The 576,716-nt window shown below is 39.1% G+C and overlaps 5 protein-coding genes across 15 annotated transcripts; 3 read left to right on the forward strand and 2 right to left on the reverse strand.

The window, feature by feature from the left end:
• Nucleotides 1–16,990: 16,990 nt before the first annotated feature.
• On the forward strand, nucleotides 16,991–54,862 carry EDNRA (endothelin receptor type A). Of its 5 annotated transcripts, XR_007889409.1 has the most exons (9): nucleotides 16,991–17,199; nucleotides 20,066–20,544; nucleotides 33,258–33,385; nucleotides 39,423–39,621; nucleotides 43,202–43,354; nucleotides 45,198–45,331; nucleotides 45,725–45,833; nucleotides 46,583–46,734; nucleotides 47,686–47,725. XR_007889409.1 is itself a non-coding variant. In XM_051618621.1 (8 exons), the coding sequence occupies exons 2-8, from the start codon at nucleotides 20,143–20,145 to the stop codon at nucleotides 50,340–50,342; spliced, it is 1,149 nt and encodes a 382-aa protein (XP_051474581.1). In that variant the 5' UTR covers nucleotides 16,991–17,199; nucleotides 20,066–20,142; the 3' UTR covers nucleotides 50,343–54,862. The 5 variants fall into 5 exon arrangements, 3 of the variants coding, with proteins under 3 accessions (XP_051474581.1, XP_051474579.1, XP_051474580.1); XR_007889408.1 differs by having other exon boundaries at nucleotides 45,725–46,734; XM_051618621.1 differs by lacking the exons at nucleotides 46,583–46,734; nucleotides 47,686–47,725 and adding an exon at nucleotides 50,319–54,862.
• Nucleotides 54,863–75,674: 20,812 nt separating this feature from the next.
• On the forward strand, nucleotides 75,675–86,994 carry TMEM184C (transmembrane protein 184C). The gene is made up of 10 exons (XM_051619967.1): nucleotides 75,675–76,018; nucleotides 77,473–77,603; nucleotides 77,701–77,737; nucleotides 79,652–79,857; nucleotides 80,639–80,713; nucleotides 81,330–81,423; nucleotides 83,302–83,414; nucleotides 84,030–84,129; nucleotides 84,643–84,814; nucleotides 85,254–86,994. The coding sequence occupies exons 1-10, from the start codon at nucleotides 75,902–75,904 to the stop codon at nucleotides 85,544–85,546; spliced, it is 1,338 nt and encodes a 445-aa protein (XP_051475927.1). The 5' UTR covers nucleotides 75,675–75,901; the 3' UTR covers nucleotides 85,547–86,994.
• A 979-nt stretch (nucleotides 86,995–87,973) lies between these two features.
• Nucleotides 87,974–107,309, reverse strand: PRMT9 (protein arginine methyltransferase 9). Of its 3 annotated transcripts, none has more exons than XM_051619962.1 (14): nucleotides 107,222–107,309; nucleotides 106,796–106,863; nucleotides 105,211–105,419; nucleotides 104,564–104,712; nucleotides 103,175–103,411; nucleotides 102,444–102,611; nucleotides 100,505–100,607; nucleotides 99,215–99,321; nucleotides 96,662–96,854; nucleotides 92,790–92,973; nucleotides 91,290–92,001; nucleotides 89,026–89,179; nucleotides 88,482–88,604; nucleotides 87,974–88,301 (listed from the first exon to the last, which is right to left on the reverse strand). In XM_051619962.1, exons 3-14 carry the CDS (start codon nucleotides 105,394–105,396, stop codon nucleotides 88,086–88,088), a joined length of 2,532 nt encoding a protein of 843 aa, XP_051475922.1. In that variant the 5' UTR covers nucleotides 105,397–105,419; nucleotides 106,796–106,863; nucleotides 107,222–107,309; the 3' UTR covers nucleotides 87,974–88,085. The 3 variants fall into 3 exon arrangements, with proteins under 3 accessions (XP_051475922.1, XP_051475921.1, XP_051475924.1); XM_051619961.1 differs by having other exon boundaries at nucleotides 106,792–106,863; XM_051619964.1 differs by lacking the exons at nucleotides 96,662–96,854; nucleotides 99,215–99,321; nucleotides 100,505–100,607; ... (4 more) ...; nucleotides 106,796–106,863; nucleotides 107,222–107,309 and adding an exon at nucleotides 93,565–93,862.
• Nucleotides 107,310–112,162: 4,853 nt separating this feature from the next.
• Nucleotides 112,163–257,005, forward strand: ARHGAP10 (Rho GTPase activating protein 10). 2 transcript variants are annotated; one of them, XM_051619965.1, is made up of 23 exons: nucleotides 112,163–112,540; nucleotides 153,683–153,778; nucleotides 153,866–153,927; nucleotides 166,232–166,303; nucleotides 169,613–169,714; nucleotides 172,784–172,894; nucleotides 174,980–175,084; nucleotides 177,556–177,685; nucleotides 179,354–179,460; nucleotides 181,089–181,183; nucleotides 185,061–185,142; nucleotides 186,608–186,650; nucleotides 187,917–187,982; nucleotides 193,375–193,449; nucleotides 198,664–198,751; nucleotides 199,964–200,022; nucleotides 202,632–202,737; nucleotides 203,361–203,520; nucleotides 220,072–220,222; nucleotides 233,525–233,687; nucleotides 245,350–245,481; nucleotides 246,931–247,022; nucleotides 256,197–257,005. In XM_051619965.1, the coding sequence occupies exons 1-23, from the start codon at nucleotides 112,387–112,389 to the stop codon at nucleotides 256,283–256,285; spliced, it is 2,340 nt and encodes a 779-aa protein (XP_051475925.1). In that variant the 5' UTR covers nucleotides 112,163–112,386; the 3' UTR covers nucleotides 256,286–257,005. The 2 variants fall into 2 exon arrangements, with proteins under 2 accessions (XP_051475925.1, XP_051475926.1); XM_051619966.1 differs by lacking the exons at nucleotides 245,350–245,481; nucleotides 246,931–247,022; nucleotides 256,197–257,005 and adding an exon at nucleotides 234,325–234,409.
• A 4,217-nt stretch (nucleotides 257,006–261,222) lies between these two features.
• On the reverse strand, nucleotides 261,223–474,754 carry NR3C2 (nuclear receptor subfamily 3 group C member 2). Of its 4 annotated transcripts, none has more exons than XM_051617248.1 (9): nucleotides 474,594–474,754; nucleotides 467,842–469,603; nucleotides 357,250–357,389; nucleotides 320,195–320,311; nucleotides 299,095–299,433; nucleotides 298,528–298,672; nucleotides 279,383–279,513; nucleotides 275,107–275,264; nucleotides 261,223–264,880 (listed from the first exon to the last, which is right to left on the reverse strand). In XM_051617248.1, exons 2-9 carry the CDS (start codon nucleotides 469,599–469,601, stop codon nucleotides 264,725–264,727), a joined length of 2,946 nt encoding a protein of 981 aa, XP_051473208.1. In that variant the 5' UTR covers nucleotides 469,602–469,603; nucleotides 474,594–474,754; the 3' UTR covers nucleotides 261,223–264,724. The 4 variants fall into 4 exon arrangements, with proteins under 4 accessions (XP_051473208.1, XP_051473210.1, XP_051473211.1 ...); XM_051617250.1 differs by lacking the exon at nucleotides 474,594–474,754 and adding an exon at nucleotides 472,902–472,981; XM_051617251.1 differs by lacking the exon at nucleotides 474,594–474,754 and adding an exon at nucleotides 471,923–471,968.
• Between the last annotated feature and the right edge of the window lie 101,962 nt (nucleotides 474,755–576,716).

A 576,716-nucleotide genomic window follows, 5' to 3' on the forward strand; every position in this document is an offset into this window, starting at 1 on the left:
AAGAAGCAGCAAGAAAGAGGAAGATACATGTTTCAATTTTCTGTTACAGGTTACCCAGAAACGCCATAGGATATCACAGGACCTAAGGAAGAGGTGGAGCAACAAAAGAATTATGACACAAAATTCTGGACAGAAGTTTATTTCTAAGGTTATTTCTGAGATGTTGGTCTTGCATGCTAATTTTAATAAACATCTGAACATGATATCTTAATGACAATACTAACACATGGATTTATAATAAAGAACACATTATCCTTCTTGTATCTGGAAATACAAGTAATTTTTCTTAGCAAGATATATCCAGTGTTTTTCACCCTCTTTCTAGGGGAACCCTGATATCCTTTGTTTTAATATCTGTATTTAGTCCAATATTTTATCCTGTGCACTTTCAAAAGTGCTACAATTTACTTCCATGGTAAGAAAAAAACCTTTTATTTGTAACATTGACATGCCTGGATACCCTTGTATCTGTCCAAGACAATCTACCAGTTCTGTATCCATATTTATGTTCTATGTCAGACACAGGAAGGGGAAAGCGGTTTGGAGCCAAGTAATCTAAAACACATCAAAAGCTCCATGAAAACTGCTGAGTTTTCTAAGTCTTATGGACAGCAGGTCTCTAAAATCATCACCTTGCTGGCTGTGACTTCACTAAGTGTGCTTTCCAACATAGCACTCATTATGTCTGTAGAATTAGTGTAAACCATCACAAAGTTTTAATGCTCTGGGTGATTACCATCAGAAAGCAAGCACAGATATTTCCTAAGTATTTCCTTATTAATTGGTAGCAAATAAGTGGAGGGAAAGAAATCAGCACTGGAAATGCAAATAGAAATCCTCTAAATGTGCCCAATCTCTATTCTCCAATAGGGCTGTAATCAGTAGTGAGAAAGCCTAATGCTTCTAAAGTAATGTCAGTGAAAAAAACAGCGACACTCTAGAAATCATGACTGTTGGACTTGCTGTGTTTCTGTTGATGCAGCCAATGTTCTCAGTTCTTCACACGAACAGTTCTTCTGTATATAGTCTTTACTGTGCAGTCACAGGAATATGGACCCTTATGTGGACTGTTTTTGATATTTGGTATTTGATATTAGCTATCAGGCCTTCATGAGTAGGTAGAGAAGCTAAAGAGAATGATCTGTTCTTTAATGAGTTTGAGCAAGAGGCCGGTTGGAATTTATTTTAAAGTTTAAAACAGCATAATGGCAATCTGACTTCCTCCAAAAAGAGATTGGTCTCTAAAATGGAATTCAGAATAGTGTAAGATTTTAAGGACTTTGGGTGAAATTCTGTCTTCACTGAGAGACAAAAAGAATTTTCCAAGTTACTTCACAGTGGTTTGGATTTCATTCCTTATATGCTTTGGATATTTTTTTCAGAGGAGAAATGAGCTGTTGAAGTTTAAAAAATGCACCATTTACTTAATTTTCAAATGCACCAAGACACTGGAAGTACACCAATTCTTATGTTGTAAATGGGAAAGAAAACCTTTGAAATGTCACTTTAAAGAGAACAAGCAGGCTTCTTATTAAAGGGTCTTATTTGGCAACAACAAATTGTAGCATGCCTTCCTATTCCTCATTCTCCTCTTCTAACTATTATTTATTGCCATTACTGAGATGTGTTCTATAATTGGATTCTGGCACAGATCTGTGGAAAGAGAAAAATCTTTCCAATCTGATTCAAAATAGGTTTTACTTTGTAAACTACACATGCAAAGAGTGAAAGATTATCTCTTTGCTCCCCAGTTCTTATTGAAATCAGTCAGACATCTTAGTCTAGGCAGACTTTAAACCTACAATATCTGAAGTTGGTTTTATAAACTGTGTGATTTGGGGCTGGAGTAATTTTTTTTTCGTATTTGTTGGATAATTTTCTACTAATGGATTTTGACTGAGCAAATAGCATGTTTCTTTCAAGAAATACACTTCGAACAAAAGTTGCTTCTCATCAAAGAGGCACATATTCTGCAGTCATAAATAAAATAAATGTGGTACTTTACAGTCTCAGAGTTGACAGCTGAAAATCAGGCATGTTGATTAAGTATGAATTAGTGATTCTACTTCAATGACTACTCAGAAAGCATATTGAAGGAATTATAAAAAAATATGAAAAGCATTAAAAAAAAAAAAGCATGACATCATAACAAACATAAACTACACAAAATAAAAAATAGTACAAGGACAAACTAAACTTTCTCACTCTATTTAGAATGTGGTCTTCCACTGCTGAAGACCTTTTTCATTCAATTGATTACAATGTCAATGGCCACTGAGAACTGTCAGTGCATTCACATTCTCTTCAGCAAAGTACACACTGTTGGGACTTCAGGCTAATCAGAACAATATTCAGTGAAGGAAACAAGAAAGAAAAATTTAATAAAAAATCAAGCTGTGCAAAGCAGGAAGCGTTTAACTAAAACTTCAGTTTGTTTCAAATTTTTCCCTTTATATAAAGGTTAAGCTATAGCAACTGCCAACACACACTAGTTAATAGTATCTGTGGCTTAACAAACCAGAAGTCCTCTGTAGTCTTGACATACAAATAATTGAAAACTTTCCTGAGCTTTATCACACTATTAGTGACAGCAACTGCTGTCGATTTCCCAAGAAACTGTCTTCAAGGATTACTTTATCCGTACCTGTTAGTCCCTGTCAACTTTTCTCTACAAAGAAGAGATCCTGCCCAAGGATCTCTTTATTTGCTTCAGACCAACTCAGCTGTCCTAGTTTAAAGCATAAGTGCAAGTGGGCATTATTATCAGGTGGTCTTGACATGAGGTGAATTAGAAATAGTAAAATATTTCTTCTCCTAGCAGAGCTTTAGGGGAGTGATCTGTTTGGCTTCTGATAGGTGACAAGCAATGAATGGGCAGCATCTCCTTAAGTTTGTGTGAGTCGGTGGCCTACTATGAACTAGGACAGAAGAGCTATTTTACTTCAAAGCAATCTGAGAGCATATTCTGTATACCAGTTCCTCCTACTGAAAACCCAAAAGAATACCACAAACTTGCAGAAATATTCCAGTTCCTGTGCAAAGCTTTTCTTTTCTAGTGCAAGACCTTTTTATTTTTATAGCTTAGTACCAGCTTGTTTTTATTAAGTCATTGAAAACATTTGACTCAGCCATTTTAAAAGCAAAAAACTCTAAAATATTTTCTTTCTTTAAAACCCACAGCACTACCACTGATTTTCATATGCCTCTATAGTGATGTTACAAAGATTGCATTTTTTTAAATATTGATACTTTTAATTCCTCTAGACACTTGAGAGTTCACAAAGGAGATAAATAAATGTGAGATACATCTGAAAATATAAATGTTTAATGAAAGTCCAATTTAAACTGACAATTCAGTCTTTTGAATGCTTTCCAGGATAAACACAGCCAAGGAGTATTTCTCTCAGTATGGTTTAACATGTATGTATAAATAAAGAAAATGGCAAAGTACCCACAACCCATCAGATAAGTGTACACACATCATGATATGTGTTGTCTTCCAAACAGAGCAGTGGCTTTACTTAGAATTTTGGATCAATCTCAGTCTTGATTCTTCGAAGTTAATCCTAAGAAATAGGTGACTTAAACAAGATACTGTTAATAATACACTGTAATGAATACAGTAACTTTTTTATTCAGAAGTGCATAATCTCTATGAAGCATTGACTTAACCAAAGCAAACAATAATAAACTACAATAGCGCTTTTTGCAGCAATACCTCAGCCAACAGGTTAAAGTGACACATACTTAAGAATAAATCTTAATACAGTGTCTAGCCTGTAGAATACTGTAGGTTATGAAAGGGTATATAATCAAATGAAGTAAGGAAAATATTATAAGCATAAATGTGCACAAGCAAATTAGAGAATAAGAAAGCAGAAGAAAGTTGGTTTAGTTGGAGAAGATCCTTCCTAAGATAGTGAACGACTGATGTGATGACTGGTTCTGCAAGCCAAATGGTGTCAACTTCAGCTAGGGTAAATATTACAATATTAGAATAATTCTCTATGTCACTCCCTCATTTGTCCTGTGTTTACAGCTGTTCCAATCATGCTTTTCATAAAGGAGTGTTATGAATTCTGTAAGAAATTTAAGTCTCCCAATAGGCCCATGGGTTTTCACATAAATGGTTTGGCTGTGGTTAAATAAGAGACCAAAACTCTGTGCTTTGCTAGAGGAAATACAAAACTGATTAGTTAATGTAATTTCGTATCCAAAGTCCTAAGTGAAAAGTAGACTGTTTCTGAAAGTATTATTCATCCATCTTCCTGAGCACTTGAGATGCTCAGTCAAGTATGGTGTTTGTTGACAGAATCTAGGTGACATTGGAGGGCAAGGTGTACTCCCATCATAGAATCACAGAACCACTTAGATTGGAAAAGACCTTTAAGATCATCAAGTCCAACCACTAAGCCTACTCTACCAAGTCCAGCACTAAGTCATATCCCCAAGTGCCACATCTAGATGACTTTTAAACACATTGAGGGATGATGATTCACCCACCTCCCTGGGCAGCATGTTCCAATGTCTGACAACTCTTTCAGTGAAAAAGTTCTTCCTAATGCCTGGTCTAAATCTCCCCTGGTGCAGCTTGAGGCCTTTTCCTCTTGCCCTATCACCAGTTATTTGTAAGGAGAGCCCAGTGCCTACCTCTTTACAAAGTCCTTTCAGGTAGTTGTAGAGGGCAACGAGCTCTCCCCTCAGCCTCCTTTCATTTAGTCTAAACAGCCCCAGTTCCCTCAGCCACTCCTCTTAAGACTTGTTCTCAAAGCCTTTCACCAGCTTTGTTGCACTTCTCTGGACACGCTCCAGCACCTTGATGTCTTTTTTGTAGTGAGGTGCCCAAAACTGGACCCAGTATTCCAGGTGTGGCCTCACCAATGCCAAGTATATAGGCACAATCACCTTCCTGGTCCTGCTGGCTACACTATTTCTAATACAGGCCTGGATGCCATTGGCCTTCTTGACCACCTGGGCACACTGCTGGCTCATATTCAGCCGCTTGTCAACCAGAACCCCCGGGTCCCTTTCTGCGGGAGAGCTTTCCAGCCACTCTTGCCCAAATAGAACAACCTTACACAAGGAAATAGCCTTAATCTAAGTCTCATAATTTTGTTGCCAAACATATCTGTTCAAACTAGCATTTCTTAATATACCAAGTCATAGCAGCCCCCCAGGGCAGAAAGAATTAACTATCAGTTCCTATTCACCACTGAAGAAAACCTTAAATTTTGTTTCATGTTGAGACACCACATTAGGGGTTGGTACCTAAATCTACAGGCAACATTATAAGAAGTAATGATTAATTAAAAAAAATTTAAAACACAACAATTGAGAATTTGAACCCTTTAGAAAATTGCAGAGATTAAGCATGTGACTATCTGGAGGCAGCAATTATTGTTACTATCTCTAGAGTAGTTGGCCCAGACATGTCTATTAATACCAGACTTATTAGGTCTTGACAGCTTATAGGACATCTGTTTGTTTCGTTTCCCTTTAGTCTCGCCAAATGCTAGCAGCAAAAATCATACAGACTTTTTTCCTACTTCTGCATAACTTGAAAGACCTTTTTGCATATATGAATTTTGAAAATAAACAAGATCTTCGAGTGTTCTATATCTGATATATAAGTACAGACATGTGCATTCAAAGAACTGCAAATGTGGGTAAATTTATTTAATCTGAGGACATTTATCTAGGAATAAAGGTGCAGTTAGTGGAGCTAGCAAACAGGCATCAGAGGTAGGACAGTCTTAATGGATTTTTTGTTCAACTTGAAAGGTTACAGATACCAAAATATCTCAGCAGAATTTTTTCACAAGCAACTCCTTCAAATATTTCAGTACATTGCAAAATTCCAAGAGAGCATTGCAAAATTCCAAGAGAGCATTTCAAAATTTCAGAAAATAATACTGAGGCTTTTGTTATGGCTTTCCCCATTTTTCCACTTTTTAACATAAATCAAAGAGGAAAAAGTCAGCACTCAGATCCTGACCCAAATATACTTCAGTTTAAGGTATAAAGTACAGGTTCTGAGCTAAGATGGAAGCAGTTTCTTTAGTCCATCCTGAGTTTTGCTAGACTGTTACAGTATTCTAAATGCAAATCCAAGAGACAATTCTTTCCCATGTTGTCCACAATTCTTGTACAGTTTCTATTGTTCTTGGCCATTATTTCAGAACTAACTGTACAGATAAGATTTAAACAGTGCCAACTGAAAAAAAAAATAGGAGATAACTATTGTATACTAGAAATTAAATACAAGCAGTTACAGATGCTTTGATACAGATTTTTTTTTGTATGAGTACATGCCAGATGAATGCAGATTTCTTTAAATATTTTCTCTCCCAGGAACCTCATTTCCAGTAAGAATGTTTCAGACTACAGATTATTTGAGAATGAAAATTGTATTTTCAACTATTTTTCAAGACTTATTGAAAATGTAATGAGCTAGATTACTATAGTCACTAGTGCATTAGTAATCATAATAAAGTCAGGAAGTACTAAAAAAAAATTATTAAAATTAATCACAATTATTTAAAAGCAGAAATACCTATTCCAGAAAATTGCAACAACTGTCCAGTTTCAGATATATGTTGAGATATATGTACATTATGGCATGATTCCCTCCAAAGTATATTAATATGAGCCAAAAAGAATTACATCACTTACAATCATTTCCTGATGACACAAATAAATGTATTTTCATTTTGAACAAGAGATTTACACTCACTTTTACCAGCTGAGAATCTGATTCAACAATGTTGTAATAGTCCCACAATATATCTGATTTCAGTGGGTCTGAAATAAGTAACATTTGATTACAATATTGATATATTCGTTTTCAGCATCTGTTTCACAACAATACACATGGGTTTTAGCATATGAATAATACACTATTCTAAATTACTAGACTTTTCTCTGTGTAAAAGAGAACATTACATTCCCACCATCTTAAATTAGATCTAGTTAAGATTGAGCACTATACTATTTACTTATGGATCAGAAAATAAGATTTTCATATCCATAAGGAAGTAGAAAGTGTTTTTTTGGATGTTCTTCCCTAAGAAAGTATTATGAAAATTATAAACTTGCTAGTTCAAAGAGTACATAAACTTCTATTTGCATGAATTTATTGGCAGTATTTTTTAACTTACTGCTTAAATAGTTAAATTGAATAGCATATTACATCAATTCAGATTTGATAAAAGTTTGTGACTAAGATAAGTAGCAGTTCATTTTAAAACTGAGCTATACTGGTTCTTGGTACCTAAAATACATACTTTTGTTTATACTAACCACAGTTTGCTTTTGGCTACATTCATAAGAATTATCACAGAATGCTAACATTATTTACTGTACTGTGCCCAGGAACTGCAAAGATCTCAAATTTTAATTTTTTTATCTATAGAAACAGAGTAGTTTTGTGTTACAGTTTGATACAAAGAACTTGTCCTGGGACTTTATTCTGCTTTTATTGCACTGCATATTAACATGACAAAAATCCAATATTATAAAGTGCAAGTCCTTATAACTGTAGTGGAATATCAGACAGGAAAGGGAAACTTGAAAATAATGTCTTGTTCATTTTCATTTCACTTTCTGAAAATCTGAAAGTACTAACTGTGACATGAATACAAATATAATCATGCACATATAGTATTAATAAGCCTGTATATTTTAAAAGCATTATTAACTTATCTTTCTATAATTTCCCTTTATTTCATAGAATTATAGAATTGTTAGGGTTGGAAGGGACCTTAAAGATCATCTAGCTCCAACCCCCTATATGGGCAGGGACACCTCCTGCTAGATCAGGTTGCTCAGAGCCCCAGCCAGCCTGGCCTTGAAAACTCCCGGGAATGGGGCTTCCACCACCTCTCTGGGCAACCTGTTCCAGTGTCTCATCACCCTCAAGAGAACATAGGTTAATTTAGTGGCTTGATACATAGAGACCAGTTCAGTTTCAAGTCACCTTATAAGGCAAAGTAAGATTGCTATCAATAGAGAAAGAAAGATTTGTGTCCAAAGACAGCAGAACTGAATTAAATCTTTCATCTAGGATACTTGGACTAAGAGCCACACAATCACTCCCTGTTTTCTTTCCAGCATGCCCTCCCTCTGTCAGGGAGCAGCAAGGGCTGGCTGCTCCCTCAAAGATGTGGAGCCAGCAGCCAAGGGGGATACCACAGACAGCGAGGCAGGAGCCTCACCAGCCAGGGCTTGGCAATCTTGTGGTCTGCTTGCCTGACTTTCCTCATGACACCAAACCCAAGCACTGTGACTGGGATTAAGGGTAAACTAGAAAGAATTCATCCATTTAGTGTGTAGTGTATGAAGAAATGAGCACACCACCAGCTGTGTGAGAAACTACAGTAGATCATGAACAGTGGGTAAAACAAGGATGGTTAGAAGGAAGATGTCTGAGGAACACTGTTGTCATCATTGGATGCCTACCAGGCATATGCAGAAGGTATGAATAGTTCTCATTAAAAAGAATGCAGAAAAAGAGATAAGGCTCTCCATGAACACACTGGGATGGAAGGGGAATGAAAGGAGCCAGGGTTAGTTGGCTCCCACCTCTCTAAATCCTCAAGACAAATTCAGATTTCTTGACAATTCTGAAACTTAGTATCACTGAGTTGTATTAATACAGCCAAGTACCAGTAAAAGCACTTCTTCCACATAGTGTCTAACTTCAAGAAACACAGAACAATTCCCAATGAAAAAAATGGGTCCCATGGCACTTTCATTGTAAGAGAGATTTTGGAGATCGGATTCTGTTGAACCAATCTGTGGTATATTTATGGAAAATACACAAAATATTATTCTGAATTATGTCTCTGATCAAAACATGGGATTTCATAGTAGGTCCTTAACATCAATATGTTATTATTCATTGGGAATCTGTATATAGCTGTTAAGAATTTCCTGGATTATGGCAGCTCTGTATCAGTCATGCAGAAAATTATGGATTTGGTCTACTAAAAAAAGTTTAGTACGATATTAGCCTGGGCTTTTTCATGAGATTACTGATAACCCATACAACATTTAGGTACCAGCTGTGAGGAACTAACTTGAGGCCTTAGAGTAAGGTCTTTCATTTGTCTCTTGACATAATAACTTGTGCTTGTTTGGTTTTTTTCTCATACAGGTAAAAAAGGCTGAAAGTCAATGCAATGGAAGTCTATGTCGTGGCAAGGTAATAAATGTGACTTGCTTGAAAAAACCTACTGCTGTCTGCTTTAATCAGTTAGAAATACCACAATTCAGGTGCTCATTTGCCTCACACAACAGCCATGACAACACATGGCAACACATCATATCAATCCTATACCCATGAATCCAATCATATCTTAATTCAGCCTCTCTAAACATGGCATTGAGCCAGCAGTACTGTTAAACAAATAGAATATTCCACATGCATAAACATCAAAATAGAAGGATCATGCTTGGGTGGCTGGAAGAGTTTTGTAACCAAAATCTAAAGAACTGTCCAGTCCTTCTTTCTCAAGTATTACAAACCTAAATGCTATTTACAGTCTTAATGCTAACCTAGCTACCTAAATTTGTGCTTTCGTTTCCAATAACTAATGTTTTGCTAGATAGCAGAAAGGAAAGGTGCAATCTTTTCCAGGAACTTTGATAATTTGAAAAGTCTTTATCCTAAAATTGAACTGCAGAGCATTTCTTACATATATAGAAACACATAAAATCTTGTAGATCTATCACTTAATGATAAGTCTGTAAATGGGCCTAAATGTATCACTTATGGTAAGATAATATCATTGAATCATAGAATCATAGAATAGTTTGGATTGGAAGGGACCTTAAAGATTATCTACTTCCAACCCCTCTGCATGAGCAGGGACAACTCCCACTAGACCAAGTTGCTCAAAGCCCCATCCAACCTGGCCTTGAACACTTCCAGGGATGGGGCTCCCACAACTTCCCTGAGCAACCTGTTCCAGTGTCTCACCACCCTCACACTAAAGAACTTCCTTCTAATGTCTAATGTAAATCTGCCCTCTTCCAGTTTTGATCCATTACCTCTTGTCCTCTCCCTAGAAGCCCTTGCTCAAAGTCCCTCCCCAGCTTTCCTATAGGCTCCCTTCAAATATTGAAAGATTGTTATAAGGTCCCCCCAGAGCCTTCTCCTCTCCAGGCTGAACAGCCCCAACTCTCTCTGCCTGTCTTCATAGGAGAGGTGCTCCAGCCCTTTAATCATCTTCATGGCCCTTCTCTGGACTTTCTCCAGGAGCTCCATGTCCTTCTTATGCTGGGGGCTCCAGAACTGGACACAGTGCTCCAGGTGGGGTCTCACAAGAGCTGAGTAAAGGGGGAGAATCACCTCCTTTGACCTGCTGGCCATGATTCTTTTGATGCATCCCAGGATATGGTTGGCTTTCTGGGCTGCAAGTGCACACTGCCAGTTGAGCTTCTTATCCACTATCACCCCTAAGCTTTTCTTCTCCTGACTCTTTTCAATTCATTCTCCACCCAGCCTGTATTTGTGCTTGTGATTGCGCTGACCCAGGTGCAGGACCTTGCACTTGGCCTGGTTGAACTCCATGGAGTTTGCACAAGCCCACTTCTCAAACCTTCAAAGGTCCCTCTGGATGGCAACCTTTTTCTCCAGTGTGCACCCCTCACCACACGCTTTAGTGTCATTGGCAAACTTGCTGAGGGTGCTCTTGATCCCACTGTCTATGTTGCTAACAAAGATGTTAAATAGCACCAGTCTGAGTACCAACCCTTGGGCAATACCAGTTATCAATGGTCTCCATCTGGACATTGAGCCGTTGATCACCAATCCTTGACTGCAACCATCCAGCCAGTTCCTTACTCAGTGAGTGGTCCATCCATCGAATACATGTTATTTCAGTTTCTATACCAAGATGTCTTTGTGGGACAGCATTGAAGGTTTTGCACAGATGACATCAGTTGTTCTTCCTTTGTCCATCAAAGCCAAGACCCCATTGTAGAAGGCCACCAAACTATTCAGCCAGGATTTGCCCTTGGTGAAGCCATGTTGGCTGTCACCAATCACCCCTTTGTTTTCCACATGCCTTAGCAGAGCCTTCAGGAAGATCTGCTCCATGATCTTGCTGGGCACAGAGGTGAGACTGACTGGTCTATAGTTACCTGGGTCTTCCTCTTCCTTTGTTTCTCTTCTTGAAAATGGGAGCTATGTTTCCCCTTTTCCAGTCAGTGAACTCTGCTCTCTTGAAATCGAGGGTAATGAACTTGCTTCGCTCCTTCCTCACTGTCCTTAGGATCCTGAATTCAACCATGTCATAGTTGCTACACCCTAATCTCCCATAAAGTCTTAAATCATCAACAAGCCCATCTCTGTTGGTGAGAACAAGGTCCAGCATAGCACCTTTTCTTATTGGTTCCTCTACCATTTGGAGGAGGAAGTTGTCATCAATGAACTCCAGGAACTTCCTGGATTGCTGGTGCTTTGCTGTGTTGTCCCTCCAACAGATGTCAGGGTGGTTGAAATCCCCCATGAGGACCAGGGCCTGTGAGCACAAAGCTACTCCTATCTGCCTGCTTCATCCGCTTGGCTATCCCGGTCTGGTGGCCTGTAGCAGCCCCCCACTATGATACCTCCTGCCCCTATCTTCCTTTTAATCCTGACCCATAAGGTTTCAGTTGACTCCTCCTCCATCCCCAGGTGGAGCTCCAACAGACTCCAGCTGGTATTTGATGTAGAGGGCAACACTCCTTCCTCTTCTGCTCTGCCTGTCCTCCCTAAAAGGAAGCTTCAATGCAAAGAAGCCAATAGAAATAATGTTTACCTTATTTAGATCTAGATAAAATGGCATTCTGATATCTCACTATCTTATCTAGATAGTTTTATTAATGCTTAAGATAATAAAAGAAGCATCTGACAGCAGAACAACATCTCTATCACAGAACATGAGTTCTGCATTCTCCTATCTGCCAACAGATTGAAACTTACTTTTATGAACTAAGGTGAATTATGGAAGATTTTCTAATCTAATATATTCTCTTCTCCTTAGTGTTCTTTAAACTAAATTTTAATTTGTCTTTATATCTGTTCGCCCTTCTTCCATTTTTTCTTTGGTACGTAATAACCACTGATAGCATATTTTCACTCATTACATGACTATGTAACAGGCATCTTTTGTGACATACCTCTATTTCTTTGTTCTTTATGTATATATTTTTACTATATATTTAGGGGTCTATGTAAAATCTTTTCAGTGGAAACAGTGTGACTCAAAGTATTTTGAATGCTGTAATTCTAAAGCTCAAGTCAAAATACTCTTGACAAAATACTCTTGACAATACTTTTGACAATTTTTTAAAATCTGATTCACAGAAGCCCAGAATTGCAGTGTCTGAGATTGGAAGGGACCTTTGGAAATCAGCTAGTCCACACCCCTTCTCAGAGCAGGGTCACCTAGAACAGGTTCATCAAGAATGCATCCAGTTCAGTTTCGAGTATCTCTGAGGATTCTCTGGGCAACCTCTTTCACTGTTTGATCCTGCTTATAGTGAAAATGTTTTTTTCCTATGTTTAAACTGAAATTCTTGATTTTCAGTTTGAGCACATTGCCCCTTTTTCTGTCACTGCGAAGAGTCTGGTTCTGTCTGCTTTACTGCCTTCCACCATTATTTATACACATCGATAAATCCTGCCTGTGCCTTCTCATCTCAAAGCTGATCAGTCCCAGCTGTCTTGGCCTTTCCTCACATGACAGATGCTCCAGACCCTTAATCATCCTTGTAGCCCCTTGCTCAACTCACTCCAGTAAGTCCATGTATCTATCTTGACACAGCACTCCAGATGTATCTCATCAGTGCTGAGTAGAGCTGCGGGTTCACCTCCCTTGACCTGGCAGGCAACACTCTGCTTAATGCAGCTGCAGATCCCATTGGCCTCCTCTGCTGTGAGAGCACATTGCTGCCTGATGGGCAACTTGTTCCACCCAGAAACCCAGGTCCTTCTCTATCAAACTCCTTTCCATGAATAGCCTTTTCATGAGTAGCTTAAAAATTACATCAGCTAACTCCTTCAGCAGTCATGGATGCATTCTCATCAGGTTCTATGGAACAAGAGCTTGAAAATTATGGTTTCTACCTATGGATATGTATACCAACAACATTAAGTCTCCCAGTAAATCTTTCAAAAAATGTTCTTAGTCTACTGCATTTAACACAGTAGAAAAATCCTCCCAAGAAGATAAAATGCTCAGTAACTGAAGGGAACTAACAATACCTGTTACTACTTCTCCAACCTGTACACAAAAGGTCCAGCAGCCTCACTTACTAAAACTTACATAATCATTCTGCAAAATGTATACACAACCAATCCAAAGTTCCTAATGTTCCCATTTGGGATGCAATAGCCCCTGTAGTTGTTCCTAGATTAATTTTTGTGCATCATGGTCTATTTTGTCCTTTAAACTTCAATCCTTTTACCCTATCGATTCCATCATAGCTTCAGGTTTCAACTTCCCATAGTCCAAGGGAAAGAATATTTCAATTGTTCTAATATGAATTCCATATATTAGAATAAATTAATATAAAAGTATTATCTCCATAACTATCATTGAAATATAAATACACGTTGTAAATTGTAAAAAAATTTCTAGCAGCGTGAAGGAAACAAAAGAGAAAGACAAAGGGGGAAAAAGAGGTGGAGGTAGGAGAAGAGAGAGGAAAGAGGGAGGGATGAGCAGCATACTGTCTCTTGCCCAAAAGAGGATTTATTTGAGCTAAGTGCATAAGGAGAGTTACAGATACACCGTTACTAGAGATACAATCTAAATAAACCAGTTATTGGGAAACAGAAATGTTATGTAATAGAAGCAAATATATAGTTCAACAGTCACTGGAAATACTGGGCCCTGAGTTTCAAAAATGTACATTTTCCAGAAGGTACTCTTGTTAACAACATTGTTCTATAGCTGCTGCATAAGTGCATCTCCTGTTGAAGAACAGAAAACCTATACAAGATACAAATTCTGTCTATGGTTTGGACTCTTCTAATTTATTTATTTTTTTAATGAGGTGCAACTTCTACCTGAACCAGGATTAGTAAAAGTACAGAAACCTATCCACCAAAACTATCAGGTTCTATGAAAAGTATTGGATTTGCTAAGGCTTTTTTTTTTAATTTCAAAAACACAACAGAAAATTATTCACTAGGTCTACATATTGAATTTCAAGTGGAACACTTATCCAGGATTTTAACCAAAGTATCTGGGTTCATTTTTCCAAATCATCAAACTGGCTCCTAATCTAGTATTTTGTACTGTTTCTTGAGGGAACAAATAGTGTATCTGAAATCAGGGGAAGAAAGCAAAATAATTAGGTATTTACCTACTTTGCCATGAATAACTCTTCTGACTTTCTGAAAATGCTATAGATTACAAACACATGAACTGACTGCTTATGTTATAGACAACAGACTGTCAGTTATAGACAATATCAGGCTTTGATTTCGGTCTTTTGAATCTCAGGAGTGCAATTTAGGATTCCATGAGCTGATAAACTTATGTTCCTATTTCACATAAAATCTGAGGAGGTAAGTGGCTTAAAGGGTGTTATGTTTGCTAAGCATTCATTTCCGTGAAATAGAATTGTTTCCTCCAAACACAACTGAAGATCCTCTTTTACTGCCTCTGAGGTAGTTTTATAAAAGGCACTGCAGATTTAGTTTCATTAGGCTAGTAACACTTGCAATAAAGTATTCCTCTCAAGTACCTAAAGGCTTAAGGAAAATGAATAGCTTCACAAAATGTTGAGAGTCTTCTTGAAGTATGACTCCAGCTGTAAAACCTAGTTAGCATTAAAAGTGAAGTTTAATGGGTTATTTTGTTACTTTGAACTTCTGAAGTCATGCAAGACAAGCTAAGTAATTTGTTGAAGACACAACACAGAAGAGGTCAGAGGAAACACTCTCACTGCTCTGAATTTGGAAGACAGAGTTTTCAATCAAGAACTCTTCAATAAAAGAATGCACACAGGAAATTATAGCAGTCCTATGGATAATTCATATATGATAACTTCCTTTTCCATATGACTTTCCTGAACACAGTTAAAAAACAAACAAACAAACAAAAAACTAACAGGAACAATTAAATAGAACTTCTAAATTTCACTTAAAGACAAAAATTCAGCTCAGTTTTAGACACTTAAAATATTAAAGGCAGAACAAAGGTCCATTTAATGAACAAGCAACAATAATAATAACAAAGAACACACAACTGAGCAATTCAGTAATTTCTAATAATTAAGACTACTTATGTGGGCTGGCAATAATAGAAGCATTCACAATAGTTATAAAGTGCTGTCTTTTTTCATCCTTTGAAATAGATCTTGAACAGTATTAGTAAACTTGTTTACTTAATTTAATAGTAATTATAGTTCTGCATGGCATGGTTTGAATGTATGACATACAAACCTTTCAAATTAATGGAATTAGGAACTGTAAGGGCAAATGCGTGTTTGAATGAGATCAGAAATGCAAATTTCATTTCTTTAACAACTCTAGGTGTTTAGACATAAAGGTGAAGTGATCCTAGGAAAGGCAAAGGGCGTTAAGAATGTTCAGATAATATATGAGAGACTTAAGAATTAAGCACTCTATGAAGTGTGCATGATCTTTAAGTACACCCTTTCTTGCTCTTCAATAGTTTTTCCAACAAGTTGTGATACAAATCATTCTTGACAAAGTAAATCATTAATACTACACATCTATGAGCTAACTGTAAAGAATTTAAAATAACTTTTACTTATATAAGGACAATTCAGTGGCTTATTTGCATTTATTCATCTTCAGGGTAATTGTGATTTTGAATTAAACTTTTCTACCTGATTTGCAAATAGCAGGCTTCACATGATTCTCAGCCTGAACACTAACATTTCTTCAAAGATCTTGTGTTTTGAAACATCATTTAACTGAGAACTTTCCAGAAGAAAAAACTATTCCAGTTGACCCAGATGCTAGATTTTCCTGCTCAAGATTTATCAGATCATTTAAAATAATGTCTACAGTAACATTCTTTCAACTATGCAAAACTCATAAAGTTCAAAACAATTTCTTACATGATATAGTGCCAAATATTTTAATTCTGCAGGCCACTGGCATCCAATATTCTATTGTTCTTTTCAGTCTCTTTTCATCCTCTTAGGATCACATATTTTTATATCATATTTAGGAAGACTGCCTATTTGTATTCAAAAGAAGCCCATATATGATTAGAAAATAATTTCTGTGGTACAGCCAGATGGAAACTTGTGCTGAAATGAGCATCCTGAAATAATTCAACAAGGGACAAAAAAATTCTTGAACTTGCTAGCATGAAGGGATTTTTAAACTGTTTCCACTACAAGCTGTTCCCTCTGATACATTGTTGTTCTTTCATAATGAGAAAAGATTATTAGCTATAAGAGATTTTCCCACTTTTTGTGCTCACGTTTTTTTCATACCACTACCTTCACAGAAGTACAATATTAGGAAGCATAGGAATGCTGGAAAGAGCTACACTTTGATAATATTTGTAAATGCATTTTTGGTCTGGAAAACGAAGAGGTATTAGCAAGGTGTGTCTTGGGATGGACAAAGAAATTGGCGCCCAGGGACAGTCACTGTTTACGGATCCAGCGTTTTGAAGCCCTTACGCATCGAGTTTTACTGATTGGGTTGGAAACATAATTCTGGTCAAACCCAGGGACAACGCAAAGCAAAAGCTATGTATTTCATCATCAGATTTTTTTCCCTGCTCTACTCATGGCTTCTTTGGTTCGTTGGTACACAACCTTTCTGAGCCCCCTTGTGCGATTGGTAGGCAGCTGAGTCCAGAAAAGTAATTCAGCTCTATTTCAGCAAGGAAACAGTTAAAGAGCTCACTCAGTGTTCCCCTGTGCCCGGGAGGCAGCCTTTGTGTTTAACATTGGCTGGGGCTCATTTTGGGCTGAAGGTTTGTTTTAATTGGGGGAGGGGGCAGAAAAGACGGGACGCTCCGACTTCTTCGGTCTGTTTTACTGACATTGCGGAGGTGGAGATTTTCAATCCCACCCAGCCAGACGCAGGCAGGAGGATCTAGTAAAACTATCGCAAGAAAAGCTACTCAGAGGAAATTCCCAGCGGCGGCGGAGGCAGTGGCAGCGGCCACAGCATGAGCGTGCGGCTGAGCCCGGCGGAGGATGCCGGCCGGGGTGAGTGAGTGCGCGGCCGCGGGAGCCGCCGCCCCTGCCCAGGGAGAGCCCGGCCCCGGGCCCGGGCCCTTTTCAGCACTTCTCGGTAGAGCTCCAGATAATTATTAGGTGCTCCTCTGTGTGCGTCTGTGTCTGAGTGTGTGTGTGAGTGAGAGAGAGAACGAAAGACAGGCACAAGGCAGCGTGGGATAACTATTATTAAATAAAGTTCAGGAATATATAGATCTCGCCAGATGCTCTATATAGGCTGCAGGGGAGGCAGTAGTGATTGGCCAAGTGCATGTTGGAATCGATCTTTTGACAATGTTACAAGCGGAGAATGTTTTGGTTTGCGTTAGAGAAGGAAACATAAGGCGATTATGCCCAGAGCACGGAGCGCTCGCTGCCTGTGCTGGAGCGGGAGACAGCCACGGGAAGCTGGGCTTGTCGGCAGTATTTCCTTTAGTGCTTTTGTGCCCTGGTTACGTTTATTGGCCCCTGTTTACATTTCAGATGTCTTTTGGGCACATTAATCTCTGTTAAGGTTTTAGCAAGTCTGTAATCCTTTGAACAATTTCATTTCCAATAGTGTGGGTCTCTTCTTGTGAATCCCGGCACGGGAATTTTTCTGGCTTGATACCCCAGGCAAGTTAGAGGAGTTTTGTTCCCTGCATCTGCGGCTACTCCTGCAGTGCTGTAGGAGCACAGGCACAGCACACGCATGTGGCCCCCGCATTAGCACAGCAACCTCACGCACTCCAGGTACTCAGATCACATGTGAAGGAGGGCACTACGTTACGGTATGACAAAAACTTGGTACGGACGCTCGTACCTTACTTGTATGAGGCAGTTTGTATGTATTTTCTGTAACGGAATAAATACTTTGAAAACATCTACAGAGGAATGAAGGACTGTCAGGAATATGTAAGAAAATATCCTTAGAAATTAGTATATTGAAAATTGTCTAGTTTTGTTTCTTCTGGAAATGTTTCTTCCAGGAGATGGAAGAGGCAATAACTGGTAATTTTGCTTTCAGCTTTGTGTGCTGGCTGCATGATTGCCATACTGCCACCGTGGTTACACGAGATATAGATAGAGATATATGAAGTTTTCACAAGAAAACGTCATTAAACAAGGAGGATACTAATACAATCACTAAAACATAGGGCTGTGGGTTCTGCTTGTAGCTGTATCACATTTACTTGGGCAAGTATGAACAGGAAAAATAATCTCAATAATTAGTGATTCAGTTTTTCCATTTGTAAACTGGGGAAATATATTAATAGTAAAGAATAAAATTATTAATACTTGTCTGGAAAGAGTTACAGTTAAATATGTCTGTTGCTTCTGGTATGATTTAGAAACCTAATGTGAAAAAACTTAACTTTGTGCAAACTATTGCTAACTGCTCTGACATACCATCATAACCAGCATTTAATAAAGAAAGATTTACTATTCAGTATATCAAACTTTAAAATCGAGTGCATAGGAACTCACAGTTGGTCAAGTCCTCATCTCAAATACACCAATATAAAAGACTGTAACTGTGGATCCCTGGTCTGTGAGGGACAGCACTCTCTGTGACAGACAGGAATACTCAGGTTATCATTGTTGCTGTGTTTAGGCGCACCCACACCTCTAGGGACTACATACAGCAGAAGAGGGTAATAGTAGTAAATTTCTTCCTTCCTTTCTTCCTTCCTTTCTTCCTTCCTTTCTTCCTTCCTTCCTTTCTTTCTTATAAATTTCTTGCCATAAACTCTGACTTACTAGCCCCAAAGGAGTGAAATTAGGATTCTTTTTTTGTAAAAGAATCCTCCCAAACCCTTCATGTGAGTCTCTAGAAATCAGAAAGTTATAAATACTTTACTTTCTACTCTTCTTCTGGCAACACAGCAATGCTTGTCTTATTTTGTAGATTTGAGTAATGTAAAAAAAACACCTTTCCTTAAATTAAACTGAGGCTTTAAGAAAATGGACTTGAGTGGCCTTCCTCTGTGGCAGAGAGCCAGCTCTTGTGGCAGAGGATAGGCAGTAAGCAGTACCTACGGGGACAGAGTCCTGTGATGCTTCTTTCCTATCTGGAAATGTCATTAGATGTTACTTAAAATACCAAACCAAGTGTTTTTTATCTTTAAAAGAGCTCAGCTTTGCTGTGGCTAAGCACTGAACATGAGTTGCAATGACTTTCAGGAACCAAATTACAATTAAATGTTTGAGGGGATTTTCCTCATCAGAGGTCTGCCCTGAGACTGTAAAAGACTTTCTCCTAATATTTATGGACTCTGGATTTGGTACAAAATTTTATTTGAAATACAGGTATTTTCAGTCTTCATTTGAAACCCAGGTAATTAAAAAGTCATTAAAAAATAATATAACTCCCCATTGTTACAATATATAAAAAATACTCAGAAAATTAACAGATTTGCTAACCTTTAGTTATTAATGCAGTTCTGTTACCTTATTTTTTTATTTGAAAAAATAACAAGTTTTAATGTTAGCTAAATTATCACTCCACAGTCTCCAAGGCCTGTTTGTGTGTACACTTTTCTTGCAAGACTGTATTTTAAATTCAAACTTTATCCACCATATTTTTCCAATCATACATAAATTCTGTCTCAAACGAAAAGGGTTTTCCAGGATCTCACTTGAATAAGCTATCAATTATTTATGGAATTTTTTTGTTTGCTTTTTATCAGACAGTTAATATGGGTAATTTAGATTTCAGATTTGCACAGTGATTATATACAGGTGTTTATATATTATGCTGTAGAGCCTGTACATTCCAATACCCTTCCTAAGTGAGAATTGGGGTGCACTAGTCTACCTGTTGTATTGATTTTGTGTTTCTTCTTTTTTTGTTTTTGCTTATTGTTTCACTCTGCAGGTGACAAAGTGAGCAGTATCGCACTGAAATACTGAAAAAAAAGCTTCTCACTGAATTTGCTCTTTTGGGACTTCAGGATGGAAGCCTTGTGTTCAAGAGTTTCCTTGCTGCTGCTGGTTCCAGGATTTGTCCTCAGTGACAGCTCTGACAGATACACTGTCAATCAGAGTGACTTGGGAAACTACCTTTCCACCTTCTCAGGGATTGAATCCAGCATACTGCTCACCACCAAACAGCCCCTGGTGTCCAACCAAACTGTCAAATGCTCCCAGCAGACTAAGATTGCTGAAACTTTTAAATACATTAACACAGTGGTATCTTGTGCTATTTTCATCGTTGGAATGGTTGGGAATGCAACTCTGCTGAGGATCATTTACCAGAACAAGTGTATGAGGAATGGCCCGAATGCACTGATAGCCAGTCTGGCACTAGGAGACCTTATCTATATTGTCATTGATATTCCTATCATTGTGTACAAGGTAGGATGCACCATGAATTATTTTCTAATTGCCATTTCCTTACATGTACACCATCTGCTCTCTAGGGTTACTTCTTTGTATAAATACTGCTCTTTTGTCTATTAATAGTCCAATTAAGAAAAAAAATACAACTCCTTTTTGTTCTACAACAAAACCTTTGCTTTACATCTCACCTCCATAAAGAAAAAGTGTATCTCCTTTTAAAGATGATGTAACCCTTAGCTCTTAACCAAAGCGTGGCCTCTGGCATTTCACAGGAACCCTTCATTTATTAGAGCTACAATAGCTAGCTAAATAATTGTTGAGGAACAACTTTTTAGAAACTGTTCTCCTTGACAGACATACAGCATTGGACTACTTGCTGGTTTTGGAATATCCCATCCTTAATTTTTATTTTATAGAAAATACTCTTTGCAATCTGCAGGCTTCATGTTATGACTTTGTGGAGAGAGAGAATGTCAGTTCATTTGGGTGATCAGGTTTTAATTTAATCCTCATTAATAGCAGATTCTCAAAATTATTCCAGAGTTAGTAAAATCAATTATATCATAGAATATTTTTTAAATATTAAATCTGGATTTCTCAAAGTATAAAAAAGGTCCTTGGTAATTATTTTATCTGGTATAAAGCTAGTCTGTCCCAGTTTTTTTATTTTCCATTTTCATTACACAGTTTCATTAAACCAGTTTTTTCTGATGCAATATATGTTTATTAATGTAACTTGCATAATTTCAGGACAGGTTTGAATGAACAGAACTGAGTCCTTTACTAATTTATCTTGCTGAAATTAAATCTTAGAAAATCATAAAATAATTTTCTAAGCTTTTATCTATACCTTGTGGGTTGTTTACAGGGGCATAGCTGATATGATACTATACTTTCTTTTCTCAGTGTTTCTCTTAGTAAATAAAACACTAAATAATATAATGAAAAAAACCTCCATCCCTCAGTTTTGGCCCTTAAAGATTCTAAAGACATAATTTATTTACATGTGTTTCAAACAGAACATTTTAATGCAAAACTTTATAACTAGTTTCCTGTGGTTTCAAACTGGATCTTAAAATTAAAGAAACAGTGAATTGAAAAGACATATTTTGTATTTAGATAACTATTGACATTGTAACTATCAACCTGCATTATAACACAGGTATTGATAGGACAAAATCATAACAAAATTAATTCATTCATGGATTAAAGATATGAATATATGCACACATTACATTTATACAGAGGCATATATATACAGTAAGCTGCAGTTCCTGGTTCTGATCTTACAGTAGATAAGTCTTCTAACTTTATCTCATTTTATTGTAATATGAATTGGAAACTAGCATAAAGGCTCTTAATAATGCTTGTGATTTAATGAAAATTCTAGTTTGCACTTTTCGATATTCCACCTGCAAAATTAAATTATCAATTTGCTGATAAGATAGCAGATATTTTGGATTAACAAACTGGTTAACAATCATCTGCCTGATCTGAGATCCACTCACCTTCCATAGCTGTGTGGGTGTTTAATGGGACATGGGATTGGGATTCTGCAGGTTTTCATTATTCTTAGCTAACTGGACTCATAGCCTGGACTGCACCTCCCATAATGCATTACAGTTACCTCCCTGGTAAATTATCCTGACATCTTTATACTTAATTGCTAAGGCAGTGTTTCTAATTCACCTGATGTTTCTAATAAGAAATTTTAAGGAAAACTGTTATGTGCTTTTTCAGAGCTGGGTCAGGAAAAGAACAGGTATTTTTATTACACTTTTTTTTCCTAACCATTCAAGAGCTCTGCTGCTTCTTCACAGAGGAATGGAAACCTGGAATTAATTTTGCCTTTCAAAAGTGCCTTTTGCTGGCCTCCTCAATAATCTTTAGAAGCCTAGTGAAAAGAAAACTATATATTTTATACTGCATTTATTATTTTGCCATACATTTTTCCTATTAATTTTATGATGCTTCTTTGGCATTCCGTAGGTTCACTTGCCTTGCTGTAAGTTGGGGATTGATATCTAGTGTGAGGTGTCCCTGCCCATGCAGGGGAGGTAGAACTCAATGATCTTTAAGGTTCCTTTCAACTCTGACCATTCTATGATTCTATAAGTTACATGATAAGCTGAACTGTGGTCCTGAATACTTCCATACAAATGAAATTACTTTAGCCTATGTGGAAAATTATTTCTGTACTGCAGAGAAATATTTCATAAATAAAGGCTGTAAATGAAAATGCAGCCCCTTGACATCAACATGTGTCAATTCTCACATGTAAGAAGGCAGAATTAAAATGGCATTTAAAAGCATAATTCTAGATTTTAATAAGTTTTTGAATGCTTGAACCTTCAAAATAAATTGTTTTAAAATTTCCATGTAAAACCATCTTGTTTTACAAGGTTAGCTGCATCTATTCTGACACAGAGAAGCATTTATAGCATTCATAGGAGAGCTCTAGTATTTCTAATATGAAATTCTATTATTATTTGTAGTCCATTTTTCATATAAACTATTCAGTAATGTGTCTGCCTACATCAGGAGTTGATTTTAAAGTTTGTTAAACGGCATTCATGTTTGTATCACTAGGGATCCTAAAATCTGTGATACTATTTAGCTCCTCTTGTTGAGTGACAGCATGAAGGGTGGTCACTGGAAATACCACAGATTGAAAGGGGAAATGATGGTCGTTTATGGAAATAAATTAAAGTGGTTTTATTTAAGGTTTAAAGTTTAATATTTAAAGTATTTTAAACACTTAGTTCTGAACTTTATTTTAAAGTCTTTTAGCTTCAGAGTCAGCCTCATGTTGAACAATGTACTAGTATCCTGTATAAACAAATGGTGTCAAACTCTTTATATCTTATAGGCCAGATCTTCATTTTTAGGAGGACAAAACATCTCTGAAATCCTAGTTCAAAAGCATTCCCCTGCATAACAAAACAATTACTAGTATAGTATTAAGATGGTCATATCATACAGAAAAATGTAATACTAAGTAATTATAATGTAATATCAGAAATAGGTATACTCACTTTCCTGAAAAGTAAGGTAGCCTTAACTATTTTAAAATTACTTTTAAGAGAGAAGTGCTGATGTTACTGATACTCAAATCCATTTTACAGATCCTCAGAAAGAAGCATCTGTAAGGTTATATTAATTGAAAATTTAAGGTCCCAGGAAAATTGAGTCTATCATACTGTAACGCATTTACACAATTAACAAAGATGTTGTCGTGAGCCGGTACCGAGGGGCTAAAGAACAGTTTCCCACAGATGTGATGATGAAAAAAAGAAAAGAATGTATGTAGTTTGTCAGCTAAAGACATGATCACAACTGCTTAACATTTTTATTATTCTTCACCAGTAAAGGCTCAAAAATTTCCCCTTTCTTTCTCTGATTACTGTAATTTTATAGGGAATTCCCCTTAGCAATTTGTTAAATGGCTGAGATGTAATATTCACTAGCCTCCTTTGAAGATATTCTAGATGTATTAAAGCGCCATTGCACTTAATTACTGCTAGTATATCCACTTGTATTATCAAATCAATATTAAAAATTGTAACAAATTGAGTTTTACAGGAAATGTGCCAGTTATAAGTCCATCCTTAATAGACCGAATTAAGACAATTTCATCCACAGCAACACTATTGCCTTAGCTGAGCTAGAGTACTGGAAAGCCCTTACAACTGCTGTTGCTGCTGCTGTCACTGCCTAAAGTTTAGTAGAGCAACAGCAAGAGCAACAGGTGCCCTCCACAGAAAAAGCTGTCCAAAGCTCTTTCCTGTGCTCATGGGGCTATAAAGAGCTTAAGCCAAGGCTCTCAACTTTGGAATGGCAAAATTCAATTTGAATTATGTTATTGGGAAGTCCTGAGTTGTCTCTGCGTCCATTTCTATGGAATTTAGAGAAAAATGTTGAAATTAGTTCTATTTATTGAAAACAGACCTGCAAAGATTAACATAAATTATGTTGCCTTACATCTGAATATGCTTAACTCCTTTAACCATTAGTTTATAAAGAAGTAGATGAAGCAAATTAGCCAGCTTTTAATCTGTTTCTTTAAATGAGAATAACAAACACTGTCATAATTATTTTACTGGAATAAAGCGAAAGACATCTACCCAGAAAATCAGCAAGTGTCCACTGCTCAAACAGCTCAAGAAGATGCCATTTTCTTTAATAAAGTAAGCTCCTAGTAAATCAATACTCACGCTTAGCTTAGTTGCAACAACATCTAAATCTTAAGAGTCCACCTAGAACATTATGAGTCTAAACATAAAAAGTAGCTGGTGGTAAGCAAACATCTTCAGCCATTTTGTCTTCAGTAAAGGAAGACATAGCTGAAACATTTCTATTAATGGATGTTTTCAACATTAGAGCAAATGCGTTAGATGAATCCCTTCATAATTACAAGTTATTTGGCATATCTGATCACCTTTATTGACAGAATTAATATTATACATAAGCAGGGATGATAATTAAACACATTTGGACCGATCCTGTTGGCTAACAGAGCAAGTGACACACACAGTAGTTTCAGTTTTGTGCCAAAGGAGTATAAGGCCAATGCCACAAGATGTGTAAGTGAAGTGTACTTAGAGAAGACACACTCCTCCCCTTAAAACCCAAAATTTCTGATATGCAGTGTGTATTTCTCTGTGAGGTACCAGCACCAGCAGTAAATTCTGAGGCCATCAGCTTAACATCCGCATTCTGGTTTTCACTGAATTCTTATCAGTGATTCCAAGAAGCAACATGTTAGTAGCCCAGTGCGACGCAGAAATCAATGGAACTTGCTCAGAACATGACCTGCTATTTGAGTGTATGTCTCCATGTGGTGATCACACATAAAAGAAATCTAGAGATCAGACAGGAATTGATTGCTGAATTATGAAGACAGAAGTTACCTAAAATAGAACAGGGAAGAGATGTCCCTCAGGAATCTGTTCTCTCTATTTACAGGCTACAGCTTCCTAGCACCAAGCGTTTAATGTGCAACCCAAAGTTAAAGAAGAGATTTTATATTCTAGGTCTTAGTTCAAGGTCCCCTCTGCCTTTAACTAGTGGCTGTATTGGGGGGGGCTGGGATACATGTTTCCTTCAATGCCCAGACAGCTCCTCTTATATCTTCAGTTTCACATTTCATGCCTGCCTTGCTGTTCTGTGGACTCATAATATTGTACATTACTTAGATACTCTAGGTTTAACAACATATTTCAGTACATTTGCTCTCTTTATTTTTCAATCAGCTGAAATCTACAGATGACAAACAGTTGTTTTGATTGTGCATATCCAGAGTTTACCAGTTCTGCAGTAATATGTTAGCAATCCTGTCGTTTTCTTTAGCAACAAACAAAAGACAACACAGCTGGAAGAATAACAAAAGCAGTATTTTCCCAGGGATTGAAAAAAATCATCATGCACATAAGCACACCTTGAAGCTCATTGCCCTGAAGAAGAGCAGCACAGCTTGAGAAACAGTCTACCTAAAATGATAGGAAGTTAGCCAACAGCACAGAATAACAAAAAAGAAACTAGTCCTACTTTGTAAACAGAAAAAAAACCACAGGGGAGATGTCTAAAGTTGTCAGGCATAATTTACCACTAAAGAGATTTTTGTAATAAATACTAACATTTAAACAAGAATGTAAAACTTATGATCTTTTTTTACCAGTTAGCTGAGACAGAATGCTCTGTTTCAAAAACAGGGCATTTGTTTTCCTACCTTTCAGGATCTCTTAAGATATATTTTCTTTTGTGTAAAAACTATACATTCCCTTCCCTTTCCACAGGAAAAAATGCCTTTGGAGGTTCTCATGAATCCCCACATAGACTTTCTATACCCCAGAAAAAAATACAGTCCTTGTCCACTTGAAGTGGAAAAAAGAAAGTACTTGGTTGTAGCAAAATCAGGAATATTTCCTGCAAAGAACAGCTGAAGATTTGCAATGTCTTCTCTCCCATGGCAGTATCATAAATCTAAGTATAAGAAAACAATTGAGTGATACCAAAGTTAGCAGAAACCCAAATTATCATGTCACCATGATATACTCACTATGGGTCTTGTACCCTGCATCATAAAGGTTAGCCTTGTTCTCTGTTTTCCTCTACTTTTTCTCTATCCTGTGCTTCCCAAAGTTGTCTTTTCACTCCAGCAGTGGGGAGGAATATCTAGAGACAGGCTGTGTTCTCTCTCCTTCACTCTTACGTCTATCCCTCTTTCCAGCAAAGTGGTGGAGCACAGCTGAGTTACATGGGATGAGCAACAGTCTGTGGGTCCTAAGAAAGAAATGATCCTGCAATGCAGTTCTCTCTTGGATACGTGGGTTGCACGAAGAAGAGAAATGTTTGAGAACTTGCAGTAATTCTTGTTCTATGAAGTTTCATGGGGACAGAGGGGTGCCATTTGAGTCACTGAATCAGAATATCACAATTAAAATATCAAAAGCAGGAAACCCAGTTCACCCTTCTTCCTAACTGACCAGACTTATGGATCAGAGACAGGAGGAACAATTCAGTCAGAATCATCATGTTTTTCACTTAATGCCATCAGCTCAGTGGTACAGACCTTGGAAACTTGTGTTCAGTCAGATTTCATCTGGATTCCAACCAAAACACCACATACTGTATTTGGACCATGCCATGAAGCAAAGACATACATAACTGTAGAACACAATTTAAGACACAGCTTTACTAAGATAATTCAATGTCTCCTAGAGGAAATTAGCTTTAAGAAACAAATCAGAAGTCCCCAAATCTGCTGATCTTAAAAAAACAGAGGAATTGGCTTTTTGTCTTCATTCTGGGATATGTTGCAAGGAAAAGAAATCACCCTGGAATACAGAAGTTTTGTAACTCTTACTCCACAGTTAAGAGATGTTGGTCACTTATGCAACCAGACATTGTCTATACAAACAGAAACATGATGGCTTGGTCCCCTTTTCCTTACTGCACAAGTGTAATAGAAACTATGGAATAAAGAAGGTATTTCTATTTGCCATGCTGAAGACAGAGCAGAAACTCTACCAGGGTTGTGCCAGAGTTGTTTCATCAGTATCACTGAACACCCTAAATGCCAGGACACTCAGCAGAATATCCTGCATGGGGACAGCAGGAGGGAGAAGCACTACTAGGATGAAACACAGCTCGGTTTCAGGGAAACAGATCTTGTGTGTCAGCACAACAGTGATCTCAAATGGATATAGAACGAGGAGCACTAGACTGAGATCAGAGCAGGAAAAGGCAAGTATGAAGTCTTTGCTCTCATCCTCAGTGCCATGTGGCAAAGAAAGAGGGCCTCCTGACACATAGCTGTTGAACTGAAGCACTTTTTATAGAGTAGCTCATAGCTGGTTCCTATCCAGCACCTAACCCAGTTTGTCTATTTTTAGCTGAGCTCCAGGGTCATAATCTGCCTATAAAGATACATTATCAGCCTAGTATTAGATAAACACTCTGGATGCACATAAGCATGTACTGGTGAATACTCATGTGGTTGGATTATAACATTCTCTCTTTAAAACTACATATAAATTGCTTGGGATGCATAGCGGAACTTGATGTTTTGTACATCAGCTAGCATACTAATTAGAAAATAGCAACAGCAGTACAATAAAATCAACTGAGTGACATTTTAAAATCATTGCAAAGGAATGTTCTCAGCACTGCTGTCTTGTTTGTTTCAAGCTGCAGCATCAGGGCAGAGAGGCTATATAAAGCAGCAGAGAAAGGAGGATTCTCAAGGAAGCTGTGGCTGTCTGGTCACTTCGCTGAGGTTTTTTAGGACCAACAGCAGAACCTTAAAATCTTGGTTTCTGATTTCAGCATAAAAATATGCCGTTGACTGTAATCTTTTCTCGCTCAGGAATTGCGCCACTGTTGAACTGTATGAAAACACTCCTAAATTGCAAACTGCTCCAGGGGAAAAGTGCATTTCCTTTGCAACATGTCTTATTTTGAAACCTCAGAGATTTTGTGAGTCGGTTTGCAAATGCACAATCCATTTGACCAACTCATGGAGAACTGGCATACAAATTGGGATAATTAGCCTGATTTCTTCTATCCTCATGCCTTTAGAAAAAATATAATCTGTTAAAATTTTATACTCATTTTGTTTGGATATAAAAACATGCAAGAGGTCTGGCAGAGCAGAGCCAATAGTCCCAGTTCATATGTACCTAAGTAAATCAGGACTAATTCAATTAAATTCCTGGGCCCATTTTTTAATACAAAATAAATATATTATTCCCTTCTGAAGTTTCTGTACCTTGCTGGGGCAGAACTGGGGGCAATAGACTTGTTTTCACGTAAATCTAGTAAAACCAAAGGCAGGATAAGATTTGCCAACTAAAAATATCTACAGAAGAAAAAAATGGCACCAGATCCAATGAATGCATAGTTGATGCAGAATGATAATGGAGTATACACATGGAAATTATTGCAAAGTTAATTTTAAAAATCAAATAACTTCATTCTGAACCCAATGATTTTCATTAAAATCAACTTGAAAAAGAACATCTAATGATTTGGTACTGATGTTTCTTCAATTAGAGAAAAAGTGTGAGAAACAAAAGGAATAAAATATTTTTAATCTTCAAAAAGGAGAGCTTCCTGGAGTGTGGGGAAAATGTGTACATGCTGGAACCATGATAAAGCTTCCCTGTGAGGAGTAATGAGTTAGCGAACCTTTTTCAAGTACACCACTTTTCATTTTGAAGCTAATATTTGCCTTGTAGTAACAAAGTTTCACAGTCACTACAAAGTACATGTTCAGTTCTATTGCTGGGTATACACTGCAGTCACAGTCAGTGAACATTAATGAATAGGTGGCTATCCTTCAGTTGGCTTTTAAAGTGTGATCTACAGTGGTAAATCAGTTTGGGGGCTCTGGTTAGCACAGGGGATTGACAAAAGTCTGCTAGGGCCTCTTTTCCCTGGCACTGCCATTTGTAATCTAACCTTCACCCAGTGGTGCCTGAAAACTATTCTGATTTTACCCAAAAACAGACAAGAGTCTGGAGCTGAAATTCCATGTGACTACTAGTTGTAAATTACCATTGATTCAAATCACCCCTTCTTTTTCCAAGATTTTTTCTCCCTCCTTGATATAATGTTTGGGAATGTTTAGTTTGAGAAAGAGGAAGCTGAAGGGAGACCTCATCAGTCTCTGCAACTACCTGAAAGGTCATTGTAGACAGGTTGGTGCTGGTCTCTTCTCACAGGTAATTAGCAACAGAACAAGAGGGAATGGCTTCAAGCTGCAACAGGGGAGGTTTAGACTGGACATTAGGAAAAAAAACTTCACAGAAAGAGTGGTTAGACACTGGAATAGGCTGCCCAGGGAGATGGTTGAGTCGCCATCCCTGGATGTGTTGAAAGGTGATTTGGATGTGATGTTGGTGGATATGGTTTAGGGGAGAACTTTGTAGAGTAGGGATGATGGTTGGACTCGGTGATCCCAAGGGTCTTTTCCAACCTGAACAGTTCTATGATTCTATAAACTAAAGCCTTATGCAAGAGTTCTAGACAAAAGGCAAAAATTTGCCTTGCAAACATCTGTAATAATATTGAAAATGTATCTAGAAAATAATTCTCCTGGAGCTTTGTGTATTTTGTTCAGTTTATAAGAGAAAATCAGAACTGATCAGCAGCTTGCAAGTATAATCTCATTAATTTTGTTACAGGAGGTACTGACTACTTAAATCACCAATCCTAATTAATACATTCCCTAGCCTTCTGGCACAAGGGGGTTTGCTTTCATCAAATACAATTGTCCTAAATTGGAATACCATTGCAAAGGTGCTCACATTTTCTTTGTTGTGGTCGTGCTGGTAAATATGATATTCAGCTGTTCTTGAAGAAGACAAGAATCCTCAATATGCCAGAAAACACACAGCAACATATACTAACCATATTTATACAATGTTCTAACATTCCCAAGAAACAGGGAGTTGACAGACTTGAATTGATTCTATACCTTTCATCAAGAAATCTCATTTTAATGTTCAGCTGAATTACAAAATAATCCAGTAAAAAAGATACTTAAAGGATAGCAACTTTCCTATTTAAAGAGCAGTCATACACAATTTTTTTCCTAGTATTAACTCCTAGTAGGCTGAAAGCTTTGAATTGCTAAAATCTGTCGTGAAGAACAAGTAATCAAATGACAGTAGGAATGCGATCCTAGAGAGACACAGGCAGCATGTAGTACATAGCTTCTTCCAGCATTTTTGAGGTATAATTAAGGAAAAAAAAAAAGCCCAAGTAGCTTAGAATTGTGGTGAATGGCTATAAAAAAGCTAGATCATAAAGAAAAGATAAATTGCTAAAAATCTGGCATTCAGTGATAAATATCCTCTACTGTACAGTAAAGTGCTCTGGAAAGCTCATGCTGTGAAAAAACTGAATGCCAACCCTTACTTTAGCTGAGACAGACAGATGTGAATTTTAACTCCCTGTAGTTAATATTTCTATTATTAAAGATAATGAGTATTAGTATGTTTCAATTTAACAGTAATATAAATAGAAATGAAATGTTTACTTTGAATACTACAGTCCTGAGCTACAACCACATTTTTAATTCTGCAGACAGAATCCACCTACTCTTGCTAGATGAGTGTGTTCCAGAGCCTTAGCTTCTACTGGAAAAAATTTCTAGTCCTTGTGGTTGCAAAGATAACTCTGAAAATGTGAAATGACTGTAAACAAAGAAGTCTGCCCAAATATGATGGCAGAACAGGTCTGCAAGAAAATAACCTCTGTAGACACCAATTCAAATTTCTATTTATTTACTCATATTCCAAACAGTAAAATCTTTGTTCAGATTTAACTATAAAAATGTTTTAAATATATGATTTATAGGTTGTTTGTCATTGAAAGAACATGACTAATTTTTGCATACAGAATGGAATGGCATCAGGCCCTGCATATTTGTGCAAACAAAAGGATAGTTCCTTTTTCTGCCTTTTCCATTTTGCACTCTTGGCCAGGGACAGCTAGACTGTGGCACATCACACACAGTATTTATTGGAAATTCCCATTGTGTCACCAGTTTATCTCCATCTCATACACTTGAAAATAAAATTGTTGTGAAGTTTAAATATATTTTAGTTCTATTAAACAGTCTGAGGTCTGGACCTGACTGTATTCAAGTATTCAGCAAAATTAGGTTTTAGAAGCTTTCAGAAGCTTGGGTTTGGCTTAGAAGTGTTACTCCATAAAGTATCATTTGCTCTCTTTCTCTGAAGCAAATAAAAACATCTACAAATTCAGATAGTATTAAAACATTCTATGTTCTAGCCTTTGTTCAGTAAAGCTTCATATAAACCCGATGGCTGCACAGTAGCAATAATTAATTATCCAGTAAGATAATTATTACTGCATTTAAAAACATGCCCTTTGTTTATAAAGGGGATACTACATTCACTAGGATATTGACAGGGTTACATATCTGGCTCAAGCACTTGACATTTTCCTTTCAAACCTAATGTTTTCAACTACACAACCACTTTAACAGAAGTTGATAAGAGCGTAATAACTGTTGGGCTGTACGACACAGAATGAGTCTTACCTCTTATTCAGTATCCTACCCCTGACAAAGGCTCAGTAGCAGAGATATAATGAAGATTAAAAAAACAGTAGTACAAGAGTGACTCTTCCCCTTTGGTGAGAAGGCTTAATAACTTGTTTTTTTCAAGAGAACCACTCATGCTGACTGTAAGATCATAGAATCACAGAATGGTTTGTGTTGGAAAGGATCTTACAGATCACTTAGTACCAAACCTCTGACAGGGCTGGAGGGGAGCAGTGTTAATTTAAAGCTCTGTCATTTGTACAGAGTGGATAATCTTTCACTTATTACACTTCCATTACTTGAATATAATCTGCCATTTTATTGCCAGGCACCCAGAAAGGGAGATGATCTGTCACTGTGTAATCAGTTGTAGATTTGACTACCCTGAAAAATGTTGTATCCTGTATTTTTTACATATACTTGTTCAGAGTTTAACAGTCACAGCTACAAAGATAACTGTTTAGATTATTTTTCACAACTATTCACATGAGTCAATGTATACACATTTGTTATGTAAATGCCTCTTTGGCAATACTGATCTACACCCCAGCCACTCATTAACATCTTTCCAAATAGGTAAGTTTATGTTGCCTTGTAGTAACAGCCCACATGTATGTATGATGCAAATCCTTTAAAACACAGTATGGAACGAATTATTTATGTACAATATTTTCTCCACACAGTTCAGAATTTGGCAGTGAATACTGCCATGAGTTACATAGCAGTACATTTACAATTACAAGAATCTTCTTGCATGCAGCATGAGAATTTGGCTCTGAGGTATTTAATTATGAACTGTGAGCTATGCTTTGACTGTGTGGTTCTGGGACATGGTAACTGCCATCACTTATGACAGGGTTGAGCTAGATCCTTATTATTCAGTAAGGGTGGCAGAAGCACATTAATAAAAAAATCTTTTAGCAATACAAGTTAATATTACAATGGTACAAGGTCAGCATCTAAGTTTAAATGTTCACTTTCTGTGCTTCTTTAGTAGCAGTTTCTTCCCAGATTCACTCACTTATCAAGGATATGCTTGAGGTATGGAAAATTCATGACAACTGCTGTGTCTAAGACAAAAAATAATTGCAATTGTTAAATACTTGCTAAGTTACTCTATAAATGTTCTGATTATTTTATATCTTCTCTTTAGCTCCTTGCTCAGAAGTGGCCTTTTGGAGATTCTGAATTTGGACAGTTTCTTTGCAAATTCCTTCCCTTTATACAGAAGGCATCAGTGGGAATCACAGTCCTTAATCTCTGTGCCCTTAGTGTGGACAGGTACAGTATGTTTTACTGTTTTGACAGACTTTGTTCTTGCCCTTACAGTTCTCCCAAAATTGGGAACACTCAGTATGGTCTTCTTAGCAGGCAGACTACAGTATAGATGTAACTTACATTGTGGGTTTTTTTATATCCTGGCTATAACAAACCATCACATCTGTGGCTCAAAGTGTAATATGAAGCCAATGGACTAATTAACTTTACAGGTTTTTTAAAGCTCTAGCAAAGCATTATTTCTGTTTCCTCTGACTTAGTATTCAGACCTCTTTCTCTCATATGATCTCATGTTAATTTTGTATTCAAACAACCATAATCCTTAGGCTTAAACGTATTTTTTCAACTCCCTGCCTACGGACCACAATTATACAATTATTTTGAAAATTTTAGAACTAGTTCCATTTTATTGAAATACATGTTAGCTAAAATTGCTTTGATAGCTTGACATTGGTATTTTTATTAATGCCTCTGCTAAAAGTGATCAGGAAGATAAATAAACTTTTAAATAGAACAACAGACAAGATGCTTCTTCTATTATATTTTTTTCTTCATATATATAAGGCAGTAACAGTCAAAGACTTCATTTCTGTAAAAGCTATTTTTACTGGTCTTGGGTTTACTTCATCATGTTCTAGTCCAAAACATCAGTAATTCTGAGACAGAAAATACTGATAAATAAAATACATTATGTGTATTAGCACAGTGATGCAAATCTAAAAGAGACTTTAAAATTAGTCTTGGTTTGGTTTTGCATGAAAAGTTGATGTACAAGGTTTGCAATGGATACATGACTTCATAGTGTCCATACTGGAAACAGTTCCTTATTCTAATAGTAACTCATCAGCTGAAGCCAGAAACAAAAAAATAACACAAGCAATTATTCTATTTCTATTTTTGAGTCTGAGAACTATAAAAACAATTCAGTTTTTCAAACAGTACCTGCCCAGTTCCAGGGACTGTTCTAAGGAATAAATCCTAGATCAAGCACACATGAGACAGAGTTTGTTTGATCAGTTAGACCAATGTAGTTTCACTAGACTCAGTCTATTACATACATTTTCATAAACTGGAAGTAACTCAGCTGAACCTACCTCTTAATATATATATGTGTGTATGTATATATATATGTTTACAAGCACCAATTTGCTAATCCTCACAACAACCAAATGATGTCCCCATATGAGTATAAGGTCTTGTATAGGATCAGACTCAGACTAGTTAATTTCCTCCCCCAGTCTACATGCTTAGCCAAAGGCATTCTTTATCACCTGGTACTACTCTAGTAAATGGCTGCAGAGAACATGTGTTAGAAAACATTCTGATATTGGCTAAGTACAAGTGAATCTAGGTTAAATCACCAGGTAATCAGGATCTGCAAGCACCTTCAACAAGTTCAGTCAGGCACCGGAAGTAGCATAGTCACATTAATACAACATTCCACAGCAGCTTTTTAGTGTGGAAAATAAGTAAATATGGAATTGTGTGCTGGACTGTTTCTGGTCTACGGGGTGAGGTTTTTTTTATGAAAAAGCCCCTGAAAACGATCTCATTTATAGATATCTTGGGTGTCTATATATGGAATTGCATCCTACAAAACAAAAAAAGATGGGTAGTCAATTGGTATAATGAATTCAGAGCTCCATAACTTTGATAGTTGTTGAGTCTGCCTGCCTTGCAGACTACAGCCTTCATTTAGAACAAGGTTATTTTTTTCCTGCAAGGACTATACTCTGTGCTAACTACAACCTATTGTGAAACTTCACTCATTACAACTGCCCCTTACACAAAGTAACCGTGCAGGCCCAAAAGGAACAATGTCCACTCACATTCAGAGAGGGTTTTAAGAGGCCGACAGAAAACACCACGATAGCTATTCACCCTTCAGCGGAAGTTCAGATTTGTTTCAGATGACTCTCAAGACTTTCTAAACTGTATGTCACGATGGTGACAAAAGCCTGACTCTAAGAGGAAGGATATTTCACTTCCTGAGTTTTTACTCTTGCTTATGTCTCAGGCATAATGATTTTGATGATGAAATCATCAAAATTTTAAGAGATCTCTTTTAAGAGAGTGAGGATATGGATCTCATTGCATATGTCATTTTAGGTATGAAAACTACAGGATGTAATGATCCCTTGTCTTAAATATTGTGCATCTTTAAATATATGTAGGTGGGGAGACTGCAGTGTCCATGAAAAACAAGTTCAAATAAACCGCTAACAATGGGAGAAAAGGAAGTAGAAAATGGAAGGGAGGAGAAAGAGCAACTGAATGGCTCAAATACTAAAGTTGACAGCACAAGCATGAGCAGCAGAAAATTAAAAGGGGAGAGAAAAGAGGAGCAACATTAAAAAAGCGAAAAGGAAATTACCTGGAAAACAATGGAATATTTTAGACAAGGTTGAAGACAAAAGGGAAACAAACAGAAAAATAAAGTAAGGCAAAATACTCACACACACAGATTTTAGATTGGGGAATTAAACATAACTCACGATGCATGTATTTTATGCTATGTTAATTTCCTGGCAGATATCCTATATCTTCTAAGTATAAAGAAAATAAACCCTGCAGTTTTTACCCACTCCTAATTATGGAAGATTTGTGGCTGGACAAAGATCCTATATATTACATAACTCACAGAATAGCCACTTGAAAAATTATTCTACCACTATTTTTCAAATCACTCTTACAGCAGTAAATAGACCAAGCAATTGCAGATTAATATGTATTCAGCAAATTCTGATCTAATTACTGAGCTTCTTATGCTTGAGCTGAAACTATTCATAGAATTCTTCAGCCAGTAATTCCTTCTCTTAGTTATTTCAACTACAAACAGAGAAAAAAATTATAATAAAATACATATAGGACCCAAATCTTTACTGCTGTGCATACTGATCTTCTTATGTGCAAAAAAAAAAAAAGATGTAACTCAAACAGAACAGGTAGAAAAATGCAAGAAAGAAAAGAGCTGGATTCACCATTTACAGCTCATTTGTCAGCACTTACATAGTTACACAAATTTTACATTTTTTACTTGAAAAATATGTACAGTCTACAGGCCCATTTGCTAAGAACACCATTCAGTCATGGACAGGCCAGTATCATGGACCTTGTGCATCTGACAGACTGTAAAACTGCAAATCAGTAGACAGTAAAGTTTAAATTGATTGATAAATTCCCAAAGTTCACAAATATTTGACTATTTGTGTGAACAACTACATGTCTGTGAATACTCAATTTTGTCATTAAAGCAAAAATTTGGTAGTTGGTTTAATGATATGTAATAGAATCACAAATTATTTAAAATTAAATTCGCATTTTAATAGCAATATGTGTGAGAAGATATGATGCTGAATGTTACTTCATCAATTACCTCAGTACAGTTTGTTGTGATGCTTTCAGAATCCCGATCTCATAGCCCTCCTCCCCATGAGTGAAGCATTGCCTCCCTTCTTTCTGATATTCTTTGAATATAAGGATTCCTTTAGATGTTTTATCTTTAATCTGCAGGTCCTAAATGTAGGGGGTTTTAGTACATTCAAAATCTTTATACATACATTTGTGTTAAAATGATGTACTAAGAACCTGTCCATAGCACAGCCGTGACTACATTGTCTATGATATTACTATAGATAAAGAAAAAGTTTCTAGTCTGTTTACTGCAATAACGATGGCATTCAAGGCTCTGACACCTTCCAATGATGTTCTGTAATAATCCTTTCTCAAGTTTTTGTGAAAGGCATTCATGCATCTTCTTTCCTTTAACATCAAGGCTACAGCGAATTTTATACACAGGTCTTCCATTTTGTTAATAAGCATAATTCCAAAGGAAAAAGGGGGTGTGATACAGGAAATCAGAAGAAATTTGCTATGTGTGAATCCCAGATTAGTGTCTTGGTTAGAGAAGAGGTTGAGGATGCCGGTTCATTTTACTGACCTTTGCTCCCTAGGTCCCATATCCCTTAGCTAATGCTTTTACCCATCAGAAGCTCTTCATTCCTTCCATCTCAGAAATTCAAAATCCAGTACATGCCAGTACACTAAAAGCATCATAACACAGAGTTATAAACTACCCTTTCTTATAGCCCTGTTATCCCTGAGCCTTCAAGCCCATACCAAAATTCTGTATTCCTTCCAGTCACATCTCTGCCACCCTACCCTAACCCTTCCATCACTTAATCCTCCAACCTAAAGCTCTCTGATCTAAATGTCCCTGGTTTTCCTTCTCTTGCCAAAGCTCACCCATCCCTGCAAATCAGAGCCTACATACTTAGAAACCATATCTGCCTGATCTGTTGAGGGCATCTCCTTTCCCCTTACCTTTCACCTTCCCTGTGCCTGCTGGTATGCCCTTTTGTACTCCTGTTAGCTGCTGTCATTAGCTAAAATCACCACCCATTCAATTTTCTCTGTAAAGCCTAACCTTGTCTCATGCCTTGGAAAGGTGTTAAAAATTGCAGTGGCAGCTGCACATATCCAAATGTATCTGCCAGGAGTCTAGAGGGCAGAAAATGAGTCTCAGAAAGAAGAATACTTGCCATAGTCAGGACAATAAAATGACACCTCCTTACAATTTATAATTTGCTTCAGTGGCTTCTTCTGACACTTTTTAAAGCAGACAAACGACCTTTCTTGACTTTTTGCTCCTGAACTGAACAAGACTATTTCATCAGTGGATGCCATGATATATACATGTAATATGTATATATGTAATTCCAAATGGGAAGGTGCTATTATTTTGGGGAAGTAAAATAAGCAGTTTAGAAACTTACATCACCAATAACAGAAAGCTCTCCAGTATACATTTCATTATTACAAGATTAAAATATACTTCCTTTTTCCATAATTTTTACATAGCACTGTCTTCGCTAAATTGTTGGAAAAGCTAAGTAACATGTTTACTGCCATTATTGCTAGACAACAGTTAAATCTGCTGCTGAAAATATGGTTTATGGACTGGTTTGTACTCAGTTTTGTATGCCTCCCAGTCTTCTGCAAATAATTTTGGAAACTTTTGACTGGAGTTGACAGAGACATTGAGGACTCTAAGCTAATAAATTTCCACAAATTCCTTGAAAACTGGCACACAAATAGAGAAAAACCCTCTCAGGAGAAAGATCACTCAGTTCCCCAACTGGGAGAAAGGCTGAAGCCCGGTAACAAAACAACCCCTAATACTGGAGGGACAGAGAAGGTGAGAAGAGGATCTAGAAAAGGCAGAAATGCATGGGCTTCATTTGAAACTTCTTTAAGAATTTTTACCTTTTACCAAGATTACAGTTATGAGATGCATACACATAGGAAAGCAGGATGCAATAATTCCACTTCTTACAGAGCAACTTGCTATCTAAGGGATAAAGCTGTGGGAAAATGTTAGTTTGGGCATGTACAGACTTCTTAGCCATGCACTTCAGATTCTCATCAGAAAAGTGATGCAGAGATAGAGATAGCTGCCAGACAATCCTAACTAGCACTCAGTTGCAGTCTACGGCAAATACAGAATATGCTGCACAAACTTGGTCTTTTTAACATTGACTAGTGTAAGTAGAACAAATGCAGTTTCATTTCATGAAGAGTATTTTCACAGTATTTCATTGCTTGGAACCTGACAACTTCAGATAGCACTGCTGTTACAGCTGAGGAAACTGAAGGAGGCAGATCTTTTCAATTAGAATGGCTTGTGTGCATGGAAGCTTTTTTCTTCTGTTATGTCAGTTGATCTAATGAAAGATAAAGTCTGTCCTCACAAACTTTGCCTACTTGAATTAGAAGTCATTAGTGTAGTCCACATAGCAGAATTCCATACAAACTTGTGCTTAAGCAAAACGGTTGGAGCCAGCTCTAAGCAATCCACCCCTCGATGTGCTTTGCTGTGTCCTAGGTGGCTTAAGAGCTGGCAGAGCCCCTGAAACAGGTAGAAATAACAAGCAATAAAAGTCTAAGATGTCAGCTTTGGGATTTTAATATATAAAAGTGAACCAAGATCTTCGAATTTCAAAAAAGCTGAAGGTTAGAAACTAATGCTTGCCTTTTTCAGGTATAGAGCAGTTGCCTCCTGGAGCCGTGTTCAGGGAATTGGAATCCCTATGATCACTGCTATTGAAATTTTCTCCATTTGGCTTCTGTCCTTCATACTGGCTATTCCAGAAGCAATTGGGTTTGCTGTGGTACCTTTCAGATACAAGGATGAAGGTTATGTTACCTGCATGCTCAATCCTACAAATAAGTTTATGTTGGTGAGTAACTTTTCTTCTCTTTTTGGAATCCAGAGTATATAGGTTAGACATTTAAGATACTGGATTATAATACACTTTATTCTTCCATTAAAGTGAAAAATGTATTCTATAGATGCAAAGACGTTCCTTCACTTACAATGACCTATCTGTTTTCAGCCAGAGATATTAAATGGGACTGTCAAAACTCATGTTTTACCACTATTATTCATCAATTTGCATGCAGTAGCCAGCTTTTTTTGCAGCTAAAGAAAAGGGTGGTGCCATGCTCTAACAACTTTTCCTATTTTGAATGCACTTAAATAGTCAAAGTGAGAATAATCCCTTCATTTACAAGAAAACATGACTACAAATTTGACAGACACGTCCAAACTAGGTAGCTTGGGCACTGTTAGCTGTCATCTAGATGCAACAACTCAAGACCTAGAGAAGTGCCTGAGACACTTTCATAGCCTTCATGCTCTGTGCTACTGCAGCTTATCAGTTACCAATACCCACATTAACTTGTTCAAAGCAAGTCAGGTGAGCAGCCCCTACAGAATTCATACAATTTTACTGCATAATGATTTTCCACTTTGCTTTGCACTGAGAAAATGGACAAGTGGTACCTTAATTTTTTCTCTGTGAGGCCAAAGAAGGGCCAGCCACCATTCATCCAGTAACAAAAAAAAGTAATATTCTGTTTTGTCTCAGAGAACACAGATACTGCTAGGTCTTAAATCTTGAGGGAATTTTTTTTTTATTTTTTTTTTTTTACAGACTAAAATTCTTCATCATAGAGTGCAAGCTTCTCTTTTTTGAGCATCTGGTACTTCTCCTTTTACTGGATCAGAACAGCGCTTGGGCTAAAATTTGAAAGGATAGGGCAAAATAGAGTCAGGAAATTTAGAAAATAAAAAGTGTGGATGACAGTGCTTTTCAGAGGAACATCTCCAGCTGTGGTAGGGTTATGGAGAATGCAGGGATGGTAGAAAAAGAAAAAGATAATTGCAAGAGAAGACAAAAGGTATTCCCTAATAAAAATAATTAATACAGGTGAAGACAGAATGGAATTTCCCATACCTTTGTTACTAAACTCAGACTATATGACTGTAGATACTGTCATTATAAGAATATTTAATGCACACTGCAGCAAATTTCCCTTTTGTGATGACTGTTCTTCTCCACAAATATGCCTAGACAATCTTCACTTCCTCTCTCCCTAAGAAAAATAAGTTTCCCCTCCCTCTTCTAAACAACACCACAGTTCAAGTCTTCCATAGGCATGCAAACTTAAATGATTATTGTTCTGTTCTAAATGTGGTAAGTAGAATAGCTTATTTTATTAACAGGAATTATTAACTTTTTCTTGCTCAGCAAAATTCAAAAGCTCCAAACATCCCCACATCAGTTTAATTTTCAAGGAAACAAACCAGCATTTATGTTCAAGCTGAGAGTAAACGTTGGACATGTCTGTCAAAATTGCGCATTTTGTTTCAATGTGTTGCAATCAAGTACAAACATCAGATAAAAATGGAATTACCATTTTAAACTTACAGTATTTACTACCACAACCACCACAATAAACAATTACTAAACTTTGGGAAGGATTTATGATTAACTTTTGTTTTTAATAGGAGCTTTATTCATGTTTAAAGCTATCCTTGAAAGACTTAAGATTCATGCTAGACAACGATTCCCAAGAGGCTGAGTGCACTAGGAAGCTTGTTTAAAATGCACATTTCCTGTAGAAAACCAGTTCCATGTGGGCTTTCAAGACAAACAAAAGAATGTCTACTTCTCTTAAATCATCTCAATTTTGTGCTTTGATGTAAGCTTTGTGAAACTCAAATTCCACAACTAATCACTTACAGACATGTTCATGTAGGTTTTATAACTTCACAAAGCCAGGTCCTCTTTCAGGATAGATGGGGTGGTCAGGATTGTGACACAGAGCTCCATGTCTGTGTCTTCTTGACTGACAGGCAGTGCACACAAAAGCAAATAGACCAATAAGACAACATTTTCCTTGTAAACATAGCATGGATTCACACAATACGCATTTTGTCGTGCTGCCCAACCAGTACGACTCTAGCCAGACTTGAAGAAATTTGCCACAAAAAATATAATTGTCTTAATGCATTTGTAATTCTGTTCTCCACACAAGTGGTAATTTGATTTCCCCTCAGTACAAACTCTTCAAATATGAGGCATATTATTTTCTGTTTTTCTGCTGGCAGCAGCTCTGTTCTCAGTGGGGGAAATTCTGCCCCCAAGGAGAGTGCAACTATGCAGCAGACTGTAGCCCCTCCCCACACAGGGATGAGGCTACCGAGGGGGAGGAAACAAGCTAATAAACAATTAAAAATGTCCTGTGAGATGGGGTTGTGGCCTAAGTATCTGCAGCATATTCTAAATAACAAGCTCTGTAAGCAGCTAACTGTTTTGGGGCAGTGGGAGAAATACCCCTTTTTCTTAGTAAATCAACTTTCTAGTAGATTTTAAAATTAACATTATTAAATACTAGTCTATTGTATATATTTTCATTTTATTGTCATTCAGTTTTAAATGTAAGCAAGATATGACAAGTTTAACTTTTTCAAACAGGATTAATATAATCCTGTTACTAGCATTTTGACATTTGGTGTGGGAACTATGATGTTAAAGCACATCATCTAGGAATAAACAAGCTAAGAGAAATATTATGAGAAAGAAGGTTCTCTTTTACACATATCCATCTTAGTGACTAATAAGAGACAAAGTATTTTAAAGGTCATATTTCAGGGCACACTTTTGGCTGAGCATAAATATTGTATCTTGTTTTTTAACTTCTAAGTCTGAAAATATACTTGTCTACAGAAAAGAGTAATTTAAGTGCTTTTGAAAAAGTAGTATTTCCCATAATACATAAATGTATTAACTTAAGCCACAACTAACAGTTAAAATTACACAGCAAATTACTGCTACTCTATCAAGTCCCTAACTGTCCAGTCACAAAAGGCAAATCATATGAATGGCAGGCAGAGTTAAAATAAACTGTACCACTAGAGCCACCAGTCCTAGGCCTTGCATATATCAGACCAACACTTATGAAGTGGCTCCTATCTGTCTCGTATATAAGCAAACTAACTACCAGTCTTTTAACTGATAACATAAGGTGATTAAACTTAAGACATTTTGAATTTTCCTTTTTTAGAATCAAGATAGAAGTTGTAGAGGTAAATGGCATTTCCTGAGACAGGCTTTTAGTAAAATTTGTTATCTCAAACTGACACTGTCTACATTGTGGCATGTCTTTTTCATGAAACTGGATTCCAGTTTTCATGAATGAGCATAAAAGTTTAGAAAACTAACAAAAAATTCCAACCCAAGACAGATTTCAAAAGTACAGACAGGCTATCCCCAAGATAAAATAAATGTTGATGCTACCACAATTTCCCCTCTTTTATGTTGGTCCAAAACAGATCAACAGTAAGTTTACATAATTTGTTCACAGATAGACAGATACCAGCATACCAACTGTCATGCTTTCCAAGACCTTTCTGTGGTACTTTCTGTTGAATCATAAGAAAATATCTTTTTCTTTTCTTTACCTTATCTACAGTTTTACAAAGATGCAAAGGATTGGTGGCTGTTTGGTTTCTATTTTTGCATGCCCCTGGCATGTACTGCCATCTTCTATACACTAATGACTTGTGAGATGTTAAACAGAAGAAACAGCAACTTGAGAATTGCTCTCAGTGAACACCTTAAGCAGGTAATTACTAGAAACAGCAATGTCTGAAAACACTGTTCTTCTCTCTTTGGCTTAGCTTAGAAATGTTTCAAAGTGTACTAGAATACAGTAAATTACAGACATAGAAAGTGAGAATGTAGCTTATTTATTACATTAATGTATTAATTTAAACCCAGAGCACTGGACTAAATCATAGTATAAGGAGGTTTTGAAAACAACATGCTTCGGAAACTAACCAGTTTCTTTCTATTCTTATGACAGTATGACAGTTGTGCTCTCCTGTTCTTGAACCTCAAATCACTATTGGCTAAATACTTTGAAACTTAACTACAAAGATTTGCCAAATGTTTCTTTTTATTCATAAAGGTATGACTTCACAGGCCCTCTCTACTTCTGACACACAGCAATATACAACTTTAGTTTCATATAAAAAGCAATTGTAGAATAGCCTGGTTTAGAATAGAGTGGAATTCTTTCAGTTATTGCACTATTGCAGTACCACAACTCCTCTGCTGATTCATTCCAGACCAGGGCAGACTGGAAAATCCTCCCCCTTGTGCAGATACTCTGCTTTTTCCCCTCATCAGGCCTCAAGACCTGCAACAGTGTTTTTGTTCTAGGGCCACATGCAAGTATCTCTCCATCCACTAGAACTATAATGGTATGGATAGGATGGGGGAAGCCACCCTCCAAGATTTCCCATTCTGACATGCAGTGCCCAGTAAGCTACTCACACTGGTTGCAGGGGTATGACTATGCCACAGTTTACAAATGTTTCTCTTTAACTATCCCCTGTTGCCTTCTTTGTTCCTTCCTTCTCCACATGAATGTCCAGTCATGATCGTGTTCATATTTTGATAGAAGTGGCTATCATAAGAAAGAAGACACAAGAGTAGTCATATTCAAACCCTAATGACTTACTCTAATCACACATTTAGGTTTTGCAATGACAGAGCTTTGCAATGCTTGTTAGCATTACATTACAGTAGCAGTTTTAGAAGTGGTATCTTTACCCTTTCACAGGCTTCTTTTTATGAAATCCATGCCTACCAAACACCACTGGTACACATTGTCAAAAATCCACTAAAGCATCTGTAAATCTTAGAGCCATATAAAGTGTCCATTAAATGTAAATGTAAATTATTTCCTGACAAAGTATTATGAGATTAAGCTGTAACAGACATTGCAAAATTTGTTTGTAGAGGAACTATTTACTTAAGAGTGTCAGGATCACATAGCAAAATTAATATACTGTGCAGTATCCCTTTATGTAACATGCTGCATGCTAAATATAAAATTATACATCAGAGGGAATTTGACATCCTGAGTGGTTGAGTGAAACTTTTCTTACCAACCAATATAGGTGCCTTGGGATTACAGGCTGCCTCACATCAAGAATTAGGTACAAGTGGTTAATCAAGCAGGTGTGATCCCACTTTCCCTCATACACAAAAATGTTTTCTTGCACATTATGCATGTTTCCGAAGAAGTAAGTTTATCTGCAGAATTGCCAGAAAAATAATCCATTGTAGAGCAATAACAAGGACTGTGAAAGTAGTCAGGTTCAGAAAAGTACAGCAGTGGATTTTCCTTGGCTGTCCTCTTCAATGTCTTGGCAATGACCTGTGTGTTTCAGTTGCTTCAGTTTCCAATGGACAGGTTCTGTCGAGGATTGCCAGAATCAAGAACATGACAAGCCCCATAAAAAAACAGGTCAGGGACGTCAGGTAGTCTGGAAGCTGCACTTCAGGAATCCTTGCATGCCTTAACTACATTACTTTCCTTGCTGCTAACATCACTACATTACAATCACCTACCAGTATGAATCAGGCACTCAGTCAGTTATCGTTACTTCTTTTTCTAGCGTCGAGAAGTTGCGAAGACAGTTTTCTGTTTAGTAGTGATTTTTGCTCTTTGCTGGTTCCCTCTCCATTTGAGCCGAATTTTGAAGAAAATGGTATACAATGAAAGAGATCCCAGCAGATGTGAACTGCTCAGGTACGTGATTTTCTATGTCAATTAATTGTTTATACTGAAAAAATTATAAAACTGCACACTTAAGAGTCTATGAGAAATACCATTGTGCATACAACTGTGGTGTTAGAAGAGCACGCACTTTAAGACCATTCAGCTGCATCCATTTTCAGGGATTTCAGTTTTAATCAGGTAACATAATTTCAGTAAATGTTTGTCACCGTTTCAATCTCTTTCCTCTGGCTTTTATTAACTTCTTTGAGAGGGGTTATTATAGACCTGGTATGGTACAAGACTGAGGGAGTTAAGTAAGAGAATTATTTTCTCCGAGAGAAGAGATTTGTAACCACAAAGAACACAGATGCTTTTTCAGTATATGAACAGTTTAAATGTTTTGCTTTCTCATTTGTTGCCTAGTTTTTTGCTGCCATTGGATTATATCAGTATCAACCTGGCAACCATGAACTCTTGTATAAATCCAATAGCTCTGTATTTTGTGAGCAAGAAGTTTAAAAACTGTTTCCAGGTAAGATCTTCTTGATAAGATTTTATGTCCAGTTAATGAACTGTATTACACCACTAAGTTATTACCTATTATAGCAGTTGGGAGAAGCAGCATGCAAAGGAATGAAAGATTATAGATTGTCTAGTTTACCAGCTAGCAGCTCGCAAAGCACGCATACCAAACAGACTGGAACTATCCACCTCATCTGAAATGCTAAACCAGTAAATAACTTTCACATACTCCTCATACGTAAATGTGCAAACCGAAATAAACATGCTCTTGTAAGTATTATTTATCTGCATGTGACATGTATGTGAAGTATAAATTTGGTTGATAACATTTCCCCCTCGAGATAGAGAAAAAATATCCACAGGACATTGAGCTGACTACAGTTAAACAATCCCATTAACAACTACAATTTTCAGGCTTGCGTACCAAAGCAGGCACCTGAGTTGACTTGGGCAATTAAAATTGCATTATAGCTTTTACCTGCATTTTTCCAGTTCTTATACATGCAAACTTATTTTAAGGCTAAAATAATGTCCTTGTGACACTGCACATCTGCAAGTCCCCTTTCACCTAATAAAGGCAATAAATACATAAAGAAAGAAAATGAGTGGTAAAGAAAGTAATTAAATTGAAAAGGAAGACTGAAATAGCTTCATCTGCAAAGCAAAACAAAAGATGACAGGACTGTACAACTGAACTTTTAACTTTAGCTACTGAAAAAATGTACTACATTATTAAAATAGGGAATTCCTGTTAATCAGTAGCCTGCTCGGACTTCAAAACTATTTAAAAGGAGTATTTTCACATCATAAATAAGAAGTCATCTTTGCTTTTTATGGTCCCCAACTTCATTTGAGAACTATGGAGAGGATAATGTCCTGAACTTATGCTCATGTGAAAGGGAGTAGTAACAGTAAGTACTACCCAAGCTGCTCTTCATATCATTAGCTTGTTCTTCCCGTTTGTCATTCCAAATAAAATTACCATCCAACAGCTCTAATTAAAGAATTTTCACCTATTATTTAATTCTTCTCAGCTCCTCATTTTAGCTCACCATTTCCCTTCTAATATCATGGTCATTAATACAAGCAATCTTTCAATTTTAGAGTTTCTTACCTCTGTTGCTGTTTTACATACCCTCCCATAGACAGTACATATATCTTCAGTCTGGCTTTACCTCTCCGCAACACTCCTTTCTCATAGAGTTCACAGAAGTCATGGATCTACTGCTGTTACAACCATTGCTCCTCTGAAGCAGTAAAATCTTTCCCCTAAAGTACAGAATCCATCTACATTGAATTAGGCACTAGTTTAGTGGAAGGAAGATAACTGAAGGATCCTTTCTGCTCCTTTCAGGAGAGAGAAGTGAACACACAAGCCTAGGAGCATGATCCTGAACGACCTGTTCTTAACTGTGAAAAGTTACACACCTCAATATGTTCACTTTCTCTTTTCCTAAAGAACTTTGAGCAGAGACCTAAGTCACAGACCAGGGAATTTTCTTTTCACTTACATGCTAAGCACCCTGCTGATTCTTAAGTTTGAAAGTGCAGTGATAAAGAGGGGGGAAAAAAACCTCTTACAATATATATTGAGTTCTGATAGCTCTCAATCTATTTACCTTAGTCAAACAAATTTCCCTTTTGGTACTATGAAAGTTTATCTTAAATAAAGAGACACAGGCCTGCTGGGTTTGTGATGTTTAATCACAAGAATTGTTTGCATCCTAGAAAAAAAAATTTGCCTGAGTGCAGCTATCATTTCCTTCAGGTAGAATAGTCTGTTCATTTCTGAATGAAAAATATGGCTAGCAATCTGCATAGAGTTGATAGATTTGTGTTTACCTTTTTGTTTTTATTTTCAGTCATGTCTTTGCTGTTGCTGCTCCCAGTCTAAGAGTCTAGTGACTTCAGTGCCTATGAATGGAACCAGCATTCAGTGGAAAAATCAAGAAATAAACAATCACAATACAGATCGAAGCAGCCATAAAGACAGCATAAACTGAAAATTAAGGACTCTGATACCGCTTCAGAATCAGACAGGAAAAAAGTCACAACAAAGCTATTTGAACAGGAAACCCAGTGACTGTTCCATAATCAATTCACACATGTGCACCCTGGTACCTAATTCTAGAGGTGACTCAGTAGATTGACTATAACTGATGTTCTGTGAACTGAGATCCACTGGATGGTAATTCTGTCCCTGAAAATTATATTGACATGCTTATGACACCAAAAAAATGACTTGAACTACACAGGTGGTTCACTCTTCTGAACCAAGCAGGAACTGTCCAGTATCTGTGACTTGTAAAATAGAAACTTTTTACCTAATTGTCACCTAGAATTAAATAGTCCGGAATTTTTCAGAAGATAAAAAAAAATGGAATCTGTCTGTGACTATATTTTCTCTGCTCATATGTCTTTTAACTTCTATTTGTGTGGAGGATATATTCCAAGCACCAGTATGTTTTGCATGTTGTTGTTTTTCAAGTTTATGTTGGAAAATGTTTTGGTCCACACCAGTATTTTATTTACTTATGTTACAATGGGTCAGGACATTAGCCAGACAGTTCACATTTGTAGCACTTCAGTACTCAAAAATAGGAAGACCATTTAAAGTAGCATCAACATTTGGCACTTAAGCACAGATTAATACAAAAAGCAGTATTAATAATACAGTCCTATACTGTGTTATTTATTCTAAAGCTCTGTACAAAACAAACATAAGAAACAATCTATATCAGGAAAAAGAATGAAAGATGCCCACAGAGGAGCACCTTACAATGTGTTTTTAATTAGTCTGCCATGTTAATTCTTAAACTATATGAATCCATTAATCTATCTAGACTATACCTGTGTTAAATCTATAGCAAAATGAGGGTCAGTAGAACACAATGAAACTGTTTTATTGAATGAAACTTATTAAAGCTGTCTGAAGAGTTTCTAGGAATATGGTTATTATAGCAACTATACACAACACTACTTACACATTGTGAGCATGAGGTTATTGTCATTGTGGATGCAAAACTGTGGAAGTCCACAACAGTGGGATTTGCACACCAATGTTCCGTGCATTATGCTCACAGATTTATTTGTCTTACTCTCACAATGTTCAAAGATTTTGTTAACTGTACAAGTGCTATAATATAGAGAAAATATTGCTTGCATAGATGTAAATTGGTTATTTACTTATTATTTCCACCTATTATGGTTACATGGCAAGAGATTCCTTTGTTGGCTATAAAAAAATTTAATAGGTAGCCTTTCATTAAATAGTGGAATTAAATAGTATGGTGTCATATACAATATGCCTCATGCACAAATCTACCATCATCTATTGTGCCAGGATAAGAAACAGTAATTAAAATCCCATATATTTTTAAACATCCATTACATTTTAAATGAAAGATATAATCCTGTGTATTTTTATTTACAAGGTCAAAAAGCTAGTGCCTACAGTGACTTCTGCTGCATAAGTTTCCCAAATGTTTACAGTCACACAAATCTTCTAAAGTATATTTAAAAAGTTATTTAAATTGGTTTATGTATTTTTGTGTGCTTTTGTCTGTGACATATATGCCTGTACAAATACATACAAGTTTTTGTTCATATGTTATAAACCTAAATACAGTCTTCTGACAGTGGTCTGTAGTAGTGTCTAAGAGCATGGTATTGAATGAGACATGGCTGAATTTAATTCAAAACATTTCATCCTCCAACTGCATAAAAAAATCATAGCAAATTAATAACAATGCTTTTCTTTGAGACAGTTGAATTACTGAGTCTCTTTACATTCTGACACCTTCACTCCTTTAATGAAATGTATTGAGCAGATGATAAACAGAAAACAGAGAAAGCAGACATAAGAAATGGATTTAAGTTGTAAATTGCCCCCTCTTTATTTCAAGACAGGGAAAAGCCTTGTGTGCATTCCCCTCTTCTGTCATTTATCTGATGGTTAGATGAACCAAAAAATTCAGACTATACCAGGAAACCAATAATCTGATTGTTCAGAGGCAATCTTTTCTACCTCTCTATATAAGACAGTGAGCAGTAGAGACAATCCAGGAGAGAAAAACACACCACATGTACCTGCAAGTTTCAGATGTTGAAACAGACCATTTGTAGGCCTTACCAGCACTGATACCAACCACAACTTATGAAAAACTAATGTTTTTCCTTCCACTATTAATACTCAAACACCTATTGCTTTCAAACCAATATCTGGTTCTATTACATGACAAAGATATATGCACATACACACAAAGCACACCTTAATCCAGTTCAGCCTAGATGGAAAATACATGTTCCCACTTCCTAAATAGCTGACTGGCATTAGTGGCAGCATTATAAACTACAAAACTTTTTACCTAAAGAACAGGATAAAGTATCTATGTGAGACATGGTTATTAGAATGCTTTACAATTATTTTTAGAAGTTTACTTAGGGATCAAAGCCTGCAAAAGCTAATTTGTGGTCCTCATTCCATATCCTCCAGCCAGTGGAAGGACAGAGAGCATAAATAACACCTAGAGGAAGGTCTTGGAGGTCACAGACTGTTCTTCCATGCATGCTCCTTTGTGTTTTCAATGGTGGCTGCTGCTCCCACTCAAGAACCAATACGAAGAAAAAAAGTGTTAAAAGATGTGGCAATTATGGTAAGCTGGGGGGAACTAATTCTGCAAAACTTACTAAGGTACTTATTTTTTTCATTCTGTCCTGTTCTTCCCAATGATAATGGTAGGTATTCCTCTTGGTATTGAATCTACCCTAAATTTTAAAACAGCTACCTACCAAAAGAACCAACAAAAAAATTTCACAATTCTGAAATCCAACCATGTTTAATTTTAGCCTTTTCTTTTTCTGCAAAAAAAAAATAAATCACCCTGGCATTTCTCTTTGTGCATCAAAACCAGTGCAGGTTTAGTTGGGATTTTGCTCTGCTGTCTCACAGAAGCTGCTTTCTTTTTTTACATCAGAACAACTTTCCACAAGTCACCTTCCATATTTCTTATTTTCTAGATATTATGTCTGGTGTTTGCATTCCTCTCAGCTGAACCAAGCTTAGCATTTTTCTGCCATTGACAGAATCTCTGTTCCAGAAGTTTCAGATTAGTTCTGACACTTTTCATAACATTTTTTCATCATAACCAAAATCCATTTAACTATCATAGAATCATGGGATTGTCAGAGTTGGAAAGGACTTCTAGACATCATCTAGTCCAGCTCCCCACTAAAGCAGGATGCCCTACAGCACATTAATCAGGACTGCATCCAGGTGGGTCTTGAATATCTTCAGAGAAGGAGACTCCACAACCTCCCTGGGCAGCCTGTTCCAGTGCTCTGTCACCCTCACCGTAAATAAGTTTTTCCTCATATTTAAATGGACTTTCCTGTGTTCTGCTTGTGCCCATTGCCCCTTGTCCTGTCACTGGGAACTGCTGAAAAGAGTCTGGCTCCATTCTCCTTGCACCCACCCCTTAGATACATACAGGCATTAATAAGGTCTACCCTCAGCCTCCTCCTCTGCAAGCTGAAGAGTCCCAGTTCTCTCAGCCTTTCCTCATAAAGGAGATGCTCCAATCCCCCAGTCATCTTTGTTGCCCTCCACTGGACTCTCTAGTAGTTCCCTGTCTCTCTTGAACTGGGGCGCCTAGAACTGGACACAGTATTCCAGATGTGGCCTTACCAGGGCAGAGTAGAGGGGGAGAACAACCTCTCACCTACTGGCCAATATTCTCTTTTGTGGACATTGTAATACTCAACTCTTTTCAATCCAGTCTAAAATTTCATTGACTGTTTTCACTTATACACAGTCCCACATCTCAACCTCAAACTTTGTAGACTTTAATTTTATAATCCAGTTATTCTTGTTTTCAATATGCATTTATTTTCAACTACCTCACTAAAATTTTCCTCTTTGATGTATTTTATACATACTCACTTCAAAGATTCAGCATACATAAGTTTTCATTCATATATGTATTTATTTACATATGAAGCTCTGCGCTCCAGAGCTGACTTAGCCAGCTCCTGTGCTTTGGAAAAAAGTGCCTTTGTAGTAGTTAACCATAAATCTCACTTGAGAGAACTGTTGGCTTGATTTCTTGAAAGGAGGCCATATGTAACATGCATGTCTGAATAGGCTTATTTTTGCTTTTAATACAGTCAGTTTCAGGTGTTTACCTGCCTGTCCCACCATCTTTCAAAAACAACCATTAACTCCCTACCAAATTTCAAGAAATTTAACAGAACAGAGTTAGCATCATTATGAAGTTAGAGAGTTTAATAAAAGTACAGGATGGGTAGAAGAACAAGAACCTACTTGTGCTCAACACTAAAAATATGCTGAAATGGAGCTTATGTGTGCTCAACAAATTCACATGATAGAGAAACAATGAAAATTGTAGATGGAAAAAAGCACTTTGATCAGAGACATCTAAGAATCAAACCACAACACAAACTCCTGGAAAACAGTATTCTTAAGTTCCATTGCTTGTGCAATTACTTGCTTTTTTGCTGTTTCTCATCATTTACATATTTACTGCAATCTTTTTTACTATATCATTTGATTCTGTGAAGCCTTATGGGTTTCATTTTGGGAGAAGACATGGTACAAATTCAAATGCTGTTGCATTTGTATGAACAGATTTCTGCTCAAATGTCCCTGAGGCAAAGCATGCATTTTCATTAAAAGAAACACTTGGATTGCATGCTAACATTGCCTTGCAAAATTTTTTCCATTCAGTTGTGCAAAACTTGGATCAGCAAATTATTCCTAATTTACAGCCCCTGTCCTTTCAAAGACTAAGTAAAGGCAATTATCTCCAGAATCAGGGAAAAGGAAGACATAAGAAGTTCACAGAACAAAAACAATTTCTAAGTTACACTAGAGAAAAACCCAGCAAACAACAAACAAAAATAAAACAAACGAAAACAAACAGGGATGTTTAAAATAATGTCTCTAAAAGAAACACAGCTTATCAAGACTCCAAGTGTGGGAAAGGAAGATAAGAACTAAATTAAAAAATGTAGGTCACCTCTAGTTTCTCTAAAGGAAGATGAAATTAATTGACCTGTAGTATCTCATCCCAGTCAGTTTTGCAGTCTCATTAGTTACAGAAGAAATTACAAGAAAGCTCAAAAGTGAGTGTTATAACTGATAAGAAAAAAGAATTTATTCCAGTCTTCAGCAACACTCCACGCACATTTCTCAGAGTAACTGAGTATCTGCAAACTGCTCTGAAATCCACTATTTGGAAATACTTGGTGCGTCTCAGAATAAGGCCTTGTACTTTAATCTTATGCTGTCTTAGTCCTTGGGAGTAAAAACACTGAGTCTATAAGGTACTGACTCAAGCATCCAAAATGATTAATAAGAAGCATTTCTAAGCCATCCTAGAGAACATGTATCTCAAGTGAACTGCAGTAACTCCAGTAAAAAGGTTCCAAGGAATCCAGAATCAAAAAATGTCAATTTCCTTTTTGTGATCATTTGTATGTGTGAAAAATCGCTTCCACAGAACTGCAAGTGTTTGTTCTTCTGTATAAAGTACATTTATATTTAAAAGAAATCTGATATTCTCTTCTGTTTACTTAAGAAGTGTGGCCCATATACAGAGAAAGTAGAAAAGATACTGTGTAATTCAACTATGAGCACTTCCATATAACATATGATTGTACCTTATGATAACCAAAGTTATGAATAGCCCATTGGGTAATCAAATCCCAAAATGTTTTAATGTTGAAGTGCTTGTTGAGAAATAGAAAATTAATACATTCCTAACAGTTTGTTTCAATATTCTGAGAAAGAGACTATCACAGTATTAAATGGGAAAATCGGGTAAATCACTTGATGGCAAACTAAAAAATTTGCCCTGGACACTCAGATTTAGTTAAGCTTTAGTTAATTTTATTTGAAATACAACCAAGATAAAGGCATGAGGTTAGTTTACCAAGAAAATAAACTTTTCTACAATTTCAGCATAAAATAAAAAAGATAAAGAAAGACCAAAGTCATCAAGTGTTAGTCAGTGTAGCTTTAGTTACCCAAGGTCATTATTTGCTCACAGAAGAACTGAATGCATCTGCACTGATTGAAACAATAAGAAAATAATGAAGGATGTTATTTTATTCTTCAGCTGAAGGTACTACAAAGTTAAAACCAGCCATTAACAGAATTTCAAGTTTCAAGTAGTAACTTGGGAGTAAGTGTTAAATCTGATAAAGTAAATGATAAAGTTTTGACTGACTTCAGTAGAACTGGGACTTCAGTCAGAATGAATGAGGGAGCCCCATCAGCATGGTAACTATGGCAATGTGACTAAGTCCATTACAGCTAAGCAGGACAGAAGAAGTAAAAGACTCAGTGGTGCTTGTATGAATAATTGCAAAATTATCATCATCTCATGCTCAGGTGGGAAAATAAGCTTCAGCACACTCTTCCTCCCATAAAGTCAGCTTAATAAAAGAAGTCAGAGGTAACAGGGTTCTCCTCTCACACCACTCCGCCAGAGACAGGTAGCCAGACCAGGAAAGGAAAATTGTCTGCTTGCAGAGAACAATCCTCATTACAGAATACTGATACTCTGAAAGTCCATAGTGCTCCCCTAATCCTGTCATTACTCCAAGATGTAATTTTTACAGATACAAGTTGTTGCAGAGATGTCAATAGAATTATCTATGTCAATGTACTTATTGCATGTGTCCTCTTCACTGTTCAGACAATTATTGGAAATGTACAGTTTGCTGCAATATCCTAACATTACATATCCCCGAAATGCCTACTGCAATTATGTACACCAGTTTTACTGAAACAATTCTGGTCTATGCTGAAATCAATGTGGATTTATTATAGTGTGAGTACATCTCTCTCAGAAACAGTAATCCTATGTCAGAGGAATCACAGGATCAATATTTATTACAGCAGGTGATGCAGCATGCTGCATTCCTGAAGAAGTTGATGTATAAACAAGAAAAATACCTCTGTGGGGGTTTACCTTGCTGAGTGAAAATAAACACTTAAAACTCTCCTGATATACAGATGGCTGGGATCTGTCTCCTTTCAGAAAACTTCATCTTCTGTAGCTGATCAGATATTTAGCTGTTCTAAAGATGTATTTTCTAGTCTTTGGTAAAATACAGTTTGCACTGCATGAGAACTGTCATGTACAGGCATTCCCACTTTGCAGTTTTCATAAACATTGTTCTGTATACAAATAAATCAAGAATATTGAAAATGTATTACACAAAAAAAAGAATTAGATGTCACAAGAAAAGGAGCTTTCTATAACTAAGCTAACCTGAAGTTTTTTAATCAAGCTACACTTGGAACTTCAGTTACTTGGATATTTTTTTGTTAAACTGTTAGTAAATTTCTATAGTTCCCTTGAATTGAAAATAAGAATGCAACACAATTCTTAATTTATTGGATAATTAGTTAACTTTTGCCCTGTTTAGTCTCAAAATTGAAAATAGATAATTTAATACACTGTTTATATCTTAGTTCTAGCAAGATTACTTTTTAACCCAAATTGCTATGAGCTGCCTAGAACTGGTTAACAGCTCCAGCCACATGAGCAACAATTTGTTACACTGGGTGCCAGGATGGAAAATGGAAAGGATCGACTAACCTAAATGAACAAACAATGCAAATCCAGAACAATTTTGAGCTCATCAGGGAGCTGAAAATCTATTCCAAATGCTGCTTCAACTACATGTCGTGTAAGTACTCTAGTAATTTTTTCCAAAACTATGCTTTGCAAGCTCATGGCAACGTATGGTGGATAAGTTTTATAAAATGTTAGAAAAGAAACTTTATACTGCTTAATACTCAAAGTTTTATTTAGAGTTGTGATCTGAAAAAAATTGTGTTAACTAATTTTCATTGTCTACACTCTGCAGAACTTTGAGAACTCCGCAAATTGAAAAGACAACAGAAATTCTCTTAAATAGCATAAAGACAAGAGAAAAACGGTGCTTACAGCTTGTCTTTGACATCTCTTATTTTGTCCTTCTCCCTGAGATCCTTTCTTATCCTTGTCACTGACTTATCACTGTCAATAAGCAGGATGAATTAATTTCCGTTGAACTCTTCACTGCTTCCACTGTTAATATTATCCAGGCCTAAAGCCAGCCTCAGGTATTACTGCTCTATACCAAAAGTTCTAATGTGAGCACATCTTGAACTGTCAGGGTAGTTCCTCAAGATAACACAATAGAAATGTAACAGTTGTAGGGCAGGCAATTATAGGAAACAGAATAAAATTAGTGGGGGGAAAAAAGCAATTAAGTATTTGCATTGAAATAAGTTTTCCACCTTTACAAAAGGTTTTCTATCAATTTTCCACAACTTTTATCTCAAAGCCTCTTCAGAATCACAATCAATAAAAACATTAATGTTTCTGTCTCATATCAAGGAAGCAAAAGGTTTGATTCAATTCTTAAGCTAAGAGTAATATTTTTTAAAAACTTTCAGATATATATGTAGTATAGAAGATTCTGAAGTCTATTTTGCAATGGATTAATATTTTTTGAGAAATAACCCAACAGCACAGCAAATTATATCATGTGCTACTGCATGGACACCCAAATCGCTTAACTTAAAACTAGAGGGATAAAGGAGTCCAGGAAGACTGGACATACTTCAAGAAAGAAGTTTTAAAGGCACAGGAGCAGGCTGTCCCCATGTGCTGAAAAACCAGTAAGCGGGGTAGGAGACCAGCCTGGCTAAATAGAGACTTTGGCTGGACCTTAGGAACAAAGAGTTTATGACCTTTAGAAGAGGGTACAGGTCACTCATGAAGTCTATAAAGATGAAGTGAACCTATGCAGGGTGAAAACCAGGAGAGCCAGAGCACATCTAGAGCTCAAACTATCTACAGCTGTTACAGACATTTTTTATCTCTAAATTCATTAACAGCAAAATGAGGATTAGGGAGAATCTCCATCCTTTATTGGATGCAAAGGGTACCTTATTAACAAAGGATGAGGAAAGAGCTGAGGTGCTCAACACCTACTTTGCCTCTTTAGCAGTGGAACTAGCTGCTCCATGGATATACAGACATATGAGGTAGAAAACAGGAAGGGGATTCAGAATGAGGTAATCACAATTAAAGAGGAAGTGGTCAGAGACCTAACTGCACCAGTTAGATACACAAATCTATGGGACTGGATGGCCTAGATCCAAGGGTGCTGAAAGAGTTGGCAGACATGATTGCCAAGCCACTTTCCATTATTTACCTGAAGTCCTGGCTAAGTGGGGAGGTCCCAATGGACTGGAGGGAAGCAAATGTAACACTCATCTATAAGAAAGGCAGAAAGGAGGATCCAGGAAACTATAGACCTGTCAGTCTGACCTCGGTACCAGGGAAGGTCATGAAGGACATCATCTTGAGTGTCATTAGAAGACATCTAGAGGATAACCAGGGGATCAGGCCCAGTCAGCATGGGTTTATGAAAGGCAGGTCCTGCCTGACAAACCTGATCACCTTTTATGACCTGATGACCCAACTTTGGACAAGGGAAAGGCTGTGGATATTGTCTGTCTGGACCTCCAAAAAGCATTTGGCACTGTTCCCCATAGAACTCTCAAGAAAACTGGCTGCTCATAGCCTGGATGAGCATACAATCTGTTGGATCAAGCACTGGGTGGACAGTCGGATCCAGAGAGTGGTGGTCAATGGAGTCAAATCCAGCTGGGGCCAGTCACAAGTGGTGTTCCTCAGGGCTCAGTGTTGGGACCCTTTCTGTTTAACATCTTTATTGATGATCTTGATAAGGACATAGAGGGTATTATCAGTAAGTTTGCAGATGACACCAAGCTAGGCTGGAGTGTTGATCTGCATGTGGATAGGGAGGCTCTGCAGAGACTTGGATAGATTGGATCATTGGGCTAATGTCAATGGTCTGGGCTTCAACAAGGCCAAGTGCCAGGTCCTGCACTTGGGCCACAACAACCCCAGGCAACGCTACAGGCTTGGGGAAGTGTGGCTGGAAAGTGTCTGGCAGAAAAGGACCTGGGGGTTCTAATTGACAAGCAGCTGAATATGAGCCAGCAGTGTGCCCAGGTGGCCAAAAAAGCCAATGGCACCCTGGCTTGTATTAGAAATAGTGTGACCAGCAGAAGTAGAGAGGTGATTGTCCCCCTGTACTCAGCACTGGTGAGGTCACACCTGGGGTATTGTGTCCAGTTTTGGGCACCTCAATTCAAGAGAGATATCAAGGTGCTGGAGCGAGTACAGAGGAGGGCAATGAAGCTGGTGAAGGGCCTAGAGAATAAATCTTATGAAGAACACCTGAAGGAGCAGGGAATGTTTAGTTTGAGGAAGAGGAGGCTGAGGGGAGACCTCATCAATTTCTACAATTACCTAAAAGGTCATTGTAGACAGGTTGGTGCTGGTCTCTTCTCACAGGTAATTAGCAACAGAACAAGAGGGAATGGCTTCAAGCTGCAACAGGGGAGGTTTAGACTGGACATTAGGAAAAAAACTTCACAGAAAGAGTGGTTAGACACTGGAATAGGCTGCCCAGGTCGAGTCACCATCCCTGGATGTGTTGAAGGGTGATTTGGATGTGATGTTGGTGGATATGGTTTAGGGGAGAACTTTGTAGAGTAGGGATGATGGCTGGTCTCGGTGATCCCAAGGGTCTTTTTTCCAACCTGAATAGTTCTGCGATTCTATAGATCAAGTGTAGCTTTGGCAATCATTTTTGTTATGGATCTTAGCAACAAAACAAACATCCAGAACCCAAAATCACTCCAGGACTCTTAATTACAGAATTTATCCTTAAAGAGCAATCTAACATAAACTAGCTTCTTGTCTTGAAATTGCATGTTTACAAACAAAACCCAGAAACTACACCCAACCTAAACTACTTGCTTCTATCTATGAAGTTGCAGAACTGCTATATTAGAAATGTCTCCACTGCCTAGGAAAAGCCCTTGCAGGTCCAACTTGAAGTCTATTATCACATTAATGTGTGGGATTTAACAGGGTGGTATTTTACAGCTCTTGCTGTATTGTTTCGGATCCCAGCATAGCTAGAGAATTTATGTTTTACAACACATTTCACAAGTATTACTTTAAAAAAACAATGCTTTAAAAGATTAAGGATTTACTATAAACAAGTTAAAACTTAATTTTATAATATCATAGAATAGATTAAGCTCTAAAAAAAGATAAATATAGACAGAAGATAAATGGTAGCGATTTGTGGAAAAGGAATACATCTAAAAGAGATAATCCCAAACAGGTCTCTTAACTGGAAGATGAAATAATGGAAACAGACCTCCAGGTGACTGATCACCAAGTGAACTATGTGTTTACAGTTGTGATATAATGTTTTAAAAATTATTTTTAAAATAATGCTATAAAAATAGATTAGTTTAGAACTCTCCATGTAAAATTAACACATCCTCATCCAGCACAAGAGTCAGCTCTATTTTGTATATGTATAAGCAGTCTCTTTGTAATAATGATTGTAAGAATTTAAAATCCCATGGGACAGGGTACTAGAAGGTAAAGGGGCCCAAGATAGTTAGTTAACATTCAAGGACCACTTCTTCCAAGCTCAGAGCATCCCAACAGGTAGGAAATCAAGAAAGGGAGCCAAGAGACCTGTATGGTTAAAGAGGGAACTGCTGGGCAAACTCAAGTGAAAGAGTCTACCAATCATGGAAGGAGGGTCTGGCCACTTGGGAGGAATATATAAGACAGCTGTCAGAGGATGCAGGGAGGCAACTTAGAAAGCTAAGGCCTCCTTGGAATTAAACCTTGAAAGAGAGGCCAAGGACAACAGGAAAGGCTTCTTCAAGTATATTGCAAACAAAATTAACACTAGAGGCAATAAAGGCCCACTGCTGAATGAGGCGGGTGCCTTGGTGACAGAGGATACAAAAAAGGTAGAGTTACTGAATGCCTTCTTTGCCTCTTTCTATACTGCTGCAGACTGTCCTCAGGAGGCCCAGACCCCTGAGGCCCCAGAGGAAGTCAGGGCAAAGGAAAAGTTTGCCTTGGTTGATGAGGACTGGGTTAGGGATCAATTACAGAATCACAGTCATCATGGTTGGGAAGGATGTCTGAGATCACCGAGTCTAACCAGCAACACAAAAAACCCCAAATAAACACAACCAACCACACACACTCCACCAAAACTACCCTGTAACCTCAGCCACTACAGTATGCCCTCAAGTGCCAAATATACACATTTCTTGAATACCTCCAAGAATGGTGACTTAACCACCTCTCTGGGCAGGCTGTTCCAATGCCTGACCACTCTTTCAGTATAGAAATTCTTCCTAATACCCAATCTGAACCTCCCCTGCCACAACTTCAGGCCATTTCCTCTGGTCCTGTTATTTACTTGGGAGAAGAGGCCAATACCCACCTCCCTACAACCTCCTTTCAGGTAGTTGTAGAGGGCAATGAGATCTCCCCTCAGCCCCCTTTTCTCCACACTAAACATCCCCAGTTCCCTCAGCCACTCCTCATCTGACTTGTTCTCTAGACTTTTCACCAGCCTGGTAGGTCTCCTCTGGACATGCTCCAGCATCTCAATGTCCTTATTGTGAGGGGCCCAGAACTGAACACAGCACTCAAGGTGCAGCCTCACCCATGCCAAGTACAGGGGCATGATCACTTCTCTACTCCTGCTGGCCACACTATTCCTGATGGCAGGCCAGGATACCATTTGGATTCTTGGCCACCTGGGCACACTGCTGGTTCATGTTCAGCCAGCTGTCAACCAGTATCCCCAGGTCTTTTTCCTCTGGGCAGATCAACACTCCCACTCAATTTGGTGTCATCTGCAAACTTACTGAGAATGCACTCAATCCCCTCATCCCGATCATTTCTAAATATATTGAACAAGACTGGCCCCCAAAACTGAACTATGGGAGACATAACTGGTGACTGGCCACCATCTGGATCCAACACTGTTCAGTACAACTCTCTGGGCTTAGCCTTCCAGCCAGTTTTTTATGCAGTAAAGAGGACACTTGTCTATGCCATGAGCCACCAGCTTCTCCTGGAGATTGCTGTGGGAGGTGGTGTCAAAGGCCTTACCAAAGTCCAGATAGACAATGTCTACAGCCCTCCTTCATCCAATAGGTGGGTCACATGGTCATGAAAAGAGATCAGAGGTTGGTCAAACAAGACCCTTTCATAAACTCATGCTGACTGGCCCTGATCCCCTGGGTGCCTTGCACTTGTGTCCAGCTCTGGGCCTTTCAGTTCAAGAAGAACAGGGAACTGCTTGAAAGAGTCCAGAACAGAGCCACAAAGATGATTAAGGGAGTGAAACATCTTTATGAGGAAAGGCTGAAAGAGCTGGGTCTCTTTAGCTTGGAGAAGGGGAGACCGAGAGACAACCTCATTAATGTTTACAAATATGCAGAGGGTAAGTATCAGGAGGACTAAGCCAGACTCTTCTCAGTGATGTGGAATGATAGGACAAGGGGCAGTGGGCACAAGCTAGAGCACATGAGGTTTTCCAAGCTTCTTCAGGCTTTCCTCATAAGGGAGATGTTTCACTCCCTTAATCATCTTTATGGCCATCTACTCAGGCCAGCCAAGCCCATGTGTAAAAGGAAATTACAAAACTATTCAAACTCTGCCTGCAATCTCCAAAAACAAAGGCACATCACTTAATCACCTCAGAAATTGTTAGCAGTGTCACAGGTGGGGCTGTTCTTCCTGCTTGTTATTTATGATGTTCCCTACATTACAAAATCAGAGGCTCACTGAATGGCTGAAGTTGAAAGGGATCTCTGAACATCATCTTGTCCTACCCGCCTGCTCAAGCAGGCCTACCTAGAGCCGGTTGCCCAGAACCATGTCCAGTTAGGTCTTGAGTATCTCCAAAGACAGAGACTCCACAACCTCCCTGGGCAGCTTCTTCCAGTGCTCTGTTTCCGTCAGAGTAAATAAGTATTTTCTTATGTTTAGGTTAAGCTTCCTGTGTTCCAGTTTGTGACCATCACCCCTTGTTCTGACACTGTAGTGTCACTGGACACTACTGAGAAGAGCCTGGCCCCATCCTCCTTATACCAACCCTTTAGATACTCATAAGCATTAATGAGAACACCCCTGAGCCTCCTTTTCTCTAAGCTAAACAGACCCAGCTTTCTCAGCCATTCATCATAGGGCAGATGCTCCAGTTCCTTAAACATCTTAGTGGCTCTGTGTTGGACTCTCTTCAGTAGTTCCTTCTCCTTGATGACCTGGGGAACCCAGAACTGCACACAGTACTCCAGGTGAGGAGTAAAAGGGGACTTTGCATGAAATGAGCTTATGCCAAACTCCAAGTAGCACAGGCATTAGAGGCAAGTGTAGGAGAAAAAAAACAACTACATAGAGAAGCTTCATTTTAAATGGCAGCCGGTATTCTTGCTTTTAATGGAAGTTAGAGAATGCTAAAATTTGACAAAGTCTAGCAGTGAATAACAATCCAAATAAATGCTACAGACACACTTGGATTCACTTCCTCTAGCCATAGTGACTAAGAGTTGAATTTGGTCAATGACTTTCAGTACATTTCTTCTTCTGGGCAATGTGTGTCTAAATACTTTGTAGTTACATAATATTTTGATGCGGTTCTAGGTAAATGTAATTATGGTTTAATGTCTGGCAAAATCTAAGTATACTTGCAACAGACTTAGAATAAGGACATCTAACCATTCCTTAAACAGAGAAAAGTGAAGTGCTAAACCAGTGTAAGGCACAGAACTGAGTTTCCTGTATTTGCAAGAAAACCAATGAAAAATATATTTGGGTTCATTCAGAGGCTAGTTTGTATATTGTAGGTATTTTGGAATCCTGTAGTGAACACTCTTTGGGAATTGCTCTACTCTTCTGTCCAGCACTCAAAGTTCATTACAGTTTTGTGGGGAAAAAAAAAGCTGCTTGGCAGCAGCCCAGTCCATAAGGGTCTGAGAATGATGTGCCAGAAAGACTCAAGCCACTTTAAAATATGGAAAAGCTTATTTTTCTTTTTTTTTTTTTTTCCCCAGAGGCCCAGTTCAGGGGGTTTCAATCAGCTTCATGGATTTTTCTTAGATGCAGCACAAAAGCAAGCAATTTTTTTACAGGCACCCAAAAAGGCTCCAATATTAACCCATTCAAACAACAGTATTGCTTTAGGAAAGGTTTTGTATTTTTTGGTTTTTTTCATAGTTATTGAAAAACTTATTTTTTTCCCACTAGTAGCTATCTATTTGTAGAAATGTATTTAGTGTGGAGACTATCTTCCATTCACATTACTGTTTACATGTTGGCAAGCATAAAAGTCTATTTTCGTCTTCACAACTCTTCATGTCTCTTCATACCAGCATTCCTCTAAAAGTGAAAACATTGTCTTTATGATTTTGTTCCATGACTGCCTATTCATACACACATGCCGTTACAAATATTTTAGCTAAATATATTTGTGCAAGGCTAAAAGCAAAATCATGTACGTATTACAGAAAGAAAACCCTATTTACTTTTCATTTTCTCCCTTCCAGCATTCCTTTCAGTCAGTTAACAGACCACACCTCAGAACATTTGAATTAAAAAATCAGTACAAATTTCCTTTTAATTAATTTGTTTTAAAGTATTGGGACAGGTATTGACTTGGCAGAAATAGCAGCTTTGACAAATCACAGCAGAAATACATGAGTTTCAGCTATAGGAAGTGCTATATAGGAAACTTCCAAAAAAATTCTTTCTCCATTAATATATGGACCCAAATTCTCATTTCATTAATATCACAGGATTTTTCCCTTTGACTTCTGAAGAAAAAGATCAGGGTCAGACTATGTTTTTTATCTGGTCATTTTAAAAATTGACTGCAGGCATGGAGGGAGGAAGGAAGGGAGAAGAGGAGAAAGACTGTTTTTCTGTTGTACCTGACAGACCCCTATCGCTGAATCTAGGATCTAGAAAAAGACAAGGGACTACACTCCTAAGCATCACACCATCTGATTTTAATCTTCCTGGCCTACTTAGAGTCTTTATACGGTGCATGAGGGAAAGTTTTTGCATTTGCTGTATCCCCAAAAGTCATTGTGTTATATAGGGAGCAGATTAATGCAAGCAGTTATTCACTGAATAACTCTATCCTAGGCTCTAGTTCCACCTCTTACAACTAGTTGTTTACTTATTCAGGACTGAATATTTCACTATTTTCTCCAAAATTTTACAACAGTTCCTCTTTCTCACCAATATGCCATAACTGTAAGACTTCAATGCTGTCAGTGAATAGTCAGTATCTTCTTTGGAAAGTAAAACTGAAGAGAGAATCCTTCCTATATTCTAAGAGGTCTGCTGCCTGCTGACTAAAGCATGGTCCAAAGGAGGGGTTGAGTCCTTTCAGACAGACCAGGGAATTGAACCTGGACATCATCCACTTTTCTATCTGCTAGAAGCACTGAGCTAGTCTGAAGTGAAACATTTTTCTATTGTGTGGCCAGCTGTTGCTGCAGGGACCTGACCTACTAAGAATTTCAGAGCTCACCTACTGGATTGAGCCCCCCAGGGAGACACAGAAGAATGCTTCATTTCTGGACACTTACTGGGCATTAGCCTGAGTTAATTACTAGGCTTCTTAGTCCTATTAAGCCTTAAGTAGCCTTGAGCACACCAATGAGCACTGCTGGAGTACTTTATGCACCTCATAATGAAAAACGCCTGAGCTTCCAAGTAAATTTAGACACCTCCAGGGTTTTGAGGCACACGTGTAAACGTTTTTAGGACTGGAATTTTGACCCAAGGCATCTAAATTCCACCTGACAGGTGTTCATGTCCTTTTCTGGGCCTCATCCCAGATTAGAATCAACTGCTCAGAAATAATCATATCTGCAAAATGCTGATTTTCAGAACTGTTTATAAATGTTAAGTAATTAATATTCATATTGCCCCTGGACAAATATTTCCATTTTACATATATAAAAAATTATGATAAATTGCCATAGGCTACAACTGAGTCAGTATTAGAATGGAGAAATTCCTGACTCTCAGACTAAAACTCAGTTCATGCCTCTCAGAAGAAAGATAAAATCTTACTTTTCAGAAGCATGGGTTATTATGCTGACATTTTAATTGACTAAGGACTTCCTCTTTTAAAGTGGTTTTATTGTGGTTGTTTGTTTTTTTTTAAAGAATACACAAAACTAGGCAGCAGTCTTATGATTCTGGTAGACTATTAGCAATGCTGATAGGTAAATAACTGACAAGGCATGATCAAAACCTATCTTTAAGAAACCTCAGGTTTTGGATGGTGTTAGAAGGAATTATTAGAAATGCTATATATAATACTATGTAAGCTTGGTGCACCAGGCAGACAAACTCTCAAATGTAAGAAAAGGCTTCAGAAATGACAAACATTGAAGTATTTTTGGAATTTAAATGTTATGCTCCTGCTATGTTTAAGACAGAAAATCCTGAAGAAAAACAAAACCAAAACAATCACAAACACACAAAGAAAAAAGACATAAAAAACCCCAAATCAAACCCAAAAGTAGGATGCTTTCTCCCTTTCATACTGAAGGAATTCTGTATTTTTGAACACCTGCAAGACCTATCGCCAGTTTGAAAGGATTGCCAGCCACCAACTCTTTCACATCATATTCTCAGCTTAAGCAGTTAAAACACAACCTTCTGGCATGGCTTATCAAGTGCTGGAAAATCCTACCATTTAAAACAACTTCTAGGCTAAAGTATCAAAACCGACGAAACATGTCAGAATTACTGAAATGACAAATTGCAAACTTAAACCACCATGCTTCAAATGTTTCTATAACAACAATTTTTCAGAACTCTACATCTTGATAAAGGTACAGTTTCACAGCCAGTAATTCAGTATACTGGTTTCAATCCACAAATCTTAGTTGAGCACTGTTTTATGTTTATATTTACAACAAGAAACAGAAGACCAAGAGCACAAGTATTTTGTGATAGAACACATTTAATTTTTTGTGCAAAGATGTTACATGTATTGCACATGATATGCACGAGGTTTTACCACAGATACCACACTTCGCAACAATATTAATTTTCCTGCAATAAAAGTTTTAATCTGAGATATTCAATAAATTGTATATGGCCATGGCTGTGACTACTTTAGTAAACTCTCATTTCAATTATGCGTATTAAGGATATTCGCATGATAGGAAAATTTTTCTATAATTCAAGTACCTGATTCCTGCCCTTACAAAAACCTGTATTTTTTACTTCTTTTCTGAAATCTCCAAATGAGAATATTTGGGGTTTATGTTTATATTGCACTTGAAAATTTTGAAACTCCAGTCTCTTCAATTTTAGGCCAATAGCACATCCTAGTGGTTACTCATACTATTTTATGGTATTCGGTTCACACAATACTTCAAGCATAGCTACACAGATACTCTTCTGGTATTCTTCAGTGCATCTACTTTTCCCCATTCTCTTTATGGAAAAGCTAAAATGGAAGTTGGGATTTTGGAAGGAAGTGTCAATAGCACTAAGATAATTCAGGAACATGGAGGATTTAAAAATTTGTTCTGTGTATCTTTTAAGCAATGACATGCTTCTGAATACGAATAATTTTAGCTATTTTTAGGCAGAACATACAATTCATGGTAGTGCAGCATGTCCTTGTGTTTTAATTTCCCAAAATTTCTAGACATCTGCTGGAACAATAACTCAGCTGCAGGCAGGCTACGAGATTCCTCGAGCACATGGAAGATAACTTCCTAAAACAGCCTATCAGGGAAGTGCCTTACTGGACCTGCTGTTCACTAACAGGGAAGGAATGGTGTGGGATGTGGAGGTCAGAGGCTGTTTCAGGCTTAGCAACCATGAAATAGTTAAATTCTCAATACTTAGTGAAATAAAGAGAGGGGTCACCAAAACCTCCACTATGGACATCCAGAAGGCAGATTTCAGCCTGTTTAGAATGCTAGTTAGGAGAGTCCCTTGGGAGTCAGTTCTGAGGGGCAAAGGGGTTCAAGAAGGCTGGATGCTCTTCAAGAAGGAAGTCTTAAAAGCACAGTAGCAGGCTGTCCCCCATTGTGTCTTAAAACAAATTGTTGGGGAAGGCAACTGGCCTGGCTAAACAGGGCAGGGAACTTTTGCTGGGACTCAGGGAGAAAAAGAGTCTACCACCTTTGGAAGGAAGGGCGGGCAACTCAAAATGAGTACAGGGAGCTCGTGAGGACATACAGAGAGAAAATTAGGCAAAAGCCCAGCTGAAGCTCAATCCAGCCACTACCATAAAAATAAAAACAACAACAACAAAAAAAAAACAACCCCAAAACATTTTAATAATACATCAATAGCAAAAAGAGAACCAGGGAGAATCTCCACCCCCTATTGGATGAGGGGGGGAACATGGCAACTAGGGACGAAGAATCCTGCATAACAGGGGAGGTTCCAGACAACTGGAGGCTTGCCAGCATGATGCCAAAGAAGGATCCTGGGAACTACAGGCCTGTCAGCCTGATCTCGGTACCAGAAAAAATAATGGAGAGGCTCATTTTGAGTGCACTCACATGACAAGTACAGGATAGCCATGGGATCAGGCCCAGCCAGCATGGTTTCAGGAAAGGCAGATCCTGCTTGACTAACCTGATCTCCTTCTATGATCAGGTGATCCACCTGCTGGATGAGGGAAGAGCTATGGATGTTGTCCATCTGGACTTTGGAAAGGTCTTTGACACCATGTCCCACAGCATTCTCCTAGAGAAGCTGGTGGCTCACAGCATAGACAGGTACACTCTCAGCTGGGTAAAAAACTGGCTGGCTGAGCCCAGAGAGTTGTGAATGGGGTTGGATCCAACTGGCAGCCAGGCACCAGTGGTGTCCCCCAGAGCTCAGGTTTGGGTCCAGTTTTGTTCAATATCTCTGAGTGACCTAAATGAGGGGATGGAGTGTTTCCTAAGTAAGTTTGCAGATGACATTAAGCTGGGAGGAACTGCACTTTGGTCGTAACAAACCCATGCAAAGCTACAGGTTTGGAGATGAGAGGCTAGAAAGCTCCATGGTGGAGAAGGACTTGGGGGTACTGGTTGACAGCTGACTTAACATGAGTCAGCAGTGTGCCCAGGTGGCCAAGAAGGCCAACAGCATCCTGGCCTGCCATCAGGAATAGTGTTGCCAGCTGGAGTCAAGAGGGATCATGCCCCTGTACTCAGCATTGGTGAGGCCACACCTCGAGTACTGTGGTCAGTTCTGGGCCCCTCACTACAAGAGGGATGTAGAGTTGCTGGAGTCTGTCCAGAGAAGACCTACCAAGCTAGTGAAAGGTCTGGAGAATAAGCCCTGTAAGGAGAGGCTGAGGGAACTGGGATTGTTTAGTTTGAAGAAGAGGAGGCTGGGGGATGACCTCATTGCTCACTACAACTACCTGAAAGGAGGTTGTAGGGAGGTGGAAGTTGGCCTCTTCTCTCAAGTGAATAATGACAGGATGAGAGGAAAAGGCCTGAAGCTGTGCTAGGGGAGGTTTAGGCTCGAAAAGAATTAGAAAGAATTTCTTTACCAAAAGAGTGATTAGACAGTGGAACATACTTCTCAGACAGGTGGTGGAGTCACCATCCCTGGAAGTGTTTAAAAGAGATACAGATATAGTGCTTAGCAACACGATTTAAGCGCTGAAGGGGTAAATCACGTTATGAGTGGGGGATTTAGGTTATGGTCTTCAAGGTTGCTTCCAACAAGGATGATTCTGTGATCCTGAAGAAAGAACTAATGGCCATTATGAGAATAACATTACTGGGCACAGGGAAGCAAAGTCTATGAAAAGCAGACTTGCAAAGCATCCAGAATAGCAAGCTCAGGAAAGCAAATTGGCAATGTGTTCAATATATTTCATGATGGAAAAGGGGATGACAAGCAAGGAGAAGCAGAGTAACTGCATAATTTGTTGTTGTTTGTTTGGGTTTTTTTAAACAATAAGACACTGGTGTATTAAGAGGCAGAGAAAAAAAGTCAAATTATTAGGGAAAAATCTTAAAGCAAAGTAAAAACAAGGCAGTAGTTTGAACCAGAAATGGACTTAATAGGAGTAGATAGGATCGCAAGGTCCATCTCAAGGAGTAAAAGGTTTGTCAGTGCTAGATACAAAGAAGGTCCATGATGAATGAACAGCTGATGTTTCTCAACATGGTTTTCACACCGTTATTGTTCGTAACAGCAACCACAATACACATTTTTCCTTAATTTTTTTTAAGTGCACAGATAAGCATTGCATACATTCAAAAGTGATGAGATGCCCAATTAGAGGCATATATTTCAGTACCCTTTATTAAATGATCAAAAGAAACATAGATCACATTCTCTCCATTTCATTTTTATGAAAGATGTCTCAATCACCAGTCCAGGCAGGAAAACATGTAAAAGTCCATTGAGAAACCAAAAATCACTTCTGAAAACTTATTATCCAGTCAGAAGTTTACCCTGAAACTCTATTATGGCCCAGTGTTTGATCCCTATTCCTCTGAGTAACTACTTCAATAAGTAATTCCATTCAGCTGGTTAGAATCCCATTTAACTATGCTCCTGACACATCTCTGAGCCTAACTGCTTACTACTGGTAGCAGAGGATTTAGTATTTGATCTCACATTTGGGAAACGGTTCTTCTTCCCCACGTAAGTCTAAACAAAATGCCTTTTAAGTCAGCAAAGGCCTTCTGCTGATTATACCCAGCTACTGGACCAAAACCAGGCCTGCTGCTCAAGGACAAATGAAGGCAAAGCAACAGGTGTGGTACAAGGCAGGAAGGATGGGCAGCAAGTTATGCATTGTGCCTGCTAGTTACTGCCCTAACTTGGGCCTCATGGATGCGAACTGGCTCTGGACAGTGACACTGGCTGGACAGGGGGGTCACTGGGGTATAAAAGGCTGCGAGTTCAGCAGGTAAAACAGGGCGAGGCCCGCTCGGCCGCTTCCTGCCTGGGACACCCCCCTGCTGCGGAGCCTGGCGCTGGGACCCTGCCTGCCTGCCCCGGGATCGAGCCTGAGCGGTGAGCGTGCCGGGGTTCTGAGCCCTGGAGCGCCGGATCCTTCCCGCAGCCATCGGGGTCGGAGCCCCCTCCCCCGTTTTGCTGCCCTTGCCGGGGAAACCAAAACCAAGCCGCTGCCGAGCTGCGAGGGGCCGCCCCCCGAAACCACGGATTTCGAGATTCTGCCGTAGCTGCCGGCCCGGTCCGCCTGCCGCTCTGCCCGGGATTGGAGCCTGCTCGGTCTGCTGGGGGGTCGCCCCTGTTACCGGGAAGCCGGCCCCCTACGGGCCTGCTACCGAGCCCTGGCAGCTGGAAAAGCAGCCGCATCCCAGAAGCCACACGCTACGAAAGGGTAAACACACACAGACACACCCTCTAACTTTCCTGCTTGGCTCAACCCCTCCCTCCCTCTCTCAGAGAGAACGCCTTAGGAGCGCAGCACTTTTTGCGTTACCTGCCTGAAGGGCACAGTACTAGCGCATTACTTCCCTGATATATCCCTAGTAGCCATTTGCCATTTTTACATTTTCCCTAAACCTCATCCCTCAGTTTGCGTTAACCCTTAATAAACCGGTTAATTCGTGAACTAAGCGTTGGTCTCGGCAGCGACCTGTGAGCGTGCTGGGGCTGTATCCAGCTGCCGCTCTGAAACACGGTCCCGCAGCGGCCGCTCCCCTGCGAGAGGCAGCGCCACGTGTGACCCTCGGTCTCATTCCACAGCCCCTCCACGTCGGGGGGGAAAGTCGCAAAAACATCCTGACAGCCGGTAGACCCCCCGGCATCGGCTCACGACGACTTGCCAAGTAGACATTTGACTACTTAACTTTGGTCTTCTTACACATTGCAAAATAAATATAAGAAAAAGTTTCACGTGGTAAAGACACCGGGCAAGAAGTCAAGCACGCAAGATGAATGAAAGTATTCAAGGTCTCTCAAACAAGAGTGTGTGTTTTAAAGATAAATTGAGCAATAATGAAATTGACCTTCAACAAATCATTAAAATTGTATTAAAGCAGCTTAGCTAGAAAAATTTCGGCAGACTAGTAAGCCAGTTCTAACTTGTAAAGAAAGTAATGAGGAAAGGAAGTATGACAGTCATAGGTAAAATGCCACTTTATCAATTTTTAATGAACTAAGGGCTAGCAAAACAAATTTCTATCTAAACTAGGTCTTGAGAATAATTCACCTTAAAAAAAAAATCTGAAAAGTAAAAAAAACAGCTGAAAAACTGAATAAGCAAAAGCTCAAATACCATCATCTGGAAAAAAAAAAGTATGGCAGCATAGACTGTAGTCAGAGTACCTACAAGTCCTAGTTTTCCTTCCCAGAATTCCACCAAATGTACTACAACTCTAACTCTTCCCTAAAATGTCATGAGAGGATCTCCAGGTCTGATGACAAATATACACTCAGGATTCATTAATCCCTAATAGACAACCATTGAATAAATCACCTTTTGTCACTGCTAATACTACTGAATCAGAGGTTTAGGTTGCCGTGCCAAGAAAATAAAAAACCACAAAAGTTAACCTGCTTTTGGCTTAGTAATACTGCACGTGATGCTCTCAGGCAACACCTACAAATCCAGCCCTACACTTCTGTTCCCATGTTACTAATGATGAAAGAAATCTCATGCTGTTTTAGGCAGAGAAAAAGACTCTTCTTACCAGGACTTGCTGCTCTGACCCATGCAGTTGCTGCTTCTTGAGTGTCCAACACATATCCTCCAGGAACTCTTGTTGGGAAGCTGTGACCTCTCCCAGGTCTCTGTTCTCTTTGCCACTAATAGAAGCTTCCCCCCCCTCCTGAGCAGCTTAATAAAGTGTGTTAATCACCTCACCTGCCCTGGCACCTGGGAAAAGCCCAATTACTAATAGCAGCTAAGGTCACAAGCAGGCTTGTGAACCTGACACCCAGGAGGTAAGAAAACAGCTTTGATTAAAAACACAAATCATCTGAGTTGTTGAGTAAATTACAGCTCCTTCATAGCAACTGATACAGAAAACCACAAGTAATTCTAAAAGGTAAGGAGGGTAGAAAGGTAGAGTGAAGACTACATGTGACTATCTTTGGGAAATTTTTCTTTCTTATTTTGCAGATATGCATATTTTTCAGTTCCATGAGAGTTATGTGTGAAGTAATCCTCATTATAAACTCCTCCTTGAATTCCATTACATTTTCCCATTAATCTTAGAGAGTTCCTATGAGAATTTACTCAGAGAAATAATCTCAGAGTTGGATAGGTGTGTTCCTGGAGATGCTGATTAGAATATACTATGGTCAGCAGCAATCAAAGGTTCTTAATGTTCATTTTGTTGTAGTTACTTTTTGCTAAGAAAAAAAAAAAAAAGGTGAGGAAGATTTTGTGAGACTGAAGGCAATACTATTGGAAATAATGTAATTATCTGCTATATTATGTCTATTAATCTCACAAAATATTATGTTTTTTCTGTATGAAAACATACATTGGACCTTTTTTTTTCCCAGAAAATAATCCCTTTTATTAATAAACAGTACACATGCTTGTGGGCACAAGCCAACCTCAAAAAGGGATAAAGAATATCTACAAGTACATTAAAAATAATTCCTTTTCCCACTCTCGCCATTTGGAATTCTTTTGAAACATATAGAGTGGCCTCTCTTAGAGTAAAATTTGGACTTGATGAACCACCAATGAGGGAACTGTTAAGTCCTATTTCTGCTTCCCTTTGGTGATTAATTCTTGCAGCTTGTGTTTTGTTGTTAATCAGTGGAGGAGAGGCCATAGTCCCGTACAGCAGTTAGGGAACAGCAGGGGCAATTATGTACGTGCTAGTGAAATCACACCGTTTACAGATGTTTAAAACTTCCCATTGATGGAACCTTTAACTTCTGTTACGGCTTCAAAAAAGGGAACTAGAGCCAGCAGGTAAAAGCAGACTGAAAGGCAATAGCTATCTGCCTGTCCTGTAAGTAGAAGAGTATCTCATGCCATAATACTGTATCTCAGGCTGAGGAAATAAGACTAAGAAACATTGTGAGAGATACAGACAATAGAAAACCAATGTGATGGATATGGAGATTAGAAAGACATACTGTATTCTTGCTATGTATTTTTAGTTAGTAATAAATATGCATTTTTCTGCTTTTTAATTATACGTATATGTGTTTTGCTCAGACAACATAATTAGCTACATGGAGTTATTGGTGTATTTGTTTATAGGGAACCTTCAGAAATGCTTAGCAGACTTCCAGCCCCTCTCTGGTGGATTCAAGAGAGAGTTTTAACCTTCTAAAACTATAGTAGAAGAATAAAGGATAAGCCCTAAAGGATTCTCTTTCTAGGAACTGCAGTGGAAACGTCTCCCAGACTTTTGACATCTAGATGCTTCTTTCTTCCAGCTTTACAGTGAGTCAGTCCTGGCAACCCTTCCTAAAAAGCTGGCAGCTGTTTTGAGAGGCACTGTAGCAGAATGTTACCTCTTCTGTAAACAGTTTTCAGTTTTGCTACCCTGACATTATGCAGAGAAATTGCAACTGTGCTTTCTTTTAAAGGTGTAACTGAGGTTGTCTTGGGAAGAGAGTAACCATTTGCCATTGCTTCCTTTAAAACTGAAACTAGATTTCCAGTATTATATTCAGTTTCAAAAACTGGAGACTGAACTGAAGAGATAAAACATGTCACAGTCATTGAAAGTCGGCAGAAAAAATAAAGTGAAAGAGGGATTATGTGGGAGTTTAAATACGCTTTATAAACACCAAGAAAAAGACTGAACAAGGAGATAATGGGTACTGTTGCTGCTTACACTGCATTGAATTTGTTTTCCTTTTTTATTTTCTTTTCAAAATTTCCCACTTAGTTTCTGAAGCACAGAAAGCCATGATCGCTTCCCTAAATGCCATCTTAATTTCAATACAGTGAATTTAATTGGAAGTAGAACCCAATGAGTTAAAAAACAAGTACAACCCCAAATCCAGTGCTTGTATCACTGAGGCTTGGTATATGCAGAGAATGCATGAAGCTCAGCAAAGGATCAACACTAAAATTAGTTAGGCTGACTTGAATAATTTGGAAACTGATTCTGCAGAATCCAAATTTTTTATGAAGCCTATCCTGTGAAATTGCACAAAAGTAGGGAGTAAAGTTCTTTGTAAGACTAGACGATTTTTATATTACTGGGCCACTTTAATAAAAAAATATCATCTTTGTGAGAGAATTTGTAAATCCAGTGAAATCACCAATAAGAAAGACCAGAAGATCCTACATAACTATCTTTTAAAATTCTTAAAAGAAAAAAATCACAATTGGTGAAAAACTTAACTCTACAGTAATCAAGAATTCATTTTTTAAAAAATTAATTTAAAATATTTCTGTAAATAGAAATTCCACTAACAAAAAATACTTCAATACATTGTGTTGTATTTTGATCCCGCAAAGAAGGTGCTGTCACTGTGTGAGAAGGCCTGGCAAGAGTTCATAGGATGAAAGAAGGCAGGAATAAAGACGAATATATTCATCTATAGTTGAAAATCATGTTTGATTTTTTTGATAATTCAGATGCTCCCTCCCTGGAATTTTTCAAGGCCAGGTTGGATGGGACTTTGAACAACCTGGTCTAGTAGAGGGGTTGGAAGCAGGTAATATTTAAGGTCCCTACTAACCCAAAACATTTAAAAAAAACCCCCAACAAACACAAAAAAAAAACCCACAACAAAAGAAAAATCAGGAATTTCGCTAGACAGAGAAAATAAAGACCTCAGTCACTGCTCCTTAGTACCTCTTACTCCATGTGGTTTCTTCCAGCATACACTTCTCGGTCACAGCTCAAACTAAAACCTTTATTTTCCTCCTTCCAAGAATTTACAGCTGCAGTTCCTTGGTTATTTGGCAGAGTATCACCAATGGTTCTCATTCAGTTCAGCACCTGAGGTCCTGTGTTTTTTTTTTTCAGTGACTACTAAGGAGTTAGCTGGCATTTTTACCAGTTTTTACAAGGCACTTCTAAAGAAAAGTCCAACAAATTCTTGAAATGTATTATCTATTTCATTATTAATATGTCTGCTGGAGTCTTCGTATCACAACCTCATCCATTCTTGGGACTATTGAGTCCACCTCTACACCAGACCGCTCACTCTGTCCTGCTCTCAGGTGACTGATTATCCATGCAAGCATTTCAGACAGGACCCCATTTACCGAGGCTCTGTCCAGCTCTGAAGTTACAGTAGTTGTCTCTGTTAACTTCAACTCCTGCGATTTCTGCCTGTCCGCACGCTTCCTAAGGTAAATTTCACTCGCTCCGGCCCTCATTAGAATCCAGAGGCCCGGCGCTTCCAGGCTCCTCCGCTGGCACGGGCGCCCACCACGCGTGTAGGGGGCAAGCACGCTGGGCTACCTGAGGAGAGGCCACCTGCCGCCTCCAGGAACGGCTCGTCACTTCAGCACTTCGGCCGCGACAGAGGCAGGGGACCCTCCCTGGGACCCTCCCTGGCTCCCTCCCTCCCTCCCGCCGCCAACCACCGCCCGGCTCAGAACAGCGCTCGAGCTGAAGGGCAGCGGCCGCGCGCGCGCGGAGCCGTTACCGCAGCTGCGGAGCCGTTACCGCAGCTGCGGGCCCGGCCGGCAGGCTCGCGCAGGCGGCTCGCGCCCGGAGCGCCCCCTCGCGCGGGGAGGAGCCGCCCCGCCCCGCCCCGCCCGCGGGACGTGTCGCCGCCGCTACCGGCCGCCGTCCCAGCGGGGGCCCGCACTCCCGGCGGCCCGGGGAGGGTGCGGCAGCCGCGACAGGCAGGGCGGGGAACAAATCAGTTGCGGCTGCTGCGGCCGGGGCGGGCGGCCGGAAGCGCTGCCAGGCGGAAGTGCCGCGGGGGCGTGTGCGGGGGGTGGGGCCGCGCCGAACCGGGCCGCGCCGGACCGGAGCGGGCCGGGGCCGCGCCGGGCAGCCCGCGGCGGGTAGCGGCGGGCTGGGGCTGGCCGGGCTGAGGAGGGCGGCGGCGCGGAGCGGAGCCGAGCTGGCCGCTGATGCGAGGCGGCGGGGGGTGCGGGCGGCCCCGGCGGTGATGCGCGGCCCGCGGGGGCTGCCGGTCCCGGCCCGCTGAGGCGCCGCGGGTGCTGGGTCGGTGCGGGGGGCGTGCCGGTGGGGCCGCGGCCATGCCGTGCACCTGCGGGAACTGGCGGCGGTGGATCCGGCCGCTGGTGGTGCTGCTGTACATCGTGGGGCTGCTGGTGGTGGTGCCGCTCTGCGTCTGGGAGCTGCAGAAGCTGGAGGTGAGCGGCGGGAGCGGCGGGCCCGTCCTTCCCGAGGGGCGGGTCGGCTTTCCCGAGGGAGCTGGCAGCTCCCTGCAGCCCCGGGGCGAGGCCCGGCGAGAGGAGGGAGGCGGGAGAAGGTCCGCCTCGCTGCTGCTGCGGGCGTTCGTCGGGCTGGTCAAGCACAAACGAAGCCAGATGGAACAGGACAGGGTTTCTGTCTCCTTCCGGTTCAATAAAAGGTGATGTTTAAATAGTTGATGCCACTCTGAAGAAATTGGACTCGTTCTTCATAGGAGCGCGGCTGGAGCTGTGCCGCTGCCCTGCCCGGCACTCGCGTTGTGGCCCTTTGTCGCGATAGTGGCTCCGCGTGTGTCGGGCCATCCTGCCTGGTCAGGGAGAACTGGGGCAGTGGGTAGGGAAGCTTCCACGCTGGGGGCCCCGCGGCGCGTCCTAGGAGTAACATACGAGTTACACGCTCATCTGGCAACATTACTTTTATACCGAAAAGTAAAATTTTAACCTTAAAATATATATTGCTCAATTTAATACAGGCTTGTTCCACCGGCAATAAGATTTTTCATTCTATAATTTTTAGCACTTCATGACGTTAAATCTGTCTTGAGTGTAGTTTAATTTCCAGTTTTGAAACCCTGTTCTAATGCCTTTGCACGTTCAGCTTAATGGATGTTTCTATCAAGGTGGTATCTGAAATTTCCAAGTAATTAAATCTGATACTGGTAGAGAAACTACTCTGAGATGATCTTTGACCTGAAAAGCAACAGAAAAGGTGGGAAGTCGATGCACAGTAGGGGATCAGCAAAGAAATTATCAGCGAAAACTACAGTTTCAGAAGAGTCTACTATGTTTCTCAGGTTTTGGTACTCAGGTTTAATAACACAGTTATTTTTCAGAGAGCTTTGGTAAAATTATAGCCATATGTATGTATTTATGTATATATGTGCATGTCTCTTATTATTTGCTAAATTAAACTAGTTGACATTGATTACTAGCTGGAACTTGATTTTAAAGCTAAAATATTTTAAACCCACAAGCTTTCAGAAACGTTATAATGAAGCACCGAACGCGACAAGTTCAGACCTAGAGCAAGGAAATCTATTGTGGCTTTCAGAAAATTAAATAGTGAGCATTACTATGTCTTTGTGTAACATTTTTGTGTTTATTGGTGATGCTTTTATTTGGTTCTGCAAGATTTTTCATCTTTTTTTATTGAGTTTTTATGCTTATTCTAAACCACACAGACAGATAGCAAGGGAGACTTTGAGATTTTGTGTATTTGAAAAGGAGAGTTAGAAAAACTATACTTAGTACTGAGATATGTACTTAATGTCCATCTTAAAACTATTTACAGTAAAAAAAAAAAAGAAGATAAATTACTTTCTTGCTGTACTAGAAAAACTGTAAAAGTATTAATACTGAAACTTTTATCTTGCATTCTTCCTTGTCTTTGCAAGGTTGGAATTCATACCAAGGCATGGTTTATTGCTGGGATATTTCTGCTAATGACTATACCAATATCTCTCTGGGGAATACTACAACACTTAGTCCATTATACTCAGCCAGAGTTACAGAAACCAATAATAAGGTAACATTTCACATTTTACCTGTGCTACAAATGTTGAATTTAATTCAGACTAAAAATACTTCTAGTAATATTAAATGTTCTTTTGTTATTGTAACAGGATTCTATGGATGGTGCCGATTTACAGTTTAGACAGTGTAAGTGTTCTCTTACTGTTAACAGCTCAATAAAATTCTGTTTGCTATGGGAGTGAGGGAAAACAGTGTCACAGTTAGAAACAATGCTGCATGGAGAGCTGTAGTCCTAGAAACTTCTGGGCATTCCTGTTTGTGAAGTGTGTCAGAAGCATAGTCCTAGCAACATTACATTCTTCTTGTGGAGCTTGTGGGATCACTTTTGCTAAGCCTTTTTAACCCTGTCCTTGAGTATCCTTTATGACAGATGCAGAAAGGGGTACAACAAGAGTCTGCTTTTGGTCCTTCCATTTCATTAACAGCTGAATTGGAAACCAGACTGATCCACTTAGAGTCTCAAAATTCAGTGCCTTACCTTTCTTTCCCCAGTTGTGCTTAGTGCTAAAATTCTTGCTTTTTGCTTCAAGGGGCAAAGTGTAAAATCCCACAAAATATCCACTTCTGAATATTTTTAAGCAGTAGATTCTGTTTGCCATACCAGATATGGCTCATGTAAATATGTCACTTGTGGAGATTATTTCAGCCAGAGCTAAGCAACAAACCAAATCTGTGTATGTGCATGTTTTCATCACCTTTTGGTATTACAGATATCTCTGTTTTCCCCATAAACCCAGGAACTTTTCCTTTGGGTTTTCTCCCATCTCTTGAGGGAGGTTTCACCCATAAGTATGTTCTCTTTTTTCCTTGCTATGGGTTTGGGGTTTTTTGTGTGTTGTTTTTTGTTTTATTGTTTTTTGGGTGTGGGGGGGGTTGTTTGTTTTATTTTTTTAAAGATTGGGATTTAGAGTATCTGAGAGTGAAGGAGAGTGGGGAAGACAATTTTATCTGTTTCCTAGGGGGGATATCAATTACCTCAGGTTGATATTTCAGTATCTAGTACAGCATTTTCCTTTGGAAGAAAATTACCTGCTAATTAAATGAGCTCTAGCCAGGCATTCAGAGTGGTTTCTGACATAATAAAATCTTCCCCCAGACTCCTGGATCTTACAGTCTTTGCTGCATATATGGTATCCTCCTAGAGTGCTTAATCTGAGCTGAAAATAAAGTTTTATTCTCAGATTCAAATACTGTATTCTCAGTTTACTAGATGAAGTATTACATCTTCCACAAAGGTGCTGCAGCATCTCCTATCTCTAGTGGTGATGAGGATGGAAGCATCTTCCTGTAGTTCTAATAAGGTCAGAGAAGGCACATTTGCTCTGTCTACTAAAACCTAGGGAAGCAAAGTAAGCTCAGAAGACCTGCCTCTGTTTCAACTCCCTGACAAAAAAAAACAACAAAACAACCCAAAAACCAGTGCAACAGCAGTGTGATACTTAACATTATCAATTGAAAGCTCTGATAGCTGATCCATAATTACAGTTTTGCAAAAAAACCTACTTTTCTGTGTGAAATTCTGATTTAGAGGGATAACTGCCACTTTAAGGTTAATCTGCTGCTTCTATATTTTGCAAACATGCCAGAACAAACATTGACACATTAGATACCAAAATCAATCTATTTTATATTGATGAACTGAAAACTTACTTCTCCCCCTTATTGCCAATGAATATGTGAATTTCAGGAAACGTTTCTGTTTTGTCTCCTCCTAACAGGAGCAGGCTATGTGTAGGGAACCATCTTGTTATTTTTAAATGACTCAGTTGTGTGGTCAGAGATACGGGGCATCTCTTGCTCAGCACCTCAAGCATGCTCCCATTTGAAAGAGAGATGTGATCTGAAGTTCTACTTGTATTTTGACAATCTTATTTTCTAGCTGTAGCCTCACACTCTTATTAGCCAAATGCTTTAAGTCCTGTTTAATTAGTGCCTGCTGTCTAATGAAGTACTGCTTGCTGAATTAGCCAGCCAGTATTGTCATTGGAATCACTTTCGTCTTTCTTGCATGTAACCTTTTGTGTACCTCTCTTCTTACAGTGGATAGCTTTGAAATACCCCAACATTGCAATATATGTGGATACATGTCGAGAATGCTATGAAGCTTATGTCATCTATAATTTTATGGTTTTTCTTTCAAATTATCTAACCAACCGATATCCAAACCTCGTCTTAATAATAGAAGCAAAAGATCAGCAGAGGCATCTGCCACCTCTATGTTGTTGTCCATCATGGGCTATGGGAGAGTGAGTATATGATGACATCTTATAATTTTAAGCTGTGTAATCAGAGATAAACATTTTGGTTTTATGTTGTTGCTTAGTATAGTCAGGTTATGGTTTACACGTATTTTATTTATCAATTACAAGCCCCTATGAAAGAACCTGTGAACATGTTTTCACCTAGCTGTGAAACATCCTAAAAATCACATTTAGCTACTAACGTACATTAATTTGGGTGGTGCTGAAGGAAACTTGCTTATTTTTGAAACATATTGGAAAAAGGTCTCCTTGAATTTGCTTCCTTTGCTGTCACATAATGTTTGTCAAAAACCTCATGTAGACTCACTCCTAGACCAGATAGCTGATTGCTCTTAATTCCACAGGTGAAGGACAAAAGGCTGTATGCCTGTCTGTTTCTGCATACTTAATCTGATAAGCATCTCTCTGAAGAGATTCTGATAAAGCTGTTTAAAATGTTAAAGACAAATTATCAATGTAAGTTATTCTTAAACATCTTCAAACATGGTGAAAATTGCATTCTCTTTATTTAGCCTAGCCAGAAGCTCTCCATGGCTAAAAGAAGTGAATCATTGAGTATTTCCTATTATGTATCTATAAAATAGATACATAATTTTGTGTATTGCTTATATACACATGATATACCCTGTAGAATCTGAAATCCTGAAAGCAGAAGTTGACATTATCATGAAAAAAAAATTCAGTGTAGTGAAACTACTGAGAAGAGGAAACTTCCATGAGTCAATTGTCTTGTTCGTGTACAATTAATTTTTTGTTTCTTTTGCAGAGTTTTATTATTTAGATGTAAACTGGGTGTTTTGCAGTACACAGTTGTCAGACCATTCACTACTATCATTGCTTTGTAAGTATGCTTGTAAACAGTTAATACTGGCCTTCAGGAAGTAATTTTGAGTTATGCTGGAAAGAGTTTGTCCTTTGTATTGAATCAAGGCTTCAATAAATAAATAGTAATTTTTAAAGTCAGGTTTCATGTAACTTTTAAAGATTTTCTTAAACTTTGCATGTGACAAGCCTGACCCTGTGCATGACATACATGTCATGTAACCTGTTGTTGTAATGCAATAACAGGAAGTTACGCATGTTGATGCCAAAGCCTAATTTCAGGAACTTTCATGGTCATTACTGTTAATTCTGTGGGACTGTGGAAGAAGATGCTAATCACAAAGAATATTCATATAAATATTAGCTGTAATGTTCTAACAATTTAAAACAAAACAGCTAAAAAAAGATGTTCAGTTGTTGAATTCAAATAGTGTTTTTTCTATGGAACATGCAATATGAACTCCCTATGCCTTGTGCTGTTGGAAACTTATTCAGACTGATGCAGACCTTCAGCACCCATATTTGAGTACTAAGAGAGATTTTGGATTCTAACAGTTGATGGATGTATTGAGGATTTAGCACTTGAAGAAAGCCATCTTTTACTGCATAGTGATTAACTCTCAAAATTCTTTCAGAATTTGTGAACTAGTGGGAGTGTATGATGAAGGAAACTTCAGCTTTGACAATGCTTGGACTTACTTGGTTATACTTAACAACATGTCACAGCTAGTGAGTATCAAGAGTACATCCTTCTGCTCTTTTAAGTAATTGTCCTAATATTAGGGAATCTTCTTTGTGAACTATTGACAGTAATTGTGTTAACTTCTGGTAATTCTTAAGGGTATAGTTCCCACTGTTAAATGTTGTACGTGCAAAATACTACGAAAAGAGATAATCTAAAACTTCTATTATTTTTACTACAAAGCTCCGTAAAGCAATCAGGTGTCCCACCTCTCTACCCCAAAGTATTTGATGGGTGAAGTGGTGTAGTTTAGGCATGTTTTTGCTGTGGACTTACCCGTCTTTAGAAGAGGTGACTCAGCCTCCCATAGCTTCCTCCCAGCACACATACAAAGAAGCATCAGTGACTATATTAAAAATACTGTGTTACAAAGCTGATGGTGACAACGTTGACATGAATAAATTGAAATGCTGCATGCAGTTCTGAGATTCCGGCCTGCCTAACACCTCTTTTTGTTGGTTCAGCTGCCAGATGATATCAGGGTAAGGGGAAGATGTCAGCCTCTAGACTTTAGTTTTGTTTTGGAGGACAGAGATTGCATTTACTGGCTTGCTGGGAATACAGATGAAGCATTTTCTGCTTCACCCAGGGCACCTTACACATGAGCTACTGCAAGAGGAGAGCTGTAGCAGCTCTGGGTCCTTGCTGCTTAGCCTTCTAGCCAAGGTTCTTACTTGTCTTCGTGACAGCAGCAAGAGTCAAAACTGCATGACATCCCATCTAAAAAGGCTGTCCTCATCCTACTGCCACCACCATGTTTAATGGGTGACTCTTATGGAAGGAGCAACAGTCCCAGCAGCAGCACATACTTCTGCATGTACTGGATTACTGGAAGACATGGTTGCTTGAAGAAACTTAGTATAGAATCATAGAACTATCCAGGTTGGAAAAGACTCTTGGGATCACCGAGTCCAACCATCATCCCTACTCTACAAAGTTCTCCCCTAAACCATATCCACCAACACCACATCCAAAGGACCCTTAAACACATCCAGGGATGGTGGCTCAACCACCTCCGTGGGCAGCCTATTCCAGTGTCTAACTGCTCTTTCTGTGAAAAAAATTTTCCTAATGTCCAGTATAAACCTCCCCTGTTGCAGCTTGAAGCCATTCCCTCTTGTTCTGTTGCTAATTATCTGTGAGAACAGACCAGCACCAGCCTCTCTACAATGACCTTTTAGGTAATTGTAGAAACTGATGAGGTCTCCCCTCAGCCTCCTCTTTCTCAAACTAAACATTTCCAGCTCCTTCAAGCATTCTTCATAAGATTTATTCTCTAGGCCCTTCCCAGCTTCCAGCCCTCCTCTGTACTCGCTCCAGCACCTCGATAGCTCTCTTGAATTGAGGTGCAAGTAAGGGGCTAGGAGAATGTGTGTGAAAAGGGGAGGTCAGTTCCTTACGTCTGACTGTACACCAGTTTGGTTGCTTGCAGTTGTCATTAATTGGAAACTGGTTCAGATTCATTGCCTTATTTCTCGTAAAGAAGCAACATTTGAGGTATTCTTATACAAGAGCCTGAAAGAAGAGAGGCTGTTTATGCCATTTTCCCTAGAGATGTGCTTGGCATTGGAAAGATTTTATGGGACCTTCCTATGCTTTGCTTTAGTGTGTACATAGATCACCTCAGTCTCTGTTTGCCAATACCATGCATTTAAAAAATACAATTTCAGGGAAACAAAAGTCTGCTTTAAAAAGAAGTAAAGCAAAGATTCCATAAATCCAGAATCCCTTTTCTAAAATAGATAGCTTTTGAAGTTTGCATTGTAGTATGATACATTTTTTAACTGAAGATATGCTATAAAACAACTCCCACACAAAACAAACAAGGATTTGAAAGCTTTTCTTCATTTTCTTTTCCTTGTTAGTTTGCTATGTATTGTCTGGTGCTGTTTTATAAAGTACTACGTGAAGAACTGAACCCTATCCAACCTGTTGGCAAGTTCCTTTGTGTGAAGATGGTAGTTTTTGTTTCTTTCTGGTAAGTGAATTATTTACTTATTACTTCTTGCTCTCAGGGTGAATCATGAAAGAGGTAATAAAGGCTGGTTTTGTTACTGAAGGCTAGAGGCCTCAGAAAAATCTACCCATAAGCTTAGTGAAGTGCTGTGAGGGGGAAAAGGGTACTGGTACATTGGGCAGATCAGTCTTGTTCACTTGACATGATTTTTTAGACTTGTTATTTTGTAAAGCAATTCTCAAAGAACGTAATCTATTTCAGAATCTTCACTTGCAGGTATTTAAAAAAAGGTTTTTTTTTTTAATTTGTTAAAATATATGTTAATTTTTTTACTTTAAGTTTTTGAAAATAATTTACTGTAAGTTAACTATAAATTATTATTTAAGCACTTGTCACATTTAGCTACTAACAAGGGCATTTGACTATCTGAGTATTACTCTGTGGTCTGCATTAGTACCCTTAAACAACTGACTCTCTTTTGGTTGTGTTCTCTGTTGGCCTTTAGGACAATGGATGAATGACTTAAGTCTGTTTCTTCCTATGTATACATATACATGTGCACACAGGAACAGGCCTTGTTTACCAGATTTGCTTGCAAGTTTTTAAAAATAATAATAATCATCATCATCTTTATAGGCAAGCTGTGCTTATTGCATTGTTGGTGAAAGTTGGTGTTATTTCTGAGAAACACACCTGGGAATGGCAAAGTGTGGAAGCTGTGGCTACAGGCCTGCAGGTAGGAGCAGAGTTACTTTTTAAAAGGAATGGTTATATGCAAATATGACGTAGCTGATCTCAGGCAAATATTGTCATACTCACTTTAATTAACAGAGGCTAGATTTGTATTGAACTTATAATAAGTTGGGCTAAGTTTCAGCCAGTCACCCCAACTGAGTTTTTATGCTTAACAATTCTATATCCATGTGTTGGGCAGAAGGAACGTGTCCCAGTTAAAACTTCAGTTGGATATCCTTGCATTTATTTCTTGCAAGAATTCATGGTAGATCTGCTGCTTGTTGAATATCCACTTCCAGCAAGTCAGTCCATCAGACAAGGACTGATTGCAGTATGTACAATAGTACATACGGCACTCTGAAGCCTGCCAAGAATATCCTGTCTCTCGTGGTAAAGTAAGGTGATGCCAGTATCCCAAGGCAGTTACAGTCTTTCAAATGTAGAAGAAAACCAGGAACTATTTTTCTGCAGTAATGAACGATGAAGTATTAAGTCAAGATCTCTCTCATTGCAGGATTTTATCATTTGTGTTGAGATGTTCTTAGCTGCAATTGCTCATCACTACAGTTTTTCTTATAAACCTTATGTTCAAGAAGCTGAAGAAGGGTCATGCTTCGACTCCTTTCTTGCCATGTGGGATATTTCTGATATAAGGGCAGATATATCAGAACAGGTTCGAAATGTGGGTAAGTAAGAGAGATTTGTATGATCTGTTAACACAGTATGTATTTCCAGCTTCATTTTACCCCATTACCCATCTCTCTAGTACCTTTAAAACATTCCAAAACAAACAAATGGCAGATGCATCCCTAGTGGATTTAATAGTTTATCTGGCACTTTACTCTTTCCAGTAATCCTGACTGATTTGGAACCTAGTTTTTAATTTTTCTTTTAAATAGATGGATCCCAGGGTAAGTTTCAGGTCTGTTAGGTAGAAGTGCAGGATGTATATAATTTTTTTTTTTAATGTAAAGACATACTTTTATTTATTAAGCCAACAATGCCTGCGTAAAACAACAAAGGCTAATTTTCTAATTTTACATGCCTATTTTAGAGTTGATGTGTTCAAAGACCTTAGTATAGTGCTAAAGTATTAAAAAGTATTTTCATTTGTCATAATTCTAGGAAGGACAGTTTTGGGGCAGCCAAGGAAAATGTTTTTTGCTGAGGATCATGAACATAATGAGCATACAAGTTTATTGTCTTCATCTACTCAAGACCCGATTTCTGATGCTTCTTCAATGCCCTCTTCACCTATGGGTCATTATCAGGGGTTTGGACACACTGTGACGCCTCTCACAACACCAACAACAGTCCCTGCAATTGATGGTATTTATAATACTTCTGCTACTCAAGATGCTGAGGAGTCACCTGAACTAGAGCACAATCTATCAGAGAAAGTTTTGGATAAAAGTTAGACTCAAGATATTATTTGAATGTGTCAGGGAATCTCTTGTATGCTCACCACATATGTACTATTAGTGATGAAAGTTGAAAAGCTTGGAAAAGCTACTGTGCACAGAGGATATGGCTGTAACATCTGGATCTATAATGGATATGAGTATCTGTGAGTACCCCATGAGTATAAAACACGCACACTTTAAAGGTTTCTGCATAAATTTAAGAATTAACTCCTTAAACTGCTAGACACTTACACATCACATCAAGATTACACTGACTTCTATTAATACAAAAGAAACCTTTGAAAAAATACTCTGCTCTTCTAAAGTTGTGTAAGTACTATTAGCAATGGGAAAATTTATTTTCAAGAATGTAATTTAAGGAAGGCAGCAGCAAAAAGTGTTTTTATTAGCTTTTGTTGTCTTCTTAATGATGGTAACTTCCATATCCCAATGCTGAACGGAGTGTCAGCAAAATTGTAACTTCTGTACAGATACCATCTTCTGCCCTTTCTTGCATAGCTAAATAAAACCTCTTCATTAAGATAATTATTACAATGCATCAGTAAAGAATCTAAACAAGGAAAGCATTCCCTCTAGGCCTCACTATAAAATTCCATGCTCACAACACATGGTTGGCATAGCTGTTGTCCTTGTAGCTCTTAATTTTTAAGTCTTTTACATTCAGAAGAGACAGCCAGGATGATAGGTGTTGGTCGACTTAACTTTTTTCCTATCCTTCTAAAATAAGAATAAGGGTTACTACCCTAAAATACATGGAGGGGGAAAAAAGGAGGTCAAAAAGGAAGTAGAAAACAAAACTGATTTATTTTGGGCTGCAATAAATTCTTTAACACTTAAGTTTTTTTAAGCTGTTAAAGCAAGATATCTTGACAATGTGTCTGTAGTAGTTTGTATTCATAACTTTGTGTGTGTGTGATTATTGTATTATGCTTCTAGTATAGCCTGGATTCAAATGTAACAGAAACCCCAGAAACAACCTTAGCTAAGATGTAGCTAGTCTAATACTGGAGTTACTAGCATTAGCTATCAGATCAAAAAGTATACCCCTATCAAATGGTTATTTTGCAAAAACTGACAAAATCAGAAGGGTATTGGTTTTATCCCATGGCATGTTTGCAATCTGAAAAAAAAACAAAACCAAAAAACCTAGAGCACAGACCTTTTAAGTGACATCTGAAGTTTCTTTTTCAGCATTCTTAGCATTTACAAGATAAATGTTTAACTTCTGGCTGTCACAGTAAATCCATCTTAAGTGCTTTTTTTTTTTTTTTGCAGTACTAGTGTGATGTAAATATTGCGCCTTACTCACTAGGCTGCATATTTTATAGTTGACTATGTACTTGCTGTTTCTGACGTTTGTGGGAAAGTGCATAATAATTTTCAATTTGCCAAGTCTTTGCCTTTGTTGTAAATAAGCAATTAAAGATTTTATTTAAACTGTTTACCTTCTTTCCATTTTATTTACTACTACAGTAATTTAAGAGTGAGAATGACACATTAATACAACTGTCCTCCTGGAAGAAGGGGATCTTAAGTACAACTAGTACAAGAGTTTGTGCTTTCCATATTTTAAGGCTTGTGCTGATAAACTCTTGTTTGACATTATGAATAATCAGGATCTACTTATTTATGCTTGATTCTAGGTATCTTCTTGTCCATGTAATAGCCATGTTCTAAAATGAAGCTCATAACACCTTAGCTTTTCAAAAACCTCACAGAATGAGACAGATTGAGCAAGGAGTGAGAGCATCAGCAAGTTTGGCTCAGTTCTTGTAACTCCTCAAGGCTGTTACACAGGCTCCTAGTTTTCCTCAACAGTCTTCCCTTTGTTTCAATTCCTCCCTTTCCAGGAGTTTTGTTTCAGGGAAAAGGTTGTATGGCTATCTGACATGACTGTCATGACAGAATGACATTGTCTCATCACCAAATTTACCCTTTACAGCAAATGGTTATTTGTTTCAGGGGACCATAAGTTGATAGGAGTGTCAGGACCATTGCCTGTCCCTTTATTTGGCCTCCTATGACCTTCCACTATCCAGCTTGAGTTACCTGACTGCAGTCCTTCACAACTTCTTAAAATTGTCTGTGTACAACACTAACTTGTGATACTGCAACTGGAATGGCATTACAGTCCCTGCAGTACACTGCAGTAGGAAGCTTTGTTTGAGAAACAAGGACTCTAACCTGAACAGCCACAGGTGTTTATTTCCAGTACAGGCATCTGGATGCTTTTTCTCTTACTACAGATGAGATGGTAGGAAGGTAAGTGGGTCCTGTTGTTTAGTCACTGCACTAGCTAGTCAGGTTTTTGCTGCAGTGAAGACAATACCTCCCCTCGTGCTTGGCAAGATACCCTTACAATGCAAGTTTTAGTCTTACCCTTGGAGCTTAAGTATCTACTATTAAAGCAACAGAACAGCCTTTGCAATCAGTAGATAAAATTTAGACTTTAATTTACATTAACATCAGTGGTGTCATGAACAGTCAATTTATGCATAGGTAATTAACCACAAATCAGTACACATGACATTCTTCACCGTTTAACTGTAATACTAATATTGCTTTTATGGTGTTGAACATCAAGCACAAGTTCATCTCCAACCTGAACTTGGATGGGCTCATCGAGAACAACTGCAGCTTGCTTCCAGTGCGATGACTCATCAGATGTATTCAAGCTATGGTCTTCATCTAGATGTACATGATACCAAAAGGGAATTGCAGTGACTTGGCCAGACTTACAAATTTGTACCTAAAAATATGTAAAATATTAGTTTAATTAGTTACACCATTTTCAAGGAAGCAAGAAAATAAAGTAGTTCAAACCACGTAAATCCATTTCAGAGATACCAGCAGACAAATTCTGTATTGAAACTGTCAACCCAGGTGAGGAATGCTGCAGAACAGCAAAATTCATGTACACACAACTCACCTTCACTTCTCTGCTGGAGGTGTTCAACAGAGGATTCATGAGATCCAGCCTTAAAAGCTCTGCTGGCTTGCTCAGGGGTACACACAGCAACGTAGAGAGATCCAAATACACACGAACAGGTACCTAAGAGTGTATACCATGATTTCAGGCACCAATAGCCCTTAAGAAGTGAAAACTTAATCATAATACAAAAGTGTCTAGGAATTACTGTAACATCAGTAAGAGGCAGCCAAAAGTACACCCTTCTAATCCTTTCTGAAATGTGATTGTTGGGATATAAGGTGACAAGATAGTAACAGCATGGTCACTCTTTTGTACAGTAATGCTGCATCTTTCATTACTTCTTCCACACCAGTTCTAAAATGTTACCAATTTCAGTTTATCTCAAGGTCCCTATCTGGTCATATAAACCTCTCTTGTAACAATATCAACAATATGAAAAAGTTTCAGCTCTTCACTTTTCTTGCAGTTTACACCAAAACTGAACAGCTAGACAGCAGCAGTCTTTGGAACTGTTCCTGGAAGACAACCATCAACTTCTTACCTTGAACTGGTTGATAAAAGGGGCTATATTAAAACCAAGAGTTGGTTCTGTTCCTTGAACAGCACTCTCCAGTAACAAAGACTCTGATTCTACCAGCATTCCATATACCAAGACATACTGCGGGAAAATCTTGCCTCCACTGTGAAGTAAACATCTGTAAAGTGAGAAAGATTTCACCTCTAAAACACATCATCCAACAGTAATGAAAGACTATTAACTACATTTAAGAAAAGCACACTAGTTCTTCCTCTTATGAACACTTAAGCATTTGAGTTTTATCCCATTTGACCTGACAGCTGTATCATACAAAAAACAAAAACTTGTCACATCATACCAAAACTATGGAATTAAGTAATCTTTTCTCAGTGTCAGTACTGGAAACTGTGATATTTCAACATGAAGACAGTGGGATTTATTCATAGCACCAGCATCCTCATACTGAAGGACTGGCAGAAATGCTTAATAAAACTGGAAGTACATACTGTTGGGGGCACTGGTTAAGGAGGCAGCATACACATAGGGAAACAAGACCTGGTAGGAATTTAAGCCATCCTTAAGTGTTTAACTGAAGCTGATAGGAGTACAGGAGACAGCCTTTTTTCCTGAAAAAAAAGTGACCTGAGCCTTTCTCGGTCTCTTGCTACAGAATATCACTGCTGAGAGCAGCAACATAGAGAAGCTTTCATTCAGCATAATATCAAACATTTCCAATTCAATACAAATTGTTTAAGGTTTCCTTTTCCTATAGCAGGCCTCTTTTTATAGGAATTAGGTAGTTAAGTAGTGCACTCTTGGGTGTATTTTCATACTAACAGATTTGAGTCTACATGACACAAGAGTATTTTCCCCACTTGTTTGTACAATAAAAAAATCTTCAAATCACCTGAAGACATATTCAACACTTCAAAAAGGTAATGAACATAAATAATCTTAAATACTCTGCTATCACTAAGCATGAAGATGAACAGGGAAGATTCCCTAGCACCAAAAAAGGTAATAAACCCGTTTCACATTTACTTTTTTTCCTACCTATTTCCACTTTTTTTTTTTTTCTTGCTCTGCACTCCTTCCCACCCTTCCTGCTCTGGTGTGGAGAACTGGCCTCCACAAAAGATATGTCTCTCAACCAAACTGACTGCAATAGAGAGACCTGAACAGACGAAAAGAAAAAAGTAGAAATGGTGGCAACACTGCGGGGAGGGGGCTGTGGCCAGGGGCTCACACAACTAAGGACATGGACAGCCAGCCCCACCTTGCTGTGTCTGCAGCCAGGACCCAGCCCTTGCAGGAACCCACCTTGGCGCTGGGAGCTGTCACCACCCGCCACAGCTGCACCCCTGAGGCAGCCGTTGCTGTTACTCCTATCAGTGTTTCTGAGCCAGGAACTGTAAGACTAACCAAGAAACCTTTCTTCTCCTGTGTTCTCTTCCCCAGACAAAAGTAATCGGCCACACACACACGCACCTTGTCGACCCTATACAGGAAAGGTGTTGGGCTCTCTCTACCCACAACTAAAATAGTCTTTCTTTCTCTTTACTGACCAGGTACATTTGTATATCGTTTCCCCACACACACACTCTTTGAAAACTGTTACAGTAAAGTGATACTTTAAATACAATCTCCCTGTGCTGGTGCACGCACATCTCGGCACTTTTGTGCTCTAGACATACCTGGTGTAGGCAGTCAGTCGCAAGCTAGGAACAAACCCACTGGGAAAGTAAAACCAGCCAATGTGGGGCTATTGCTCCTCTAATCGAGAAGAGAAGGGGCGATTCGTGATTCAACTCGAGTTTTCTAGCCCGGGTTGAACTTGGACCACAACATGTGGGTAACAGTGAGCTTCACTGTTGCCCCCATGGCTGTTCTAAAACCATGTGTTTGTCTTTTAGCAGCACCAGTTCGTTTGACATGTATGTGAATCAGGGCTTTTCCAACCTTGCACTAAAAGCTACCTCAGTTATTATGAAGATGCTAGCTATCCCAGGAACTTTTGACAGACCAAGCAATAAGATCTTCCATTCATATTCTTGCATACAAAATATAAGTAAGTCTATGATAGTGATACCTTGACACTTAAAAAAAGATGCATGTATAGAATGGTCACGTCAGAAACACTCTGGGAGATTCAATCTGTTCAGTAAACAAGCTTTTTCTGCTCTATAGAACCAATGAGACAGTGACTTTCTAGTTAGATGGAATACTTAAAAATAAGTTTTCAGATAATTACAGAATCCTAGAAAGACTTTCTTCCATATATACTGTACCTGGATATTGCAGCCTTTTCCATCACCTCCTGCTGGATTAAACCTGATGTCTCTATAACATCCAAGATAATAATACTCCACAATTTGTCTGATTTGGGTCTCTGCAGCACCACACTTTCATCTTCCAAGTGGCTGAGCCAAAACTCTAATGTTTCCTTAGGGAAATGGTTAGCTTCTGAAATTATATTAAGGGCTGCCTGATGCTGTTCTTTCTCAACAGAACTATAGGCTCTAACTGGTCCAAGTTTGCCAGCTATAATTGGCAGGATGGAGAAGCCTTCAGATACATCTAAAACATACAAAGGATCAGGAGCCACATCTAGAGAGTTCTTACTTTGACTCTCTTGGGGGTTCATCCCACTGCCAGGTCCATCAACATCCATGGCCTGCAAGTCCTTACTTGGATTCAATGACAACAGCACTTTGCCCATGGCAGCTTTAAAGCATTCATGGTATGGTTCATTGTTCAGTAGGGCTATTTCTGTGGATTCCAACACACATACTTGACTGTTGCCATCCTGTCTGTTAGTTGTCTGAAGACTGGCCAGAGCATTACATAATTCAGCCTCATTGCCCAAACTCAGTGTGTCGTCTATGTCACTGACACCCATCCCACACTCTAAAGTTGACAAAGATATCTTCTGGATCTTCAGGTAGCAGTCTTGGCAGCAAACTTCTATCACCACAGTATCTCCAGTCTTCACTGAATAATCTTGGAAAAACAGCACAAAAAAGTAATTTCAGTTACTTTACAGCAAACATCAGAGAAGCATCCATACAGTGATTAAAAAAAAAAAAAAAGCGCATGATCTCACTTCTTTATTAGTTGTCACTAGTGTGGTATGAAAGAATTGTTCTAGACTGTAGCCAGCAAGCTGAAATCTGCTATTGTGCATTAACATTTGCCTGAAACTATCCCACACTAGGCAACATGTATTTATTCTCAATTGGACTCAATGATCTCTATGAGTCCCTTGCAATTCAAGATATTCTAAGACTCCATGGAACAGGAGAATGGAAAATGCATGAATGGACAAACTGCTGGAAATGACACTGCCATTGTATGTGTGGAGAACAGTATTCAAACTGAATCAAAAAATGGAGATGAGGAGTGATTAGTTTTGTTTTATGGCAGTAGCAGTCAGCATTTCCTACTTCACTTCTTCCACTTCCCTTTCACAAGTCACATCTTGATTAAGTAGAGCCAGTCAGTAACCCCACTTTTTGGAGTTGCTCCACAATGCTTTTAATTCAGTACAGGAAAAAGACTATCTCAATGAAAAGCACTCTCCCAGACCTTAAACAGGTCCCTTATCTGCTCAGCGCAGGGACTGGGCACTACAGTCCAGAAACATGATTAGGAACCACCTCACAGCTAATTCCTATTGAACTCCTACACCTGTGTGCTGCCACTTCCTAATCTCCAAGATAATCAAAATAGCTCAAAGCCACAATGAAATCAAGTTAATGTACTGCAACAAGAAAATCCACAGGACATACCAAGGAGGCCTTGCACAGGATAGACTGCCTGTTCCCAGCAAGTCTCCTCACTGGGGCTTGTAGACAGAGCATGCTCATCATCAAGCTGTAGTACAAACCACATCACAACAGCATCTAGTATTCCTCCTTCCGTGACTGGCAGGCTGAGCTTCCAGGGCTTTCTAGCTGCAAGGCTTTTCAGCTCCTGACCAAAGTAGAAAGAAATAAAAAGCTTGAGAATTTCTTTCCGTAAATAAAAGATGCTTTTTATTACACTCACTAAATCATTCAAATTTCTGCACTAATCCATGAAGGCACCCAACAGAAATCTGAAGTTAACAAGCTGCTACAATACCAATACATATCATTAGTGCCCACTAACACAGGAACTATCTTTCCCACATACAAGTGCAGTTATGTACACAAGCGACCTGCATCCATCAGCCAATAAAGTAAAGATACCTACATCTAAGAACAGGTATATTTAAAAAACACTGAAAAATGCAAGAAAGACTTTAAACTGGCAAGGTTGCATATGAGAATAAAAACAGCCAGTCTTTTGGACTGGATTCAAGCCAATGCACACTTCACTTAAAACCTGTGTTCAGTCAGTTCTAGAAATGCTGCATGTAAGCACTGAATCTGCTTAAACAGGTATTTTCTCTGCTACCTAGGATATAGTCTTTGTGTTAAAGCTCAGGCATGTACAATTTCACTACTGGAAAGAACCAACATCTTCCCTAAAGGGATAAAGTTATAAATTCTCCAATATTCGTAAAAAGTTTTGAATACATACCAGAAGTTAAGTCTTCTTCCATGTACAGTTTATTTTCCTCAGTAACTACCTTCAGCTACCAACATTCACAAACATAAAAGGCCCAGCTCTAATGTAGATAGCGCCTACATAAACCAATTTACAGCAAGTCAATCACAAGGGATTCTCTTAGTCACAATTTAGTGACACTCTTAGTCACACTAAGATTCTCTTACTCACAACCCTTGTACTTAGTAACAGCCTTACATAAACATTTATCTTCTTCCTGATCTGCTTAAGTCAACATTTGTCCTAAGTTTCAATATTAAAATACACACAGAAAAAATAAGAGTCCCACTCTAAAAACAAGAGTAGCTCTTGCACGCTGCGTTTTTTATTTCCCCTTTTTATTCTCATTCTGTGTTCTCCAAGAGCTGGTCTACCTCTTTTCTCTCAATTGAGAGATGGGCAAACAATGCACATGTTAGAATTGCTGATGCTAATGAACTTCATAATGAGATTTCACTGCTCTTCAATAGAGGTGTTTTGCTGCTAGTAATTTTTTTCATAGATCCTCAATTGAAGAAAATAAGAGTAGCAAGTTGAAGCTTTGCTGGTAATAAGCCCCTTGGAAGCAAGACAGCAAGAGCACAAGCATGCATCTGCTTCTCAATTTTAGGGAAGTGTATTTTATATTAAAAATATTATTTCTGATTATTCCTCAAAAGCAGCAGGCCCAAGGTTCTCATCCACTAGTTTTAGTAACTGTAGTGTTACTTCCCTACCTTGTGGCACACAATACTTAAAAATCTACTTGAAGGCAGCTGCATCAGCTTTCTCTGCTCTCTACCATGCTGCTTATCCCATATTTATTCCTCACATTTTTCCACTCCATAACCTTTTTCTTTTCTATTATTTATGAAATTATAGACTCAAACAGGTCTAGCACATCAAGATGGTGATTTATCAAACACTGTAGTTAGACAGCAAAGAAAAGGCAACATTGCAGTGACAGTAAAAAAACCGCCAAAATTATGCTGTGTCACACACATCCTCTGAATGAGAAAGATACCTTGCATTTAAGGAAAGTAAATGGGACTACAGATAAAAGGAAAACTAGAGAAACAATGCAGTTATCACATTTCCTATGTCTTGATCCAGAATTTCTCAAATATTCCACACAGTAACTTCTAATGAAAATCAAAGAGAACCAATATCTGTAATTGTTGGCAATAGCTCAGTTCCTTTAGGGCCTGAAAGTGAGACTGAGCTTTAATTACTGGCTGCTGGGGTAAAGACTCAATTCCCTCCCAGTAGTGCCGATCTGCTGACAGCAAACATGCACAGAGGTAGTACCTGGCTAGGTGCAAGTGTCTGCAGCCTGGAATTATAGCCACATCTTTTTGCCCTTGCTGGAATTAATTGAGCTGCTAATAATAATAGCAGTAATAAAGTAATCAGCATAACTCAGCTGCTTTTTTTAAAAAAATTGACTTATTATTTCTGTGACTGTCAATGACAATCTGTGCTGGTATCTCTGAAGCCACCTGCGACTCAGTTTGAGAAACACTTGTACTTTAAGTCTTTTCCTCAGTTATGTCAATTTAGATTGGGGTAGTCAGTACAAGTGGAATAAATGCAACATCCTTGTAATTCTTTAAAATGTAAGTTTAGGAAATGGGTCTTTGAAATTACCTTACTAGTGCTAAGTGACTTCTCATCTGAATTTTAATCCTTGTAATTCTGCTACTGCTGATAAATAAAGCAGTTGTTGTTTTTTTTTTATTATTACAACAGGAGCACAATTATTTTTTACCTGCACTGACTGAACATCCAGGTGTGACCCAGATAAAACAAACAAACAAACACAAAAAAATAATAAACTCCCCCCCCAACCAAAACCAACCAACCAAAAAAAACCCACTCCAACTTTGAAAGTAACTTACCAGTGTTTGGAACTACTCTATTTGTCAAGTGTCAAGGAAAAGACAAACAATAACCAATGATTCCAAATAAACTAATTGCATTTCTTTCCTTTATCTTTACTTATGACACCTTACTATTTCATGACAAGAAGACTCTATTAGTCTAACTGAAACTTCAAAGGAGCAGCTCTGAAACATGGTTTAAAGAGCAACATTGTTCTTTACTCTTTAAAAGTATCTTTACATGTCTGCCAGCAGGCAGATGAGTAAGCATCTCTCACATGAGAGTAATAGTTTCTTATTGATGTCAGAAGCAGAAATAACATTAGGTTGCAGAGAGACTGCTCCCAGTAGTATACTGAAAAGCTTTGTCTGATCTTATTTTTTATCTCAGGATGTTAGACAAGCCAACTAGGAAAAGCTATTGATTAAGAAACACTGCAATTCCTGGCCAAGCAGTAGCCAAGAATAATTTCATTTATATAACAAAATCTATTATAAGCTCTGACTCAATGCTAACTCGTCACCACAGGTCAATGAGCAAGAAACACACCAGAGATCAGATATGATCATCTATTTAGCATGCTCAGCTGCAAGTGGATGAGGTCCTTGCCTTACAGTTAAGGCTTATTTAGTACATACATACATATTTTGCGCAAAATAAACAAAATAATGCTACCGTATTTTAGAATGTTATATTACAGAAATACTACATGGAACCAAAGGAGCTAAAGGGTGAAATCAAGCTGGTTGAATACAAGATAGTTTTGTCATCTCCCTTCTCCTTTACACTTACAGACATATTTATGTCAGACATACAATATAACCTCTGTTTAAGAGTTTCATGAAGGCTCTAACTTGAGAGGAATAAAAGTCAGCTACGTAACCCCAAAAAATCTTTTAAGATAGAGGTCTATTGCATCCTTCCTCCACCTTCTTGTACTGAGGCTGGCAGCTGCTTGATCCTATAGTGAGATAAACTATTCTCTTAATCATTCCAAACAAACTATTCCAAACAAAAAACTCCACCTTCAAAAACTCAGACTGACATTGGATGAATCATGACACCACATAAACCAGCAGAGGATTTCAGTGCAGCCCTGCCAACTCCGTACTTGTGAACTGTTCCAAAATTGAAATGGGAATGCAAATAATACACAGGGCTCCTGTTATTCATAAATAGATTAATTATAAAGGACATAAAAAAACATTACCTGCAGATTGTTGAAATCTACTGTCATTACTTGACAAGGCTCTGTCAGAGGTATGTAACCTCCAGGAATGCGACTGAGCTTCTCAGTGGTGTAAGGTTCCACAGTTTCTTCTGAACCAGCAGAAACGTACGTTGGGCTAAAGAACTGCACTGAATTTGACAAGTGCACACCAGCAATTTCTTGTTTTCCCACTCTGGGAGCAAAGAGAAAAATGGAAGAAATGAAACTTCAAATAATGAGAAGAAATGAGATTTCAAAACATTTTTTTGACAAAAAACCTGAAGAAAATTCTTCCCATGCTGGCTAAGTATTATTAAATGCACAGAGTGTGAGAACTTCCTACATAGTGGAAGAGGTCAGTAGATTAGTATCATGAGCCCTTCTGGCTTCAATACATAAGCACAGACTAGCACCACTTCATTGCCTCCCTTTCTGAGGCCAAATCAACTAAAAATTAAACACTGAAAAATCCTGAAACCGTTATTCCTTACAGTGACTTTGATTAATATATTAACCCATATTCTAGCATATTTTATTCAAAATTACTAAATGCAGATGCACTAATGTAGCAGACCTACGCTGTCCGAGAATATTGCTTTACTGTTACGTATGACTCTTGAGGGATTTCAAACTTGAAAAGCAATATGTAGGATACTTCGGTATTTAAGAAGTTTTGCAGAATTCTAAATTTATCCTTAGTAGAACTTAAGTCTTCTCACAAGTTTGTCAGTTCCTGTGTTCTTCCAGAAGTAAAACACATTTCAAGTGGATGTGAAACAACCGCTTCAGAGAGAGAGCGATGAGTTAAAAATTAAAATTAAAACTAAACATAAAAAAAAGACAAAATTATACAACACCACAGTTGAGTTTGGTCCTACAGCCATTCTAGGGAACACAAGCAATGAGTACAAGCAGCATCAGCTATAGTAAAGAAACATTACAATTACCACCAAAACATCAAGTAATATAGCTATAATCAGGGGTAAAACATCACAAAACTTTTTCAAAAGTTGGCTTATGTGCACCAAAAACTAGAATTACAAGAAAACTGGTTAAAGTTACAGGACATTAACTTTCATCTTGTTTAAATTTTGTAAGGAACATTTCAAGGTAAAAACCTGTCTTAATTGATGAATAACGCATTAAAAGAGTTCTTTCAACATCAGTCATAGAAGAAAAGTGGTAAGAATTACAAAGATTCCACATTCAACAGACTTGTGTGATTGAGAGAGAAGTATCTGACCTTGGTCACACTGACTCCTTGGAAAGTGCCTAGTCTGGAACAAAGACAGCACAGAGAATCCCAAGATAACAAAGCTGTAAATTTCTGGTTAGTGGTTTTATGGTTGCTTAGAAATGTGTGCATGATTTTGGAATAAAGTCAAGATATAAGTATGTCCTATAGTAAACTTAGGTAATCATAATACTAAATTACATACCAACTTGCGAATACCAAGCATGCTAATCAGGTAAACTCCCTTGATGATTTAAACATGATCTTAGATACATATGTATAGTTAGGAGTGGTGAATGAATCATTATTAACCAATCATGTATTAGGTGTAGTTTCTCCCTTGTTGCTATTTTGTATACAAGACCCTATTTGTTTCCCCAAAAGGTGTGCTGGCTGGTGCTAAATGCCCAGCATCCTACTCTGCTAACTAGATATAAAGACAACTATCTCGACACAGTGTGTAGATTGGCTCTTTTTGCACACTGGGTGAAGTACCCAGATTTGGGACAACATGACCATATAACTATGGGAACTTCTGTCTCTTTCTGGCCATCGTCCAGATCTACTGCATAAAAACAACAAAACAAAACAAAAAAAACACCAATACAGCCTGGCTGTTTTTCATACAGTACACTGAAGCTCATGTAGAAGTTAATGTGTTCTTTCATCTGCAAAAAATATTAATGCTAAACAAATACATCAAGTCCAAGCCTCTCAGACAGAGGCTGTATGCAAACAACAATACTGCTCCAGAACATGAGAATAAAAGTGAATATGAAAGTAACTGATAAATAGTCAGAACTGATCTCAGCAAAGAAACCCTAGTGCATAAGTAGTTCAGAGTTAGGCAAGGCACATATTCAGAGAGATAATGCTAGGTGGGGTTACTAACACTTAGACTTTAAAAAATCCTGCCGTCATCTTCTGAAAGTCAGATGAAGTGGTGAGGTATGGGGTAAAATGAGGAGAAAAGCCAAGTCTTAACCCAAGAATCTTCAACAGAGAAATTGAGAAGTAATTTTACTATTAAGGAATTAAATTTCTTTAGTGTTAAAGGCATGTATTTCAGCATAACTGAAAATCAAGAGTTTCTGATGAAGGGATCCAGAAAGTCTGAATCATGAAGGGAAAAAGAAGGAAAAACAAAGAGAGCCTGGAAAAGAGGTGGGGAGGGTGAGAGCAGAAATCTGTTTAGAGAAACAGATAATCAGCCATTCAAACAATGAAGACAATGGTAAATGCAATATCCTCATAAAAATAATGTCTCTCTTCCCAAATAAGAAGCTTTGGGTTCAAACTGTGCTAGAGTTTAAACATACCTGTGATGTCTACGTATCTCTTTGCATTCCACTGCCATCCCAAATACTGTAGCACTTGCAGGAATAACTCTGCCATATTCTCCAGTACTGACATCTTGATTTTTAGGCTGTAAAAACATGAACAACATGCCCTGAGACAGTGACCTATTTCCACTCTTGCTGCAAAGCATTGGTTACACACCAGTGAGCCATTTAAGCTTCCAATCAAAACACAAGGAAGTTCCTAGTGACTAGTAAAAGTTTCTGGTCTTTGCCATTCCAGTTGATCATTAAAGAACTGTCTTAAATACTGTTTCAATATATTCAGGCATTAGCTTTAATTTTCAGTCTACTACTTCCTCTGTGTAATTCTAAAAGTGTTTTTTAATTTGTATTCTGTTAGGATATACGGAAACACTTGACGACCTCTCCCTTATGCATGATTCCTATACTTAACGCTAGAGGTCATCAGTTTCAGTTCAACACAATACCAAAAAAAAAAAAAAGCTTTCGGCCAAATAAAACTTGTTTCTAAAGTAGTTGGAATCAAGGCAATATCAAAACAAAAGTACTTTTATTCCATAAGACTTAGAAGAGGTTAAGGCATATAACTTTCCTTAATATATTAATTTGCTTAATGTATGCTACCTAAGATGGAAAATACTTAAAGCAAAATTCAAGAGACCAAATCAAATTGTTCAGACCTCCAAAAAATTCAGTTGACAAAAAAAACCTAAGCATAAACTTAGGACATATTTACCCAGTTATAACTGTCTGGTTTCTAGCGCTATGATGAGAAATGATTCTATCATAATTCATATTTTCTGTTTAGACTGACATAATTTCCTGCTACTTGCTGGTATCTCAAAAAGACCAGGTTGCAATCAAATGTGCAGGAAAGTAATGCCTTTAAAACACACACAGATCCCTCTGGTGTTACGTACAAAGGCTGGGTAAAAAACAAGAGGGGAAAAAAACCTCAAAGCAAAAGGTGATCAAGAGTGAACCACCTCTGTGTGCTGGAAGGTCACATTAGGGAAATGTGCATTGCAATTATGCATCTGCTCAGAACATGAGCTCACACAAGTACAATGTATGCAGCTGCCTCGCTGCCTTTCACCAAAACAAAATTCCTAGAACAAACCCAGATTGATAATTTTAAAAATATCAATAAATTTGAAATATTTACAAGACAGTCATTCTTCACTGATGTAAATCTGTGTATGTGTATGCATGTGCACACACACATGCGTGAACATACAGCAAACAAAACAGGAATCCCATTTATACATACACACCCACACCACCTACCTTTGGTTGTAGAAGTAGATGTTCCCAAGCGTGTATCAAGCTCTCCACAATTCCTTCTCCAAATAAACCAGCATCAACTGTTTCTGTGACAACCAAGGAAACCCTACATAAGAAAAAGAACACAATGAAAAATAATGTACAACATGCATTCCTGCTAACAATCATTCTTTTAAAAGAACAAAAACCAACAAACCACCATATTAATGTGATGTCAAAGCAAAACTTCCCCAGTGTTCTTAAGTTTCAATACAAGTGGGCAATTTAACTCTTTCAACAAATGATGTATTTTAAATTCTTATTAGAAGTTATTCAAGATGCAAATAAGAAAGAGTAAATATTGAGGAAGAGTTCACTATAAAGCTTCTTGTTCAGTACTTATAAATAATGTGGGAAGAGTCCAGCCAAAACAGGAAGATGTTTCAGCCTGGGCACACAGGCAATAATATGGCAGAATAGGTATTTTGTCTGAATCTTGTGCAAGGGTATGCATCCATGCATGTGTGTCAAAAAGGAATTTAAAAAAAGAACCCTATAATCCAAGCACAAAGAAATTACTATGCAGACTAATGGACCCTAAAATTCTAAATCCTTCAGATTTAAACCAAAAACCATACAGCATGCTAAGACATTTCCAGAACAGTAAAAATTTACTCCTGATAGACTACATCCAGTAACTCTCATACATTAAAGGGGATACATACAAACAGTTACTGTAGCTCAGCTGACAAGATTAGACACAGCTTGACTGGCATGCTAAGCTATGGAACCTTCATCATTTCAGATCATAAGCCTGTACCACCACCAGATACTTAACTAGATTATTTCCTTGTCATGTTTAATCTGCATCCCTAGTAGTGGTGAGCTAAAGTGATAAATCAGTCCTTTGCATATACCGAACCAAACAAAAATCACCTCAGATTTCTACCTGCTAAAAATTTACAGATCCTCCTGAAGATCCCCTGCTGAATGGGTCAGTGAGCAAGGAGAAGCAGTGTAGCACAAAAAGCCCAGATCACATATACTGAAAGCTGTAGTGTTGATCAAATGCTAATCTGCCAGGAGTGACTGCAAGCTTCTGACTTGTGCCAGTAGCTCTTACTGCTTAGAATATACTACTTAATCTTGGAAAAACAAGCTACTTAATTTTCCAGAGTATATGGCTCTCTGCTGTACAGAAAGGTGTGCAGGTGTGTACAAACAAAAAGCTCAATACCAACCAAAAAACCTATTCTCAGAACTTACAACACTCTTTCAATGAATTTTACTCCAGTATCTACAGTCAGACTGAAAGCCCTATGGATCCCTCCCTTGACAGGTTGCTGACATTTACAGCTAGAGTCAGCCCAGCCACCACTAGCATTCCAGATGCCAACAATCAGGAACCCACCTCGCCTCCCAACAAAGCAGTACTTTCCTTAGGGGACAAAGGGGAGAGGAGGCTTTCCCTCACTCCGTGATGAGAAGAATTTCTGATCTCTGACAAACACGGAAGTTGACATGGAGTTGCAGGGGTGTGTGTGGTATGTCCCAGAAACAAGTCTTCCTTTGCAGGCCCTGTTACACACTTCCATCCTATTCATGGGTTGCACAGGTAAGCCACAAGTTGTTAAGTATAAGAGTGTGTTAAAATGACTTTTATGATGTAGTAATCTGTCTTTTGCTATTGCTGCAATGTAATTGCATATGCTCCAAAGCTCCCACCATCAAAGAAATGGCTTAATTTATGACACTGTTGATCTACAGTGGTTGATATGATCTAAAGAACATTGCAACTTCTGTAGTGCTCTATAAAAACATAAAACATACACACAGAACTTTCTCACATAATGAGTAATACCACAGGCCAAGTTATTTACTATTTAGGTCACAGGGTATTTTCTATTGTCTTCAAATTAAGAGCAAATTAAAAATAGTATCACAACAGAGCACAACAACTTACCTTTCAGGTATGTGCTTTGGAATTTCTATATCAAATGACTTCAAATGCAGAAGTTTAATCTCTCTTTCCATACTATTTGCTGCCACCACATCACGGGCAAGCTCATACATAGTTTTTGATAATTCACAGGCATAGACAAAAGATGCTCCTGCCTTTCTTGCAAACATACTGAAAAACAAGAAGCAGGGCTTTTTCCCCTCCAGTTTAAATCATTTTAGGTAAAGCATGACAAGATACTATGTTTTCTTAAGCTCCATTTCTGTATCTGCATCATATTTATAAGAAAACAGTTCAAGTCTAAAAAACATAATTAAATGAACTAGTAATTCTTGCATGAACACTGATATAAAAAAAAATTATAACCTCTTTACATACTATAGCCAAACAGAAAAGAGGTAGCATAAGGATACTCCCTCTGCTATGTTAAATCCACTCCGATTCAATACTTAAAAACAGAACATATGACATTACAACTCCGCAGCCAACACAAGTAATTCAGTTTACACAGCAGTTATTGGCAGAAAAAGCATCTGTAACAAATAATAAAGGGCTCAAAAAATACTAGACACCAACTTTCCGACTCACTAACTTTTGAAAACTTTGTTTCCTTTCTTAAGTTTTGTCTCAATAAAGGCATGAATGTAAACGATTTTGTTCCACTACAACCAAACTTTGTCAGACAAGAAATACGTTTCTATTAAGTTAATGTAAAATATGCACTTCTGACACACCTCAAGATTCCTGTTCCTGTTCCAATGTCAAGGACAGATTTGCAACCTGAGTGGACAGCATTCTCAATTGCTCTTAGGTAAGTAAGGTTCCTCTTGGCATCGTTGAGCATGATGAAATGCCAGCGCTCCACAAGCCAGTTCGCGACACGGTAAAAATTCTCCTTTGCATCAGCAAAGTCTGGGTTAAGCTTCACTGCTTTATGAAAATATCCAGCTGCTTCATCTCTAAAGCCCATTCTAACAGTAGTAATGACAAATAAATAGAAAGTATGCATTCAGGTGGCAAGTATCTGTAAATACCTGTGGGTCTGTAAAGAGGTCTTACACCAGTTAAAAGACAATGGAAATACTCTGCATTAGTTAGAAAGATTATCTCTAGAAATACTGATGCTACCAGATGAAAACGAATGATGTACAGCTCTACATCATATCACTTTTTTTAAAGTGAGGAAAAAATACCACTGGGTGCACCAGTCTCCATCCCCTACTACATCCTTTGACAAATTAAAACAGGTTTTACAACAACTTGCTGCAACATTATGACAGCAGCAACTTTGCAATCCAGTCTCATATTTTCAAGTCAAGAGAATGCTACAAACCCCCAAACCATTTTACTGTATTTAACTGGAACATACTGTTAAAGAACAAAATCTTGAGTTGCTGGTACTTGCAGTAAGTGTCCATTTTGAAACTAAATTTTGGACTTCAGGCAAATTTTAATGATACCTGTGACATATTCTCAAATTTACATCTTAAAATTCCACTCTGGGAAGACCTTAGAACCCTAAGCAACAACAAAATACCATGTTTGCGCTGTCTGGAGAAAGGAGGAAAAGAATGCTTTATACTAATAAACAAAAGCATAAGACCAAACCACTTAAGAAGAGCCTTACACATCAACAACCTGTTCACTTCAAAGGTCCATTATATGTGACCTCAAGAAGGAGCAGAATTAAAATACAGTATTGAAAGGCAGTAGTTTTCAGGGATCTAACAGGAAAGAAAGGAAGAACCTAAAAAATTACAGGTTAACCACAACAATAGTTAAGACAGTGACTGAGAAAAACTTTTATTTTTTTGTTTAATAATTCCTTAGTGAATTGTTAGGAAATATTTTAAGGAAATGCTTTTACTTTTAAGTTTTTACTTTAGTAAAAGCGCTTTTATTTTTTTTTCACTTTTGCTGGGACATTCAAAATTTATTTGGCTACTCAATTTTAAGTTGACAAACAGATCTGAAGGTCAACAGTACATGTCATACAGCATTAAGCAGGTGCTTGCATTTGCTTCTTTTAAGTAGGTTTTATGTGCTTTGCTGAATTGGACCTTGCTTATAAACATATAATACTAAATGAACCGTACAAAAACTGAAAATATATTACTACAAACCTGAATAGATGTTCTCCCATACTATTGCATATCAGCTCATCATTTGGATACAGTTCAAGGGCTTGTTCATAACAGTTAAACAGATCTTGAATCCGTGCCAGAGAATCTAGCTCTTCTGCCCATTTAAAGAGACTAAGCTGAAATGCTTCCTAGAAAATAAAGCATATACCACTGAGTTGCTGGCTGTTAGTAAAATTGGGGAACTGAACCCTGAAAACACCTAGAAGCATCCTGAACACCTACACCTGGACACTCAATTCTCCAGGCAGCAGCACACAATTGTTTGCTCTCATCCCGAGTTAGCTGGCTCACTTAAAGAAGTAGAAATGAGCTCCAGCAGGGTAATAAGAGCCTGTGTGGATATTAATGTAAGCTGTACTTCAAGCCAATACTAACAAGACCATAATTTTATTAAACTTAGAGGACACACACAGACTAAAAGTGTATCAATTCCCTTCCCACAGGCATACACAGCTTATTAAACAAGTTACTAGCTGTCTCTATTATTACTGTTGTCTGCTTTTATTTTGAAGACTGAAGAAGAAAATCAGGTTACATACAACAAATCACAGGCACAAAGCACTTCACAAAGCCTCAAAAGGAATACAGTAAATAAAAGTGTTTCAAGTAATTCAGAGAGCACTTACTTTGACACTAGTTTTTAACTCAGGAGCTAGATTTAGTACCAGGAGATAGTGAGCATATGCAGTTCCAAAATCCTGGTCCTCCAAGCAATGTTGAGCACTCTGCAAAGACCTGGAAACCAACTCCCGCCTGCTAGCTTCCTGGCCACTTCTATGGTTAAAATGAAATTTAGAGTTGGAGTTGGGCATTCTGAAGGACGCAAATACTCTTCCTAAAAGAAGAAAAGTTGTGCACTGTAGGCCAAAAAGGTTGCATGCAAAGTTTTAAAGAAATGCTATTTTTCACTGGCATTAGTAAAGACATCCATCCTCTCTCCAACCCAGACCCTAAGCATTCAAAAACATAAGCTTCTGCATGCCATCGACAATACTATCAACTTAAAAATGAATGTTCAACATTCAAAAGTCATGCATGCATCACATTTATATTAAACTAGGTCCTGGAAACAGATTACACTTCCGTGGTTTTTTAAAATTTATTTTTGTGTTACATGTTTTAGGATGTCTCTGACCAGTTTTGCACACTGGAATCATTAGGTTGGAAGGGACCTTAAAGATCATCAAGTTCCAACCCCCCTGCCATGAGCAGAGAACCCTACCACTAGATCAGGTTGCAAAAAACCTCATCCAACTTCTTTACTGTGAGAGTGACAGAACACTGGAACAGGCTGCCCAGAGAGGTTGTGGAGTCTCCTTTGCTGGAGACATTCAAAACCCGCCTGGACACATTCCTGTGTGATGTGCTCTGGGTGATCCTGCTCTGGCAGGGGGGTTGGACTAGGTGATCTTTCGAGGTCCCTTCCAACCCCTAGGATTCTGTGATTTGGACATTGAGCCATCAACCACAACTCTCTGGGTGCAACCATCCAGCCAATCTCTTATCCACCAAGTGGTCTATCTGTCAAATCCATGCCTTGTCAGTTTGGAGACCACGATGTCATGTAGGACAGTGTCAAACACCTTGCACAAATCCAGGTAGATGATGTCAGTTGCTTTGCCACCATCCACCATCTCTGTAGCCTTGTTGTAGGAAGGCCACCAGATGGGTCAGGCATGACTTGCCCTTAGTGAAGCCATGCTGGCTGTCACCAATCACCTCTTTATTTTCAATGTGCCTTAGCAGACTTTCCAGGAGGATCTGCTCCATGACCTTGCCAGGCATAGAGGTGAGACTGACTGGCCTGCAGTTCCCTGGGTCTTCCTTTTTCCCCTTTTAAAAAATAGGGGCTATTTTCCCTTTCTTCCCCAGGAACCTCACCAGACTGCCATGACCTCTCAAATATGATGGACAGAGGCTTAGCAACTGCACCTGCCAGCTCCCTTAGGACCTGTGGGTGAATCCCATCAGGTCCCAAGTTCATGCACTTTTAAATTTTGCCATCAAGCACAAAATCTGCAGGTTAAATCTCTTCCACTTCAAAACAGTACTTTCATAAGATAAAGATTTCTAGAAAAAGAGCTAACGAGCTCACCCCCTTTTTTTACACAACACGTTTCCCATTAAGAAAACACTAAAGAGTTTTCAAAATCAACATGTACATTTTTATAAGTACCATGGTTACCACTTTAACTTTCAGTGCTTACCTACATGAGAGGCCGCAATACCACTTTCAGACGTATCCCAAAGCCGAAGGAAGCCAGTCACATGGAAAGGGACTGCAAGAAACACAGAACCATCACAATTAGGCGTTCGTATTTATTTTTTTCTTTTAAAAAAACTCCAAAAGAAGCCACCAAACGAACACCCGCCAGGTCTCCCGTGAGTCCCCTGCCCGCAAAGGCAGGAAGGGCCGCGCAAGCCCGCCTGCCACACGGACCTGGGGACCCGGGGGCCGAGAGGACGCGAGGGGCCCGGCTCCCACCGGCAGGGGGGCGGCGCTGCCCGGGCCGCCTCGCAGGCCGCACCATCTCCAGACGCTGCCCCGCTCGCGGGACGAGCCCCACGGCCGCTGCCCCGGTGTAGGGAAGGCGGCCACGTAGGGCGGGGAGCTCCTGCTGCGGCCAGAGCCATCACCTGCTGGACGCCGAGCGCTGGTCACGGACTGCCGGGCCTGGCGCCGCGGGCCGCCGCCATCTTAGTGCCGGGCAGAAGCCAGGGCGCATGCGCAGCGCGGCCCGCGGGGCGGCCTCCCCCTCCCGCGGCGCTCGGAGCGTTGAGGTGCAGGCGTCAGCTTTTCTTTCCTTAAAGGAACAACGAATACGTACACGCTTAAGAATCGAGAAGAAATTAAAATGGCAGAAACTAGCATTACAGAAAAGCTAATGCCTTGAAAGGTGACAAGGAGGCACAATGCAACTAAAAGAAAATTCATAACTACTGGTAAGTAATGCGCTTGAGAAAAGTATGGGCAAAACACTGTAAACAATAATGCTAGTTTAGCTTGTTTCTTTTCAAGTCAGACATGCTAGTTGGCTAGGAACTGTCTTCATATCTATTCATATCTACATATATGGAATAAAGGTATTTTAATTGTTCATGTTCTTCTTCCACATCCAATCTTTTTAAGCTGGCGAGTCAGCTTGTGTGAGCAGAGGATTAGAAGTGACCCATAGCAATGCGAAGTCAAATCCTTGACTATTCAGTGCTGTTCAGACCTGCTCTACACGTAGGATCTAACACCTTAAATGTTTGAACCGCATGCCATGCGGGCACTGCCTACGACTGCCCTGTAGTTACTGTGTTCTTAACATTTCTTTTACTTTCATTGTTGGGAAGTCCCAAGCATGATCTTTGAGAACATTCACACCACCTAATTTTAAGTCATAAACAAGTCCAAAGTCTTGGGTCTTTGACTACCAACTCTACTCCGCCGAAACGGAGATCGTGAGGAGCAAAATGCAGCGCTTTGCACCTAATCTCCAGTCCCTTGCGTCACTCCCTCCCATTCCTATGACATGGCTTACCTTCTTCCTCTATGGAGCCTGGCAGACTGCCTGCTCTTGGGAACAACCACATGCAGGGCTTTGACATGCAGATCTTTTCTAAAAAATGCAGAGTTCATCTGGTCATGCCCTACTTCTGGGACAAGAACAGGCCAAGCCATTGTTTACTAATTATGCTTAGAAGCTGTTCTTCTTTCCTTCTCTAAAGCATGGATGCAGCTCTTCCAGGTTTTTACAGCTGTGGGTATTGTATACGCTTCACTTTTGAGAAGAAAAATAGTAGCCCTTAAAAATGTCAGGCCAACATTTTAAACAAGATGAAAATAGCACATATGGAGGGGGAATATGAATCTAAATGAAACAGTGGCAGTTCAGCTGTAATCCATGGCAAGCTTAATAGTTTGTAGTAAGCGGAGGAAGTCTACAAACTTTTGGAAATAAGAGATCCAAAGGGAAGAACTAAGAACAGGCAACCTGGATGACAACCAGAGGAAAGACATGTTAGAAAAACATAAGAACTGGTAAAGCACTTGGGTTGGATGAAGTCCATGCGGATGTGCAAATATTAGTGTCAGAAAGTATAAAATATTTTGTATGTGAACTGAGCTCTAAAGGAGTATGTAATATCTTATTAAATCAACTGGTATAAACAAGTACCCCAAGCTTTCCTTCAGTTTGGAAAGAAAAGCTATGAACTTTTAATTAGTTACAGATGGGAACAAGCTCCTGTGAATCTAGCTTAATTCTGTTTCCCAGCTAGAGGATGATAGTATAGGGGAAGAAAGAAAGTATTATCACCTGTGGGATACTGAGAGTGAGATAAATAAATACAAGCAGTTATCACCTGTGGACAGTGAAGAGTAACAGAAGCTGGACTGTACCAAATACTGCAATGAGCCAGTAGCTTTGTAGCTCCATTATTCTCCAAACTTGTTTAGCTGTAATTTTTTTTTTTTTGTCAAAGCAAATGCCAGATGGATAGCATAAATGCTTTATAGTGGCTATTTTAAGGCATAAATTGAGTAGTATTAAGTAGTACTGTTTGCTAACCTGAGGTAATTTAAATGGACAGTGTAAGTTTTGTGGGAGGAGATTATTAAAATGTGTCAGTGTAAAATCCTTCTAATTTACAAAAGTCAGTTCAGTTCAAAGGCTGGGGAGGGTATTTCTTAATCTCATACAACTTCTTAATGGGATACTTCAGAAAAAAAATAGCCATAGGATATAATGTTAGCAAACCTGAAAAAGCATACAACTGCATACTGAACTAAATTGTTGGGTAAACTAAGTTGTGCTTTAAAGGAGTGCCAGAAAGGAACGCCCATCTTATCAGCTACATACGTGATTGCCATAATAATAATCAACTTGGTTGACAGCAGAATAAAGAATGTTGGTGTGCATCATGGGTGGCTGGAGGTTAGTCTGTTTCTGTTTGCTCTCTGGATGGAGAGGAGAGGGAGCATGCAGCCGAGTGGTACCTCACATATACATTAAGACCCCTAACACCTTCCGAGCCAACAGCAATGACACAGTAATGAGCAAGATGGGAATTAGAAGTAAGCTCTATAAACCTATAAACCTCGTGTCAGGGCTTGTCTCCTGAAGGAGGTAGAATTGCTTAGAAAAGAAACTGCAATACTCTGGAAGGATGCTGTTACTAGTGATGTTTTCGACACAGTTGTGTGTTTGTTGCAAATGGTGGGAACAGATATCAATGATATGTAAAAAAATCTCAATAAAACTGAAAGTTAAAATTCACTAATTCCTAACCCCTCTCTCCCTAAGATAAACACTGAAGACACAATCAGCCACAGATCAGAACACTGTCTTAGGAGAAAATCAGGATGTTGAAGTGTTTGGGACAAGTTGTAATAATTTTGGTGGTAGAAATCCAGTATGTCAACTAGATTACAATACTGGATAAACAGTGCAGAATACCAACATAACAGCGAGTTTGATTCCTTGCTTTATTTATGTAAATACAAGTTAACTCTTTTTATTATGGGAAAAAATGTTATGTGTATGTATTTCTGTTGGACTACTGTTGCTTCTTTTAGCTGCAACTAAAATGGAATACATTTCTACTTCACATGATTGAGGTAGGTGGACCAGTTTTCCCTGATGGGCCTGTCATGGTAGGACAAATCTAAAACTTAGACCTAATGTTTTTTGCCATCTAAAAAACTCAGGGCTAAGCTAAACAATTTTTTAATTTATTTTTTTTTATGTAAGCAACAATGTATATTACCCAATTACTATACAACACTTCAGTGGAATTACAATAGAGAAATTACAAAAACTATGAAAAAGCAGGAAAAATATTATGCTAACTGGGGGACAAAGTAAACTATACATGGGTACATAGTTATTCTTGAAGTCCTGTTCCAGTAATCTAAATAGAGATAAGAATTGTTATTACTTTAAGGTTTGGGCTTTAAAAATTTTATTTTTAAAGTGTTTTTGAGAAGCATGGTAACTTCTCAGTTACATAATATTGGAACATAAGTATCACAGCCAATAATGTGACCTGGCAGGTTGGGACGCTTGGCTGAATGCTTAGGGTCTGCTCCCAGTAGTACCTCCTGGCCTGCTGATGAAGCGCTAGTTCTGAGGGGACACACTCTTTCAGTTACTTTTCAGGAACTGATTACTCATGAACCTCTATGTCAAGCCCCCCCTCCCTACACAATTGTGTTTCCTTATTTTCCTCACCTACATGAACAATGAGGACATTATCTTTTCCTTTGATAATGAAATTCTGTGCTTACTCACTTAAGCGCAGTCACTGTCAGGTGGGTAACAGCTTCGGACTGGTTTCTGAAGTGGATCGTTATTAAAAAACCTATATGACTGCAAAATTGAATGATACCTGTTACACTAGTTCTAAAACAGGAGTAATTTTAAATGAGATTCCTGAACTGCCCACCTGTTTTCCATGCATGACTTCTGCAGGCCAGTGCTTGGGCTCAGAGGAAGGCTGATAGTAACACCGCCGCCTATCTTCATCTCAGCCATTTCTAGAAATTGTAAATGCTACTTTTAAAAAGAAAGATAAAAGTAGCTTGCCTTTTTATTATTATTATTTTTTTTCCCCAAGCATTTAAAATGAGGTGCTATTTTGTTTTTCTGGCCAGTGCGGACTAGGCTTAACTGTGGGCCCAACAAGAATACATTTAAATAAATTCCAAAGCTCATTGATTCAAAAAGAGCAGGAACTAACAGTAGATTTGCCAAGATACAGAAAATGAAATAGAGTGAAGTTACTCCAGGACATCTAGACATATTTAAAACTGAAGTATATATCCCTCAGTGATCTAAAATAGTCCCACCAAATCACTATCAATTGAACTACTGTTAAACCATTACATCACAGATAATTTATAAATACAAGTATAACTATAAGCCTCTTCTGTTTTCTTAATCAGTTTCCAAAACAATGCCACATTGAGCGGTCTTCTCAGGGTCTTGCCCTTGCACTATTTGTTCATGTACTGTTTTATTAAATTAGGACATGAAGGTGAGGCTTTTTATTTAGGCACCATTTCACCGGACAGGAACAGGTGAGGAAGCCCACCGCCTCCGCCGGCAGACCGCAACTACCCCACGTACCAGATACCAACCCCGCGACTGATTTTGGGTCAAGCAGCCCGCCTGCATCTCTGCCCCTTCCTGAAGCTCACGGACGTTTCCACGACCTGAATCACCTCAACCCCAGCGGCCTCCCCGCCCTAACAGATGGGGACACGGAACCCGCGGCCTGCCGCGACAAGCCGTCGCCTTTGCGTGCGGGCTCTCCCGCCCGGCCGTGGTACCGCGCCCGCCCAGGCCCCGCCGGGTCTCTGCTCTGCCGGGCGCTAAGAAGAGCGGGAAGACGCCTGGGGGACCCGGCGGCTAGCGGGGAGCACTGCTCCGCGCCCCCCGCACGGCAGCTGGGAGCCGAGGGGCGCCCCCGGCGCCCGGCCTTGTGTAAGCGCCGCCGCGGGGCGGGCGGCGGGCGGGCCCCGGCGCGGGGGGCCGGCCCGCTCGGCAGGGCGTGGTGCGGCCCGGCGCTTGCGGTGGGGGTGCCGGGAGCGGCCGCACTGCCCAGCCGCGCCTCGCAGCGGGCAGGACGGCTTCGCTCTGCTCCGACCTGCCCGGGGGGAGCCGCCGTCGCCGCTGCTCTTTGTGGTTGCGGCTGTCGCCTCCTCGCCGCGGGGCCGGTCGCTGCGCCTCGGCGCCCGGGGAGGTCACTGCGGCTGCTGTGGTGTAGCCGGGAGAGCGGCTGGCGGGGAGGCGAGCCCCGGCGCAGCGGCAGCCATGGGGCTGCAGCCGCTGGAGTTCAGCGACTGCTACCTGGACAGCCCCTGGTTCAGGGAGCGGGTGAGAGCCCACGAGGCCGAGCTGGAGAGGACGAATAAGTTTATCAAGGAGTTGCTCAAGGATGGGAAAAACCTGATCGCCGCGACCAAAAGTGAGTGGCGGGGTGCGGGGGCAGGCGCCGGGTCCCTGCGGGGGCGGCTGCCGGCGGCTCGGGGCCCGGCGCCTCGGAGGTTCGCCTTTGAGCCGGCGGCGCTTTTGTTGCAGTGAGTTTTGTACTGGCTTCCTCCAGCCTCCTTTGGGTCGCCTGGCAGCTCTCTGGGGACATAGATCCTCTCCAGCCCTTCGCCATGGAGTGGGTGTGAGGGATAGCAGCAGCAGCGCAGGGCAGGGCAGCTCGGCTGCTTGTAGCGCCTGTTGCCTCTGCCCGGTCTCAGCCGGGCCTGGCTTATGTGTTCGGTCATACTGAGTCCCAAGCGAGCTGCGATGTTAAATCCCCTGAGAACTCGGTTCCAGGTTTTACCCGTGCGTTGCAAGCTGAGAGTCTGTGAATGTCATATCTCAACATAACGACGTATGTGTATTGGTAGTCTGTGAAGACGCTGCTGCAAACACTCCTTTGTCACAATTTTAAGTATGTTCGGGAATTGCAAAACTTAGAGTTCTGTGGTGACAGCACTAGTTAGCAGTCCTGTGTCTTTGGTCTCTTAAATGTGACAGCGTTTTTTAATTTTGTGTTTTACTTGTTGAATATATATACAATTCTATGGCTACCTATGCTGTGGTTTATCTTGGAAGTATGTTACTTTCCTTAAATTACCATGTTAATGTATGTTCTTAATTTAGTGTTGTGGTAGTATTTCTTGCATTTAACTTCTTTGAGGTCCCTTCCAACCCCTATGATTCTATGATTCTAAGACATAGTAGTGTAGTCTCCTAAATATCTAGTAAGGATTGACTATACCAATTATTCAAATAAAACACTGGTGCAGCACTCAGGCACTGTGTTCTCAAAAGTGTACTGCATCTTTTGTATCCTAGAAAACTTCTGAAGTGCCTAGGTGAAAAAAGGTTGGAAGTGTCATGTCAAATTCCTCATGTTTGTAACTGTAATTCTTTGGCCAGTTAATACTCAATTTTGGCAAATCATGTTCCTTGAGGATTATTTGAAATCTGTGATTTGAAGTGGCAGTATAGATCATCTTAACTTGGAGTGGAAAGTAAAAAACTGTCCCTAAACTTGGATAAGAATAGTACAGAGAGATCATTCCACTTCACTTCTGTTCCTCAAGCATCTAGACAGTGTGTTGGCATTTGCCCCACATCCTCAGTTTCTCAGGTATGGTTACATATACAGAACTTAATTTGGAAGTGTGGAGTTGATTGACAGAGGTAAGGAAAGCTTTCCTCTTGCCCACAGCAGAATCCTGTGCTGGTTGCTTTGGCTTGGTGTGCAATGTATGGCATGCTTAGCTGTGTGTAGTGAGGGCCAAGGGAGTTGTGTGTCAAGCAGAGCCACCTGGCCTGAGAGTGCATGGTGAAATAGGTAGGGCTAGCCCCTGACAAATATATAGAGATTTGTTGTGTGTTCAAGTGTGAGAAAAGTGTTCCTTTCTGAGATGACAATCAAGAATCCTCTTCTTGAGTTTCAGTGCTGTACCTTACTCTAACAAACAGCTGTGCTTCAGCATACTTGTTTGAGTAGTGGAAACGGTGGTTAGATCCTTCCCTACACAATTCAGGTTTCTGCAGTTATCTCCCCTTTAGAGTGCCTTGCATGACAGATTTGAAGCTGAGTTGTCTTTCTATGCTGCTGGTGAAGCTATGCCACTGTTCAACAGATGCTAAAGGACAAATTGAACTGGAGGAAACACAAGGAGGAGTTAAAACCTATTAAAACCCCAGTGGTTAGTGTATTGGTCCTGCTTGTGTTTTCAGAAAAGAACACTGGCATCTAAATTCTTTGAGGAACCTGACTGATTTGCTGTTGGCAAACAAATGAGATTAATATTTATTTCAAAAACCAAGCTTGAGAAGAGCTGGTCTAGACACAGAGCTAGCTATTCACCACTATCAAAACTGCATTTTCTGCACAAAGACTGGCTTGCCACAGTCTAGAGAATGTAATAATAAAGTAGGGCATTTTGAGGGCTTAGATGACTATCTCTTAGACGAGTTGATTACAGTTTTTTAAAAATGGTTTTTGTTTTTTGAACAAAAAATAGAATCTTAATAATAACTGAAGTATTTATGGGTTTCTAGTACTAAGTAAATGATTAAATTTATATTTGTTTTAATTGATATATGAGCGTAATAAGCTTGTCTGAATGGCCTATAAAATATAAAATGTAGTAGGCACACCCGTGTTAAATTTGTGGGAAATGAAAAAACTGCAGCAGTCTGCCTGCTTTTCTTAGCGCTTTCTTTATTTCACTTGTAAAGCTGGGGCTTACGAGAAATATCATGAGGATTCTTTGTGTGAATAACTGATGCAATTGAATAGATCCCACTTCCTGCCTGACAGACAGCCCTGTAAATGACTTTGATGCTGCCTGCACTGAGTTATGTCTTGAGAGGTGGTAAGCAGATACTGCTACCACTCCCTCTAATCACAGGAGTCATCAGTGTCTCGTAGGACAAACCATAACATGATGTAGATCCTCTCTTTGGCTCCTTTCCATTTCTCTCCTTAGTTGCATAGGAGTGTATTTTCCACTTAAAACTCAGAATAATTAATTTTCGTAGTACAGGACTATACTGCTTTAAAAAACGGTCTTTAGCATTCTTAAATTGTTGAGTTTCTAGTGTGAAGCATACTTCAGGTGTATCTTTACACTTCTAAGTGTCAGTTGTTTCGAGAGTCTGATAGAGAGATAAAGACCGATGCAGAGCTCTCATTTCCTGTGTAATGGTTTGAAACACCACATTACCCAGTTAAATATTGGAAGAATGAATAAATAATAGGTGGCTCTTTCTTTTCTTTTGACGGTTGTGTTTAAAAGGAGTACAGACAATTTTTTTCCACTGTTAGTGATCAGTAAATACAAGCACTATACACATATGCCTTTTGAAATAGAAATGCAGTATTTCTTAGGGTCTTCTGGTTCCGTTAAAGAACAAAGGATCAAAATAGTTTATCAATAACTTCTGGATGGAGTTAGTTGTTCTGTTGAGAGAAACTGTATTTTTGCCTGATCAGAGAATCCTTATTCTAATCCTAAACATGAAAGGAACTTGAGAAGTTTAGTTCTGAGCTCTTAAAGTATCTGAGAGTAAAACTGTTGGAGGCTAAATAATACACTGGATAAATGCTATGTGTTTGTTTCTGGATTCTCCCTATGTTGTTTCTTCATATGAGTGTGAGGTTTGTTTGGGGTTTTTGAAGATATTTTTTGGAGGTGAGACTTTTCTGTGAATGTACATCAGGAGCTGCCACTTTTTGTGAGACATCACGGGGGAGAAGGAAGAGCCGGAATGAGCAGAGATTTTGGTCCTGGGCATCTCATGGGGGCTTTGCATAGGATACTTGTGAGTGCGTGTGCCTGAAAACAGTGCCTCCCCATTCTTGGATTTAGGCTCAGATCAGAGCAGAATTCTGTTTGGGTCAACTGTGGTGACTTTGTAATGGGCTGATGAAGAAGGAAGATGGAGAAGTGAGGAAAACAGAAAAGTTGAGTTCCCTGGGAGGCTTTCAAGGGATACCCATCTGACGGAAACCTAGACAAAGTTTGATAGAAGAGGGTGCCTTACATGGGCCTCTCAGCTAGAATGCATTATTATGCTTTCTTATAAAGCCTTTTAGCAAGTCAGGATCATACGCTGCTGTGTGGGCACCACAATGTTCAAATACTCTTATCACTTGTATTAGAATGCAGATCAGCCACCTTCCTCCACTTGCACCCTGAGAAACTTGCTACACTGTGCATTTTCCACCAGGGCAGACCTGTCCCTCATGTTGCTGTCTCTGTTTTGTCTGAGAGCAGCATAATTCCTCTTGTACCTGGAGGTTTTGGGTTGTGAGCTCAGTTCTGTTGGGTCTTGGCAGTTGTATTTGGTTCAGCAGAGGAGGAAACCAGTCACCTTCACTACTGAGTGCTAGGTCTCTGCAGGCAGCTCAGTGTGCTCAGGCCTCTGGTGATTATTTTTTCAATTGCCATTTTTGTTTGATGCTTTTTTTTTTTTACAGAAAAGTTATTTTGCACTCTACCAGACAGAATACAAAACAAGAACAAAGTATCTCTTATCTGTAGAAAGAGTTTGTTGGAGTATGAAGAGTTATTGACAATTGTTACTGAAGAATGCTGGTTTACTCCAGGGAGTATTTCTGTGTTCATGAGAAAAAAAAATAGTGAATTATCTTTTCTTTTCTCTGAGGTGTTATTCTATTCATCACTAATAATTTAAAAGTTTGTGATCAAGAAGTTAAGCAGACTGGAAATTTTTTTAGCAATGGGAATAAAGCCATTCCCAATCCTATCTCCAACCTAGCAGAATAGGCTTGAGTTTTTCATTTAACAAAGTTGACTGAAAATCCTAATTCAAACCCAAGACATAGTCTGATGTCTGAGTTGGCCAAATCCTTATTCTTTTTCTTGTCCAGTTCTCTTAGTGTGTGGTTGTGGTTGACCTCTCAGATATCGGCCTACGTAGGCTTGTGGTCTGACCCACTAAAGATATTATTATGTGCTTGTAAAGTCTATTGCAATCCACATAATAAACAGCATAAAAACCATTCTAATAATTTGAGCCACAGTGCTTTTTTTTTTTATTTGCTTAAGCACTAATTGTCCATTTTAAAAACCTTCCTTAGTAAAATCTGCACTTATGGAACCACTTGGCTGTATGTATAATGTGTGCCAGCTCTCAAAATCTTAGGAATTTTCTGCAGCAAAAATGTCCTACTGGCACTCCATGTCAAAGAAGTAAGGTGAAATGGTTAATACAGGACTCATTAATAACTTCTAGAAAAGAAATGGACATTCACTAGGTTTAGAAACAATCTAAAGACTGAGTAAAAACAAATGTAATTCGTACTTAACAAGGGGCTGGGGAATACTGCGAGAGGGCCTCAACTGAACTTGTTTATGAAGTTTCCTAAATCAGCAGTGATTAGTTAGGACTCTGTCTTTTATTAATTCTCCTTGAATTAGTGTGAGATGTGAATTAATAAATGTTCACATTTAGTGTTTTAGAAAGCCATTTTAGTTTTCAATTAGCACCTCAAAGATGAGCTGTATTTTTGTTATAAGGCATGCTTTAGGTGTGGGAACAGTAAACAAATGCTCCAAGTGAATACTCTGAGATTTACATTTGAAATATACTCTGCTAGAACAAAGTTAAATAAAAATTACCGCTAGGGCTATCCTTCATCATGTAACATAAGGGCTCCTGAGCAGTATATACCTTTAAAAAACATCACCTTTATATTGGAATTCAGCTCAGTAATGGAAACATTAGAAACCTAAGTAAAACAGGTACTTTGCAGCCCATCTGATAGAGCTTTCTCTTAAGAAAGAACTCGTTATAATGGCCTAATAGTATGTTGCTTTTCCACTCCTGTCGAAATAATTGCAGCAGCTAAGGCTGAATTAACCAAGACAGTACCTTTTTTCCCTGCTTGTAGATAAAGTTGCTTCCATACAAGGATCAGGGAAGAGCTTTCTTTTAAGAAAATACTCTGTAGAACATTGTGTCTAGCCCCACCCAAAGTAAAGCCTTCATTACTGTGTCAGTAGCTATAAAAAGTGTCAAGCTCACTCTGTGGAGGGTGCCAGTTTGTCATCTTGAATCATGTCTTTTCAGCTTGGATTACTAACTAGCTCCATTACCTCCTTAGTCCACCATTCTTTTTTTTTCTGTATTAAAACTAGAGCATTGTGCTAATGAACTAGAATGTGATTTCAGAAAATATGAATTTTCAGGCATTTACATGGGTTTTCTCAGTGATAAGAGATGTGACAGGCTGTTGAACAAAGTGATTGTCTTTTAATCATTTGGGGGAAATGTGTTATTTTTCAGCTTTTGATAAACTCTGTAAATGGTCACTATAGAGGACAACAGTGATTAGTGTCACTCTCAGTATTCAGGATACAACCAATCTAAATAAGTACTGTTGTTTGTAATTTGTAGAGAAATTGTCTGGTAGATCATGTTGGAAAGTTATTTTCCTGGTATTTTTTAATGACAAGCCTCGTAGAAATGTAATACCGAATTTCATGGAATCTGAATCTACCTTAAGTAGTTGGAAAAAGGATGGAAAAAAGTCTGTGAAGTGCAAACACCTGCTTGCAATTAAATGAAGCAAAATAGACCCACTGCGAAGGTGTATGCTGTTTCTAAAATGATCCTATGCTTGCCAGATCTGTATTGCAAAAGTGTTGCAAATTTTAACAAGCAGAGCTTAGGACACCCATGCCATATCCTAAGCCAGTCTAAAACCAACTTCATTGTGTTTAGTGAGGCAGAACTTCTCTTTCTGATCAGTGCAGATTTTTTTTAGATGAGGGAGCTGGGAGGGAAGACAACCTGCTCTGGAGTGCTATGTTGGTTTTTTCCTGATGTACAACAAGGAGGGTAGTGTACAGGCCAGGTGCTCTGCCCTGACTTTGAACAGGGAGTGCTTGGAAATATTTTGGAACAGCATGGAAGAAGCTGCATCCTAGTACTTCTCCTCCCCAGCTGTTTTTTAATGTTACATAATTAACATGTGTAGTTTATGTTGACTTCAGGGCTTTTGTTTTACAAAGCAGTTACAGCACTTAACATGTTAACTTAAACAGAGGCTTGGCTGTTTGAGGGAGATAGCCCACAGTGTCTGAATTTTGGCAAGATGTTTAATGTTTTGATAAGGTGGGTTGTGGCTTTCTGAGATAAATTTTGACTTGCTTATATTTGATGGGGTTTCCTTTTGGATCTAATGCCACTTTTCTGAGTTTCCAGACCAGAATTGCTGTTGTTCTATGACAGTTGTTCTTGAGATGTTCTGACATACTCAGTGTTTCGATCATCTTTCAAAAGTCTTTATGTTTTTGAAATGGCCAATTATGACACTTGGAGCAGTGGAATGCTTTCCTGGAATATCTAAGGAGTGTAAAATACGTGATCAGATGAGGTTGGGCACATACTGGCAGAATAGTTTGAGAAACTACTGATCAGGGAATTTAACATCTCTCTGTTCTGGTGGTTGCTGCCACCCACTGTAGTTGTAAGTTTTAATCAGCACCCAAAATCTGTCTTGTTGTGAAGTGAAACCCATTTTCTTTGCCAAGTTTAAATTAAGCCATCATATTTTGCAATGAGTTGATGGAAGCATGAGGGCTCTATCCCAGCAGCTCCTGTGGTGGTTGTACCCTCTGGGTGTAAGTTTGATAGAACAGAGAGGGGAGCTACAGGGGCTGCAACTTAAAATGCCCCATGCTGTACATCTGGGTAGATGTATGCCTGATATCCAAAGTGCATGTTTAGGTATTTCACTGGGAAAGAATATACTTGAAAGGAAAGTTTGTGCCTGGATTTTTGCTATCCTCAAATTCTTTCTCTAAAAAGACATTTTTGTCAATTTTTGTCTGACATGCTCCATGTCATGTTGTAATTTTCCTGTATCTACACACCTATGAACGGAGCTTCTTGCAGCCACCCTGTTAATTCTGAATGCCTTTTATTCTTCTCTATTTTTGTTTCCTCCCTGTGTTGTTCTGCTACCTCATGTGTTTGCTCATCTTTCAGGATAAAAATAGAGAGAAAACATCCAGACTCTCAGAAGCAATGTGGCCATCACAGGCCAGGGCCAAACCAGGAGTTCCTGTAAATAATTCATGCTGGGACTGTCCTCTGTGGGAAAGGAGTAGTGGGAGGGAAAAATAATTCAGAGATGGAAAATCACAGTGTTATTAAACAAATTGTGGTTTTACTACTGCCCATACCTTTGAATAAACGTCATGTTGTTGTGCCTCTTTAGTTGAGAGGCCTGGGCAGGTGGGAGTTATCAGCTCATTAGGAAGGTCAGAGAGAAGGCTTTGCTTCTCAATAGATCTGGCTGTTACAACTTTTCCTTAGTTCTTTCCAGCTTTTGTATATACACCTGGCTGGTCAGGACTGCATGTCCTTGAAGAAGAAAAAAAAATGCTTTGTTTAATTTGGCCAGTAAAGTTGAGTATCCAGGATGAAACTGAGTAGGACTGTTTAGCAGACCTGGGCCTTGGAAGACATTCTGCTGTGTATGGTGTCCAGGAGTGGATTTTCACCCGTTTTGTTGCTGGTAAGTGTTTTTCAGTTTTGAAATTTCCTCCGTTAGGCTGATGCATGCGGCCTTAGAAGTGATGAATGATTAATGGTGGAGAGTCAGAAGCTTGTGTTGCACTTGCAGCATTTTAGGCTGCATACACTGTATGTATACATGTACACTGTAATGTATAAAACCCTCAAAATTTGGGCTGTCTTCCCAAGCAGAGAGAGAGCACCTTATTTTTGCTCATTTGTCTTAATCTGTGATTTTGTGAGTCATTAAAAAGTTGCATGCTTTGAAAAATGTTAATAATATTTAAATGCAAGTATGATGGAACAACAAAAAAAAAATTGATAAGGAAACTTATAGAAGACTTACGATATGATTGCTTAGAAAATGTTTATTTAAAAAAAAATCCTACCATCTTGCAAACAGGGTGGAGACAGCATGCTGCCAGGTCACGAAGGATTTGAGAAAAACTTTTCAAAATACCATTTTAGCATAGGGTCACTGTTCTTAGACATCTGTCATGGGATGGAGTTTGTATGGGTTATGTGGATTAACAGACTATGCACACTGTGTAGTTTCAGCCTTTGAAACACATCAGTGCTCTCAGAACAAAACAGTATAATTTCCATTGTTAATACTTTTTTCCTGTTAAAATATCAGGTTTTATGCTCTCTCTTTCAAAAAGGCCTAGTCCAATTGACAAACTCAGTTGCAAGCCAGATAACTTTTTCTCCAAAGCTTTTGTCTGTTCAGCTATTCAGCCTGCAAGATTTTCTGGAACAAAGCAGTCTCCCAGTCTGCTCTTAAACACTCTTGCTTTGTGGTAATATTACTGTACTTTTATTGTGCCTCATTTTCCTTTGTGCTTTCAGTCTTTTGAAATACACCTTTTCAGATTTCTGTTGTGCCCCTTGCCTAGCTGTTCCCCTATTCCAGCAGATTCAGCACCTTTGCTAAAAGAAATAAAACTACCTTGATGTATTATGTCCTTTATTCCTTTTACTTCTAGAAGTAAAAAGAATCTAGAAGTAAAAAGAATCTAGAAGAAAAAGAATCTGCAAATGCTCCTTTGTTTCATCTCATGGCCTTTTTTTTTTTTTTTAATTTTTTATAAAACACACCTGTGTGTCTACCAACACAATTACTGCTCTTCCCTTGGGATTCTGCAGAGCTGCACCTGAGGGGGAAGGTTGCCCTTCTTGAGGGACAGGAAGCTAGCTAGTCAAGCATGAAAATGTATTATTTGCACCTGTTTCTCTCCTCTTGCTAGTCTTTTGCTGTGTTTTATGGAGGAATGTGGCTCAGCTCTATTCAGCTCAAGTTTATGTGTAGTTAATATAATGAACTAAGGAAATATCTGTGATACACCCTTGAATCTCATGTGTAGAAACATCCTCAGATGAACTTTGCTGAGGGCCCAGATCAAAAGATTTGAACCTAGATAAACCAGGGTACTGTGATTTAAAAAGAGCTGAAATGTTTTCTCTGTCTTGGAAAGAGTCATCCATCTGTAGCAGAGGTGAAGCACCTGAGGACTACTGGCTCTAGGTAGTGCTCAAGTAGTATAACCTGCTCTGAGAGAACTGATGACTGGACATGCCCTCCTGGAGGGCTGAGATCTAATGACTAGCAGCTTGGAAGCCCCATGAGAAGAGTTGTGTCTACATCTGGCTTAGTAATGATGATGATTGACTTAGCAGAAAATGAGTTTTAATGTGTGTATTTAAGAAGTAGAATGCCTTCAAGCTACTGTCCTAGATGCAAATGTTATTTTGAAAATGTAGTTTTGAAATTCAATCAAAATAATTTTTTGTGGTAACTTAATTGGAAATTTTTCTTCCCTTCCTGCCTCTGTTAACCACTTTCATATGTCTGTAATTGGAATGTCTTGGGTGTGAATTCTTTTTTAGTTATGCCTTATATTTTGGTGTAAAACAATTTGTTATATATAGGTTTTTTAATCACTGATTTAGGTTGCTGTCAGTCCTGCGAATCTTTCTATAGCGGACATGGTTCATGTCTGCAAGGTTAGTGAAATCAGAGGGGTGAATTTTTCATCTTTTATAAAACTAGGTTTTTATCTATAGGCAAGCAGAATACAGTTTACATTTCCCCTCCACATCTTGCCTGAATAGTTCACTACTTACTCCTCTTGTACCTGATGGGAGTCTTTCATAAAAGAACATGAAAAAAACAATAACACGTAGTGATAGAGCTTTTATTTGCACAGTGCTGACCGGACACTAAGCAGCAAAGAAGTGAATTCAGTTAATGGACTCATTACATGTCTTCATCACTTTGTCCCAGGCTTCTTCCCTTAAAGCAAAAAATATTCTGTCTTTTCATATAAATGGGTAATTTTATGGTATGAACAAAAGAGCAAGATGTGTCTAGAGAAGTGACTTTGGGAGCAGCTTTGGACAAGGCTTTTTGTATCTTTCTATCACTGTCTAGGCCATTGCATAAAACTTGTGAAATGCTTTATAGATAAATGTCCCTAAATGTTGAAATATCTTAAGAGAAGTGTTGTGTATCAGTCCTTCTGCATTAGGTGAGACTGCACCCACTGCTCTTTTTATGTAGTAATTATGTGAATGGAGAGGTAATTGCAAACTTTTTTATCCTCTTTGTAAATTAGCTTAATATAGAATCTGATAGAAGAATGTGCTGTATTCTCCTACAGTCATGCTTTATACATCTCAGTATGGAGGGCATGGCAGCATGAATTCAGAAAGCAGCTCTTCTGCTCTAGCCATGCAGATTATTTCAGAGGAAATTTAAGTCAGCATTTTATCTTTTCTAAGGCTTATAGCATATCATAATTCACTTTTTTATAGGCAATATCCATATGTGAAGATAAAGTTAGGTTTACCAGCCTTGTAATGCTCTGTGGACATACTGAAATCCACTTCAGATTTATAAAGTTACTGCAAAGCTTACTTCATTGACTACTTTTTTTCCTCATTGTACCCTTTTGAGTTCTTTAATTTAAAAGAGTTTACAAGGAATATGGCTTTGATAACTTATTTAAAATTAATTTGGCATTATTACTACTGATGCATTTTCAAATAAAATTAGGAATTAACATGTCAGACAAAGGAGCAGTCTGGTTTTTGAAGGGTCCAAGAAACTGGACCACATTATCAATTAATCTGATGGCTCTCCCTCCCCTAGATCCTCTCTAATGCAGAGTAAAATTTCTCTAAATGGAACTTGACAGTGTTTGTAAGCAACCTATAACAGCAACAAACAAGCAAAGTCCCTCCTGAAATAAAAATATCTGATGCCCCAAAAGCATTAAACAAAACCCTAATAATTCTATCAACATTTATTTTCACTTCAATCCTTTTGTAAATAAAGCTTTCTGTTCCTGCTGTAATAGCTATTAGTTGCTTGCCTTTAGGATCTTGAAAGCTTGTGAGCAGACAAAAGGGCGCATATGCTTTTGATGTCTGAGATTTGAAAGTAAATCCTTATAGAGAATCTGTTTTTACACTTAAAGAGTTATCCTTTGGGAAAGGGTGCTGTTCTTCATCATAGGAATTTTGTTCCTGACACCCGTCTCCTTCAGTTTCTCCTTTAAATATGGAAAATTCCTGTATTTTAAAAGTGGCCAGGATCTGATCTCACATTTCATTAGGACATTATTGAATGGCCTTATTGGAACATTGCTTCCTGGACACTATTATTAGTGTAGTAGCTGAGAGAGATATGAGCAGCTGCCAGATTTTGTTCTGAGTGCTTGGATGGGTGGGTTGGGGTGGCATTCCCCAAGTGACAAGCAGAGGTGCTGGGGGATGCCAGGAAGGAATTTTGCTTGGAAAATAGTTGACATCAATTTAGTGGTTTGTGCTTCTGGCTCTTTGCTCTTCATTTCTCTTCTGAGATGTCTTAATAGCTGATTAAAAAAATTATTCTTACCGTAGCCTCCCTAACCTCATTTAACGTCTTTAGCTTCCTGTTCTGGTGAAAATTTAGAGCATGCTTATGTGAATGTTCTAGGTCAAATATTAAGGAAGAGCTGGAAAGGTCCAAAGGTTTTTAGCACATGCTATCATGGAGACATGATCTGAGTTCCTAAGAGAGTTTGGGATAGAGCTACTAGAAGAGAATAAAGATGGAATCTGAAGTCCTCTCTGAAGTATGTACCTCTAATCCCTGGCTAAGCTTTGAAAGAAATATGGTTTATATTTTTAAAATAGTTTTTTCTTTATGCTCCCTTTCTCTCTTGGAGAGAGAAAGGAGCCCAGAACTGGATGCAGTATTCCAGCTGTGGCCTCACCAGGGCAGAGTAGAGGGGAATGACCTCCCTCAACCTACTGGCCACACTCTTCTTTATGGAACCTAGGATTCCATTGGCCTTCTTGGCAGCAAGGGCACACTGCTGGCTCGTGGATAATTTAACTGTCTGTCAGGACTCCAAGATTATTCTCCTCCAAAATGCTTTACAGCAGATCCACCCCTAACCTATATTGGTGCTTGGGGTTCTTTCTTCGCAGGTTCTTTCTTCTTGCTCTTACCTCATGGTGTTCTTCTCTGCCAAACTCTCTAGCCTGTCCAGGTCACGCTGAATGGCAGCACAGGCCTCTGGAGTGTCAGCCACTCCTTCCAGTTTTGTATCATCAACAAACTTGCTGAATTTGCTTAAATCTGTTTGGTTTGTTTTTTGACCATCACTTCACAATTTGTCATTTGCTCCTTTCTGGAGCATTAGCTCCTTTCTGGATCAAAGCCCACAAGAACATTTTAGTGGCATTTGTAGTAGAGGGAGCTGGTAATCCCTTGGTGTCATTAAACAGTTTAAAAAATTTTTGTTTGTTTTCTTAAGTTATGATTATGTTTGTCTGTGAGGTGCTTTAATGCTTTTGGAATGGTTTAGATTCCTGTAAGATACAGAGTTACCATTTTAAGTGGGTAATTAATGTGATGGGGAGAATTGTGAGTTGTTGCTTTTATATACACACCCTCTGCTGTGTCTTAAGTAAAATGCAGTGTGTCTATCTGGTTGCGACTAATCCTTCTGCATACTGCTAGTGATGTGAAATAATTTAAGAATTTCTTTTCTATGTGAATTCCTGATTTACCCTATAATCAGGCAGTGAACAGCTTGGTGTGGTGGGGATTCTTGATAGTGAGAAGTTCCTTATTTAGAGCTGCTACTAGAAAAAGACAGTAGAAGGAGCTATGTGCAGGAAACATCATCAGGAAAATTAGAAGTGAGTTTGCTTACTTATGATCAGCCCAGTCACAACCCATTTTAAATTCTTGATAGTGGTTTCTAGTGTTATGTCTGTAGTGTTGTTTTTTCTGTCATGTAAATTTATGTACAAATTAAAATGCATAAATATGATATTAATATTAAAAATAAATAAACAAATCTCTTAACCTACATAGCACTTAAAATCTGAAGTGCGTAAAGCATTTTAGATGCTAGCCTGTGAAGTAGGTTGGGCTGCTAGTTCTGTTTACAGATGGGTGAAGTGAGAGACCAAGTGATAATTAGATAAGATTGCATATGCAGTCTTTACTGGAGATGGAGCCAGTAATTAGGAGGCCCTGACATTTAACCTTGCATTAGAATATTCTCTTTTGTAAGACAGGTTGCAGATGTTTGGATTGTGTTGTGAATTGTGTGGCAGTTTTAAACTACCTGTTTAATTCCCAAAGCAGTGATCAGAACTGGTTTGATGTAGGTGCTTGCAGCCTTGAAGATGATGTGTTGGATTTTAAATACTTGGTTTTAGCACGCAATCATGTTAAATGTTTAGTGAGGGGATGGCTGCATCTGTTTGACACTTTGCACTTTCTGAAATGTGAAGGACCTGGCACTCTACTTACCTTGGTGCCCTGTTAGAATTGGGAACATGTGGGCTTCTGTGAGCTGGAAACGTACCCCAAATCCAGCAGTCAGATTCAGAACTACGCCTAGTCAGGCAGTAATCTGCAGATGTTCTGTTAGTTGTAGTACAGTGGCTGTGACTTATCCTCGCTATGTGCCTAGCAGTCCTTTCCAGCTGAAGGTGTAGGTGGCTGTCCTACCCTGTGCACAGGCTAACCCTGCTGCTGCCACTGGTCCCCTGACTTAGTCCTGCCTCCCTCCTCTTACTTGCTTTGGTCTGCTTCAGACACATACATAGCCAGCTGCAGTCTTCCAAGCTCACTGCCAGTTTTGGTTCACTTTTTTCCTTTTCCTATCTCACTGTCCATACAAACTTAGACTCTCCTAACAGCTGGTTACTACTGACACCAGTCCTAAATTTAGCCTGAAGTTATTTCTTCTGGACACATCCTTAGTCCTAATTTGGTGACTCCAGCATTTAGCTGATGCAGTCCAAGAAAGGAAATTTTCCCTGCTGATGCTAACATCTCTCATCATTTGGCGAACCCTTGCTGAACCCAGCAATGAACATTCCTGCTGGCTGCCACCCAGCCCTAAAAGTAATTGACTGAATTTTTGGATCCTTCTCTTTCTGTGTCTTGACAGCAGTAACTAATAACAAATGAAAATTATCTGAAAACCCTGCAAGTGAATCCTGACTTAAATCTTGCCCTAACACAAAACAGGTGGCTCCCACTAAACTGAAATCTAAATCTTCCTTGCTTAGTTACAGTGTTTTATATTGATTTATTATGGACAAATGTCTTAAAGTAGTGTGAATCTTTGGAAACCTGGAGTGGAGATTAGTGTATGTAAAATTGTATGTAAAACCAGTGTGGCTTTTGTTTATGCCAACAGGAAAGATGACTAAGTAAGAATCAGAAGTGAGTTGGAGTTTTTCTTGCTAGCTGGCAACAGTCAGCAAGCCAGCTTTTGATAGTAAGTTGCCCACAGTCCCAAAGTTTACAATTTTTACAGTAATTTGGTATTAGTAATAATACTTTCATATAAAGCACTCTCTTAATTTCTGTTACGAGTAAGGGGAAGAGGATGGTTGTGTTCTGAGTTGACATCAGACCAAGAATGCAAGAGGACTGTTTATGCAGAGGCTCCCATTTGCAGATGCCTTCTTTGGGATTTTTTATTTGAATTGAGACAGATAGCTGGAGAAGATTTCACCCCCGCCTAACTTGCTCTTGCTAACCTTATATGAGAAAGAAAACGTGTGCTTTTACTTTCCTTTTGGATGTATAATACAGCTAATTGTATATCAATTATTTGTCTCATCTGTCTTGAGGGCACTTTGTTTAAAGTTTTAAATAGGAGTAGATAATGATTTTTTATTTCTTTTACTGAGATAAATTAATTTCTGTGGGGAAAACTGTACATTTACCAGATTGTAGTTAGGAAATTGCCACCTATTTTCTGCTCTCAGTTCTTTATAATCTGTGTAGCTGTGAACATTGTTCAAAACTTACCTTACTACTTTTGTCCAAGGTTCCCAGGCTGTCTTACCTTATGGTTTACCTTTTTTTGGTACAGGTGGCCATAATGTAGAAATAGGAAGGGTCAGCTTGTGATACTCAGGTTTGTTTTTAAGTTGCTTCTGTTACTGCTAACTCTTAACTAAATATGAGATGAAATGTCTTTAGAAAGAGTGGCCTATGCTGGAGAAAAGCTGTAATGTTGTGCTGTGGGTTTTGGCTGCAGGAACAGAGATGTTTTTGCAAAGGAGAGAATCTGACCTTCTTTCTATTTTTATTCAGAGTTTTCTTTCCCTTCAAACTTCTGCCTCTTTTTAACATCCCAGCGTACCTCTTTTTTCTCTCACATCACCCCACAGTTATACAGTACTTCTGTGAGCCTTCTTGTGGTCAGTAACATATATTAGTACAAGTTGCACTTCTAGCTTTAAATGTACTTCTAAAGAAGTAAAGATTACAAAATAAACAGATTTTTGAGTTGTATTGAGGGCCTGCGTACACCCAGAATACACCCTTGAATTTTGAGCCTTTCACATGCTAGGTGCAAAACTGTGATGGTGGAAGGCAGAAAAACCTTGCTGGGGCTTCCAGAGAAAAACCTAATGGTGCTTTGCAGCGCTCTGGGGTTAGATGTTACCTCTCTCTGTCAATGCAAGCTCCCTCGTCCCCAGTTGTATTATTAACTTCTGTAAGGTCCAGAGTCTGTCCGTGAGAGACAGGCGTTGAACTCCCTCCTCCTTCTCAACCTTTTTTCCATCCCAGCCTTGGCTTTCAGGACTTGTCTGTGGTTTAGTGACGTAGTATCTTGCATGCGATGGCAATTTGTGTGCTTGAATGGCTTTCATGCTGTACACGTTTCGAGTTTCAGTGTTACCATGCTATTGGTACATCACCTGTTGTTAGCACAGTTTGGTTTGCTATTAGACCCCCAGTGTAGGAGTGTCTCACACAGCCTGTACATGACTAACCAAGCCGTGTTTCCCAGGGTTTGCTCCTGTGTGTTCTTGCAGGATGTTTGCCTTCCCTGCCTGCTCTGTCTCTTATCCTGAAAGACATAGCTGCCATTTCTATTTGAATATTTTTTTTGTATAATCTCTCTGTGCACTGAAGGAAATGACTTGAAGTATTAATTATTGCAAAACTTTTACTGTAAGGTCTTTGGGGAAAGTAGATATTGTGCTTTCCTATCTTGCATGTATGAAGCTGCAGTATGTATCCACTATACTAGACTTTTGCTTAATCTGATATGCCAGTGTGCTTCCCCTTGAGTAATTTTGCTTGTACTCCTAAATTTAGACCCTTATGCTTGAAGCATTGCCTGAACATTTAATCACTTTAGATGCATATTTCTGCCTGAATAGTAATGAGTAATGAGTAATTCTAATATTGTGATCAATCCTACAAGCTCCTGCTGACATTTGTGTATGTGCTTATATGTTCTGTCCTGATATTTGCGTTCCCCTCACCCATGACAGGAGACAAAGGGATGAAAAATTTATTAACCAGGAAAACTTGTAATTCAGTCCATATACCTTTGATACACTGTCCTTTCCTAGACAAGAGTTATTTGAATTGCAGGATTTAAAGCTGAGGACAGAATAGCCTGAAGCAGTCAAACTAACAGAGCAACCTTCACAGTTGGTACAGTTAAAACGAGTATAATTTCTGTAGCGGTTATCATGTAGAAAGAGAACTTCATATATTTTGTTGTAAACATGACGGGCGGTATTTCTTGCACATCATGAGTCACTGAATTCCTGACGGTACGGTCAGAGGCATCCTAGCCAGTGATTATTTATGTAGAGTAGTTTATAGAGAAAAACTGTCAGCACAACCACAAGCCTAGGCTGAGCTGAGTGAGATTTGCTATACACTGTGGCCTCTGCTAGGCCTTTGGCAAGTGCACCTTTTTTGAATAATATGAGAGACCTTGTCAAGCTGTCTCTGATAATTAGGTCTGACATAGCTAATACCTGAAATACAGGCAGGTCAGTCATGTGGCCAAATCATGGTTTGTCAGCAGTAAATGTGTTTGTATTGAGTTGCCTGTGTTGTTTTTGGGAAGGGAGCCTTGCATAAAGAACATCTAGAAAAGTTTTGTAGTGCTGAAATAAAATATTATAGTTCTTCCAGCTCAAAGGGTTATTTACATGTTTAATTGGAGTGTAAGAGTGGTCCTTGCTTGTTAAGAAGGGATTGGTAGATGTTCAGACATTGTCATGTACTGCAAACAGGATGATTTTTAGTATCTGATAGTCACAGGAAGTGCCTATATTGTCAGTCCTTAGTGCTGAGGGAATTCAGGTACAGCGACATTTAACCATGTATCTTTTTTATTTACTAATGACCTCCAGTGTTTCTCCTCTTTCTTTTTTTTTTTTTTAATTTTTTTGATGGATTATACTGTTGAATTAAATAATACTTTCAGGCAGTGCATTAGGTGCTGCTGTTGCTTTCTTCAATGAAAAAGGAAGCAAGTTAGAAAACAAAAGCAACTAAAGCATAGGTGTGCAGAAATACCCACATGCTTGATACCTGACTGCCCATAACACTACCAAGATCATTTAACTGGAGCATTAGATAGAAGAATCCTCTAGCAACCTGAGATTTCTACTGGCTTTGTTTCTGCAGAAGAAATATCTGGCTTTTAAGTTTAAGATAAAGCTCAAATAATTGTTTTTTGTTCTCTTGTTGGCTTCCTGTGTTCTTTACATAAACATTTTCTCATTTATAGTAAGAAATGAAAATATATTTAGCTTGCTAATAAATGAAAGAGAGCTGCTTTAAAGCAATTCGGTTGGAAATTATTCATATTGTAAGCAAGTTCCTAAGAGAGAGGCTGGAAGGGTAAGTGCATGATGCAATCTGGAGTAAAGAATCTTTTCTCCTTCCCTTTGAAATAACTTTTCATGGGTGTCTTTTCTTGCTTTCTAGCTTTAAGACTTTTTCAGTTTTAATTTTCTACTAACAGAGGAAAAAAAAAATTGCCACTATCTTTGTGCATTACTGTGGCAAAAATGCTAAATGGATATAGTCAGAAATAGTTGTGGTTGCTTTCAGCCAAACCTGGCCATTTTTTCAGTTGTCTTAATGGGTATTTCCTCTACTTTTTAATTTGGTTGGCCATGTCTTCTTTGCTAGCTGAAAAATCAAAAACGGGATTGGGAAAAGAAAGAAGAGATTGGAACAGTCTTCGGCATTTTTCTGAATTACACATTCCTGAAGGTAGCAGGAGTTGTGCAAGTTGAACAAAGCAACTGTACCTATTAGTGTTTTGCTTGGAGCCACAGAATGGATTATGAAATTCCTGCAGTCAAATGAAACTTCAAATATAGAAAACACAAGAAAATGTGGTGGGCATGTGACTTGAGTTATATGTATTTTCCTTTTTTCTTTAGTATTTCCAGTTTTTCCAAACTCTTTCAAGCCTCCAACAAAAAGAGAATTTGAATGTCTGTGACTGAAACCCCTCTGAAAGCACAAAGAAAGCCAGAAAAAAGCTACATTTTCAGCTGTCTAAAACAACTTCCAGCTGATAACCCAGTTCTCTCTCACCCTATTGTTTATTATACGAATCTGGCTGCTGGATTGCTTCAGTGCACTGCTGCTGCATTATGAGCAGCCTTTGGTCCGGCCAATGGGTTAGCTGAGCTTCACTGAAGAATTGTTAACTCTGGTTTATTGAGTCATCAACTCCATTGCTGTTTCAAATAAACAGAAGATAAACCGGAGCAAATGTTTGCATCTTAATTCTTATTTGTTTCTTTGGTCTCTTTAGCTGGATATTATATAAGTTGCATCACAGGAATTGGTACTGTGTGTTTTTTTTTTTCCCCCTTCTAGTGTATTGCTACCTCTTTAAATTTTTCCTTTTGTCATCTAATTATTTCTGATGTCTGTAATGATGATAGACTTTTTGGTTTAAAAAAAACAAATTTTATATCAAACTTGTCTAAAGCTAAAACAAAGAAGATGCTGGAGGAACTTCAGGTGCAGCTATGAGCAAATTAAACTGTTTACAGGTTTCATGAGTTTTAAACTACTAAAATAAGGCCTTGCTGATTTTTAAAAGTTTTTAATAAGTATTGACTTACTAATCTCACATTTTTTTGCACAATGTGAATGTGATTTGATAGGTAAGCCTTCATAGCATGATGAAGAATCTGGTAGCTGGAGAATTTGAACATCTGCTTAGTTGTTTGTGATCTAGGTCAGATATAGATCTGGTGATCTGGATAATAAACCTCAAAATTGTTGGCACTTACCACACAGTAGATCTTCACAGTAAAATACAGCTTAGTGCATTTGTCTAACATTATGTAGAAGTTAATGCAGACTTGCAGTGTTATCTGTTTTTGTTTTGTTGTAGTAATGAAAAGCCAACAACTTAAAAAAAAATTCCTGAAAAATTTTATTGCAAAATACAGCCAGGAACTGAAACTAAGTTATACATAGAAACACTTGCCTTAATATGAGGTTGTGCTGTAAGTTTACTTTGTTCAACATTTAAAATGAATGAAGATTAGTGATGAGGTTACTGTTTTTTTTATATGTACTTGAAGCTACTGCTTTTTTAACCTTGCTGTATTGAGTCATCAAGGTTAAGTTTTATAGTGTCTATCTGTTTCTTATAATGGAAGTTCTGCTTAAATATTTCTTATACTTCTGCCTCCAGGTCATGCTGGGATTGTGCCAGTGCCTGTAAACTGATTAGCCTGAAAATATATATTCCCCAATCCTGAAAATACTGGGTTTTATAATATGGATGTATTTTTCAAAGGTTTTAATTGTGGTTTTGTGGGTCTTTGTTCCTGAACAACAACAAATTCTCTAACATACAACCAGCAGAAGTTCTACCCACTGTTTTAATAACCAGGTATTTAAGATTCACATAGTCTACCAAAATAGCTGTACACTGTTTACTTATGAACGTACCTGTAGCAGAAGTGGTGAGAATAAGACTTAGTAAACAGAATTGCTGAGAATGTTGGTCAGTAATAGTTTTTAGCCTGCTGATACCCTAGAGACTGAGGTATCTTCCCATGTGACAGCTGAGACACGGTTTGAGTCAGTGACTTCGTCAAAGTCTATACATGGGCTGGAATGTAAAAGTCTCTCAAGTCCTGTTCTTTCGCTTTGTGCACAAAACCATCTTTCCTAGTTCAATGTATTTATTTCTATTTTTAAACACAATTTTTGCCAAGATACTTGAGTACTGCTTCACCTGTATTGCTTTCATTTTTTAAAACTTTCTCAGGGCGTTTTACTAGTGTGAAATCATAGGTCCCTGCTCCTTCAAAATTCCTGCCTAGCCACAGCTGTTTTGAGCTTGGAAGGCACCAACCATGGCATGCATATGGGAGACAGGCAGGTACTTTGCAGTTAGGAGTATGCTGAGAGACTTTTGTGACATGCTGAGTGCGGATACCTTTTAAATTTGGGTAGAAGGTATGACCTGGTGCTGTGGCCAGCCAAGTGACTCTCAGCCATGTGGTGTGTGCACAGGGCACTGATGTGTGCAGCATTTGCCAGCTGCTGAGCTGCTCTAAATGATGTCATCAGAGTCATCCTTTGTGTATGTCTTGCTGTGGGTTCATGACTTATCTTTAACCAACAGCAGGTTAGACTTGCTTCATGTTTCAATACAGCTTTTCTTAAGATACTGCCATATCAGTTTGCTCTTGTGGCTTTTAAAAGAACGTGCATGGTGGGTCACTTCCATGTGCGTTGTGTGTCCTCAGCAGTTTTCCCATGGGTACAGGATTGCACAAGCCCAAGGATTGCCATTCACATCTTGATCCTGTGTTTGGTTGTGGAGCTACATTTGCAGCTGGGGGAAGTAGCAGAAACAAAGTACTGCACATTGGTCAGGGGTTTCAGGTGTGTCCAATGAATGTGCTATTTTGCTTAAATTGCCAACTCACTGTTTCTAATACACAGACTTCCTAGGGAAGTAAATCCTGTTGGTGTTATGAGTGTACTCTTTATGTCACGAAAATGAAAAATCTGTTCTTTTGGTTTTTTTTTAAATCTATTTGCACACATCATCTCCTGATGTGTTACTAGTGGGGTTGGGAGTAATGGATTCAAAGACTTTTAGAAGTGCCTTATGAAGTACTGATTTTGGACGCTAACAAAGTAACAGCTTTTCTGCATGTATTTCTGCCAGTTATATCCTTTAGGGAGTGAATTCTGTGTTTCAGACTTTTTTTGGTTGCACTAAATGCACTATTGTGTGTTCCCTGATCTGCTTTTGGAAATACTTGGTGAACTGGGGCAGAGAGTTTTATTTCTGTGTGTAGGCCTTTCCCCAGCTCAAATACTTAGCAGTCACATGTCCAGGGGTTATCATCTTGGTTTGAACTTTGTTCTGGCTTTTAATATGATAAATACTCCAGCATCAATAAGGCAGCAATTAGTGAAAATACAGGTTGTCAGTGTTTAGTTTTGAAGTGGAAGTTGGCTGTGTGATGGATGATGTATTTCATGTTACTTCATAATGCAGAAGCAAGGAAACTGGCTAGACTTTTGTATGGTGCTCTTCAGAGCTGCTAGCCTCTTTCACCTCAGTTAATTTGTGGAGGAAAAAGTGGGGGGGCTACATGGTCTTTCATGTTTTGTGGTGCAAGTGTAGTTCAAGATGCTGCTCAGTGCAATACTTGTGTGCAGTATCTCTCTGAATGCCTTACGTGAGTAGTTCTGCTTGTGTTTGATTGTGGTTAGGTGGTGTCTTCCAGTGCCATGAAAAAAAAAAATTAAAAACGTAGAGTTTCGATTCTTTAGCTTGCAAACACTTTGTTGACTGAAGTACAATGCTGTGATAATGGCATGAAGTGTATGTAATTCATCCCAATGTTCCAGAGTACGCAATGAATCAAAGAGATTACAGAGTTGAAAGAAGTGAGGTTACTAACTGTTCTATGATAATCTCATTCCAGTCTTTTGAACTGCATAGATTATTTCAGCTTGGGTCCTGAAGGTCTGCGTTAAGCATGTGTATATAATTAATAGATTGCATAGTGTATCCAGCTATACTTTTTTTATATATAGTTAAAACTAGCCATTTACATGTCGAGTCTGACCGATACTCTGCGAATTTGTACCTGTGCCCTACCTTCATTTTTCTTTATTTTTTCTTATTCTCCTTCTATTAATTTTGAAATTTCTTCAGAAGGTCAAAACAGGGCTATTTTCCTTTGCAGTGAAAGACTCTCGTCCTGACTCTGCCTTTGTTTATAACTAGAAAATGCTTGAAGATACGTAAGCTAGAAGATTCAAACAAAATATGTGTCGTTGCTATGCATCTCACTAAGTATTTCTGGTATAGTTGCAAATATCCTTACTTTGGTGGAATGAATTTGGGGAAAACAATGAAAAAACAACACAATTTACAGTCAGTTTTCTCCGTAGATCTCTTGCTTCTGGAGAGGTGGAGTCGTGATGCTGGTATGAAGAGCTTTATTACTGACCAGCAAAGATCCTTGACACCTGTTCTCCAGCAGTTCTGTGCATTTTCTCATCTCACTCTCAGTCAACACAAATAAGAACAAAGGTAAATGGGAGCTAGCAAGTCTGCATAGAACCAGGGTTGTTGCATTTCTTAGTTGGACACTCTTGCTCTTGAAATAGCATTGCAAAACACCTCTGTCTTAAGTTGAAATAAGTCGCAGTTACAGGTCTCTGCACACCATTTTTTTTCTCCCCATGGAGTTTGTACCATTTGCATCTACTCAGAAAAAAACCCATATTTATTTTGGCTATAGTCATCCCTTAAAATTTCTCATGGACCTTGGCCTTTTGGGTGGAAAGGAAGGGGAGCTTATCATTTTATGGAGTCACAATGAACGACATCTAACAGGTGTTACAGGTTACTAGAGGCTCAGTGGGCTGCAGTTACAGACTCAATCTCAAGTATAAGGTAGGCATACAGCTCTAAAGCTTGATCAACAGGATCAATCCTGAGCAAAAACACTGCTTCAAAAGTAGACCAGCCTTAGTTGCTGAAGCTAATAATAATGAAAGGCTTGATGTTCTTTGTTATGTAGTTTCTAACTGATCCATCCTGAGATTTTTACGCCAGTATGGCCTTCATCTGTGCTGCACAGTGAGAAACAATCCTGCTACAATACTGTAATTTTAAAAAAAATGTGGGTAACCCTAAGTCATTGTGATACTAGTAAAAGCAAGTATAAACCTCCTGTGACTGTATTAGTGGCCTGACCTGTGCTGCTGATCCCCACTGAGCTGCTTCATCTACTTCTTGTCTTCCTCTCCTGAGTCTGGGAGGTGCCATCCTACTATAAGAAGTAACCTCTTGCATATCTGCAGGCTTTTCTAGCAAAGCATCTGAGAAGAACAGAGCTGATGTTCTTAGACAATTTGTGAAGCAGGTAAGGTGCCATGGATTGTGAATCCTGATGCTCTTTGGTACTGGACATACTCAGAACAGCCTAGACCTTGAACACATTTGTTGAGTTTGATCATGGAGTTGTGTTTGTAGATTTTTGTACGTGTATTGTGTTTTGTTTTTGTAAGTCATGGAAATGTGCCAGTTTCAATGGGCAGTTTAAGTAATGAATGTAGAGCCTAGTGCTGCTTAAGAATCCAATTTATTTTGGAATATCACAGCTGATGTGTTAAAATGGGGTTCTTCTCCCCTGCTTCAGCAATAATTTTAGTATAAAATTTGGACATGAGAAGAAACATTAGTAAATGAAAGAAGAAATACACTGAGGACCTTTTAGTGTAAGAATTTATTTTCTTTTTGGTGCTGACCAGTACTAGAAAATGAGATTAACAAGGAATTTTAAAGCAAATGTGTTAGTTCCCCAGGGGATTTTGCACGTATGTTGCAGCTTTCTACAACATTCATAAATAACTTTTGTTTGTAAGGAGCAGAAGAAAAAGCAACAAGCTATGAACTGCCACCTTGTCTTAAACTTTTCTTTCAAATATTATTTCTTCAGGCAAGCTGAGCATGCTTGACTTTAGAATGCATTTCTCATTCATTTATCCTAACATAAAAATATTGTGTTAGATTATGTGATGTAGTAGGACAGTGCATTAATTTGTTCACAGTGATTCTGAGGACCAGTTGTGGGCCATTTCTGTCTTTGCTATCAGCCAGCAGTTCATGGACCCCAATTCATTAGAAACTGTTCTGATTTACATAATTAGGACTAGGTCAGAAGCTCTTGCTTCCTACAGAAATAAAAAAATATCTTTTTCAGCTGTTATTGGCAAATGCATGCATTGAATACTTCAGGATTTCCAGTGTTTCACTGCCTTATTTCCATAGGTGGTAGACTGAATGAGCCTAACTCCGTTGTATTCAAAATAAGGTCAGAGCAAACCAAAGTGTACTTCATTTGTGTTGTGATAGACTTGTCTATTTAATCAGAAAATTACTGTCAGCTTTTCACAAGCTTGCCGTGGGACACCTGCTTTACAATATTATACTAGTTATGTTTGGTTTTTAAATACATGTATGTTGAATAGCTCTTGAGCATGCTGTTGTTGCAGGATTTGACTTGATGTGGCAGAGCGTTTGTGTTACTGCTCTGTAACAATAATGTACAATTGCTTGGAGGTTTTCTCATCAAGGTGGTGCTCCAGACAGACAAAGTGAACTGTTTCAAAAAAAAAATATTCTTCACAGATTCTTGCAGTTAGCTGCCTGAAACTGTGAGAAATACTAGCAGAATTTTGGGAAAAGGTTTTGTCTGTTGTAGAGGGGAGGGTGCTGTGAGCTGTGGTTGGATCAAGGATGCTGCATTCATTCATAGTTGTTCTTCAGGGGAAAGAACAGACTTTTCAAGTATTCTAATAGATAATTACCTTGCATTAAGGAGACCAGCTATGAAATGTTTGCATAGTCTGCTGGTGGATTTTTCTTTTTTTGTTGTTTAATTTTGGTTTTGTTTTTTTTCATGCAGAAAGCATAGAAGGATGTCCAGCCAAAATGGCTGTCTTATGTAGCTGTATGTACAACACATGCCTTTCTTGTGGTGTTTATTTAAAACAAAGATGTTTAAATTACTGTGGCACTTGGAAAGGTGGGGGTGGGATTAAATCCCTAGTTTTTATGCTGTGTCTCACCTTGTTTTCTGATGAGCAAGATTAGGCATTGTGGTGAGACAGGAGACCAGAACCTGAGGGAACACTTGTGTGCTTGCTGTCACAATTGCTATAAGCTACAGAGCTCGTTCAGGTAGTTGTACTAATGCTTTCTTTTGGATTTTTGTCTTTATGAGGGAGGAGATAAAGAGAATATAATTATTTCAGTTCTCTAGGACAAGAAATATGTTTTTGATTGGAGAAGTGACTTTTGATATTGGACCCTTTCTTAATACTACGTTAGGTACTTAGGGAAGGGGGCAAATACTGCATTGTAGCTAAAACCCGTGCTCCCCTGTGACTTGACTTAGCTGAGTAATCACTGCACTGGCAGTCAGTCTGTCTTTCGCTCTCGTGCTTTCAGCTTATGACTTTGACTAAATGGAAAGTCTGTGCCTCTCATGTTAGCCTGAGTTGGAGGTTTTCTGTTTCATTTGAGTATGGGAAGGCTACTGAAGGAGCCAGATTCAAAGGCTGAATTTTAGGAAAAAGTCTCTTACATTGTCCAATAACTGCCACTTCCATATCTGTTGAAATGTGGTGTTAATTTTAGAGTGTTTTTCACTGGTCCAATTGCTCTTGTAGTTAATGTGTCTTTTGACAAGTCTTTGTTAAAGGTTTTAGTTTTCCAGCTGTGATCAATGTAATATAAACCTTATGACAAAATCAAGGGGTATTGCATTAGGAAAGACAGGTTTGTTTTTTATTTTTACTTAAAAAGTCAAAGATAAGGAAGAGGACTAAAAAAAAAATTACAGAAAAATCCACCCTCATCACCAGGGTCAAGTTATTTTTAATGTTTACAAGTAACTAGCAACATTACTTAGTCTTCCTTATGTACTTCTACATGCTGTCAGGAATATATATCCTTTTCTGCCTCTGTCACCATTCTTGTCACTTGTGCTAGAGAGCTTTAAAAAAGGAGAAAGAGGTTTCTTCTAGCATCCAGGCTCTTTCCTAGTTTATTTTACATTATATTCTCTCATCTATTTTTTTCTCTTTGAAACAAAGTGGTAAAAATAGAGAAATAAAACCTATTTCCCTAAAATAGAGATGCTACAAATTGTTACAGAAATAACCAGTGTCCCAGCATTGGTGTTGTGATTCAAGTACCTGAACTTTTGTCTTAAGTGTGACTTTTCTATGTTAGGGTTTTCTGCTCTGCCTGTTTGTTGCACAGAGAGAGCCCCATGGTCCTGCTGCTGTTAAACCGAGATTTATGGGTTGTAGGTTCCTGGTATTAATCCTTTTTCCTCCAGAGACTTGATAATCTGTAACTCAGAGTGACTTTCATAAACAAAGTGCTTGTTTTCCTAAAGGCCTGTGAAACTGGAAAAAAAGAGTTTTTTAAAAACCAAAAAAACCAAGCCAACAACAAACAGGCTTTTATTTTTCTTTAACAGCTTATGATCGGTAGTTTCCATGTAGCAGTGTTGTCACCTGTATTTCTGTTTCAAAAGACTCAGGCTTGATCACTTGAGACTGAAAGTCTGTTTATCTGCCAGGAGCCAGAGAGTGGAGAGTATTTAAGCACAATCTCTTTAGTGGGATCCACAGAAAACTAATTGTTTACGTCTAGTTAGTTTTAAGATGGTATACAAAAGAGCCCTTTTCACTGAGATTTCTGCCAAACAAATTGGTTTCTTGTTGAGTTATACTCTAAGTGCATGAACTTAGGTAAAACACACATGGCAGTTGGGTAAGTTGAATGATGGTTTTAACTGGTAACATTTTCTGTGTGTGTGGTTTTGCTTTTGTTTGACTTTTTTGTTTGTTTGTTTTGCTTTTGTTTTTTTGTAATGTGTGCGGGGGAGAGGGTGGGACAAGCAAACTTCTTAGTCTTCCCTATCAACCTGATAAAATTTAGATCTATTCAGGCAATTATTCCTCATAGTTGTCATAAGATTTCACATTTGTAGCCTTTTGTCAATTTTTTGCTTTGTTTGCTGTCACGGATTGTTAGTTAATTCCTTTCTTCCATCATTTTTGTTGTTTTATACTTGCTTCCAAGCTTGATGTATGCATAAATAATCTGATTTGAAAGGCGTCCACATTTGAAGTTTTGTGAGCAGCCAGGACAGTTTGTTCCAATGAGTGTTAAAGTTTGAGGTATAAAGCCAGTACAGCTGGAGTGTAGAAAGTGTTTATCCTACAATCTCAAGCTGAACAATGAACATACCGCTGCTGAATATTCATCAGTCAGCTTGCAGCCAGACAGGACCACCCTCTTATCATCAGTGTTGGCTGAGCCCAGTCAGATAATAGATTTTGTGATTTTTTTCCTAAGATGTCAGAGAGAAGGAATTGTGAATTCTCCTGGTTTTCATCCCAAACCTCACAGTGCAGCTGCACTAAATGCTTTAGTAGTGTAATGCTTCAAGTCATGTTCAGCATGGAGTATGTTAGTGTTTTCTCGATAAGCAAAGTAAGTGTTACAGTTGAAGTACTAAAGCATATACTGCTGGCTGGGTTGCATAGAGTAGTAACGATCTCTTCATTGGTGATGTAAACATAAGGTTTCAAGTGATAAGTTTTGGTAAATAAAGTAGTATTTCTTTCTTTATATCTCTTCAGAACAAATCTAGACTCTATGGGTCTGGGAGTTTGAAGAGCAGTAAGTAATTTTAGTCTATAAATTCTTCAATGTGATAGGACCTGGCGGCAGCTGCTTGTACACACCCTTTTGACAAAAAAGTTGCAGGCTGGCTTAGTGGTGCAGTTATGTTCCCTGTAATAAGTGGCAGTAGCTGTTTTCCTGCTGCTCTTTACTGGCCTAGCAGCAGTGGCATCAGTTTGGTCACTTCTTTCAGTGGCCCAGCAGAGCAGGAACAGGGTATCTGGGTGGGTCTCATGCCGTGGTGGCTCTCTCCCTGGGCTGGTTTAAAGAAACTGTCACAACATATGTGTGGTAAGGTCTCATGGGAGGGTGGCAAGTGCCCTTTCCCTCCAGTGGGATGTGAGATGCTGTGTACCAAGTGGAGCTGTAGGTAAATTTTTGTCTCAGAGGCCAACTCCCTGGCAAGCCACAGCTATCCTGTAAAGGGGCTTGTTCTGCACTGCTGAGATTGCAAGGGTAGGAAGCATTGATGACTAGTCCTTATTCTTAGCATGTTTTGGGTTTAAGACTTTTTCACAGTTGTCATACCTGAAGTTTGTCTTCTGACTTTTGATAATAACCCCCCTAAGTGTAGCTTTCTTGTAGCTTTGATTTGTGCACTGGGACTGGTGCTGTTTAATGTCTTTGGCAGTGACATGGACAGTGGAATTGAGAGCACGCTCAGCAAATTTACTGGCAACACCAAGCTGTGTGGTGTGGTTGACATGCTGGAGGGAAAGGATGCCTTCCAGGGGGACCTTGACAGGCTTCAGTGGTGGGCCTATGCAAACAAGTTCAACAAGGCCAAGTACAAGGTCATGTACATGGGTCAGGGCACATCTAGGCTGGGTGGAGAATGGATTGAGAACAGCCCTGAGGAAAAGGAGTTCAGGATGTTGGTTGTTGAGAAGTTCGACATGAGCCAGCAATGTGTACTTGCAGCCCAGGAAGCCAGCTGTATCCTGTGCTGCATCAAAAGAAACATGGCCAGCCAAGGGAGGTGATTCTCCCCCTCCTCTTCACTCTTGTGAGATCGCACCTGGAGTACTGTGTTTCCAGTTCTGGAGCTCCCAACACAGGCAAGAGGACATAGAGCTCCTGGAGAGAGTCCAGAGGAGAAGCACAAAGATAATCAGAGGTCTGGAGCACGTCTCCTATGAAGACAGACTGAGAAAGTTTTGGTTGTGCAGCCTGGAGAAGAGAAGGCTCTGGGGAGACCGTACAGCGGCCTTCTAGTACCTGAAGGGCCTACAGGAAAGCTGGGGAGGGACTTCTTACAAGGGCTTGTAGTGATCAGACAAGGGGTAGTGGCTTTAAACTGGGAGAGGGTAGAGTAAGGTTAGACGCTAGAAAGAAATTCTTTACTGTGAGGGTGGTCAGACACTGGAACAGGTTGCCCAGGGAAGTTGTGGAGGCCCCCTCCCTAGAAGTTTTCAAGGCCAGGTTGGATGTGTCTTTGAGCAACCCAGAGGTGTCCCTGCCCCTGCAGGAGGGTTGGAACTTCATGATCTTGAAGGTTGCTTCCAACCTAGCCATTCTGTCATTCTGTGATTTGCTTTCTAACTTATATTTCTCCTCGTAGATTTGTTGCTAGTGCTCTTCCATGATCTTATTGCAAGATGGCTATCACAGAAGGTGTGGAACACCACCTTTTTTCTTTTAAGCTGATTTTCAAGTAGTTTGTTTTTTTCTTCATAGAACAACTCTGTATATGTAAGTGTACGTGCCGAGTGTAACTCTCTGTTGAACAGATAGAGTATGTTCATTGGTGAAAGCTGAAGCCTTTCCTTCGGATTCTTGTGTAATTTATCCGTTACTTGTGGTATTTTCAGGCAATATCCTTGAAGTTTGGGGTTGTTCTTTAAGTATTGTATATATAACATAGATTTTCACTGTGCAAACAGGTCCTCATTTGAGCTATTAGGCTATTAGAATGGAATTTTTGTGTGGGGTTTTTTTTCGTCATTTTATCTTGTTTTAGAGAAGGGAACCCAGGCATAGTTTTTTGAATTGACAACATTTGTGATCAGTCATGGATCAGCTTTATTGATCTGCTCGCCTTTTGTCTACTTCTTGCTCTCTCTGACATGCTGTTAGAGCTCTGAGTATGTGGACTGTGTTTGGGCTAGCAAGGCAGTGTTGTGTGTTCCTTGAGTGATGAAAAGCAGGGCAGTACTGGAACATAACTGTTGCTGTTGGGTCCTGGGAAGAGAGGCAAAGTGAAAATCAATACTTCCTGCTTTATAAACCAATTCCCTAAAGTTTGTTAGCGCCTTGACCCCAGAAATGGTAATGGAAACTTCACAAATCCCAAAGTTTTATAAAACAACTTCATCTTTGGAAATGTTGGCTCACTCTCTTCTCTCAACTTCTATCAGTGAAACACTGCTGAACCAAGTACTGAACATCTGTACTCCTGATCTATTACATGAAGTGTTCTTCATACCACCACAGCGATAAGAATATCTTCATGGTATTGGTTGACTTCTGCAAGAAACTGTATTTTCTTTCCTCTTTTGAGAACACCCTGTATCAGAAATACAGAGTTCATAGTAATGCAGCTGAAACAGTTAAGTTATGGAAAATGAAAAAAGATATGAAGGCTAGTACTGTCACTCTAAAATTATACTTTTTGCTTATGTAGAAAAAAAAGCAGCTTGCCTTTCCTCTAAAACAGCGATAGTAAATTTAAGCTAGTTCTTGTGTCAAAGCATAAATGATGTAGGTAATCTAGAAAAGAGTGTTACTGTTATATACTGTTAGTCTTTTGTGTGAAAACAAAATGAAATAGGAGTGTTGCATTAGAAGACTAAACAAATTACTTTGTTTCCTGCTTATAGGTTATGTTGGTATTGCTGTGCAGGATTGCTAGATGTTTATTTCATGCCTTGTTCTTCTCATAAGGATATGGTGGTTGCTCTTGACTCTCCTAAATTGCTTTTGCTCAATTGTTTTGGTTTTTTTTGATAATTTAGTGGTCTTTGCTTTGGGAACCAGTAGCCACTGATATCCAGATTGGAATGTCATGTAAATGTAAATCCCAGAGTTGTGGGGCTTTCATATGCTTGTGTGCCAGTAACTTGAAGGTCAGAAGGTTTTTTCTTAATGAGTTAGTAAGTTTGTGTGTCTCTTCTACATACATAGTCATATCCCACAATTGATTCAGTAGCCTCTTGTAACATGTCTAATCTGAAACTGACCGAAGGATTGCACAATTTCTTTGCATATAGAGTTCAAATATTGTACAACTGTCCAGACCAGAGATAAGTTTCTCTTTTGGCATATACCATAGTGCATAATTGAATACATAAATAAATATTACCTGGCAAGGTCTGTTAGCGGTTACTGATGGCAGGAGCAATGATTTCATTCTTCTGTCTAGGAAAATAAGTTTCAGTAATCAGAGAAGCTGGCAAGTGAAATTATGCTGGAGCATCACAGCGTCCTCCAGCAGCAGCTTGAAAAGAACAACAGTGAGAGCAGTGAAAGGGGAGCAGGAGGTTCATCCTTTAATGTTTCATGTATTTCAGTGCTTTAAATGGTGTTTATTGAAAGGAATCCTGTATTCAGCACATGGACGGTAAAATATTCTGTGGTGTATGTGTATACTTTTGGATTGACGTAATTAGAAGCTGCAGTTTAGCCAGATCCAGTTCATGTGAGAGCTATCAGAAACGTTTCCTTTAGACACACAACTGTTGTGTTGCTTTACATTTAGAATCTCCATTTGACAGTTTTGGAAAAGTATGTAGTAAAACCTTTTTTTAATTTGGGCATCTAGTCTGGCTACCCACTGCTGTGCTATCAAGTGCTTTTTCTGGAAACTATACACAGTGAAAGTACCGGCTGTCCTCTGCACCACAGTGGCTGCCAGCTGTTTTCTCTGTCAAAACTTGGATTCATTTCACTTCTGTGTCTAGCTACAGCAAAGTTATTTCTGAACTCTTATCCCTTTGGGGGCCTGTTGTGGTCATCCTATTCCCATCATGATGCAGAATATTCACCCCATTTTGCCTGCAGTGGACAAAAAAGTCAATACCTCAATAAAAGTAATTTAATGCAAATCTTGCCGTAAATCCTACCCTCTGCATTTTGAATTTTGATATTAAGGTTTTTTTTGTGTAGAAATGCACTTAAATTGTCAAGTATTTTCCAAAATGCACACATACTCTCACCTTTTTGTAAATAAGTAAATAAATAGCTCAAATTTTGGCCACTTGGCCATTACTTGCTGAATTATAGATCTCAGCTATTTATGTAGCCAGTTCCTCATTGTGATTTCCTCCGTTGTTTCCAGTTTGAATCTAGTTGCAGTTGGGAAAATAAAGCTGTACTATCTAAGGTCTTTCTCAGCCTACTGGAAGAATTTTCCATCATTTTTATGGCTCATGAACAGAGAAACTGGTGAAAATGTAGCTTTTATGGTATTACTGATGGCAAAGTATTTGGTAGCTATTTCATATAATGTTCTAATTATACATATGCAAGTGTGCTGAGTGCGTGTTTGGACATGTTTCGTTGCTGAGAAATTGCAGTATCTTACAAGTCTGGTCTCCTTCTGGGTTTTTGTCTATATATGCAAATGATCATGACAGGCAGTAATTTCATGCAACTTGACAATGTTTTGAGATATCTACCATTTCGAAGAAAGAAAATATTGTGAATTATGCTGCTGTTTTTTGGTTTGTGTTGGGTTTTTTAAAATATTTTTTTAAATTATTTTTTGGTAAATGGTTTCATGTTTAATGTTGATACTTCTGCAGATTTGCAGCATCATAAAATATTGCAAACAATGAATTGAACAGCATGTGCTTTTAAAGATGATAAAAATACTTGCTGTACTTGTTCATTAGTGAGGTGTCTACCAGCTCTCCTTGTGTTTTAGCTGCCCACTTCCCATTATGGAGTTGTTTTCCTCCTTCTCCTGAAAAGCTCTCACACTTGCAGTGTTGGATGGCTGGGATGAAGCAGGCAGAGAGCTCTGTCTGGAAGAAGGCCATTATTGCATGAAGTCCTGTTCAGGATTCATTTAACTATAAGCTGCAGGGAAATATTGTGGGGTTTTGTTTGTTTGGTTGTTTTTTTTCCCCATCCTCCCTTGCTTGCTGCTTCAGAGACAAAAAAGACCTTCCTTGAAACTGTTTACTAGATGTGAACTCTCAGAGAAGATGCTCATGCTCAACAACAGCAGATGTGACAGATGAACAACCTGAAAGCTGGCATGTTTGCTGTGACATTCCAATCCCAGGCTGAGCTGTGCTTCCACTCCAACTTTCTCAACCACCCTGAGTTTCACTCACACATGTGCTTTCTAAGAAAACAGAATAGTAATGAAGTCAGTCCTGTTTCTTGGAATGGGACAATCTCTCTTCACTGGTCAGATCCTCCTGCTGTGTTCATGTAATAACTTTACCTGACTGCTATGAGTGAATTTTGATGACTGAAGAAATTAGGTAGGCATGTCCTGTTGTTATTTAGGTTTTGAAAACTGCCTGAACACATTTGTATATAATTGTATATATTTTATTTCATCATTAGTGTTTAATTAAAGCTGCTAGTTTAGTTTTCAGTCCAGAGATTGTCTCTCTCCAATTCTCTCTCTCCTTCCCTACCTGGGGGGGAGGGGGAGGGGATTAAGAGCGTTGTTGTCGCTGGTTTAATTGCTGATCCTGAGTCAAACTGTGACAAGAGTCCAACATCTGGAATTTTATGTTCCTTTTAGTGATCAGAGCTGTCTTTCAAAAGACTTAAATAATTCTTACATTTCTGCTAGAAAATTATCTAGTAGAAGTGTAATCTCACCTTCTGAATTAATACATCTTTGCATTAATAATAGTAAAAGACTGATCTGTGGAAATGAATGCTTTCATCTCGCATTCTCTAGTTCAGTCACTTATGGAAGACATTTTGTAGATCTGTACTTCTTACAGAGCTGAAGATATTTGTAGGAAGTTTCATCTGTGAAAGCTGGATGATACAACTATTTTGGTGTTGTCTATTCAAACTGTTGCTTCTGAATTGACGCAGAGTTTTCTTTTGGGACCAGATTTAATACCTAATATTGGTGTCCATTTTGCCAGTATTTGGTGCAGTATGATACAGGGAAACCTTTGCAGCAAATCCTGAACTGCTAGTTTTTATCTATGGGTACCATGTGAATTTGGTGGAATGCTCTCGTAGTTTTCTGCACTGCAAATTTGTTTTTCTTAGGTCTTTGTAATTACAACTTCTTTTGGTGTATTTTATTGTCAGACACATGGTTGTTATAAGGATCAGGAAGATTACTATGATTTCTTAGAAGGCAAATTATCCTTGTGGTACTCCACGTGGCTTCCATCGCAGTTGCCTGACCCTCACTTTAGGTTGCAGGTCTTATGTCAGGGTGGTTGCAGCATTATTCTCTATCCCTGAAGCAGTGAATTTATTAGCAGGGTTGCAGCTTGTTTTTTGTCTTTCATGAATTGTAACTTATACTGTGTTGCTTAAGAGTAGAACTGAAAAATTTAGTCACCATCTGAGCTGGCAGAGGGGTGCACTTTATTTAAGAGCCGTTGGAGATGCTGTAGGAGAGCTTTAATCTCTGCTGAGATACTAAATGTGCTGTTCTGCCTGACTTCTATGATGTGGAGAGGAAAATGCCCTTGGCAGGGTGGAGAAGGGCTGGCTTGCTGGTGTCAGAGATGCAGCTAAAAAGGCAAATAACCAGAGCCAAAGAAGGCGTGGTGCAACCGAGGGGCAACATCAGCATGGTTTGTCAGTTTGCCCATACCCACATAAAATAGTACTTTTTGATATTTCAACTATGGTAATTAACATGTTAGTTGGTTGTTTCTTGGTGTGGGGGAATGTGGAGTTTTGACCCTTGTCCTAGCAAGGGTAGAAAGAGGAGAAATGAATTAAGTCTGTTTTCACTGGTAAAAGCTGGAGAACTAGACTAGAAGGTAGATGAGATGATATATGTGTTATTATGCTGCATACTTTCTATAGGAAAAAACAATGGAGGTTATGACATCTAAAACATTTTACATATCTATAAAAATAAGAGTCTACTCTGTTAAAATCTGAAAGATTTCTTATCTTGCCTGTTACACTTCTAGTGTAACAGAATAGCTACGTCAATTCCTATCTGTGATAAGTTAAAAGGAAAAATTCCATTAGAGATTAAGATTCCTAATATTGTTATTCATTTATTGTATTTGCATATAAATTATGATTTTTTTTTTCTTCCTGCGATTTTCTTTTTTCTGTTTGATGCTGAAATACTAAGCCTTTTTTTTTTTTTTTCTTTGATTTGGTAACAAAACCCCTTTAATAAATATTGTCACCTTTTCCTCTTTTTCCTTTTGTTTGGAAAATTTAAACTCTCATTTGTGTGTGCACGTGTCTGTAAACTTGGTCTAGAGTTACTGAATTCTGACACCAAATTTCTAAGAGTTTTGGGTAAAGAATAACTCACATAACTTTGGCACAATTAATGTAGGTTTGCCTCAGACCTGAGCATAATAATGTGGAGGGTGGGATGCTGCCAACTGCTGGAAGCTTGGGAGCTGGGGCTGGAAAGGTGCCTCTGGGCCAGCAGGCACATAATGCTGTGTTGCTGGTTGAATTCAATGGAGAGCTGTTGTGGTTTCTCTTGTTTGTTTTAAAGGTGTGGGATAGTCCAAATATGCTTACACTGTATTATGCTGGGGGAAAAAAACCCTCAAAAAGTTAAGAGCTGTTTGACAAGTTAATGATGAGTTGATTTTTAATCCTCATACCTGAATTTGCTGAGCTTTCAGGAACTCGTGAGCTGCTGCGGGCTATGTGACATTGTCAGAATTAGACTCTAGAAACCTTTCAGTCTTTGAATTCTATTTCCATTCTGGTTTTGGAGGGGAATTAATAACTTTGTATTTCAGCTTCCTTGTAAGATTTTTTTTTTTCCAGTTATAGTGATTCTTTCAGTATACTTATTAGATAAAAACAAGTAATAAAAAGTTTCTTTGATTTTTGGGGTTGGAACACATTACAGCTCTTAAGAATGTTGCCACATGGCTTGCATCTGCTAAGTTGGTGAGTAAATCCTGTTTATCCACTTTGCTAAGATAATAACTACATCCTGTTCATGTTCTCAGTGTCATTATATTAGATTCCATTGTTCACTTTGCTAAAGGGGACACAGAAGAGAAACAGGGAGAGCTGCTTTTGTGAGCATTGAGATGTCACATTTTTTGTACAAAATGTCATAGCAAGCCCCTATTGCAGCTGTTGGACAAAGTGTTTTAAGTACTCTGTTCCTGTGAAGCTATTTTGTTTGCTCTTGCAAGTTAGATTGATGCCTCAGAAGAAAGGAGAGGCCAGCTCTCACTCAGCTTGTCTGTGCCTGTTTGAGAACAGTGTGTAGCTTGCCTGATCTTGGTCTACTGCAAGGAAAATATATCAAGAAGTCTAATATTAGTTCTTAATGTAGTAAGATAGCTTGAAGATGAGCTTGGTAGTTAAATCTAAATATTTACTAACCTTTTTGCTTTTTGAGGAGAATGTTGTTGAACGAGATCAGAGTAATTTTAACCCCTGTTAAATAAAGCCTCTAGAAATCTGACAGTAGTGAAGCATAAGTGTTAGTCTGAATGAGATTTGTAGATAAGGATGGGGAATGGAGATGTAATTCCAGTTCTTCTTAAAGAATCATCATGATACAGTAAAAGTGAAGCTTGATGTAGAAATACGTATTTTACTGTAGAAAACTATTAACACTAAAACAAAAGACTTGCAGTAATTCTGCTGCCATGCAAAAGAGATCTCGGATAGCCTTAGGAGGCAATATTTTGTTTTATGCAAAAGTTTTAGTAGGTGGCTTGCACTGAAGTTAGTACTGATCTTAGTGTAAAGGGAACAATTTGAGTTTGCTGCTGTGAGGGCTGGCCACCACCTAGCAACTAATGGTATCATGGTAGCTCAGATAAGGAACAAAAATATTTTCCTCCAAATTCGAATGGAAAAATATAGATACGTTTGTGTGGGAGCTGGCTCCTGCTTCCATTTCTTATGGTGTGTTTTTAAATAAGTAGTCAAACATGAAAAAAAAAAAGTTGTACTGATAGGAACATTACCAAAGGGAAAAAAGTAAAAGCCCTGATGTCTTTAAGTTCTTCTCTTCGGAAATGTGTCAGCCTTTCTCCTCGGTCTTTTGATCAAAACATTTAGCTTGACTTCTTGTAGTGTTTTAAGAAAGGGAGTCTTTGAAATGACTCTGCCTTATGGATTTGCCAAGAATATATTTTACTCAGGAAAAAGTGTTAGTGTTTGGTTGATATTGAAACGCTCTTTGATGTTGAATGCCCTGTTCGTCCCTTTAAATAATAGCAGTGGTTTTCAACAAGCAACATCCCAATTACTGCTTCCTATGTTTTTCTATTTGGTGTTGCCATGTAGAATGTGGACATTAAAAGGAGTAATATAATTACTTTCCAGCTCCCTAAATTATCACAGTGGTTTTTTTTTTCAGTAGGCTACAGCATTATTTAAATAATAAGCGTAACTGGCGGTGCTGTTTTGATACATACCATACTCATATGTCTTATTCCAGTATACGTAACTGTAATCCATCTATGTTTATAGTCTATCTCATAGCACATACTGGTCTTGCAAGTTCTAATGCTGATGTGGAACAATACTGGGATGTATCTGTGAGTGCCAGGTGAATAATTTTGCTGTAGTAAAGGTCTTCTGACACAGGATGGAAGAGAGCCAAGTTACATTTATGAAATTTCTAACTGAAGCAACCATGCTTGTCATTTAAGTAGTAACACAATAGTAAGAGAGTACTTATGATGATACCAGCATGTACTTTGTTTTTATAGAGTTTTATAAACGCTTGCAATTTTGTCAATGTATGTATGTACTGCAGGATACATGTAGCTTACCAGGGTAAAGGCTGGAGCAGTTTCATGCTGTTTGCCCCACATTGGAAGATCTGGCTGCAGATGACCTCATATGTCTCTCTCTAACCATGGCTTGTCAGATGGCAAGAAATCTAACATAGGGCTATGTTATCTTTTTGACTCTAGCCGCCATCCTTGTAGTTTTTCCGGTGCTGTAGCAGAATGAGTTCAGTACTCTTGCTCTAATCTTTTGAGAAAGTTTTCCTCCATCTCTTCTTGATATTCAGTGTTGTTTCTTTTAGTTTAGGAAGAGACAGACCAGTAGCTCTTCCATTCCTGTGAATAGCTGGGTACCAGTGGTTCTGCCCAGCAAGGTGCTAGTTTTGTTACACCACTGCTATTTTGGTGTGGGGAATGAAAACAGAATGTGTCCTTAAATGTAAATTTCGTCAAAATAAAACAAGACTGATGGGTGGTGTATGAACACTGGAGGGTTAATCCTGTAGTTAGTGTTTGCTGAGTAAGCAGGATTAAAAAATCTCTGCTTTGGCAACAGTTAGGTAGCTGATCATTGTAGCAGTCTGTTGAACCAAGTGATTTGAGTGTTGTTCCCCCAGGCAGGAGGCTTGCTTCTTCTCAGTTACATCTTGCACCATGTGATTGGTTTTTATTTTGCTCCAGTGACTCCTCACCTTTGTTAAAAGTGCCAAGTTCTCAAAATCCATCAGAAAATCTCTTCCTGTTTCATTGTCTCTTCTAGGTGTTGGTTCAATCTGTGGCTTTTCTTGATTGATCAGATGTTTATTCTGTTCCAAACCCCTAACCTCCTACCACACCCCCTGATGCTTTCCAAAATTTTCTGGAACAGTTCTTAAACATTTCAGAGATGATTTGTGGAAAGACATCACAAACATTTAATGTGTCTTCAAGGCTTTAATGCAGGAACTCTTCAAATCTAGCCTTGATATTTATAAGAGGTTACTGCTTCCAACCACCTACTCAGTCCTTTAGTCAGTAATTTCCAATTCCTTAGCAGATTCAGTAAAGAGAAATGCATGGTGGTGGCTTTCTGATCCTGTGAGAAGCTCAGTGTTTTGATTCAGCCCCTTCTCAGCTTGATGAAGATACGAACTTTGCAGTGAAGGAGTCAGGGCATGGGCAGAGGTTCTGTCTGCTGTCACTGTCACCAAAGAGGTGGCTTTTGATGGAGAGATGAGATATGCAGTCCTGCAAGAGGCAGTTTTGCACCACTCTAGAAAGGCTCATTAAAGCCTGTGGGCCCACCTTCGCTATTTTAGTACCCTTTGAGTCTGTGAAGGAGAAAGGAGGGTGATGAGTGCATGCGGTTGTACATTGCTCAGTATTATTTGAATACTTTGCATCTACAAGCAAAGGAAAACATAATTCCTTCCTCTAGCATGGGGCTAGCTCTCATATGATAGGGTTTTGGTAGGGGATTATCTGATTTAGGAAAATTGAATAAATTTAGGAAAGTGTGTGTTGTTGCACCCAATATCCCATAAATAAACTTATTTTCAGCCTTGTGTTGTGACTGGGCTCACAAATAAGTGTAACTTGTTATTTTCCATATTTAAGCCCTTCATAGCTGGCGGAACATTTCTTTTGCTGTCCAATTCATGAAGCCTTTTAGCCGACAAGATACTTGAATGCAGATACCCCTGTTTCCTTTTGCATGGGAATTATATTACTTTTTCCTTCAGCCTTCTTATCCTTCTTTCAATGCTGTACAGCATCCTGCAGCTTCATGGGCTTGAAGGGTACATGTACAGGCGTTAGAAGCAGTTTCAAAAGGGAGGTGAGTACCTGGCAGTATGACATCACAGGGAAATGTGCTATTACACAATAGCTGAGCAAAGTACTCATGAGAAATGAATGACAAGAAAGGAATGTGGAATGGCAAGGAACATAAGGCTTTTTTTTCCTTTTTCTTTTTTTTTTTTTTTCATTTTAGGTTGTGTTTTGCTGTTTATATGGTATTTGAGACTTACCCTTTTAAGTGGTTGAACTGGATTTTCAGTGCAGCATTTTGTATGTTGAAGTTTTACTTGACTATGACACATGATGAAGCATACGGTGTGTTGAATGGAGGACCTATCATAAAGATATTTAAAACAAACAAACAAAACAAGAACAGTAAAAAAAATCCCAGGTTGTAGTCTTTCAGCTCCAGTTAACATTAAGGAACAAAATGCTTAGCTGGTCCGTTAAGAGTTGTTTTTAGCCCTTCAGAAGTACTTGTGATAAGAAAAAGATTATAGATTAACTAAATATTTCAGATTGTCCTTAACCTTGGCTGACAACAAAAATGTGAGTAAAACCTTTACTGGATAGTAGTGTACCAGGACATGCATCCTTTTTTTTCCATTGAGCAATTCCATTTTTCCAGAACTCTGGACATCCCCAACCTGCACATGTCAGCACAACAGATAAGTGTGTGTACGCTGCTTATTTACACCTTTATAAATCTTTAGTAAAGGTTTATAATGATGATATTGTGGTTGAATATAGAGTATGATTGCTTCCTGAGGGATGTAAGAGTGGATGGAGTCCCTTGAACCCAAATTGTCAAATACTAGTAGGTCAAAATTTGGTTTAAGAAATGTTTTAGGACTACTACAAAAGAGTTATTATATAAAATTAATTTTAATGCTGTGCAGTTACCTAACTTTAGACATAGTTTAACACCATGGAATTTCTAGTTCCAGTGCAGCATTTATTTTAAATTTGGTTTACATATAAATGTTTAATTTTCTATGTAAAGTACATTAAAAATTCTAGGATGTGTGTTTATGCTGGCAAAAATGGTAGACTTAGGTTAGTGAAATAAGACAACCAGTACAGCTTAGTCTGAGTATTGTGGCTTCAAATTCTGTAGCAATAGGTCTGTTTCTAAGGCCTATACCCTACATAATGGTATAGTGAAACGTGAGATTAGGTCTAATATTGTACGAATGGGTTAGACAATGTTGGATGTTTGTAATGTACTTAGGCACCTATGTTAAGAGTTTCTTGTCAATGTTGATTATTCTAGGGTTAGGGGGGATATTCCAGCCTTCTTAAAATGATTCGTTAACATTCAATCTGTGCTTTTTTATCTTGCAGACCTTACAGCAGCCCAGAGAAAATTTGCCCATTCCCTGAGAGACTTTAAATTTGAATTCATTGGTGATGCAGAGACAGATGATGAAAGATACATAGGTAGGTGAGAAGTGACTATAAGTGACTATATTTTGCCATGCCATCCTGCTACATAACTAAACTTTTAAAAATGGTTTTGTATTACAGATGCATCACTCCATGAGTTTTCAAACTTTTTAAAAACTCTGGAAGACCAAAGAGAGATTTTGGTGAGTTGCAATAAAAAATTTAAAAAGCTGTACATATAGCAAAGAAAGATGGAAGTCAGTTAAAGTTGCTTACTGCAATGCACCCTGCTATCTTGGCTTCCAGAGAAGATGAGGGATTCCTCTCTGGATGGTGCTGTGGTTCCCCTCTGCAGTTGCATGCCCAATTTTCATTCCAGAGTGGGGTTTCATAGAACAGATGGTGTGTCCTGATTTTCTTCTAAGTGTGGTCAGAAGTGCTTTTTAGATGTGTCTAGGTAGATATTATGTTCCTTAATATTTGCCATGTTATTTCATCTTTATCTTCCCGGAAGTCAGTGACCACTTGGCATTGCTGAGAGGAAGCTGAAACTAATCTGTTTGGTGCTCCTCTCTGCCAGAAGCTGTGCCTGCAGTGTAGGAATATGTAGATAAGTGAGAAAAGAACTTGTGAACAATTTAAAAATAAAACATTTATCTCTGTGTCACTCCTGATCCCAGTAATAGTCATGGTTCCCTGAGAGAGCTGTGTTAAGTCCTGGTATGTCATTCTGATTTAGAACCACATTTGTGTCAGAATTAAGGTCTGTGTAGATCCTTGCTGTTGTGGGCCAGTATCGGGGGGCTACCCACACTTGCATTCTTGGACAATACTGATTTTACATAGTAGAAACAATTTTTCAGTGCCTTGAGTTGCTTTGTCAAGTTGTAGGGATATGCTTAAGTAGGTTAAAACTCTTGGTTTTCATAATTCTGAAGGATAGTCTTTATTCTTTTTTTTTTTTTTTTTTTTTTTTTTTTTTTTTTTTTTTGTCTGCAATCTGTAGCTGTATTTTATTTTGGTGAAGTTGCATTTTTCCACACTAATTTGGTATCAGGTTTTTGAGAGACATCAGCTTCAGGATTTCAGAACTGTGTGCCACATTTCAGTGACTGTAACAATAGATACTCAGCAGTAATAGATTACTAACACAGTAGGCTATGCAGAATCCAATGTAGTAAAATACTTCTGTTTTCAGACTGAATGCCACAAAACAGTATTACATTTTTTGGTATGCTGCCCATGCTTATACAAGAAGGCATTATCACACTACAACCTAAGTAATGTCAGTTTCTTGATAAGAAAAGTATGAAGTGCTGTATCTGTTAGAACAGTGACAGTTTCATGAAAAACTAGGGAGTATAAAATACTGTGGGGCAAATAATTGCAAACAGAAACAGAATATATTATTTGAGTTACCAGATGCATGGCCTTTTAATTGCAAATTGTATTCTAGCAAATGTTATGTGATGTTTCTAGAGTAAGTTAATGTAACGGTGGCTCAGTCTCTGAGAAAATGATAGTGCAGGGACTGGTAAAGATAATTTTCAGCAACTGCTGCTCTAAATTTATTTATTTATTTGACTTCTCAATAGATGTTTTAGCAGTGGCATGACCTTGAGGGATACTCCCATAGAGAATATTTGAGAATATTTGGGGCATGTTGCACTGCACAGATGTTTCACATCAGGTCAGGGATCCAAAGACTTTCCATTAAGATGTAAAGTATATAGCAAGATTTTTTTGAAAAGTATTCAGCCTTTGTTAAGAATGCTTTTTATTCAGCATTTTTCCCCTTACCACTTTGATGATGACCCAAAAGTTTCTGACCGCTCACTTCAGTTTCAGTGCAGAGTTGCAGATTAATTTCAGTCACGTAAAGTAAAATTAAATAAATCAATAAATAATTATAGAACTAAGGGCATTTTAGATATTGGTGCGCATTTTAATTTTTGGGTATGTGGGAAAAGGGTAGGGTTTTTTCACAATCGTATGGTAAATAAAACAAATATGCCCTTAAAATACATTCTAAACTGAACTTGAATACTCGTCAGTTACGCTTTTAGTGGTTTTCTGAATTTATTGTTTGTGGTGAATCCAGAGTCCATAAAGTTTTGTTGTACTGTAAATTTGTCTTGTTATAATTTGTCTGAATATTTATTTGGTGGATATTTAATAATTTCATTCAGATAATGGAGTCTTGCACTTCATGGTTGTACCATTTCACTCATTGTGTTCAAAGGCTGCTGAAGCATGGATCCTTCGTTTTTATGTTTTATATGATTTCTTTGTTTGCTTTTGAGAATGTCATGTAGGACAGCACTGAAGAGTTCATTGAGGAGATAGCTACCGTGCTCATCTCAAAAAGAAAATGAGATGTTGTTCTTAGCAAATTCTAAGTAGCTTTTAACCTTCTATAGTGTCTTCTAGGACTTCTGAGTATCAGAGTTGCTACGTCTGATCTGTAACTCTCTCAGTTCCTGCTTATTCCTCCTTTTCTCAGCTTTAAGTTGCTGCTTTGTTGGCTTTGTTGGCTTTTCTATCGCCCTCTGGGACTTTACTGCCTTTCCCTTTAGTTTGCTTTCGGAGTTCCTCAACTGCTGTAAAGCAAAGTCCCTTCTAACTTAAGTGCAATGAATTCTTCAGTTGTGTAATGTAAGAATACATTTAGTTGTTCTTAAGAATTCCTTGTTCTCCTTAACATTCTATTTTCCCCCCACTTTTAGATGTTTTTCTATAATTAAGATTTTTTTCATCAAGATTATTAAAATCTGTCATAGCCTTACAGTCAGTTACCAGTATGTTTTAACTCTCTTTCCAGTTAAATAATGGTTTTATAGCTTCCTTTCTATTTTCTGAAATATAATTGAAGAACCCTTTTTCTTCAGGGATTTCTTTGCCCCTTGCCAAATAAAATGTATTTTTGGCTTCGCCTTTGTACCTTTGTCTTCAATTCCTTGCTACAGTTTTGGCACATTTCTGTTCATTTCAGTATATTTGGATGAAAGATGCTACATAGTTTTGACCTTTTTTTAAACTTTTTTTTTGGTCTTTTTTAAAAAAAAGACTGTTGTCCTTATGCCATAGGTATCTCTGCAGTCTTGGCCTTTCAGAAATAATTTTGCATTCTTTGTCAGTTTTACTAGGTTGTTAGAAGAAAATTCAACATAGCAGCTCCCTCAAAGCATTTTTTGGAAAACAGAATTATTCCCAGCATATATCAGGAACATGAGAAACTGTTTCTTTATGGATTTGCAAAGAAACATCTCAGTGAAGTAACTATTTTATTGTTTACTACTCTTCTTCCTCTTAAAAAAAAAAAAAAAAAAAGGAGGGAAGAGGTTTACCAGTTGCTATTTTCCAAGTTAAAAGAAGTTGTTAAGGTTCAAAGGTGTACACTCAAAAGGTTGAAGGTAGAATTTAAATAATCTGTGCAAATATGTACTTATACTTAGCTCTTACTGTGGAGTATTTAAGTGCATGAGTATTTATTTCACAGGTTGAGGACTCACATAATGAATAGTGTTAATAGCTTGATACTACCTTTTGTTCAGGTACTTTTCATTTAGTTTACACTGTTCCTACTTTGCTGTGAAGATGATGGTATTAGTTTTTCTGAGCTCTTCTTTGGTCTTCTGCACATGGGTGTTTAAGAGTTCATAAGTCTTAAGCTAGTTTCACAGTAATCTGAAGGAGCAATCAGTTTACTCACTGTTTTGGGTAAAAAAGTATTCCAGTAGTTTTGGATGCAAGATGCATTCAAGATGCATTCAGTAAGCATTCATGGCATTATATAGTACTCTGTATGTTCAGATCCTGTTAAGTCCACTGCTAGCACAGACTAGTAAATGCAGCTGTCAAGACACTGGAGAAGACTTAGTCAGTGATCACTTCTGAAAAATTAGGTTGCTGAACTGAGCATTTTAGATGCAGAGATAGAGGCACACATAAAGTAGAATTTCACAGAAACATCGTTTGATTACCTTAATCATAGGACCTAGATTGAAAATTTCCTTCCTACAAATTGTCCAATTTAATAAAACATTTTCCAGTTTTAGAAAGAAGTGGAACAATTGCTGCCATATCTCATTGCCCAGCCTTCATTTCTCATCTGTGTGGTATGAGGCCAGATGGCAATCATATAATTATTGGAATGTGGAACACAAATGTGGAATTAAGACTACTTCAGTAGTTCTTCAGTAGTACTTCTTATGTTTTGGTGATCCCTGGCACTGAATGTTTGCTTCATGTATTTATTTTTGAATGTTATGTGCAGTCTTCTGAAACTGTTTTGTGAGTTACATGTGAACTTGTGCACGTTACTCTATAAAATAGGAAAAAAACCCAAAGCCATTTCTGGGTGTAATCCTTCCAATTCTGAGTGAATATGGCTGAAAAGTTCTGTTACCACTAGCTTCCTCTTCCAGATGATTTTGTGGTCTCAACATAATTCACTAGAGAATTTTCATTCTGTTATTTCATCAATGGGAAATGTTTGGAATTTGCGTTGTAAAGCTGTCACCAGTTTGGGTTTTGCTGGTTGTTAATAACACCACTGTTTCTTGTGGAGCACAGTGCTGACAATAATTGAGCAGTTCATTCTTGACTGAACACTGAAGCCGTTGTTTGCTGTTGGATTCATTGCCTTTCAGTGGCATCTTTTTGCTCAGCAATGAGCTTTGCCGTGAACAAAGAAAATGGGCATTATGCTCTTTCTTTTCTGAGCAGCCTTTTTGTGTTGTCAAGAGTTCTATATGACCACTGATTTAAAAGCATCGGCAGGAAGCAATTCTCTGCTTGTACAAGAACCAGACCGAAGATCTGGTGTGTCATGCTTTTCAGCACTTGTGTATTGGGTTTGCTAAGGGAAGGTCTGTCTTTGGGGCAGTTACATGCATCTTTCCACCACTTCAGATGGGGAAAAGCTGATTTGTTGCCATTTGTGAAACTGTCTCTTTTCCAGTTTGTTGTGTTTATATGGCTTTGTAGTATTTTTCTCTTTATCATGGAATGTATTTCATAAGAATAAACTTATTCACAAGCCATGAGTGTTAAATAACTTTTACTAAATAATATTTAATAAAAATCACTGTCTTAATTTAATATTTTTAAATGAAATAATTTACTATTTTCACTGCTTGCTTATGATGTCAATTTAATTTTTGGAGCCAGCAGTTTCATCGCAAGTGAATCCATGCAAACAGTCTTTCTGAGCAGAGCACAGCAGAGCAGATGGGTCATAGGAGGCATCTTAGTTGTCTGTCCGTTAGATCAAACTTCAACTGAACAGGAAATAACCTTAGGCTAGAAGGAGAGACTTGAGAGTCCTCCTAGTACATTCTCTGTAAATCAAGGCTGCTGCTTTTAAAAGAGCTACGAAATGCAAAGCACAGGAGGCTCCCTGCATCGTGGCTTGTAGGGCAGTGGTCTGATGTTCCAGGAAGAATTTCCTAGACCAACTTCAGAAAGTGGTTGTCATCTTACCAAACCCTAGGAGCAATTTTCTGTAACACTTAAGAGGAAGGAAGTTTGTTTTGTTTCAGGTACATCCAGGGGTATGAAAAATGTAAAAAATAGATTGTATCCATATCTGTCTGCCTGACTCGTTTGTTACTAGATGGCTTCCTCTACAGCAAATGAACCCAGAGGAATGGACATTACTTGCTTTTTATAGCTTCTGCACACATGCAAAGACACATATATTAATGTGCAATGAGACCCCCTTAAAAATCTTTTAGTCTATAGACTCCAGTCCTTGTAAAACCCCAAAACTCAAACACCAAGTGTGTGGCTGCGGACCTTTCATTATTTAAGATTGCAAAGCTAGAGGGAAAGCTCTAGAGCAGTAAGAAAATTCAGACACTTTGAGAAGAAGAAAACTTGCATTGGAAAACAAAGGTTTGGGTGCGGAATGCACTGACTGCAATCATCACTGCTCCAACTGAAAACAAAACCAGTGCTGAAAAGTGGTTAGAGAGTTATGTAGCTCTATCTGCAGGGCATACTGGCAGTGCAACTAACTGGGAACACATTTGTGTAACTAAGATAAAATCATGTTCTCATGGGAAAAGGAGTGAAGATTAAGGATTTGCAAGTAACTTCTCATGTCCTCGGTAGTGGAACTGTGTCTGCAAGGTCACATAATACAGGGTTTCAGGCGTCTATCCTAGTGCTTTGAGGAATTTCAGTAACAAAGCACTATGTGAAGCAGGAAAGCTACTTGGAGGAAAACCAGTTCTTATATACCACCGTCTACCCCAACATCAGAGTTATCAGGATCAGCATTTTTATTAGGCCGATTGTTGCAGTTTCTTAGGAAAAACACAGAAGAACTTATCCTCTGTAAGCAGAAGTGCAGCTTTAGATAGTAAATTTCTGTATTAGAAAGTAAATTTCTTTATTTAACAGCAGTGTTAACTACTTTGTTCTTCTGTCACTGCTAGGTGTGTCTTCCTTTCTGCATTCTCTGTTGCACTGAGTAGAGCAAAACTGCCTTCTCAAATCCAGTTTCATTGGCACTTGCTCAGTTTCATGAGCTCTGCCCTGCTGTCTCGTGGCCTCCCTCTTTGCTTTGCTGAGGGGAGAAGCAATCCTGTCCCTATCTACAAATAAAGGTTTCTAGTCACTGCACTAGGAAACTTAACCCCCTCTTTTCTGTTTGGCATCTAATCTGTGTTTCAGGTCCTGGCATGAGAATTGGGAACTCTGCACTCCTGTGTTGCTCTGCAGTCTGCAGCAAGGTGTATGTTTATGGCTTTTTTTTTTTTTTTTTTTCTTTCTCTGTAAGCCTGTCTTGTATAGAGGAATGCTTAGATTCAGAATGGAGCAGAGTCAGCATGCATATTTACCTCACCACCAGACTGTGTAATTTCCTGTTCCAGTAACGGCTGAGGTCAAAGCACATTTTTAGGATGAAAGCTGAGATGCCACTGCTACATTTCTCCAATAAGCAAAGCAAAGTTTGATTAACTTAGGTTTGTCTAGCCTTTGTAGCCACAGGGGCTGGTCTCAGCTTCTGAGACAGCTCTTACGGGTTGATGCTTCTTTACAGCCCATGCAAGCAGCCACCCTCCTCTGCAAGACAAGCCTGGTTGTGCGTACAGAGGGGAGTGGGAACTTAGGCTGCTCCTGCCCGCTGGCCTCAAGGTGCACCAGGGGAGGTTTAGATTGGATATTAGGAAAAATTTTTTCACTGAAAGGGTTGTGAAGCATTGGAACAGGCTGCCCAGGGAGACGGTTGAATCACCATCCCTAGATGTGTTTAAAAGCCATATAGATGTGGTGCTGAGGGACATAGTTTAAGCACTGGACTTGGTAGAGTTAGGTTGTTGTTGGACTTGGTGGTCTTAAAGGTCTTTTCTAACCAGGTTGATTCTGTGGTTCAGTCACCATTCCTGTAGGTTTTTACAAGATGGTTAATGGTTGAACTTGATCTCAAAGGTCTTTTAGCCAAAATGATTCTATTTTTCTACTGCAGAAGAGTGAGAAAGCATGAGCATTGGATGTGGGTGGATGGTGCTGTCTGTCAGGTTACGGTGCATGGGGGAGATTTTTGAGGGAGCAGTTTCTCCCTAAATGGCTATAGTTCCACCTTCTCTGAGAAGGGAAGAAGTGACAGGAAAAATGAAGGCATATTGGAGACTAGTACTGACTGTTAAGTTACCTGTTGCATCTTGTTGACTTAACTGGTGAAGTTAGCAATCAGCTGTAAACATTCTTGTTAATAGATTTGGTTGTCCCTTTGTGAGGTGCTCCAGGAAACATTGTTTTGGACCCCTTGATCTGCAATCTCTTAGGTATTTCTTTTGAAAAATAGAGGGCTGGAAAAGTCAAGCTTATTACTATTCTATACAACTTCTCAGCCTGAACAGGTAGAGTTTTCTAAAGGCATCTGAAAATAGCAGGTATTTACAAAGCCGAAAGCGTGCTTTAAGGTGTTGTTGGAAATGTTGGACACACTGATCACCTGAGATGATGATGATGGCAGCAATTATTATTTATTTTTTTTTAATTGCTATTGCCAGGTTTATGGTCCAGTTATTTTTTTGACCTTTCTGTAGGTGCAGGAAATAGAACAGAAGTGACATAAGCAGTTGCAGACTGTCTCCCCAAGGCACCTATGCCCATCGGGTTAAACATTTCTTAAAGCATTCTTTGAGACTTTGACATACATAAAGCTGGTTAAGATACTGTTATCTGAGACATTGCCTCTTTCTATTGATTAACTTATGTCTTACTTTGTCTGCCAGATTTAAAAATTGAGTATATATTCCTTTCAGGTAGTTTTGGAAAAAAGAAAATTAGAGGGTTTCTGCCCTTTAAATAGTACACTCCTGTCATAATAATCTGCCAGGATAAGAAGAGTAGAGAGATGGAAATATATTTAAGACTCAAGACAGACGTTGAAAGAGGAAGGAATATGTAATTTTGTATTAATGAATATTCAACTTAATTGCCTAAGGTAACTTTTCTTGAAAAATTTATATTTTAACATGGTCCTACTTCTTAGGGAAGGTGCATGTGATAATAACAAATGTATTTATAGAATCATAGAATGCATTTGGCTTGGAAATGACATTCAAAGGTCATCTATTCCCACCCTCCTGCAGTGTCCAGGGATGTCTTTAACTAGACCAGGTTGCTCAGAGCCCCACCAAGCCTGACTTTGAATGTTTCTGGGGATGAGGCCTTCACCACCTCCCTGGGCAACCTGTTTTTACAGTGTTTCACCACCCTCATAGGAAAGAGCTTCTTCCTAGGATCTAATTTAAATCTACCATGCTTTAGTTTAAGACCATTGTCTCTCATCCTATCCCCACATGCCTTTGTTAAAAAGTCCCTCCCCAGCTTTCCTGTAGGCCCCCTTCAGGTACGAGAAGGCTGCTGTAAGGTCTCCCCAGAACCATTGCTGTCCCAAGCAGCCTTCCCTTCCCCAGAGCCAAGAGCCTTCTCCTCTCCAGGCTGAACAATCCCAGCTCTTTCAGCCTGTCTTCTTAGAAGAGGTGCTCCAGCCTTCTGATGATTTTTGTTGCCCTTCTCTGAACTTGTTCCAACAGGTCTGTGTCCCTCTTGTGTTGAGGTTTCCAGAGCTGGACACAGTCCTCCAGGTGGGGTCTTACAAGAGCAAAGTAGACAGGCAGAATTGCCTCCTTTGACCTGCTGGCCATATACCTTTTGATGCAGCCCAGGATGCAATATGCTCTCTGGGCTGCAAGTGCACACTGTTTGCCTGTATCAAATTTTTCATCCACCAGTGCCCCCAAGTCCATTTCTGCAGGGCTGCTCTCTATCGCATCATCCCACAGGTTGTATTGATAATGAGGATTGCCCGTACTCAGGTACAGGATCTTGCACTTGGTCTTGTTGAACCTCATTCTCAAGCAAACCTTATCTTATTTCCTTTTAGTGGGAGTATTGTACTACATTATCTACTCATCTGGTATCCATAGTTTAAAAAAAGGAAAAGAAAAAAACATTGCTTTGAGTTCCCAAGTTAAAAATAAAATAAATTAACAACGAAGAGCAGTGTAAATAATGTTTTTGTTCTGTAAATAAGTACACATCTTTTCTAGCTTTTCATGGCACAGGATTCTAAGTACTGGCAAACAATGCAAATGCCTCTATATTTAATCTAGCATTTGTGCGTATTTTAATTGTGAACTTTGTTTTTATTTCTGCCAGTCAGAAGAGCAGCTCTAATCCACTGTTAAATTTACCAGTCGCTTCTTGGTTGACAAGTTGCATTTATACATGTATAAACTCACATGCTTGTTTCAGTGAGGAGGAAATATTCCTCTTTTATTTATATATATGGGCCTGGTATGAAGCTTCATGAGAATGATGAAAGATCTGCAAAATCCAGCTTCACCGATAAATATTCAAGAACTCAGTTGTTCAACCCAGACAGAAAGTAAAGGGTGTGACAAATCATGAATACCTGTATGGCAGGCAAAATTCTGCTGACAAGACAAAACCAAAAGTTTAAGTTGTGCTAAATGAGAAGCATCTTTTTTTGGAAGGAGGGGAGGCTTATTTTTCTTTAATTGAAGAGTTACTGGCATATCATACCGCTGGCAGTGGTTGAATCTTTGTTGGCAGTCGCTAAGGGAACATCCAGTTTTGATTTGAAGATTATTTTCTGCTTCAAACAAATTCCTGTAGTGGTTCCCATGGTTAATGCTGCACAGGAGCGTAGCAGACCAAGTGATTTGCAGCCAGTCTTGCTGGTTTATAAACCACAGCCTTTTCTCTGTGTGTGTGTGTGTGTTGGTGTTTTTTTTTCCTTCTGTTTTTTCTTTCTCTTACATCAAGGTGCTATGGTTTTCTTTGATTCAAACTTCACATTCAGCATTCATTCTCTGTCTGTTAATCTTATGTTTCACTTTCTGTGTGTAAAAGTTCGAACAACTGATAAGCAACTTGCCATTAGATATTTATCTTCAACCTTCTGACCATTTAAGTGCTCAGTTACTAACTGTAAATGGTATTAAATACTTCAATTTAATCATGGTGCTCTTACATCCTGGCAGCTAATGTCATCCCGAGTTTTGCTCTGAGAAGGCCTTGTAGTTTTCTCCCTCACTTTGTCAGTACAAAAGAAACTGGCTGAAACAATTTTAACTTCTTAAAGTTTTCCAATATAAAAAGACTGTTCTATGTTTCCTGCAGGCAGTTCTCACTCATTTGTGAGAATGCTTGTGGTCAGAGAGATCGTTCAGTTCTCAAACGCTTCTGCTGTGTCCCAGGAAACAGCTTCTGCTGCTTGATCCAATTGTAAATATGAATTACTTTTTTCTTTCAGCCCCTAAGAACTTTCAGAAAAGTTTTGGGAGCCTAACAAAATCTGAAGAACCCGAGTATCCTAAAAACTGCTCTGGATACTCCTGGTAATGGCTCTAGTAGTTAGTATAAATGTGTACAGGGTGCCAGGTAGACTGAGATCCTTCCTAGAACCACAGTTCAGCTCCCGTTTGGGGCAGTTGACTGCTTTGGCTTTCTTTCTGGGTGAGCAGAGGCAGCTCAGGGAATGAATGTTTGGTTCTTCAGCTGCCAAGAACATTCCCAAGGCCTTGGGATGAACTCAGGATGTGGATGCAAAAAGAAAAAGTCTGGGCCATGAGAGCAAGTGCTCTGAAGTTGGGAAGTATCTGTATCATGTATGACTATGCAACATGCAGTTTGGCCCAGACTTGCCAAATATTTGGGTTTCCAGTTGGCTAAATAGGTCAGCGTGCTGCTGTAGCTGTTCAAAAGTCTGGGTTGCTCTGGTTACTGTGAACTGGCAGGATGACTCCCACAGTAATCTCTGGATGGCTGCAGGCATGGGTGGGAGCAGACATCGCTGTTCAGATTTCTGTTGTGCCATATCTGTAATACATCCCGCTTGTGTTTTATGATAAGAGCTTTCCAGAAGTGTTCCAGGAGGCTGGTTTAAGCCTGTAGTATTTTACCTGAGACTTTTCATATTTGAAGGGGGGTGGTGGAGTGGGAAGAGAGAAACTCTTCTCTTGTATGTACTGTGGGCTTTCAGGGAGCTCTGCCTTTACTCCTGCCAACTCAGCCCCAAGGCTATGTTAAGCCCAGTCCTCAGCACAATTTAGTCTGCAAGTCTGCCTTAAGACTGAGAGTAAATGAATCCCACCTGCTTCTCTACACCCCTGAAACTCCTGCCATCTTTTCCGTGCTACTGTTGCATTCAAAAAGTTCCAACCTCTGCTGAACCTCCATTTTTAAAATTTAAGCATTGTTTGCACCAAAGCCAAACCCAGCCCTTTTCTGTTTCCAGTGAAATTTCATGTGAATTAGAAACTGTTTGCTGGCCAGATCTAGTAAGCTATGGTTTTGTCTTATGGTGGCATATTGTGTCCTTTTTGTTTCTCTTTAGTATGACTATGAGGCTGTTTATTGTAAGCACGCTGGGGACTGCTCACCCAGTGAACTAAACCTCCTGTTTCTTAACTTTACACCTCTTGATTTGACAGCTTAGTTTCACTTAAGGTTTACTTAGAACAACTAAAAGTAGATATTTGGAAAAAAATAAATACATATATATCAATGCCTAATAGCTTTAGCTGTGTGTTAAAAGCTTATTATTTTCTAGTCCATTCTGAAGCTGTTTGTAGCATTTCTTGTTGCAGAAATTTTTGTTTCCCCAAATGAAAAGATTTTGTCCTGTGTCTCATTCTGGTGTGCAGTCATTGGGACAGTCAACATGGTCTGCAGGACTGGCACAAGGAAAGCAGTTTGGTTGCAGCCTGTAAATTTCTGCATTTGTTTTAGATTTAATTTTACTGGCAGTGGATTGAAGTAAGGAATAGAAATTTTGAAAGCTTGAATAAACTCCTGGATATGATTATTTTTTTTTAGTTAGGATTTAAGGCTCCTAACTTGCATGTTGCTCCTTTATATTGCCCCAGAAGTTCCTTGCTTTTTTTCTTTTTATTGCTGATGCTAAAGTGACTTGTCAGTTCAGCTACAGAAACCTAACCCATGCTTTTTTTTCTTTAGGCACTCAGTGTTACTGAAACTCTGATCAAACCTTTGGAAAAATTTAGGAAAGAGCAGCTAGGAGCTGTAAAGGTTTGTCCCTCATTGCCTTTATGATAAGGATTTTTTTATTTCTGTACTTGGATTGCATTGCAGTAATGATATGTATTTGGCAGAGAGATACTGTTGTTTGTATTTCGTGTATTGACAATTTCCTACTTTGAGAACTTGCTTCAGAAACAAATGGAAACTATGTTTCAAGAAGTGAAGAATGTGTTCTTCCTTCTCCTCCCTTATCTCTGGTGTCTGGAATAGGAGCAATCCTGCTAGCAGCCTGTCCCTCTTCCTAATGGGTAACCCTGTTCTGCTTTGTGTTTATTTGCAGTTGCACAATCAAAGGCTGAAAAATATTAACTACCTGAAGGAGCTTTTCCATATGCTGTTAACCCCATTTTCACAAATTGCAAAGTGAAAATTGCCTTGGTTTTACTTTTTGTTTTAAATAAGTAACTTATTGCCTCTGTATGAATGGAAGAAAACAGAAACGGAGAGGATAAAGACAGGATCTCTTACAAAGTGTTTTCGTTGTTTGTTTTTTTTTAAATGAAAATGTTGAGTAATTTTTAAGGTTGTCACTATGTCGTGTATACTTAAAAAAAAAAAGGCAAATTCAACTTTGTGTATTAAATACAGACTAGCTTTGGATAGAAGTAACAAAGACAAGTTTTACTTCTTTGTACCTCTCTACCTTCCTTCTTGCAGTGAGAAATTTGCATGCTTATTAAAAAAACCCACCAAAACCCCAACCCCCCCAACAAAATCAAAACAAAAAAACCCCAGCTGTTTAAGTTTTCTATTGCAAAACTCAATCCATACCATTCTGCAAGTGTTTTATTTTATAATTTCATGATATCATCAGCATTGATATTTAATAGTGAAGGTAAGGTTTCACTATACATTTTGACTTTAGCAGGAATGATTAACATGTTCTGAATATGATTCCAATTCCATATGAATGGAAAATGCTCTGTTTGTCCTAAGTCATTACAGTTCAGTAGTACAATGAACTTTGTGTAATTTTATGGACTTCTTAGAACGACATCAGATATCCCAAGCAACATGCAATAAAAACTTGGTCTGTATATAGGAGTCTTCTAAGGAAAAAGAGAATTCCTTCCAAATGTAACCTATTGTCATAGAAGCAGTTCTAGTGAATGAATGATTTCAACGGTATTTTTTGTGTTAAAGAACATTGTCATTTTTTGGGGTGAGAATTCCTAATGATTAAATAATCTTATGATCTTCATCCATTTACTAGTCAGAATTCTGTCCCCGATGTTTCTGACATGGCAAGTCACTTTCACACAGCCTGAATCTCACATTTTGTTTGGATGGGTGTTTCTTCACTTGTATCTCCCTGCATACTGTGTCTTTGAAGTTGAAGCTTGTATTTGTGATTTAGCTTTTTTTTTTTTTTACAGAATTCTCAGTGACCTTAAATAGAACAGTCTTGCGTACTTACGTAACATTTAAATAAAAATCCTCTATAAAAATATTTAACTCTTTGAATCTTCTGAACTGTATACTTATTCAATATGATCAAAGTACTGACATTGGAAATATAATACTGCTTAGCTATGAAAATCAAGTTATGGCATCTAGTAGTGAAATATGTCTGGAGCATGGTGTAATATTTGTTTTGGGAAAATATACCATAACAAAATAAAAGTCGAATCTGCTACCTCAGATTTTCCTAGATCTCGCATCTCCTGCTGAATAAACGGTCTGAATTAGGCTTAAGAAGAAAAAGAAAAGACATTTAGCTCCGTAATGCTCGGAGCCAAGACCCTTATTGAATTATGCCGTAGTAAAAGATATTGCTGCTCTGATCTCAAACTACAAGTTGAAAATTTCTGGCTTTGGCTATTTAGAAGTCCATAGCTCTTTTCCTGGCAGCACTCAAATATTGTCCAGATCAGTGGAAATTTTGCTTATATAAACACAAAGATTCCCCTTCGCTTCTTAATTTTCCATATGCTAGCATGTTACCTGTAATCACACTAATGCCATATGTATATCTTACTGTTTCTCAGTTGATAAGGAATATTGTCTCCTTTTTTAAAGGAAGCCTTTAAACTCATAATGGAGAAAAAAACAAAACAAAACATTTTTTTATAAAATTCCTTGCTGAGAAGCAATCCTAAACACCTAAACCTAAACCTAAAGCTTAGGTACCCTCTTCAATAGAATACCATCATCAGAATGCAATCACTGAGAGAAAAAAAATGAATTTGCCATTTACAGTACGCTATATATAGTATTACTTATTAAAATTTAAAGGTTAAGAGAAAAAATTAGTATGTGTGTCTGTAGAGTCTAACCTGCATTTTGGTTAGTATACATTTAAATGAAATGCCAAATTGACTGATGATGGAAAAACAGTTTCATTGAGCTGTTTTCTTTCTGACAAGTAAATATGTTAGCTCATGAAAATATAATTTTTTATATTCAAATTTACTTGAATTTGAGATAAAAATTTACTCAGAATTACAATTATTTACAAATATTTAAATTATTTTCAACTGCAACTAGATATACTAAAAATAGCTTTGAAACTGGTGGGTTGATTTAATCAATACTGATCTCAGTAAAGAATCTTGAACTGAGGAAATGAAAGGGTTGTTTTTACTAAATTAAATCTAAGAATTCAGATTTCCTATACACAGTTAATGGCTGTCCCTTTTCTGTTGCATTGCTTTTGATAGAGATGGATTTGCACATGCAAATGATATTCATATGTGTCTGTGAGAGATTCTCTTTTGTTAGCATGATTTTATGTTTTATGGAGATTTTTCTTTATTTTAAGAAGTATTTTTCTTCATGGGTGCAACAACAGCCTGGTAAAAGCAGAAATTCAACACAGAAGGCTTTGTATAGCTTTAAAATCAAGGGTTATGTAGGAATATGGAGCTGCATTTGCTTTGGGTTTTGAATTGTGAAACTGTTGAAACATACTCAAATGATGTTTAGACTTTTCCTCTGTCAATTATTGAAAAAAACTCCCAACTTTCTGTGAAACTGGTATCTCCCAGTTTTGAACCGTCTTGGTTGAAAACCAAGATGGTGTGGGTGATCCCTGGAACAGAGTGAAAAATACAATAAATCAAGAAGTGATTTTTTCTTTTTTAACTTAGAAGATTTAAGGATTTATGTGATAAACTTCACCATAATGGTGCAATATGATTTCATTTCAAGTTACTTTTAAATTAATTTCAAAAATGAATTGGAAACATATTTTTCCTCATTTTTTAGAGCTATAATAGTTTGTTTTTCTTTCTGATAAGTAACATTTCAAAAGAAGAAAGAAGGAGGCTTTTCTTACCTTTTTGTTTCTGTGTCTAGGAAGAAAAGAAGAAGTTTGATAAAGAGACAGAGAAGAACTACAGTTTGTTAGAAAAACATTTGAATTTATCAGCTAAGAAGAAAGAGCTACAATTACAAGAGGTATTGTTACCTGTTATGCAAGATGCAAGCTTTTGAATAGGTATATATATATTTTGTGCAAATGCAAAACAAGCATTTATAGTAGTAAAAGGAAAATTTCTGCCAGCTGGGAAGGTTGGTGAGAAAATCAGTATCTGCTGAATATAGTGGTCTACCCATACTATTTTTTTCTGAATCAAGGGCCTTACTTGAGGTGTGTATGAAGTACTGAACATGTTAGTTTTTTTTATGTACATAAGGGAATAGCAAAGTGGAATTATATTGTGAGAAACTGCATTTCTTATGAGACTGTATATGCAATTTGCATTGTATATATTAACTAAATGTCCTGTGTTAATGCTTAATGCAAAGTACAGCAAGCTTTATATTCCTGAAAGAAGTGACTTTGTAATTTTTTTTCTTCTCAGGTTTTGAAGATGTGCTTTTTTCAAGTAATGATACAAAAAAAAAATAATTTGTTGACAATTATAACTTCAAAACAGATTTGTTTTTTTTTTGGCATTCCTTCTGTCTCCGTGGGTTTATCATCATAATTCTTATTTGTAATAGTTTTTATTTCTGGAGCAAATAGTACGTGAGAAGATAGCAGAGAAATCTTGCAGAGACTTGTTGTAGACAGAAGGATTATTATTTTTTTCAGAGCAATGTAATTATGGCAGAATTATTAATGCTTAGTCTATGAATGTCTTGTTTCATTAAACATTTAATGTTTTACTCAGAGATAACTCTTCTCCCTGCTCTTTGCCTCACCCCTTCTATGCCATCTTTCATAAAAAAATGGTTTATATAACTGGGAAGTTAGCTAGGAACCTGAGAACTCAGATTGCTCTTGAGTTTCACTGGGATGTTACTTCTCCATTTGGTATTTGCACCACAGGCCCTTGTATGTTTAAGAAAAGTGTCCTTTGGGGAGTTGACTTCTGCCAGTGAAGTTAATGGATGTTATGTCAGGATCTCTTCTTTTATTACATTGATCAGCTGCTGGAGAACTTGATGCAGAAAAAAAAAGTATTTATTATGACCTCTTACTTGATGATAGAGAGAACAGTATTTAAAAGTCTGAAATGAGACCTAGCCTCGATGGAAAAATACAAAATTCCTGCAAGAGGCATTTTGAGACTGTGTCAAATATAGTGTGAAGTTTTAAAGCATATATGAAAACTAGAATTACCAAATAGAATTGTATTAAAAGTACTTCAAAGTTTGATGAACAAGAATTCTGAAATTCTTCAGTCAAACTTGTTCATTTACACATTTAATTTTGGAGTGTAAATGCATAAGCAAGTAACAAAAAGAGGACTTGCAGCGTGTTATCAGAGTGCTAAATAGGAAAAACTTTTTTACACAAGATTAGAAAATAGATGTATATAATCGCACGGGAGCTTCCTAAGTGAGTAGTACACATGGCTAGTTGTGTCAGTTCCTGACTGGAGTAAATAAAGGGTGCAGCTATAGATTTGCCAGAAAATTGATAAAAAAGATACCATGTTGTGGAGTGTGTCTTGCATTAACATAGTTTTTTACTTTCTTAGTAGAGAGCTATTCCTGAAATTTCACTGGGGGACTGTTTGTGTTTTATTTCTGTATTTCTTCAGCAACGCACAACATGCAGTGCAACAGTTTGTGAACTTACTGGGTGCATGGGAAGTCTCATGGCTCAGAGAACTGAGGAGAGATGTGATAATATATTTACAGGAGAACTGAGAAGAATTAATAAAATGGCTGTGTTGGGCATTGTATTCTTGGGGGAGGGACAGGGACAGGAAACGACCAAAAAAATAAACAACCGAAGACAAAGAAGAGAGATATAAACAGGCTTACATGGGGCTTTGGTGTATATAGGGCAGTCTTACTATTGATGAGACAGATGTCCATTTATATATCATTAGGAGCTTTGCTGACAACTCAAACAATTCCTATGTTGTATGTTTTACACAGTGCCTGGCTTTTTGAATCACATTTTCCTACTGATCTGCATGTCAGTGTTTTATTTTTTCAATAGCATTTGTTGTTGTGCCCCTTTAGCTGCTGACAAATTTCTAGTACAGTGCAGCAAAGCATGTCTTTAGGCAGAACTCTCTTAAAGCTAATTTGACTTATCCTCTTAAAGTGTTAGCAGCCATTATTCTGCCTGAAGGATATAGTGTTCAGTATTTAAGAGAGTACATGATAGTAAACCTGGCCTTTCATGTAACCCTTTCTCCATTCCCTTTTGTAATTTAGTGTGGTAGCATTTGATATCATCACCTGGGTAAAGACTAAGTGTTAGAGTATCACTTTGTAGCCTTTCTTTAATGTATTTTAATAAAAGTTTCCATTACCCAGTTCTTGAAGTTTTATGGTTTAATGAGGGCACATTATGCTAGAAAGTATTTATGTACAAATGAATGGCAGCTAAAACGTAACTGTTCACCATCAATGTGGTGGTGGCATTTCAGCAAAGCTGAGCAAAAAATCAGCTAATAATGCTGCATTTTACAATATTTGATGCTTTGTGGAAAGTTATGAAGTGTCTTTCCAATAAGCGAATTTCTAAAAATTGCTTTTCTTGCCTGTCAGAATGAGCATAGGTGTGGGATGGGTACAACAGCATTTGGGCTATTTATGACAGTTATTTGGGTTATAGAGTAAAGCTTACAGTACCAGCAAGGTGATTTTTCAACAAGAACATTTTCTTCCTTAGTTTGACTGGAGAGTTGATTTCCCTCTTTTCTAAAGGAAGATGCTGATAGCCTCCTCTCTCTGGGCAAGCAGCTTTTCAGTGCTATTAAAGCAGTGCACAGGTACCTGCTCTGATGTATTTGGCTTGGATTCTATAGAAAAGAAGCTTGAAGAGTTGTTATTGGGATGTTTAAAAAACTGTAGCCTTATGATTCAAAATAACATATGTTATCTGGTAAAAGGGAATTGATTCTGCCATTTAAAATTAAATGATTGAGCTGTGTTGTAAAGGAAAAAAGCCTAGTCTGGAGAGAATCATCTTATCACTTGCCACTTGTATGCTATACCTGTGTCATTTTGAAGGTGTGAGCGAAGTGTCTTTGAAACTTAGCCGTGTTTTGTCTGCAGGCAGATAACCAAGTGGAGCAGAACAGAAAACACTTCTATGAGCTGTCCCTCGAGTATGTATGCAAGTTGCAAGAGATACAGGAAAGGAAGAAGTTTGAGTGCGTGGAACCTGTAAGTACCAGTGAATTCAGTCTACCCTGTCATTCATAAGGGATGGAGAAGGAATGCAACTGGACAAAAGCCAAGGAGCTCTCTTTCTAGGAAAATGTACACAATTCTGTCATTTAACAGAATTCTTACTACATCTGTGCAAATTCCTAGTGAAGATACACTTCACCAGGCATTTAAAAACTTACCTCAGTAATTACAGTTGATTTGGATCCTCTGATACTGATTTTCAGAAAATATGTGAAACCTTGTGCTATACTGCAAAAACCTCAACTTAGGGTGTGAGAGGATTCAAGATGATGATGTTGAGGTCAGATGTTTTTTTTAACCACTGAAATTTATTCTTGACTAATGTAATTTCGGTTTCAATATGAAGATTGCATGTAGAGTGCCTGTGAGTGAAGAATCGCAGATACAAGGGAATTAAGAGGGTGCCACTGCCTAAAAAGCTTGTTATCAGGTAGTCTGATAGGTTTTATTTCTTTTTCAATTAAATCTGTGCAGAAATCAAGGAGTTCCACTGAATTTCAGTGAAAATCATACACGTAATGACCAGACTTACTTAAAACCTCTGAGAGAGCTTATTCTAAAATTTTCTGAAACGTGCATTAGCTTCTTAGGATAAATGAAATAAAACAAGATAAGAGAATACTGAGATAAAGGGAGGATGGATTGTAGAAGTGACTTCCATTCACTCAAACTCTGAAGTCTGTTATTTTGGGCCAAGTCTGTCCTTTTATTTTGCACAAATTATTTTCATGTAATAAAGTAAGAAAGTCTCAACTCACCCTAATCAAAGTAGTTGCTAATTTTAGAGTTAATGAGAGCTGTAGATTTTAATATAGATTATTAAAAAAATTTGCTAAAATCGTTAAGTGGGAATACATTGCTTGAAACATATTAGCATTGCTCAAGTAATTGGAAAATGTTGTGAAAAATGGTTGTGTGGGGATATTTTGCTATTGATGTGTTAGGGGGTTTTGTTTGTTTGCTGTTTGTTTTAAATTTTCTAGTTTTGAATTATTATATTTTAATCGTTGATAGTTTGAATTCAGTTCCTGTATTTCAAACCATGTGACATTTCCTCAGAGCCAGACTAGAGTAATGAATCTTCAAATTATGTTTTGAAAACATGTCCCTTTCTCTTTTCTGAATGTTCTCTGGATTGGGCTGAACTTCATGATGCTCAGTTTGTATTTAAAGTTTTCATTAGGGTAGTAAATTTAAATTAAGTACTAAATTTTTATCCCTTTCCCCTTCATAATAATTTAAATGTGTGTGGTTTTTGGCATTTTTTTGGGAAGTGTTATATTTGCTCCAGACTTTGCTAAATACATTCTGCAGAGTTGTTCTTTTCTGTATCACTCCTTTCTAACAACCTGAACCAAATGGGAGAGGCAGGCAGTACTGTACCTCACCCTGTTTCCAATGTAGTATAACTCATTCATTCTTTTAAATGGAAACACTGAAGTCAGAAACTGTGATGTGGATCATATGCTGGTTCTGATAGAGGGTCAGATCTGCATACAAAAAGCAGTGATGCGTGAAGTTACTGAAGGGAGAGCTTCCTTTGAATCAACCAGTTGACCAGTTATGAAAGTCATCTCAGCATGGTCATTAGCAGGGAGGGAAAGGACCAGGGAAATGGTGATTAAAAGACAGAATGATCATTAACTCCTTTTGCACAAATATTTATTCTAGGCATCACTGGTATGAGAGCAGCTGTAGGAAAACATTACATAGGAAGGTTTTGGAAATAAACAATACAAATTGTCTATGGTAAAATTTAAAGTAGAGATAAGTTGTGAAATTCCAGAGACAGAACCACCCAAAATGTCTATATACATAGTTAATTGTTTAAATCTAAATATTTATTCATGAATCGTAGACTTATATAATTATAGAATGCCAGGTTAGAAGGGACATGAAGGATCATCTGGTTCAACCTTTAAGTAGAAGCATTGGTAGGAATTTGTTTAAAAATAACGATTTTGTAATCTCTGGTCTTTTTAAGAAGGGCTATGTGCAGCAATCATGTTCTGATAAATGGAGTTTTTAATTCTAACAAGTCTTTTGTTTGTATTTCAGGTGCTATCATTTTTTCAGGGTTTGTTCACTTTCTATCATCAGGGATATGAACTTGCTAAAGACTTCAATCATTACAAAATGGCCTTGCAGATAAATATACAAAATGTAAGTTGAGATAGATATCTATGCCTTTTCTAATTTTTTGAATAAAATTTCACACTTAAGTTACTGACTGTATAGACAGCATCTGTATTGCCAATACTTTCCTCGGTGTTCGTGCTTTGTGAAGTTTGGGGATGTAGTGCCATCTCCTGGCTAACCAACCACATCGCTAATTCCGGTGAGCTCTTTTTATAATACTCCTCTAAAAAATAAACACAAGGTAAAAAACCAACAACAACACTTGTTCTTCCATTTTTTATTGAGGCATAAAGCAATGATTAGCATGAAAGAGTTTAAAAATGAATGAAGTCTGTTAAAGTGCATACAGCACTGGAGAATCCAGAGGAGGGGTAATGAAATGCCAAGGTTCACAGCATTTTAGGTGTGTTTGGAGTCAAGTATATGATGATCATGTCTGAGGGCCATTGCTTGATAGGGCTGTATGATCCATAACTAAGAAGAAGAAAGAAAATCAGCTGGGCTTATCAGTATGGTTTTGGCATCTCTGCCAGCAGTGTGACTTGGAGTTTCTGTTTGTCTCAAAAAAAAATCCCTGTTGGTTTTGGGTGCAGAACTGTATAAGGAAATTTGATGTTAGTACCCTTGATATAGTTGACAAAACAGTGTATTCCCTCAAGGGCAGGCTACACAGGGCCCACCAATAGTTATTGTACACCACACCAAATTGCTTGGTGTGATCTATTCAGGATCTGTTCAGCAGAAGGCAAGGTGACAGGCTGAAGCAATGGAATTGGTAGAGTCACTGGTCAGATGGTCTTTTGGCTTCTTTGAGATGTGTTGAATAAAACTTGCTCAGAATAACTTCGATGTGCCAGAGGCAATTCATAATGGTCTGTCTGTTTTGTTGACCTCTAAAAGCACCTGGAATTAAGTCACAGACACTACTTCTCAGGTGTTGCAATCTACTTTTAGAAATGGCTTAACTAACAGGCAGTAGCAGGGAGCTGGAAAGTGGAAGAGAGGATTACGGCTGCTGTAATACATAATGACATGAATCATGTGTCATGATACTATTTATTTAATTTTCTTCCTCTTGTGCTATTGTTTGTTTTGTGTAGGGGAACTGAGTAGTGGTATCTTCATAAGCATACTTCCATAACAGAAGATATCAGTGCTTCTGTAGTAAATTTCAGGACAGGCTTGCTCCTTCTGCATGCTTGGCTTCACAGAATGAGAAGCAGCACGGAGGTGCAGTGGATAGAGGGGAGCTAATATTGCAAGACGAGAAAGAAAGGAAATGCAAGTGGGAAGCAAACTTTTGAAGAGCTGGTTTACAGATGGACTGTTTGTGCCCACGAATAAACCTCTTCCAAGCATAAATCTGGAATTTGCATGTACAGGTAGCCAGTCAGGATTGTAGTGTTAACTGTGCACAAGAATGGATACTTGTTTATATTCACGATATACTTGTCATTGTATGCACTTGTGTGCTTGTCCTGGGGGAAAAAATACAATAGGTGAGGCAGCATTTTCAGAAGCTCTTTCATTTTCAGAAATTTAAAGATGGTCTCAAAAAGCAACAAGACAGATAAGCATGCGTGTGGAAGCATGTGCTTTTCTCAAACCATGTGTGCAACTGGGGAAAACGCTATCTTGGAATTTAGATCTATGTTTTCAGTTTGTGCAATCTGGGCAAGTGGGTATGTGGGGAAAACTAGGTATTACCATGATTGCTTTTGTTTTGTTATTTGCTCATTGGACAATTGCCAGTGTTTTTCAGACCAAATGGAAGAGTTTCTTGTGTGAGGTGTGAGCTACTTTGTTATTTTGTGTAGTCCTGTTGTATAATTTGTGAATGATGTGATTCTTTCCGATTGTTCTTATTCATGTTGTAATAAATATTCCTCTTGCAGCTGCTTGCAAACTTTGGAATGAGTGACATTCAGAAATAATAATTGACTAGTCATTGGGGTTTGTTTTTTTTGGGGTTTTTTTGTTTGTAAAAAACAAATATGCTTCTGCTCCTGTGTGATCAAAACTTATGTTGTGTGTAATCTCAATGTGTATACATTGTTGTTGGCCCTCGTGTCACTGTTTTCTCAATAACCACAGAAAATTCTCACCTTTCTGACAACAAGTAAAGAACCTCATTAATTAAGCCAACATCTGTAGTAATATTTTTCTAAGGAACCTTGAATATTCGAATATAGAGTAATTTTACACTCACTATTTCACTCCTTTCTGAATAGGCTAACACATTGTTTTAGAAATCTACCCTTGCAATCTTTGTGTGCTTTCCACAGTTACAACAGCTAATATCTAAACCACACTTTAATTTGAAGAATATCAGAAAACTTGAAAAGTAAACAAATGAAAATTGTGCACTGACTATCCTGAAATGGCCTGAATAGTTCTCTTTATTTTATAAATAATTATTTTAACTCCTGTTTGCCAGGAAGGCTAAGTCCTTCTTCCACTCTCTCTGCTAATGGGTTTTGGCCATCTTATTTTAGACAAGAAATCGTTTTGAAGGAACAAGATCAGAGGTAGAGGAGCTCATGAACAAGATCAGGAGAAATCCTCAGGAACATAAAAGAGCAAATCACTTCACCATGGAAGGCTATCTCTATGTACAGGAAAAAAGTAAGTGTATTTTTGTATTCTAATAGTGCCCATATTGTGCATACAGGCAAATCTTAGTTTATGGGTAACATGAAGACACAAAGAATATACAATTTATGAAACAGAATCGTCTGAGTAAATGTTCAGAGTTTCTAATGGCAGTGTTACCATGGCTCAGAAAAATAGCATAGTGCTTAAAGTGTGACAGTTCTTAGCAAAGGTAACTGAATTTGTGGAAGTTTTGTTTGACCAAAGGATGCATTTTGTGTTACTTTGAAACGCTTGCTAGTGATTTCTCCTAGAACTATGAGATACTTGTTGTCAGACAACAACGTGAGTTGTCAAATTAGCCTCTGAAAGCTGGGTAGTTTAGTACGATGAAATTAACTTGTCATTTCCTTGGTTCAATGATGTGCTTTCATTACCTTGTTGTGATCATAGGGTCAAATAAAGCAGACTATGTGCTAGGTTGCTAGTGTTGAAAAGCTTACTGTGAAGGTTCATGTCACACAAATAATATCCTGTCAATAGTTTGAACAATTAAAATCTTTCTCACTCTAGTAAAAAAGCTGACTAAGATGCAGAGATCTTACCACTCAAGGAATTACCACAAAGTAATTTTTTTTTGTTGTTTTCTTTTGGTTTTTTTTTTGCATAAATCGTATTTTTATATCTGTGCCCTTACAGAAAGTCTGTTTGCTTATTCTGATGAGAGATTTTACTTTTATATTTAATTGATTACTGTTTACTTAAAGACTTCTGTAAAATGTTTCACAAATGGAAGGCTACAACATTCTTGATGGAAACGTTGGTATTGCAGTGTTCAGAAATAAGTTTTAAGAGAACTAGCAGTAAAAAATAAGAAAATTTGCTATTCTGTGTGATCAGTTTGCTTGTCTTGGTTATCATAAGCTTTAGAATCACCTGAAAGGATTCAGAAGAGGCAAATATGGCTGAAGTTGAGTTGAGGAGTAGCAAGGCAGTTGAGATCTCCCAGGTCAGGAGCAGTGAAATCTCTGTCAGCTTGAGCTGCTTATGAAAGGCTTCCCTTATGCTCTGGGCCAGTCCTTCAAAGGGCAAGATTACTTTGCAGACCTTTATTAAAAAGTAAGGAGAGACAGAGAGTCAGAATCCAAGTTTTAACAGTTAACATTATGGTGCAAATGTCAGTAATACTGTATGCAGTAGGCTGGGCTCTTAAGTAAGTGTATCCTGTGTTGGGTGTGCGCTGATGAACAGTTAGGAATGAGTTTTGGTGTTAGAAAATGTGATCAGACCTTAATCAGTTGATAATGTAGAGCTTGCAATGTAGGTGCATTAATCTGTGGTCATTTAGCTTTGAGTTACCAAGTGTAAAGCTAGATTTCCATGTTTTGCTAAAATAAAGTTTCCAAGGGATATTTATTTAATAGGGAAAAAATATTTTGTCTTTAGTAGTGAGACAAAGGTTAGTAATTCTTTCCATTTGTGATTAAGCTTAAATGTGAAATACTACATATATATATATTTTTTTTAGAAGAGTGAGCATTCCTTAATATTTGTATTACTTTGTATAATCTTCATAATTCATATATTTGTTTTAAATACTTAGGAATTAAGCAGAACTCTTAGGTATCATTTTGGAAAGCAGAAGAAGAAAACACAAGCTGGAAAAAAATACATACTATTTAATGCTTCCATTTTGTGTAGGGCCTGCTCCCTTTGGTTCCAGCTGGGTGAAGCACTATTGTACCTATAGGAAAGAGACAAAGAAGTTCACTATGATTCCATTTGAACACAGATCAGGAGGAAAAGTTGTAAGTATATTTTAAATTTTCTACTCTTTTATACTTGCTCTGCAGCAAGATCAGAGAATGTGCCAGATAAGATATGTCAAGTACTTTCCCTCTCTACCTCCTTGCCACTTTTTTTTTTTCCTGTAATTCGGTCTGCCATTTAAGGACATTAACCTAAAGTAACTGTTGGATTAATAGATAAGAGTTCTGCAGGCTTTCCAGTTTGTTCCTATTAGAATACTAGAGAACATGGTATTGGTAACATGCAGTGTTTCACCATTTGAAATCTGGTTTATCCACGAGGCATTTAACTTGTTGAAGTATAACTCAGGATAATAGAATTTCCTTTCTTTTATGTTCCAGTCAGATTTTGCTTTTAGAGATGTAAGGACTAGAAGTGAGGATTTTAATAGGAATATAATTCGTACTGACAATTTAATGTAATTTCAGGTATTTTTGCTAGCATCTGAAATATTCAAAAGCCAAGGCGCTGTTGATCTTTAAATGGCTTAAATTCCTGTTGAAATAGTTGGTTATTGAGGCCACTCAGCACCTTCAGAGATGGTGCATATTAAATGAATGCATGAATATGGATGAAATGCATTTTGTTGCAAGGAAAAAGGATATCTGAAGCTGGAGAATAATGCTTGAGTCAATATTCCTGTAAATGTAGCACCCTGCCCTATCTTTAAATTGGTTAGAAAAATCACATTGTTAGAATTTTTTCAGGCTATTATATCCCCATAGTTTGAGCAGAGGGGAGATGGCTTTTGTTATTTTGAGGGCTGTGTATATTTACAAATATATTGAATTTGGAAGAATCTTTCAAAAGCTCTGGAAAACTTGCCATACTGATTGACATTTGTCTTCCAGTACTTCTATGAATTTTTAATCCTGATTTACTCTAATAATAATAATAACAACCCATTTTAGTTAATATAGTATGTGTATAAAAGCTTTTGCATTCTAGAACACTTTTGAAGCCATCTTTGCTGTATTAAAAGTTCTCCTGTTCTGAAACCCACAATGCAATTACTCCTTCAATGGCAACTTCCTGTGTCTGGAGCTATTGAGTAAGACAAGAAATAATTAAAATATGCAGTTAATCTTGATGCAATCTGGTACAATTTGTGTAGCATTCACAGATGAGTTTATTTGATTGTTGAATGTGTAAAGGTAATGTAAGATCCTAGTGTTGGTTGAATAAAAGACTGGTTCTGTAAGACAGTTTACAGATACTAAAGGACACTTACTTTGTTCTAGTTGCTGGAGCAATAGCCTTTACTATGGAAATTGTCTGACAGAAAATGGGAGAAGCCTCTTACTTTTGTACTTATACTGCAAAGTGCAAAATCTTTCTAGCAAAATATTTTTGTTAGTTTATGTTTCTGTGGTACTGAGTCATGCTGTAAATACCAGTTAAAATGGACTAAATATTTTTGCATTTATGGCCCATAAATGACCATGGACTTTGAGTGCTACTGTGCAGAGACCTGAACAGGAACCATGAGCAAATTCTTTGCAAGTGTCAGTTTTCAATAGGGCTTTTGCCATTATTTTAATGCAAATTTACCTTACTTGGTTTGTATAATTGGCTTACTGAAGCTTTCAGTTACTGGTTCAAGCATATAAAAACTTTCTTTTCACAGGGTGATGAGGAACTCTTCGTCCTTATGTATTGTACTAAAAGAAATGTAGATACTATAGACAGGCGATTCTGTTTTGACTTAGAAGCATCAGACAGGTAAGCTTGTGAAACATACTAGAAAGACTCTTTCTAAGTAGTAGTTAATGTTACTGTAATATTACTGTTTTATTTTCTTTGTTTTTTCAATGCTTATTCTAAGTGCCAGTGGGAAATAGTCACAGGAGGAGCAGACAAGCACTGCTGTGGCTGGATTCTACCTCAGTTGTTTGTAGCAGAAGCAGAGGGGCTCTAAACTGAAATGTAGACGTTTGTCTGAGCTCACACAAAAGTAAAGCATAGGAAAAGTCAGCAAAACTGTTACGAATTGTTATCATTGTGAAGAAACATGGCTTAAATTGAAGTACATATAGCTCTAGTGAATGACTGTGATCACAGTAATAATTCATACAGTCATGGCCATATTATGTCATATGCCTGCTTTCCAAAATGACATGATGCTGAGGTTTCTGCTGGATTCTCAGACTGAAAATGAGATCATTGCGATTTTGAGGCTTTTTGTGCCTGGTGTAATCATCCTGTGCCTCTTGAAGATTGTTGCCACTGCCTATTTGAAACATCACAGTTTTGTTGCTTTATTTCAAAAGAGAAGGATCAGATATTTATTTTGCTAAAATGATCTTAAAATATGATGAATACTGCTTTTTTCAGCATTGTAATCTTCATTTATGAGGGTGAGAGAATCTAGCTTAATAGGGTACTGCAAATAAATATGGCTGTGGTAATGCCATGTTCTTTTGGTGCAGATCATGTCTGTGTAGAACAGAACCATGTCTAGCATTAAATGCTAGATATAAATCAGTGGACTGTTGCTGAGTTCTTGGTTCCACCCCTTCTGAGCTCTTTACTTATACCACTTAATTACGTTCTAATTTATCATATAGTAGGTCTTTAAGTTTTATAGGTTTGGGGTTTTTTTTAAATCAAATTCAGAGTGTCCTTCACTTTAAATGCAATGTGACCAATGCTGTCAGGCCCCTATGTCCTGTGATTCCTAGTGGTCTGCAAATATGTCTGTGATAAGGATCATATGCATGTGAATAGTCTTAGGTCAGAAGCTACGGCTAGCCTGCTTGGCCAAACTGGCCTGCCTGGGGCATGCCTGCTTCTGGAACAAGCAATGAGTAAAGGAATGCAAAACTACCACTGCATCTGAAAACTTCTAGGTCACATGGCAGATGACAAGATACTAATATACAGATCAGGTGGCTTTTGTCATAAGTCTACAGCATGTTTTGAACTTGCATTGTTGATTTGAGGAGGATGTGGGTTAACTATGTGGGTTAACTATGTGGATTAACTTGTGTTCCAACAGTAGGAAAGGCAGTAAAGTTTTAAACTCTTGACATGAGCTCCTTTTGGGTCATTGTATTGGTCAGTACGAGTAAGAAATTTCAGACTGAGTCTGATAAATTTGCAAAAAAAGTACTATAAGAAATGTCAGTGTATCCCCCTCCGTGTGTCATCTCTGCTCAACGGGGTATCTGGAGTTTGAACAGAGATGGATGGAGAGTAGTGATTTCTTGATCTTGCAAAATGTTTTTTCATTCTCTTCTCTGGTAAAAGTGGGAAAAATCTAATCCATCTTTCTGTCCAGATATAATAGACACAACTGATCCACTGTGACCTTGATATCAGACATTTTTCTTTTAATAATATATGTGTGTAGCACTGAGATGTTCCCATGGAGATTAGTTCTGTGCTGCAGGCAGTTAGCTTGTTTCCTTGGTATCAGTTCAGGGCACACTTATCCCTGGGCTTGTACAAGTTAAAAAATAACATACAGATTGATGGCTGGCCATAGGGTTTTCTTTGTTCCTGTGCTATGAAAGGAGGCAAGATTGTAAAATTTAAAGAAGGACTTTTCAGTAGCAAATGTTCAGCATTGTGTGTGACTTGAGAATAGTTTGAAGCCAGCTGAATATTTAAAGAACTTTAATTTTTTCTTTACACTTTGATACTTATGACTATAGGCTCTGAGGGTGCAAGGATCCTGCCTAGGTCCCTGGAAAGTGCTTTTTTTTTTTTTCACTCCCCCCCCCCCCCCATTTTTTGTACTCTATCATGCTTCATTGGAGGTGACTAGTGGTAAATATAGAGAAATTTGTATCTTAAGGAGACAGCAGAGGTCTTTCAGGGTAGGAAACTACTTCCTATTGATAAAGAGCTATATTTCTGAAATACGTCTTGGATTTTAATTTTACAAATACAGGGCAAGGAGGAGGGAAGGCTTTGTCTCTTTTGACTTTAAATTGAAGATAAATAAATAATGTTTTGTGCAGTATAAACTGATTTTGATGTAATGCCTCCAGGTCCTGCCTCTAGGCCCTTTGATACTTTTGACAGAGTTTTATAGAGAGGAAGGAAAGTTTGCCCTGCTTGAAAGTAACTTGTTTGATTTTAGTTGTAACTACTAAAAGAACGTAGACAAAAAACCACCACAAACAAACAAAAAAAAACAACAAAAAACAAACAACAAATCAGTGTGTGGGCTTTTTTTAGTTATTTTAGCTGTTGTGTTTTTTTTTTTTTTAACCAAATGCTTAAATTGTCATGTGTATGATGGTTGCAGCCCTGCAATACTAGCAGACCAGTTTGCATTGAAAAAAGCTGGTATGGCTTGAGAAGCTGCTTTGTGTACTCTTATTACTAATGTAAATATTAGCTTATTTTAGTCATAAGGGTTATCAGTTGCAGAAATTAAGGTAAGGCTTCCCTTACCCACTCTTAAAAGCTCAATATCTATCACTGAAAACAATAAGAGTTTCAATTTTTTCCCACTTCTTTGATTGCTGCCATTTTCCAAAGTTATAGTTGGGTTTCCTGAGTTTAGATTGCTTTGCTAGAGAGTCTGTGTGTTCTCACACGTCTGAAGAGATTTTGAGCAAGAGGTATTTGTACCTATGGAGTTTTACACTGAAATTAAATTCTGTGGTTTCATAAAATTTATGGCAAGGTGAAAACAAAATAGAAATATCTCTAGTTGTAAAAATATGAGCACGATGTGTAGAGTATTAGTGCTTTAAGTAAAAGTGGGATTTGTACTTGTTTTTCCTGTGCAGTTGCTTTTGGATAACATTTTCCCCTAAACATATTTTGCTACTTCGAGACAGATTTAATACAAAAGAAAGAGAGAGAGAGAATGTTATGAATTAGTTCTCTGTTTCTATCCATCTCTATATAATGAGATTTAAGAATTTGCCAAAAGTATTGGCAGGCTGAATATAATGACTTTTTTTTAATTGGCAGAAAAATAATTACCCAAATAACTGATCTGCTTTTAACTCTCTTTGGTTGTACACTATGCTGAATCACACAATTACTCTTATTAGTTTCATATTAAAGACAAAAGTAGATTTATGTTAATCTCTGTTTACTAATCTCTACATCCCACAGTTGTCCATCCTTGCTTTTTAGGGAAGTCATAATAGTGGAATTTTGTAATGAGGCACTGCATTAAGATGTGATTGTTTTTTATATTTACTGGAAAACTACAATAATTGTCTCTGCTCTAAAGCTGAAGACTGCATATCCAATAAGTTGACAAAAGCTATTTTTTATGTAGCAGCACAGCAATGAGAGAGCAAGTTTATTTAGAATTCAGAAAACTCAGTAACTCCCAGCAAGTGTTGGAATCCACAAACTTTCAGCAATGAACTGTTTCAAATAAATAGTTTGCAAATTGCTTTCACTTTCCTTTTTCCTCCCACTCCTTCCTATTTCCTACTGTGTTTATCAGTTCTGTACCTTTCTTTTATTTTAAAGATGAGCAATGTTCAGTAATTAAGCAAAAAAAAACAACCCAACCCCGACTTCTAGGACATTGTGCTTTTGCTTGTAGTTGGAAGTAGAATTTGACAAGCCATTTGTAGTTGCTGGTGAATGCAGTTACTCTGTGTGACTGGTACATTTGCAGGCCTGGAGCTCCTGTGACCATGCAGGCATTTTCTGAGGAAGACAGGAAGCTGTGGATGGAAGCCTTGGATGGAAAAGAAGCTGTAAGCATACTTTTTTAATAGTAATTTATAGCGTAATAGAGAAATTATCTTGCCCTCTGCTCCCTGATCCCATTTATGCAAATGATATGTTCAATGAAGAAAGAATAAAAGTGAAATAAAGCTGAGGAGAGATGAGTAATTTGGTAAAGCTCAGTGTAGATAACTGCTAATGCTGATATATTTTTCATTGGAATGACAGCATCGATTTTTATAAATGGCTTCCCATCATAGTGATGATATTGGCATTCTAGTAAATGTCCAGTATAAGGATGTCCACTTAGCCTTATTCTGACATACTGCATTCTAGTGGCAAGAAAATAATAATAATAATAATAATAATAATAATAATAATAATAATAATAATAATAATAATGATGATGATGATAATAATAACAACAATAACAACAACAACAATAATATTTCCTTGTCAAGGGTTTGACATTCAAGTTGTACTTCAATGTGCTTAATTTCTGCTTCACATCAGAAAATGGGTCTGAACTCTAGGGAGAACTTGCAGTGGACTTCTAGTACCTGAAGGGGGCCTACAGGAAGGCTGGGGGGGGACTTGTTACAAGGGGTAATGGCTTTGAACTGGAAGAGGGGAGATTCAGGTTAGACATTAGGAAGAAATTCTTTACTGTGAGTGTGGTGAGACACTGGAACAGGTTGCCCAGGGAAGCTGTGGATGCCCCATCCCTGAAGTGTTCAGGGCCAGGTTGGATGGGGCTTTGAGAAACCTGGTCTAGTGGGAGGTGTCCTTTCCCATGCAGAGGGATTGGAACTAGATGATCTTAAGGTCCCTTCCAACCCAAACCACTCAATGAATTGCAGAATTGAAACTCACTGCAGGTTATTCCTATAATAATTAATATTATATTGGTCTTGTGGGCCAAAAATAGGAGTGTTTTCTAGTCAATGACATGATCACGTGTCTGTCTCCAGTAGTTGGCTAGCAGTAAGTTTAAATTACTTCATTGTTGTAAAATTCTTGTGTCTTCTGCAGAAGTGCTTGTTACCCTTCCATGTTGTCTGAGCTGGAGTCCCCAGTAAACTTTAAACTTCTGGGAATGCTGAGCTGGGATATTAATCCCAGGATTCATCAAAGCAGTTCACAATGATTTGAGTGAGCTTTTGAACTACGGGGAATTAACCTGCAGAGAACATAGGAACATGGAACATATAAATCACAGTTAATTTCAGTGGCTGTAACTAACATTGTTCTGCTCCCCAAGGAACTGTGTTGAGAATTTTTTAAAAAATTCACCTCTTAAAAAGTGCAGTTATCTACTTTCTGAACGAGCACAGGCCTCTGGTCTTGCTATTAGAGCTGTTGTAGTTAAACATGGTATGTTCTAGCTGTAAATAGCTGTATTTATACCTACGGGGCATTAAGATTGAGGGTGTCTTGTTTCTGGTTTTGCAAAAGTCTTTACAATAATTTGTCTTTTTACTCTTTTTGCGTTAGCTGTTCATCAATTTGAATAGAGCAAATGCAAAACGAGAGGGAAGTAAGTATTTAAATTACTATTAAAGCTGATTTTTTTGTTTACATTTTACAACTGAGAAAGGCAAAGGTAAATTTTTTTATGTGGATCCAATGTAATTAAATATTTTACTAGATTTCTGAATATACTTTGTGGATTTTATAATTAATGGGTTTTCACAGTAACGTAGTTTAGTATATAGGTAAGAATTGTAGGACTTGACATAAGCTAGAGAAACACTCTGGTTTTGCCAATATACTTCATGCCAGAAATTGACTCAAAAAAGGGTTAATTTGTACGTAAATGCATCACAATTTCTTAATCCAGATTGTGTACACACATCTGTCATAATACATAAGTATAGTTTTAAAAGAAATCACAGCTGAACATAAAGGTCAGCAAAAAACCTGAATGTGTGCATTTAAAATATAAAATGTAATATGGAATAGAAGATTACTTTCTTTAAAAGGTATCAGCTTTCTTCTGTTAGCAAAATATATGAACCAAAGCAGTTATCCTTACTACATTTATCAGGCAATTTATGCTTGCTTTTTCTTTTATTAAATTGTTGGTTAAAGCTGGATCCTGATGTTATTAATAGAACTTTTTCCACAGTTTATTATTTTCATGGTGCAAGACCATGTCCCCAGGAGCAAGAAGGCCAGATGAATGGGGGAAGGGCAGTTTTGCAATATAGGCTTTTAAATGTGAAGAAAAAAATAAAATATGAACAACAAAGGAGTGCTGGATCTCAGCTGTTATCCTGTTAATGCATCTGTGCTTATGGAGTCAGATCATTAACTGCTGTGAAATGATATACATGTGTCCTGTATCTTAAGTGTGGGAATTTTTTTGGCTTAGGCTAGGACTCAATAAAAGCCCTGCTGTTGATGATTATGTTTTTTCATCATAAGTACTTCCTTGTCCCATTTGGTTAACTCTCAGATGTTGTCGACGTTGCAGTATATACTGTTAAATTCCATTTTGCATCTGCCAATATATGTACCTAATCAGAGATCCTATTCTTCAAAGGCTGCTGCTGTGAACTGATTTGGTGAAGCCACTAACACCAGAATGAGCCTGTACTTGGGCTAGACAGCGTTTTGAAGGAGAAAGGGGGAATTTCTTAAGAAAAAATGAAGAAATACTCCAGTTGCAGAATATTTACAGTTTGCCTGAGAAGTAATAGCTACGTGATAACTATATCCACATACAGTCCAGCCGTATTTTTCAGTAAAAGACAGCAATGTCATGGTGCTTAAAACTTTTCAAACTTTTTTTTCCTTGCAGGTGCACAATTGGACAAGATAGGATTCACCATCATCAAAAAGTGCATCAGTGCTGTAGAAACACGAGGTAATGATCAACGCAGCCTGGTTGTGGAGGGAGTGGAGTAGCTGCTCTGCTCTTTGAGGAGGACCCATGTGATCTAGTCCCGTGTAGATTGGTGAGAAAGACTTAACATGGTAGATATTACACTGATTACACTGAGCTGGGCAGAAGCTTCCTTCTGTCCAGCCCCAGCCTTTCCCTCAAGAAGTGCATTTTTAAGAGGTGCTTAGAAGGGTGTAATAGGACATCTCTTGACAAAGGAAGCCAATGTTCATGAGAAACAGCTGAGAAAAAAACCTGTGAGTTGTAGGCAATTCCTGTACCTTGCTTTGCTGTTGTAATAGACTAATTTTAGTTTTCCGTTTGTGGACTTTGGAGGTTTTCTGTTCAGTCAAGATGGAAGAACAGAAGCTGAACAGGCAAAGTGAAAAATGAGAAGTATTGTAGTAGGTCTGGTGGAGTTAGTCTCGCACCAGAAACAAAGTTGCTGTCAGGTTTACTGTTGCATATCCTCATTGCTTTACCTGTAAAATTGGATACAGAAGAGGGGTCAGTATGCAGACAGTTTTCAAGAGGTAGTTGGGGATCATGGCTGTGGAGAGACTGTGTCACACACCCCTTGTAATCTGGACACTGGATAGTGTCAGCTTTTGATATTGATGCCATGTGAGGAGACAACAATCCTTGTATGGACATGCTGAAATGTGAGGTGACCAGCCACTCTGAGGCTCACTGCGTTGTATATGATACTGTGTGGAGAACTTGTTTGGTTGTATTTTTTTTAAAGAGGTGAAGAGATTTAAATATGTAATTAGTTACGGTGTATTTCTTGGTTTGTTAAAAGAGATACTGACATTTGTCTGAGTGAATTTTGTTTTCCTCCTGAATTATTGACCTTCCTTCCTTCTCCCAAAGGGGGGATATACAATTTTTCAGGAATAGTATATTATTTTATAGAGATATAGAACTGCACAGAAGTTTTTTATTTTTTTATATCACAGTCAAGCTCAAATGAGGTAGCTGAACACAAGCATGGGTTAGTCACACTTCTTGTCAATGCAAGGTCTTACTTAAAAGCAGTGTCTTCCACTTATTATAATATTATTAGTAAGACTGAGCAGCCTTTGTGATATTGAGAATTTAGCATTTAAACAGCAAGAAGTGTCTGAAATCCTTTTTCTCTTGGACATTTTTGTATTAGTCTTGTCTGATGTTATTCCAGATCAGACCATATTCTATCTGGTGTTACTTTTGTTCATTCTCTTCTTTCGAATATTTTTTCAAAGAAGGTCTGCCTGTCTTACCACATAAAAAATTTCAGTTACTGGCATTTAGAATCTGAATATTTTAGCTGGAAAACACTGCAGATAGAGCTGGCATCCAGCAAATAAGTTGCCTTCACTGCAAAACCCTGCCTCAATATAGAATGGATCTTCTCTTTACACTGGAAGAGACAGACTTTAGGAAGAATTCCTAAAGGATCAGTTTCTGTTTTCTGCAGAACCTGCAGGACCTTCTGCTGATGTCTACCAAGCTAAGCAAAATGGATGGTCAAGGGAAAATTCAGTTGTTTGCCTCAGAGAGGTTTGGCCAAATAGTTTTATGATGAAGAAAATCCATCTTTCAGGCTGCGAATTTTGTACATATACACGTTCTTAGAACAATTTTTACTTGATTATTGCACTTTAATGATAACACATCAAAGACAAGTTATGTTCAGCAGAAGAAAGCAGGACAGATGCCTCTTCAGAGACTGTGCTTATGTGCCATGTTTTTATCTCTTTTAATCATAATGGGTGTGAGGATGGCGTGGGTGGAAAGAGAGGACAGTCTAGTGTGGGTGGAAACTGAGATTAGACTTGTCATGTCATAGCAGAAAAAGTCTGGTATTCAGAGAGAGAAGAGCATGAAAGTGTTATTGAACATAAACTTGTCAATGGCTAGGGTTTTTTTTTCTCAGTTACGTTTGCTTTTATAAAGCCAAGAAGGAAATTATTTGCTCTGAATGAGCAGAGGAATCAAAGGCAGTGCCTTGGTGAAAATGTATGTACGTTTCTGATTCAGCGTTGCATTATAAGACATTGGCTCTGCTTTACCTGATAGGAGACACTGAGGCATCAAGATAATGCAGCCTGTCTCACAAGTACTGAGTACGGTGCTGGTTGGATGTGCACCTGTGTTTTGTCTCAGAGCGCCTTTTTGGGTTCTGTTCGGAGCATTTTATTTATAATTCTGTACTGAGAATAATACAACGGGGTAAAAGTTTATAGGACCATCAAGGAACTTTTTGCATTGATAGTAAAGACTCTGTGCATATTTTTGTGTGCAAGAAGTTGCTTGTACCTTCTGTGAGGATGTGGTAGGTAAGTGTTTGCCAGAGCAGTGTTTGTCTTGATTTTAGAACTTCCAGAACTGCTGATCTGAGCGGCAGAGAGAGATGGCAGCATCGAGCTGTCTTTCCAGTCTGTCTGTTCATGAGAAAGATGGTGAAGAGGAAGCAGAGAATCTTTTCACGTAACAAAAAAAATCTGACATTACTTTGAATTTAGCGTGTCGCTTCTGTGGCTGTTTCTCTACTGTGGCGTTTGATATAAAAAGTTGTGCTTGCAGCTATATTACTAATCCGTGTCAGCCACATGTAAGATGCCAGCCACGAAGTAAACTTGTCTACATACCTTGCATACAGTAGTACTATTTTACTTACAATACCTTATTTTCTTAAGCATGTTTTGCAAATTGTATACCTGTGCCAAATTCCAGTATCAGACAGCCAGATATCTTGAGATAACGTAAATATGAAGGAAATTCTGCTGCGTGGTTTAACTCCTCAAAGTTGCCAATAGTGACTGGTTGAGCCGGCAGACACAGCGTCTGAGCCCTTTAGCGTTTTAGTCGGTGGGAAGCTATTCCTTGCGATGAGTCATCTTGTCAATTGTGTTCTGTGAACGCCAAGCCTTATCAGTCTTGGGTGTGCTGAAGATCTGAAATGTGCAGATTAAATCAGATATGGTATTGTTTCAAACTGGGTTTATGTATTTGAAGTAAAAGATGATTTGAAGGTATGTTTACAGGTATCGTTTAAAACTATGTTGAAATATTAATTCCTCTCTGCACTTCTTGACGTCTGCTTGCAATTAGCTATGCTTTTTTCAGGTTGATGAATTTGAAAGTGATCAATTTTCTGATAATTACTATCACAGAGCCATGATTATTGCTGGAAGATCGTCTTAGCTTCAATACTGCTGTAATTTTAGAGACTTTTGCATATCATGTCCATTCCAATACTGAGCAGTAGTTTCTGTGATTTGGCCTTAATTATTTTTAAGCCTGTAAATGTATGGGATCAGCACAGTTGGGATTCTCCTGATTTTAATGTTAGAAGCACAGGAAGTCACAAAATAAGTTCTGAGATAAGCAAAAGCTGAGCTGTATTTGACTTTGACAGTGTTTCTTCAGCTTTTTAGCTTCTTGCATAGGATACAAAATGCTTGTTCTATGGCACTGAAAGTAGTGGAGGAGATTGTATAAAAAAACGTGTGATGCATTAAAAAGCTTGGTGCTACTTTTGTAAAAGAATTTTCCTGGACTCCTCTGAGAAAGTTGAAGTAAAAAATAATTGCTGCTCTCAGGACAGACTTGTAGTGCATCCATGTTTGGAGTGAATCAAATAATATAATTTTTTTACTGTTGGCAGTCTTTAGGTGGTGTATAGCATGCAATTATCACACTGTTGTTCTGGGAATCATTAGAAAACTTAATTGGTGGGGTTCATATTTTGAGAAGAATAGTAGTGTGGCTGCATAGCTGTTTTGCTTTTTTTTTCTTTTGTGCACAGATAAACTGCAAGCATACTCTAGAGTTGTGTTTTTTGGTGATGACAGGTGAAATACTGGAGATCTAGTTTACTCTGTTAATTTGAGTCAGCTCTGACTGTGACATCTAGGTTAAGACTCATCATTGTTACAATGGTGCCTGCATCCTGGGGAAGGAGAGGGGTCAGTTTTGCCCAGTTGGAGCAATGGCCCAGGAGGCTGCAGACTGAGGAAGAGGAAGGGGTGAGAGAAAAATTAAAAGATGTAGCAAGGGGTAGGCAGGAGGAAGAGGCAGAAAATGCAGAGTTCTCTATATTTGAGAATTATTGCCAAGTATTATGGTGGTGTCTGACAGTAATTCATTAAAAAGCTAATGATTTTTACATCATGTAATATTTATTTGGGAAGAAACTTCTCATATGACTGGTTTTAATTTTCTTTCTCTGAGTTGGAACAGTTTTGTATTGAAACTGAGAATTCTTCACAAGTCTTTCTTTGTTGAAGGATATTTTTAATAAGAATACCACATAATCTGTTACTTGAAATTTTTTCCTTAGATTAGAAACACAGGTATTTTGTGGCATTTCTACTTGTCCAGGCCAATGTAGATATAGAGGTAGTGTATTGGTGGTGTTTGTAGATGGCTGCTTGTTATGTGGCCTCTCAAACATCCGTGTCAGCTTGAGGACTGTAATATTTTACATCCCACTATATGAACACTGAAACAGTGCAGCAAACAAAGACCCTTTTCCTTCCCTGACCTTTCTCTCCCTCACATTTTCTTTCAATTTATGTTCATAGTTTTACTTCCCTGCAGATAAAACTGAATGTGGTAAAGGAAGACAAGAGGTAGAAAGAGGTTGAGAAGTAAATGTGTGTGAGCGGATAGAAGGGCACACAGGAATGACAGGAAAGTGGTCCAGTGTCCACATGAAATGAGAATAGGGGACAGAAAAGACTATTCTGGTTATAGCTACTCTATTCATCCCAAGCAAAACCAGAAGTACAGATTTCAGTAATCTGTGGTGATGCCTCTGGGCTTAACTAGTATGTGTACCACAGTGGGTTGGAATGTGCCTTGTATCTTCAATGAAAAGCATTTACAAAGTTAAAGAAATTTTGAGGACTGGGAATAGGCTCAAGTTTTCCTTTATTTTATCTGAACTCTTCTTGTCAGCCACATATTTGGAAAAAAGGAAAATTACATTTATGAAAGAAATGTTACTTCAGCATTTGTTCAGTTTTTGCAGTATTAGAATGTGCATGCTGATGTATCCAAAATGTAATTTAAAAAAATTGAAAACAGCCAGTGATTTTTTTGTTGTTTTTTCCCAAGCAAAGTTTTGTCCCTATTTGATTTTACTCACAGTTTCTGAAGTGGAATTGAGGTACATGAAACCTTCATCAAAACATAATGTGAACTTATCTTAGAAAGGCAGAAGAACAAAAGGATTATTGCAATATTTTATTTATTATGATGTTCTTATGATTGTGTTAATACTATGTAGTCTGTCTGAGAAGAGTTTATTGCCTGGGTAAAAGTTTTAATGCTAAATCTGTGGTTGATCTTCTGCCTTGTTTTTGCTTCTCTTTTTGCACTGTAGGTATAAATGACCAAGGATTGTACAGAGTTGTGGGGGTGAGTTCAAAGGTCCAGAGACTTCTGAGTTTGTTGATGGGTATGCCTCTCTTTTACAATATTTTTTTCAATGTTTTATTTAATGTTTTACTGTCACTATTTAGTTTTAAAACTATCTGCTTGTTGTTGTTCTTTATATGTTCTTTATATTTAGTTTGCTTTAGTTCATGCAAATAATCCCCATATCATTGTAAGTTCCCCTGGTTTAGCAAGACCATAATTAGTTTGTAGCAATAAACTGCAAGATCTGCTATGGAACATACAGGAGCAAATAATGGGCTTTGTACAAGGTTGGCATGATATTGAAGCAGCCTAAGTTGAATGGTCTCACCAGAAAATTCAAAACACCAAAGTCAAGAAGGTTTGAAGCTTATTTCTTCATTGTTTGAAGTTTCCACCTTTCTTCTCCCTTCTTTAAGATGTACAGGTGTACACACCCACGTGTCTTTAGTTAATCATTGTGCAAAATAAGACATTTAGTTTAAGCCTATTGGCAAAGAGGTCTGTTGTTTAAGAGGAGGAATATGGTATGTGTGTTAATAATAGCTATGTACCAAGGCGGGAGACAGATGGAGAAAGAATTTGTTTCTATAAACTTAGTAGTATAGCTCTTATATGTGGGTAATATTTTGGACTCTGTTAGACCCAGTTAGCCATGTGTCACACATTTAAGATTTTTTTGATTCATAAAGTTATTCTCAGAAACATTTTTCCTCCTTTTCTTTCTGGAAATTTTGATGCATCTTTACTCCCAATGATTGTAGTTCTCTTGCCACTCTGCTGTCCTGGGGAGGGGAGGGGGGAGAAAAAGAAAACAAAACCATGGACAAGAAATAATGGGACCTGGATGAATCCCTTGTCTGCCTGATATCTCTTACCAAAGTAGTAGCCATGACTGCAAGATGTGTCGTGTTTCCCAGTTTCTTCTCCTGAGCACTGACAGTACATGCAGTCAGACAAGACCACTGGGATTAGTTCATTTTTATTGAGCTTCCAAACCTGTCACTTGACAGCAAAGGTCTGATTCTCAGGGATTCATTGGTATGCAAAGAAGCTTGTTTGCAGTTTGCACCAGGCTCTTCTCCAGAACCATGCATGCTCCATCTGTGCTGATAACACAGTGTTCTTTGGCACTGCAAACTGGAGGAAGCCAGAAAGTGAATTCATTTCATTACCCCAGACATTATGTGAATGACAAAGCGCTTTTATATTATATGCTGCTGTCAGTTCAGTGCCACCTGTAAGACTTTTTTCTTTTCCTTCCTTTATTTTTTCAAACAGGCTGTCTCTTCAGAAATGATAAGACATCAGGCTTGAGGACCTGCGTGTCATAACAATCTGTCATAATGACCTTGCTAAATATTAATTTACAATATCTTACTTTAATCAATATTAACAGCAGCCTGTTCTCCATTAATGCACATAAACCTGCCTGTATCTTTAAAGTATTGCAACAAAAGACTCTTTTTAGAAATACAAACTGGGATTAATAAAAATGACTGATCTGTAACAGAATCTCATGGTTATTTATCTGTGTTGGAGTTAGCCTCAATAAACAATAACCAGCTTTAGCCATTGACCATAGGAGGAATAATGTGTTATCACTCAGAGTGTCTTGATTAAATGCATTTGATATCATAAGATGTTTTTCAGTTTTGTTCTTACTGGCTTAGTAGCTTGGGCGTGCAGGTCTGGCAGGCAAATTTTCCTCTTTGCCATTAGTAGTATCCAAATTAAATAGACTCAGGTTGCCAGTGGTTCAGTAGCAGCTGGAAGAGTTTACTGGCGATTCCAGCATCTGCTTTTAGTTATTTTTTAAAATTAGAAACATTTTTTGTCATTCACAAGATTCATATATTTATTTGAAGGAGGAATACAGTGGTATCAAGGTGAGGCAAAATACTGAACAGAAAAAAGTTAGGGTGCAAGCAGGTGCTCTTTTTCAGGTGATTTGTTGAAAGTGATCCTATCTGTGCTCTTTATCTGTCTGTCCTCAGGGAAGAATAAAGAGGGTTTCTTTTTGATATACAGTGGTACAGAGAATTTAAAATGACTGATTAATCTTTAATCCTTTGTCTCTGGGTATACTTTTAGATATCCTTTTATATGAAAAATCTTTTCAGAATCATAAAAACCTCATATTAACTTTCTGTATTTTAAAATGTTTGATAAAATTTCAAAGTATTTTAAGCTATGTATCATTGACTATGAGGTTCACAATCTGAAAGGCCCAAAGTGCAAAAAAATCTTCCAAGTGGTAACCAGGGACATAAAAGAATGCAGTTTTGTTTCCTTTTCAGAATATTTTCTATAAAATTTGGGAAAGTACATGGAGAGTCCAGGTAGTATGAGAAGATCGACATGTTTTCTAATACTGTTAACACACAGATTTTAATCTTTAATGCAAAGATCTAGTGAAATTATCTTCTGTAAAATGAGGCTCAGTAATTAAATGCAAAATTCTGCTTACAAAAAAGGTTAATTTTGCAATTAACTTAAGTCATTGAAGTTTACGTGTAACTACCATTGTGCTATGGTGATCTATTTTGCAGTAATAATCTTGTATAAATTTAAGTGAGGCATTTGTAAGGAAAACAGTCATTTCATTTAAAGGGAAAATGTTATATTAATCTACTATTAATTTGTACTCTAGGTGACCCTGCTCTGGCAGGGGGGTTGGCCTGGATGATCTTTCAAGGTCCTTTCCAACCCCTAGAATTCTATGATTCTATGATTCTATGATAATCTGATACCTAATTATAAACAGGGATATGGAGTTAGGACTTCTGATGTGATGGGAATCTGTTATAAGCAATTCAGAGTGCATTGTCAGCCATCAGGAGGCTCAGTTCTTGAAATGCATCAGGGACCAATTCCTGTTTAAACTATGATCTATGTTATGGTTCTGATGTGGCTCATTTCATACAAGTTGCCCACATGGATTTCGTACAAGATACTACATAGGTCAGCTTTCATACGGACCCTTGCTTGTGGTAAAGTGACTGCTAAGGACTTGGAGTTTCTGCTGAGTTCAGTTTTTGTTTCTGATACTACCTGGGGTGAAAAATGCCAGATATTACATGTTGCAGAAAACTTGCAGGTACCTCTGCCTTTTCAAAACCAGCAGCATTTGAAACAATGACACTGAATTCCTTATTACTTTATATACAGTAAATGACAACATGCATGCACTCCTAAAGTGGGCATATTGCATATGAAAGCAGAGAGAGTCTCCACCTAACCTAGTTTAGAGAACTGGACTGTGTATAAACTCTAGCTCCCTTATTGTCAGAAAGATTTACATAAAATTTAGAGCTGATCTGTCAAAAGCTGTTCCATAAATGTGCACAGTTATTTTTATATGTGTAAAGTTGCCATTCAGTGTGCAGTGGCTGCTATGTGAACAAGTAGCATAGAAACTAGAAGAGGCATTTTTGAAATCCCAGTTCAGATTCCAATTCATATAATGGCTGGGGTTGTTTGAAGCAGAGGGAAAAATGGAGCAGGAGCATTCAACTATATGGGGTGGTGGGACATAAAGCTATGAAACCAAAAGTGAAAATAAGTTTTTAGGTCTTGATGGCTTCTACAATCACACTAGGGCTGTCAGGGTTGGTAGTAGGGTCAAATTTTGGTTGGTTGGTTGCTGTTGTTTTTTTTCTATTGTGTTTTCCTCCCCTCTCCTAAGAGGTAATGAAATATTTCAGCAATACTTTCTATCTTTATTTTTTTTGAAGAGGCTTGCTTTGGAATACAGGCACTTGTTATTTTCATCTCCAAATTCATCAACAAATTTCATATAACACATCCTTTGACTATAAACGAGGTTGATGATTATGAAGCAATTATTTAAAAACTCGATAATAGATAGTGGTTTAGTAACAAAATCCCAATAGATTTCACTAGTTTCTGATGTGATGGCAGTTTTTATTTAATTAATTCAGTAGGAAAGTTTTATTCTTAAAAAAAAAGATAATTTGAACACAGAAAAAGCTAGCATGCTGAAAAGATAAAAAAGAAACTGTTTCCTGAGACAGTCTTGAATATTTTGGTTAATGGTTGGCTAGTGATGATTTGGTAGAAAATGTTATCTGACTTGTATTTTAAAATGAGATTTAAATAATTGATATAATGAGAGAGAATATTCAGTTACAGAAATAATTGCTTGGCACAGCCTTTGGAACAGAGTTATTTAGTCCCAGTAAAAAGACTGCACCTTTAATCAGGGATCCTAATTTGATTTTTTAAATGTCTGTCATTTGTCTGACAAGCAAAGTAACAAATGAATTCTGAATTGTATGAACTGGTGAACACGTAATCTGTGTCAGCTACTGCTGTAGTTTACTGTAGTGTCTGACAGAAACATGCAGCAGTAATATCAACAGGCACTCAAGCACTTCAGGTTACCAAACACTTTGGACTAGTTTGGCTATATACCTGTGATCTTCTTGTGTCAGGTAGCTATTGCATCCTATTTTGAGGTGAAAAGGGTCTTTTTTTTTTTTTCTCTCAAAAAAATATTCCAGTGGGCTGTGTTGTTTTCTGTGTTCTTTAACAATAATTTGTCACCTGGTGGGTCGTTCAGACATATGATGGTTCAATTTGATCTGTCATAAGACTAACTAACCTGATAAAAGATGAGAGGAATTCTGTGAACCTGACAAATGGCCAAGCAAGCAAGTAGTTTTTCCCTTCAGCTAAAACTGATCAAGGGAAGCATTCAGGCTTGTAGTGGTAACTTACTGATAGAGAAGGGTCCTTTTTCTACTTTTGAAGCACCCATTAAAGGTTTTCACACAGTCAGGAAGTCAAACTGCGCTTTGTTGGCTGTTCTCATCAGCAGTCCAAAATAGCAGTTTACAAGAAAAATTGTGGAAAGAGTTAAAAAAGATTTCTCAGTGTACTTGCATTTTAAATAATGAAAGAAAAGAGGAAAAGATAAGTTATGCTTAGTGGGTCTTTTTTCTAAACTGTTTCTGTACATATTTCTGTGTTTGTCTACATAATTCTGTTTAATTAAAGGTATGAAAATGCCAATTGCTTTAGAGATCTTTCTATATAAAGTGATTTTTAATCCTTCATTAAAGAAAAAATCAGCAGGAAATACTTTAAAAATTAAAATATGAAAATTTAGAAACTTATAAAGAGGTTTGGATATTGTTATTGGATATTCAATGTGTTCCTGTTCTTTTGGGGCATACTGATTTAGAATTGCCTTTTTCATGTCCCTCTTCTCTTTCTGATTGCTTTCTAGATGCAAAAACTTGCAATGAAGTTGACCTGGAAAACTCTACAGACTGGGAAGTGAAAACAATTACTAGTGCTATGAAGCAATATCTGCGGTAAGTCAGTCTCTCATCTGTTTTTCAGACTATGAGTTCTGTGTTCCAGTTCTCCTATACAGTGTATTAAACTATGTTACTTAATCTTCCTATATTTTGGAATGCAGGTACCTTTTGTGTAAGTACTGTGTTTATTTGTCTTGGTGAAGCAAAATAATTTAGCAGTACTCAGGTTCATATGAGGCAAGGCCCAAATGTTTTTATGTTAGACAAGTAAGCATTTCACTGATGGTTTGGAAACATGAATTGTTAGTAAACTTGCTGTGCACCATTACTGAAAGTCAGCTAAGATTGTTAAAAGTGTTTTTTGCCTTGTATTGTTTTAATGTGGTAGAAGGGAAAAGGTTATGAAATGGTTAATATTTTCCTCTTCCTTCTGGCCCTTGCTCTGATGTTGTAGGTGCAATAGTAATAATATCTTGAGAGTAAAAAATAAGACTTTCTGTGTTCTTGTAATGTAGCACAAATAGAGTATTTTTAATCAAAGAGCACTGAAGAGCTATTATCAAGATGAAGTCTCTCTTATGAACCACAGGAAAGAAAAGAAAAAAAATAAATTAAAAAAAGTGCACATGATGAAGTATTTCCTGCCTACGTTATTTCCCATCTGAGTGTTTACTCCAGTATTTCATAAGCATCAGTAAATCAACTTAATACATGAAGGTTTTAACTCTGATGTTTTAACTCAGATTTCCATTATTCAGTACATTTTTTATTGATGACTAAGCTTTTCAATTTCAATTTTTCCGTTTGAAGTGCTTTAGAAGTTTGATTTTTGGATGGCTGCTGTTCAGCAAACTTAACTGTTTTAGGACCTTATTTCTTTCCAGTAAGGCACTGACTTGTGATTCTTTATATTTTAAAAACACTAATGAAGAATTAATTACATAGTACGTGTGCACAGTCTTCATCTGAGAAACAGTCTCGGTGTTGTAATTTGGAAAGGTGCCTTATGGCACCAAGGCCAACCAAAGTGCTTGTTGGAAGTGTCTCTTCAGCTTGTGGAAGATAATGAATGTATTTAGTCTTATTTTCCTGGTAATACCAAATTTGCCATTCAAACTGGAAATAATTAAATTCAAGGGCCACTGTAACAATGGTTTCCTCCAGTGTGAAGGTTATACTACTGAATGTTAAAAAGGTTTCCTGCTTAGAGTAAATACAGATAGAAAAAAATATAACTGAATTTATTATGTCATCCTTGTTTTACAGAAGCCTTCCAGAGCCACTGATGACATACGAGTTGCATGGAGAATTCATCATTCCTGCCAGTAAGTATATGACTGTAGTTCAAATAGAAATCTTTCCTTACAGTACTGATGTGGCCTTAGGAGCATGGTGCAATTTCAGAAATTCTTCAACCCAGTAAAGATACAGGAATAAGAAATGTTTTAAAAATATGTAGGTTTTTAACTAGTGTTCAGTTATAGTATGTGCCATATATAACATGTCTGTTGACAGACAAGCTTGTGACAGACTTAGCATAGTGCAATTTTTACTTTTGTGGAAAAGCTTTTGGACAGACATTGTAAATATTCAGTCTTATTATCTTAATTACATAAGGATTAACATCTACTTAGATTGCTGCTGCTTTTTTTTTTTTTTCCTTCCATTTATAAAGAGCATGAAGCTTAGTAGAAGGAAATACACTAATTCAGGCTCATTTGGATACTTAAAGCACAGCTGCTGGACCCTTGTTTTCAGTGCCTCGTTAGCTCTGTATCCAGTCTGGCTTAAATATTCCTCAGATATTAGTAGGAGGCAGGAAGAGCAGACCAGATTACGCTATGGCAGTTTAAATACAGACTTGGAGAAGGTGCAACAGCATTTGTAGTTCAGCTGTATGGTATCTAATGCACATGGAATTTTTTTGGAAAAGGATGGAGGGAAACTGTGTAAGAAAATTTTTGGCAAAGTATCAAACGGATATTTAGCTGATTTTCCTTCCAGCCTGTAGCACTTCTGGCAAGCTGTGGAAAGCAAAATTAAAATAAACTTTGAGACAATTGCTTTATCTTCTTCAGACTGCTGTAATAACTTTCCAGGTCTACAGAATGTGTTCACTTGTGGTCCTTAATTCAAAATGAGAATTAGCCAATGAAATTTATTGCCAAAGCACATCTTAGAGGCCAAGAGCTTAAAAAAAAATATCAGCATGCTTACCGAGATGGTGAGTTTGCTCATTTGTATCGAAAAGTGTTAGTTTCTTGACCTATGAAGTTTTGTCAGCAGTTTCTCACTTTATTTCCCACTCTCTATTTTATAGTCTGGCTCAATAAAAGGATTCAGTTGAAGTTACGTGTTTTAAATAGTGCAGTGTTCATAAATAGTAAAGAATGTTGTGGAGGGGCTGATTATATGTAGTGGGGAGCGAAATTTAATCAACATTGCAAATCTGAGTTACAGTATACTTAAAAATAGGTAGTCAGTGTTGTTTCCTCCGTTGGCTATAAAAAAAACCAACAACACCAGGAAAAGAAAGGAATATCCTTTTCTCTGAAACTTGCAAGTGGGGAGTGGGACAAAAATTAAAAAGGCTCTCCTTTCAATTTTCCTTTCATTATACATATCAGTGTAGATGGAAACTGTGTAAGCTTTGACTGTATCTTGTGATTAATTTGCTTAGCCATTCTTTAATTAGGGTTTGTGATTTCACATATATGTAAAATAATCTTGCTTTAAAGGAAGCTTCTGTTTTTCTGGTTGCCTGAATTTTGATTAGCTGACTAGAAGCTAAATGTTTTGCATTTTTTGTAGCCTTTTGTTTTGTTTTTTAACAATCTGTGCAGGGGAGTTCACTGCAAAAGAATATAAACCCAACCCTAAAATCTGTAGCAATATGCAAAGAAAAAACAAACAAATCTGTAGCAATATGCACTGAGAAATACTTCTTTAATTTTCTATGAAATACACTTAACAATCAAAATTGTGTTATAGCAAGATGGGACCTGATGAGTGGTCTTGGTGTCAAAACTTCATGCATTCAGAGTAGATACTAAATTTTTCTTTATATGTACCTTGTACTAAGTGTGATTATATACAAGATAAATGCTTTCACTCCTCTCATTGTAACCACTACTGAGATGTAATTTTGTGATTTAATATAACTTTGACAAATAGGAAGAGGGACTATTTTAATCTTTTACAGATTTTTGTTTTCATTTGTGTACTAGTGAAACCTGTAGAGGCCAAAAATTATTAAATTCGACATGTAACACACAAAGAGAAAAGGCCTCTTGCTTATTTTTACTTTATTTCTGTACTGTACTAGAGAGGGATGCTGTTGTTATTCAGGGCCTTTTATTGAAGTAACCTCACTCAGTAGGTTTTTTGCATTATTTTTCTTCTGTGTCTTGACAGTTCATTACATTTTCTCTTTCTGAGCATATGAATCTTCTGTATGTGTTGTCTTACATGGTTTGCAGAGTAAGGTGGCAGAAATACATGGTCATTAGCGTCGTGGTGCCAACAAACCTGAGTGCTATGATGAGGACAATCGGTTAATGATGCTAAAATGTAAAGTTCCACTGTGGCACCCAGTATCATTGCTTCTTGCCTTGCAATATCATTGTAAGCAGATGAATCCAATGCAGCAAAATAATAACTACATCTGTCAGTTTTTAAAAATAGTTGAACAAAGGCTTCCTCTTGCAGGTGGATTGAAAGATGTTTTCACAAAATAAGCAAATAAGTTGGTAATTCTAGAACAAGATTACTTGTGAAAACAAAGCGCATATGTTCACTATAGCTATGTTTGGAGATAACGTAAGGGTTGAAGCAAAGTGTGTGCAGTGTGTTTCTGTGCAGGGGTGGGAGAAGCTTCTGCAGATTTTATTTAATTTCATTTTTTGATTTACGTATTTATTTCTATGTCCCACAGAAAGTGGGAGTCCTGAATCTCGAGTCAATGCAGTTCACTTCTTGGTCCATAAACTCCCAGAAAAGAACAAAGAGATGCTGGAAATTCTGGTGAAACATCTAGCCAAGTAAGTGCTACGACCTGCATTCCTACCTTGTCAGAACTCTTGTCCTTACCTTTGCTTAACTACAAAGGTTCTTAGTTAAGTGTGGCTGGAGCTGAAGCCCATCTTGATGCTGTCATACACAATACCAAGAACCAAAAGTGCAAAAGCAGACAAGACATTTGACTCACGCTGTGTGTATTTTGGCGGGAAAGGCAGAAATCTAATCCATTAATGAAGCCATATAAGTATTTACTTTAGCAGTCCTGCCAGCGGTTGAGGGTTTGATTGAAGTGAGAAAGGGAACATTATACTTTCTTTTTGCAAATTCTGGCAAAGGGAATAGTGGAGATCTGTTAGCAAATTTAAGTTGGTTTCACACTTGCCCTGGTCCAAAGCTTAAGTGCATTTTATATATTTAAGTTTAGTAAGAGACTACTTTTGTTTTTAAATTGCTATTGGAAGAATGGCTTTTCTGTTTTCCAGCATTCAATAAGACTTTATTTGAAGAAACTTTGCACAAAACAAGCTTCTAAAACATAGATTAAGGAAATGTAATGTTTTCATTTTTAGGCTGAAGTTTCCAACAGTAATGGAAATTTTTCATAACCTATTTCCTGTTTTTCCCTTCAATTCTTTTCAAAAAGCATTTCAAAACATGCCAAGAGGAATCTAATGACTGTGGCAAATCTAGGGGTAGTATTTGGACCAACCTTAATGAGGCCACAGGAAGAAACTGTAGCAGCCATCATGGACCTGAAGTTTCAGAATATTGTCGTTGAAATCCTGATAGAAAATCACGAGAAGGTGAGCTTTGATACATCTTCCAGTTTCTGAGCCTTGTCTAAAGTGATCTGCTAGGCTTAGCGGGTAGTGTGGAGTTAAGTATAATGTTACAAATATCTTAATTCTAAAGAATATATTCTATAAACTGCACACCTTTGGCTATTTGTAAGTATTCCTGTTCATAGGTAAACTGACACTTCAGATTGTGCACTTCCTGGCAGTAGTGGGGCTCCTGTGAGTATAGTACACAGATTTTCATTGTTATATTTGCCTATATTTTTTTTTTCTGAGGAAAAGTGATATAAGACTGGGAGAGAGAAAGCCCAGGCTCAGTTTTAAGCTCTTTAAGTACTTTGACTGGAGTCAGAATTAATTGTTCTGTGTTTTCATTTTTCTCAGAGTTCACAGAGTAAAAAGAAGACTTTTTTATAGTCTGAATTTTATGGGTAAAAAACATTATGAGAGAAGCAGGTAGTAACATTTCCTTTGTTTTCAGCTGAATGTGTGTTATTTTAAGCCTTTGCACTTGAGGTTATACTGAAAATAGAAGTTGTTGCTGCTGCTGTGGCAAATGCCAGTTACTAGTGTGACTTACACGATACTGTCCAGAATATCACTGCATGTGATAGAGACTTCTTTGTTTGGATACGGCTTTGGGAGCCCTATATGTCTAAGCTGACTTGTAGAACTGGATGCTGGAGCTACTTTGCTTGTACTGGGAGGATGGGCATGCAACATCTCCCTTGTTCTTATTGTAAAAAAAGTGCTTTGGAAAAATTCCAGGATGTGCCTTTTCCTCTCTTCTTTCTTAAGCACTCCAAGCATTGAAATAGTTATTTATTTTAAAGGTTAATAGTGTTGAAATTGGCTATCTAAGCGATGTCTTATCTATTCTAAATAATATCTCTCAGGTTTGTCTGACAATGTAATTATGCTGAATGATACAGGCTGAGCAAAGCTTCTGTTGTCATAGCTATATCCACATGGTGGCCTTTTGTTGGTTTACTGGACTTAGGGTGTAATGGTGCCCTCACACACACACATTGAGCAGATACGGTATTGTTCTGTTGGAAAAATACTGTACTGCAGATGTGGCTCAAGTTCTAAGTGATAAATATTCCAAGAGTTGTAAGCCCTGCTATTAATTTTGGACCTTGTAAATGAAGGTAAACCTTGCAGTAAGCTCATTATTTTGAAGCTATTGAAGTAATAATACAAATGTAAGAAAATGAAGAGAGAGCAGAGCCAGGGTGTTTTAATAATATATGGAATCTGAGGTTGAATTCTGCTTACTCAAATCACTGGATGACCATAGATTAGCACCATGTTATTTTTATGCCAGCTCAGTCACATCTTGAAAAACTGAACATGAATTTAATGTTTGCAACATCAGTTGTTGTAGCCTTTCTTGCTCCTCTGAAAATGTAGAGAGGCAAGGAATGGAAACTACATCAAAATGATAGTACATAATTTTCCATAAGTTTGTGTTTTTATGCCTGTAATTTTTTAAGGGATTTATGTCGTTTCACTGTAATTTCTAACAGTGAACTAGCTATCAGTGCTCTGCCTGCAGCAACATCTCCCATGCTAGAGCTGCTTCCAAGATGGCAGGAAGCCCCAAGCGTGACCTTTCTGTATTTATATCAAAAGGCAATGGAGAGGTGTGTGTTAAGGCATTTAAAAAAATTTATAGTCAAATTGAATATGTTGCTTTTACAAGTGAGCCTTCTTCATTTAAGGCAGACCAAGGACCTACTTTTAGTGACAAGCCGGCTTATTGTCAGTCTAATGTTAATTTTAATATTGTTGTTTTGAATTTCTATGTGTTTCAGACTTTCTGAGAGTCTTGAGTTAGCTATTTATAGCCCTGATGAAATCCTAGGAAAAGTCACTAGCTTATGGTTAAAATACTTTCAAATATTTCATTCAGCCACTACTCTGCCTCTGCTGATTTTTAGCAGCCTCTGCTCACAGAAGCTAAGTTTGGAATTGTTTGAATAGCGGTGGATTCAAGGTGGAGGTACACTGACACAAAGGAATATGAAGCAACACTTCATGCATATATAATTTATGACTGCGAAGAGGCATTTCTTTTCATCTGTAGCAAATGAAAAACTATTGAACTTCTGAACTGTAGAAGCAATACCCATTGACACTTCTGGTTTAAATACGGTAACTTGATAGGCAAAATGGTAAAAAACTGTTACGATTCCTCAAATATTTTTAAATTCTATCAACGTTTATTATGTCTTGTGTAGACACCTTTACTGAAGGAGATCCACAATTCATTTTCAGGAGGAGACATAATTAATGGGGTTACTAGCTTTCAAATCCTGGTACAGTCATTCCACTATCATCCCTCTACTGAGTCCTAATTAGAGAATTTCTATGCAATTCATGTGTGTAAACCTGAACACGGGGATGTGGCCTGAGAAAAGGATATCATGCTTAGTGTATAAGTTTGTTTGTTTGGGTTTTTTTGTTTGGATTTGTTGTTGTTTTTTAAGCTTTGTTGATATCTACATTTATTTCCTGCTGGCTAGAAACCAGTCAGTACCACTTTGATAGCCCCCCCGGCATCAGCTTGCGACATCTTGTTTATGGCTGTGTGTGTCCTTTCAAGCCATGGCTATGAACCAAGTATAGAAGGTTGAGGAGGAGATGTTTTGCAAAGTGACAGCAATGCCAAAACTTGAATACTGGCAGTAGACTGGGCAGCCTCATGTGTTGCACAGCTGGCACTGGAATTGCACAAGGATAAAGATAGAAGGGAAAGAGAAGAGCATTGCGGAAACAATCGTTCAGCTTTTGTTCTTGTCTGTTGTGGATAAGTCTCTTCCAGGCAAAGTGTTTATCAGTGTCCAGTCAGAAGATGAGCTGTAGAAGCAGATCACTTCTTGGAAATAAAGAACAAAAACTAGACCCAAGCTGAGACAATGTTTTACCTAGGACCCTCAGAAGCGTCTTCTGTGGAAGTGAGGCCAGTCCAGAGAAAAATGGGACCTGTGAATTGTCTTGCTTGCTTCTGTAAGATGTCTGTAGGGGAAGGTCAGCCAGAAATGCTGGGCTAAGTAGGAGCATGTTCAAGTGTGAAATTAACTGACCTCTCTATAGTTTTGCCTGAAATTGCCATGTTTTGTGCTGACTGGGCTGTGTGTACCAGCACTCTTGTTTCCCTTTGCTTTGTAGGTTTTTAAGGTCAGTGTCATTTCATACTTGGCTGTCCTGTCCTGTTCTCCCTTCCATATCTGTCTGGTCTCCCTTGATTTCCATGTCCCACATCCTACCCTTCACTTAAAAAATCATCAATAAATTAATGTTTGTGTGTCATAACTGTGTTCATTTTTCTTTGAAGTTATACCTTTCCTTGGTGTTCCTTTTCTTGAGGTAACAAACTCAGGGGCTGACTGCAGCTGTGCTTGTACAATACGGGGAACTATCTTTGCCTGGCCTGTAGGTAATCCTCTGATGAACTTCGCTCCCCCAAAAAAAGGTTTTGATTTCTCTTCTCCTCCTCACACAAATGAGTTTCCAGGCGATAAATTAGTTTTTCTTCCCAAGGGTTTCATACGTTGGAAACCTTGGACCTCTGAGCTCTTCTTGTCTGTATTTCTGACTTGCGGTGAGGAAGAAGGGCAGTCCACTCCATGGCAGCGTGAAGAGCGTGCGTGTTCATCTTGCTGTTTGTTACAAAGTTTTGGCATCTCATTGGAATGAATGTCGCTATTCAGAGGGCTCATTCATTTGCCATTTAGAGAGGCCTCAGTGGTAATGTGAGCCATTTTGGTTTCTCAATTCCCTGAACATTATTTTAAGAGGGGGGAAAAAAAACCCAAGAGGATAAAAAAAGAAGTCTTAAGAAATGAAAGATGATGAGGGAGGAGGTTGGAATAAAAAAATATCAGTGGGACTGGAATATTTAAAGCAGTACATGGAGGAGAAAAGAATAGTGAGTACAAACAGCAAGGTTGCAAAAACAGAAATAAGATTAATATGACATGAAAGAAAATTAAAAGAAAAAAGAGAGAACTAGGCAAAGTCCATTATGGAGATAGGAAGCCAGAGTCAGTTGAAAGGGAATAGGTATGTTAAGAGATACTTTTTTCTATATTTCAGAAAACTTATGGGCAAAATTATCTCAAAGGCATCGATTGTGAAAAACTCAATAGGTCCTATATATAAGGCAGGTACTTTTCATTTGTTTTCTGTATTAATCTTTTTATAAAGGGCAAATGTTTTACATACTTTAGGAACACTGTATCTTTGTTTTAGCTTTGTTTTGTTCAAAACAGTTTTATAGATACATCTTATTTCGTGAAATAGAAATGTATTAATTTTTCTTACTTTAGGCGATTCTATAGTTGTTTGTTTGTGGTTTTTTTTTAAACTAAAAGGAAGACAAGAATTTAATACTACTGAACTCTTAAGCCAACATCAACTTCATGAAGGAATACTTGGAAAATCTTTAGCTTTAAAATATACTGCAGCACAAAATGCATGCAGTATTCATGAGACAGAAGAAACAGAAGCAGGTGAAGTCAGTTGTTCGTTCACGAGTATTAAGTGACAGGGCAAGGTGTGGCCTGTGTTTCTACTTAGCAATCACTGCATGTTTAAAGCAGTTCTGTTTCAGGTAAATGCTTTCAGGGTACAGTCACGTAGTGATAAGCTGAAACTATTTTTTGACAACACAGGAGATCTTCTAAAGTCCTAGTAAAAGGACATAGAAAAAATTGTAAAGAAGACTTCTATCAGCTTTCGTATTTCTTTGCCTTTGGCTGCAATGGAAGACCAAGAAGCAATATGTTGTAATTGTGGTGAGCCCCTCAGTTCAAGAAGGACAGGGAACTGCTTGAAAGGGTCCAGCGCAGAGCCACAAAAATGATTAAGGGAGTGGAACATCTCCCTTATGAAGAAACGCTGAGGGAGCTGGATCTCTTTAGCTTGGAGGAGACTGAGTGGCAACCTCATCAATGTTTACAAATATGTTAAGGGTGAGTGTCAGGAGGATGGAGCCAGGCTTTTTTTCAGTCATGTCTAGTGATGGGACAAGGGGCAATGAGTGCAAACTGGAACATGGGAGGTTCCACGTAAACATCAGAAAAACTTCTTTACTGTGAGAGTGACAGAGCACTGGAACAGGCTGCCCAGAGAGGTTGTGGAGTCTCCTTTGCTGCAGACATTCAAAACCCACCTGGACGCGTTCCTGTGTGATGCGCTCTAGGTGACCCTGCTCTGGCAGGGGTGTTGGACTAGATCATCTTTCGAGGTCCCTTCCAACCCCTAGGATTCTGTGGTTTCCTGTAATGCAGCAATTTGAAACCTCCTGAATGTTTCTCCAGTCAACAAGCATTTGACTAAAATGTGGGGCTGGGGGGAAATGACATCAAGGCATCTCCATTAGGGCAGAGTTTGCAGAGAACCATGTGACCTTTACTTCAGAAAGGTATTCAGCATGCTTAACTTTAAGCACATAACTAATCAGAAGTGTCATTGAAACAATTCCTTTACTTAATTCAAGTTAAATGCCTTAATGATTGGCTGAGTCTATAGCAGAAGGGGCAGCAGGCACAGCAAAGAAATTCATCATGGTTTCTGGTGTAAGTCATAGCAGCTCTTTTGTTCTGCTGTGGTGTGTACAAACCCTTTAAAACCTTTCTCTATCATGTGGGTAGCAGAAAGCCCTTCCATGTGAGACAAGCACAGATAGTGTGGTAAATTGACTGCAAATCTTTTTGTTTGTTTAAAATACTAGTGTTTTCTACATCTTAGTGTGATTTACGCATAGCAAGAAGACTGTGTATCAAATCTCCAGTCACGTTTGTGACTGCGGTTGATGGCATTAAAAGGAACTGAGTCTGGATCAATACCTGTATTGGCATGCTGCTAAACCACTCCAAAAGAAACAAAGCATGTACTGTGAGTAAACTTACTAGATTAGAAAAGAAAATCAAAACTAAAGTCATGTTCTCGGGGATAGAAACAGTCTGCTGAGATGCTGCGTGACAAATACATGGCATGTATAAATTGTAAGGACGCAGTCTTCTTTCCTGATTTGCCTACATTATTTCCAGTTAATTTTGGGAAACAATCCTCAACTTTGTATGAAATTTCCAAGTGACACAGATCTCATCTTCTACTGCCCACAGGCAATGTTCCCGATTAATAAAAGAAAAATGATAATAAGGGAGTGGAATTCAGTTGACTAAAATTTGCTTCAGTTGTGATGGTCAGGGTACTGTGCTTGCATGTGTGGAGGAAGAAGCAAAGGAGAAGTCCTTATGAAGAATGTTAAAATATATTTTCTTAAATGTAATTTTGTAAGTCAAAGTAAATATTCTGTGAGGTGTTGTAGGGGGCATGGAGAGCGTAAAAGTTGTTGCACTCCTGAAGATTTAAAAAAGTAAATTCTTACGTGGAAGCTGTGTGCCATAAGAATTATACTTTATTGCAGCTTTCAATGATAAGTATTGAATTTAAAAACTGTTTTTCTTTATATTGGCTAAAATGACCTGAATACCATCCTGCCTAATCATTGTTAATGGATACTAGTGCAATATATGCTGGTGGTTTTGTATGTACTCCAGAATTCTAGTAAATTTTTGCCTTTGGTAGTGTGTTTCAAACAATTTAACAGTTTTTTGAATAAGCAAGATGAGGCAGTCAAATGAAAACACTGTATTTTCAATATTTCATGTGCATACCATTTTACAGTAATTAAACACCAGTACGTCATTGCAGAGAGTGCTGGACATACAAGTGAAAAACAAGTTCTTTGCCTCTGAAGATCCTACAGTCATAAGATAAAAATGTGTCTTGAAAAACAGAGGAAAATATTGTACAAAGCAATGATATAAATCCCTGTACTGGTAGCATGGAAATCTGTGGAGAAGGAAATACTGGTTTGGTTGGTTAGCTGGAACTGTCATTTGCAAAGATCTTATTTCATTCTGATGCTTTGTATAGTGACAGTGTGGTAGCGGTAGGGGGTCAGGTTTTTATTCTCAATATGTGATGATGGTAGAGCGGTGGATGTGGTCTATCTTGATTTCAGTAAAGCATTTGACACCGTCTCCCACAGCATCCTTGTAGATAAGTTGATCAAGTATGAGTTTAATGAGCAGGCAGTGAGGTGGATCAAGAACTGGTTGAAAGGAAGAAGTCAGAGAGTTGTAGTCAATGGGGCAGAATCTAGTTGGAGGCCTGTGACTAGTGGAGTCCCTCAGGGTTCGGTACTGGGACCGGTGTTGTTCAACATTTTCATCAACGACCTGGATGAGGGTACAGAATGTATCCTCAGCAAGTTTGCTGATGACACCAGCTGGGAGGAGTGGCTGACACACCAGAAGGCTGTGCTGCCATTCAGAGAGACCTAGACAGGCTGGAGACTTGGGCGGGGAAAAACCTGATGAAGTTTAACAAGGGCAAGTGTAGAGTTTTGCATTTGGGGAAGAAAAATGTCATGCACCAGTACAGGTTGGGGGCTGACCTGCTGGAGAGCAGTGTGGGTGAAAGGGATCTGGGGGTCCTGGTAGACAGGAGGATGACCATGAGCCAGCAATGTGCCCTTGTGGCTAAGAAGGCCAATGGCATCCTGGGGTGTATTAGAAAGGGTGTGGTTAGTAGGTCAAGAGAGGTTCTCCTCCCCCTCTATTCTGCATTGGTGAGGCCGCATTTGGAGCATTGTGTCCAGTTCTGGGCCCCTCAGTTCAAGAAGGACAGGGAACTGCTTGAAAGAGTCCAGTGCAGAGCCACAAAGATGATTAAGGGAGTGAAACATCTCCCTTATGAGGAAAGGCTGAGGGAGCTGGGTCTCTTTAGTTTGGAGGAGACTGAGGGGTGACCTCATCAATGTTTACAAATACGTAAAGGGTGAGTGTCAAGAAGATGGAGTTAAGCTTTTTTCAGTGATGACCAGTGATAGGACAAGGAGTAATGGATACAAATTGGAGCATAGGAGGTTTAAGGTGAATATCAGAAATTTTTTTTTTACTGTGAGAGTGACAGAGCACTGGAACAGGCTGCCCAGAGAGGTTGTGGAGTCTCCTTCTCTGGAGACATTCAAAACCCGCCTGGACGCCTTCCTGTGTGATGCACTCTAGGTGACCCTGCTCTGGCGGGGGGGTTGGACTAGATGATCTTTCGAGGTCCCTTCCAACCCCTATGATTCTATGTAATTGTTTATATTTCTGTTAATAAATTTTATAGAAAACTAAGTGTGACATATAGATATTTATTTGTATTTGTGTGTGCATAAGAGTTTATATATGAGTATTTATTACAAATGAAGGGGAGATCATGTTCACCTTTGGTGTGTTTGGCCATGGTTGTTGCTTTTGCTAGCTCTGTACTTAGGTGCATAAGCGCTGCCTTTTATCTTCTTGGGACTTCTCACACTCTTTGCAAGAGAAAATACATGCAAACATTCTCCTGCATTGTTTTCTGTTTAGTAACTAGGAATATGTTATATTTTAGAAAGCTGGGTTATTAGATTGATTAATCTTTTGATTTTAAAGCTTTTTCTGGTTGTAATTTAAGTATTCCCTGAAACTAAACAAGATACACAGAGCTGTAGCTGTAAAAGGGAAGGGCAATCTTTTTAAAATACTCTCCTTGGTGTGAATTACAGTAGGTGAGCATAGAGGAGAAGGTGAATCTGCTGTTTCTGCTGGTGCAGTGGACAAATGTGTAGATATTTCAAGCCTGGTGCATTGTTAACTCTGTCATTTCCTTCAAAGAATAAAATGGATTGGTTGATAGCAGCGAATGGGCTGTTATCAGGAGCATTCTTCTCATGAATTGTTAAAAGGTGGAGCGAGATGTAATACAGTGGAAGCTGCAGTCATTGTATCAGGAGTGCTACTTTTAGAAAGGCTGAGTCAACAAGCTCATAATTCGCAAGCCATCAGAGGACACACGTTTTTAACCTTGGTATATTTTTTTTCTTTCACTGCTGTCCTCCAGACTGTAATGTCATGTTTTACAGGCTATGTTTAGTTTCTTCATTGAAGCTCAAATGTGAACTACATTGTTCAAAGTAGTCAGGCCAAATGAGTGGCTGTTAGTGTCATTTGTACATGCTTATGTACAGACACATCAGGTTTGTCTGAAAATTTCCTAGATTCTTCTGTCGCTCTTGTAGTTTGCAGTTTGTCCAAAACTCTTGTTCCTTTTGTATTAAGAGGAGCAGATAGCAGATATTCCAATTTAGTATGAGATCGAGACTTGCAGTGTCCACAGTTCTTTAAAAACAGTGTTTCATTTGGTTATGTGCAGTCAGGGTGCCAGGCAGGTGATCTCAGCAAATATCTTTTCAATGAAGAAAAGGCTACCTTCAATTTATTTATTTATTTGTTTACTGAGCTTTGTAGCTTGGCTCACAGCCAAGGATCTTTCCTGTTTCTTGTTTTGACTTATGCTTGGTTACTTTTCAGGCTGCATCTTCTGTTGCACTGTAACTGAATAATAGAATATGCCAGGGAACATCAGGAGCATTATTGATGCTTTCTGGTTGGTGGCCCTCTAGAGGCTTAGCTTCAGGTATTCTTCAACCCTTGATCTGTTTTTTTTGTTGTTGTTGTTTTTGAAAATAAAATGATTGTGACTATTGTATAAGAGTATTTTGTGGTTTCTAGAGGAATTCAAGAATCAAAATCCAAAGCCTCGGAAAATCTACATCCCGAGCATTCTCATAGGAGCCAGTGTGCAGCAAATGACATTTTACAATGTATATAGATACTGAAGTGCAAAAGTCAGGATAACCACTTCAAGGCAGGCACACCTGTATTGGACTGGACATGATGGTGACCTTGAGGAGCTAAGTTACTTAAGGATTCTAATTGAGTTCATAATTTTTGTTGAAGATTTTGAAAACCTTTTTAGAAAAACAATTAATATTCTTTTTAGAAATACTCATTGTTATCACATTTTGTACACTGAAGACAGATTCTGTTTAGATGTCAAGTACTTCTAGTGGATGTACTTCATATACATTCAATACATTGAATCATGTATTTGAGAACTAGGAGTAATGAATCATACGAGACCAGAAATGAAACAAGTTGATCTAATATTGTCCATAGTAAAATGCAAAAATTAAGGAACTAGATATCTAAGGATTATTTTTAAAAAATTCAATACACTAGAAATTTTATAAAATTGTTAGAATTGGTACATAAATTAGTATTGAAATAAAACTTTTGTGCTAGCTCTCCAGAAGTTACTCTTTTGTAATTTCGATTATTATTAAACTTTTAATAGCTCTAATTAGCTTCTGCAATCCCTTCAAACAGAAAAAAAAAAATCTAGAACTGTTCATCTTATGGCATGTGTTTTTTACTGTTAAAAGTGGATTGCAATTAGTAGCTGGTGGATGCAATTAGTGCCTGAGCTATGACGATGTATTTTAAGATGCTTAGTTTCACCTTGCACTTCTTGAAATGCAAGGTGAAATCTAATCTATAGTAAAATTATAATTTAACATAAAATACATAGTTTCTTTGTTTGCAGAAAATGGCTAAAAGAATGGCACTGTCTTTATTCTAAAAAGGAAGAATAGTTTAGAAAGTCTATTAGAGTAAAAGCACACTGTGAACCACTAAGACAGTTGGCTTCTTTTAAGCATTTTTGTCTCTAATATAAATTTGTATTTTTTGGTTTTGTACAGGTTGCTGGATCTAACCTGAACTAGATTTGCATTACATTGAAAAGAAGCTAAGTCAAGAAAAGTCCTTGGTGATAAGTTTTTCTTGCACTACTCATTTAGCTGCTAATTTATAATATATTATTTGATCAACATATATTCAATTGTCATGGAAAGGCAGGAAGTACCATAGCCATAAAATGCATAAGGGCCAAGCAGTATCTGTGTCCTAGGTGGATGGTGTTTTATATTGTTCAATAAACTTTAGTTGAAGTGTCCGTGTGTTTCTTTTATTTGCCAACTGCAATTCAAGTATGTATTGAAGGGAAATAACCTAAATAAAAAGTTATAGTGACGTTGTTCTTGTCTTGAGAAATACTGTCCTCTAAAAAATATTATTCTAGTAGTGGAGGCTACACCACTAACAGAATTTCAAAGAATTTAGAATAACCTGGTGTGTTCTAGCCTCCTTTGCATCGGACAGTGATTCTGGTACTGATTCTTGTTCATGTATTCAAAGGAAATAGATGCATGCTCTGTGTGGTAGGTGGTTATGATAGTGAGTGGGGGTTTTCTCTTGCAACAAAATCATGGCACAGCTTTAAGCTGTTAATGATTTTTTATAAGTTTATCGTCATTAGCTCTATAACTAAGCCTCCAGTTTTATTTCCCCTCCTTTTTCATCCCACTCTGTCCTTGCTGTTTGCCTCCCACTGATTTTTAGAGGAAATTTTAATTACCCCAGTGATACAAAGCAGACAGAGATGACCTGATGTCTGGGTCTTTTCCTAAAGTGATTCCTGGCAAATGTACTGAAATTCATTAATTAGTTCTGCTTGAGACCAGAAAGAAAAGATCATTGTTCTCTTGTAGCAGTAGAATCTAGTCTACATTTCTACATATAACTATACATCTCGTCATAAGCTTGCGGAATAGGCCAAGTTAAATCCTCTCAGCCATGAGTTTTTAAACTTCTAAAATTGGCTCTAGTAAGAGTTCAGGATCTAGAGTCCAGCACTGTTGTAGATTAAGGGAAACCTGGCAAAATACCTTGGATTTCTGCCACATGGATCTGCTGGTAAAATACCATATGATAATATGCTGAATTTGGCTCATTACTCTCAAGAAATGCTTCCGTAGACTTTGTGAGACACAGGTTTAGTAATTGGAATGGCTGTATGTAGGGATGGTCTTGGGCTTACTGCTCTAGACAGAGCTGTTATTAGTGGTGTATATCCAAGATGGTTTGTCGTTTGCACAGAGATAAACAGGTCAAACATACCAGCATTTAAATTGCTCAACAAGAGTGTTATCTTTTTTGTTGTAGCTTCTACATTGCTCGCTTGAAGACTGATCCACCACTAAAGTTAGTGTGCACTTTTAAATTCTGCTTTTATGTAAGGTCAGACCTAAACAACCGTTTAAAGCACTGGCTTGACTGGGATAGCAGTTGGATTTGTTGCTTGGTAAAATTTTGTGTGCTACATGTGTAAATCTTCTCCAGTACATAAATTGTTTCACTGAGCTTCCAAGTTTGCCCCCCAGTAGGTCAGTAGCAGGATGCCAGTGCTTTTGAGAACTAAGTTGTAGATAATTAATATTCTGTAAATTGAATGCAGTTTGGCCACAGTCTCAACAATTCTGTTACACTGGATGTGACTGAAGTCCTTAAACTATGAGGTTGGCTTAGTACGTTCTTACTGCTTCTTGAATAAGGTAATTCAATGAGTGGACTTCATTCTTGTCTTTATTACACGCATTAGTCTAAGACGTGGTAACTACTGCAATTCTTGTGAGTGATAGTGGTATATCTGATTTTTACTTGAAGGGAGGCTTTTTTTTGGAGTAGCATAGAGATCTGCTATTATATAGCATGTTCCAAACCTGTTTTTCCATGGGAGTGTTTTTATCCAATTGGATACGTGTGGTTGCCTTGTGATGCATCTAAAGCAACAGCTTACAGTGCAAGAAGATATTCTGACACTTAGCCAGGTGTGGCCCCATGCTGTTGTTCAAGTCAGTCAAAACACCAGAATGCTGGTACCATTTCAGATGCTCACATTGTGTGTGTATGATTTTGTATTCTGTCTTTTGTGCATATGAAGTGTACTTCTGACAACAGGTCACTCACAGCAGGCGTCTTTTATTAGCTGTGAAATACTCATATTTCAATGGCATTAACTAATTAACAAGGCTAGAAAGAAATCTGAATAAAACCAGAAGCTAAACAACTTTTCTCCCCAGTGAAATAAAGCATACCTCCACCCCCCAATTTTCAGGCAGGTGTTACAGTTCTTCTGTCAGAGCAGCAGACAAATAGCCAATGAGGCATGATGAAGAGTACGTGTCTATTTAAGTGAAAATAAAGCAAGAAAGAGAATCTGAATCCTGTATGTGCACTTCTTAAGGCACAGGTTGACCTTCTGCTTACTTTTCAGATGCTCACCTTTGTTAAACTGTGGTACGAGCTTTGTAGCTTTGGCCTGCAACAGAAGATGATTTCTGGTGCTTAAAAAGCAGGGCTAGTTATGGATGGGCTGTACTGGATTTTATTTTCCACTGAAAAGACAAAATGAAAGTACCAAAGTAGGGAAGAACACAAATATGAGCTGCTTGAAAGAGCAAAAGTGACCCCAAATACACTTTTTCATGCAACACAAGGGCACAGGATGTTTCCTGTTTTGTTTATATATAAAACAAAGCCTAATTATCTTTCTAGTGGTGGTTGTGTCTGTGGGGTTTTTTTTGTGTTTTTTTTTTTGAGCATCTCAGAATTCTGCAGGGAACTCATGATAATGTGGTGATTTCATTGCTGAGTCTGACAGTCCCAGTTTTCTCTGTATGGGTAACCTTTGCCTGCAGATAGTCAAGAGGCTGCGTTCTCTAGTTCATATCTGAGTACTTCTCTCAGGAATCCCTTCTCTGTGGCGATAGATACTGAGTATGAGTTCAAGGAAAGAAGAGCTATAGCCTTTAACATTGCATTAGAGGAATGTAGGAGTGAGAGATTTTGTGGGACCTTGTCATGGTCCCAGTGAGTGTGGAGAACAGGTAGTCTTGTGCTACTCAGCTGTTCAGAGGTGATCTCTGCTCCCTAGAAAGCAATATACCATTTATTTGCCTTATCCCATAAATGAAACTTCCCTAATGTTCTGTTAGAACAAGAAGTTGAGAGCAGAGTTGAGGGTAAAATAGGGCACAGGCCTGATGCCCGCCTGAGTGTCTTGTCTGTAGGAGGGGTCTGCCTGCCTGAGGCCCAGAGCTGTGACTGGGTAGCACTGGGTTGTGCTGAGCGGGAACTGATGCACAACTTTGTCTCTAAAAAATTTAAAAGTAAAGGTGATATGCTTACCCTGACAGTGAAAGAGAGGACCCCTGACTTTTATTAGGAGACAGAACTATTCTGGAGAGCTCATAACTACCTTCCACCAGTATTGCTATGAAGTTAACTGGCACGTGCTGGATTGCTACTGCTTGCGTGTGACTTTACTGCCTTCTTATTTCTCCTGTTTATTGCATCAGGTGTTTTCCTCCCATTAAAAGGAACAAGCTACCAACCATTTTTTTACCATGTAGCTACGTACAGTTAAAAATCTGCTTGGATTCATTACCTGTCTCCCAATTTTTTATCCTGTTGCCTGTCTGGCAGGGAGTACCATTGAGTAAGGATTGCTTTTGTGGTTTTCTTGTGTTTTGCTTTTGTGAATTTTCTAGTTTCTCATGCTAAGTTTTAGAAAAGTATATTGAAATATTTGTGAAAGATGAGGATATAGCACTTCAGAATTTTACTGAAACCTCTGTAGGTCACCTAAATGCATACAAGAAGGCTCAACTCTTACAAAGTACTCCTGGGGAATACTTGCTCTCACCACCATTAATTTCAGTGGAGATAAGGCTGTACAAATAAACACAGCTGTGGAATGCAACACAGTAAACAACATGCTGAAACCTCTTGGCAGAGAGTTAATTACCAGAGAGCCCAAATGCAACACTTAGTCCGTGAAAAGATGGCATGTAAAGTTTTGGTACTTTTGAATTTTTCAGAAGCAAATATTTATCCCTAAACCTGCTCAATCTAGCCTTGTATTTACACATAAGGGGGCAGTGTGGTACTGTTAGCCAAGTGCCATTTAGGTGCACATTAGATTTCCTTACTATATGTTGCATCATGTTTGAAGAAATGGCTTTAGCACTCTAAGCACAGTTAGAGCTTTGTCACTGTCTGAGCGTGCTGCTGTGTCTGTACTGGGGAGAACCAGGTTGAACCGTTTCCTTTCTTCTTTGTAAACTTTGTTTTGGAGAGTTCTTTGCACTGTTTTGGTGCTCTGTCATACTCCCTTGTTTGTAGGCATGTGAAGGAATGGAAGGCAGTTTTCTTAACACTGATATGGTAAAGTTCAGATTACATCATTTTGTTTCCCCTACAGCAATGTTCACTTATTGGGAAGGAAGGTAAATGTCCACTGGAGCTTTCTTTTGCACACCTTATATAGACTTCTGGCCTACTGCTGCCCAGTTTTGGCAGTATGATAATTCTTCCACAGTTTTCATTGAAAATGGTGTTTCTAATTATTTGCTACTAGCAGAGTCTTCCACCTGCTAGTACAAGAGTGATGATTAAGCAGCTGTAAGCCAGTGTATACAAGATTTGATGGCACGTAGAGTTTCTTATACTTCTAACACAATGTCTTGAGTGCTCGGGATGCTTATGTCATTTCTCTCACCTGTAAAGTAGCCTAGGCTGGCTTCTAGCTTCATGCTGCACCTGACATGTGCTGTAATAATAATAAAATGCTTTATCTGGCATTTCTTTATACTCTCTGCATGGAGTTTTATTTCATAAATGGCTTCTCCTTCAAAGATTCATTTCAAGTCTCCTCTATATAATATTTCATAACCAGATACGTGGTAAAGTTGTGGCATAAAAACCTACCATATAGTGTTTCATTTTACCTTGTTATATTACCATGTTGTGTTGCTGTAAGGTGCTGTACAGACACAGGGCTTTTCTTTTACAGCCTTGTTTGTGTTTGTCTTTATCTGTTCATTTGTCTTTGAGGAAATTCATATTAAGCTGATTTGTTCATGTGAATCTGCTGTGATCACTTGTAAAAGGCTGCTGTTAAATTGTACATCAGCATACTGATAGTTTTCTAGAAGCAAATTAGCATCATTAGACTGTACCCCATATCTGACAGTTAAAGTAGAAATGCTATAAGGTTCAGCAAATCTGCATTGCTGGTTAATTCAAAGAGAAAAGATGGTATTTTGTATGGAGTGGTGATATGCTAATGGTCATGACATTAAACATCAAATGATAATAAATGCCATCCTTTTTATATGCATCTTTGTGAATATAATAATTTAATATAAATGTGACTCAATATGCAATTGTTAACTGAAAAAATTCTCACATGGTATGTTACTATGGTATCTCTCACTAAAACCCCTTTACCTCAAAATATTCCCTGTCATGAGTATGGGTTTTTTAAATGAAAATGGCTGACATTATAATTATATCACAAGTTTTGAAAATTAAAATGGATGTTCTGGCAGAATTAAAGGTCCTAGCTAAAGCTATAAAGCTTTTTGTTTACTGGTTCATAAAGTTAGTATCCTCCTTTTTCCCCTTCCCCTCCATCCCAGCTGGCAAGCATAGCTGCAAATATTTTGTCTTTGGATTAACTGATTTGCAGCTTGGTTAATGTGTAGACAGTGCTCTTGCTTATTTTAATATTTTATTTATTTATTTTAAAAAGCACTCATTAAAGACCCACGGCATACTCCCAAACTTGAAGGAATGGATTTTTGGCTCCTGCCTGCTTTGAATGAAATCCAAAACAAATGTTGTTTGATAATGGTTTACAGTTGCGTTACACAGGTTGCTCTTCGTGATAAATAATTAACACCCTTTATGTTCTTGATTGCAGATTTTCAAAACCCTGCCTGATGCCACTTTCTCTGAGCCAATCTGTATGTCAGTGTCTCCTCCAAATGCCCCACCAAGGCAATCAAGAAGACAAGGACAACGTATTAAGAGGCCTCTGGCTGTTTACAATCTCTATCTTGAGCTGGATGATGGTAAGATGTTAATAATAATTTCAGTTTTTGCAGCAGATGGGCTGTGTATCCTATCTGCAGTAGGTGTTTTCATTTCATATTTCATTTGTATATGTGTGCATGCACATGCATGCTTGCTTAATTGCTTTGGAACATGTAAAGCAGCAAGGAAAGTACAGAGAAAGGAGAGTGTGACATATGTTTAGAAGTAGGACAAACTGTCTTAAATATGCTTTTCCCCTCTAAAAAAGAAGCAGCTCCTGTTTCTTTGGGGAAATCTCTTTGACCTCTACTGAAGATTACACAATCATAAGATAAATGGAAAGAGAACTAAAATTAAAGCCAATCTTTTATGAGAAGAGCTAATGCACTCTACAGTTAAATTCATGTGGATTAAAGGCTCAGGTCACCACTGCACTGGAGAATACTACTCCTTCACTTGAATCTTTAATGCCTTGATGTAACTAGCAGTAAATACTTGTAGGATTGCCTTACTGTTGAGAAGCAAAGAAAAAAATCTTGCTTTTGGTTGGAGTCTGCTGTAGCAACCTACATTAAGGCAAAGGGTGTATAACATCTTATATATTCTGACTGTTAGCCAGAAACATACTAATTTTCCTGAAATTTCATTGCTTGGGGGTACATACAGTACTGAGAAGGCAAGTCAGTGCTCATTTTGTGTTACAGATTTTCTCCACCCTATTCCCTTTCTCCCTCCTAATGTTAGTCAATTGTCTTTTCACATGAAGAATCATGGGATCAGGGCACAAAGTCCAGTTAGCAAGTGAAAATAAGCAGGAAGATCTTGGATCTCATGCAGTACTATGAAATTCACTGATGAACTGTCATTAAATCAGTGGTCAACAGTGGTTGATTTCTTAAGAGGACAAATAGCTACAACAGCTGTTAAGCAGGTTTTAGAAATAAACTCAGGACTGTTTATTGTCTCAAAGCCAGTTTTACAGTCTACAAGAAATTCAACATGTCTGCCATTGGGTTTAATTCACCAGAGATATGTAATTTCTGTGCCTTTCTGCTCTTGCATCAAATATGAAACTAAATGCCTCAACTAGAAGGTGTCTAAGGTGCATCTGCTTAAAAAGCTTAAGCTGTGTTAATTTGAATAATATGCTACTGAAAGCTAAGAAAGCTCTTGAGCTGTATCTGCAATAATAAATTTATCCTCATTTGAAAAACAAAACAAAATTGAAGCCACTCGCAGAGTTGCTTACATTTCTTTTTGAGTCTTAATCCCAGCAGGTTGCAAAAAGTACCACAACTTCTCCAATTCCATGCTGCAAGATGTGCACTGAGGACCTGACTTTGACCCTAAGACAGTAGACAGAAAGTATTTGATAGATTATTTTTACTGTAAGAGCTGAAAATACAATGTTACTGTTGAGAACTGTTATAAATGTTCAGTTTCTCCTAAATACAGTCTGTATTTCTCTCTAATTTGGGCATCTAAACAATGAGAAAAGCTGGAATTGTTAAAGGCTGTAATTGTTACATACAATGCAGAAATTTGGTACTTGTCTAGAAGTTCTACTATGGTGAGTTGCAGAATAACCTAATACATCACTATGCATCGTAAAACTGTGATGAAGCCTGAATTGCTGCAGGTGAAGACACAGCTCCAGGATGGGTGGAAATGACTTGCAGTGAGATCTGCAGATTATATTTCCCCTTGTAACTTCCAAAAATTACCCTTTCTAATTCTCCAGCCACTACAGAAGGTAGCGGCATTCTCGGACTGTTGTTGCTAGGAACTGGCTGCTGGTAGGTCCCCACTACATGCTAATGCTTATTTTGTGTTTAGCCGGATAATTGTGTCAGTGGTTGGTGCAATGGTTGTTTGGCACATTCACAGTATATGCAGTGATGCAAAACCTGGAGCCCAGCTGCATCGCTGCATTATCTGAAGAGTGACCCCATTGGATTCAGGGTGCATAATATGCACTGTGGCCTTCGGTTGCCTTGTTCTTTGGAGCCGGCGGGAGAGGAATAAAAGTGAGCCTGGGCTTACTTCCATATTTACCTAGTTTCTTGGCTAACAAATGCATGTTTTATAACTGCTCTTTGGAAGATTTTATCATGTGTGTGTTTTTAAGAGGAAATTAAACATTAAACCCCTTCCCTCCCCCCTCTTTATTCACAATGGCATGAGTTAAGCACCAGGCATAAGCCAGTGTTTTGTATTTCCTGGATATGGCAAAATTATCATAATCTTGTTTTAAGCCAAGTAGCTGATACATATTTATATGTAAATATATTGGTAGACAAATACATCTCTAAAGGTATTGTAATTATATATAAATATTTTGTGTGCCTTGAAACTAGAAATATGTTGGAGGCAATATCTCTCTGTGCTGGAAAAACTTCTTGAGTGTGTTTCTTTTAGGATTGTTATGCAAACCAGGAAATCGTTAGGAAAGCGGAAACAAGTCTTTAACTATCAGCTGCTCCAGGGAGTTAACAGGCTTCAGAATCCACTGCTTGAATTGGAAATGCGGAGTTCAGGCCAGCTTTTCTTCTTAAAAGCATGTTTGCAGTCAGGAAGCTTCTTGACTGAACGCAAAATGTGTGCAGCAACCACTCAAAGAGGGCTGTAAGTGACATAAATATTGATAGATATAATAGTTAAAGAACACGCACAAAGTGTGATACAAATCTTTAGTTTGCCCTCTAGTAATTAGCTGTACTGAGTTCTGATAGTGCATAGATTTTCCTTTTACATGGCATTTAAACCTATTTGCAAACAATTCAAATGTTGTATTTACTACTGTAAGGATCTTCATTTCCTGAAAGACAAATTTAAGCCACAGATGATACTGTCTGTTTTTCTTTCAACTTCTTTCCTCTGTGGTAAACCAGTCACTAAATTTTCACTCTGAGGTTTTTCAACATCTCATTGTCTCAAGTAGAACTAGACTTAATAGGGAACTCTGAGCTACTTTCATATGTGGCCTAAACCTGAAGTTCTTGTTTCAGCAAAATGCAGATTTATCTGAGATTTACATTAGGATCATTTTTCCAGAGTTTTCTTGCCTTCTAAAATGAATACATGGGATCTGGATTTTTTTTTTTTCTTCTTTCTTTTTCTGTAAATAGTTTTTATTCTTCCCATTCTTCTAGGGGGTGAATGAATTTTAGAGTGAATTAAGTAGCAATGCAGAAACTCCTGTGGCTTACAGTCTCAGCTATGTACAACTGATTGCATTCTGTCTCTGTCTATGCAGAGAGAGAAAGACTGCTAGATATAGCAGGGAGTTGATTATCCTGTTCTTCTGAAAATGTCATTAGGTCTTTGTTTTCCATTTGGACAGTCAATATATATCAGAAGAGAGCTCTTTTGGTTTATGTTTCTTCTAGAGGGCAATGCTACAGTTTTGTTCTCTCCCAATTCTATTTTAATTTTTATGCACTTGTTCTGTAGCAAAATAAATAGGTTTGGTTTTTTGTTTGATGTTTTTCTGTGCCAGAGACTTGGAGGTTATTAAACTATTTTGCAGGACTACTAGAGCAACATGGCAAGAAAAGTCCTGTGTAAAGTAGGCACTATAATGCAGTTCAGATAAGATGAACAAAGAGTCAGCGTGAGTTGCGTAGATCACACCTGGACACAAGAAATAGGTTTTGGCATGGCTATTTGTCCAACTACAGAACAACTTGTTTTCTAAACAAACCAAAATATGTGTCTTAAGTCACAGTGCTTGCTGATGCCTTATTCTGTTTGTGTACCCTCTGGGTGTAAAAATTTGTCATTGGCACATATGTGGATATAGCATGCTAGTATCATGTGGAGGGCTTCTTTATTTGCTTTTTTTCTCCTATTCCCCTACTCTGGAATTCAGGAGGCATTATGGGGCGTTTGTGATAGATTTCTGCTGCTGCTCTAAAGTAAATATTATATTTGTAGTGCTTTAGAAAACAGATTCTTGTGTAGAATTCTAAAAGAAATGAAAATCAGAACTCTTACTTAACCCTTTAAGACTTTGTGCTAACTTGTATTTACCCTCTGAAATATTTAAGAAAACCAAAGTATGAATGGTATGTTGGTGTTGAATAGGAGTAGATATTTATGATTTTTTATGTGGAAATCGGAGTGACATAGTGTCTTAAATTGAATGATAAGTTAATTTGCACAGACTACTGTGGCATTAAATTAAATTAATTCATCAAAGTAAAATGTGATACATGTAATGGTTATATAGCTTCCATGCAGTATTCCCTCTCCTCCTCCTCCCGTTGCTTCTTGCCCCAAACAAATAAGTAAAAACCATAAAATTAATTTGGAATTGCTGAACATAAAACCTGGATGGTATAGGAAGCCTTGGATTTATAATAAGGAGACTGGTCTTCAGGGCTGGAACAGCCCAGAGCTGCAAGGTTGCAGGTGTGAAGCCTGGCCTTGAACTCATTCTATTTCTGAATCTGCTGCTTGGAAGCGTTTCTGTAACCTGGCACATAGTAGGGGAAATGGAAAGAAAAGCAGCTACATCGGCATATCAAAAAGCCATAAGGGCTTACAACACTTGCTTACGAAGCTATTGTTAACAGCTGAGCAGAACACACAGCTATGCTGTTACAAAATAGGTGCACCAACATTAGTTGTGTGTGGAAGATCAGGATGATTGATGTTTGCCATGTAGAATTTAAGATACTTCGTATTTCAACTTGCTGCAAGAATAGTTCCTGCATTTCTGTGCTGTTTGTCATAGCTTCTTCCACCTGATGGCTTTGAGTAGGATGAGAGCTATACAAAGTACAAGTCTTTTTGAGCTACTGCCAGTAAAGGTGAAGTTTTTGCCCTAATAATAGTGGGTATGTATAGGGTCTCAATTTCCTATCAGATAATCAGCTTCTGCTTGGAAAGCTTTGAGTCCAAAGAAAGAGCCAGTTTTCTTGGAATAATGGAGTAATTTTAGTCCATGCATTATATACACAATATAGATTGTCTAGCCATTGTTATGTTACCTGTGAGTAATGTACTTGCTACAGCCTACTTACTGCACAGGTAACCAAAATAAAATTTAGCTGTCGTAATGTAGTAAACATTTCCTAATTTTTACTTCTTTCCAATTGACGTATCAAATCTTAGTGGTTGGTGTGAGACTTGTCCAGTTTCAGCATATGCAATTTAAAGTCTTTAGAAATGTTTAAAGTAAACACAGCCATATGTGCACAAACATGCACACAGCTGGAGTCAGGTGTAGCGAAAGGGAATATAAATAGATTTAGGATTAAAATCTGAATTTGAAGAAGGAATGAGGAGTTCAGGAGAAAGGGTCAGTCTTTCCTTGAGGCCAGACATTATTATATATCTCTGATCTCCTGTAATAATCCCTCATCTCTTAAATTCTCTACCTTCTGCATGCAGACATGCAAAGGCACATAATACTGTAAGAAGGCCAATTTGGCATGCTGAAAGCCATTAATCCTAGGCATGGGAGTCACTGATGTATCTTTGCTAATGCCAGCTGTGCCCTGGCCAGCCTCTGTTGGTTGAAAGTAAATGTTCTCACCCAGCTCGCAGGAGTACAGGCAGAACGAAGACTTGAAGCTGTTCAGCTCTTCAATAACTTTCCTGTGGATGAGAGTGTGCATTCTGTGTCTTAGTTGTTGCCTTCAGTTCAAGTGGTGGATAAAACTTCCATAAGGCTTGCTTAGCTTGTTGTCAGTTGTCTTTTCAGTAAGTCATAGGCATCCTGTTTCATCCGTCCCTCCTTTGAAGTCACTGTTACAGCACAAGGAGAGAGGTGAACAAAATGATGAGGAGGGCATAGCCAGATGTTAGCAGCATACTGAAAATGTTTCAGGCTGACTTTCATATGAGAGACCTGTCACATACAAAATGTGAGAGAAGGTAGTCTTTGTCATTGTCCAGGTACTACCAGAGGTTGTTCATTTATTGGTATGAAACTTCTGCTTTTAGTAGGTCATGGGAAGTAATCCAAGTGGAGTAAGCTAAATAGCAAGGGAAGAAGAGACAACAGCATGATGATATCTCTGTTTGACAGCTCAGGGAAAGGGTTTTTGAACACCTTACCTTTTGGGGGTGGAAGGACTCTTACAGAGACATTTTCCACTTGATCAGTGTCTGAACTGCCAACTCAACAGAAAGGAAGAGGAGACACAGAACACTATTTTCATGGACTGTGATACCATTGCTGAATTAGGGAAATTTTAGCCATGATTATAGCATTGTACCCCTTTTTGATCTGCTTTGTTTTTTCACAGTTTTCCTTCTCATTGATGGGACTAGAGCTGTTCTGTTGGCAGGTTTCAATACAGGTCTGGACCACAGGTAAATGTTGCATGGACTTGTGAAAAGCCACAACACTCAGTGCTATGAAAAAACTATGAAAGCTGTGGAATAATCTGTTTAGCTTAGTATTTGCCACAGTTTGCAGGAAGTAGCTTCAGTTCATCACTGCATTTTTCAACCATGAAACTAATGTGTGGCATCTGGCCAGCCTGGTAAGGCCATGTGTGGTTTCCTGCCAAGCAAGTTCTGGTGAAAAAATGAGTAAATTTTTAGTTCAGATGTTACTTCTCTTATCACAGTATACTCAAATCAAAAGAGGAACCTCTCATTTGTATCTCATTTATGTTGTATTTCAAAATTTAATAAAAATTAACACCTCAACCTTATATCCATGACTCTTATCTTTAACTTTTTTTTCCACAGCTTGAGGAATAAATTGGAGTTCTTTATGCATTTTAGTTTTAACATGCCCAGTGAAAGGTTTATTTGTAATTCTATGTGTCTTCAGGATTTTATGGATGTAAGAAGTAATCCAGACATTAATTAGGTCTGCTGAATTTTGAGAGGAGACCTGTAGTGAGGAAGATATTAATTGAAATAATTGCTTGCTGTTACAGTTTAAGTGTATGTCTAGAAAGATGCTTGTTTAAAATTCAACTTTGCATTTTAGAAATAAAGAAAAATAGTATTAAAAAGGAGGTGAGCAGGGGAATTGTCCCCAGACCACACTTGCCTCTAAGTAACTTGCAGATGAGCACATTTCTTTCCCTTTCCTAGCCCAAACTCAGACACCCACCTTGCTGGCTACAATTCTTGAGTTGCGTCAGCCAGTCTTGAGGCAAATTCTGTCTAGTGCAGCTTCCTCCTTTTTCTGACATATCTGAATCATTGTGGAGTTGGAAAAAAAAAAAAATCTTTCTATGGAAGAGCTACTTTGTGCCTAAGATACACATGCTTGTACATGCACACATTTGAAAAGTATGTCAAAGTTGGTCTTTATCTAGGAAAAACTGTAGTCAACACTAATAGTTGTGTTAATTATTTTGTCTGAGAGAAAAAAATAGCTGGCATAAAGATGTAGTTCTTGCTGTGTGTGTTTTGAAACTGATGCAAGAAACTGATGTGGGCTGTGTGCTGTCCATTTGCTCCATGAAAGCTCTGTTGGTTTTAGGGTATATGAGTCGATGATGTCTACATTTATTTATGCACTGCCTGCATACCAAGGCAGCTCTGCAGTGTGTAGCATTTGTTACACAATGAGGATAATGGATACTTTTTGATACTGAAATGTGGTAATATGAAGCTATTTTTCTGGGTGTTTACAGCAATCTGACCTCCAAAGTACCCATTATTCAGGAACAGTGAAATAACTTTCTTGTTCAGTTTTAGCATTCTCTGGGATTATTTTTAATCAAAGAACAAATCATTGTTAGCTGTTTTTTTGTGATTTCACCTCAGTTTGGAAATGTATGTGTTTAAATAGCACAACTTCTGTAGTCTGGAGGTGAGTAATAATTGATTATGTTTTTCATGCCTGTTTTCTCTGCATGCTGAAGTTCTACCACATGGAACTAAGGTACCACTTGGCAGAGGATATTTGTGATGCTCATATTTCTTTTCTATCCCTGATCTGTGACATTCCTATTAAAATGAAAACATAGTATGCACCCACAAATTAACATAAGCTACTTTCTACTTGTTTAAACTTTTGTATTATTTTCAGAAGTTAACATTCATTCACCATAAATAGCTATCTTGGAGCTGGAGGCAGCTGTGATGCTGATGGGGGAGGATGGGTGGCTGCACAGCGGTGCAGCTGCTGCTTCCCCATCTCGTGATGCAGAAAATGTCAGACCTGAACGTGGTAATAGGGATTTTGCAGCGTCTTTAGTTTACTCTCCTCATTAATTCTTCCCATTGCCCTTTACCTATGACTAGACCTGTATGATTGTGTCAAAGCAGGATAAGACATCTTTTATCCTCTTATTTTGTCACAAGTTGTGTATCTGATGAGCACTTAAAACATATACAACAGTTCTGTTCTGCTCATTCTTTGTATCTCAATAGAAACTGTCATATGTTCCTCATCTATTCCAGAAACACTCACTTTGATAAACTGCTTTCATCCTCTGGATATTCTTAAGCTATAGACATTGGTTGTAATGTTGATGTTAAAGATTAGTCTTTCTTTTAATAGTAAAGTATGTAATTGTTTAGTTTACTTAATCTCAAGTTGGAAGAAAACTGTCACTCAAGCAAGTAACTAATAGTGTTAGCTCTCTCATTTTTGTAGTTTTTTTTACAAATGGTTTTTCTTATTTAGAATTCTTGGAGTAAAGTAAGGATCTGATTATTGACACTGCCAAAGTATTTCAGTTTCTTTCAACTTTGGATGCCAACAAAAAATATTCTTAGACTAGCCAGATGGAAAAAGGAGAAAAAAGTCAACTGGGGAGGCATGTCATGCTCAGTTAGAATCATAAAATCATAGAATGGTTGGGGTTGGAAGGGACCTTAAGATCATCTAGTTCCAACCCCCCTGCATGGGCAGGGACACCTCCCACTAGACCAGGTTTCTCAAAGCCCCATCCAACCTGACCCTGAACACTTCAGGGATGGGGCATCCACAGCTTCCCTGGGCAACCTGTTCCAGTGTCTCACCACCCTCACAGTAAAGAATTTCTTCCTAATGTTTAACCTAGGAAGGAGCTAAGTTTGTGTTTCTGGTATGGAGGCTCTGAGAGCCTTTACAATCCAAGGCTCATCCAGTGAAAAGGAAAAGGTATTGAGGATTACCTATTTGCTAGAGAGAAGCTAAATGAGTTAAGTCTTAATCTATATAGGTACCTTCCTACTTTTTGGAGATTTTTCATTATGAGAAGGGGCAACATGAGGCAGGGAGGGGAGGAAGGATATTTGGTTTAGAAACCAAATGGTAAGTAGTACCAGATGGAAAAAAAAACAGTACATGGTTATAATCAACCTCAGCTTTTATTTTCCAGGTAGGACTGGTCTGAACTGTGATCAGCCCTAAAGACAAAGCACGGGTATCTGTTGCAGAGGCACAGTGAAAGCTCTAAGGCTTGGATGAGTGTTTTGATTAGAACACTGAAGAAGAAGATAATTTAGATGTCAGTTTAAAAGGATCTGAGCATTCAAAAAATTTAAATAGTATGCAAAAGGTGATGAGAATGTGAAACAAGTTTTAATTCTGTTGAGAGTAAAATTGTATCTTACACACCTATTTGTGTAGGATGAGGAGGTGAATTGTAGAAGCAGCTTGGTGGCAGCTTTAGAAGCATGGGCAAGCTGAAGGCACTCAGGCTTCACACAAACATAAAGAAGAAAAGATGAGGAGCTGATGGCTGGGGTGTTGAAAAAAGTTTGAGATGTCATATATACTTACCACTTTTATAGTGAGAAGCCTCACATCCTTCATCTGTTCTGGTACTCTTTGGCATCCAAAGATAAGAGTGTAATGGGAGAGAAAATAAAGGCACTAAGAATATCAATCAAACTGCATACTCAAGGAATGACATAAATGAGCTTTAAAAGAACTCACATCTTCCCTATTTTATAGTGTAAGAGCTCATTAGAATTCAAGTGATAGAAAAGAAGAGTAGGAAGTTTCTGGAGCTCCTCTTTGAAAGGACCTGTCAGTCCAGTGTGGCAGTCAGCCCTTCACAGAAGTGGAAAACCTGACAGTGCTGCTCACTGGAGAACAGTGTTGGAAGTAAAGAGGAATGAGAAGAGAAAAACAATAAAATATTAGACTATCAATATTAGGGAGCCCCTGAATTCTGAAGATGTACGAACAGAGAACTCATGAGTAGGAGTAACTGGTGGAATTAATGCTCAACGTGGCACTCAAGGGACTACAACAAAAATTGTGAACTCAGATCTGGTGCACGCTTTTCAAGAAGAACTCTGGGAAAATGAAATAGGTTTATTAAACAGGTGCATGATCCCAAAACTGCAAAATCTCCTACACTGAGAGATTTAGTGTTAGACTTGTAAAGGATATTGTTTAAATACCTTCGCACAGCACAAACAATGGATATGAGAGGTACTGTATTTATTAGCAATGCGTGGATTGTGCCTGGTAAATAAAGCCTAACAAATTGAAGGTATGTGCATTTATGAGTATGTTAATTAGCAGCCAATTGATTCTCTATTACCTTTATCATCTGCTCATGTCTTCAGACAAAGACTTTTTGGAAGATACAGTTTGGTCCAACATGAAATGGGCATTAAGCAAAAGCAGGTTATTAAGCTTAGTAGAGATAACTGGATATAATTCTATCATCTGTGCCATGTATAGGAGTTAACATAGTTTCTGAAGTTAGCAGAACTTTCGTCATCAACACACAAGGTGAAATCTTTGTACTGCTGAAGCAATGACACTATATTTTAAAGACTTGGTGTTTGAGCATATATTGGTTTTGATCATGAAAATGTGCTAGTTGATAATGTAATCTGTTTTTGCAGTAATACAGAAATGCCTTTTCCTGAACAAAGGTATTGTTTTGCTTTACAAACATGGAAAATTCAAAACATCAGAAATATAGAATATCTTCAAACGTGTTTTTAGAGAGTGTTCACTTAATCCCATAGAATTTAACAGGCATTTTCCTGTTTAAATATCTGGTTTGTTTTTGTGTTCAAAACCCAGTCTTATTCTTGAGATTCCAATGCAATATTGACCGTGAGAAAACACTGGCTCAGGAAGGAAGAAGTAAAATTTGAGGAAAGATTTAATATAGAGTTTAATTTATGGTCATGTCAAATGCAATTGCTTGTATACTGTAGTCTCCTCTGTAGACTTGACTGTACGTGACTGAAGTATTTCCTATTTTTTACTTTTTCTATGTGCTCTGAGAAAAAAGTTCAACAGAAGAACCTCTGCTTTCTGTAGGGAGGTACAGTGAGTTGGTCATGTTCATAATGTTAAAGAACAGATTAATATTCCATTCTCCTACTGTTTTAGTAATGCTAAGTGAGAAGTTAAGGTAAAGTGTGTAGTTTGATAATCTGGGTTGCATTAATACTACAACTTTGTAAAGAAATTGTGATGAATTAAAAGGACTTAAATCTATTTAGTTTTAAGGAATTCAGTTTCTTTATAAAGTAAAATTGCAGTATTACTGTAGAATTTCTCATATATTTACAATTGTGACACATATATCTGCAACTGAGATGTCATTAATGAATGTTTACCAGACACTCCTGCTGTTCTCATGTCATGTAAATGTGAGCGGCAGAGCAGCGTGGCCTGGGTGCAGTGAGGAGGTGTGAGGGGAGAAGGATTGGGCTGGAGTGTCAGTGACTCACTTTTCCAGGTTAACATTCTCCTCCTCAGAGCTTATCATACTTTATTATTACAGGCTAATTTTGGTCCTTAAATTAGCAGCTGCTTTAGGGAGAAATTTCCAGATGACGACTTTTATAATTTCAGTGTTTTTAGTTGTATGTCATTTTACTCTCTAGGGAAGTTGTTCTCTGAGAGTTGCTGGGAGGGGGTGAGGGTGAGATGACTGAGGAAGCAGGCAAGTGCTTTGTTAGCTTTCTGCTTTCAAAGCAGAAGGAATTGAAGTGGTTGAGGCAGTAATAGAGTTGTGAGAAGAATTTTATCCAGTGTAGGTGGTTTTTCATTGTTGTTGCATTTCTAATTAATTAAGAAAAAAATAAATGAAAGAAATAACTGCAACAATACTGCTTAGCTTGATGGAATAGAATTAAGCTCAGTTGTTAACCATACAGTTGTAATTCATTTAGATTTAGAAAGTAACGCTGTACAGGACTTTGTCTTGTACTGTATATAGGAGACACAGCTTGTCAACTAAGCACAACATGTTAACAGTTTTTCATCACGTTACTGTGGTGCTTTCTTAGGACTTGGTTGTTCATTCTTTTCTGCAAATCTTTTGGTCCCAAAGAAGCAGGACTTTTTACCAAGACTGTGAGGTCAGCCATATCTAATCCACTCCAGAACGACTTTTGTGAGGTTATTTAGCAGGGCTGTGAGCCATGTTCATGGGTGCTAGTGGGAGAAGGATGGACAGAGGAGAAAGGAACAGATGCAGGAAACCCTGTAAATGGTGTCTAGAAGTGACCCTTATGACTTAAATATTAGTATTCTCAAAACAGCCACAGGCCCCATTTGAGACTGTGAGTTTAGCTGTGGTGGAAACTTCAATATTTTCTGTCATCCTCATTTTATGCTCCTCCTTTAGCATTTATAAAATGTACAGCTGATGTTTAAATAAAAATTTAAAAAGGCAAAGCTATGTAGGTGCAGGTTAGTTTTTTCAGGGAAGAACATGCTGTTTGGCTAGACGTATCAGCATGGTTTGCAGTCAGTGCTGTGACACGGGTAACTTTTTCTTACTGCCCATGGGATAGGAATAGTGTTCCTTTAATGTTTTCTCAAGCATTCATCTCTTAATATGTAGCCTCCTGGGTGACGGTCTAAGAGTAGCCTCTGAAAACAAATGATGAGAATACAATGAGTTCTCTTAAATGTAACAGTTAAAAAGGAGTAATAAAAGTAACATTCTTGGGTACTGTGTGTTTGTTTAGAGATCTTCTGCTTATTCTGACCTTTTTAAATTTCATTGTTTTACAATTGGTAGGATTGTTTATGGTACTTTAGAGCAATAAGTTCCTCAAATGTGTAGCAAAATATTCCTTGAGACTGTGTTGTTAGAGAGATGCGCAGATTTGTACACCCTAACTATTCTGTTATCTGAAGTGATGCGTTTGCCTAAACACCCCCCCCTTTCCCACAAAACTGACAATTTCATCCACATAAAACACACGTTGAAAAGGGGACTGGGAATATGTTATGTTGTGAAGATAACCTGGTAATAATGATAGGGGAAATTGTAATGGTGCCTTTTGGGGAAGTGCTGGGCAATTGCTTGTACTCCGAAATATGTGAAAATGTGAGTAAGTTTTCTTGTCATATGTATTTCAGGATATTGCTACCAAAGCAGCTTCTTTGACTCATGAGAAGGTTATTTAGGTATTTTCCTGACTTGTGTGCTCTTTTCTAGCTGACACTCACAGCTCTCCCAGAGAAGACACCCCAACTGGGAGCATGGATTCTCTTTCTTCCCAATCTCCGACACCTGCCTTCTCTAGTAGCCCTCCCAGGCTTCTGGATGGAAATCACCTTATTATGGACAGTGGAGATCTTGCAGGCTGGACAACAAATCTGTAAGTAACCTGAATGTTAAGTAACAGTTTTGCCACTAGTACCATTGTGCACACAAAGCACGTTTTCCTTTTCAGTTTGGTGGTGAGTGATGCTTTGAAATTACATATAATTGTGTTTGTTTTCTTTTTCTGCAAAAAGGTTTGTGTTTGTATGTTGTGGTGGAGCTTAGAGGCTACATGAATGCTTGTATGAAATATATGTTCTTTTTTTACTGAAACCTAATGCATTTTACTGTAACCTGTTAAAAAAATTTAAATGTTGTTTATTTAGGCAATGAATAGGTAAGCTATTCTATGTATGATGAATTACCCTGGTTTTATTTCGAGACAGTGTTAAGCTTAGGTGCAGGGCTGTTAACATGTAGGGCCAAATCTTGGGTTTGGAGAAATACACTGTAATGAGCATGTACTTAGGTTCTGTTGTCTGAGAAAATTATGATTGTTAATCTCTTCTTAAATTAAATGCCTGTTTTCTGATGAAAATGAAGTCTGTCACTTTAGTAGATTGTGTATATGTTCAGTTTTCGAGCATGACTTCAGTCTAGCAAAAACTGACATTAAAATGTTAGTCTCATCTCTGTAATACATATTCATGTTTGATACACAAAAAGCTGAACATAACTTGTTTTTTAAGCAGAAGTTGAACTTCAATTGAATTCTCTGGTTTGCTCTTCATACAAACTTTAACATGTCAAGACAAAGTTTTCCAGCTTTCAGTGCCAAGAAGGTGGAAGGAGCAGGTCTGGAGAAAAGATTTTTTACAAATATTTTCCATAATGGCATTCTGAGTAGCTTGTTCTGTTGATGAAGCAAGTGTGTAAAATGTATGTGTAGGTGTATCTAACACATGGGAATATATGATGGCTTTATATTTCTATATTAAAACACAAATAATTAACTGCTGATTAGGGAACTCACTAGCTAAGACAATATTTTATCATATGTATTGAAAAAATTCCAGATTTGTAGATATCTTACATACAGGTCCTTTCTTCAGTAGAGAACTGAAGTTATTCTTTCCTTATTTTCTTGTGCTGTCCACTAGTAGTGTGTAGGATTAACAAAAGTGTATTTGATGAAAAAGGTGCATGTGTGGAAAAAACCCACTCTCTATATGGTATAAAACTGGAATGTCAATGAAAGCAAACATAGCTAATTAAGGAACATAGAGTTAGCAGAACATAAATGATGTCACTTCAGAGAATAAAAGAAGGAAGTGTTGGTTTTATCCAGAGGGTTCAGGAACATCAGGTGTTTGAAGGAATTTTTTATATTTGTTAATTTTCACTGAAAATTATACTGGACTGCTGTTTTGAAAACTTTATTTGATGGCTTGAGGCTTCATGCTCAGTTAGAAACAGTATTTACACAGTTCTGTTTGGAAGGAAAAGAAAAAGTGCATGGTATGTGCATCTAGATTGTCAAAAACAGTTTCTTTCTTCCACTTACCTGTCTGTGGCGTTTGCTTACGAGCTGCCTCTAACAAGCCTGGACAGTGACAGAGAGTTGTGTGTCAACGGTACAGTCTTTCTTTCCTTTCTTTTTTCACCAAATTGGCTTCTCTTTCCCTTCTAGTCCTGATGACTCAGAGGGCCTTATCTTAATAAAAACAAAACAAAACCAACCCAAACCAGAACCCCCAACAGCCTATTAATGGCAGAAGTAGGTGTCAGCAATGGGAATGTCTTTGGACTTCGGCAGTTGTGTGTCATAGGGTCTTGTGGGCAGGGCAGGGTGATGGTTGACATGCCATTGTTTAACTATGGTAGCTCTCACAGTTCCGGGAAATACAACATTGGCTGTTGAACTATGCTTTGGTCTCATAAATTGGGCTATCCCAGAATTAGGTGTAGAACAAACTTTTCTGTTTGTGCAGGATTTCAAAATGTTTTGCATTTTGTACCAAACTGGAACAAAAACATTTCTTAAAGTCTCTCTAAAATGGTATTGCAGGTCTTCACTGAGCTGCAGTACATACCATACTGACTGTAGAGGAGATGGAAATACAGGATGATCCAGTTTCTCAAGTTTCTGCTGATGTTTACAACAAATGGGTGTTACTTGTAAGAGATCAATCACTATGGAGTTATGTAGTCTACAAGGTGATGGTGACTACTTTCTGGTAGAAGAGAATCTCACATTGTTTTCTGGGGGAGAGACGTTGCATTGTGGGTCAAGATATGTTAGATATTCCCAGGTTGGTTTATATCAGTAGTTTGCTTTAAGCAATAACTCATGATGGATAGCAAGAATATTTTTTTGGTATTTGTTTTCAAGATAGGAAAAACTCATTTTTTCCTGAATCATAGCTGCTGTCACTCTGATGTTTCCTGGCAGAGTTTTTTGTGATGTATGCCCTCTCCTTGTCCCACCTTTAAAAACAAGAGGATCTACAGCTTCCACATGGTGAGAGGAGCACCAAATGAAAGCAAATATATGCTCATCTTCTGGCTGGCACTGGGAGAGGACTGCATGGCCAGAGTGGTGAAAGAATCTAAGAAAGCAAGGGCTATACCACCAATTAGAAATGTCTCACAGAGCCCTGACTGCTCAGTTTTCATGTCAGTATTTAAAGATGTTCTATGCATACAGTGTAACTAGAAGGTGATGTTTCACATATGTGCCATTTTGAAGCCCTGCTAAGCTGTTGGTTTTCACATCTATAAGTGAGTGTCTCTGCCTGATGCTAGATTATTTTTGAAAGCTCTGTGTGGGTCAGACATATGCCCTGTGTTGCCATGTAGTGCTATAGGGGTGAGTGGAGTTGGGTGATGGTTGGCTCTCACTGCCCATGGTAGGGGTGGTTCTCAATGGAAACCGAAGTTCGCTCTTCTAAGATTATCTAGGACCCTACAGTTTTTTCAGCTTTTTTCCTAAATGTATTTTTAGCTTCAAACTTCCATCTAGAGCCAAATACTAAAAATAAATACAGTTCATTTTTACATGCACTGTATAGTAGAACACAGAGAGCTTTTTTCCCCTGTCAGTCACAAAGTTACTGAGCAGTTTATGTAGACACAAGATTCAAATTCCAAATAGACCAGGATGGGCAAATTCCATTTTCTACTTGATGCAAAACCATGTCATAAACATGTATTGTTTGAAAATCTCATCTATCTAAGGATGCTTAGCTCAAACTAAGCTCAGACAGAGACTGATAATTATGGTAGTGGGCTGGATAGAGTATTCCTCCCTTGTAGTTCTGTCCACTGGTATGGGCCTTTTTTCCTCTGTAAGGTGGAGCGGCAACGGCAATATCAATTTAATGTTAATCAAAGCATTTGCATTCTTTCTTTTCCTTCTCTGCTTTCAGTGTCTGTACACACTTGCCCTCAAGCTACAGAATTAACATTGTTCAGCCATCTATCTTTCTCAGGTTCCACTGGAACCACTCTCAGAATGGAACCACTCTGACAGAGCTCCAGGTGGTTTCTGTTTCAGTAAAGGAGAGCATGTTTCACTGTTTTCGGACTGATGTTGGTATAGTTTCACCAGTAGTACATTCTCAAAGTGTTTATTATGTCCCTCAAAGCCACAGTTGGTTCTGGGGAAAAAAGAAGTTTCCTTGTTAAAAGCACCTAGTTCGCTGCACATTCCTTCTAATTCAGATGCCACCATAGCCGGTGTTCTGATGATAAGCAGTGTCTTCTAGATGAAATGCAGTTATCGGTATGGACATTCTTTAGCACCCCTCTTTGATCTGCATCCAATGATATTTGAAACACTAGAAAATAGGCAGCATTCCCTGTTTCAGGAGTTTGCCAGTGTAAAAACCTGTAAAGTAAAATGTACAAATACATTGATATTTTCCGTATTGTGCCTTGTATTTAACAAGCAGGTCATGTAACATTTTATTTCCTCCATATCAAATGAATACATTTTGTGAGTTGCCCATAATATTATTCTGACCTGGATTTAAACAAAAAAACCCAACTCTAACCAAGTAAGCCTGCAACCATCTTTTATCCATAGCCATCAGTTCTTCCCAGACTGTTACCTACTTTACAATTGCAAATTACCTCAGGAGTTTAGACCCCATAATCCACCCTTCAGTTCTTCCTTCAGAGTTGCTTCAAACGCTGGTTGATCTGAGAAAGGGTTACTGCTAATCTCTCATGAAGAATGACTTTGCGTTTTCTTCCTCTCTCTTTCTTTCCCAGTAATGTCTTTGCTATTTCTTTTCTGGAAGCTGCTGCAGATTAGTGCTCCCTGCAGATTCTGTGCCAAGAGGCAGGCAGCTGGCAGTGTTGGTAAAGAAAAGTGTCCATATAACAGTACCACCAGAAACACCACAAATCTGCAGACAATAGATGAAGGGAAGACAGAGTGGAAAGGGGAAGGGTGAGTAAAGAAAAACACTATGACAGAAATTAAGGAAATAAAATGAGTTGGCGTACAAAACTGAGCCATGAAACCAAGAGCCAGGGGAAGAGAAGGTCAAAATTACAAACCTGCCAATAGCCCATAGTAGTAGTAAGAGGGAAGTTGGAATTTATTCCCAAATTTCACGGAGGAAGCAAAAAAACCCCAACAACACAGTAGGAGAGGACAGGGCTTATCAATAAGGTTAAGGTCAGGAATTACTTACTTAGGATTTGCCTTTATAGGTAAGTGGGTGCTCAGTAAGCTATACTTTGAGTTTATAGCATCTAAGACACTGTACACTCCTCAAGTGAATACTTAGTGTTGTGCCTGCTTTAAAAGTGGAGGAAGCCTGAACTTTTGTGTAAGGATGCACTTAATGTAGTGGTGTTCCAAATTGTTTGGTAATCTTTGCTTAAGGTATTGATGATGCTACTTGTTCCTCTTTCTCACTTCCCAATTTAGGGCTTGTGGATCTGGTTTGTGGAGTGGTGGTATTTGTTTCTAACTTTTTTTGTGTGTGTGAAAACTGTAAACCAGCTTAATTAGTTCCCTTTATTCAGCTCATAGTTGAGCCACACAGAGTTATGCCAATGTTTCTGTGAAATACTTTATGGCATCATATCACACCATAGACAAGTCCACACAGAATATTAGTGTGAAGCATGAAATGTAGTGAAATTCATCCTCTGGCTTAATTTTTCTGTCCTGCACAGCTTCTGGTTTTCCTATTGCATTTGCCCAAAAAGTAAATAAATCTGCCACATTTTTTTTGCAAGAGGCTTGATAGCTCTTTGCTGAAGATTTGCTGACATTACTCTCTGCCTTCCTGATTGGCTCTGAAAAACATGCACTCTGATTTTTATTCTTCTGGTGTACAAACCTCAATTTTTTTAATAATTCAAAATATGTAGTTTCCAAAGAGTAGTTCAGTATTTCAGATGCTAAGAAACTCACTACTGGCTTCCTAAGTAGGTCAGAACCATTTATTGATAGGAGGTTTGTCTTATTTGGCTTTTCCTGGAGTGCTGTCTATAATGGCAGCTCAACTCTGATGGATTAGTGTAGGTTTGTTTCCCTTATTGTGATGACTTACTCATTGAAAGGTTGATTACAAGTCATGTCCTAAAACACTATGAACTGCCTTATGTCTTTTTTCGCTTGACCTTGGAATGAACCAAAAAAGCCAAACACTTGGTATCCCCTAGCCTTGGTATGTGTTGTAATTAATCTTTCTGAGGATCTCTCTGATAAGAAAAGATTTGTTGGTGTAACTGGTCCATTGTTGTCGTGAGATCTGTTTGTACTTACAGTGCAATGCCCTATGCCAGAGCTTATATACAGACTTTCCCTTCACATATAGAGTGTTCAGCATTGCACTAGAGTCCTCCTTTTTGATTGGAAGTCCCCTCACATTATCTACATGATACCTTCTTCAAAGCTATATGTTTTTGTCAGAACTAATGTTCATTTTGGGATCTGAGACTGCAGGGTCTCTTTGTTTCCTAGGGAGCTGGAACTTGGTGACTTCTGATGGTTGTTCCATATTGAGTCATGGTGCAAGATGTGGGGTAGCCTTCCTCAAGGTGGTGATACTGTCTTTGCATCTGTTTACGTTGTCCCCTTCTCTTTTCCTCGCAAAGCCTTTGGGATTTTGCAACTGGAGGGGATGAAAAGCATCGTGTCCCTCAAACCTCTTGACTGAGTGTGTACATGAATAGGGGTATGTGGCTTGTTAAAGCGCTTACATTTCTGGGCTCAGAATAGTAAGATTCATAGTTTTTAAACCAAATCCCACTTTGGATGCTGCTGTAGGAGCATGTAAGATACAGTTGTGACAGTCCAAATACTGAAGGTACTCAAAACCCAGAGGAGAAGTAGAAGCACCAATGTAAATGTCTTTTCAGGGATATTCAAGGGACCAGTGGCAGAGGAAATAATCTTTCTTTAATTTCTTTTGCATTTCTTCTTTATTGGTTCTCCTGGCAGGAAAATACTCTTGTTACCCAGCTCAATGGTGTATATGTGCTACACTAGGGGCATCGTTTTCAGTTTTTTAATACCCATGGAGGCTTTCAAAATGGTGATGAGAGCTGTGCTGCAGAGCTCCTGAGTGTTTTCAGGTTCTTTGTGACCAGGCTGGGAAGAAGCTAATTGTTCTTCATGAAATCTCAGGCTGTTCAAATTCCCGGTGAGCAAACTGGTGTTAAAAGAGCCATCAGATGGCAAGTGAGGACAGAAACAGTGATCTTCTGCACATAACAGAAACCTTGGAGATAGGTATTAATTTTGTTTGACTGCTGAATTAATTCCCATCTGCCTTGTTATATTTACATCAGTAGACTGTATCTGTAGTCTCCTTAAAATTGGAATAGTTTCTTTTTGTACTTGCTGGCACTGGTGTGAATTTGCTGTTTTACATAATTATGAGTGACTTAAGTTTCAGTTTCTTGAAACCTTTCTATAATATCTAATGTCATAATCTTATTTTAATGAAAGAAGAGATTAAAAACAGCTGCAGAAGGCAAAGTCCAGGTATGTAGCAGTGCTCTTTGCTCATTGTGCTGATTTTACAGTTTGTTTTTGTTTTAGCTGCCCCCTCTTCAATGACTCAGCAGTTTGAGAGCTGAGTTTAGTGGAGTGGGCACTTCTTTTGGTACTCTTTTGTTAGGCAAGCAGAGCAAGAGCCCTCATTTTGCAGCTCCTTTGAAACAGGCATAATATAACTTAGTCATGTGGTTCACACAAAATAGTCTCTGGCATCTCCTTGTCTCTCAGTGTCTTCTCACCACTGTGTGAGCACAGAGTAAGCAGTATGACTGCTCAGAGAGGGAGGAATGTGGATTCAACCACTGTGATGAGCTAAAGTTTCTTCCCTTTTTTTTTTTTTTCTTCTCATCTTTTTCTTTTCTTTGCATGATTCCAGGGAACACAGCCCCCTCATTTTTTTCCTAAAAGGAACAGCAGTATGCTATAAGCTTGGAGATGTACATACTTAATTTTTACTTTGTCTGAATTACCATTTTAAAATGCTTTAACTTACGACAGCTGCTGTCAACATTAGCTTCAGATTTACAAGAGAAGAGTGAAAGGTCATTTGCTGCTTCACTGAGACTTCACAATCCAAGTTTAACAAAACCCGTACATCAGTGCTGGCTGATGTATTCTGTATATATGAATGTTGTGTGCATGTTACATACTTTAAATTTTGGTGGTGAAGTTTCTTTTCAGAGGGGAACATAGATGAGAAAATTCTGTTCTTCTGTTTTGTCTCCAGCTTTGCTGCAACTGTGAAAATTTCTAGAATTTTAGTCCATGTATTTTTCTGCTCCCCAACCTCTCTAAGGCCATGAGGGTTTTAACATGCAGGAAGATAGTTCTGGTGCTGGAGAGTATTGCATTGCATATTGAATCAGAAATAGCCAACACCTTTTGATATACTGTGTCATCTTATAATTAAACCTTTTAAGAACACTTTCATTGAGTTTATGTCAGGCAGACACTGTGATACGACACCCATGGGGCTGCCAAACCCAACTATGAAACAACCCTTTTTTCTCAAGAGTTGCATTGTAGATTCTTTTCACAGAGTCTTTTCCTTGCTCTCAAGATAAGAGGCTGCTCTTTAGCTGTGTTACCTTAGGAACCAGCCAGATAAACATCCAATAAAATCTTGTTTTCAGGAGTTTGTTTCTGAATATCACTACAAAATCTCTAGCTTATTTTCAGTAAGGCCATTTCCCCCTTCTCCCAACATTCACTATGCCAGACAATAGCATTTTTTCCTCAGAGAGATTGTTCTGTCAGTCTTTTCTTGTCTTTTTATTTTTTCTTTTCTTTTTTTTTTTCTTTTTTCTTCTTTTCTCTCCACAGGAAAGGCATTTGCCTTAGTTTTAGCCCTTGGGAGAAAGAATTTCTTCCACATATCTTCTTAAAGTTAAGATGCTATATGAGAAGATAAGCCATTATTTCTAGTATATCATTAGCTTGATAAACAAGGCATACAAAGCTTTATAGGAAGGTAACTTTGCTTTAAATCTTGAGCTATAAATAACAAGAATCTTTTAAAGAAAAAAAATTTAAATCCAGTACTTTGTTGCTTACACACCACAACATTAGAACTGATTTTTCCTGTTGAGTAAAACCTGTTTTAATAATTAAATTGTGGTTCCTGAGATAGCCAAGTACAGTAAATTAAAAAAAAACAACAACCACATAGGAATTCTACAACATCTGTAATATTTAAAACTTTTTTTTTTGGTTTCCATCTTCTTGACATGGTAGAACTATGTTAATACTATAATAACTGTGAAACAATATATTTTGTCCCCTGCTGGATCCTGGTGATCTCTTGCTCTGTAACCAGGGGCTGAAAGCAACAGGCACCTTGAGGGAGCTGAGCGGCGGTGCTTTTGCTACAGCTGAAATGTATTAAGGGGATTCTTCAACAAGTGGGGGAGGGAGCAGCCCAGCTCTCCACATACCTGCACTTCTGGAGCATTTTTCCACTAAAACTGTTGGAGCCGCTCAGAATTTGTAGAAAGCCTGCTGATTTTTTACATGTTTTTTGTATAATGTTGCCTGGTAAAGGACAGTGTGGTCTTACCAGTTGATAGATTAGCCTTCTTGTTGAGTCTCTGTAATCTGAGAAATGAACATGCCATGACATGAATATGAACATTTTATTTCATTTCTGTTCCCTTATTTGCACACATTTCCTCTTCTTTTTTTTCTTTTTTCTTTTTTTTTTTTCATTCTTTTTTTTTATTATTTCCTCTCCAAGACTCAGCAAGAAACTGGCATTTATTCCAAGTATTCCTATGAATGACCACTGCTTTCCTGGATCAGAGGGAATCTTTTGTGTCTTCTCTGTTCTGAATAGTGTTCTGGAAACACTAATCCTGTGTCTTACACATAGGCAGTGTTCTAGAGCTGATCAAGTAAGTTTCATAAATTAACATGATGCATGTTTCAATGAAATATTTAATAAATGGAAGCTTCTATTTTTCACTTGTTGAAACACAACAGTACAAATCTGAGGTATGCACTAGAGAAGACCACTTTGTAGAATGTCGTTGAATCATGATTAGTCTGCATTAGAGACATTCTGGCAATATACTTGGGATACTATTTTTCTACTTTCTACAGTTTTACAGATTTCAGAAATGAGCCTGAAACTAATTTGTATTTGAATTAAATAAAAAGGTGCACAAGGAAAATGTTATTTCTTTGAATATCAAGATTTTTTAAAACTATAATAGTTTATTCTGTGCAAGTAGGATAATTTTTTAATTCACTTTTGAAAAGCATTTTTCTGAAGTTTACCTTTGTTAGGAGTTAAAATGAATTCTGCAGTTATACAGTATTTGCAGAATGAGGGAGACACAATCTACCTTCTAACAACCTTTATAAACTTTACAATGCCATTGAGAAATTTTTAATCCTCAGTATTTAGAGAAAATAATACAAATGCTGGTATTAGCTTTCCACTTATCTTCTCTGAATGACGTTATGTTTAGCTGAAGGTTTTTGTTTTACCTGGGGAAAATTTTTCAATGTTTAGATAAAAATGGGAGGAAGAGAACAAGTCCAGGTAAAAATAAACTACAAAATTATGTAGATGCTGGACTTCAAAGGATGTATGTAATTATTGGAAGAGGTAAGTAATGGTGTAGTGAAAGATCCAGAAGCAGTGAAGCAGACTAGATATCCTCCTCCCAAATTTAAGCAGGAAATATGTTTCTAGTCAGCACAATCTAGCTTTTTGTTCAGTTTACTACATATGTTTCCTTCCTTTATTTGGTATATCTGATAGTTTTTAAAGCAGATCATATTTTGATAAACCCTTCTGGTTATGTTTCCAGCACATTTAAGTTTCATTTTTATTAGTGGAATTAACTGTAGAATGCTGTTTTAATCCACTGTGAATTCCAGTTTTTATCCAAATACTGCCTGACACAGATCCCAGGGAAAAACTATTGTCTTTTAAATAAGGAATGTGCCATTCACCATTTTATAATGTACTGAATGTAAAAAGTAATTAATAATAAAAATAAATGTCTGCTTAACTATGTAATTGCTAGAATGACTATGAGATATACTGGCTGGGAAAATAATTTTGTAAAAGTTGTCTTTGGTTGTAAACCATGTTATGCAAACCAACAATAGCGATCCTTTCTTCTGTAAATTAAACATGTCAGTGCACAAGAGGATTAAAATCAGCTACATCAGTTAGGTTTTCTGCTTTCTTTTTATTCTTTTACAATTATAACTGGGGTGATTGTTGATCCCTTTTTTTGCTTTTGGTCAGTCCACCCTGATTAGGTGTGTATTTATATCCCCACAGAAACCTTCTGGACTGGATTCCTAGATTATGGTGATACTTTGCAGATTTATGCTATCTAAGAGGTTAATCTTGTCATAAGTTGAACTGATAAATGCTGTGTTTTAAAGTCAGTACTTCTGAGTTATGATCCCTGTGTGAAAGCTGTGTGCAAATGATTTTAATTCTTTTCTGCTTAGAAACTGCTTGAAGTCCAGCTCTTTGTTCCAAAGATGTGCTGACATTAAAATGTTTGAACTACTTGTTGTTTTGTCCATGCAGTGAAAACAAGCCATTCAGTCCTGGGATGCTTTAGTTCTTTAAGGTGTAAAATTAGGAACATGCTTTATGTTGGGGAGGACTTTCTAAGTTTTTCAAATGACTATGAAAAGTTTTAATTTCAGCTGCTGTTTCTTCTTTTGTGGCAGCTGTGTATTCAGCCATCAATTTAATACATATTTGAACAGTGTGCTCATGAGGGCAGCTGCTGAGGCAGTATCCATGCAGCTATGTGAATGAGATCTCAATCCAGAGCCAGCATCGTGATCCGAGTGTTGTAATAGCTGCAGCCTCTTTTGAAATCTTCCCCGTCGTACGTGCCTTAGCACATCACTGGGAAGATTTTTAAATAGATTCATCAAAACTTGTAAAGGCAAAGTGGCAGCTCAAATAATAGCTTGCTATATCCAGTTTCATTGTATCTGTCTTTATTAGATAAGGAATGTGGAATTTTCTCTTGTTATTGGTTATGTCATACATCTCAGGTAATTTGTCTCAGTTTAGGATGTAGAGCATGTAGGAGAAATACTTCCAGGGAGGCAATGCAATGGCCACTTCTGCGAAAATCAGCTCAATGCTACTATTCGTTTGGAATCTGAGGATCTAACTAGTTATCTCGTTATGAAGATTCAAACATTTTGGTAGGAAAAGAAATTCTGTTCATCTTGTTAATTCTATCTTGAATATATTTCCTCTTAGTCCTGGTCAAAGCCGCCCATCAATGGTCTCGTGGATGAATACTCCATCTGCACATCCAGCTGCCACAAATACCACACCACCCACTTTCTTCTTCCCTAACCCTCTCACTGGGAGTGACAGAGCAGTGGAAAGGTATGATGGATACTCCAACTTTTGCTGCTTATTTATTTGCCTTCTTTTTTCTGTCTCTTAAAAAACAGCTAGTTCATGCCTTCTGCATTATGTGAATTATTATCTCAAATCCAGAAATAACCTTAGCAATTTTTACAGAATAAAATAACTGTGTACTTTGTCTTATTTTTCCTTTGAACTCCTTCCTTGTAGAAGGCACCCAGATTGAGCCAGTAGCTTGTTGGTTAATACACACAGACTTTGATTTAGGTGGCCAATTCATAGTGTTCCTATACTGCCATGATTTCCTTACAGAGATTCTGTCTTTTACAAATACAAATTCTTTCTTTTCTGTAGCCACCCATGTCAAATTTGATTTTCTCAACCTAGCCTTCTGGTCTCTGAAAAACTTTCCTAAGTCTTCAGCTGTCTCTGTGGTTTCATTCTGTTCTTTTCCTTTTTTGACCTGCTTTCCTTCCTTCCAGTTTCTGCTTCCTTCCCAGTTGTTGACCATTTTAAAAGGTTTTTTCACTTTTTCCTTTGAAAGTCTTCATCTTAGCTTTTTCCTTCTGGTTTTATAATGTTTGCTTTTCTAATTAAAGTAGTTGCGTATACTCACAAATTCTTTCCAACACCTAGTAACAAAATTCTATTTCTCATCACTGGTTGCATTTTGCACCAGAACAGCAATGTCTGTTTGAATGCAAGTTCTTTGGGGCAGGGAGACTTTCCCAATGTTTTATGTGTAGTTGTTGTTGCCTGGGCTCAACAAATGATGACTTAATGGTGTGAGTGCTTTGTCTAAACGAAGTGTCATTGGACAGCAGCAAGCTGTTGGTTTGCAAAGGTGTGATTAAGTAAGACATGCCAAAAATACTTGTATATTCCAAGGTCTCTGCTTATGGTACTTGGATAAATGAGTATTTGGACAAATTCATATTGATAGCTTATTAATGAGCATCCTGAGAACACCTCTGAAAGACTGTTTGCAGTGTTAGAAATTTTCTGCATTTAGGACAGAACAGCATCTTCAATAGTCTAGTAATATTGCATTGTAAACAAATACAAAAAGCTGAATTGCAAGATTCATGAATGAATGTTTCAGAAGATATAATGATAATCAGTCTATAAATTAAGTATAGTATGCTTTGCCTAGTATTGATTTAATTACTGATTAGCACTTTGCAATATTTTAACTGTGGTTGAAAGTTGAGTTTAACTATCATGCAAATAAGTGTGCAAAAAGTTGGGAGTGTGATATTCAGATATGCCAACAGTAAGCTGTGAAGCTTTGGCATTTATGTGTATGAATTATAAGCCTGTAATGATGCATGTGAGATTGTGTTTAAAGTTTTAGTCATTTCAAATGAGAATGGAGAGAGAATGCTTGAGAATGGAGAGAGAATGCTTGAGAAAGGAGTGTCTTCGTAATAGCCAATAATGACTGCAATTCATAATTTCATTTTTCAGCATTGCCTGCCGAAAAGCAAGAGCAGTTTATCCATGTGAAGCAGAACATAGCTCTGAATTATCATTTCAGATAGGAGCAATTTTTGAAGATGGTAAGTACTGCTTGAGTAAATACAAAGCAATGAAAAACAAATTGACAAAAATGTTAAAATGGCTTTGGATGAAAATACAAGCCTAACTGCTATTCTGCAAACATTGCTGATGGCACAGTTGGTAACGCAGAAGATCTCTGTTATGCAGAAACTACTGAGTACACATACTTAGCACTGTGATGCAATGCCTGTGTTTTCTAGTGAATAGACACTTTCAATTGGTCTAATTTTTCAGCAGCAGTTAAATGTGTTGTAGTACCAAAAAAGGTTATTCAGAAATAAAGAGCAACATCTTGGCCTATGAAACTATTTTTTAAAATGTGAACTAGATTTGTAAAATAACATACAGGCTTTAATTTAAAGAAAAAAAAAATCTGTTTCAGGATTTTCAAGTGAACAGATCTCTGGGTAAATCATGTGATCATGGGAAAGAGTGTGTTTATTTTTTGGATCAAGGGGTGCTTTAGTGTGTGTATGAACTTGTAGAAAAAGGATATTCACTGAGGTGCAGAATTAAGGCATGTGTTTAAATATATCTCTGGACCCAAACGCAATATTACATATGAACATCCAGAATGTGATTCCTGTGCTTAAGACTGTGGCTTCTCTGTGAGCTGCCATGGCTCTGCTCTTCAGCAACTGCACAGGGACTGATAGGAATGACTAATACAAATTGTGAAGATGCAGAAGACAGCATTAGAGCCTCGTTTCTTCCCACAATAAGGAAATTCCTATTGTAAGAAAGAGGTGGTATGTAATGGCTTAACAATTCTTATTACTTGAATGCAATTTAATAATAATTCTAAGCAGAAATTAATTGATAGCAGCAGCATGATAAGGCTAGTTTGTTACTAGACCTTGGTAAAAAAAAAAATGTTCAGAGTGAAAAACAGAAGACAAGTGTCTTAAGTTTGGCCAAATCTTCATCCAAGTTTTGTGCAGACTAGGAGATTCAAAATCTGGGACTTACATTTCTAAGAATGTTGTGAGTACTGAGACCGCTATTTCAGTCTTCTCGTCTGTGTGGAGGCAGGGGCCTAGTAAGAGGCATACTGGCCTGTAAAGAACCTGGAAATTCTGCAGTGATGCCTGTTTTCTTCTCATTTGTTGTCAGCTTTCTTAGCTTTCTGTCAGGTCAGAAATACGATATGTGCTTTCCAGAGGAAGAGTGGTATTTAATTCTGCATGACCAAATGCACTTAGGGGATGAACTGCCCAGTCATTCAAATACCACATGTGAGAATCTGGTTGGATGTCCAATAAAGGAGGAGTATTTAAAGTCCCCAGTTTACATCCAGCAGGAAAAATAAAGAAGTACACAGTCTAAAACAGCTGGAAAACATCAACCTGTGGGCATTAAAAAGCTAACTAAATATGTCTTCTATTTCCCAAAATGTACCCTGTTAACTCTCTTAGCACTGACTCAAAAGTGTGTGTGGGGGAAAGTTTTTCTCATAAATGAGAATCTTTTTATCCTCCTGAACCCCAGTAAAATGTTCCTAGTTTGTTTAATGAGCTGAAAGAAATGGGAAGCTCAGCAAAATCTTACTTTTTTCTTTTTCTTTAGCATGTATTAGAAGAAGAACAAAATATCACAGACAATAGATAAGTCCTTCCCTTTCTCTGTGATGCTTATTTTAAGTGCAGACAGAGCATAGGACAGTCCTGTCGTCTGCCTTTTCCCAAGCAAGTAAATAATAAGCCTGGTCTAGATTTCATTTCCATATGTTTTTTTCCTAAATGTAAGTTGGTCTGGGGCCCCCACTAGGTTTTTCCCTACTAGCACTCACTTTACAAGCTTGTACTTGATGTTTCCTATTAGAGCTGCCTCGCAGGCAAATCACGTCTGAATCAAGTTAGGTGGGAAACCTTTTAAAGATGAATTAGCTAAGCGATTGCTCTTTTTAAAGTCTCTAACATCAGTTATTTTAATTTAAGTTTTTTAAAACATGACTGATAGGGATCTTCAGCAGACATAAAACTGTGTACAGAAAAAAATGTAGTGCATGGGGGGAAAGATCTGATGCAGAGAAGAGAGGCATTTCTAATGCAGAACAGCAAGGGTTGCACACCTGTTGTGTTGGCATGGGATAAGAAAGTCTTTCAAGAAGCAGTTGCTTCTCTGTCACACATTTGTATGAGAGCAATGTTAAGATTCTTTTCTTATGGAAAGAGATCACTAGAAATTACAACAAAGCTACCATGATTTTGGCTCACCCCAGCTGCAGTTGAGTTTTTCAGCTAGAGAATTGGATTATCCAAGTAAGGAATTTGACTCTGGCAGCTGGGGAGAAATGTTTCAACTGTACGATTCTTTTTTTGCCATATCACAGAATCATGGAATGGTTAGGGTTGGAAAGAACCAACCCCCCTGCATGGGCAGGGACACCTATCACTAGACCAGGTTGCTCAAAGCCCCATCCAACCTCGTCTTGAACACTTCCAGGGATGGGGCCTCCATGACCTCCCTGGGCAACTTTTTCCAGTGTCTCAGCACCCTCACACTAAAGAGTTTCTTCCTAATGTCTAACCTAAACTCTTCCAGTTTAAAACCATTACCCCTTGTCCTATCCCTTCACGCCCTTGAATATCCCTCCTCAGCTTTCCTGCAGGCCCCCTTCAGGTGCTAGGAAGCTCCTATAAGGACTCCCCAGAGCTTTCTCTTCTCCAGGCTGAACAACCCCAACTCCCTCACTCTGTCTTCACAGGAGAGGTGCTCCAGCCTTCCGATCATCTTTGTAGCTGTCCTCTGGGCTTGCTCCAAGAGCTCCATGTTGTACTTGCGTTGGGGGCTCCAGAACTGGACACAGTACTCCTGGTGGGGTCTCACAAGTGCAGAGTAGAGGGGCCGAATCAGCTCCCTCAGTGGTGATTCCCTTATCATACAAATAAGGTTGGAAGCTTGGAAAAAGGTTATGTGGCTTGCATTTTGAAAACCTAATTGCCAGTTTCGCAAGGGAAAGATCACCTTAAGTGATTTAAGTTTCCTGTTTTGATTTATTCCACTGGATCCTGGTTATTTTATAGCCATTGTCCTTGCCCCGCAAGGCTTTCAGCCAAAGGTAGCCATTGGCAGAAAAAAGGAGGAGAGCATGCAAGTACGAAGGCTCTAGCTGGACCTACATAATAATGTAATGGTCATTCCATAATGGTTCCCAGCAGGTTATGTCATGCTCTGTCAGCACAGGAAGGTATTCTCATCAAGAGTGCAGAGCAGCTTCCATATCTGAAACCTCTGCAGTACCTTGACAGAGGCCTTTTGTTTGTGTGCTAGGCATCCCTGTGTCTATGCCAGGATCAAATTCCAGTGAATCAATCCAGGTTTAGTTACTCAATTTAAATTCCCGTATGCCCTAATAAAGCCCCCAAATGAAGGATTAAAGTAATAATACATCAATTCTGCAGCTCCACCAATAACTATCAAAGTGACAATGCATCAGTCAAGTTGACATACAGCTAGTATCAACCATTAAAGTAACTGTTAAATTAATGTCTACGAAAAAGTGCTGCTTCCATTAGTGAAAGTTTTATCTGTCTCTCCTTTCTCCACCCTGCCTGTCTCACTTTTCTAATCTCATTGCTTTCATGTCTCACTGTTAGTTAAGATTTTCTTTTCTCTTCCCTCTCTTTTCTACTTTGTTTCCTTCTCTTTTTCATTTTCCTTCCCTGTTCTTCTTTGTCATCTCTCTTACTCCATAGATGTTGATTACAGCAGTTCTCTCTTACCTGTTATTATCCTAGGTGAATCTTTCTGGCTGCTCTAGCCTGAGACAGGATAATGGCATTTAGTGAAGTACAGTCTTGCACCTGTCATAGCTGCTAACTGTAATATTGGTGCAAGAAGGTAAGAGTTTAACCTTTACACCTATCTCCATTTCCTGTTTCTAAATGGAAAAAAAATAATCTGTGTCTCAGGCTGACAAGGTTAGATTTAAAATTAAGCTTTACATTACCTGATAGGAATCGGTATAGAAAGAACACTTGTATATTCAAGTATTTTCAATATTGCATGTATGTTGAGCTACCTCAAATCCCGTAGTCTTTCTATTAAAGTGTCATAGAATATAAATGCTGAGGTGCCATCTGGTAAGTTAAAAATAAAAGGCAATGTTTTTTATTTAATTGAACAGTGTAAGAAAATGCATAATATAATTTGAACAATGTCCTCTGGATTATTATTTTTTTTTTAAATCTTCAATTCATTTTACTTTAGGCTGTGCCAATATTTTTATTTCCCAGTTGCTACAGGCCATATTATTGAAAGCACAGAACAATATAATTTAAGTGAGTAGAGGCAAAGCTTGAAGAGTTTGCAGCTGGGTAAGGGCACATGTGGGAAGAAGCAGAGTATGATCTCAGACTGCAAGAGACATATGCTGCCTGTATATTTTTGTAGTTGTTCCTGAAGCAGATATTCCCAATAATCGTGGAAAGAATAATCAGAATGTCTGGCATTGAAACCTTGCCAACCTTGGAACGAAGTGTTATTAAATTTCTGGTTCTTGAAAGAAACTGCTTAGAAGTTAGTAAATGGGAATTTCACTAGGGACAAGTTTTTTAGATAAGGTAAATAGTGTTTACACAACAAAATTCCTTGGCAGTATTGCTAGCAGGAAGACTTCCTGAAAACTTGTCAAGATAACTCTAATCAAAGCTTTTTAGAATTTTAAAAATCAGGTTTTAGGGGAGAAAATATATGGGGAAAACTGATGAAGTGTTTTGTTACAGTGATTTTCCTCAGGAAAGGTGTGGCACTGATCATCCCTACCAAGAATTGTAGGAACAGAAGAAGCTGTGTCCACAGAGCCATTGCCATTGCTCTCTGTCTTTCCTAGTGAAAGGAGAAAACTCCTGTCAGCTCAGGAGAAAGACCCCAAGTCTCAATGGCTATACGCAGGTCACCAAGTTATAGAGCAAGGAACTCAAGGCAACTCAGCTGACCAACCACTTGCCTCTATTTTATAGTGAGCCAAACTGTACTTTGGGCACTCTCTCTGTTCGTTATATTGACTTGATCTAAACCAGCTAAAATGGGAGCTTTGACACTTCTATATAGGGAAGTCTCCATCTGCAAGTTGAATCCTACCTTCGCTAATTCTTTGTGGTGTATCAGTGTGTTTGCTCTTGTTCACAAGCCTGAGCCCTTATAGGCAGACTGTTATTTGAGGTCATACAGAACATCTTTAGCAGAGTCAGGAAGAAGACCCCTTGACTCCTAGCCCTGTGATGGTTCTGCTTCTCACAACAGACTTCAAGGAAACAGCAAGTTTTTAATTTCAAATTCCTTTAAAATTTCATGCTAACCCTAAGCATGCTACATGTCTGTGTATTGCTGCAATCAACTTTACCCATAGGGATTGATTCAAAAATCCACAGGGATTTCTAAACACAGAGTGCTTGCAAGGACATTTTGTTGCTTTAATTTCTTGATGAAAAATGGCACAATTGAGTTCTATGGAAGTGTATCCTGGTGTTTTAGTGGTTTTAGCAGTGAGATTTTTGTTGCCCACAAAATGCAGTGCTCATTTATGTAGCTTGCTGGGATCATTGCTTTGGTAAAGTAGTCTGTCAGACAGGGAGGCCCTTTTGGGCCAGGCACCATGTACCTTAGATTGCCTTCCTTGTCTCTGTTTCCTCCCCAGGCAGCTAGGTTTCACAAAGATGAGGAAATCGGTGTGAAGGTCCTGCTAAAGTCAGTGGCACCTAGGCAATGAACTAATCCGACTGTGAAAACGAGTCTTGGTCTCATTTCTAGTCGAGACCTGTGAAACATTTCAGCTGCCAAAGCAGAACAAGATCCGCTTATGGCTCTGGGTCTCTGGGAAGAGCTGCTTGCAAATTCTATGTATTTGCAGTTAGGTAATCATAACATTGGCATTACTGAAGTTTTTCCCTAAGGAGAATAAAGAAAAGTAAGAAGAAATGCTGCAAATACCAAGTCAACCTTAGTGTGTTTCTTGAGTAGGTGAAATCAGAAGACCTCTTACTTTGAGACCTCATGGCAAGTTGAAAGTCTGTTCTTGTTTTTCATTTGAGTTGGTGTGAGTGTTACATACTGTGTCCTGATGGTCAGATTTTTCCCTTCTCTACACTGCCTCTGCTGGAGTGAGACTGCTGTAATGGTTGTGCAGCAGCAGGTACTGAGGAAGTTGCCATCTCACTCTTGTGTGCTCAACTTTGCTTCTCTTTCCGTTGTCCTAAGAGGCGTTGATGGCTTTTGGTGGCGGTTTTTTGACTGGTCTTGTTGTGCAGTCTTGCTATACACTTCTGAAACCTTGCTGAGAATATTTACTTTTTAGTTCCCTGCTCTGTATCTTCTACAGTACAAATATTTTCCCCTCCTGTCCTGAGCCAACATCAGACTTAGCCCTATGGGATGCTTGGTGCAATAATGAGCTGTAGTTTTAAGGCCAAATGTGTGGTTTCTGCAGCATTTTTAAATGAGGCCGGCCTGAGAAAATGCTAAGAACTATAATCGTTGTTGACAGAGAAGAAATGACAGAAAGGGGACACTATGAACATCTTCTCTTGAGCAGGGTATTTTTTCAGAAAAAGTATTTTCAGAATAGTTTGGGTTCTTTTCAGAAATAGGGTTTAAGAAGATCTGCATGTGATAGCACAATGCCTTTTGTGTGGTAGTGTTTCTTATTTTAAATGAATGCTGTTGTACACTAAACTTTGGAGATGGATTAGCAAAGAAAACAGGATCACTGACACTTAGAGCAGCTTTACATTTGGATGGCCTCCTCATTAATATTTTTTGCCTACAGAAGTAGTCAGGGGTGTACCTGAGTGTCTTAACCCTTCTTGCCCAAGGCGATGTGAATGGGGCCAGAAGTCTTACCCAACATGACAGTCGCCGCCCCTGCTGAGTATTAGGAACTGCTTCTTGCTATGTTGTTTTGTTTTTTTAAAAGACGGATCCCTAGAAATTAAGATTTTAGGTGTAATCTGAGTGCTAATTCTTTCTTCAGTTTTCACAGAGTCTGCACAAAACTTCCAATAGCAAATAAGGAGGCCCTGAGCTGTGTAACGTACATGTACAATATTTCTTGTCCTAAGCTCAGTTGTAGCATCCATGTCTAGTCTTCTGGGATGAAGTCCAGAAGAGACTTCACTCAAGTCCAATTGCTTGGCCATCGTGCACTATCTCTGAATGTATTGCAGTGTACAGAGTTCAGTATTATGTTATCGAACTTGTTTAGGAAATATTTCTTTTGACATTGGCTGTTGTGTGGAGCCAAGTGATTCAGCACAGTTCGAGCATTTCTTCACCTGGATAAATTTAAGGTAAATGTAAATTTCCATGTGATCCCCTCAGATGATGGCTACCCTCATGTTGAACAGGACTTTGATGTATAGACACTGACCTGCCAGTAGTATCTATCCTCTCACTCATGTACATGGAGGTTGAGCTCCAGAGGGCAAGTAGAAATTTCCTGCTTTTAGGTTTTCTAGTTGCTTTTCTTCCTAATCTGCTGTTTTTTGGAGTTCGTTTCCTGCAATGCAGATGTGCTTTATAGGCATGGGAGAGGTTTGGCTGCCTGCTCTTGCTGCTGGCAATATTTTCTGGAAAGGGTGGAATTACAGCTGCTGTGGTGGAACTTCTGGAGGGAGGTTTGTGGCAGTGTCAGCGATGCAGTTTCAAATGCATGTGTACTCTGTAATTGTGGAATAAAATGACAAAGGGAGAGGAGAGCCTGCTAATTACTAATAGTAATGTAAGTTACTGTGTGTGCGCAGAGATCCTTAAAGGTAGTTTTCTATCTATTATTTTCCTTTGGAATCTTTCTGTCAAACATATTCTTGATAAATATAAGCCCAGATTTTTTTATCCAAATAAAATTATCAGTGTAATTTGAAAGCAGTTTTGTTTTCTGAATTCCTTGGAGGTATAGCTGTTGTTTAAACCATGGCTTCTGAGCACAGCTTCTAGCTACACTGTCTGACAATAACAGGACACAAGGAAAAAACTAGGGGAAACAATGCTCAAGTGCTCAAATTTAGAGCCTTGCAATGCTTTTGAAAGTGAGGCTTAACATGTTGCCCTCTCTGAACTGAGTTCCTTGACTTGTAGAAGGCTACAAATACCACATTCTTCAATGTGTTAGTGTGTTTTAAATAAAGCATGGACATGGCTGGCAGCATGTTTCAGCACTCCTCCTCAAATAATGTCTGTCTCAGAAGCACTGCGAGTTTAAATTAGTATGGTAGAGAACAGAGTAGGTTACTAAAAATGTGGGATTTTTAATTACGTAGGTAAGTAGGTACATGTATTGTGTTCTTATAAGAAATTTGATAGGGGAATTTGAGGAGTTTTTAGTCTGTTTTCCAAAGAAATAAGGCTTACGCTTATTTTTTTTTATCTTCCTGTCAACTGTTGTCAAAACATATATAGGAAACCAGATTTCATTAATTTATTCACAAAGTACCTTGTGGGGCATTCAGAGTCCAAGCTGAATTTTTTCTTCTTTTAGATTCACAAATACTCTTGCATAACCTTCGGCGTTAGCAGGGGTAAACACTTAGGATGGCAGTAAGGAGCAAGAGCCTTTGTGTTTTGTGAATAGCACTGCGTATCTGAATTTCAGGGAAAGGATTTTAACCAGAAAAATTATTCAGATTTTGTCCACTGGTCTCTTCCAACAGCAGCTCTGTGAAGAGGTGATACTTGGAGTGAGACCTGGCTCATTTTTATTTCCCCTGTAATCCTTTACATGCTTACTTTTCATGCAGCATAATGTCCTCTGCCATTATTCTGCAGCTCTGAGCTTCCAGATTCATCCCCTCTGCTCAAGACAGATTTTTGGTCTTGCTTTAGCCACACCTACTGAAATAATTTCACACTGATTGATACAAATTCTAAATTCTCCCCAAAGGCATCCAGATTTTCTATTTTATAAACGCATCCTAAATTCCATGAACTGTTGTTTCCTGCACCTGAAAGCTACTTCAATGTGCATAGTTGCAGAAAATAGTTGAAGCACCTGTATTACGTGAGTATGTAAGCTAAGTTAAAATCATCTTCGTCTTTCCAAGTTGGATTCTTAAACTGGTTATTGCAGAAGACTGGATGTTTTTATGGATGCTTTGCCTGGTGTCATGATTCTAAAGCTAAAAGTACTAATATAAGCATAGAAAGATGGGAGTAATTTTTTTCCTTTTCTTTTGCAGTGCAATTTTCCAGAGAACCAGGATGGCTAGAAGGCACACTAAATGGCAAGAGGGGACTTATTCCACAGAATTATGTTCAGTTTTTATAGCTTTATGCATTGAATGCCAAGAAGGTGTACATGGTATCCATGGATTTTTGTTATAGTCACTTCTCCCTGCATGTGTGACTGCTTTTAATCGATGAAGAGCCTGACTATGGGTTGAAGATCCTAATCTGTATAAAGACATTCAGTGTTGCCAAATATGAATCACAAAAAAAATTATTCTTTAACTGTTGGAATGGATGGGGGAACAAGAAAGGGGGATGGAGGGATAGGTTAATTTTTTAATAGGGTGCTTTTTTTCAGTTGTGAAAAGCAGTAGTGGTATATTTGTTTGCAAGATAACTAGCATCTTAAGTCAATTATTTGGTTATCTGCCACTCAACTATTAATTGAAAAAGATTTTTAGAAACTTAACGTCCTGGAGATTATGCATTGATAACCAGCATTTTTAACAGTGTATTATTTGGGTTTGGAAAATACTGTTGGGTTAAAAAAAAGCTATCATACTGACAATTAAATTTATATTTCAAAGTGGAATAGATAGTATGGAACAGGTACCACTAAGTAAAATAATAGGTATTGAGACATGACATTTTTCAAATGTCTTCAAAGAAAATACTAGTTTATGTTGTGTGTATGATTTCATTTATTTTATAGAGATAAGACACATGAACTTTTATTACAGGCTTCTGTATGTCATGGTTCCTTTGCTACTCAGAAATATCACTGTAAATGAAATAAAATGTTATTTGCTATTTGACCTAAGTCATTCCTACGTTGGATGTTTTGCTCTGGTTCTGTAAGTTATGCTGTGAAATAAGTATTGGCAGCTGTATGGAGTCAGCCTCAAACAGGCTCCAATGGGGATAGAGAACTTTTCTCACTTAAAATAGACAACTCTGCAAGCTCAAGCCCAAAGAAAAAGAGTCTTTGGCTATGATCCTTGTGCATCCTGGAGGCATGTTGCATTTTATCTGTTGCCTGTCTGTCTAGCTCCTCCTTGCGCTTCCCTTTCTTCTCCCTGTGTAATTGTCAATTCCAAGGTCTTAATGATACTCTGTAGTATCAGAATCCTCAAGTAGCTGCCCCATAATTTGTAAAACTATTTGAGTAGTAAGAGAGTTATCTGTGGTTATAGAAAAAGCTTCAGAAATCTTGTGGTGTTTAAGTCTGTGCCTTGTGATTAGAAAAAACCAAAAAACACAACAGTTCCATGCAGTTTATCATTAATCTTTGTATTTTTCTCTCCTTCAAGGAGACTCTCTTGGGAGGCTGTGGAGAGGATGCAGGAAAATATGATGGGATGGCGTGCTAATACAGGCTCACCTGCTTGTTAAATTGGACTCTGTGGATTTTGAGTCATTTACTGCAGATATACTTAGATTGCAAGTTCTTCTAACTAATGTGATTAGTAAACCAGTTAATGGCTAATGCTGCTTTATGGGTGGGATGGCTTTTTTCTCCCTTAAGATTTAACTCCATACCATTATTTTGTTCCTTTGCGCAGACTGCATAGACCATTGGAGTGTGCACAAATCATTTCCAGATGGAGCCATGGTGGGCCAAGTCCGTGCAGCTCTCCAGCACTAAACCTCATTGTTTGGAGGAGTTTCATTTGGTGTATTCTCATGGTATCTGAGCAGTGACTCCCTGCCATAGAGCTTTTAGGCAGTTCTTGTTTTGGCATAGTGGCTAAGTAAATGCCCCAAGCACTGAAGATAACTTGGACTTCTGTGAAGGAGATCCAGTTCTTCACTTTGCTCCTTGGCTCAGTAGTAAGGCAACAGTTGCACCAGTACATGCAGCAACCGATTGCAGGTTTCCTCAGTCACCTTTGTTCACATGGTAAAGCACTGTTCCAGTTGGCAATCATGTCTCCTGGACCAACAGCTCTGTCAATTTGTGGCCTTAAAGAGTCATTCTGGAGACAGGAGGGTGTTTGTGTGTCCAGACTTGGTTTTTGTGGCTACCTGTTGTTGGTGAAAATGTTGAAAGGAGAGGGAAAATGTCTACCTTTGATACTAGCCTGGTAGGCGAGGCAGCAAGGTGTGCTGGCTCCTTGGGCAGCAAAGCTGAGAGAACTTGAAGTTTACAAGCTTTGTAAGTAGCTTCCATTTGTTTTGTTGTTGCAAATGTGCAGTGCATGTTTGATCTTGTTCTGGCTGCTGTCCTCCAAAATTCTCAGTGTTTCTCAGCTTTAGCTCTGTGATTTCGTTTTGTTTTGTTTCATTTTTTTCCCCTTTTAACTGAGGTCGTTTAAAAAGGCAGATACAAAGAGAAACAATCAGAGACTTGGTGTCTCTTCTGTCTAGTCCTGTGAGCCTCTTTGTTTTTAGGTGAGACATCTTGAGACTCTTGGAACTTCTGGAACCATGCAGAACCTAAACAAGAAGAAAACCGTTCTACTGAGCAGAGGCAATACTAATCCAAATGTTCTCATGTCCTAGATGTTGTGTAAAGGCAGTGCTGTGAGCGAAGCCAGATCAGATCTGGCTTTCAGGCTAGCCTCTCTGCCTACGAGGAAGTCAGTTGTGGTAACTGCTACCCACCATAATGGGATTCTACCATCAGCCCAGTCATACTTGTACAGCTGTGGCACATTCAATTTTTCATCCTCACTGCTGAACAATGCTCTAAATGATGCCCTTGTACTGACTGGAAGTAGAGATTTAAGGATGTTAAAAACTAAAACTATAAAGTTAGGCCCTTTTCCCATCGTTGGAGCTTGTTTTCTTTCCAGCAGGTGGGCCTTAGGGCATGCCTCTTGTCTGTCTTTTCCATTGTTTTTGTATCTTTGGGAAGAGGAGAGTAATGCACTGTTAAGGCTGGAAGGAGCAGAGGGAACTGGTTGTGGAGAAAGGGCTCTTCTCTTTTGGCTTGGCAGCAGGAGTGGTCATTCTCCACAGGTCTGGCCTGACTCCATCCTCTCATGAGGAATTGCACTTATGTCTCAGCTGTGGGTCCAGGTTCAGCTTAATCCTCAGTTGGGTTCCCCCCTCCTAGTTACTGTGTGTAGGGGCATGTAATTGGCAGGTCTCAAAAGCTGAGACTCCTGGTAGTGAGGGCATGGCACAGGCTGAACGCTAGAGAGGATGCATTAGGAAAAAAAACGAACAACCAACGTGTGCTTTTTATGCAAAACAACATTTGCCTTGCCCTCGCTGTGGGGCCAGAGATTTGAAACCCTCAGTCTGGGGATTAATGACGAAAGCGTGTTTGCTGACTAATTACTGGAAAAGCTGAGACTCCCAACTAGCTGGGATCAGTAGGAATTTACAGTCTGTGTTAGTCACTGGGCAGCATGCAGCTCTATGCCTTGCCTGGGCAGCAGTTTCACTCTGCTGGGTGAAAAAAAATGCCTGGGTTTTTAGGCTGCTGAACATTGTTAATCATTGTCTCGGCTGATCTTCACAGGTTTCCTGCTGATGTCCAGTCTTTCATCAAGACTGAAAGAAAAAAAAAATCTCATTGGCTGATTTATCTGCCTTGCAATGAAAATAAGTGTGCCTGGTACATTGCTTACAACTTTTGCTAGCTGAGCCCCTAACTGTATCACAGAAGAGACTCAGGGAGAAACTTGCCTTTCTCAGTGCTCTTTTCCTTGTTCTCTTTCTCTCAACCCATTTCTCAATTCTTACCTGGTTTGCAATTTAAAGAGTGAAGTCCATCCATTGCTGACAGAGGGCTTATGTAGGCTGTGAATGCACTGATGCTAAACATGATTTAACTGCAAGTCCCAACTGGAGTTTCTCCTTTAAGTTGGATATGCCTTGGAGAGCATTTTCTACATCAGAGTTCCACAGTGGTGTTGCCCTCAGCTGGTCTTGCAGTAGCCACAGGTAAGCACCAAATAAACATTGATAGCTATTGATAGCTATAATTAAAGTGTTCTTTTAAAATCCTTATGGCATGGCATGTTTTACCTAGCAAAATCTCTGAAATGAAAGGGCATTTTTTTACTCCTTTCTCTCTTAGTGCTATCATCTCATCCTAAAATCCCAGGCTCTGTAGATACCTTAAAGAAAGCAGTGTCCCGGCTTGGGCCAGGTTACAAGTTTCATTATGTTTTTAAGTAGTGATAGCGTTTTCTTCTTTCTAGAACAGCATGTGGCAGGTACATCTGCTTGTTCACATATGGGAAATTTTTCTTAACACTGCTGATCCTCTGCTATTCTTCCCTTCTGACAATTCAGCAAACAGAAGGCAGGTGCAAGGATTGTTGGCAATAGAAAGTTTGTGTAGCTTGTTACTAAAAACCCCAAATGGTCTTACAGCACAGACTTAGCTTCCTGCAGAACTTCACGATGAATTTTTGAGATAGATTATGCAGAGAACAAACCAGGATAGCAAGAGTTTGATTTCCCCTTCCAACTATCTACTAATTATAACTGGAAAAGACCTGATGGTGAGAAGGCAGTTTGATTTAGTCACTGGGGAAACCTTGTGTTTATAAAATAGCTAATCCCTCTTTCCATGAGAGACATTCTGTCTTTAGTCAATAGGTACAGCAGCTCTAGGCTGACTGAGACTGAAGCCAGACTTGTCTGGCTGTTGAAGGTTGCTGTTTGTACCTTTGAGTGGGATGTCGCTCCTGTGTGTAACAGGCTCAGCACATCATCTGGCCAGCACAGCTGTCTAGGGCAAGTGAACCAAATTCCTCAAGGTTGAGCATTCCTTGTTCTACAGCCTGAGAAGCTGCTCTCTGGCTGAAGCCATCGTATGTGCTGCGTCATCCAAATTAATAGAGCTTGATGAAACCAAAGTTCTAAGTGCATGTGTATTACATTGTTAGTTACTTTACGTTACTTAACATAATTTCTAGATGAGCAGAGGCTTTTCTCTAAGGATATCCCTGCACCAGCACCTATCTGAGATTAAAATGCAAGAAATACTTGCAATCAAACCGGTTTAATTAATGTATATGTGTACAATTTGTATTAAAAAAAAAAAAAAAGAAAAATAGGTACTTGCAGACATTAGCGTAAAGACCAAACAATATTTTCTATTTATTTAAAAAGCTTTAAACATACAGAAGCAAACCCCTAATTATAAATGCATCATTATGCATAGATTTTACTGTTTACACCATACTGCTGGCTGCTTTTATTTTTCATCCAGGAATCTATTTAAACTCCAAGAATTCTTAAAACATTCCTCTGAGCTTCCTGGCCTCAGAACTGCTGTCTATCTTACCAAGTCATTGACCTCCAGCTGAAAACATTGCTCTCAAAAAAGAAAAAGTCAAATCTTTAATAAACAATTAAAAGTGCATTAACTGTAGAATTGTTTAATTTCATAAATGTTTAAACAAGTCAGTGAAAAACACCACCCTGTGAATTAGCTTTTTGCATTATTGATTGTAAAGTATCCTTTTAATAAGATTTTGATATTGCAAACTTTAGTCTTTGCTATTTTCTTTTGCGCAACTGTTGAGTTGCACCACGTGTAGTATTCCTGAAATACCCACTGCAGTACATGAACACTATTTTACATTTTTAACTGTGTATACAATGTTCTTGCTGTATATCCCTGTTCCTTCTTACAACAAAATGATTTGGCTTAATGAACAGAAGCCCACTTCTAAAAGGTGTTTTCGTTTGTCTTGTATTTTGCAGGAGACAAATGCCTATTTCATTCTAAACAAATTCAAAATAATGTAACTTCCCAGTAGCTAAAAACTAGGGTTGTTTGGTTGTTTTTTTTTGCTGTACACAGGTTGAGATAAAAAAAGTGATGGCTATTCTGCTTGTGGCCTTGAGAAGAGAATACTGCCTCTTACAACATCTATATCCATTTGTATCTGTTACTGCAATGATCCCTAGCAAAAAAATAATAATCAATGAATGGTTTCATAAACAACAGGTGATTAAAGTAAAGGATTTATTATAATCTGCTTACAGTTGTTTGCAAAGACAGACATACGTTTTTGCATAAAGATATAAATTGCTTTTTAAAACTAATTTAGTGTGTTTAATTATATGAAGTTTCTGTGAATTATGAATTGTACCAAACCAAGATTAAAAGTAATAAGGTACAAAAATAGGAGCAAACAGACAACAATTTGGACTGGGACAGGCATTTAACAGTGAAGTGCAGAATATGGCTTTGCTATTTTAATCAAGCAAAGTTACTCTGAGACAGAAAAGGAGGCAGTAACTTTGTTAATATAAAAAGCTGCTGCAGACTGTATTCACCCAGAACCTGGCTTTGAAATTTTCTGGTTTAGACTTAAAAAAAAAATGTAAATGAAAAGATGGATGTATGACTGCATCTTTACTGTAAACAACCAGTCTGCGTGCTGTGTATCTCACGTTGGAAGTTTGGCTTTCATATTGCTGTGCAGGTCAGTATTTAAAGATCTGCCTATGAATTAGACTTCCAAAATGCAAATAATATATGTATGTATGTATATATTTATATATATAAAAAAACCCTCTCTGAATACAGTCTTTACAGATTACCCATTGCATAAGGCAGGTGTCATTTAAAAAGACAAGTAGCACTGACCATCTTCAGTGCACCAAAGCGCACCTCAAAATTTGGATTCAGAAAGGGTGTAGAATTCTTAATTCGACCACCATTTAAAAGAAATGCTACATTCTGACCGGCCAAGGGACAAACCAGAGCTCAAAAATACCAGTGGCACCCAGAGAGAACACTATAGATTAGGACTCTGAAAAACTATTCTATTTAAACATGAGCATGTGGTAGCAACAGTTGAGCCTCTGAAAAGTTCACCTGTCCTCTAATCTACTCCAAAATTTATCTGCTTATAAATTGTGAAATAGTGAAAATCACCTCAAAAAGTTTTTCTTTGCAGTCTTATTCTAGAGAAAACGTTTTGAGACAAAATCAGACCAACTGAGTTGAACTTGTAGTGTGAACATTTGTCTTCTCTGATGTTTTCTGATTATTACAAAAATGCTTATAAAATTTACATACAGTTTATCACTAAAAATTCCACTCAGCTCATCTGCCCTTCTCAGTACCTTTACCATCCCTCTCACCAGTACAAATCTGTTCAATATACTTACTGTAATGATCTGCATGTTCCCTTCATCATAATCAGAAATCGCTCTCCCCATCTGAAATAATAATCTGACCTTTTAAGATGTTTTATGTATCCAGTATTCAAAGGAAAAACAAACAATCTGGGAAACCTTAATAAAAAAAGAAAAATAATTCAACAGCTTATTCGCCCCTGTTCCCCTGAGAGAGAGAGGGAACAGAGGGCAAGAACTCACTATATCATTAAGCAGCAAAAGCTTTGGAGAGACTGAAATTTGTCTTGTTAAATGAAACCTTTGAAAAGTGGCAAACACAACATGGTGTAGTTTCCTAGAGAAATATGAAGCAGGATTTCTAAGATGTGCTCAAGTCACATACACTTGCAAGCAAGACAAAAGGGAGGAAAATATAGAGGAAAATAGAAAGGCTTAAATACAACTGAAAAGGTTAAGTGTGGTTATTTACAACAGGTACTGTAGGATGGTAAATTAGATATGATGCTAAAAAAGGCACAGCTTTCCCTTTCTTAAATACACTGTAAACGGTTCATTATGCATGCAGAACATTTCACTTTACAAAAAAATTACCTTGTTTGTTTAGACAAAGATAGTACTTAAATAGTCTCCAGCAAAATAGAGTTCTTTCAAAAATACTTTCCCATTCATCCTATTAACCATTAAAGATTTTTGTCTCATTTACAAAAGTTCCTTACACCTTATTTCAGGTCCTTCACAATTTATACATACAGCAATGTACAGTACAGCAAAAGACTGCAAAAAATTATTTGTAAAGCCAGCACAATAGATACTATAAATTGATACCAGGGCATTTGTTTTCACATCTTATCCTTTTTAATTAAATAGTAAATGGACACTTAACACAGTGTATATCACCTATGAGGGGATAACATGGGATAACAAATGCCACAGGTGGGGATAACAGAGTATTCCACACCAAATGTTCTGTTATTACTTTACACATTAGGGTTTGTGTGTGTGTATACATGTGTGTATATATATAGCTTTTGTTTATTTTTACAAGAAAAGAATATTAATGCCCCATATTGACTTTACGTTTTATGTGCAAACCAAGGGTAAGCTTTAAAAAGTTCTCATTAGTTCTCCAATCCTTTTAAAACAAGCAAACAATACCAGAAACTACATGGCATATTTAAAACTCCATCTGTTAAAATATCAAAATCAAAGAGTTATTGACTAGATATGGCTTTTCATCCAGAGAAACAGGAACATTTTCTAAGTGTTTGAGGGTTATGGGTAACTTCCAAACATCTAGGTCTTGCCAAATCCCAGTCAACTGCTTTCCATTCCCCAAACCCTTCATATGATTTTAGACTATTCAAAAACTGCTGAACGAGTGTAAATAGCATGTTTAAAATATGGTTTCTTGGGTCCTTCATGGGTGTGGAATAACACAGGGAAACTTAAGGCAAAGTTCTTCCATTTAAGACATTTTCTATCACTTCCTGTGAAAGTACAGGGGCTTGGCATTCCCAGATTCCACCTTTGGTAGCTGGTCACTGATGATTTCCACCAGCATTGCTGGAAACTCTACTTTCAGTGCCTGAGACTCTCGGAAGGTGTAGAAACAGAATTCCAATAAGTCACTAACGAGCTGAAATACAGAAAGAAACGCTTTTTAGGAAAAACACAGAGAGTTTCACATGTGAACAACAGTTTACTGGTAATGGATTATTACCAAGAAATGGCCCCTTACTCTGACTTGGCAGTCCATTAAAAGCAAACAAACTCAAATCCTAAAGTGCTAATTAACTTCTTAAAAATCAGCTAGGAAAAACCAAGATACTGCAGCTTTGATTTTTCAGCTTTAGCTGCATTTTTCATTTTGCTAAGGGGCAGCCAGGAAAACTACAGGTACTCAATGGCTATGAAGCTAAAGCTGCCAGAGGGAAAAGATCAGCCATAAACTGTTGTATCTCTCCATTTCAGCTGCATACATGTTCATCTGGGTAACTTCAGTGCACTCTTCAGGGGCCACAACCTACAACTGCCAGAGCAGCTGATGTTTTTAGCTCAACAACATGAATTCTCTGTCACACTTTCATTTCAGGTTTTATAGCATCACAGTCTGTATGAAATTATTCATCTGGTAAAGCATTTCTATTTATATATGAATGCATTTTTTTAAAAACACACACCCCAAGCTTTTTTTCCTGCTTACTATTCACTGAACTATAAAGGCAATATTTAGGGAAGTATTTAATTTTGAAAAAAACCCCAAACAAACACAAACCTCAGTCCTTTGTTTTTCTAGTGGTGGCTAAAAACACTCTTTTGCTTGCTCTCAGTTGATTAAGCACAATACTGAGAATTTTAAAGGTAAACATTTCTAATTATCTCTTAAGAGAAGGAAGATCTGTTCTGTAACCTGGTACTTGCAGTGTTACCTGTTAGCATGGGACCACCTCTACCTGCAGAAAAAAGCTGAACAGAACCACAGAGTGGTCAGGGTTGGAAGGGACCTCTGGAGGTCTTTGAGTCCAAACCCCCTGCCCAGGCAGGACCACCTAGGGCAGGTCACACAGAAACGCATCCAGAGGGGTCTTCAAAGTCTCCAGAGAAGACCCCACAACCTCTCCGGGCAACCTGTTCCAGTGCTCCATCACAGTAGAGAAGTTTTTCCTCATGTTGAGGTGGAACTTCCTGTGTTCTATGCACCTTCTGCTGCACTGTAGCACTCCTCTGGCTTCCTTTGGGTGGCAAAGGTTTTCCACAGATGAAACCCTATCACAGTTGTACTAAATGGCCTACAGGTACCATGAGCTCTTTGGTGCATGCAAAAAAACCCCACCACTGATCTTAAAAGCACCAATAAATTCAGTCTAATGACTTCTGCCTTGCCTCAAAGTTGTGGTTTTGGCATTTGTCAGTTACAAAGCATGGGAAATGTAATCAAGCTCCAAGAACTGACATTAATTTTGGCTTTTGAACTGTGTTTTGTACTATTTTTTCCAATCAGAATTGGAAACTGCAGCTTATCTTTACAATAAAGCAACATGCCATTCAGGCAAAAGAACTGTAAAGACAAAACAACTCCTTCCAGCATTACTGCTCTGGGCATTACTTCTATTTTCATGATAAAAACAAGGCAAAGTAATCTTGTGGCTCAACCCACAGCCATGCAGGCTTTTGCAGGGTTGGTTGTACCTAGTACGCTTTGATACAATCAAGGAATACTTGTTCATGACCTTTAGTAGCAAGAGTATGTTGGACCCTGTGCAATCTTTAAGAAAAGAAACCAACACCAGTCAGTCCAAGGGGAAGGTGGCTTCTGAGGCACTCATGAATTAAGGTCCATCTGGGTTTCAATTAGCATATTAATTTCCATTGCAGTTCATCAAATTACTGCATTGGATGGCTGAAATAAAACTACAGCCTCTGCTATTTATAAATTCAGAAGTTACACACAGCTTAATCTATCCTTGCAAAGGACTTAAACCACTTTTGCTTGTGTAGTTTATCAAACACAAATCTGTTGTTTCCATTATTAACAGGTAGAGTTGCAGCAAAGCCTCTGTCAGAGTAAATAAAAATTCGACCTCTGGAAGGCAGAAAATAAAATAATAAAAAAAAAATACATGCAGCAACAGCCTACCATCCTGGAGCACCATATCCTAGGACTTATTTTCAGAACTTTCACAGCTGTTTTTCCAAACATATAAGCAGTTTATGAACAACACAGAGAACTGCTGAGATCACTCAAACACACGACTTTCTGCTACTCCACAAGTCTATTTGCTGTTCAGTCCCAAAGATCTGCTACTGTCCTGAGGCAACGCCAATTAATTAAACTAAATATGCATGCTAAATAAGTAATATAGACATCATTTGGTTTTCAAGGGGAAAAAAATACTGATGTTCAAAGTTTTACCCATTTAGAAGCAGGTTGTTTCTGCATATACTGTGTGCCAAAAATACTCCAAGCATAAAACCAAGCCAAGCCAAGTAAACCGTCTCTTTTTTAGTAGACCTAGATTTAGATCTACTAAATTAATCTAGGCCTACTACCTAAACAGCAGATTTCTAAGTTGAAAAATTTAGAAATTGCCACTACCTCCTGACCCTGCTGGTGTCACCAATTACCAGCACCTAAGCAAACTAAGCCTTGCACCCCAATGCAACCTTGATGGTGACCTGATGAATGTCCTGCTTTTCCTAAGCTTGAACACTAGTAGTTTCACATCACTGAATGTGAGGGGGTTGGGAGGTCATCTCTGACACACTGCCAAACCCCCCCATGCTGTGCTGATGGCTCATCTTCAGTGCAAGTCTGGCAAATCCCTCCCTCATCACACTTGTGAGATGCCTCTGAATGCAGTCAGATAGGTCTCACAGAAAAGCCTATGTGGAAACTATTAATTCTGCCTCCTCAGCAAGCTTTTAGTAGTGTCAAATCCATATATATGTCTGGTGAGTATGTGGACAAAAGGGGAAATTAATAACATTCACAAAGAGAGCATAACGTAGTCTATACAATAAATGAGTTAGAAATCCAGTAGGGGAAAAACAGGATGTCCTCATGGATACCATTGTAACATTGCACATTACGAGTCACCACAGAGGAGAAAGGTTAAGTTTACAACAGTTTAAAAGAAAACACCAAGAACCTCTGATCATGTAATACTTGGGTTTGGAGCCTTAAGAATAATATATATTCTATACCTATTTAGTCTGTTATAACTTCTCATTCTCTCTTTCTTTCTTAAGCAAAGTTAACAACTTTAAACTACTTGACAATAATTAAGCAGTTTAAGAATGCATATTTCCTTAGCACAGTGCAAGTGTCACAAGGAACACGGCTGTGGTCACGATCTTTGCAACTGCAGCCTGAAAAGCTTGTGTGGCTTTTAGGATTGGGGAAGTATTTCTAGCACTGCTTTAAAACAAAATAGAATTAATGTGGGAGAATGGAAGGCCAGTTCAGAGGTACTAAAATGTAAACAATGTAATAAGGTCAGCTAGAGGAGGCTGCAAGACCAAGAACCGAGCCACAGCACTGCTCTGTTCTGCAGGCATGTTCTCATACATTTTCAAAGGCACCATCCCCCTCCTGCCAGCCCAGCAGCTTTTGGCATGAAGGGATGAAAAATTCAGGTTCCACAGGCAATGTTCATTTTGAAATTTGAGTACCTGCCTCTGCATCCCAAGCAACATCCATCTGATATAGTTTTGATTTATAACAGTTAAATAATTTAGCTAGTCTGCTTTAAAAGAGATGTTCCCTCTTTGGTATGGAAATGAAAAAGTTTGCTTTCTTTTGTAACACACAAGCTCTGTCACTGCAGTGACAGTGACTGATACACCACAGGTTACAAGTGAGGCAAGGCAAGCTATCCAGCACCTCTAAATTTGACTTACGAATTTTATAGATCAAATACACTCTTATTGTTCTTCTAAGGCTTGCAAAATACCTGTGCTCTAAGAACTCCTGACTACATTTTACCTGACCGCTTTTACCCTCTGCTTCTGGTAGTTTATATTGGAAATGCTGACACCTCCTTCAGTAGAGCAGCGTGAAAGGCAACTCTAATTAAGCTGTGTGAATGAAAACTCACCGTTTTCACAAGCAGTGCAATGAGAAACGTAGTTACCTCTACAGTCTCCAATTATTTCAGCTACTGAAGCAGGCTTCTGAAGAGTTACAGCTTAGCAGAGTGCAGATGAGTGCAGTTAAGGCCACGATTAAATTAATTCCCGTTTCTTTGGGATTCAACCAGGATGTCGTTCTTGCCACTTGTAGGAAGTGTTAACTCTCTTTGAAGCTGGCAATAAAATGCCACTCAGTACCCCTGACAGGATTTCAAGCCCCTCCCCGCATGCAGGGGGATCTGGCCGGTGTGGGGGGACAGGAACTCGGGAACTGTCTGCTCCTGGCAGGCAGGGCTGGGCTGTGCCCAGCTGGGTCCTGGGGATCTCCCAAAATGGAGACTGCAGCCTCTCCAGCGGGGCAAATGCCTCTAAATAAAGTAATATGAGCTAGGCTTCGGGGTGCAGACACACAGGTCAGAATTATCACATCCATGTCACCCAGACTGCTGTAAGACATGACAGCTCTTAGCTATAACCCTTCACCACTTTAGTCATTAATTGTGAAGCTTTCTCTCAGCACTACCCGACACAGTTTGCTCCATTTAAACATTTTCAAGGGTTACAGCAGTCTTAGTAATTCTGAGATTTTTTACTTAATCAATCCTCACATTTGCATGCAAATTAAGCACGTCTGAGAAACAGGAGTATTAATCAAACATAATTTTCTGTTACTAGGGTGGGGTCTCCATAAAATGGACTTTTTCACCCACACTGTTCTTCATAATTAAAAAAATGAAACCTTTAATGAAGTCCCTGAAGTTAATACAGTTACAGTGACCTGCGAGCACTTGCAGAATTTTTAAAGCAAAAGGAATTTATTTTAGTTTGGCAATCTCACCATGCCCTTGTATTTCCAGAAACGGTAAGAAGTGCCTCATTTGCACGGGTGCACATTTCTGTGCTCAGTTAGTTTTCTGACTTTAAAATCTCTCACAATCTCCACGTGGGGTATGAAAGCCCACAGTCACTTCTCTATCAGGAGCATCTTTGCGATTAAGCCTACTGATACAGCAATTAAGACAGCAGTAGAGTAACAACACAATGCTGAGTAATTTCTTTCTATTATTAGCTGCAGCTATTACTGTCAGAAACCTCAGTGTTCTCATATAAATATGACAAAAACTTTATTGCCAAAAACTTTCTCTGTCCCTTTCAGGAATGGGTCTCTGCCTGCTTCCTACAGGGCAAGGAGTGGGTGTATGTTGGGTGGAGGAACCTTGCAGCTCTACATGATGCAACTGTGCAGCTCTGGTGACTACCTGCAGAGAGCCAGGCTCCTTGCAAGGACAAGCTGCTGCCCATCAGCTGAGCAGTGCTTTTTCCCCTCTTGCTCTCAAGAGCTGCACGTTTCAAACTGCAGGAGTCAGGAGCCTGCTGCCTTGCTAAGGTAAGAAGCAGTAGCCGAGGCCAGCGAGCCTCCTTTCCCTGAGGCAGCAAAGAGCCCTTGAGTGGGTTTGGGACTATCACAACCTCCTGCTTTGCTCCTTTATGCAGAGGATCCAGAACTAGCTGCTTATGAAACCTTAAATTCTAACCCAGAGAGAGAAACCTCCTGCAAACATGGGGAAAACAAGGTAAGACAAAGGGATAAAGCCTCTGATTACACCTACGCAGAGTATTTGTCATGCAAGCAAGGAATAAAAGGTGGATAAAATGCCTATGGATTAGTCACCAACAGTATCTAACGGGAGCAAATGTGGAACCTAGTTCTGCCTGGACAGGTGCATTTATCTGACTGAGGAAGTGCTCTCATTTCTCTGGGTTTTCTTCATAAATATGTCCACACCAAAACCACAGCACCTGACACCTGGACATGAGAGGATCCTGACTTGAACTAATTTTGTATGCTTTGGAGGATGCATGCAAACCCATAGTACCACACACCAATGAAGCATCCTCAGCCCTTGACTCAGGGTAACCCCAGAGCCAAGTCTCCCTTGCTCTTCTGTCAACAGTAGTGGGGTTCTGTCCTCTTCCAACAAACACCTATTAAAGTGAAGAAGAGATCCAACCATCACAAACTGAGCAAGACCACCCTCAGAGTAGGCCATGTCTATGTTAGGGAGCTGGGAATCAATTTATCACTGGACAGACACCTATTAGCTGCTGCAACATACACCCACGCACACTCTTGCATTGCTGCTGCTTCTGTAGGAGCACTACCAGGAGTGGGGACTGGATGTAGCCTCTGCGTAAACAGAGAAAATACCTACTCAGAGAACTGAGACACTGGGACAAGAACAAGGCTCCAAACAGCTCAACAACTGTGAGAGACAACTTTGGCAGATCAGCAGCAGGAGTAAGCGTACCCAAAGAGGTGCTGGCAACAGCTGAGGGGCTCACCTGTGGCCTCGTATTGATGGGATGAAGCACCTGCAGAGGCACACTTGCATCTGCCACAGCGTGCCTTGCAACCTGCCCCTTGAGGATCTGTTCCTTCAGCGTTTTCAGTAAGTGTAATCCTGGCACTCTCAGCCTATGGAAAGATCCACCTCAGCTATAAAGCATTCCCTTCAGAAACCATAAAAAATTAATTATTCAGCAGCGTGAGACTTAAAGAATTTATTTTTTGTTTGGCAGAAAATATCAACAAGCAAATGATGGTGCAGCGCTCTGCCTTGCCAAGACAAGGGGAAGGTTCACATTAGGGTTTTATGTCATGGCATCGAAACAAAAGCCCTCAACTCAAAGTCTGTTTAATATCAGCCAGATTGAAACCAAATTCAGCTTTTGTTCTGTGAACCGCCTAACCACACACTGCACTCTCTATATGAAATGAGGTTTGCCATGCAAGATACAACCCTTCCTGCCAAAGCCAACAGGAGATGTTGAGGACGATCCAAATGAAGTTTTTGATACCATGTGTAGTACATCTGTTTCTAATGTTCCCGCGTGTCGTTTGTCTGATCACATAATGCAGTTCACCTACATCCAAGTGCTGCATACGCATCTCTCCCTGAAATGCCCAGGGCCATTCATGGGCACAAGACTGAAGCCTTCATGTCTGGGGTGGAGAAGCTGGTTGTCCTTGCTATGCTATGGTCCTCAAAACACCACTCTGCTCTGTGAAAAGATGCATGCAGGCCAGCCACAACAGGAGAAATACAATCCCTGCAAGAAGGAAATACGCTGACTATATTGCTGCCTAGAAGATACCAACGCTGGGGGCGATCCATCCACACAAGCCAGGCTGAGCCGCAGCACAATAACAAGTACATGCCAACAAGCTACTCCTCCCTATCTTCTCGTGCCGAGGGAGAAGATGGGCACGCTGTGTAACCAGACCCACCCTGTCAGCCAGTGCCTGCTGCATCAGCAGCTGCTGCTTCCACACAGAAGCACCAGGCAAACATGGAGCACCGTGGTGCGGGGCCGCGCTGCTGGGGCAGGGGGCAGGTATGCACACACACGCGGTACCAAGCCAGGTTTATCTTGTCTGCTCAGGATGGGTTTGGATCTTCTTTTTTGGTTGTGCTGTTGGTGCTCTGAGGCTTTATGGATCATTACATAAAGCTGATTTTTTCCAATACTGAAGTGCCTACCTGGCCTTCTTGAAAATTTCTTTTTTGCCTCACCTCAAAACTTTTCTACCTGCATGTATGTTCGATCTGAGGATGAATGATTTACTATACTGAGCAATGTAAAACCATCTTGTTTGGGTTTTTTTTTTCTTCTTCGTCATACTATATAAAGCCAAGCATACTGTAACTTGATATTCCCATGTGAATTAGTTCACATAGTCCTCAGAAGACTACTTAAAAATGAGGCTGAAGAAAGCAAGTGTGAAGGTGCAAAGGAGCAGTATTTTGTTATTGTTTATCACTACATTCAGGTAAAGCAAACTCCACAAATGATGAGATGCTACTTTGCTCTGATGGAAGAGCTGGAGGCAGCAGGACGGCTGAATAAACAGGAATTCTGCACCAGTCCTTTGGGCTTGAGCTGCAAATGCCAGTGCTGTGGCTACAGCAGCATGTAAACATGGGGCCTCAGCTCCAGTTAGACTTCTAGCACCAAATATATTCTGATCCTTTAAAATTAAAATGGAGTAAGTTAAAAATATACAGATGACAGCTGAGAAAGTGCTCCTCCTAGACTAAGGGATTGAGCAGAAAATTTGCATTTACATTTACAGAACAGAGAAATTCTGCACTAACAGGCAGTGGGGGGAGAACAGGAATTCTCACTTCTCATTAGTATTATCACCATTCTAAATTTATCCTGATGGATTTAAAAAAATCAGTTTTAAAGAGAAAAAATAAACAAGGGCCATTGTTGAACAACTCTCTAATATCATCTCTGAAAGGAAGCACTGTTGTGCAGACAACCAGCCTTTTTAATGGAGAATGCTGACAATGGGACTTTCTGTAAAAAGTCCTTTGTAAGAAAGTGCTCCATTAAAACAAAAGTAATGTAAAAATAGTGCAATTAAAAATTAAATAAAATGCAAGAGCAGTCTGCTTCCCCTGGTTAGCTCAGCTCTCAATGGTTAATGCTGTGTTTTGGAAAATGTCTGTAGGACATGGTAGCATTCTCAGTAAACGCAATTCTGTCATCCAGTCACCTTAAACACCCATTTAAATAACAAATCATAGACACTGCCTGTTCTGGAGAGGATTAGAAAACTCCATAAATGCAGGGGTTTGTTATGCTGCCCTGAGGTTCAGATGTGAATACCTTGCAATTGATTTTATCACCCATCCCCTTTTTTCCACTCCAACGCTACAACTTCCTTTGCTGGCAAGGAGCAAGTGAAACTCGATCTCTGAAGAATGAGCTGTTACTGTAGCACTAAATAATACTCTCCCTGCCTCCCACTAAGATTAGCAATGTTTTAATGAACAACAGAACAATATTTGAAAAATAATTCCATATGTACATTCTGTAAACAGACCTCAGGCCCTTATACAGATACGACCTGAAGTGCACCATACTATCTCTACAAAAATGAAATTCAAGTACAAAGAAGTATGTTATATGCAGGGTCTGAAAGTAAGTGCTGTAGGTTATTAGTACAGCAAAGTTACTTCCCTGCCCATGTAGGACAGAGAACAGTTTTCTCCTTTGCTGCAGTTACAGGTTTTCATCACCCTGGGAGGTGATCAGCTGGGCTTCAGGCTCTGCCCATGGGGCCCCTCCTCTCTTGTACCCAAACCCAACTAAAGGTTGCTCTCACAGGCCCCACAAGTCCCCTGTCATTTGCTGCACCATGCTGCAGCTTCAGAGAGGATGGGAGCCAGCCATGCTGGCCCAGGCAAGGGGCTGGTGCCCTGGGAAGTCTCAGAGGACACTGGGGAAAACCCCTCAGCTTGAGGAGACCATTACAGCAGGGTCACTGGCCTCCTCCGCAGTGACTCCAGGCTCCCTTATGGAGAGCACGGAGGTACATCCCTGCTGCTGCTCAAAGCATCTGGAGGGGTACATCTCTACACTTACCTGCATTTTACTGGCTAGAACCAGGTTGATCCCAATTCAACAGCTCAATGTTACAGACACTCCTTCTGAAACCGCAAGCTGGTCCTGTGCACAGAACCCACCACAGCCCTTCAGAGTGACTCTAGGCTGAAGCACCCCTAGCCTGGGTGTGTTTTAGGACTGAACTTTTGGCTTCCCATGTCAATCACCACATCTCATACCTGACACATGTAAAGCAAACTACTCCCACTGAAATGAGACAGGGCAGTAGAAATAACTTCACAAAACAGAGACTCTTATACTTGAAAAGTTCCAAGAAAGCTTCAAATACCCAAGATGGCTCCAAGGTCTTAATCCGTCTTTTAAAGTCATCATTATTGCAACCCCCACAGTAAAAGATCACCAAATTAATTCAACATGTATTAGCACATCAGGCATTCTAGATGCGTGACACACTAATCTGGCACGTCTCATTGAGAACTTAGGGTCACAGCTAACATCACTTCTCCTGCTGAAGAGCCGCTGACCCCACTAATAGCTCTACTAATCTTAAGTGACTGGAGGAACTGGAAGGACTGGAGGAACACACTACCATGTAACATAGGAAAAGGCAGCAGGACCCAGCCCTTAATGACTTTTCTTATTTTATTTGGCAGTTGTCCTTAAATTCATCTAACAACTTCTCTCAGCTGCTCCTTTAAAAATAATTTCATTTTCTGTTCTCCCTGTTAGTTAATACAATCAAGGATTACTGGTTTACCTTAATGGAGAGATTTTTGCTTAACTTGTCTGCACTCCCTGAGGAGTTATACTTACATCATGCATGGAGTCAAGAAGTTTAGTCAGTTGGTAGAATCTCTGCCAGCTTTGCCCAGAGTTACTTGGACATTTAGTTACCATCTTCTTTAGTTCTTTAATGTAATTTGCCCTCATTTCTTCAAATGCAGCTTGGCTTTTGAGACCATCCTTGGGAACTGTCATTGAAAAGACAGTCTTATATTAATATTAACTGTATTGCTTATTCTTTTGATGTGCATACTTTAAAAGTTACACAAGTTAATGGATGAAAGAATTAAACCATTAAGCAAAGTCCATAATTTTACAGACATTGGTAAGGAATCTACAACATCACACAGACTTTCAAGTGATTCAAGCATCCTCTGCAGATGTGTGATTGCAGAAGCTGTGGCAGAGAACAAGATAACATCTCAGCAATACAACACATGCTAACCTCATGCTGAAACTGTTTTTAATACAACCCAACCACACACACACAGAAAAAGGCAGATGGATCAAGGATTTTTTTTTTGAAGTTCAAGATGTGATTTATCATTCTTGAATGATTCCCCACACTTAGCAGGAGAGAGGAAGGTACGGAATTACAGCTGTTATATGCAGAAATGCTAGATCAAGTGACATGTTTTTATGCCATCAAGTAACATCTAGAATTTCTTTGAATGTGAGTAAGCATCTGCATAACACCTAGAACAGAGCCATTATTCTACATGAAACAGAAGACTATTTTCCAAACAGGCATCCTGACCCACTGTTTGACCATGGCATACAGTTTTAAGCATTTCTAGTGTCCTATCAAAGTTCCTATTTGCCAGAGGGATTACTTTTAGACCACAAATGGTCTAAAAGTAGAGTATTTTGATACTTTTTCCTGTGACTGATTTCAGGCAAGGCTAATTACCAAAGCAAATACACTGTTTCTTTACAGACTACAAATACCCTTGCACTGTAGCAGGTTCTGCCCCAAAGAGCAATGGCTTACAGGATTAGATCTCTAGGATAACCCTATAGAGGTTATTAAAATTATGACACAAAATGTTCTGGTGTTTAATACCTGGATTGGTTGAATACCACTTAACCATCAAATTTTTTTCTACTCTGTGTCTCTTAATGCTAGTCCACAGAAGGAAAAAAAAAAAAATACTACAGTGTAGTGTCATCCATTCCTTTCACTTTTAAATTCTGCAAACTGTCTTCCTTCTGATTGCAATCAGATCAGAACCGGGTAACAACCACCCAAATGGCTCCAGAGTAGAAGCTTTAACAAAAAGCACCAGTTTCTTCTGTCACCAGTATCTACCAGAGCAACTTAGCAATGGAAAACAAGGAGAGGCTCTAGCACTGGACAAGCAGCAAGGACTTCAAGTGCTGCAAGGGGGCACAAGGAGGAATCTTTAGAAAAAGCCTAGGAGGTAACATGTGGACATGCCTATCACTCAATAAATATTAGATATTTATATTATATAAACATAATATTTAAATTTTAAATTCTATATACCAAATCTCTCCGTCTGCTGACAGAAGAAACTTTCTGGAACAGATGTACAAATTAAGTTCAAGCTGGATAAATACAGAGACACCAATCGCAGTGAGTAAAGCCATCAAAGAATACTGGGCCGATATACAAAATGCATGGGCTCTACAGTTCCTTTAATATTTACAGGCCTGTATTCCTACATGCTGCTTAAAGACTGTTAGAGTCACTCTTTCTTTGTCTACTCCTATGTATTTTACTGTTCTGTCTGAAAATTATTATACTACCACCCCAGCCAGGTTATTAAGGAAGAAAGAAAGACCACAAATAAAGAGAACTCAAGCAAAACATGAAATTCTGGAGGTTTGCCCAGTGTTTCTGATTTTACTTATTAAATGCAGCAATGCTTTTGGCAAGCTCCCAAAATCTATGGTCTGTGGAAAGCAAGAAAACAATTGAGTTGTAATGTGTGGTTTCTTCCACATGTAAATGGAGTGAAACTTCCTTGATGTGGTCATCATGAAAGTTTCTGAATAACTTGTACTCTGCTCATCACACAATTCAATAAAAGTTTTTAAATTAAAACAAACCTGGTGTTTTCTGTCATAAGGGTATATGAAGATGCAATCATTCAGAACCAGGTTTGCTGCCCTTCACATGACACTTTCTCAGTTTTATCACTCTCTTCATTTCCATTTTGCTCTCCTCGCTCTCTCTCTCTCTCTCTGATGCAAATACCCTGATTCTCCAAAAGCAAACTATTTTTAGTAGGTTTTTTAGTGACTGTGGTGTGTGTTTCAAAGGGATCCAGCTAGCTGAAGATAATTGGCCTGGCTGATCTAACCTAACAGATTCTCACAATAACTCAAGTAATTATTGAACACTCTCAGCAGGGTAGAATAATAAATACCTAACTTAAATTTTGCCACGTTTTTAGAATGCCTTTAGATTCTTTTTCTAAAGATTCTTCCCCTTTAGGGCTGATTAAAAAGTAGTAGAACCAGATCTCCAATCCAGACACTCTCTCAAGAACATCTGGGAGCCAGAATCCCCCAAGCACATCCACATTAAGCACTGCTAGTTGCTTCTGAAAAGACTGCAAGTGACAAGCTTTGAAGAAGCCCATCCACCCCCCAGGGCTACCCTAGAGCATACCAGCTCCCCACAGTCCCAGTTCCACCAACAGACCATCTCCTTGAACCCTTGGTGGAGGAGGACCTGGGGGTCAGACCCTGTGAGATAAAGCACTCCCGAACCGACGTGGTGTTTCCCCATCCCAGGGCACTGGAACAGCTTCAGTGGAAGGGAGGGAGACAGCCAAGCCCAAGAAACTTACAGCCCCAGGAGGTTTCTGTTAGAGGATCCAAATCCCCTCCAGCTGTGACAGGAACAGCAGCTTCACATCTTCCTTCAAAGGCAAGTACTTTAACCACAGAGCTACCAGCTGGGTGGGATAGGTGAGGTCTGAACGAAAGACATCGCAGACAGGGAGAAAGTGCCCGTCCCACCACCTGGCCTGGAAGGGTTGCCACTCAGCTTTGCTGGACACTGCAAATCCCTTCGTAGGCACCTCACTCTGCCTGCAGCCCATGTGCCCAGGCTTTGTCTGGGGACGTGGGAGGGTCCCAGGTGTCTAAATCTGCTGCTGCATCAGCCTGCTCTGGCATCCTTGAGTGGTTTTGGAGAGAAGTGCCTTCCAATGCTGCAAAACCAATGCCTGTTGCTTGCCATTTGTTTCCTCTCTCAGCTTGCTGGAGCAGAAGACAGGGTGAGAGGAGAAGACATCAAATGGGCACACTGGGCTCCACTCGCCACCAAAGAGGAAGACACTCCGAGCAGCATGACCCCAGGCAACCCCCAGCTCTGGCAGCCTTGGGCACACATCCTGCTGCTGACAGTTTGCAAGTGAATGCCAGAATAAGTGCAGTGGCACCTTCCATCTCCTGCTCCTCCTCTCCCAGAGCCATACCCCCGCATTCAGCCTCCTTCTGCTGAGGAAAGTGTTGCCCAGTGAGTTCACTGAAGTGCCACCATGAACGCCCACCAATCAAGCTGATGTGTTCTCTCATCATAATGCCTCTAAGTGAATCCCGCAAGAAGGAGAGTGATTATACAGAAGGAAGTTTGTTTACAGGTAATTGGCTTTTTCATCAAGACTGATGGAAAAGTAATGAACAAAGTACCTGTGTATTTACACAACTCTTCTGGGACAGGAGTTTTTCAATATTTTCAATAAGATAAGAACAAGAGATCTGTTAATTACTACACAGTGCTGTAACAAACTCCAAGATGTAATTTTGCATTTTAAGAAAACTCAAAGAATAACACTCGAGAGAAAACTAAAGTGTGCACTGAAATCTATTACACTTCCAGAGCCCTGTAAAAGGGCTTACCGTTCTCAGTTCACTTGGCATTGAAAAATTACCCACTTTGCAGTACAGACAATGTACATCCTTTGATCCTATGGTTGATGATAAGTCATCCAAACTGGTGGCTTTGAGTGTTGAGGGGGGTATCGCCCCAGTCCCCACAGCTCTGGCACTTTTCCAGCACATTTCCTGTACAGAGGAGGGGGGTGAGGGCTCTTTGCCCAGCCACTCCTGTCCTTCCAATGCACATGTCAAATTTAAACTGCAAAGACATTTCCCGTGCTAACGGAGACTGAGATCTGCAGATAAACCCTACAAGATGAAACCAGGCTTATTCCTCCATCCCTGCTGAAAACAGTTTGGCTCTTTTGTCACATTAGTTAAAATCACTACATCTTTTTGCAAATTGAGAGTTATTTTCAGGTATTCCCACAGAACCATGAATCTAACTTACCTGTGCTTAACAGCAGCAAAACTTTCATTATAGTGTACTCCTCAAAGCTGAGCTGCAAGCGAACAAACTGCAGACTGATCTGGTGCATCCCCTGGCACAGTTCAAACATAGCAGACTGGCGCATCCGTTCCCTGCAAAGAGAAAGAAAATTCAGAGGATAAACACGGGAGAGCGTGACGTGCACAGGGCAGCCCACGCATGAGGAAAGTGAGGAGCAACCTGGAAACGAAGCACTGATGGCAGAGGTCAGTCAGAAACACCACAGCCTTAAAGTTCAGGTTAGGTAAGGGAGCTGAGGACTGCGGAGATGAAGCTGGAACCCTGCCAGCTCTGGAGGGCTGCTTGGTCCCTGTGCTCCTGGGCTGCCAGAAAAAGCCCCTGCCTGTGAGCTTTGGGGAACCCAAGCTCCTACTCCATCTGTTGAGTGGCTGAGTTCACTTTGCTACCTGGCAGACCACAGGACGCATGAACATCCACCCCCTAAAAGGAACAGAAACAAATAGAATTATGATTTATTCCCTGACAATGTAATCAAACTGGCAAAAGTGTTTTAAAATGTCTTTGAATTGTCAGCATTTGTTCAGCTCTACACTGGCTGACGGAAATGAGCCTGCTGAAGAGGTCAGAACTGGTGCAACAGGGGAACCCACAACCACTGCATGCATGGTTTCAATGATACATCCCACATCAGTTGACGTACAGGTGGAAATGAGTTTCAGAAGCTTCTAATGCAGGGATGAATTGGGGGAAAGGACAACCAGGGAGGATCGCAGTCTCACACCTGTAGCCTGCATCACTCGGGGCAGTCAGCCCTGGCCCCAGCCTCCAACAATGGGAAAACACACAGCAAAGAGCTCTACTGCCCACAGTACACCGTCAGGTCCACAAGCCAGCACAGCCCTAGGATCAACACATTTACCTCCAAGGATGAAAGTGTAGGGAAAAAAAAGGAGAACTGATTTCCCAGTCACTGAAGCTCTTGTTAACATACTAACACTGGACCACTTATGGGGAATTATTAATGAAATTGGTGCAATGGTGTCTTATTCAAACACTGGAACATCCAAAAATTCTGTATGTTTTTTCCCAAAATAAAAATCTAAAATATTCTGGAATAAAGTAATATATAAGAAGACACTCTCGTTTCATTAATACAGATTTTTGCCTTTAAAATCGTAAAATAAAGAGGATACATGACTTGTATCCAGTTTACTCTCTTTTTTGCCCCTTTTAAATATATTTCAGTACATTTACAGCTTCAACCTTGATTTCTCTTCTCTTAGGCATCCCCAACCTGCTGAAGTTTCAGGCAGAATTAGGTTCTGCTTTACTTCTAAAGCTGCTACCTCAAACCACCAAAGCTACAGCAAAATGTCATTGAGCACTGCCTGTCTCATTTTGAAACGACAATATGTATGTGGGTATTTAAATGAGGTGCTATAATTGTTCAGTGACCACTACTTTTTTTTTTTATTTTCTTAATTGCTCAACAACAATTGTCTGTATTTCTTCAATATTTTTTTTCCACATAATTGGGGAATTGGATGAAGTTCAGCTAATTATTTTAACCAAGCAACTGCCTTTTCAAATATACAAATTGGCTGGTGAGAGAAGAATCATACTGTGTGCAAGAAAAGACTGACGTAATCTTCCTGGTGTTTTACTTCGATACTGTCTTAGCAGATTTTATTTTCCTCCTTAACGCTAATAAAGTGGACTCCCTATTGTTATATGGCTCTGCACTCTTCCCCTGCTCCACCCTCTTCTTGAGACTAAGAACTTCCAGCAACTTTTTTTTTTAAATAATTATTTAATAGTAGTAATGCCGTGTTTGTTTATTTTTATTATGCATCACAGACCACAGGGAAGAAAACAAGTAGAAGAAAACTGTCTTTGAATGCTTCGGACAGTGACTGAAATACCTTGGCCCTCTGAGGAGAGCAGGGTCCACTGCAGGATGCTCACAGGCATGAGCACACGAGCCCAGTGCAGAGGACTCAGCGATGCCACCTGCACACTCAACACCAGTCATGCTATGAAGGTAACACAGTGACCCAGAGCAACTGGGATCAGATGAAACAGAAAAGGATTTGCAGAATTCAAGGGTGTCAGATGCACACAAAGGGGCATTTCTGAAGCTGCTGTGCCAGGTCTGCCTGAGGCTTGTGGTCACCATCGTTTGTGGCCAACCCTGCACAGCAGCACCTGGATCTGTCCTGGTGGTTGGATGTACCCTTAGCATAGATGACTGAGTGTGCCAGGGATGGGGGCTCCTTCACATTTGGCCACTGCATGACTTAGCTTACCCTGCTTCAGCGACATCACCCTAAACCATCCTGTCTGATGGGTTGTTATTGCCCAGAGATCAAGTGGCTGTGAGCACCTCTGAGCCGACCCAGATATAGGTGAGGAAAAAGACCCCAAAAGAGTTGAGTGATGTCCCTCCTGCTGCTCCTGCTTCCCTTCCTCTTCTCAGAATTACTGAATCTAGGTCTAGGGCACAGATAGTGGTGGTTTCCAACTGACCTATCCCAAGAGGCTCAGAAGGATACACACTACAGTTGAAAGACAAATTATTAAAAAAAGACATTTTTACTTTAAAAAAAATAAGTTTCAAGGTATATCTCAGACTGCTAAGGACTAGCAGGATTCAAAACAAAAGCAGTCTATTATATCCATTATCACTTTTTCAGGACACTAAAAACTAGTTTCTCCAGCCTCAGAACATAAAGCATCTGCCACCATCCCTGCCTGCTTTTGACCTCCACAGACATCAGAAGCACCAGACCTTTCATCCGGTACCACAAGCCACACAGCAAATAAAATGAAACATTTTGAAATTTTTTTGTCTAAGGTTTCTTATGCTTTCACTAAACAGTCTTGGCAAAACACTGACAGCTAACTCAACACCCTTTTTTTGGTACATTGCCTTGCACTTTGGAGACATTTTACTTTTTAGATATTTTTTTTTAAAAATTGTTTTTCTTTTATATGATTTCCTACAGAGAAGAATTTGAGTAAGTTTTTGTTGTTTGGGTTTTTTTGTGCATGTGTCTGTCTTTTATCTACTTGCAAATACTGATTTCTAGTTTGCACTCAAGGAAAAACCTCATAGCATTGTTTGTAGTGAGATAAAATTACACATAGAACTAGTTACTAAGTAGTTTATTTAACATACAGCAATCCTGTAATTTCAACTCAGTTCCCTCCCTGAAAACCAATTCAGTTGATTTATTACTTATTTACAAATTATTACTAACTGCAAATTAATGTTAGTAAGTTCATGACTCTGTTTAATGTAAGATAAGCATTTTGTGGGAGTTTACAGTATTCAACTTTGCATTTCATTTTTAACATACACAGTCTAAGGTAAGAGGGTATAAAGCTTTTGGAAAATTCAGATGCTGACATTGCAGATATCCCAACACCATGACAGTAACAACAACAACAAAAAAAATCAATACAAATGGCTCATTTATTAAAAGAGACTGGGCACATAGAAATTAGGGCATGTCAACATAATGTGAACAAAGTTGTCTCTTCCTTGCCAAATGCCTTATTGAAGAATAAATACCATCAAGTCATCACAAATGCCATTTTCACCATGGGGAAAAATAAAAACAAACTTCTACGCTGCCTTCCCTTCACCCTTTTTTCTTAAGGAAAAAAAAAGCAAGCAAAACCCAACTAACCAAAACCAGTTCTACCTCTGACAGCATATAAACTTTTCAACACGGAAACTGGACAATGTGAAGATCTGAAATACAAGGATATGCATCTTTATGGGAACATTTAAGAAGGTAAGTACATTTAAGTAATAAAAGGTGTGGAGTCAAAGCTCTGAATCCGCTGTGTGGATCCGCATTCAAAAGTCGTGTCATTAGTTCAGTTTAGCTTAATCCTCCTTCATAGTAATATGCTTTAAACTTTCCACCTTAAGTTAATCCATCTTAAGTTCCCCAAGTGTCTCCTTACAGGCTTAATTTAATGCCTGGCTCACATTCTGCGACGTTCACTGTGGGCAGGCAGGCCACAACCAGCCCATTCACCCCAGCTACCACTCTGCCCAATTCTTATCTTCTCCTGCAGAGCCTCTTTGGCCACAGGACCTTATGTTTAGTGGTCACAGAGTGGCTTCACCACATCCTCACTGGAACTGAATTGCTGCTGCTTCTTCCTCCTTTCCCCCAGGAAGAAGACAAGGTGGGTACCTCTGATGGTGAAGCCCTCCGAGGCACCTCAACTGCCTCAGTGGGAAGAGCAGTTCTGTTCCTGCTGTTGGGTTTCTCTCAATGGACCACAGCAAATGTGTTCCTAGTTGAGAGAAACCCTTACTTTCCCTGAGTTTGTCTTCTCCTTCATCCCACTCTGCCACCCTTATTCCCAAACTGTGTCCAGATCTTGTATCTCCCTTCCATGGGCAGGCTGCACAGACACCAGCTCCATGGTACCAGCCCAAAACCTCAGCCAGTTTCATCCTCAACATTTACCCACAGAGAGCTATATACGCAGATGAAAAAGTTGCAGATCAACCCAGCTCCTCCTGTTCCCCTGCTCCACTGGAAGTAACTGTCCTTTCACACAGGCAATGAGGCAAACAGCTCGAGCACCTGGATGAAAGGGATTGATGCCCCAAATCACCAAGGGGTAATCTAGTCAACGACAAGAGAGATGCAGAATTTGAGCAGTTCCACCAGGGGAAGGGGGATAGTTTTAAGGAAAGTGTTTAAGACTAGGCATCCTTAATACTAAACCTGTCACAGATCTCATTAATACTCTTATGTGACCTCCTCAGAATCCAAATAGCCAAACTGTGAAACTACAGGCACACGGTACAGAAACAACTTGTTATGAAAAAGTAACCTAAAATGTATGAAGTCATCATAAAGCCTGGTATCACTGATCTCCTTGTTGAGGACTCAATTGACTATAACCAAAAAAACCTACCCAAACATCAAGGAACATTCACTCACAGGTGAAACTCAGCCCCAACCCAAACCTGGTGTCGTACTTATTTAATTTCTCATGGATACTATTCAAAGCTGCAGCACAAGGGATCCTCCTAAATTAGACAGAGTTGAAGAAGGTCGAAGTTTCATCAGTACTGAAGTGACTTGCTGATAATTCCTAGAAAAACCGGGCAAAGGCATCCCCCCCTTTCATAGCACCTCAGAGGAACAAGTGTGCAGCTTAGACCCTTGGCTTCTGCAGCTCAAAAAAGACACCTAACAACACCTGAAGCAAAAGTCTGATGTCAAAGATATTATTTTTATTTCCTAATTTTACATTTTTCCCCTATAAGAACTGTTTTTGATCTGATAATCAAGAGCCTTTCCTTTGCTAGACTTAAACCTGTACCCATCTGAAGCCTGTCCATCATTGAAAATGATTTCAGGGAAATTCAGAAAGCACATTACACTGTAACAATACCAAAACAAACAAACAAACGCAACTCAACAAGGAAACCTGCCAACGGCCTGAAGGTCAAAACCAGTTTAGAAATCTCAGAAAGCAAGGTATGCTTCCCATCATGCCAGAAGGGGTCAGATTGGCAGAGAGAGAAGTGAAACATCATCAGCTTGAAGCAAGGCAGGCAAACATGGATAAAGGGGGGAAAAACCCATGTACATGGGATCAGACTCCTTTGTTTGGTTGCTCAAACCATCTAATCAGAAAAGTTCTTGGCCTGAATATTCTACCTGCCTTAGGAGGGGCTCACTTGTCCGGAAAAAGTTATGAGGTTCTTGGGGAAAAAACCCAACACTTTATTGTAACAACAATTTATGTTTTCTTGAAGGAGTACTTCAGTTCAACAGCTCCATCATGGACAACGGTGAGAACAGAATGCCACAACCTTGCATGAAACTGAACACATTCCTCCATGAAAAGGGGCAATCCCTCAACTGCTTTTGTGTGTGGTGGCACTGGGAAACACTGCACGTGATTCTGTTCAATGGACTGCACCCAGACACCTGCTTCCCATCTTGAAGCCATTATGAACACAACCAAAGTCAGCTGTACTGGAGCAGCATCATTGAGTTATTGCACTGATCAAAACCCAAGCCAAAATACATGCAGAATTCAGGCAAAATTAAATTATGACTTTTCATTTAGCACTTATTCAGCACTTTCTAATCTCTCATTCTGCAAGTTATAGCAGAAAGAGACAAAACCATCCTCCCTTCAACACACTGTGTTCAACTCTCAAAGCTTTAGAGCTATCTCCTCCACAGGAAGGAAAAAATACCTGTTACCTTGCATCAATGGCAAATGCAGGTACTCATTCCTGTTGAAACAAATGGCAGTTTTGCCATCAGTTTCTACTGGAGAGAAATTTGGGTCATGCGCTTTTTTCCTTTGTCAGTAAGCCAGCAGAAAAAATGACCCCATCTTCAGCACCACCAGCAACCTCCTCCTCCTCCTGATAAGGCAGCAGATGCTCTCACTAAGCAGTAAGGGATGGAGAATTCAAGTGTTATCCTGCCGTTGGTTAAACTTCCATGGATAAACACAGACTGAGAATTAGGTGGTTTACCCAGGGAAGTGTTAGCCTAGAGGTAGCATAAAGGTGATAACCTCAGACGACCACTCTGCTGCCTACACAAGCAATGGTGGATCTCTGCCGGGTTCCAAAATCACAGTCCCTGGGTGCCTGCTCTATCATGCTGCTGTAAAACATTGACCTCATACCAGGCCCAGGGATCAAAACCAAAACCAACGCAACCCAAATTGCCATTGCCTCAGTCCCCAGTGGCAGTCTGGGTTTTCAGCATACTCCTACATTCACAGGTCATTTTGGCTGATTCCACTGAACTGCCTGATGCAGCTACTGCCCATGTACGTGCTCCTTCATCCAGAGACAGCCAGGCACCAGCCGTCATGCAACAGAAGAAAGCTGCTCCCTGCAAGGAAGCACAGTATGCAAAAAAAGGACAGATTTCCTGCTCTAAAAGTTGCTGAAAGAGTAATACTTCAGTAACAATCTCCCCCTGCCACAAGAATGTGTAAACCCACCATTACCAATGTAAAACACCGAGCCCCATAAGCTTCTCTCCAGATGAGTGGGATGCTGCAGACTGACAGATGTGTAGCTGGAAGCACCAACGCTACAGCAATGACCTTGGCAGAACCACAGAATCATAGAATATCTTGGGTTGGAAGGAACCTCTAAAGGTGATCTAGTCCAACCGCACTACAACACGCAGGGACATCTGACACTACAACAAATTGCTCAGTGCCCCACCAAGCCTGACCATGAATGCCTCCAGGGATGGGGCCGCCACCACCTCTCTAGGCAACCTGTTCCAGTGATCCACCACCCTCATACTAAAGAACTTTTTTCTAATGTTCAGCCTAAATCTACCCTTTTCTAGCTTAAAACCATTACCCCTTGTCCTATTGTTACCTGCCCCAGCCTTCTTAAAGGCTCCTTTCAGGTATTGGAAGGTTGCTATAAGATCCCTCTGGAGTCCTCTCTTTTTCAGGCTGAACAATCACAACTCCCTCAGCCTGTCTTCGTAGGAGAGTTGCTCCAGCCTTCTGATAATTTTTGTTGCCTCCTCTGGACACATTCCAACAGGTCGACACGCCAAACCCAGGACAAAACAGGGATTAGACTGAGGACCAGCAATGCTAAACATTGATAATCAAAAAAGGAAGATAATTTCATGTTAAAACACCTACAGACAAAGCTGGTATTTTCTGGACTTTATCCACCCAGACATACAAAATTGGCAATTTTTACACTGAATTTAGGAGTCAAATTCTGAAAACGAGCCTTCTTCCAAGAGAGTCATAGAATCATAGTATCATAGGATATGCTTAGTTGGAAGGGACCCAGCAGGACCCATCACCAGTCCTCCTGGTGATCCTAGAGAATACATTCCCAGGTAACTGACACTAAAAAATGCAGAATGCCTAAAGTTTCAGCCAAGAGCCCTCCTGTTATATGCCTATCAACAAAGGAATTGGCAACCACTGGTGAATAATGATTGCCAAAGGAGTGTTTCAGGTCCCAATCAGTAACACAGAACTTGTGCCAAAATCCAACCTAATAATCACCCAGTTACGTAACTCTAAAATCCCAAGAACATCAACAGCAAAAAAACCCAAGTATCTGCTGGAATTAACAGTTATTTAAGCAGTTAGCAGAATGCTGATACCAAATATTATCTTTATGTTTGCATTTGCATTCCAAGAGAGACAAATCACAGTTTAAATAAGAAAATTAATACTTATTCCTTTACCAAAGTGCTTTTTCAATACCACATTCAATAATAAATGACAATAAAATACAAAAATACAATAAAATGTGACATTAAATACTCTTTTAAAGTTTATCAGAGAAAGGTATCAATGGCCAAAAAAGTTGCTCATTAGGTATTGTTTTATGCACTCATTTTGCTAGGGCTCATTGTCACTTGCAGTGGTTCATCAGCAAAATTACTGCTATGTTCCACACGGAGCAGCAATTCTTCTCTTGTGCCATCAATGCCTCAGAAATCAAGACTTTGTTCACACTGTTATGCAAAGGCTGGCATTTTCTGGAAGTCAACTGAGGCATGCCTTTCTCTCATACCACTTCAGAGAAACTACTTCCTCATTTTTCTTTTAATCTGGAAGATTCATGTTTAACTCTATAGGGGAAGTAGCTAAAGGAAGCACTATAAATGTGAAAGGCACTTGGAGAAGCCAACAAACAGCTCATTGATGTGCAGAATGATTAAAGCATCGCCATGTTCAAACAGACACTTGAAAGGAACAAACCTCTTCTCTATCATAGTGCTTCCAGTCAAGGACCTTGTGAGAAGTGAAAAGACACCCTCCTGAAAGCCTTGTGGATGGCCCAAAGTCATGATGAGACAACACTAAGACAGCATAATTATGTCAAGTTAAATGTAAAATCACTGGGCAAGTGTTCATGCTAAAGTTAAAAAAAATAACAGTCAAACCTTTTCAAACACATCACCAGCTGGAAAGCTCCCAGAACATCCACTGGGCCAAGAGATGATATCAAGATGAAAAAGAAGTGTTTGATGCCACAGCAGAGAAGATAAAATCTTTGCATTAGTGCTCTCTGTAAAGGAGTCCAGAAAGGATCTGCACCACTCTTCCCTTTTCAGTAAGCGAGTGTGAGAACTCATTTCAGATTAAAGTATGAGTGGAAGGGGGTTTGGAAAGAAAAAAACCAACACAACAGTAAAATGAATAGTAATAAATCACCAAGACCAGATGGCATCCATCCATGAGTTGTAAAGGAACTTAAATATGGAATTGCTGAACTACTTACTGTGCTGTGCAACTTATTGCTTAAATTGCCCTTATAAAAGTCATGGAAGGTGACAAACGTGACTGATTTCTTAAAATCGGTCTGTGAGTGGGGAAGAAGCACTCAAGAGACCAGAGGCTAGTAAGTCTTTTTTCTGCACGTAGCAAAATTATTGAAAGAAGAGCATTAACAGATAAATAAATATGCTGTAAAGGAAGAAAGTTAGTGCAGCTTTGGCAAAGAAGGGTCACGTCTCACAAATCCATTAGAGTGCTCTGATGACAAGACAAGGGTGCTCTGGTTGATACAGGCAACGTCTGAACGATGGAAACGCTTTCCATGTGCCAGGTCTAACTGTGTCCCACGACCATATGGGGTGAGACCTAAGCAAACATCAGCTTTCTCCTCCTCTCCCCTGCCCTGGTTTCCACACAAAAGAAACTGGGGCATGTATCTTGGGCTGCAATACCGTCTGTCAGTGTGCCAGCGTGGGCAATTACTGGTCTAGGACCTCCTGCACACTGTGCCTTGCATCAAGAGGGAGGTATGCAGGGACATAACCATGGCAAAGTTGGATTTTAAAGATTTTAGAAGGATCTTTAAGATCTCTCTTAAAGAGAGCTTAGGGATAAGGAGGAAGGCTCTTCATGTATTAATAGCAGCTTAAAAATAGGAGACCAAGGGTAATAATAAACGGACACTTCTCACAAATAATGGAGGTTAGCAGGGAAGTTTCACAGAGCTCTGCACTGGGGTCTGGGCTCTAAACTGTACTCATACATCATCTGAGAAAAAAATCAGACCTATGGAAGTGACAGAGCTTGCTGATGACTCCAGACAATGAAGTCAAGAGTGGCCTGTGAAAAACTGATGATGAAAAATCTTACAAAACTGTGTGGCTGGCTGAAGAAATGGAAGCTGAAAATCACCAAATGCAAGACAATGCAGGCAGTATAATAATCTTCCACCACACATAAAAAATAACTGGCTCCAAATTAACAAACATCACGCAATAGAGAGACCTAAGTGTAACCTGAAACAGGTTTTTGGGGCTTTCATCTTTTTTGAAAATGCTTGCTCAGTGTTTACCAATGGTCAAAAACAGCAAAGCGTGAGAGAAGAGTCAAGAGCAAGATATACATTAGGATTTTGCTACTGCATAAATCCACTGCACTCTGAACACAGCATGTCACTCTAGTCTCCTCCCAAAATTAATACAAGAGGCTAGAAAAAGCATTGAGAAAAGAGATGAGGGGTAGCAAACAACTGATATACAAGGGGAGATTAAATTGACTGGTTCTTCAGCTCATAGAAGAAACGACGAGACTTGACAGAGATCTATGCATGATAAATGGCATACACGGGATGAAAAGGAACATATCCACTATTCCTCCAAACACAAGAATGAAGTGGCACTCCATTAAATTATCAGCTGCCTGCTTTAGAAACGTCTCCAACAAACGTGTACAATTAAACGGCAGAAGTGACTGCCACGGAACATTCTAGATGTGGGGATCATAAATGTATTCAAAAAGGTTCTAGGCAAATTCACAGAAGATACAGAAAGGTTATCAAGCACAACTGTCCAAATGTGATCACCCGTTCAGAAAGTACCTCAATAACTAACTGCTGGAATGGGCAAATGAACAAGTGTAATTTTACCCTTGTCCTGATCTTATGCTTTCTTTGCAATTGTCCAGTTTAAAGGATAAGAAACTATGCTATATGGATTTTTTTTTTTTTGACACTTTTCCCATTCTTATAGATCTCCTTAAAACTACTTTATCTTTTCCTGCCTTCCTTTACAGCTTCACAGTTTTAACTAAAGCACCCTAGAAATTTAAGAAGGGTTTTAGAGATAAAGGAATGAATAGACAGCGGCTTTAGAAATTTATGCAATTAAGTTGAATCTATTGCTTTGGCCAATCGTTGATCTGTTTACAAAGAAAAAACAAAATAAGACTTGGAAAATCTAGCTAAAGCATATTACATCTATTATGCACAGGTATGGCAGTAGTTGTTAAAAATTTCCTTCTACGTCTGCACTGTTTTGGAATGGGTATGCAAAAAAAATCCTTTAATATAATTCACTGGATAGGAATTGAGCTGCACTTTATGAAAAAGTAAATAATAATAATGTACATAGAAAAATACTGATAAAGATTCCAATTTCTCACTGCACTTTTATACTGTATGAATGCAGCACTCCTCTTCAAAATAATATATGCAAGCAAAAATCATGCAGGGAGGAATAACAAAAAGTGCTTGCTGACCTTTTAAAAAGATCAGTGGTCACACACACAATTTATTAGCAACAAATGAACATTGACATCTCTCATCAACAATCACCATGGCAATATTAATTAAAAGTGAGGGATTTGGAGATTGCCAGATGAAAGCTACTAAAAAACATACCTAAATTTAGACGCTTTTGCAAAATAAATCTAAAGGGTTAACAGCCATAATCCTTCAAAATGTAAATGGGGAAAAAGTCATATTTTAAACATTAAAAGAGGTTACTTATTTGCTTTATCAACACTCATGGATGATCTAAGGAATCATCCCTCCACCCAGGTATATAAGGTTAAAAAAAATCTGCTGTTCTTAAATATTCAGCTTATTTTATTACATTCATCTTCCTGCTGTTACTCTAGAAATCAGAATACCAGAAAGATTCAAAGGCTTCAGCATGGAAAAGGCACAGAGAGGCAGCTGCATCCTTGCACTGCCTTATGCAACACCAAATCCTAACAGCCCTAGCTTCCACAAATATGAGAGGATATTAGGAACATAATGAAAAGACAATGAACGTGCTGTTTACTAATAAAATACCCATCATTATTAAATGCAGGTTTAAATGCAGCTATTCTGCTGAGCTACATCTTGATTCTTAATTTAATTTTACTGTGACTTTCCTCAATGTTACAAAATCCTCTGCCCATTCACATCCCATGACAACATCAACATAGAAACTTCAGAGGAATCCCCATGTACTGAAGCTGGTTTTCTATCTCTACTTCATTTTCTCTACATCAACTTTCTAATTTGAAAAATGTATTCTCTATTTTCCCTCTATTGCTAATATTTCAAACTTCACACTTGGGGCAATTACCGAAGGCACAGAATGAAAGATCCTTGCAATACTACACCTTTATTTTACTGAAAGTTAAAGCTTGCACTTTAAAGGAAAGATTTATATCAAATTGGTTAGTTGTTGAACTACATTACCTGCATCGTATTATTGGGTTATTTTAAAATATCTAGAGAAAATGATTGAATTTTGTAATGAAAAAGCCACACATACTGCACTGCAAACTAAAAAAGCATCCAGTGATGCCACAATTGCCAGAAATGGCAATAATAAGAGGACAACCACTTCTTACCTTGAAGTCCATAGCCTGAAGCTTTGCCTTATTCATCAAAAGTACCAACCAACAAGTCAATTGGTATATTCTGCTCTTAATGTTTTATATGCAATATTCAGTAACTGCAGCCTCAACTGAAACCTTTTTACTGTAAGGACTGAGATGCATATGATGTAATACAGTAATTTCAGAGATGGAAAAAAGACATCCCTGAACGAAATGCTTGTGAGAACTGGCCCCAGCATTTTGACTTAGGTTTTCAAGTTCACTTCAGTAATTTTAGGTACCTTATGCAATGCCTTGTGCTGTTTTCATCAGGTTAAACACACAAGTCCTTGACTAGGGTAAAAATATCTGCAAAAAATTCAATGACAGAAGAAAGAACAATGGCCATAAAATTCAGAACTTACACATTTTTTAACCTGTCATTTATTCTTTATGCTGCACATGACAAATCGAGAAAAATCAAAGGAGCAAGAAAACAGCACCTTAGTCATTGGGTACATTTGAAAAATACTGTTGAAATACTGATTCTGTAGTTTAATGTGTCGAAGTGTGTCAACACAGTGTCTCAGCATTACTGAACTTTTTCAGTATTCTACATCATTGCTATTTTTCAGCTAGTGAAGTAAGGAATAGTAAATAAGATAACTTGGGTGAATTTCTAAAAAATAATCAACAATTTTGAAATTTGGGTCTCTTCTCCAAAAGTCTCCAAGGATTTATAAGTCTACAAAGAGAACATGTGAAGCCTAAAAACAAAAGAAAGATCGAGACCTGTGGGGGAACTCCAGTGTCAGGCTGGCCTTCTGGTGTCTTTACACTAGCAGAAACCAACATGTGCCAAAGAGGACACATGGCTTGATTTTTAATATTCATCAGCAATGCCATCAGCTGGGTTTTTGCCCTATCTCCATAGGGGAAAGCCACCATCCATTTCCCTTGGGGGGAGGGATAAGTAGGGCTGCATGCCATGAGGAATGCAGTTTCTGGCCTCCAGCTGGGAGAGGTATTTGTTCTGGGAGCTCAAGCCATGGCCCTAAAGGCAGCCCATGTTCCACTGCTCCCACTGGTTTCCCATATCAGGGGAACAAGGATCACTGCCATGCCATGTTTTGGTTCCTGCTGGGTTTCAGTTGGCAGTGGCTGCACATGTAAATAAATGCTTTTTATCCTTTCCTGAGCCTCTGAAAGGTTGGCAGCCAATGCCCTGACTTAATGTTTGGGTGGAAGCAGATACCTGGGAAATTGCCGCCACCACCTGGTGAGGCAAGAACTATCCAAGTCCATCACAGAAACATGAAATTCCTTGCCTTCCTCTGGGATTCAGGCATCTCACTTTTGCAGTGCAAACACACAAACTCCAACTATTGAAAGATTCAGATAATCATATTTCTTCTAGGACCTCAACTGTCACACCATCTCTTTTCAAAAACACTGGGGACTCTTACACAGATAAATGGTCATTTTAACTATAAGATCAATGATTAATTCAGTCAATAAGGGAGAGGCCAAGGGAATCTGAAACTAACTTCCCTACCTTCTAGGACCAGGTCTTAAAAATCATGTTTTAAGCTGTTCCCTGTAGCAAATAGTTAATTTTGCATAGCTACAGACAGAATCCCTGAAAATAAGCCAGTGTTAAAAAATATTCTATTTTGCTACATACCTTTACTTTGTTCTTGTACCCATTCCAAGCAGCACTGTTCTGTTTCCTGCTTTCAACTGTGTATAATTTTACCAATTTAATGCTCTGGACTTAAATTGTCCATGCATATGCCTGCCTCAGGTTGAATTAGATTAGAAAGTTTCAGCTAAAGTCTTTGGGTAAGTCTTTAGAGAAATCTTCTCCCTCCTTCGAGTTAAATAAACAGCACTCATTTTTTTTTTTTTTTCTGTGGGATTTCTGTTACTTTGCAACAGGAACTTCAATGTCTCAGAGCTTAGGTCTTGAATCTGGGATAGTCTTTTGCCATGTCTTAGGAAAATCTTCCCCATTAATATCTCTCTGTTCTCCCAAATCCCTAGATCTACTCAAGGTAAGGCTTCCTTGTTGGAAACAAATGAAGCAAAAATCCAACAGTCTTTCATTACATAATCCTCTATCATTCCGGCAACTGATCCAACCTGTGTGCTCACAGCCCAGAAAGCCAACCATATCCTGGGCTGCATCAAAAGAAGCAGGGCCAGCAGGTCAAGAGAAGTGATTCTCTCCTTCTGCTCTGCTCTCATGAGACCCTGCCAGGTACCTGCTGGAGTGAGACCAGAGGAGGGCCACAAAGATGATCTGAGGGCTAGAGCACCTCTCCTATGAAGACAGGCTGAGAGAGTTGGGGCTGATCAGCCTGGAGAAGGCTCTGGGGAGACCTTATAGCGGCCTTCCACAACCTGAAGGGGCTACAGGAAAGCTGGGGAGGGACTTTTTACCAGGGTATGTAGGGACAGAACAAGGGGGAATGGTTTTAAATTGTAAGTGGGTAGATTTAGATTAGACATTTAGATTTAGATCAGACATTAGGATTAAACTCTTCACTGTAAGGGTGGTGAGGCACTGGCACAGGTTGCCTAGCGAAGTTGTGGATGCCTCATCCTTGAAAGCATTCAAGGCCAGGTCGGATGGGGCTTGGAACAACCTGATCTAGTGGGAGGTGTCCCTGCCCATGCAGGGGAATTGGAGATAGATCATCTTTAAGCTCCCTTCCAACCTTGGCCATTCTATGATTCTATGATGGATAAAAAAAAGAAAGGAGTCACATGCGAAAAACATTACAGAATAACATAACTTTAAGGTTTGATTCCAGATACAGTTTTCTAAGCAGGTAGCCAAAGGGCTCAAACAATGATTTCACAGAGCACCTTGATTTTGGAATTTTGCAGCTTCTCAGATTTGTGCTTGCAGCCTTAAAGGACATTACTGCAATATCTTTCGAGTGTTACTACATATGCAACAGACATCCTTTAAGAGTGTTTACCTGTAATAGGAATTATGTGGTGTCACATACATTACGGTCTTTTAAAGATTTCCTGTGGATTAAAACTAAAGCCATGTATATAGAAAATCAGTTACAACTATTATGCTACAAAAGAAAGGGATTAAAAACCCCACATACTGTAACTTCGACACAACATAAAATACACTGGTCTATTTTATGCCTCTTTTTAGGCCTTTCTGTAACAGGTGGAGAGGACTTTTTCTAATCCCTCACTTTACATCTTTGCATTTACTCAAGCAATGAAATATATGCATGATCCATAAAGACAAATAGTACACTTAGATATGTAACAAGACTAAATTAAGGTGGAAAAATATTTCCAGCTTTCCATAAGTCTAATGGGAAATCACACCACTTATTAGTAAGGAGGCATTTTGTACAGTATTTATACAATCAAAGGCACATTTAACAACTACTAGCAAATGAGATCCTCATTTGTTATTTGCCTTGTTTACAGGCCTTTAGAATAAGAAAGAAAACAAGATCATATATCATGGCCTTCCAGAAACATTACGACTTCCTTTCATTCACAGTAGTTAAGAGTAAATGGAAAATTCATTTAATGTGAAACAAAGCAACCATAATTCTGCTAATGCCAACCTCTACTTTCACTCTTTTTTAACTGTTAATTGAAGAAAATGCTGAACCCTCAGGGGCACTGAGAGCATGCAACTGGCCAGGGACCTTCCTAATTCCTTCTTGCATAGAGACAGGAAATGACCTCTCCAGACACAATATGAAGAAATACCAAGAAAATCATGGCAAGGCGATAATGGGAACATAACTCTCTCAATCCAGCAGAAGGAAAAGTAATTTTAAAGCATTACCATTTCATTCTGCATCAATTCACAGATGTCCTAAAATGCCAAGGGTAGTAAAACACCCACAAAGTTGCACCAAGTGAACCTTAGAGAGGTCTAATAAACCTTGTGGCACAGAAATGAAGGCCTGTGGTTTTACCTACATAGCACATTTCCAAGTTCATGGTACTCAAAAAGTACCATGAACCAAGACCAGCCTTCAGCAATTCCAGAGCAAATCTTCAAAGCCATGTATTTTCACAAACCAGAATATGCATCATTGTCCTGTGCTCATCTGAATGTTTTCTATTGGCTGAATTGTACAGTTCCAGAAGTTCTCCTCCGACCTTAAGTCAAAACTGGAAAAAGCACTTCATCTCATGAACTTGAAATTACAAAATAATTTAGCTTGGGAGGGATCTCTGGACATCTCAAGTCCAACTCCATGCTCACAGCAGGGATAATGTCAAAATTGGAGCAGGCTGCTTGGGCTTTTGTCCAGTCAAGGCCTGGACATCTTGAAGATGACAGAGACTCCAGGGTTTCTCTGGGCACCTGGGCTGCTATTTCACCATCTCATTATGAAATTTCTTCTCCTGCTGCCCAGGAGGCAGTTCCTTGTCCTAAATTTATGACTGTAGCCTCTCATTCTTCCACTGGGCACACGCACAAAGAGTGACTCCACCTTTTCTACAGCAACTCATCAGGACGTAGAAGGCAGCAATTAAATCCCCACTGCACCCAACATGGTCTTCTCTTGGCTACACGAGCCCAGCTCCCTCACTGTCCCAGCCAGCCCCCAACCAGTCTTGCCAACCTCCATGGGCCCCTCCCTAGTTTTTGAAAAACTATCCTGTGCCAAGGTGCCCAAAAGTCAGACTACAAATGCAGCCTCACAACTACCACCCTAAGCAGCAACGTGAGAAACTTGGAACAAATGTCTCCCACAATTCCCATCAACTATGAAACACGAGTGAAGGGAGAAAAACCCTCTCATTCCAGACATGTGCCCATTACTGCTTCTGGAGTAAGCACTAAATTCTCACCCTTTTAGCTCCAAATAAACTTCTTTCACTGGTCAGCTACTTCAAAAGCCCCTGTCCCACATCTCCCAGCTCAACACAGCTTCTGGTAAATTATTTTTCTTATCTTTAGAAACACCTGCCTTCTAATACCTTCAGTAGCTCTGCAATGAGTACATTGTTAAGTATGTAGAAGACCAGACCACTATCTTACATACTTATTGGGTTTGGGATATTTTTATTTCGCATTCCATGATGCTGCACTCCTTCTCCCAACTGGACTCCAACCTCAAACCTCAGTCTAATTCTGCAGGCACCTACTTTCCAGGCTTGCAGCATAAAACTCACAATTGATCTTGACTTCTGGAAGGTGCTTCTAGCTGTAGTATCAAGAATGCTAGCAACGCATATATACTTCCATTTGCAAGCAGGATTGATTTCCCTGTCCAATAAATTTATACCCCCTCCGAATGACTTTCTTCAGATAAGGGAAATCTGCTTCTCTGTTTGAACTTTTAGTGTATGTTTCCCCAGGAGAACTAAACTCTTTGAAATTCACATTTTCACTTAGCTTTAGCTACAGATACTTTTTTTCTGTGATGATTCTTTAATGTTCAAGTTGCAATGGAGGTGCTCTCAACAAGGAAAATGGCTGACAATACATTTTCAACCATATGCAGTGAATCACCAGTTCCTCCTTTTAAAAAAAAACAACAAAAGCAAACCAAACAATTTTTCTTTGATACTGGTTACTGCTTTGGGTCCAATCTCACATGCATTAATTATCTAGGGATTTCTAAATCAAAGGAAGACTATTAAGATGGACAGTGACAACACGTCTTGTCCAAGAAAAACATTTAAGAATGCTTCAGGAGATTGAGTGGTAAGTTATTTTTTTGTTCATTCTTTTCCCTGTTGTGTTTTGGTTGTTTCTTTTTGTTTGTGTGTTCTTTTTATCTTATCCTATTGATTATGACTCATTTTTACTTCTAGAAAAAATAATCCCAAACCTTCTGGGATAAGCATATGATGTGTCTGCAGTTCGACTGCATGTGTATTCACTTAAATTTTGACTTTACTGTCTTGGAATAAACACTAGGCAAATGGAACAGAAATTAAATTATGCTCACCAAAAGCAAAGCACTAAAACACAAACTTAAAATATGAAGGAACACATATACTCAGAAGGAATGGTTCCTTGGTTGATCCTTCTTTCTGTCTGAATGCATCATAAAAGTAGTTATGTTTCATTACTGAAAAAACATTTTGGTTTCTTTCATGGTTGCAAAGAAGGGTAATTAAGACTGTCAAGAAAACACATTGAACAGCTGTATATTGTTAACAAAAGCACCATTAAATGACTGCTCTGAAAAAAACCTGGCAATTCAAACATTCACATTTCCTAGAAGTTATTTTTCCAAGCTCCAGTCAATACCAAAAAATATTTATTTCTATAAATCTTGGTTGTGTATCAGTCATATTTCAAGCCAGCAAGATGGTCCTAGTTTGAGAACACATCCTCATACAAGAGAAGCGGATGGTTGTACAAAAAAATCAAGTCACTGTATAAAAATAAAATTAAGCTACTTTTAAAGACAGAATTAAATTGTCTTAGACAGCAGGTATGTCTGAAAATCAAATAAAGACAAAGTAATCCTTCCAGCCCACATTGAAAAGGACCACTAAGGAATACTTACTCATCGAAGATCAGGTCTGGAGCAAAATAGAGGAACTGGCTGTTTGTATGTTTGTACGATCTCCAACTCAAGGCAAACGATGAGAGACACATCCATGAATACTGAATTAAAGTAATTTGGTCCTCAAGAGGCAAGTTTCTAAATCCTAGAGATCAAACCAGAAAATACCCATGAACTACATCACACTCTAGAAGGGCTGGTCAAACCAGCGCTGAATACATTGCTCACTATTTTACTACTACTCACGAACAAGAGGAACAATTCCACAAATTATACTTCTTAAAAACAAAACTATAGTTGTTCATTTCAGTGACAATACACATTTTCTTCTTAAGAGGCTATTATTCAAAATGAAAGCTTTTTAAATATCGATCACAGACATATGAAATACATATTACATGAATAAAAAAACCCCACAACAACCTTCTCCCAGATGTTCATCTCACACCCCCCTGTGAAGGTTTTCAACAGAATCCACAGATTAAAGATGCAATTTATCAAGCAAATAGTTCATTAAGCTAAAAGAAACACTGAAGAGAAATTTCACCAAATGCCTCATGGTCCTACCTGGAAGTATCTTTGCCCACTTCACCACCTGAATCATCTGCTTGCCAGCCAGGCGGTTTAAGGTGGAAAGCAGGTACTCTGCTGTGTCTGGCTTCGAACTGTCGTATCCTGCGTACACGATCTCCGGTTCAATACTTTCAAGGATCTTAACAGGAGAGGGAGTAAGTGCTGGTGAGATAGCAGACATGTGGGGGACAAGTGCTGTGTTTACAGAGGGCTCAGTCACGGGTGCGATGTATGTCGTCCCTTCTTCAGGGCTCTGGGGTGGTGGCTGCTGCCTCTGCTGTGGCTGCTCCTCGTGCATCCCTTTCAATTTCCCCAACTTTTTGGACTTGCGGGCTGTGAAGATGAACAGCACAAAAACCAAGTCAGTACAGAAAGCTGGCATAACTCTGGCTTTATAGAAAATGAAAGCAGAAGGATCAGCTCAAAGTTCTCAAGTTAAACAGGTGCAGGACATTAACAAATACCTCACTGCCTGCAGCATGGTTACACTGGAAAAAGGATCAAAAGACACACATAAGCTCAGTTTTGGTGCTTTATTCATGTTTTTATAAGTGAAAGAATGTCCAGTATCTAACTCTATACAGACATGCATAAAACATCCTGCTTACCATGGCTGGTGTTAATTAAACATTTCAGAAGTTTGTTTTGTAGCCTAAATTAATCACTTATCACCTACAGGTCTGCAAATCATGTTTGGTCATCAGAAGAAATCTTCCTGGTAATGCCTAAAATTATCAGACGCAGAATCCTCCTAAGTTTTTGAGTCCTACTGTTCATTCTTAGCTGAGCCTCAACTTGAAATGCAGTCAATCCACTCTGAACAGCCTTAGCTAGTCCCCTTGCTTTTTGCTGCTTTGATACTTCCATAAGAGCTTTGTCCCTTTCTCTTGAGTAGTTCTGAAATAACACTAAAATATTTACCCATTTAAAGACAAAACACGAGGTCTCATATAACCTTTCCCACTGCTATCAACAATTCTCTATTATTCCTTTAATGCTACTCTCCCTTCTTTTATTTACGAAGTGTTCTTAGAAGACAGCAAAGCTAGTGTGCTTCCAACTCCTTGCAGCCATTCTCTGTGGGCTGCCTTCCCAACTTTGCCATGTGAAGCACAGATACGTAAGCAAGCAGAAAGGCCTGCTCCCACCCCAGCATGAGGAAAATATGGGAAATAAAAAGCAAACCATTACGTTAAAAAAACACACTCCAAAAAAAACCAAACAAAAGCCCACCACCTCCCTTTGAGTGATAGGAAAACATGACTAAAATAAATGTTAAAATAAAAAAAGAATGAACTAAATTTAAATGCTTGCAGTTCTTTCAGAGTAACTTCTCTCAAATATAGACTTACTTATCTCTCTGTACACAGCTAAAACGCTTGTCTGGACTTTTATCATCCTGCCTCTTGATCACTGCAAAATGCTTTTTACTGGCATCAATAAATACAAGTCTATCTCACTCCTCCTTAAAATACTACCCTTGTTAGTCCACACCCTGTCCCAAGTCCTACTTGGTTTTTCCCCTGTCATCAATTGCTCTCCCTGTCTTTCCTTAAATGTAGCACCTTTGCTGCAGTTTCAGGATCCTTTCTGGCCAGTCTCCATCTCACCTTTCCTCTCATTTCCACCCCAGCTCAGCATGTCATGGCACGGCCTCCTGAGAAGTTTTCAAAGCTTGCTCCATGTGCTTCTCTCTACTCCTACTTTTCTTTGCAGAAATCTCTCCACAAAGATCCACAGAACTATCTTATCACTCTTCTACAAACATCTTAAAGGTTTTAAGAAAACCCTCCTCAAGAGGGAAGCTGCTGTTGCCCTGTGACCATTGCTGGTCATGAGTGTTACTGCTTCCTTGAAGCCAGTGGCTGCAACTGAGCTTGTAGTGCCTGCAAGGCAGGATACAGACGCCCAGGGTCCAGGACAATGCACGCCCAAGTGCAACAATAGCCTGTTGTTTTCAACACTTCCTTGCTGGACAGTACCTTGAACTCTGAGGAGCTCATACCAAGATCCAAAAGAAAAGCTTATTTTTTAGGGTAAACATGGAACACTGCTATAGAAAACAGCAATGTTACCACTCATACATGAAATCTTGTAGATGCCCAGTCAAACAGCCGCTCCTTGACTGTCATCTTCAAAACCTGAACACAATTCATCACCATGGTAACATGCCCCAAGCAGGAAATGCAAGATCTAAACTTCAGTTCTATCATTTCTATCACACAATGAAAAAAGGATCTTCCTGGCCATCAAGGTCACTCGGGAGATCTATGAGGAATTTCAGAGATCTCTGTGTAAATTCCATCACTTTCAGAGAACTGGACACCACTTCAATAATTCACCTACAGAATGTATGTCTGCTTTGAATAACTTCTTCATTTCTCTATGCCTGCAAACATCCAGGGCAAGTGAGGCAGGTTGAATTTTTTTTAAAAAGTATTAGATATGCAATAAAAATGTGCCAATCCTAATAAAGTTAGTTTAACGTTCTTAGGTTCAACTATCCACATACAGTTAACAAAAACTTCCTAATTACATGAAGCATTAAGCACAGATTACATTTGGAAACACAGGAATCGCTGTCATTTGAGGTCATAAGGAAGATACAAGACAAGTATCAGTCAGGAAAGCTTTCACTGAAGCTGATTCTGTCTCAAGAAACAGGACAGACTAGAAGACCCTTATAAAAGTCCCTTCCAGTCCTATTTCTTACTTTTCTATTATGGAACTCTTAAAAAAGCCTCATTCAAACAATGAAGCACAACTGAAAGACTTTTCATCCTCTGGTGCATCAAGTTACACGGATGCCGACATCCACTCTTCAAGATGCAATTTCTGTTCCTAGCACCCAAAAAGCCATCTTACAAAGCAGCAGCAGATCAGACATTTTGTTAAACTAGCTTCTTCCTCACTCTGCAAAATAAAGCAGAGGGGGTTATAGTCAAAGCAGACAACTCTGAAGAAATTTAATTCTTAAAAGTGAAAATGCAGTTGTTCCCATTTGGTGCAGTGGCACCTAAATGAGGACATCCTGGTAAAATATCTGTGAGCGTTAAATATACTTTAGAAAGGCAAAGCTGAAATTACACATTTTTCAACAAAATAAATGCCAAAAAGCAAAGCAAGGATTGCCAAGTTCAGCAGAATACCCAATGATGAGCTAACAGAGCTACTGGCCACTGAAAAGAGAGTTTCAAAATAAGCTTGAAGGAACGAATAGAGATTAGTGTTTGATGTTATTGTTCATTAAGTTTTATCAGGCAGTATTTTTTTTTTCCTATTATCAAAACAGGACTAAAAATAAAGAACTTCACATATCTTTCATGTTTGCAAGGGCAAAACAAAATGCATTCTCACCATAACTACACCAGAATAAGCTATGTATTGGTTTACCAACTCCAGCAAGTATCTAGCAACACAGATAACTGATTACATATTTATTAAGACATAGTTTTTAATGTTATATTCTCTAAAGAGTTTTTCATTAAAAGAAAAAAGAAGTAACACTCTTCCATGTTAATACTGGCATTAAAACATGTTTTAGTTTCATTTTCCTCCATTATAATGCCTTTAAAATGAAGCTGAGAAAAACATTACTGCTTGACAGTCATGTTTACAGTGAAGAAAACTGTATTTTTCATTTGGCTTCATGCCAGCACTGTAGCTCAACTGGTTTGGTAACTCCCACAGAAACCAACAACTGAAGATTAAATACAAACTCTAAGCAGAACATACTCCAAGTCGGTCTTTTGAAGCTGTTTTTTCCCATTTACTCTCTAACTGCAATTCCAACTGTAAAAATGACTAAGCCACCTCTGAATTGGTGGGTAAAAGCCATGCTCATCAGGACTGCCACAGGGAAAGGTTAAAGAAGTCACAGGCTCTCCACATCGAGCAGGGGACAAGGCATGAATGGGGTATTTCCTGTGGCAAAGCTGAAGCCCAAAGCCTATTTGGGGTTAGGACAAGACTTTCATCCAACTGGCTGCATAGCCAGTGACTGCATATCATCTCAAATTGCAAGACCTCGTGCCATTCCTCTTCGGTATTATTGCAGCCGGGATACTGTCTTACAATCCTTGCATTTTTAATCATCTGTGATAGAGCAATAGTTTAAGAAAAACAAACTAAAGTGAAAGACACACTGCAGATATACCTGAGGTTACCACCCCAAATATCTGACATGACTTTGGTATTTCAGAGGTCTTCTATGTTGCAATAAAAATAATGAAAAATAAGGTGAAGTATCTGAAAAGTCACATAAACTGAAATTCAGAAAGACACATTCAACAGAATTCCTCTGTAGCTATAACAATAAATTATAGTATAATAAAGGAATAAATAAGCTACAAGTCTGACCACAAATGTCAGTCCCTCTTCCTCTAGAAGCACCAGGCAACGTTTTACCTGGATTCAATATGAGCAGGCCTGTGTCCAACATGATAAAAAAGTCTGCAGATTCTGCAAACCCACATGTTGTTCCATGTGCTTGGAGGACCTCAACAAGAGCAGTTCACTAACACCATCTTGCTTGTTTACCACCCTCAGTGTCAGTCCCACCTACCTAGAATGGGCCAATGGCACTGCTGCAGAGGCACTGAGGAAGGCTGAGATGCTGAACAACAAACAGTTTAACACAGTCTTGAGCACTGATAGGACTGTAAGACCAATTTTTCCCCTTGCTATAGCCTCAGACTTATGATCTAGCCAAAAGACTTAATTTGAAAACACATACTGGCAGGAAATTTGGATCATTTGTTCCTTAGTATTGACCCCTCATGTGGAAGACTCCTGTCACAAAGTCCAAACAGGACCGTGATTTCAGGACTGGGAGCTTTTGTGCCATCTGTAGAACACTGGATAGGTTTCTGGTCATCTGCATGGGACCCTATAGTAAATTCTGAATACAAATTAACGTGAACATCAGCTACAAGTCTATGGCATTCCTGATTTTTCAAGGTGAAGTCCGAGGATTTAGGGAAGTTACAAGACAAGTAAGCTACTATATGCTCTTTTTAAAAATACTGTAGTAAACTTAAACACACTATATAAGTTGGGTCAAGAGGGAGCTTGTCTATACTCCCTGTGTCCCCAGGTAATACATACAAATTAAATTACGGACTCTGCACAGACACACAGCTTGTAAGTATTCGTCATAGAATAAATTTAATAGATTTCATCAGCATTATTGTTAAAAAAAATAGGATCCAAAAATGCCAAAGAACAAAACGCTATCAATAGTAAATAAAATAATCCATAAATATTATTATTTTACTCAACAGTTTTATAACAGAGCAATATCTTGTTTGCAGAACTGTATCAGTGTTCAAGTTTAGTAACCGAACAATCTAAACCTCTCTGCAAATTCATGCTGACATCCAGTGATCTAAAGCAAAACCTGAAGTTTAGAAAATTATCCATAGTTCTTCACAGAACAAATTAAAAGGCTTGCAATGATAATCTCCTGGAATCGGAATTTTTTTAAAAAAGATTAAATATATTATTTACATAGCTAAAGACATGATATAGACAACTAAGAATTTTATTTATCACATATGTAAAGCTCTGCAAGAGCTAGGACCAAACTGATCCTGACCCAATGGATCTTTATGCTATCCTATTGCAGAACAAATTTGAATTGCTAAATGGTATCTAAAGCACATTATAAACACATATTACCTCTAGTATAAAGCAGTGAACATCAGAGAAGGAAAGGGGAAATGAACACAGCACAGAACACAAAAAGTGATGGAGGTTTAAAGAAGAGGTAAGGGAGAAGAAGAAAAAGCAGCAGTTGTAAATACATGTAAAAGACAAGGAGAAAAAAATCACGATATGCATTTCAAACAAGGAATACTTTGGGATTATTTCAAAGTACATACAGTATTACCAGTGATGGAGGCAGTCTGAGGGTAAACAACATGCTGCAAAACAAACACACTCCAACCACCTTTCACTGTGCCACCTCTGTACACCATGGCAGTGAGTGTACACCTGCATTTCAATTACTTGAGCTCCACCATCTGGGTCCCAACCAGTCAAGCTCTGCACCTGAGCTACAACCACCACCACCTCCTCCTCCTAAAACTCAACAGTTGTCAGCTTTCTCCCTCCCACCCCATGCCAAATGCTTGAGGGCTTTCCTGCACACCCCTCAACTGCCACCTGCCTCTCCTCTCCAAAAGCAACCCACAGCACCTTGCTGCACCAGAGTCACCAAAGGGTCAATCTGCCACTTCTTGCCTTGAGGCAGCCCTAACAGCCTTTGGATAGACTCTCATTTGAGCCCTCACCAGGCATACACACTTTGTCGCTTACTTCCCCCTTTGTATAGATAAATGCTCCACCAAAATGCCATTCTTTTCCTCCTTTGAATCTTTTCATCATGTTTGCCTTTGCCTCACTTACTTCACTGAGCTGACATCTGTTCTCATTAGCTATTTTACTGCTACCACATATAGTGTTTCCCTTCCCCAAAATCTGTTATATCTTGACATACATGAAAAATTTGAGCTATCTTGGTACAGACATTTTTCCACTTAAGTGTCTAGCACAACGGGCAGGAGATTTTGTTCAGAAATTTCTAGATAATAATACAGACACTATACATACACAGACAGAGAGACATGCATTCAAATGCATGGAATAAAGTGAAAGGCACTAATGCAAACAAGATCTTACAGCACAATCCAGTTTGCTCTACGAAGTGCATACAGGCATGCATCCTTTATTCTTCAGGACACAAAGAAGGGAACAACCAAAACAGAACCATAAAGCTTCCATAAACCTACTACCCACTCTGGGAAGCAAATCACTGATTTTCATGTAGTGCTGCAGTAGATGAAGAATCTGTAAACATGACTTCAAGTGTTGTCCCATGCATAAGAGTAAGGGCCAGGTACAAATAGGGGAGATACAGGAACAAGAGGATGAATCACTGGTTTGACTGGACACACCAAAGGGAGGAAGTAAATTAAAAGCCACTACTGAAGCGGAAGAAAAGTTGTAAGGTGATTCAAAGGAGAGCACAAGACCACTTTATCATGTAAGACACACTGCCAAAAGGACTTTGCTCTTGCAAAGCAATGGCCATTCAAAGGTGATTTCTGCAGTGGCATTTGAAAAACGCTGAGGAGACCAAGTAGTTCATCTCAATAGACAAGGAAAGGAAGTCTGCAGCTGGTGGAGGAGAAAATAAAGATCATGCCTTCACGTGGCAATATAAATTCAAAAATCTGTTTCTGACAGGTGTAATCCAGAGGAGATACAAAATGGTAGAAAATGGTGTAACTTGCCCTAAGTCTGATGAATCAGCATAGTTTAATTAACAAAGCAACAAAGATTTCCTGATTTCTTATCTTCCATCAGCAGAAGCAAGCTTTTACTGGAGACAAGCTCAAAGCCAATGACTGAATTCAGTCGAATGAAATAGTGGGCATAACTGAAACAATTATATAATTTGGCATTGCCAACATAATTCACAACTGCTTACTAATTAATAAGTAACACTTTTATCTGACAGGATTGGACAACTTAAACACAAGAAATAAACATGCATGAAGTATGGTATGTCCCTTGTTATTTGCTTTCAGTCAGATACTGCAAAGAACCAGGCACATCCATAAATACAATTCTTGATCCTGGTTCACAATCAGTATACCAAAAATGGAGGTACAGCACACATGAAAGAATGAACTTCTAACGCACATTTTAATCTACATAAGTGTGCTATTTTCACTTTGTTCCTATAAACATATTTTGTTTCTTTATTCTAACTGGATTTAAACTAATAATGAAACTGACTGTAACTAGGTAAGTATTTCCTGCTTATTACTTTGCTTACTTACACCACAATTTCAGAAGTGTTTGTGTTTTGTTTTGTTTGGAACAGACTATAATATACAATGCAGTGCAATGCTGCTCCAGTGCAGCATTTTGTAAAGCACAGAAACAGTTTATGTGAAGCAGTTTATCCTCTTTCTTTGAGCAGGATCAACTATACTTTTCCCAGCCCAGTATGTTATTAATCTTCAATGAAGGGAATTCTGCAGTATCTCCCATCTTCCTCCAACATCTACCAGTCAGTTTTCCCCCAACATATCCAATGTCATATCATTTTTTTTGCAGTAAAGTTGATTTCTTTTCACCGTTCCCCCCAGTGGCCATAAAGAACAACTTATCATTCCTGCCCCCTCTTTTACACCACTTTTTGTATTGAAACACTGTTATCATGGCTTTCTTACTATGTTTCTCTCTTCTACACTAAAATAAACTGAGTTTCTTCAACTTCTCCTTACAGATACATGGGTTTTTTTTCTAAGTTTCTTATTAACTTTGTTTTTCCATGGGCAGTCTCCAGTCTGTATACACATTTATTCAGGCACGTGACACAAAATTTCAGGAAGACTCACAGAATCACTCTGGTTGGAAAACACCTTTAAGATCATCAAGTCCAACCATTAACCTAAAGCTACTGACCATTAACTTAACTCTTCCAATTCCAGTGCTAAATCATGTCCTTAAGCACACAGCTTTTAAACACCTCCAGAGATGGTGATTCAACCACTTTCCCTAGGAAGCCTATCCCAGTGTTTAATTACCCTTCCAGGGGGAGGTTTCTTCTAATATCCAATCTAAACCTCCCCTGATGCAACTTCAGCCCATTTCCTCTTGTTCTATTGCTTGTTCCTAGGGAGAACAGACCAACTCCCACCTTGCTAGACCCTCCTCTCAGACAGTTGTAGAGAGCAATAAAGTCTCTGCTCAGTCTCCTTTTCTCCAGGCTAAACAACCCCAGTTCACTCAGACACTCCTTGTAAGACTTGTTCTCCAGACCATTCACCAGCTTTATTACCCTTCTCTGGACTCACTCCAGCACCTCAATGTCTTTCTTGTAGTGGGGGGACCCAAAACTGAACACAGTATTTGAGTTTAGATGGTAAAGAAACCCTTCTAAATGCAAAGGTCTGCAAAAAACTGGACTAGATTATCAAGGGACACAGTACAGACTTCCACACTGGAGATCTTCAAGAAGTGATGAGAGATGAGAAATGATACTTCCCTATTTTTGCAATACTTTGACATTGCTGCCTCTGTATTTAAGACAAAATAATCATGCAACCATGCCTCTTTCTTCACTGCAATCTCTAAACATCTGCTCTCCGGTATTTCGTTCTTGCACACCTCCACCTCCACTTCTCAACATAACCTTCTGCACTTTACTGAAAATGCCATCATCTTGGTTTCAGACACTGGAAAGATGCTTCTGAATTCTGGCCACAGCAGAGAATTTCCAAATCTATTTACTCTCTACTTCATTATGCAAGTAATTAGCAAAATTACCGATCCAGAAGTGACCCTCAGCAGAACCCTACTTCAGATGCCCTTCTACTGTGACAGCAAACAACTGATACCTACTTTTGGAGAACGCTATTTTAAGTAATTATGCACCAACTTAGTAAGAAATCGAATAATATTTTAATGAGAGTTCTGCATTTCCTTCTGATTATACTTATGGCTAGAGATACTGAGCGGTGAAGCACAAACACCCACAGGGAGGTGGCATCCCATTACAGGGCATGCATACATCTTGTGGAACAGACGTGGTTCCTCTGCAGTGTGCTGGCTTTTGCAGGCAGGATTCAGGACTGTGGATCCACAGCCATGGGGATCTGCTCACAGGGATGGCCTTTGTAGCATGGATAAAGTCAGCAGCCTTGTGAAGATGACACAGAAGCCATCACAGTTGCCTCAGAAAAACTAAGGTGAAAGCCCAGATAAAAACTCACACATTTTGAGGTCTGACTCCATGATGAAGCTCGGGTTACCTACTTGTCTGGTGACTGGGACAGTGACATCCACAACAATCAAGGAGGGAAGACACAGGGGTGGGTTTGGGTAAGAGACAGAGGGAACTGAACCCCCTTTTTAGTGATGCCGAGCTTCAGGCTACACATTCGTGAAAAGACAGCGGACAGAAGTGACAAAAGAAAGCTGAGCTCCAAAGCGCATTTTACAGGAATATTTAGGTTGTCAGGGAAAATGTCTAACACATTTGCTTGTTTCTCAGCAATCCTCAAAGTGATAATTAATTGAAAAATAACAGTTTCATAGGGGTACTCCTCCCCATGTGGGAACAACTTTTACCAAATGCCAATTAGTGGTTTCCTGTTAAAATCAAATCAAGCTGTTTTTGATAAAGCTTTTTAATGAGAAATGGCTAAAGTATGAAAGTTTCCCCTACATATAACTCAGACAAAATCCCAAACTGATATAAAACATTCTCACAGCTAACATTGTTGGTATATAGAATTCCCTCTTCAACTTCTTCATTAATTTAAAAAGAAATGTATTTACTAAATATTTAAATCAGCCAATAAACAAAGCCTTAAAAAAAGCTTACAAAAGAAAATTATAATGTTGATGAAAGCCAATCTTAATCAGTCCTTTTCAGACGCTCCCAAAACTCATATTTTACTGATTATTTATTCATTCTTCAAATGCATGGCAAATTCAATGGTTTTGAGCTAAGCATTGCCTACTAAACACATCAGTAGTTTTGACTATTCATCAAATGTCTTTCAAGACTAACAACAAATACAAAGAGTAGGTCACCTATAATTCCAGAATTTGTCACCTGCAACTCTAAGACACCTGCAGTGATGAAACATCAGCAGCTTCAACTACTAGCACTGGTAATAATTTGGCTAAAAACAAAATTAGGGAAACCTTGAAGAACAGATTTTGAAATCTTCCACTGTACCAGACTGAATGCTCTTGGCTATGATCACTGGTTTCTGCCCTGTGCCAAGCAACTACCTTCCTCACAAAACATCCATTCCCATCCAACCTTCTGCAGGCATTCCTCATCCAAGTCTTCTCTCTTGCTTTTATTTGGGTTGATACCCAATGCGAAGTCTGTTCCATGACAGAATCATAGAATGGTTAAGGTTGGAAGGGATATTAAAGATGATCAGGTTCCAACCTCCCTGGTATGAGCAGGAACCCCTCAAACTAGACAAGGCTGCACAAAGTCTTATCCAAACTGGCCTTAAATACCTCCAGGGAGGGGCATCAACAACCTCCCCAGGCAACTTATTCCAGCACCTTACTACCCTCATGCCTCATGATTTATGTTCCCGTCTTCCCGATCATACAGCTAAGACATCTTGATTGCCCTGGTACAGTTCTGTAGTCATTTACTGTGTGTGAAATTTCCTCTTTGTTTTTACACTGTACACACAGGTACTCAACAAGCTCTTCAGAGTTTCTCAAATGTATTGATAAGCAAACTGCCGCAACACCTCTTATCCTGTATCTTGAGCGTTCCTACTTCCACTCTGTGCTAGAGAGTTTGCCATGCCTAAAATGCTTAATTTTTGTTCTAGCACTACTGTTACTAGAACTCTGCTTGGTTAGTGCTGCACTTACCACTGCAGTATTTCTGGTTATGTTGTAATGTACCAAATCCCAACTTGTGCTTTTCCCAAGGAACAAAAAATTTTAGGTATTTCATCTCCTCATCTGTACAATTTCCATCTCCCCAGTTTTTATCAACTCAGATTTATCTCAGATGACCTTATTTCTAACACATTAAATACTGCTGGTCTGTCCCTCATCTTCTAGAAATCATCTACCCTGCTTCCCAGAATAGCAACATTATCTGTGAAATACAAGCTGGTTGCTTATTTTCTGCAGTTGTCTCAGCCATATATTTCACCATCCAGTTCATAATTAGTCATTAAAAAATAAAATAAATATAACCATGGTAATTTCCTGTCTTAATAAATCACCCTGAACATTAGTGAGACACCCTGAATGTGTTACTAACCACCGTTTCAGTGAAAATGTGACCCTGCACTATTATTACCCATACGTACTACCTGAATCATGAAACTGAGTGTATCTTTGTGACTTATGGTGTAGCACATTTCTAAATTCTCCTGAAGAATTTTTGTATGAAATACCAGCAATGACCGAAATTGGCACATACCTCTCTAAGAGGATGTCTAAATGATGTGCCTGAATGTGCTGGGTCCTTGGGCAGACAGACCCAGACTCCATATGTGAGTTTTCCTCAGTTCTTTCTTTCCAGTACAACAACTGCATGGTTTTGAGGACAGGAGAGTTGCCCCAAATTAGCATCTTCTCTCCTCCTTACTGAAAAATACCCTTACTGTCCATTTGGGATGGACTGGTCTTGCGAGCTCAGGTTCTACAGTCTTCCTTCTCTTGCACCTTCTGCAGGAATATTATGCAGGGAAGATTGCTTCCTCTACTAAAACGTTACAGAATTGAGGAAATAAGAAAACTGATGGCAAAGAACCACAGAAGCACACAAGTCACCAGCATCAGTTTGCAGGAAGATGTGTGGCACTGGATGACTCAGGAATGCTCCAACTGCCGCCTTCACCTTGCCTTCCTCTTCGTTAAACACCACCTTTTTGCCTGTTGTGTATTTCCAAGGCTTAAATGTGCCCAACATTCCCTTCGTAACCTACTGTGGACTGTTCTTTCTAACAACATTGAACTCCAAAGTCTGCTTTTTGAGCCAGGTGTCCTTGACACTGCTCACACTTATTTTAGCAAAACACAGATACTAAAAATGGAAAGGTATGCACTTGGGAATTGGTGGGGAAACAAGCAGGAAGCAAGATTCCAAACAAAATACAAGTTACTAAGGTAATTCTGAAGCAAAATACGTATGACAGGACAAGAGGAAAGAACAACAGATTCCCATGCTAAGGCGCAATCTGTGATTAAATAAATTTTCTTCGTGACAGTACTGGAGTAAACCACAGCTCCAGAGTCAATTAAAAACCTGTGAAGTGTCAAAGTATCAGACAATCAAAAAAGCAACACAATGCCAGAAGAAAGAGCACGACTTGCATAGCCTTAGCAGCATTGCTTTTCAAAACATCCTGTCACACACAGAACAGAAATACAGAATAGCTCATTCAATGAGGATCAGTGACATAAAAATCTAAGAAATCTTTTGTACATGGAAAAAAACATTTTCACATTTTTTTTATCTGCATAAAATTTAGCAAACTTAGCTCCACTTACTTAATACTAATCATAGACTGGGAGAGATCTGTGCCTGTCGCACGATCCACTCTCTTGCTCAGACTAGAGTCAACTGTATCCTCATCACTTCTGAGAAATGTTTGTCTTATCTGATCTTTAAGTCGCCCAGTGACAGACTCGACATCTTCCCCAGACCATCTATTTGAGTGTCTCCCTGCCTTACAGTAACAGATAACCATTCCATTTCCTCACTTGCACCTTCCTTGCTGCTCATTACTTCTTCTCCTGCTTTTCACAGACATGGAAAGTAGATTTTTTTTTTTTTTTCTCTTTACCAATGCTTGTTGCTAAAGCAACACTTGTTGCCTCTCTCTTTAGCTTTCCCTCCAAACTTTTTCTGGATGAAACAATAGTCAATAATTCAATCTGTCCCCACCAGTCAATTTTAAAGACTGCTGATCACTCTCATTGCTCTACTCCAGTCTCTTCCAAATTGGTCCACAGCACACTTGCAGGCAACTAATGAGGGCTTTAACAGGAACCACTATTCAGAACAGTGAGCCCACTATACTTTGGCCAAGGTTGTGTCAGACATGACAAGTTAAATCTTCATGCGCTCTTACTCAGGTGGAAACTCCGAAGCAGTGGCTTGGCAGAAGCTAAGAGGTCAAGTTCCTCCTGCTCCTACAGCTTCTCGCAGCAATGGGGAAGTGAGTAATGGAAATGCACCACCACGTACCACTGGGGAGGTTTCAGAAGGGCTCTGGCAATAACGAGCAGCTCTGGAAAGAGGAACAGGAGACATAGGCATACTTTCATAGCAGGGACTACTACACTTTTAATATGGGGAAGATGAAAAAGGATACAGACTTTGAGCACTGTGGAAGGAAGCATGATAATTTGGTGAAGCACTCTGGTCTGCTCCAACATGATGAGACAAAACAATAAACAGAGGTGTTACAGGCTTGCTTGCTTTTATGCATCACTCTGAACAACAAAGATAAGCAGAAATTAATTTCAGGATCCTCCAGAAAATAGGCTACTAAATTTACATGCTCTGCATGACAGGGAAGTGGTGTATCAGGGCACAGGGGAAAAAGAAGTGGCCAGCCTTGGTCTTGAAGAGTCACTAAGAGCATCCTGGAGGTGAAAGCTGGAGCCTGACAACAGATAGAAAAGCTTAAAAGCTCATGACGGCCACACAGGGCATCAAAACAAGGCAGCCAGGTTGGATGCTGGGCAGAAGGCATCCAAGGAAGACCCACTGCTGTGCTTCAGTCATACTGCTTAACAGCACAATGGTGGTGGATTTGTTTGCACCTCCTCTGCAAGGACCTAAGCCTTCCTCTCAGAAAGCCGTTATCACCCCTCTCCGTCTTGTGTTTTGAACCAAAGCAGGACATCACTTATAGAACACAGACCACTCAGGAAAGAGCAATCTCTGAGCCTGTCCTGTCTATTGCTGAAATGAGACAAAACCCCAACAGAGCCTGCATGCAGAGTGCCACCATGTGACATGAGGCAGGCTGGGACATGTACCCCCAGCAGGAGACCAGAAAAGCTGCAGCTCCTTTGAGAGGCTGGCAACCAAGGGTGTTATGCTATGAATGGTACGATGGAGCGTCCAGCAGATAAAACAGACAAGTCTGGAGTTCAGCAGACCTGTGCCAAAAGCCTGAAAGGCTGTTCTTGGAGGAGAGACAAATGTTGCTGGCAGCTGGGCCCTTGTCAGAAGGCAGAGCTGAAACCAGCAAAAGTTGAAAAAAAACAAAGGAGGACTGAGAACATGAACCCGAGAAGTTTGATCAAGGATTGCTGGATGTGAGCTGCATGCTTTTGGATTACTGCAGTGCATCTTCTCGAGCTACCTTCACATATGAAATAAAATCATCAGCAAAATATGAAGTACAAGGACATGATTTCAATACCGTGTTTATTTGATGCCTGAGAGATTACTCTGACAATACCAGCCCTCTTAAAAACTCTGCAATTTTAAATATAATTCCCAAATAGTTTCTTAATAGTTACAGCAAGTGACTGCTGTGACAGTTATTCACAATATCCTTGAACATGGATCCATTTGTTAAGTTAGAGGGACACAGGGCAAGAGCAGTATCTTGTAACATGGAGGAGGATGGACACAAAAGTAGAAGTTCATTGCTGGACAAATTGGTTCCTACAAGATCCAAAACAGCAGGACTATTTTTTTCTTTTTTAAAAAATTAAATATTCATGAGGTGTACAGCAGCAGTACTTCAAGAACAACTGACCCTTACTCAGGCAAAAGGATATCCTCTTCTGAAGAGTCATGAACATGGACTACATGCAGCAACACAAATTTCCCTCCTGATCCCTCTTATGACTACAACCACAAGAACATTTGGAGAGACTTAAAAAACCCATAGCTCTAGGTAGCATGGTGCAGGCTATGTCTTCAAGTTAAATTACTTGCTTGGGCTCAAAACACTGTACATGTAAGTAAAACAAGGTAAATAAATTCTTTACTTCTCTGCTAATAGAAAGCCCAGCTTTTAACCCAATCTCATAACGTGATGATTTCTAACACGAATGTTTTCTGAAATCATCACACCTAGAAAAATACCAATATTCCTTGAAACAATACTAATTATAACCTAGACACTGGTAGGTACAACAATGAAGTTGTCAAGCTAAAATGCCAGAAACATTGACATGAGGTTTTGCTTCACAAAACCCCCAAATAACTGTACTACACCGTGGCATATTGGTAAAAGTGTTGCAAAAACTGGCACAGACCCAGATGAATGTTCATGCTAAAAAAATTTGACTAGATTGTCTCAGAAGAAGATGATACATAATAAATGCAAATAAAAATGTAGTTAAAGTTAGGGGGCATTTCAAAATACTGTGCAGTTAAAGTTCAAAACAAAAATAAAAATTAACCATACATGTATCCAAAATTGCTTTAGTTTCTTTCACAGGGTATTTTTTCCAGCCTCTCAAATTTATGCGACCTTGATTGTAGAAAGATGGTTGAAATTTTTACAGAAATCCAAGAGGATACATTTTTTCTTTATTTAATTTTTTCTAAGTTTTCAGTTTTCTAACACTTACGGTTTTTTTCTCTTTCTTTTCTCCCTACTGCCTTTTTTTTTTTCTCAAGGAGATAGGAACAATGATAATATAAACCACATAAGCTGCATTAACTGAAAATAATACTACAGTTTTAAATCCCTACTAGTATGAGTTATTAAACAGAAAATGGAAAGCTGGGCAAAAAGGTGAAGTACTGTATCTTATTACCGATTCTCTCATTTAATCTATTTTTCAGATTATTGAAGTATTTTAATGTATAAAAAATAAGGGTATCTGCAAGTGAAGACTACAAATCACACACAGCATCTTGTGCATGGAGTGTCTTACATATGTAAATGTATGCAAACCCAAGACTAAAATTTCACATGCAGTCTCTGCAGACTGCGATGAACTATGTAATTTACAAGGTGAAATCTATGCTATTTTACTTCAATATCCAAAGGGTACTTCAGCAAGCTGCTTCTAGCTGCTGTGGGAGACCACTATGGGTAAGTCTCAGCAGTGTTTTATATGGGAGCTGAGGCAGGAAAGGATTGCAGTCCTATACCATACAGATCTCTCAACACTGTCCTGTCTCCTAAGCACATATAATACATCACACAGCAGATGAGGGATCCTCTCTGATCACACAAGAGGGAGAGATGCTTGGTCACTGGATCACACCAGAGGAGCAACAACTAACCTGCCAACAAAAGTTGGGGGTTGTGGTCACCTCAAGTCACACACCTCTTCCTCCTCCAGGCCTCAGCACAGAGCAGGGTACACAGCAGGAGGGAAACCAGCCTGGTGCTGCCTTGCTGGATGTAGCTGGTGGTGGCATAAGAAACCTGATGAGCACCAGTGTGGTACTGGGAGGGAGTCTCACTGTGCCCCAACCCTCTGTTGTGGGGACAGACATGACTAAGAACAGCAGCATGAGGTGGGAGTCAAATGAAAATGTCTCGTGTGGAAGTGAGAGACTCAACAAATCTGATCACAGCGTATGCTGGAAGAAACTTCGCAATCCATGAAGTCATTCTGGTCCGTAATTAACTGAAAATTAATTACAGAATCCTGAAAAGAGCATAAACCAAAAATGGGCCAGCATACCTTCATAGTGCAGTTGCTCACTCTGAATCTCGTCCAATAATTAAGTCTAGCATATGGTATGGGAGTTAAAAAAAACCACAACAAAACAACAAACTATGATTCCCCAAAAAAGTTTTGGAGTCCTACTTGCTGAAGGGATATGTCTGTCTGCAGTGCACAAACAGACTTTCTAGAAATTAGGAGGATGAATTAATGTGGTATTTGGCAACTTCAGCTTTGCAGAAATTATAGGTTGCAGATGCTTCATATAAAATCAAAACAAAAATAGAGAAAAGAATATAATTAGGTAAATTATTTGCTGACTTAATGAATAATTTTCTAAAGATTATTAGAGGATATAAGAGCTTGGAAAATCCTCCAGTTTCTCAACAAATGAAGGAAGGAGGCAAATAATAAAACTGCCACATTAATTTTGTTAAGCAAAGGTGTATTTTGAAAAGGTGTATTTGTATCACTAGAATTAGACACATTTTTAAAAAGGTATTTAAAACATGGCATGCTGCCACAAATAAAAATGTTTAAGTTTTTAGAAAAGAAATGTTATCATGCTGAGAAGCAGAAGATATTCCACCAAAACAAACCTGTAACACTTCAACACAGTAAACAAAAGAACATTTTAAAAATATTTATAAAGAATATAACAAAAAACCGCAAACCAAAACCACAAAGGGGAAGTATCAGTAGATTAATCAGAGATTGTGCAAAAATGTGCTTCAGAGAATGTGGAAACTCTCTCCTTTCTTTTTGATTTACAGTTTTTCACTACAGAGATTAATACCTTCAGTAACATTATGAAGGCAATCACAAACTTTCAAATTACAAAATTTGCTTTATAAACCCTCTGAGAAACCAGGAGGAGCTGGAGTGACAGCTTGTAGGTGGGGAAAGTCAGACACGTGGGCACAGGACGTTGTTCCCTAAGGCCATTTTAGATCAATGGGAAGGGTTTTTTCTGTGAGTTTGTTTGATTTGGTTTTGTGGGTTTTGTTGGTTGTTGTTGTTGGTTTTTTGGTATTTGGTTTGTGTTTTTTGTTTTGTTTTAATGAGAGGATAAAACCTTATTTCCACATACAAGTGGAAAATAAATGTCCATGGCTTCAGCAACTAGCACACATTTCAGCCCTGAGTTATGCTTATGACCCTTTTCATATCACCTTACTCTGTTTCTCAAAAACAAAAAAACCAGGCATCTCTGATATGGTTTGGCCTTTATGTTTACCTTTGCCTCCACATGGAGGGCAAGAGCTTAAATTAGATATACTGCACAAAGAGCATAGCCCTGCAGAGTGTGACTCAGCTATAGAGGGTACGATGCTGCAAATCGGGACTTAAACAAAACTGCACTTAGAAATTAATTTTCCTCCAGGTCTTTACTGATCGCACTGTCTAAAAAAGTACTTGCACATTTCGCCTATAAGTCTGAAGTAGAAACAAAAGTATATTTTATTGGAGTAATATATATTCTTGGCAAAACTAGGCTGACCTCATGAAAATATAACCTATGATGTATCTTCATGATATCAACATACTCTATTCAAGCTAATTATGCTAAAATATTATTTAACACCAAACCTTGGAAATACATATGAAAATAAAATTACTGTTGTAAAATGTGTTAGCATCTTGTAATTTCCATGTCCTTTCTCATTATGATCTCCACCATATAGAAAGACCCTGCAACAGTGCACAGAAGTTTAAAAAATTAAGGCTGAGATGCTGAGTTGCTCCTCCATAGATGTTCAATTCAAAGCTCACCATGGGAAGAAGGACGGCCCAAGCAGCCAACGGCCGTAAGCTACCAACATCTCCTGCTGGAGCTGGGCTGACTCAAAGGCTGAAAGGTCCTTTAGCATAATTCAGAAGCCCTTGGGAGCATCTAAACAGCCTCTGGGCTGGAGGCACATTACCTCTCTTCAGTACCCCTCCCCTCTGCCTTCAACCTTGGCTTTTCTCTCCTGGACCACGCAGGAGGCACTGTATTGCATTGACAGCCAGAGCTGTTCCCCCACTATCTCATTCATTGCAGTGACAGAAGGACCTTTTTATGCCATTTTAGCTCCTTTAGGTGGCATAAAGGCATCATCAGGAATGAGAATTTCACCTTAGTTTCTCTATGTGAAGAAAATCTCCAAAACAGCTAAACTGCAAAGCTCAGCCGTAGGCCAGCTGTACACTGCAGAGGCAGACTTGGCCTTCTCAGTCATTAAATGCAGATCACTAATTACAGTTTCCAGCAGACAACCAAGCTCCAACACAAGGGAAGATTTTTCAATACATTTCCCATTTACAGCATTCCAGCCAATATAGGAAAAAAAAGCCTCAAGCAAAGTTTACCCCTTCCCTTGACTTTTGCAGACAACGCTGTGTGAACATGTCCTTTGAAACACACCAGGAAATGAGTGATGAACTCAGGACATGGCAGACAAAGCATCACATGTTGCTGTTTCAAAAGGTTATCAAGTAGGGTGGCAGCCCTTTATTTTGCTAGAGTGCTAAGCACACACGCCTGTCCTGGAACACAGGCTTGAAGGAGCACTGCTGGAGCTGTGCAGGGCATGGAGGATGCCCTATACCCTGCAGCAAAATTTCCAGCAGTCCAGGGAGCTGGTCTTCCTGCTTCACACACATTTTCAGCGCCTTTTTTTGGGAAGGAGGAGCTACCACCATGGAGCTCCCTTTACATCAAACAAAAGAGCTGCTCTGCTTCCCTTACTGGATTCAATAGCACAGATCAATACCAAGGGAAAGCCCCAGCATACCACAATACAGTCCCGTTTTCCTTTGAGAAGTAGAAATAAGGGGTATAGGGTACAATGCTGCATCCCAAAATCAGGAAAGGGATTGAAAGAGGTCTTAACAGGGCTACTTCTACCCAATAAAGTAAGGAGTATCTTGCTTGAGAATTTCTGCTAGGAGGCAAGACAGAACATGAAGTTTGGAGGGTAGAAAAGAATACCAGACAGCAGACAAGGACCAGTATTTTTAATATAACCTATGAAAAACATGAAGCCAAATCTGTCTGTAGAACTAAACTAAGCTACTAGGAGAATAGGTCCAGGAGGATAAAAAGCAAATTGCAATACAGGAAACTATGAGGAGGAATTAATGTGACTGTATTATAATTGTATGCAACAGCGAAAAAAAACTCTTAAAGGAAGGGTCACTATGCATCAGGGGAAGGATCTGCAGCAGTACACAAACCCCAATTACAGACAACATAATAAACCTAAGAACGGTGGGGAAAAGTGACCTGTAATACTTGTGATGGTTTGAAACAAGATTATCACTGAAGCATAGCCAGAACTGTGTAGATACCATAACTGAAGAATTAAACAATGGAAAAAAAACCTATTATAAGTTTTACTATTATACTGTTTTCAAAATACTTTGGATAATAGTTAAGAAAATACTTTGCCCTTTTTTTTTTTTTTTTTGGTATGTGAATGATGAAGGAACATCATCAAGATTATTGCATATCCAAACAGACATAGAAATAAATCAATATAAATGTTGAATAAGCAACAAAAAAAAGTTGAGAGGTTTCAAAACATGTGACTTTGCTTCCATGATGGTCCAAAAAGTTTTCTGTTATTAAAGACAATGCTTGTCACCAATAAAAAGTACACAATACTTGAAGCCTTAACACTTTTAGCTACATGAGACTCCACTAAAACGACTGTCATCATAAAACACCCACTTCTCTTTTTTCTGAGCCATAAAATACATATCTCCAAAACTTGATTTAGAATGACAATAGAGTTTATTAGCTATTAAGCACTTATTCAGGACAATGCCACCTTAAACTTTTCAGCTGATGCAGCTGCCAGAACTATAAAAAGGCTGCACATTTCCAATTTTTTTGACTAATCAAATAAAGAGACCAAACTATTAATATTCTGCTTACCTCCTAGATTCATTCCAGCTTGCAGACACTTCTGTAATCGACAGGCTGGGCAGTTCTTCCTCCGAATCTTATCAATTATGCAGTCGTTCCTTCCCGCACACAGGTAATTGTGCTGTCCTGAATAAAACAAAAACAAAGTACATTATTAGAGGATGTATTTACATAATTCCAGGTTTCTCTTCTCTGTTGATTTGCAGTTCTTATTAATGCAGACATTCCCAATCCCATCCTTTACCCTTCCCAATAATCTTAGTGCCTTGTTGTGGGCCTTACTACGAGCATCTCTTCTGTTTAATTTGGGGAAGAGTTTTGGCATGTCACTCCCTAGACAGATCTCATTACTTAGTTCTAAGCAGGGCTGGAACTCTTCTTTTTGCAAAAAACCAAATAATTGTTTGAACATTTTCAAATCTTACACGTATCACAGAGCAGCCTGACAACTCTGTTTTAATAGAAAACTGGAGGCCATTCTCATGTTAGAGAAGTTCACAATCTAAAGCAGAAATGCAAAGGAGAGGCTCACTTCCCAATGTACTTCACTCCCTTCAGCCAGTTCACTGAGTGCTTGTTTTCTGATTTAATCAGTTACCCTTCTATACAGCAGAAGGTTTCTGAAGGGTTTACCATAAAAGGCTTAAATTACAACCATATTATTTCAGTCTGTAAAGCCCTACAGAAGCACTCCTGAGGAGAGACAGCAGGTATTTAACACACAACATTTAGCAGAAGGGAAATACATGGCAACCAAGGAAATAGGCTGACATTTAACAGCTTGGAGACTCAAAAGGCATTTTACTTCATGGGAGGAACACAGGTAGAGCAAACGGATGCAGTGTATCAGATGCGGGCACTGCCATGTGGTCTTTTCAAAGTAAGGTGCTTGAATTTGATGTGAGAGAATAAAGGAAGCCAGGAGGGGTTGGTGCAGCATGACAGGAAAACCAAGAGGAAAAGATTATTTTAGCTGCCTCGATCCAGAGGTGGCACAGGGCAATCTGGGGCAGCAAGAACAAACTATCTGCAGCAGATGTGACAAACAGCAATGCAGAAAGCTTCCAGAGGAAGGATGAAAGGAGAGGACACAGCACACAGAAGTACAATAGACTGTAAGTCAAACTGCAGGTCTTGCCAGCATGCAAAGTTCAAGAAAACAGTCCTGTGTAAAATACAACAGTGTGATGCAGGCTTACACCATGGGCACTGTAAGAACTGCTGAGCCTCAGGGACAGGCATTTCAGACATAAGGTAAGAAATCCATTACTCCATAAATTAAGCATAAGTTCATAACAAAGATGTCTGAAATGCAAGGCAGAGGTGCGGTGTGAGGCTGCACCTTGAATACTGTGTTCAGTTTTGGGCCTCCCACTACAAAAAACACACTGAAGTGCTGGAGCAATTCCAGAAGAGGGCAATGAAGCTGGTGAAGGGTCTGGAAAATAAGTCTTACGACGTCTGAGGTTTGTTTAGCCTGGAGAAAAGGAGGCTGAGGGGAGACCTTATTGCTCTCTACAACTACCTGAAAGGAGGGTGCAGTGAGGTAGAGTTAGGTTAATGGTTGGTAGAGTTAGGTTATGGTTGACTCAGTGATCTTAGAGGTCTTTTCCAACCAGACCGATTCTGTGATTCTGTGAAATCAGATTGCAAATATAGCCACACTAACCCACAACTAAGCAGATTCCTAAGCAGGTCATGAATGAAGCAGGCAAGATGTGCAGAAACCCAAGAGTTGTACAAATTCTTGTGGGAGTTTGTGGGACCTGGTAAGGCTGGATCAATAGACCAAGGGCAACTGTATGAGGTCCAATAAGGCTAAGTGTTGGGTCCTAGATTTTAGTCACAGGAGACCTTGCTTCTGTTTTGGGCTCTTTCAGGAATTTGCTTTAAAATTTCAGGTATTTTTCTCTCTCTGCATCTGATTTCTCTTCACCTGTACTCAATGTTACCTACTTAGACAGTGAGTTGAGGTTTGGACAGTTTCTTGCATCTCTTCACTAAGCATCTCATAAAAAGAAAACCAATCTTACTTAAGCAAAGTGTTACTGTAATATCACAAAGGAATCACCATTTAGATAATGCTTCAGATGTGTTTAAACAATAAGCACATGGGCAAATAACGTGTTTTTATTAAGGGACTTGACCTAGCGCTGAGACACAGATGAAAAACAACAGAACTTGGGCAAAAAAATCATGACTATGAACTCATGAAGTTACATGAGGCATAAAATAAAATGAAACAGTAAAATATAGTGATTTGCACCAGTATGTATCAGTTGGTCTTTAAGTAGGCTAGCTAAATAAAAAGAATTTTCAGCTAATCACAAAATGGAAACCTACTTATCATACAATGTTTAGTTTATGGTGTGATCTATACTAAACCCACATACACAAAAGTCAGTTTAATTTCTATTTACATTTTTGTCTGTACTGACTTGAGCATGGAGCCTAAAGCAGTATCACACAAACAGCATGAAAGTTAAACTAGAAAACAAAAGTGTTTAAAATAATGCTATATAGTATAAGGATGGTTTATATGCACTTACAAATACCAGTGTATTATCTTTTTTTGAGTAGAGGGGGAAAAAAGGTTATTTTCTGCCATGAATGCAAGCACGATTGCTCAGTGCTCATACAATATCCTTTGTACATCACAGAGTACTGCAATACCATTTTTAGGCTTCCACAGGCGGGTGCAGGCTATTAATATGACAAGTCAGCTCTAATGCTGCAAAATGAACCCCATTGCAGAATTACCCTGAAGGCAGTTTGCTCTACAAAACTGTACACCTGTTAAGTCAACATTGTTCACTACTGCTTTCAAAAGCTAACAGGTTTAATAAAAAGAGGTTAACATTTATGTACTCCAGCATAATTCTTAAATACTGTGGAAATGTTTACTTGATTCAATCACTGTCACACTGTGACTTCCTAAGAAAAATTCCCACAATAGCCTAATGCTTCCATAAGTCACCCTTCAAATAGTATAAGCAGCCTGCAATTACTGCTTTCTGGCCTATGCACTCCAGACCATTTCAAAAAAACATAAGCCAGTAAAGGTTCATCGATTTTTGAATTCTACATCTCTGAATATTAACATGTGGTACAAAAACTGCAAGTAGTTTTTCTAGCAAGCAAGGCAATCATCTTTCTAAAAAGAAAATGTTTTCATGACTTTTTTTTTTTTAAATTTTAAAAAAATATTGGATAACCAGAGTCATCTTAAAGCTTTCATTAATGGAAGTAACTTGAAAAACCTTTTAAAACAGAATGGATCAGCATTCAGGCAAACCCTTTATGTCAAGTACAACTATGAAATAATAATGAACAGTTTTTCAGTTAAAAAGCTTATTATCTATGATTTTAAAAATTACTTCAGATTTTCAGGTAATCAAATACAGCAGATTTCAAATAAAACCAATTTTGTAAAATAAGTTAGCAAAGAGAAGACACTCATAAAGAAGCAGCACCTTCCATTTGTGTAGCATGAGCCTGACTCATGCCCATCAATTTCAGAATCAAAAGAAAAACCATCACATCCGAAATTGATGTAGCTCTCTCAAGACCTCTAGGGCTCTTCAAGATCTCAGTGAGGTGATGGAGACTTTCCTGAAAAGAAACTGAAGCTTTTGTGGTGCTAGATCTCCAACTCTTTCAAGACCTGTATTGAGCTGCTTGTGTAGTTTGTGTTTAACTTAATCCAGTTGCCCTTTTTATCCAGTTTAATCATCCACAAGTGGGCTGGAAAGTGACAGGGCAGATATCGAATTCCCATCTCCCATGTGCTAAATGCATTAAGACGAAAGTAATTTTTACATATGCCACCATTAAGTGCACTTACACAAGCTAATTCCTGTTCCATCTAAAATACAGTTACAAAATATGCCAGGAAAATTTCCTGTTCGAAATAAATAATTAATAGGTACTACAGAGTAACACACTAAGAAGAAACAGCTGTCCTATTCACAGCAGAGCTAGAGGAATATTTGAGTTCGCACTTTCAAGGTTATTGTGTCACTACATACCACAGAATGACACATCCAAATTCAGGCACAAAAATACTTCGTTTCCAATTCTTTCACCTGTGAAAACTCTTTAATCCTCCAGTTTTATGAGCTTACAAAAGAAAACAAAAAGGAAGTACTAATGAAATTCAGTCTTCCCTCTTAATACAATTTCTTACACTAGTAAAATTCAGCATTAAAGGAAGGGATAAAAAAGCTGTGCTTATTTGGCCTATGAATTACTGCCAAAATGAGGCTGCAGCAGAAGTTGGGCCTTTCCCTATTTTAAAACTCCAGCACAATGACTGAGCCACTGGTCCCAAAAACTGAGTTGCTAAGATGAGCCTCAGAAACATAAGCAGAGCACTGCTGCACTTTTTAAGGGGCTACAATACTTCCAGACATGTAAGGCTGCAACAGGAAGGGAAAATTAGAAAATTACAAGAATTTCTAAGATATTCCACATTTTTAACTTCCTCCTAAAAATTATTTCCCCCCCCAGATTTTCAAAATCAGGAACGCAAATCATTAATGAGTCTTCCATATCTCTGCTCTCTTGTTAAAACAGACATTAATATGATCAAAGATTAAACAAAAGGGTAAAAAAAAGGTATAGTGCTGGATGGGGATCCAAAGACTATTTAATTCAAGCCCACTCATGGAATTATGATAAGACTAGCTTAACAGTTCAGGCAGGTGGTTGGTTCCCCCCCCCCTTCCTCTAAATTAGTCTTAAAACCTTCTGAGGAAAGGTATTCTGCGATTTCCCTACAAGCCATGTGATCAGGCTAGTGATTAGCTAGCCTTGAAGCTGTGTTTTTTCCCTTTGAATTTAACCCTAATGGGAATATTTTGCAACTGAAAGAGATGCTAGCACTTCCTCTAAGACATGCAGAGTAATAGATCACAACCTTATTACAACAATCTCATACCTATCGAAAGATTTATGTTACCCATCTCTTTGCTAGACTAAACAAATCCAGTTCTCTCAGTCCTACCTCACAGGTCACGTTTCCGAAATCTGTCACCATTCCTCTCACTCTCCTCCAGCTTCTTTCATAAAACAGACTGCCCAAACCCAGGGACATTTATCTTGCTGAATTTCACCATCACTAAACCAAATAAAATTGTTACTTCCTGCATCTTGCAAATAACAGCCCTGCAAATGCAATCCTGGACCAGATCTGGCTTTTGGCAATAGTGTTAGGTTGTTGACTCACGCTCTCTTGCATGCCACTAACACCCAGCTCCTCTTCTGCGGCAATGCTGCCTTCCATGCGTTCTTTCTCACTTTTACCTAGGCAGCCAACTCTCTTTTTTTCCCCTCTGCTAGAGCTACATACCCACCGCAACCTCCCCTGGGAAAGGGTAAGGGAAAAGTCCAAAAGCCACCGCAGATACAACATATGAAACCAGAGTGTGCTTTGGGTCCCAAGACAAAGACGTGATTGAGGAAGCCTTGGAAAAGGATGGGAAAGTGAGAAAACAAGAGGGGCAGCTAAGGACCAAACAAAGCAGAAGTAGTTTGAAAAAACCCTTAACTTTTAAAATAGAGTCTCACTGAAGCACATCAATGCACGTAAAATGCCCATACGATCCTTCCTCCTCTACAATGAAAAGTAATGCTTTGACTAACAAAATAGCAGGCAAAGCTGTCTTCTTGCAGGCTGCCAGAACAGCCAAGTCTTCTTCCAGGTTTTGAGGAGAGAGGAGCTGGAAGCCACCTCCAGCCCTGCCTTGAAGATCTGCGTATTTGAGCTAGGATCCGTTTCGCAGCTTCTGGGCTGGAATAAGGACTTAGATATCTCCTTGTTTCCCAAGCGGGAAGATAATCTTCACAATAACAATGGTACATGTAAAAGCCTTACAGCTTGGAGTAGCTATCGGCACCTGCTCAATCAGGTGTGTGTAGGTGTTGAACACTATTACTTGGACATCTTTAGTGCAGGTAACTCCTCTAAAGATCCTCCTGCTGCCCCTATCAGGATTTATCAGCATAACCATTAATTTTACTGAAGTTCCTCCTGATAATACTAGTGAATGAGGGAGAGAAAAAATTCTGGCTGTAATTCTACACTAAGTTTCTTTCAATTCCATAAATGTTATTTACCACTCCCCCCCTTCCCTTTACCCAGCAGCCTGTCAGACTGCATGAGCCCAGCCCCTGCAATCCACCTGACCTGGGTTATAGACAAATAAAACATATTGCAGAAATTCATCAGGATTTTCTAAGGAAGGCCTCTCACCTTGAAAATATCTAGTCAGCAAAAAGAACTTAACACTGTTTTTCTGCCTTCTGGTATAACCCTAAGGAAGGGCTTTGCCTCCTACAGCAAGAAATCACATAATCTGCAAATCCTAACCTCTTGTTTGTGCTCACTGAGCTATGTGACATGTTCCTTTCATCCAGCTCCGAAACCTTCACAGATTTTGTGAAATGGCTGTTATCTCTGTAATCCATATAAGCTCTTTTAATTAATAAAAACAAACTATTTCTACCTTTTAATGGCCAGTATATAAATAAAACTACTGCTAAGACTTGTCAGAATGATTTTACACATCTTCTGTTTGACAGGAGCTGTATCACTGAATCAAGAAACAAAATGCATATACCTGAGTTTTTTATTTCACCATCTGTACTAGGTAAGTATTCTCAAATAAATCAGCACGATAAGTATGATGACAAATCTCTTTCCAAATTTCAGTTTGGAAATTTCCAAATTTCAGTTTTTACAGAGCCTCTGTTTCTTGCAATTAAAAAAAAAAAGGGAAAATGCCTGCTCTTCAGTAGAAATCAGAACTGCGTTTTCATTTAAAAGATCCATTTGTTACACAGTTGAGGGCTTTTTTTCTTTTCTTTTTTTTTTTTTTTTTAGCAGTTGACAACTGCCCAGCAACAGCAGCCTATGTTTGCAGTCACTATTTTAGGCTACATCACATGTCAATTACATAACCTTGTTTTACTGCTCTTGAACTGGTTCAAACAACCTGGGAAACAGATTAGGGCAGTCCCTCCCAGCCGGCCATCATCCACAGGCAGCGGCAGGACCCGTCCCCCTGCTGCAGCTCCAAAGGCTGCAGCCACAGCAAGTACCTCTCTCCATAACTAGTTACTTATTGCTAGACCCACCTGAGACATTTGATAATTAACTTCCTCAGCTCTGTTAAAACCAGTCCAGTCTGACCACAGTAACCTAATAAACTTGCTTCCTCACCCTGAGATTTATGTGTAATACACAATAAGCTTATAAATGCCAGAGACAAGGTACAGAACTTAAGATAGTAATTCTGCCCCTTAATTTTATAAAGCAAACGCTTGGGGTTTGCATTTTAGATATAAAATCTCAGGGTTTCCCAAAATTCAGTCTGACTTTAGGGTTTGATCTCCGTTATTACTCCACACCTTTAATCATTTGACCATATTATTCCCAGACAATATGGTTTTCAGCTGCAGACAAAGGCTGTATCTGCCAATCACGCAAGAGGACAATAGTAATCTATTATTAACATTATTACAGAGTGTGCTTATAGCATAGGTATGGTCTAAATCCTTCTCTGATGCAAGAATTTAGAGTTTTCCCTCCTCTGTGATAAATTAGATAAATTTGTTTTGATTCTGGCAAAATATTCACCACATCTGGAATATTTCCTGCTTGCTTCTCATTCTCAATTACCTTCTGCTAATTCTAGATCAAAAGACATCTTTCAGTTTCTTTACCTTTTTATATTACTGGATTAATTTTACTACAATTTGTATTATATTTTTGTAAATATCCTTGCTTTCATACTCCCCCCCTCCTTTTTGTTTCCTTCAATAAAATTTATTTTCTAACCTTTTATTTTACCTGCTGTTATCTTCAGTCTTTCACCACTCCTGTTCCACAGCTCTCTCTTCAGTCTTCTCATTTACCTTCTAAACGTATTAGTTCCTCCAGTCAGTAACTGGTGATTTCGTAGGGCACATTTACATTCTAATCAAAGGTATAGCTACAGATCATTTAATGTCATAGACTCTATGCAAAGTATATTAAAACTACCCAGGACATGGATAAAAGCATAGTCTAAACAGCATCATTTTCTGCAGTATCTACAAAACCCAGCTAGAGCTCTTTTAAAAAGTACAGGCACGTCAGCTAGTGCTCAAATAGTGAGAATAACCTATGAATTTCTGCAACACAGTGTTTTTCTAAATATTTAATGTGCTTTAAACCTTGTGTTTAATTGCAATTTAATTCTAACATGTTATAATTAAACTGCTGACAAAAAGCATTCTCAAATCCAGCTTGTTGGCCTGTGATCACCCAATCTTCTTCCTCTTTCTAATATGAAATACGTGACTGATTCTTACTCAGTATCCTCGAGAAAGAGCTGCAGGTTGTCCTTAGGCAGCGATTACATCATGAACAATGACTTAATCCTCTGTGCATTAACTACCACATTTGTTTCCTCCAGAAAGCCAAAGTTTTAAAGCACAAAAGAACTACCAGCAAGTGCTTCCTCCAATGGTGACTACAAAGTTGATGCCCCATATTTCTGAGAGTGGAGCAGGGAGGGCTACGTCCCCTGACACTTTTTATGTGAAAGTCTTCAAATTGCCCTACTGTTATGCACTCCCTATGCATATCTAGGAGCATGGACTCCAATGCTCTGCCAATTTCAACACAGAGACTGTCTCCAGGAAACTTGCTTTGACACTGAACTGAGACCAGGTTAACAAAAACACTTGGTACAGTCTGGTGATACTGGCAAAGGATACGAGAAGTTATAAAAATGGTTCTCACTCACTATTTTAAGCAGACTGAAAGGGCACGGATGAGAGGGATAAAGGAGATAGGAAATTTGGCAAGGGAGCACGGGATGTAGCCCAAAAGAGGCTACTACTTTCTGCAGGAGAAACCATCCAGCACAACAGTGAGACAAATAAGAAAATAACACAAGTATCTCATATTTGAGACACGTGTGCACATTTTCTTCTGCCATGCTTAAAATATGCCATGGAACATTGAAAGCCTCTCCAACTTGTGCCTTTTGTTCCAGTCATCCCATATTCCAGAGGGACTGAGCCACCAACACAAGATATGCCCCAAACTGGTACCGAAACCACTCCCAGGTCTCCCACTGTCATCTTCACAAAAGAGGCAGAATACCAACCAGCCATACCAAGAGTCAGTTCAAAGAGGACAGCTGGGGCCTCCTGAAATCAGAGGACCTAAGAAAGATTTTGGTTCATTATGCTGGAAGTCTAAACATGGCCACTTGACTGACTATGCGGTAATTTTCACATGGTCAAAGAAATGCTGAATGATACTAGATGGCACAGAAAAGAAAGAAGTATCTGATCTTTGTAAAGCATTTCCAGTTCAGTGAAATCACACAGCATTGGAAGTCTGTTTAGGAGGAAAACCACAGAACAGTATCTACAGACACCAAAATAATCTTGTTATTGAGCTAAATAATTTCATTTCTGCTTTGAAATTAGTTTTCAGTTTAATTGCTTTCGATTTTAGATTATAATTAATACAGTAATACAATGAGTGAGAAATAGAACTTTCTAGGTTGTTGCCTTGATAAAATCACACATCTAATATTTTACAGCATTTTCACAGCAAGTTTCCAAATTTTTGTTTTTGTTTCAATTTTAACTGAAAACTAATTTTGAAGTCTCTATATGCTGTTCTCTGCAGAAATTATAAGATATACAAGAGATTGTTTGGATCAGGATTAGAGGCAAGGCCACCAAGGGTGATATTGCTGTGAGAGTCCGCTATAGACCTCCCAGCCAGGGCAGTGAGGTGGATGAACTGTTCCATAAATACCCAGGTGAAATCTCACGGTCATTTGCCCTGTTCTTTTGGGGGACTTCAACTTCCCTGATGTCTGCTGGAACTACAACATGGCAGAAAGGGAACAGTCCTGGAGGTTCCTGGAATGTGTCAAAGATAACTTCCTCACACAGCTGGTGCATGAACCAACTAGGCAAGGTGCCCTGCTAGACCTGCTCTTTGTGAACAGGGAAGGGCTGGTAGGAGATGTGACGGTTAGAGGCCGTCTTGGGCAGAGCGACCGCAAATTGTTAAAAGTTCTTTATTCTTAGAGACACCAGCAGTGATGTAGGAAAACTGCCACCCTAGACTTCTGAAGGGCAAACTTTAACTTGTTCAGTAGTCTGATTGCCAGAATGCCTTGGGAATCAGTTCTGAAGGTTACAGAGCCTAAGAAGGCTGGACAATCTTCAAGAAGGAAGTCTTGAAGGCACAGGAGCAGGCTGTCCCCATGTGTTCTAATGCGAGCTGGCAGCATGAGGTGATTAAAGACTTTTTTGCCTCACAGCAACCAGTCACGAGTGGTGTTCCCCAGGGCTCAGTGCTGGGGCCATTCCTGTTCAACATCTTTATTGATGATCTGGATGTGGGAGTAGAGTGCACCCTCAGTAGATTTGCAGATGACACTAAGTTGGGTGGGAATGTTGATCTGCTGGAGGGTGGGGAGACTCTGCAGAAGGATCTGGACAGGCTTAATTGATGGGCCAAGACCAATTGGATGAGTTTCAATAAGACCAAATGTCAGGTTCTGCACTTGGGCCACAACATCCCCCAGCTGTGCTACAGGCTTGGGGAAGAGTGGCTGGAGAGCTGCCCAGCAGAGAGGGACCTGGGGGTGTTGACTGACAGCCAGCTGAACATGAGCCAGCAGTGTGCCCAGGTGGCCAAAGATGCCAACAGCATCCTGGCCTGCATCAGGAATAGTGTGACCAGCAGGACCAGGTGATCCTGCCCCTCTACTCTGCTTTGGAGTGGCAGCACCTTGTGTACTGTGTGTAGCTTGGGGCACTGCAGTATAGGAAGGACATCAACGTGCTGGAGAGGGTGCAGAGAAGGGTAACTAGTCTGACTAGGGGTCTGGAGAACAGGCTGAGGGAGCTGTGGCTGTTCACAGAAAGAGTGGTGAGGCATTGGAACGGGCTGCCCAGAGAGGTGGTGGAGGCACTTGTCTTTAGAGGTGTTAAAAAAACAGGTGGCTGTGGTGTTTTGGGAGATGGTTTAGTGGTTAGGGGTTGATGACCTTGAAGGTCTTTTCCAACCTTGATGATTCTATGATTGTGTTGCATACATGATGCCTACATCTGCTTTCCCATGCTAAAAATCTGACAAGGCATTCTTGACGGACTACAAATTTCAGTGCACTTTAGTGGAAAATGTCAATGTACAAGAAATGGTCTTGGAGGTCTGGAAAGACTTTTAAAATAAGCATCATGCAAAAATTTTTAACTGCACTGAAATGCCCTTCCACGTTTTCTGATAAAAGTGGTCAACTACTCTTGCTACATTTACATACTGCTTTACAATTAGCTCACTGCTACAACTGGGTTTCAAGAAGTACAGAGTGTAAAATATGATTTGTGTGAAATATCAAGTTCATTTAAGGGAATGTATGAGCGAGTGTGTGTGTGGGGGGCTGTATTCTAGAGTATGGAGCACAGATTGGTAATATAAGGATTTCTAGTTGACTGCAAGGCTCCCTATGCCATGTTCCTTCAGTGAATACTCTACTGAAAATATTCAGCTCTAAAAAAATATTTATATTTGCAAGCATATATGAGGCTGAAGCCTGTTACACTATTTACTATTTTAAAGTGTTTAATTTGCCCCACTACCCTACTGATCCGTTCAGGCATATATCGAACTGTAGTAATCATATGGAAGACACAAACTAACAGAGAAAGACAGAAACATCAAGGTATCCAGCATTAATTCTGTGTTTTGCATCTTAATTTTATAATTTGCAACTCCAGGCCAACTCCTTCAATGATATGCATCCTATTTATATAACACATTACTGGAAAAATGGGTAGTTTGTTTCACAAACTAGAACTTTTTCCAACTCTTTATCTCAGTGAAAATTTTGTGAACTGTTTTTTTTTCTTTTAAAGTAGCTACCCTTCAGTTTTTGCAAACATTTTGATGTTTAAGTATGCTATGTTCTTGCATTTAGCATGCTCAGCAGATCATAAATTTTATTCTGTGTGAATGACACATTATCTTCAAAGCATATTTTTCTCTTGCATTTTTCATGTACAGTTTACTACAGCTCAGATTGGAAATATGCTAAATTCATAATAATGAATATTATTATGAATAATAGCAACAATATTTTAAATTGTCAGCACATACACTGACAAATCTCCTTTGGTACTCTGGTCAGTAATAACTTCCTTTTAAAGGGTGGAAGCAAGACCACAAAAACAGAGGCTTTTAGCATAATCTCTTGAGACGCCCAATACAGAAATGTTGACCAAAGTGAACTTAATTTTCTCCATTTGTTTGCTGGCTTTTAAAGAAGGAGTCTGTTTTACCCTTTGAAATTTGTTCATGTTCGTCTATTCACTTTCTTCGTTTTTCTCCCCATTTACTTATTTTTATCTGGAACCTCAGTTCTCTCTTACTCCAAATAAATCTGAAGAAACAGTCACAGAAGAAAGAGGATGAAGAAACAGCAGATTTTATGATTATAATGACATTTCACAGTACATTTACTGTTAAAATACAACAACCTAAAACAAAAAGTGTAAATTCAGTAGCAGAAAGGGTATTACAGCAATTACAATAACTATTTTCATATTTAAAGGGATGAGTGGGTCTTTCCAAGCATGCCTCTGAAGCAGGTGCAGAATTTCCAGGCTGCAGAGCTATTGACAGCTATTGTGCTGGACCCACGCCTTCATTACCACACCTTTTCACTAGGAACTGCAATTTGCTTTGTTGCAGACATAAATCATAGAATCATAGAATCCTAGGGGTTGGAAGGGACCTTAAAAGATCATCTAGTCCAACCCCCCTGCCAGAGCAGGGTCATCTAGAGCACATCATGGTGATCTTTCACACTGGAATCACCCTAGGTTTTGAGCAACTAAAGGCTATACAGTCACCACTAGGAGTTAAAAAAAAAAAAAAAAAAAGAGGTCAGCTTCAAAGCATACCAAATTTTTCAGACACACAACTGTGAGATCCTGAAAAGATCAGCCTTCCCTTCATTATAAGGGAATGTATATTTTGGTAAAGAAAAAATATCAGATTTTCATCCAAATGATAGTGTCCACCGAAAATAAAACTGAAAAAAAAAAAAAGGCATAGGACAATGAAAAAAAATAATCTCAGGGCATAAAGACAACATCACCATGGCATAAACCAAATTACTCTACTTCCAGAGATCGTTCTTCCTGTTTGACGCAATTGCTGTTTCAACATTTATTTTGCTCAGTAAAAACTAAAGACCAATTACTATATAATATGTATCTAGAATTCATCCATGGATTAAGGCATTTGCTCCATCATAGTATGTATCCTCACCCCTTGCATTCAATACACTTAAAATAAAATAAATCCTCAGTTAAATTCACATCTTACTTCACAAGTTCTTGTGTTCAGGTTTGAACACAGATTTTTCACAGTTCTAATTCAATTTTCAGCATTAAAATTCCAGTAGCACTAAGCATACTGAATTAGTTTTAGTTTCCTGCACATAGCTATTTAATACAAATTCACGTGAATTGAAATCTCATTGTTTACAAGAAGTGTATGAATGGCATGAAAATCCTTTGGGTTAACCTCCATAAAATACAGCAATTTTCTTTTTGGAATGACAGAAGTTAAGACATTGCCAAAGCCCAAACTCTTCAATAACAGCTATCAGGTCTAAAGCTTGCAAGAGAGGTCAGTGAAGCAAGTGGGTGACTGTGGGTGGGAATCATTTAGTGTAAAGCCATCATACAAGCTTAATCTCTGTCTCATGTAGCTGACAAAGTATTTTTGCATTCCGCAAATGGTGGGTTTCACTACTGACACCAAAACCAATTTTTTTATCTTTGAAAAGTGATAGTGATTAGAGGCAAAATTCCACTTGTCTGAAATCTGTTCTTAAGTAAAAGTGATAAAATTTGTATTAAGAGAATTCAAATTTTTAAAAGATCACCAGCATCAAAAACCTGATCTGCCTTCTATTTATACCAGATTTCAGTGTGATGTAGTGCAACCCAAACTATAATGATGAGAGGATAATCCAGTCCTACACTTTTCATAATACGTCCCGAATTTCCTAGCTCTGTTTTGCCATCTTCAGAAGTAACTTTGAAACTGCCAGGCACCAGCATTAAAAGCCTCCCTGAAAAGGTACACTCGTGTCTGAAAACACACAAAGAAAAGATCAAAATGAAAATTAAAAGCAGATGCACTTTACGTACTAAAAGGTTTTTCCACTTTGATAAGTGGATTATAATGAAGTGTGGCACCATGTTTCATTCAATTTATTAATCCAGTCCCACTTATTTACACTCTGAAGCAGCATAATGATTTCAAAGCTGGAGCACAGCCCAAACTCACATGCACAAATAATAAAAAAGTTATGTGGAAAGACTGTTTGGTTTCAGGGGTTTTCCAAAGAGGCAGACTGACTTTTAGTAAAGGAGGTATAATAAAGATGAAGTGCAAAAGACAACTAATTTTTTAAAAGGAAAAGATGCTATGAGAAAAGATAACTGGAGCCTGACTTGCCCTGCCATTACAGCGCCTCTAAACCTGGAGAAGCTGGTACAAAAGACCTTTCTATGCTAGTGCTGATGTAACCAGGGAAACTCCTTTTTTTCCAGATGGCATCTATGCCCTGGTGTTGAGTTTACCCATTAGCTAAATAACTCAGCAAAAAAAGTGGTAAGAGAATAAAACTCAAAATTCTGTAGAAATACAGAAGGCATGAATTTCAGAAAGACAAAGAAAGGCTGGAAAGCAGAACATTTAGGTCACGGTGGGGAGAGCATATGACCAGATGATGCTTCCACAAAGCTTCTCCCCTCTGTGAAAAGGGCACATCATTATCCCCAAGGGCTTTCTTGGACTGCTTGAAGGTTCAGACTCTCTCCTGCAGTAGTGTTTTTGGCAAGGCAAAACCGAAACTAGCCCAAGAATACAAAGCCATTTATACCTGTACAAAGCAAGGAGAAGACTCTGCAGGATAGGAATGACAGTGCTTTAACTGTATTACTCAAGTTAAGATGTCTGTACCAAAAAAAAAAAGGAAAATCAGGCCATAGGTCTAAAAAAATATATAAATAAATCGCTATTTCTTTGCAGAAAAACAGTGCTGGTCTGCTGTTCCATTCTGGGCACTGCACAGCATACTCCTGCACCTAGAAATGTCTCTACAAGGTAATGGTCCCTGAAGATGCTGAACCACCCAGCAGATCAGGAAGACTTATTTTAAAGGGTCAAGTACATAGATACTAAAATACTGTTGCAGATGCACTCATTCAGGAAGTTTACTTTGTTTATTCACTGATGCACAACGCCTAGTGCATTTTATCCACTACATTTCTCATCCTTTCTGTCCTTCTATTCCTTATCTGAAAATAACCCTGTTTATTCAATAATTGAGACATCTAGAATCCAACTAATTGTTACTATTTGGCAAGATTTACTTGATGAGAAGACCCTATACCAAATCTGCCACTAAGAATTTCTATTGCAAATTCCTACTGAAGGTAAGCCACTGCAAATGCAGACAGCTTATCACACTGGGAAGAGTATCAGGTCTACTGCTTATTTTGATCTTTTCATTGGAAGTAGGAAGAAAGGAGGAGGAGTTATCAGCATAAGTCTGTAGAGAAAAATCATATAAAAGAGTGCAGAGGAATTGGAAGCAAAGACAGGAAACAAGTAATAAAGCTGCAGTTGGAAGAACACTACTGCACGTACCAAGGGAGTAATCCAAACCAAAGAGTTAACAACAAAGCAAAATAACAAAGCAGAATTTGGAAAGCATCAACTCTGAAAAACACCTAGGAATAAGAGGAGAACTGGGATAGAAGAAGCAATGCAGCTAAGTGCCAGTAACACCTCTGGCTCTTTCTGTAGGAGCATTACATGGCAGAGCAGGCTGGCATGGCAGTGCTCTCTTTATGCATTTCTTTTGCAGCCCCACCTGGAATACTGTATGCAGTTCAGGCACTTCATTACTGAAGATATAAACAAACTGGAGGAAGTCCAGAGAAGTGGAACGGAAATGATTAGAAGCTGGAGGGAGTGATTTACCAAGAAAATTTAAAGTAGCCCTTTACCCGCCTGTAACTTCTCTGATAATTAGAGACGGGAAATGATAACAGACTAGTTCAAGTCTCCAGTCACGTGTCTTAAGCCCTTTTGCCTTGGGCACTGAAGCATGTGCCTGGTTTTAAGAATAAAGAGTACACAAAGATTTTGACCTCATGAAGAGAATAAGATTAAGTAAGGAAAAATTTAGGTTACATACCAGTGAAATCCTCCCAGGAATGAATTATGACTAAATGAGCTACCATAAAAGATGGAGATTGTATGGCTTGAAATTTCACATTCTATTGCTGATAATGGAAAGAGTTATTTTCATCTAACATTTATTTTCTGTGAGATAACAGGACTATTCGAAATAAAGTGTTATCCATGTGCACAAGTCTGTGCTGTCTTCACTACAAACATATAGCACCAAGTTATCCTTCCCAGGTAGAGAGACCTGACTAAACAAACATTTTTACCCCAGACTGTGTAAGCCAGGTGGAACGGTTATGAAAAATGACAAATTATATCCCAGCAGGAACATAACTGGATTCTTCTAGCTCCTCACACACTGACATTGCTGGGAACTGATTTTTAGGAAGGCAACATTTTATATAACTGTTGAGCTGTCAGCAGGGCTCTACTGAAAGACACTTTAAAAGTCATGTAGATGCTGCCAGAGTCTGATCTAGGGAACAGGAACCATTCACACAGGGTTCACATGCAATCTGGGGTGAGGGGGGAAGGCAAACAACCAACAACCCAACAACAACAAAAAAGTAAACCCCAGCTGCAGGCAGCCTGCAAACAAGCCTGCTGGGATGCTGCTTGCCATATAATCCCCAAGCAACATTCCAGGCCAATAACCATGTTTGGGCACGTAGGATTCCAGAGCCCCTCAACTGATAGGTGAGGCCTCCCTGAAATGTTATCTTAAAGGTGCCTCCACCCCAACCCTCTTCACCTTGCTTGTGCTTAAAATTACTCCTTGATGCTCCAAATAAGCAAAATTCATAGTTCCACTGGAGAAATACCTTGGACAGGTTTTTTGCTCATAAAGGGGGAGAAAAAAAAAATAAAAAATCAAAAAAAGTACGGGAGGAGAAGACCTGGAACAAGACAGAAATCTGCAGTGTTTACTGGAAAGTCAGCATTTATTACTCAAATTGTGCTGGATATGCATATCTGAATAGCATGCTAGCCTAGGCTTTTGTTTCTGCAAGTAATGGAAACTTTGTTACAATTTCTGCAATATTTTATAATTCAACATTTACCTGCAGCCTACATTTAGATTTATGAGAATGAGATAATAACTGGCACAAAGTCAACAGGTCTCAGCTTCAGTGCGTAAGTGCCTCGATTTTATATTACAATTTTTTTATGGACTTTCTGCAGTACAGTTTTAAAGGTTTGGCAGAAGGTAAAATGACTGCATGGTTGATCATTCCTTTCACTACTTCCGAGGTGCTACCTACAAGCCTGAGTGTCCTACTCTAGGGACTTTTTTCCTCCTTATTTGTACAGTATATAACAAAATGAATCTGCAAATTGGATGAAATCTGTCAAAAAACAGATTATCCTCCATTGATCTTGTAGGACTACATACAGCTAAGGTGCCTGACACTTCTCATTTTAAGACCTCATTTTCTATTGCTCATAACTTTACCACATTTGCAGTTAGGGCTTAAATTTTGCTTGCTGGATTTCTGCCTCAGGCTGAATTTTATTTTGTGAGTGTAAGAATGTATCAGCTAGAAGTATGAAACTTAGTGCAAAAGTAAGTTTGTGCATAAGTGTAGGGAGAAACATGTTGGTTTTTCCCCGTGTTACATTTTTCAGAGACATATTTGAGAAGCTCAAGAGCCTTCACACTTTTAGACAGACCCTTTGAAGCATCACTGCTCTGATACCACAGATGTGCCTTTTGCCATCTCATACATTATCACTTAAAATTATAACGGATCACAGTACAAAACACTGAAAAGTTGCAATTTGTACGTGATATGATTTGCAAGGGTTTTGATGGAGGTTGGCTGCCAACCTTCAAAGTTTCCTTCTGCAAAGGCCAGGGCAAAGGATCTCAGCTTAACTTGTGCTCCAGCCACCTCTACCACATGTCAGGCAATGCTTTGGCATGGAGACTCCATGCAGAATTTCCCCATCATGCTCTTATGACATGGTGAGGGAAGAACTTGGAAGGCAAAGGAACAAGCCACAGCTTGTGAGACCAAAGGAAACTGTCAGGAATGAGGAGAGACAACAGGAATTTGGAGAGATAGAAGACTTGAAAGGAGAAAGGTTCCCAAAGAATGAAGCCAGCGTTGGGAGCAAGGAGTTGCTGGCAGTGGGATACTGGAGAAGCTGGGGAAGAGGGAAAATGGTCAGGAGAATCTGAGGGTGCTGAAGCTGCTGACTAAAATAGAAAACAAAAAGGTCCAGAGATAAGCACTGGCCAGAAGCAGAAGGGGCAGGGGATGCAGATGGTTGCTAACTGAATAAACAGAAGTAGCTGAGGAGAAAATTACTTGGGGACAGAAAGAGATTATCTCTTTCTATAATGTAAGGGCTGAATGCAGGAAACCTAAGATTCAATTCTCCTAGGAGATGGCACAATAATCACTACTCTACAGATTAGTAACTGAAGCCAAAAGAGAGTAAGGCCAAAAATATTGTGTCTACTCATGTACTCAGCCTGATCTGTCACTTCCACAACTTTATTCTTCTCACTTTTTAGCATTTTTTTAGACACATTGCTGTCCAAGGAGGCTGACAACCACCTGGTTGGGGCACCAGTCTACATTTGAGGCAGTGGCTGCTGCTAGGGCAGCTGGAGGCTGGTGCCATTGCCCCCAGCTCTTCTGCACCCAACTCCAGCACTGCCCACAAGCTTTCATGGCCTGAGCCCTCATTTGAAGAACTTGTCACAGGGAGTGAGCTCAAAAAATGCCTGGTACCACTTCTGCCGATCTCTGTAGGCATGGGGAAAACAGCTAGTGGCAGCCACTGAGACTTATAGAAACAAGAAAGACCCCAATAAACACTGTTTGGTCCCCAAGTTACTTCTACCAAAGAGCTACATGGCCTGACGAGGGTCTGTCAAGTGCTACTGTAGCAGACAAGCGCTGCATAAGGGATGGATATCCCACATACATCCCATTTTGTCTCTCCCCCTTTAGCCTGCATGCTCCTGAGAAAAAGAGCAGAAGACATTACAGCGGCTCCAAAGTGCCTAACACGCTGTGCTGGTACAGGAGCCTGCAAAATCTCCCTCCTAATCTGGAGCTGAGCTTAAGGAGTTCAAACAAATATTTACCTTAGAAAATAACGACAATATTGGCTTTTATTTATGTTCTTCACTTCTCCAAAACTCTGTAGGAAGAGGAAATGGAGCTTTCAGGTCCTAATCACTGGACAGAGGAGCTCTGGAGGAAAAGGCTCTGTGCTCCTACCCACCCTGTGCAGTCCAGCCTCCTCCCCCCACACTGCTCGCTGATGGGCAGAAGCAAGCACACTCTCTAGCTGATGGGAGGCAGGTGAATACTGGCTGTACCCTCCTCAATGCATGTTGCCTGCCCAGCCTGGTAGCTTTGGCCCACCTTGGTATGGGTGCCCACTGGCCAGCGAGGCCACCCACCACAGCAGTTAGCATGACATCGCACAGCATAAATCAAAAACAGTAGCAAAACTACAAAGTTGAGGAAAAAAAGAAATTGAAAGTATCCTTCAACATGAACTTGTGAACCAGTACCATCAAAATCTGCAAGTAAGCAAAACTATGGGACTTTCTGTATCTGCATATGGAAATTCAACTACAGGGCTTGGAAGGGACGACATTTATTACTGAACCATCATAAAAATGTTTGGGCTGGGGAGCTACAGTGCTGCATCCACACATTACGTCTCTAACTACACACTCCTAAACCAGAATTTAATAAATTGAAAAATGTCTTCCCACACATACGATTACATTGACTTTAATTAGGTAACTGGCTCAGTGGTTTTGATTGTTTCGATTGGGTAAACATGTGACATGGATTGATCTATAATTAAGATGAACTTTAAAGATAAGTGTTCATGTTTAAGTGGTGGAGCAGACACATTTGTCTCCGCCTGAGGACTAAAGAGTAGACGTACAAGTTGAAAGAGATCCTCTCTTTGCTCAGTGATTGCTGACCTCTGTTTTTCATTATTACTAGGAAGTGGTCAGTTAACCCTCATCATTAAACAATAAAGCATGACACAGAGTGCTGATTAACTCACTGCTCACAAATACCGACAGGCACGAGGAGAAACCCACATGCGCTTCTGGCAGTTTTAAATGGCTATTAGTTATAGTTGTGCAAAATGCAATTAACCCAGCTAATCAAGAACTGAGAAGCCATGGTTCTACTGAGGGTCAAAGGTTCCCAGCAAACAAAAGTACAGCATGCTTACATTCCATGCGGCGAAAAAAAAAAAGACTCCCCTCTGCCCCTGCAAGAGGCTGATTAATGAAAATGAATACATACAATGAATCTGATCAAACAGTGAATAAATATTAACACCTGCACATATTAACTGAGGAAAAGTCCACATCTTAAAGTAAGAAAGGGAAGCAACACATTGACTTAAACACCAAGTTGATGAGTAGTCTACTAAAATGCACTCCAGAACAGCTGTTGCACTGCTGCAGATGACCCTATATAGAACCCAGTCCCCAAACCCCTTTTTAATTGCCTTCCTCTGCAGACAAGTTTGCTATTTTACCCCTTTACTGACTCAGTGACATGGGCCCCTATCTCCCTTAGGCTGAATTTTGGCAGCACCTGGAGTATCACCCTTATTCCTCATGTTCTCAAATGAGTTTGCTGTTTCTAAACCCTTCTGCTACCAGACCCAGAGAACAGAGGGAGCACATAGAGCAAATGGTAAAAGCACAGGAGAAATATGCAAGCTAAACATGCACATAAGCACAAGCCAGCTCATTCTGTGACAAAGACTGGACTTGAAAACCAGAAGATTTTTTCTGAAAAATTATCCTTCTCTCACTTTAAATTTAATCTTCTTTTATTAGTCTTGGCAATCCCTACTTTAAGACCTTAACTCTTTATCTGGATTGGGAGAAATGTTTTTATCTGCTCTGTGCCCACTTCTGGATGCCAGAGGCCCTTCACCTCTCCCTTTCTAACCCTTTGTTTCCAATTTCAGATGAAATCTTAATTTGACCAAACATCTGGATGGAAATAGTTTAATTCTAAGGATCTCCTTCACTTCTTCAGTTGACAATCTTCATTTTACGTGAAGCCTTCAAAAAAATCACATGCACACTGATTTTGGATTGCAGACTGCATAATCCACATAATGCACATGCATATGGATTTTGGATTACCTCCAACTGCATTAGATGGCAATACTTTAGATCTGTCTCTGCCTACTGAATCTAGGTGGGCGCTTGCTTGTAGAAGCGCACATTGCATTTTCTGCCTTTTTTTTTTTTTCATGCACTGTGAACTTGTTATTGAAGTCTTCAAGGACAGAAAGAATGGTGCCAGTAACAAGGACTTCCTCCCATTCTTGGTGGAATGTAGTGTGAGAATGGCAATAGAAGATCTGAATTGAATGTCACACCATTCTTCAGTTCTCCATTTCTGGAATATCTTCTAACTCTATGGAAAAAGGGATGCTCAAGTAAGCAAATTTATCCAAAAACTGTTAAAAAAACCATTGCAGTTCAACCCTGTTCTTAGAACGGAACTCTCTGAGCATCTACTAATACATGTTTTGCTCGTGCTCTTATGTCCTTCCCTTTACTTTTTTCCTAAGCTTTCCACAAATGACCCTTTATTATTAAATAGTCAGAGAAATATTTCATCCTTGTCATATTTCCTCTTCCTACTTTTAAATAAATAATTAACATCGGATATTTGGTAAGTATTCTTTCTAAACTTTTTACACGGAAGTCAATCCTTTCACAAAATAGAAGTAAAACAAGAAAAGATGCAGCTCACTGTGACCACTGTATCCAAGTGCTTGCACTATTTTCCAATACCTTATTTTATAAAGCTGCAGGCAATGCTGCTGTATTAAAAAAATACGCACATCTACTGTACTTGACAGACTGCCTGCTGCCCTACATCCAGCACAGAGTACCTGCATGATGACACTGCAGAAGTATGAGAATATGAAATACCACTTGTAGTCCTCAGGGCTCTATAAAACATTCAAGTATCTAGACTTTAACTGCCTGGCAGTGTGCTCCTTGCATACGAAGTCATTACAAACTGCCCTCTCCTCAAACAAACCTGATAGACAGTTTCATTCACAAATATAGCACTATCACTGTACAAATACCGTCTTTCTGTTATTACTAAAAAGACTGCAAGTAAAAGACATTTTTAAAATAGGCTAGTGTCTTTATTATTTTTTAAAAAATTTTATTAATAGTTTAGTGTGCCAGTGCACACAACTTGAGAAGTACTTATTTTTTCCCAATAGTCCATCATTATCATTCTGTTCTATCAGAGAAAATTAGCAGCTATCACTTACATAATTTCAAGCAGCATTGTTAAGAGTGGAATTTGCATGCATGATATGGTGTATAAGCTAACACAAGTCCATTTGCTAAGTTCACGTGATAAAATGGATGAATAAATAATTGAATGCTTAGCTCCAAATATATAATTACTCTTAGAAAAAAAATTTGGTACGTCTGTGAAAATACATATAATAATATTAATCTAGAGCTAAATATCCTAGACAAAAAAAGGTCTTTCTTAAATGGAATAACATAGTTAGATTCCTAAAATGTTTATAAAAACCTTGCATAAATTGCTCAAGTTTTGAAAGTACAGGACTATCGCACTTCTTCCCCACAAGCATTAGCTTTAAATTAAAAATGTTGGCCCTGCATAACGAAGAAGAGTACTTGGTGCAGAGCATGCAAAAGGTTTGTAATCCTTCAAAATGCAGTTTAAATTATTCCTGTTAGAAAAAGTTACAGCTTGGTTGTTCTAATCTGTTCCCACACAGTCTCATACAGTCTCTCCCTAAGAAAGTAGTATTATCCCTCACCCTGCTCTGTAATAAGCATCACTGTTCTGCCAATGCAAGAACTGTTTGCCATATGTCTACTTCCAGTACTCGAGTCACAGTAGTTATTTGTTACGTGTACAGAAATGAGAGAGTGGGTTTTGCAATAGTCAGTAGAAAACACGAAGTTCAGTCCTTTTCCATATCAGAGAGTGCAATAAACCATTTTTAAAAGTGAAGTAAAATAAATAGGTAGGTATGAGAAATGAGAAAATGATGCTCTAGTTCTTATGCCACCTGGTAGTAGCCCAAATGAATGCAAATATGCCGCAAACAGGAAATGAGTGGAGAAAGCTCCAGTCTACTGGATATAGTTGTCAGCAAGAATCAAGAGGATTTAGGGGCAAACAAGACCAGATGTAGGAATCTGATACAACTTCATTAATTCTGATAGCAATGACAATTTTTCTGGAAAAGCTGTGAAACATTAAATGATGAGAATTAAAAAGATTTTGTTTATCAGAATGGTCAGTAATACACCACTTGCAATGTCTTTTGTTGGCATCTTGCAACAGTACTAAAGTTTCAAAGAAACCAAATTTTCTCCTAACCTAGTGTTATGTTGTTTTTCTGTTCTATGGACATAACATTCTGTTTTAAAATAATGCATCTGTCTTTCTATTGCAGAGGATAATTCCATTTTCGTATTTTTCTCAGCCTGTGACTTGAAAGTCAGCCTACGTTCTAAATCTCTAGAATAAACTTCTAAAATATAACCTTTTCACATTTATTTTCTGAGGCATTTATTTAGTCCTTTTGAATTTCTTCAGATACTCCTTTCCAAGCAAAAGTCATTGAGTAGTTTCAATAAACATAAAAACCTACTGCCTAAAAGAATTCCATTACAGCTTTTTGCTCTTATTGCTGGTCATCTGGCATACCACTGAAGAAAATCTGTAGATGGACCTTTTTAAAAATTATTATTTTTAAAAATCAGAAAAAAAAAGAATCTGTTAGGAAGTATGGGAGTAAATCTTGACAGGCAGAGTATCATTCAGACTTGACAGAACTTTTGTCTTTCCCATTTGCAACCACGTATTAACTAGCAGCATCAGTCAGTGGGGGATTTTCATTAGGTCCAGGCAGAAGCCTGAGTTCCTCTAGCAGTTAACTAGGCTCTGAAAGGATCACTACTGGCTGTTTTTTTCCTGCACACACTTCCTTTGGTATGAGTTATTTCCTTTTCCACTGATAGATTGCAAAGCCCATCAACATAAAGTGAAAGCAATCTGAAAGAGAAAAAAACCCACACCTCTCAGTCAGGGACATTTTTGAGATGAGAATCAACTAAATCTAAATCAGATCCTTTTGCTTTGAAAAGCAACAGCAGAGGGAAAGTCTGGAGCCAGAAAGACTCACCCTGGGGAGGAAGATCTGCATAGAGAGCATGTAACAAATGGGACATCATGAGCTGCACCCATGAATGCTGAGAGAGCTGGCTCATGTCACTGAGAGACCACTCACGATTATCTTTGAAGGTCATGGCACATCAGGTGAGGCTCCCAAGGACTAGAAGGATGCATGTGTCATTTTTGTCTTCAAGAAGAGCATTTTTTTTTTTTTTCTTTTCTTCTTAAGGTGAGGACGGTCACACAGGTTGCTCTGAGAGACTGTGGAGTCTCTGCTGTCTGAGTATCCCTCTGAGATACTCAAAACCCACCAGGACACAGTGCTGACAATCCCACTTATCTAAAGCAGGAAGGTTGCATTAGGTGATCTCCAGAAGTCTCTTCCAACATCAGCAATTCTGTGATTGTATGATAAAGCTTTCTATCTGGACAAAGTTTATCCAGACAAAATGGTGCTCTTTTCAAAAACCTATGCACTTCAGCACAGCCTTTGATAGTCCTAAAGGCACAAAGTGATTAAGAAGTATCTTCCATTTCAAAGAAATGCTATACCCAGTATTAGATGAAGTGTTACACAAGGGGGCTTGCAACAAAATGGGAAGAAAAGCATTGCTTTTAAAAATAAAAATTACATTGTGAAACATCTGCAGGATATTCAGAAAAGACAGTAATGTAACCACATCATAATAAAGTGTTTCAGTGACTTGTGCAGAAAACGCATATAGTGTAAAGGTTCAAACTGAAATACTAAACATTTTGGGATGTACCATACAAAGGTAAGGATTAATTTGAGGAACCTTAACAAGCGATTCCTCACTCTAATCTAAGTACCAGTATGCATTAGAGAAGCTGGATTACAGACTTCACACATTCACTTCAGTCAAATGGTTTAGGCACAATTCCTAAAAATCTTGAGGAACTTTATTGCTATTTAGTGTCAAGTAGCTTTCCCCAGGACCACCATAACTGATGTTTCCTGCATGCCACCTCGACCTAGAAGGCCTTTCTCTGGTTGATGTCACTGAAGAGGTACAAAGTCTCAGACTTCCCAAAACCTGAAAACCTGAATTCTGATCCCCACAGCAGATTAACAGAAGTTTCTAATACATTATGCCTTACATCTACACACTTGATCCCACCTAGTGAGACCTCTAACCTTATCCTGGGGATAATGTGGATGGTTATACAGGATGAATCAGGACCACTGAGTGAAAAAGATTCCTGTCCTCTGAGTCCACTTTCACTCGCTACCAAAAATGAAGTAAATAAAGGATTACAGTGAATTAAAGAAGAAAGAGAAAGGAAGAGGAAAAGTCAATGCCTGAGGCAGCTGAATGGTGCCCTGAGTAACTGAACTGCATCTCCTTTGTCATGAACTTACCTTATAATAATATGCAAGGAAAATTACTAATTATCCTCCTTGTTTCTTGAGTATCCAACCTGACATCTAGCGTCTGGTTTGCAGTGGTTTAAGCAATCAGAACTGCAAGTAACATCAATGGGAATGGTAGTTTGGACATATTAGATGCTATAAAATGCCAAGTACTCCTGCCTTCTGATGTCAAGATATCGTAAATCATGAACCCCAGATCAGTGGGCATGTCTAAGTTTTATCTGTCTCTTAACTCCTCAACTGTAAAACAGGGGCAATAACCACTCATCTTATTTTGTATTGCAAGGATAAATTAGACAATGCTTGTAAAGCACTTAGATATGATAGTGATGAGCACCATGGAAAAACTGTGTAAAAAATGAGCAATTATGTCTTTTGAGGAAAAGATTACTATTAATCAACAGTGAAGGCACAGGAACATACATCGAGCAATGAGAAGAATATATTGAATAGCTGCTCATTAACTGAACATTATCCAATCTGTTCAATGAACAAGGCAGAGGTCTAACAAAAAAAGTTGTGATTGTGTAATTAAGGCTGAAATAGAAAGCATTACACATGGTGCAGATGGACAAAGACCACACAGGCCCCTACCATTATTTTCACTTTTAGTTGTGATTTTGCAAACTTGATTTTTTTCCCTCCGAACATATATTCAAAAAATCAAACTGAAAAAAAATCCAAGCAGCTCAAAAGCCCTGAAACCCACCACTGTACATAATATAAGAATCCACACAGGAGACCAGAAAGGGTTGTGATGGAACACAACCACCTCAGGTGTCCCTGCGACTCCAAACTCTGAAACAAGAGAAGAAAGGATCTGCCACACTGCCCATGAACAGAAGCAGCACATCAAGTTTTACTGCACAGGAACCACAAAATGCATGAATCCCAAAGCACATGCTCTCATCTGCTCTGTGAAGAGCCTAAACACAGACTTTGGACTTCACCTGCACCTATGTCATGCAACTGAAGGTGACACACACACTACAGAGAAAGCTAAGCTACTGGCCACTCCCACAGCTGCCCAAGCCACAGCATCAGTTCTGCAGCAAGTACGAAGCTCCCCATTTCAGTGTCAGCAGCTCTTGGCAGCCATTCCCCTGACAACTCAGGGGAAAAAGCTATGGGCTTTTATTAAAGTTGACCATGGGCCATCATTTAAAAACAAACAGAAACCTGACAAAACTGCCTTAGTATAAGTATAGACTTTAAACCTAACAACCTAACAGAGGCACTCCAAATTTTCAACAACCTAAAATTGTGCTACAAAAAAGGGTGAAATCCTGGCTTCTTTTAAGGCAATGGGAGATCTGCCATTACCTTTTCCCACTCTATTTATATCTGAGATGGTAGCAGATGCCTTGTTCTCTCTACTACATAAGACAGATCTGTATGTACTTTTTTTTTTTTGTCTGGAGACTGTTTTCTCACCCTCCTATTTAAAATGGGATTACAAGGTACAAAAAGATCTTTTGTTTCTGCCTTTACGTATTTATATATTTATTTTGACATTTTATCTACTTAGCATTTCCTTCAGCCGTAACAGCGCAAAATTCCTTATCTCTTAACACTGATTGACTGAAGGAAACTTGCAGGATTATCCCTTTCTGGCCCTTAACTACTTTCACTTGAGTCTGGAAGAGCCTTTTCCAGCTTAAAATTTTTTCTGAACCGTGATGGTTGTAGAAGTGCTATTTGCTACTAAAAGTGAGAATTACAACACTGCTTCAATAGGCTGCCAAGGCAGGTAGATAACAGCATTTTATAAAGTGGTATCTCTTAAGAAGCTGCACCATAGCTTTAAGGAGCTAAAGCATCTGACTAAGGATGTTTTATGGTATTTGGTATGTTTTATGCTGTTTATTTATAGAAGATCTTGTACATGTATTAGTGTTCAACTGAAAACTGCAATTTGAGTGTTCATGTATGTTTTAGTTATCCATTTACAGTTATATTATACTGGGCATTAAAAAACAACCCCAGCAGCGTGCTGTTCAAGAAGCCAGACTCCAATGACAGGATTTCTCACTAGCCAGGCTCTCACTTGTGGTCATTACTGGCAAACATAACCAAGCATGAGGTCACCTGATGTGGTCTGGGGGTATCTGCAGGGGTTTAGATGGACAGGATGCAGTTATTTCAGAAGGATATGGACCAGGGCAATCCCAAGCACAAATACAGGCTGAGAGGAGAATCAACCAAGAATAACCCTGAGAAGCACTTGAGCATGTTCATTGATGAGAAGCTCAACATGAGCCAGCAATGTGCTCTTGCAGCCCAGAAAGACACCCATGTCCTGGGCTGCATCAAAAGAAGTGTGGCCGGCAGGTCAAGGGAGGTGATTTTCCTCCATTACTGTGTTCTCATGAGACCCCACCTGAAGTTCTGTGTCCAGTTCTGGAGTTCCCAGCACAAGAGAATATGGAGCTTCTGAAGCAAGTCCACTGGAGGGCCACAAATACGATTAAAGCGCTGGAGCACATCCCCTACATGAAGACAGGCTGAAGAGTTGGAGTTGTTCAGCCTGGAGAAAAGAAGGCTCTGGGAGCACTTTATAGCAGCCTTCCAGTATCTGAAGGGGCTACAGGAAAGATGGGGAGGGACTTTTTACAAGGGTGTGTAGTGATAGGACACTGGGTAATATTTTCAAACTGGAAGAGTGGAGATTTAGGTTAGACATTAGGAAGAAATTCTTGACCCTGAGAGTGGTGAGACATTCTAAGAGGTTGCCCAGGGAAGTTGTGTATGCCTCATTCCTGGAAGTGTTCAAGGCCAGGTTGAATGAGGCTTTGAGCAACCTGGTCTAGTGGAATGTGACCCTAGCCATGCAGAGGGATTGGAACTAGATGATCTTTAAGGTCCCTTCCAACCCAAGCCATTCTACAATTCTATGACTGTCCTGAGCTTTCTTCTGAACTCAAAATGAGAGAACTCATTGCAGACAGACATTAATCTGTTAGTATAAATACAAAGGAATTCTGCCTTATGCAAGATCCAAGCACTTTGCATCAATTTTTAAAAACTGGATTCCTGTGTCCCTGTGAAGACCTGGGCATCCCTCATTCATTACAGGTGGAACATCCCTAAATTTTATTAGTTGGTTCATTCTCTCTTTTACTACTGCTACTTCCTTAATCTTTGGAGCCAGATGAACTCTCCAGCCTTACCAGGACACAGTATTCACCAAGAGACCTTTCTGGCTTATCCTTTGCTTATCATAGATAAGCAAATCATGTATCAGTTACTTCCCTTACATTCCATTTTGAAGTAGGTATTTGAATCCTTTTGACTCCTTTCATGAAAAGGCCCCTTAAAGTCCCTCTTTTTGATGTTTTTTAGCCTTCTCAAAATGCCCAACTAACTAATTTGACTTTTATCCATTTCCTCTTTCAGTACCATTAAAAATAAATTGTCTTCTCTCTCAGTTGTCTATTCTTCAACCATGAAATATCTATAGACAGCAATCACATCCCAACTCAAGACTCTTTTTGGGTAAGCTAAAAGCATTTAGTTACCTGTCGTAATATGAATTTTCATTCCTCAGACCATTTCAAGAACTTTCCTAATATGTTTACTTGACACTGAATCAAACTGTCTTTTACATGATGATGACCAAAAGCATACACAACAGTCTATGCAAGCACTCCCAGCATCATTTGTACCATGATGGTGCAAATACTTCCCTGTTTGCTGGAAATACTTGGTGCATCTGAACATAGGGATTTTGTATAACATTACACACATGGCTCAGACATCTTGGAACTATTACATAAAGATTAATCTTTCAGGAAGCACTCTGTCTACCCTCCCTATATGGCATATGGGAAAAAATCCATTCCTTTTTAAAGAAAAGGCAGTTGAAGTATTCAAGAAAACACTAATGGCTGCAACACTGGAACTTCTGTTAGCCAAAATATTAGTGGCTGCCTTGAATCAGCATGTATTCACAGGGCCATCCCACCTCTGTGAAGACTCTGATCTACTGGAATGTTATCTTGTGATGTGTAGAAAAGAAAATTACTGCAATTCAATTCCCTGTCACATCATAAGAATAGCGAAAATTTCCCCGCTCTTCTAAGGAAGGCAAGCACATGAAAGCCTAGGTAATACTTGAATTTCTGGTAACGGAAGGCTCTTACCTAAGATAAACAACCTTTACTACATATTGTGCTTGTGCAGGCTGGCTATTACCTACTGATTATTTTATGGATGGAACAGTCTAGAAATTAGTATTCATAAAACAAAGAACAAAAGACAAACAAAACAGTACTGGAGAAGAATAATTGCACACAAACCACCTAGCACCATGCAAGTGTTTTTCCAGGCTAGACAACAGTCCACATTTAAATTCTCATCCTTGTACTTATCCTTCCCTCTCTACAGCAACTCCCGTTTACACAGTAAATTACAGTTACAATGAAAAATATAACAATTGTTGAAGTCTTGGGGGAGTGAAGAAATTATTAATGCTTTTTGGAAAGGAATGAATGTGGATTTTTAGCTTCCTTGATATAAAATATTTTTAAAAAATCTTTTCCCCAGCCATTAGGCAACTTGTGGTTCTCTGAGACACACATTCTTTGCTTGTTTTAAAACCAGGACACTGTATAACCTAGATGGTTCCTCAACCTAGCCCCTCTTTTCTGAAATGCTGCCACAATAAGCTTGCCCTATTAATGTTGCACTACACATGTGACATCCATCCAGTAGTTATTCTTGAGCATCAGAGTCTCTCATGCAGGCCACGTATTTCAAAAGCCACAAAGAAAGCTTTTTCTCCCATTCCATCTCTCCCAGCTTTAAAATATTCAACTGTTGTAAGTGTTCTATCCTTTACTATTTTTTTTCCATTTCTAACTGCTTGGGTTCCCCCCCCCCCCACTTTTGGGGTCTCAGTGCAAACCTTACTAGCTTCTTCCTCCTACCAGCCTCCCAAACTCTGACCTCCTAGTAACTAAAGCCAACCAGGAGGAGCGAAGTCTTCATTTCACTGAGCAATGCTGTCTGCCAGAATGAAAACTAGGAAAAGTCCAGTTTGTGTCTATGAAAGCATGGAAGGCTGGTGAGAGCTTCAAACCTAGGATCTCTTAATTATGTAAATTTTATTTTACACCTATTAACCATAGCATCAAGTAAGAGCAGCAGCTGCTACATGAATCTGACCAGCTCACTTGCCCTCAGGAGATCACCCATCTGCTTGCTCTTCACCTAATATTTCTGTTTGATAGGTTGCAAAACAAATTCTTGCAACAGGTCAGGAAGAGTCAAATGCAAATCCCACACAGAAATTTCTCTGAAAACATATGGACATCTATACTGAGTGATGTTGAATTTAGAGAGGCTACTGACCTTATGCAAGTGGATAAAAGGAAAATTGCAGCCTGTTATGGAAAAACACTGACTCCATTACAGTGAATCAACAGAAGAGTGAAGAACTGTATGTATAATTAATTCTAGTAATACAGACCTACAAAATTCATGGGTGCACACATTGCAAAATGGTGTGGAAAACGCCTTTCTATAATGTATCAATCTCAGCTTCTACAGCATAAAAATACTGCTTTTTTAAAATGATGAATAAGGTAAACTTTCCTGTTCACCAGCAGTATTTTATAAAAAAATAAGTTATGTTAACTAGGCAAATGATTCAAGAGCTATGTATTCCAGCATTTAATTTCTCATATCTTGATTTTTTTTCCACCACAATTCAAATTAAAAAAAAAATAGGGGGCACACACAGAGGCTTTAGTTTCTCTTTTTTTCTACTGGGAGGTGTAGAGACTTGGGAATTTCTTTTGCTTACAGTGCATGGGAAAACCACCAGACTACCTGTTTCTGAAAAAACAGGTTATGCATAACATATCACTTTCTCTCGGGTGGCCTTCTGGAAGCAGAGACTATGAAGTACTTCCAATTATTATGCATCTGGCCCATCACAAAATGGTTGCACAGTGCCTTTGCCTGCCAAAGAACTGAATTTATGTACCAGTGAATTTTCAGGCTGGCAATAGCTTGCAATCCTTCATGCAAAGATAAGTCTCCAGAAGGCTGCTGGACCTCTTTGGTCATGGCAAAAAGATCAGCCTTGGTGCCTGGCAAGGCAGACTGGGAGTTACCCCAGGTGACTGGTGGGTTGTACCCTCCATGCTGTGGCCCGGGTGGTTTAAGTTTCTGTATTTTCAGAGCAGTCTGGCACAAAGGGAGTTGAAGAATGGTACTTAATTTCCATAAGCCTCTTTTTGAGGCAACCTCAGTTCCTACAGCAGTGCTGAGTCCCTGCAGATTGCTAAACACGAAATTTCATCCCTTCCACTATTGAAGTCTTGGATAGACAACCTGCTGTTCAAACACGAAGCAGAGGAAGGATTTCTTTGTTACTAGGCTGCTTGCTGAGGTGCACAGCACATTTACTATATACAGGAGGCCATTTAAATAAGTCAGCATCAGATTAGACTTCGAACAATTTCCTTCAGCCAAATTTCCCCCTACTTTAAATAGGCAAATAGCAAATGTTTAGGTGAAAAAGAAAAGCAACCCTAGAAACTTCTGTTGCTGTCACAGTGTTTCTTTCTCTGAAGTGAAAAGAGATCTACATTTTTCACTTAAAATAGAAGAACTAGCTTTAAGGCAAACTTCCTGGAACAGAAATCAACAGCAGAATTCAAAATTTATTGAACATCACGTCTTTGTATTTAGAATGAAGACCAATTTCCCTATAGCTAATACAATTTGTTAATTCTTCCACTTTAATTAGCCAAAAATGTCCCAGCAAACATGCAAAATAACTGGAAGATGATAATTTTTGCTGTAGTCTTTAGCACCATTTGAAGATTAAGAAATCCCTCTTTTTTCCTTAGCTTCAAGCCAGAGGAAGAATGAAAGATTAGCTTTAGCAACTCAAGAAGTGATATAATTTTGATTTAGGACAGATTACCTCATACTTGTCTGGAACTTGAACAAATGAAGACTAAAAATGCACAGCATAGACAAGAACACCTGTGATTTCTGACTTCAAGCCTGTTACTCTCCTTAAAGAAAGCTGGTTCAGTAGAAAAAGAGAAGTCAAGACTGGCCAGGTGTTCTAGGTTCCCTCACAATATAGTGTGTTTTCAGCACATTTCTCTATTAATGAACATAAATTAAAGTTTAAACAACCTTATGATCAGTTGTATCTGTAATTTAGAAAATCAAATGTCTTAATTTTCACAGTGACACCATTTATCAACACTAGTAGTTTTTGTGTTTGGAAGGCAGAACAAATTTATACTAATGACACAATCACATTTCTTCATACCAGACTCGTGTTCCCTCAAGTCAGTCACAGCAAACAGTTCATGCTTACTTGATACCAAAATCTTGCACTTTCATAATGTACTTGCCTGTAATGCATTCCATCTGAAATCACTTTGGAACTTTCAACAAAAAAAACCCCATTTAATACTTCTTTGGTCTACAGCTCTCTTTCTTATTAATTCATTAGACATTTCCTGCAAGTCCCCAGAAATAAGATTCACTGGAAATACAATTACCAGATTTATAATTGTAAATGCAAGCTTTAGTCTATTTGTTGTTGCAGAATTTCTCGTTTTGTTTCTAAATTTCAATGCAGCTGCTCTTTTCTGTTACAGTGCCTCTGCTTCATGATACTTCATATGAGTGCAAAGGAATCAACACTCAAAAGCTGTTACAGGCAGGCTGACGAGGTTAGCAATTCTAGCTGACAGCCAAAGAGAGGGGTGGTGTGTAGCAGTCCCTCTCTCCAAATCCCCCCTCTGTTTCCATGCTTTTTGACACAATTTGTCTCCCCACTTCTTGTCCTTCCACCTCAACAGCAGTTTCTTTCTCCCACAGTTTCCATCCCACCATATCTTTTGAAGGACTATCAGTATGCAACTTCTTAAATGAAACTGAATCACTAGAAACTAATGACAAAAAGCTTCTTCCCCTTTACAGAGAAGAGTTACTCTGTTCAAAGATGCCACAAATTGAAACACAGGAGGGTCTGTCTGAACATCAGGAAGCACTCAACCACTGCTCACAGAGGTTGTGGAATCTCCATCCTTTGAGATACTCAAAAGCCATCTGGACATGGTGCTGGGCAACAGGCTCTGGGTGACCCTGCTTGAGCAGGGTGGTTGGACCAGGTAGCTGTGAGAATTTCCTTCCAGCCTCAGCCATTCTGCGGTGCTGAGAAAATGACACCAGCTGTACCTACTGTTTTTGACAACATCTGGGAGTGGAGGTCATTTTTGAAAAAACGTAATTGTTGATGCCAACTTCTACTAAAGAATGTTTAGTGAATAAAGTAAGGAATGTGTGTGTGTGCATGTGAGCATATAGCGTATGTAAAATATAACTAGAAAAATGTATTAAATCTTTATAAAACATATATATATATATATATATAATCTCAGGGAAACAGGGAGTGAAATAAGGCATCTCTATTCTTTTACTGCAATCTTTTAGAAAGCGAACAATTCATTTTTACTTGAATAAATTAGTCACTGTATTTGTAAATGCCCCAGAAAGTAATTTCTGTGTTCACAGAGGGAGTATTGGTTTTTTCTTGGTAATAAAGCCTAAGATGCAAGCACTTCAGTAAGGAACACAGCTTGAGCTCAGCTGAGCTGAGACAGGTATGCCCAGGATCTCCATTTGAAGTAGTTCTTCTGCTTCAATCAACTTTTTATTTACACTGTGCACTGAACTACCATACTTTTAAAATCATCCTCGGGATCATATGATACATGCGAGTAATTATTGCAAATATTTTAATTTAAAAAAGAAACCTTAAGATGGGGTGTTTTGCTGGTCACAAACACCCGACGGAAAAATATATGATGATTCTAGAAAACATTTTTGTTGTTACAAAATTACCTACATACATTTTATTCACATTAATAATTTCAAGCTGTTTGAAGACAAAATATATTATGATTTTGATGTTCTTTTCTGGGTAATACTCTACAATGTACTTTTATGCTTTTTTTTTAACACATGTAAAAACATTGACATGTAAAAACACTGATAAGTGCTAGCCAAATTTTCAGTGTTTGCATAACAGCAACGCTACCAAGAGCTCAGTCATGTGCATATCAAGCAGAAATCTAGACAATGTTCACATACCACTGGTAGGAACATGTATGTTAATATAAACATTCTAAAAAAATTACTTTAAGTTAGTTAAAAACTTTCATCTTCAATCTTTAGGGAAGACAGGGTTGGTTTGGCTTTCATTTTTTGAGGGTTTTGCTTAATTAACAAACTTGCAGTAATTACTGGTAACTTTTCATTATATTAAAAAAATGTACTTCTATGCCTGATTACAGAGTAATCCTTTCCTAATAACTTTTCCTTCTGAGGCTTGGATATGTAGTCTTGCTACTATGTTAACTCCTAGAGGGACTTACTCTTTGGTAAATTTTCATAAATTCCTGTGAAGTAGGACAGATACTAATCTGATTATGTCAGAAAAGACGTTAAAAAGTGAGAGGTGTGGTAAGTGTAGATAGACAATAGCTTAATATTACAGTGACTTATGACTGGGAAGAAAGTTTTTCTGGAAGGCAGGAAAGGAGGTGGGAAGATAGCAAAAGGTGCTGTCTCTTCCTACAGTATGTGCATGTCTATGCAAAACCTCCCCAGCACCACAAAAATAACCTCGTAACTCAGATGCCAATTAGACATGGATGTCTGAACACCCAGCCATGACGTGGCATGGAGGGACAGGGAGGAGAGCACTCAGTGCAAATAACTAAGGTTCTACAGTTGATGTGCTATATTAAGTGACAAAAAACTCATGCCAATAATTAGGAAAGGAAGGCACCAAACCTGTTGCACAACAGTAAAAGAAAATGAAGATAAATGTTTTCTGTGTCCTTATAGCGTCACTTGAACTAAACTGACACTTTTGATAGACAGACAGATAAATAGATAAATAGATTGATAGAGAGATATTACATGAGGTCTTGGCTTCAATGACGCACAAGCCCTCCAGGTCTGCTTAAGAGAGCTGAATCCTTATTGCCATCAGTAACAGATTTAATGGTCTCAGAAGAAATTAATCACATCACACACTGCCATACTCTTCTCATTGCACAAGCTGGACACCATATTAATAGCCTATTTTCTTCCTTCTAGGTTCTTCCTTGTGAAAATCAATCAGTGGTTATAAGAACATCTACACGTTAGCAGAGACTTCAAAAAACCTATACAGTGTTTATGTCCTTTGCATACCATGAACTCTTACTGTTTATTGGATATTAACAACTTAGTTTTTATCACTTGAAGCATTTGCTTAAAAAGCATGCAAAAGGTCACACATTTTGTTTTACCCTAACAACCCAAGTCATGGAGAGGCAACATCTACCAGAGGTCCTGCAGCACTCTTGAGTGATCCTACCTTCTATCTGTTGAGATGTCAAGGAAACACTAGCTACCCTACCATGAATATAAATTATGTGTTTTACATATATTATATAAAAAAATAGGGAGATATCAGAAAAACACTCCTGTGATGACAAAGCTATCAAAATACAGTCCTTGTGAAAGTCTTAGTCCTTAATGAAGGAAACAAGCTCTAAGAAATGCACCAAGATTAATTCCTGCTTCCTCACCAATCTACTACAACACTGTAAAGCCACTTTTTTTTTTTTCTGAAAGATGAAGCAGATGCACTATTGAGTTGAAAGCCCTGCAGGTACCCAAAGGGAGGTAACTGCCCTGAGTAAATTATACTGTCATATAATGCTGCCAGAGCAGCCTTATGATGAGACAATGGTACTTGCCTACCAGTACAGGAGAAGCAAGAGTATGTTTACATCAATTGTCCCTGTCACAATTAAAAATTACAAAAAATCCACTTGGAGGGGTGGAGAAAAAGTCTGATTCAGTAGTGGCATGAAGAAAAGGAATGCATCTTTTAGAAGGTTTACACTGAAAAACACCCTTGCATATTCTGCATAAATTATGCCACATGTAAGTGAAGTTCATTCAGCTTTTTCTTTTTTCCAGCTTAACAACACAAATCTTCAACAGCAGAAAACACATAGGAAAACATGTATGCAAGTCTGCAGTTCTATTTTTAAAAAACTCCAAAAAACAAATCCATAAAAAATCCCACATGTATTTTCTTTTTGTTGAGATTTTTTTGTTTGTGTTTCCTTACCTTCTACTGCTCTCTTGAAGAAAACTTTACAGCTGCCACATGTAACCACACCATAATGACATCCAGATGCCTCATCTCCACACACCAAACACACTTTGGAAGGTCTTGAAGATCCAGTTGATACACTTCTCAGTGAAGAGCTGGAGGAAAAAAAACAAACACAAACAAAACAGCTATGAATATTTCAAATAAAACTGGCCATAATGCAAAGTTCAATTAAGAATTTATAACTGGTGTACTGCTCAAGGCACTTAAAAATTAGTAAACCACAACTCTTTCCGGCAGTACCTGGATGAATACATGAATTGCTTTAATTAGTAACTGCATATTTTTATTGTCTTTTTCAAAACAACCGTAATATATCAATGTTAATGTGAGAAGTTATCACAAGGGCAGTGGAATTTATTGGTAGCAGATGATTAAAATTGAAAATAAACAACAAACAAACCACTTTGGCAGTGACCCGATGGCTATACATTTTCTTTTTGTTTGTTTGCTTCAAGCCTTTACAGCTAAGAAGACCTGAAATAACACCGTTAATAACACCATTTTATGAAGTAGCACAGCAAAGCAGTCTGCACTCCCCTGTCTGTGTTCCTGCTCACCACTGCAGTGGTCCTGGAGCTTACATCAAATACTTCTGTAATTTAACAGCTTACTCCTAAAGCAGTTCTGAAGCCTTCTGCAAGTGCAGAATACCCTTCCATATGACTACAGGTGCCAGAAAAGAAGCATCAGAGGTTCAAAAACCATGCCAAAATTTTGCAGAGAGATGTATCTTGTAAACACAGCTTCAACCACCTACTGCCTTCTTAAAAGACAGCAATTTTCTGTTGGGGTTGTTTGTTTGTTCTTTAACCACGACTTTTTGAAAGTATCTTTAGGAAGTATTTTCTACTGGCCACTCTAGAAGACAGCAGTCTACAAAACCAAGTTACATTTCACGATGCAGTGAGTCTCCTCCCTCCCTTCTTCCCCTGGAAAACGCCAAATGTAATTGGCATGCTTGGAGAAACGTGCCAGATACTGAAGGAGATGAAAGCTTTGGATGCCTCCAACACCTCCAGAGCTGGGAAGAGTCTTTTCTTCAATACAGCCTCTATTCTCCAGGTAAACGTGACCTTTTGCATTTCTTCACATGTTATCTCTCTGAATGCTGTCAAACAACTACAAAAACAACTCTAAAAGACTTTACACCGGTGGTGAAATGATCTGATAGTTCAAACAGTCAGTCATTGGGAAATGAAGTTCACAGGTAGTGTTAATTCTAACATAAGATAAACAGCGTGCATAAGAAATTTCAAGTACGTACCCTTTGCCTTTCCCAATTTTCTGTCTTCCTTTAAAGAGTTATACGGAGGTCAAGTGATTTATCCAGGGGCACAGCATGAATGTCACTCCACATCAAGGACTACAACTCCCCTGGCCTGCAGCTCTACCCTAATGTCAAATCTAAATGTCTTTTTAAATGACAGCGTTCAGATCCTAATCAAAATTTTCCAAATAGTATTCTTGCTGGTCTGCTCATTAGTCTGTTAGATTTCCTAGTTTTAGTCCTGATGCTATCTATACTTCCATTATGTAACATCACACTACTCAGTAATTGCTAGATGATGGCACCAGCTCATCTGATAGAGAGACAAAATAAAGCCTCACCAGATCTATGTTAAGTTCTGGGCCCTCATGTCACAGCCAATACTTACACACACTGCATTAATCTACCCCTAAGGAAAGGTACCTTCTCCAGGATTTGCCAAGACAGAGCTGGTATTCAGCTCTGCATTTGGATTTGTTCAGGCGATGATCAGGGCTTTCTCCCTGTCACGGTTTGACTCAGGATCAGCAATTAAACCAGCAACAACAACGCTCCCAATCCTCTCCCCCTCCCACCCAGGCAGGGAAGGAGAGAGAGAATGAGGGAGAGAGATTATCTGGACTGAAAACCAAACTAGACAGCATATTTCATAGTGCATGAAAAAATTAAGTCTCTCATTTAAAAAAAACCTCTTCAAAAGGTGTCTGTTTTCTAGAGAAAATGTCAATAGCCTGGAAAACTAAATCCATGAAAAGTCTTTTTTTTTTTTTCCTCTTCTTTTTCATTGCAGATGGCAGTATTTTGTCTGAAAAGGTAAACATTTCAATTCTGACAAACCACCAAAGTTTCTTGAGGCATTTTTAATTTTGATGCTGTATGTTCCCGATTCCTCATAAGACTAGCAAATTTTCCTTGTCTTTTTACCCTGAAGAAGGTTGGTGTACTTCATACTTCTATTTAACCATCTAGAAAACGTAATTCTGTTAGAGAACTTTTCCTGTGGAGAAATGGAAGTCTCCAGGGTATTGCAGCAGTGTGCGTGCTTTGTTATTTATACACACACACTCTCTCTCTATATATATTATACTTTATATATAGAAGTATGTATTATTTTTAGTTGAAAATAAATTGTCATGTAGGATTTGCAGAAGGTGAGAGAGTTCTTTCTTAGACACAAGTTACCCTATAAAATTTCCCTTAAACAGATATATTGGGTAAAAAAAGCCAGAGAAAACACACTGAGACAGGGAGCAGTCTGAAGCCCCCAAAATCCAAGAGGAGATGGTTAGTGACCTGCTGCAACACTTAAACATATACAGGTCTATCGGGCATGATAGGATACACTGAAGGGTATTGAGGGAGCTGGCAGAAGTGCTCACCTCAGTACCAAGGAAGGTTACAGAGCAGATCATCTTGAGTGTCACTATGCAGCTTGTGCAGGACAACCATCAGGCCAGCATGGGTTAATGAAAGGCAGGTCCTGCTTGACAAACCTGATCTCCTCCTCTAACAAGGTGATCCATCTATGACAAAGATGAGGGAAATGCTGTGGGTGTCATTCACCTGCAGCTTAATAAAGCCTTCGACACTGTTTCCACAGCATTCTCCTAGAGAAACTGGCTAAATGTGGCCTAGACCTGTGTACACTCTACTGGGTAAAAAAAAAAAAAAAAGTCTGAGTGGCCAAGCCCAAAGAGTTGCGGTGAATGGAGTTCAATCCAGCTGGTGGCCAATGGCATCCTGGATTGCAATAGCAACAGCATGGCCAGCAGGACTAGGGAAGTGATTGTCCCCAGTTCTCGGCACTGGTGAGGCTGCACCTTGAATACTGCATTCAGTTTTGGCACCCTCATGACAAGGACACTGAGGTGCTGGAGTGTGTCCAGAGAAGGGCAACAAAGCTGGTGAACAGTCTGGAGAACAAGCATTACGAGGAGCGTCTGAGGGAACTGGGATTGTTTAGCCTGGAGAAAAGGAGGCTGATGGGAGACACTATCACTCTCTATAACTACCTGAAAGGAGGTTTCAATGAGGTGGGGATTGGTCTCTTTTGCCTAGGAACAAGCAACAGGACAGGAGGAAATAGTCTTAAGTTGGGCCAGGGGAGGTTCAGACTGGATATTAAAAGAAACTTTTTCTCTGAAAAGGTAATGAAACACTGGAATAGGCTGCCTAGGGAAGTGGTTGAATCATTATCTCTGAAGGTGCTTAGAAGATATATAGACGTGATGCTTAGGAACATGGTTTAAGCGCTGGGCTTGGTAGAGCTAAGATTATGGCTGGACCTGGGGATCTTAAAGGTCTTTCCCAACCAGAAAGATTCTCCGATTCTGTGAAACACCAGTTGAGCCATGACTATTCTTAAATGCCTACCTAAGACAATCTATAGCATATTTTATATAGTGCTTCTCTAAATCAAGGGCTTAACTACAGCTGAAAGGTAAAGGTACAGCTTGAATACAAAGCAGGTATTCAACAACTCAGCCACAGCATCACAGGTGGAAACTTAACATTCTGGAATAAGATTCAATTAACTCCCATACATCCTTTTAATCAGCTTAAAAGTGGACCAGGTTAATAAGCAAATGAGGTATTTTCATTCATAATAAGAGTATCCAACATGGAGCAATTCTCAAATACTCTGTTGCAAAGAAGTGTTCATGTTAGCTGTTGCTATTAAATCTTCTCCAAGTGTAAACTATGACTGTCTCACTAACAATATTTGGCTTGTTTTCACAATCTCTTATGTTGTCTTTCACCCATGCTACACCAAAGTATCTACCGATTAAAAATGCTGTTATATTATCTCCTACGAAGATAAAGTGGTGTTTGAACATGTCTGCAAATAATAAAAGACTGAGTCCAAAAAACATGTTCAAATCATATTGCGAATGTCAGATTAAGTAATTCTCTCCATGGAAGCTTTCTTTCTCAACAAGGACCCAGGAATGGCTACACCTTTTCCTCCTAAATTTCTCATGTTCAGGCTTCCCTCTCTTAGCGACTTGACCATGGTAAACAAGGTGTGCATTGGTTATTTGACTGGTGAGCAAACTACCAGATAGTCAGCACTTTTGACACAGAAACATACTTTATTAATCACTTTTATTAAACCAATTATTTAATCACTATAACTCTGTATCTTACAATACGTATAGGGAGAAACACTACAGTGAAAATAAAAACAATACTTTGAAAGTGCTTTTCATGCATGCTTCCAGTTAAATTTCCCTTTTCATTAATTTTCCACAGAAACATCCCACACACTTCTAAAAAGTAATCCTAATATTAACTGTTACTAGGGAAAAGTTACAAGCAGGTAATTCTTAGTAGGTAAAAACTAAGTGACAAATACAGTTCATTATAACAGATTTATACATTAATTTAATTGTAGGGGGTTTTTTGAGCTTAAGTTTTATTTTTTTGCACCAGATGAGAAGTTTGATTACAATAATCCAGATTACTTAGGTATCAAACACATGATTCTCTCTTTTGAAACGTAGAAGAGTTGGTCCAAATAAGAATGGATACCACAAAAAAAATATGAGAAATTTTAGAGTTGACTCCCTGGACAGCAATTAGCCTACTGCCAAATATCTATTTAAATTACACCCTAAATCTAATGGCATCTGTCAGCCACAGCAAAATTGAGTCTGGAACTTCAGATCAAGTGAAAACACTGTGTTTACACATTTGTCCAAATCCAAATTAGAGCCTAACAAGTACTGCCATGATATTTAGCAGGTTTTTCAAACTTTCACACAATAGACTATTGTTGATCCAGAAAATTTATTGTTGGCAGCAACCTAGTCTTACTACAGACTTGTAACTGAAATCACAAGAAATATTAAATAGTGGCACAGAGCTGGCTACTCAGCACTGCTTTCACAAGCCAGTGGTTTCCATAGATTGATTAGGTGTTACGACTTTCACGCCCCTCTCATTATTCCCAACACAAAATTTAAAAAAAACAAACACACACTCCCCCCATACATACTGCAGGATTGAAATACAGGAGATCTAGCATACACATTTTATCACAATGCTTTTACAGTCAAGGGCAGCATGAAGCAGTTTAACAATGCCAAATGTATCTTCTAAATTATTTGTAAAATGGCTGCTTAGATGGTTCCACTAACACTTGTCACGTTGTAGGGTATGTGATTAGGAATGAGCCTGATTTATTATCCTCAATAGCGCAAATGCTGGCAGTTAAATGCTGACCTTGACCAGCCACTGCCATCAAGCTCATTTGTGTGTCTGCAAGTTGGCTTTAGTAATAGTTATATGGAGAATTAATTAGAAATAACAGATTTTGTAAAGACGAGTCAATAAGCCCACAGCTAATCCAGCATTTTAAAAGCTGATTATACAGGTTATTATGCTTTTCAAACCAGATGTCATACAGAAACACAGTTTAGACAAACGCTGCCTCTCTGACGATAAAATGAAGCGCTCCAAAAAAGCATAAGCCACAATATGAATCCCAAACTCATTTGTTCCAAGTGCTTTTCTTATTATGAGATCTAGATAAGTCCTTTTCAATTCTACATCATCGACTTTTCTTGTTCATACAGAAACTTCCTGCTAGTAAAACAAACAGAAGGAACCTTGGTATAACTCAATAAATAAAGTTATGTGAAAACAAAAGTAGAAAGTTGAGATCAACGTGCTACTTTCACTAAAAGAAAAGAACCCAAACTTTTAGAGGAAGAATAATCAGGAAACTCAGGATGCAGAGACTGTCATAGTCTTCCTTCTACCCTCTCATCTGGTTTATGAAGGGATGTAACCTCCAGTGAGAATCAACTACTGGAGACTGGCACAAATAGTTAACTTTGCACATACAAATATTGAAGCTAACCATCCTGTGGCCCATATCAAGAACTGTGCATTTCAATGTATTTCACAACCATCATGTCATGGTCTGACTGAACATGGAGACTAGATCTTGGCCTGCCTTTCACACCCAAGGAAACTCAGTCAGGAGGTGGCCAAGAGTTGAACTAGAGCCCCCTCAAAAATCCCTCAGCACCAGTCGTGCCCCTACAGCAGCACACCCACATGGCTGGTCCTCACTAACATCAATGCAGCCAGCTGGCCAATGCCACCCAAGGGAGACAAGAAACTCCCAACACTGAATGACAATACAGCTCCGCATAACCTGGCACTAAAATCAAGAAACTGATTACCAAGTTTATGCTACCCTGGAAGAATACTCTTTTCCCCCTCCAAACAGTCCCCTGAATTCTTACTGGGTTTCACAGCTAATCTTGTATCTCTAAGTGCTTCCTTTGAGTTGCCACTTCTCCAGTAGCTCTTGTAGTATCTTTCTTTCTTCTCATCATTCACTCAGTCATCACAGTATATAGTATAACCATCTCCTCTTCACGTTACCACCGTTATTTTTGTTTGTGTTCATATAGAAACAAAAATTTCACTCCCCAAGATAACTAAGATAACTCTATTAGTTACTTAGAAAACATTATAATGGTCAAAAGTTTACAACAGATTATTTGACCACTACACAATGATGCTGGTCATGACCTCCACCAACGGCATGTACCATCTCCCAAGTTTTGTTCCATGCTGCTAGTTTTAATTGTCAATACTAATGTTTGACCACTATCAGTTTTGCCTTTTATAGCCCAAATTTTTTAACAACTTTCACTCCAGGAAGGCACTCTGCCTCTCTCCTATAACTACTTGAATAAAGCAGATTAGCAGACTGGAAAACAGTATTTCTTAAATGTCAGACTATATAAACCAATCTTCTTGTCAGCAGACCAAGAAAGCATGGAGAAGTGAAAAGGTACAGAGATGTAACGGACAGATTTTTGGAGAAGAAGGTAGTGACATGGGACCTCAAGAACACTGAGCTAAGGAAGGAGTGCTGGAACCAACTCACCCCTGAGCCTCCACAGCAACACCCCTCCACACAGGCAGAGCTGCATTTACCCTCTGACGTTTGGCAGCAAGGCATACAAATTGCTGAATAACCTAGCTGCAAATTCTGCTGGTGGAGTTTCTCAGCATTTCTGCTCAAACCATCACAGAAACAGTTATGTTTCTGGATTTTTATTTTTTAAAGCCTAAACCTTAAAAAAACCCGAAACCAACAGAAACTTTTATACTTAGAAATCCTGAACAACGTCTAAATATTTTAGGAAAGCTAACTGTGCACTTCAGTGAATATTATGGATGACAGACATGAAGCATAACATCTGAAACAGTGCACACTTACTCTCACATCTGGAGTGTTGTATCAGTCCATGAGTAACACAAATGGTTAGGGAACTTTTTTTTCTTTATTCAGGATATTCAATTAAGAAAGAAAAACAAATAGTATATTTTTGTGTAATAAATCAATTATTTTTTAAGCATCCCAAACCATTTATTTACTTTGGTTTGGTTTGTTTTCAGGTAATTATGAAGAACTCATGCAATTCACTATTACTGCAATTCTTAAAAAATGGACCAGCATCTCACCAAAACAAACTTATTTTGCAACCTACAACTTTAAAGGTATATTTGGAGGTATAGTAAGAAATAAAAAAATAAAAAAATAATAAAACCCCAGACAAATTTAGGAGTTGCAATGCTAAATTTAATTTAGTGTTTAGCCTTACTGATAATTTTTTTTAAGCACAAAGGTATTCTAATCCAAGACAGCAAACTTCCCATTGTTTGAGCTTCAAATACTACAACCCTAATAGAAAAGTAGAGAATACAGAATTAATTCAGTATTTACACTTTTTTTTTTCTTCTTAAGAAACGCTTAGTACATTGAAAAATGTAAAAATGGGAGGGCAAAGCACATTCAGTTAAGGAAAAGCAAACTGAGAAATCAGATGGTTTCTTTCCTCAGCAACTCCAGTTTTCACATTGAGTTACTTTATTTAGCAATGCCTATGGCTTATACATTACACTTTCATACCTGGATCTTAATTATGGTAACAAGCAAACCCTGAAGCACACTGAAAACAGAAAAGGCCCCATCCACTCTCCTGAGCCCCCCAAATCTAAATAGATTCACTAAGGATTTTTTAAAAGCATTTAAATCACAGTGTTTATTCTGCAAATAGAAGCTGATGGGCTCTCCTGTGCTGTAGTCACCAGCAAACAGGTTCCTGTATGTAGCTTGACCTTAAGGCATATGTTGATTTTACAAAATGAAGCAAGTGTACTAAGCTCTTTCAGCTTCCATTTACCTTAGTCAATGCTGACAGTACCCAGCATTTTCCTCAATCCAGCTGAAAGCCTTGACTTTTCCTTGACCTCTACAGAAAACTTTTGGTAGCAACTGCAGCTGGTTATCCTAATTTTACCTCAAAATAATGTGTCGACTACAGAGAAATACAAACTTAAGAATAAACACAAGCATGTTCTGGTGTACTGAAACTGAGGAGCACTTATCTCCTAGAGAAATAAATCTAGTTTTTACCCAGTGATTCAGTGTTCAGAGAAGTATAACGTCATCCTAATATTCTCCTGCAATTCACTTTTCTCCTGTGACTGCTATCACAATTTATCATGATCCAACCACTGTAGGGAAATAAAATTTACATGTTCTGCAGTTCTTTTAGTACATAAATATAGTTATCCATTGAAATTGAATGGTCAACCCAGACAGGAAGTTTCCTATCAGGCACAAACCTCCAACTTTGGAATCCAGAGAACAACATTAAGTCTCCTCACAGCACATTTGCTCTAACTTTTCATATTTGGTACACCTATAGAATTAGTGCAATTTAAATGCATGCAATGTTGGCATTTGTGCTGCTGATTATAAATTGCTATGTATTGTATAGCAAGATAAGGCAGGAACAGTTTATCTAGAAAATGATCTAGTTAATTATTGAAAGTCTACTGGGGAAGGTGGGAATAAGGAGCTAGTTTAACTCTTTCTTTTCCTGCACCTGCTTACCTGCCGTGACCAAAAGGAAAGAGACAAAGATTTGAAAACCCAATTTTTCATAGCACCACCTTATCTTCCACCACTGAAAAATATGTAAACTAATTATGCATCCTAATCACTTTCATACAAGAGCACAGCAGTGTTTACTCAGTGAGGCTCTGATGCCTTCTTGGTCAGCAATATTTTAGAACTGCATAAAATGTAGAGATTCAAGTGAGGTTCACCTGCTGTCGGAGACTCCAGCGGGAAATCATCACCCTGAGGAACTGCAGGCTAGACAAGACTGCATGACTATTTTGCTCTGCTATTGAGGACTTCTAAGAGAATGAAACATCAAGCAAGCAAGGAAGAAAAAAAAATATATATACATAGAAGCCAAATGCAGGGAGATGCTACCAGCACTAAGAACATTCCTAAAATCCTCTTATTTTCAAAGTAAAGCTCGCTTCACTTTTCAAGCTCTTCCCTCAGAATCTAATAACTCCTAAAAATACCCGCCTTTGTTTGAAAGCTGTATTTTATGAAACCTTTATTACAGCAACCTGAAACCACACTGATGACCAGAGTATTGACCATTTTCAACCCTAAGTTATGTCATCATGTTGCAGAGACAAAAACCTACCTGGTATGGCTGACAAGGGTCTGGCCTCCTAAGTCCTAACAGAATACCTACATCAAAAATATTAGTTTATAATGGAAGCAGCTTGGTCCAGTCATAAGTATTTGCCTATTACAAACTACTTGCTTTATCTTCAGAGGGCATGAAATGCATACAGAGAAAGCCACCACACCATTAATACCCTAACCACACAAGAAAAAGTTTACATGAGTTTAATAATCAAATAAAAAAAGAAAATTAAAACATTTATAGTGGCAAAAAGTAAACTAAACTGCTATCCTCAGTCTATTGGGGATTAAATACCACAACAGAAAAACCTCCAGAGCAACCATGAAACCATAGGGGAAAAACGCACCAAAGCAGGAAAACACATTACCATGGGAACAAAGGCTATTTTCCAACTTGTCAAATAAAAGTCCCAGTATGGCAGACCTTTACTCATAAGAGCGACCCCAGAGGCTTCAAAAGGCAACATGTATAATTATTGCCTGAGCTGAAAGAATCTTATCGGGGGGAAAGAAGGAGCATTTGCCCTTTCAAATCCCTTGTGCCCCCTGAATCCAACATGGCAAAACTAGTATGGATGTTGAAAGCGTATTAGCATTATGGGGAAAGTGTATTCTACATTATAATTCCACATAGCAACAGCAAACAGAAATAGGAAAGTCTGCACACAAAGCTATGTTTTATAAATAAAATGCATAAAAAAACAAAGGGCAACAGACAGCTCACAGGATTATTTAGTATGAGTTACCAACATAGAACTGAGTAATGAAACTCAAGCCCGTAAGAGTATCAGATAAAATCCTGACATGAATAGACTTAAATATCTTACAACATGCAGTAAGTCCTGCATGCATTTGTAAAAGAAAGGTTGGAAAAAAAAAAAAGAAACGACAGAATCACAGAATGTTAGGAGTTGGAAGGGACCTCGAAAGATCAAATAATTTGCCAAAGATGATACCCATTTCTATCTCCTTTACTGTTTTTCAGCATCTTCATTGGTGTTTTCTACCTTTTGACAGTGTAATAAAAAGACACTCATGATGCTTGAGGCACATGCAAGAATGATAGCAAGCAGAACATGTGTGCTTCGAGTAGGCAATATAGGGCAACGACATGCAGGATTTACATCCGTCAGCTTCCAGGAGAAGGAAAATGAGCAAAGAAGAAAAAATGGTATAGGAACAGGTATTCAGATGTACCCTTCATGTGGCCTATTTCTGTGAGTGGTGAAGCTGGCCCTCTGGCAACAATCCCTCATTTTTCTGACTGTAGCTTCTTTGCTTGGCGAATTACAGCTCCAGTGGCCTTCGCCCATGCCTATCTGCAAACATCATCTAGCCTAGGACTTGGCTCCCAGTCTCTCTGCCTCTCAGGAAGCTTACCAACAGTCTGAAATTGGATTTTCTCCAATACCTTAGAAAGTTCTCTAGCCAAAATTTCTTCAAATTATGTATCTAATACAAAGGTGCTACTTTAAGGCTGGGGATGAAGAGATGATGCTTTGGAAACAGAAAGCAAAATCTAAACTCACCACATACTAGCTTTAAGATCTTGGTGTGCAATCCCATGTATAATCTGTTCTTCAAATATAACCCATATGTTAGGCTCGTTGACCAGCACAATGTAAAGTTCCTCTGCTAAACTGTTCCCAAAAGGTCAGCTTTCCATAGAGAATCCTCATGTTTTCACAGAGTATTCACTAGAATGAAAAATATGTCCATTTTCTCTTCAGCGCAAACAAGTAGCTACACAACCCTCCTCCTGCCTTACGTTCAGGAGGAAAACATCTACACAGTACAGGTCTGGCAAGTATGTAACTGCTTGGTCTAAAACGAGTGGCTGCTGGTCAAGGGCTCTGTGGTACCTCTCGGAAAAAACACTGATAAAAATTGAAGTTTTAAAACTATTCTGATCCTAGTTCAACTTGGACATTTTGTCACAGGTGAAACAGCCTTCATGAAATCAGGACAGAGGAATGGTTTAGGTCTTAAAACAAAACATCAAATCTGAAATGCAGTTATTCAGAGATTGCCACAAAAATGAAGACTTAATTCCAAGCCAAAGTACTATTGAACCTTGGAAGATATATGTTTTAAAAATTAGATGCACACTGAATATTCAAGAACCCCTTTTAACAATAGTAATAATTACAAAATAGGAAATCTCTGCTCCAATCAACTAAATAAAAATTCTATTGATAGCCTGTAGACAATGAAATAAATCGCATGTGTATTTTTAAAACCTTCCAAACCCCAAGTCCTTTCCATTCCCCTTTCCCTATTTTCACAGCAAGTGTAACCGCTGACATATAACACAGTTATAGTGTATTAAATAACTATAGATTTTAACTTTTAAATCAATTAAAATATCCCTCCATTATATGCCAGAGTGACAAGTAATAGCCTGCTGAGTGCCATGGAAAATTTTGGTCAAATAGCAGATGAGGGCTGCAATCACTGACTGATACCTAGAGCAAAGGCTTTTGGTAATGCTCCCACAAGCAATCACAACTGCTGACAAAGTTCAAATTTGTCTTGACAGGATTGTCAAGGCAAACTAGAAATGTTCACAATTGCAAGTCAAAGAATTCATTTTTATTCAGCTGAAATTCACTCTACTGCTCACATACTAATGATGCACAGTACTGCACCTACCACTCCCTGGCTGAATAGCTAAAACCCATATAGCAAAGACTAAAAGAAAATGGGAGTACTCAGCAAAATGCAGACCAAGGAAGTTATGCTCTGCAACTAACACAGACCCAGTTCCTCTCCTAATCCTCTGCTGCCTACTGTTAAAACTCTCTTGCAATATATAGCAGGCCTTCAATATTGGAAGGCAGCTTGCATTTAACTTCAGTGAGAAGAAGAGCTGGTACAATAATTAGAAATACCACCATCCCTCCCATTTCAGGAAAAGGATGTTTAACTGTTTATGTACAAAAGCACGTTACTGTAGAGGCAAACTGACAGTTGAGTGTGCATAATTGTGTGCTTATGCATAAATTTACGCAATTTACATAGCAATCAAGGTGTACAGCAGAGTGAGCAAACATTATTACTCGCTAAGCCATCATGCTGCAGATCGCATTTATACAGCCTGTCTGTGGCACAGACTTTCAACTTTCTATAGCAAGGACCCTGATATTTACACTCATTGTTAAGCCACAATATCACTCACTGCCACAACAGGTCCCACATAGAATGCAATTAAAACCAAACAGAAAGAACCCGACGACACACATTCTTTGCTCCATTAAGCAATTTCTGCCTATTCTAAAAGAATCTGCTTCCCCTCCCCCCCACTGTAGATGCCAAAATCATTTCTGCTATGAACAGGTGTGCAATATGCAGAATAAGCACTTTGGGAAGAAAGAACACAACTCAAAAAAGAGTAACTCTTGAGTGCCCACTGTTTCAAATGTTGCAGCAATCACAGCGTAACTTAACTTTATTATACGGCTAGAGGATCCAAAAAGTCTCCTCCATCCACACCTACACCCCTTGAGGCTTTGGAGCACTTCATTCCATGCAGCTCCTGGTGTGGGAGCCTACTGCATTCACAAAGTGCTAAAACTTCCTCTTACTTCCTTATCTGCTTTGCTTTCCATCTTCCCAAATAACATATATAAAACACAGCAAAACCTGACCTTCAAAGTATATGAAAATGGTCTTATTATTTTTAAATTTTTTTTTTTTAGTTATTAAATTCTTATTCAGGAGCAGAAATAATGAAGCTTTGTTTCCTAAGGCTTACTAAACCTTGCAAGCAGTAAGGAGGAAGAGAAAAATGGAAACCAGCTCCTTTCCTCTAGTGAGGGCACTAAATGGGTGCCTCTCTTCCATCCAGTCACTTATTTTAATGGAACTGGTAAGAGATAACAGCTAAAATTGAAAGACGTAACAGCTACCCACTGTCAAATTTAGTTGAAGTTGGCTGACATTCAAAATTTATTAGGTGGGAACACACAGACATCTCAGTTACATAAAACTTAATTTCCTTCGGCTCTGCCTAGAGTTCTGCTGGACTTGCTACTGTAACCAGCAATTTGACAGTAAAATACACTCAAAAACTATCATCACTTTAAAGCTTTGGATGCTCACACATACTTGCATATTTAAAAAGCATCATCTGCTCAATTAAACCATGCAATCCTCTCAGAAGAGCCTGCTTGTTGTCCCACTAAGTGTGTCCAAACACACCCCCTAAGCCAACACAAACCTTTCTGACCCTCCTTCTCGTTCTTCCAGGTTGTCATCTCTCTTCCCTGTGTGGTCTGCAGCCTCTGGTGCCTGCCCCGCTGCCTGGGCAGTGACCTGAGAGCAAGGGGCCAGGAGAGCAGCAGGCCCACTGCTGAGGGGAGCTGCGCAGAGCCTGCTGCCGCAGGCACAGCAGCCCCACCTTTGTTGTGCCCTCCAGGTCTCCTTAGGGATGGGGCCGGGAGGGGACATGACAGACAGGGAAGTCCCACTTTTTGACAGGACTTCGTATTTCGGTTAGCCCATTCAAAACTAACTTATTAGTGAAACCAGCAGTTAGGAATTGTGTTAGCAGCCCTCACCCCAGCTCATTTGAACCAAGCTCACAGGTAGCTCTGCTGCTACACTGCACAGCCCATGAGTCCTCTCTTCACCCCCACAGGGGAATCCTCGCCCCTCGGTTCAAAGCAATTAGGAGACTTAAGCCCAAATGGGTCAGACACTGCAATTCAAAATGACTGTAGTATCAACTACCTCTAAAAACAGCAAACACAAAACACCACATCTGTCACGTTGCACATTAGATGTGGTGCGAAGCATTATATCTACATATCCCTGAAAGTCTTCTGCACGCTTCTGGAAAGAAGTTTACATTATGATGATTAACTAAATCCTACTATTCTCTGTAGAAAGACTTAGCTTTTTTTTTTACTTAAGATGGCAAGAAATTAACCCCAACTCTGCAGCACATTACACCTACAGATACTGATCTGATTAATGTATTCGGTGTTATGCTTCTTTTCCCTGAGCAATGTAACCTAGTTTGGAATATACCTATAAAAGTCTAGTTATTGAATCTGCAAAAGCTTTACCACAGTTGACAGTGTCATCATCTTTTGTGTGGTTTTGGACCCCAAATGTGGACATTCCTTGAACTCATCTTTGCAATATTTTCTGTAACTGCCTTAGAGCCATTCTGGTTTTAATGAGGCCATAGAAAGCAGCTTCAGTCAAGACCCTGTCCATCCTTCTCTTTGAAAATATACATCTGTGCTCCTGTATCTAAAAAAACATTGTTTCTAAGCTGAGTATCTGAAAACACTTGTAAGAACTCAACATCTAAAGTCCTTTGCAGGCCTTTTACACCAGCAAGGACTCAAAGTCCATCCAAGAGGAACTGGTAAACGCTTGGAAGAAACAAGGCTGTTACCTAAATTTCACAGTCATACAGAGGAACGTTAATAAAAGTAAATGCATACCAAGCACTTGTTTGAAGTTCAGTGATTCTTTCATTCCAGAAACACAGCTTTAATCTCGCAAATGTTGCTCTGCCTTTTGTTATCCTCTTTCGTGACTCTGTTGTCAAGCACAGTGCTGACAACTTGCTGCAGAAGTATCAGAAATTGCCTACAAATGTCAAGTCTGCGCTGCTAACATGTACATTTTGTAGCAGGGTGAGGCTGAAGCAGGACCTCAGTTTTCCTCATGAAAGCGCTCAAGCCAAGCTGTTCAGCAGAATGATCTAGAGAGTCAGTCCCTCCTGGCATTTGGGAGCCAACTGCAGCTGCTGGCACAGAGTGGGCTGCAGGTTATCACTGCACGACCTTGGATTTGATGCAAATATTGCTGAAAGTTGAAAATTCCCTCAATCCTGTAACATGGTATGCACTTATCCCTTTTGCAGCCGCTAAACATGCCGGGAAGCAGCTCTACCTACAAGATAGCAAGGCAGATAAGGATGGGGACAAAACCTTGCCTTGTGCCCTTCAGAGAGCAAAAAGCTGCTATGTTCTGCCTTGATTGAAAACATTTGCCAGAGTTGCCAAATCAAGAGCTCACCCAAACAGCTGAATTTTGCTGAAGCCTGAAGAAACCTTTGGGATTAATGGTATTACAGGCTTTGGTTTACTTGACAAAGATGATATACAGGCCCTTATTCTCAGCTTTTCTGAGATTGCCTTGGCTGCAAAATTGCATTAACTGTTCCTCAACTAAACTTCCAGATTTGCTGACCATTATTCCAGCAAAGGTTGAAGTTTCTTTTTCCTGCAAGAAGTGAAGGATTACACCTGTTTCCAAACTACGAGGTTGTGTCCTTTGTTAGGCCAGGTGGTATGCCCTGTCCAACTACTCCAGCAGAAATACCTCAAGTGCCCGCTGCCCTTCTGTGCAGTATTTACTGGATAGATATAAAAGTTTGCTCTATTTTGATGCCAGCTGCTCTTAGCTGGGTAGGCTGGAGAACTTCATTTACTGCTTCATCACAGGTGCCAGACAGATACTTTAATAAAGTGACCATGCCACTGATTTGTGATTTCCTTACAGCTGGCTCTCAGTGTTTGACCATCTTGACTATGGATCAATGCAACACCACTTAATCTACAGCCACAGACTAGTTTTAAGCACCTACAGAAGCTCAGCTAAGTTCTTAGTCTTTTCTGCCATTAAAGTTACAGCTTAAACCAATGGCAGCCTGCCAGGTTTTTGCAGGAACCACTCTTGAAGCCACAACAAATTATTGGTGGCCCTAGACAAAGCACAGCTGATAGCTGTTCCCAGGCAGCCACAAATGCAGGTCCTAGGGGCACCCTGGGGTCACTGTGATAACTCCCAAAAAACACTGGTCCCAACTGGCAGTAGAAAGTGTAACAACCAAATACAGGAAAGATGATAATAAAAAGGGCTTTCATAAATACTGTAGATACTGGTTAGAGCCCCTCTAAATAAGTAATGCAACTGGCTGTGCTTCTTAAAGCATTTACTAGCTATCCTGAAGTCATTATGGTTGCATGAAAAGAAAAAAAAACACAAACACCACAACCATGATATGAACAGACTCTAAGAAGGCTATGAATGAATATTGATAAATTGCTGATCATGATGTGCCGTGATTATTCTTAGAGCATGAGGTCACAATCCTAAATTATGAAACTGCTGAAATAATATTTTTAAAGTTTCATCTTTCCCTTATGCATGAAAATCTCTGCTAAGCCTGCAAAATCTTGACCTCAAATTTAAGGACATTATGCTACTTTAATAAATTATATAGAAGGCTCGACTTGTGATCAGAAAATACTAAAACCTGGGTTATTATATTTTACATTTTTTCTTTACTCATTAAAACTGAAGAGCTTTTATTAAAAATACAGTAATTCCATTCACTGCCATTGTATTAACAAAACATGATAGACATTTTTAAATTCCAGTGCTGTGAAAGAGAGAACAGGGATAACCTATAAACTGAACAGCTGAAATAAAGACAATATAAAATAAACAGTAATTTCTATAAAACAAGGACTGCAACATTTTACTTTGGTCACAATTTATTTTAATGATTATTGTGTCCTAAAAAAAAACATTTACAGAAAAAAGTCTGGGTTGCTTTGGATACAGCTGTCTTAAGCAAACATGCTTCAGCTTTATACTTAATTAGAATTAGATGGGAAAGTTTGTCAGTGACTTCCATTTCTGTTCAAAATTTGACGTATTTTTGCTGCTCCTGATAAGGCTGCAATGTGCCTGTTTGCATGATTGAGAAGTTATCCACCAAGACTGTTACTCAAGTGCACCAGTAGGGCTGTCGCTCCAATTAACTATTTATGAGCTGTTCCACTGCTCTAGAAAAAGTGCACTGCTATCAGAAAAGAATTGCTCATTAGAAACCAGCCTGTTAAGGTATTTTTAAATATAACAATGCAATTCCAGTAGTCATATGTGCATTATTTTTTAAGGAGAAAAGGAACAGAAGCATTTTATTCTGAAGCTGAGTGTTTTAAAATTTTAATGAATAAAGGATTTAAGATTGTATTATAGGAAACAGTATCTCATTGACAGAAATGTAGTTAAGAGAGTCCTGCAGGTTTTTTCATCTCTTATTTCCGTGACTTTTTAATCTTCCTTCCACTACCTTCTGCACAGAACCAGGGTGGGTGCAGTCTGGAGACTGGCAGAGAAGCAGGGACTGGGTGCTCCTTCCAGGTGGCTCCTCCCATAAGGAATAATCTACAACTTCCCTTTGCATGCAAAATGCTACTGGGAATTACTCTGCATTCCAAATCTGAAATTCTTTCCATCTCAAATGCATCAAACATTAAATAATTTAAAGTGAAAAAGTGGCAAAAATATTCTTTTCTGATTCTGCTAAGCAGATTGGGGGGCCAGGGAAAGATGGGGGGATGCCAAACCTGTTCTGGCCTCACTTCATCAACAAGTGAGTTGCTAAACTCAAGTGCTCCAAGGTACTGTTTTTTCCCAGTAGTACAGAAAGATTATATGCATCACTTGTATATTACTGCAGCTAGTGTTTCAAGAAATTCACATACGTACAACAATCACTACCACCTGAAGCTGTGTCCTTCATTCCTGCTTTTATGCAATTTCCTTATTAAAATTACCCAACAAGCCATCTCATCTGATGCTCTATGAGACAGCGGTATCTTGGACAAACTGCAAAAACATTTCATAACTAAATTATCAGATTGATGAGTGACAGTACAGCACTACTTGTCAAATTGTTAGTGAACTTCACCTTCTAAATTACTGTCTACCCAGTTATTTCAAATGCATGTAGTTATGTTAGTCCAAATGAGCTTGTTGCTTAAAATACTACCGCATCCCACATATTTGTTCCTGGAAGATAATGTGAAGGAGCCCATCTGAAATACCGTCTGCCATGTTTACCTGTCCCAAGCCCTCACTTAATTTTGCAGCATCCTCCCCTGCTGTGAGTTCATCAGAACTGTATTTTCACGCAACAAAGCATGTGATTAATCATAATCTACATAAGGAGGGCACATTACTTGAAGATGTAATAAATATAAAACCTCATTATAAATTGCTAACACTCTGATGTTAACTTAATGTTCATACTTGATCTTAACATTTACTCATCAACATTTCCAAATCTCTGAGGACGACTTCTAGTTATCTAACTCTTCACCAGCTTACTTCTGTATATTAAGGTTGTTAGTCCAACAATCTTTCTTTCCCTGTCTCTCACCCCTCTTCTCTATGTTCTCATGAACTGCCACCTAAAAATAAACTTAGATGCAAGGACAACAATGAGCAATGTTGAGATGGAATTAGCCCAACAATAGAGCCAAAGTTTTTCAGCTGCTGTACACTGCTAACTTCAATCACCAATGTGATCCACTTCAAAACCATCTCAGATTAGATAAAGAAATGTAATTCTGAACCCCTCTAGAGTTTTGTTTGCTGTCAGCCTGCAGAAGAGAGTTAACAGAGTACAGGACAACTGATGCACGTCAAGATTAATCGTCCCCCACCACAAACCACCTTAATTCACTACAAGGACTGTATATGGAATATAGAATAGGTCATACTGGTACCCAATTTCAATCAATCACCCTCTCCTGGTTTTCCCAGTAAGAGAAAATAAGTGCTGATGAGGTGCGTGATCAACTCCTTCACAAACTACCATATAGTTTCTTTATATAGCTATTCTCTCCCTGTATTTTCCAATAACCTTTTAGATTTTTGCCTTTCAGCTACAGGCAATCTCTTCACATTTAATGCATCATGGAGTCAGACTACCAATGTTTAACTATGATTCCTTGAAATCTCTTGGGAGAAAGGAGACGGAAGGTAGGGAACAAAGGAATTAATGAGAACCTTTACTCCTATCTCTTGTCACTTTACAGTAACGTGTTGGGGGGGGGAAGGGGGATGAAGAAAATCTAATTTAGTGGTCTGAATTATATATTGGAAGCTCTACATGCTTCCAAGGCTGCTTCTAAAGAAAGTTTTATGCATATGCAAGTCTGTTCATGGAAAGGTACCATATGCTTATAATCATTAATCCTTTATACAATGCATACTTCATGAAATTTGTGTGGTCGTATTTTTTTTTCCCTTCTTTTTTTTCCCTTCCCTTAACAGTGAGATTCACAGATCTGAAAGGATGCTGAATACTAAATCTGTGGAAGTTCATGACAGTCTATGGCAAAACTCCCATTCAGTTTGGATTAAATGTATTTGGTGAAATTCCAAACAAGCTCATCAATATATGCACAAATGGGACTGCTGGTTCTCCAGGAGAGAGAGGTATCACTTGTTTGCTCTGTGTTTGCTCCATGAAGACCTTTGTGTACAAATCAACAAGGATGCTATCTCGATACACAGAATACTTTTGCGAGTGCTAAAAGTTGAATGTGTCTGCCCAACTAAGAAAGTGCGTGAGCATCCCACGCAAAAGTTAGAAGCACTAACTGTGAGGCTGTACAACTTTTGCTGTAAATTTATGTATGAATTGAAACATGTTACAAAGCCATTCTCTTCACTGGATGTTTACTGCTTTTACAGCTAATTTTCCAATTATTTGAGGAGAGATCACAGATTGCAAACGACTGCTTGTTTGCTTTCCATCTCCCAATTATGGCTATGGATGAATACACAAAATCTTTTAAATCTTTTCCCTCCCCAGTCTTTGGTCAATATTTGTTAATTACTTTATATTGAACTACTCCTCCTGCATTTTTATACCGTAATTCAAGCATTAAACTTCAGCATGTTAAGGAGACTAGAAGACTTACATATACTTCTCACTTCTAAGCTTTCACTTCAAGAGTTTTTCCCCTTGTGACTACCTTAGTTTGTATTCCCTTCCTTATCTCCTCAAGCTTTTCTCCTAAAATTCAGACATTTTCATTCACTCTTCTGCATGCTAAACACATCTCTGGGTAGGATTTAAAGGGCTCAGAAGTCAGGCATGTAAAGTATTTTTCCTTTAAGAGTACAATTTGCATATTAAGCTATTCCAAAGATAAGTGTATTTGACGCAGAAATATGCCTTCAAGTTCTTTTTTCTATCAGCAATGCCATCTTGATAATATTGGATATGGTGAAAAAAGAAAAGTATTCACTGGCTAAAAGAGGTTTGTGGGTTTTTTGTATAAGTGTGTCATCATGAAGTTTGCACATACTGTATTATACGTTCATATATTTTTCTCTACAATTCCTCAGGTTTCTTCTGGATTCTTTCAACAAAATACAAAACATAAAGCTAGTTTTTCGTCTTCCCATCTCAGTCAGAAATGCTATATGCTGTGCCTGCACTAAAGTAAAAATACTGCATTTGGCAGCTGTGGTTATTTGCTGAAGCCTATTTGTAAACAACCTGAAGCATTTTATCCTAGACCTTTATTAAAACTATAAAGTGACTGTGTAGTCATCCGTAATTCAGAAGCAGCACCTGTTGGGTTTGTATTAACAACTTGATACTTAAGCAAAGAAAGCTCTTTGGAGCTGCAGCAGTCAAAAATACCCTGGTCTAGCAAATCCTATGCTGACCGATCTGACACAGATTTCAAAGGCAAGATGTTCAAAAGTTATACAACGTAAAATATTACAAGAGATGCTTAGGAAAGGTAAGATACCAGTTTTGTAAAAGAAAGGCAACTCCCACCCCACCACTATTTTTGTCTCTTTCTAAACTTTTCTTCAATTCCCAACAGAGTACATCTCAAACTAATCTGGACACCATGATGGGCACTGTTTTTCAGGCAGCCACACAGAAAGCAGCCGTGTAATACTTCTATCAATAGGCAATATTCAGCATAGCATCACTTCATCACAATTAACATTTTAAAATGATACATACAAATACTCTATTTACAGTAATATAAGAATTAAGACTGGCAGCTCAGTTTTCTGACACAAATCAAGGTCATAATTTTGCACACGCGATTACTCAAAAGTAGTAACTGAAAATTCAGAAAGCAAGAAATATCAGTTTTGATACCTTCACAATAATTTTGTAGTTAGCCACGCTAATATACAGCTTATTAGGTACACTGCTCTTGGATTCCCCATAACGCAGTGATGCTGGAACACACAGAAGAACAGTTAGCCAAATTTTCCAAGTAACTTCTATACACAATGAGGGAGACAAGGTAATTTTTAACATCTTCTCTAATCTCAAGCCTGCTGTAACTTATGGTAACTCAAAAGGTCAGTCCAGAAACCGAGGAGCCCAGGCTGGATGAAGGATCATCAGGGTATCTCGGCACCAACTGTCATATGGGCTTGTAAAATGCTTCTACAGGACCAAGCTATCATACGCACACTTGGGCTGCTTTGCCCTCATGTCACAGGTTCAATGATCATGGCCAGACTTAACACATACACTTTTATGTAACTAAAATTGTTATTGTAACAAATAATCCCATAAATATGTACATATGTAAAAGATAAAGTACCATACCATTGGTGTTTTCTTTACTGCACAGCACTATTTTACTTCTAGGTCTCAGAGTTAGGAAAATATAATTTAAAAAAGTAATTATACAGACAGGTGGGACACTAATATTTCCTTTCTAGTACTGGTTTCCTTGAAAATTAATAGTGGACAAAAGCACTTAAATCAACTTGATTCTACATTACTTATGAATTAATGCTGCCATTTTACTGTATAAATAATAAACAAATTAAGTGGCCATGAAATAAGGAGTCTATTTCCTCCTTTTTTTTTAATCTCAATCTTGAGAGACATCATTAAGACATCAAATACAGAGAAAACAATGAAATGTCACAGGTAACTTCTACTGACACGAAAAATAGCCATGCCCAGAAGAATCCATCTTCCCAAGGCAAGCAATACTTAACAGATAACCTAATAGTGGGGTGCTCCCGCCTCAGGAGATACGACATAAATACACACACACATCCCCTCCCCAACTCTTAAATATACAGGAAAGGGTACCCATGCTGGCCATACCAAGGAAGACCGCACAAAAAGAAAAAAAAAAAAAATCAACAAGAGAATGCTGCAGAGATTTCCTGTTCAGGGGGAGATGCTGCAGCTGATACTAATACTGCAGGGAGATACAGTCAACTCTCAAGATGGACACAAACCAGATTAGAAATATATATGTAATTCTGAAAATACAAATTTTTTTCCTTCATCGCTAACTATTCTGTCTCCCTGTATTTCTTTGATAAAACAAAGATAACATTAAATGACAAATACAACCTAGATGCTGTAGAAAGTCATCTCACTGGCAACCCACTACTGGCATGTTACCAGAGGGACAGAAAATAAGACCAGAAAGACAAATACACTGTAGGTCAGGGAACAGTTTTCCCAAATTCACTGAATTCATCAAACTGTGAGCACATATTTAGGTCTTAGTTTCATAGTCTTAAGTAAGATCTAAATCTCAGTGAGATCCATTACAAAATTTCTACCTAACTTCACATGGGCCAGAAATTCACTTCATGATTGATCTACTATGCCAGACAAGCTACTGATGTGTTATAAAGTACTTCTTCCCTTAAACCAGCCAGCAGAAAGTTTTAGCCACAAAGAAACTGAGCAATGTTCAAGCAAGCAGCCAGGATGCACATGTACTCTTGACAGAAATTATAGCCTTGCAGAAGAGCACTTTTTTGCCATTAATGAGACACTAGTAAAATTAAGCTTAAACACATAGTGAACTACACATACTTTTTTTTCTTTCCCAAAAACTTCAAGACTGGGGGAGTAGAAGAAAATATGAGGTGTTTGGGCTTTTTTAAATTTCAGTTGTATTCCCTCTTTGATAGTACAAGCTTTTCTGGTTGAGGGAAAAAACAGACAAAAATCTGAAACCCAAAACGGCTTCAGGATACAGATTTATTTAAAACACACACTTAAGTGTAACTTGAAGCTAGGGAACAGTTAAGTAGTGATTACAATTTACAGTATGCAGAGAGGAACTGTAATAACTGTGCATCTGGGCAGTGGGCTGAAGTGGCAGAGAATAAAGGCCAGGGGATGTTTTATTCCGTCTCTTCCACATTCCTCAAGGACACGGCAGCTTGCATTAGAGGACAGCAGCAAGGAAAGCACTTGCAGGGTGACAAAGCTTGCACGTGAGCTGCATCTAAGCCTTTTTTGAACTTATATGTATGTATACATGTGTATGCATAGACACAGACACATAGATACATCATCAAATGAACTGTCTGCAGAATTCGTTCCTCGGTCGAAGGTGCAGGATGTCATTGCTGGGAGCCAGAAGCTACATGCCATCAGGCTGCAGACTCTGATCACAACTCACCAAGATGCAGGAGCTGCACCCAAATTGTACAAATCTGGTACCTAACCCTCTATAAGATTACCACATTACAGAGCTACTCTTACTGAATCAGCAATCACCACAGTCACCCCTATGTAGTTGCCTGCCCTCCTGTGGGTGGCATATGATGCACCTGGGTCAGCTGAAAGAATTTGAAAGGAAAAAAAAACAACAACATAACACAACCCACACAAATTCTCATGAAAACTAACATCTGGTATGTGTGCAGGATGGCTATGAGTTCTACAGCTACAAGTGCAAAAAGAAAAATATTATATTAATATAATGTAAACCATATTAATTATTCCTGTAATCCATTTTGCATTTTTAAATTTTGTGGCAAGTAATGCCAATGAAACAGCAACTGTAACTAAAACTGCCCAACATTTGTCTTTCTATCCACAAGTGGAGAGAAGTTTTTGTTTGTTTAAATCGAAGTATTAACATTTTCCAGGATAGGTGTGTTTCAGGCTGAAAGGATTTGTGTTTCAGGAAAAATGCTATAGTTGTTTCTGAAAAATCACAGTGAGGGGAAAACACTGTTTTGACAATTTTCAAATCTCCTACAGTTGACCTTTGGAAAACCAGAACTCCCATGTTTCAGCATACAGACTTTGAATTGAGCTTGGAGTCAGAGGTGATGCTTTTTCCAGCCTGGGCAAAATCCACTCAAACCCACCCCCTTGCTAGTGGTTCACAGCATTTGACAGAAGTATTCCCTCCACATTTTACCTACACTGGGTAAGCTGTAGATGAGGGCTGAACAAAGTTCATTCTTCTCCCTTCCTCCCTCTGTACAGACGCTCATTCTTGCTGCTGTGAACTGCTGCACCTGACCTGAGATAAAGGATACTTAATCTCACCTCATCTCAGCAAACACATTACTGCTATGCAGACTAGAAAGGGAGGGAAGGTCCCAACCTGAACACAATGGGACCAGGGCAGGCAACAGTATTTTCTTAAGACTGTTGAGATGCGACGACAAGCAGAATTACAAGAAGAAGGTGTCACAAGCCAGTACCGGGGGGCCACAGAAGGTCAAGGTGAGAATGTGTCAGCTGAGATGGAAAACAGTGGGAGAAGGCAGACTTTTGGGAAGAGTGGGAAAAAGCGCTGCAGCAACATGGGTGGAAATACAGGAATATTTAGACCAAACTGTGGGATTAGGCAGAAAGCTGAAGACTCCAGGACACCATGAACACTTCCCTGCGCATTAAGACTTACAGCCTCTTTCTAGAGTGAAGCTGTCAGCAAGAGCAGCAAGGCCCATTTTTCAGGTTCAGAGAGCCACACAGTTGCCAACACTGTTGCATGAAATGCAATGTATTTCCATCAACTTTCTTATGAGGTCCCAGAAGGACTTGAGACTGTACAGCTTTGTGACTGTATGTAACCTTATCTACTACAACTCTTGTTTTGTGCACAGGATGAATGAAACATTACTTGGACAGTAAATTTGGAGAAGCAAATTCAGCTATATTCTATAAGTGAAAAATTTATAATTAGGAAGGAGACTGACTCCTTCATTACAGGAAACTGAACAAGGCTGGAAAGTTTTGACAGAAAAACATTGACCTGAGTTAGGGAAATACAATGTTACCAGGAAGAACCAGATGGATCCTAACTGCTGTGTAATAGATATTTTTCATACAAGCAGATAATTTTAACAAAGATTTCTCTTCCTTTTATCTTTGAACTGTAAAAAGACTCCAAAAAGGTAAGCTAGCCAATACCCTGCATTTAAGGCGATTTCCAAGCTGTACATGGAGTTCATGAATACTGACAATTTAACGAACAACATAGCCTTTGAATAGCCACACTGATTTAAATTTTCTGCCATTAATTAAACTCCATTTACATATTTTGACAGTGCTTACAGAAAACAGTATTTACACCTTTACACGTGGAGTAATTGTAAATATACGGAATCCAGAAGAATGTATTACTTACTTACAGTACCCCAATCTGTTCAAATTACTTTGGACCACGTTTCCTCCAGCTCTTACACATATGTAAAAGGAGAGGCGAGAAGAGAGCAGGCCAGAACAAACATGCCATCAACCACGAAGGCAGTGCTGGGACAGGGAAGCGCGCAGCTCCTGAACATCAGAGCACACGAACAGTTCCCACTGCGCATCCATGTGACCCACTGTCAGATGGGAATGATTACGAGGTCTTTGCTTCACTTCCACAGATGTGGCAACGCTTGTGAGGAAGAAAAGCAGGGGGAGGGCTATGAGAATTGGAGGAGAAAGACTGCTGCCTCCTTCCAAAGAAAATTCAGCCTGCTTATTTCCCTTCTCTTCTTGCAAGTTTGAAAGGGCTGCCTTGTCCTTACAAAGCTTGATCTGTTAACTCCATCAATGAAGATCTTGGAAAAAAAGATTCAAACTTGTTAATGCTCAGATTTATATGTTGAATTTTAAATATCTTCTAAACTTTAAGTAATACAACACTCTCTGTTGGACTTTTGTGGTGTCTGTACTTCACGTCTTGTGAAATATAAAACAAGTTCACAATCTAGTATTTTTGTCATGGGAATGATTCTCAAGTTCCTAGGCTTAGCAGATGGTCGATAACAGATTTCACTATTTCCTGTTTTTCCCCCATTTTCTTGGATTTCAGCAACAGAATAGATCTTTTCCTGACCAATCTGTTCAGTTTGATTGCGTGTCTTTTCTGAATTATATCCAGTACTTATTTTTCTTTTGTAGCTTTCCCCCACCCCCCATTCCTTCTCTGAACACTGAAAGTTTTCTCTTTGGTTTCCAGTTGCTGGACAAGAATAAAAGCAAATGTCAGATGAAGCAGGCAAAACGCATGTTCACTTCTACGGTGCTTTTCTCAAGCTGTTTCTATTATGCAAATTATTCCCAACAAGTCATATACACACACACTTCCTAATCTGTAATTTTGTTTTTTTTGTAGAATCATAAATCAGTTCTCTCAATCTCAGCTTCACCACATTTTAGAGCTTTCAGGAGTCCTCCACAGATTTACTCCTAATTATCTCCATATGCACATTACACATAAGTGCCCTGCTCCTATGTAACTCATTTCAAAATTCTCTGATTCAGAACAAATCTACCTATTGCCTTGAAACTACCTCTGCCCACAGAAAGAGGACTGAGATGCTTTCCCTGTCTTTCTAGATGCTCCCTCAATATCAAGGTACATCTTCATTCTGAGGTTCACTTTGATGCAGCAGCTGTTGCCCACTATGCAATCTAGATGTGATGGAGAGGAACATGTTCAGCAGATTTGTAAGTTTTAATTGCTCTTAAGAACAGAGTAATATGCTGGCCTCCCTGCTGTCATAAAGGGAAATGCTTACAGCAAAGCGACACGAGAGGAAAATCCCAGGTTTGCTAGCTCTTTAAGCCAACGCAACAAATCAAGCGTTACGTACCTTTTTTTCTTCCCCCTCCTAAAAATAAATATTAAGACTGAAAAATTAAAATTATGTTTCCATGGTTTTTACTAGCTCTTAGGCTGGAACATGGAGGCTTTCGCAAGAAAGGCGAGGAGGTTAACACAGGCAAGCAGCATGACACCAGGATGGAGGAAGATGCACAGCACCAAGACCTGATAACTATGCAAGCCAGTGGTGCGAGAACAGATGTGAATTTACTGTGCACCTATAGTCATGGGCACCAGCCTCCTTCACTGTGACGGTACAGCAAGCGTGAATAAGGTCTGCTTGATGGCTGTTTGGGTTTCAGAGGCCGTTTGGATCTGGACCACATGCTCACTCTTGTCAGGAGCAGGGGGTGCAGCCTCCCTAGGTGGGTGTTGCACCCATACCCAACATGCCCCTCCTGGCCCTGCACACCTTGCATCACCCTGTCGGGGGCTTATGAGTCTCCACAGATACATGCAAGCAGCATGCCAGGTCATCTCCAGCAACTCCCATTCACCAAGCACAGGTGCAGGCCCTCCAAGAGCAGAAGACTATTTCTGGCCCATTAGCTCGGGCTGCTGTAGCCTGTCCCTGCTGAGATGTGCCACAGCCCCTCGCTGCCAACCCTCGGAATGGGTGCTGCTCCTGAAGATAATCAGTGTTGCTGGCACTAAGGAGTTTCAGCAGTACAAGGCTAGACCTCCTTCATCTAGAGAACACAAAAAACCTTGAGGGTCTGCTTCTTGGATCAGAGGAGCTGTAATCTTTTTATAACTACTTAAATGATGTCATATGCTCATTAGCTTTCCAGACTCTATTTGGAAGGCAATTTTTTTTTTTTTATTCTCTTGTTCTCTTTTTTTTCTTTACTGCTTAGTTTTTATTCAGCATGAGTGCTCTGCTCTGAAAATACTGCCAAAGGTTTCCACATTCTCTGCACAGCTCTCTAACTGCATTGCAGAAAAATAGGATTCATATATACACATTCAACCTTGCTCCTCAAATGTCTTTAAAAGTTTCCTCTTTATAATTCCAATTCCTAGTGGGGGGAAAAAAAAAAAAAAGGTTGATAATCTACCCAGAAATACAATTCTGCATGTTCCTGCAGTGAGCCAAAACCACAGAATTTACTGCCACCACAAACACAGAAGTAAAATGAATGAAAAGAATCTATCATTTTTCTCTCCAATCTCTGCTGGGTCATTGCAGTAATCCAGGAAAATAAATCTTCTGAAATCAAAACTGAAGAAGCACTAGATTCAGCTAGACTGCTTCAGTGCCTAAATGCCCACTCATATACAGCCTTTGGAAAACTAAAAACAATTATGAAATGATGCAGAAATTACCTTGTGCGGTCTTGGACTGTAAACATGTAAAATATCAATCTTACATAGGATGCTACAAAAATAATAATAATAGAACAATCACTAACCTACTGTGAAATTCTGTTTGCTTTCATTTGAGAGGGCTGTAGCCCATTACGACTACCTGAACTGCTTCATTACATAGTTTGCAAGTTGTATATAAACAAATTAGAATACAAAAACATCCTAACATTTTTGACCATAACTGAATTGTCCAAACTGTACCAGAGTAAGTTTTTTTTCTCAGGCATTTTCTTCATAAGTTAACCAAATATTTCTCTCACTGAATCATAACGAATGACAAGTCTTAACTTACTTTTTCCATATTTGTACCAGAATGAAGGAAACTAACAGTTTATCTTTCTGTTATCACACTGAAGTTCTTCCATGCTTAACAGAACTGGTTATGAAACTGGATGAGACTTCATGGTTCGTGTGGTCCTTCAGCTTACAAGGTAATCCCTTTCATAAATTCAAAAGTCCTATTCTAAACCTAATCAAATATTCTCATCTTACTACTCCCATCCAAAGAGTTGTTTCTGAACATTTATCTCTCCAATGACTGGAACCATTTTAATCTCCAGGTTAAACTCAAATAACTCAAGCTATATGCACTCATCCTAGCATTACTCTTCTTCACCTTAAATAAATAATTTAAAAAAACCAAACCAAACCAAATTTAGAACAGTCCTTACTCCCTCTAAAAGCCTTATTTAAAAACAAAACAAGCCCTTCCACACATAACCATATGTTCTCTCAGCCTTCCTTTCCCTCAGATAGACATTACCTGCTTTACTAGTCTCAAGCCATAAAGGGACTGCTCATCTCCTGAGCTTTCAAGTAGGATGGGTTCTCTGAAGTGCTGAACACTACTACTAAACATGATATCACTCCTACACCACATGGATCATCTTACTTTCAGAATGTTACTTGTACATGGTCTAATGGTGTCCCAGGTCTTTCTTTCCTCACATTTTCATAAAAACAGTACTGCTCTACTAAAATTTGCTCCCTTAGCACAATGCTGAGGATTATCATCACCACACAAAAGGATCAGAGTTGTGTGTAGGCACTGAACTACCAATTATAGAAGTGCGACACGGCTCAAGCATAGGAAATGAAAGATCATGCATTTAGTTGTGCTTGACTTTTAGTTGCTGCCATAAACTTGGGCAGAATAAAATTACAGAAGACAAAAAACAGTTCTTATCTGCTAATAAAAATTCCCTGGCACAACTGATTGGTGTCTCCCTGTGAGAAAGTCTTAATCCAACACTTTTTTTTGTTTTCTCTCTAGTTTAAAGTAATATTTTCCATTTGCCACTCTAACAAAGGCTCCACTGGAATTTAATCTTAGTCTGGTACAATTACTTTTGGCAAACATTTTATTTCAATTACTTTGCATCTACCTACTTTTCTGACAACTGTTATTCTAGTGCTTTCCATACTATGGATCTCAGGTTTGTAGGCTTGCAGTTACATGGGTTGAAGTGTTCTGTTTCTCAAAGTTTAGTATTTTATGGTAAAGTTTTCCCATATTTGTTAATGACATTTCTAGAGAAATGTGAAACCTCTGCCTCCAATCCAGGGCTGAGTTGGAAAAAAGGACTTGATCCACTGATATTGGTGCAACATGAAGGTCCCTGCCAGCAAAGATCACTAAAACTTTGTCTGGATAGAAATGAAAGAACAGTCCTAGGAACCACCATAACTGTATTTTATTACTTCTTCACAGACAAATTTCATCTCCTGGAACTTCTGCTTTCAAAGAAATTCAGCAATAAAGACCTTCTCCAGAGGTTATCTAAATGCGCACACAGGCAACAGTCTTTCAGCTGCTACTGACCTAAGCTAGAAACACAACATATATAATATACCATGGTCTGAAATCAGAATGAAAAACTATTGCAGGAAGAAAGTTTTCAGACAGCAAATTCTGAACAGATGGTTTTCTAGTTCACACAAATAGCTGTGCTCATATGTCTTTTAAGAGAGCTGCAACAATATACATTATGCTAAGGAAAAGAGAAAGTAAAAGATTCTACCACTTGACTGACTAAATTAACTCATGCCTGAGATTTGTTTACAAGCACTTTTAAACACTGTTGACAATTAAAGTTTAAGAATGCAACTACACAAGGTGCAGTATGCGAATGGCAAAATAACAGTGTTTTAGTTTTCTGTGCAAGATGCAAACCTGATCAGTGGAAACACCTTTTTGCTTCAAAAGAAAGTAGTCTCACTTCCTCCTTGGCATTGCATTTTCTTCTTAATATGATGTTTGCTGAAAATATAGTTGAAATTAGAGAGAACCATTGCAAAAATTAAACAGGAATACAGCATTTAACTAGGAAGAAAGGTATTGTTGAAGCACTAATATGCTGCAAAATTTCCTCAAAGTCATTATATCCTCTCTCAAAACCAAGAAAACTTGCAGATTGTGTGTGCATAAAAAGCTGCATTACCTCACTCAGAAGCAATGAAAGCAAGAATAAATTTGAGAGAAAGCAACTTTCTCAGCGCAATAAAGTTAGTGAACTTCAGCCTTGGATTATCCTCATTTGTTGGAAAGACAGGAACCAGCCAGGTCTGGCTGTGCTACATGTAGTCCAAACAGCACAGGATATAGACTACGTGATCTTTATGGCTGGTTTTAAATAAGTGACATCAAGGAAGTTCCCTTCTAAGAAAGGGAAAGGACAACGGCTCACAGTAAATTTCAAGACAAACAAAAAACCCATGCAGCAGAGACTGATTTTATATATATGTCCTCTGTACCTTGAGAGCAATGGGGGGGCTTTACTGCAGTCAGACAATCAGGAAAATGTTACGCCCTACTTTCTACAAAACAGTAGCTACTTTCTGAACTATTCAAAGCAAATATTTATGTTTCCTTGGGAAAGTTTCTGCAATATTCAGGAAAGAAAAAAAGCAGCAAATCAAAACTGAATTCATGAATACAAAACAATTCCTGGAGAGGGGTATTCTCCCTCCCCCAGCTGTATTTTTTTACATCCGGATTTGTAATGTGGCCATTTGGCCTTTTTTAGTATGAAATATTATAATCAGTTCCTTCCCTCTGTCATACACCACTGTCACCCTGATGTATTTTTCTCACAGAACCATCACTTTTGGGACTACTCTATCATAAGAGCCACCACATTACATTTGACAATCTGTACTAGATAAAATGAAGGGCATCCAAACAGGGACAAGGTCATTTAGACTTCTGAATCTTTACAGAAAGCATATAAATTGTGCGTTAAGTATAAAAAAAAAGTACTGAGAAATCAAGACTGCGTGAGAAGTGCTTTAAGTTGGTACGATTTGGGATAAAATTAGCACAAGAGTTTCTCTGCCAACTGCTATAAAATGATGATGCAATAATTTTACCCTTTCAAGTCAGCACATGTATGGAAATGATTAAAATGTTTCCTTTTTAAAATTAAAAAAATACAACTGCAACAGAAGATATTAAATAACTTTTTGAAGTTTAGGCATAAAAAGGAGCAGTACCAGTGCAATCACTCTTATTTCACAGACTAAGGAAGGACTAAGGTCTGTTGTTTGTTTCTTGACTGAAATCCATACCAACTCTTTTGCCCCAAGTTTGCACTCCCAGTTTGCGTCTCTAGCTGAGGTGAGCTGTCAAGTCAGGAAGGACATCATACTGAAGGTAACAGCAATGGTACAACAAACTAGTGTTGTGACACACAAAGAAATGCTACTGAAAATATTAACATTCTGCCTAACCCTTCCCCAATTGCCTAGTATACCAATTCCAAGAGTTTGGCTAAAACAGAAAACTAAGTAAAAATTCCTCCTTTAGATCAGTTGTTTTGATATGAACAGCATTAATGAAAAAGGGCAAGATTATTCACCCTTCAAGTATTAAAGCTACAGGTTCTACCCCTCCTGAACAGGTTATGAGACACATACAGCATTTCACATGAAGCCTCATTTTCTGCTTTACATATGCAGATGACTCAGTTGTTAACTTGATTTTGTACTGGGACAGATCTGTAGCTAGCTCTTTGCAGCACAGAAGGCATAGAGAGGGCTCTGTGATCAAATTGCATTAGAGAATGCATGTCATCGAGTAAGCAAGCTATAAAATGAAAAGAATTATGCTAGGGAAATAGAAGTCTTCAAATTTAAAGATACATGCTCTAGACCTCCCACTGTCTCTAACAAGTTGTCTGAGTTTCTAAATACATAGATTGCTTTCCAGTGCAAAACTAAGCAACTAAGCTACCGCACTAGTAACTAGCAGATGTCTACAGAGAAGAGACATCACTGTTTGGTCACACATGCATGAGACAATGCTCGGTTAAACTGCCATCTCTGTTGCAGTCTAAAATAAAATATTAAGGAGACAGTTAATGGGCTTTGCAGGTGTCAGAAAGTTCGCTGGTGATTATATCCCCCAGCACTCAAATTTCTGCAGCTATCCGTGACCAGACAGTGCCAAGCTGCTCAGTCCTCTGTCATCAAAATCCAACTGGGCAACCCAAACACAATGCAAAGTCATGGCCAATCTGCTAAGTCTCTTCAGAATTGGCCAGACTTGCTCCAGCAAGCACAGTGTCTGGATTGCCAATGGTCAAGCTATGAGAAACGGGGAACCAGCTGTGAATTAGCCAGACAGAGACTCCAATCCACAGCTCCATTTGACAATATAATGCCGCAAACTTTAGGTAAAAGCCCATCCTAGCTTGGTAACAAATGAGAGGCCACACCAAATAATAGAGAATACTGAACGTCAAATGAGAGAACAAAAATTATAGGAAATTCGTTAGGAAAAATAAAGACCTTGGCCAATTTTCCCCAATTGACATGGCTTATGAACAAAACTGACAAGAATAGAAAGCCCAGGAAAATCCAGAAATAACAGAGCCATTGCTAGGTAACTTTGTAAATGATTACCCACAGAGCGCAGACATGTCACACAGAAAGCAACAGATTACTTAGATCCTGAATGAGAGGCTTGCATCATAAAAAGGCAATTAATAATTTCCAGCCCATTGGTTGTTTAAGCATCCTCCTAATTTACGTCTATTAGTGATATGCATATTTAGATTAGCAAGCTTGAGTAGGCTATAACAAGCCTGCATTGAGAAGTTTGACTGAGTAAGACATCTGCCCCAAAGGATACAGTTTTTAAAAGTTTTTGGAAAAGCTAATGAAAAGAAAAGCAATGAAAAGCTTTCAGGCTGTTGGAAGACTAGCCTCAAAATGGGTGCATACAATCCATTACTGAAGTAGGTTAAGTTTAACTAACGAAAGTTCACACGTAAATATGGACTCAAGATTTCTGCCAAACGTATTATCTTATTTTTCAAGACATTTTTAGCTTAGACTACTAACGTACAAATCAGAGAAAGTACACACTAGAAAGCACAGTAATAACAGGCTGCCACCTCCACAACCAGATGCAGGCGAAGGAGCATCACTGCATGCTGCTGCATCTGGCTCTGCAGGACTCAGGTCTAGCCCTGGTACCACACTGTGCTCTACTCTCAAATCACTAATATTTTTCTGGGTATTTGATTATCAATTAAAGACTGGCAGAGGATACAGCATTGATATAACAGTGCTCTGGTCTGGAAAGCCCATTCAACAAACATTTTTGAAATTCTGCCTTTTGATATCCCAACCAGAAAGGGCTGCCACCATGGTACATCCTCACTCTCTCCTTTTTGCTGCTTTTTTTAGGGTGGCAAAAGTGGGCTCAAGACACCCAATGGGAGCTCAACATGAACTGCTGGAGTAAACCACACCATAGTAATCTTCAGATGAATTTGTTTGGAGTATTCAATTATGAAATGAGTGAAAGAAAACTAACATGCAATACACAACACAAATGTCCACAACATTGGTGGGAGAAATGCAGAAAGTAATAATTAGAAGACTGAAGATAACAGAAAATTTAAAAATAGGTCACTTGGCTTTTAAGTGAGACTGCATGTTTAAAGGACTTTTAAAGACCTTTTAAACAAATGACTGTGACTGAATCAGGAAAAAAGCTTTTAACAAGCAGGGTAATAAACCACAGAAACAATCTAGGAAGGGAAGCTATAGATCCTCCATTTTTTATGATACTCTAAAAAAGACATATAGTCTTATTTGGAAGATACCTCAGCTAAAGAAGTTATGTTTTTGTTAAACAAAGTGTTGAGTTCAGTGCTGCACAGCAGTGGGGGGTCAGCTTGCTGAAATTCAGCAGCCCAGGTGGAAACCTACTGTCAGACTCCCAAACACCTTCTGCCAGCAGCTCAGGCTTTGAGCTCACCATCTCCCTTAAGAAGATTGGCTTCTCCTGGGCTCCTCATTTAAATTGTTGGAATACCATCTCAAGTTATTTCACTTTAATCTGCTAACATCATAGAGGCAACAAGTTTTTTTCTCTCTTAAGCTGTATGCATAGGCTAATTAAAAAGAAAAAAGAAAAAGAAAAAGAGAGACGGCAACTCCTAACGTGTATTATTTCCTTCATTTCTAACCACAAGATTAATAAAGCCAAATAAACGAATAAATGCTATTTCCACAGACCTCATACTTGGAGAAAGCATATTATATCACAATATTTAATGTTAATTTAAGATTCATAGAACTGATCCTATGTGAATTACAGAACATAGTTATGCAGAGAAAAAAAAAATTTGCTCAACTTTCTTTATTACTCAGTTTTTCAAAGGCACCATTAAGAGACTTGCTAGAAATGAGCTTATTTCACAATGCTAAAAAAGAAATGGAAGTGTATACCAAACCCTTTTCTGACTACGGTGGAATCCTCAAGATTGGCAGTGTTGTGGTGAATCCTCCATTCAAAACAACATCAGCTTATATCACCAGCAGCAAAAAAGGCTCTCATAATCACTCATTTTAATGGACACTATTTTTCTATCCAACAAAGCAGGAAATTATTACTTGATATCTCAAGCAAAATTCACAACAGAAAGGTCCTACAAACACTTCACATCAGATTTCCTCAACAAAGTCTCGTTAGACTTGGAAAATACTTAGTGAAGTTGCACGATTTCTCCCCTCTCTCATATCTAAAATATGATCTATACTAAATATCCATCCGTGAATACTTAAACATTTACACTTTACTGTCTCCTCCTAATTTTCCCCTGGCTCCCCAAGATGCCATGATGTTGTTTCACAGAAGGTAACATTGCACAGAGGTGGGTTTTTTTTTTGCAATTAGAAATGCTTCATATACATGCTACAGCTTTTGATGCTGAATAACTGACATTTCATACAGCCTTGCTCAAAGCCACCATCAGCTTGCTGTCACATCCATCGCACCCATATGCAGATCCTCAGCTTATAAACATCTTTTCAATAAGTGGGATCAATATACAAATATTAACCCATTAGGGATGGATCTACAAGTAAGAGTCCACAAGCTTTTCACAAAAAAATGATGTCCCACTGACAACCTTAGCCTGCCACCAGCTACTGCAAGCTACAGCAGGTTAAAATCCTCCACCGCATGGCTGAGATCAGCTGGTGTTAGAGCATCAGCAAGTAAAACTCGCAGCCAGTGCATACTTGCCACTGTAGAAGGAATATTTAACTGCTAATCTTTAATTTAAAACTAACACTTTCTCAAAATAAAGCACATTTATATGCATTAAATAAGCACATATACATCAACTGTAGTACAGTCTCAAAAATCTCATTTAGGAAAAAAACACCTTGAACTCAACAACTTGGCTTCCTGTGGGCACCACAAATAACATCACTTGCCAGTAGATTAAAAAAAAATAAATCTTATCTTTCATTCTTGCTGGTCAAAGCCACTCTGGGACAAATGAAATACTGTTTTTCACATCAAGAAAGCTGTTAATCTGGTCCCAGATACCTGCTCAAATGCATCTATATTGAAGTCAACAGGGTTGCACAATGGGTCTCTGTACAGCATAATTTGAATACCAGAGGGCTGCCCAGATGTTACTTGAGACAAGGCTCATCTGAAGAACTTTTATTCCTGTTTAAGAAGCACAAACTGCGGGAAGGAAACTTGACTTTCTAACCTCAGAATCAGATTGCAGCAAGATAGCTGGGATAGATCTGCCAGCTACTTGAATTAAGAAGCCAAACAGAAGAACTAACATCACGTTGGGTTTATGCACATTTTTAGAGCAGAACTGTATTTAATTTTCACAGTATTTACATGTATTTACAATGTAAGAGTCTGAAAAAAAAACCCCATATCTTTAAGCACTGAAGGTAGCCTAGAGCCTAAAAGAAAAGCATTTTGAGCACAAAGAACACAATATGCAGCTTAAGCTTGTGTTGCCTCCTGCACCAGAAGCATACCCACCCACAGACTCATTTGTACCAAAATCTTCCATTGCCTGTCAGTTTGCAAAGCCTCAATTCAGGTGGAAATCTGGGAAGTATCTCCTAACGTTAGGAAAGAAGAGGCGCTTGTGCACGCCTGCTTCCTGCAAATGTGCTCAGTAGAAGAGAGTATGTCCCAGTCCCATGGCTCTGCCACTGGGGCAGGAGGCCAACACCACCAAAAAGCACCTTGCCATGGCATCATGGGCTGAGTGGGAAAACAGTCTAATCTTTGACTCTGCTGTGAACGAAAGAACAGCTCTGTGAATTTAAAATGCAAAAGCACTGGTTTGAAAGAGCAACAATCCTTGCTCTTCACATTAAATTACATCTTTCTTCAAAAATCTGCAAGTTGCATCCCCCTTGAGCTCCAAGTCATGATGCTGACAGGTCACCTTAGGGGACAGCAGTGACTGAAAATAAGTCTGAATATGTGTGGGTTTTTTGTTGTTTGTTGTTTTTTTTTTAAATAAAAGATATAAGCATTTGCAAGATGGCTTTAGTTTGGAGAATTCATTTGAAGTTGGTATTTCATACACTAAACATTCCAGTATTCAGCTTATTTAAAATAAAACCAAACCATAACACATTAAAAAAAAAAAGACAGATTGCATCCTTTCATTTGCTTTCTTCAGCCATTACATTTGGAAATTAAGATAAATGCAGGTCACTTCCATATGCTTCAATGGCTTAAGGAGAACTTGCTGTAGAAAAGATCAGAACAATAAGAGCCTCTCAAAAAATGTGAGAGCATTTATGTGAGAGCATTTATGGAGATTAATCATTACATGAGAGAGAATTATAATTTTTGAATATACTGTAAACAACTTAGTCTAATCCTCCTGTTGAGACCTAGACAAAAATTTCCTACTGTCTCAACATAAAGTATCCCCTACTGTGCAATATGCGCAGCCTCGAACATTTACTGTGGATATTCTTTTACATATTTATGAGAAATAAAATTGACAGATATTTTGCCTATTGACTGACATCAGTCATACACAGAAAAATGAAGTAAGAGGTGAGCCACATGAGATGTATTTCTACAAAAGCCTTGGGAAGTTGAGAAGGCACAGGACAGCCACGATGCTCTCTTAGAGCTATAAAAATCTTCAAGCAGCACAAGTTCAAGTGTCGCTGTGCCAGGAAATATGCTTGAGATGCATATTTAGCATAACCAGGCATATCCCAAAACACTAACCTAAAACTGCATGGGTAATAGCTGCCTACTATGTATTTTCTGCACATACTCATGCTTGGCAGGGTGGTTATACAGATCCAATACCAGTCAGTTACAGGAAGTTTATATTATCAACAATGTTAATTATTATATTCTCTATCCCTTTAACACACTTCAGATTAGAATAAATCACAGTTGCAACAGACATTTCCAAAGTCTTACTTAACTTTCCTCAGTGCTTCAACTTTATCCTCAAAACACCTGGTCTTTGAAAAGTCCTTGAACTCCAGTGGTAAAGCACCAACTACTGTCTTTTAAGCCAAGCAGGCATTTTATATGTAAAAAACCTGTTTAAGATTTCAGAAGGGAGACCTTGCAAATAATGGATGACTAAGCAGGATATTGTACAAATGTCAGCTTTTGCTTCGTGGCATCCTCTTAAGTTTGCTTTTATAGTTTTAGTGGCAGAATTGCAGCAGCTTGCAAGAGTTTCTCAAAATCTGGACAGTCTCATTCTGCTAAGAATGGCACCCAACACTTTCATGAAAAACATTTCTATACCTCTGCGGAATTAACTCCTCCATTAGGCAAACCTCATTAAAAAATAAAATTAAAATAAGTCAATGCATTTTTGGCCTATTTCCAAAGTATTGCTTTCCTTGCATTATAAAACTTTTAATGTGTTGAGCATTATATTGATTAAGTGTCTCTTTCCACACACAAACAAACAATAATACCTGTAAAATTGTTTTCCATGGATTTACTGCTCATTATAAATACGGAAAACTACCTGTAAGGTCTTGAAAAAGGAAAAAAAAAGCGCCAGGAACACTTCTTCCACAGAAAACGCATCCAAATACAGCTTGTATTTGGGACAAGAAAGCCAAAAGTCCATCGACTCAGCTCCCATCATCCTGGGTCTGAATCCCCATCTTCCCTTCAGCACTGTCTCCTTGTTCTCAACCCAAAGACTGAATTCTTAACAAGTCAAAGGGAGACAGGGAAAGCTGTTAGAAAAGCCTTGTATATATCATAAAAGACAGCACAACTGGAAAGGCAAGGAAGAACAGCTGTATCTAAGATTGCTTAGGGGATGATGCACAGAAAAGCAGCACGAGGCCTTTATAGGATTTCATAGCTTAGCTCAAGCTAAGCAATCAAAACAAACATTGGTTGTATTTGATAAAGCTCACAAACACTCCATCCCCATCTTTCCCGATATACATAGTAACAGTCCAGTATGACCACTTCCTTCAGATCCAAGTTATTCTATGTAATTGATAAAAGGCCAAACTACTGCTTTAAGTTTTTACACAGGAACTTGTTAATTAGAATTTAAGTGCTATGAGCAATAGTACTACTTGACATTCCTGTACATTTGGGCACTCATTTTCTAACTCAATAAATACAATGTATAATATGCACAAACTTTCTTGCAAGCCCCACCCTGGTTAAGATACCTGTTCTCACAGTATAGTTATTAATGGTCACATATGAGCAAGGAAAATCAAGTCACATCCTGTAATACATAGGTAGTGTTTTAGCAGACCTAGTTCTGTAAAACAGTAGAACACTTCTGAGACAAAACTACTGAAGAAATAATTAGAGGTGCAAATGGTAACTCGGAATTTTTAAGAAAACTATACTTGCATTGCACAAGTAGCAAGAAAAACAACTTGGTTCAGTGTAGCAGAAAAGCAGCTCCCAATTATGCTTCTTATCCTACTACATATCTGAAAAAAATTGAAGCCAATGAAGTTCCGCTAAATCAAAGTGTTAGAAAATAAGAAAGGCTAAGTACAAATCATCATTGCCTTGAATAAAACAAAAAGGCTCACTTAACTTTATTGGAACAAGCAAAAAGAGATACCAATTGTGGAACTCCTGATAATAGTGGGGGAAAAAAAAAAAAAAAAAAAAAAATGCAAAAAGAGCAGACAAAACCCAGGTATTTTCAATCTGTATCTGAAGACTTAAAGAATGCTAAACAACAGCTATTAACATTTAACTCTTTGAGGTCACTAAGTACAAATAACTTGTATCCACAGTAACAAAAAAATACAAGAGATTTATCTGAGTTAACTAATACTCCTTTCCAGAAAGTCCTAGAGCTTTCAAAAGCCTGGGAGGAAACTAGGGTTACTGCAATACTTAAAATGAGTAACTGGGGAGATTAACTTTATGATAGCCTGTCATCTGGATACTGAGACCATTCAAAATAATGAGAAGTCTGATTCAGGATTTTATTAATACTTTAATTAATAAGCATCAAGTAATTAAAGTAATTAATATCAAACAAGCTCATGGAAAGTAAGTCCTGTCAAACTAATTAAATTTTTTTTTTTTTACAGAACTTTAGTTTTTTACTTGTTTTTAGCTGCAAAGACAAGCATTGATGAGATATGCTACTTCTGCACGGAACTTGACTCAGTTCCGCACAACTTGATTAAGAAACTAGCAAGATAAAAAAAGCATTAGCAAACACTAAAGCAGACTGGGAGGCAGATTGGGACGTGATGGGGAAGCCTGAAAACGCAGCTGTAATAGACATCAGCTCCAAGGTGGTCTGCTTCAACCGGGTCCCTACAGAACTGATTACTGGCACCATGCATGGGAGGAAGACTCATGGATCTCCATCTGCCTGACTCAGCCCAGAGCAGCTTCTCCAGCCTCTAAGCACCCACTTCAGGAGCAAAAATTTGATTACAGAAATGCCTCCCTTTACAAGCCTAGAAAAAAAAAACAGAAGGTGGAAAAAAAATTCAGAATAAAATTAAAGCACATTTTACTTTCCTTCAATAAGCTTACAAAAAGCTGCTTCTAATGCACTGGCATAGATCATAACCCACTGGAGTATGGCTTCAGAAGCTCTCTCATTGATTTTTTTGGGGGTCTTCTCTATTTCCCTCCAGTATTTTGAGGCACTGTGAAGTAGCTAAGCATTTACCTAGAAATATCAATTTACAAGATAAAGTGAAAAGAAAAGTTCTCTTCTGCTTCTACAACATGTAATTTCCATTCTCATTTTCACAATATCCTCTAAATATATCTCAAAATATTCACTGAATTAAATATTAAGTACTAAAACAACTAATCAGAATTTAAAAAACCCAGCAGTTTCTACCTTTGTGCATCTTGTCTTGCACCATTTCCACATATATTTATCAAAGAATCTAAGCAACTTTCCTGAAAGATAAAGGTTGCTTACAGTTTAGTGTTCAATACAGTGATGGGCACCATCCTGAAGTCTTCCTTTTGCAATTATTTGCAAGACTTTCCTCCCTTCCCTACTTTGTTTGGAAGCAGAGACACAATTTCTTCATTTAGCTGTAAACCTTTCCTGCTCTCCTCCTCAATTAAAAAAAAAATATATATATATCCCAAACCTAACAGCTTGGAAAAGAGGACTTGTAGATATAAAAAAAAGCTCCGAAGGACTTACAGATTCCAACTAACTTGTGATTTTCAAGTGGCAAAACGGTGACTTTTAAGCAAGAAGTTTAAACACTCCAAACTGAAACGGATAGGAGAGTAGCCAAGACGAACTGAAAAATTTAACAGTCAGAAATAAGGCAGAAAGTGCACTGGAAAACTTGGAAGAAGCTTGACAAACCTATATACCGAGATACTGCACAAGGGTTAAAACAAAGTAAATGAGACCCTCTGCAACTGCTTGAATATTCTGGTTTGCCAACTCTATGCTTCTTACCTGGTAGATAAGTATATGTCTGTCTTTCTCTTGCATTTTTTGAGTTCCAAAAGTGTGACTAAATACCCACATAAATAGTTGCAAATTATACATTGTCAGAGTGTCTATGCAGTATAATAGAACCCCTGCTAAAATACAACCTCCTCAGACTTTTATTTTATTATACTTCCTCATTGTGCATATTTTTTAAGATCTCTGGAAATAACAGAATTGTTCCTAATACACATAAAACATGCATTCTAGGTACACAAGTAAACAGTTAAAGCAATACTGTCTACAGCATTTTTCCAACCCTAAAAGATATCTTGTAAAAGGAGTTCTAAGTACTCTTAAGTCATCTTGAAAACTACTGCCAGAGGTAAAAAGTATCAGATTACTTATTTTTTCCTACACAGTGAATGGTGAAACCTACTCAACCTTTTCACAGTTTTAGTTCAAGGTGGAAGTGAAACTAAATGAGAATGCCAAAAATAATTACAATTTCACAGACTTTTGCCAAACACACACATGCTATAGAAACCTATTGACACTACTATTTCAACAAAACACTTTTCTGATATACTCTTAGATTACAACTAAAAAGCTAAGGACACACATGGGAAATTTCAGATACCAGACAAGAAGTAGGGATTTTGGATTTGATTTCAAACTATATCAAATAAGAAACTACCAAGTCCTACAATCCTTGTATTAAAATAAAATAACTGTTCTGTTTCTCAAAGTCTCAAAGCAACCACAGAGAAAGAGTTCTGCAATCAGCCTGCTGGATACCTATAATCTTGATTCAAATTACCACAGCTGAAAAAGTTTCAAGTATAAAAAAAAATGCATTTCACTGCAGTTCTAGAAAGAGGAAACAAAAAAAGTGATGGGATACTGTTGAACATCATTAAGAAAAAGATGCCATTATTACTTGCAAAGTTAAATGCACAGCAGCAGTGGCTGGATCTAGAGAGACAACTATGCAAGAGTATTTCACAAAAACATAATGAAAACAAAACGGAGAAAAACAAATTTTTTGAAATATCCAGCTCTAGCTACTCTTGTCATACAAACTCTATTAGAAACTGTACCAATTAAAAAAAATAATTACAACTCAATTATGACCCAGATTTACTGTAATCAGGCCTTAAAATATTGTCAGTAAATGTCCAGAGGTTGGCTGCAAACTAGCTCCTACAACTTAGGACATAGCCAGAAGGTCACATTCTGCTACAAAATTTTATTTTACTAACAAAAAATTAACAGAGGTCTTGTTTTCACTGAGAAAGGAAACAAGAAAACACAAATTCAAGCAATTGTAGCTACAGAATCCCTCCTTTCAACTAGGTAACAGCTTCTAACTAAAAACTAAAAACCCCAACAAGCCTACAGTGTCCAAATCCAGGTGTCTCCACATCCCTCTTTTTATCACCATAATCCTGCTGGTGATGTTGCCAGATGGCATTACTTGACTTGGTACCTTCTAATGAGCTGTTTCTATAATTTAGATGAAGACAGTACATATGCAATAAAAATATCAATGCTTCAAAGGCATTTTTGTAATATCTGTACTGTCTATACCATGCACTGCCACACAATCGTCCAGACTGATTTGGGTTGGGGATTAGTTCGCAAATGACTGTCATGGAAAACAAAAAGTGCTGTTTTTTGACCTTTTTTCCTCACGTTTTGCCTATGCAATTATTTTTGAAGGAGAGTAAGTCAAGAAATCAATGGCGATCTGATGAAGACAACTTCTTACTACCTTTTCAAAAGCCTTACAAACTCAGCTCTTCCGTGGGCAGCCAGACCTTTTAAGATCACTTTATCTGTGCCTTCCATTAATTTGCAAAGTGAAACTACCAAATGGACTGGGAGATGCAAAGGTAAGACCTCAGAAATGGAATCAAACTAATTTAAATATGTAAGAACAACATGGGCATCAATAACTGTAAAAGAATAAAATACAGGAGTAAAGAGTCCAAAGAGTCAAAATTCTCTAAGTATGAAAAAATTAACATCTATTAATAAACTGCCTAGCAAAAATTTGAGATAACATTTATTTGTATAGATGACCTTCTATTCCCTTTTTTAATTTGGGATTAATGAGGAACTCTATCAGACAAAAAAAAACAAACAACCTACCCAATAATAAATGAAAACCACATCACCCAGCTGCCCCTTCTGGAGGACAAACCTTGCAGGTTCTTCATTCAGTACAAGGAAGGAAGAAGCAAGTTCACAGCCACCTCTCCCCAAAACTTTTAGCTGACAGTGCTCTCCTCTGCAGAAGGCAAACTTGAGAAAAGGATTGCCCCAACTCCTCGAGTGCACTTAAGCATACATAGGGACAGAGGACTGCTTTCCAGGACTCCTTCTCAGCTAAGAGGGAGTTCACCATTTCAGTGGCAAGTTGTCTGACCAAGTGGCAGCCACACGATAACAAATATTTTTATTTATTCTACTTCTGTTTATTATTATTTAGTGCTACACATCAATAAGCTTGCTTACATCATTTACGAAGTTAGTAATGTTCATTTTATAGGTAACAAATACTGATCTGGATACAAACTGCTTTTAGCACAGCATCATTATGTATTTCTAATAAACCAACCTACTACTCTAGCAAATCCTGTTTTATAGCTTTCTATCTGACCAAAGCAAGCTAGTATAAAATGCCAATGTTTTCAGAGATGTCACAACAAAACAATTTTCAACAGAAAAAGAACTGCAATTACATATTTTTTTATTTTTATTTTTAATACTCCGTTTCGACTTTGCTGAAGACTACTGATGGCCTGTCAAGTAAAAAAACCTAAAAATGCAATGCTGAATTTTCAACTAAAAAAATCGATTTATGGGGTTTTAAATCCCTTGGTGATACCAAACAAATGCAGAAATTACCTAATTCCAGCTGACATTGGATGCTAACCCTTCTGAGCACCTGACTGCCCTTCCAGATGTGGGGCAGAGCTGAGTGTGGCTCCTGCAGTGAAGAAGCCATTCTCAGACTCATCATCCTTAGCGATGTCCCTCCTACATGGCCTAAAAGCATAATGCAACACCTGGCTCTCAACCTGAGCACTATATAAATATCCTTATGCAACATGTTTCTATACCCTGTATACTCAGCAACACATTTTTATTTCACAAATGCAGTAACATACCTTCTTCACTCAAGCCAGACTTCCCCTGTATATTGTCACTGAAGTCCCCATAAGGATGGTAGAGAGACTCTGACAAAGACTTCAAACATTACTCAAGCTTTCACCTAATTTTTTTTTAAGTTAATGAATCTGGAATAGAATTAACTACCCTCAGCAGAAAGACAGGGTCTTTCAGATATTTCAGCCATCCCACACCAAGGGGACTGTAGAGCAGGAAAGCTGTAGAAGGAAGCAAAAAGGGTAATGCTGCTTGCCTATAACCTCTACAGAAGTTCCACTCTGGGCAGCCAAACACTGACACAGCACGGGGTGGCTGCTCAGGGGACCTTAAGAGCTCTCAGCTACAGGACAGACCCAGTGGGGCACACTCAGCAAACTGAGGCATTCCTGCGGGGCTCTGCACAGGATAGCCACTGGTACCAGCTGACCCTTGCCCTCCAGCCCCTTTGCAGCAGGCCCAAGTCCACACACTGAACAGGTCCACCAGCAGCTCTGGATTGCTCCACAGTCCCGCTGAACAACCACCAGAAAGCCCTCAGGCCTTGTCTTTGCTTTAAGTGAATGTTACAGTGCCAGTGACCCAAATCTAAAGTTGTTTGCTTTGTTTTGTTTTTAAGAAAGAGCAGACTCAGTACTGCAAATAAAGTTTAGCTTACTCTTACCATAGCTTCTTTTCCCACTGTTACAGAAGTGTTTAAAAAGCCAGGTATAAAACAGAAAGCAACCCAGAACCTCCCAATGAGATGCCTCAAACCATTCAGAAATATTTCTTCAGACACAATCATAAAAGGCTCCTCTATTTTCCAAACAAAACGATAAAGAAGGCTTTTACTCCAGAAACGCGCACACAGAGAGGAAAGCTGAGCTCACCGCAGGAGGTTTGCAAGCATGAAGCAAGCCACGTCCTGCTCTCCCACTCCTCCTATAGACACAGACCCCATCCAAAAACACGCAACAGAATTTAAGATGTCAAGTGCCATTTAAAATAGTCCAAAGATAGACACAGTAATCAAATCTGGTTTAGCTGAAGTTTTCACTTTGTTTGCAGCATTAGTAACTTTTCCGCCGGAAATAAATTTGGTGAGATGGAGGCACTGCCTGGCACAAATAACACAGCTACAGCTCCTGGCCCTAGAGACTGCCTGTCCCCCCCAGGGGAAAAAACCTGGTGCGCAACAAGCTTTGAGCCAAGTTTTCAAAGGCTTGCAGGTGTCTGCAGATAAAGAGCCTGTAATTTTAAAATACCTCCGCTGAAAATTGGTAAAGATGAAAAAAACTCCAACAAAATACTGTGTGACAACAAGTTACTGTGAATCAACTGACGAACACAGTGATCGCACATGCACACTCTTTAACTCAAGTGATGCTGCTTTTGCCAGGGGCTAATAAAGTACACACAATTACCATAAATAGCTGATTAACTAACTCGTTTGTCTGAAATGCTGGGTGTTTCTGGAAATCCTATCATATGCAGAACTACATAATCAGGCACCTTTGTTACTTTTTCAACCCAGTCTACTAATACCTGCTTGTTTTTTTCCCCCACTGGGGCCACAGCGATAAGGTGTGGGGGGACCTGTGTTATTTCCAAGTGCACAACCACTCAAAAAAAAAAAAGCTGAAAAGCTCTCCCAAGGAGCTGCACAAGGAGCTGCAGCAGACGTGGCTCACTCTCACCCCACTGCACAAGCCAAATGGCCCAAAATTGCACTCATCTCAGAGAAGCTGCCCAAATGACAGACACACTTCTGGAAATAGAGGCTGAAGCAATAAGACACTACAAGTTATACATGCCAGTAGTCCCTGAAGTACTCTGGTGCATGTACACATGATTTTTCCGCCACTAATTCTAAAAATACTGCAGGGGGAGAAAAAACTTTTGCTGTTTCAAGAGCTGACCTCCAGCCAGGAGGACAGGACTAAACACTAACCCCGACACGAGGCACATGATGTGCAACAACAGCGGCTCTAGCCAACTTGCCTTTAGAAGTATTTTCAGTGATTTTAAACTCCGAATACACGTCACACACACTTAAGCCCCTTATAATACACTGAGTCAAGAGGTAAATGTTACTTCATGGTTCCAGCTCAACCCAAGACTGTCTACAGCAAGACTGGGCAGTAACCACACCAGCACGTCAGCCTGCACAAGATGGACTGGCAGTGTGCACTCTGATGGACTGACTCACCTGCTCTGCTGCCTGTTACAAGCCAGCTGCAATTTACTGGATGGGTCACAAGTCGGAGGGGAACAAGTAGATCATAAATTTACACCCATGAGAAATAGTACCATTCTTCAGACAACAACCTAAAAAGCCTCCTAATTAGCTTCCTAACATAGAGGCCTTTTACACTAGCAGTAGAGCACGTTTATTGGCATTTCATACACACAAAACCACTAACACATAATATTCCAAACTGTGAGTATTATTAAGTGCAGGGATGAGCCAAAAAACTGCAGATGCCAATGGTTTGTTCATTTTTGGCTCAGGGAGGACTTTTCAGATCCTTTGTAACATAATATAAATCATTTACAAACCAAAAGACATGAATAGTCTCATATATCAAGCCACGGTGATTTACAGACACTTACATATTCTCACTTTTCAAAGTATGTCATCAGGTGCCTCAGCACTGAGTAAGAAACACAAAGAGAGGCAGATAACACACCACAAAGCTTATTTCTATTTGCTTCCATTCCAAGTGCTGGACGTACAAAGTAGACATTGTCATTCATCTCCATTTTAGCAATTTCTTCTGGGTTTCAATCCCCCTTCCTTCAGCATGTTAGAGTACAAAAAAAATAATTAAGAGATATAAGTTACAGCTGCCTCAGTGACAGAAGTAGTGATACTATAGAAGAGATGCTAAGCAGAGATTATTCAAGCAGACTGAGCAATGGGAGCAATGTATTATGAAGCATTTCCATGTGCTTTTTTATTAATGTCTTCTTTGCATGAGGATGCATGCACGAGATGCATGCAATGAAGACATGAATCAAAAAAACCAAGATGCAATCAAAGAGCATCTGCAAACTGGCATCACTGATGGAAATGAAAGAGAAGTAAAAGTTGTTTTGCTAACCAGCAATGCAAGAGTGGCTTTAGTAAGAACTGTGACTTGAAAAAGAATTTGCAGTCACTAGAGCTATTGCCCTGAGGCTGCCTGCACTCCCCAGGCAGCTCAGTTTGCAGCGACCTACTCTAAATGAAACCAGGCCCAGACTCGTTTTGCTCTAGCACCAGAGCCCCATGGTAGATTCAGCTATGGCACAGGCTCTTAGCGGCAAGGCACACACAATAATCAAGCTGAACACCATGAGTGCACATAGTAGCCTAAGCCAAGAAATTCAGAAAGAAAAAGTGAAACCCAGTTGATGAGCAATCACTATTTTGGCACCAAAGGGTGTATTTTATCACATTGCAAAAGGAGCATCATTGGAGGTGTGGGGAAGGAGGGCAGCAGCTTGCTGGTGGCTGAACACAGATGCAATGGAGTGAACAGAAAATGGAGGCAGAGCCACAAGTATAATTAAGGAGAGTGGTCACATTGACATGAGGAAAAGGAGTGGCAGAGGCTTATCCAGGTTTTAAAGGAGTGCCAGAACAACACTTGCAGCATGTCTGTACAGTGAATGACACTACAGGATTGCCATCAGTGGTGGGGATGCAGTGGCCAGGACATGTACCCCAAGACCCTGAGGCATTTGCATCCTAGATGCCAGTCTGATACTCCCATGTCCCTGCATACTTCCTACTGCTATTACCAGCAGCAGCTAAACTGAGCTAGCACAGGTGTACACCCAAGTGCTATAAACAATACCATCCTTTTGCTGCTTAAATATATACCTTAATGCACCAGATACGAAACAAAGAGATCACACGGCAGTAACAGCACATCAGCTAACAAAGGCTTTAAGTAACCTGTTATTAACCAGGTCACTCACAGATGAGGGTGAGGGTACCCCAATACTGGGAGGTAACATGGAGAACTGAACACACTGAGCTGCAGGTACCCAGGGGTGGAAAAGAACATTTTCATGGATATCCAGTAGAGACCCCCGCATAGCAGGTAAAAAACAAAACAACAAAAAACCCCAACAAATACTTCTTCTGTTAACATCCATAACAATGATCATCTTTTAGTCCTCTCAGAGATCATGGCCCCTCACTTGACTTCCCTCCATTTTGACTCTCTGACCTCACACAGCTGGGAGATGAAGTAGTGGTGGGATTAAAACAGAACAGGATAAATAACAAGACAAAAAATAATAACCTCCCCAACAAGGACAAGCTCTAACTTCCATAGTTGTGCTGGTTATTTAATCAGAGTCCAAAAAAACTGAAGTGATTTGGGAAAGTTTTAAATGGACAATTAGAATATCTTTATCACATGAAGAACAGGCCTGGTGCAAATAATTGAGTGTGCTTCTCACTTTATCAGTTTAAATTTTTAGCAGACTAATGAAAAACCTCTAAACAAAAACTATAAATTAAAAATTCTGTCAGTGGAAAAGCTGGTACAAAATAATCAAATTTTTGTCAGGCTACTAAAATACACCAACTTGAAAACATTATTCATTATACAGCAGAGTCTGAGCCCCCACCAGTGAACCCAGTACTACATTATGTCACATTCAATTTTGTTTTTCTATCTAGGAGTTTATAAAAACCAAACACATATTCTCTATCTTACACTTCCAACCAAAATACAGTATTCATGTAAGAGAGTAGAGAACTACAGGGCTGCACAGCAAGACCAAGAGCAATCCTCATACCATGATGCAGTGCTTGCAGGCCCAGGTGTAATTTCTTACCACCTTTTGTTTAGCTTCCCAGCAGCATCTGCCGACTTGATTAATATATCAATACACTCATTTTTAATTGTTAAAAAAAACAGGCAATATAGCACTGAAGTTTCATTCTGAACCTGCACACAGGAAATCTGCTGCTTTAAACGGGAAGGGAACAACCACGGCAACCCAGCTGCCTCAGGGAAAGCCTTGCTCCCAGGCTGTTCCCCCGCCTCAGGAGCTGCCCTCAGACAGGAACACGACACTCCAGCTACCGAATGTGCCACCAGCTGATGAAAAAACTCACCATCCTCCTCACTTTCTGCATTACTCACCAGACTGAGGGGAAAGGCGGTGGGAACAGACCATCAGAAGTTAGAAATGCACAGGTACACGTACTGACCACCCACAAGAGATGCAGGTATGTCTGCAGCCCCAGTTCAAAGAAGCAGTGCTAATTCCCAAACCCCCAAAACCTAGGACATTGGTTTTACTAGGCAGTTGCCTGAAAGAGGCTCGCCCCACACCCTAGTGCACTCATCACTTTGTCAGAGTGCTCTGCAGAACCTGCCACAGCCCAGAGAGACTCAGCATGCTGACAAAAAACATTTCCAATCCTTCCCACAGAAAGCAGACTACTAACCTGACCTCTCTATCTCAGGAACACCACCATCTCCTGCTCCCACTCCTGCAGACTAGGTGGGAAGGAGGCTGTAGATCACACTTCCTCCCCTGTCTGCATCCCACAGCTGCTGTAATTGATCTTGCTCACCCCCTTGCAACCTCCTGCCTCCCAGCTGGAGCCGATCATCCAGCAGAGCCAGCCCACCCCTCGAGAGGGCACTTCACTCCGGCACAAAGCACCTTGTAGCCGCTGAGGACTTAGAAAACTGTCTGCGGTACCACCAGTTAAAGTTTAAAAAACAAAACAAAAACATCATGCCTGTTGTAGAGAGCAAGCAGAGAAGTGCAAGACACCTATGAATTTGATCATGGGGGAAAAAGTGCTCTGAAGGAGAATGCAGGCTATAAATACAAAATATTAGAGATAAGTGATTTCATTACTTGCTGTGTGGATGAAAAAGTCAGTAACCTGCTAAAAGTCTAAACTAGGTCTAAATTAAATTATAAGTACATTTTTACCAACTTAAAATTAAATTGGTACATTTTTGAACCAGCATTAATATGCTATTCCACCACTATTTTTTTTTTTTCTCAAGCCAATAAATACAGAACAATGATTGCCCAAGATCTGAAACGCATTTTTTCCTAATAAGCCTATCTAGGGATTTAAACACATTCACACCACAGAATCTGAATACCAGCTTTTAAAAATGAATGGACTTCAAGATTACAATTAAGTTAGCAGATATGAAAACATATTAGTGAATATGAAGATCTAGAAACGCACCTAGCAAAAAGAAACAACATTTTCAGTTTTATCTTTAAAAAAAGCTTGAGAATTTATTTTGGAATTTTTCCAAATCACTCTAATTTTAAAACTAACTAAAGAAATAGACTTGGATTTATTAATTCATTACCAGCCTGCTCCACCTACACGACCACTCAAGGTTTTATAATTTCCTGCCTCCATTCACACTATTTCTTTTAACTTTGTCTCTCAGTCCCCATAACCTAAAACATTAAGGACGGAGGTTGCGTCCTTCCAGACTGAAACAATGTAACAGACGTAATTATGTCACTGTGACACAGTTAATGTCTGAATCTTATTTATATTTAGCATCCTGTTTTTTTCGAAACCTCTTCTTGGCCCCTCTCCACCCTGCCTCTCCAATCTCATGTCCATCATCACATTACTGCCCACTCATGGATTCCTCCCCTTCTCATCCTTATGACCGTGCAGCTGGGGTTGCCCTTCACCATGCACTGCGTCATCCATCTGGAATTCCCTTTCTCCAGCCCAATTCTTCTTCTCTGTTCCCACCTTTATGTATGTATGTACATATTCATTTACAGTCACCACTAAATCCCACAGACCTTTTCTATCTTCGTGATAGTGGTTTTTATCTTGCCACATGGAGATCATCACAGACAACAAAAATTCTTGGGCCTTTTCCACTTTTGAATTTAATTTCCATTTTCCTTTCTATCATTCATAATATATTTTGTTCCATTTTTGCTTGCAAGGGAGATGTCACACATCTCTTTGTAGCTTTACAGTTACATTGTATATCCATCCACAGTTTGCCAGATAAGTAAAATGTGTGTCTACATCTTGCAAGGATGCATTCTACACCACATACAGTAATTTCAACCACACCCTCTTAACACTGAGTGATACACTAACAACGTATCACACTACCAAGGTAGGACAGAAATATATTTAATAATACCACTGTACTGCTCCAGTCTCCGTCTCATTCTTCTGCAGCTGAGTTGTAATCAGGAACATACCAAGTTTCTCTTTGCCACTTAAACAGCTCTCTGCTTTTACAGAAAATATAAAGGATTCGTAGAAATCACCTTCACCCCCTTTTTCCCCCCCCCCAAGAACTATTACTTTCTGTAAAGTATTGAGATGCCATGCTGAGCAGAAGGGGCAGTTAAGACATGAAGCTAAACAAAAAAAGGCTCACAGTCAGCCCCAGTAACACAGAATTAATTTTGAACCAGGGCAGAAAGGAAGAGGTATTTTTGTTAAACCTTTCTTCTTTCTGCTAAACTTCCTTAGACTGTAACGTTTACAACCTTTTCCAGACTGCTTGTACTAAGAGGTGAACCTTCCCTGGCAACTTTTATGCTTATTATCAATTTCTCTTTACATATAGCTTCTTGGACAGCACACAGAAAAGAAGGAACAACTCTGGAAAACTTAGCCAGTTTGCCTTCTGTTTCATAAAACAAAGTCTGATGCACATTCAGTGTCCTCTCTCAAATACTGGTAGAATACAGATGGATTTGGTATTTACCTTTTAAAATCAAGCAGCTTTTCATCAGCATATATTTAACTGGCACTTTAGAGTATAAAATTTAATTCACATTTACTACTTCTGTTCAGACATACCTCCTAGATGTTCAGCATGTGCTTTTTTGGTCATTTTCTTCTCCTTTTTATTCTAGGTGAGTCATGCAGCTGTGAGCCTAATTGGCATCACTTAAAGTAGTCTGGGAAATTTCATACTGCTGAATGTGTTACTACTGTATCTGACCGAGATCTAAATAAATTCCACATTGGCCCAATGAAATAAGACACAAGATTTCAACCTGTTCTTGGAGCGAAGAAAAATCAGTACTCTAGATTTTAGTAAAGTAAAAGCACCCCTTGCTATACCTCAAATAATATGGACATACCAGTAATTTTTACCTAATTAGCTAACAAATAATGAAAGCCTGCTTCTCCATGGAATATTCTATTCATTACCAAGATGTATAAGAGACAGAGAATTACATGGCACACCAATATTAAAGTGGAAAAGCATGAATGTGAATTAAAATCAGCAATGTCTTTATACTTTTTTCATTAAGTGTTTTCCATCACAGTAGCATTTGCCTTCGGCAGGAACTCACAATGTAAAGAAAACAAAATAAAAACACTCATTAATGGCCTTCCACAAATGAAAACATTGCCACAGGGGTATATAGAAAGTGTCTTCATGATTTCACAGGCAACATTCTTCCAAATATGCTGTCTTATGATCTGGGACATGATCCTGGGAGCCTGTTGGGTGCTTCTTCCTGCCCTGCATACTGATTTGTCTGTACTGACGTTATAATGAGAGAGAGCATTCAGATCCTTCTGATACAATCTAGGGCAAATATACAAAACCATCAGGTTGCAAGACACATCGAGACTAGAAGGGTGGGACATTCAGGTACTGATAACACATTTTACAAGTCAGCATATCCTCAGCTGGAGGACGGTAAATTTGACAAAGAACAGAAACTAAAGGACCAGCATCCATCCAGGTATAACCACTGTATTTTAATCAAATAGGTAACATTAAGCTTTCAAGCATTGCATATAATTTTCATTACTGCATTATTATTAATGGCAAGGAAGCCACAAAATTACATAATGAGTATCATGAATTTGAAACATTAAAAAACAGCACTGTTAGTTAAGACCTAAGAAGTGCACTTTAAATGCAAACATCCAGCAACAGATACATCTTAATACTAAAACCAAATATGTTTAATCCATCTAGAAGGTCCTTAACATTGTATTTGTTACCTTTATTGCAAGAAATTACTTACACACAGAAAACTCAGCAATGTCCATTTATCAAAGTTCCCCAAGAGTTCACGTCAGTCTCCATCTGTATTTACAATTTTTAACCTGCAGCATGCAAGCCTAGGAATAACATGACCTACATAATTTGCACGGGCACTCTCTTTTACTGGTGGAAAATCATATAAAAGTCCTTGATCACGCTCATTTGCATTCAAGTAACTGGTCAAGTTTTGAAAACATGTTTCTATATATTTAAAGTTCTTGAATACACACAGTGCTTGTTGCAGGAAGAACATACACAGCAATGAGCAAGAGGAAAAAAAATACTACCTAACACCTTGCAAAACAGCTTACATGGCTTGAATTCCCCTACTGCATAATAGCTAAACAAGTTAGCAGGAATGTTATTTCTTCTTATGCTGTACTACTTACTGTGCTCTTTCTCCTTTTCAACCACACGTTCAGAATTACCTCAAATGCAGTGCCTTCAGAAGTGACTGACCACTCCCAGTGCTGGGGAAGGATGACATGGTCTAGAGGAGCAGGCAGGAGCTGGGAACACAAGTCAGACTTCCTGACTCCTGCCCTCTTTACCACTCTGAGAACACTTTTCCTGTTCCGCTGCCTCACTTTCTCCAAGGAGAGTATTCCTTTATTATACATTGTAAATTACTTTCTATTCTGATGCTAATTATTGTATTGCTAGACCACTAAAGTAATTACGTTTACTAAGTTATCTTCTTTCCGTGGACCGGGAGTATCCACTTCGGTTTTGCATAGTGTATCCCCGCAGAGCATGACAGGAGTTCACAGGATCCGGTGAGACTGCATGGGTGCACAGGAGGATAGAACTGGCCCAAAATGTTTAAACTGGATCCTATTTATGTAACATTAGAATTTACATTTACTTTTCTCCAGTATGGAAGTTAAACTGGGATGTAAAGTTCTGGAAGCGTGATTAATCTACCAACCCAGCCAGTCCTCTTTAAATAATGTATTCAATGTCCCTGATGTTAGCAACTCTTTACATGTACTTGATCTCAAACAATTAAGACAAGAAATGTTAGATTAGGGACACTTCTCAGGAAAAGACATTAAACTGGTCTCTGTTTAAAACAGAGAAGGTAAAAGCATTCCTTGACGCAATAAAAAGTGAGTATTTACATACTATGCCCTAATTAAGATTTTTTTTCTGTAATTCTACTGGCTGTCCTGGAAGAGCCATAAACATTTAGTAAAATAATCTCAATTTATACTGTTTTGTTCTATGCCTTCAAGTACCGTACATGGCTGTACTCCAGATCAAGTAGTTGTCCTTAAATGCCTTCCAACGAGCTCTGCCAGATTCTGTGGTTCAGAAGTAATTTAAAGGCAGAAAGCTGTAGCAAATGAGACCTAATGGAAAACAGAGAATGCTTTAGTTCATCCTAACTGCTTGCAGAAGAGAAATGGAAAACCACAAAGAAAGAAAGCAAAAAGAAAGGGAAGTGCCAAAATGTTTTATTTCCCTCTGCAGATGAAGCTAAGGATTCACCAACATCACGACATATCATGTGCAAGCGCCTTATAATGATTTGAGAAATTTACAATAAAAAAACTGAAATAGAAAAATACTGTCCTTGTGGAACTGTAACTTTGCTTTTAATTAGCTTTTTTTCCAGATTTCTTTTTTTCTTTCCTTAACTCTGGTATGTTGTTCTTCACTTTCAATCACCTGTGTTGAATAAACTAATTGCTCCTGGTCAGAGCAGAGACTATCAACCACTGGCTGTTAAATGCAGCCAACTGTTCATAAATCCAGCAGATTGTTCTATTCTGCTGGCCAACCGAAACTTTATGGTCCTTTTCCTAATTTCTCTCAAGAGATACAGAAATCCTTTATTTAGAAAGCAATCAGTAAGTATCTTCCCTATGCAGTCTATTTTCAGTTAGCCACACTCCTTCCTCCCCCACTCTTCTTCGAACTACATGAAAGCATCAAATCAGCAGACCTGATCTAAAGCCACCAGATGTCATGAGAAGTCCTTTCATCTGCATATTTATCATGGGCTTTTCTGCTTAGCCTAATTAACACCACAGCCAAACCATGCTGCGTGTTCCTATGCCATCCAGTACTCAAGGCACTGATGTGGTCTGGTGGTGCCCAGGGGTGTTTGTGAAGGACATCAGCTTTCAGAAGAACCTTCAGGGATGAGGTGCATGAATCCCCTGAAAATAAGTGTCATGTTTTCTGACTGCAGAGGATCTTAAAAGAGGGTCCTTAATATATGTCCAAAAAAACCCCCCAAAAACTGAAAAAAAGGAAAAAAATTAAGAAACTAAAATGTGGTTCAGAAAGCTACAGATCTAATTATTCGTGAACATTTATCTACTAGATTTCCCTTGAATTCTTGAAGGTTTTTCCTCCATCCTTGTATGGCAGCACACAAAACAAGAAATCCTTGTAATGAGGGAGGTCTCTCCTCACAACTTGCGGTCGAAAGGAAGGTGAGATAAGTTCATTTTATTTCCATGCTAAGCAAAAAGCTATTCCCCATCCTGGCCTGCTCTGAGGTCTGGAAATCCAGATTGCTATGGTGAGGGGCTTTCTGAAACAGTCCAGAGAACTCCCCTCAGCTGTAACAAAGCTCTGCCGCACACACAGCTCCACTTCATGCTGCCTCTCTTATCCCAGGAAGATGATTTTTTAATTATTATTTTTTCCTTGAAACTTTCAATTACAACCATTAGGAACTCAATTTGCCTATTTTTTTCACAGAATGTTTAAACACATTTTTCTTGAACTTCTCCAAATAATCCCTTTCTCAGGATGAATGCAAGTGTAAGAGCTTTCATATTGAAAAGAATTTATCTGGCAAAGTATAGAGAAAAATGGTTACCTGACTATTAAAAATATGCTACAAACAGAAGCATACACTAATAACAACTTAGAAACAAATTTTAATGTAGCTGAGCCATTTCTGCTTGCCAAATGAAGCTTCTGTAGGATACTTTTTTTCCAGCTACTTATAACAGTTTTTGAGGATAGCTGTGAATTACGACTTAGTCAAAGTTCTGGTGTAACATGCCCCATTTGGTTCAATGTACTGTTTTTAATGGAAAACAGTTTTATATATTGAAATTTAAATTACAGGCATAACGTCTTCCAAACAGTAACCTTATGTTCAAATAAAACAGGTGTACCAAAGGGTAATGTTTCCAGTTATTTATTTTGTGGTTGTATTTTTGGTCGCTTATTAAACCTTCCATAAGCATTTAGGCAACTAAGTGTCTGTTATGCTATTTGTACTTGCTGAACCATGGAAAAAACATGCAATCTCTCTAAAGAGTAATGCAATGCTTACAGAGTAATTTTCTACAGTACAACAAAGATGTTAGAACTTGGGGATAATGATTTAAAAAACACCAGTAGGCAAGACCAGTAGGCTGATGAACACCTACAGCTAAAAATTCTGTAACACAAACTAATTTTCAAAGTTGGTGTTGGTTGTTTCAGTAACTCTCAATATTGATCTCAGAGCGGGATGTAATTACACTTCTCCTTCACATGCACAAAGGGTCCTGTCAAGAAAAAAGGTATACTCTACTTTCAAGATGCTCAGTCTTCAAGAAGATAACTACCACAGCTATACAGTCAGTCACCACAAATCCAGGAGAAGTGGAGAAGTAAACCAGAAAGTATTTTTAAGAAAGCAAGGAAAGAAAAGTTCAGATTCCTGAGCTCCTTCTCAACCTGATTGTGAGCCCAGCTCTCAGATGTGCTGAGGGTAAGGGATAAGAGACCAGGCTCCTTGTGTTTCTCTAGAAATTGGGACTCTTCTGTCCCAGAGTCTGCCTGGAAAAGTCTTAAGAGAATGGGAAACTAAAACATTTGCACAACAATCAATTATTTAGTATCCTGAAATGCAAGAAGGAGAAAATATCTACAGCTTTATCTGGTTGAAAAGCAGGGTGTGAGCCCATTAAGTTACCAAGAAATTCAACAGTCTGTATAAGAAGAAAAACTAAAATACCTAAGAGCACATCTCAAACTTCCCTAAGAATTACACAATCTCATATTTCCAAAACTAAGGACCAAAGAAGCATTTTATTTAACCATTACTCTTTTCCGTAATATCGTATGAAAACAATTGGTACTTCTGAATGATGTGCAGAGATCATAATTTAACAACAGATCACAGAAACACTGTAGAAAGCAAATATGGTTACTTTGTATATACTTTGACCAAGACCAGAATCCACTGTTGAGCCATTTTATTTCTGTATTTCAATGAGTTAACTGACAGCCCTCTCACAATGCCACAATGAAGACTCCTGAGAAAAGGCACATGTGTACGCTCATCCTTATATAAAAATATGCACAAATACATTAATTTACCCATTAAAAATAAAATAATTAAAAAAAAATGTTCACGAGTGAAGAGTGCACTGCAGTGGCAAAGAAAGTTAGCAGGGTGCTGGGCTACATCAACAAGGGCATCATCACCAGCAGAGACAAAGTCATCATCCCGCTCTACTTGGCACTTGTCAGACCACACCTGGAGGACTGCATTCAGTTTTGGTCCCTGTTCTACAAAAAGGATGCAGACAGGCTGGAAAGGGTCCAGAGAAGGGCCACAAGGATGATCAGAGGACTGGAGGAGCTGCCATATGAGGAGAGGCTGAGAAAACTGGGTTTCTTCAGCCTTGAGAAAAGACGGCTTCAGGGAGACCTTACTACCATGTTCCAGGACTTAAAGGGTAGCTACCAAGAAGATGGAGACTGCCTATTAACAATTAATGACATGGAAAAGACGGGGGGTAACAGGCACACGTTGCTCCTGGAGAGATTCCAATGGGACACAAGAGGTAAATTTTTCACCATGAGGACAGTCAAACATCGGAATAGTCTCCCAAGGGAAGCGGTAGATTTCCCCACATTGGACAGTTTTAAGTCTCTGCTTGCCAGCGTGCTGAGCCATCTCATATAAACTATAGTAGTACCTACTACTAAACGGTGGACCAGATGACCCTTGAGGTCCCTTCCAACATGGCATTCTATGATTCTATGACCAATCATACTGCAAAAGCCCTGGCATTTCTTATCTGGAAAGCCCTTTTTAGAATTCATTTGTCAAAGCGAGGAGTCAGCTGAAACCAGAAGGCTGAGCTTATATCACAGTACAAGTCTTAAGTGTTTTAATCTTGCCACGGTAATTTCAAAGAAAATAGGTATCAACAACTAGACTTTTAGTAACAGGAAATAAAAAAAGGAGAAACACTGCTCAAACTGTTAGAACTGTTTATGGAAATCCATCTTGTTTTTGTGTTATAGGCAATTATTTCTGGCCAGCCACAGCTTTATTGGCTGGGAGACTGATGGGAGGGTGGGGGGGAACACGCAGGTCCTTTAGCACTGCCTCTTGCAGCACGATCCCAGACACACTGCTGCAGACAGCTGCACTGCTCCCTCCTGGTGTCCTTCCCTCCTGAGATCCCCTCACTCAGGCCAGCAATACAAACAAACCTTGAGGTCTTCAGGATTTTGGCAAATCTAACCTTCTGAAAGGGATACCCTTTACTATTTGAAGTATACGTAGCAGAAATTACAATTTCAATTTTACACTAGCTGGATAGTTTTGCTTTCTTAAAAAATGTCAGTAAGGTAGGTCTTTGAGACAGTCAAAAGAAGTGGAGAAAGACAGGAAAATATTTTATCTCAGTGGAAAGAACAGTTCTGATGGCTTTTACAACTGATTTCATTCAGTTGAGCACTTTTTTATGCATAGCAAATGCTGTGAAACCAATGCCATATCTGCAAAACAATGGTGTTGAAATTCTGCATTCTACCCAGTCTGTGTCATTTTCAGTACTGTCACTTCTAAAGAGTCTCAAGTATTGCATACACTTGTCATTAAAACACATACACACACACACTTTGAAATGTTTACAAAGTTAATCACTTTAAGCCTAACTTACTTGGTCAGGTAACACCACTAACAAGAAGCATCAAGACGACTTATAAACAACCTCTATTAACTGTGACAGCAGAGTTATATTTGTGTGCTACAAATAGACAACAGTCCCCTTACTTATCTGCCAGCATCAACATAAAAAAAAACAACAACTCCAAAACAACAGCAACAAAAAAGGCCACTTCTTTATACTGTGGCCCATCAAACAAAAAGCAAATAGAGCAAGTATTGTTTCTGTGTAGTGAGATCCTGCACACTGCCACCACGTGTAGGGAAATTCCACTAACGCAGTTTGCCACAAGCTCCCTGATAGACCAGGAAAACTGCATCAGCATGAAAGATACAGACTTTAGAGATGTCAATAGCAAATTTATGCAGCTGGTTGAAATGGAAGAAGGTCATGATCAGCTAATTACTTTCTAATGTACACTTTCTTGCTCTTAACAAATATGATTATCATTCAATAAATGCAGAAGGTCAAGCTAAAAAACATGGTGAGGTTCATCTGGAATATTTATTATCTTAGTGATAATAATAATTACCACTAATATGAACTTCTCACATTTAATACTCTTATTAACAGCTTAATTGCCCAATTCACTACATTCTAAAATGTATTTATCAAATAAATTAATTCACACAAATGTAAATAATACTTGTGTCAAGGGCTGCTAATGTACTAAGTTTTCCAATCAGTACAGATGTTAACAATAAAATTTGCATGGATTAGCACATCGGTACAAAACTCTATAAGGCTTTTTGCAAACACTCTTCTTTTATTTCAGCTGTGTGATTGATAAAACATTTCTATCTGTACAGCACATCTTTGAAATCCAACAAAAACAACTCTACAGGTTTTATAAGCTACTTTTGAAGTTCAGTTCGATTGATAATATTAAAAGTTGACACTGCATGTTTATTTATGTTTCTATGCTGGCAGGGAAGTTCATTTTAATATTGCCTCAGAAAAAGTTTGCAATATGCAGCGTCTACTGCAAACCAAATTCATTTGGAAAACACTGATGTGGCAGACTTGAAACCACAAAAATACATTTGTTATTACTCATCAGCGCTGTTTTCCTAAACCTTATATAAATAAATAGATAGAAGTCTTCAGAAAAGCTACAACAAACTGGCATTTATCTTTTTGTATAGCAGGAATATTTATTGATTCTGAGATGTTACCACAAGCTAACATTTCTAGTAAAAACAGTGATGAACTCTGGCATTCTATGAAGCACAGCCTTTAAAATTAAGGTCCTAATCCTACAGTCCATTTCAGGCAGGCAGAATCACACAACTGCACTGAGACGTATTCATTTAATTAGAATTATTCATATGCTTAAAGTTATAAATGTGTTTAATTACATGCTGAATTAAGCCCAGACTGGGGTGAACTACACCTCAAATCCAATAGCAGCTTGTGCTTTCCCAACTAAATTCTGCATATTAAAACATCAATTTCATATGGAGAGAGATTAATTTAGTCCACCTCCCAAAACAAGGCCAAGTAATTTTGAAAGCTCAAAAACTTCTGCTGCTCCTTATGGAAGGTGAGCTGCATACCAAGTATTGGTTAGAAAGTTTAATGTGCTTCTATGGTGCCTCTGGGGATGGATTTTCAAGTTTTTTCAATATCTCAAAATGCATACATAGTGAATAAAGAAGTCTAAGAGAGCTAGATGACTAACCACTCATGAGCCCCCAACTCTGCTTATATATGTAAAAAAAAATGAGAACTAGAATGTTGCCATCTGCAGGTATCTGGCTACCAGGATAAAATGGTGCTGAAGACTGCTGCTCAATCAACATAAAGCTGAAGACATTCAACTGCCTGAGGTGGGCGAATGTAAAACAACATAACCCTACAAACATTAATCGACTTGGTATAGCATTACATTCCTTGCTCTTTTTTTATTCATTACGATAGAGACTTATATGAAGAATTATTTACTTAATCACGTGTTAGTCAAAATAATGTTAGCAACAGTCCATGAACATTTATTTTTCAAATTGATACCTAATAAGTGTCTAATTGACACATTCTGATGCCAGGTACAGAAGAAGGAGCTGTCCTATCTGAGATGAACTCATCAGACAGGGTTAGTAAAATAAATCTGTAAACACAACTAATCTTGTGCTCTTCTTATGAACACTGGGCTCCTGCTGCATCTTAGACTCTCAGCACAGGAATATGCCAGGATGAAAAGACCCTTCTTGTTTGTACATAGGGCACCTCTGATTTGGTCTGTAGAGTTATGAATAGAGTAGCTACTTATTTTGTCTTTCTGGTGGTGAGGAGCTACTCTATCCAAAACTAGTCAATTCCATAACCAACAACATATACTAGGGGATTATTTAAGTTCTTACTTTATTTCAGCTCTATTTTATTCTTTATGTATTATCATTGCTGACTCCAGAAAAAGCCAGGGAAGAACTCTGACTCTCAGATGAGCCAGATCACAACATCTTCGGGAGCTCCTCCTCTGGCACAGCACCTTCCTGATGGCTCCTGCCAGACCCAAACTCCACTTCTTCATTCCAAAATCAGGGAGCTTCTACGGAATGCAGCATGACAGCTGCTCACATATTACATGCAGGAAAACTCCTCCTTTTAGTGACTTCCCATTTTGTGTTCCCTAAGGCTGCTATGCTAGAGAGACAGAATGTAATGGATTACAATGTCCAGAAATTAAAGACAAATAAATCCTTGTTTTAATATATAGTATTAGTATCAGGGCTTCAAGAGTACTGCTCTGAACAAACATATTCCAGTATTTGCAATGAAGATACTTTTTTGTCTAAATAGAAAAGAACTAATCTGAAAGTCAACAACTTGACCTACTGTAACAAGTTGTCCTTCTTGTTATTATTAATCTAATATATTGCTTTGTAAATCAGAATTAAGATATTTCCAACAGTCGTTCATAGAATTACTTTACTACTCAATCATTTCTTCTATTATCTCCTTTAAACACTGAAAATAAATTTGGGGATATGATTTCCATATTCAAAACCAGGCCTTTATCCCTGAGGTCTGTACTTTACAGACTTAGTAGATTTTTTTTTCCTATGTATTCTCCCACATCTGCTATTAAAGGCAGTGGTATTATGCTCTGCCACTAAACCAGAAATGAAATTATGAGGTGGAATTTCTTGGCCCAGTTTCAACAGTTAAACACATAGTTAACAATGCCTAAGGAAATGCAACTAACCCCCACCTACCCCCTCCAAGCCTACAAAAACAAACAAACTTTACTAGTAGTTCTACATCATATCCCATGGGATTAGACAGAGGAAACAGCATGAAAAATGAGAATACTCCAGTATTTAAACTACATTTTGAAAAGCAAATCAGAAATATTAGCCAAGAAAACCAGCAGTATCAGTATGCCTGAAATACACAGAGACAGACTGACGTGAAAATGCTACACTGATTGGTTTTTTATATCTGTGATGTTCTTGATAAGCTAAGCATTTAATACAGCCACAAAAAAAATATCCAAAATGCTAAGCATCTTTCTATATCTTTCTATTGCTGAGTAAGTTTTAAGAGCAGAACCTAGGAAGCCAGTCCTTCTAAAAATGCCTGCCTACCTCAAAAGACTAAAAGACAAGTAACTAACAACCTAACATATGGGTTCTTCATATTTTGATGACCGACCTCCAGTTTTTTCGTCCAATGAGTTTAAATATGACTTAACAGCTTGAGACTCAGATTTCAGCCAAAGACTGCTATTATTTTGCCAGCAAGTTCTCATGTAGAAGTATATTGAACTTCCATGGCTTTCATCACAGCTAGTAAAAGCAAACACAATTTAGAAGAGACCAGACTCAACTACACAGAAAAACCTGAACTACAAGTAAACCAACATATCCTAAAATAACTCATAAATAACCCCAAAATGGTGGCTAGTCCTTTATTTTTCAAAATATTTATTTCAACTGTAGTTTTGCCATGAAAAATCAATCAGTCTCCAAGTATATCCTAAGCTCCATTTGCTGTGTGAGGGGGGGAAAAAAAAAGTTAGATTATGTTAAAAAGCTTTTACTGAAGTGATAAGGAGCAGAGCTGCAGCTTTACACAACTGAAGTTCAAGATTAGCTTGTAGTTTTTTCTCATCTCAAAGGATATCTAAGATCATATTACATAAAGAGCACTATGAAATAACACTTCATCTGTATCTCACTAACTATTATATGACCTTCCTTTTCTGGGTAAAACCTTTCTAAGTTCTTGCAGTCACTGTTACACCTTTTTATTTTAACTGAAAATATTAAATTAGCAAATAAAGTATAATGACTCAAATACTTTTTTATCATCTTTTTTGGTAAAACAGTGATGGTGGGCAACTGGAGAATGCAAGCATTGTCCCAGTTCACCTAGAATAGCAGTATTTCCTACCATTCTGATTGTGTATTCTATGCATTTGCACTTCATACTTTTAAATACATAAAATTCAATGGGAAAGATAATAGATATTGCAACCTAGTCAAATTATATTAAGGGCTTTTTTATTTTAAAACTTATTTGACCTTTCACTGAAATCAAAATTGTGCAAATACCACTTAGGGGTTTAAGGTATCTTTTACATACACAATAGTATCAAATCATATATTCCTGTGATGAACACATACTATTTATTCATTACTCTTAAATGCATTACTGTCTTTTATAATTTGACATATGCATTGTTAGTCTTACTGCAGAGATTAACAAAATTACTATAAAAATATGTATAAATATATAAGGATGCACATAAGAATAAAAAACAACAAACTCCAACCTAGAGCTCTCAAGAGACTTAAGAAAAATAATAATTCAAGGCATAATTCAGTTCCTAACTGTTCCCTGTAAATGAAATGAAAAATTAATGTGTAAAGAATAATAAAGTAATGAATAAAACCAAAGTTCACCACATCCTTCACTGACCTACAGTAGAACAAAATCCAGGAGCAAATGCAAATCTCTGGAAAATAAATAAAATATGTTTAAAGCCCCAGACTCTTAATTGTGTAGAGTCACAGAATCATAGAATGTCTTAGGTTTCACCTAGTCCAACCCCCCAACAATAAGCAAGGACATCTCACACTAGAACAGATTGCTCAGAGCCCCATCAAGCCTGACCTTGAATGTCTCCAGGGTTGGGGCCTCCATCACCTCTCTAGGCAACCTCTTCCAGTGATCCACCACCCTAATATTAAAGAACTTTCTCCTAACATACAACCTAAATCTAGCCCTAGAGAACAGCTCTTCCCCAGCCTTCTTATAGGCCTCTTTGTAAAGTATGGTGCAGTTAAGCTTTATTTCTACTGGCTACTATCCAGTATAGATTCCTTTTTCAGTCTCCTAAAGTGCTCCCTTTCTGCACTGGCAAGTCTTTCTCAACTGGGTATTTACTGTGAATGTGAGATACAAACTGATAGAGGCAGAATATTTGGGTATTTGAATAGAAAATGGCCTTTATATATATATTTAGAAAATATTTTTTTTCCCCATCAAATAATGAAAATTATTTTACTTATATCAAGTGTACATTAGTATGGAGGAGATAGGGAATTGCAGAAAAACTTCCATTTTTTCTCCTCAAGGAAAAGCCCTCCTCTCACAGGCTCTTCCAAGTTACATGACTCTCTGTTGACAACATGAACCTCCTTACAAAGGCAGGTCACCTTTCTCCTCTAGCCAGAAACATAAAACATAAGACTGTGTGCGACCTTTCAGGTAATTGAGCCCATCCCTCTCTTACTAGAGTTAACCCTGCCCTGTCATCCCTTTTATAAAAATGGATGAAACTCCATCTTCAAAATTATAAAGCTTTCTGCCCCCCTGCCTATTAGAGGGCTACATTAAAACCTCATCTCTTACAAGCCCACAGGCAAATTCTTGCACTTGCATTACACAATAATCATTCTCACCCCTGGCATCAAGATCTAGGAACTCTTCTGAGAAACCACAGTCCTCTGTCCAAAGGCTGAATGATTTGCCCTGTGGCAGGTTCCTCTCACCAATGGACTGATTACATTACCTGAGACTAACCCTGTCTTATTGTTTCATTTTCATGAAGCTATAAATCACTACAGAAACTTAGTCAGATAGAAACCCGGGTACCCAGGTTGTGTGTTATCATAAATAGGAAAGGCAGGAAAAGGGAAGCAATACTCTACACCTGCATTTCTCAATTAAGTGAAAGTATGTCTAGGTGGTGGGTGACCGCTAAGGGTAAGCTAAATTCACCTGCTCATTTTGCTAAACAAACGTAAATACCGTACGTGTAAGGAAAAAAAAAAAAAAGGCAACCTGCTAGACTCAGAGAATTCAGAACCAAGTTTCCAGTGAAGTATTGAAGCAGCATGGATGATGTAGCCCCTGAAGTGGATCTTCAACTGCCCAACCATCCTATGCTCTGTAGCCCAACTCTTCTAACAGCACTCATCCAAAATGCCAACCTTAAACCATGTCATCCTCTCCACAGCTAGTTCTAAAAGCATCATAGGACTTACCACTTGATAACAGCAAGGCTATTTGCAGACTCCTTTAATGTGTTTTCAATGTTCACTTTTAGAAAGAGTAGTGAATTGCTGAAGTCCAGTCCCATTAAAAATGTTCGATGGTCAAGTTAGTAAAGCACACTGCTAACAAAGCAATCCATAACATATAGCCAGTAAAGACACTGCTCCTGAAAATTACTATTACTGAACTAATGCAAGTGCAAAATTATTTGGATATTAACAACTCTCCATACTGGCATCTTTCTCAAGTTTGTATTTTATTAGTGTTTAAAGTTTCCAAGTGCTATATACTACTGAGAATATTGGATGGTGATAAAGATCCATGCCATTACATATATTTGTACATATATAAACCTCTCTACAGAGGAAGACTGGATAGCCAGAAAGTGCCTTGCAATCAAATCTTTCCATCAGTAGCCAGAAAGCAGGAAAAGACAAACTTTACAAAGTGTATATGCCAGCACATCTGAATCTACTTCACTTTTTGAAGGAGCTTTGTGTGGAAACAAATTTAGCACTTAGCGTTCAAGGAGCAACAGCAGAATTCAAGACTCGGTTCATTAGTACATGACAGGGATGCAAAAACGAAGCTCTGCTGGTTGCAGATACAAAACAGTGCGAGATGCCAACCTGACAGTCACACTATCAAAGCTCTAACAAGAAAAAACAACAGTATGAGAATAGCATCCTACACAGACTAGGCTGTGACTGAGCAAACCTCTCTGGAGGTAGGATGCCAAACCCCACTGCTGAAAGGATGACAGTTCTTCAGAAATCAAAATTTGCTCTCTTCTTCATCATCTGTGCATTGAAAACAGAAACAAAAGCATCTGCAAATTACCCTCTGGCAGTACCCCTCGCTTCTATGGATTACAGACAGTCTACAGCAGCTGTGTTGCTAACGTGGATGCTTCACGTTAGTCCAAAAATCCATCAGTGGGACAAATGCAGACATATAATATACCTACCAGTACATCTATATGCTATATGCAGAGTTAAATCAATTCAACTCAGTCAACTCTGGAAAACAGACAAGAACAAACAAAACAAAAAAAGCCAAAATACCTGAAAACTTCTCTGAGTTTATAAACATTCATTCCACGAATCTGTTCACTGTGGCTCATGCCCAAAGAGAAACATCACTGTTTCTCAACAATGATGAAAAGCAATGTCACATGAGATCCTCCTTTACTAAAGTATTACTTTCACAAAACATGCCATACAAGCTTTAGTGCACTGAGAGGCTCTGCAGAACCGGATGTAAACTCTGCTCATAAACAAACTTTTTAAATCAAATGTTATGCCTGATCTTCACTGCTCAAAAATTCTCTGAAGTTATGAAGGGATCAAATACAGTGAAAATTAGAGACTTAATTTATCTTAAAAAGGTAAACGCAAATTCTTGCAAATAAAAGAAATTCCCATTTGATTAATTATTAAATTCATCCTATGTTTGATATGAAAACTTTTGAAGTACCTGAAAATATTTGAGGTGAGTATTCATGTGTGAGCAGCGATTAGCTAAGAATTTCAGACTGGTTGGTGGGCTGAAGGATGAGATCATCAACTTGAGTCCTTCAGCTCATTACATCAGCCACTATCCAAACCATTAAATCAAAACTGGAAATATTTGACATTCATATTATAAACGAATCACACTTGAGATTACTTGAAAATGACAAAAGACAGAAAAAGAATGGCTCTATGGACCATTTAGTCACTGCTGTGTTATGAATATGGGACAACTTTTTAAAAAATATCCCATGGTAATCTGACTACCCCAGTCATAATAGAACTACATACAGACACATTATGACAGAAGGGGGCAAAGGTAGCATGGAGATGGTCAGAATCAATCAAAGCCCAGGACTCTCTCATTCTTTGGCTTCATTTAATGTCTTTTTTTCATGAGCAATATTGACTTCTGCACAGAATGATAGCCAAATATCAACCAGACCATGACAAGGACCTTCCAGGCACACTCTCATTTTACTTTCTTAATGAAATATACAAGTAATTAACCATCAACACTGATACAGTACAGAAATTATAAATATGTATTAACTAAACAAAAATTAAAACATTCATCTCTGAGACTTCAAATTGCTGTGCAGATCAGCAAGCATCTCCTGAAAGATCAGTGCTTCTCTTGTCAAAGGCTGGTGAGTACACTCATGCCTGTTAAACAAATACCCTTCTTGCAAATATCTGTGAGACTCCCAGTTTGCAAACTGTACCTTCAGTTTCTCAAACTGCTTCTTGTGTCCAGTCCTGAAAAATTATAGAGGTTTTGCTGAAGTTAACCATTGTTCTTGCATAACCCCTGAACTTCAATATTTCAGCCTTGAAGTCAGTCTTCAACTGGTCCTGTGTCACACTCTTCAACCCTACGTTTGTCACAAATCTCCCCATTTCCATGTGCTTCTCCTCTGTTACCTGTGATAGTGGTGAGCAATACAACTCAAATTTCCATCATGTGGATTCCCAGTAAGCCTCCTCTACCTGAGCTAACTGAAAACAAAACAAAAATGTGCTTCAAACCCATTTATTTTCCCTCCCTTTTTGCTCATGCCTATTCCTTTAACATACAGGGCACATTAAAAGGCTTCATATACTGTTTTCCTTCATATATGACCTCTTAACTTATTGGAGTTTGAAACGACCTTGTGCATAATGTGGCAAGTTATTTTACCTGGTCCCCTTGATAAACAAAGTTTCATACAGGTATCTGTAAGTCACCTGCTGTCTCCCCACAGATAGCTTCTATCTCAGGATGTGCTCACATCCTTGTCTGCCACAGAGTTCACAGTTCATGATCCAAACACCTTTATTCTCCTCTTAACTCTCCACTGCTTACAGGGAGGTCTCTCACTAAGAATCTCAGGAAAGTTACTAATACCATGGGAAACAAAAACAAATACTTCAACCTTGGGATGGGACTCAGAAAGCCTCCATCCATTTTCAAGCTTCACACACTAAACAGAGGAAATTTCAGTAGTCAAAGGACAAACATTTTAGCCAGGCTAGTTGCGACAGGACAAGGGATAATGGTTTTAAACTAAAAGAGGGTAGATTTAGGCTAGATAGAAGGAAACGTTTTTTTACAACAAGGGTGGTGAAACAGGCCACCCAGAGAGGTGGTAGGTGCCCTGTCACTGAAAGCACTCAAAGTCAGGTTGGATTGGGCTCTAAGCAACCTGATGGTAGTTGAAGATGTACCTGTTCCTGTACCAGGGGAATTGGACCAGGTGACCTTGAAAGGTTCCTTCCAACTTGGAACTATTCTATGATTCTATGATCCTTGCACCTGAACTCTTCACCTAAAAATGTGTTTTCCCCACATACTTCCCAGGAATGTCACTGGGATAAAACTCAGCAAGTTTTTCCAGTTGCTCAGCTATTAATGTGGGTTACAAAGTACATAAAAAAGAATTGATTATGAAAAGCAGGAAGTGAAAACAGTCCATATGTAGCTAATATTGCTACTGAAACCTAAACTTCTGTATTTCCTGCCATTGTGACTTTAATTATGAAATCCTAATGCTGCACTAAGATAACTACCATGTTTAGTTTCCTAGCTGTTTTTATAGGAAATATTAAAGAGAATTAAAACAAAACAAAAGAAATCCAACCCCAAAATCAAAAACCCATCCAAACACAACTATTCCCAACAAACCCACTCAAAGAAAGCAAACAATGAACAAGAGAAGCCCACACAGCTCCTAAGTTTTTCAATTTTCTCCAACTCATCAGTGCATTCTGGAAAGAGGTGCATTTGCATACCTCAGCCTGAGCTCTGCTCTGGTCCCTACTTGCTGCCTGGGGTTAAAGCGAACAGAAAGCTGATGGACTGTCCCAAAGAAGCTAAGTCTATCCATTCTGTCTCTAGATAATCTAATCTATCTCTGTCTGAAAAGAAACCCTAGCATGGATCTGCCTAGGAATTTGTACAGAGCACAAAAGGCTGTAGCCGAAACAGAAATAAATCTAACAAAAAAACCCCAAGCAACAGCAAAACTGTATTATTTTTTTGCTTCTGTGCTCACTCTGGAAGAGGATAGGTAGATGATCCCCTGACCAGAATATATATATTTTTTTTAGTGGGTTGAGAATCAGTCTGAAATGTAATCATTTATGATAAAAGTCAAAGAATAATTATGAGCAAAATTAAAGGCAACCGATCACAAGCATGAGATGGTGTTCCCTCAACTTCTGCAGGAACTCACGTACACATAGCTGAGCTATTACTGCTCATGCTAATCTTATTTAAACCCATCACCATACCAGAAAAATGTGAGATAGCAAACACAGTGCCAGGCTCATAATAAGGCTCTCAGGGGCATCCAGAAAACTATAAAACTATTAATTTGATGTACACATAGAGCAAATTGATAGGAACTGTTACAAAGAACAGAAGTCTTTGAACACAGAGCTAGATACAGCATGCTGGGTAAGAGTCAACTCAGCATTTGCACAATTGCCTCATAAATCTATTAGCATTGCTACAGAATCAATGTATGTCAGGACAAATATGATCAGATCAATCGATTAGCTTGATCTTCAAATGAAAAAATAACTTGTGAAAATAAAGGTAATAAAAGACGGTATTAAAAATTCCATTTCTCTATGAAAATAGGTCTGTAACAGTGTTCCACAGAGTTTTGTAGGACACAGCTGAGTAAGTGTTTTGGAAAAGGGGGCAGAATAGTGTGCAGGAAAGAGGACCCTACTGATAGTAAGTCACTCACAGCAATATAAGTAAAGGCTGACTGAAAGACTTGCAAATGATCTCACACAACAAAGGACTAGATAGAAAAGTGGAAGACAACACTAAGTGTTGACAGATATAAAGAATTGTAGGGAGTGGTGGTGAGGATGGGGAGGAAAACAATCCAAATCCCACGTATACAATGAGGGCTCTGGGTGAGCTGTCACCGCTACAGAGAAATATCTTATGCTCATTATTTAAGAAAATGCCAGTTTAGTTTCAGCACCAGCAGTCCAGAAAAATCAAATACTGTTAAAAATTATCAGGAATGTAGACAACCACAGAATACTCCATTCAGCCAGCATGTAAATGACAGATACAGCACACTGTATATGTTATCTAGCATGCACGCAGTTCTCCAGTCTCAAAAAAGACGTAACGGAACTAGGAAATGCAGAGAGAACACAGATGATCAAAGGTATGAAATGGGTTCTGTTCAAGGAACTAAACAGACATGCATTTTCCAGCCTGGAAGACAAATGATCAAGATGCTATCAAAGAGATGTCTGATAAATGGAGCAGCATTAAGGCAGTGGATAAGGAATCATTTGTCTCTTACAAGATAAGAACAAAGGAGCATCAAATGGAATTATCAGGTAGCAAATTCAAAGAAAACAAAAGAAGGTACTTCTTAGCACATTGTTCTACTGTAGAACTAACTGCACAGGATATTGCGGACGATAAAAATGCACATGGTTTTAAAAACAATCAAACAAACTAATGGAAGAAAAAAATCTATCAAGGGCTATTAAACTCCAGATACCATCTCTGTTTCAGGAAGTTTGTGAGATACAAATTGCTGAAAGCTGGGAAAATATAGTGGGAAAGCACTACTACGTGCTTGCCTTTTACTGTCTTCCCTAGGCATTTGTTATCAGTCATTGGCCAAGATAGGACAGGCTATGACAACAGCCAGTAATGCAACTCCATAGGAGTCGATCTAGAGGGCAAAACATACAATACCAAGGACCCAATGTCCACATTTCATTTGGACAGCTTCACTTTCAGCTAGAACCAGTGTGGTCCCGCTGACTGAATGGGTATTACCAAGTTGAAAACATCTTCTGGTTTTAGTGGCACCCGAAAAGAAACCTGCCTGCAAGCTCCAAGCCCATGCAGTAATGTGCGCATGTCTGCAGGAAGCTGGGGACAATGAGTGGACTTGCTTCACAAGTGCACTCCACACCAAAACATTCATGCAGATACACCTGTGCCCAACAACATAAATGCTTGCTCTGTGAGTTTGACTGCTCTCCTGAGTCAGTGACCCTCCTGAACGCAGCAGATGCTCTCCAGAATTTGCCATGTCACAAAGGGTGACTGAGGCTGAATACGGTCTTGCTACAGGATCAGTCCTGAAGTATCTTCTGAGTTACATCCCACTCTGCTTAATGCTCTCTGGGTACAGCTATAAAATCAGCCGTTTACCATAAAGCTCTAGACATTAGGAAACTTTCTACTGCACATTTTTAGAGCAGTTTTTAAACTTTAATATCTTTAATGCAGCAAATGGCTATCTTTCACCTCATGAATACACATACACGCTGACCTGTAATGACTTAATATATTGATATCAGCTTTTAAGCATCTATACACCAAAAAATAAAACGGGTACCTTTCTTATAATGAGAAATGTATCATTCCATTCATATTTTTAAAATTATTAAAGACATCCATGCCCCCTTCCAAGAAGACAACCAATATATAATTTCAACGGATAGATGCTGAAGAAGGTTATAGACTTGCAAAATGTAATTTTATGTAAGTAACTTCATTGAAATTTTCTCATGACAACAGCTTGACTCTTACAAAGTAGTTCAATATAGCACTGTATTGCATTTCTCTTCATGGCAAACAATATTTTAATGGTATTACATTGCCTTTAATATGAGGGCACCTTTTAAGTAAGATGATAGGCCGATTTCACAGTTTACAATCAGACCTGGTATTTACCCAAAGCATATTCTCCTAGAAAGAACAATACACTTTAAAAACACACAAAAATCCCTCAAATATCAGATGCTAACTTCTGTTACTCAATTTTGCATTTGTCTAATCATGGAGTGTCACAAACCTCAGCTGAGTATTAAAAGGAACTTCTTCATATATATAAAAAAACCTCTTGATCTACCTTGAATTCCTGATTATACAAATTTATTCTATTTTGTAAGTCTCTTCCAAAGCAGGCTACTTCTTCCTTAAACAAAAGATTATGTGTTAATTTTTGAAGAACAGTGATACTTTTGACCTTGCCAGAGAATATACAATGAGAAAAGTCACAGCAGAAACTTCCAACACATTAACGTGACAGAACTAAACCTTTGCTTTATTTGCAACCTAATTAAAAAGAAAGGTTCCGACCTAAAAAAACCTTGTGCAAGGTGCTTGAAATGAAGTATTGTCAAATTCTGCATAAGGGAGTACAAGGGCATCCAAAATTATTGGAAACAAAGCCTGTTTTCTTCTGCAGAAGTAACTAACAAAACATGGAGAGAATTTTCTCTTCAGAAAAGCAAATTAAAACTATTAAGGTATTTTAAAGACCTGTAAGTATTGTTTCATTTACACTGTATCTGGGAAAGTAAGAGAGAAAAAAAAATATTTATATATATATATATATATATATATATACACACATTCCCCTCCCCTTATCTTGGTCTGCTTGTACAGTCTAAAAGAAAATCAATTGCCCTGTGGAAAAACCTTGTAAAGAAAACCCATAAATTCTATTTATTTATTTTTTCATCATGCTGGAGCAACACAAGACAGGGTATTTTTGTCACAGTGCCAGATGGTAAAAAAACCATAACAATCAGTGTTCTTCAACCCCAGGGACTACATTCACTGTCCTAAAGATGAAGCGATACATAGCAATTCACAAACTTATTTGACCCTTTGATTATCATAATTAAACAACATTAAGTTCTATCAACAATCATTCATAGCCAAAAGTTATGTTCTTAGTCTTTCTAAGCAACATACAAGGAGGTAAAAAACTTAGGAGTAAGATTCCCCAAAATTATCAGACTAAGTGGAAAGCTTTTTACATCTGCTAGCAGAAAAAAATGTCAGGAACAGGTCTTAAATCTTTCCTGTATCTGGCAGTGAAAGCTCATCTCAGCAGTACATTGTTCCACTTAAGGGTCCACATTTTATCCAATAGCTAATGTATGTCAAGCCTGTGAACAGTCTTTGGAATAGCAGCTGGAACCTGTGAGTCACCTTCCTCATCGCGTGGCCAGAATGAGTCTCTGTCTTTTCTTGAGATAAATGAAGATTTGCAGGGTCAAAAGCAATTATTTTCAGTCAGGTGGAGTGAGCATGCACTTGCGTGACTCTAGTTCCTGGATGCTGACCCATGAAAAAATGTCTGAACACCCTAAAGCAAAGGCATTAACTGGACCTCAGACCCCAAATATTGGTCAGCAGGTCCTACTGCGGTGTATCCGTCTAACAGAGACACTGATAGCCCTTCTTCCGATGATTTTTCCAAATGAACTAGAAACCTCTCCTGTCAATTTGTGTGGAATCCAATGCCCTCGGCATGATGACTGAGCAATTCCAAGAAAAAAAACACTGTAGTTATAGAGGGAGCAAGGTTTTACACACCAGAAGACCCAGATCAAGTCACTTCTAGTCATTGTGTCATACAGAATTTGGTAGGAGGCTAACCTGCTGGCTTACATCTCATTTTTCTATTTGTACGCTCAAATCCTATGTGCATCCCACCTAAAAATTCTATTTTGTTTACTTTTTTCCCAAGCTAGGCTCAGACTCTTCAATCTTTCCCAATGACATTTCAGCAGAGTTCCATTTAGGATCTGAAAGATGACAGAACATTTTCTGTTCTTCATTACAAGCATGCCTGATCTCAGTGTGGCTCACAAACAACAGATACATATGCTCAAGCAGCATCGGCGTGGCACAGATACTTTTGAAGACATTTAAACAAGGCCACACCTGTAATAAAGATAATAATTAACTAACACCTCTGTCATCAAGGTGTCACAAAGTGAACTTCACATCAAAGAAGAGAATCTTTATTTATCTAAAGATTTCAAGGCATTGTAACAAGATGTTGCTCATTCATGAAAAGGACAAACTTGTTAACTGGTTGGTGCTGTAGACAAACAGGAACAAACTTTGATGGATTTCTTTTGTCTACATAGCTGGCAACATCTTTTTTCTTTTTTTTTTTAACAAAAGATATTTTGTGGTTGTCCTCCAAATGTTGAAATGTTACTTACCACTTAATACAAGCAAAACATTAAATTACCACAACCATAAAATTTCTGTTTCTGTGCAAAAGTTTGTTAGAAAATATCACAATGTGATTTAAGGCAACACAATTAATTGTATTTTTAAATTTCCCCCTGCCACATGAGATGTTACCCAAGACTGGTGCAATGATTCAAATACCACCAATAGGTCCAGTCAGTCACCCAGAATTAATAAGATGGCACCATGGGTAGAGAAAACAGTTTTTCCCAAGATGGCTTTAATACTTCAAGACAAATTTGCACAAACAAAAACAAATTCTTCACAACCAGGAAAGGATTTGCTGAGACACTGGGTCACAGGAGCCTAACAGCAGTGTGACACACCTACTAAATCTTCTCTCACAAGCTTAACGCAATAAAGAAAATCCCTTTGTGGCTGATACTGTCGCAGGTGCCGCAGTGGAAAGAAGGAGGCCAGGAAGGCGAGGGAGATCCCAGGGCTGCAAGCATCTCACTACTTGGCAGCCCCCAGCTCTGGAAAATGAGTAAGGACCTGGCCAGGACTGTGGTTGGTCTAAGCCACATTTGAGAGGAGGAAATCAGGGTAAGAGTGAATGCAGTAAGTGCTGTATGGGCTCAGCAGAAAACAGCTTATGCTGTGACCTGCTGAGAGATGATATGGGGACATCCCTCCTCCAGTTTAAGGAGCTGGGAGACAAAAGTGGAAGACCTACTGGTGAGGATAAATGTGAACTTTCTGAAGGGAAGAAGGAAGACATGCATCTTTCTTCTCCTCCAACTTATTTTCTTGTTTTTACTTAGATAAATCAGAAATGACCCTTGTTAAGATGAAAGAGTGTGATGCAAACAACTCATCTGTCCAGGAGTGACAGACATTTAAACTGCCAGTCTTGCTACTGATTTTGGACACTAGCCATGGCTGGGGATTTTACTCGTAATTCTCACTGACATTAATTCACAGACTAGCTCCCTGACCAGAAAAGGTCTTGCTCTGGCCTGACCCATAACAAGGAACCTGGGGTGAAGGGTTCATCTGACTCATGATAATTTCCTTATGGGTATATCAGATAAAGATTTCTGAGGTATCAAGTGGAGGTACAGACATAGGATCTCCAATCTCCTGACACGCACTGCAACAAACTAAGAAAATTTTTACTGTAAGGACTAGAAGATGTCAGCAGGAATCAAGTGGTATAACCTGTTTCTACCAAACATATATCTAAAGGAGCACAAAAACCTGGCTGTTGAGATCCACAGAAGAACTACCTAAATGTGGTAAAAGTCATTTGGAAATGCTATGTCAATACACTGTCTGCTGTTCATTAAATAAAGCCACTGTAATTTTTATATCAAGCACTTTTTCCTGCATTTTAAAAATATATTCTGAAATCTGCAAGTTATTCAAGATAATCTGCTCACAGTTTCAAAGAGAAGCACATATTTATTTAGCAGGTTCCTCTCAAGTTACACAGCCACATTTTAACTCAAACTCTGTGCAGATACTTCTTTATCTTCCCCTAATGTAGGTGATAAAATAGGGATAAAACTAATGTCTTAAAATAAACAACAAAATTTACCACAATAAGGACTTTAAAACAGCAGTAAAAGCAAAGTTGTTACGTACATATTTTTCCTGCAACATCAGGGATCCGTGAAGTATGAATTTGAGTTTTCCCTGCGACGTGCTACTTTGAAAAGGCAGAAAAAACAAACTGCATTCCAGATAATTATGCACTTACCCAACACCCGTAAAATGATAACAAATTTGTGATAGTTCTGTCATTTTTCAATAAATCTTCCCTACATATCTTGAATGAGCTCGAGATAACAGTTTCAAGAAAAATGAAAAGGAAGAAATGACGGGAAGATTTCTGATGGCTCTCACTGAGACTGGGAATATTTTCTGATCCATGCTTTTGCAAGAAGGTTGGTTTTTTTTAAAAAAAATATTGCTTAGTGAAGTTGCTCTCAATACTTTGGATTATCTCTCAAATTTAATCATCCTGAAATATTTTATTTCCTCATTAATTTTTGTTCCAAGTCACCTACACAAAAATGTGCCTATTACTTTCATATTTGAAAATACTTTACTTCAGAAATCCAGACTCATCCAGCAGAGTCTGAAAAAAACCTCTTTCTAACTAAAGGAAGGAAGGAACCAAAGGAAGGAAACTTCTAAACTACTAAATTTCCTGCATAAATATTTCTTGTGTCCCTCATTGGGGCATTGCGGATTGGAAACTAAGCCTCAGATATTCTTTGCTTCTGGGAGAACATACTCCCAACTTTTGAGCTAATGCAGTTTTTCGATCATTCTTTAAACATGAATAATTAATATTTATACTGAACTCATTACTGTACAACAAATTTTCATTAATTTATCTATGCCATACTGCTGTCTGGTAAGGGAACAGGATTATCTGCGTTTTACAGATCAAGAGTTCAGGGGAAAAAAAAATAATTAAAAATAACAATTGATGACTTGATCAAGTCATTTCAAGAAATCTGGCAGATCAAGTCCAGATTTCTGCAGTCACAGCCCACTGCTTTAAAACCAAAAATATATCTTATCATTTCCAGAAACCTTAACTTCCAATTAGCCAAGAAGTATAAAAGAAATTAAACAGGAATCCATTATTTCTTTCAACAATGCCTTTAATAGAGCTGTATATACATGACTTATATGGTTAGGTTCATCAAGTCAGCAACAGACACAAATTGATATTACAAAACATGCAATATGTTGTACGTAAGATAGACAGAACTCTGAACGAAACACAATATGCTTTGGGATTTAAAACGTTCTGGGCTAATTTTTTTAATGAAGTCTGTATTTAAAAGCACCGGTCACATTTTAATTTAATTTGATCTCCTCTATCATTCATGTAGAGATGTATTTCTCTCCATATATATCATTAAAATGTGTACCATTATAAATATAAACATAATTATTTTCCCATGGGATATTTTTGTCTATAATTAAGCAATACAAGCATCAGAAAACCAGTAACGCCGATTCCCCTTCTAGAGCGAATGCGAAGTAGCTTGCAAGGCATGCCTTGGATTTGAGAAGCAGCAGAAGGAACTCCACACCCCTCTACCACTTTTATTTGTAACAACAAAACAAAAAACTCAGCAGCTATTTCAGGAAGCTTAGTTGTACAAATACGAAAAATACTTACAAGCAAAGGCTGGGGGTACATGTTACAAAAAAAGGCTTTTCTAGAGACAGAGTGCTCATTATTAACACAAGTTTGGAAGAAAATCAGGAGGAAGTACATCTAAGGCTCAAATCAGAAGCAGTCTTTTAAATTATTTTAAACTATGCATGATGGATGCATTCTGCTCTGTCTTCACTGCAAACTCTGCAGACTTTTCCGTGATAATCTATCCCAGACGAAGCAACTGATATTTCCAGTTTCAACCAAAAAGAAATGGAAAAAAGGGAGAAAAAAAACCCCCTGGACCAATAACTCTTTGCTATTCCATGATTAATCAGTATGAAACCTTCCTTCAACGTTTAACTTTCTCTTATTTACCGAGCTCTTTAATACAGAAGGGAAAGTAAATAAAAGGAAGAACGGCAATTCTTGATTTCTTGCCAGTTTACAGTATTAAAAAAAGAATCTGCGCCACGGGTTGGCAGCCAGCCACACTTACAGTAAGCTATCTACTGTTTCACCCCGCAGGAAGGACAAAGGATTCAGTGTGGGGCGGCTGGGTTTCTCTCTGTCAAATGTATCCTTCAAAGCAGATCCCAGGAATATTAAAAACTGTGTGCAACTAAGAGCGTGTTTTTTGTGATCTTTCCTTCTTTTGGTGGGTGTTTAAAAAGCCCTGGAGTACTGTCGTAAAGAAAGCAGAGAAAGGAAATGGAAACGTTAGAGTCACAGCACTGACATTTTAACTTATTAAATCAAGTTACTCCGGCAGAAATATAAAGTGCTGGATTAAGCAGTTTGCTTCATATTCCTATTTCCCCATGACACAAGTGTACATATCTTACTTATTCATGCCCTCTACAGCTGTAGAGATGCCAGCACCCACTTCTATGGGGGGCTTCAACAGAATCGTGCCACTGAGAACCCCGTCTTCTGAGGGCTAACTCCTAAGACTTCTTAGTCTATAAAGGTACCTGTTTGCCAGCAATGAGGAAATGAGGAAAATAATTTCTGACTCCTGAGGATGAATTTCTCAGTGCACTGCTCTATTCCACTATTCCACATGCATCGTGCAAAATTCCTACATCTCTGTTGCTCAAAAACATCTGACCTCATGATAGGAGTTGGGAAAGAAGGAGGAACAGAAAGATGGAAGGAATTAAGAGCCAGAGAGAAAACAAAAGACAAGGTAAAAAGCAGCAAAAAGAGGGAATTTGAATAAGCTAGAGTTAATAGAAAGAGCCAAAAGGAAGTGAATGAAAGCATGACCGAAGAGGAAAGAAGTCGTTAAAGGACAAAGAAAATGGCTATGCTGCATTATGAGAGAGTAATGTGTAAATACAGAGATTATGGATGAGAGTTAAGGTTCAGTGATTATAAATAAGTACAGCCTGAGTGCTCCTTCAACTAAAAAAAAAAAAATAAAAGAAACACTGATCCCATCTACATGAAGTGAATATCCATGTGATGTGCCTTTGTTTTATTATGGAGCCTTGCAACTTTTTGTGAATTTCTAACCATTTCACTCCTACCTTGCTTACTATATGTCTGGAGAAATTCTAAATATTCCCAGAAGCTTCATGACATTTATTTTTTTTTTAAATTCTACTTTCAGAAAAGGTTGATTTTCTTTTATCCAAACTGCACCATCATTATCTGACTCTTTGAATTCCATGTCCAATTTCCAAAAATTAAACGTTTTTTAAAACTCTGCATTTCATAGCATTCAATCTTTAGATATCTTGCAGCCTTCTCTAGTCTAAAAATGAATTTTCAACTTACATAGAAGAGAACAGAGGAACTCCTAGCTTTCCAGCAAACTGACAGCTTTTGCTTCCAGTTCTGGAAGGGCTGGAAACACTGATTTTCAAGTTCTTTACAGTCTTTCCTGCTCTGCTTCTCTGCTGCTAAGGAAGTAAAATTGTGCAGAGTAACTACTGCAAGTCAGCAACAGCCTTGTTTAAATGACCTTTGCATCTTACTAAATGTATTGTGTTAAGAGTCTGATTTTGAATGATACCAGTAAAGGTTGTAAAGATTAAAAAAATCACTGTTTTGATACACATCTTCCTTTACCAATTATTTGATTTTGGCAAGTCCAATGTACAGGATAAACATGTCTTCTTTCCACATCAAGAATCTAAGACACTAATAGTAAAACTGCTTTAATACAGAGCATAAATTCTGCATATCATGTGGCCAATTCCATCCCAGACCCCACAAGTGGACAACAAAAATAAAGAAATACTCCAGAACAAACAATCCGTAACAGGGATAAAGAAGTCTGAGCACCACTTTCCCCCAAAACAAGATTTCTGAACAGATCACCAAACCTATTTTCTCCCCAGAGGCCTGGCTGCTATGTACCCTCCTGGGACAGATCAGAGCAGGATACAATGGCACCTTTCCCATTCCCAAGGCAGGGGCAGGCTCAGCTGGCAGGTACCCACCAGTCACAGGGAGCAGTGCTGCTGACGGGTACAGCACAGAGCCTGGTGTTAGTGTACACTGGCTGATAACTTCGATTCTGCCCACAACTCGCAGGTCACTCCAGGATGGTCTTAGGGAAAACCAGTTCTCCATGTCTCCATTCTGTATTCACAGAACTGGGAAGATTTCCTCTAATACCAGAACTCCCACGGACTTTTAAAGGAGACTTCATAGGACTTCTGCATTAGTATTTTGTTTCTAGAGCTGGTATTGCTTTCATAGATGTGGCATCTAATAGGCCTATATTTTAAATGTTGCAGCTACCCAGTACCAAGGTAACAGACAAGCTCACCAGATAAAGTGTCAAGCAAAGTGCAAATCTGGATAGCATGTAAGCAAAATAAAACTAGCTTCCACAGGAGCAAAAATACTTGCTCTTGTATCAAATTCAGGGAAACAATTCTTCCTAGAAGTAGCATGTGAACAAAACATTCTGGGTATGTTTTTCAGAAGTTCCATAATGGTTGTAAAGCACAGCTTCCACAGAAGGCCAGTTTTTACCTTTTCTGATCTTCATCTATGCCATAACCTACAGCACAAGTTTCAATGCATTTACACACTATTTTATCTTTGGAAAAGTTTAAGAAAGGTACTGCCATTACCGAATTATTTATTCTCCCAAATGAAGTTATTGATATAAAAGAAGTAACTTTATATATAGAAATTATTAGTTTAAATGTAGTAATTGGCAAAATAAAATTAAATAAATTAATAAATTAACTAAGACTGCTCAGTGCTTTCCTAACTTCTCACACAAATATTTTTACTTCAGGTACAAAATGCAGCAAGTGCAGGTAAGTCTCATAACAACACACGATTACCAAAAAAAAATATAAAAAATTCTGTTCTCAATGTATGCATGAGAACAGTCCCTGTTTTTTAAGATTCATGGAAGTACTCCTGTATCTTACTTTTAAACGAGACAATGGAGACTAGGAGAGAAAGAGAAGTAAAAAAACAAAACTACATTCAAGATTAACATTTCCTACTTTAAAAAAACTACAAACATAAATTAAAACTTTGATTAAAAGTTTTGACTATTCCTTAAAAACCCACAAACTTACTTAAATAAAGCTGAAAATTCACAAATACTACCTCCTGTTCTTCTAAACCCCAAACTCCCACCAATTTCAAGGAATTTACAAAAATATATTTACAAAAAAATAATAACTTCCGTATTGGAAATATTTATCTTCCCTAATCTGATTCCCCTCCTCAACAATTATAAAGCAATTACATGAGATAAGAACACATTTCCAGGCACCATTTTTACATATTTTGATAACCATGTCCAATGAGAAATTTCCCTCACTGCTTAAATCACAAAATAAATACAAAAAACCAACTTGTAAAGACTTAAAAAAAAATATAAATTGACACAGAGCTGAAGTGTCTCCTACAAGAAGAAAGGAATTCACTGGAACTCTGATCCAAAACATGTTAGAAGTTAACAGATTACTTCCAGCTAACTTCGGTGTGCCTAATGTCATGCTGCCAGAGAACTGACCTGGGTAGCTTCAAGAAAGAAACCATACTCTAATCCATGGGAATGCACAAAATCAAGGATTTTTTCAGTCTTATTGGTATTCTCATGGTTGAAGATTCCTTATAATGCCATCAGCTACATTTGTGATGTAAATCACAAAAAATCACCTACAAAATCACCTACAAAATCACCTACAAAATACACAATCTTGCCAGCATGCTATTTTCATTATCCTGCACCACGTAAGCATCTCTCTTAGGCCTGAGCCTTTCGGCAATTAAACAAAAGTGAAATATTATTTTAAAGTACAGAACACCAGAATGTTTTTGTTCTGTTAAATTTCAAGTATCCCATGTTTCCTATAAAAGTAGGCTTTTTTACTTCTTAAAAAAAATGTACTTATGCTGTGTCTGGAACACGGTATATTTTATTTGTACCTATTTGTGTTCGCAAAAATTCGTGAGGGGGAAAAAAAAAAAAAGCTGCACCAATCTGGTATTCTTTGTTGGCAGAATTCCATAAAGGTAAAAATGCTAGAGTTAATTTTAAAAAAACAGGAGCTGGGAAAACTTAAAAAAATTATGCTGTTTGCACATTATTCTGTTATACAATATTGTATTTTATTATATATAAAATATATAATATATACAATACATATTATACAACTATATGCATATTGGTACTATAGTTTTAGTACTATTCTATATACATTATAAACCAATGAGAATAGTTTTTAAAAGCACTGAAGCTTCTAAGTACACTACTAATTATTTCAGTTCATTAGATATTTTATGAAATGTCATTAATTTCACCCTCAGCAATGAACTGCTCTAAGAAGTCTACATTTTTAGTGAAAGATACTCATTAGGTTCTCTATCTTATTTTTTCTATCATGTGCATGACTACGTTGCACAGTACCTGCAGCAACTATTCTGAAGTATTTAAAAATCCATTTAAAATTAGTAAGTCATCAACATGTTAATGCAATAACTGATTAATACCCTGTTTGACCCACATCGTTTTTGCCATTAAAACCATAAATTTAATTGTCTGTTCCTTTACAACTGAAAGGTGAAACATAGTAATTAAAGGCTGGATGATCATGCCCCTGTCAGCAAGTAATGAGTAAAGAAGCAGGCAGCTGCAAGAACTTCTGAATTTGCTGCAGGACCCTGCTGTGTTCTCAGGCACCCCAGTCTGCTTCAGCTCTTCTCCTTCGGAGATGGCTCAAAGAGCAATCCTTCTGCAATACTTTTCTTCTCTCATCTGAAGTTCACTCCCTGCCCACACCCATATGCAGAACTAAAATATGGGGGGCGGCGGGGGGCGGGGGGGAAGGAAAAAAAAAGCAATAGTGGAAGCATCAACTTCCAGCAAGATCTCCAACAAAGATCTCCACAGCCTGGGAGAGGAAGGGTGCCAAGCACACAGGCCAGACACTCAGCTCTACTGCTGGGGATGGAAAGAAAAACATTATAGAAAACTGTTTGCAGCCACTTACTGACACTAATACTTTCCTCTCCTTTCTGCCACACCAAAATTTTCAGAGAAGCATCATCCTGGGCCTGACATGGCTCCCTGCAGCTGCATGGTTCACAGAGACTGCACAGCTCCCTGGGCCAGCAGCCCTATGTTGCATTTCTCTGGAAAGGCCCCTAAGAAAATACTGACCTGAACCATATTCCTGACTGATTGTCTCTGGCACAGAAAGCAAAACATGTTATAAATTCACTCCCAACCAAGTAGAGCGGACACTCGTCCTGAGGAGGAGTGAGACACTCCAACAGCTGCTGCCTGTCACTGACACCGAAACACTTGAGCTGGCTGGGCACAGGGCTCAGTGATGCCTGATGGGGGATGTGGGCAAGAGAGACAGCATGGTGGCAGGGGGAAACATCTCCTCCAGGATGTTAACCAGGGCAGACACCACAAATCCAGCAGGCATCATTTCCAGGTGGCACACCAACCAAGGTGAGGAGCAGCAGCAGGTTTTGTGCTGTCCCTCACTGTCGCGCAGCTTCCCCAGGCTCAGCATTGGCTGGCTCCTCCTGGGGTATGCAGGTTGATCTCCTAACAGAACAAGTGACCTCACATCAAACATGCTAAGAAGACTGCTCCCTCCCCACATCTTCTCTTCTCCTACCCTCACACCAGGAGGGACACGCAAAGTCCCAGCAGTTGAGCACAGACCTGCCTGGCCTGACAAAGGAGGTCAGTCGAAGTAGGAATGAGCCCATCCGATTAAAAAATAAGTTATCCAGTATTACAGGGCTGTCTCAAGCATCCCTGCTGCCAAGACAGATGTATTTCATCTTGGCCTTAAGCCAGCCTTAAGACATCCCGTTTCAGTTCCTGATACTTTGGGCATTTGCCGCCCTCCCTACATCCACTTTACAGATATAAACACAGGCAGGAGGAAAAAAAAAAAAAATTAAAAAAAAGAAGGAAAAAAATTTTTTTTAAATCGTGTTGAGCAAATACCCAATACTTCAAGTAAGGGGAATGCAAGAAATTACTTCAGCTGGGAACTGGGGACACTGGGAAGACTTTGCTGTACAGGTTACTCCAATGCTGAAGGAATTCAAGCCCATACATTATGCATTCCGAAGAGGCAGCAGTTCCCTCCCTTGTCATCCAGCATTTTGGCTGTGATTTATTAGAACAAAGAGCTATTGGATTAGACACATGGGGAACAAATACATGTCATTTTAGCTAGTGAAAAAAAATCTGAATGCTACAGTAAATACATATACACACAGAGAGACACTGGATAGACATGGATACATATGTATGTATGTAAGTAAACACTAGGGTAGTTAATTTCACTTTATAAGCACAAATAATAAACTGTTTGCAAAGACTGGTAAAAGGGAATAATTTATACATCCTCTAGCACATTTCTAGTCTCTTGTTGGACTGCAGCTACAAATTAAGTTGGTCCATCATTAAAAGAATGGAGGGGACAGGGAGGCACCAAGGTCACAAGACCTTGGATATCCCTGTGCAAGGGATAACTCTCCCATAATGTCACAGTCAGAGAAAACAGCATTTAGAAAACCAGATAGTGTTTAACAGGCCCAGTAAATACACAATTGGCAAATTTATTCCCTTTATATAAATACCATAATGCAAATTAATTGTGGTGTGCTAAATCATGGTCCTGATTTAGCAATGTTCTTTGCAGTGTTTGAGAAATAAATGTGAAAAGAGCAGGGAACATCAATGGCATAACTGAACAATTCCACAAGTAAAAGGGACCTTTTACATGTCAATGAGACACTTCTACAACTGGCTATTTTCTGAAGGTGTCTCAGATCTCATGTGTCACTTATGGCATGTTGGATTTTATTTTTTTAAAGTGCTTTTTAGTTTTGCCTCTGAACAAATTCAATAACAACACAGAATTTCATCCTTGTGGAGGGTGCTTCAAGTTAAGCAACAAAGAGACACATCTAAATTCTCTGCCAACAAAGAATCTATAACAAATCATTGTCTTTATGCTTCTAGATTTTTGCAGAAGTGTATTTCCTGCAAGAAATAAAATAAAATAATAAAATACCTGCGTTTTAGAATTCCCTGTTGTAGTAGTACAAGTTGATTAACAGTCCTTCCTTTACAGGAGTTAATACTATTTTTAATCCAGTGATAACTTTGATAATAATTATCATTACTTCTAATCTTCTGTTTTGCAGTTTGTATAACACTGTTAGACAATGCTTAATTTTGCTCATACTCTGACACTGCATTCTTGACAGCTCCTTTGGTTCCTCACCATTATACATGCTGCACCATGAAGTACCTTTCCTAATTGACTTGAGAAAGTATGTTTCCAGAATATGTTATTCAAGTATCTCATTAATTTTGGTTCAAAATCACAAGTTTCTTTAAAGTCAGCATTTGGTTTCTTTTGAGGTAAATGTTCCAAAAAAAACCCAAAACATTTTCTGATGGACTCAAACATCCTTGTTTGAATTAATGATACACTTTACATTTAGATTATGAATGCAAACCTGCTGAAGACAACAACAACAAAACCACCCTTGGATGGTATGTCAAGCAACAAACACAGCTTGTTCCACCTCCAGCTCCTGGGTAGATGGGACATCAGAGGAGCAGGGAGACTATATGGCCTCCACTATACACAATATATTTCCATGACTAAACTGCCTTCCTTTCTCAACAGATACAACATACTGACAGATATTGCTACACATGTTAATCTCTCCTTCGCCAAAGAGCTCTGTAATTAAATGGGCTCATTTTGATGATTACTACCTCCTCTTCTGTTGCTGTCAGTAACTTTGATGATCCTACAGATTTTAGTCTTCCTTCTGATCACAATGAAGTTAGAAAAATATCTATTTATCCTTCCGGAGAGACATTCAAGCAGGAAATTACTCAAATTTAGCTGAAAGTAAACAACACAATCTACCTGTTCAAATCAACTCACTTCATCACTGTACACCTCTGAGCACTGGAAAACTCCACCTTCGTTTCATGTGTTTCAAAACCTCTACATCCATCAATGCACCCTTTGCTCCAAGGATATGGCTGGACCAAGAGTTGCTACTTCAAACCTCAGACAAACAAAGAAGTCCCCCACTGTTGCAAAAATCACTGCCCAGTTTGGGTACTTCGCTTCTCCCATGTTCACAGCGCTCAATGCCAGTTATACATAATTGTGCATGTGCCAGCCACATTGATGACTGCCCCAGGTCAACACAGAGCCTACCACACCAAAACAGCTCCATCACTCCCTCAGCCATCTCAGATGCCTTAATTAGCTCACCGTCTTTGGAATAATAATGTAAAAACATATTTGATGGTTACCTCCAAAAAGTATTCAGGGAAAAACATTCCAACCTTAGTGATTTGGGAACAGGGAGCTCCCCACAGAGCACAGGGCTTACTCACAAGCACAAGTGACAGATCTGATTCTGGTATCTTTCCACAAGAAGACAGAAAACGACATGCTGGACTTTCAGTTATGAGGGAGTAGAGGAAAAATATTTTTATGTGAAAATTATTGGGTCTGCAGATTAGCAAAGGACAAATTAAAAGAATTCACAGGAATGACTTTTTTCATCTACATGATGCTGCAGATTTAAAAAAATCAAACAATTTCCACAAAACAGGTATTTACGCAGCTCAATAATGGTGCACACCAAAAAAAACCAACAGATTGAGATGAGCTGGGCCAGAGCGCTGGACTCCTGCTGGAGCTCTTTCCCAGTGGACAATAACCCAAACCCTAATGCAGGCTGAGGAGAAGGCTCACCAAGATGAACCACCTCAAAATGCAGCAGTACATTTTCTCCAAGGAAACCCAAGGACACTATGTCCAAGGCTGGAACAACATGGGGCTGCAACGGCAAAGTATTCAGCTTCCACCTGAGCAGACAGCCAGTACCTCTCTGCCCCGTTTCTGGTGGAGAGCCAAGCCAAACCGAGCCCCTAGACCAGCCTCTTCCCAGGAAGTCCCCAGCACATGGGGGACACTGGGATGGGGTTGAGGGGAGTGGGCCCCGCTTCTGTGATTTGCACCTCTTCCTGCCCCAGGAGCTCAGGCCAACCCCTCTCCCCTTGACAGGGACATCTCTGCTGGGCCAAGTCAGGCTCCACAGTGGCTCAGACCCTGCCCCAACACTGCTGGCCACCGCCTGCCGGCTTGCAGCCTGCTCCCGCTCTCTGGCTGCCAGCACTGGTCACCCTTATCTATCCATCAGAGTACAGGCCCTGCCGGTGGCCCTTCCTCCCCTCCTTCCACCCCTTCCTCAGGAACAGGCAGACCCAAGTGCCGTTTCTGCAGGCTGCGGTCAGACAGGCGAGCTGAAGCTCTCTGTCTCAACCCCATGCATCGGCAGGCTTTTCTCTTTACATTGTAGGCAGTAGCAAGGTAAATTTTACCCTAAGAATTATTTATAGGCTTCCTGCAAGTGCATAGCGTAGACGAACACAAGACAACAGCCCTGTTCATCTTTCATCAGCGACCATGCAAGCAATAAATGTTTCTATCAACAAACACTTGAGAAAACAACTGATTCAGTTTGTTCCGAGCATCTTAGGCTCAAAAATTAATAACAGCAAGTAAATATAAAGAAAAGAGATAGTATGCTGGCTTGCTCCTCCCCACCATCATTTCTCTCTGAGCAGGCATCTCTGACAAAAGAAGTCTAATACTAATCCATTTACTTGTAAAGAATTTAAACTAAGATTTGTAAACATAAATCTTGACAGCATTTGGTGTTTACCTATTTTTAGTGCCTACCTATGCAAACACTCAAATAGTAAAAACAATATTACAGTATAAACCGAGCAAAATTTAGTAATACTTAATTCCTTGCACATGTGCCCTGTAGCCTCTGATGCCACAGAGGTTCACGTGAGCATGGGGAAAACCTGCAGCCTCCTACGTAGATGCTTTCATGAATTGAGCAAAGGAGAAAAGCCATTATTTGTTCTTGGCATAAACAAGTATCATAAAGACTCCCAAAATTATGCTAAGATTTTACAGTCATTCTGTTTCATTACAATTCAAAGCCCGTCGCAAAAATCTCACAGTAGAAACTGCTCACGTTTGCTACTGTACTACCTACAACCACTGTCCTGCAGGATTACAGTAGAATTGCTCTTTTAAGATACGATCCAAAAAATCACTAAATATGGAGAACAAATTCCTAAGAAAACAAACCCTTACCACATCAGCATTCTATAATATTAGGAAACTATTTACATCATGCGGCTTGTGCTAAAATACTTAATGACCTCATCCTTACCATAACAAATTATCTGCCAGAAAAAGACCTTGAAGGTCAACACTGGCAACAATTAAAAAGTAATGAAAAACATTCATCCCTTAGGCAGAGTTACAATTTCTAAGTTTGAAGCAATGTGCTGTATATTTTATTAGCTATCACTTGTTTAATTATTCATTGGAGCTCCTCTTATGCTCCATAGAGCAACCTCACTTTGCTAAGATTTCCATTTGAATGCTATTACCAATTCAAGGACAAATCTCATTTAAACTTCAGCTTTTGTTTTTATTTTCCAAAACACAAATTATGCTTACCAACTAATGTGTCTGTCATACTTGCTATTTTTAATTCTGTTCACACTAACTTCAACCTGGGACCCTACACACGATCTCTCCAACGACAATATTTTTTGTGTCTGCATTCATCTGCTCCCGTATTTCTACAAACCCACACAAGTTTCAACCAACTGCATCTCCTCCTTGGCCAGCCAGAGCAATTTTTATTCCTGTCTCATTTGCAGTAGCAGCTCACTTGAGCACAGTATTTTCTTAAAGAAACTCACTGAGTTCAAATAAGGCAATAGCACCATGAAATAACGTCTATGTTTTAATCGCCATTTAATTACACTTCCTGAATTTCCTAGCAAGTAAATAAAATCTTTCTCAAGGGCTATCAGAAAATTAAGGAGCTGTAAGAACAGGGCAGGCTTAGACTGGCATTATCTGCATTTCTTAATTTATTCTTCAATGTGGTTGTACACACTTATTCCCTGCTGGGGATTCACAACAAACACAAGGGAAATCAGCTAGAATAGTTTTTTGAAGTAAGAGAGGAAAAGCCTATTTAATGCTTTGTGGTCAACAACTTGAGATATGTTCCACATTTAAAATTTCATTAGTGGAAATACGTATGTTTATTGTACTGAAATGGTGAGAGAGGAAAGAAAGAGAATAAAATAGAACAACAGAACCAAAAGGTTAGTAACTACTTTATATAAAATAATTTTGGTAGAATAAAAAATGGAAAATGTCACGAAAATTGATGTTAACCCTTTTTTCACCTTCCTCCTCCTTCTTGCAAAAATATATTCACTTTCTGAATTTCACTTACAAATGAAAACGTCATCTATGATGGTTTATAAAAATTGAAAAAGGGCTGTCTTTATGGGGGAGAAGGAGCAGTAAGACAATAAAGAAAAGGCTATGTATTAAAAATAGATGTTAATTTTAAGGTATTTTGAAATTCATAACATGATAACCTGAAGAAAAATCAAAACAAGCATATACTTCCATATAATGAATAGTCAAACTCTATCTAAAGCTCACAAAAAGCAGTGATTTGGTTTACTTAAACCCAGCAGCTTCTAAAAGAAAGAGACAACACTGTTCTCTAATACTGCTAAGAACTCTGTTGTGCAAGGGAAACCTTATTCTGTCTCTCAGGCTTGGTTTCATGACACTGCCAGTATCACCAGGAAAGTGAATTGTTTACATGACGGCAAAAATTATACACAAGCCTTACTACATTAGTTTTATATAAATAAAGGTGACAGCAAAAGCAGTCTTAACCCATTGTAAATTAAAACTCATTCCCAGGATCAGATAAATTCTGATTTCATGGTATCACAAAATTTGCTTTAGGTGGAAAACTGAAGTTGAATAGTACCTGCCTTAAAGCTTAATTCAGCAAGCTTGGGAAAGTGAAGAGGCAGGAAGGGGATGCATCCCCCAGGAGCTCTTGTGCAGAATGGGGCAGAGAGGGGCTGTACACTCAAGTCCACCCCAGCCAGGAAGACAGACAGGAGAATCTTTTAAATATATATACACACCTCAAGGCAGAATCCCTCTGTAAATAATCATATTTTTGAATCCAGAATTTCCGGCTGACTACAAAGAAAGAGAAACTTCAGACCCAAGACTAGTGGAAGACTTCTGTGCTTATATTTTGCTTTACCAGAGAACATAAATTCTGCAGTGTTTCAGACCCAGCATGCCTGGAAATTACCAAGAGCTAGATCTCACCACAACTGCTTCCATCACTTTTCATTCTCCTTTCTGAAGGCTAACAGCAGATAGGACACTTTGAAAATTCCAGCAAATGACCAGAAGAAGACTGTACAGATGGATCAGCGTGCTCTGCCCTTGCTGCTGTGAAGGCAAGTAAGTGCACATATGCCTGCTTTCGCTGCAGAGGCACTATTTTAAAGCCTTCTTGATGGGACAAAAAAATAAATCTGGATAGACCTATTCCTGACTGGCCTAATTAAAAGGCCATCAGCACACTGACCCGGTAGTGAAACCTGAAGGAACACATGTGGGAACATACACAGTCTTAACTGAAGATGACAACAAAGGGACACCACACACAAAGGTCGTATTTGGCCAGGAGTCCCCTTATACTCCTTCATATGGTGGAGGATACAGGCTCCTCCTGAGGTCAACTCATGAGGCTACCAATGAATGGAGAGAGGGAGAAAGAGGGAAATCCATACACACAGTCAGGAATTAATTACTGGGATGCAGACCACAGAATAAAAACAGTCTCCATTTTGACACATTTTATCCTGAGTTACTTGCAGTCATTAGCAACCTCCTACATCTGGTTTGCCCACTTCAGTCAAAACATGCTCAAGGTCATTATCAAAAAGAGACATTGGGCTTTTGCCCAGATGTAAACTACATCTTGCATGCGAAAACTAAGCCCCACCTTTGAGACACCCTTTTTGTCTCCACAACTTCTCCCTTTCTCTGAAGGGAGAACCAAGAAAACCTCCAGCATTTCTAGAAGTTTCTAAGTGGTTCTAAAGGACAGAGCAGACCCCTTTTCACACATTCCCAGAAGTCACTAGCACCCAAAAGCAAAATCTGCATTACTAAGCCAAGCTCATGGACTCCAAGGACCCATGCACTCTGAGAATGAGGAGGGCTGATTATGATGCCTGCACAAACACCTTCAGCAAATCACTGGGAACACCCAGCACTAACTTTATAGTACCAAAAAACAATTTACTTCTAGATTATACTGCAATGGTGTCAAGCAGTAGCCAGATAAAAATGGAGGCAGAAAACTGTCTTTAAGGCATCTGCCTACTTTCTCCAAATTGATTAATTTGACTTCTTTGTTTGAAGTTAACCTTAAACCTTTCTACGAACAGTCAGCCTTAACACCACCTCTTAGCCCTCCTTCTGCAATCTGTTTTGTCCTAAACCATGTGTAAGCAGTACATTAGCTCTTTGGGACATAGGTACACAGGAACACTAATCCCAAGAAGGCCACTGACAGTAAAGACACTTCTGTTGTTAAACACTCACAATCCATACACTTTTAATTTCTTGTCAGGCTTAGCTGCTGAAAACTTGGATACATCAGACCAGTTACTTCAATATTTGTATCCCAGGTGACAGAATTTGGTGAGAAACAGGTACGTTCTATATATCTGCTAATTAACTACATTTGACGATTTTAAAGGAATAAACTCTGAAAAAAAAAAATCAGAAAATATAAGTAAATTACGTCCATCTGATAACTGCTTTTAAATTTACCTTGGGGATTTCACAAAACCGTATAAATATGGATAAAACCTGCCATTACCTGCAGAAGCCAGTAGTAAGAGTTTTTCTTAATATGACTTTCACGAATGAAGTGAGGAGTTTATTTCATCTGGTACACCACAGCAATTTGCTGTGCAGTTTCATGAAACTGTTGCAAATAGAATTACAGCCAAAACCCAATTGTTACTGAAATGTATTCAGTAAAATGGAAAATACCGAGAAATAAAATACAGTAATTGTGTCTCAACCCACGTGTATATATTGTGTTTCTAAATTATATAGTATTATATTTTCTAGATTTTAATATAGTTTCCCATAGAGGAATTGATAACACAGAAGTCAGTCTTTGACCTTTTCCCTTTGAATATCTAAATAATGTACCGCACAGGTTTATAAACCAAATAACTCTCTAGCCTTTTATTAGATCCCAAGGGATAAAATCTGTTTTAAAAAACCACCATATGTAGCAATGCATAAAAGAGCTAATGCAAAGCACTTTCTTTGCAACGTTATTTCTCATCTGCATCACAATTTTCACTTTTACAGCTACAACTGTAGTTTATGAGTTTACATGTACCTGAAAGACAAAAATTGGGAATCTAACACTTGAACATCTGCACTGAACACCCCATTACAATAACTGATAATACAAACCATGATCGTGCAAACCCACCAATTCCTACTTAATGGATTCAACACTCAGTGCTGATGTCTCTTGAAAGGCTTGACCCACGCAATGGACAAAATAACTTATCAACCTTTTTTCTGTTCCCCAGATATTGCAGAAAGGATTTAATGGACTTGTTCCAAATCTAGCAGGATGTTAAAAACCACACAGCCACCAGATAAGTAATTTGTGGGGCAGCTAAATCAAAAAGCTAGGCAGATCCTTTAAAAGACGCCTTTCAGGGATTTTGATTTGATGTTTGTATCTCTACAATTAATCATAAAATAATGAAGGATTCAAGCCATCACAGTCAGGGACTGGGAGTGTGAAAAGATGCATGCTGTGCATAACAGGACTTAAAGTGCCAGAATAACTTGGGAAAAAAGCACAATATAAAACATTTTATACAAGTTAGAAACACTGGAAACATCCAACTTGCAGCAGATTAAGCAGAATTTGTATACAGTCTGTCCCACTTATTTTAAACACAGAGTCACAGAATTATCTTGGTTGGGAAAGACCTTAAAGATCACTGAGTCCAACCATCAACCCAACACTGACAAATCCTTAATTAAACCATATTCCTAAGTACTACATCTATACAACTCTTAAAATACCTCCAGGGATGGTGACTCCACCACTGCCCTGGGCAGCCTGTTTTAACACCTCATAACCCTTTCAGTCAAGGAATGGGGTCACTAGTGCAAATGAAAAGCTCCATGCAGGAGTTGTGCTGCCAGATCACCCAACGAACAGGTCAGGAAAAGCAGAGAGATCAAATACTCCATCTAAAGACACAGTTCTGTCTGCTTCTAAAACTTGGAGCAAATGCTATTTCAGAAAAAGGGGATTACAGACCATTGAATCCAGAACTGGTTTGAGATTTTTTAGGGAGTTGAGGTTTAGTTTTGGGGTTTTTGGGGTTATGTGATGTACATCTTAAATGTACTGCTCTGGAAAGAAGTAAAACACCCACTGTCATCAGAACTATTTACAAGCATCATTTTAGAACTCTATTCTGATCTCATTCAAGACCCATTTATTACATCGGTTTGCATAATTTATCAAGTGGCACACTGAATAGTTAACATGAATTTTGAGCTACTTCCTCAAATGAGACCAAGATTTCAGTCAAGTTTCCAAATACTTGACAGAAAATTATCTGAAAAAGAAATAAAACATTATTAAGTTGTTTATCATCTGTTTCAAATTTCTCCATTTTTGACAAATGGAATTGTAAGCTGAAACATTCCTATAGTCTTTCTGACACAGCTAATATTGGTAGATTTTTCCAAACTTAGTTAATTATTCCATCTGAAATCTACTTTGGCCATACATAGGTTGATTTTCCCCTCCTTCCTCCATCGATGTGTTTCTCTAAGTATTTCTCCAAGGCAATACACACAGCTACAATGAACTACAGTTTTAATTCCCACAGTCATCCTCTGGTGAAATGCTGAGTAGAAATGGTCACTGAGTCTCATGAGGGCAGATTTTAACCCGATAGATTTTCTTCCTTGTTAATTCAAACAGTAACAAGTTTGGATTTTTTAAGAAACTGTTTTCCTACATCTTAATGAGATAGAATACTTGTTCTTTACTACTTTCCCCCATATTCTTCAAGAACTGTCAATAACAAATTAATTATGAAGACAATTTTATACAGAAAAAAATAATCTTGCTTTCTGCTGAGCATCTGGAGAAATTTTACCTACACTATCCCATTTAGAATCACTCAAGAATTTATAGAATAGTTCTACTGCTATTAATATTTAAATAATCAAAAACATTTAACAAGACAGCTAAGGCCATCAGTTAGTGGGAGATTTTATTCCAACTGATACAGAGAAACTGAAGTACCTTCTGATACAATAGAGTTAAATATGCCTTGTAAGATTCATGGTTTATTACACACATGAATATGAACAAAAGTTATTACATAATTTTATAAAAAATAAGAAAAAATACTCAAAACAAGGTTAAGCACTCCTGTGAATTTTATCTGATCTTTATGGAAGTGCAGAAGCAGCAAGTAAGCCTATTACTGGTACATGACTCCATGGTACACATGATCTGGTACATATGGTTCTATGACATTGATGGACATCAAAAGGCAGCATGTACCTCTTAGAAGCACTGACACTGCTCCATCCCTTCTCCTCCTGCCATAAATATTCAATATAACCACTTTTCCCAATATCTGGAAAATTATAAATGAAAAAATGAGTTGCCAGCAATGCCTGAGCAGCAAAACAGTTGTCATGAACACTTCCCTTTTCACCGTGAGCATAGATTTTTCTGGGATTAGTTCAGCGCTGAAAAAGCTCATTTACTGTTCAGATAATTTCAGCTCCTATGAACTCTTGACATGTGAATAAATGCTCATCTGTGTAGTCTGGTCAGTTTATGTGCATAATGCTACTTGTTTGACCAAAGCTACTTTCTCCACTTAAGAGTATGAAGGATCATTCTTCTGTGGTTATGGGGGGGAGGCAGCTTTGCTGAAAGGTTTTATTTTACTGTAAATATAAGTACCTTAGGAAAAAACCCTGTAATTTTTAAACTTACTGGCTATTTATACTCTAGTTGTATATTGTGTTTAAATGTCAACTTAGAATATTTTTCCAGTATATAATTTATATTTCCTAAAAAGAATGTTAACTGTTTGCAAAGCTCATAATCACTCCCTTAAATGTCTATTTCTGGTATCATAATATACATCAACTAGTTTGCTCATTATTTTATCAGCAAGCCTTTTCTCCTTTTATCTAAAGACGTTACAGCTTAGATAACAACTTGATTTTATTAGCTCAAAATTCAGCTTTTGCTTTAATTTCTCCATTTCCCTTTATAATACACATCTAACTCAGGGTGAGGGCAAGACTGCCTAGGCTAGCCACTGCCACATTAAATGAGGATAATATATCACTTCCTTCTACACCTATTCTTGATTATCAGGCTTTAGTCCTGGCTTTTGAACTATGAACCCTGCTGGGTGCTGCCTGTGGACCTACCTCCTGGGCCTGGTTAACTTGAAAGCTCATACTAGGCTACACAGAGACAGTCGCTCTGTGGAACAACCAGCACCGACACAGGCTGCAGAAAAATAAACTGAAGCCCAAATGCATGATCTTCCAAATCCTTGATTTCATTGGTGTAAGTTGCTAGATTTTCAATAGGCCTCCTATCATACTTTTTTTTTTTTTTTTTCCCCTCCTCATTCTGGGAGCACAGCCAATCCCCAGCACAGCAGCTGACTTTCCCCAGAACTAACTAGAAATATTCTGATAGACTCTATTTATAGACTAAAAAACTTAGGAGTAGAAGCAGCCAACCAAATTTTTCCATTCCTTGCTCCCCTCTATCTATCTATCTGTCCTGGGTTAACCTAAATTCCAGCCTTCCATGTTTCTCAAGAGGGAACTACCCTACCCAGAATAGGTATACCATAGGCACACATACTTCTTACACTTTCAAAGCACTGTGAAGACCCTTGCATGCCATTTACTGAACAGGCTAAAAGAACATGAATCCTCTACTTTTGTATCACTGTAGGAATTCTTCACACTGATATGTTTTCTTGTCCCTACAAACCAAAGTTGAAGAAAAATTAAGATTTCAGTAAGCGATTCTACCACCTGTATCTTGAACCTCTGCTAACTAAGGAGACCAGTTTGAATATGCACATCATTTCTTTGTTTACATTGACGAAACCAGCAATAAATTATAATTATCTTTTTTTAGCAGGCTTAAACCAGCTTTACTTTTGCTGTATTTTTTTTATACATACATAAACACACATATATACAGTTAATACTTGCAGAAGTCAAACAAGATTAGTCCCCGTTAGTTTAGGCACAGTACAAATATACAGCAAAAGAAAACCTGTGTCTCAAAGTAATAACATTATTTCAGCTGACATGTCCTGGCATATATAACTCTACATAATTATTTATTTACAATACTATCAGATTCTGTTGAGCATTTCATACTGCAAATAATGTATCAAAAGTGTAAATTTTGAAATAGAAAGACTAGTGTGCTGTAGAAGGAATACCTGGCAAAGCTGATTTTTACTTAACCTTACAAATGTTGCTAGGAAACCCTACTCAATATTTACTTCAAGCCTTTAAAGAAACAGACTAATTCATGCTAAGCTACTGGTGGGAGCATTGAGGACTTGGCGGAGAAGCCCCAAACTAAATTTACTCTTGACATCTCACTTTCCTAATCCACAGACCTGATGTAATACAGAAATATAATTAAGAATAGGAGATGCAGATACCTTACATTTGTGAGACCTGTAACAGCATGGGTATTTTGGACATGGCAGGCAGTGCAGACAAAGCAACAGAGATTATAAAAAAGATCTGCTCTTTTCCTTGGTTTTGCATACACAAAATTAAAAATAATAATAATAATAAAAACCCACGGTATTAATGCAGAGCCTTCTACAAATGGTAGACTATTTTTACATTTCTGACCTGGATTTTACCTTTCTGTGGATAATTTAACATATTCTATCCCCGACTCTCATGCCTAGCACTGAAGTAAGTACCTTAAACATCCCACATGAAACATCAAAGACTACCCTGTATCAAAACCAGTAGCTAGGAAAGATTTGTGTATTTATTTACTATTGTCTTTCAAACTGATTACACAAAACACATATATAAAAATCAGTCAAAGCTATGTCTTGTAAAGCTAAGTGATGAGATGTTGAATATTCTCAATTTTTAGTCATCTCAGACATAACCACAAGTTTTCCTAGGAACTGGTATATTATATTAAGCTTACATCCTCTTGTACCAAATACCTGCCATTTTCCTTGCTCCTATAATATTTCTCTTATTTTTCATTGAACCATATTTCTTATTCTTCTGCATTCCAGATCTCAAGCTTACTCCTATTTGGTCCTCAATATTTTTTCCACTCAGTATGAAAATTTCAGTTGACTTACTGATTTAAGTCATGCCAACATTAATACCACCTCTGAGTTTGGGATGCACCACATGCTGGACAAAAACAGTAGTAACTCCTCCTATGGAGTTGGACCCATCATGAACTCTAAGGCTCAGGTAGCTTGAGTAGAATTTGGAAAAATAAATAAATACATAAATAACTAAATAAATAAATAAATATGTATATATGTATATAAATGTCCATGCTGCTGGCACTGGCTTAGGAAAGTCCCCAGGAACACCTATTGACCCCCAGCACTGCTACCACTCAAAAGCATGTCTGAGGCCGCCATCTTCTCATGCCTTGAAGCATGTCAGCTTTGAACATGAACTTGGCAGATAGAGGACCCAGCCTCTATGCTTCACCAGAGTTAGCTTCATGGACCTTGCTATAACCTTAGTAAGATTTTTTTTTAATAAGCACAATATCAGGTGTTTTTGCTGAATCAAGCAGAAAACCTGAAGCACCTTGAAATCTTCCTGAGGGCTAATACAGGTGGAAGGACATGGAACAATGGTAGAGGACATGGATTATCTTGTTCATCACAGTATGGAGGGTATGAAAATAAGAAAAACATGACTCTCCTCTTAAAAAGTTAGTGAACAAGCTCAAAACTTATCTGGATCCTGGTATTACAGTGCTGATTCATTAGAAGTTAAGATAGGCTTATAACTCTTTTCCTGTATCTATCTTATAAATAGACTTAATGGCTGTAAGTCATTTACAAGCCACTAATACATCATCTATTCAACTCAGTTAGCCCCATATTAAAATTCATTTGCCAAACATCCGCAACATATAATTAGCTGCAAATCAATAGCTTTACTTTACATAAATGTATTGATCTACAAAGTAGTTTTTTTCCTGAAATGACAATTCTAAGTTGTCTGACTAGTTTGCATAAGTTACAGCTAATTGTAAATACTTAACACAGCTGCCTATAATCAAAACAGTTCTGTTTTCCTATACAGATTAGTATTATAACTAGTATTAGAATATCTGCAAACTGTATTCTAGATCTTTCAGTTAGTTGAAAAGAAGTAAAATTCACTAACAAAAAAATACAGGATACAGCCTATTTGTTACTTCAGTTTAATTTACTACTTTAAGGATTTACTTCAGTTGTTTTTAAGATTTCTAGAGTGCTGTGAAGGAGGAGTAGTTAGAAACTCTGCTCATTCTGGGCACAACTTACATCTGTTGAACACAGTACCTCCAACTTTTCTGTGGAATAATTTCCTCTGCCTGTAACCTTGAACCTTTTATAAATTATAGATGCTGGAGTTACCAGGTGAAAATGTAATTAGTGTACAGGCAGTATCTGTATTACAGGCAGGGCGGTGCAACAGGAGATCTAGCAAGAGGAGTGGTTGGTCCTGTGGATCCACTAACTACTTTGTAGGTGTCACAAGGGTTATGCTTCAGGGCAGCTCCCCTGGGCTCCCATGGACAGAAGCCATCAGGGACTGGAGTGCTTTAGGCGGTTCCTGGAGCACTTTTTTCATTCACTGCTGGCTAAGAAGTTCCTGGTCGTTGACTCCTCAGCTGCCTCATGATGTGAACTGCAGCACAGATGGCAGCAACTGGAAGATTCACTTCAAAGGCACATTTCTGACCAAAATAAAATACTAACACAAACCTACCGAGTTTGATAATATTCTGCTGCATACAGTTAATTCTTGTTCATCTTAGGAAAGAAATGTAGTACAACATACAGAACTACGGCCGTAGTGTTGGTCCCAGGAAACATAAATAAATAAATAATTAAATCAGCAACTCGCTGTTTTCACTTCTATTTCTATATAAATTAGCTCCTTTGATTATTTTGTTCCTTTTTAAAATAATATGTTCATCCAAAACATTCATCCTCCTTGCTTCTTCCACCAAATGGGTTTAATATGAAGTAACAGTCCTATATCACATTATCTGCATGCACAGTTTGAAGTTGTCATTACCACATATTTAATCACTCAAAATTTTCAATGCCTAATCTCCCTTTTACTGTCAATCTTCAAATACACAAATTCCAAACGGCCTCAAGAATCAGAAAGGTTAGCTGGGAAACAAGTGCAAATCAAGTGCATTGTTTCATTGCAACATTATCTTATGTCATTAGTTGGCAGCACCCATAAAGCTCTGGACCAGTTCCAATATTTACTTCTATACACTGAGTAGAAGCTGACACATCTAACCACCAACCCCCCCCCCTTGTTCATCTTACAGCTAGTTTACATGGATTCAGATTAAAATAAGGATTTGAAAATCCTAATCAAATCTATTAGAATTATTCTGTTTTGCCACTGCGTATCTGAAGGAAGAGCATGGCAAAGTCATAGAGGGTTTGTAGAGCTAATCCTGCAGCAATGGGGTTTTACTGGATACAATTTACAGCTGGACAGTCTGTGACAAAGGTTCAGTGCAGAATTTTGACAAGCCAGTCATGTTCAGTAACTTTCTCTAATCCTTAAGGAGTATTTATTGGCCAATTTTTGTTTTTAATAACTAACTTCAGCCTTAGTGCTCAAAACCAAACTGTGCACCCTAAACCCAAGCAAATAAGCTACCAACTGGGGAGCAATCCACAAGAAACAGTGGAAGAGGATGTCCACTCCAGTATCCCACCAGGGCTTCAAGCCCTCTCCCTGCTGAGCCTGGGGTGCCCAGAGCGCTGCAGGAGCCCCTGCCACACACAGCTCCAGAGATCCAGCCTATGGCCCAAGTGTACAGACACAAACGTAACGAAGGACTGTGACCAGCTCTGTGACCGCTTGCCAGTTATGAAAAATGACACCTGCGATGTACCAGAATTGTGCACCCCTTCACAGAGGGGCTAGTACTGACAATATTTATCTTCTACTAAACAATTTAAAATAATAAAAAAAAAGGACCTTGATCCTTACACATGGCAAACATAACACTATATTGTCTTCAAATTAGATTATTTAATTTTTCCTGAAAGTTTTCACACATCCCATAATCAGCAGCTGTGAAAAGGTTTTTTTGTTGGGTTTTTTTGGTTGTTTTCATTTTTAATGTACTCCAAAAGTTTGGAACTTAATGAAGTTAGATCTAGCAGACTAGATCTGAAACTACCATTAGAGGAAGAGTTCCCTAACTGCTTTAACATACTGCACTCTCTAGCACAAATTCAATTTAGTTCAAAATAATGAAGCTGACAGCTCAGATAGTCTGCCTGGAAACAGTGCAAATTTCCCACCCACCTTCATTTGCAAGGTCCCTGGCACTCCAGTCTTCAAAAATGCTGAAGTGCATGACAGGTTTCTAGAGACAAGCCTTCAGCAATGCTAAAAGTGAGATCTCCAGCTTTTTGGAGCAGCATATATCTGAACTGAAGCCTCCTGAGGGAAAATAAAGGTTGCTATCTTGATGCCCCAACCTTAAAGCATGCTTTCCAAAGTAATCCTTTTCCTGCTCCTAGTCTGAGAGCAGAAACGAAATTTGACTGGGCGACTAGGCCCCACCTCCTGCCTTGCTTCAGTCAGTCAGAATGCCATGTTTAAAGAGCAAGTATGGACAAAAGAGCCCCCTCCCCACTCTCTTACTTGCAGCAATGCCAATGAACAGCTAAGGATACAAACATGATTGATTTTTCAAGGTGAGATGTTGCCAGAGTAAACCAGGGCTCACCGGTTGTGAAACCAGGTTTCCAAAGGGCTCGAAAAGCACGGGTCTTGGTAAGGACATGCCGGGTGACGCATTCACACGGGTACAGGGACGCGGCTGCCTTGCGCAAGCTGGCAGGGATGCACAGCACAGGCAGCTGCCTGCCACGACAGGGGCTTCCGCCCCTTCTCATACCAGCAACAACCAGGGGCTGCCCCTTCCTGTATGGTCTGAATCACAGAAGCAAAGCATGACTTCAAAATAATTGAGCAGAGCTCTTCTCTGCCTAGAGAACCGCTCCAATCTCCTTGGGGGACTCCAAAGACAAGATCAGGACAGTTTCCGTGCACCCTCCGTTCTGACCCTTCAAGGCAGATACAGAAGAAGAGCTGGTGAGCAGAAGAAATTAAGTACAGGAGCGACAGGTTTCGCAGGACTGCGCTATCACATTACTGCGACACGGTATCCAGAAAAACATTGCCCAAAGTGCTAGACAGACCCTATAGCTCGGCAGTTGGGACAGCCAAAATCCTAATCAGGACAAACGTAGCTAGTTACTTCCCAATTTTGACCTGTGATTAGAAACTCTCATAGATAAATTACACTACCCAAAATAAACCTTTAAAATACATGTTTATTTTGTAGACTTAAGACTAAATACAAATCTGAAATGGTCATACACATAAACAAAAATGGAAGGAAGATACTCTCTCAAATCCAGAAAACATTTTTAAAGATGGCAGATTTTTTAAATCTCTTTTTCAGAAACTTAATAGCTAGGGAATTGGTTTATAAAGCTATCGCTTTAAGAAACTTGAGATAGCAATTCTCAAAAGCAGATACAGAAAGAACGGCAAAATAGAAAAGATTTGTAAGTATCCAGTCCAAATTTTAGCCTGAAAGCCCATTCAAAAAGTCATTTTACCTCCAGACGCAAGCAGAAAGTATTGTTTAGAAGAAAGAATGGAAATGAGTGAAGCTATATAAAAATTGTCAAAAACATTCAGCAATTAGTCTAAAATTTCCTCTTCAACCTCAGGGCTGTAACTCTTTGATCTATTATTAATTATCACTAACCACAATTAGCAGCATACCCATGCATCTTAGGAGAGCATACAAATTCCTATAAGCCATTTTACATATTGTCCACAAATACTGGATTCTGTTTTTGCTCAGATGTTTCAACTAAAGCTTACTTTTTTCTTTTTAAAGATACACCTTTTTATTAACCCTAAGTTACCCCACCTCCAAACATGAAATTTAAGCTATCAATTTGTTCATGAAGCAAACACGTAGCTTACAGATCACAGATTTATGAAAATTTAATTTAGCAACCAGCTAACAACACATTCTAATGTAATTGCAGGAGCTTAATTCACAGTTAAGATTAATAAAACTCAATTTCATGTTTTTTTTCTTGTGACCTACCACCAGTGTGGGAACTTCTGCTACAATACAACTCAGTAAAAGAAACAGTGTCTTGCAAAGGTATTTGTTCACATACCGAATAGATACAACCAGTGTTACTCATCCTTTTAAGAATCCAGAACCATCAACAACGTGGTTTTGGCTTTCTGTGGCTTTTTTTTTTTTTTTTTTTTTGCTTGGGGGTGTTCTGGTGGCTGGGGTTCTGGTTTTTGTGTTTAAAATCCTTCAGCATTGTTTTTCATAAAGCAGAGAATGACAACCACCCAGATCACACCCTCTCAGAAAACACACTGTCAAGCTCTGGTAAAACACATTAATAAACTCCAGTTGCAAAAAAACCAAACAACAACACAACCAAACCAAACCAAAACAAAAACGAACAAACAAAACAAAACAAAAATAGCCCAAAATAAGCAAAACCAACCAACCAACCAAGGTCAAAGCTTCAAAGCTTCTCATTTAAAGAGGCAGTTTATTTTAAAACTTTGTCCTGAAAGTAAATCATTTCTCAAGGTTTTGTAAAACGCCAGGGTTCCTGATAAGAAAGATGTGTATTCCTAAGGATGGGCAGGCGCTCTGTTTCCAAGTGTAGGCATGGAGTGCTGCCTCCTGCGCATGTGCACTGCCAGGCACAGAGCCCAGAGCTGCCACCACCATTCTGCATTGGGAACTGCTGGCATAGATAAACAGGGCCTTCCTGATCTATGATCCCTTGCCCTATAGCGTAAATCAAAAACGTATGCCTTCCTCCAAGATCAGCCTGTCTCCTCCAGCAGCAAAACCAATGTGGTGGCTTCAGCAAGGGATGACTTTCAGGAGGACCCAACAGACCTTCCACGGCAGTTTGCACTAGTAGTAGGGAAGCAAGCAGTCAAATCATGCCATCGTCTATTTAAGATGCATTCTAACGTGTCCCATACTGCTGCAAGGATTTGGACAACTGCACACAATGGAAATACTCCTCACTATTTCTCCACAGATCTCTTTCATTCGGAGAAGACCACTGCTGTAGTAAAGTAATTCCTATGCTGAACAGCAAGCACTGTGCAGCAACCAACTGCATATGAAAACTGGTAACAAAGTACTAAACTTAGACATATTTAATACCTGTTTTTCACTCATTCTTTTTAGTTTCCTCTTTGGACCTTTTTTTATCACTCTTATACAGCCATATTGTAAGACACATTTGCCAAAGAGCAACTTATATATATATCCATCCTAAAATGTGGAATTTTCTGACCTCCACTGTTCTCCAAGAAGTTTTGGTTTAAATCAGTCCATTATTAATTCTAGTTCCTGCAAGTCTGCTGGAAGACTCAATACATACAGTTAGAAACCAGAAACTGCCCTTTAAAACCATACGCTGAAAATCCAAGTGCAGAGATTATGGCTCAACTACGCATTGTCTTTTAGCAGAAATGTGCTCTTTTCCCTTTCTATCTCTTCAGTTTGTTCTCGCGTCCACATCATGCCACTGCTCACCAAGTTGCACTGACCTGTTGGTTTTTAGAGCTTCCGAGTAAACCAGATCAGGAACCTGACCTGTCTGTCACATACAACATGCCCAAATAAAGGGCAGAACCAGAGTCAGACCAGAGAAGGCACGGCTCAATATTTCACCACTCCAACAATAGATCATTCTGCTACAAACAACATTACTTACCACCCCCCACCCCCTAAGAAAGAAACAACCCCTAGATACCGATATGTGGACTGTCAGTGGAGGTCTTATTTCCCAAATCTGGAATATCCACCCATTTATGGAACACAGTTTTCCAGCAATATGGACTTCTCCCTGCCACAGCACAGGAGTCAACTGATGTGTATAATTTTATGGGAAAATGAGGCATCATCAGCAGTCACGTGTTCAAAAGATACTTTATACAGATTTTGAACTCCTCAAAAGAAAGAGCAACACAAAAAAAGAGCACCCTCAACAAAATAACAACAAAGCAAGATGTAAAATTACAAGGCTGTTAAACACATGTTGGAAAGCTAAGCAGAACCTTTAGAGCCCCTGGCCTGATAAATTATACAGATTCCTAACCTCTCCAGTGAGAAATAAAGACACGGATATATGTAGAGGCTCCTGTTTTATCAAGATTATAGCCAGAGCTGTTAAAAATTACACAGAATTATACACGAATCTACAAAAAAGTATTTTCAAAACTTTTAAAGTTGAAAGAAGAACAGATTTAAAGCTACAGTCTGTAATATCAAAGAATCATTGGCAAAAGAAGTTTGCATTGTAAATCTGGGGGAAGCTAAAGGGAAGAAGAGTCCTGCCAAGCATGGAGAATATTTCAGCAGCACAGTCTTTTCCCCCGTAAAGTCCGTCAGCAAATAAACAGAGGTCAAGGCGATTCATAAATTCTAAAAATAATATTTACCAGACCTTTATCTCTCTGGCAGGTATAATTCTGATAAGTGACTATTCTAGATAATATTTAACATAAAAGTTTATTTACAAAAAATACTTGCAATAGCCCAAAATCAGATTTTAACCAGAATAATCTATTCAAGTCAGTGAAGGCTACACTTAAATGTTGTTGGGTTGGGTTTTTTTTTCTGTTTTGGTTTGCACTGGGTGGGGTTTTTTGGGGCTGCTACAAGTAGGATCTACCAAAAAAATGCTGAACCATGTGAATGGCTCAGGAACAGATAGGCTTAAGAAGCCACTAAAATATTGCCAATATTTTATCAAAGATTTTACCATAAACCCTAAGTCAATGACAGTCTTTCAACTGCTTTTAAGACATAAATTAGACTCTAGAATATCATGAAATACTGTTTTGAAGAGAAATCTCCTTGTCTGAATGACAACATTTGAAATGCAATTACTGATAAACATACACAATTTATGTTAAAACAGTAAACTTTTAAATAACAAATCAGACTTTGTGAATTTGTCCCACACTGGACTACACCAGTGAAACCGACAGGAAGAAACTACAGTAGGAGTATCAGCCCTGTACTTGCACTACAACTGCTGATTGAAGGGAGTATTTATGTGCACATACATGATTTAATATGGAAATTAGAGGGAAAAGGCACATTTGCAGAAGCTTTAGGTGAGAGCTAATGCAGCAAAAGGTCATCCTCTGCAATTTTTACTGTTGTTTCAAGCAACCATGACATTTTCCTAGGCCATCTTGAAAACTGCATAATTGGCATGATCATGAGTCTTAGGCTGGTACCTTGGTTCAGATGAACAATCAATGTGAAGTGAAATCTTATCTGGCTTCTTAGCGTAGGTTTTCATCAATGACATCACACAATCACACATACCTTCTTTTTCAAGCCCATTTTGTTATCATCTAGTTTAGAAACCATTATTTCTTAGAAATGTCATTCATGGAGGGGGGATCTATACAGGCAGACAGGTATGATTCATCCTCCATTAAAAATTAAACATCTTTCAAAGACAAAGACATATTCTGCATGCATATTTGCAGAAGAAAAACATTTAAAAGGGAAGAAGGTAACTTGGGTTTTGCTTAAGAGGCTCTCCCTCCCCAAACACCACAAGCTGCAATGTTATAAACAAAGTTACCACCAGTTTTCTTAAAAAGAACCGAAACTGTGGACATCTAATAAAAGTAACTGAAGGAGTAAAGAGAAATTGTCTAGTTGAAAGGGGGTACCTGGCACAGTTAATAAGGTATCAAGGCATTTTAAATGCCTAGACTATGTTTATTAGACACTATCAGCAAATATATATGACTCAAGAAAGGTGATATTCCTATTGAAAAAAAATATACAGTAATATTCTAAAGAATCATTCTCAATATGAAAAATCTTCATTCCTTGTCACCCACTCCTTTTCATCATGTAAGATGCAAGTCAGCAGCAGTCTAAGGGTACAATGTTAAGGTTCAGAAAATAATGCTGTCAAAACAAGATACATTAAATGCCAATTATCTGCTGGCTTCAGGGGACCATGTAGCCCATTCTTCCCTTTCCATTAGTCTTTATTTATGGTAATTTATACTGCTGGAAAAGTACACCTGAAAAAGGATTAAGGCATTGTGAATGCCAGATACTTCAAAATACTGCAGACTTTGAAGAGTTAATTCTATTCTGTAGAAGCCTGCAAAATGTATGATGTCTAATATGGTTAACACAACAGAAAAAAAAATCCTGACTGGACATAACAAAGATCTGATTTGGATGCAGAGTGCAGAGGTTTGACGCTGCTGTTCTGATGGTATGAAGGAAGAGAGACTTTTCCATCACCATACCATGCTGACATGGGACAAAACCCATGTCTCAAAACTACCTTGGATTGTTGGGTCTGACATGGTTTTAAATTATGCATGTTTTATTACAACACTTCTGAGTATGAACAAACTTGCACATGATTTTCTCTGTTTCAGCCAGAATGGGGGAAAGAAATAATGAGAAAAGCAAAGATCAGTTTCAGGTTCATTAGCAAGAGTGACCTTTTACATGTATGACATCCTGTGTTGAGTCTTTATGACTTGTTTCATCAGCAGAGAAATAGCTGAGCAGGCACTTCAGCATTGCATCCTGTACCTCTAAAATGCCCTCCACATGAGTTCACCTTGAAACTTTTAAGGCCTTTGCACAGGTCCCCAGCCACATCTGTTAGCATAAAAGCCATTGTCAAACAGGTGAAGAGCAACATTTATTTGAATAATGGGGCTAAGTTAAGAGATCTTAAACAATGACACATGTCCTAACCTGAACGACAGAGAAGGATGCCTGAAGTGTTGCAACCCTGCAGCTCTCCATCACCTGAACAGCATACCACACGTGCAGTAACAGGATGCATTCTAAAAATTTCAGGATGTCAATCCTGCAAAGGAACAGCTACGCTCACTTACGTATCTTACTATCAGCTTAGAGAGCAAAGACAGAAAAGTGTACCAAGCCTGTGTCATCATCCAGCCTGATGACACAGATTATTCATTTACTGGTATAGAAGTAAACAGATGAGAAGAGCTATTGTGGACTAATGTCAGATCAGGAGACTCCTTCAAAAGCTTTATGAGAAACTGTCATTCAAAACACAACTATTTATGATAACCATGCTCTTACTAGCATGTATTTCCCGGTTCATTGTGACTGTCACTGAAATGGATGACAACCTTGACTCACTCATGCAAGAGCTCTCATGGCTAGCATAAGCAGCTTGCTCAAGTAACAGCGCTCAACCACAAAGGCAGTGAAATATTTGGTATTTATTTTAAGGCACCACATCAGTCTTCTGGTGAACTTTTCTCATTATATGAATAATGTGATTTATGAAAATTTCATCAGGTAAAATAACTAGAAAACAGTAACTTCATCTTCCTTGATCCAAAAAACACATTTAGGACAAGCCTGCATGCTAACAATTATCCAGCTACATGTGAAGTTCAGCACAAAAGTGGGATACAGACCTTTCAATCTGAAAAAGACGTATTAAAAAGAGCATTCTTCAGAGACCATATTTGAATGGCCAAAGAAAAAGTGAAGTATGGCTTCCAAAATGATAAGGAGACTGCAGAGGTATTGGACAGATAAGAGAATAAAATGGAAATATTGAAAGCATTTTTTCTCTCCCAGATATATAGGCTGTTTTCCCTCCTCTAAAGCACCATTATTTTAGGTATTATGTTTTTCACTGCAGCACTATTTTTTCAGAAATATTTAGCATCATTCAAATATGGAAAAATCTGTGCGTCCTCTTCAGCCCACTCCAAGAATTAGGCAGATGTTTCATTCACTAATGGCAGTTGCATAGCTCATGATGAGAAAAAAAAAGACTTGAGAAAGGTAAATGCAAATTCTACTACTGGCTATTTCACTGAGCTTTAGCAGAAATCTTTGATGAGCCTGTCTGACATACAAAGAGACTATGTAGCTATTCTAACTCAGTCATGCTGTCAGATGCGCTTAATAACTTGAAATATTAACTATGAAACTAGATAGTTTATCAAAGTAAGTGTCCTTTATGAGATATATGAACACCTGTTTGCTGAAGAAGAACAGGCTTCCACAAGCCAGCCAAGAAACACAAATTCAAATGGCACTTGCATATTTCTCGTCCACCAAAAGTGAGGAGATCAGTTTATCCATTTATCCCTTTCAAATACGTCAAGTTTTAACAGCCCTCCTCCTTCTGGAGACATTTTTCTATATATACAAACCAAATGTTCCTACAGTTAAAAAACAGAAATAATATGTTGCCACAGGCTTGTAAGGTTCAGTTTTTAAACTTAACCAGTTAAAGCCCGGTGCAAACTTATAACCATGCATTTTTGCATAAATGGATTCCTGACACTATAGTTTTTTATCCTCATCTCAACATTTCACCTGAGGTACAGCACATGAGAGCATTAGCTAAGAAAGAATAACCATTATAGGACACACGAGAGCAATTTCACTAAGCTCTCATTATGGAAAAAACAACATTTAGAGTAGTAAGAGCCCATAACCATACTAAAGCTACACTTTCAAATCTAATAACAATAGAATATAATATGTTCATTTTAAATATTAAAACCAGCATTTGTTTTTATTAAAGGCAGAGTAAAACACAGCAAGAAACCAGCAAATCTAATTATTACAAGAATTTAAATGCAAACCAAGAATTATGCATCAGCTTGAGGAGTACCACCCTAGTCCACACTATTTGACACCTTGCTTGTTTAATGCAGGGGAAGAAGAAAGAAAAAAAGAAGGGAAGGGGGAAAGTAATTTGCCTGCTCACCTGGACACGTTTTCTGGAATGTACTCTAGAACTGGATACCCATCACTTCTTCTGGATGCCAACTCTGAATGTGATTTCCAGGTCTCCACTAGCGTGCTGACAGGAGGGAAGGAGCTCAAGTGCTGAAACGCCTGCTCTCGAGCAACTGGCCGGGACAAAGATATTGTGCCTTGGGCACCAATCCTGTAGTGAAATGACTGCCCGCCTGAATTTACACCCACAATGGCAGAGGATGGTATACTGTTTTCTTGGTAATAGCTGCCATCGTCGGGCTCCTGCTTAATTCCCACAGGTAGGCCTGAATTTGGAAAACTGCTACCTTCACAACTTCCATCAAATGAAGAAACAGGTGGTCCTAATATCCCAGAAAGAGAGTAATAGTCTTTGTCATCCATAAAAGAAAAATATGAGCCATCTGTAAATGGGAAAGGATTCACTGTTTGATTCCCTTTAAAAGAGGCACCAGAACAAGGATGCTTGGCTGACTCTTGCTTCACTGGTACTGAAAAGGGGGCATCGGAGTTTATTTTGCTGCTGTCGCCAATGCACGTGCTGCCGAACGAACCATCTGGCTCAGATTTTATGAACTGAACAAGGTTCATCTGACTGTTGTTGGAGATGGCATTCTCCATTTCCTCCATCTTGGGAAATGTGAGTTCTTGAGCACCCTTGTCTTTTGCTTCTGGACTGGGAACAGTCTCTTGGCTTCTGCTAGGTCCCGCTGGAGTGCCCGAAGCTGGGAATCCTAGGGAGTTGTTTATGGGGCTACAGATGGATGATCCCACAGTGCTAACCGCTGGACTAGAACGAGTGGACCTATTATTGGCATTGGAAGGGCTGGCAATGGAGCTCCTTGAGTTCAGGTTCGCGGGACTGGACACAGAAGATCGCATAGTGATATTATTGGGACTTGATACGGGAGATTTCACGCTGCAGTGGCTGGGAGGACTAGAAATCGGGGATTTCATGCTACTTATAGGGCTAGAAAGCGGAGACCCGACATTACTAACGTGCGCGGGACTGTGCAACATAGACCCTCGGTTTTCAACATTCGGCGAGCGTGACAAAGGGGTTCCTTGGCTGATGGGGCTGTGCACGGCAAAGTTCCCAAAGTTAGCAGTAGTTGAGGACACAGAGTTAACTCCAGCAGGACTACACACTGAGGAAGCCATGTTCTGAGGGCTGCAGCCTGCAGGGCTTTTCTCTTGACACATGATTGGGCTTTTGACAATAGTGTGCATGGCACCACCGTTCACAGTGCTCCCGGAGTCTGACATCAAAGACCTCAAGGGCCTGCTGGTGCTGTGGAGGGGAGAAGAGCAATGGCCATTCTCCTTGTACAGCTTCACCAGTTGCTCCACGTTCTGGTAGATCTTTCCTGGGCTCCCCTGGTTCTGCTGATCATAGGGGTAATCGGCATCTCGTACTGAATCCATATATAAACCCATGGATTCAGCCACTGTTGCCGACAGCTCCTTGGACTCTGTTTCAGTTTTGATGTCAGAGGGCAAAAGACCAGGTTGACTACTGTCTTGCTGCAGGCAGGAGAGTAGCTCAGGTTTTTCTTTGTTGTTTCCTTGAGTGCTGCTGTTGGCAAAAGTGCCAGCAGAGCAGCTTACGTTTACGATCTCCATATAGTTACTGTCATCAGTCTGCTCTCCAGTACCTACAGAAGAATACTCCGCAGACTGAGAAACTTGAGCCCACCGTCTCTCCATATCTAAGCCTTCTGAGTAGCTGTGGTATCCTTTTGTCTCCATAACTAGCAAAGACACAGACAAAAAAATAAAATTAATAAATGACAGGACAGTGCAACTTCCTAAGGAAATTTCCTCATTTCCTAAGGAAACAAGGCGTATCCGCTCGCTCTGTCTATCCTCCTCTCCGTCTGGCTGCCAGTCCTGTCTCCCTGACCCATCCATCATCTCTCAGCTATTTGTCCAATTTCAATCAAACCAAGGGGAAAAGTCTCACGGATATGACAGCCCTATGGGTTCCAAGAGAAAATGGTTCAGCAGTTAGAAAAGACCCTAATTATTGCTCCCTGCCCTGTCCCAAAAGGAACGGCTTGGCAATGCCAGCACAACTACCACCCACGCTCACTGGCTGCAGCACCATGGGCTGCCCTTCACCCAGGGGCCTGCAATTGAAAAAGGGAAGGGACGGCAAGGAAGGAGGAGAACCAGCAAGGTCCTGAAAGGAGGACATGCTGGTAGTAGGCAGGACATAAGCTCCACGGAAACTGCTCATCACAGCTCTGCTCCTTCAAAAACCTTCCACTATTATGCTACAGGGACAGCAAAGCAAGAGCGGCTGGTGCGACAAGAGGTTTTCTCTTCATCATCCAGAGTAACAGAGGATGCTTTAGAAGGAAGCAGCAGTTCTGAGGAGCCGAGAGCTGACCAGCCCCTTCACAACTATACAAACTGCTTGTACAGCCATCTGAAGAGATGTGAAGGATGGGCTGAGGGGGGAGAGAAGCAGTGCAGAAGTTGAACGGGAAACATTTCTGACACAGAGGAAGGGAATCAGATTAGGTGGGGATGCGTGGCTGTTAAATGGATCCGTAATTCTGCAAACCTCCATGGCAGCCAGCAAGAGGAAGACATAAAGAAAATTAAACCTTGTTCTAAAATAGACCCCAAAAAAAACCCTCAAATCCCATATGCCACTCTCTCAAGACAAACAGCAAAATGCATGATCTAGCCTCCATTAGTCTGAAAAGCATGTCAAAGTAACAACAATTTTGTATATTTTTTTAAGAAACTGGCTCATAGTATCATTGGACTGTAGAAACTCCAATGCCAGTAGTTACAGAATCAATATTGTACAAATATTTTTCCCTTCAGAATCTATTATTTTTCCAATATTTAATTTAGTGTTTAATCACTTTACTTTACACTACTTCAAAACGCTATTTTCAGCTAACTCATAAAATCAAACATGAAAACCTTAAAGTTAATGGCACAAATACTTTTTTGCCCTTCCTAACAACTATGGCCCTGTGCCTACATTTTCCTTCAGCATAAATTTTATTAGAACATCATTATGTGTATCAAATCATATTCCTATAGTCTCAAATTTTCAGACAAAAGCACCTACTTTCACATAAAGTTACTCCCAGATAATCACCTACCCCCGATTTAAGTGCTGAGCAAGCCTAATTCATAGAGAAATCAATTGCAGCTTTGAATACCAGCATTTCTGAAGACCAGGAAACTTGTTTAAGGCTTGAAACTACGATGTAGGTGAATTTTAACCCTCAGAACCAGATACTACTAGGAAATCTCAGTTACAGGCCTAACAGTACATCGGGGCATGAGCTTTGTAGTGACCTCTCCCACAGCTGTAAATTTCAAACTTCATACATAATCAATAGGCCAGTATGATTTAAAACTTCAGCAAATAAAAATCTGGGTCACACAAAGGGAAAAAAAAAGATACTAAAACACCCCGATCCTGTACTTCCAGTGGGAGAGACACTGGTAAATATATTAGAGATGAGTAAAAAGCAGCAGAGAGATTAATCATGGCCTGATAAAAATTGAGTTCAAAATGACAGATATAAATTAGGAAGAATGCAGAAGCAAGGAGATTTTTTAGGAGTGTTGGTTTCTGTCACCTCTAAGCACCTCAGGGGATACTAGAACCAAATAATAATCTCATGGATTGCTGACAGCGTAGGATTTTGGTTTTGTTCTTCTAAGCAGAACTTATAACAACTTGACTAGCATGTTTATCCACGGTATCCACACTTCACCTACTGCACAGGCATGCCTTTTTACTAACTTTCACTAAGTGAATTTTAGGCTAAAACATCCATGGACAACACCAGAAGCTAAGTCACAGTACATATCAGAACCGAGACCATTCATATCTCACATTCTGCAGAAGGAAGTCTGTGTTACAAGCGCAGCAGTTTCCCAAGACAGCATCCCCCTTAAGATGTACTTGGACACTGTGAGATGTATTTCACCCCCAAACATATCAACAAACACAGACCTCTGCAGTACGAATCTCCGATCAATCAGGCATGAAACCAGTTTCGCAGCAACAGTCAAATAAAAAAATCAAATGGTACCTGGTATCCCTGCAACCAAAAGGTCACCTAGATACAGGAAAATCTGAAGTCCAGTTCCACAGAAACTAAAGCGATGGCTCAAGCCACCACCCACTTCTTATTTCCCGGTGTTTGTCAACTAAATTTTCTTTAAGTTCCACTGCCTGCGAGCCGCTTTGCCGACACCAAACTGCCCAGGGGACCAGAGTTTCACCGTCAGAGATGGGCTGGGGTTTCCCCCCCGGTTCTCCAGGGCGGCACGGTTGCCGACGCTGTCCCCGGCACGGCGGACCCCAGCACCGCCGCCCGCGGAGCCCGAGCGCGGAGCCGAACGCAGACGGAGGCGGACCCCGCGACGGGGGGCTGCTCCCTCCGTCCTGGCACACACACACGCGTGTTAACAACCACGCAAGCAGCGCACACGCTTATTGCCCCTCCTGCCCTCCGCTATGTGCAGCATCACCGCAGCTCCCGCGCAGAAGGCACCGCTTTGCGCCCCTAGCCGTCCCCCGCCCCCCCCCCCACCTTATCCCCGCCTCGTTTGCTGCAAGTACAATCCGGATTGTCACGCGTGGGGGAACCCAGCAGTGCCCGGGAGCTCCCTCCCTCCCGCCCTCGCAGGCGTCCGCGGGGAATGGCACGGCGCGGGGGGGGGGGGGGGGGGTGTGGTTCCCAAAAGCCCAAACCCGCTTTCGGCCGAGCGCGCCTCTCCTGCTCCCCCCCGCCAACCCGCACCTCCAAAAGCAGCAGAAACGCGCTTTTTCTCCGCCCAAACGTCACTCCTCCCCCCCCCCCCACAGAGCAGAGACTCTGGGTTACGACCGTGACACATCCCCCACAGACACGGAGGGCACGGGGAGGGGGGGCACCACTCGGTGCCGAGTGCCGACGTTGCCACCCCCCACCTCCCCGCCCCAACCTGGCAGCCCTACCACCCGGTGCGGGTCAGGGAGAGGTGCGGCGCCCGCAGCCCCCCACCTCGGCCCCGGCCCCGCGGTACCTGTTGCGGCGGGGCGCGTCCCTGAGCCCCCGGCGGCGAGGAGGGCGGCGCGGAGCGCCGGGGCGGGCGGCGCTTACCCCCCTCCCCTCCCCCGTCCGTCCGCCCGCCCGAGGCGCGCTGCGCTGCGCCGCGCCGCCCGGTGTCACGGAGCGGCACCCGGGAGGGGACGGGAAAAGGTGCCAAGTCCTTTAAAAACATGTCACATGCCCAGATAAAGTTCAAGTTTACGTCCCGCCCGCCGCCCGTCTTCATTGGCGGGCGGGACGCGAAGCGCCGCGCGGCTGGGGCCAGGCCGCCGCCCCATTGGCTGCCGCGCGCCGTCAGTCACCCGCCGGGCGACATGACTGATACAAAGTTGCTGCGACACAGGCTGGAAAACGCATCTCCTTAAAGCCGCAGGGGCCGCCGCGGCCGCGCAGCCCCGCGCAACCCCCGGGAGCGTCAGCCCCGATGGGGAGCCCAGTCCCCATCGGCCGCCCCGCCCGGAGGTGCCCCCGGGGAAGGGCCGCGGGGTGGCAGGCCGGGGCCCCCCGCGGGCAGGTGAGGTGCGCGGGGCGCGGCCGCCCCCGCCCGGTGCCCGCGCCGTGCCGGCGGCAGGGCCGGGCATCTCCTCTCCACCGGCCCGGGATTTCCGCCTTTCAGCGACGCATGAATATGCACGGTACCGATATGGCGGTGATTTAACCGAAGAAAAAAAAAAAAAAAAAAAAAAGCAAGCGGAACGGAGCGGCGAAGCGCAGGAGGGTTCAAGGACTCGTCCTCCGCTCTCCGCCGGGCAGGCTCCGCTCCGCTGCAGCCCCGCATCCCGCCGGGCACCCCCCCGCTGCCTCCCCCCACCCAGGGGCAGCGAGAGGGCCCGCCGGGACAAGCCCCCAGCTCCGCGGTGTTGCCGCCCCTGCGGTGTTCCGCCCGGTGCTCGCGTCCCGGCTGCAGGAATACCCTTTTTCCCAGGGAAGGAAAAAACCCCCCAAAAAAACCCAGCAAACCAAAAAAAACCAACAAAACAAGACGCCGAGCAAACTTTCAGGCGATGCGCTCCCAACTCCCTCCATAAATAACACCCCCGGCCCCCGGGAGCGGCCGGCAGCCGCTGACGCACCCTCCCAAAGGGCGCCGAGCCCCGCTCCCGCCCCGACACTCAGGTGCGCCCCGGGCCCGGCGGGGACAGCTCCGCGGCTCGGCAGGGTGACAGAAACGCCCCTGGGGAGCGGAGCGGGGCAGGGTGCTGAGCCCGCCGGGGAGCTCCAGCGTCGCGCATCCCGCGGGGGCACCGCGCACCTTCGCTCGAAATCGCCCCCCTGCGCGCAGGCAGGCGCGCAGCCCCGTGCCAGCTCCGGGGAGCGAGGCTGGTATTTGGTAGCCACAGCGCAACACATCCCCAGGATTTGGGCTGTCACGTGCCCTTCTCGTTTTCGTATTCTGCCAAATATCGACCCCCACTCGTCGTCCCGGTGGGCACGGGGCGAGGCGCCGCCGGCTCCCAGCGCCGGCGGCGCGACCCGCGGAGCAGCCGCCGCCACCGCGCTATCCCGCGCTGCTGGCGCAGGCGCTGCCGAGCAATGGACGTGTCCTTCCCGCGAAGTTTTCAGTGATGGGGACAGGGCTGGCCGTGACCTGGATACGCCGGCTGGTGTGGCGGACACCCCCCACCCCCCACGCTGTCCCCCGCGCAAAGGTCCGCGCTGCACTTACCTCTCCTACGACATGGTGGAGCGGCGGGAGGAGGCACGGCCCCCGGCTACTGCCAGCAAACCATCTGAGAGCACGCACCGCCACAAAAGGAAAAAAAAAAAAAAAAAAGTACGCGGGGGAAAGGCCGAGAGCGGGGCCGGGCGGTGGGCAGGTTGGCGGGGTGAGCGGGAGGGGGCTGCGGCGGCGGGGTGCCCGCGGCTCGGCGCGGCGGGGCGGACAGCTCCCACCATGGACGCCTAGGTGGGTGGGTGTTCCCGCGGGTCACACCCTCGCCCGCCGGCGGAGCGGAGCGGAGGGGTGGATCCAGCACCAGGAGGGGCGGGGGTATTTGGGGGAGGCGGGGGAGGGAGGGAGAGAGACACCCTCCAAAAAAAAAAGAAAAAAAAAAAAAGAAACAAAAAAAAACTTATGTCATTCCAGGTAAAACTCCCATCTGCGCCACCAAGGAAGACGAGGGAGGAGAGTGGCGAGGGTGTAAACTTTTTCCTCCCCCCCTCCCGCCCACCCCCGGTGTCGCCCGGCCCCTCGCAGCGCTCGGCAGTCGCGCCGCCCCCGCTGCCCCCTCCCGCGCCGCCCGCCCCGGCGGCTCCCGGCGGCTCCCGGCGGCGCCGCGGGGTTTCTCACGCACGGAGCCCGCCGCCGCCGCGGTTCCTGGTTCGCGGAGCCGCCGGAGGAAGGGAAGGAGGGCGGGCGGCAGGGAGGCTGGGCGGGCTGCGGGGGAGGAGTGTCTCCCCGCGCCCTTCCCCAGGCGGAGCGTCTCTCCCGGCCCTGGCGGCGGCTGCGGAGCCCCCCGCCCCTCCGACCGCCCCTCTCGGCCCCTGGGCGGGCTGCAGTGAGTGGGGCTCCTCGGGACGGGTTTTCGGGAGGAGGCTGCGCTCCTACGCTGGGCCTGCACCTTCCTTTTCCCCCCTCCCCGCTCCTGCCAGACCGGGGGGAGCCGCCCCCCTCTCTGCTGCCCGGCTTGCCCTCGCACTCCCGGCGTAGTGCCGGGGGAAGAGGGGGAGGACGCGTCCCCGAGGCACTGGCGCGAACTCATCCCGATTTCAGACCTTAAAAAAAAAAAAACAGAAAGGAAAAAAAAATCCAAACCCAACAAAAAACAGCCCTAACATCGATACTGGTTTTAAATTAATATTTCACTTGTGGCTAAGATCTTTTAAAGCTGATTATTTTTTAAGTTCGGGGCATGAAGCGTCTCTTCATTTAAACATCGTAAGGAAAAAAAAAATAGGCATTGGAGGGAGGAAGAAGTTGGCCCCGTTTTAGTACCGTCAAATCTTTAAACACGTAAAAGGACTGCTCACAGGGAATTTTTACCTGTGCTGAAGCCTCTAAAGTCGGGGACTTGGAAGAACCAAGTGTTTCATCAGCTGCTGTTTGTATCCGTCAAAGTTTGTGGGTAACTTGATAAATGTTAAACACGGAAGCATAAAGTGCTGGTAAGGCCAGACTTGGAGATAACAGCACACTCAATAGCTTAATTTCACAATTAGTTTGCTATATTATTGGAAGCAAATCATATTTCAATGTGCCTACACCAGTGCTCTATTTTTAGCCATAATGTAGCTAAAAAGGAGGAACCTACTAAGATGTATTATAACATCGAATGTGGACAATTCTGTTCTCTTTTTACTCATTTTGTGTTGTGTATTTGGATTAGAATACAGCTAATTAAGAATTAATTAAATTGAGCAGAGCTACCATGGATGGGTTGGATGCTGCAATTCCAAGGAAGTGGAAAGTTCCACGCAACTCTGCAAGTAACCCAGCAAATAACAGCCATGCAAAAACCACACACAGCACATTGGCTGCTCTATCAATAACTGCCAAACTGAGCACAACTATTTTATGTTAATTTATAATAATGGTGGGTTTGGCTACTTTTGCCTTACTCTTCCTGCTATTCTTTTTTTAATATTTTTTTTTCTTTTTTTTTTTCAGGGCAAAGGTGTAAAAGAAAAAAGCATTTGAAATGCCTGGGGACAGCCTCAGTCTTTGTGTTGCATCATTTTTAAATTTTTCTTAAGAACGAAAAGGAGAGAGAAAATAAAATTGAGGGAATTTATCTATCTTCTGCCTTAATACCAAATGTTTGATTTATTATTTTTTTTTCCGCTCCCATTGTGTTACATACAGAGATGGCTGCTGGAAGAATAAAGCACCCTTGCCAGTACATGTAAAATGCTCATAGATTTTCCACAAATTCAGTAGAAACCTCATTTGTTTTCTGCATGTGGTTCGCAGGAGCACTTAGCTTTTTACTGGTTGACACTGTATCTATTTTTAGCAGCATTTTAACAGCTGTCAGTAACAGCTAAGATCTCATCTTGAACAGGGAAGAGAGATTATCTGTTTTATTTAAAAAATCAAGCTACATAATTGTCAGATTATAAAACACAATTTGGATTTTTATCTGTGAAGAGAAAAGGCTATCTTTTCTTATTATGCCAATTCCTTGGAAAAAAAGGGACCTGTATTAGGCTTGATAAAATAATGACTGGGCTTTGCAAGGTTTGGAAATAAGGCTATTACAAAGCATACAAATGTATATATGGCACATTGCAAGTTCTTTTAAAAGTGGTCCTATTACTGCCTTCTGCAGCTGTGTCGTGAGGGGGAAACTGCAGAAAGTCGAGTTGTAGTTTTCCAAGTAGGTCAAGAGGAACAGCACAGACACCTCCGACCAGCAGTTCTCTTCCCTCGCCTTAGATTTTATAAGAGGTCAACTCATGTCAGACACATGACACTGAAAGCAGCAGACAGACAAGTGTAAGCCACTCCATAGCAGATGTCATCTCTGTTCCTAAAGATAGGGGTAAATTTGCTGTGGATAATGCATTACAAAACAAGGAAATGCAGAAACCCCACAAGTGCCAGATTTTACCCTCTCCCGTGCTCAGTAAAGCATGCAAATTGGTATTAGGGGCTGCAGGAGCAGTGATGTAGTGTAAAAGCAGCCTACTGTACCGTCTTACTTAGAGGTCATGTGCCCTATTTTGAGAACTGAACCAAAGCGGATGAAGTTTTGAGTCGGTTCCAACTAAGGCAGCTGGGCATTTCCCACTTCTCTCCAGCTCCAGCCCAGGAAAGCAGGCAATCACATGGTCACTTATTCCTTTCTCCAGTTGTATTCATCCTAGATTTAAGTTTTATGCCATTTGGCTTGTGTAGTTTTGATTATTTGAGATTTATAGCTGCATTTTGGGAAGACACTGGGAAAACATTGAGGATGACAGGTGAGCGTTTACTTTCCCTGCCCAACAGGTGTGAGTCTTCTGAGAGGGGAGACCACAGGCTTCTTTGACTCATCAGTTAATTGTGTTAAAGCTAATTTCTTGAGCTGTGCTGAAAATCTTTAGAGTTACTTACAAGTCCTGGAAAAACATAAGTAAACATGTTTTCTGTATGGTATGCATATGTTCTCTGAGATGTCAATATTTTATATATTTAGTCTAACTTTGACTGATTTTGTTTTCTAATTATAAATAAATATTTTAGCTGAAAAACAGAACATGTTCCCTTTTAACCTGGATTCTTTCTTTTCTGCCTTTTTTTTTTTTTACTTCTTTTTTTAATGCTCCTTAATGGCCCGTGTCGTAACTGTGGTTGAACCACATCTAAGTATAGTACAATTGCATTTCTAATGCACATTGGCATTAGCAACCACTCACTCATGTAAAAGTCCAAGACATACATTTGAAAACACAGATTTTCAATACATTTAAAATCAGTTTTTGTTGACAACTAGCACTGATAGTTTCATCTGATTCAAAAAGAAAAAGAATTACCTGTTATGACCACAGAATGCAGACTTACCTCAATATTAATGAAGTCCAAACAATAAAAGGTAGTGGAAGTTAATTGTATTTTAATATTTATCTACTACCTACTGGCATTTTTACAGTATCAAATGGTAATTTATACCATAATCTGATTAAAATTTTGTAGTAACCATAATAGTACTGCACCTATGCCAAAAATCTAGACATAGTGTTTAACAGCAGTAAAACCAAGTGAGCAAAAAACACCCTCCAGCACTTAATAAACATATCAAATGTAAATTGCAGGAAATTATTTAATCACTCTATAAACTAGTTAATTTTGATGATTATTCACAGTTCTAGTAGCAATACTGAGCGTGGAACAAGTTAGTACCAAAATTATCATGACACGAAGGTCATAAGTAGAAGTTGAAGCTTGCTGTATAGAGGAAATTGCCTTCCTGATTGTATGAAGGTGCAGCTTTAAAGCTCCTGCAGCAAAAGGAGAATTCATATGTCATTTTCCAGTTTATTCTCTAATCCTGAAATTACCCGTTCACAGGTATTATTCATGAGATAGCATGTGGGTACTAGCCTGCATGATCACATTAATTTTAAGACTTGAATGATCTTTGTTTTCTAAATTTTTAAAAATCTTTATTTCTTGGAAAAGAGAGATTTTGGATGGGCTCTCCCCAAAGCACACAGTGCAGAAGAGACTGAAGAGAGTGATGCTATGAAGCTTTGTTAAGCGACTGCTCAAGAAAAGTGTTAATTTAACACTTGCCAAGACAGAAAAGGAAAATAACTCTATTGATTTTTGTGGAAGTTGCATTGCTTTCCTAAATAGATATAGTCTCTTGATTTTTTTCTTTCCTTTGTAGGCTATGGTCCAGCTCAGGAACCATATCCCACATGCCACCTGGGCAGCTGATCTTGCATGACACTGAGAATTGGTCCTTGTCAGATGTTTGTTGATTTACACAGATTTGGTTAAGAAATCAGTACATTTTCCACAAGGAACAATATACCAGTGTTCTAGGAAAGTGTCCTGGCTTTGAAGGTGAAGGTCACACCAGAATTTGTCTGGCCTAGACTAAATATCTGGTATCCAAAGTTCATACATTCCAAAATTTTCCCTCTATGCTCACAAGCCAGGAGTGACAGAAATTTTGATACATTGGATGGGTTTGTCCCTAATGGCCCCAAACCTAGGCAAATAAACAGTCATTCACAGGTCAGAGTAGGTATCCCCACCAACCCAGTTGCCTGGCTGTGGTTTATTCTCTTTTGGTGTAAGCATAAGTGACAGTCATCTAGCTTGGTTTCCAAACCAATACTGTCACTTTACCAGTACTTGTACAATCCTGGCTCCTGCAGCATCCAAATACCACACAGACATATTTCTTCTGAGCTCTGGAAAGAACAGAAGCATTAACACCATTTTATAGACAGGGAATGGAGGAACAAAGAGATTGCAGGCTTTGTCTCAGCTCCCCTAAGAAGGCTATGACAAAGCCTCGGTACTTTCCAGATCCCAGCTCTGCTGCCTTTCATCACAGGACCATATTTCCTTTTCAGCCATTGCCTTTCCAAGATTGCTACGTGAGCACAAGTGACGTACAGTTAAAACACATTTGGCTGTTGTCTGGGGAAGGAAAACCTGCTATGGTCTGTTTTAATGTATTCATTATTGAAACGAATTTAGAAAACCCATATTGTCAGGGCTTTTTACCATATGGATTAGCAGAGGCTGCTAAAGATTGACACCACCTTTCCTGCTCTAGCCTGGTCAGAAGAGTCACATTCCATGAATGTGCAAGAATTTCTGGCATGAATTCTTGTACATGCACATTTACATTTTGGCTCCTGTGCATGCTGTTCATGCACTCACCACTTTGAACTCTCCTTTTCATGAGTAATTCTGACAACAAAATTCATTCCTTCATACATGGAAAGCAAACACAGAAGAGGCAGGAATGTGGCCAAATGAAAGTAATTTCAAATGTTTTCTCTTTATTTATTTATTTTGCATTCCATTCTCAGCTCTGGCTAGACAGTCAGAGACTAGAAATTATGTACCCCTCTCAAGATTTCTAAAAGGAAGATCAGCCAAGACTCAAAGGAAATCTTGTTTGTTTAAGAGTCAGAGCGTGTCCAGAGCAGGAATGATAGAGGGTTTTGCAAACAAGAATTTCTCCCAATGTGGTTCAGTTATGTACCCTATAAATTACTTAAAACTGAAAAAAAAATTAGCTTATCAGAAATCTTTTCTGTTTAACAGCTGCACAGAAGACATGACTACTCCTAAATGTAAGATTAGGTACTGATCTTTTAATCTGGTTCCTTTGGTTTTGTTCTAGGGAAAAAGACCTATCATAGCAATGCTAGTTCTGCAGATGAGCTTCACTTTTCGAGTCCTGAGCATTACTCTTTTCAATAACAGGAATGCATAAGAATAGAGGAAGGAAGCACAAGACTGTTTAAGGAACTACAAATGCTGAGTTGGATTTGCAGTATTTATACTACGTTTATGTAATTGTAACAATAGTGATCGTAACGTGATTTACATTGTCAGGAGAGAAAGAATTACACCTTCTTTTACTGGGAATCATAGAGTCACAGAATCGTCAAGGTTGGAAAAGACTTTCAAAATCAAGTCCAACCATCTGTTCTACAACCCCTAACCACTAAACCATCTCCCAAAACACCATGTCCACCTGTTTTTTGAACACCTCCAGGGGTGGTGCCTCCACCACCTCTGGGCAGCCTGTTCCAATGCCTCACCACTCTTTCTGTGAATAAGTTTTTTCCTAATATCCAATCTGAACATCCCCTGGTGCAAATTGACCCCATTTCCTCTTGTCCTATCGCTAGTCACTAGAGAGAAGAGGCCAACACCCACCTCACTACAATGTTCTTCCAGGTAGTTGTAGAGAGCAATGAGGTCTCCCTTCAGCCTCCTCTTCTCCAGGCTGAATAGCCCCAGCTCCCTCAGCCTCTCCTCGCAAGACCTGTGCTCCAGACCTGGAACATATGAATGAATGAACAAATAGATATAGAAATAAATAAAATAAATATATAAACAAATGGATAAATAAACTAGGCAATAAAACCTCATGTGTACATTTTTATTTCAGAGCTTATAGTGACAGGTGTCTAGTTTAAGGAGGTGCTTCCTTGTAAACGCATGGTGGAGAGCAAATGAGTCCCAGGGACTTTCACTCCTTGTTGATCTTCAGTGGGTGTACATGCAGTAGATGTAAAGGTCTATGAGTCACCAAGCTTGTTAAGGCTTCCTTCCTCTATTCTTATGCATTCCTGTTATTGAAAAGAGTAATGCTCAGGACTCTCCCAAAAGAGAGCAGATAATTACACCTTTATAAAAAGAATTACCACAGTTTGATTACAGAAAAAAAAAAAATCCTCTAATGGTGCTGTGATTCTTGGGAACTAAAATAGGGGATGAAATTGAAAGTGAGGAGTTTATGTCAAGCCATGGCAAAGTGTCCCTCTAAATGGATCAATTTTAATCAAACATGCCTAAAAGATTATTTCTAGGACTGAAAGTATAATGGGTCAAAACAGCTGACAGTACTTCCCCATGCCAGTTCTGATTAAAATAAAAAAGAAGCCTAATCAAGAAGACATATTGTCACGTGGAAGAAATTCCTGAAACCAGAGATTACTGGAATACTTAATAAAAGAGATGTTGTAGCCTCCTGCCTTATGAACAAAAAAGATACTGAGTTCAAAACTGCCTCATCTAGTTTGATAATCTGTAAATGGAAGAGTGAGAGGCCGCAATTGCAGATAATCCAGATAGATATGAGAACTTCAAATACTCACTGACACGAAGAAGGCATTTTCTTTTGACAGGCAGCGAAGAATACTTTTGTGTCACATAAATCAGGAAACGTGTATAAAATGCAGAAAGTATTTGGGCAATTAAGAACAAAAAGCAAATATGGTATAAATTAATGGGTATAAATTAATGGGTATCTATGACATTTGTAGAGTACATGAAATTTGGCAAGATGGTTTTCATGCCAGTAATGACATTTTAAGATTACTACAATTTAGGCTGCAAAGGCAAAATGAAGAAGACAGTGAATGTGGGCATGGAGGACAGTGGTATCTTCTCATTAGTGATGGTGTGGCGCAGAGAGTGACTCATCCACCCATCCGAAGCATAATAAAAGCATGGAACACTTCAACCAAACCTGTCATTTGCTCTTTCCGTTTGAGTCTTTGTGGAAGTTTTCGTAGTGGTGTCTAAGGTAGGTACCTTTGGGAGGTATCACAAGTCTTTGGGAAATCTGACCAACAAAATGGGGGTCTTGGATCCTCCTTCAGGAGGGGAGAGAGTCCATTTTTACCGGGCAATGAACTGAAAGAGAGCCAGTGTCAGTGTTGATACGGTGGGGTTCAGCATCCTGGCTGGGAGAGGAGGGGGATATCTGCAGTCTCAAGCTAATCCCTCTTCCCATGAGACTCCTCCACTTGCAGCAGGTAGAGAGTCAATGGTGTGAGAGAGCTCTAAGAACAGGGTGGGCGAGATTTCTGTAGTGTGTGACCTATGATCACTGCCTTAGGGAGATGGAGAGTTGAGAACAATAGTGGTGAAAACAGAATAAATGTTGAACTGGAGAAAGAAGTCAACAGAAGTTGAAGTATCCCTTTGATAATTTCCTATTAGCTCTGAGTTCAGGGCTTCAGGGATATGGCTTGGTGAGAAGAGACTGGCAGTTTTTGAAAGTGACCTTAAGGATTGTAACAGAGGGGCAATCATTCACAACTCTCATACTAGAAGTTTATTGCCACGAAGGTGGGAAAGAATTGGCAAAGATCTATTGATCCTGAGGTGGAAAAGTAACATTATATGGTTCATGTGAAGTGAGAAGTGTGTTATGTGTCTTCATGGCCAATATTTGAGGCTCTCTAACACTATGACCCTTGGTAAGGAATAAGGTGCTCCACTCTTGTTATGAACCAGTAGGGAGAGCAGTTCAAAGAGCCCTCAGCTGGAGATGACAGATAAGACAGTGTCAAAACCAGAAAAATGGCTCTCCTTCATCCTCCTCTGCTTCTGCTTTCCTGGCTCCCTGCACCTCTGTAATAGCTGAAAGGAAGAGGGGGGATGCAGATTACATGTTACAAATCTTATCCAAAGAGCATCTGTAAGCGACAGCGTATGCCTTCTAGTGCATTGAGTGGTTATTCCTTGTATGATGCAGCAGTAGTCACGTAATTATTTCACTTCAGGGCTTACTAGAATGTAATATTAAATATTATTCCAGTTATTGCTGTGCATGCCTGCTATTTTTACTTGTTGAATTTAAAATTCATAATATTCTGACATAGCCCTGGTTCAGGTGAATGGATATCTTCCTTTTAAGGATGATGGGTTTTCCATAAGAAAAAACAGGATATTTGTCCTGCAGCTAATGCCTACAGCTTGAAATGAGCACTGATCAAAATGTTGCTCATCACAGGAAAAGATAGCTACTACAAAGGCATTGATAAAAGCAATCGAAGGCACCACAAAAGTTATTATAAGGCAACAACACATACAGAGCAACAAAGTTTGTGCATTGATCCAACTAGGGTGCCTTCTGCTTTCAGGGCGGTGGACACGTTTGGAAACAAGAAGCTTTACTTTATTAGAATGGTGAAGAAACAAGGGAACTTTCTGGGAGTGTGATACTGAGCAGACTGATAGGGTTTCAATTAGACTGGAAGTTTCAAGGTAAATCTCACTACTCTGGTGGAATAGGTTTTGGGGTTCATTATGAGGACAGGCAGTAATGAGACTAATAGGTGGCCCAGAGAATTAAGGGACACCACTTCCATGGGTTTTCCCCTCTATATCAGTGTAAGTTAGTTGGCACCACCTCCCATGACCGTTGGTTTCTGAGTGGCATACAGATAGCAGTATTGTTGGTACTCAGCTTTGACTTGAGGATGATGTATTTCAGGGTCTCTCACCCTATACCCGCAGAGACCAACAAGTGGTTTACTGATCAGTAGCATGACTGATAAGTCCTGTCAGCTAGAGCAGCCCAGGCGAAAGCCATAGCCTCAAGAAGGTGGGATAAACCAGCAGTTTTAGCCTTTCCCCAAGTATCACAGGCTAAGATACTGTCTCTGGCACGATGGGCAGTGGCTTTGCTAATAGCTCTGGGTGTTTTGTTGCGAACTGGCAGGATTTCCTGAGCAGTACAGGGGATTTCTGGTTAGGAAAATCTTTGCCTGATGATGTGTTTGCGTCTTCTTTGGGAATGTCCCCTCACGTGAGCTTCTCAACCCTGAGAGGCTGCAACTCTTACCCTGTCTCAGTGCTTGGCAGGCTTTCTTTGTGGTTTTCTGCTGTGTCTTTAAAAATATGATCAACTGAAATGGTGTGGTCCTTGGAAGCCGTGTGCAAATATATATATTCTTTGTGTGCAGCTGGACTATAGCCGCTGTAAAAGCAAGTAAAACAAGTTAAAGCACATACATTACAGGAATACATCTCAATTTTTTTTACATGGTATGTTAACTCAGGAGGTACCACACTTCTGGTCCCTCACCTGGTTTCTGGAGGCAGATTAGCTGTCTCTGCACTGCTCTTTATCATGCACTGTGCACATGCAAAGTTTTTTTCTTCCCTCTAAAGATACTCTGTTAAGAGCAAGAAGAGAAAAAAATTCAGAAAGACATTTGCCGTGTAGGTATGGGAATGTTTTTAAGCCAACCAGTAACACAGATAGAATAGTTGACCTGAAGCTGGGTAATTCATGCTGTTTCTAAAATAAAGCCCAAAGTTCCTCAGTGGAAGCCAAAGAACTATGCAAAATCACCTGGGTTTTCCCACAGCTCTACATCTTGAAGCTGAGATAGGTGAATAGGGGAAATCAGTTGGTTCAGAAGTAATGACTTGTTAATACCTTCAGATGGCAAGAAAGAGGAATCTCAGGAAATTCAAACCCCAAGTTTCTGCATATATACATATTGACTGAAAGATACAGGCCCTAACTTTTCTATAGGTTGTATGTCTGATCAGTAAGCGCAGAAGTACATATATAGAGCTAAGCAGAAGATGTACATGCAGACATGCCTAGATGCTTACTTTACTGTATATAAGTATGAATTCATTATATGTTTACGTAATACCATGAAGACATGCAACAAAACTTGGGGAGATAAATGTGGGGACAGAAAATCAGACCCAGAGTATGTGGTTTAGATAAGCAATTTTTTTTTTTTACTTTGAGTTCAATATGCCATTAGGTGTGGTACTGCTTTGGCATGGCAAAGCATAGATTAGCAATAGAAAAAAATAGTTATTTAAGTAATTATTAGAGTTTTGATTTTCTGCTGCTGACTTTTGCTTTTGTTTTATTTCACATTATTCCATGTTTGGTGAAGGCTTAGTATATCTGTATAAATACAATGCTAAATACTATTTTTTAATACTTTGAGCAATATGTTTGCACAATGTACCTTCTTTAAAAGCAGTCTTTTTTTCTTTGAGAGACAGTTTCAATAGCATATGGCAGATTATTTTAATAAAACAAAGTGAGATTGATATAATGAAAGCTGGATTAAATATCTTTAAGAATATGCTCTCATCCTGACCATTTCTATGTGATTTTGTATTTTAAAGTGAAGAGATAAATTAATGAAAATCTCAAAATATGATTACCTGATTCACTAGTATACAGGAAGGTAAAGATTGTTCGAAAAATGTATGATGAAGCTGGATTTTTCATATGATAAAGTAGAAGAGATTATTCAGCCCCAAGAAAGCAGTCTTTCTGAAGGAGACAACCAAGAGGCTGCAGGTGATGTAAACAGATTATATTCCTTGGAGATTGAAATGAGCTTTTTGATATTTGACAGACCCTATTAAAAACTGGACTGTGCTCACTATTATCTGTGGACAGTATTAATTGCTGAGCTGTTTACTTGTAAAAGGAATTCTTTCTAGCCATATGATACAGTTTTAGGAAAGAGAATGACCTCTGTAGGAGGAGGGGACAAATGATAATACATCATAACAAATGTGTTTGAAACTCTCCCATAGGCAAGAAAGAAAATCAAATTAAAGCAAATATTGTATTTAAGGAGTTTCAGTGGATGCCTTGGAGAGCTCTGATTTTCATGTAAATGCTCATTTAGACTGAGGTTTACTGCCTCCTCAGAATAATGGAGAAGAAAAAAAAAAAAAAAAGCATATTTAATTGGGAAGGGATGGAATGCCAAGGAAATAGAGGAACTGCAATTCACTTTCTAGATTCTTGCCTCCAGATCTAGTGGCTATGATAGCTCACTGTCTTGAATTGTACAATGTAAAACAGTAATTGAACTTCAGTCCATATAATTTGGGAAATCTTGCTTTATTTTCATTATCACATCTTCTAGATTATTGCAGCTTTAGATAATTTCTCTGTCAGGCCCTTTTGCATGTCCTTGTGGGAATTGCCTAGTGATTGACAGCTTTGATCTGGAAATTGTTGCAGCTAAGCTGGTACAATACTTATGGAGAGAACTGCCAAATAGTTTGACAGATAGATGCCAAGAAATGACGTATACAGATCTGTCAGAAAAACTTTTTTAGACAAACCCTCCTTTGAATTCTGCTACATGGGTATGGTGAATACTGGGCATGGCTTGTTTCCTGGAACTGCTTCTGGTGGTCTACAAAGAGCTGATGGCACTTGTGCTCTTCAAAAGTGGGGTGCTGGGATGGGTGATGGCTGATGTCAGTAAATCCCAACAAAGCAATCATCAGAAATTAAGGATTTTGCAGTCATGGCATTAGCTCACAGGCAAATAGTTTTATGCTTGAAAGAGTGTGAGATCAATGTAAAATGTTTCCTGATACAAGATTCTTAGTAAGAAACACAAGAGTAAATCAGGTATTTTTTTCTGCATTTGCACAAAAAAATACCCCCAAAGTTATAGTATTAATATTTAACCCAACAGTAAGAATCAACACAATTATAAATGTCATGGTATCATGTAGGCTATCAGGCAACTGAGGCAACACATGTTCAAACCTAACTGAGTAAACATATTTTGTTTGCATTCAAGCTAATGCCTTGAAACTGGAGTTAACCTCCCAGTGCTAAAATCAGGGCAGGTGCAAGGCCATTTCCCTAATCTATCAAATTGAGATGCTGACTGTGTGGCCTGAACTATTTCATTCTTAAAACTCTTGTTGCACTTGTCTGTTTAAGTGAAGAACTAACGCAATGGGGTATTGAAAATCTCATCAAACTCAACGGAATAAACCTTAAAAAGTGCTTTCATCATTTAACCTTTTCATACTTTAGAATGTGCAAAGTTATGTGACTGTATTTTCAGGAGGCTTCAAGTGGGAGAAGGTCCCAATGCCTAAAGCTGGCAATGTGCTAATTAAGATACAGAGAAGCAAAGTGGAGTGAGTACCTTTCAGGAGGGAGGAAGGAAGTATGCCAACCCATGCAGAAACAGGAAGGAAAAATGCATGAAGAGGAAGAGGCAGTAAAGAGAAATCACTTAATTGTGGGCTAGACAGAAAAATACCTCCCAGGAGATTTACTTTGGATGACTGAATGTCTCTGCTTATGGGAGCAGGGAAGGTGTTACTAAGGTGTTACTCCAGGATGTGTCCATCCTGGAGTGAGTTAGAAGCACAATCAGCCCAAACAGCGAGATGATGTAGCAGGAGGGGAAACTAAGCATATTCATCAACGTTTTAATAATTTTTCCTGCTGTTTTATCTTTCTCATAACTTTTTAAACTGTCCTTCTATCTTGGCAAATTCCTTCTTCTGAAGCAGCCCATGACCTGTTTTTCTAGGATGTCCAACTGACTGTGAAGGCATACTAGAAAGTCTGGAGCAGTGGGAGCCTCAGCTGAGCTTTGCACTGTGGGGGATTCTTCTCACTCTGCCTTTGCCGAAGAGTCCCATTAGGACTTTGAATAGTTACCTAAACCAATTTTTTCACAGGTTATAATTCAATGTACCTTATTTTAGAGACACTTGACAATGTTTTCTGAGTTTCAGATATATGAGCAGCTACATCTCTAATAAACTTTGAATGCCTGAAATGTTATGTAGTGGTGGATGCTCTAAGAAAAACAAATGTGTGACTCAGAACAGACACCCAGAATAGTACAAACTTTGGAACTACATTTCCCCAGATTTTAGACTGCCATTTTAAAGTGTTGTTAATAGTATCACCTCAGTTTACAGCATGCTGTGGAAATGAAATCATTGTTCTTTATAAAGCACTCAGGATTGGTAGTGATGAGCACTGTGTAGAAGCTTAGGAGTGAATTACCCTTCTTCACTTTTCTAACTTGTTCCTGTCTTCATGCTTCCTCTCTCAGTGTTGGCCCTCATGCTTTTCCCACTTGGCTGGGCCAAAAGTTCAAATCAAGGTCCTGGCTCCTGGCATGGACTCTGCTCATTACCTCCTATCTCCCCTCTCCAGCCTCCACATCCATGCCTTGCTCATTCTGGTTTAACCAGCAGTGGTCTCTGTGCTCCTGTTCCAGACTCCATCCCTCCTGTGCCACAGCTACTTCCCACCCTCTTTCCATCCCTGGCACATAGCATCATCCTCCGATCGGGGCCCATGTCCTGCAGCAAACATGGTGCATGTGACAGCAGCCTCCCAGCTGCTCCCTGTGGCCAGACTTTTGTCCCCTTGGTAGCAGGGACTGGTGCATATGTTGGCACATGTCTTGCTTGTGCCCAAGGCCTGCCACGGCACACAGCTGGAGTCTGCTCTCCAAAAAAGTGGAGAGAGGTCCAGACATGCTCCATGGGGCTGGCATCCTCACAGAGTATCTGTTAAAGTCTGCACTGAGCGGAGTCAAAGGCAGTTTTTTTAAGGGCCATCCACTAATCAAATGTGCGTGGACCTGCACAGAAACTGCACGGAGAAGCTGGTCTTTGTCACAGCCTCTTGTCCATCCTCCAAACTTATGGGAGGGTGCAAGGTTTTTCAGCAGCAAGCTTGTTTCTAAGTCTGCTCCTTAGAAACAGCTGAGCTAATTCAGCTGATATTTGTCTCTTAAAACAAAAGCAAAACAACAAATTCACTTAGTATGGAGATGTTCTGTAGTGTTTGGAAATGTTAAGCACAATTTAAGTGGTCTCCTCAAGGTGGTTGTCAGCCTTACTAATCTGTATAACTCCTGCCTGTGCTGATACTAGCAGTGGAGATAGGAGTCACAAATCTAAATGCATCCAAACTGGGGATGTGCTGGATGTAAGCCGAACAAAGAGCTCCATTTTGTCATTTGGAGCTTTTGAAAGTTTGGGAAGTAAGCAAAATTTGCTTACATGAGGTCAAAATGATTGTGATTTTGAAAATTATCAAAATTATAATAAAAATTAATATCAAAAAAATCACTGTGATTCTGTGAAAACACTCCCCACAAAATGTTAAAGTTAGTCCTGCAGGGGGAAGGAGGTTGGGCTAGATCAGCTCCCAAGGTCCTTTCCAATGAAAATTTTTCTATCGTTCATATTTTCATAATATAAACTTCCAAGTGTTTTATATTCTAATTTTTAGAGCCACTATATTTCCTAATAATGCGCCACTAATCTCTATTTAGAAAGTTGCTTTTGATGACTGGTGATGACACACATTTTTAATCTATTGACATTGGCTGAAAGGGTTGAGGAACGTAAAGAGAGAAAAACATTCTCCTGTCGACTGTAAAAGCATACTACAGGTAACTGTGGTTATTTGTAGACTATGTTTGCCACCAAATTGTTTAACTGTGCTGTGAATTCTTCCTAAGATTTAAACTGCTCTGTATGAAGTGTGAATACCATCATGATTCTAGCAAGAAGAGAAATCACAATAGTAATATTCTGCCATTTCTGAGAACTACAGAGTGAACCCTAAAAAATAACAGGCTTGATCTCAAAGCAATATACATGCCAGGATATGAAAATAATATTTTTTCATAGATAGAAAAGTGAAGTGTGATTTAGAGTTTCATTCCTTCGTTGTATCAGTAACATCCTACCAGCAATCATCTACAATAAACGATGACATTATTTCAAACCGGATATAATATTAAGTGTTGAGGAAGCAATGCATTTAAGAATAGTCAGGCTGAAAATCTATTCACCATACAGATTTTTCAAGTATCTCTGTTCCTCATACATATATATACATATTAATTTTTGTTTTATATTTCGATTTCACTTAGTTGCTAAAGAAGTCAAGTACTAACATGCCCTCAGCTCTGCCAGCAAAACACTAACAAAATGGAGGCTATAGGTATGTTGTGAGTCCTGTGAGTCCTGTGAGTAAGAGAATGCAGACTGTAACTGCCTGCTGCAAATCTCTGAATACACCCTGAAAAACTAAAGCACGCAAGAAATGTCTGGTTGCTAGTACAACTGGTTGCACAACATTGACTCCCCTTTGGTCTAGCAGACCTCAGATCTGTTGACCTGGGCAATCTCTTTCAGTCTGAGTGGAGAAGTTACGAAAAGGACTTTCCAGTAAAAGCCTGAGAATAAGGACAGGTTTGCTTAATGCCTTCCTTTATGGTTTTTTAAGCATGAGTCTGTATCACCAGAAAATTCTGCAAAAAAAATATTAAAAAATAATATTATACTGAATAGTCTCTTGGGAACATAACACTATCTCTGCAAAATTACTTATCCAGAGCATCCAAAACTGATCCTACGAGTATGGACCCAAACCAGCCAGGTGTTACCAGCTTTTCTAATTTACTCAATGATAAACATGTTCCCTGTCTTTCCCCTTGGTTCTGTACATTTCAGGCAGGGGGACGTGGTGCACTAGACTTTGTACCACAGAATTAGCACTTCCAGAACAAAATCAGTGACAAGAAAATTTACATGGTGTTTCCTAACTACCTTAAAGCTGTAATGAGGCTTCTTAGTGAGCAACAATTAGATCTGATTGTGTTGGGAATCAGAGCAGGTTAAGTTATTAGTAAAACAGTTGTATTAGGAGAATCAAATGATCTTTTCTTAATCATAATACTCTTTTTCCAGGCAGAATTTTTCTTTCTCTTCATAAGAAGTGGAAAAAGAAGCAACATGTTTTCCTGCATGCTCATAAAGATATACTATGGGGTAATAAATCTGAATTATATTAATTTTCATTTGTTATAATGATTGTAATGAATCTACAAGGCATAGATGAAAGCAGTTGTACTAGCCTTACATCTCACAAAAGATAAAAAAATCTCTAAAAAGGACAGAACAAAGTGTTTATTATGCCTTCTTAACTTTAAGTACATTTAAAAGAATTGCCATTTCCTACTGTTGCCTCATTTACAAGCACTAAGTTAGGTGGTAATTATAAGATAATTCAGTAACACTCTAAAATAATGATTCAGCTAATTAATGCTGAATTACAGAGGCAGTCCTACACAGATACTTATAACACCCCCATTAACACTGACAGAGTTCATCATGATTATTCCAGCAAGCACTGAAGGAACTGAATGTGATTAGACTATTTCTTGAAAATGTTTTCTGTTTTTTTGATTATATTTTTTTCATAAAACTGTGGACTTTTAAAAATTCTGCATAGCACAGGTGCCTTAGGGAGGAAATGGGCATAGGAACTCTCCTCCTTCATGCAGCAGTTGCCATGAGCTCTTTTCAACAGGTCTCCAGAGCCCAAACTCAGATGCCATGCTGCCCACTGAAATTGTGACCACAAAAGGGTGTAGTCTTTTGGTTATGAGCTGTGGTCAAGGGCCACATTCCCATCTGTGGTATCTTTGAATTTGGCTCATGCTGATGTAGGGCAGAGGACAGGAAGGACTTCTTGCTAAAGGTCAGCAGAGAGGTTTTGTTGCTTCTCTCTCATGGTCATCAGGGAAGGTAAGTTGTTTTCAGCATCCCAGGGCCCAGTATCTTTCTTTATTTCTCCTATTTGCTCTGGAGGGTCAAAGCTATTCTGGTTTACAGTGTTGTTCTTGCTGGAGCTTTGCATTTTGTAAATGCTGTCGCATTTGTACATGCTGCATCTGTGCCTCATTGTGGAAAATGGAAAAGGGGGCCTATATGAAGGCTCTTAAAATAGACTCAGCTATTTTTTTGTTGTTGTTTTAAAGTGGTTAAGAAGGCTATTAAAAAAGTAGCTTTAGTCCTTTTATTTACAAGGAGAGATGCATAGGACAGGGTAACACAACATACCTTACGGATTTCAAGACAGCACGTTCAAATGTTCCAAGCAAACTGTGTTGTGTTCACTGCTTGTGAGCTGATGTCACTGTTTTGAATGAAGTATAATTCATTACAGACAAAGATGACTCTGGCAGTGACATTAATCTGCCCATTAATGCCAGCTGCCTGGACATCACTGTCCTATGTGCTGTCTTTACAAGGGCAATATTTACAAGGCTTTTATAAAACCATAGCTCTTTTCTTCCGCAAGGATCAGCACACCCAAATGTTAAACATGTGCTTGACAGGAAAAAAGTTAGAAATTGTATATAAATATACTTCACAGCCACTGGGAATCTGAATACAAACTCATCTAATTAAGGGGTCTTGGCAAATACTTTTTGCTCCAAACTTGTGATTTTTATTTCTAAGTGGGAGTTCTGCAGAGGCTAACGTGTGAAAATTCCCACGGCGAAGCACACGGGGCCCTGTGCGTCGCTGCCGCGCGCAGCCCCGGCTTCCGCTCCCGGTGCTGCAGAGCAGGCTCTCGGCGGAGGGCGGCCAGAAGCAGCACAGCATGAGGCAGCAGCAGAGCTGCTTCAGCCCCATGGTTCTGGCTGCAAGATGGAAATAGTCTGGCAATGGTCCTTGCATCCCCGCAGGGGGCAATGGGTGATGGATCTGCCTGCTGGCCCTGTGTCCGCAGCCCAACGATCTCCAGCTGTCACGGATGGCAGACGGCTGCGTTACAGCCGGTTCAGAGCTGGGCTTTATGGTATCTTTGGGTTACCAAAATCTGGCCAGAAGAATGTTAAAAATGCAATGCTATGGATACAGAAGCAAATTCAGACTTGGCAAAACAGTGTTGCTTTCACTTATGTAAGGGCTGAATCTGCCTCCCAGTGTTTTAGTGGCCAGTTTTTTTTCAGTGTAGAAGTATTGCTTTTGCTGTCCCAGGCAGCTAGAGGTACTACTAAAGCACATTCATCAGGCCCTTCAGAATCAGTAAGAGCTGAAATGGGTTCAGGTGGAAAATTATGGGGTTGTGGTCAGGGTACCAAACTCAAGGGACTGAGGCTCTGCTGCTGACTGTGCTGCAGACTGTGAAGGAACAACCTAATTTTTCCCATCTCCCACGTCTATCTGTAAAAATGAATGTTAATCTTTTATTCAACACTCTTACCTATTCAGAGCAGAATAGATATTGAAATGTAAGCAAAAATAACAGAACATTAAGCAAATGGGCCTGGGACTATAGAAGTGAAAGAGGTGGATAGACAGAATCAAAATAAATATAATGAGAAAGAGAGTAGAGATCACAAACACAGTTGGCTGTGTGAAAATCCCTGCTTAGAAACACAGCTGAGGGCAGGTTTTCAGTAGCTCTTTTTTTGTCCTTGCCTGCCATCATGGAGGGGAGTGGAGTGGGGAGAAGCTCAGTCCTCTCCAAGAGCTGTAGGTGCAACTCTTTGTGCAGGCTGCTGGTGGGAGATGCTTTGCTGAAAGGCGAGAAGCCTGGGCACACATAGGGCACTACTACTCATGTGACACCTGGAAATCCTCACACCTGTGGCTGAGGTCTTAGAAATGCCTTTGGAAATACACTGAGTGCTTGTTAATTGCCCAACAAAGGGATAAATTGATTCCCTGGTGAATGAACGCTGGTCAGCCAAGTAAGAATTTCAGAGATCATATATCTGTTGTAGAAACTAGTGAAAGAGTGGAAGAAATGGGCCAATCTGGCCCATGTAAAGATAAACAGTGATTAGAGAAAGGAAACAATCCAAGGAACAAGCTGAATTTGGCAAGAATACATCAGTGCTGTTTTCCAACCCTGCAAGTGTACAGCCTCTAGGCAAAACCAACTCCAGTGGAAAGCTTTTGCCAGCAAACTGCAAACACTTTAAAGAACTGATGATAGGCTCTTTGGGAGCCTCTCTGGGAAGAAGATTCTTGTTTGGCAAAGTGACTTGCATACTTCTGGCACTAAACAAGCCATGTCTAACTGTGCTGCTTCTGTGGTCAGCCATTGCCACACTATTTTTGTGCCTCTCTGCCTTAACCCGCTCTACGTGCTCAGTGCTTGTGGCAGAGGAGGCAGCTCTCCCCAGCTTGCCAACAGAAGGCAGAGACCTAAATTTGGCCTTGAGGAAGGACTTGATGAAATCTAGAATCCTAAACCAAAACCTTCTCTTGGCAGTACTCATGCAAGTCAGGAGAGCCCAGCATCACTGCTGTGACAAGGGCTGGGCATGATTTCAGGATTCTGGCAGCAGCCCACACCACAGGAGCAGCACCCCATCTCCCCTGTGTCCCCAGACTCAAATGCCACCACTTTCCCCACTCACGTTGGCCATTGCCACCAAGCACTGCCAGCAGCAGTCACCCTTGCACACCTTGCAGTAAACCTCTGCCACCAGTCATTTTGGCTAAGCAGCCACCCCCTGCCCTCTGGCAGCCTTTGTAGGCAGATGTCCCAACTCCCTATGTGGAGGTCAGCTGTTTACTTTTGGATGGGGAAGAAAACCAGTCTGTTTAGGTGTCCCTTCTCCTAGGTGAGGATGGCTTGGGCTCAGACCATCCCGTGATTTATGGGGCTGGGGTCTCCAGCCCTAGATGGTCAGCTGTCTGCAGGACTGCAGCAGGCCCTGGTTGAGGTTGCAGAAGAAACATAGTGCAGGAACAAAGATGTCCAACATCAGTGAGGTTTGCTCTGAAGCCTGGTGTTCATGGCAACCCAGGAAGGAAATCCTCATTTTGCTTGATATGTCTTTCAGATAACTTTTAAAATGTGAAATGTATCTAATTGAGCTGTCAGAAGAGGTTAGGAAAAGCTTGTGCAAGGTTTATAAGACATCAGAAATACCTAAAGAGGCAGTGAGGCAGGGATTTTGGGATACAGGCATCTGAGACAGTCCTGCTCCTTGGTCTTGGGTAGGTGAGTGTTTTGCCTGGAGTTTCACAGGCAGGCTGTGATTTATAAGGTAATATTCCAGGTTCTAGGCTGCTTCATTGGCACCTCCCAGATGACAATATTTGTGTCATGGTATCAGCCATGCACTGCTTACGTTTGCAGACACATGCTAAATAATTGAAATCCAGCAAAATCCATCAGTCCTCCCATTGCAGAAAGGAGAAGTGACTTCCCAGAACTGTATGTGCCAGCAGAGAGAGCTGGAGTCAGGGAAAGTGTGGGGCAGGAGCAGTGTGTGCTGTCATCTCCATGAAACAAGACCTTACCTTCAAGCAGCTCTATATCTGTCCATTAGAGAGCAAGATGATTTTTTTTTCTCTTTCTGTGTTAGTTTCCCACTGTAGACCAATCTTTTTGCTGAACAGCTCATGCTGCTGTTGAGCAGGGATTGGGCTCTCACTGTGTGCCTTTGAAAATCATTAAAGAAGTGACCATCTTATCAAATTGACCCTTTTATAGATCCTGAACACCTCCTCAGACAAGCACACAGGCCTGACTGACATTGCCTTGTTTTGTCATGTTTACAGATATTTTTTTTTCCCCTCTATGCTGTTACGAGCTTTTTATAGATTCACTGGAAACTCCTAAGTGGTGACTTGTGATTTACCCTGTTGTTTTCTGCTGTGCAAAACTGTTTGTCAGTGGAGCTGCAATTTCAGGAGGATGTTTGCACAGAAATATAATGAGGCTTGGCTGGTCCTCGGGAGCGGGAGCAATTTTGAATGGTTGCTGACCTCGCGGGGAATCTGGGCTGTGCTCAGGCAGAAACCGCTGAGCTGGAAACAAAAACCTGGAGAAACTAAAGCAGGCTCTCTATCTTCTGCTCTGAGTCAGTAAAGAAGTAGTTTATCCAAAAATCTATGGCAAACGCTAGAAGACACATTCATAGCTTTTGTAAAAATTATTTTTACCAGTAATACAATTTTTTAAATTGGTCTGTGCTTTTTGGTGTGTTTATGTAAACTGTTCACTTGTAAATGAGCTGGCCCTCTCTTTGGTTCTGTCCCAATGAATAGCTTTGCACTTGCTCTTTTTCCTGGATGTGGAACCTGTGGGTGAGGCCCCTGAATAGACCCTGAAAAGTAGAGATATACTTTTACACTCTTGAAACTTCAGATAGAAGGATTTATTTGTTTTATTGTCAGGTTTATTAGTTCCCATTCTGTAAACAGCTGTCTAGCAGTTACTTTCTGATTTCCACTGTTGCACAATGCATGCAATTACAGCAAAAATATATGCAGGAGTTGTATTTGAATAAGAAGTGGAACAAAACCAGTATTTTTGTCCAATAGCACTTTCTCTGACCTTTTTTAACAATCAGCTATCTTATGGTAATAAATCACATTTTGCACTATGGAGATGCAGAGGCTTGAACAAAAAGACTGGGATGCAGGATTGTTCCTCACATGGCTGCTCTGCCCTCCTTTCAACATCTCCTCTCCTCTTGAAAATGAAGGGTTTGCTTATACTTAAAAAAAAAAAAACATACAAAAAAAGAAGAGTTGCCTTTGGCCAGACATCAATCATGGAACATTTCAGCACCATCACAGAATGTTTTGGAAACATATGAGGTTGTAAGCAGATGATCTGATCCTGATCCCACTTAGCTCACAGCTGTTTTATTCCTGCTGCAACACTAGTGACTGCCATTGGTTTACCCATGATTTGCCCCCACAAGCTGAGATCAGGATGGGGCTGAGGGTTATGGCATCTGCTCAGCAGCTGTGGCACTGGGGGTTGCTACTAGTGAAGAAGACAGTGAAAGATGCTGTTACAGTCCTTGTTCTGAGCAGTGGTAGTGAATGGGACTATTCATGCGCTGAAGGCTGCAAGACCAGGCCCCACTTAACTGTGCTATAAATAGTGAGATGCTAACCCCAAAGATAAAGTGCTTTAATCCACATGGAAATCCTAACTTTCACGTTTAACTTTCACGTGCTTATCTTGACCAAGTATATTTGGCCCACCACATGCATTGTCTTTTGGTATTTTAGCCCTTCAGGCATTGGCCTGAATCACTACAACGTGCAAATATAAATTCAAATAATATTAAGCTGCTCTGCCTAGATCATCCCTTTAGAAGAGTAAGATTTTTATAAAGGTTGAAGTTGCTGTTTGGAGTACACCAACCACTGGGACAAATGCCTTCAACTTACCAAGGCTGGCAAAACTGCGTGTGCTTTGGGCTGCCCAGGGGCTTTGTATGGCTGTGCCCACTGCTGGCATGGTGGGTAGTAGCACCTTGCACCTCTCACTGTTGGGTGCAGTTTTTCCCCCTGCCCAAAAGAGCCTGCAGAGCTGTTCATGTGAATAGAGAGGCACAGTTGCCTGTCTCTTGGGGGAGAGATCACATCATCATATTCTTTTCCTCTAAAAGTGAAGAAAATGAGATAAATGGTTTGGTGAAGCTGATTTTTTTCAATAATCATGTTTTCTCTTCAACCACTAAGAGTACAACAGTACTCATTTCAAATTACTTGGATTACAGACTTGAAAATGACATCTCAGCTTGCATATCTACTTCTTGTTACTATTTCTGAGGAAAAAAAGTGTCCTTAAACTTGATGTTCCCATACTTTCTTGGAAGTTCAGAAATTCAGGAGCTGGTCTTTTAAGCCAAGCTAGCATGTCTTTACACTTGAGTTGTTGCTTGTGTTATTCTTTTCTGGGCATTTACCAGAGCAGCTGTTGGAGGCAAGACAGTGGGTGAGATGTAGCTTTGGTCTCACTTGCTAAAACTGTTTGTATGCCTAGTGCAGATACCCAGTATAATCTGCCCTTTTTAGCCAACCTGTGCTGTGAAGTACTTATATGTTATTTGAACTACAAAACTAAGTTCTAGTTTGGTATTCTGTATACTCTGAAAAGAGCACTTTGTTAATTCTGGGGCACATGAGCTACAATTTGGGCAGAAACTGGCTCCACTTGTTGCATTTCCCCCATTAGTTATCTAGCTGCAAGCAGTCTTTGGGGCACCTCATTCTGTTAGAAATAAAACTTGCAATGAAAGACTACTGTGTAACTGTAGAACATATTCAATTTATACCACTTCAGGTCTTGAGGACCCAAATTGGGCAGCTTAATGGGTGACTTCTAACCTATTGAAGATGTTACTTTCATAATGCAATTAGATGTGGCTGAATATGTTTGCTTAAAAAAATGGCAGAAAAGTTGCCTGTAACTAAGGAGCCAGAACTACTTACCTGTTGTCCCTAGTCACGAGCTATACTCAATGTTTTTTTCAAAAAATATCCATCTGACAGGAGATATTTGTTTATTTTATTATTAGTTTTACCAATGTGCTACTCAAAGCACATGTCAGATCTGATTTTCAGTTATCAAAATAAACACCAACAGCAACAGAAGAGTGCAGGCCATGACAGAGACAAAAACATAGAAGTCCTTAAGATTTTGTAGATGATAAATGTTGCCTAAAACAATTAAGCATCTTAAATTCTTAAATCATTAGCAATGAAGCCCTCAGCTCTACCAGAGTTGTCAGTACTCTGCTGGTTGTGAAAAAATGCACGTGTCACTATTTGTTGCTGGTGAATTAAATCTTTGCAATTGCTGTACAGAAGTCATGTGTAACAAGCATTTATTGACATGTCAAAGGGGACATTTTATTTTGCTTCTTTTCCTATAAAATCCCTTCAGAGAATCATTCTTGAATCTTGCAGACTGCACATCCTGGAAAATCCCAGGGAGAAGACTGCATGTCCAGAGCATGTTCAGATCCCTGCAGATTCATCAGTCAAGGAGCAGCACTTTTCAATGACATCCTGGGGCCAGGATTCCCATTCATTAATTATGTGAAAAAGGACCTCCTTTAGTCAAAGCTGCCAATTTTTAATGTAATTGAATGTCACCTTATCCTCATATGACTAGGGAAGAAAATCAGAAGCTCTTGCTTAACATCCATTTGGTTTATGCCCTTACATATTTTTGTGTCACTTGGGGCTTTATGTGTCCGCTAAAAGCAGGGAAAGGCCATATTTACCAGAATTTGAGCTAGAAGTACCAGGAACTAAAATTGACTTCTGCTTTTATGGCCAATGAAAAACCTCAAAGCTGAATGGTTGCAACTGGTGCTCCCTCAGGTAAAGGACAGGGCCTCGTGTTTAAGGAGGTGCTGTAGCTCTCTGGGGTATGGCTACTGGTGATAATCGAGCAAGAGACTCCTTGTTCTTCACCATTTTATAGCTTTTTCTGTGCTTGCCAGACTTATCCCCACAGAACAGTGAATCAGGACCATCATTGTTAATAATATTCAGTGCACAACTTTCCTACTGCAAGGATTTAAAAAATAACCCTTTGTAAAAATATGAAACCATGGCCTGAGAAATCTTTCTGCTGTTGTGTGATGTTTGAAGTATTTTTTTCTTATTTCCTTTGGGAAACAAGTGAAAATAAATATTAGGAAGTATGTGAAATAACCTTACATTTGTAAATAAACATGAAGTAAAGGTGTGCTGCTTTAGACCAGTTTTATAAAGCTGAATCCAACAGTTTCAATTCAGTAAATACTGATAAAGAGATAGAAAAACTCTTTCTTTTAAAGTCTGGGCAGTGAATCCAGGTGTCACCTTTTTGATGGTAGCTGACCAATTAAATATATCTCAACATAATCTCATAGAGGAAGTTGACTACAAATAAGATGAGTAAAAACTCATCAGGTTGCCTTATGAATTCTACTTTCTCATTTTTAGAATAATGCTGTCTTACAAGATGATGAATTGACAGTCATGCAGGAAAAACATCAGACAGACACTTCTTTTCTGGATAGATTAAACTCTCTAGAGGCTGGTAAAAATGAAGCAAATCAAGTACATCATCTTTCATATTCACATCAACCCATCTATTGTGGAAAACATCAGAAGTCAGCGTGTTCTCATTCAGCTGAAATATTATTTCTGTGCTATTTCTAGACTGAAGAGACAAATATCAGAGAAGTGAACACATTTAATAATCACTCAAAGGAAAGAGGAAAAACACGGACAAAGCCGGAGCACAGAGTCCCACTGTATGTTGGTCAGTGCTGCTGCATCCAGAGAGGGCTGTTGGGAAAAGGAAATGCCGGTTCCCAGAAGTCAACGAGCCAGGATGTTTCACTAGTAGCTGTCTCCTTGTCTCTCTCTCTCACATTTTGTTTGGTTGTTTGGAATTTCTTCTGCTTCTTTTGTGAGAATGTGGGTGTGGAGAAAGACTGGGCAGAGGACTTCAGGGACTGAGTGCAAGGAGGTCAACTGGTCTTGCTCCCGCACCATTAAATGAAGAGCAGATCCACTGCCAGATAAAGATAGGTAGCAGAGGGGGTAGGTGACACATTGCCTGTGCTGACAAGCAGGTGCCGACTGCTGATGAGTGATCCTGTGGCTTGAAGGCTTTCCCAGAACAGGCTTTTCTTTGGTGGGCCACAAGCTCTTTTCTGCAGTTGGGCACTAGCAGACTAGAACATTCTCCAGGACCAGAGCACGCTCCAGGACTAGAGCACCCGTTCAAAGCAGTGTGCACTGTTGATATGAGGTGCAAGATGTTTCTGCTTAGTCATTAGACCTTTACCAGTACTCAGCAATGATTTAATGGCTCCTGGGTAAACACTGGGACTTTCAAATAATGTCTGTGCTAATTTGGTTTTGGAAATGAGACGACAGGTAAGATGCATGACCTCTTCTGAGGCATCTTTTGATGTCCTACATTAATACTAGGTTTAATGATTTTCATTTTTCTGTCTCAAAGGGAATCCTCAGTAATGTCTCATTCTGCCTGCCTGAAGGCTCAGTTTCTCACTTGTACCAGTGGCTGTGAAGCAGCATACACTAGAGAGCAAAGCTGAGCCACTTTTTGTAATGCCATGAATGGGACAGAGTGAGATGTACAAGAGAAATCAGTTTTGTATTCACAGATATCACATGTGCTTGAAATGCAAGCTTTTATTTCAAGAAGTTAAAGTCAGTTTTCCTAAAATGACCTTTCTACATCTCTTCTTTGTGCATCTACATTTGTTGATGATATACTGGTGTATGTGCCTATAGTGCAGAGTAGCTGTATAGAAGGATTAATGAGTCTCAGACTTGTGGGCTGTCTCTAGCCATCAGTGGTGGTATCTCAATAAACTTTCTGGCTTTTTATGTTGTTAGTATATAGTGAAACACTTTTTGGAAAGCATGCAAAGATTTTTCTTTGTTGCATTAAAGCTGGTTCTTATGCATAGCATAGGCATTGCAGTGCACCCATCTCATGCAGTTATGGTGAATCATCTGTTTTTCTGTTCATGACTCAGCAACTCAAAAAGTGGGAGTTACCACTTGGTGTGGTTTTGATCTGCTAAATGGGATCTGGCAAAATCCATTCTTGTGGATTTGGCTAAGGTGGCCTTGATGTCAGGAAGCCAGAGATGCAGTTGGATGTCCCAGACACATACCTCATCAGTGTGGTCATGTATGAAGTGTTGTTGTTTGCATGCTAATGGGAGCATGATGTGGACTTACAGCAAAGAGGACTGCAAACCTGGTGATTATATTCTGTTGCAAGAGCCCGTGCAGGTGGTCGATTATGGCTGTTGTGTTTCTATGACACATTTTAGTGACCATTCTCCTGTACAAAGCACCAAACTATGTAGGCTGTGCAAGTCATCCTGTTCCATACAGTTGCTTCAAATGACACTGAGGTATCACAGGAAACTGGCATGTATTTTTCTCATCAGAACTGTTCATCTTTTGGCTTTCCAGCTTCTACAACTGCCTGCCTGAATAAGCAGTTCTTCTTCCCATGCAAGCACTGTCCACTTTTCCATTGAAGGTAAGTGGCTGTGCGAGTGTGCTGGAGATTGATCATTTGATGCTCTCTCAGCCAGAATTAACTGGGTAGATCTTGGTGCACCATTGCATACTGAGAGCTGCATTTCCGGGAACCCCTGAACTTTTCATCTGTTCATGTACTTGCTTAATCAAGCGTACCCTCACACTGACTCATTAGTAATTGATAAAGAATATGGTTTTTCCATGTATTTTTATACTGAAACTTAGTCCCTGCTGCAAAACCAAATGCTTGGATGAATATAAAATTTGTCAAGAAATTTATGGTTTTGGTGACTGTACCCCTGTTAAATAAATGCTAAGCATGTTAATATAAACATGTTGAATAAAATGTTATTATCATGCTTACAGCCACAACAGTCTTTGGTGGTGTACCTTTGATCAGGCATAGTGGTTTGTATACTCACATATAGATGACAGTAGGTTATAAAGACTGTTTCCCTTCTGGAGTTTCAAAATTCACAATAACTAACTGTTATGCATGGAAAGATTTCTAAAGAAAGGAGTAGCTACATAAGCAAACAAGAGAGCTATTCAATAAGATGTGTTTTGAAGGTGCATGTCAGAACAGAAAAATGATTTTAGAAATGGAAAATCTTTCATTATGCCTGTTATTGATATAATTCCACTAAGCTTTGCATTAAAAAGATCAAAGATGTAACTCTAGAAATCAAAACTGACAAAAATTGTCGGTAAACATGGCGTATATGAAGTACTTTGTGTTCTGATAAGAAGATGTCTAATTTTATATATTAGACAGGAAAGGTCATAGTTCACATCTCAGTGCCCCTGTACTTGAAAATCCGCCACAGGACTTCAGTGATGTGGATTCTGTGAAACATTTCCATTCTTTACTTTGCTTGAAACATTCTACCTGGCCTTAGGGAAGTAATTTAGTTTCTCTGTACCTCAGTTTCTATTCTGTAAAAATGAGATAACATTTATGCTCTTCACAAGGGCATTATGAAAAAATCTGCACACCCTAATGCCTGAGACATGCAGGCAGGCCTGTGGCAGGACCTTAGATAAAGTGCGGTGTTTGTTTGAATCTTATTCTGTATTATAAAAATCTGCATAAAACTTGCAAAGATGTAGAAATGTGTGCTCACAAATGCAAAAATGGTCAGTTTTAGAAATAAGACCTAGTCACACTGACATAACTGTGATTATGATGATACAGAGAATTATATTGACACCAGCACTGCCTAATTCAGGATCAGGAGAAAGCCCCAGTCTGCACAAGGAGCTCAGAGTGGAAAGTCAAGTCAGCCAAACCATACTAGAGTAAGAATATGCAAGCCAAATATGAAGGTGTTACTGTGTGTGTGTTTTGCAATTTTCCCCTCCCTCCCTCTCTCCCTTTCCAGACTGCACCTTGTCACATTTCCCACCTCTCTCCCTGCAGGGGGGCTCTGACCTTCTTCTCCCCCCTGTCCTCCAGTGCTTCCTGGCAGTGCCTGCCGGAGAACGGCTGCCTACGGCCCTGCCACGGCTCCTTGGTGGAGAACCTGCACTGCAAGTTTCAGCTCAAAACAAACATTCATGGCTGAGTTATGAACCCCCAGAGGGATAGATGGTGAAGTGGATTAAAAGACTAACTCTTTGCCTTTGGCTCGAAGCCGCATTAGGACAAAAGTTAGAGTGAGTTTCAGAGTTAACTTTTACTTGTCGGTGTGGCTTGGGTTTGGACATGGTAAAAAAGGACCAGGAATGAAATGACACTGGTTAAGACAGATTGGCAAGGTGTCAGGAGGAGCCTACACAGTGCTCTAGCCAGTCTGACCTAATTAGTGATGACAAGTTTTGACAACATTTCAGGAAATGTTTCAACTTAGGATGTAAAAACCAACACCCATGGACAGCCTTTTGGAGCAAGGGCGTGTGGGAAGAGGAGACGCCTAGCATGGTGCTGCTGGGGCAGCTGCCACTCCCAGGGAAACACTTGCAGTCCTCCTACACCATGCCAGCTGTGGTGGTGGCATGAGGATGTTTGGGGCCAACGTATGCCTTTGGAATGGCTGGGCTGTGTCCTTCTTGAGTGGCTCTTTGCTGTCATGTGTCTGCAGGATGGTCTCATTGAGGTTCTTGGAGCCTCCATATGATGCTTTGCAGTCGCCCTCTGGTTCTCAGCTAGGTCTCTCCCACTTCTTGGACCCTGTGGGAAATACCTAGAAAAGTATGTGTTCTGTTAATAAGTTTTCAGGCTTTTTCCCTGTGTGTGTGAGTTAGAGAGGATGAACAAAACCTTGACTGTGGGTCTAGGGCTGCATGGAAGGCTTTTGCCTTCTTCTCATGCCCTCCTTAGTGAAGAAGAAACAGTGCATTGCTCAAAAACTTCAGTTTAAATCATCAAAACCTACTACGGCTGAATAACAGAAGGTTGTTTCTGGCAAAATAAGAGCCAGATCCTGAGGAAATGTGTACAAGTCAATGTTTGCTCTTCCTCTCTCATATCAACAGTTGTCTGAGAGTTTAATTCTGTTTACTGTTTGTAAGGTGGGAAACAGAGGAATAAAAGCATTAGAGAAGGCTTACCTGAAAAATAAATATTTTCCTCGGTATAAAGCAAAGTGTTTTCAGTGTATGGGAGCCATCACACCTGAGAATATTTATAGCCATTTGCTCGTGCAAGGAGCCCCAAGGCTCCTATGGAGGCTCCCAGGACACCAGGGCCAGCCCAGGACCTGTGCTTGGGGCCAGAATGCCCTCCTAGTTGGCATGCAGGAAGCCATCAGCCACTTCTAGCCTTTTTGGCTTGGGGTATGGGAGGGGTGTGGGAGGGGATGGGAAGGGATGTGTCTGGGCAGGGAAGAGGAGTGGCTTGAAAGGGGATGAGGAAGCAACCTGCAGAGAGACCCAGGGAGGGAAGCTTTCTCTAAATAACAGCTTATCTAGAGATATTTTTATTTTTCTAATATTATAAGCCACCAGAGAGGATGCACAGATATCCATGCTGGATGGGAGGGAGGAAGGGGTGCTGTAACTGTCCTGCACTGGACTGATTTTTACTGTCCTTTGGTAGTCATCCTGCAGCACCCCAGGTCCTGCAGGCTCATTGGAGGCTGTAGGGCTGAAACACTTCCACTCAGAGAGCAGTGTGGGATGAGTATTTGGAAGCATTTCCTGGAGCCAAAACAGTTTCTTCCAAATGGAAAAAAGGCTCTTGCGGTATAAAAAGATGCTACACCTTTGAAGGGAGCCTTTTGAATGGAGACTTGTGACTCAGAACACTTAGAAGGGGTTTTTTCCCCTCTGACCAGGAATGCTCTCAAATGCAGATTGTGAAGGAAATAGGAAGATGGCATCTGTTTTTACTGATCTCCTGTCTCAGAGGATTGAGACTTCTGATGGGTAAACAGCAGGTCGATGACTTGAAGAGCTTTGCATAAAGCACCATGACCTTTTTTCATTCTTAAACTGGAAAGAAAGACAGCGGGGAGGAAAGGGGGCCAGGATTGAAACCATTTCCCTTCCATTCCCTTCCTCATGTACCTGCAGAGGTTGCATGAGTTATAGCAGGGGTCAGGTGTCTTCTGCACTCTGCAGATTTCCTCCTTCTCTCTTCTTCCAATCCTTCTCTTGCTTGTTTAGACCAACATTATGGGCACTATTTCACACTAATGGTGTGTTATAATATTTGACCTACCAAACAGGAGAAAACAGAAAAGAAATGACACAGCTGCTTGCCTTTTTTTGTGTGTGTAGCTTTTTGTTTGTTTGTTTGTTTTGTTTGTTTGTTTGTTTCTGTTTTTGTTTTGTTAAGTGCAAGTAGTCAGTTTGTTCCAACTTTAGTTAGGCTTCTGGAAACATCTAACTGATGTTAAGTTAGAGGCTAAAAAAAAATAAATCTCATGCTTGTACCAGTTTTTGTAATACGTTAACTATTCTTGCAGGAGTATTTGGAATTGCAGGAAATGCTCTGCCAGATGCCAGTGCATCAAAAAATAGCTAACCTTAATCCCACTCAGACCCATAGTCATACATCCACACCCTGAAAGATTAGTGCTGGTAGGCATTTCTACAGGATGAATTTTGAACTGAACACCTGAAAACATGCTAGGTACACCTTATGCCAGTCACCCAAATTAATACACAAATTGGGTAAGAACTACCTGTAGTGATGATCCATGCCAAACATGGAGAGCAAGTATGTTGCAGCACATAAATTTTGCAAGTAGAAAGATAAAGAGAAGTGAACCAAAACGTCATCATGTAAATTTGGGTTTGCTTGATATATGAGAACTGGCAAAAAGCAAACTGTATGATACATCAGTATAATGACTTGTTGCTAAATGCCTCAAGACCATCGAAAGGAAAGCTAGTGAGTGGCGTTGCATTTTTGCTTTGAGCTCTTAAAATGCATAATGAATAAATGTGTCTGCAAGTTCATTTAGGTTTATATCACTGTATTTTCATGTGTTATACTCTGCAGAAAACTGAGACTATAGAAAAGAGAAAAATAGGTATAGTTATTTTTAACAGTTCATAAACACCATTGAATTAATCTTTTCTAATGTAAAAAAAAAATCTAAAACCTTGGAAGGGAATTTGTATGAGAAACTAGTTTGTCTCCATCAGTGAGCAAAACCTAATAACGATAGAGTGTACAATGTGAAAGGCAGGAACACTTTTTTATTGTTATTACATTATTTTGTGACAGGGTTTTGTTTTGCAGTAATAGCTCACACACTTGCTTTTAAGATGTCACAGAAGAACAAACACCTGATCCTGCACAGCTTGGCACACGCAGGTAAAAAGCAGTTGCCTGGCATGCCAACAATGTTAAAGACATATTTGTCACAAGCTTTGCAACCTGTATTGCTTTGTTGTATAAAACAATCTCTGAAAGGAAATGTCTGTAACCACTGATTACAGCAAGCAGGGATTTTAAAAAGAAAATAGCTTTCCACTGGAAATAATGTGTGTTTGTCAAAATGAAGATATTCTGGAAAGCAGAGATGTTGAGCCCTTGGCTCAAGTGGATGGATGCCCTCTGAGAACAACCTGTGACCCCAGGTCCCCCGCAAGGATGGCAAGGCTGTTGTGGGCAGGTGCTGTGGGGACACCCTGGGTATCCTCCTCTTCCCGCAGGGCTGGGGGTCCTGGCACACCCCTGATGCCTGGCAAGGAGGGTCTGATCTGGGGCAGCCCGGCCACCCTGGCCACCAGTGAGGCTTTGCACATTTGTCAATCTGAAGGCAGAGTTGATGACCACTCTATCTCACTTCCCAAACTATCTCATTTTTCCCTGAATAATTACTCTGCCCAGGATTTTATTTTTAAAAATACCATATTAGGAATGTGTATTTTTCCTACTGTTGGGAGAAAAAATCATAGCCAAGCTATCCCAAATTTCTCAGTGTGTGTATTCCATGTATTTCTTGGCTATACATATATATTAATATATTAAAAAATATTCTTAAAATCTTCTCTATCTCAGATGTAAATATAATGTTACTTTATACAGAAGTGATGTACACACTTTCATTTAGTAAAATAACTCAGAATGTGATTTCTTTCCAGAAACTGACAGTTCTGTGCACTCTGAATTCATTATTTAACCATGCACTTACAGCTCACCAATCATCCTACCAGTGAACTTCTAACAAAGTATAACTATTTGGAGGAGCAGAACATTGACACGTCTTTCACTGGTACAAATATTAAAATTATTTCACATGCTACAGCAACACATTAAGATTCTTTCATCTTACAATAATATGGTAAAAGCTGTGACTCTTCCAGTGTTTTTAGAAAACTTCACTGAAGTAGCTGTTAGGAGCACGCATCTCTTAGAGAAGATGTCGCATGAAATTCAGATTTTTTTTTGCATTGTGTATTGAACGTCTATATTCAACTTTATATACTTTGAGCATATGCAGCACTCAAAATGCCTTTTTCTGATACCATGTCTGTATATTTGTTACACTCCGGGATACAGTGTTTTAAGTGCCTGTAGGTCTTTGTCTGGCATACTTAAAATAATTTTTTGTGCTTGAGTATTTTTTTTCTACTATAATCCCTCAAAGTTCTTCTTTTGCAATCTTTCACAAGCTATGCTATGTTTTTAAATGAGTCACACAATGATAACTGCGTAATTCTGCAAACAGCTGGTTCATAAAAGAAAGAGCTATTCATACCAAACTTTTTCAATTGTAGGTGTTTCTAGGGAATCACGTAGTTTGCAATCCAGTACACATTTAAATGTGTTGTACAAACGCATTTCTCAGAGCTTTATTATATTTGGGTCTTTGCAATCAGCATTATTTCTTTCTGAAGTTTATTAAATGATACTGTTATTAAGGGGATTTTTAGAGAAAATACCAGCTAAATCCACCTGTTGACCATCCATTTAGTTTTATATATAGCCAGCCTGAAAAATACTCACCTTGTCAAATGTTGTACTGATATTTTGTGTATATCAATATTTGCACATTAACAGTGAACACAATTCTTCTCAATTGCTAACTAAAACCAACAAATAGCTACATGCAATGCTTGGAGTGCACTGAGGTTTTTCAGGATGCAGTCAGAAAGGAAGAGATTAGCAGCAGCAAACATGGCAAAGAAAACTAGAAGAACAAGAACATGCTTTGTATGAGCATACATGAGGGTGTCAGCTCATGCACAACTCATCCCTAGAAAGGCACAGTTGCAAAGGTTAAAATTCTCATCTGATTGAAATAATTCCCATTTATGTTACTTGCTGACAAAAGCTTTTGACTTCTTTTCTACTATGTATTCCAAGATTTTTGAATTTGCCTCTGTCAAAACCCTGAAACAAAATGTTCTGAAGACATTTAATGTTCAGCTTTAAAAACAGTTTGGTTTGAATTGATTGTTTTGATTTGTTCTCTCTCATCTTTTCACTTTCTATCTTCTCATCTGTGGACTTCAACCATTCTGAATTCTGAAACTAGTTATGAGGGCTTAAAAATTTAGGTACGGGTAATTTTATGCCTCAGATGTGGCAAGATATGATAAAGCTAGTTATTACTGAGTGATACAAACTAGCAATTTTAATTAAATTACAAGAAGAGGTTTATAGTACAATTACTATTTAATTACTTCTGTCTTGAGAAATTTTTCTCAACACTTTCTCTTCAGGTACTGTAGGTTTCTAGCTGCTGCTTTTTGATTTTCTCATTTGATCTCTGATCCAGTGCTGACATGAACAGAGTGAGATGTAGATCTTAGGCAAGCAAAGAAAGCATAATATTTCAATTTTCTGTTTTATTGAAACAAATATTTTCTAAGAAAATTATGCAGATGACACTCACTTTTACATTCCCATTCCTGTGTAGTGTGTCATACAGCTAACTACTGTCACAACAGTATCTGGTGGAAAAAAACACTGAGCCTCTCTTTATTTTTGTAACATTTCTCTTCATACCTCTGGTGCAGAAGGGTGTCTGGCAATATTGATAGCTTTTTGCTTCACTAGTTCTTTTTTGTAGGGCTATTAAAATTTATTTTCTGCATCTTGGCATATGAAGACTCGGGAGTGTGTTCCATGCCTTATTGCCCAAAAAACTTGCAGTCACAGAGTGAAGGTTCCAATGACAGACACTTGTATAGTACTAGGAGGCCTGAGCTGTGGAACTAGAGGAGGGAGAGACACGCTTATTTGTAGTGTTACTGAAGAATTAGCCTGCCTTTGAACTGGCTGCCCAGATACTCTGATTGAAAAATCTGATTTCCTGACAAGAGGGGAGGCAAGGGTGGGAAAGAGAGGCAAACTTTCAAAACACACCTAGTGATAAAGTGAAAAAGGCATCATACCTTACAGCAGCACCTTGCCACAGGGGCTGCTGGAGACATATTTACAGCTCTGAGTTAATAAAGTTGCAAGTTAATGTTGGAAATGGAATTGTTAGGAGAAAGCATGCAAGGAGAAATTCAGAAATAATGCATTACCAGACACTGAAAGGAGAATTCTGAGCATGAAGCAGATTAACTACTGGCACAGCTCCCCAGTCCACAGTTAAATCACCTTCCTTTTCTAATAAAGGTCTCAGAGGTCTCTCTAGACATAGGTGTTTAGAATAAGCATGACTTAGGGCAAAAGAAGGCTGGATGTAAGAGAATCTTTTAAAAGACCAAGAGGAAGATTATACAGTAAAGATAATTTGTCATGATTGCCTCAAAGAAAAAAATCTTCTTATTCTATCTAGCAAAAGTTTGGGTATCACAGCAAAATGACCAGTCTTGCCTCAGCTAATATGTTAGTAAATTTAGAATATTATGTGTTGTTTTGTTTTTGTTACAAGGATGGAGAATATTTACAGTCACCTGGGGACTGAGGCAGCCAGGGTAAACCATTGTGCTGGAGAGAGAGCCTGTCCATACTGAAATCAACGGCATGGCTCTTGTTAGCATAATATAATCCATGTTTGGGGGTTTGTTAGATTTATAGATTGGGATTCATTCAGTATTAATAATGAGCTTTACACAGAATAGAGTGAATGTAATACTATATTTGATCAACTAGTTTGCCACAAGAATATGTTTTGGCACTCTTGTTCCTCTTCGGGTAGTAGGAAAGTCAGTGCTTAACTCAATTAAAAGTTAATGGGAATAATTTTATTGAGCAAAAAAATATTTTGATAAGGTCTTTAATGAGCACGTTTACCTTAGATTTAATAGGAAGGGAACAGAGAAGTAAAGTGAAAAGAAATATTTCTGTCACTGTGTAAATTAATGATCTTGCTATCATATGCAGTTCTGATCATTCTCTCAAAAAAGATCAAACAGAACTAGAAGAGAAATGGAGAACAATAGTGATCAAAGAAGGCATGGGGTAGGTCCCATAAGAAATATCTCAGTAGAATAAGACTTAAAGAAGAATACAGTAGAGTTATCTGAAATTAATAGTGGCAATGAAGAAAGTGAATCAGGAACAACTGGTCTTTGTTCTGCCTGTGATAATAATTAGGGAAGGCCAGATAAGATTGTCATTCAGCCAGTTCAAAAGAAACACAAGGAACTATTTTGTTATGCAAAATACAACTGAAACACACTTGTCATAGAATGCTGCTGAAGGTAAAGGTTTCAATGTGTTGAAGAAATGATTTGACAAATTAATAGAAGAACAGACCTACCATACACAAGGACAGTATATGGCTTAGAAAGGGCAGAGATACCTGGAGCAGAGTAGATTGTGTGGGAAAATGCCTTCATAGGTTCACATTGCTCCTCTGCTCTTACTTGTTTACCTTACATTCCTTGTCAGCTGGTATTAGCTGGTATTGGAAACATGGAACCTTTGGTCCAGCACAGCCAAAGTGTTATATGGTGTTAAAACAACATTCAATTTCTCTCACAGCCTCACTCAATCCAAACAATTTTCCTTGGACACAACAGGGATATGATCAGGAGCAGCCAGGCTTGTGAGGAGAAGGGGGTGGTGGTAGGAATGGTTAGTACCAATCAATTAGTAGATAATCTGTTTCTAACATATGTGAAAAAGCACACAGATTTGGAGGTCTAGTTAGATTTTCAGTTAAATAGATATGGCACCAAAGGTATTTATTTCTGCCTTTGCCTATAGCTAGAGAAACAACATTTTACAGACTCATCTTAACCGTGCCGTGGTTGTACCATCTGAGCAACAGACCTGGCTAAACACAGAAACAACAGAAGGATTTTTTGTTATAAGTGAGGAGGCTTAATGCAGATGAAGTAGACATATGGACTGAAAAAACACATCCACTAAGAACAGGAAAAAATGCTATTAGAACAAGGATTCCCAAAGTTTGTTTACGGAAAGCTGGCACAACAAGCAAGGCATCAAGCAGCGGGACTTGAAATAATTTGTAATTCACAGGCCTTCTCCCTTTTCAGATCCCCAAAACTTTTCATGTCCCCTTTCTGACCACTCTTGAAATAAGAAGGATGAGCCAGAGTTTCTTGCTGCCTTTCAGAGAGAAGGAGGCTTCTGAGGAGTGCAGTTAGGATGTGACACATCCGGTTGTCCAGACTTCTGGGGGTCCCCAAACACTCAGCAAATACTTTGTATATATGGAGGAGACTATGCAGCTGCAACAGCCTTAAAAAGTGCCTGAACTCATGTAGGATGTTTGCAGCTAATGTCACGTTGTGACTCTTACCTGAAGGTGTCTCAGGCTGCCCTTTGGAAACTTTGCAACGGAAGAGATGTACGGCAAAAGGCATCAAGGCAAGTCTTGGCATGGCAACATAATGTCCAGAAGTAAAAAGCTGGCTGAAAATCTGGCTGGATAGGAGGAACTGGGTATGATTTCAAACAAGAACTATTTATTAAAAACTGCAAGATATAAAAGGGCTTACATGAGCAATGTAGGACTTGATTCGCAGTGTAGGGAAGCGACTGCTAAGACTCCCCCACTGGTTGCAAGAGGTATTGTGTAATACTCCTAAAGCAGGTATGCTCTTATGGAAAATATATTCCTAGCCTGATAAAAGACCTTTTTTTCATGAATCACTGTGATAGTCACGGCAAACACAGCATTGTAGGCAGTTAAATAGACCAATAAGTAGTCTTCAAATGTATTTTTGGGACCAAAAAAGAGAGAAGCTTGAATGGCACCTGCAAACTGTTCATAGGCACTCCAATAATTGTGTGGACAAACAGTTGTACATTCGCAGCATGAATAACAGTCCTCAGAGCCAGAAGCTTAGAAACAAATGAACCTTTTGGCATGAGCTTGTAATATGAAATAACTTTAAATAAAAACACAAAAAACATTAAGCCTTCTGGTAATTTATTTTGCATTATGCAGTCATACTCTCTCTGCAGCCTAGAGGTGATTAACACAAAATACTACTAAATCTCTACCTGTGACAGAGAAAACCCTTAAAAATCCTCTTAATTATCTGTCTGTGCCAGAAAACACAGTCAAGTTTTTCTACATTTCCAATCAATGTTGTTGATGTTGAGTCTTCTCATGTTTGTTTTTAATGATTTAAGGATTTTATTGAAATAACACTCTTTGATACAAATAATTTAGAATAAAGAATGTGTGCCAGCAAAGCTAAGTTAATTATTTTGTCTGAATGCTTGGCGGATGTAAAATTATGATAGACCTGGGACATGTCTACACTGGGCAGGAAGGTGTGGTGCAGAAATCCCCAGATGAGCACTGATCAAGCTAGCTCCAGACCTTGAACCAGAACAGTCATGTTTGCACGGACCTTCTGACAAGCAGTTTCAATAAGCTCCTGACCAACCCCAGGAACATGCTGCTGGATGACCAGCTTCCCAGCTGGCTACCATGTGATGCTGTGCTGGTTGGGTGATTCTGGGACTCCAGGCTTCAAGTCAGCCTGCTTCTAACTTGAAGCACAGATCAAATGAAATAAGCCATTGGAGAAGGCACTTCTGCCCTAGTGGTAGCTGACTGGAAATCAAAATTGGCTGACTGTTTTTCTTCCTTATTTTTTCCCCTCTTTTTACCTATTTTCAGCCTATGTAAGGAAGGAGATCAAAGCCTGGCTCAGTTGCTTTAATGACCACCACACATCCTTGCTATTCCACAGTAAAAGGCATGGGAAAGCTGGTTGGACTTCATTCCTTGAATCAAATGTCAGAAATGTTGTTAAAAGGAAGGTTAGTTAATCATTTCAGATTCCATTTATCTTATCACATGCATTTACATAAAGGTAATTATTTATATGGTACACTAATTTGTTTGTATTCCCTATGGGAAAAATCCTAGTTTAATAGGAAGGAAACTGGCAGTGACCTAAAAGGTGTAAAAATACTCCAGTGCCACCTTGCGCTGCAGGGTCCACCAAGATGTGAAGATGCCTCCAGAGCTGTCCCTGCCTCCTAGGAGACAGGGGAAAAGCAAGGAAAAAAGGAGAATCAGGGAGAGAGTACATTCACAAGCCTCCTCATTATAGACATGTTGCCTAAAAGTGGAGTTCAAGCACTTTGTAACTTCTTTGCTGCGGAGACCACAAATAACCTGCTTTCTGTTTTTCCCATTTTTGATGGAAGACTTAATTCTCATAAGTTGCATTACAAACTGGCCTGTCCAGCTGGAGAAGAACCAATGGAGCTTTCTGTAAGGCTATTAGTAGGTAATTAGTAAGGAATAATTAAAAAAAAAATATAAAAAATCAACCATGAACTCCTATGAATCCATATTGCAGAGATATAATGGTCTTCATTGGTCATACAGGTCAGGTGAACAGCTGCAGTGGCAGAGCAAACCTGCCGAGGGTGTGATTGCTAAGAAGCAAGATCTCACTCCAATGGAATCAAATCATGGTCTCACAGGTGTGGTGAGAAGGCTTTTATAGCTGGATAAATATTTGAACTATTGTTGTTAGTAGTTATTTATATAACAATATAGTCTGCAAGGCAGCACTAGTGATTTGGTTATCAATGTTTTTGGTAGTATGGGAAATGAAAAGATGGTCCCTGCCTACATCTCTGAAGGACATATCTGCTGCACCTCTGATGAGGAGTCATGGGCAGGTGCAACCAACATGTCTAGGAAGCATCAAGACTATGATTAATCTTATCAATTTAGGCATCTAAGGCTGCTTAGTCACCCATATGTTTGGCAGAAATTTATCTTCATAACTTCTCTCGCTTCTATAGTCACCACATGCCCTAGGCTAGATGTCTGAACACGTTGAGCTTTTATCTGCAGGAGAGCAGCATCCCAGTATTCAAACACAGAGAGAAGCCCAAGTGCCTCTCTTACACCTGTGTCAAACAGCCAAGGTTGCTTAATCACTTAATTAGCAGCCAGGTCCTAAACCAATCAATCTTCTCTTTCTAGGCCTCTAAATTCTTCGTTTGGAACTTTGTACTTAGGCATGTGAGGTCTGGGGTGAGCCCAGCCAGGCATCTCTGGGATGGGGATCTGGAGGTGTCCCTCTGGTAGGAAACAGGACAGAAGCCAGCTCTTACAACAAAATGGAAAACCAATTCCCCTCACTCTTGATTACCTCTTTTCAACAAAGGAGCAAATCCCAGGTTGCCTCTGCCACACAGAACTCCTTATACAAGTCTTGCCACACTGCTGGAAAGCCAGTTCAAATCCTAGGGGTGCATGCTCCCACCTAAGGGCTCCAGTGTGTATGTGACAGCCTGGAGGAGCCTGCATGAGCCTGGAGAATCATTCATGTGGAGTGCGTGTGAAACTTGCCCCAGAGGACTTGTCAGATTAGAAGAGTTTCTGGCTCTGGTTCAGAGCTGAAAAACAGTTGTCAGGTGGGAAGATTGGGTCCAAAGTCCTCCTGGCTCTGGCAACACAAAGAAGGAAAGGCAGGCCATGCCTTCATACCCAGGTGAGGAGGTCCTCGTAATGGAAAGTTCATGATGTGGCTAGCATCTCTGCTGTTAGCAAAAGATAGCCAAAGTGTGAGGGCAAGGGCAGACCTCAGTCACAGACTCGGAAAATTAATGTAGATACAGAAGTCTCTCCTCCAAGGTCTTTTCCTTGACATGCAGTTGTCAGAAGAGGTGTAAGCACGTGTATGTACACAGCCAAATACAATTAGGAGGCTCTGTTAAGATAAATATTAAATATCTGCTACATGTTTCCAAGAGCACTCAGGCAGAAATGCAACTTGGCTCCTAGAAAGCATTCCAAACAACCTCACAACTTGCTAAAAAACCAAGTGAGGGTGCTGTGGGGAAGCACAGGTACATTTAGCACCTGTGTAGTTCCTGCCCTAGCCTCCCCTCCCCTGGCACTGCAGAAACAGGCTGTCAGCTAACTGAGGACAGAGTAGTACACAATCTCTGCAGGCAGAGGTAGGAAAAGGCTGTACCTTACTTGCTCTTCATGAGGTACTTTGATCTTACCCCTCCCTTTTTTATTTGCTTTACTGTCCTTTGCCTCACTTCCACCTGCAGCAGACAGCTGTCGAACTGTGGAGATCCTCCCTTCACAAATAAGTTTACAAGGAAGGAACCTGTGAAATCAAGCTGTGTTTTGGGGAACTTAAACCCCTGTAAGAAAATACATGTGAAATGTTATCTATAAATTAACATTTTTTAGGATTCCTGGGAAATCATTCAGTCATGAAAGTGTTGTGAATAACATTAAAACAATCCAACTAGCTAAAGGAAAAAAAAATATTTTTACCTGTTTTTTCAAGTTAACTGGACTATATAGTCATAACAGTATGTGGCTAACAGGTTCCAAATTCATTGGTAGTTTACCATGCACAAATGTATCATTGAAGGTATTGATATTCAATATGAATATCATAAAGAGCTTGACTGTCCTTTAGCAATTTATCTTAAAATAAATGTCTCTCATGGGAGCCACAGACAAATCTCAGACACTGGAAATTTATGTGTCTTAGTATCCCTTCTCTACACATACATATATACATACTTATTAACAGCTTTATGCTCAAAAGTTAATTTTATGAGCAGGAATGAGACATCTTCTTGGATATCAGCAAGTCCCCAATAGGAGCATTTGCACTCACCATATTGCTGGAACAGATTCTATATCTTCAGAAATTGTAAAAAAAATACCCCTCAAACAACCTAACTAAATAATTAATTAAATAAAAGCCAGATCTTGTGAAAAAGACCTCATCAGCTACTTAACAGCTCTAGCAGATGCAAAGGCATTGGGCAGTTGCCTATAGCAATTTCATACATGTAGAAGTTGGGGAAAATAAAATGAGACAGAAAAGCTAACTTATCGACTTATCAGGAGGGGGGGGACTATGACTCTGAGCATCACTTCTCTTCCCAGACATCTCAAAATCACGGTTATGTAAAAGTTGCAATTTAGTGCCCATGTGCTCTCCTCTAAATATTGATGATGCATACAGGTGTCTGACACCAGCACCAGTAAACACCCGCTTAGCTGTCAGCATCGGGGCACACGTGCATACCATCTACGTGATTCTGGGTTTGTCTTTTAGTCATACCTAACTGAGCAGCCACATGAGAGCCATGGCCCATGAGTCACTGTCAGACATCAGATATCACATGTGGGAGAATCGCAAAGTATGACAGATACTGTTACCATCATGTAAACTTCCTGTCATAATCATTCTTGGATGTTCATATTCATCAGTTTCCCTTGGCATGGTTTGAACTGGAGGTGTGCTTTCTATGTAGGCACAGGCAAACAAAGTTGTTCCCGATTATGAGATAGAGCCTGTTTTGTTCTATTGTTTGGAGTCTCGGTTTGTTTTTTACCAAACTAGGAACAAGCCTTGCTAGTGCTGTATGTTAAGATTCTAGTGCAAGGATTGTCAAAAGCCTCAATTATTAATTTCCACCTGCTAATATGGAGGTTACATATGCAGACTGCATATTCAAACTTAAAATCACTCTGACAAGTAAATAGTTGAGGGGGAGGGTTGTCCTTAATTTCCTGGTACTTGTCTGACTTCATCATATTGCTCAATTTCCCCCCCACTACCAAATGAACAGATCTATAATGCCCCTTGGCACTATTATTTTCTCACATTAATAAGGAAAGCATCTGTGTGTCTCAATTCAGAAGCTAATCTATACACATACAGCCTGGCAAACAGAAAAGGAAAGTGAGAAACCTGTGTTTATCTGAAAGGTGGTGTTTTATAAGCAATGTGCACTCAGAGCCTGAAATGATGCATTGAGGCAGCTGATGGTTGAACTGTGCCATGTGCTGAAGGTGTCCAGGATGAGAGTAAGATGTCCTGTCTGGATGAATGTCCACCCCTAGCAGGTATATACCAAACCTCTGAACTGCCCCACTTTACACACCACCCTCAACATTCAGAGCAGGTAACTTGGAGTGAGTTTTACCACCTGGCAGCTGATGGTTTTACCATCTTTTCAAAGGCTTTTGTGTTCCATAAAATTAAAGGAAAAGGTGTTATCCGATGCCTTGAAATGCCACAGAGAACAGCAAAAGCAGCTTTGTTTCTGCAGACTGTCTGAACAATGTGTTAATCCTTACCTTGAGAGATCACCTCTAGAAAACAGAGGAGGGTTCCAACCTCTCTGTCAGTGTGAGCCAGTTTTTCTACTGTTGCAGCCAAAATAGATGTCAAGTGACAACAAACTAGGTGTAGTTTTTTGATTAAGATGTTTGAGCAAACCTTGGCTTTGTGTATTGCTTCAAAACCATGGAGCTGGGGGAAAAAAAAAAAAAAAGAAAAAAAAAAAAAAGAGTTGCTCAAGAGAAGGTGAAAGAAAAATGCATATGGATAAAAGCATTATTATTTATATTATCAAGCACCTGATAAAGGACGGTGTTGCTATATCTGAGCTGATGGTGCAGAAGAGGAGAATGCATTCTTGGCTCTGTATCAGTACTCATTTTGGTGCAAGAAGGTAGAGCTGCCTTGGAAAGCCCACCTGAGGTGGGGAAGCTGGGAACCGGGGATTTGCGAGGCTAAACTTTTGCCCAAACAGAATGCCATTGGTGTAGATTTCACCTTCACTGTTTTTCTACAGCTAGGAACAAAATATGCTGCCCATGCGCCTCTGAAGAAACATGGAAACCTGGGATGCTGAAGTGTTTTTTCAGTTTTCTTCAAAAGTTCTTCGAAAGTTAATTTCTCTAAGGAGGTTGTTGGAGGAGAATTGTCTTTTTTTACATCTGAATGTTTTGCAACAGAAAAAATAATCTTTTTGAAATGTTTCTGTCCCATTTAGATATAAGTGTTGAAGAGTCTGCTGTTAATTATCCACCCAGGATGATGGCATCTGTTATTCCTTTCTAAATGCTCAATTTACTTTAACAGTATAATGAAGTGCAGTTAATGCATTTGCAGTGGTTGTTAGCTCTTTGAATTACTGTTTCATTTTAATTTTTTTAATACAGAATTTTTTTAATACTTTTGCCATGCATTGTCCTGTTGAAGGACTGAAGAGAAAGCTAATGTATAATATTTCAGGGATGTTTAATGCTCACCCATTACAAAATGTCTCCTCGTGCTTCATAAAAAAATAAGAACTTCAGAAACTTTAAAGGAAACAAACTATGCCATTCCTCTCAACACTTTATTTTTTGAATTGCCAACATTTCATACAAGTTTGCAGTCCCAAATCTTTCTCTTGGAAGCTATTTACATCAGAAAGGAAGAATTGTGAAGCTGGGGGCTGAAAAACAGAATTGACGCTTTTTTCCCATAGCATTTCACATATACTTCATGTTATTTTTTTTTTCTTTTTTCTTTTTTTTCTTTTTTTTTTTCCTCAGGTCTTTGTAACACACTGCATTCCAGATCTCAAGCTGGATAGATTAAGTGGCACGTACTCTATTTGACATGTCAAATTTCTGTTACTGCTGCCTGCAATACATGGGAGCAAATGTTGCTTGTATTTTTTGAACATATGCAACAAATTTCAACCTAGAAGTCAGCTCATGGACATCTGTGTTTTTTTCTGTTTTTCTTCTTTTCTTCATTCCAGTAATGCCAAAAGGCCTTATCACTAATCTAAATGACTGACATCAGCTCAGTGATTCCTTACCCAGAGTACTTGCAAGGAGGACTCCAGTAAAAAGGATAATTTTTCCCTCTAGGGAATTGCCCAGGATCTCCAGCCATGGAGAGCTAAGGAGCTTGGACAACTCCGTATTTTCTCAGTTTTGTTTGAAGCAAACAGTTAAAAATTTAATATCTTACTCTTTGTCCTAAGAACAGGTCTGAGGTTGTAGCTCTGCAAACCAGGCAAAATCTGGCAAAGCTGATAGAAGTGGGACTGTCTTTGCCCTTGGTACCTGTCCCCTGTGTCCCCTGATGTGTGGGGCCATGCAGTGAGGAGTGGCTCTTGGGGGGTTAAACTGCAATGATTCCCTCCCTGGAGACAGCACAAGGCTGCGCTAGTGCTGCCCTGGTGCCAAACTAAGGTGTTCACAAACCCGTGATCTTACATTTAAAGATGAATGTCCCATGCCCTAAGTGTATGCCTTGGTTTCCTCTCTTGACCAAACATTTTTTCCTCTCTTCTTGCAATAGATCATGTTTTATTTTAATTTAATAGTGTTGTTCTGAAAAGTATCTCGAAGATGTGGTTCCTGTTGCAAAATCTTGACATTCCTTTTAATTGCTACCGTGAGTTATTTACTTCTCAAAAACTGTTGTTAAATGTAAGCTGCCCATTAGTCAAGGAAATAGGTTATCCTTTCTAATTCTAAACTGGTTTAAAAATCCTTCACATGAGTTTGAAAAAGGATATTACTTAAAATACTGGTATATTGTAAAGAGCAACAGTACAGGAGTATTTCTGCTTCTGACCACAATGTACTGACAACCGTGATGTACTGATATGATGGTCTGTAGAAGTTCAAAACATACAGAATTGGAGAGTTATTCTATATAGGAAGGAAATAAAAAACAAAATATCTTTTAAGTGATTTTTAAATAAAAATAGTTAAATTGACTGTTGAAATGCAAAAACTGGCTGCCATCTATTACAAAAGGTAGCATTTTTCTAGTACTGTGAAAATTTAAATAAAAAAATAAAGATCAACCCACACCAAAGATGATTTTGTGTCATTCAAACCAATAGCTATGTATGATTTCATAAATACTTTGGAGACTGCTTCTTCACTGTGAACAAGTATTCTCTCTGGAAAGACTCAGTAGACTAGAGATGCTTATGAATGTCTTCTCCAAGAATGAACTGAATTTACATATATTGCAACTGGCTGACTAGTTCATCTGAAACTTCTTGCAGTTTTTCTGCTTAACTTCCAGAACTGGTGGAGGAGGGAGGCTTCATTTTTTCCCATTAATTCCAGTTCTCTCCTCCCCAGAGTCTTGTCACCCAAAACCTGAAAAGCCATGGAGATTATTTAGTTAAATATTAAAGCTAATCCTACTCAAAGTGGAATTAACTGCTGTAAAAGCCCCTGATTAGCGGCCTGGTGTCTGTGCAAGGACAGGAAAATCTCTGATAATTAAAAAAAATAATCTTTATTTCCATAAGTCTGTCTCTCTTAGCATAAAGTAATAGAATTTCTCTTTCTCTTTAAGCATGTTGAACTATTCTCCAAGGCTTTCCCTTTTAATTCTCTCTACCTCTTCCACAAATCCCTAGAAGAAAAAAAAACAACAACAAAAAAAAGGAAAAAACCCTCTACTTTAGCAGATATAAACATTGCATTGTATATAATTGGAACCCTGCTTTTCAGATGAGGAACCCTTACCCCCTCCTTAACCCCTTTGTGAGCTGCCTGCATGTGCTCCTGCTACCTTTGGCTTTCTGCCCAAAGTTCAAGGACGTTTAGTATGTTTTTAATATTTCATGTGTCTCCCATCTCCCATCTGGTGGACTGTGTTCCAGTGTCACAGGAAATGTACTTAATGATATGAAGTTAGGTGGTCATTTCTCACTATGTATGGGTATTATAAACTGATCTGATAAAATACTGAAGGATTATTTGTTAGTAACTACCTGGCTCTTTTCTTTTTCAAGGTAATGTAAGATCTCTCCACTAAATGATACAACCCACATTTGGATTATTTTTCTTACAATCATTTTTCTATATTTATCTGCACTGATGTATATATTTAGCCCATATTTTATCAGTTACTGGATCTGTGGCCCTTTAGACCTATTTCATTCTTCCCTGCCATTTGCCATATTTAGATAACTGGCATCTTCATGCTACTCCTAATTCTTTCAGGGTTATGCTAGTGATAAGGTTTTGCTCGTGAACTGTAGCATAAATTTTCTTGCCTGTTAATTAATACCAAGCATTATACTTTATTGCCAGTTCAGGATGAAATAGGATTTTAACTTCCTACAAGATACATCAAGGATATATGGATTTTAGAAATTAGAGACAGGCATACATGCACTCTGCATAAAAAATATATTCCCAGGAACCAATTTCCTGGTGGCAAATTATTGGCTGAATATATCAGTACAGATGGCTGTCTAAAATGCAATAATGCTAGGCATGTGTTACCATGATGTGGGAACTCATTCAGAAATGGAATACTGCAGCATTGGAATAAATAGATATGTAGCTGAAATTACAGATTGTGGAATACAGGATGGGCTCAGGCTGCTGCTGCTGCTTGGTACGGAGGCTGTAAGTTTCTCCCTAAGAAACATAGCTCTCCATAGGCATTTTGTCATGTACTTGGTGCAATTTCAGCTCTTAATTACCTATTATAGAACAGAGGGGGGAAAAAAGAAAAAAAAGTTGGATTTTGGCATAGCCAGGAGCTAATGCCTGAGGTCCATCATCATCATTATGAGCAAGAAGGAACCAAGCCAGATGGCTTTGTTTGCCTGTGGTCAGAAGTTAAGCTGGTGCTGGGGGGCAACATGACGCCTGGCTGGGTGCTGGCAGCAAGCAGCACATGTCAGGCAGTCGCTGTCTGTGTGGGCAACAGAACCACGAGGGCAGGTCTTAGGATCAGGCAGAAATTATCTCCCCTGGTATGGAGGCACGTGGCCAGCACTAGGCAGTAGGAATCCCTGTCAGGGACGTTTTCTGTTACGAAATGGAGCTCTTGAGATAGATTCAATCCAAATATCTTTAATACTGAGATGAAGCCGTATGAGGTGGTAGGTGGTTACACGAGATGAAAAAACTACAAAAAGATCCTGAAATATTACTGAAAGGGGGCATGCAGGTGCACTTGCACAAAGCGTAAAGAAAACTATCAGGTGGTGAGAGGCTGTTCAGAGATGTTACCTATCGCATGAACTGGGTCTGGAACAGGAATGCTTCTACTGATCTCTCTGCCTGTGAAATATTTCTTTTTGTATGAGAAATTTAAAATTAAAACTAAACCAATCAGTCTATTGAGGAATATAAGAAATATTAAAGCAAGTCAGTGTCTTTCCAAGCAATCAGTATTCAGTAACTATGAAATCGACTTTAGTAACTGTTTTATTTTTCATTTGCATCTTTCACTTCAGAGAACAATAAACCGTAAAGTCTTGTGGATATCCTAGAGTTATGATTGAGAGTTTTTTGGTTTAAAAGTATAATCCTTGCAAAGGCCAGAAGTGGAGCCACAAAATCACTGAAGTGCTTTAAACGGAAGGGGGAAAGCAATGCTTTTCTCAGTCTCCATATGTTTATATGTTGAGCGCTGGTTTTGATTTTATGCTGGTAGCCAAAGAGATTCAGTTTTCACTTTGAATTTTTGCTTCTTAACACACCATTTTAGGCACCTGAAATTCTGTGAGTCCCAAAACCACAGCAATAACTAATGGTTCTGAAGATCAGTAGTGAAGCAACTGCTTGGAATTTTAAAAGGCCTACTTTAAGGGCCATATGACACATTTTGAGTTTACAAGAAGCCCTCTTAGATTTTCAGTAAAAATGAATAATGGAGCACTTACAGCTTTTAGACCTTACTACACTTCATGCTCTTCAGTCCCACCATGCAATTGGTCGTGATTTACTATACGAAATGTGATGATTTTACTTTAATTCATTTCTATTGAATTTTTGTACTCTTCCTGTTCTTTGGCAGAATTAAAAAAGGGAAGAAAGATCAGACCTTGACAGCTGTGCCGTTCTCATACCTACATAAAATTTAACTTTTTTAGCCTTTCATGTAAAAAGTGGGAACAATTCCAATGAACAGTAATTATTTTTCTAATTGTCTTTATCATATGTTTTGGAAGCACAAAGCAAAAGAAGCAAGGCAAGCACATGCCATGTACATTGCCATAATGATGGAGTAGATAGTAAATAACGTAGCTTGTCTATAAGATAGGTATTAAGCCTAAAAACACCTAAGGGCTATGGATTTGCTTTGATTTCATTTGAATAGTGATAAAAGATGAAATCGATGCTGTTTCCTTTGTATGTATGTATAAAAAGCTCTAATATCCCTATGCCAAGTTGTCTTCCTTAATTCTGTTTAAATACAAAAGATCTCTGAGGTACGAAGATGAGACTGTTCTCTCTGTAGCAGACTAGTTAGATATGCTATTTGTAGGACTATCAATAAATGCTGAAAATACAGATATTTGGCACAAAATTCAACTTCCAGTGACAGATTCACGCAATTTGTGGGCATCTAAAGTGTTGCACTGAGAGTAAAATTTTGCCATCCAGCTTTGCCTAGAATAAAATTTGCTTTTCGGATTAATTTAATTTTTGAAAAGACCACAAAAGGATTGCCATTTGCTAAATAAGATTTTTTTATTTTTTTTTTAACCTTTAACCAAGCAAACAGTGCTGCCAGAAGCTGAAACTTGTCTTATCTCCCCTTCCCCCCCTGCCTTTTCCCAAGACCTGCATAGGTTTGTTCTTGTAATGTAAAAATACATATGAAAATCTGAGAATTCATTATTTATTTGGGGAATAGCAATTATAAATGCTTTCCTCACTCTGTCTTCTTGTATGGGCATACTTGTAGATGCATCTGCTAAATATGGTACATATATTTCACTCAGATTAGAAGCCAGGCTGACCTTCATAACCATGTGTACTTATGTTCTGCCTAAGGATAAATACATTTTCCTTAGCACTCTTGGAAGAGTCTTCTATTTAGTTAGGTAAAGACAATTCATGCTGCAAGAAATATGCAATTTTGTTTCCATATGGAAGTCTTTCTCATGAGGAAGGAAGGGAGATAAATCAGTTCAAGAAATCTACAGATATTCTTCCATCTTAAATACAGAAGTTCTCAATTTTTCAAATTAGTAATACTTTTGTGTGTCAAGCAATAGAAGATGAAATACCACCCTCATTTCCTATGTCATTGAAAAGGTGTTAGGTTATATTTTGTTTTCTAATTCAGTTTTTAACTCTGAAAGTGATTTACATTAAGTTGAGAAAGGCTGCAATAAATTTGAAATGGGTCAAAAGAAACTTATTACTGCTACAAAATCAGTACTTCTACTACTCATCTAAATACATTCCTGACTTGTAAGAGCTGACCCCAGAACAATTTCTTAGTCCGTCTCCTAGTTGGATTGAATATTATTAGATGATTCACCGTATGTTAACTGAGAAGTGGTCAAATCTCTTTTGTGGGACATGGACATTTTAAAGGTTATTTTCAAAACTATCAACTGTCTCTCAAAAAGGGTAGAACTTTTAAAAAACGGCTTTGAAAGAGTTTACAATTTAAACAGTGTAATCTTTTGGATGATCCAAGGAGTTGCTATAATTAGAGAAAACTAGAAATCTGTGCTTGCACACGTTTTTCTCCCCAGCACACACATGCCCACACGTTGTTTGGCTGGCACATTTTGGGACAAATAAAAAAATCCTTAATTTATGTATTAGTGATACCTCCAGAGCTCTTGACCCAGGAACCAAAACAGCAAACAATTAATGATAAAAATAATTTGTTTGTCCAAAAACATATAATCTAAACATAGTAATAATCATCAAAGATAAAACTGTGCTCATTTCATAGCAATTACATGTTTTATACTATAGCCTACCCCCAATGATTTTGTTTTCATAGGTGAAGACAATGTGCACCTATCATGTCTCAGTGATTTTCCAGTGATTATTTCTGTGGGAAACTTAATGCCACACAGCAGTGACTAGTCCAATCGCTTGTCTTCACTGATATTCACAGGTATGCCAGCAGAAGGTAAAATTACTCCACAGTGCCTTTTTTGACACAACATTGTAAACCTTTCATCTTCAGGACATTTTTGTCTGACCTTATTTTATGCCCTAAAGTGCAGGAATTGACAGTTGTAATTTCAATGTAACAGTATAAACAGAAAAGGCCTCGTATTTCATGCCACAGTGCGACTTTTCACTGAAAATACTTTTTATGTCAGTAGTGTGCGTTGTTTGGTAGGAAAGCCATTCTCAGGCTTAGAATTTGTTTGCCTTTTAAATATCTACATTTTCAGAAGCAGTGGGACACTGTTGGGTCAGATCAGACTTGTCGGTCTTCAGTCTGTTTTAGGCTCTGATTTGGCCAGTTGACTTCAGTACGCCTTGGATTGTGCTTTAGAGATGGTCTCCCATCTGCAGAAGCACAGAGACTGGGTGTGCATGCCATGAGAATTTGTCCCTGTGAAATCCAACAGAAGCTGCTCCTTGCTTGTAAGGACAACTGGAGGAGGAAAAGGCCACATTATGACTTTCACATAATACGAATGGAAAATCATAGTTAATCCATTCTCAGTCCACAGGCATTCAAATACATACCTTCTGCCTCTAAACAGAGCTCCCCAAGCAGTAAGCAATAAGAAACTTCAAGTTAAGAGGTAGGAGAATGAGTCTGCCAGCAGCATTTTGAGTGCCAGTGCTGGTGGGAGCTGCAATGCGAGGTGTGGGGCCTTCCCAGCTCTGGAATGTGCTGCTGTATTGTGATTGACATTGTACTGCTACTTCTACCAGTGCATGGTCAGGGAACACAGGCTGAAGTAAACTGAATGGAAAAACTGGGCAAACCTCCATAAAGTGAAGAGCAAGGAAATGGACTTTTGGTTTGGAATGTGATAGGATAGGAGAGGACAGAACAGAAGTATTTGAGTTGGAAAGGGACCTACAATGATTATCTAGTCCAACTGCCTGACCACTTTGGGGCTGACTAGAAGTTACAGCATGTCATCAGAGGTGTTGAGTGAGGACAGACTAAACCCTCTGATGTGGGACACAAATAAGACTGTTGACAAAGGAAGTGCATATAAAGTTTCCTCTTTCGGCTTCACTGAGGCTTTTAGCATAGTGCTACATACATGTTTAGTTTTAAAGTTACTGGATGGCCTACAGAAGAGAGGCAGGTGTATAGCATTTATTTTTAGATAGCTTCTTAGAGAAGAAGAGGAAATCTGCATGCAGCAAAATTTTACTCTGGCAGCACAACATAAAAATAATTTGCTTTCTGTATGCAAACAAATTTAAATCCTTATTTTGCAGTATTAAAAACAATGTAAAATGAACAGTTAGTGCAAATAAGTCGTATTGCTCAGTGGACTCTCAGCTATATGTGATGAAGAATGTAGATGCCCATATGTTTAGATGCTGCAAAGTGAATATTTAGCCAACTGGTCCCCAGAATAGAAGCAAAAATCTGAAGTTAAGAGCTTGGGCTTTGAACAGCACACAGGCATGTCAAAAGGGCTTGTTCAAAAACCTATCACAGCTAATCAGCTAACCTATCACAGACCGGCCTAGAACTAGCGGGTTTGGAACACTTTGCACAGGGCATGGATTTAAGTTTGTCGATCTCAGGAGACTCAGCACCCACAGAGGCAGTCTTGTTCCACAGGGTCCGAAGGCAGGGCTGGTCCCATTGCTGAGCCGGGGGGCGGTGTGAGGGGTGCTGCGCTGCCTGCGCCCGGACGGGTCCAACTGCAGTGCCCATACAGAGCAGCACCAGTGAGAGTAGGTATCTCCCACGGGAGAAGCTCCACGCTGCTGGCAGCTGCAGGAGGCAGCAGGAGAAGCAGATATGGTGCTTTGACTGTGTGTGCAGCCGCACGGGGCAGCCTTTCCAGGGAACTTGCACCTCCAGCTTCCCAGTACATCGGTTTGCTGCTGGTTTACTGCCTTGATGTTTCTTTCCTCTGCTATTCACACCTTTGGGTGCTGTGTCAGATGGTGCAGCTCTTCGCTGGTGCAGCTCTTCGCTGGTGCCTGCTGGAGATCACAGCAGAACACAGCCATAGAGGCAATCTCTTAATTGCCATTCTCCTGTGGTCACAGCCTGCTAAAATACTCCTCCATCTTATGGGAGCAGTGGTACTCAGATTTGGAAAGCAAGTCTGTGTGGTTTTGCAGGAACCTGCAGCTAGTAAAATGATAATAAGGAAACCAAGAGAGAAAGATGACTACGGATCTGACTATTTGATGACTAATCTTGTCAATGTGGTAAGACAGACATGATTTGTGGATTAAAGTCAGCGATAATGTCTGGTTATGAAAACTGAAAAATAAAACTAAATTGACTGTATTTTTAGGATGAGAAAGAGGAAACTTTGATGGTGGCATTTAAGAGACACCAAATATTCCCATAGCATAAAAGTATATTGATCATGTACTGGCTGTACTGTGACTGCCAGCTTCAGGTGATGCACAAGTGGGGCTTGAGGTGTGGAGTGTTTGAACCCCAGATCTTAACACAATTGTCCTGAACCACAGAGAACAGACATTTACTGTGTATAAAACACCAGCAGCAACCATATCTATTCAACATCTTGACTCCAATTATTGTTCTCAACAATTACATGATGATTCGATGATTCTATGATCATTTGTCTTGCTGAATTACCAGTTTCTGGCAAATATGGAAAAAATAGTGTTTGGAGTCAAAATATGATTAAATGGTCAGTTCTATGAGTTCAAAATATATCTCAGTGAAAAGCTAGAATATTTTGTGTTTACTGAAGTAAGTCCTTGGAACACTAAATTATCTATGAAAAGCCAAGTTGGCATCAAGAATATAAGATACAAGATATAAGCAATTTACATTGAAATCCCCAACCATATCAGGCATTGCACTGCTTGCTTCCAATTGGAGGTTATTCTAGAGAGCATAGAGTTTAGATTTTTGAAGCTTCTTGGATATCTACTGCTCACTTATTTAATAAGAAACATCTGTAAGTCTTTATTTCAAAGGGAGATCAGCACATACCTGCATCATCCAGTGTGCTGATACATTTCCAACACATAAAAGCAGGAAAATGACAGGATTGAGAAACAAACCACAACTCCAACTGCTCTGCAACTTTCTTTAGACATGTTCATTTTAGGTCTTTTAATAAATAATTACAGAGAAGTAGCATGCCAGCACCTGATAACCTGCAGATGTGGTGGTATCAGAAGCAACCCAGTGAATCACCAGGGTTTTGCCACATAATTTGAACAGCATAAACCCAAAAAACTGCTATGTATTTTCATGTAAGTCATATTACATTTTTCTCAGAGAAAGAAGGTTTTGTAACAGAAAGTATTTTATTACAATTGTGAACAAGTATTGAGAATTTCATAGCATTAGTGTAATTTTTAAGAAAGCACAGTGTATCTTACAGCAACCCAACTACTACTGTTTATCTTATTATGCAGTAAAAACCCCTCACAATTAAAGGCCAGAATTTTGGTGTGAATTTGAAGTGGAAACATGCACTCACCTTATCTGTTTGCCCTTTTGATGAGACAAATATTGCTAAAAGTAATTTCTGTTCCTGCCTTCAGGTAGACTGGTTTTTAATACTAAGGAAGTTAACTGATTTCAATCAAACGTATGTAAGCAATTTGCATCACGCCTGTCCATGCACTGGGAGAAAAAAATTCTTTACCTACTGCATATTCAAGACTTGTAAGCTGAGATAAGTTAGGGCAAGAGAGAAATTTGCAGGACTTACAAAACTATTCCAGGCAGTCAGTAATTAGATTTATACTCTCAGACATGAGGGAAATGATAAGCTCTAGGCATTTTGTTGTAATTCTGTAGGGGTCAACATCTACTACTTAGATGCATATGCATGCATGAAACAAACTAGCAATACAGTGACACACCAAAGAGAAATGTTATGTTAGATCTTTTCTTTTTAATTACATACAGAAAAATAGTTATGTGAGCAGGGATTTTATTTTTATTTTTATTTTATATATATTTTTTTTTTATATTGAGAAATGAGTTTCTCTAAACGGTAAGCTGTTCATGGGAAAGTAAGAACCTGGAGGTTAGAGAAAGTGTTGTCACTCAAATCTGTTCTCCCAAAGAGCAATTACTGTAGTCATTAATGTGTCTTGCTCAAAAATTTAGTCTGACATTAAATACTGCTTGAAATGCTGAGAAGACAGTTAAAAGGTAGGGATGGATCCTTTTCTCATGTAACATGCTGAAAAGCTTCCCTGTACATTCAGTTGCCTGGTTTCACAAATCCTAGTGGTACCCTTCTGAAGCTGTTATGGAACATATTGGTTGCATATTTCATTTGTTTCTGGCAAGAAGAATTAGATGAATGCTTAATTAGTAGTGATTTTCTTTCATGAATCATGACCATCTGACTGAAGGGTGGATGACAGTCCATAATAACTAATAATACATATATCAGAATAACTTTGACTTGCTAGTATAACAAAATTATAGGTACTTTAGAACTACCTCAGCAGAAGGTTGAATCCCATCAGTATAAATCAAAGATTCATTGAAGCTGGCAGGACTATTTTATTAGAAATCTCTTAAGAATGTGGGCAAATTTATTGAAATATATTTCAAAAAGCTTTCTGCTTCATCACATTTTCCTGCTTGGATTCAAACCCATGTGAGGCAAAATGCATCATTACCCCTGACACTACCAGCCTATCCTTGCACCCAGCTTGCTTCGTTGAGCTGTTCCCAGTTGTTCAGTCCTGTACATCTCTTCTACCCTGGGATGCATTTCCTCCATACAGCTGGGGTGAGATGGATCAGGACCTCATATGTCAGGGAAGAAACATCAGCTTGTGTCTTCCTCATAGCTAAATGTGCCTCTGGGGCAGCATGGCAGGACAGTCACCCTCTCCCCTCCTGCTGTGCACTCACTGTCACCTTGCAATAGCATCATGTGGCTGGTGGGATGCAGGTGAGCTGTCCATGAAATGACACAGCATATCTTCAGAGGAGAGGCCCTAAAGCTGCCTGTGATGAGAGCAAGTGGAATTTGTAGGCAGCTGAACCTTTTCGGTCCCTGGAGTGTGCTGAAAATGGCCAACATCTTGTTAAAACTGGTTTTATCTGCATTTGATGCATTTATCTGGTGGCTCATAGGTTACATGTCTATGTCATTTGAAGATTTTTCCTAATCTGTTATTTATAAAAGCACCAAGTAAAACATGTATATGTTTTCTGTAATCTGGAAGATTAATGTTCTTTTGTGACGAAAATGAATTTATTTTACAGTCCACACTTTTCCCAGTTTTTCCAATGAATGAAATTAGGAGGACCAATATTTACACATTCATTCCCAGTCATTCCCAATTATTTTGGACTGTGGAACATTTGCTTGCTCTGGTGTACCAGCAAAGAAATAGTAATTAAGTGAGATAGTTGCTGCATTCCCTCGAAAGTTAAAGTATAGGATTATGCTCTATTGATAAACTAATAGTCTTAAATCAATTTGATGTATTTAATAGGAACTCTTAATAACAGGAAGACACCTTAAAGCCTTCCCTGTGAAGTTTTTCCATTATATCAGAAGTGCAGACAATGATGATAAATGAAATTGCAATTCAAGAGTTGTAATAAAAAAGGTAGAGAATGAAATCTGCCTAGAATCAAAGACTAAATTGAATGATCATTTTGTAATTAGTGACCTTTATAATTCTTCTGACATCTGCAGAATGCTTTGTAAACTATAGCTCTCCTGTGATTTAGGCAAGTGGTATTATCCCTATTTTACAGACTTTAAATACAACCCACCTTAAACGTCAACCTGCTCTTTGCCTCAGACACTGTCTTTTTCCATCTGACCTGCTTAGTATCAGATCTAATGAAAGCAGTAAGGGTGGCAAAGGCAAGGTATTACTACCCTTGGCAGAGCCTGCTAAAGAAACGGAGTCATAGTTTGTGATCTGATCCCATGGGCTTTTGCAGGCGTGAAGCAGTGACACATTTGGCTCAATAAGATCAGTTGTCAGACATATGTCTTGACCAAGAGCTTGGTGTCTGTGGCAGGATTTAAGTGGATTATGAATCCTTCTGCCCCAAAAATATCTTTTTTTTCAATCTTAACCTGGAATTTGACACTTTCTCAGGGAGTGTCTTAAATGCTGAAGGGGTGCTGATGCTCTCTATTTGCTGATGCAAATAGCTGCTGATGCTCTCCCTATCCTCTTTAAACAGTCACTTAGCTACTGAGATCTGTGGGTGCAAGCTCCTTTCAGGTGGAGTCTGTGCTTCAGTCTGTCTCAAGCAGGCAGGCCCACAGGAGATTTTGGGTGTCTCACTGGCACATCCCCTCTCGTAAAACAATGATTTCCAGTGTAATCCAGCTCAATAGCATGAAGACAGACAGGAATGGGTACTACACGACTATCGCGTTAGCAGTGAAGACCTGAGATCTAATCTGTGATTTTAAAATTGTATATAGTCCTTCAGACAATGTGAAATGTAGAAAAAAGTTACCTTTAGGTACCAGAGTCCACATGTCCACTGGTCTGTGAATTTCAGGTGAATAGAAATGACCCCTTAAAGCCCCATCTGTGATGACTGAGACCTTGGAAGAGTGGCCCTCCTCTCACATCTCAAGTTTCTTTTCTGTTACTACCTAAAGTGACACCTGCTTTGGAGCCTACTGGGAGCATTTCACTGGGAGCACTTAACATGAAGCTACATTTCACTGAGTCCTTTCTTTTTGTATTTATTTGTTAACCGTGAACCTGTTGCAGGACCTTTAGGCTCCTGTAGGGGCCTGAAGTTGAAGTCACACCTCTAACATCAAGGATGAGTAGCCTGATATTCAGAAATACTGGCTGTTCATTTTACTCTGCAATAGTCTATACAATTGCTCTAGTTTATTTCTATATTTGTTTATCAATATGTCTAGATTTTCTGGAAACAATTTTCCTTTCTTTCTCTTGAAAGAAAGGAAAGCTACTGGCTGTTTCTGTTTCAATCTTTCCAACAGCTGGCCAAATAAGGTCCTTTTATTCAGTATCCTACTCTGGCAGAATCAGGACATTTAACCAATACTATAATACACTAAATACAGTGTCTTGCTCCTTGCATGTTAAATTGGACTGAGAGCTATTGGCACTTCACAGAAGTTTTGTGAAGGTTAATCAAGAAATATTCTGAAAACCTCAAAGTTGATGGGATAATAGTAAGTAAGAAACACTGAAGTGGACAAAAACCTGATACGCCAGTCTGAAGGCTGGAACAAATTCAAGAAGAGGAGCATTGTGACCAGGCTTCAGCTCAGAGTGAAAGGGTAACAGGGAGGAATGCAGAGCTGTATTTAAATATTTTTGGAAGGGTGTCTCATTCCGTGAATTGACAAAACTCTTGCCACTTGAAAATGGGCAGGAACTATGTTTACTAGGTTTTGCTTCTTGTCAGCTGCAAAAGGGATGAGTTAGGTAAGGTCTATACAGTGATTTACAGCTTCTGCTTAATTTTGTTTTTCACAGATGATGGGGAGGGAGATGCGAGGGCTGAAAGGGAGGGCAGTGATCTAAAATACAAACAACCAGAACAATTACATAGCTTTATAAGGTTAACCTAGTTCTGCCTTCAGACAGGAGGGAGGCAAATGAACTCACTTATTGCCTTAGATTGTCCCTGTCTACAAATCTCAAGCACACTTAACTCTACCTTGTCTTCTGGGCAAAAAGTAACTGGTATTAAGTACATAAATTTAAAGCTTAAGAAATTCTTATGTTAAGGTAAGCCCAGAAACCACCCACTGGTGGGGCTTAATTGCTACTGTGCATTCTTAGGAGAAGGACTTGCTCCTGTAAAACCATAAGGTCTTGCTTTTCAGGGGGTTGGCAAGGTTATATTTTGGTTTTTTTGTTTGTTGTTTTTTTTTCCCCCCCCTGCCTTGCTTTTTACAGTAAGTTCTTCTGCACACTCTAACCTGGAAACAAGCATATCTAAATAGTGAGCTTAAACAAGTACACCTGCCATGCCAACAGACAAGCCATTAGTGCTTCTTCAAGCTGCTGCTGAAATATTGTTTTAAATGCTCTGAAAGAAGATGCTTTAGCTTACCTTGTCCAAATAAATTAATAATTTTATGGCCACCTTTCCCCAACTCCAGAAGGAATACAAATAGATATATAAATAAAGCTGCCTTGAGTCAAAAGGCACGGTTGCTAGGTAGCCACTGTCCTGATAGTAAAGGTATCAGTGAAGCACAGAGAGGTGAGTCCCTTGTAATTGCAGAGTTCTTTTTTCATTCTCCTTGAAAATGACTCTTTTTTTCTATACAGCTGACAAGATAACCAGCTCAAAAGGAAAAAAGTCAGCCTAAAAACACAAGCATGAGGTTTTATTGTGTGCCCCCATGGAGACACAAAGATTTTCAGTTGCTTCCTAGAAGTGGTTGTGGAAATGGGGGAATGAGCCCCTGCACTTTGATTATGAGAGGATGGTAAGATGATAATAACAATGGTTGGCAAACAAATGCTGCTTTTAACTGTAAGTGATGCATGACTACCAGTATTAACTGATAAAGCAAGAATAAAAAATCACTGAAGCACAAATCTGATTGCTCTTGTTTCAAGAGCTATGGGAGCAGCTGCCATCTGTGGCCCTCATGTAAATCCTGGCTTTTGAGTTCTTCTGAGGTCCTCTGGACTGTGCTGGAATTGAAACACAATAAGGTATCTGACTGAAAATAAATGCTGCTAACTGAGTCACACTTTAACTTGTGCCATTTCTACACTCTTTGGTGCACATAGGTAACATTCAAACCACAAATTGGCTTGAAGTCCTTTCTCTTTTTAAAAATCACATTCAGATGAGGGGTTTGGGACTATGAAATCACTGCAGACTACTTACTTTGGTCCTGCTAAAGTTCTTCTTGTGTCAGGGAGTGAGTAAGTATGCTGGGGCTCTCTTGAGCTACAGAACTCATCCTCTGGACATGGGAAGTATTCTGTTCATTGCATTGAAAAAGAAATGAGATACAGGGAAGGCTAATCAGTTTGCTTATAGGTGGACAAAAAGTTTGCAGCTATACCAGGAACTGAAACCAACCCCAGACTGGATCTTCTAGTACAAGCAATTATTTCTATTTATTTACAGTTTGTGTGCATGTCATATTTTATGATATGTTCTTAAGAGACGGTTGCTTTTTTTAAACATTTACTGACTGAAACAATAAACCATAATTGCTCTGGTAAGGAACTCCTTACTTTGCAATTTGCTCAAAAAAATCCTATCCTATCTCCTGGGGTGTGAAAGATTCAGATTTCATTCACAGCAAAGATAAAAGCAACTACCAAGAATCAGGTATCCCTTTGCAGAGGCTATCTTTTGCAGAGGTATGCTGCAAATATTATGATGTAGTCCAAGGGCAAGATGTTGATTAGTGAAAAAGGATGAAGCTTTCAAGTATTTTCTCTTTGCAATTAGTGCCTTACTTACTACAGATCCAAGTCTGTTGTAATATATACAAGGTGGTTTCTCAGGCTTTCAAGTCTGCAGGTAAAGAAAAGTGCCATATTTTCAGCAGAAGCGGTTGTACACTGTAGGTTTGGGGCTCCATGTGGAACTCTGAATGAGCCGTCTGAGAAACTGAAATTGAGAAACTGAAATTCTCCAAACTTCAGCAGATTATGCATCCGATACTGAAGGTTTTGCAGGAGGGAGACTTAAATATTTGGATTCAACAGGACTTTCAAAGCTTTCCCTTGTAGCACTTCTGCATTTTTAATTTTTTTTTTGTATGTTATCCTGGCAACATGCCACAGTCCTGACCCGAAATTACAACTCTGGTGACAGAGAAGCTGTTACATCCCCTCAGCCCATGATTTTCCCAGAAGACAGCAAACACTCTTGACACTTACATCTGGGTCAGCTCCAAGACTTCAAATGGCCCAGTCTGAAAGGTCTGGCTGAACTGGTGATGAGTACCTGGCAAGGCAGGGATCAAGAGGGGCTGGGTGGGCAGGGCAGGATGGACAGGGTGGGGTGGGTAGGGCAGTACTGGCAGCAGGAGGGCTGTCCCAGGCAGGTTGACACTGGAAGGCACTGGTAACAAGATCACCCCTGTAGAGAGCTCCTGATGGAAGGCAAACTCTGGAGGTAGGCTGAAAAACACCTGTAGGATGCCAAGGAGTGGAGCTGGATTTGAGTCTTGAAAGCAAATGAGTTTGGATGAGGCTCTTGTAGGTTCTTTGGGCAGCGATGTCTCGATCCCACCAATGTTACAGAGCACCTGGAGGGGAGAAAAAGCAAAAGAGCCATGTTTGCATTTTGGGCGAGAAGTTGCACAACTCTGCTGGGTAGGGCTAACCATATCTTGTCTGCTGTGGCTCTCCATACAACTTATGATTGATCTGTATTTTTTTTTGCTGTAAAGGAGAAAAGAGGAGGCAAGAAGCAAGATAAGAAAGTGCATTCACATGGACCGGAGGACTGGGCTTTTTCTGAAGGCTGGGTGTCTGAGGATACATGCAGTCAATGGTGAGGGTTTTGTTGCAGATGCTTACAAAGCTAGTTGAAGCAGGCTTTAAAACTGACACATTGTGCACACCAAGAGTGGGAGATTTACTCAGTAAACAGTCAGGAGCAGCTGGAGAGGCCTGCACTGCATTTCAGGTGGCCTTAGTTTCTGATCAGCTTGTAAAACTACTTGGCTGATTGGCATGTAGGGAGTTAATGAAGATAGCACTCAGTTAGCTTAGTGGCTTTATCAGCTTCATGTCAATCTTTAGTTAAGACAATGGTTAACTGCTTATCTCACCAGAAGTGTGAGGTGTGGCCTAAAGAGCAGTTATTTTAACTGGAAATAGTATCTAGAGCAAATACATTGATTATGAAGCTCCAGTGGATGATTCAGCAAATATGGATAAGCCTCTTGCTGTGATGATGGCATGAACAAGAGACCTCACAGCTCTCCAAGTTGTGTGTTGAGTGGCGTGCTGGTCAAAAGTATGATTTAATGACAAGGCAACCCAGTTTATCAATGTCATTGATCTTTAACACAGCATTAAAACAGTAATTCAGAGAATATTTTAGTTTTCAAAGCACTTTAACACTCTCATAAAATAATGCTCACAACATGAGTAAGAGCTAAATAGTGCCTATCTGTATTTTACGACTGGAGAACACAAGCAGGAAAGGGAGAGACACACAATGCAACACCTTGGGGGCAGAGCCGGGACAAGGAAAGAGATCTCCAGTCCCAGCCACCTCAGTGCTTGCCATCTGGTAGAATCATAGAATCTCAGGATTGCTGTGCCAGTGGGGGACTGGCCTCTGCTATTTGCCTCTAGGTGGTAGGCCTGAGATAAATAAGATAAGATGGCACTAACAGCAACCCCAAACCTTTGGCGTGATGCCTGGCGTGGATGCCAGGCTGTGGCCCCTCCTCTCTGAACCAAGGATGCTGCCTTCATCCTGGGGCTTGTTTCTACTATGGGGTATCACCATGTCCTGGTGGTGGCATGTGTGGAAATTCACTATTCTGATGTTGCCAGAAGCTTACTGAAGCATGTTGCAGCGGGATCCCAGGTTTTTCCCTTGTTCTGACATTCCCAACAGATTAATCTCATTTCCAGAGCTCTGTGAAGTATAATAACAGCATCTGAGGAAAATGCAAGCAGATGCTGATAACTGGGGATCATACATGTGGTGACTTTGTGGTCTTCTCATGGGTAGGAAAAGATGTGATTTCCTAAGGGATCACCTCCTGTGCATCCATGCTGACTGCTTCCAGGTGGAGGTGCCTCTGCTGCAAAAGCGCAGCCGTCATCTGCACTCTGCCAGAGCCACTGGTTCCCTCACGTACCACCTCAACAGGAAGCAAATGATTACACTGTGACATCTGCTAAACTCCCTTCACCTAAACACCTATTTTGAAGAAAGTATCTTTCTCATCAAACAGTCCCTCCTCGGATTACTGTCTATCTGAATGAGTTTTCTCCAACTGTGTCTGACAGAGAACAATCAAATTTTTCTCAGACTGCCTGGACAAAGTGGAAAAGCATCATGCAATTTGGCAGCAGCCTCAGAGACAAACAACACATTTTATAGGAACTTGTTAAACACTCTCAATCTTTGCTGGATATAGTCACAAGTGACCAATGCTTGTCAGGCTCCAAGCAGAGTAATTTTAACTGAGATATGGATATTTTTACTTAAGTAACGACCTATATTACTGAAATTTTGCATGTTTAATCTTCAGAAATGGTTATAAAATGTAACAGAATTTGTTTGGGCCCCCTGATGGGTGACTAAATAAAGCTGAATCAATTATCTGAGTCTGGATAGGAAAGGCTATAGGGAAAAAGTGCTGCTAGTTAGCATAAAAAAATCAGTCCACAATCATCAAGATAACTGAGACTAAAATCCAAAATTAATGCACTATGTCTTTCGTTAGTGTTTCTAGCTACTTGAAATGCTTATTTTTTATTTCCCTGCTTCCATCACAGTCTTTCACAGTGCTGGGAAATGCATTAACATACTAAAATTTTCAACCAAAATAAGAGGTCTGTGAACACCAGGGATGGACCTTTCTGAGTAGCTGATTCTGAGTGTGAAACTCATCTCACAGCAGGTAAGAGGGATTATTAACCTCACCATACTTAGAAGTGATAAATACAACTTCTCGCTTTGATTTAGCTTTTAATAGAAATAGCTGGTCACGTGCAAAATTAAGAGCAATGAAATACAGCTAGTAATCATTACTAAAACAAGAAATGTTTGTATTTAATTATGAAGAGAGGAAAAAAATCTCGTTGGTATTTGTATATAATTCTGACACTTAGGTGCTGTGTCACTAATTATCTTCTCTTATAAGGGAGATAATGATATATTTTGGAATAATTTTCTAATTTCTCCCCCATCTCACATCTTAATTACCTCCTACTTCCTTATCATTGGCTCCAACTGTAAGAATCAACCTAAGCTAGGATAGCCAGATTTCAGACTGCTTCTTCCAGCTGCTTGTCATAAAGACCTGTCATAATGTCATATTTTACTGTAACTATCAACATTATGCAGATGTTAGCCATCAAGTACTGGCCATCTCTCCACATTGCCAAGTATCTTGCCACTAGTTCTAGGAAACTTTTATAAAATTTGTTTTCTTCTGCTATCATAATGCAATAAAGGGCTATGAGTACAGACTTTCAAAATGAATCCTTCCAACATGAAACTTCTTGATAGACAATTCTGGGTGCTAAAACATAATGACATTTAAGATTAACAAACCTTTCACAAATGGTGAGCAAGGACAGTCATAATCCTGCAGCAATAAAGCTTGTTGATTTTCTTGTAGGAAACGTACATGCCTCCTTTTAAAATGAGTAGTGACTGGTGCTGACAAAATACAGTGAGCTTTGAGAGCATTTGCCTGCCAAATAAGTTTTTTTTTCCTATTGAAGTATCACTTAGAAGTACATGTTAGTGAAAGAAAAGTCACAGATTTGAGGAAATGACTTGCTGGGAGATGCTTAAATTACAAAGGGGGGGTGGGGAGGTGGGGGGATAGGGGAAAAGCCTCAGCATTTGCAGGGAAGAATTGCCTGCCTCCAGAATACTGATTCAGCATTATTATGAGTGAATGGTGATGGTCACTGGTGCAAGAAAAGGCACTGAGTGAGTGAAGCAGGCAAGTTTAGCCTCCCAGTAATAAGGAAACCCAAATTAGACTGTAAGTGATTATGGAAGTGTTTTGTATTCTCTAGAATCTGAAGACATAATAAACCAAACATACAAGAACGGCTCCTGTACTTTTGGTATTAGTCGTATACTCTTAGATATGAATGTGGAAATGAGTCATCATACTTGAACGTGTTTCCCCCTCTTCAAGCAATTTACATACATTGATAAAAGATGCCTATTTTTAATAGCAGAAATGCATACAAATTCTTTTTTCTGTAGGTGGCAATTCCACGGTGTGAGCTGATGGTGCAGCTGGTTGTGTTGAGCCCTCTCAGGGAGCTGTGGCTGCTGGGAGCTTCTCCCTGACTTCTCCGTGCCTGTCCTTGCAGCATTTCCCTGATGCAGCAGCATGGGAATGATGTTTATTCTTAGATGTGTTTAAGCTGTTGTAGCTTCAAGCTGTGCAATGTAGTGGTACTGTTCCCTTTGCAAAGGTGCTCAACAGTAACTCAGCCAAGCAACGCTGTTTTCCCACTGTAGTAACTTCAGAAGGGTGAAAGTGCTGTAAGTGCAAATGCAGTTGCAAATCAAACAGTGACACTCTTCCTGAAGTTAGCTGTCATTACAAGTTCCTTTTTTAACTTGAAATTTTGTAAGGAGACAGATGGAGGTTGCCTGGGACGTTCTGTCACATTTTGGACAATATGTACATGCATATAGAAAGCCAGTTCCCAGTCACACTTGGTTGCCCATGACTTTGATAGTAGTTCCAGTACTGAACTGCTGTAACCAAGATCAGATCACGGCACCTAATGAGCATTGCACCAATTTTGGAAGCCTGCCTTTGGTTTCAGTGTGGCTTTTATGGTTTTACTAATTTCTTTGACATTCCCTGACATACTAGAGAGACTGATATTTAGCATGGGCTATAGCAGGTCATTGCTGAATGGCCTTAGTTGGACAAGAGAATCCACTTTGCTGTACCAAAGTCACTGACAAACCCCTGGGGAAAAGACGCATGGGGCATCCTGTGCCTGTGGGGCTCAGGTACACATGAGAAGCTGGATTTCCACAAGTATTCAGCACTGACAGCCAGGGTCACATTATCAGACAAGTTCAGCTGCTTTCAACTTTTCTTTTGCAACCCCCCCAAAAAAGGATCTGACTCAAACCACAGTGGGAACTACATGTTAAGGGCTTTTCAGAGAATTGCCCACTTAGTGCCTCAGCAAGAGGTGAGCTCATCTGAAAATTCAACTCCAGATGTGGGGCTGAATACTTGAAAATTTAACCCGGATCTCCTTTGAAAATCTGGTACTGTGTTAGAACATCTGTCGCTGAAGTGGTAATCAGACCATTATCCATGTACAATTTTACCATTTACATATTTTAATGACTCTTGACTCTTTTAAACAACTTTGAGAACATATTTTCTTCAAGTGTGATGGATGCATATTCAAAAGCAAACCCAGCTCAAATGTTAAAGCCTCTCTATCTGTCCTGAAGATCACTGCAAGCCAACCAGGTGCTGTTACTTGTGCCCCTCTTTGATTGTGGGTGGGGGTTTTGGAGGTGGGAGGAGCCATGAGGGTTGTGTCTGGCTATGCCCTACAGGGAAACCCCATGGCTCTTGGCCAACCAACTTGCCCACCCCACAGGCATCAGGTGTAGGGTTGCTGTCAGTATCCCTCAGGGAAAGATGCCAACACCAGCTTGGGACAGGTAGGAGACTACCGACTTTTTGAGTGACTGTGGAGGGAATGGGGAAGATTAGCCTCACTAACTTACTTGTCATTTTTTTGTGAATCCCTCCCCACGTATATCATCTGGCAGCATATCAGGTGACAAAAAGAATGAAGTAGTTCCTGGAGACTCCGCCCTGTACATTTTCACTGGATGAGGCCTTATATGCTAGGGGCAGGCTGAGCCTTGCTCTGGTATGAAATGAGTGAAATCACTATGTTGCCTTCCTGAGATACTTGCTGCAAACAACTAAACAACTGGCAGAATTTTTTTGTTGTTGTTGCTATATTCTGCAAACTGTGGACAAATCCAAATGCATTTTGCTGCACGAGGAGGATTTGCATGCATGTGTTTATTTGTATAGCTGACGGTCTCCTTCGTTTGCACAAAACAAAATTTGCATATACAAGTCATTCATCAAATGCACACCTTTATCCAAAACGAGCTTGCAAATTGTAGAGTGGTAGGGGTAAGGGATATACAACATAGCATTTATTACTGGCCAGATCAGACATGGGAATGTTCAGTTCTCTGAGGCCAGCTTGTGCTTGCTGAGCTGACAGTGCAGAAGGAGAGACTTTTTTATTTATAAACTGGAAACAGCATTATACCTGGAAGTAAATGAAATATAAACATTAGGTGATCTAATGCCATTTTCACAGTAACATTTAATCACACTTTTGAGGAAATAATATATCTTGCTTCTGCTTAGCTATAAAGTAAAAACAAAACGTGAACATATGTCAATTCTGTAAGCTTCCTGTTACCCTACTTGTCATTGTATTATTCCTTAAGAATTCTATTTAATTTATTTTCTTATTTCTTTCACAGTTTGTGTTCAAACCAACATAAAAAATCACAGAATTGTTTCTTTGTCTTGTGTTGACTTGCGGTTACATGCATTTGACACAGACCTGCCAATCAGGTACAGAAATCTCCATCTTGGCACTCCTGCTCAAAGCCCCACTGCTTTGTGTGCTGTGCTGAGACATCAACACCTTGTGCAAATGGGTCTCCAAGCTGAGAGGAAGAGTCTATGTGAGAGGTGGCATCTTGCATTGTCAGTCCTGCTGTTTCCTGCTCTTGCTCTGACCTAGCTGTGACACCAGTCTTGGAATCAGAATGGCTAGAGTTGGAAGAGACCTTAAAGATCATCTAGTCCTAACCCGCCTGCATGGGCAGGGACACCTCCCACTAGATCAGGTTGCTGAGAACTCCATCCAACCTGGTCTTGAACACTTCCAGGGATGGGGCTTTCAGGGATGGGGCTTCCACAACTTCCCTGGCCAACCTCTTCTAGCATCTCACCAGCCTTACACTAAAGAATTTCCTTCTAATGTCTAACCTAAATCTCCTCTCTTCCAGTTTTGATCCATTACCTCTTGTCCTCTCACTACAAGCCCTTGCAAAAAGTCCCTCCACAGCTTTCCTGTAGGCCCCCTTCAGGTACTGGAAGGTGTCTATGAGGTTGCCCTGGAGCCTTCTCTTCTCCAGGCTGAACAGCCCCAAGTCCCTCAGCCTATCTTCATACCAGAGGTGCTCCAGTCCTTGGATCATCTTCGTGGCCCTTCTCTGGACTTTCTCCAGGAGTTCTATGTCCTTGCTCCAGTCCTTGCTCCTGCTGTAATTTCCTGGGTTTAGAAGATGTCTTTGCCATGGTGTCTCCTTAGCAATGAGCCCTCCTCAATCCCATGTTCCCAGAAAACTTCTGTTTTCTCTGCTCAGCAGCTGCATAACCACCCTGGAGAGGTGCACGGCTTCAGACCATGTTCTCCACAGTGTGGCGCACCCCTTGGCTCGGGCTCAGTGCTGTCTTCAAACATACTGAAACTTCTGTTACTGCATTGCCTTACACCTGCTTGCCCTGAGCGTGGCCCCTGCCTGCAGAAGCACTCTGAAATATACCCCAAGGGAGAGGGGTATTTAAATATGACCTGTCTCTTCAGCATTTCCTGGTGGCTGAATGAGCAAGGACACCAAACCTGATCTGGCTTCTGTAAATCACATTTGTAGGTACCACAGCTTTGGTGCCTTACTTAGGTGTTTGGGATCATGGTAGGTGGCAAGATACATATCTACAGCGTTGATTTTAGTCTGAAACCATTGTTTACTCCTGTGTATCACGGTATAATTAAAAATAACTTGTGAACATGCTAGAACTTAAGGGTTTATCAGTGTGCTTATTCAGATAAAAATAACAGTATGCTTCTGTGGCTCAAGAGAAGACAATAATTGAAATGCAGCTCTATATGGGGAGTAAAAGAGAAAAAAAGCACTTATAGGCAGTCTTCAAAATGTATTAGTAGTGAGCAGCTCATTAATTTCAAGTTATCACAGGTCCAAATAACTTAAAGCTAATATTCGGATTCATACTTCTTTCTCTGAAGCAGTGTTATTATTCAATGATGGCTATTATTAGCAAACAAACCAGCCCTGCTATTAGTCACAGAATCAGTGTATGGCTGCTTTAGAAACAGAAGTCTTCCAGGTATGCTACCTGCAATAGTAAGGGCTTGTCCCATTTTTCCTTTGAGGGATGGAACCCTACTATGCACTTTACATTGTGTTTTGGTGGGTGCCATTTACCTTGTGGTTTGAATAATGTAACTTGGTCAGTTATGCTGACTGTATGTCAGAAAACATTTGAAAAAAAATGAAAACACCTGTTTTGGTGCCTTTTGATACCATTTTGTAGAGACACCTGGTCAACACAGATACAGAGGCTGAAGCAATATTTTGAAGTTTATGAGACTCTGTGCTGGTTTTGTCTGGGATAGAGTTAATTTGCTTCATGGTAGCTAGTATGGGGTTATATTTTTGAATTTGTGCTGAAAACAGTGTTGACAGCTCAGGGATGTTTTAGTTACTGCTGAGCAGAGCTCACATGGAGTCAAGGCCTTTTCTGTTTCTCACTCCACGAGTAAATAGGCTGGGGGTGCACAAGGAGGTGTGAGGGGACACAGCTGGGACAGCTGACCCAAACTGATCAAAGGGATATTCTATACCATATGATGTCATGCTCAGTATATATGAAGTTGGTGGAAGAAGAAGGGATGGGGATGTTTGGAGCGTTGGCATTTGTCTTCCCAAGTAACTGTTGCACATGATGGAGCCTGCTGTCCTGGACGTAGCTGAATACCTGCCTGATGAAGGGAAGCAGTGAAAGAATTCCTTGTTTTGCTCTGCTTACATGTGCAACTTTTGCTTTACCTCTTGAACTGTCTTTGTCTCAACCCATGAGTTTTCTCATTTTTGCTCTTCCAGTTCTCCCCCACCCCACCACGGGTGAGTGAGTGTCTGCATGGTGCTTAATTGCCAGCTGGGGCTAAACCACAACAGATGGCACAAGAGAAAAGAGTTACAGCTCAATTGCACTTTACAGGAGGAAACACAGTTTGCTGGGTGATTTGAAGGTTCCTCAGGGCTCTGCTAATAGAAGATTTGCACAAATTATAGCATTTCTAGGAACTTCAACCTCTAGTTATTGATGAGAAGTTCAGACTTCAGAAAATAAATCAAGCCAATAAGAAAGCCATCAACAGATTTTAGAGTAGTGCACATTAGCCTAGAGATTTTGGACTGGAAACCTGGTGGGGGTAAACGTGATGCCATGATGGCCTCATGGGAGGCCTTGAAATTTCAGTACTTGTGGATAGAGGGGCAAGAGATTCAGTAGAATAAGAGAGTAGAGAGTGAAGCACGAGGCATAAAAATTATGTGACCAGCAAAGTGTTAGAGGCAAGACTCCCAGTTGGCAGACACATATTGATCAAAAGAAAAATATCCATACTTCTAGATATAAATTTTGGGACAATGGAGATAGAAGGTGAAGTAGGAAAAACTAAGAAACTGCTTTTTGAGGAAACGAATGAGCCAAAGATGGGAGTACTAAAGAAGGGAGTACATCTGAGAGGAGAAAGAGAACAGGAGTCCATTTGCAAGGGAAGATAGAGCTGATATTGGAGTTGACTGACAACCTTTCAGTCAACCATATTTTGAAAAAAATAAATAATACAAAAATTCTAATTATGTGATATATTACCCTGTGCACATTTTCCCATCAAAGTTTATTTTAATAGCACTTCCTTAATTAAAAACATGCTCTGTCTTCTTTCAGAGAAAATGAAATGCATTTTTTAGCAACTAATTATTCCTTTGAGGTGGAGAGAGTAGGATTGGGGAAAGTCCATGAGGAGTGTGAAAATACCTTTGCTGATTATTTTTTCCTTCTTTGTTGATTGATTCTCTCCTGTCATAAACAAAAAAAGAAGAAAGTTAAGGAAAATACTTTTCTCAGTGAAGAAAGCAACAGATATTTTGAAATTTTAAACTGTTTTGGAATTAAAGGGAAGTTTTTAAGGAAAAAAAAAAAAATTAGAACTCTTCAAGGATAGCATTTGCTGTGTGTCAATCATACAGGTGAAAACAGACATGCTTCCAAAATTCCATATTTCCCCTGTTACACACATGTGACTTTGCATATTACATTCAGAGTGGGTGTGAGCCATTTTATATCCATTTTTCATAGGGCCAAATACACAGACTAGAGGAAAAGCAGAGGAGAATCAGACTCAAGAGTTATTAATATTTGTTGTTCTCATTTAGGTTAGTAAGACAGTTCTGATGCATATATCCTATTGCTAAAGCCATGCATCAATATATACTTTGATAAAGGAGAGTTCATGGTCCAGATATTCATTCTTATAGAGATGCATTAAATAAAGTTGAAAATGAAAAAATAAGCACAAAACCATGCAGCATGTCTGCAAATTGCTACAAACAAATGTGGCCTTGAATATACAAAGATGTGTGGATGTGCATTTTTTCCAAAACAGGTCTCAGCTCATGCTTTAAAAGAGAAACAGTACAAAAAGAACAAGAAAAAAGTTACCCAAATGCACACAAACAGCTTTTTACACTGATAAAATGTTTGGGCTGATGTAGAAGCACAGCAGAAATAATGAGGCCATGTATATTCTGGAGGGAAAAACCAAACAATGAGAAGCGTCCATAGGAGTGAATGGAAATTTTGCGAGTTTGGGTACTGAGAGTCACAGAGCAACTTCTGCTATTTTTCAAAGCTCTGTTTATGACACTTCTGATAAATTATTGGCCAGTCTGTCTTTATTAATCTTTTCCTGTCTTCACTTGATATTTAAACAGGAATGAAGGGCTATATTATACTTTTTTTCCAACAAATAAACATTTATACTAGCAGAAGTGCACAATCTCAGCACCTAATTTTGAGTAACAGAATAGGCATGATGAATTTCTGTTCATCCTTAGATATCAATATTATTCATATTAGATTACTAAAGTGTGTCTTAGGGATAAGCTGACTTAGAATATAAAAAATCTGGAATTTAAATACAAATATAAATAAAGAGGTTGCTTGCATTTCATTTCAATGGTGAATCTTTTTGAAGTGTGGATCATGGGCATTTTTTTGCTACTCAAGAAAAACAGAGAGTATAAGAGAAACAGAAAAGCTGTTGCACCCATTGGCACATGCAGTGTTGCAGCCATTATCAGGATTTAGGCAGTTCTGTGGTTTCCGATAAACAAGGCCCTGGTATACCCTTCACCCAAAAGCTACATGTCAGACAATGGCCATGGACAAAGTCATCTGAAAGAACTATTTCTTTCACACCAACCTGCAATGGGTGGCTCAAACAGTGTGCCTGCTGCCCCTGTTTCCCTTTCTCATCTCCCCTTGAGTAGACAGAAATCTGTAAGGCTGTCCCTCTCCCAGACTGGTTTATTGGACATCATAAAATAAGTACGAATAATATATTCTTTTTCTTTTCACACACTCAGAAAAATCCTTTCCCAGTTGGGTGTAAATCACGTTTCTTCTCTCTTGAACAGCAGTGAGCTGAAGAGACCAAGACAGTGTAATATTTTCCTTGTTCTCCTTGGCTTTTCTCTGGGCCCAGTAAATCCATTTACTTCCTTTCCTGGGCTCAAAGGCTTCTTTCACTTTTTTTTTTATCCAGACTTTTGACTCCAAGACATTTTGCCTCCAAGACTTTTTGCCTCAGGGCCTGGCTGAGGGTTTTCCACATTATATGACCCTTCACTTCCTCTCCTTTGCAATCAAAGGCACGTCACTTCGGGGGAGTGATGCCAGTTTACAGCCTCACCCAACCTGGCACCAGCAGCAGCGAGGAGAGGGTGTGGGTCAGCCACCTCCAGTCTGCAGTCCACCCCAGGGCTGTCCATTTGCAGAAGCTGCCAGGGCTGGCTGGTCAGGGAGGCGCTGCAGTCTCCTGGCAAGGCATGGAACAATGCTTGGGTGAGGGCGGCAGCTCTCTCAGCTGTCATACAATACAGAACTGCAGAATCACAGCATCATTCTGGTTGGAAAAGACCTTTAAGATCATTGAGTCCACCGATTCATGCATCAGTTCTCTTGCCACACTGGGCTCAGGTCAGCTCACTCACAAGGAAACTGCTGCCAAACAGATGAAGCACTTGCAGCAATTTGGGGCCTAAACATCACTTTGGCCAATCTTTCACATGCTCCTGATAGAAAAGTAGATTCCAGCTACCTGATTACAATCATGTGTCTGGGCACACATCTGTGCCACGCATGCAGCTTCTGGCAGCGTCCCACAATCGCCTTAAAAGGCTCAGCTGATAAAAGGTACAGCCACCGTCCTACTCTGCTCTCCTGCCTGATTTGGATGCTGCTTCTGAAGTCCGTGGTGAAAATGAAGAAAAAACCCTCTGATCACACTACTGGTGCTCTTCTGATTTTTTATTTTTTTTTTAGGATTCAGACTACTTTTATCTTTTTAAATAAAGGCTTCAATGTTGAATGGAAAATCAAAAGCATTTTATTTAAATTTAATATTTCCCAAATGTTACAGTTTTAGAAGTGAGTACTCTGAGGACAAACTAGATGATTGCAAGCCTTGTTGACATGTATGCAGGCTGATCTAACCAGCCCATGGCATTAGATGAGTTGTAATGGAAAGAAAGAATCAATGTTAAATAGGTTCTACATTAATACACCTTATCTTGTCTAAATATTTATTTTTTATAAAGTATTTGTGATACTATTGGGAAATTTTTAGATATGGAAGATTAAATATACTGGAGGCTAAATACTCTGCTAAAATATTCTGTTAATAAATTTGGGACTTGATCCTGGAGGACTTAGTCTTGCTAACTTTAGTGGGGACTCTTCATATGAATAAGAAATGCATGAGAGTAAGAACAGATTTTTAAAACACCATTATGAGAATGCAAGCACCTTCTCTTTCCTGGTAAGTTCCTATTACACAGTAAAACTATAGCACTGGACTTTTACAGAACAGTGATTGTAACACAATTCATTTTTTCACTGTTTTATTTTCTAAAGTACATGTGTGTTTTGTATTTGCCCAGTGACTACATATTAATCCGAATACATAGTAACCAGCCAACTGTCCATTCTATTTACATTTTTAATACTGTGCAAAATGCCTTTCAGCTGGTTGATTTTACTAGACAGCATTATGTTGAAAAAGCATTGTTGGATTCTGGCTTGATGTATGGAAATCTTTTCAGTGAACTCCACTGTTTCTGCCAAAAATGACAAATTAAGGGCCAGCCAGGTTCCAGTGCCTGGTACTGAAGATGCACAGAGCATCAGAGCACAGAGCAGGGTACAGCACCCTTGAGTCACCAGGCACGGGGAACTTCACCACCAGACAGAGCTAAGCAGTGCCTGGTGTTAGGTAGGGGCTGGTCCATGAGAGGGGAGCAGAGGTACAGAACCATGCTGCTGCTGATTATAGCATGCTCCTGGGAAAGATGCCTTTCTTTATGCTGCTCCAGGTCTTTCTTCTCCTGTCCTCATGGAGGACAAAAAAATCTCTGCAGAATGGAGACTAGAGCTGGGGTGTAAGTCTGCATATTATTTTCTTTTGCAACATTTTTCACATTTATGTTATTTCAAGTACAATTGTTCAAAATGCCAAAAAAATTTGAACCTGCATTTTAACAACACAACTCTGGTTATTTTCCTCCACTTGCAAAAAACCAGATTTTCAATAAAAGAACTATATTGGACAGCTTGGTCCAAATCTAAACGCAACAGTGTCCAAGCAGAGTTGCCAGCATGACAATATTTTGGTAAGTAGAATATATGTTTATAAGTAGCTACCTAACAAAGTGACACCATATATTCACAGAAGCTGCTCTTATGTTTTAGCTCATTTGAGATACAAAGGTACTTTGAGAACAGTAAGCCGTGTGGGTAGCCATGCCTGAAGTGGGAAAGAAGAGATATGCATTACATGAACTTTTTTGTGATCCTACCTCAGATATATAGCTTTTGCAACTACCATTTCTTATAAGAGAGCACTTTGTTCTGCTATTCTAATTACAGTTCAATGGGAACTTCATGGTTAACTTCCTGAAGGAAGGAAGAAGCTTCATGTAACATGTAGTTTCTTTCCAAATCAGTCTGTGGTCTTTCAATTGAAAAAACTCTTCTTTTTTAGGCAAACCCCTCACTTAAAATAAGCTGGAATATTTCTGGAAAGTAGAAGAAAGAAGTTATTTTTGAGTGTTCACAGATGAGTAGCCTCAGATTCAATACAAAATAAATGAAATTAGGCCTAGGCAAGTTCTAAAAGTATCATTAAGGTGATTTTAAAGCTTAAACTCCAATCAATGTCCATACTGATATTAAGACTTTAATTAATGACTTTGGAAACACACTTGTTTTTATATGCCAAAGTGGGGATGTCTACCTATGCAAGGGCAGTGTTACAAGACTCTGGGCAGATGATTAGTTCTGACTAATAACACTTCACTGTCTACACAGGCAGCATCCATTTACTGATAATTACCAGTTTATGTCTAATACCTACTAAATTAGATAATAGTATGGTTTTTTACATTACTAATTAATGTTTAACAAGTATCTACGATGTTTTAAAAGTTCTTATATGTGTTTTGTTCATTTACCCTTTTCATTTGTCAGGGCCATATGCAAAAACATGATATAAAGAAATAATAATAAGATTCTATTAATCTATTATTCATTCCCTTAAGTGGGGCTTTAGTGTAGTGATTTCCTTTGTTATGTTTATGGGAGGAGACCTCTCTTAGGTCTTACTGCAAACAGTCAAAAATACTTGAAGGACTCCCCGTAAAAAAGTTTCTCAGACTTACCACTAGTTCTTGGCTCTGCTGCTGGGGAGAAGGGAGTGCGTGTAACAGCCAAAGTAAGCAATTCATTTCATATCCTCTTCTAAAAGGAGTAAGATTGTGTCAGCCCTTTTTGAGGAGCCCTTTTGAAATCCTTCACAATATTACACAGATGTTGTTTCCATACTTAATTCCTGTAAGCGGCAGGGAACTTAAAGAATTAAGAAGAAGGTCTTAATATATTTTCCAGATTCTATACTAACATTTTTTTAAAAAGCCCTACTCAGAGGCAAATTCTTTGGTAGGTATTTGAATATGCAAATAACATGTTAAATTAAGTAAATTATGCAAATGTACTCTTGTGCAAGTTATATACAGTACCTGTGATCAGGACAAATCAGCATGTCAACCAAAGGGCGTGTGTGGCTGTACATCATTTTAGTATCCTTAAGTGTAGTGGTGCTAATCCTGCTTTCTCTTGGTGTAAATGTTATGCAGAAAGGCCTGTACAGTGAGCTGGTATATTTGAAGGTGAACAGTGATTTAGCCTTTTACCTTTCTGGAAAATCCTTCAGCTTCTCTTAAGACAAAGGTAAAGTGATCTTCATTAGCAGCAAGCTGTCTTTTCTAAGCATGAAGTGGTCAGTTAACTGCCTCAGCTTTTTTGCACACACATAAATAAATTGACTTGCCTTTTGGATGGAATAAAAAAAAATGACCAATGTCTGCTTCTGTCATTTTTACACAAACCAAAGACTAAGGCAACATGCCATCCACAAGCCTCCAGCTTTGCCCTGGGCATTGTACATGAACTGTTGATGTAGTGGAAATAGGTGCAGCTACCTTTGAAGACAGAACTCAGCCCGAGTTAAAGTCACTTCTCACTGAGCCTGGATTTGGATCAGAACAGAGTTGCAGGAAAAAAAAAAAAAAAAAAAAAAAAGAAAAAGAAGTGATCAGTCATATTTTCAGCATGAATATTGCTTGTCTGCTTCGGGCAATTCTTTCATGCTAACACAGCCCTGCTGGCAGCTGTTGACTTGCTCTTTGTAGTTTCACCCCCATAAAAATGTTATCAAGATGGAGTTTTGGCTGCAGTCTCTCACAATAGCTCCTTCAACTTTTTCCTCCTGGGATGTGGAAGAATAAAACCCACAACAAACATTAGCAAACCAGGAAATGCTCATTTAAGATCTCCTTGCAAACTGCAGGGTCAGGGAGTAGGGCAGTGTGGCATCATGCTTCTCAGGCTTTGGTTGTCACTCATGGCCTCAGCCCTCCCCTGGTAGGGGTAAAACCAGTGTTTTGGTCTTAGAAGTCCTGAGCTGCAAGATCCTTAGGAAAAGACTGTGTGTGCCATCAAGCTCCTGGCTGTGCAGCTGGAGACCAGGAGAGGCAGCTTGCTGTCTCCAGTGTGGATGGGGAGTCAGCAGCAGTTGCTACTCGTGATAGATTGGCTGCAGATAAATGACCAGAAACCAGGGCACAGCCAGGCCTAGAAGTGATTACCCCCCCTACCAATGGGAAGGAACAAAGAGAAAACACCTGACCAGGCTATTTTGGGTTGGAGGGGTGTTGCATCCAACACGAGTTTGCCCCGCTAAAACAAGCTAACACTTGGGGTTGTTTGGAGGAAAAGTCCCAAACCAATGCCTTGTTTACTCCTACTATCCTTGATTTAAGCTAATGAAAATTCTTTCTGCAGCCTAATTAAAGTTGGGGTAAAATGCAATGCATGGAATAATGTTTATTCAGTACCACTAGGAGATCACTGGAAAATATATAAATATAATTTATATGCTGATAATAAATTAATACATTATATAAAAATATATATATAATCAAATAACAGAGTTAATTTATATAAACTCTGCTATTTGATTATCCTGCTGCTGTCTTCCTGACACAAGACAGGAAAATTACCTCAAGTTGTGCCAGGGGAGTTTTAGGTTGGATATAAATTTTCTTTAAGGAAAGGGTTACTGGGGACTTGAACAGGCTGCCCAGGAAAGTGATCAGTTAACCATCACTGGAGATATTTGAAAGACATGTGGATGTGGTGCTTAGGGATGTGTTTTAGTAGTGGACTTGGCAGTGCTTGGGTTAGCGGTTGGACCTGCTGGTCTTAAAAGTCTTTTCCAACCTAAGTGATTCTATGATTCTATTTCGTATGACAATCGTTACTTCCAAAAGCCAGTTTAGCAGTCACAGCAGGACTGAAGGCAGTCACATCCTGGTACTGCAGGAAAGGCAAATGGAGGGATGATAAAATTTCCATCCTGTGCCTGCTACACAGGAGTAACAGTGAAATGGCATGAATCTGTGAAAATGTTTGGGTCTAATGCCAGTAGTGCTGGAAAAGCTCAGACAAGCCATTCTTCAAGCAGAGGCAAATGAACGTGCAGATTAGCAACTGGAAGAAGAGCAAGTGCAAAAATGTTCTTCCTGGCAGGCACATCCACAGTATAAACACTGACCTCCCACAGGAAGAAAATAAGAATGTGGTATGTTCTTATATCTGCAAATAGTGATGTAATCTGGTTCTTAGTAGTGCTTACATTTTTAAGCATGTCAGATATTTCTGCCATTTCACAGCCACTTGTACCCAGACCTCTGCTGATGGCTTTTGGGGAGAAAGATCAGAGATGAATTTCTCTGAAGTATGATCATACTCCTACAAGGTGCTTTGCCATTGACTGCAGGAGGAACAGGACTTGGTGCTGTTTCATGTTGCTTATCTTCATCTGTATTAAAATGAAGGCCTTTGTGGCTTTTTGCACTTTGTGAATGGGAAAACAATAATTTCCTTTCAAACTTATGGAATAAAACATATTCTGCCTTTAAGACACTGAAAAGAAAACTCCTAGTCTAATATATTAACTTCTGTTGTAATTGTCTGAATCCAGAGAAAAAGCATTTAAATCCATATTTGGGTTACACTGTCAGTGGTAGTATAAAAAGAGAAACTGGACTAAAGTCCAACTCTGTTATTTTGGAGGAAAATTGCAGTAAGTCGTGAGAATGAAGTTTGATGGAGTATAGCTGTTTACCACCTTATTTACTGCATTAGCAAACACATGAGTCAGACTTGTATTGACTATTCAACTTCTCACATTGTTCAGCCCTTCTTCCTCTAAAACATCTTGAAAGCTTAGTTTCAATTCCAATACTGTGATGTGAGGCACTGCTGAAAATTTTGAATTGTGCTTAGTGTCACAGATATTCATGTCTCCAGCTGAAAAGCTGATGATAATTTATTCTGTTTCAGAGAAGAACTCAATGGCCTCTAGTTATTTTTCTTTTGTACCTGTTCTTCCTGCAGATAATACATTTCAAAACCAAGAATGATAATACTCCTACATTATCTGAATGTGGTTCAGGTCTGTGACTTGGTATTATGGTGTTCTGTCTCAGTCTAGCCTATATTCCAAATGCTGTAGAGGAGAAAAAGTGCCTAGAAGTTAGGAGCTGTTGCATGGCTACAACAGCAGCCCATTGCCATGAAAGCTCACTGCTCTTGCTGACTTAACTGGGGCCAGAAATAGGGTGTACGTATGAAACCAGGAACCTGGGCCATGGGGAACGTTGAGTTAGAAATTTCTGCAGGTGTTGCTGTTGCAAAAGTGAATGGCACATCACCAGAAATTAACACTCGGAAATACAGTAACTTGGAATCATATGTTCAAGAATTATTTTCTTTGTGCAAATAAAAATATGCACTGATTAATGACAATTAATTCAGTGCATGAAGATTAAATATGCTGTTTTGCACCGATTGAACTATTAATACACTCAAATACAGGATAAGACTTTTGTTGCATCAGATAATAATTATTAGAAAGTAAAATACAGAAAATAATCACATAACTTTTATTAACAAGATTTTAGAAAGAAAATGTTTAATTACAGATACACAGACATTTTTACTGATACACTGTTAAACTTTCTGAAGAAGCAATGACTTCTATATGGACAACTAACACATTGCAAATTATTCAGCATAATGACCTCAACTTAAGAAACTTAAGTGGCTATGAATCAGGCTCTCTTATCAGAGAAGATGGATTCTCATTTTAACAGAACATGTGGTACTTTAAAAGTGGTCAGACGTTACTGATGCCATGTGGGATGTAACATCACTGTAGGTGAAACATATTTTTCTGGATAAAGCCCATGTAACCCACTAAGAAAGTTACAATCATTTTTATATGATTTATTGGTTCATAAATGGAGTATAAAGCATGTAAATCTGGGTTTTCATATGCGATAAGGGATTTTTTCCTTCATGTAGTTACATTCATGAAAATATTTAGTCTGAAACATATACACAGGCATATCTAATATTTTAGGAATCTTTTGGATTATCTCACATGGTCTTGGCTGTTTGCAACTGAAATGAAATCGCCAGAAAGCTGTCTGAGCTTGATACAGTTTGGAAAGAAACTGACCCCTTAGTAAAGTCAGAAATTCAGACATAGATAACCTTTTTTCTCTGTTCTATTATTTTTTTAAATTATATATATATATATATATTACAAAATACAAATTGAAAAACCATAGAAATGTTACAGCTAAAAAGAACAAATAGGCATTAAATTTAACCCCCAACCTTAACATGTTGCGGAACTTGATTAAGGTTGACATTCTCATTATCAGGTGATTGAAATACTTTGCAGACGAGTGTTCTTGAGGTGCGCGTGTGTATATACACATAAAGTTAAGCCGTGGCATGTGTGTAAAAAAAGTTTATAGAAAAAATTCTATTTCTCTTAAACTTTACAATAAGTTTCTGTTAGAACATGCATTTCTGTCTGCTCTATGTGCTCATTTTTTCTAGTAAATATATTTATGGGTTATAAAACTAGCAGTCTATACTAAAGGAGACTCCAGTCTGTTTATGGTAGAATTGCCAGGTGAATAGTATGTTTCAGTTTCACTGTAAATCAGCTTGATGGAGCAATAATTGCTTGCATCAGTTAAGAACTTAGATCTATATATTTTACAGTATATTAAGATGTTTTCTACAGCTGTGCAACTTAAAATGAAATCTTCCATCATATGGAATCTGCCAGGTCTTTTCTGTGCTTGCTGTTATCTAAACTTAAACCATCATTATGAAGGATTTAATGTGAGCAAATCTTGGCTTGAATTGTGTTCATATTTCAATATGTTTAATGTATTCGTGTTTCATATTCACCATTTAGCTTTGGAAGCCCTCAGAACTAGAAGCTACATGGCTTGTCAGGCGAGGAAAGTCACTGGTAGTGAATCCTTCAGCTGTAAGGAACTGAGTTATTTGCTCATCACAGGGTTTTTCCAACCAACCATGAAAAACTAGAGGCAGATCCTTTGTGCCGCTAATGGTGGAGAGTGTGTTCCATGTTGCCTCCCAGGCAGTGTCTTTTGCTCTGTCTGGTGTAGAGCACATTGCTTCAGCAGGCAGAAATGGGCTTTCTTCCTGCTCTAGCTCAAAATTGTGCTTCAGAGTGATGAGAGGGATGCTCGGAGCAGTTCTTGTAGCTGAAAAGACTCAATCATAGCTTATGCAAGCTGGCTAGGAGGCTGCCCTTCAGCCAAGTCGTCCCTTTCCTATACCCGTTTTGTAATTGTATCAGGCTGACTGGTATCCAAACAGAAACCAGAATACAGCTTAGCCACACCATCCTGCTGCCTGATTTCCCTCCATTACAGGCGAACTCCTTAGCAGGAGAATGCACTACTTTCCAGTTTTGTCTCATCTGACCAAAGTGCACTGCTAGTATATGTGGTTGCAAGCATTTAACAACTAAGCTGGTTTTGATCTTGCAGACCACATACATTCCTCTCTTAAACGGATGAGGATACTTGTTTGGAACAAATTTCTGATACCAGAACCTATGTTTCCAAATTCAAAATTTCTTTCCCCTATATATGCTCTAATACTTACTTAAAATTTGCTGTTTCCACAAACTTTCTTGCCAGTAAATGCAATAGCTAGAACATGCACAGTAAGCAAACACAAAGAGGGCATTGAAACAGTTGAAGAGAATATGTTTATAAACTGAAATGAATATTCATTGGAAACTTTTTTAACAGTACTCACCAGTTCTATATTGGAATACTGTGTAAAGTTTACACTCCATATAAAGAGTTACACTGTTCCCTTGTGAAATCCGTCGTCTCCACTACCTCCATATTGGATATTTGCATTTTTAGAAATACCATCTGCCAAACCCCACACAGATTGCAAGTGATTTCCTGGTTATATATTTTGGATATTCTGTGGTTAGAAAACTATGGAGCCATATTACATGTCCTATCCTCCAGAACACCTGTGAGACTAAAACCTCATGAATGTAAGCAAGTCAGCATGATAAAAAGGATGAAGAATTTTCGTTATATGCTTGCAAAATTTGTCAGTTTTATAAATTTATCTCTGTATATGTGTTACTTTCTTCTTCTCTGTACAAATAGATTTAAATATTATTTTCTTGTATAGGATCAGATTTAAAACTTTTTAACTCCATCAATCTGCACTATCTATTTTCCCTCCCCACCCCAGGGCTGCTTTGCCAGCATCCGTCTAGGAAGGCACCTGAAATGTAGGAGCTGGGCTATTCATTAGACAAAAAATGGTTTGACTTTCACGTCTTCTGTGTTTTCTTTTCTCCAGACGCTAATGAGAAATGGAAGGCATGCAGGTGATTGCAACTCAGCTTTTGGTAGAGCTGATTTAATATGGAAGGTGGATCTCTGTGGCATTTAAACACACTATTTTTAACCAGGGCTTTTGCTTTACTGTGAATTGGATCAGCAGCTGAAAGGTGTCTGTGGGAAGCCAGTGGTATATCCACAATTTTTCAAGTTTGATAAAACCTGAGATTAACTTTATGCCAAGCCATTTCCTCCCTGAAAAATGGGGATCTTGGATCTAGCTTCAGTTCAGTCATGGCACTTCTGGGTATTCCTGACAAGTACTTCATTGGTGTTTTGTCTTCCTAATTTATGAGACTTGGACAATATCTCATTAAATATCTCATAATATCTTACAGACTTGCTGGGCTCAGTCATCTCTTATTTCTCAGGCATTTTTGGAGAAACAGTTATGTTGCTATGTTGGTGGATCACATTGTTCAGTATTTTGAAGCTGACGAATCGGTAAGACAATTGAAAAAATGTAAAAATTTAAGTGCGTATAAGTGCTGCAGATCTGAGAACAAAATCACTATAAAAATCAAATGGATATTTATCTGCTTAAAGACTGAAGGTGTAATCCAGGGAGAATAGCAAAATGCCTAAATATTAAGTAGGGCTTTGTGCCATGGTATAACTCTGGGCCAGCAATTAAATGAATGACAGATGCTCTCTATTAACCCCTTTCCCTTCCCAGAAAGGGATGGAAAAGAGAACAAGGGAGAGAGACTTAAGTGTTGGAAACTAAACTATGCATCTTGAATGAAATAGTAACAATGAAGAATAAAATAACAAAATAAACAAATATTTACAAATAAATATAAAGCCACTATCATGCTTACATCCCCAGGAGCACTCACGTCACCACCGGGGCTGCAGGAAAAGTCAGGGCTCCTGGAGTCAGCAGCAGATAGGAGTTGGATGCAGGAATGCATGGATTCAGGAATGCATAGATTGGGATCAAAGGCCAACAAATGGATGAGGTCCTCCCAGGACACCAGCCATGGACAAAGAGGGCTTGACCCTCTTAATCCTTCAGATTTCTACCAAGTATGATGCATATGGGATGGAATACTTCGTGTGGTCAATTTTGGCCACCTGTCTGGTTTGCCTCTCCCCACGGGAGGGTCACAGGTGTGACCCTTTTACTCCGTTTTATTTCCAGAGCATAAGAATTTTAGCAGAACCATACCATTCTCCAGCAGTAACTACAAACATTGTGCATTATCAGTCCTAGAAGCAGACACTCACTGAAAAACAAGTGGTTAATTTCAGTGAGTGCAGTTAATTAGAAGAGGCTTAACTGAAAAGTAAAATTACTAGAAAGAAAATTGGTTCTTTCCTTGCTCAAACCAGGACAGTCTAATTCTCTTACTTGGTTCTAGAAGCATTTTTTTAAAATGCCGTTGAGAGAAAGATCACAGAGACTTTACAGAAGGCTGTTGTAACTCATTATAACAAAGGATCCAAACCTATAAACATGAATATTAGTAATTTTACTAATGTGATGAGTCGCCCTGGAATTTATGGTGTTTTTACTGGGGCCTTTAAGCTATAATTTTGTCATGACTAGCTTATATGATCAGGCCTCTCACCACAGAATTGTTCATAAAGCCATTGATTGCAGCTGTGGTCTCTCTCTGTTTCATTAACATTTTTCCAGAGAAGTTGCTTTATTTAGGGCTGTTTTGGTATTTCACTACTGTATGTATATGTCGATGTGTATATGAGAGATAGTGGAAGAGATTCAGGGTTTTTCCTTTAAATGCATGTAATGGTTATATATACTTTTGCATACCATGTTTTCAACTATTGTATTCTTAATTTTTGTGGGGAAAATGATAATTTATTATAGCAATGTTTAGACTGTAAAAGTCTGCATACCTGGCTTTTATTAAATGTGTTTAGTATTTGAAAGATGTTTAATATAAACTGTATTTATGCTTTTCTTATATTCATGTGTGCATGTGCAACTATACATGCTTTTAAATGTATAAACCCACTTGCTTACAATGGGAGTGCTATAGAAAAGAAAGTGAAGCCTACATTACCTAAGAAAGAAAGTACCTATATTTTGATAGAAAGTTAAAAACAAACTTATTTCTGTTAGTTTGCTGCCTTGTTCCAATGGAAGTGTGTGAAATATGGCCCTACTGAACTCCATGGCAAAGCTCCCACTGTCTTCAAAGGGATTTGGATTTCACTCGGTGTTTTTTCTCAGAGAGAGCTGCCAGTAACATCTGCCAGCTGGAGATCCAGTTAAATGTGGGTTAAGACAAAAGAAATGCATATCAGCATTACATTGCATGACAAAAGATGGAGTTTGCTTTGGGAGATTAGCACAAAAAGTGCACTTTTTCCTTTAAAATAAGGGGAACACTTGTCTGGTACTGCTGTTTTGGTGCATCTTTGTAGGCATAATCAGATAAGGTGCAACCGTGGGATGAGTGTCCCTCACCCAAGCTAACCAGATTTCAGACTCTTCGTGATCTCATTTTACTTGAAATCTCATCCCTGCAACCTCTGCAGATTGTGTGTTGTTTTTTTGTTTTTTTTTTTTTTTAAATTGAATTGAAAATCTGTCTCCTGGTCACATTAGATCTGCTGTTATTTCACTTGCCTCTATCATTGTTAATTAAGAAAAATAACATATAAACTTAAGTTCCAGATGTGCTCTATCTGGTGAGCGCAACTTGTGACACCCAGGTTGGAGGTTTGGATTTTACAAGATCCCTCCTGTGTGCTCATGGGCAATAGGGATGATAGCTTCTGTATATTTTCACTTTAGTCTCTTTAAAATCCTACATGGATAGGAATAGCTTTAAAATATTACTTTTCTGATTAACAGGCTTCACATGGATAGGAAAAATTTGAAAGTGTACAGTCTGTATTCCTATGGGCCATGAATTAAAAATGAAAGCCACAGGTGGTCTGGGTTTTCTCCTTCTAAATCAAAACATGATGTCTGAGGCTTAGCCAAAACCAGAATATGGCTGCCCGTGGCCATTTTTCAATAAAACTCTCCCAGATTTTTTTATACATTCCACTGAAAATCTTTATTGACAGTGTGTTAGACACCATGAGTGTCCTGCATAGAACAGACTTCTGCATTTGACTGTTCAAAACAATTTTTTTGGCCTAATATTCCTAGCATTGTGCAAAAGCAGTACTTTATTTTGAACAGGATATATTTATCAGATTGTCTTCTGTATTACATTTTTGTATTTCTTGAAATCTTTGTTTTGCCTTCTAATAAACATTATATTATGATAGCCTAAGAACCCAGAAGTCATGATGCTAAAGCATTACAAAGATAAGAATTAATTCTTTTATCTTCTCTTTATAATATCAAAAGATATTTTCCTTAGTTCACTCTGTCAAACATTTACTAAGATTAATAATTTTCTGACCTTAGAAATTCAGACATTTCAGTACATTGGAAAAATGGTCAGGCATATAAAAGGAAAAGATATATATGGTTTGTGACATCCAAGAAAATGTAGATCTGTGCAGCAACAAATACCCATTTCTCATCATTATGAATACTAAACTGTAGGCTTTAGAGGTTCAGAAAAAGGCAAGCATTGACTTATTTAATCATGTTCTAGTGTTAAAAATGTAATCAAGAATTAGCTAAGTAATAATTCTGCCTAAGCTAGTTAAAAAAAATAATTAATCACTATGGCTTTTGAAATACTAATCTGCAGGAAAAATGCTTTGCATCTATTCCCCTCTCCCTCCTCTTGTTTCTTACTGATTTATTTTATTAACATATTATTTACAAACACCTAGGAACAGAACTATAGAAGATTTCTGAAGTTGAAATTTGAAATTTTCTGAAAACCTGTCAAGTGTCTAAAAATTGCCCAAGAAAGTCAATGGCAACTAAACAATAAATGAGCGAGCAGCCCAAAATACAGAAACTGACATTTGCAAACTGACCACCTCTCTTAACTTGCTGCACTAATTGAAGCTGAGTAACAAAAATAAAAGTGTCTTGTTTCAAAGAAGTGCCAAACACCTCTCAGTACAGTGAAAATGGGATTTGTGAATGCTTAGACTTCTTACCCATTGACCATGAATGTCAGGCTTTCATGTTAGACACAGACTTGGCTTTTTTCAATATAACGTTATTTAGCTAAATGCTGTTAGAAAGCAGGCATTTTCTGAAATGCTTATATTAGCTCTAAATTTAATCTGGAGAATTAAAAATAATTTGAATCCCTATACTTGTTTGAAAGTTTGATGGTTCCCTAAATCTTCCCCTACTGCTGGCTTGTCCCTGCTGATTACACTGTCTTTTTTCAGGAATTATAATTACTGCTAGTCTTATGTACTGGGGAGACAACCACTGTAAGAAAACCTGATGCAGATCATGAATAACAAAAAAGAACTTCTGCATACCGTAATTTCTAAATTTTTAAAATAACTTCTGTGTCTTAGGGGTCAGTGTCAGGGCTGCCAAGCAATCAGTTGCAAAAAAATATTGATTTAATTTTGGCTGAAATGTATTGCTCTATACAGAACCAGCTTAAAGACATGAGCTAAGTATCAGTTTTGCTCCGGTGCCTAGCAGCAAATTTTAAAAAAAATCTTTATTTTTATAGGGAGCTTCAGACCTGATTTTTATACTCAGATGCTGCTTTTGGACTTCATACCAGGCAATGCTTCACTGAAGAAATTAAGTAATGGAAAGGCTCTAGCTGGTGAAATGGAGGGAAGTATCTTGACTAAATACTACAGTTATCAAAGTAATCTGCTGCCTTGCTATTGCCAGGAGTTTGCCAGATGAGACACTTCAATCGCCAGAGTCCACAGTATTCAGTCAGTGTCCTGCACAAATAAATACAAACAGCTAGTTGAGGAGTAAGGTGTATTAGAAGGCTTTCAAGAAACCATTTTTTAGGCTGCAGACTGCTATGAGATTTGGGAGGCATAAACATCTGTCATTGTTAATTGTTGTATCTTCTTGTATCAATGTATAAAAAGGCAATGATCTTCTGCAAGTGCTTTGCTTGCACTGAAAGCTCTGACCTCAACCCCCACTGAGGACATTTCAAGACTTGTACATGCAAAGAAAACATTTTACCTGTGGCTGAGGCAATGAAAAAATATTTTTTATTATTATTTTCAGGGGTTAAAATCAGTAAGATCTACCAATCTCAAGTCTTTAAGCCTCCTCTGCTTTTTAAAAATTAAAGGAACTTTCAGCAAGGAAAATGTAGGCTTAGAAAACTGGCTTTCCTTTCCAATAAATAATTAAAAAAAAAAAAAGTCAAAATACTCTGATGTTTTTAGATTTTATTTTAAACCACAGTCATTTGGAAGGGAATTTGTCTGAAAAAAAGAATCAGCAGATTGAGGTGGATTAATGATAACCTTTCCTGTTAGAGTAAGGAACAATAGTTTCAGAATACCAAGTTGAATTATTTATATTTGTTTCTAGTAACTGAATTTCTAAGTATTGAAACTGACATAAACTGTCTCCCTAATATGATGAAAAAAACACCTGTTTTTAAAATGCTGAATTTGGATTTTCAGGAGGTGAGACTTGAGAAACTGACAAATAATGAAAATTCATTAAAATCATGGGAGGTGGCAACACTGTACTTTGAAAAAAATCCTGTTGGTTATGAATGTAATGAAATTGTCAAGAGGAATGCCTACATTCCTAGTTCTGTAACTTTTTGTCTAGTGTCTGGAAGAGAACAATAAAATATTTTTATATATAGGGTTTGATTGACTGGGTATGTTTATAGATGAAGTTGTTGTAGGTTTGTATATGTAGCTTGTGTAATTTTGTGTTTTAACTATACTGTGTATCTACTACCATATGTATTTTTATATAGTGAGTAATACTGTAGCATATGTTCATATTTTAGTGCTTTGGAGATAGTTCAACTGAAAAGGAAATGGGATTTTTTATCTCCTGGATGTTTATTTTGACCTGTACAGATACTTCTGCAAATTTGAGGGGACGAAGTTAGTTAGGCAGTAACAGTTGTGTGAGGGATGAACATTACATGAAAGTAAGAAAAAATAAATGTCTTGTTTCCATATCTTATATTGATTAGGTTTTAGTTTCCAGTGTAATAGTGTTAAAGGTAATTATCCTCTGTAGTATATGCTGAAGTTGGCTGGATTTGGTTAAAATCTGTCATGAACACATTTCTGCACTACCCTTGGCCTCAGAGCAGGCTTGTGGATTTGCTCCTGGGGCAGGACCTTCTCAGAAACCCACCACCACAAAGACTGCACACAGTGTACCAAGGCTGTTGAAGTTGCATCATATCCTTGTCAAATATGCCTATTACTTTGTATATTGACATAGAAATGCTTACCTAGAAGAATGCATCTGAGTAGTTATCTAATAATCCACAGTTGGTGGTCTGAAGTAATGTGCAAGAGAAAAAACTGGTATGTGTTCCAACACAGTGTGCAACAGCTGCAGGTACTTGAATGAGCACCATAAATCAATGCACAAGTAGTTTGTTGGGTATTTAATGGAAGTCCTAGGACAGTTTTCCAGCTTACCTGTCATGAATACAGGGCAAGTAAGACTTAAACAATGGTGTCCATCCTAAGGGCACCATACCAGGGGTCTGGCTTCTTGCTCTTATTTCTCATCCTCCACCATGGTCCCTTAACTTTGTCATAACTTTCTTTCCTTTTAGCTCTCCCCTTTTGATTTAATGCAATACAGCATGTACTGTACATGTACACATACATGCAATGAAATAATGCAGCAAGATCTTAGTTAAAATGAGTCAAATAGAAGTGTATGTAATATTTATCTTATATATATTCCTTTAACTTACCACAACATTCAGTCTATGATTTCATTGGTGTTCAGTTTTACAGTCAATTGAGCTGTACTGGTTTCCATTTGCAAAGCAAACATCTGTTAGAATCTTAGAATCCTAGAATCATAGATTGCCAGGTTGGAAGAGACCTCAAGGATCATCTGGTCCAACCTTTCTAGGTAATACTACAGTTTTCTCAGCCTCTCCTCATATGGCGGGTTCTCCAGTCCTCTGGAGATCCTCATGGCCCTTCTTTGGACTCTCCCCAGCCTGTCTGCATCCTTTTTGTACAGCAGGGACCAAAACTGAACACAACACTCCAGATGTGGTCTGACAAGTGCTGAGTAGAGTGGGATGGTGACTTTGTCTCTGCTGGTGATGCCCTTATTGATGCAGCCCAACATCCTGTTGTCCTTCTTTGCTGCAGCAGCACACTGCTCACTCATGTTGAACCTGTTACCCACCAAGACGCCCAGGTCCCTTTCCACAGGGCTGTTCTCCAGCCAGGTAGTTTCCAGTCTGAACTGTGCTCCTGGGTTACATGTTCCTGGGTGCAAGACCTTACACTTCTCCCTGTTGAACTTCATAAGGTTCCTGCTAACCCACTCCTCCAGTCTGTCTAGGTCATCCTGGAGGGTGGCTCTCCCTTTTGGAGTGTCATCCTCTCCACTCATCTTGATGTTGTCAGCAAACTTCATCAGGGTGCTCTTGATCCCAACATCCACGTCACTTATGAAGATGTTAAGCAGCTTTGGGCTCAGTATCGATTCCTGGGGGGCTGCACTTGTGACTGGTTGCCAGTCTGAGGAAGAACTATTTACTATCACCCTCTGGGTACCATCTGTCAGCCAGTTCCCCACCCACCACACTGGTCCCAATACTGACTCCTGAGGAATGCCACTCCTCACGTGTCTCCACTGGGACACTGAACCATTGACCACAACTCTCTGGGTGCTGCCATCCAGCCAATTAATTATCCACCAAGTGGTCCATCTGTCAAATCCATGCAGACCAGGAAGTCATGTGGGACAGTGTCAAATGCCTTGCACAAATCTAGGTAGATGACATCAGTTGCTCTACCATTTTCTACCGTCTCTGTAGCCTTGTCATAGAAGGCCGCCAAATTGGTCAGGCATGATTTGCCCTTAGTGAAGCCATGTTGGCTGTCACCTATCACTTCCTTACTTTCCATGTGCCTCAGCAGATTTTCCAGGAGGATCTGCTCCATGATCTTGCTGGACACAGGTGAGACTGACTGACCTATAGTTCCCTGGGTCTTCCTTTTTCCCCTTTTAAAAAGCAGAGGCTATGTTCCCTGTTTTTTCCAATCAGCGGGAACGTCACCAGACCGCCATGACCTCTCAAATATGATGGACAGAGGCTTAGCAACTGCATCTGCCAGCTCCCTCAGGACCCTATCCGGTCCCATAGACTTGTGCACCTTCAGGTTCTTTAGATGTCACAAACCTGTTCTTCTTCTACTGTGAGGGGAGCACAAAGAAGTCATTGAGAACCTCAGCCTTCTCTAATTCAGGCTAGTTTTCAAATCTAATTCAGGCTTTGGACAAACAATGTAGCATATAAATGCTTTTTGATTAATGTCTTACTTCAGTTTTAACTTTTAATTGATGTCACCACATATTTTACAAGACAAGGGCCCTCAAAAAAACCCCAATAACACCATAATGAAATACTTACTGATCTCTTTGAACAAATTTCTACAAATGTTCAACTCAAATCAGGACAGTTTTTACATCTCTTGTTCTGATCATTAATGACATTGCTAATGATCTCCAGATAGCAAAAGCAATAATTATAACCCCTTTCTTGATTTCCTAGCATGAAGGGACTAAAGAGTGAAAAGTCTTGGATAGAACAATGGAGAAAGTGTTTATCAGAAGAAAACAGAAGACTAACTGTTCCTTCAATGTGCAGATCAATCTCTTTAATCATTTGATATACAGTGGAAGCTGTGATACAGATTAATCAATTACTTGCTGCACGTATTCCTATCTGACATGGATATTCCTATCTGACTTGGATTTCCATAGCTGAGTTCCCTTGAATAACGATGACTGACAGTTTTTGGGGGAGTGCTGTGTTCCTGTGGAAATCCTCTTTTCACATACATTGGGACATGTAACAACCACTTCAATGTTCTTGCTTTTGGCCTTTAATTCCATGTATTTCTACCACATATTAATGTAGGATTAAAACTCTTCTTTCTATAATGAAAATTAAGCTTTTTGGTTGTTTTTCATTCAGCTTTGCAAGACTGTCTGCTTAATGCTGTTGTCATTGATAGGAAAGAAATTACTGATAAATAATAATGTAACCAGATCTACAGTACCAGTATTTCCCAGCATAGCTGTAACAGTCTATGCCAGGAGGGGCTGACTGATGTTGCTGCATCAATAAAGATCTACCAGATCTTTCTGTTACAGAAAAGCTGCACTTCAACTGCTAGCAATTATATTGTTTGGGGTGGGTAGTAAGAAGCTGTTCCTATAAAAAGCACTTTTACTAATACAAGCAGTGCCCACTTTGTGTTTTACAGTAATGTGAACCTAAATTCTCCTATCCTATAGTGAACCTTAAGGAAGCATAAAAAGCAGATGAGAAGTTTAAGAGTAGTTTTCATGACACAGTGGAAAAAATACAGTGGATAGCTATTCAAAGTAATCCTTCTTTCATATTTTTCCCAAATATAATCTGTGACTTTAAATGACTTAACATTATGAGAAGTCCAACTTTTCTTCTTTTGTCGAAGTGCTACTTCTCCTTTATGATCTGGAAGCTGTGCAGATTGTTCCCTGCCAAAAACCAGAAAACAACCAACTGGGTGGGAAAAAAGCAAATGCAGACTTTCTTCTGACGTTATGCTCAAAATGGGACTGTGTTGCAGTGTTCTGTCCACAAAAACAAATTCAGTAACAGCAGAAATCAACCAGATTTACAAAGCTGGTTAATTCTTTCCTTCTTCAAATCAAAGGGGATTCAAGTAGTATATAAAAAGATAAACTCACTTGAATAGAGATTATCTGTAAGATATTTCCTAAATGTATGAGCCTTTGAAGAGATTTGCCTTCTCAGGTGAAGGTTTGTGTTGCACAGAAGCTTTCACTGTAGGTCAGGAGCGCTGGTCTCTGCACTGTGTGAAGGCAGAAAGCCTTCTCCCATCTGCTTACTGGCTGTCCTTGACTGCTTTTTGATCATATAGTCATCCTCTCCTCATTTTCTTCATTGTCAGGTGAAAAGCCTGGCAAGCTGCATTTAGCAACTGTGATTATTACCAATCAGTATTATCACTTTGCCGTCCATACATCTCTTGTTTTATTTGCCTGGCTCATCTCAGCTCTCTAGTCTTTACCTGTCCAACCTCAGCTCCATCTCTAACACACAGATTGGACTCCGGTCTCAGTTTCCAGGGCAACCACAAATTCCTCTGTTATTCCTTAAAATTCATCATCTAGGTGCACACTGCTTCTAGGATCATTTCAGGGAAGTACTTGAGGTCAAGTAATTCCCTTGTACTGCCTATGAAAGTGTTGCCATCTACCTCCAACAGGCTATTGGGAGAGAGTTAAGGAGGTTTCCTCAAAGCCTGTGAGAAGCTTGAGTGTTACAACAGCAATAAGATCATACAGCTTCATGTGAGGAAGGCCAGAAGCTGCAGCACAACTACACAAAGTGCCCTCAGTAAAGCCAGCACAATGCTGTTAGTCATCATTGAGTACTTTGGGAGTTCAAGGAAAAGGAGGGGTAGTGCTTTGGAAAAGAATAAAATTATTTTGGTTGGAAGGGACCTTAAAGATCAACTAGTTCCAACCTCCCTGCCATGGCCAGGGACATCTCCCACTAGACCAGCTTGCTCCAAGCCCCATCCGACCTGGCCTTGAACACTTCTGGGGTGTGGGGGGGGACCATCCACAGCTTTTTTGGGCAACCCCTTCCATTGTCTCACCACCCTCACAGTAAAGAATTCCTTCCTAATATCTAATCTAAATCTACCCTCTTTCAGCTTGAAACCATTTCCCCTCATCCTATCACTACATGCTCTGGTAAAAGGTCCCTTTTCCCAGCTTTCCTATAGGCCCCTTCTGGTACTGGAAGGCTGCTGTAAGTCCTTTCTTAGTGCAGTACCCTGTCTTAGGCCAGGCAACCCTACCTTGCCTGTCTAACAGGAATCTCTCAACACATCTGAGCAGCAATTCACTGTATTTACTTTTGTCACCAAGAAAGCAGCATAAGCAATGGGACAAGCACAGGTTAGAGATGACCACAGTGAAACCTTTGCAGTGTCAGTATTTGCTAAAACACTGTCTAAAGCTGTCCTCGTAACATACTTGTGAAAGACAAAAGAAGACACTGCTAGCACTAAACCAGCAATAGGATATGCAATGTTGTAAGAGAGAACATTAAAAGCATCACTAAAGCTTTCAGAGGTTTGCAACATTTTAGTAGTTCTTTAACTCCTTGCCTCCTCTAACACACATGTTTTGCATTTGTATCTTACTGATCTGGCCTGGAGGCTGGAAAGAAGTGACGCCCTCTACTTTGGAGCTGAATTTACAGTAGCAGGGAAGTTAACACTTTCTCTGCTGACTACCAGAGTGGAATATATGTTTTCTCATGTCTAAATGCACAAGAGTTACTGCCATTTGAGGTAACAGCTGGAGAGCTCTGGTAAAGTAATTGTGTAGAGGAAGGCTACATCATAAATGTCAAAAACATTCTTACTGGAAGGTGCAAAACCTTTATTAAAAACTGCTCTCTTTCAGGAAACGTTGAACATGAAACAGGGACTACTACCAGTGGATATCCCTGACAGGAATTGCTTGTATGGGTCTAAGAGTTAGTGATCCCTGGTTTTGTGCCCGTCCCTACAGGAAGGAAGTGTGGGTATGTCACATGCAAAGATCATCAACACATTCTTGTTATGGCCACAATCAAGACCAGGAGAGCCAATCATCATGTTGTCTTGCACACTGTCCACAGTTTTGATGTAGGGGAGAAAAACCCCTATGTTTATTTTCTTCAAGAAGTCATATGGGCTGTTTTTAGTACCAATGAGTTCTTTTGAAAGGTAACAGTAGGTAAAGGAAAGAGGAAAAAATCCCTAAATGTTTCTAACTTGAAGCATTAGTGATATGAGGCCCATTCTTGCACTGGAGGGCAGCCTCCATACATGACATCCCTGTTTGTTCCCTCTATAGAAATAAACTTCAGTAGATGTGTAGCTAAGAAACTACAACGATGTTCAAAGGTAATACCAAAGCTCATAATAAATAGCTTTGAAACAGAAGTAATGTAGGACAGTATTAGAAAACAGGCAAGGTTTGCTCTTCTTTGCAGGATGTGGCAGAAATGACAGGCCCATGTGATCTCCACACACTCTCTGACAGTAACTGCAATTAATGGGCAGGATGCTGTCTGTGTAGGCCACTGAGCTGTAGTGCTATGGAGGGTGTTTCTACTTTTCAAACAGTTGCCTATAGGAATGGAAAGCAATTAAGGGTCTAACACTGAAGAAAGCTAAACAAGAAGATGAAAGATAACTAGCTTGTTTTTTCAAGAAAAATAAGTTTTTATATGTAGTGACCATATGTAGTGATCAGGAGTTTGAACTGTTTACTTCTGCAACTAATAACCTTTCCAAGGTGAAAATTTATTAGGAGAAAGATGCCACAAAAGGGCAGGAGAGCTCCTCATTGTTGGGACTGAGGGGCAGTGAAGCACTTCACCCCTGCTGCCAGAGTAGTCCTCTTCAAAAGCATCTGTGGTGGATGAGACAGCTCTGCAGCCCTAGGTGAACTCAGTTTACAACCCAATCTTGAGGGCTACACTTCTAGTCAGCTTCAGAGGTGAATTTGTTTCAAAAGAATAAAAAAAAATTAATGGAATTATCCCTTTTAACATGGATGGTCTTGGATCTACACTCCTCTGAGCCAGAAAGGTCATTGTGAAAATGGTCTCTTTGCTCAGTGGGAGATTTTTGGTGTAACATTCATAAACTTTCTCCTCCCAGCAACATGACTCTCAGTGTGGCAGCTGCACTATACAGGCCATAGGGCTTGGTGGTGCAAAGGGAGCAGGAATCTACAGGATTGTTCTCCTGGACACTGGCACAAGCAGTCACATTATTTGCTGCTTTCTGATGAAAACATTCAGTGCAGTAGATGCTGCGTGGAATGTCTAGCAAGGAGACTAAGGAACAAAAATCTCATTTTTCATATGAGTATCTCTAATCTTGTGTAGCTGGAGTATCTAGGTCACCAGAAGCTGAGCTTCAATAAAAGGAACAGAGCATTAGAGGTACGTATATAATTTTAAGAAAAAAATTACTCGTAACTATGTACACCATAAGATCCTCTATCCTGCCTCAAAAGCAAAGGTCAATCTAACCTCCAATCTTGTAGGGAGGCTGTTGCACATGAGAGCTGGTTCAAGTGACAACTTCCACACTATAGTTTGCAATGTGGTTGAACTGGTGCCTTCAGTTTTTTGTATTAATACCATTTTCCTTAATAGAGCTCTTCTCAGTTTTTCAAGATTTTTAAAAAACTTCTAAAGACCCAGTTTGAGATAGGCTCTTCAACTCATTTCTCCCAGAGTTCAGCTTTGGTTTGAGAGCCCATCTGACAGCCACTGCAAAGTTGCAAGTAATTCATATTAACACTTCTGAGAGTTTTACTGTCATCAAGAACTTTTCTCAGATCTGGGATTCACCCCACTGACTTTCTGACTGTCTTCCTGCTCCTGAAACATTTCAAAAAGGTTTTATTATTAACTTTTATTCCTTTAACGAGTTCCCTTATTAAGTTGCTCCTCAATAAATTGGCATGCCTTCCTGAGGTTTAACATTTAACTTGTCAAGATTCATGTGCTTCTCCTTTTTTGGGAGCTATTTGTCATTTCTGAAGGGTATCATTTTACCTATAGCCACCTTTTCTCTGCTTCCTGAGCTCTCTTCTGAGTCTTTTTTCCAGTGGGAGACTTTGATGGCAGGTATAACTTCTGAGGGTCTCATCTGGTGTCATTAAACATGTCTCCTGACCGCAAGCATTTTACTCTTTTTTTTTGCTTCCACTTTCACTGACCATTTATCTCCCTCCCTTACTTTATGTAAGATCCAAATATTGGATTTGGGGGTGTTCCTTGTTCCGTTTCCTCCCATGATAGTGCTGAATTTGAATACAATGTGGTCATTTTCACATATATGGGAGTGTAGCTTGTCAGCGGTTCCACCTTCAACATGATCCTGAGCACTACTTGAGGCATAAATTATGAAAGGCTGCTCCTGTCATGAGATATTTCACAAATATTTCTAAAAAGCAGCAACACAGGGTGTTTAAGAGTTGCATGGACACTGAATATCTGCCTTTTTTCACTTCTGGGCTAAACGGTGCACATGGTGCTGCTGCTGTGTGAGATGACTGGCCCTCCTGCCTCATGCAGTGGCACCTCTGAAGGTGGTTTCTCCTGACCTTCCTACCCTCATGTACAGCTTTGGGTCTGGGGGAGCAGTGGTCTTCTCATTGCTTTTTTGTAGGTTAAACACTCAAGGAGCCTTGCCAGCCTGGCACAGGGGCAGCTCATATCTCCTGTGCACATAGGGCAGAACGATGCCAGTAGTGAATACTCAGAGAATCATAGAATGGTTTGAGCTGGAAGCGACCTTAAAGATCATCTAGTTCAAATCCCTCTGCCATGGGCAGTGACACTTCCCACTACACCAGACTGCTCCTAGCCCCAGCCAACCTGGCCTTCAGTACTTCCAGGAGGGGACATCCACAGCTTCCCTGGGCAACCTGTTCCAGTGCCTCACACCTCTCACAGTAAAGAATTTCTTCCTAATATCTGCTCTCTATATACCCTCTTCCAGCTTGAAGCCATTCCCCCAGGTCCTTTCACTACATGCCCTTTTAGAAAGCCCCTCCCCAGCTTTCCTGTAGCCCCTTCAAGTACTAGAAGGCTGCTATAAGGTCTCCCTGGAGCCTCCTCTTCAGGCTGAACAACCCCAGCTGTCTCAGCATGTCTTCATAGGGGAGGTCTCCAGCCCTCTGATCATCTTTGTGGCCCTTCTATGGACTTGCTCCGAAAGCCCCATGTTCTTCTTTTGTTGGGAGCTCCAGAAATGGACACAATATTCCTGGTGGGATCTCATGATAGTGGAGTAGAGGGAGAATCACCTCCAACTCATCAGTGACAAGGCAGTGTAGCTTGGGTGGAAGTTGTGCAATTCCTCATTCCTTCAGTGCTGGCAAGCAGCAACTTCAGGCAGCTGCTGCCCTTCATCCCCACCCCAAAACCCTTACCATTTTATGTGTCATGCAGAAAACTGAAAACCAGCCAAATGTGAGGGGTTTTTATAAAATGGTGGTGATATTCCAGGTTAGGATTTTGTTTGCCAAGTTTCAGTGTGGAGTGAGTTTTTATGGCTGAGTTATAAACCCCCTAAAATATGGTTTTATAATGGAAATGCTGACACAACCTTTATACACACCAGCCATAATTCTAGATGATATAAAATACCTTATATAGAAAGCCAAGGTAAGTGCATTTTTGCTATAAAGAGCAAGTAGATGAAAAGTACACCTTTTAGAAAAGTCTTTTCATTCTTTGTTTTAATTTTGACCAAAGAACAAACCATATATCTAGAAAGCCAGGTTTTTAAAGTTATACCTCATGTTTCTATAAGACTAAATTATGTTTTTAATCTTTCTAGCAACCTAAAGTAATTCTTCCAGGAAGATCACTGTTTCCCAAGGCAAAAGTCAGGCTTATGCCTACTACTGATAAATAGGCATTTTCAAAGGAATTTTATTAAAAGTCTGGAGAATATCACAGCAAACATAAAGTAACATTTTCAAATAATAGATACAGTGCTCAGAGGAAAGTGTGTTAGAAGTAACAGCCTGGATATAATTGAAACCGACCTCATAAAATCTACAATGTATTTTTGTGATGCTGCTGCTTTTTCAGGTCATTTCAGGATAACTGAGTATCTGGGAAGTAATGATGCTCATCACCAAGCAACACACAGAGTTTCATTCAGCTATAGATCCAAAATTCTGGATATTTATTTAATGATTACTTGCAATATCAGAATCCTTTCAATCTGAAAATCAGCCTGATAATGACAGAAACGATTAGACCAGATTACTCCTGTGATTTTCTGTACTTCACGTTTATTTCAAACTAGATTTTGTTCTAAAAGCATTTTAGCTTGTTTTCTTCTGTATGCGTACTTTTATAAATTCAGAAAATCGGAAAGGGAAGAGGGAAATTTCTAGGCTTTTGGTAACTTGTGATGGGTGACATTATTTCAGACCTTGGATTTCCCTGTACTTCTGCATATACCACAGTGTCAGCTTTTGGGCTGTTCAAGAACATATTGAGTTTTTTTTCTCTTAAAATATATTTTAAACATAAAAAGTATTTGAATACTAACTTATAAATTTATTTATTTAGTTAGATTTGCTTCTCAGTGACCTTTCCAAGGCTTCAGCTTTTGGTGTCTATTTGAAAGAAGAATCAACTGTGAATTATTGACTGTTCTTATCTTTCTGATACCACTGTGTCTGTCATCAGCTGGGTGGAAGCGCATATCCTCTGCATGCCAGAAGAAGCTGGGCTGCTGACCAAGCCTTTGGCTTCTACTTGCTGGGGGTGTGGGGTATTGTACAACATTTTATGCTATTCCTCCAAGTGTTTCTGCTGAAATAAAAGGGGACTTCAAACCTGAAGCAGCTGAGCATTTGTTTGTCTTGCTCTGAGGAGGACTTCCCCAGCTGCAGTGATAAAGGTGTCTATAAAAACCCAGACAGACTTCAGAGAGGAAGAAATGGAGGCACAGAGAGATTATGTCATTTGCCCCAGGCTGTGCAGGAAATCTGCAGTGGGACTAAGGACAGGACTGAAGTGGTCAGTTTCTGTGTTTCCGCCACAAGATCATATATTTCTTCCTCACAATCAATGTGAGGACTAATGTCACTGTTATGGGGCTAGCAGATGAAGTGTTGGACCATGCTAAACATCTGCTCTCTTGCAGACTGGAAATCAAATATTTCTCCACAGAATTTCAGCAAATCTCTGAAAATTGAACTGAGGGCTGCATATGTTGATCACAACCATGATTATTTTCTTAAAGAAGGATAAATAAAGGGAAATAGTTCATCAGATTAAAACAAAATACTTTCTTCTTTACATGAAGTTCTGTTTCTTTGTTTTTGAAGCAAACAGATGTGAATACAGATTTTTTTTTGTTGGTTTCAGTATACAATTTTAAATGTTAACTTTCTGTCTCTTCAATTTTGAGTTAGTCATAAAACATCCTCACAAGAAAAGGTTTCTATATAGCAGGCTGCTACAGCCATAGCAGAGCCTGTGCCAAGGGTGGGCTCTGCTATGGGGAGCAGAGGCACAGCCAGCTGTGGTCCCTCCTGAAGCTGCTTGACAGACAGGCAGACAGCATAGCCCACCAACCTTTAGTGTTCACAGCCTCCTCTAGAAATCATGCCCGTTGTGTAGAAAAGGGCAACACACAGGCAAAAAACCTCACAGTATCCCAAAGTCAGCAAAACAAGGATGCACACACTGAGAAACAGTGACAACACATAAAAGCCTTGAAGTACACAAGATGTCTGCTGACAGTGCTAGCATGCTAGTCTTGAAAATTTTAGACATGTCAGATGGAAGAGATGAGGAAGGTGAAGGATCTGAGGCATCATCAACACTCACTGGTTGCTGTCCTGCCTGCCTGCATCAAATGGGGCTGAGAAGACTGAGACTGAGGCAAGCTGGAGTTTTTGAATATGACTGAAATCTGCAAGGGGCATCAGAGGTTAAATGTGTTAAAGCAGTGAAGGCTGGGGTGGAAATCAAAAGCTGACTAATTCCTTTTGGGCAGTTCTGCATGGAATTCTGTGTGAAGTCATGAAACTGACTATACACTTTTATTCTGCTGAGGACAGAGAAAGCTGGAACGTTGCTGCTCCTGAAATAGCCAGGTGTAAAGTGAGAGGTGCTGTCAAAGTGTTTCCAAAGAGCACTTGTGATAAGGAATAATTGTGAAAAACAGCAGAAAATCCTTTGTAGGCTGCGCTCCTTACAAAAAAAGTTAGAATCTAAGTTCATATGGAAACTGAAGCATTTGCTTATACTTGGAAGTTCTAAAAAAATGTACAGTTGGCTGACACTACATATGCAGGGAAGTGTTATCCAAAAAAGTTGCAGAAAAAGACGAATCTATTAAAAGGGAAAAGCTCTGGGTTGTGTGATAACAGTGCAGGTTTTGCAAAAGACAGACTAGATATTTCTGACAAATCTAGATTATTTTTCTACCAATGGACATACCTTCATTTGTTGAACCAATGGAATTCTAGCTACCTGTTAAACACAGCCCCACACTTTGCTCTGGTGAGGCTGTACACTCTGCTGAAGCTAGAAGTGATGAACATGCTGTCGCGCTGGCAAGACACTAAAACCATGTAACTGCTGTTTACAAGTGAAACTTGACTCTTTATCACTCAATGAAGATAAAGAGAAAGCATTTTACTAAAACTATTGCCTTCTGTACTGAATCATATGTAGTAGTTCAGTTTATTCTGGGATAGATGCAGACCCCATCTGAATAAAGAGGCAGAGATACCTGGGCCATTGAGCAGGGATAATGGTAGAAATCAAAAGTTTCTCTTTTCTATCTGCATATTTCCTCACTTTCCATGGTACAATATGATGATTCATATTGCAGGCGATACAGTCAACTTCAGAAAGCGTTGAAATCTGTTGGTGCCTATCCCTGAAGTACAAGAAACTGCCATAGCTTCAAATAGAATAACAATGTTTAATAATTTTATTCATGTTTCTGTTTCTAAAAATTAGAAAAGGAACTCTGACAATGTAAAGAATTGTGCAAAAGTCTTTTTTACTTTTGCAGAAATGAAAAACATTTGAAAATCCTCCTAGAAACAGCATAGAAATGTTTCTAATTTGTGTGTTTCATTAGGTTAAGGAGTTTCTTGAGACAAACTGCTACATATGGCCTTTATGTGGACAGCACAGCTGTAGTACCCAAATATTTAATCACCTTTCATGTGTTTAATGTATCTAATTATCAAAGATAATTTACTTAAATAGCAGAGCGTTTTATTGGTACAGAAGACTTTGATTCTGAATTAATTGTGGAGAGAGTAGTCAGGGACGAAAACCTGTGTCGACTTTCTCTGCTATTTACACTGTCAGTTAGAAGAGAAGCAGATTTAGGGACATCAAATGGCTACAAACAGTGCAATCAGCCTCTGATCAACAACATTTCAGCCTCTTGGTGACACTATAATTGGCATAACTTCTTTCTGCATTACAGAAAAGAACCAGGAATTTGTATTTGTTGTTCTCTATTGGTAAAATTCTTCTTAAAATCATTAAAGCCATACATACACTTCTATAGTAAAACAAATAAACCAACCAACAACAAAAAAGGCATGAATATATTTATTCAGTAATGAGATAGAATGAGAATGCAAATGGTGCAAAACACAGCTAGGATTTGGGGCAGATTCTTGGATGCTGATGAGTGTATTCCAGGACTGTGGTAGAAGTGAGGAGTGTTCAGTAGCTCCTGGGAACAGACTTGATCCTAAAGTCACTATTTATGCATCGCTCTTATTCCAATCTGTGGGAGTTTTGCATGAGTTAAGTGTCAGTCACTTTGACATTTAGCCCAGCTGGTTGAATGATACACCAGGACTATATGGTGCATTTTAATCTGAATTTTCTTCTCCATACAGTATTCCATCTCTTGCTTTGCTATTTGTCCCCTAGCCAGTTTATGAATGCTAAAGACATCATTTAGACATATCTGGTTCAGAAAGCAGCCTCACAGGGAATTTGCTTGTAAGGAACCATTGGTAGGTGGGTAACAACAGGAGTG

The sequence above is a fragment of the Apus apus genome, chromosome 4 (genome assembly GCF_020740795.1).
Source record: "Apus apus isolate bApuApu2 chromosome 4, bApuApu2.pri.cur, whole genome shotgun sequence".
NCBI lineage: Eukaryota > Metazoa > Chordata > Aves > Apodiformes > Apodidae > Apus > Apus apus.

Excerpts from the sequence above, each read along its gene's own strand:
- NR3C2 (XM_051617248.1), bottom strand. The coding sequence starts at position 469,601 with ATGGAGACAAAAGGATACCACAGCTACTCAGAAGGCTTAGATATGGAG. Across the intron at positions 357,390-467,841 it reads ATTCCAGAAAACGTGTCCAG|CTCTTCACTGAGAAGTGTAT; the intron begins GTGAGCAGGCAA and ends TTTTTCCTCCAG. Across the intron at positions 299,434-320,194 it reads AGCTGGAATGAATCTAGGAG|CCCGCAAGTCCAAAAAGTTG; the intron begins GTAAGCAGAATA and ends TCATCTTCACAG.
- PRMT9 (XM_051619962.1), bottom strand. The coding sequence starts at position 105,396 with ATGCCCAACTCCAACTCTAAATTTCATTTTAACCATAGAAGTGGCCAG. Across the intron at positions 96,855-99,214 it reads GAGATACGTAGACATCACAG|AGTGGGAAAACAAGAAATTG; the intron begins GTATGTTTAAAC and ends CTTTGCTCCCAG. Across the intron at positions 92,974-96,661 it reads TAGATTTCAACAATCTGCAG|GAGCTGAAAAGCCTTGCAGC; the intron begins GTAATGTTTTTT and ends TACTTTGGTCAG.
- TMEM184C (XM_051619967.1), top strand. The coding sequence starts at position 75,902 with ATGCCGTGCACCTGCGGGAACTGGCGGCGGTGGATCCGGCCGCTGGTG. Across the intron at positions 76,019-77,472 it reads GGGAGCTGCAGAAGCTGGAG|GTTGGAATTCATACCAAGGC; the intron begins GTGAGCGGCGGG and ends TGTCTTTGCAAG. Across the intron at positions 84,815-85,253 it reads AGAACAGGTTCGAAATGTGG|GAAGGACAGTTTTGGGGCAG; the intron begins GTAAGTAAGAGA and ends TCATAATTCTAG.
- ARHGAP10 (XM_051619965.1), top strand. The coding sequence starts at position 112,387 with ATGGGGCTGCAGCCGCTGGAGTTCAGCGACTGCTACCTGGACAGCCCC. Across the intron at positions 186,651-187,916 it reads AAATGCAAAACGAGAGGGAA|GTGCACAATTGGACAAGATA; the intron begins GTAAGTATTTAA and ends TTTTCCTTGCAG. Across the intron at positions 247,023-256,196 it reads AGGAGCAATTTTTGAAGATG|TGCAATTTTCCAGAGAACCA; the intron begins GTAAGTACTGCT and ends TTTCTTTTGCAG.
- EDNRA (XM_051618619.1), top strand. The coding sequence starts at position 20,143 with ATGGAAGCCTTGTGTTCAAGAGTTTCCTTGCTGCTGCTGGTTCCAGGA. Across the intron at positions 43,355-45,197 it reads TCAGTGAACACCTTAAGCAG|CGTCGAGAAGTTGCGAAGAC; the intron begins GTAATTACTAGA and ends TTCTTTTTCTAG. Across the intron at positions 45,834-47,685 it reads AGTTTAAAAACTGTTTCCAG|TCATGTCTTTGCTGTTGCTG; the intron begins GTAAGATCTTCT and ends TTTTATTTTCAG.